At 43.4% G+C, this 567,275-nt stretch overlaps 2 protein-coding genes across 3 annotated transcripts; both read right to left on the bottom strand.

The window, feature by feature from the left end:
- Positions 1 to 110,523: 110,523 nt before the first annotated feature.
- Positions 110,524 to 343,464, bottom strand: CHST11 (carbohydrate sulfotransferase 11). Of its 2 annotated transcripts, none has more exons than XM_040408012.1 (3): positions 343,070 to 343,464; positions 200,808 to 200,893; positions 110,524 to 111,682 (listed from the first exon to the last, which is right to left on the bottom strand). In XM_040408012.1, exons 1-3 carry the CDS (start codon positions 343,185 to 343,187, stop codon positions 110,828 to 110,830), a joined length of 1,059 nt encoding a protein of 352 aa, XP_040263946.1. In that variant the 5' UTR covers positions 343,188 to 343,464; the 3' UTR covers positions 110,524 to 110,827. The 2 variants fall into 2 exon arrangements, with proteins under 2 accessions (XP_040263946.1, XP_040263954.1); XM_040408020.1 differs by having other exon boundaries at positions 343,085 to 343,464.
- Positions 343,465 to 468,814: 125,350 nt separating this feature from the next.
- TXNRD1 (thioredoxin reductase 1) lies at positions 468,815 to 503,401 on the bottom strand. The gene is made up of 14 exons (XM_040408000.1): positions 503,294 to 503,401; positions 497,029 to 497,151; positions 496,844 to 496,916; positions 495,822 to 495,941; positions 494,548 to 494,690; positions 493,523 to 493,638; positions 489,221 to 489,446; positions 487,839 to 487,928; positions 487,574 to 487,650; positions 484,967 to 485,123; positions 484,240 to 484,347; positions 483,690 to 483,785; positions 478,923 to 479,057; positions 468,815 to 470,604 (listed from the first exon to the last, which is right to left on the bottom strand). The coding sequence occupies exons 1-14, from the start codon at positions 503,360 to 503,362 to the stop codon at positions 470,542 to 470,544; spliced, it is 1,596 nt and encodes a 531-aa protein (XP_040263934.1). The 5' UTR covers positions 503,363 to 503,401; the 3' UTR covers positions 468,815 to 470,541.
- Positions 503,402 to 567,275: the final 63,874 nt, after the last annotated feature.

Raw genomic sequence — 567,275 nt, 5'->3', positions numbered from 1 at the left:
AATTGAAAAAACGACCCTTAGCCCAAAATGAGTAAAATGCAAAAAGAAAATTGTCTCGGAAGGTGTACATAGCCTTTAAAAGTGTTCTAATCTGAAAGCCTGACCTACTTTTGACTAAACTTCTAAAAGTGGCGAGTATCACCAAATAATGCAAAAATATGCACCAGATTTGCACACAGGCAACTTTTTTACACCACAAAACTGGCGTAGCTGACTTGATAAATCATACCCCCCCCTCCTCCCCCCCATCCTAAACAGTCTATAGTTTTGTTCTTAATACGTACCGTTGTATAGTACCATTATTGGAGGGAGAATAAGAAGCCATAGAGAGTATTTTAAGGTTAAAAAAAAATAATTGGTAAACTGAGGACTTACTATGACCTGCCTTGCACCCACTCCATAGGAAATAGGCCACTTTTAAAGTGGTGATTAAATTTTTAATATGAACCATATTTTGCATATGGGACTTGCATGGGTAAGAGAACATTACAAATAAAAGTGGATAAGGGGAAAGCATTGTGCGTTCTTTATCCATACTGTATTGTTTACCTCCTTTATGTTCTTTTTAACTGATATTAATGTCATTATTTGAAATGAGAATGTGATGTGTCAAATGTTATCAGTGTGCAACTTTGTCTTCATCCTTTGCCAACCAGTCTGTTGACTGAACATTTTATCTAAAGGATTAAAACTGCTTAATAATGTTCAGAATACAATTGTTATTACTCAATCGGGCATTAAACACATCAATGCCCGATTCTGCCAATAAAGTCTGTGAGACACATTGAGTATTTTGTCTTTTTGAGTTTTGGATACTTTCATCGGATTTATAGATTTTTATGATATCCGTGCATTTCTATAGGTGTTACATTTATCATTTCAAAGATGTGAAATTATCTGACGCTCTTTCCTTTTATGTATTTAAAGCGACACTGGGGTGGGCACACTGGGGTGTTCACATTTTTTGTAAGGCTTAGGACTGAGTGAGGAAAATAAGGATACTATATTTAATACTAAACGGGATGAGGATAACAGTTTTGAAAGAAGAGCTGTCATCTCTAATGACATGTCTGAGTAAATGTTATAATCCCATGAAATAAAAATTCTGGGACATCTTTACTTGGTATTGTGCAGTGTGCCATTCCACAGTTATTCACCCTAGAAATATATGAATACACTGACAGCTTAGTGCTACCAGTTGGAGGGGGGGTCTCTACAGAGTGTGATAGTCTCCAAAAAGTGCAGACTGAGAGTGGAAGTACCCTGTCGAAAAAAAGGAATGGTAACAGCCAATATGAATAACAGAGGAACGGCACAGCAAAGAGTTTCATGAAAACATCCTCCGTAATTTGAGGAACACAATTGTCTACTATAACAGAAATGTCGAGAGAGCCGACAGCTCCTCTTTAAGGGTCCATTCACACGTCAGTATTTTTCCTTTCCAGATTTATGTTCCATTTTTTGCGGATCCGCGTTTCCAAAGGATGAATATATGTTGCTAGGGTACCAAAAAAAAATAATAATAAAAAAATGTTTAAAACAGACCACATGTGATAGTACAGGCGCCATTTTAAGGCTTCTTTCACATCAGCGTTTTGCATTCCGGTTTTGAGATCTGGCAGAGGATCTCAAAACGGGGCAAAATGCTTATTTTTTAGAACAAACCAGATTAGGTTGCAATCCATTCCGGTTTGTTCCGTTTTTTAACCAGACACAAGTGCTGCAAGCTGCGGTTTTGTGTCTGGTCTGTGAAACTGAATAAACCGGATCCAGCACTAAAAACAATGTAAGTCAAATCTGCCGGATCCGGTTTTGACTTACAATGATTTTAACGGTTTGTTCAGTTTCTATTTAACCCCTTAAGGACCCAGGACGAGAATGCTCGTCCTAAATGGCCGGTACTTTATGCCCCAGGACGAGTATTCTCCTCCTGCGTTCCTTCTCTTCCCCCACATGCAGTGCCGCGATTAGCGGCAGGGATCCGGCTGTTACTGACCCCCCCCCCCCCCCCTTAACTCCTCATATGCATAGGTCGGCGCTGAATGCGGCATATGGGAGGTTTGCGCTACCTCTCCTCATCAATCGGGTCCTCGCGCTGCGGTGGTGGGGACCCGATGGTTGCCATGGCAGCCCCAAGTTATTCAAATGCCTTGGGCCCGGCATATATAGAGACCATATATAACATTTTAAAAAAATAGAAAAAAAATAAAAAACAGACATATTGGGTATCGCCACGTGCGTAACAACCTGCTCTATAAACATATCCCATGATCCACCCCGTCTGGTCAACACCATAAAATAAATAAAAATAAAAAGCAATTTTTTGGCACCTTTCATCACAAAAAGTGTAATATCAAGTGATCAAAAAGTCATATGTACCCAAAAATAATACCAATCAAACCATCATCTCATCCGAAAAAAATTAGACCCTAACTAAAACAATCGCCCAGAAAATAAAAAAGATATGGCTTTCATAATATAGAGACACTAAAACATTACTTTGTTTCAAAAATGCTTTTATTGTTTAAAACCAAAATATATTTTAAAAAACAGACATATTAGGTATCACCGCGTCCCTTAACAACCTGCTCTATAAAAATATCACATGAGCTAACCCGTCTGGTGAACACTGTAAAAAAAAAAAAAAAAAAGGGGCCCAAAAATCAATTTTTGGTCACCTTACATCACAAAAAGCGTAATACTAAATGAACAAAAAGTAGTATGTACTCCAAAATAGTACCAATCAAACCGTCACCTGATGCCGCAAAAACTGAGCCCCTACATAAGATAATTGCCCGAAAAATAAAAATAATATGGCTTTCAGACACAAAAACATGATTTATTTCAAAAATGCTTTATTATGTAAAACTGAAACAAAAGAAAAATAAAAGTAGACATATTTGGTATTGTCATGTCCATAACAATCTGTAATATAAAAATAGCACATGATCTAAACTGTCAGGTAATCACCGTAAAAAACGAAAAATAAAAACTGTGCCAGAACAGTTACCTTGCCTCACAAAAAGCGTACTATACAGCAATCAAAAGTCATATATACCACAAAATAGTACCAATAAAAGTGTCACCTTATCCTATAATTTCAAAAGTGGGTCACTTTTTTGAAGTTTCTACTCTAGGGGTGCATCAGGAGGTCTTTAAATGTCATATCGCAACTTAATATTATCCCAGTGAAATCTGCCCTCCAAAATCCATATGACTCTCCTATCCTTCTCAAAGTTCCCAAAGAAGGTTTTGAGATCACAAGCAGGGTGCCAGAGGGGGAAGGAGCAAGTAGAGGGGGTAGAGTAGAATCCGTGTGAGAGATTGTAAAGGAAGGAAGGCTGCCAACAGTGGCTGAATGAGTAGATAAAACTACTGCATGAATGAGTGAGATAAATGGAAAAGAAAAAAAAGAAGAAAAATAAAAACCACCAGGGCGGCGCCAAACCTTTTTAGTATTTACTAAGTGAAGACTATTGGTCACCGTATAGAGATATAATGGAGTCCCTTTTTGGAAGCCAAAGAGCGATAGAATACGACCCTTATTGGGATAATAATGTGCAATATTAAAATGATATATAATAAATTAAAAAATATTGGTAACTCATTTTACTGAGGAGGAGGTTGATGGGATAAGCTCAATACACCCATGGACACAGCCTCCCCCGCCTGGATCGCTTGTACAGGGAGTGCAGAATTATTAGGCAAGTTGTATTTTTGAGGATTAATTTTATTATTGAACAACAACCATGTTCTCAATGAACCAAAAGACTCATTAATATCAAAGCTGAATATTTTTGGAAGTAGTTTTTAGTTTGTTTTTAGTTTTAGCTATTTTAGGGGGATATCTGTGTGTGCAGGTGACTATTACTGTGCATAATTATTAGGCAACTTAACAAAAAACAAATATATACCCATTTCAATTATTTATTTTTACCAGTGAAACCAATATAACATCTCAACATTCACAAATATACATTTCTGACATTCAAAAACAAAACAAAAACAAATCAGTGACCAATATAGCCACCTTTCTTTGCAAGGACACTCAAAAGCCTGCCATCCATGGATTCTGTCAGTGTTTTGATCTGTTCACCATCAACATTGCGTGCAGCAGCAACCACAGCCTCCCAGACACTGTTCAGAGAGGTGTACTGTTTTCCCTCCTTGTAAATCTCACATTTGATGATGGACCACAGGTTCTCAATGCGGTTCAGATCAGGTGAACAAGGAGGCCATGTCATTAGATTTTCTTCTTTTATACCCTTTCTTGCCAGCCACGCTGTGGAGTACTTGGACGCGTGTGATGGAGCATTGTCCTGCATGAAAATCATGTTTTTCTTGAAGGATGCAGACTTCTTCCTGTACCACTGCTTGAAGAAGGTGTCTTCCAGAAACTGGCAGTAGGACTGGGAGTTGAGCTTGACTCCATCCTCAACCCGAAAAGGCCCCACAAGCTCATCTTTGATGATACCAGCCCAAACCAGTACTCCACCTCCACTTTGCTGGCGTCTGAGTCGGATTGGAGCTCTCTGCCCTTTACCAATCCAGCCACGGGCCCATCCATCTGGCCCTTCAAGACTCACTCTCATTTCATCAGTCCATAAAACCTTAGAAAAATCAGTCTTGAGATATTTCTTGGCCCAGTCTTGACGTTTCAGCTTGTGTGTCTTGTTCAGTGGTGGTCGTCTTTCAGCCTTTCTTACCTTGGCCATGTCTCTGAGTATTGCACACCTTGTGCTTTTGGGCACTCCTGTGATGTTGCAGCTCTGAAATATGGCCAAACTGGTGGCAAGTGGCATCTTGGCAGCTGCACGCTTGACTTTTCTCAGTTCATGGGCAGTTATTTTGCGCCTTGGTTTTTCCACACGCTTCTTGCGACCCTGTTGACTATTTTGAATGAAACGCTTGATTGTTCGATGATCACGCTTCAGAAGCTTTGCAATTTTAAGAGTGCTGCATCCCTCTGCAAGATATCTCACTATTTTTGACTTTTCTGAGCCTGTCAAGTCCTTCTTTTGACCCATTTTGCCAAAGGAAAGGAAGTTGCCTAATAATTATGCACACCTAATATAGGGTGTTGATGTCATTAGACCACACCCCTTCTCATTACAGAGATGCACATCACCTAATATGCTGAGTAAGACAACATGCATAAAGAGGATGATGTGGTCAAAATACTCATTTGCCTAATAATTCTGCACGCAGTGTATTATGACAGGAAGAACACGGCAGTACTGGAACAATACTTTTGGTGTCTTTCTTTTTTATTCAGAATACAAGTGGACTCAATGCATTTCGGGGGCTCTCAAGTACCCCTTCATCAGGAGCAGTCAAATTGAATATAAAAACATCAAAAAGTGTTTTAAAAGTGTTGTTTTTTTTCTGTTTTAATTCTTTTCTCTGCTACCTAATAATAATTTTTAGATAGCCCCAACCTGTTCCACAGAACTTTACAATTGGCTGTGTAATAAAGAAGCACAACGACTAGTCATCTTAACAATTACCGGTAAATATACAATCAGATAAAAAGGGACCCTGGCCAGAATTCATCTGTGGTGTGTAGGAAGCAAAGTGCAATTACTAACCGGTCTATGGGACCAACAATCCCTTTAGGGGTCTCTAACTAATGATAAAATATTATCTTTATTTAGTTCATTTAAAATGTACAGTCAACAAGAAAACCCATTGTTAAAATTATCAGGGTGCAGTGAGATGTTACGTGGGCTGTTCTCTATTACTGGTTGCTAATGGCAACTAACAGGGCTCGTCCATTTCAGCCCTTTATTTATTCATCAATGCCTATCAGGTGCATTACTTGGGGCATGCTCCAATCAGGAAAATCATGAGTGTATAATTGTATCACTCAGAGGGGCAATATTGATCGACCAATATTTTTATAGGCGCCTATACCCCACTTCCCCTGACGAAGCCACGCATGTGGCGGAACATGTTGGGAGGGGTGTATTAGTTTAGCGCTTCTTAGTTTAAGACAGAGGACAGTGAGTACATTCAGGAGCGGTATGAGCAGGCATAGGTAGTACCCAGTGAGGGGGCAAGCGATCTGTATTATTCACATCGATTCAACATCAATCCTCACCGAGGAGAAAAGTAGTATAAACTAGTAGGAGACCAACGCACCCACCTGTGTCATCCATCAGCCTGCAGAGCATAAGTGCCGGAGGAGATATCGGATTGTTGCCATAGTTGGAACATCTCCCAGGCATTGATACAATTTGACACAATGAACACTCTGACAGGCTGATACATATGGTGGATGTGTGGTAGTGATAGGGCTCCACAACAGATAAATAATAACAAAATAAATAAAAGACAAAAATAATAAAATACAAACAAAAGAGAAAAATATTGGTCGATCAATATTGCCCCTCGGAGTGATACAATCATACACTCATGATTTTCCTGATTGGAGCATGCCCCAAGTAATGCACCTGATAGGCATTGATGAATAAATAAAGGGCTGAAATGGACGAGCCCTGTTAGTTGCCATTAGCAACCAGTAATAGAACAGCCCACGTAACATCTCACTGCACCCTGATAATTTTAACAATGGGTTTTCTTGTTGACTGTACATTTTAAATGAACTAAATAAAGATAATATTTTATCATTAGTTAGAGACCCCTAAAGGGATTGTTGGTCCCATAGACCGGTTAGTAATTGCATATTATATCCCGAGGGTCTCTAAAGGGACTTAGAATTATTTTCTAGGAAGCAAAGTGCCACAATCCTATCTTAGGGTGTCACTTTTCAAACCAGTGACTGGGTGCAGCGCTGACATGTTTCCCACTGTGACCAGTTATTGTCTGCAGAGGCACATATGACCCCCATCAAACTGGGGACCAAAGGAGCTGCAGCAGGATGCAGGTAAGTGTGCTTCCCTCCACAGGTCCGTCAAGTTGGGTGTCTGGCAGAAAGACCCCAAAGATGGGCAACCACTTTAATCCTTTTAATTCTACAAAGAGACATGCTATTACATCTTAACTGTGGTCACCTGACTACAACAGGACATCCTGGTGAGATCTGTGCCCGAACAACCACTGGAGGAGCTTGGCTCCCAATGCGGTGGCCAGAAGCTGGATTTACACGCAGCATGTAAATGCGCATTTACTATAATATTGAATCTCACAGCCAAGAATTTGGACAGGAAGTAAGTTACATGTAACCATATATGTTTTTTTGCAGTTGCTGGTCAATTTTAGACCCACAGTAGGAAAGTCAGTATGTAACATGAAAGGCCATTTAATTTGATATCCTTTTAATATGTCTGATTACAGATAGTGTTCATAATTCTATAGAGGTGAGAACTTGTTTATTGCAACTTGCAAGTTATGTTCTATCTAAACCATATCCTTTTTAAATGAAGTGTCGCTGATCTTTAGAAAGATCTTTAGTTGGCTTATTAGCTATTTTCAGGATAGTGATGTGCATTAGCAGCTCTCTCCTTTCACTTTAGTATACTGAAAATAGCCACTGACTTGGCAAATTTCTATAGTTCTTTTGAACTGAATAGAGAGAGTGCAATGGGGCATTGTTCTGGCAATCAGTCCCACTGGAGTCGGTCCCACTTCATATTGTTGGGATATGCCATAAATGTCCTTTAAGGCCTCTTGCACAGCCTCACAGTATAATCCCAAATCACTTAAACTTCAGGGATATCAATCTGTCCAGCAAGGAAGCATAAACCATTGTGAATCAGTTTACATGTTTTTGGTGCTAATAAAAGTAACAACAGGTGCACTGGAGAAGCAACAGCAAGACAGCCCCCAAATAGGGAATAGTTATACAGGTGGAGTTCACAGGAAGTTACCCTCTCCTTATCCTTCCTGATTATTTGCCAGTTTTGCATTTTGCTAGTGTCCTTGTCACATCAGCATTGCCAAAACCCTCCGAAATTACCTCCAATAGTCTACTAATCTGCATGTTTCAGACCAAACCAAACAGACTCCATGAGGGCCCCATGTCCTATAGTGATAGGTGTGTTCACAGCCCGGCACTGTGCAGCCTAATAGGCGTTCTCCAGAAAACAGAAATGGCAAGCCTGCCATTGGCACCCTGTTCTCAGATGAGAACTGGTTCACACTGAGCACATAATGAGGCGTGAAAGAGTCTGGAGAGGACGTGGTGTACATTTTGCTGCCTACAACATTATACCGGTTTGGTAGCGAGTCAGAGATGGTCTGGGGAGGCATATACTTGGAGGGTCACACAAATTTCTCTATATATATATATATATATATATATATATATATACACTGCGTGCAGAATTATTAGGCAAATGAGTATTTTGACCACATCATCCTCTTTATGCATGTTGTCTTACTCCAAGCTGTATAGGCTCGAAAGCCTACTACCAATTAAGCATATTAGGTGATGTGCATCTCTGTAATGAGAAGGGGTGTGGTCTAATGACATCAACACCCTATAGTAGGTGTGCATAATTATTAGTAATTATTATTACTTCCTTTCCTTTGGCAAAATGGGTCAAAAGAAGGACTTGACAGGCTCAGAAAAGTCAAAAATAGTGAGATATCTTGCAGAGGGATGCAGCACTCTTAAAATTGCAAAGCTTCTGAAGCGTGATCATCGAACAATCAAGCGTTTCATTCAAAATAGTCAACAGGGTCGCAAGAAGCGTGTGGAAAAACCAAGGCGCAAAATAACTGCCCATGAACTGAGAAAAGTCAAGCGTGCAGCTGCCAAGATGCCACTTGCCACCAGTTTGCAACATCACTGGAGTGCCCAAAAGCACAAGGTGTGCAATACTCAGAGACATGGCCAAGGTAAGAAAGGCTGAAAGACGACCACCACTGAACAAGACACACAAGCTGAAACGTCAAGACTGGGCCAAAAAATATCTCAAGACTGATTTTTCTAAGGTTTTATGGACTGATGAAATGAGAGTGAGTCTTGATGGGCCAGATGGATGGGCCCGTGGCTGGATTGGTAAAGGGCAGAGAGCTCCAGTCCGACTCAGACGCCAGCAAGGTGGAGGTGGAGTACTGGTTTGGGCTGGTATCATCAAAGATGAGCTTGTGGGGCCTTTTCGGGTAGAGGATGGAGTCAAGCTCAACTCCCAGTCCTACTGCAAGTTTCTGGAAGACACCTTCTTCAAGCAGTGGTACAGGAAGAAGTCTGCATCCTTCAAGAAAAACATGACACGCGTCCAAGTACTCCACAGCGTGGCTGGCAAAAAAGGGTATAAAAAAAGAAAATCTAATGACATGGCCTCCTTGTTCACCTGATCTGAACCCCATTGAGAACCTGTGGTCCATCATCAAATGTGAGATTTACAAGGAGGGAAAACAGTACACCTCTCTGAACAGTGTCTGGGAGGCTGTGGTTGCTGCTGCACGCAATGTTGATGGTGAACAGATCAAAACACTGACAGAATCCATGGATGGCAGGCTTTTGAGTGTCCTTGCAAAGAAAGGTGGCTATATTGGTCACTGATTTGTTTTTGTTTTGTTTTTGAATGTCAGAAATGTATATTTGTGAATGTTGAGATGTTATATTGGTTTCACTGGTAAAAATAAATAATTGAAATGGGTATATATTTGTTTTTTAAGTTGCCTAATAATTATGCACAGTCACCTGCACACACAGATATCCCCCTAAAATAGCTAAAACTAAAAACAAACTAAAAACTACTTCCAAAAATATTCAGCTTTGATATTAATGAGTTTTTTGGGTTCATTGAGAACATGGTTGTTGTTTAATAATAAAATTAATCCTCAAAAATACAACTTGCCTAATAATTCTGCACTCCCTGTATAAATATATATTAATATATATATATATTTGCACTATTGGGGGGGGGGGGATTATATATATTACCACTACTGTGCGGCACTATACTAAAGGGGGCACTGCGGGAGAGCAGTTAGATTGTGAGCTACATTGGAGACAGCAACCAATGATAATCTCCATAGAGAGCTGCAGAATATGTCAGCGCTCTATAAATGAGTAAAATAAATTACTAAAGATGTTCAACTTGAATCTTTTCATCATCCAGACCCAATGTCTGATTTAACTGTTCCCTTAATGTTTTGAGCAGTGTATGTTTAGAGTAAGTGGTCACCTCTACAATTACTGGGGATCCTGTTCCCAACCATACTATCTCTTTGAGCCTATTCACACTGGTGCTTGGTGACCGTCCCTTCCCCTTTTTGCCTGTGTCTGTCACAACAGCTGCAGGTTGGAGATCACTGTTCTATAACAGACATGTAATAAAAAAACTGCATATTCTCACTCGATACGTGCTCAGTGAATTTTACTAGGCAGGTGCATACAGGGTATTATAGCAATCCGAATAATGGTTTATTAACCAATTAGAAAAACATAGAAAGATTCAGAAGACAGTTTATTTTAACCTAATCATTCAATATCCAAGACTGACACATCTCTGCATAGCAAAAACTCAAAACCGTTCACTGCAATTTAAAACCTTCCATTACATGTACTTCAATTTTCCCATCAGGAGGGTGACGGTAGATCAGCGGAGATTAGTGGGTAAAGTACTGACGGAATAAATCTGTGCATTACCTATGAATGTTCCCAGATATTCCTAGAAGTAGTTTTAAGATTATGGCAAAAAAGCAAAAATAGCTATGTTACTGCTTATGCTGCATGAGTAGATCAAAGTGTGGTCAAAGTGATGATACTGGCAATCCAAAATGCAGGGTTGGGGAGTCAAAGTATGCATTTTTGGGAGGAGTTGGTAGAAATATAGGGGGATATTTATCAAACTGGTGTAAGGTAGAACTGGCTTAGTTGCCCATAGCAACCAATCAGATTCCACCTTTCATTTTCCAAAGGAGCTGTCCAAAATGAAAGGAGGAATCTGATTGGCTGCTATGGGCAACTAAGCCAGCTCTACTTTACACCAGTTTGATAAATCTCCCCCATAGTGTAATTCTGCAGACTGGTAGCATGGACGCATTTAGAATAAAGCTGATTGGGAATTTGTGCTGACGCAATGTAAAACATTTTTTTTCTGCTGTGCACTTAATTAAAGGGGTTGGCTCACTTCAGTAAATAGCATTTATTATGTAGAGAAAGTTAAAACAAACCGCTTACTAATGTATTGTTATTATCCGTATTGCTTCCTTTGCTGGCTGGATTCATTTTACCACCCTGTAATACACTGCTGGTAACCAGAGGTTACAACCACCCTGCAAGCCAGCAGTGGTGGTCGTGCTTGTACACTAGAGGAAAAGGAACCAGCCTCACTGGTGGCCAGGACCACGGGAGCACACACAGGCACGCATGTGCAGCAGCTCCCATCATGGCAACCTCGTATCTGCGTATCTGGATATGAGCAGTGTTTAGTGTGATGGAAAAATGAATCAAGCCAGCAAAGGAAGCAATATGGATAATAACAATACATAACATTAGTATGCGCCTCGTATTAACTTTCTCTACATGATTAATTATATTTGCTGAAGTAAGACAACCCCTTAAAGGGAATCTGTCACCTGGTTTGAGCATATTAAGGTGTTACTACTCATGCCCACTAACGAGCTTTGGTTGGGAGAACACCACACTGGAATGACAGCAAGAAGTGCACAGAGACAGATCGTCTGAATAGAGGAATGGCCGGTAGTGATCCATTCTGTACTGCAAGTGAAATTGGAACTCACATCCCTTGCCTAGGGTGGCAAACAGTTGGATATGAGTCAGACATCCAGCTACAGGTGTTCTATTAACCTCATGCCACCTATCTCAACAACTATCATGTTGCACAGCAAGACAGCAATGGAGGCTGGAATGGAAATCTATCCTGTTCAGCAATGAGTCCTGCTTTTGTCTTGGTTGCAATGATAGTTGGAGATTGGCCTAGAGGCCATTTGAGCAATGTCATGAAGTGGCCATTACAAGGGAACGCCCCACCGTTCCTACTCCCAGGTTTATGGTGTGGAATGGCATAATGTAAGGCAGCCAGACCCCTCTAGCCTTTGCTTCATTTACACTAACATTTAAGCGTTACATTGATTTGGTCATGGAACCAGTGGTGCAGTCATTTCTCTAAAGTGTCCCGGGAGCCATTTTTCAATAGGACAACGCCAGGCCACATGTTGCTCGTGCTACTGTGAGCAGCCTGTGTGGCCTAAATGTGCTCCAGTGTCTTCTGACTTGTCTCCCATTGAGCACATCTGGAACATCATTGCTCTGCCATTGGAAAGGAAGCTGCCAGCAGCAGATTTTGATGACTTTCATGCCCAATGGTTAAAGGGAATGTGTCATCACAACATGACCTAATGTTTAAATCACGTTTCTATGTTTAATATATTTTTAAAGGCTATGTACACCTTTCGGGGCTATTTTTTTATTACTGCATTGCACTCATTGGCCTTTGTTAAAAATATTAACCCCGTTCTCTGTATGGAAAGTTCCTTTAAGTAAAATGGTGTAATTACTCCACTGATGACTTTACTATGACAGGCAATAAATTATGGAAATTTTTACATCGTGATGTGTGCTCTAAATATCTTTCCTGCTAGGTATAGTTTTCTTTTCTCTTACAACATTAAATACCTGGGAGATGATTTGTTAAGAGTAATTTAACACCACGTTTCTCCTTGATGAGCTTCAAAGACAAAGTAGACAGTATGAGGCGATCTGTCTGGTGCTCACTGTAGTAAATCCTTCAGCAGATGTTGGTGAATCATATCTGAGTAAGTCTTTGGGATATATTTGTTGGGGGCCATGTAATGACTAATGTTATGACAATGGGAGTATATATTACATGCCGGAAAGATGTGTAGATTATAAAGCCCCTGAGGTCGCTATTAGTATGTATTCACATTTTTCCTACGTTGTGACCTCACATGTTCATACTAGATATCAGCCAGGGATGAGCAAGTTCTTCATATGTCTGGAAAACTGCCAGTATAAAGTGCTGACATAACAGACACATTCTGGTTGAGTCAACCTATAAGACTCGTATACAGCAGCTCAAACACTAAATTAAAACCTATGAATTTGTGCATTTAAAATGAAGACTTATCATTATTTCAGTCTGAACTGGATATAGAGAAAATATATCATATACTCCCACAGAAAAAAAAATTGTGAAATTGTTTGATAATTGTCCCTACTTAACATAATCCTGGCATACATCTTGATGTCTGATCCAACTGGGTCCACCAACAGCATTATGTCTGGAGCCTGGCAGATAGTCCTCAGATAGCTTATTTTATGAGTAGAACCAGAGGTGCTTGTTAGCCAGTTACCTTCCCACTCTCATAGATCACATAGATTGGATTTATTTCCAACTGATCCTTTGCTTTCTATATAAGTGGACCCAAAGGTACCTGGCATCTGGTTATCTACTTACCTGTCAAGGATGTACAGAGACATTCAGACGTTCCCACGACAGGTGGCAGAAGATCTGTGAGACTGGCAACACGTGGTTTGATCTGCCATGTTTTCCTTTTGGATCAAATGACGTCTGTGTTATTTCTGGTGCTTGCCACACCTTCTTTCCCCAGGTGTGGCTATTGTGGTCATTTTACCTTCTCTATCGATTTTTGTTTCTCCCAGTATGCTATGCGGTTTATAGCTTCTGTTGAACTTGTGGTTAGCTTGTGTTTGGTTCTCGGCTGAGTTCCTGGTGCTACCAAAGCTTCATTGAAGAGAAGTCTTTTCTTTCCCTTTTTGTATTTTGTTTATATATACAGTACAGACCAAAAGTTTGGACACACCTTCTCATTCAAAGAGTTTTCTTTATTTTCATGACTATGAAGGCATCAAAACTATGAATTAACACATGTGGAATTATATACATACCAAACAAGTGTGAAACAACTGAAAATATGTCATATTCTAGGTTCTTCAAAGTAGCCACCTTTGGCTTTGATTACTGCTTTGCACACTCTTGGCATTCTCTTGATGAGCTTCAAGAGGTAGTCCCCTGAAATGGTTTTCACTTCACAGGTGTGCCCTGTCAGGTTTAATAAGTGGGATTTTTTGCCTTATAAATGGGGTTGGGACCATCAGTTGCGTTGAGGAGAAGTCAGGTGGATACACAGCTCATAGTCCTACTGAATAGACTGTTAGAATTTGTATTATGGCAAGAAAAAAGCAGCTAAGTAAAGAAAAACGATTGGCCATCATTACTTGAAGAAATGAAGGTCAGTCAGTCAGCCGAAAAATCAGGAAAACTTTGAAAGTAAGGACTATTTGACCATGAAGGAGAATGATGGGGTGCTGCGCCAGATGAACTGGCCTCCACAGTCACCGGACCTGAACCCAATCAAGATGGTTTGGGGTGAGCTGGACCGCAGAGTTAAGGCAAAAGGGCCAACAAGTGCTAAGCATCTCTGGGAACTCCTTCAAGACTGTTGGTAGACCATTTCAGGGGACTACCTCTTGAAGCTCATCAAGAGAATGCCAAGAGTGTGCAAAGCAGTAATCAAAGCAAAAGGTGGCTACTTTAAAGAACCTAGAATATGACATATTTTCAGTTGTTTCACACTTGTTTGTTATGTATATAATTCCACATGTGTTAATTCATAGTTTTGATGCCTTCATAGTCATGAAAATAAAGAAAACTCTTTGAATGAGAAGGTGTGTCCAAACTTTTTGTCTGTACTGTATGTGTGTGTTGCCTTTCCCAGTTGTTTGTCATTAGGCCTTAGGGAGACTCCTGTTCATCCTTCCCTTTGGAGGAACAGGTAGTCTCAGTCCTGACATTAGTTCTAAGGTCCTATAGGGTGAGATAGGATTCTAGGTATCCAGTGTATGAATTTGCCTACCTTTGGGGCCTGTTTTTACTAGTAGTCTGTTAGGACTGGGCTTAGGGTTTTCTCTAGGAGGTGTCGATTTTCCTTCCCTAGTTTCCAGGCCTTATTCCAGTATCCCCTTTTCCCTCCTATGCTCGGTGTGGTGTTTTCCTCCCACACACGAGTGTGACATTATAAACTGCCCAAACTGTCATTTTTGCTTGTTTCAGTACAGCCATGGATCCTATTGCTGCACTGGCCAGACAGCTGCAGGGGCTATCTTTGGAGGTAGCTGACATCCGCACGACCGTCTTGCAGTTTAAGAGACCACTGGCTGCTGGTCCTAGTGGTGGTGGTGGTGGTGGTTACCAGGCCTGTCTCAAGACTAAAATTGCCCTCCCGGACAGATTCTCTGGGGGAAGTGATAATTTCATTTTGTTTAGGGAGGCGTGCAAATTGTATCTTAGGCTACGTCCACACTCATCTGGGGATGTGAATCAGAGAGTTGGTGTGGTTATTTCATTGCTTAAGGGGGACGCTCAGTCATGGGCTTTTTCTCTGCCAACTGGATCGCAGTCTCTCCGGTCGGTGGATGAATTTCTTAAAGCTCCGGGTCTCATCTATGATGACCCGGATCGGACCCACCTGGCCGAGACCAAGCTATGTGGCCTTCGTCAGGGAGAGCGTTCTGCTGAGATCTATTGCTCTGAGTTTAGAAAGTGGGCTACGGATACTGAGTGGAACAATCCGGTTCTCCGTAGTCAGTTTTATCAGGGATTATCAGAGAGGCTGAAGGATGCTTTGGCCTTTCATGAGAATCTTGAGTCCCTGGAAGCCGCTATGTCTCTTGCAGTATGCATTGATAGATGACTGCGAGAGAGATCTAGGAGCCCCCACTCTCAGGATGTACTATCACATAACGTATCGTCTTCCTCTGACACTTTGGGTGGAGATACTCCTGGGTTTATGTCTGGAGACGAACCCATGCAGTTAGGTGGAGCTACTCCTGGATCCACTTTTAAGCATTCTGGTCATGGGGGGAGTGTGTTTTCTCTGCAGACAGGACATTTTATCAATGTATGTCCATGCATTAAGCCTCAAAAAGAAAAAAAAAAGGGACGTTTAATTCCCATCTGACACTTGGAGCGGTGGGAGGAGAGTCAGAAAACATGCATTTGTCTTTGCCTGGTAGTACTCGATTTCTCCTGACTGCTCAGGTGGCACTAGAGTCCAAGACTGTGGGGATTGAGGTGTTTATTGACAGTGGGGCAGGGGTGAACCTGATTGATGCTCAGTTCGTCTGTATGCACGGGTTGTCTCCAAGTGCATTAGAGAAAAACATTTCCTTTTTTGCTATTGATTCTGCACCTCTAACTCAGAAGTGTTTATCTCAGATGGTGCATGACATCTGATTAAGAGTGGGTGACTTTCATCAGGAAGTCATCTCATGTTTTGTGTTGGAGGGTCCCCCTGCTCTGTTGGTTCTGGGTTTACTGTGGTTAAACAGGCACAATCCAAATATCGATTGGCAAGCTAGACAGATTCTGGATTGGGGTGATTATTGTGTTGACAATTGTCTAAATACATCTTTTTCTGCTTCAACGACTTAAACGATACCCTCTTTTATGGCCTAAACGGGTGAAAATGCTTCAAACCCAAACACTGTAGCGGGTCTATAACCAGGGGAGCAATTCCTCTGCATGCGGTCTGCAGACAACGGAAATCCCCAGCAAAAAATGCGTACAATGGAGGATGCATCTTACACAAAATGATACATTGTGCAGATGAAAAAATATACATACACAAATCACTGCAAAAAATGCACCAAAATGATACGCAACTGACAACACTAGCTAATTCCTCAGGCCGATGTTAAAAACTGAGATCTTTGCCAATATCTTCCAGTCAGGAACATATCGGAGCTGTGAGGTAGGATAAAGCTGTGAGCCGCACCCACAACAGACCATGTGACACAGAAGCTACCAGGTGCAAAAGAATGTTACCAACAAAATAAAGTGGCACATTCCATACACCTAAAGACAAAAACTCACTGAAATAAAGTGGCCCTAACGGGTGAAAATGCTTCAAACCCAGACACTGTAGCGTGTCTATAACCGGGGGAGCAATTCCTCGGCATGTGACATATCGGAGCCCCTCATGCACCACGTCACGGTGTCTCAGCACGCATGGGGTCCTACTACTCAACTGCCCGTGCTGTGTGAACAGGGTCTGAAACCAACTCACAGCCAGACTCTCACATGCCTCCATGGTGGTATCACCAATGCATTGTGAGGTAGGATAAAGCTGTGAGCCGCACCCACAACAGACCATGTGACACGGAAGCTACCAGGTGCAAAAGAATGTTACCAGGGGCAGTTGAGGGGTAGGACCCCATGCGTGCTGAGACACCGTGACGTGCTGCATGAGGGGCTCCGATATGCTTTTGACTGGAAGATATTGGCAAAGTTCTCAGCTCTTAACATCGGCCTGAGGAATTAGCTAGTATTGTCAGTTGTGTATCATTTTGGTGCCTTTTTCTGCAGTGAATTGTGTATGTATATTGTTTCATCTGCACAATGTATCATTTTGTGTAAGATGTTCTTGTGGTGCATGCGGTCCGCCCCGGCATCCTCCATTGTACGCATTTTTTACTGTGGATTGCCGTTGTCTGCGGACCGCATGCGGAGGAATTGCTCCCCCAGTTATAGAGACGCTACAGTGTCTGGGTTTGAGGCATTTTCACCCGTTTAGGCCACTTTTTTTCAGTGAGTTTTTGTCTTTGTGTATGGAATGTGCCACTTTATTTTGCTGGTAACATTCTTTTGCACCTGGTAGCTTCTGTGTCACACGGTCTGTTGTGGGTGCAGCTCAAAGCTTTATCCTACTTCACAATGCATTGGTGATACCACTATGGAGGCATGTGAGAGTCTGGCTGTGAGTTGGTTTCAGACCCTGTTCACACACCACGGGCAGTTGAGTGATAGGACCCCATGCGTGCTGAGACACCGTGACGTGGTGCATGAGGGGCTCCGATATGTTCCTGACTGGAAGATATTGGCAAAGTTCTCAGCTTTTAACATCGGCCTGAGGAATTAGCTAGTATTGTCAGTTGCGTATCATTTTGGTGCATTTTTTGCAGTGATTACCCTCTTTTATATCTGATTTTACCGATGTATTTTCTGAAAGTGGTTGCCAGGATTTACTTCCGGATAAGGAATATGATTGTTCTATCAACCTTATTCCTGGAGCTAAGTTGCCCAAATCTAGGTTGTATAACCTTTCTGAACCTGAAAGACTGGCCATGAGAGAGTATATTACAGAGAGTTTGGCTAAAGGAGACATAAAACCTTCCAAATCTCCAGTGGCGGCAGGGTTTTTCTTTGTTAAATAAAAGGACAGAACTCTTAGACCATGTCTGGATTTCCTTGAGCTCAATCGGATTACTGTCCGTGATCCTTACCCCCTTCCTTTGATTCCTGATTTGTTTAATTAGATTGTTGATGCCAAGGTGTTCTCCAAGTTGGATTTAAGGGGGGGGGGGGCATATAATCTGGTCAGGATCAAGGAAGGGAATGAATGGAAGACTGCTTTTAACCACCTCAGCCCCCCTAGCTTAAACACCCTTAATGACCAGGCCACTTTTTACACTTCTGCACTACACTACTTTCACCGTTTATTGCTCAGTCATGCAACTTACCACCCAAATGAATTTTACCTCCTTTTCTTCTCACTAATAGAGCTTTCATTTGGTGGTATTTCATTGCTGCTGACATTTTTTCTTTTTTTGTTATTAATCGAAACTTAACAAAATTTTTGCAAAAAAATGAAATTTTTCACTTTCAGTTGTATTTTTTTTTTTTTAAAAACGACATCCATATATAAATTTTTCTCTAAATTTGTTGTTCTACATGGCTTTGATAAAAAAAAATTTGGGTAAAAAAAAAAATGGTTTGGGTAAAAGTTGTAGCGTTTACAAACTCTGGTACAAAAATGTGAATTTCCGCTTTTTGAAGCAGCTCTGACTTTCTGAGCACCTGTCATGTTTCCTGAGGTTCTACAATGGCCAGACAATACAAACACCCCACAAATGACCCCATTTCGGAAAGTAGACACCCTAAGGTATTCGCTGATGGGCATAGTGAGTTCATAGAACTTTTTATTTTTGTCACAAGTTAGCGGAAAATTATGATTTTTTTATTATTTTTTTTTTTCCTTACAAAGTCTCATATTCCACTAACTTGTGACAAAAAATAAAAACTTCCATGAACTCACTATGCCCATCACGAAATACCTTGGGGTGTCTTCTTTCCAAAATGGGGTCACTTGTGGGGTAGTTATACTGCCCTGGCATTCTAGGGGCCCTAATTTGTGGTAAGTAGTTTGAAATCAAAATGTGTAAAAAATGACCTGTGAAATCCTAAAGGTGCTCTTTGGAATGTGGGCCCCTTTGCCCACCTAGGCTGCAAAAAAGTGTCACACATCTGGTATCGCCGTACTCAGGAGAAGTTGGGCAATGTGTTTTGGGGTGTCTTTTTACATATACCCATGCTGGGTGAGATAAATATCTCTCTAAAAGACAACTTTTCCCATTTTTTATACAAAGTTGGCATTTGACCGAGATATTTATCTCACCCAGCATGGATATATGTAAAATGACACCCCAAAACACATTGCCCAACTTCTCCAAGGTATTTCGTGATGGGCATAGTGAGTTCATGGAAGTTTTTATTTTTTGTCACAAGTTAGTGGAATATGAGACTTTGTAAGAAAAAAAATTAAAAAAAATCATAATTTTCCGCTAACTTGTGACAAAAAATAAAAAATTCTAGGAACTCGCCATGCCCCTCACGAAATACCTTGGGGTATCTTCTTTCCAAAATGGGGTCACTTGTGGGGTAGTTATACTGCCCTGGCAATTTAGGGGCCCTAATGTGTGGGAAGTAGTTTGAAATCAAAATGTGTAAAAAATGACCTATGAAATCCTAAAGGTGCTCTTTGGAATGTGGGCCCCTTTGCCCACCTAGGCTGCAAAAAAGTGTCACACATCTGGTATCGCCGTACTCAGGAGAAGTTGGGCAATGTGTTTTGGGGTGTCATTTTACATATACCCATGCTGGGTGAGAGAAATATCTCGGCAAAAGACAACTTTTCCAATTTTTTTATACAAAGTTGGCATTTGACCGAGATATTTATCTCACCCAGCATGGGTATATGTAAAATGACACCCCAAAACACATTGCCCAACTTCTCCTGAGTACGGCGATACCAGATGTGTGACACTTTTTTGCAGCCTAGATGCGCAAAGGGGCCCACATTCCTTTTAGGAGGGCATTTTTAGACATTTGGATCAAGGTAATCAATGAGGGGCATGGCGAGTTCATAGAAATTTTATTTTTTTGCCACAAGTTAACGGAAATTGATTTATTTATTTTTTTTCTCACAAAGTCTCCCTTTCTGCTAACTTGGGACAAAAATTTCAATCTTTCATGGACTCAATATGCTCCTCAGTAAATACCTTGGGGTGTCTTCTTTCCAAAATGGGGTCATTTGTGGGGTGTTTGTACTGCCCTGGCATTTGAGGGTCTCCGCAATCATTACATGTAGGGCCAGCATTAGGAGTTTCTGCTATTCTCCTTATATTGAGCATACGGGTAATGAGATATATTTTTTTCCGTTCAGCCTCTGGGCTGAAAGAAAAAATGAACGGCACAGACTTATTCATTCGCATCGATCAATGTGGATGAAAAAATCTCTGCCAAAAAAAAAAGGAGGGGAAAGGCGTCTGCCAGGACATCCATACCCACTTAGCTCGTATGCCCTGGCAAACCCGATTTCTCCATTCACATCAATCGATGTGGATGAATAAATCATTGCCGGGATTTTTTTATTTATTTTTTTTATATACAAAGTGTTTGCCAAAGTATATGAACACCGCCGCCTCCTCAGCTCATATGCCTCGGCAAACGTATCTTTTACTGCAGAGGAGAAATCTCGTCTTGCAGCGCCGCATACACCGACTTTTGTGTAATCTGACAGCAGCGCAATGCTTCTGTCAGAATGCACATCAGTGCTGCAGCTAGTCGATCGGTTGGTCCACCTGGAAGGTAAAAAAAACAAAACAAAAAAGAAAAAACCAGGCTGCAACGCAATAAATTTATTAACTTTATAATAACATTTGAACGAAACATATAAACTTTATTTAACTTTTTGAACTGTACGTTAACTTTTTTGCTTACCGGTGTTTTTTTGTTTTTTTTTTACCTTTTATAGGACAAACCTCTCCTTCCCCATGGGACAATGTGCAAAGCGCAAAACGCCCAAAGATGTGGCGAAGTACATTATGCACTTTATCCCAGGTGAAAGGAGAGGTTTGCAGCAGCTGTGATTGAAAGGGCCCTAATAGCCCTGTGTGCCTGTCCTGTGAGATGCAATCCCTATGCTAAGTGTACCTGTGTGTGGTACTTCCGGAAACACTCCCCTAAGCATAGGGCAGGGTGGTCAGGGCAGTCAGGACAGAAATAGCGGGTGTCACGCCTTATTCCACTCCTGCTACAGACACGACATCTTTTTTGGGGTGACGGTTGGGTTGAGGTACCAGCAACGACATTAGGGAAATGTCGCTCGTGTAGACGGCTCACTACACTGGTGGATGGGGCCACGGAACCTCCTGGATACAGGAGGTTCGCGATGATCTCTTCCTGAAATTTGAGGAAGGATCCTGTTCTCCCAGCCTTACTGTAGAGAACAAAACTATTGTACATCGCCAATTGAATCAAATATACAGACACCTTCTTATACCAGCGTCTGGTGCGTCGGGAAACTAAATAGGGAGCCAACATCTGGTCATTGAAGTCCACCCCTCCCATGAGCGCATTATAGTCGTGGACTGAGAGGGGCTTTTCAATGACACTGGTTGCCCGTTCAATTTGTATTGTCGTGTCTGCGTGAATGGAGGAGAGCATGTAAACGTCACGCTTGTCTCTCCATTTCACCGCGAGCAGTTCTTCGTTACACAAGGCAGCCCTCTCCCCCCTTGCAAGACGGGTGGTAACGAGCCGTTGGGGGAAGCCCCGGCGACTAGGTCGCACGGTGCCACAGCAGCCAATCTGTTCTAGGAACAAATGCCTGAAGAGGGGCACACTTGTGTAAAAATTGTCCACATAAAGATGGTACCCCTTGCCAAATAAGGGTGACACCAAGCCCCAGACTGTCTTCCTACTGCTCCCCAGGTAGTCAGGGCAACCGACCGGCTCCAGGGTCTGATCTTTTCCCTCATAGATCCGAAATTTGTGGGTATAGCCTGTGGCCCTTTCACAGAGCTTATACAATTTGACCCCATACAATGTATAAGGGACTCGTCTACGCAGATGTTTTGCTCAGGGGTATACAAATCTGCAAATTTGTTGTTGAAGTGGTCTATGAGGGGCCGAATTTTGTGGAGCCGGTCAAAAGCTGGGTGGCATCTGGGACGAGAGGTGGTGTTGTCGCTAAAGTGCAGGAAACGCAGGATGGCCTCAAATCGTGCCCTGGACATAGCAGCAGAGAACATGGGCATGTGATGAATTGGGTTCGTGGACCAATATGACCGCAATTCATGCTTTTTGGTTAGACCCATGTTGAGGAGAAGGCCCAGAAAACTTTTAATTTCGGAAACTTGGACTGGTTTCCACCGGAAAGGCTGGGCATAATAGCTTCCCGGGTTGGCGGCTATACATTGAGTGGCATACCGATTTGTTTCTGCCACGACTAAGTCCAAGAGCTCCGCAGTCAAGAACAGCTCAAAAAATCCCAGTGCCGAACCGATCTGAGCTGTCTCAACCCGAACTCCAGACTGGGCGGTGAAAGGGGGAACTACAGGTGCGGCTGAAGTTGGGAACTGCCAATCAGGGTTTGCCAGCACCTCAGGGACTCTAGGGGCTCTACGGGCCTGTCTGTGCGGTGGCTGCGACGGGGTAACTATTGCACGTGCCACTGTACCAGCTTCAACTGCCCTTCTGGTGCTCGCCACTTCACCATGTTGTACGGCAGTGCTGGTACTAGGTCCAGGGAGGGCTGCACTGCTGGTGTATGCCTCACCACGTAATCCGACAGCGCCAGCCCCACTCTGCTGCTCTTGAAGCGGATCCTGCGCAACCTGTGGTCTAGCAACAAGGGGCCGGGTACGCCTGGTGCTATCAGGGACCTCAACCTCCTCGTCCGAACTTTGGGTCAGACTGCCACTGCTTTCTACAGGTTCATATTCTGACCCGCTAGATTTGTCAGATGAGGGTTCCCATTCCTCATCCGACTGGGTCAGAAGCCTGTAGGCCTCTTCAGAAGAATACCCCCTGTTTGACATTTGGACTACTAAATTTAGGGGTATTCCCTGAGACTACCCAAGAAAAAAAGCAAGCCTGTCTTACAAATTGCAGGCTAGCGAAGTACCGGAGGCCGCTGCGATTGATAAAAAATATCAAAAGAGATTTTTTTATCGCCGCAGCGCTTGTAAAGTGATTGTGCAGTGATCAAAAAAATATATATTTTTTGTCACTGCGGCGGGGGTGAACGCACGTGTGGGCGACCGATCAGGCCTGATCGGGCAAACACTGCGTTTTGGGTGGAGGGCGAACTAAGGTGACACTAATACTATTATAGATCTGACTGTGATCAGTTTTGATCACTTACAGATACTATAAAAGTACAAATGCTGATTAGCGATACGCTAATCAGCGAATAAGTGACTGCAGTGCGGTGGGCTGGGCGCTAACTGACGCTAACTACCTAACCATGGGGCCTAAACTATCCTAAAACCTAACAGTCAATACTAGTGGGGGAAAAAAGTGACAGTTTACACTGATCACTTTTTTCCCTTTCACTAGTGATTGACAGGGTGATCAAGGGGTGATCAAGGGGTTAATTGGGGTGATGGAGGGTGATCTGGGGGCTAAGTGTGGTGTTGTTGGGTACTCACTGTGATGTCTGCTCCTCTGCTGGAACCAACCGACCAAAAGGACCAGCAGAGGAGCAGAGAAGCCATTTAACACCTTATATTTATAAATATAAGGTGTTAAGATGGCTTGTGATTCGATTTTTTAAAAATCAGCAACCTGCCAGCGACGATCATTGGCTGGCAGGTTGCTGCCGAAATACTCCTCTAACTTTTGCCGACCCGCGATGCTCATGCGCGGTCCGGCTTTGAGCGAAATCTCGCGTCTCGCGAGATGACGCGTATATGCGTGACTCTGCCTGCAGCTGCCGCCTCCGGAACGCGATCCTGCGTTAGGCGGTCCGGAGGCGGTTAATACCCCAGAGGGTCACTTTGAGAACCTGATCATGCCTTTTGGGTTGACCAATGCTCCTGCAGTTTTCCAGCATTTTGTGAATGACATTTTTCACCACCTGGTGGGGAGGTTTGTTGTCGTGTATTTGGATGACATACTAATTTATTCGACAGACATGGAGACTCAAGATCACGTTACACAGGTGTTACAGATCCTAAGAGATAATAAATTGTACGCAAAATTAGAGAAGTGTGTTTTTGCTGTACACGAGGTGCAATTCTTGGGCTAACTGCTGTCAGCTTCAGGTTTTCGAATGGATCCTGAGAAAGTCTGTGCTGTATTGGGCTGGGATCGACCCAAAAATCTGAAGGCTCTTATGCTGTTTCTGGGGTTCATCAACTATTACCGAAAGTGTATTCAGAACTATTCGACATTTGTGAAACCCTTTAAGGGGTATTCCCATCAACAGTTTTTATACTTACCTGCGGCGAGCGCGACGTTCACTTCCTGGATTCGGCTGGGTAGGCTCAGTCAGCTTGATTGACGTCTTCTCCCGGCCGCGCATGCGCCTTGGTGACTTATTCCTGGCCTGTATAATACAGAGCCGGCGTGCGCGTTCGCGGCTCTGTACTATACTGGGCAGGAAGAAGTCATTATGGCGCATGCGCGTTCAGGACATTGCGCGGCCCGGCTGGGAGAAAATTACATGATTTTCCTAATTTATGAAGTAAAGTCATGATTTTATGAAAGACACGGAGGCGAGTATTGCTTAACCCTTTCTTTACTGAAACCACACCGCAGCAAAGAAAAAGGAATATAACCACCAGTAACCTAGGTGATAACTCCTCCCTCCCACAGTCCCGGTATAAAGGGATCCCTCCAGCTAGGATCTTCCTCTTTCTTTGACGTCCTGACACCAACTTGACAAAACCAGAACCGGAACCTCAGCCAACGCACATCGGTACAAACTGCGCTGGATCACGAATCTGCTCGAACTTCAACGGATATGAAGAAATCGACGAATCGCTCGGACCTTGAACGATAAACTGGCAGGATTACGCTCTCTGTGGACAATAGTATTCAACCTACAGAGAAAAACAAAACCCGAAACCAGGCATAGTGTAAGTAAGTTACTACAGAGGTACTTACGGGGTAAAAAGTCATATAGCATTAACACCATATTAATCTTACAGGAGATAGTTAAATAAATACATATGTAGATAAAAGACTACGGGAGGGAAAACGGGTGGGGCAATACTCACCACCGTGTCTTTCATAAAATCATGACTTTACGTCATAAATTAGGAAAATCATGTAATTTTATATCAAGACACGGAGGCTCCTATTGCAAGTTTAAAGTCTATTCATGATGGAAGAAAATGCATGAGACGATGGTCGAAAATAGAATTCTCTAAATGTAGAAACACGCGACCAATCCGCCAATTTAAGGATAACTTCAAGTGGCGCTCCAGACACCGCCATAGAAGTGGCGGCTGCACCCCTAACAGAATGTGCAGTGAAAATGGAAGCGTTAATGCCCGCAAGGGAAAGAATCCATTTAACCCAACGTGAAAGTGTAACAACTAGTAGCCGGGGTGAAAGGCCGTCGGAAAGAAATAAATAACTGAGAGAAACGTGACGAACGAAGAGTCGCCGTTCGAGATTCATATTCACGCAAACAGGCGATTGGACAAATCAATGGCGAAGAAGGGAAAGCGGGATAGGAAACCGACCGAATAAAAGTCTTAGCCCGACGAGAAATGTTAAAAGTAACCCCATCTGGGGTAAAAGAGTGGGCGTCGTAGTCCAAAGAGCGAACATCTGAAACCCTCTTGCAAGAAATGAGGCAAAGCAGGGTCACCAATTTTGCAGACAATTGGCGAAGCGAAAGATCTGAGTTAGCCGGCCAGGAGGCCAAGAAAGTCAGGACCGAAGAGACATCCCAAGAAGTCGTAAAGCGAGGTCTAGGTGGACGGGACAGACGAGAGCCCTTCAATAAACGACATACCAAAGGATGCCGGCCCGCTGGGCAGCCGTCAAAACCGTGATGTCTGGAAGAAATCGCCAATCGGAAAAGATTGATAGTGCTTCTCTTCCTCAAAAAGGGAGGTAAGGAATTGCAAAATGTCCGTCACAGGCGCCTCAACGGGATCCAGATTCCGAACACTGCACCATCGAGCCCAAGATCCCCAGGCTGCCCGATATGCCCGTCTGGTACTGGGAGCCCATGCATTTTCCAAAAGGATCCTAGTCGTCTCCGAAACTCCCGCGATGTCCCAGGGACTCCCGACACCCTGCATGCCAGAAGCCGCAAGGAGCCGTCCAGAAGACGAGGGTGCAGCTGGTTCGAAAGACCCACCAACAGTTCCAGATAACTGGGAAGAAGGAAGGGGTCTTTGACCAGTAACTCCAAAAACTGGGGAAACCAGGACTGAGTCCTCCAAAAGGGCAGAATCAAAACCAGTTCGGCTAACTGACGGCGAACCTGGGCAAGAACCCGTGGGATCAGGGCGAATGGAGGAAAAGCATACATGAGAGACCCCGTCCAATGCTGTAGAAACGCGTCTACCGCCAACTGTAAAATCTGGGCAGTTGGGCGTTCAAGCGTGAGGCGAATAGATCGATGGAGAATGGACCCCAAAGAGACGATATGGCAGAGAATACTGTCACGTCTAATTTCCAATCGCTGGCATCCGAGATATAACGCAAACTCCAGTCTGCAAGGGTATTGTGCAGACCCGGAAGGTATTCCGCCACGACCGTGATGTCCTTGTCCAGACAAAAAGACCAGAAGTCCTTTGCCAGATGAGTCAACAAAGTGGAGTGAGTGCGGCCCATGGAATTGACATAACGGACCGCCGACACATTGTCCATCCGGAGTCTGGATACAGCGCGTGGCTTTGCCGTTGGTGAAACTCCGAATAGCGAAGGATCCCGCCAGAAGTTCCAAGGCATTGATATGTAGTCGGGACTCGTCCACCGACCATGGGCCTCCGGTGGAAACACCGTTGCAATGCGCGCCCCAACCGTGGAGACTGGCATCCGATTCCATGACCAGATCCGGTTGCGGGCCAAAAATCTCTCTGCCATTCCATGCCGAGCCGTTGTAGATCCACCACGTTAACTCGTCCCTGGTCTCTTGATCCAGAGTGATCAAATCCGCATGACGCCCCCGCCTGGAGATGGGCAATCTTGAGGCGTTGAACAGCTCGGTAATGTAGAGGAGCTGGGAAAATCGCCTGAATGGATGAGGACAAAAGGCCTATTATCCGAGCGAGGTGTTGGAGGGAAAACTGAGGACGTGAAAGGGTGTGACGCAGCTCCTTGCAAATGGCACGTACCTTCGACGCAGGAAGACTGAGAGTTTGTGCAGATGAGTCTATTGTGAAACCCAGGAACTCCATGGACCTGGAGAGGCATAGACAGGATTTTTCCCGGTTGATGATAAACCCGAGATTGGAGAGGAGCGTTATTGACATCTGCAAGTGGTCCAAGAGAACGGAGCGATTCTGGGCCATGAAAAGGATGTTGTCCAAATAAATTATCAACCGCACTCCCCGACCGTGAAGCCACAAAACAACCGGGCGCATCAGTTTGGTGAAGGCCCAAGGGGCAGACGATAGGCCAAATGGAAGGCAAGGGAAACGCCAAACGTGACCGTTCCTAAGGAACTGAAGTAAATCTCTGGAGGCCGGTGCGATCGGAACCGCAAGGTACGCGTCCTTGAGATCGACCTTCGCCATCCAGTCTCCCGTTAGAAGCATGTCTCTGAGAAGGTGGATACCCTCCATTTTGAAGTGGCGGTACCGAACAAAAGCATTCAGGCTCCTGAGATTGATCACAGGTCGCATCTGACCCCCTTTCTTTTCCACCAGGAAAATGTTGCTGATAATGCCCGTGCGGGATTGGGATGCCCTTTCCACCACTCCTTTCCAGTAAAGGGCCTCCAGCTCCTTGTTTACTAGAGCACGTGCCGACACGGAAAGTATCCCTGGATGTGGAGGGGGCAGGTCTAGGGGGTTGTGTACCAGGTCTATATGAAAACCCTGGACTTTGGATAGGACCCATGGATCAGAGGTGATGCTTGACCAGATAATGTGAAAAGTGACGGAGTCTGCCCCTACGCAAACAGTCGAAGAATCTATTAGAGGACGAGTACTCACCGTATGGTCTCCTGGAATTTGGATTCCCTCGGAAGCTTCTGGAACGTCCTGGGCCACCAAGGGAGGGGAAGAAGGTGGGTTGATGCCTCTGGTCTTGGAGCGAGGATCTGTGAGTGAAGGAGCCTCGACCCGTACCACGGGTCTGGAAGGATAAGTGGCCGGACAGACGGCCCCTAGAACTGCTGGCCCTGGTGGAAAAATTATTATGGAAGACCCTACGCATGGACGACTGGGCCTTGTCTAAGGCTGTGAAGGCCCCCACGAATTTTCCTAAATCCTTTATGAAGGAATCTCCAAAGAGAAGTCCTTGGGCATCTTTGCCTGTTTCGGTCAAGGCCCAGTTGGCCAGTTTTGGCTCAATTTTCATGAGGATGGCTTTACACCTTTCGATCGCTAGGGAAGTATTTACGTTCCCAGCAATGCACATGGCACGCTGGATCCATCCACTGAGTTCCTCCAGGTATTCTCCGCCCTAGCGGATTCCGCTAAGTCGAATATTTTCGCTAATGGCCCCATAATATCTAGCAATTTATCCTGACAGGCACGTAAGGCCGAGTCTAGACCTCTACGAGGATTAAAGCCAGTTTTGGTCAAAAACTGTACCATCTTTGGATCGACCACAGGAGTATCACATACCTTGTTCAGTATGAGTGGTCGCGGGCATTCGGCCCTTAATTTACTCCGAGCCTCATAGATGAGGTTTACGGACCATAGCCTCAAAGTACTGAGCCACATAAGTCACTGGAAGCCACTCCGCTGACCTAGGGTGGTGCATCTGGGTCGAATAAAGGCTAACCCGCCGGATCCCTAAGGAAACGGATGAAGCCGCGGCTAGGTCAGGATGCGATCCATGTGTCGCAACGGGGTCCACCCTGATATCCCTCAGGTCTTCAAGAGAACCGTGGAGGGAATCTAACTGTGCCTCCTCCTCAGACTCTATATCAGAGTCAGTATCCTGCGAGGGCTGCGTTCGGGCAGATTTCCATAACCGTGCTTTTTCTGCCTGGCGCGGACAGGCTCATTTGCGCGATCTGAGCGCGCTTTCATTGCATGGATCTAAGCCATCATTTCCATCACTTCTGGAGGCTGTGGCCGGTGGTAAAGGGGGGTTGTTTAAAACCTGGCTAGCAGATGGAGGTTGGGCAATCAGCACCTGCGAGATGGAATGAGTGAGGACCGATGACATGGAGCCCATAGCCATCATGATGGCATTAGAGATAGACTGCTGGAGGGCTAAGGCCTGAGCTTCTGATGGGGATTGCATGACCCCCCTGCTAGGAGGGGAAGAAGGAGGGGCCCTGGAGGGAGGGTCCTGCATAACTAGGGCAGGTGGAGGGTTAACATCCGAAGGTCGGAAGGACATGAGGTAGACAATGCAAGGCCAGCGGGAGTATGTCACCCCAAGCTAGCGTATAGTGGAATAGAAGAATAGCGGGGTGACCAGAGAAATAGAGATAAGATGTGGGGAGCAGGGTGCAGAGGCAATCTCGCGAGATCTCGGCGCCGGAGAAGTCAAGCGCCGGAAGATGGGGACAGAGAGGAGAGAAGGACCCCTTCCCAGGCAAGGGTGAGAGCGTAAGGAAGGGGGGTAACGGGGGAGTTGGCCGCCGAGCACTAACAAGGCGGGGAAAAGGAGGAAAGAAGCAAAAAACAAAAGCCTGAAAAGGAAAAAACTCAAGAAGCTAAATTATATATATATATATATATATATATATATATATATATATGTATATATATACAGTACAGACCAAAAGTTTGGACACACCTTCTCATTCAAAGAGTTTTCTTTATTTGCATGACTATGAAGGCATCAAAACTATGAATTAACACATGTGGAATTATATACATAACAAACAAGGGTGAAACAACTGAAAATATGTCATATTCTAGGTTCTTCAAAGTAGCCACCTTTTGATTTGATTACTGCTTTGCACACTCTTGGCATTCTCTTGATGAGCTTCAAGAGGTAGTCCCCTGAAATGGTCTTCCAACAGTCTTGAAGGAGTTCCCAGAGATGGTTAGCACTTGTTGGCCCTTTTGCCTTCACTCTGTGGTCCAGCTCACCCCAAACCATCTCAATTGTGTTCAGGTCCGGTGACTGTGGAGGCCAGGTCATCTGGCGCAGCACCCCATCACTCTCCTTCATGGTCAAATAGCCCTTACTTTCAAAGTTTTCCCAATTTTCCGGCCTACTGACTGACCTTCATTTCTTAAAGTAATGATGGCCACTCGTTTTTCTTTACTTAGCTGCTTTTTTCTTGCCATAATACAAATTTTAACAGTCTATTCAGTAGGACTATGAGCTGTGTATCCACCTGACTTCTCCTCAACGCAACTGATGGTCCCAACCCCATTTATAAGGCAAGAAATCCCACTTACTAAACCTGACAGGGCACACCTGTGAAGTGAAAACCATTTCAGGGGACTACCTCTTGAAGCTCATCAAGAGAATGCCAAGAGTGTGCAAAGCAGTAATCAAAGCAAAAGGTGGCTACTTTGAAGAACCTAGAATATGACATATTTTCAGTTGTTCACACTTGTTTGTTATGTATATAATTCCACATGTGTTAATTCATAGTTTTGATGCCTTCAGTTTGAATCTACAATTTTCATAGTCATGAAAATAAAGAAAACTCTTTGAATGAGAAGGTGTGTCCAAACTTTTGGTCTGTACTGTATATATATATATATAGCACGAAGGGGAAAAGAATAAGAAAGACAATAATAAAATGAACAGACTAATAAAATGGAATGAAAAATACTATTCAGATTATAGTAGTAGGTATTTAGCTGAGGTGGCAGCAGCAAAGAAAGAGGAAGATCCTAGCTGGAGGGGTCCCTTTATACCGGGACTGTGGGAGGGAGGAGTTATTACCTAGGTTACTAGTGGTTATATTCCTTTTTCTTTGCTGCTGTGTGGTTTCAGTAAAGAAAGGGTTAAGCAATAGGAGCCTCTGTGTCTAGATATAAAATCTTCAGTTTTCTGCGCAAGCGCGGCCACGGGATTCGACAGGCGAGAGGTTGCCATAACCAGGGGAGACGAAAGACAACAATCAGGTAAGAGGGGACTTATTTTCTCAAAAAGGGTGGGAATTGGGTAATAAAATGTATTTACAAAAATGATCACTGTCAAATCATTAACAGATTTAACAGTGATCATTGTGATGGGAATACCCCTTTAACTGACATGACTTAGGGTACTTTCACACTAGCGTTTTTCTTTTCGGCATAGAGTTCCATCACAGGGGCTCTATACCGGAAAAGAACTGATCAGGCATATCCCCATGCATTCTGAATGGAGAGTAATCCGTTCAGGATGCATCAGGATGTCTTCAGTTCTGTCATTTTGACTGATCAGGCAAAAGATAAAACCGTAGCATGCTGCGGTTTTATCTCCGGCAAAAAAAAATGAAGACTTGCCTGAATGCCGGATCCGGCATTTTTCCCCATAGGAATGTATTGGTGCCGAATCCGGCATTTAAAATACCGGAAAGAAAAAAAAAAGATACAAGACGGATTCGTCTGTCCGCATGACAAGCGGAGAGACGGATCCGTTCTTGCAATGCATTTGTGAGACGGATCCGCATCCGGATGCGTTTCACAAATGCTTTCAGTCAAATCCAGATCGGCGGATCCGGCAGGCAGTTCCGACGACGGAACTGCTTGCTGGATCACACTGCCGCAAGTGTGAAAATAGCCTAAGAAAGGGATGGATGTCTCAGTGTGGTATGATTCAGCGTTGCGAGTCTTTTCTGCTGTTAAGGAGTGCTTCTCTTTTGCCCCTATATTGGTGCAGCCGGATGTATCACAACTGCTTTCATTGTGGAAGTTGACGCGTCCGAGGTGGGGGTAGGAGCAGTTCACCTGGTAAATGGCGCCCATGTGCATTTTTCTCTAAAAAAAACTCTCTGCCGCAGAGAGAAATTACAATGTGGGTAACAGACAATTAAGTTGGCTTTTGAGGAGTGGCGTCATTGGTTGGAAGGGGCTATTCATCCGATCACAGTGTTCACAGATCACAAAAATCTGGCTTACCTGGAGTTGGCTAAACGACTGAACCCGAGGCAGGCCAGATGGTTTTTGTTTTTCACCAGATTCAATTTCATTGTCACTTTTCATCCTGGGGTTAAGAACGTCAAGGCAGATGCCTTGTCACGTAGTTTTCCTGGAGGTGGTGATTTTGAGAATCTGAGTCCGATACTGTCGGATGGCGTGGTGATATCCGCTCTATTCCCTGACCTAGAGATGAAGGTGTTAGAGGCTCAGGGAGACGCACCTGGGTCTTACCCCTCTGGGAAATAGTTTGTTACCTCAGAATTGCGTCATACGGTGTTTGAGGAACATCACTGTACAATTCTTACAGGACACCCTGGGAGTAGATCCACTGCCGACCTCATCTCTCGTAGATTCTGGTGGCCGGGGTTGCATAAGTCTGTTGAGGACTATGTGTCGGCCTGTAGTATCTGTGCACGCTCTAAGGTGACACATACTAGACCTTCTGGATCTCTACTTCCGTTGCCCATCCCGTCCAGACCATGGACTCACTTTTCTATGGATTTTATTACTGATCTGCCTATTTCGTCTGGAACGACAGTTATTTTGGTGGTGGTTGATGGTTTTAGTAAAATGGTGCACTTTATAGCATTGCCTGGCCTACCTAAAGCTAAAACACTTCAAATGTTTGTTGACAACATTGTTAAACTTCATGGCATTCCCTCTGGCGTGGTCTCGGATCGTGGTACTCAGTTTTTGTCCAGATTCTGGAAGGTGTTCTGTACTTGGCTGGTGGTACAACTGTCTTTTTCTTCTGCTTTTCATCCTCAGCCAAATGGACAGATGGAACGCACTAATCAGAGTCTGGAGACTTACTTAAGTTGTTTAGTCTCTGAGAACCAGGAGGAATGGTCCTCGTTTTTGTCTTTGGCAGAGTTTGCCATAAACAATCGTAGACAGGAGTCCACTGGTAAGTCGCAGTTTTTTGGGGCATATGGGTTTCGCCTGCAATTTGGCATATTCTCTGGTTCGGATACTTACGGTTTCCTTGAGGAACGTTTTTCGTCATCAGGGTCTTCTATATGGCGGAAAATTCAAAATCACTTGAATATGGGCAACAAGTATAAACGTGTGGCTGACAGGAAACGTATGAATGGTCCAGACCTAAGTGTGGGTGATTTTGTGTGGCTGTCCACAAGAAATGTTAAATTGAAGGTTCCTTCTTGGAAGTTGGGTTCAAGGTTTATTGGTCCATATAAGATCACTGCCATTATTAATCCTGTAGCTTTTCATCTTGCACTTCCTCAGGCTCTGAAAATTCATAATGCGTTTTACAATTCTTTGTTGAAGAGATATGTTGAACCTTTGGAGTCGTCTCCCTTGCCACCCGCTCATGTCATAGTGGACGGCAGTTTGGAATTCCAGATCGCCAAGATTATTGACTCAAGTTCTCCGTAGATCTCTTCAGTATTTTGTTCACTGGAAGGGTTATGGACCAGAGGAGAGGATGTGGATACCGGCATCTGACGTGAATGCCAGTCGTTTGGTGAAAGCCTTTCAAAGGTATCATCCAGATAAGTAATATACAGTGGCTCTGAGAAATAATGGTTCGGTGCACTCCCCACGACACACCCAAGGTCGATAAGGAGAAATCAATAATAGGAATAATTGGGGGGCACTCAGCTATTCAACACTGTATGGAATTATGAATGGTCGGTAAGTAGCGAACATATAGAATTTATTAGAAACACCAAGATACAAATAACAATGGACAAAGGTGCCAAAATGTAATCTGTGGATGTCCAGCTGGTTGTCCTAATGATTGGCGTAATTCAACCGAACATCCATCATACATTCAGGACAGCATTAGTTATACATAGTGTGTACGTATAAAGTAGCAGACAGTGAGTTCAGCAACATAGTTGCAAATCGGAGACACAAACAGCCCTCCACAAGATCGGTAACATACTGCCAATTCACATTTAAAAACTAATGGATAAGAGATTGCTTATGAAGGCATTATAATTGATGAACTGTTTCATGAATATCAACTAATGTGATATATAAAGAGGAGATGTAATTGAGACCTTCTATCTAACAGACATCGCTGCCTTTTTTACCTATGATAACTACAGATCATTAGCATTCAGTCATTACAGCAAAGTGTCAATATGGAACTATAAACAATAACATCATTTGGGGTCCCGTAAAGACGCTGTAGCAGACATCAATATTCTATAATCTGATATGCTAATGAACCTAATTTAAATCTCATATTGAACCCAATATATATTGGAATACTACTGGGACATTTCAAATGGAGCTATGCTATATGCTATAAACAATAACATCATTTGGGGTCCTGTATAGACGCTGTATCAGACATCAATGTACTATAACCTGATATGCTAAAAACGTAATATATATTGAAATATCATATTGAACCCAATATATATTGGAATACTACATTAAAAAACTGGGACATTTCAAACGGAGTTATGCTATAATTTCAATAGTGCATATACTTTGTTTTAACATTTTTATATATTTTTTTATGTTTTTTCATTTTTTTGTATTTTTTTCATTTTTTATTTATTTGTGTGAGGCACTTACGGTAGTACAGTGAAGAACCTAGGAAATCAGGGAATAAGCGTAGTCGGTTGTGGTGTGCCGAAACCGAGGATGAGGTAGGCCTGAGAAAGAAGAGGGCCCACCCAAGGAAAGAGATGTGGAAGAAATGAGTTATAAATGAGTGGAGTGGTGGGAGGGTCAAGTTCAGACCTCGGACGGTGCAGGAGCCAGGTAGGGGGGTGCCGTAAATAGGCTGGAGGCGGACCTCAGCCCCTCCCACAAATCCAGGCCAAAGCCTTCACACTTGTGTGAGGCACTTACGGTAGTACAGTGAAGAACCTAGGAAATCAGGGAATAAGCGTAGTCGGTTGTGGTGTGCCGAAACCGAGGATGAGGTAGGCCTGAGAAAGAAGAGGGCAAAATGAAATAAACACTTTATTGTATTCGATATACATGAAAGCTCAACCCGACATGTCTTGGAAAGCGTTTCTTAACTCCCGTGTTGGATTGGGAATGTAACGTGTGAAAGCGGATGACTTCCAGCGCCCCAACTTCTTAATGACATGAGCCGGGATGTTGGCACTGGAGGCCGTGGATGCGGCCCCGATCCGAAAGGAGTGCCCAGAGTAGTTGGATGCGTTGAGGCCTAGTTGAGTGAGGGATGACCTGACATAGATCATAAAGGTGGTGGTGGTGAGTGCAGACCCACGCAGTTGAAGTAGTGGCTGACAGGGTAGGAGCTTGTGATGCTGTTTGTATGCGTCCAGAACCCCGACTGGGCACCATCTGTTCTGCGTAGGGTAGTATGGAATGTCCACGGGTGAGAGCTGACTGCTTTTGGAGCGAGGTAAGGTTAGGATATAATGATCCCCGTGTTTCGTCAAGTGGGAGGCTAGTAGACAATGTGTGGTTTGGGTCGCCGAGGTCGTGGTGAATTCCCCGGGCCTCAGGAATCCGTAGAAGGCCAGGTACATCGCTGTTTTGATGATGGAGTTGGTAACAGCTTCAAAAGGTCTGGTGTCTAATAAGTCGGATAATGCCTTGAAAATGTGACTGTTAATGGGCAGTCTCTGTGTCGGCCGTGCGGGTTCTGTCCTCTGAATGCCTTTGAGTATGGTTTTGATCTGGTGTGAGGCCATGAAACTGATGTTGTTAGGGTGTATGATCAGCATGTGATGTTGAATGCCGGTGAGATAGAGTTTGATGGTGTTGTATGACAGTTTGAGCTTGAGGTGGCAAAAGGAAGCAAACCCCAGCAGGGAAGTCATGACAAATGGGTGCGTGATGTTGTGTTCCAACAGGAACTTGTTAAACAGTGTGAATGCTCTGTTGTATGACCTGCGTGTGTTGTCTGATAGTGCCGAATGGGATAATAACTGGCTATGGCGCATGATGACATCTAATCCAGAATGAGCTGGTGAAATGACGGGGTGATGGAGGCCGTGGGTGACGCTGACGGGAGAGCCTGATGAAACGCCTGAAATTGGAAACGAGACAGATTGTCAGCTGCCGTATTGCACCTTCCCGGGACGTGGAAGCAGTGTATGAAGAAATTGTTGCAAGCTGCCAACCAAGTAAGCCTGCGCAGGAACCTCATGATAGTGAGGGATTTGGACCGACCCCTGTTAATGATCTGGCAGGTTGCCTGGTTGTCTGAGTAGCATCGGACCGACCTGTTAGCCCATGAATGACCCCACGCCACGGCGGCCGCCACGATGGGGTAGATCTCGAACAGAGCCGAGGTAGTGGAGAATCCCTCCAAACCCTGGACCGCAGGAGGCCAGCTACCCCACAGCCAATCGTTCCCAAAAATGGCCGCGAAACCTGTGGTGGATGCCGCATCCGACCAGATTGATGGGGAAGAGTCCGACAGCTGAGGGAGGAACATGCTCCTGCCGTTCCAGGCGGACAGAAATCTCCTCCACATACCCAGATCTGCAGTGGCGTGGGCATCCAGGGGCAGCCTGTGAGAGTCGTGAAGGAAAAGGGGGAAAAGGCGCAGAAGCCGTGAAATGAACGCGCGACCCTGGGGGATGATGCGCATGGCAAAGTTCAGGGACCCCAATAGGGACTGTAGTTCCTTGCGATTGCAGTCGCCGAGTTGAAGGTAATTGTCTATGTGGTTGAGAATAACCTGGATCTTCCCGAGTGGCAAACTGGCTTGCATAGAGGCAGAATCCAACTGAATGCCCAAGAAGGTGATGACTGTGTCCGGCCCCTCTGTTTTCTTTGTGGAGATGGGTACCCCAAGTTCCCCGAACAGCTTGATGGTGGCCCTGAGGCTGGCGGGAGGGGAGATGTTTTCCTCCACGAGTAGAAAGTCATCCAGGTAATGCAAGACCATCGGGCATCTTGCTACGTTCAAGAGCAACCAGCAAAGTGCCTCCGCGAATGTGTCAAAAATGGCTGGGCTACTTTTGGATCCGAAGGTCAACCGGGAGAAAAAATAATAGTTTTCGGACCACTTGATGCCATGAAGGTGCCACAGCGATGGGTGAATTGGTAGCAATTTGAACGCATTGGCGATGTCGGTTTTGCTGAGCCATGCTCCGACCCCTGCTTGCCTGATGGCGGTGATGGCGTGATCTATAGTGGTGTATTGGAGTGAGAATTCCTCCGACGGAATGAGGGAGTTGAGACTGGGGTCGGCTGAGCCGTGTGGTGCCGATAGATCGATGATTAGCCTCTGTTTCTGGGAAGATTTCCCGGTGACGATGCCAATGGGATTGGTGCGCCATGTGGTGAATGGGGGTGTCTTGAATGGTCCTAGCACGAAACCCTCTGCAACTTCCTGGGCTATGAGGGCGTCAATTGCGGTGGGGTTGCCTTGGGCGGATAGGAGATTTGGACATTCCAGGGTGCCTGTCGGCATGTGCAGGATGCCCGTGTGGAAGCCTTCTGTCAGCCCTGCCACGAGGAAATCCGTGAGATGTCTGGATGGGTGCTGAGACATAAATGCTGAAAAAACCGGCATATTTATGGTCGATAGATACGGTTTAGAAAACATTTTATTTGGACACATTGATCTAGCATGTGCCCGGAAACAATTGGTACAAATGTGCAACAACCTGCACCCGCTAAAATTGCAGGATCCCACATTGAAATTGTTGCAAATCTGGGATTTGCCCAGAAACTTGATTGGCCGCCCCAGCTTGTCCCGGCTTGATTTCTCCGTGACCCCGGAGGGGCCGGCCGCTTGAGAGGGGGCTTGACTGTCCGCTGCGTTTGGGCAGAAATTGGTGGTGTGGGCAGTGGAGGAGCAGTGCACACAAGCTGGCGTCCTTAGGCTTGCGAAGTGTCGGCAAAAAATGACAGTGTCGATTCTTGCCCAGTTGGAGCGGACTCCGTACTGGGAGAAAGCCCCTGCCACCTTTGCCGAAAAAGATCTATGGTAGTCATAGAATGCCGACCCCCCATATTTGTTGCCCAGGTCCACCAGCTTGTGCATGTAGAGGTCAAACTCCTCCCTTCTGTTAGGGTAGACCGTGCAGATGACCTCCCTGTAGATGCCGAAAGCCAACACAAATTCTGGAATAGACAGTTTTCTATTGAGGCGGGCATCCCTAGATTTAACCACGACTGAGACATCGTCGTAAGCATAAGTTTTGTTCTCAACAGTATCTTGAGAGGCAATCAGGAGGGAGGCCAGGTTCACATCCTTACCTTCCAGAATGTCCCTTTTCAAGTGCTCCGGTATCATGTGCGCCGGGCTGACTTCTTGGTCATCTGGGTTGATGGATGGCACGCCCACTGGCAAACCGGATGGTGCCGGTGACGCTGCCGGTGGTGGCCCTGCCAAGGAGAGGGATGTGGTGACCGACTCCAGCCTCTCTAACCTGTCGTTGACCCTGGACATGGACGTCATCAAAGAGGCCAGCATGGCGTGTATATCCCCCGTGCTGGACTGGCTGGGTCCTTCCCCTGCCTCCGCATTACTGGTTGACGTGCGTAGTAGTCGGAAAAGCTCCGCTTTCCTTGCCGTGGCGGGGAAGGGGATCTGCCGTCTCTTCAATTCCGCCGTGATACGCGGAATTGTCCAGGCTCTGATGGATGCTGGGCTGGCAAGATCGTCTCCTTGGGCTAAGGTGATGGATCTAGCCGGAGTGCCCGGAAGGGAAAAGTTCTCAATTCCTTCCAGAGACATGCTAAAACAGAATAGTTTGTTAGTGTGGGGAAAACACAGGACCGTGCTGGCAAGCTAGCTATGCCGGATGGCGAAATAATTAAGCCTAGGATGGTGACAGATGAGGCCCTGCTAATTGCCGAGCGGCTTGAGAGGCTCTATCTATGAGTTGGCGCGAGGGGTTGATGAGGCCACTGACGTGGTGGCAGGAGTGTGAGGCCTCTCGGTGACTTGTACGACAGGACTAGGGAAAGGGAGTGACAGGTGAGGCCCTCTCTATGCAACAGCGAGGCGGCTTACTAACGAGTGGCGCGATGGGCGGCTGCCTCCGAGCGTGTGAGGCGGGGTGTTGGCCTCGCGGACCACTGACTGATGGCGAAGCCAAGAGGGGGTTAATCTAGTGGGATTCCGAAGCCCCTGATGCCAGCACGCTGACCCTAACGGGATGGACTGAAATGTAGGAAACAGAAAACGATTGAGCAGGTGTACGTACCTGGTAGCAAGAAAAAGTCACTGGATACGTGCAGCGTAAATAAGTCTAAGCTTGACCGCCTAAAAGAGGGGTAGACAGAAAGTGTTATGACGAGAGTTGACTGTGGTCTGAACGTTTAGCATGACCTGAGAGGATTGCGCCGTGAGTTGCAACGGTGACCCGGTATGGTATGGAAGGTATGTGAAATGATGCCCCGTGCTGTGGCGGAAGGTGTAAATACGGACCTTTTATTTTTTATTTTTTTTTTGGTTTTACTGGGATATTGATGTTCTAATGGAAAACGGGGTTTTGTGTTTTTTTTTTTTCATATGGCGGGTTTTTTTTTTTTTTTTTTTTTTTGTTTTTTTTTTTTTTTTTTTTTTTTTTTTTTTTTATGGCGGGTTTTTTTTTTTTTTTCATATGGCGGGATTATTGTTTTTTTTTTTTTTTTTATCGGGTTTCTTTGGTGACTGTATGAAGCGTATGGATTTTTAATTGTACATGGATGTTGGCCTCTCGGGTGTGTTCCCTGATGCCGGCTCTTATGATGATGACTTGCGCCCCCCCCCCCTGGATGCGCTGCCTGATGGAGGGGAGCGGTAGCTGGATCTGTGGGGCTGGTGCAGGGGTGTGCAAGCGGCACCCCTTGGCTCCCCACCCCCATGCACACAGCGCACGCGTGCGGCACCTGTGGCCGGCCGCCAGGCTACCGCGCATGCGCGAACCGGGCGCCGGGACGCGGCGGCCGCCATTGGCAGCGCGGCAGGAGGACGGAGTCGCGGGCCGGCGCGGCGGCGGGGAATAGGGGGACCGCGGCCCTGGTGCGGCTTGTGGCGGGGGAGCGTGTGGAGAGGCCGGGAAGCGGCGAGCATCTGGTGTAAGTGAGAGGGCGGCCGTGCCGCTGATCTGGCGAGGGGTGTGAGGGAAGAAAAGTGCGTGGGATGATTGGAGGGGAGGGGAACGGCGTGGTTGCTGCCATGGGAACCTGGTACACGTGTTGTCCGTGCTAGGAGTGGGGATGCGGTGGGGTGTGCTTGCATGCATGATCAGAAAACGGTGCCAGCATGAACCGTGATTTGAAATGAACCTGTGACATGGTTTTACAGGTAAATGTTGAAATGAACCGAGCTGGAGGCAGGGCAGCCGTGAGGCCCTGTGCTGTACCGTATGAAAAACTCACAGTTTGAACGGGCAAAACGTGACCCGCAAGGAACCAGGTGAAGCCGGACGGATGGAACCGGAATGCTCCAAATCCTGGACCCGAAAACAACGAACTTCAGAAACAGCAACTTGTAAGTAACTTCTTCAGTTAACTCCACACGCGACTCTCTCTCTCAAGTTCAGACCTCGGACGGTGCAGGAGCCAGGTAGGGGGGTGCCGTAAATAGGCTGGAGGCGGACCTCAGCCCCTCCCACAAATCCAGGCCAAAGCCTTCACACATATCTTAGTTTGCCAACTAGATTTCTATTGATTGAGGTCCGTACACTCTATGTATAACTAATGCTGCCCTGAATGTATGATGGATGTTCGGTTGAAGGACAACCAGCTGGACATCTACAGATTACATTTTCGCACCTTTGTTCATTGTTATTTGTATCTTGGTGTTTCTAATAGATTTTATACACTGAACAAAAATATAAATGCAACACTTTCGGTTTTGCTCCCATTTTGCATGAGCTGAACTCAAAGAAAAAACATTTTCTACATACACAAAAAAAGACCCATTACTCTCAAATATTCACAAATCTGTGTTAGTGAGCACTTCTACTTTGCCAAGATAATCCATCCCACCTCACAGGTGTGGCATATCAAGGTGCTGATTAGACAGCATGAATATTGCACAGGTGTGCCTTAGACTGCCCACAATAAAAGGCCACCCTGAAATGTGCACAGTTTTGCCCTGCTGGGGTGTGGTCAGAAAACTAGTCAGTATCTGGTGTGGCCACCAGATGTTGTTTCTGGTACTTGCCACACCTTCTTTCCTGCTGTATCCGCCGGCATCGCTGTAAAAGCCGATGCCAGCGGATTAACCCCTTCTATTCCGCGGTCCACGCTGACCGCGACCTAGAAGAGGTTTGTGTTAGTTGAACGATCGCATAGAGTCCCCGCACTGCTGTGGCGGGGACCCGATGCGACACAAGGCAGCCTAGTGCTGTGCAGAGGCTGCCCAATGCCTTGCACGGCATCAGGAACTGCCTTCTACGGGAGCTGAGGAGATCCAGCCTCAGGCTGCGACTCCTAGGCAACCTGTTAGTGTATGACTCAGTGTATGACTACAGATGTATGACTACAGATGTATTGTAATGCATTGCAGAGGGGATCAGAACAGAACATGGAGACACTAAAACATCATTTTTTTTGTTTCAAAACTGCTATTATTGTGCTAAAGTGAAATACATAAAAAAAATATACATATTAGGTATCGCCACGTCCGTAACAAACAGCTCTATAAAAATATCACAGGACCTAACCACTCAGGTGAACACCGTAAAAAAAAAAAAAAAAGAAACTGTGTAAATAAAATCCATTTTTGTCACATTACATCACAAAAATTGCAACAGCGAGTGATCAAAAAGGTGTATGCCCCCAAAATAGTACCAATCAGACCGTCACCTCATCCCGCAAAAAATTAGACCCTACCTAGAAGAATCGGTTAAAAAATAAAAAAGCTATGGCTCTCAGACTATGAGACACTAAAATATCATTATTTTGGTTTCAAAAATGCTATTATTGTGTAAAACTTAAATAAATAAGAAAAAGTAGACACATTAGGTATTGCCATGTGCGTAACGATCTGCTCTATAAAAAAGTCACATGACATAATCCCTCAGGTAAATGCTGTAAAAATTAAAAATAAAAACGGTGCCAAAACATGATTTTTTTTGTTACCTTGCCTCACAAAAAACATAATATAGAGCAATTAAAAATCATATGTACCCCAAAATACTACTAATAAAACTGGCACCTTATTCCGTAGTTTCCAAAATGTGGTCACTTTTTTGAGTTTCTACTGTAGGGGTGCATCAGGGGGGCTTCAAATGGGACATGGTATCTAAAAACCAGTTCAGCTAAATTTGCCTTTCAAAAACCATATGGCGTTCCTTCTGCGCCCTGCCGTGTGCCCGTACAGCAGTTTACGATCACATGTGGGGTGTTTCTGTAAACCGCAGAATCAGGGTAATAAATATTGAGTTTTATTTGGCTGTTAACCCTTGCTTTGCTACTGGAAAAAAATGGATTAAAATGTAAAATCTGCCAAAAAAGTGAAATTCTGAAATTGATGGATTCCACAGGTTGGATTTATACATGCCTAATCCTTTGCATTAGGCCACATTCACACAACCATATGTGTTTTGCGGTCCACAAATTGCGGAGCCGCAAAAAAAAAGAATGACATACGTATGCTATTCATTTTTTTTGCACACTCTGTGCTGTCCGCATTTTTTGCAGACCCCTTGAAATAAATGTGTCTGCATCCTATCCGCAAAAAAAAAAACGGAACGGACACGGAAACAAAATACGTTTGTGTGTATGTAGCCTTACTTGGTAAAAGTGGCACCAGAAGTGACTGGCTGCTCATCTTTCAACCTATGTGGACCATACAGGTTGGCTTAGTTCCTGTCTGAATTTTAGCTTTTTTTGTGTATAAATGGTATCAGAGATGTCTAGTATTAGCTTATTTCCCTATCCTCACTGTATTCCATAAAAATCAGTATTGCTTTCTTACTTCAGCTTTATGAAGACCGATTTACACAAGCAGATAATCAGGCCGATTTCAGCACAAATGGGCAAGTGTGTGCAATAACTGCTCAAAGTAAATAGGTAAACAACTAGCAATAAAATTGTCATTGATCGTGTGTATGATCCTTTATGCAAAAATAAAAAATATTAGTGTGACTGTATCATCCGTGTCACCGTCTAGTATTCCCTTCTCCCCTTGAAATAGCACCGCCAAGTAATCCACAGAGCAATAGATCGCTATTATCGCTAGTATCGCTGGTATCGCTGGTATCGCCAAATAAGTCTATACATTAGCCCAAGCTGAATGCTAGAAATACTTTACTGGCAGGCCTCACATTGAAAAATACAATTGCTTTTATCCCCTGCTCCCATGCAAGGGAGACACCCACAACAAACATACATTAACCCATAACACAAAGGTTACAACCCACATAGACACCATGGTTAACATAATCAACACAGGCAGGAGAATACACATTGCCCTCTGTCCTGAGAGACAATCGAATTACAACTCGGTTGTCTCCAGGACAGAGGACAATCGCCAATACACACAGAGAGACAATGGAACAGACATCACTTACTGAAACATACAATGTCCCACCCTTTACAATACACATAGACATTTAACACATCCCAAAATGACACGAATTAGACCAGGAATTCAAAAGTTAGTACAAGTCTCTTTTTCCTGGCTGTACTCATGGCTTTTCTGCACAAAACCGGTGCATACAACATGGGACCATAATCGCATGGTAAGAGGCGGGCAAGTAGTCCTCTCCAAGCACTCGTGGCAACCTCAAAAGAGGGGAGTTTGTCACATATCTTCCCTTTGGGGTTAAGACTAAACAGGTATCTGACCTCCTGTCGGTCAGTACCTAGATTAGTCGGGAAGCCCACCCACACAGAAACATTAGCAGAGTTGCCCACCCACGGTAAATAGTTAATAGGGTAGCTCACCCACCAGGGACAGTACTGGTCTGTAGGTCCCAGGTTGTGGTGAAACAGTTCCGCATCCTCAGTCTCCCTGGTGCAGCTAGGCAAACCGCTGGGGCTACTTGGGGAAAAGCGGCCAGCGGTGTTCTGCACTGATGCCAGCACTTCTGCTGGGGTGAGGGGGGTGCAAGCCAGCCCTGTAACAAGGGGGTCGGTGGAGCAGAGGCTAGCGGCGCTCTGCCCGGATGCCAGCTCTTCCGCTGGGAAGGGATCAGTGGGTATCGCAGGCTCATCCCCTGCCAACAGAACTCGGCTGGAGGGATCAGTGGGCATCGCAGGCTCATCCCCTGCCCCCAGAACTTGGTTGGGAAGTAGCTGGGAAGGGGAGGGCTCGCTTACCTCCTCCTCCTGGTATCCCTGCGGAGACGGCTGGGGATCTGGACCGACCGTCCAGCATCCCTGTAGGACTGGCACAGAGCCTGCGGTCTCATCTGCGCCCGTGTAGAGGGGTTTGTGTTCCCCTTTTCCTGGTATCTCCGGCTTCTGTTGGAAGGTGAGGCCGGTTGCCTCTCCTCCCCAGGACTCTGGTTGCTGTAGGGCAGAGGGACCCAGCATCTCCTCCCCCTGGAACTCAGGTTGCCGCTGGGGAGAGAGACCGGTTGTCTCCTCACCCTGTGATATGCCCTGCCGCTAGAGATCTGGGCAGGCGGCCCAGCATCCCTGTAGGGCTGGTAGAGAGACCTCGGTCCCATCTCCACCTGCCATCTGTGGGTCCTCCCAGGACAAGTCTATGAGGTTGCTCACCTCTGAGGTTGGTTGGGCAAAAGAGGGTATAATTTCCAGGCAATCCTCTGGGCTGAGGGATGGTGGTTGAGCTAGGTTGAACAGTTGACGGTAGCTCTGCTCCAGCTCCCACTCCATGGTGACTAGATGAATCAGGTCTGGCCCAAGGTCGTCCGCTCGGGGAAGGTCCAGCTCGGTTTCCCTGATGTCGCGGATGTCCCAGAACCGACATTCTGTGGGGCATCCAAAGTCATCGCCCTCATCAAAGGCTTCCCACAGTAAGCCCGGACCATTATAATACTCTCCCTCCGGCAGATAGTGGTTAGTCATCCATGGGTTGCGCTGGGTGGCATACCACTTTAGTGCCCAGTACGCTTTGTCCAGCCACAACTCCCTCCAACTCAGGGTCCACAGTTCTGTCACCCACTCAGCCAAAGGTTGCTTTCCTAGGAAGGGTGACCGCAGGGCCACGAGTACCTGGAGCCTCTGTTCCTCACTGGGAAGACTCTCTCTCCACTGTCGCTGTACCTCCTCCAAAGCGTCATACCACAGCCCCTTTTGAGTGGCATCTCTGTAGTCCAGTATGCCCTCCTCTGATAAAGGCCCATCCTGTTGGGCTAAGTACTGCTGCAACCTCCAGTGAAACTCCTCTTCCATGTTGCTGTGGTTAGGAACGCTGCCCGGTAGCTAGCTCTGTCCCTTGAGCTCCTTCAAAGCCAGGGTCGCTGCACGAGTGCCAGCGTTGCCCTCCATGCACCATACACTAGTGCCTTCCTTGGAACCTCTGTGCAAGGAAAAAGAAGGGAAAATCCCGCTGCTTGCCACCAGTTGTGACGGTATCATCCGTGTCACCGTCTAGTATTCCCTTCTCCCCTTGAAATAGCACCGCCAAGTAATCCACAGAGCAATAGATCGCTATTATCGCTGGTATCGCTGGTATCGCCAAATAAGTCTATACATTAGCCCAAGCTGAATGCTAGAAATACTTTACTGGCAGGCCTCACATTGAAAAATACAATTGCTTTTATCCCCTGCTCCCATGCAAGGGAGACACCCACAACAAACATACATTAACCCATAACACAAAGGTTACAACCCACATAGACACCATGGTTAACATAATCAACACAGGCAGGAGAATACACATTGCCCTCTGTCCTGAGAGACAATCGAATTACAACTCGGTTGTCTCCAGGACAGAGGACAATCGCCAATACACACAGAGAGACAATGGAACAGACATCACTTACTCAAACATACAATGTCCCATCCTTTACAATACACATAGACATTTAACACATCCCAAAATGACACGAATTAGACCAGGAATTCAAAAGTTAGTACAAGTCTCTTTGTCCTGACTGTACTCATGGCTTTTCTGCACAAAACCGGTGCATACAACATGGGACCATAATCGCATGGTAAGAGGCGGGCAAGTAGTCCTCTCCAAGCACTCGTGGCAACCTCAAAAGAGGGGAGTTTGTCACAATTAGTTTTTTATGACATTGTTATATGTAAACAGACATGTGAGGAGCTATTAAAGTGTAACTGCCATTTCACTACCAAAAATGAAAGTCCTAACATGTGATGCTGAACGGAAGGTATTCATGAAGCTTTATTTTTCAGTTAATTTTACCTTTCTGATGTCTGTTTTCAGCCCTTAGCAACCCTATTTCTCTGTGTCTCTATTTCAGCATCTTCCTAAGATGGCCTCTGCTGCACTTCCTGTGGTGATCTTTGCCCTTCCTTGAGGCCATCCTGTTTTTCCCTCACTTCCCATAAGCCCTTGCTCTCCTCACATGAACCAGCAGATAAGCAGGACCAATCACAATGCAGATAACTTCTGCAGCACACGACATGCGGCTAGGGTCCCTTTAAGATGTGATAAATGTAATTTTTTTGTGACGCCAGTTGCATTTCAGCAACAAGGGATTAAATCCCACTAAGTAGTTGGTGATGGTGGACCCCAGGTGTAGGATTGCCAGAGTGGTGTAAGGGTTGCCTATATTGTCCCTTGGGTGCGGCTTTAGCACTTGTCACGGTGCTCCTACCTGGATATCCGGGAACCCAGACATGGTCGTCCACAGCAGTGAAAATAGGGTGAATAGTTGAGGATTCGGTTGAATTAATTGAGTCCAGACTGGTATTGAAGTAGTTAAATGCAGCTTTACTTGAATAAACAGTAATCCAAACTGTTTTCAGACTTGGTCCTGATTCCCAGCAGATTTTAGCATGAAAATGGCAGGCAACAACTTCTGCAACAAATTCCTCTCTGCTGAATCTGTACTGTCTCAGCTCTGCTATGTTGGCTGGATAAAATAGGAACTTTTCTTTCAGCTTGCTTTCTGCTGCAACTTATTACTTTTGGTAGTCTGTCTCTTACTTTAATCCTAGGAACTTCTTCCTTTCTTCAAGCTTACTTAGCTTGGATTTTAGGGAGGGCTCAGTTCCTCAGGGACGGGTTACTGCTTTTCTCCCTACAGCATGGAGAACAGGAACCAACTCCCTCTAATTAGATCGTACCATCTCATTAGAGGGGAGTCAGAGAGCTGAAAGTAGGATTCCAGACTCTGCTACCTAGCACTGCCAAGTTCGCTGCCACCTGCTGGTGAACCAGGTTATCACATGAACAATAACAAATGCATAAGAGGAGATGCACACTACTTGGAGGACCTGGAATAAAGGCATAAGATTATATGGTTATTGCATATACAGACAAAAGAAGGGCGCAGGAGTGGTAATGCCACTAGGGGCGTTACACTTCCCCCACTACCCCAGAGCAGTGTGTATCCTCTCACATACAGCTAACCAGAGACTGACAAGACCAATCAGAATGCAGATAACCTCCCCTCTACCCAAGAGCACTGTGTATCCTCTCACATACAGCTAACCAGAGACAGACAAAACCAATCGAAATGCAGATAACTTCCCCCACTACCCCAGAGCAGTGTGTCCTCTCACATACAGCTAACCAGAGACAGACAAGACCAATCAGAATGCAGATAACTTCCCCCACTACCCCAGAGCAGTATGTATTCTCTCACATCCAGCTAACCAGAGACAGACAAGACCAATCAGAATGCAGATAATTTCCCCCACTACCCCAGAGCAGTATGTATCCTCTCACATCCAGCTAACCAAAGACAGACAAGACCAATCAGAATGCAGATAACCTCCCCCACTACCCCAGAGCAGTGTGTATCCTCTCACATGCAGCTAACCAGAGACAGACAAGACCAATCAGAATGCAGATAACTTCCCCCACTACCGCAGAGCAGTATGTATCCTCTAACATCCAGCTAACCAGAGACAAGCCCTGCAATTACATGAAATCAGTAAGCATTTGTTTTAGCCTCTTAATAGTCACATTAAAAGTTTTTTTAAGAACCATTTTGGGCTATTTATAGTGTATTAAATAACTTTTATTATTTTATTTTTAGGGAGAAAGAAAAAAAAATGCAATTTGTACATAATTTTGTGGAATTTTTTTACGGCATTCTCTGTGTGGTAAAAATTATGTAATTTTATTATGTGGGTCACTACACAAATGATGATGTCACATTTCTATATATTCTTTTTACTATCTTTCTCTCCTCCTGTCAGCTTTGCAGCTGCTCCCTCATTCTCCTCCACACTGATTGCTTTAGCTGCTCATATCTCTGGTTTGGTACCAGCTAAAGATATGGGCTTTGTATTGTTTGAAAGCTGACATTCCAAGAAGACAATACCAGAATGACAGCAATATGTTAAGTACAGGGGAAGATATCACTGATAGAAATCAGGATGCAGTGAATGCAGCTGAAAGTGAAAGTAAAAGCAGGTTTTACCCGCAATTATTCCCGACTCTTTTTCTAACAGTGATTTCAAACAAGACCAGTTGCATGTTTCTAGCTGCTAGCATTCAGGAGATAGCATATAAAGCAGCCCTCCCCCTCCACTTTCTGCCTGAGCTCAGGCACTCAGGGCTGTGCTCCTCCTCCCAGAGCTCTCCCCATCTCTTGTTTATATCAGAGAGGAGAAGGCGGCACATGACAACGCTGTGAGAAGAGGCCTGCTCAATGTGAAAGTGACACACATTTCTGCGTGTTATTACCAGGTGAAACAAATAAAAGATTAAATTATAACAAATCACGGAAAAAAAAATATAAAACATCCTACACGTTATGATAATGAATGTTGCGGATGTACATGGCTACATTTATGCAGTCACTGAAAATAATGCACTATAATAATAGATGCAAGCATAACATATGGACTAAGCCATTACTCTATTGATAAAATCTGACGCTTGGTCAATACATTTTGATCAAAACACATCTAAGCCCACCTACCAAGCGACAAGGTGGTCTCAGTTTAGGCGGGTCCTACGCTAAACCTGCCTATGCCGTTATGCATTTATGTTCAGGAGCGCAGACCCCACACACATAGTGTGTTGCTCCTAGTTACCTCCATGTGCAGCAGCAACCGGTGGAAGGAGGAGCACACACAACTATATGTACCACCTTTATCAAGGTCGCCTATTAGATAGGTGGGGCAAAAGTGCACATGAATACTACTCCCAAAATAGGAGCGTATTCACAAATGAAGGTGCCACTCCTTCGAGACAAGTTAAAAACGATTAAATTGTAAAGCACAAAAGCATTTATACAGCAGGGTGTACTGTACCATTAGGGTATAAAAATGAAACGGCAGTTACACTTTAAATAGGCATTAATAGGGATTTCCTGTCTTGGAGCCGACATTCCCTGGAGTTCTCCCTTGTCCCCATGAACAGCTGCTACACCATTCCTGGCTGTTTCAAGTCCCGGCAGGACCAGGAAGCGGCTTGGTCTTGTGGCAAATTTTGGGCGCAAATAGAGAAATGGTGACAGCTTTGTTGCTCCAAACGTCTAATTTGCAAATTAGGAAAACATCATAACTTGGGAATGGAACCTCAGATAAAACTATCAGGTTAAACTATTGGATAGGGAGGTCGCTGATTCCCTTTAATAGTAATAGTTTATTGGAATTGGAAGCACAATTCTGTAAATAACTTCTGCCATTAAATGTATCTTAGGCTACTTTCACACTAGCGGTTTTACTGGATCCGGCAGGGATCAGCAAAAACGCTTCCGTTACTGATAATACAACCATCTGCATCCGTTATGAACAGATCCGGTTGTATTATCTTTAACATTGCCAAGATGGATCCATCATGGACTCCATTGAAAGTCAATGGGGGACGGATCCATTTTCTATTGTGGCAGAGAAAACTGATCCGTCGCTATTCGACTTGCATTGGGGGTCATGCCGGATCCGTCTTGCTCTGCATCCCAGCACGGAAAGCAAACTACAACATGCTGCGGTTTGCTCTCTGGTATGGGAACGCAACTAAATGAATGACAATGAATGGGGACAAAACTGAAGCGTTTTTTTCTGGTATTGAGCCCCTATGACGGATCTTAATACCAGAAAACCAAAACGCTAGTATGAAAGTAGCCTTAAGAAGGTGGTACTTCTTTCTGATGTGACCTTTGTTCAGTGATTGAACAGGCACATAGATCATCCAATTCTGATTAGTGTGACAATACATTCAGTATTTTACATGTGGCTGGGTTATGTTAGCTGTTCAAAGCCCAGTTCACATTAGCATTTGGTATCCTTTCACAGGGCTGAAATGCAGTATGGGCCTGTACACTGGGGATTTTGTTTCTGCCATTCAGTTCAAATGGGAACCATCAACATCAGTGATGGCCAGTTCGCATTGTTCGCCCGCGAACACATGCGGGCTGCCATCTTTTCTCACAAGTCCGGTGAGGCACAGGTAAGCCCTTACCTGTGCCTGTGCGCAAGCCGGTCTGAAATCAAATGCGGTCACCGGGAGCAGGCAGTTCCGAGAACAGCCGCCGGGGGCCTTCATAGGGCTGTTCTCGGAACTGCCTGCTTCCGCTGACCGCATTTGTTTCAGACCGGCTCGCGGCACAGGTAAGGGCTTACCTGTGCCTCACCGAACTTGTGAGAAAAGATGGCAGCCCGTATGTGTTCTGGCCTTCACTGATCAACATCACTTAGAAAATTAGAACGTGTGAACAGAGACCCTACCGAGTCAAGTAAAAATCCTAATCTAAAAAACAGAACTAATAACAGAAAAAAAGGAAAGAAAGATGACTAAAGAGAAGCATGTGTGACTCTGCCCTTTCATGGATGTCATTGCCCTCAAGTCTTATAACTGTGGCCATAAAGAATCAATTGTATAGGTTTTATGTATATTTACTTATATATGATTCAGAGACCCTGGGGACAGTTAATTTGTGTTCATTCATCATTTTCAGAGAGTTACAGCTATACTAGATTTTTACAGAAGTTCATGAAAGACCAATGCATGAGGGATATGTGCTTTGATCAAGTGTTAGACTGAGTATGGGGCAACTGTGAGAATTGAGTTGTGGAGTGGCGTTACCCCTTATGGTATGTGCGCATGACGGATTTTGAAAACACGCTGAAAAAAACAGGTCAGAATCCAATCCGATTTTCTGCCCAGTTTTGGTGCCGATTGCAGCGCGTTTTTTCAGCTTCCTGTTTCAATGGGAAAATCCACACAGATTGTGCTTCAAGATAGAGCATGCTGCTTCTTTATTCCAAGTCCTGCCTCCTATTAAAATGAATAGAAGGCTTTTTAGAGGCCTTCTTTTGGGTGCAGGAAACATGTGAAAAACGTTCTGTGAATGGGTCCTTAGAGTCACACCCTGGACACCCTGGTCATGGCTGTGGAGGGCAGTAGGGTGAGGCCTATTTCATTACCCATCCCTCATACATGACAATGACAATACTGCTGCTGGGTTCTGGCTCCATCACTGCCCTGCCTGCTCTACAGGTCCCGAGTCTACCCACAACATCTAATTTGACATGGGTCAAACCAATGACTGGCCATAGCAGTGACGTGTCACCCATGCGTCGAGTCACATGATGCATGGGTGACTGCTGCAACTTGTATCAAACTGAATGTTATCGTGGAGAGACCCAGGACCTGCAGAGCTGGTCCCAGTAGCAGGGATCAGGAATTTAAAGTTATATTGGATCTTTTCTCCTAAAACTATATATCAGAATGCTCCGTTTCTCTCACCCAGCATGGGTATATATCAGATATTTCTCTCACCCAGCATGGGTATATGTAAAATGACACCCCAAAAAACATTGCCCAACTTCTCCTGAGTACGGCAATACCACATGTGTGACACTTTTTTGCAGCCTAGGTGGGCAAAGGGGCCCACATTCCAAAGAGCACCTTTCGGATTTCACCGGTCATTTTTTACACATTTTGATTTCAAACTTCTTACCACACATTTGGGCCCCTAGAATGCCAGGGCAGTATAACTACCCCACAAGTGACCCCATTTTGGAAAGAAGACACCCCAAGGTATTTCGTGATGGGCATAGTGAGTTCATGGAAGTTTTTATTTTTTGTCACAAGTTAGTGGAATATGAGACTTTGTAAGAAAAAAAAATCAAAAAAAATCATCATTTTCCGCTAACTTGTGACAAAAAATAAAAAGTTCTATGAACTCACTATGCCCATCAGCGAATACCTTAGGGTGTCTACTTTCCGAAATGGGGTCCTTTGTGGGGTGTTTGTACTGTCTGGCTTCAAAAAGCGGAAATTCACATTTTTGTACCATAGTTTGTAAACGCTATAACTTTTACCCAAACCATTTTTTTTTTTACCCAAACATTTTTTTTTTATCAAAGACATGTAGAACAATAAATTTAGAGAACAATTTATATATGGATGTCGTTTTTTTTGCAAAATTTTACAACTGAAAGTAAAAATTTAATTTTTTTGCAAAAAAATCGTTAAATTTCGATTAATAACAAAAAATGTCAGCCGCAATGAAATACCACCAAATGAAAGCTCTATTAGTGAGAAGAAAAGGAGGTAAAATTCATTTGGGTGGTAAGTTGCATGACCGAGCAATAAACAGTGAAAGTAGTGTAGTGCAGAAGTGTAAAAAGTGGCCTGGTCATTGAGGGTGTTTAAGCTAAGGGGGCTGAAGTGGTTAAAGGGCCGACACCTTCAGATTTATACTTTTTAACATTTATATAATTGAAGAACATTTTAGGGTTAGTTTTACTCTCTTTGGCAATTAATCTCTCGGTCTCTAGTTTGGCCGCTTTTATTTGTTTTTTACATGTTCTATTTTTTTCTTATAGTTTTTCAGTGCTTCCGTGCTACCCTCCTGTTTTAGTGTTTTATATGCTTTCTTTTTGTCATTTATTGCTTTCTTTACAGTTCTGTTTTTCCACATTGGTTTCTTTTTGTTCCTTAACCTTTTATTCCCATACGGTATGTACCTCTCACAATGAGATTTTAGGATGCTTTTAAAGATATCCCATTTTGTGGCTGTATTTTTAATTTTGAGGACTTTGTCCCAGTTAGTTAGGCCTATGGCCTCTCTTAGTTGGCTAAATTTAGCTTTTTTGAAGTTTGATATTTTTGTTCCTCCCTGTAGAAACTCCCTTTTGAATGATAATTGGAAGGTTATTACTTTATGGTCACTATTTCCCAGGTGTCCCCCAACCTGCACGTCTGTTGTTCTGTCAGGCCTATTGGTTAATACCAAGTCCAGTATGGCCATCCCTCTAGTCGGGTCCTGAACAAGTTAGGAGAGGTAATTGTCTTTGGTTATTGCCAAGAACCTGTTTCATTTATGAGATTTACAAGTTTCAGTTTCCCAGTCTATATCTGGGTAGTTGAAGTCCCCCATATTAACCACCTCATTATGATTTGCCGCCTTGTCTATCTCATTTAGTAGTAGATTTTCTGTGGACTCTGGTATATTAGGTGGTTTATAGTAAACTCCTATTAGTAATTTATTATTGTATTTAGCTCCATGTATCTTTACCCACAGTGACTCCACATGTTCATGTCCCTCACTAATATCTTCACGGAATGTGGGCTTTAGACAGGACTTTACATAAAGGCAGACCCCTCCCCCTTGCCGGTTTTGATGATCCTTTCTAAACAGACTGTAACCTTGTACATTAACTGCCCAGTCATAGCTATCATCCAGCCATGTCTCAGTTATTCCCACTATGTCATAGTCCTCCTCACACATCACTAATTCCAGTTCCCCAGTTTTATTTGTCAGGCTTCTGGCATTAGTATACATACATTTGAGAGGTTTATGTATATTTTTTACCCTACACCTTTCCTTTTGAACTGTTCTAGTCCCTCCTTCCATTCCTCCCCCAGTCCCACTACCTTGCCCACGGTCTCTATCTGCACTATCTTCCCCTCCTATAATGTAATTTCCCTTCCCCCCCAGTCCCTAGTTTAAACACTCCTCCAACCTTCTAGCCATCTTCTTCCCCAACACAGCTGCCCCTTCCCCATTGAGTTGCAGCCCGTCCCTACGATAGAGCCTGTAGCCGATAGAGAAGAAAATAAAGTATGAAGCTCTGAAAGTGACCTTAAATAAAAATATCCTACCTTCTATACGGACCTATATGTACCTATGTTTAGAGACCTCAAACAAACCTTATGTAGTCTGATATGCCATTTTTCCCTTTTTATCTGTCATTTGCTTCTCACCAAGTTTCATGTAATAGCAAGAAGTAGAGGACATCTGTAATTTCCAATTTCATGTATAAAATAGACCTATACTTGGAGTGAATAGCTCTGTGGTTGCTGAGGTGGTAACCATGTCTGCAGGTGTTCTTCAGACAGTGACAGAGTCAACCTGTGGCATAGTGGTTACTAAATATTCTCAAGGGGATTTAATCATTCTGTTTTTACATCTTTGACCACAAAAAGTCTGGATCTGCTGATAACTTTACCAAATCAGTGACAACCGGAAATCTTCAGGGTCATGAGGCCATCTTTGTCACCATGAGTCATGTCTTCTGAAAACATCTGAGTTCTGCAGCATTCTAATCCCATACTATGCTTGAAATGAGTCACCCCTAATAATATCTAAGGTGAGAAAGCATATGCAATGAATACTCATTATCTAGTATATCTCCTTCACTGTAGCATTAATACACACATGGCAAAAGATCAGGTTATTTGGCAAATTTCCACCTCACTTTCTACATATTGCCTGGAATCCAGTGATATGGACACCAGTAATCATATTTGCTCCCCTATGCATGCATGCTTTTATCATAGTTGCCAACAGTCCAAATTTGCAGGCACTGTCTAATTTTGAGAGACAGACCCTTCAAATCTGGGCTGTCCTGAGCCAAATAGTTAACCCACATAAATTTAGCAACTACAATGTTAGCAAGTATGGCTTTACATCAGGAAGATATTAATAAATCAGCACTTAAAAGGCAATTTACATGGGTCAGTGAAAATTACCTCCCAGTGAGGTGTGCTGCCAATGATGAGTTTTAAGCACACATAAAAGATGTCATCAGCTGACAAATCAGCCTTGTCTACATGGGCAATGAGTGAGTTGAAAGTTCTTATGAATGCTTGTTTGGATGATTATCGATACAAGCAAAAGGTCCTTTAGTCACTTCAGACAGACCGGTTGCTGTGGATAACCAGGTCATAATATTGGTTCCCCAGGCAGTTCAAGTAAACTTAACTTAATGCAGTGCTTCTCAATTATTTTCTGTCATGCCCCCCCTAGGAAGAAGAAAACATTTCGCGCCCCCCGCGCGACTGTAAATAGTGTCATTTGTCTATAAAATTGTTAGAAGTACACCTCTGCATAACACTGTATCCTTATTAACGTATAAGAGAATAAAAAAAAGAAAGAAATGTGGATCGGACACACACTTATGGGGGGATCTGTGGATGACGGACACTTATGGGGGGATCTGTGGATGACGGACACTTATGGGGGGATCTGTGGATGACGGACACTTATGGTGGGATCTGTGGATGACAGACACTTATGGGGGGCATCTGTGGCTGGTACTGTTATATATGTGCCATCCACAGACCCCCCACCCCATAACAGTGCCATCCACAGTGCCCCCCCAGCCCATAACTGTGCCATCCACAGACCCCCACCCCTTAACTGTGCCATCCACAGATTCCGTGTGCCCGCCCACCGCCGTTTAAAGTTATTAAACATGCCCCCCTCACTCCTAATAATACCGTATATCCGAATTTCTTCTGTATAATGCCGACAGGCGGGCCGGGCGGCCGGCGCGTCCCTCAGTGACGTCACTTGTCTGCGCCGCCTGCTTCATTCATAAAGCAGGCGGCGCAGGCACGTGACATCACTGAGGGACGCGCCGGCCGCCCGGCCTGCCTGCCGACATTATACAGAAGAAATTCGGATATACGGTACTATTAGGAGTGAGGGGGGCATATTTAATAACTTTTAATTCAATAATACATTTTATATTCGTATACCGGAGGGGGAGTGGTGGGGCGGGGCTATAGTACAGTGACCGCACCGCCCCACCGATATTGCCGGCCCCCAGCTCCTCCTCCCAGTCCCTCCCCCGGCCGCCGCTCCGTACATCGCGTCCAGCGCCTGCGCCGGCCTCTGATCAGACGGGAGATGAGCGCTTCCACAATGGAAGCGCTCATCTCCCTGCCACATATTACCCTGCGAGCTGTCGGCCGCCCGGCGCCCCTGTTGCTATGGCGTCCTGTGCGGCTGCACAGCCCGCACACCCCAAAGGCCGGCCCTGAACGAGCCCCCCTTTACGGAGCCTGGTGCCCCCCCTGGGGGGCACGCCCCACTATTTGAGAAGCACTGACTTAATGGTTGATCACAGTGACTAAAATAGGAGCTTTTTCTTTGCAATCGGTATTAGGTTCACACGGGCGAGATTTCCGCGCGGGTGCAATGCGGTAGGTGAACGTATTGCACCCGCACTGAATCCGGCACCATTTATTTCAATGGGTCTGTGTACATGAGCGTTTTTTTTCACGCATCACTTCTGCAATGCTTTAAAATCGCAGCATGTTCTATATTCTGCGTTTGTAACGCAGGACAGGCCCCATAGAAGTGAATGGGGCTGCGTGAAAAACGCATTGCTTCCGCAAGCAAATGCGGGTGCGATGCGTTTTTCACTGATGGTTGCTAAGAGATGTTGTTTGTAAACCTTCAGTTTTTTATCACGCGTGTGAAAAACGCATCAAAACGCATTGCACCAGCGCGGAAAAAACTGAACAACTAAACGCAATCGCAGACAAAACTGACTGAACTTGCTTGCAAAATAGTGCGAGTTTGTCTGTGTGAACCCAGCCTTACAGATGCAGAGAAATTCTCACTTTTATATATGCAATTAAGGTTCTTGGAGCACCGAGGGGCTGGCCTAGCACTGCTTCACTGCTCCGATGCTTGACTCTGAAATCTCACACATTTACTTACGCAGTGAAGATCTCTTGTGGTCGTCCCTGCTGTGAGATCTTCGCTGCACATAGGCCGACAGTACTGCCGCCAGCGCATGCGTGAGATTTCAGGGCCAGGCATCAGACCATTGAGGATGCCTAGTGACACGAACTAGAGGGTGTGATCCCACTGTGCGACGTGTCCCACCTCCTCTAAGGGCGTTGTCTATGTGTACCCCACGATTCTTCACAGTACTCCTGATGGTGGGGATAGACTTTCCCAAGGGAAACACCAGGTCGCTACCTCTTGAGGAGGGAAGGCACACTAGGCAGCTGGTCCAGGCAGACCAGGAGATACTTGGGTAGGTACCAGAAGTACAAGCGTAGTCAGGCAGGCGGGGTCATTACTAGGAGCAACAGTGCAGGACCAAAGGATGAGGCAGATGTGTAGTCAGACAGGCAAAAGGTCAGGGCAGGCTGCACAGGAACAGGGCAGGCAATCAGGGTCGGCAACAGGAGAGTCAAGGCAAGCAGGCAGGGATCAGACGAGTAGCAGAATCCAGGAACAAGGTATAAGTCAGGAGCACACATGAGTATCAGGAGCTTAGCAAACACAAGGACCTTGATACTGAGGCATCTGGAAATGGAGCTGAGCCACTTAAGTACCTGCAGGAGAGCCTAGGTTGCTCAGCGAAGTCACATGACCAAACCCATTCAGCTCAGGAAGTGATGCGTGCCGCCCCTAGGGCAGTGTAACACGAAACCAGCAGCAAGCATGCTGTGGCCAGGGCTGAGTAGAAACTGTGGAGCGGAATCCTCAGCACCACAGCACGTACAGCGACAGAGCCCAGGACTGCAGCGGTGAACGGAAGGATCACCACTGAGCACGGCGGTAAGTGGAGGAACAGTAGCTGCTGTAACACCTAGCCTTGTGAATCTCACGGGGAGGGGGAGCAGTGCTCTGAGGTGCTTGGCCAACCCCTTGATGCTCCAAGCACGTCATTTACATATAACCGAAAATATAAAGGTTCTTAGTAGAGATGAGCGAATTTCATATAGGGGAGTCCTCTCCTGCATAATGGAAGCGGGACGGATTTGTTATGCAGGCCATAGACTTCTATTATGATGGAATGAATAACGGAATGCCTCTATAGGAATTCCGTTATGCATTCCATCATAGAATTGCGTTATGGTTCGTGGTAACAGAATCCATAACACAAATCTGCTTTTGCCACCAAATGAAGTGTGAACGAATATCATAACATTAAATTAGCACATCTCTAGTTCTTTGCATCACCAATACCGATTGCAGAGAAAAAGTGCTGATTTTGGTCCCCATGATCAACTCTACCAGGCAGTAAGCCTGCTTTAATAGGGTTGAACATGGTGACAGATGGAAATCTTGTGGTCATATATGGTTATCTCAACATGGCCTACAGTATGCTTGTCAGGCAGCCAGTCTTTAGCAACTTTTCTGTTTCAAATTACCTAAGGTTAAAATAGAAGGGAGGCAAAGAGTCTTGACAGTACTGAAAAAATCTCCTATTTCCATGTTCATCAGATTTTTGTCAAAATAAAGTAGATGGGGAATATTTAAAACATGCAAAAAATGTTAACAGTTTTAGTTTATTTTCTGACCTATATACAGATTGTGTTTCTATGGTGCTTTTGTTACAGACTTTTTTTTTTCTGATTCAATTACACCAATGAGCAACTAGACACATATTAGAGCTTGTTATAAAAATATTAATTTTACTCTTTGAAAATTAACCGAAATGCCTCTGGTGCAATAAAATGTTTCTGTGTGTCTTCTGTGGATTCTTTAGTCATCTATCTTTTTGATGGCATGCTCTGTGGAAATTGATAGAAGTTTCTAGGGGCCACCTCTGTGCTTTGTTTGACCTACATAAGACATCAAAAGTCAGAACACCAGCTCCTTTAATTGCTATTTAAACTCAGCATTCCCTAACAGCCCACACTCAACCATCAGTTATTTTTTGGAACATCCATGTCCGATGTTATGGAGCATGTCAAATGTTGCACATAATGGAGATAAATGGAGTTTGCCTCATTATTTTGGTCCCTGACAGTGACAACTGGGAAATAATGCTTGACTTCCAACTGAGAAAAAGATTATTCTGACTGGTATTGAACAAGGTAATGTAGTGCAGAGTCCTTTTCAAGTGGAGCTTAGCCCCCTGTGTGCCAACCTCAACACAGGATAATTGCATTACATTCTTGCTGTACAAATTACATTTTAGAAGTCATTTCTTTTTTTTTCTTTTTTATAAAGAACACCATTTAGGAGCATTTTTGTGGAACACATACCGTGCCTTGCAAAAGTATTCACCCCCCTTGACTTTTTTCGTATTTTATTATATTACAGCCTTAAGTTCAATGTTTTGTGAATCTGAATTTTATATGATGGATCAGAACACAATAGTCTAAGTTGGTGAAGTGAAATGAGAAAAAATATAAATAAAACTATTGTTTAGAAATAGAAAACAGAAAATTGGCATATGCGTATGTATTCACCCCCTTTGGTAGGAAGCCCATAAAAAGCTCTGGTGCAACCAATTACCTTCAGAAGTCACATAATTAGTGAAATGATGTCCACCTGTGTGCAATCTAAGTGTTATATGATCTGTCATTACATATACACACCTTTTTTGAAAGGCCCCAGAGGCTGCAACACCTAAGCAAGAGGCATCACTAACCAAACACTGCCATGAAGACCAAGCAACTCTCCAAACAAGTAAAGGACAATGTTGTTGAGAAGTACAAGTCAGGGTTAGGTTATAAAAAAATATCCAAATCTTTGATGATCCCCAGGAGCTCCATCAAATCTATCATAACCAAATGGAAAGAACATGGCACAACAGCAAACCTGCCAAGAGACGGCCGCCCACCAAAACTCACGGACCAGGCAAGGAGGGCATTAATCAGAGAGGCAGCACAGAGGCCTAAGGCAGGGGTCCTCAAACTTTTTAAACAGGGGGCCAGTTCACTGTCCCTAAGACTGTTGGAGGGTCGGACTATAGTTAAAAAAAAAAAAAAAGAAGCTATGAACAAATTCCTATGCATACTGCACATATCTTATTTTGAAGTGAAAAAACAAAACGGGGACAAATACAATATTTAAAATGAAGAACAAGTAAAGTTAAATCAACCAACTTACCAGTATTTCAATGGCAACTATGGGCCTGCTTTTGGCTAATGAAATGGTCAATGTCCGGTTCCATATTTGTCACTGCTAGTCGTAACAAGTGATGCAAGTGTGCATCAGTTAGTCTAGATCTGGTTGGAGATTTCAGATGTTTCATTCTGAAAAAAGTCTGTTCACAGACATAAGTACTGCCAAAGATGGTTGCCATTTTGAGTGCATGGTTCCTGAGATTAGGATATGTCTCAGAGGGGAGAGATGCATAGAAATTAGGAAAGCTGCTTGACTTGAATGCGTCTTTCAGAGAGTCACAATTCTGCAGTTCAGCCAGTTCCATTTGGTAAATTGTATCCACATTTTCAATGTCAATAGAAAATGGGTTACGGAAAAGCTGTATGGAGATGAAGCTCTTTAAATCTAAATTGGAACTCCTTTTGCAACTTTTCCAGTGAATCCACACATGTTTTGTTTGGGAATTCAACCAATGGTTTTTCCGCTAACAGGTTTTGAATTGTGGGGAGATGGCAGAAGTTTTCCTCCTTCACTTGTTTGATGAGGAGGCCTAATTTTACTTCAAATTCTTTCACATGTGATTGCATATCACAGATGAGCTTCCCCTTTCCTTGAAGTTGCACATTGAAACTGTTAAGTAGCTCTGTTACATCTGTCAGAAAGGCAAGGTGTTATCTCCATTCTGCATTATTGAGCTCTGGCATTTCTTTGTTTTTTGAAAGCAGAAAAGCTGTAATCTGTGGAAGTAAGTCATAGAAACGTTTTAAAACTCTCCCTTGACTCGGACTTCTGTGTGGTACAGAACATCTTAATAGGCAACATTTAGCTCAGACAGAAATTCCTGAAATTGTCTGTGGTTTAGTGCATGAACTCTAATGAAGTTAACACAAAATGCCACAATTTTCATAACAGAGTCCCACTTCAGTGATTTACTACACAGCTCTTGTTGGTGGATGAGTGTCACGACTTGCCCTGTGAATGTGCGGAGGTCTGTCAGACTGGCTGCACATGTCTGACTTCTCTGTTTGTTTTGGTTTGGGTTTGGGTTTGAGCTGGATCCACCTTCCCTCAGGTGTCCTGGGTTTGATTGTTAGTGAGGCTATTTATCCCTCCTTCCCCCAGTGGCCTGTGTGGGTTATAGTTCTTTCCTGTGAGCTCTCGATGTGTGGTGGATCGTCTGCTCCAGCTCTGCTCAAGATAAGTCCTCTACATTATTTCCCTTTGTGTCTTTAATCTAGGCCTCTAGGGAGACGCTTGCTTCCTTCGGGTTTGAAGAAGCAGGTTGCCTCTTCCCTTTTCCCTACAGCTTAGGGTTTGCCCAGGGTGTATAGGTTTAGGCACGAGGGCATGTGCATATCCACCATTAGGGTATGCACATGGGCACAGCAGTTTAGGGAAAACTTTTAGGGATCGCTAGGAGGTGACCCTTTTCTCCCTAGCTTTTGGGCCTAGTCATTTGTTCGGTTTGTTTTCCTGTGTCTGGTTATTTCCCCGCTTACCTACCTATCGTGACATTATAACCCCCCGAAAAACTGTAATTTCCCTCCTATTTGCGAAATGGAGGCTATGGATGCTTTGGTTGATCGCATACAAAGATTATCGCTGGAGGTTGTTGACCTCCGCAGTTCTGTTGCACAGTGTCAGAATGCTCTGGCGTCTGGCACCGTTGGAGGAAATCAGGTCTGCTTAGAGCCTAAAGTTGCTCTCCCTGATAGGTTCTCAGGGGGTAGTGATGACTTTATTCGGTTCAGGGAGTCCTGCAGGTTGTATTTTCGTCTGCGGCCGATGTCATCTGGTGACGAGAATCAAACAGTGGGTATCATTATATCTCTGCTCAAAGGGGACGCGCAGTCCTGGGCTTTTTCTCTGCCGACCGGTTCACCATCCCTCTGGTGGGTGGATGAATTTTTCAGAGCCGTGGGCTTGATTTATGATGACCCAGACAGGGTCTCTATGGCTGAATCTAAGTTGCGCAGTTTGTTACAGGGAGAACGTACTGAGAGGTTGAAAGATTTCCTTGCTTTTCATGAATATCCAGATTCATTGGAGACGGCCATGTCTTTGGCAGTGCGGCTTGATAGACGTCTTAGAGAGAGGTATAAGATTCCTCTTGAGTGGGGGGGTCCCATCTGAATGTGGATCCATCCCACCTATTCCCCGGGGTAATATGACATTTAAATCTGGGGCAGGAGAGGAGCATATGCACTTGGGCCAGGTTTCCATTCGCTCAGGTGATAGGGATTTTAGGAAGCTGAATAAGCTATGTTACTTCTGTGGAAAAGAAGGTAATTTTGTTTGTGCGTGTCCTTTTGTTAAACCTCAAAGCAGTAATGAAAAACTACGGAGGTATTCACATAAAGAGAAAAAAAAGACTTCCTTGACTCTTGGTAGTGTGAATGGGGAGTCTGAGCAAGCAAATATGCATTCTACCTGCAATACCTGTTTCCTGCTGCCTGCAATGGTGGCGCTAGATTCCAGATTTAGATTTTGAGGTATTTGTTGACAGTGGTGCGGGGGTAAACCTTATTGATTTTCAGTTCCTCTAAAATCTTGGTTTTAGAACTAGCACATTAGATAAAGAGATACCAGTGTTTGCTATTGATAACTCCCCTCTCTCACAAAAGAGTCTTACTCATATCATTCATGACATTCAGTTAAGGGTGGGTGATTCACATGTTAAGTCCATTTCTTGTTTTGTTATGAAGGGCTTGCCTGCTCCGATGGTTCTTGGTTTACCATGGTTGATAAAGCATAACCCTACTATTGACTAGCAAACAAGACAAATCAGTAGCTGGAGTGAATTTTGTGCGGACAACTGTCTTTATGCTTCTATCTCAGGGGTGTCAACTGCGGTCCTATCTCAGTTTCTTTCTGATTTTGTGGACGTATTCTCGGAGGGTGGAGCTCAGGAGTTATCCCCCATCGAGAATATGATTGTCCGGTCAATCTCATCCCTGGAGCTAAACTGCCAAAATCTCGGCTATACAACCTTTCCCAACCCGAAAGAGATGCTATGCGGAAGTATATTGCCGAGAGTTTGGCAAAGGGACATATTAGGCCATCTAAGTTCCTTGTGGCCGCCGGCTTCTTTTTCGTAAAAAAGAAAGACGGATCACTTAGACCGTGTTTAGATTTCCGGGAATTGAATCTCATTACGGTCCGTGATCCGTATCCCGTTCCTTTGATTTCTGATCTATTTGATCAAATTGTCGTAGCCAAGGTGTTCTCCAAGTTGGATTTAAGAGGAGCTTATAATCTGATCAGAATTAAGGAAGGAGATGAGTGGAAAACGGCCTTCAATACACCCGAAGGTAATTTCGAGAATCTTGTCATGCCCTTTGGTTTAACTAATGCGCCAGCGGTCTTTCAGCGATTTATCAATGATATTTTCCACCATTTAGTTGGAAGGTTAATTGTTATTTACCTTGATGACATACTGATTTACTCACCCGATTTGGAGACCCATCAGGATCACGTGAGACAGGTGTTGTCGATCCTTCGGGAAAATAAATTGTATGCAAAATTGGAAAAATGTGTATTTGCCGTCCAGGAGCTACCATTTTTGGGATACCTGCTTTCTGTTGTTTTCCGTATGGACCCCAAAAAGGTCCGGGCGTTACTGGATTGGGACCGGCCTGAGAATCAGAAAGCTCTGATGCGGTTTATGGGTTTTACCAATTACTACATAAAATTCATCTTGAATTTTTCCACCATTGTAAAACCTTTGACAGATATTACTAAAAAAGGCGCCGACTTCTCTGTCTAGTCGGATGAGGCATTACAGGCCTTTTCTTCTATTAAGAAATGTTTTGCGTCTGCTCCCATTCTGATGCAACCTGATGTGTCTCAACCATTCGTTGTGGAGGTTGATGCATCAGAAGTGGGGGTCGGAGCAGTTCTGTCGCAGGGTCCATCCCCTAGAAAATGGCGTCAATGTGCTTTTTTCTCCAAGAAACTCTCGGCCGCTAAAAGAAATTATGATGTAGGAGATAGAGAATTACTGGCCATTAAATTGGCCTTTGAGAAATGGCTACTCATCCTATTATGGTATATACTGACCACAAGAATTTAGCTTACCTGCAGTCTGCTAAGCGCCTGAATCCTAGACAGGCTAGATGGTCACAGTTTTTTTTTACTAGGTTCAATTTTGTGGTCACCTTTCGCCCTGGGGTTAAAAACGTCAAGGCAGATGCGTTGTCACGTAGTTTTCCTGGGGGGAGTGATTTGGAGGATCCCGCTCCGATTTTGGCTGGTGGGGTGGTGGTTTCCGCTCTGTACCGCAATTTGGAGATGGAGGTGTTGGGGGCCCAGGAGGAGGCTCCTGATTCCTGTCCTCCAGACAAGTTGTTTGTTCCTGCTGAACTGCGATACAAGGTGTTAAAGGAACATCATGATACGGTCCTTGCGGGACATCCTGGAAGCAAATCCACCATAGATCTTATTTCCTGGAGATTCTGGTGGCCAGGGTTGCGCAAGGGTGTGGAGGGTTATGTGTCAGCTTGTGAGACCTGTGCACGTGCGAAGGTGGCTCACACTCTGCCTTCAGGATCCCTTCTTCCTTTGTCCATCCTGTCTCGTCCATGGACGCATTTGTCCATGGACTTTATTACCGATTTACTGAGTTCCTCTGGGAAAACAGTGATTTTGGTGGTAGTGGACCGCTTCAGTAAGATGTCCCACTTTGTACCGTTACCTAGCTTGTCCAATGCCAAAACTCTCGCTCAGGTTTTTATCAATAACATTGTGAAACTACATGGCATTCCCTCTGATGTGGTGTCTGATAGGGGGACGCAATTTGTTTCCAGGTTTTGGAGGGCGTTCTGCTCTCGTCTGGGAATTCAACTGTCTTTCTCTTCGGCTTTTCATCCCCAGTCGAATGGTCAGACAGAGCGCACTAACCAAAACCTGGAGACCTATTTGAGGTGTTTTGTTGCCGAGAACCAGGATGACTGGTCCTCGTTCTTGTCTCTAGCCGAATTTGCCTTGACAGGAGTCCACTGATAAGTCACCATTTTTTGGCGCATATGGTTTTCACCCACAGTACTTTTTCTGGGACTGGATGCCAGAAAAGGAGAGATTCTCTTCCGCCTTGTCATCTATCTGGTGGAAGATCCAAGTTAATTTGGAAAAGATGGGTGAAAGATATAAACGGATGGCTGACAGGAGACGTATGACTGCTCCAGACCTGTGTGTGGGTGATTTGGTGTGGTTGTCCACTAAAAACATTAACTATCTTGGAAATTGGGTCCAAGATTTATTAGCCCTTACAAAATCTCTGCTATTGTCAACCCGGTGGCGTTTCATCTGGATCTTCCGCAGACCTGGAAGAACCTTAATGTGTTTCACAGGTCTTTATTGAAGAAATATGTGGAACCTGTGGAGCCATCTCCATTGCCACCTCCCCCTGTCCTGGTAAAAGGCAATTTGGAGTTTGAGATCTCTAGGATTCTCGACTCACGTGTTCTTCGAGGTTTCCTTCAGTACCTGGTGCACTTAAAGGGATACGGTACCGAGGAAAGAATGTGGGTTCCGGCTACTGATGTTAGTGCTAGCCGCCTGGTGAGGGCCTTTCACAGGGCACACCAGATTAAAGTTGGTCCTGAGGTCACCCGTAGATAGGGGGGGGGGTCCTCTCCGTTATTTCCCTTTGTGTCTTTAATCTAGGCCTCTAGGGACACGCTTGCTTCCTCCGAGTTTGAAGAAGCAGGTTGCCTTTTCCCTTTTCACTACAGCTTAGGGTTTGCCCAGGGTGTATAGGTTTAGGCACGAGGGCATGTGCATATCCACCATTAGGGTATGCACATGGGCACAGCAGTTTAGGGAAAACTTTTAGGGATCGCTAGGAGGTGACCCTTTTCTCCCTAGTTTTTGGGCCTAGTCATTTGTTTGGTTTGTTTTCCTGTGTTTGGTTTTTTCCCCACTTACCTACCTATCGTGACAATGAGGCAGTGTATGGCTATTGGATGAGAATGGTTATGTTTGTCCATCTCTTGTTTAATGTGATCAATTACTCCTTTCTTAGACCCTACCATGCTAGGAGCACCATCAGTTGTCACACTGGCTAGTTTAGTGCCAAGGAAAAATAGGAAAGTTTTTTTTTGTGGAGTTTTGCAACTGCTGATGCAAATTGTCTCCCATTTCTTCAATCCTTCGTGTATTTGTAGGTCCTGAAAGACTCACTGTACTAAATAAATCGGACACATCTCTTTGGCAACAGAAAGAAGGCATTCTTTAACAAATTCTCCCTCCACGAATGGTCTGCCAGTGCACGCTATTAGCTTGGCAACTTGAAAACTTGATCACAGTAATGAAATATTGAGCTGTTTCTGCTTCATAAAAGTATTTTGCTGAGTTGTCAATGTATTTTTCAGTTTTAATATTTTATCTTTTCTCACTGTGATTGCCGTAAAAGGTGGCTCTACAAAGTATTGACTTTAGGGGGGTGAATAGTTATGCACATTAACTTTTTCTGTTATTTTGTCCTATTTGTTGTTTGCTTCACAATAAAAAATAAAAAAAACATCTTCAAAGTTGTGGGCATGTTCTGTAAATTAAATGATGCAAATCCTCTAACAATCCATGTTAATTCCAGGTTGTGAGGCACCAAAACACGAAAAAAGTCAAGGGAGGTGAATACTTTTGCAGGGCACTGTACTTTTTATAATGTTTTATTATGTTTCCTTTATTAGCATAGCTCATAAAACACACTATGCACAATTATCAGGGCTACATTGTAGCATGGCCAAAAAGGGCAATTGCCTTAGGATCTCCAACACATCACACACTCTTCTTCAACTTCAGACAGTGCCAAGCAGCCAACAGTCTTCTTTACAGTCTATGATGCTGATGGTATTATTTAGCTGTATAGTTTTTATAGTTTCTGTTACCTGTTGCCTGATTTTACTGAGCTAACCTGTTCATCAATTTTCTAAAGAAGCTAAACCCTGTGTTTGACCTAGGATCCTTAAAATAACTCTATTTGGCTGGTATACTGCAAGTGTTTTTTTTTTTTTTTACATACTGGTACCACAAATATGGCCATTTACCAGCCACATGCTATATTTTGAATGATTGAAATGGATCAACTGTCAGGAAGATTGCTTATTACTCAATGTAAAAATGTGCACTTTTTGGCGTGCAAAAGAAAAATATATGGACATGTACAGGATCCTTATGGTTTATTTTATGTTCACACTGGGCTTAAAGGGCATCTGTCAGTAGATTTGTATCTATGAATCCGGCTGACTTGTTTCATGTGTGCTTGGCAGCTGAAGGCATCTGTGTCAGTCCCATGTTCATATATGTCTGCATTGCTGAGTAAAATGATGTTTTAATATATGCAAATGAGCCTCTAGGAGCAACGGGGGCGTTACCATTACTCCTAAAGGCTTTGCTCTCTCTGAAACTGACATAGCTGGAGCGCAGGGAACTGTAGTCCTGTCACTCACCGCTCTGCTCCCTGCGCTCCTCCCCTCCTTCAGGCCGACGGCGCTGTGAACGGTGCAGCAGGAAGACTTCTCCCTGCTCCACCATTCAGCCTGCAGACACGATCACGCTGCTGGCATGTGTGGGCGGAGCCTGTAGCCTGGTAATCTGCATAAGCTCCGCCCACACATTGCTGCAGAGCGATCTGTGCTTGCAGGGGAGAGAGGACTGTGAGCTTCAGGAGCGGGACAAGGTGAGTAGTTACTGTGTTTTTTGTTTTTAATACAAAGGGGGCACAGGGGACTTTATTACTATGGAGGGAGCACAGAGGACTTTATTACTATGGATGGGGCACAGAGGGCTTTATTACTATGGAGGGGGCACAGAGGACTTTATTACTAATGTGAAGGGGGCACAATTGGCATTTCTACTATGGAGGGGGCACAGAGCCAGAGGGAATTACTACAATGAAGGGTGCACAGAGGGCATTACTGTGAAGGGGGCACAGTGGGCATTATGACGAATACCACGCCTTGTGCCCGCTTGACGTCACGAGACGCAGTATGGTCACTTGTTACCAAAAGCGTGACTGTCACGGGGTAGCGTCACGGGTATAAAGATAGAGCGGAGGTGCACCCCCTGAGCTGCCACCCGGTCCCCTGTCCCTGCCTACATGCACCACCCGCCCTAGGTGACGGGGCGCAACTGAGCGACAGTCCCTGACCTGAGTAAGTGCAAGCAGAGAGATAGAGACAGCAGGGAAGTGGACAGCCAATGAGAGGTAGCACTCGAGCGGACAGAGAGGTGGAACAAGCAAGGTACCACCAAAAACCGAAGGGCGAGGAGGGTCAACTAGCCGGGAAAAGCCGCCCTGGGAACGAGGCTGAACACAGATCTTCGCTCCCGAAGCTAAGCAGGTCTGCGGCTGATGGGAGACCGAGTGCGCCTTCGGCACCCCGTTACAGTACCCCCCCTTTTTACGAAGGGCCACCGGACCCAAGCCCTCAGTTACACATTTCCCAGGATGCTCATCATGAAACTTCTTGATGAGCTTCGGGGCGTGGATCTCAGTAGCTGGGACCCAAGACCTCTCCTCGGGTCCATAGCCCTTCCAGTGGACCAGGTATTGAAAGGAGTTCCTAACATTTCAGAGATCAATAATTCTAGAGATGATGAATTCCTCCTGACCTTCATCCTCCACAGGTAAAGGAGGTTTTTTAACCGGAACCACTGGTGACACATATCTCTAAAGCAGCGACTTATGAAACATATCATGTATACGAAAGGAGTCGGGTAGCTTAAGTCTAAAGGACACTGGGTTAACAACCTCAATAACATTGTATGGTCCAATGAAACGCGGAGAGAATTTCCTAGAACACTGTTTCAAAGCAAGATTCTTCTTCGACAACCACACCTTATCGCCGAGTACAAAATTTACCCCCCTTAGAACGTCTCTTATTGGCATGTTTACACTGGGTTTCCTGGGCCTTTTCCAGGTTCGTTTGAACCTGTGCCCAGACTGTGCACAGTCTAGAGGTAAAAGAATCTGCCTGTGGGTTGAGTGAGGATACAGAGGGACTAGAACAAAAGCGAGGATGCAAACCACTGTTACAAAAAAAAGGAGACACTCCCGTGGAAGAATTAACTCGATTGTTAATAGCGAATTCTGCCAACGGGAGGTATCTCACCCATAAGAGTTGATTATGTGATACATAGCACCTTAGAAAAAGCTCCACTACCTGATTTAACCGTTCCGTCTGCCTATTGGTCTGTGGATGGAAAGCAGACGAAAAGGATAAAGAGATGTTGCATCTTCGACAAAAAGCCCTCCAGAAACCAGAAACAAACTGAACGCCTCTATCAGAGACGATATTCTCAGGGACACCATGCAGATGTACCACATGTTCAATGAACAAGGATGCTAAGGTCTTCGCATCAGGGAGCTTACTTAAAGGAACAAAGTGCACCATCTTGCTAAAACGGTCACACAACTGATTTTCCCTCAGAAGGGGGCAGATCAGAAATAAAATCCATGGAAATGTGAGACCATGGCTTGCAGGGAATGGGTAGTGGTTGTAGTTCACCAGCGGGGAGTGTTCTCGGGGTCTTAGACCTGGCACAAACATCGCAGCCAAAACATTTGTCCTTAGACAAAGTGGGCCACCAGAAAGACCTCAGCAGCAATTCCTTAGTGGCAGCAATACCTGGATGACCAGAGAGCACGGAGTCATGACATTCACCCATTAATTGAAAACGAAAGCACTCAGGAACAAATAACTTATCTGCTGGTGTTTGTGGAGGAGCAAGTTGCTGAGCCCGTTGAATCTCAGAGGAAAGATCCGCAGAAACTGCTGCCACAAAGATGCTTGCCAGCAAGATGGGTTTCGGGGGGTTGTCAGGAGATTGGGCGGCATTAAAACTCCGGGACAAGGCATCTGCCTTAATATTTTTACTTCCTGCTCTGAAAGTAACAGAAAAATTAAAACGAGTAAAAAACAGGGCCCATCTGGCCTGTCTAGGACTAAGGCGTTTGGCCGCCTCAAGAAACACTAAGTTCTTATGATCGGTGAGGACAGTAATACGGTGTCTAGCCCCTTCTAAAAAATGCCTCCATTCCTCAAATGCCCATTTTATGGCCAGTAATTCGCGGTTTCCAATATCGTAATTTCTCTCCGAAGGAGAGAACTTACGAGTAAAGAAGGCGCATGGCCTTAAATTAGTGAGGTTAGAAGACCCCTGAGAAAGGATGGCCCCCACACCATCCTCTGAGGCATCAACCTCCACCACAAAAGGTTCCTCGGTATCGGGCTGAACCAAGACTGGAGCCATCTGAAAACAATTTTTAAGGGTATCAAAGGCCCGACAGGCCTCCAACAACCAGTTAACCAGATCAGAACCTTTTTTAGTTAAGTCAGTAAGGGGCTTGGCAATAACAGAAAAATTCTTTATGAATTTACGGTAAAAATTGGCGAATCCTAAAAAGCGTTGGAGTGCCTTTTAAGGAGGATGGTCTTTACCCAGTCTTGGATAGCCTGAACCTTACTGGGATCCATTTTAAATGCATGAGGAGTAAGAATATAGCCGAGATGAGGAATCTCTTGCACTCCAAACACACATTTCTCTAATTTAACGGACAGATGATTCTCCCTGAGGATTTTAAGAACCAATCTGATGTGAGACACATGAGAATCCCAGTCAGGTGAAAAGACAAGAATATCATCGAGATAAACAATCATAACTTTGCCAATGAGTTCTCTAAAAATGTCATTCATGAAATTCTGAAACACAGCTGGGGCATTGCAAAGACCGAATGGCATAACAAGATACTCAAAGTGTCCCTCTGGGGTATTAAAAGCAGTTTTCCACTCATCTCCCTCCTTAATACGAACTAGGTTATACGCTCCTCTCAAATCAAATTTAGAAAACCACGAAGCACCCAAAATCTGGTTAAACAAATCAGGAATCAACGGCATGGAATACTGATTCCTAATAGGGATTTTATTCAAATTTCCATAGTCAATGCAGGGCCTGAGACCACCGTCCTTCTTTTTAACGAAGAAGAATCCTGCTCCCAGGGGAGAGGTGGAGGGCCTAATATGTCCCTTCTTGAGACTCTCCTGGATATAGTCTTTCATGGTCCTGCGCTCAGGACCGGAAAGATTATAAATCTGTCCTTTAGGAAATGTGGACTCGGGTACCAAGTCGATAAGACAGTCATAAGACCTATGGGAGGGAGAGTATCTGTCTCAGTGGTGGAAAAAACATCTAAATAAAATGAGGAATAATATCTGATGAAACCCCAGCTTGAACTACGGTTAAGCAAGAACTACAGTTAGGCCCCCATCTCTCTAACTCGCCCGAACTCCAGTTAATGACCGGATTGTGTTGCTGAAGCCAGGGCATACCAAGGACTACCTGAACAGGAAGATTCTCTAAAACAAGTTTTACCGTGCCCCCTAGCAGGGGGGTAGAATCGATGGCGACAACCTGGATCGGGGTGGACAATTCTAGTATAGGAATTCCCATTTGTTCAACAAATTTGCAATCAATAAAACTAAAAGCTGACCCTGAATCCACAAAGGCATTTCCTGACCCTTTTAAGACTCCAAAGGCAATAGAAACCGGCAACAATAATTTACTTCTTACCACCTCCGGGAGTACCTTGTCCTTGGATCCTTTAGACTTGGATGACTTTCCAGAAGGCGGAGCTTTAGGACACTGACGGATCCAGTGGTCGGGATCCCCACAATAAAAACAAGAGCCCCGACGATGGCGTAGCTCTCTTCGTGTCATCCCGAGTTGCATGGGCTCGTCCGAGTGGGCCTCCATTTTGGGTTCAATGGGGGAAACCTCAGGTTGAAAAAGGGTATGAGGAGAAAACAAATGCTCTCGCTGTCTCTCTCTGATCCGTCTATCTAGTCTGATGGCTAGCGTCATGGTCTCCTCTAAAGAGTGAGGACAGCGTCACATGACCGACAGACAGACAAGTCGAGCACCGAGTGATCAGTTCAGCGCTCAAGGCAGACCTAGGAGCAGGGAGCCTCCCAGCTAGCAAAAGCCGCCCTGGGAACGAGGCTGAACACAGATCCTCGCTCCCGAAGCTAAGCAGCAGGTTTGCGGCTGATGGGAGACCAAGTGCGCCTTCGGCGCCCCATTACAGTGACGTTACGCCCTCCAGAGGAGCAGGTAAGGTCAGCTTGGTACCGTTTACACAGACACCTCCTGTCCACGCGGGCATAGAGAGGCAACAGGCTGAGAGAGCCTTTTCACTGCCGCAGTGAAAACAGCGCTGTCTCAGCCCGGGTATCTACCACCAGCTTCTCGTTTGATATAAGACCGGTCCGCTAACGGGATTATATAGGGTGAAAAACCAACCCGCGGTAGTTTATAACTAGGCAGAAACACGGACGTGGGGATTTGTGATCGAGATACAAGATAGCACAAGATTAAATTATATATTTAATTGCCTTAAGGGCACACTAGATGACACAATATACACAGAGAATATATACAGTGGTCTGAGGTTACAAATACAGGTGATATAGGTACAACAGGGTTAAGCAGAACAATAAGTCAGTTTACCAGATATGAGTCCTTTGGGTAGTGATGAGTTCTTAGCTGTATTCACGTTGGAGGCAGTGATGTCAGCCGGTTGCCGGTCCCTCTAAACACATTGCACGATGTGACCCCTTTTCAGAGAAAAGACCTGCCCGCTTGCTGGCACAAGCCTTTTGACCTATAGCTGGCCCCTCCCCTCCCGGCCTTTGGGAGGGGTCCACCATCCCTCTGCTGGACTATCTGAAAATAACCCACAAAACCCTTTAGTGTTTATAGCTCCAGTCCTGAAGGTCACAGGGAGATGGTTCTGGGACCAACGGATCTGCCTGGGTTCCGGCTACAACCAGAAGCCAAACATGGTGCCACTATTGGGTTTCTGTGGGGAGATATGGATATCTCCCTTCCCTGGCATCCCACCCTCAAACAAAGACCATGGGCATGTTCATCGTGGCCACCGGGACACAAATATGTATCCGGTTTGCGCCTGCGATGGCCGGGCGATTCACCATTTCTTATGAAATGTAGGTGCCAACATGTCTGGGGGGTATTATTGATCCTGGCAAGGGCTGATACCTCCTGCTGGTGGTTTTCCTGCAGGATCCGTGCTGTCTGACTGGAGGTGTGAAATGTAACCAAATGTGGCCTGCTAGGAGTTTTCTGCTATCTGGCTGCGACTTTGAAGTAGGGCCCCCCTGTGGAGCTTGATTTCCTCTCCCATCTTTCAGCAAATGCTGGGTGTGAGGACATGGCTGACAGTAAATATTAATCCATATTCCTCACAGGCATTATTACTGTGAAGAGGCACAGTGGGCATTATTACTGTAAAGGGGCACAATGGGGATTTCTGCTATGAAGGGGGCACAGAGGGCATTATTACTATGAAGGGGGAACAATGTGGATTATCACTGTGAAGGGGGCACAAAGAGGGCATTACAACTGTGAAAGGGGCACAGAGGGTATAACTACTGGGAGAGGGCACAATGTGGGCATAATTACTGTGAGGGGGCACACATCTGTACAAAACTACTGTGAAGGTTGTACAATGAGGGCAATACTACTGTGAGGGGGTACAATTTTTTTTTTAAGTATTGGGGGGTTCTAGCTCAGATAAGACCCCCAAATCCTCATCAGACCCACAAGATAAGCCCCCCCAGTGCCCACATAAGACACCTAAAATCAGACACCCCATGCTCACATCTCCACTATGTCAAATCACCCCCACACACATGATCCCAGAATGGGGGTGAGAGGGTAATTCGAGCATGAGAGTGTCATCTGTGCATGGGGCAGACTGAATACAAGCCAGATTTAAAACATATTGCGAAAAACAAAGATTGCCAGAAGTAAAGCTGTCTACATTACAGGTAGGAAAGGTGGTTTAAATACACTTTTAAATGTTTGAAAACTCAATTGCAGTAATACTGTCGTGTGCACGCATATTTGTGTAAATGTATAGCTTGTGGCTCCTGGCACTCATAAGTTTTTTTTTTTCTGGCTCTTTGTGTCTGTAAGGTTGGCCACCCCGGCATTAGTAATTACATCAAAGAAGAATATAGGAACAGTAGGTGCACTTGGGTCATTTACTAGATATGTATTGCATGTACAGTAAGAGGACTTTACTCCCTTGAAATTGTTATAATGTTCACCCAATGCTACAGTAGTGTTATAGTCTAAAGGTGGTCAGAGCAGAGCCTGGTATCCCTGCCAATCAGCTGATTTGGAACTATGGATAAGTCATCAATTTTAAAGTCCTGGATAACCTGGAGAAATATTGTGGTTTCTGTCTCACTGGCCCAAACCAAAAATATCAAAAGCAGAGAACCATTTTAGGTAGAAGGTTTTGTACATGAGTTGTCAACAGAAAATGTCTAAGGCTCTGTTCACACCTGCATTGGGGCTTTCCATCAGGGTTTCAGGGATGCTATTAGTAGTCAATGAGGTTGGGCACTATGTACAGTAGATCTGTCGTAAGGTGGATCTTGCACGGTGTTATGGATTTCATTATAAACCAAAGCTAAAGTGTAGATGTGCTCAGAACCTACTGTAGTGGATCTCAGCTTCTTCTTTTACACTAGTTTTATTCTCATTTCAGTCATCTTTATTATTTTGGAAAAACCTCTCAAAACAACCCCCGCCATAATTTGACGAACAAGAGTTAGCAGCTTACCATCTTCATAATTAGCTCCTTCACTTCTGTCTGTGCACAGAGATGGTGCGGAACAACACAAATCAAGATGGAAAAACGAGGATCCGAGAATAGGGCAGGTGATCGAGTACAACATTTTATTACAGAGAAGATGAAATCCACCAGAGAAACTTTGCTTTTGCATTTCTAGCAAACACACCCTTATCCATAGTAATAAGAAAACAAAGGAAACTTAAAAATGCAGCTAGATTTATCTTACATTTAATGGTTTTCCCTTTAGGACTCAGGATCTTTTCTATTAACCAGAGAAGAGAGAATCTAGAAAACTATGCTGTCTTGTATTCTGGAGAAATTTTACTTTAATTTTCCTTTACCTTTTAGTAGTACAACTGCCTACATTAATATCCTTGTGCCTATACACTGATCAGCTATCTGCCTATTATTGTGTAGGTCCCTACTGCTCTTCACTAGCTCAACACACAGGAAATGGCTGTAAAATGCCATATCAGTAAATCCTGGCAGAGTTGGGACAATCCCGTAAAGTCCTGCAAGTTGTGAGGTGGAACCTTCATAGATTGCACTTCACAGAGTACATTCCATAGATGCTCAACTGGACTGAGATCTGGGAAATTTAAAGGCTAAGTCAACACCTTTTTGCCATATTTCTCAAAGCATTCCTGAACAATTTTTGCAGTGTGGCAGAACACATTATCCTGCTGAAGGAAGGCACATCAGTTAGGAAATACCACTTTCATTAAAGGGTTTGTCTCCAACAGAGTGGCTACAGATGATAACTTTGATCATTTTTATAGACTCTGGTATCATGGGGATATCTTTTGGGACTATTCCTCTCCCCAATTTCCCTCACACCCTGCTTCTTTGTCCTGTCTGTGTCCTCAACATCAGCTGTTGGGAGAAAGTTGGATTTCAACTGCTCAATCCTTTTGTGTTCAGAAGATAAGCCCTTACCAGAAGTGCCTGGAAGCAACTTTCTTTCCTCTCCCCATCACTACATATGCATGTTTGGCCAGGCCAAACATGTGTATGTTGTGGGAGATTAGCTAGTGGGGATCACCTTTTTCTGAAAACAGACAGTCCGTATGCAGGCAGTTTCCTTGAAAATCTGTCTGGGTGCCAGGTTTATTTTGCCAAAAAGGTTTGCACAGCAGAAAACAAACACAACAGAAAGTAAATCCTTGCCGTCCGGTGCTAAGCTATACAGTCGTGTCCTGACTATACGGTGCGGGGCTGCTCCCCGACACCCCAACACAAATGGTAAAGCAAACCTTTTGTTTTTCTCGCATCCAAAACGTAGCTCTCTCTTCAGCAACACAGGTTATGGTTCTGAGACTGAGCACATGAGAGACCTGTTGTGCTCTCTTCCTGTTTATTTAAAGTCCACCTGGAGGTGAACTCCAGTGGACCACAATCTCTGGATCGGAACCAAGCCTGCCACTGAGGCTGGAAAAACCCGGGCCGGATTCCGGTTCAGTCCCTGACAACAGAGCGCATGCGAGGTGAAACATACCTATCATCCACCACCTCGCCTCGCATACCGTCACAATGTATAGAAGGAGCAGAAGAGATGGCTGAAAGACAAATGATCTTATGTGTATGGTGAGATTTAGAAAATAAATACAAAATTTATATATACTATAGAATACAAGGTATCAGTCCTAGTAACTGTTGAGACACTACATTGTGCTAGCAGTGTGCAATTGGGACAACTTTGCTCCTAAAAAGTCAATAGATGGCTGAGAAGACATAGCATGTGACTAGAGATGAGCGAATCGAATCCCACAAAGTAGAATTCGATCTGAATTTCAGGATATATTCGATTCAACTAGAAGCCGAATTTCCTCGTGCTTCGTGTCAGCAAATCGATTTAACCTGAAATAGTATAAAAAACTAAAAAATTTGCTCATCTCTACATGTGACATTAATTACACTGCATATACACTCACCTAAAGAAATATTAGGAACACCTGTTCTATTTCTCATTAATGCAATTATCTAGTCAACCAATCACATGGCAGTTGCTTCAATGCATTTAGGGGTGTGGTCCTGGTCAAGACAATCTCCTGAACTCCAAACTGAATGTCAGAATAGGAAAGAAAGGTGATTTAGGCAATTTTGAGCGTGGCATGGTTGTTGGTGCCAGACTGGCCGGTCTGAGTATTTCACAATCTGCTCAGTTACTGGGATTTTCACACACAACCATTTCTAGGGTTTACAAAGAATGGTGTGAAAAGGGAAAAACATCCAGTATGCGGCAGTCCTGTGGGCAAAAATGCCTTGTGGATGCTAGAGGTCAGAGGAGAATGGGCCGACTGATTCAAGCTGATAGAAGAGCAACGTTGACTGAAATAATCACTCGTTACAACCGAGGTATGCAGCAAAGCATTTGTGAAGCCACAACACGCACAACCTTGAGGCGGATGGGCTACAACAGCAGAAGACCCCACCGGGTACCACTCATCTCCACTACAAATAGGAAAAAGAGGCTACAATTTGCACGAGCTCACCAAAATTGGAATGTTCAAGACTGGAAAAATGTTGCCTGGTCTGATGAGTCTTGATTTCTATTGAGACATTCAAATGGTAGAGTCCGAATTTGGCGTAAACAGAATGAGAACATGTATTCATTCTCTGATGGCTACTTCCAGCAGGATAATGTACCATGTCACAAAGCTCGAATCATTTCAAATTGGTTTCTTGAACATGACAATGAGTTCACTGTACTAAAATGGCCCCCACAGTCACCAGATCTCAACCCAATAGAGCATCTTTGGGATGTGGTGGAACTGGAGCTTCGTGCCCTGGATGTGCATCCCTCAAATCTCCATCAACTGCAAGATGCTATCCTATCAATATGGGCCAACATTTCTAAAGAATGCTATCAGCACCTTGTTGAATCAATGCCACGTAGAATTAAGGCAGTTCTGAAGGCAAAAGGGGGTCCAACACCGTATTAGTATGGTGTTCCTAATAATTCTTTAGGTGAGTGTATATGCTATACAATTGAGCAGACATGGAGTACTATCCAGAGAGCATAACATAATGTGTCTCTTAATGGGATCATGGATGAAGTAAAGATCATGGAAGGGACAGGACTGCACATGGTATGTGAGTAATTTGCAACCTAACAACCAGTTTATTATAAACAGTCAACAATTATACAGTGCCTTGCAAAAGTATTCACCCCCTTTGACTTTTTTTGTGTTTTGGTGCCTCACAACCTGTAATTAACATGGATTGTTTGAGGATTTGCATCATTTAATTTACAGAACATGCCCACAACTTTGAAGATGTTTTTTTTTTTTTTTTTTATTGTGAAGCAAACAACAAATAGGACAAAATAGCAGAAAAAGTCAATGTGCATAACTATTCACCCCCCTAAAGTCAATACTTTGTAGAGCCACCTTTTGCGGCAATCACAGCTCTAAGTCGCTTTGGATAAGTCTCTATGAGCATGCCACATCTTACCTCTGGGATTTTTGGCCATTTCTCCTTGCAAAACTGCTCCAGCTCCTTCAAGTTGGATGGTTTGCGCTTGTGAACAGCAATCTTTAAGTCTGACAAAGCAGATTTTCTATTGGATTGAGATCTGGGCTTTGACTGCTTTAGTAGTGTGTTTGGGGTCATTGTCCTGCTGGAAGTTGAACCTCCATTCTAGCCTCAAATCACACACAGAGTGGTACAGATTTTGCTCAAGAATATCCCTGTATTTAGCACCATCCATCTTTCCCTCAACTCTGACCAATTTCCCAGTCCCGGCTGTTGAAAAACTTCCCCTCAGCATGATGCTGCCACCACCATGTTTCATTGTGGGGATGGTGTTCTTTGGGTGATGTGTTGTGTTGGGTTTGCGCCAGACATAGCGTTTTCTTTGATGTCCGAAAAGTTCAATTTTAGTCTCATCAGACACGAGCACCTTCCGCCATACATTTTGGGAGTCTCCCACATGCCTTTTGCAAACTTACAACATGCCTTTTTGTTTTTAGCTGAAATTAATGGCTTTCTTCTGGCCACTCTGCCATAAAGCCCAACTCTATGGAGCATATGGCTTATTGTCGTCCTATGAACAGATACTCCAGTCTCTGCTGTGGAACTCTGCAGCTCTTCTAGGGTTACCTTAGGTCTCTGTGCTGCCTCTCTGATTAATGCCCTCCTTGCCTGGTCCGTGAGTTTTGGTGGGTGGCCCTCATCGGCATCGGGGGCCTTCACAGTAGTTATTAACCCCTTTCAGCAGTCACCCCTTCAGTGAATGGGGGACTGCTGAAAGGGGTTAATAACTACAGTGAAGGGCCTAGCCGTCTGGGAACCCCACAGATCATCCTAACCTATGGTCAGCCTAATTTAAAATGAAGCAAACCCCCCAACTATAAACTAATCACAGAAGTTGTAACCCATCAACCCCCCTTGTACTTGTTCCGCTACTTGCAGGCTGCGCGGGAATGAGTTCAGATTTTCAGACCAAAGTGACAGAAGTTTTGAACTCATTTTTAAACTTACCTGTATTTTTCTCCCTATAAGACGCTCCGGCCCATAAGATGCACCTAGGTTTTAGAGGGGGACAATAAGAAAAAAATATTTTTCATTACACCCGAGGTCAGACCACCAATCAGACCCCCACTGTTAATTAGACCTCAGCTGACAGCCCCAATAAGACCCCCAATGTTAATAAGACCCCAATAAGACCTCAGATAAGACCCCAATGTGAATGACCCCCAATCAGACCTCAGATAAGCCCCCCAGTGCCCCTCTTCAGCCCCCCAGAGCTTCATATAAGGTCCCAGTGCCTCATATCAGCCCCCAGCAGCCTCATAACAGCCCCCCAGTGCCTCATATCAGCCCCCCAGTGTCCCTCTTAAGCCCCCCAGTGCCTCATATCAGTCCCCAGTGCCTCATATCAGCCCCCTAGTGCCTCATATCAGCCCCCCAGTGTCCCTCTTCAGGCCCCCAATGCCTCATATCAGCCCCCAGTGCCTCATATCAGCCCCCCAGTGTCTCATATCAGTCCGCAGTGCCTCATATCAGCCCCCAGCAGCCTCTCTTAAACCCCCAGTGCCTCATATCTGCCCCCAGTGCCCCTCTTCAGCCCCCCAGCAGCCTCTCTTCAGCCCCCCAGTGCCTCACATCAGCCCCCAATGCCCCTCTTCAGCCCCCAAGTGCCTCACATCAGCCCCCCAGTGCCCCATATCAGCCCCCCAATGCTCCATATCAGCCCCCGAGCAGTCTCTTTTCAGCCCACAGTGCCCCTCTTCATCCCCCAGTGCCTCCATCAGCCCCTAAATAAAATAAAATTAAAAAAACACTTACAGCTCCTGCTCCGGATGCTGCTGCTCTTCACCACTCGGTAATCCTTTTGTATAGTCTGCTGTGCAGCCTTCACAGTGGAGCGCCGAGGACCAGGAAGTAAAAGGTGAGTATAGCTCTTCCCGGCCAGCATAAACATTCGGGGCACTGGAAAAAACACTCGGGGCTCCAGCCCCGAATGTTTTGACCTAACGACGCCCCTGGTTTGGTTAGTGATGCCTCTTGCTTAGGTGTTGCAACCTCTGGGGCCTTTAAAAAAAGGTGTGTATATGTAATGACAGATCATGTGACACTTAGATTGCACACAGGTGGACATCATTTCACTAATTATGTGACTTCTGAAGGTAATTGGTTGCACCAGAGCTTTTTATGGGCTTCTTAACAAAGGGGGTGAATACATACGCACATGCCAGTTTTCTATTTCTAAACAATAGTTTTATTTATATTTTTTTCTCATTTCACTTCGCCAACTTAGACTATTGTGTTCTGATCCATCTGTATTTTAATTCTATCCCCCAAGTTTCCTTCTTTCCATTGTATAAAACAATAATGAGAAAATCTTAAATCATTTCTAAGAAAAGTATCAACCTCAGTAAATGTCTTATGTAACGTATAGAGAATACATTAGGAAATAATCTCATTGTAGGATTGCTCTTGTGTGGTACAGCTAGAAGCATTGCTGATACTCATTATTTAGACTGGAGCGCTGAAGATGAATAATGTTATAATAATACCTGAGTCTCATACAGTAATCATTACTATTATCAAATAAAGAGCCCTATAAATCCTCCATCATCCAAAGTCATCATAATGATCCCATATACACAATATAATGCACTTCATGAAACATCAGAATAGGAGTGGGAGGGGATGGGACAGTGAATATGACTTCTTTCATTTATTTTTAACATTCTAAGCAGTTTAAAAAAAACATTTACATGGCCGGACAACCCTTTTAATACAAGGTCAATTCAGATGTGATAGGAAAGGAATATTAAGATATTATCTACCGTATTTTTCGCCCTATAAGACGCACCTAGGTTTTTGAGGAGGAAAATAAGAAAAATAATATTTTTAACCAAAAGGTGTGCTTTTGGTGGGTTTTAAACTAATGGTGGTCTGTGCATGACACTACTATGGGGGATCTGTGGATGGCACTGTTATGGGGGGGATCTGTGGATGGCACTGTTATGGGGGGTGGATCTGTGGATAGCACTGCTATATATGTGTCACCCACAGATCCCCCACCCCATAACAGTGCCATCCACATATCCCCCACCCCATAATAGTGCCATCCACAGATCACCCCCCTTCCCATAACAGTGCTATCCACAGATCTCCCCCTTCCCATAACAGTGCTATCCACAGATCTCCCCCCTTCCCATAACAGTGCTATCCACAGATCTCCCCCCCCCCATAACAGTGCCATCCACATATCCCCCACCCCATAATAGTGCCATCCACATACGCCCTAATATACCTGTGGGAGGGGCCGGTGGCATGCAAATGCGGCGGTGCCGGTGCGGTCACTGTACTCCGGCCCCGCCGCTCACTCACTACTTTATTGCCTAAACCTTTTATAATAATAACTTTAATTGAAGTTTCGATCTCCAGCCCCATCTGTACTACTTACTAAATGTCCTGTAGTAGGCAGAGCAGGGTGGGCGGCCGGCCGTAACTCACTGACATCACGTGCCTGCGCCGCCTACTTTATGAATGAAGGACATTTAGTAAGTAGTGCAGATCGGGCTGGGGATCGGAACTTCAATTAAAGTTATTATAAAAGGTTTAGGCATTAAGGAAGTGAGTGAGCGGCGGGGCCGGAGTACAGTGACCGCACCGGCCCCGCCGCATTTGCATGACACCGGTCCCTCCCCCCTCCAGCTGATACATCGCAGTCTGTGATGCTGCAGCATCGCAGACTGCGATGTAAAATGGCAGCATTCGCCCCATAAGACGCAGGGGCATTTTTTCCCCACTTTTGGGGGGGGGGGAAAGTGCGTCTTATAGGGGCAAAAAATACAGTAGACAATGTGGATATAATATAACACGCTCATTTGCTTTGGTGTTGTAAGAGACATACATCTAGTATGAATTTTGTATGGGTAGATAAAAGGACAATGATGTTTGTTATTGTGGCCTTATAAACTGTTTTTGAGGCTGTTCTTTGAGCCAAAGCCAGAAGTGGATACAACAGAAATAAGTATGTCATTACGTTATATTTCCTATTCCTTTTGAATCCACTTATGGCTTTGGCTCAAAAAATGCATCAAAAACTTCCACAAAAACTGTAGCTTTTTCTTCCAAAAAATGCAGTGTGAAATTACCCTTAATTCTTTACCATTGCTTACCTACCAGGAAGTGATTGAATTTCTCCATACTGACATCACTACCAGTCAGGCATCCATATCTTTTGGTTCTGCTCTGCTTTCATATCACGGTTATTATAATTTGTACCTGCTTTTTATTTCTTTATTACTTCTAGATTCTATATTATCAGAGAGGGTGGGAAGCCAGGAAAATAAATCTGTTTCCATTGCCTGGCCACAATGTGCCTTCCCACCTGCATCAGCAGCATGTGTCTGCACTCTGCTCTTCTCCTGTAGCTTGTGAATATCACTGATGCTATCTAATGAGTGTTGAGGGCCTGAGTACATTTTCAGGCCTGGGGTAATTCTCTTATTGAGTTTAAAACCTGGTATCCGAATTAAATTTTTATTTCTAAAGTTTGGGTTCTTTATGTCTTTTTGTTGTGGAACCATATCGTCTTTAAATCCCATCATCAATATTATGCTGCCCTTACTGAGGGCAGCATACAGTAGTGATAGTCATTGCAGCCTGGGCATGGCTGCCCAAGAAGAGTCATGAATCATGATATTCATGACTTCCTGCTCTTGTTTTTTTTGTTGTTTTTTTAATCTCTCTTTATTAGAATATTCAAGAAAAGAAAGAGTACATTACAGTTCCATGTAACATTAAAGATATCAATAAACTGTGAAGAGAATTCTGGTTCCGGCACGCACATGTAAGGACGGGAGAGTAATCGGCTCCGTGCTCCCCAGCCCGAATACCAGAGATCTGGCACATCCAGGGGCCCCTGACCCCACTCAAAATCACCCTGAACGATCAGGGAATCCTTCATGGACAAGTTCCTGACGAAGTGCGGCTCTCAAATCTCGCAACCAGCACTCCCGCTGAGCAAGGAGGAAAAAAAGCAGCGCGGCAAGATGGCGAACGCGACGGAGCGCGCAAACACGCAAGATCAGCCTCACAACCTTCTCAATGCCCTATGGAACAGGCTACCACTGACACAAGGGAGGATGATGATTCTCTGTCTCCTAGTCTAGATTTACCTGTCTCCTGCAAGGCCATGGCGATCAAGGTGACCCGACTCCTGGCACCGGACATAAAAGCTACCTTGGAAGCGACAATCTCCACAGTGCTCCAACAGCTCCAAACTGAAGTACACCACTAGGCCTCACAGATCACTGAGCTGGAGCCAAGGATCACGCTAGCAGAGGAAGATTTGGAAAAGACACATGGCCAGATCCAAGAGGTACTCCGCTTGAACCAGGCGCTAAAAGAAAAGGTGGATGACCTGGAGAATCGCTCCAGAAGAGGCAACCTCAGAATCGTAGGCTTGCCAGAATCGGTCTCTTCAAACCAATTGCCGCAAATTTGCGCAACAGAGATACCGCAGGCCCTGGGATTGCAAGGCGATTTCATAGTTGAACGTGCCCATAGACTGGGACCAGAGATATTCTGAACAAGAATTGGAATCACCTAGACCGAGGTCAGTCATTGTCAAATATCTTAATTATGCCGCTAAAGAAGGTATTTTAACCGCCTCCGGACCGCCTAACGCATGATTGCGTTCCGGAGGCGGTCGATTCATTCCTCCTGGACGCGCCGATGCATCATCTCGCGAGACGCGAGATTACGCGCATAGCCGGCCCGCGCATGCGCAGTGCGGGCCGGCAAAAGTTAAAGGAGGAGTTCGTCACCAGCCTGCCAGCCAATGATCATCGCTGGCAGGCTGGTGATTTTCAAAAAATCAAATCAGAAGCCATATAACACATTATATTTATAAATATAATGTGTTAAATGGCTTCTGTGCTCTCTGCTGGTTCCTTTTCGGCGGTTGGTTCCAGCAGAGAGCACACATCACTGTAAGTACACAAAACACAAGATATTTAGCCCCAGATCACCCCCCCCCCCCATCACCTCAATTAACCCCTTGATCTCCCCTGTCAATCACTAGTGAAAGGGAAAAAAGTGATCAGTGTAAACTGTCACTTTTTTTTCCCACCAGTATTGACTGTTAGGTTTTAGGTTAGTTTAGGCCCCTTTGGTAGGTAGGTAGCGTCAGTTAGCGCCCAGCCCACCGCACCGCAGTCACTGATTCGCTGATTAGCGTATCGCTAATCAGCATTGGTACTTTTATAGTATCTGTAAGTGATCAGAACTGATCACAGTCAGATCTATAATAGTATTAGTGTCACCTTAGCTCGCCCTCCACCCAAAACGCAGTGTTTGCCCGATCAGGCCTGATCGGTCGCCCACACGTGCGTTCAGCCATGCCCGCCCCGCCGCAGTGACAAAATTCTCCAAAATTTTTTTTATCACTGCACAATCACTTCACAAGCGCTGCGGCGATAAAAAAATCAGTTTTGATATTTTTTATCAATCGCAGCGGCTTCCTGTACTTCGCTAGCCTCCCATTTGTAAGACAGGCTTGCTTTTTTTCTTGGGTAGTCTCGGGGAATACCCCCTAAATTTAGTTGACCAAATAGCAAATAAGGGGTATTCTTCTGAAGAGGCCTACAGGATTCTGAACCAGTCGGATGAGGAATGGGAACCCTCATCTGACGAATCTAGCGGGTCAGAATACGAACCTGTAGAAAGCAGTGGCAGTCTGACCCAAAGTTCAGACGATGAGGTTGAGGTCCATGATACCACCAGGCGTACCCGGCCCCGTGTTGCTAGACCACAGGTTGCGCAGGATCCGCTTCAAGGGCAGCAGAGTGAGGCTGGCGCTGTCAGATTACGTGGTGAGGCATACACCAGCAGCGCAGCCCATCCTGGACCTAGTACCAGCACTGCCGTAGAACATGGTGAAGTGGCGAGCACCAGAAGGGCAGTTGAAGCTGGTACGGTGGCACGTGCATTAGTTCCCCCGTCGCAGCCACCGCACAGACAGGCCCGTAGAGCCCCTAGAGTCCCTGAGGTGCTGGCAAACCCTGATTGGCAGCCCCCAACTTCAGCAGCGTGTCACGGCTGAGGATGGGGAAAACCCTCAGCCGTGCAATGCCACGAGATGTAAGTGGCTGCTCGGCCAGGACCACAGAATTAGGGAGCAGGTCACCTCCTAATGCATCCCTAATCTGACCATAACTCCTAGCTGCATGAGCCGACCTTGAAGGTAGGAGGGCTCATGCTCAGGAACCTCGGATCCCTACTCACCCTCCGCCGATCCCTGAACTAGGAGCTAGGTAGACCACCTGTTCCTCCTGGATACGGAGAAACAGGAGTCTAAACTGGCCGGGCTGCAAGGGGAACAGAAACAGACATATGGCAATGGCAGGTAAGTGCAACTAGTACCACACCTACCTGCCACAGACACAGAGCCTGTAACCCAAGTATAAGTGCTACTGTCCACAACAACACAAGCGACAGAGCACACACCACACAGGAACCCAGGAAACCATACGCTGCAATAAATAAGCATAACACAAACACTTCTTCATAACATCGTGTATCCCAATTTATGACCACAAGGGTGGCCCTCACTGGCAGATGGAATATAAACCAGGAGGGTGCCTCCAGCTTACAAACAAGGCTGGAGTACCCCTCAGACATCAGGTCTCAACTGAGGCTTTATAGCCCAAGTAGCCACACCCACACAGACACACCCAGTGGACACACACTAGGAAGGGAATTAACCCTTCTCACACCAGGGAAGGGAAGACAGCAACTTAAAGGAAAAGTGCACACAACTCAAACCCTGTGCACACCAAACAGGGAATGTGCACACATATAAAGGCAGGTTGCCAGGTGCAACCACATGCACATTGCAGCAAGCTGCCCAGCACCAGCTCAGGCTGCCAAACTGCAATACAACCACATGTTGCCAGCGGCAACCACAAGTGAGGCAACATACTAGCGGCCCCCACCTGTGGTTGAACAATCAAACCAGACCGCAGGCAACCGCATGCGGATACAGGAGTCACCATGGTCGTGACACCGCGCCAGTAGTTCCCCCTTTCACCGCCCAGTCTGGAGTTCGGGTTGAGACAGCTCAGATCGGATCGGCACTGGGGTTTTTTGAGCTGTTCTTGACTGAAGAGCTCTTGGACTTAGTCGTGGCAGAAACAAATCGGTATGCCACTCAATTTATAGCCGCCAACCCGGGAAGCTTTTATGGCCAGTCTTTCTGGTGGAAACCAGTCCAAGTTTCCAAATTTAAAACTTTTCTGGGCCTTCTCCTCAACATGGGCCTGAAAAAAAAGCATGAATTGCGGTCATATTGGTCCACGAACCCAATTCATCACATGCCCATGTTCTCTGCTGCCATGTCCAGGACACGATTTGAGACCATCCTGCATTTCCTGCACTTTAGTGACAACAGCACCTCTCGTCCCAGAGGCCACCCAGCTTTTGACAGGCTCCACAAAATTTGGCCCCTCATAGACCACATTAACACCAAATTTGCAGATTTGTATACCCCTGAGCAAAACATCTGCATAGACGAGTCCCTGATACATTTTACCGGGCGCCTTGGCTTCAAACAATACTTCCCAAGCAAGCGTGCCCGGTATGGGGTCAAATTGTATAAGCTCTGTGAAAGGGCCACAGGCTATACGCACAAATTTTGTGTCTATGAGGGTAAAGATCAGACCCTGGAGCCGGTCGGTTACCCTGACTACCTGGGGAGCAGTGGGAAGACAGTCTGGGACTTGGTGTCACCCTTATTTGGCAAGGGGTACCACCTTTATGTGAACAATTTCTACACAAGTGTGCCCCTCTTCAGGCATTTGTTTCTAGAACAGATTGGCTGCTGTGGCACCGCGAGACCTAGTCTCCGGGGCTTCCCCCAACGGCTCGTTACCACCCGTCTTGCAAGGGGGGAGAGGGCTGCCTTGTGTAACGAACAACTGCTCGCGGTGAAATGGAGAGACAAGCGTGACGTTTACATGCTCTCCTCCATTCACGCAGACACGACAATCCAAATAGAACGAGCAACCAGTGTCATTGAAAAGCCCCTCTCGGTCCACGACTATAATTTGCTCATGGGAGGGGTGGACTTCAATGACCAGATGTTGGCTCCTTATTTAGTGTCCCGCCGCACCAGACGCTGGTATAAGAAGGTGTCTGTATATTTAATTCAATTGGCTGCATATAATAGTTTTGTTCTCTACAGTAAGGCTGGGAGAACAGGATCCTTCCTCAAATTTCAGGAAGAGATCATCGAGAACCTCCTGTATCCAGGAGGTTCCGTGGCCCCATCCACCAGTGTAGTGAGCCGTCTACATGAGCGACATTTCCCCAATGTCGTTGCTGGTACCTCAACCCAAACGCCACCCCGAAAAAGATGTCGTGTCTGTAGCAGGAGTGGAATAAGGCGTGACACCCGCTATTTCTGTCCTGACTGCCCTGACCACCCTGCCCTATGCTTAGAGGAGTGTTTCCGGAAGTACCACACACAGGTACACTATTAGCATAGGGATTGCGTGACACAGGACAGGCACACAGGGGTCTCAGGGCCCTTTCACTCACAGCTGCTGCAAACCTCTCCTTTCACCTGGGACAAAGTGCATAATGTACTTCGCCACATATCTGGGCGATTTGCGCTTTGCACATTGTCCCATGGGGAAGGAGAGGTTTGTCCTATAAAGGTAAAAAAAAATAAAAAAAAATCACAGGTAAGCAAAAAAGTTAATGTTCCAAAAGTTCAATAAAGTTTATAAAAGTTAATGTTCTGTTTCAAATGTTATATAAAGTTAATGTTAATAAATTGATTGCATTGCGGCCTGTTCTTTTTTTTTGTTTTGTTTTTTTTACCTTCTAGGTGGACCAACCGATGAACCAGCTGCAGCACTGATGTGCATTCTGACAGAAGCATTGCGCTGCTGTCAGATTACACAAAAGTCGGTGTATGCGGCGCTGCAAGATGAGATTTCTACTCTGCAGTAAAAAAGATACGTTTGCCGAGGCTTATGAGCTGAGGGGTGGTGTTCATATGCTTTGGCAAACACTTTGTATATAAAAAAAAAAATCAAAAAAAATCCCGGCAATGATTTATTCATCCACATCGATTGATGTGAATGGAGAAATCGGGTTTGCCAGGGCATACGGGCTGAGTGGGTTTGGATGTTGGGCGGAGCTCCTATGTCCTGGCAGACGCCTTTCCCCTCCTTTCTTTTTTTTTGGCAGAGATTTTTTCATCCACATTGATGCGAATGAAGAAATCTGTGCCGTTCATTTTTTCTTTCAGCCCAGAGGCTGAACGGAAAAAAAAATCTCATTACCCGTATGCTCAATATAAGGAGAATAGCAGAAACTCCTAATGCTGGCCATACATGTAATGATTGTGGAGACCCTCAAATGCCAGGGCAGTACAAACACCCCACAATGACCCCATTTTGGAAAGAAGACACCCCAAGGTATTCGCTGAGGGGCATATTGAGTCCATGAAAGATTAAACTTTTTGTCCCAAGTTAGCGGAAAGGGAGACTTTGTGAGAAAAAATAAATAAATAAATTTCCACTAACTTGTGCCAAAAAAGAAAATCTTCTATGAACTCATGGAATACCTTGGGGTGTCTTCTTTCCAAAATGGGGTCACATGTGGGGTATTTATACTGACCTCGCATTTTAGGGGCCTTAAAGCGTGAGAAGAAGTCTGGAATCCAAATGTCTAAAAATGCCCTCCTAAAAAGATACTCATTGGAATTTGGGCCCCTTTGCGCACCTAGGCTTCAAAAAGCGTCACACATGTGGTATCGCCGTACTCAGGAGAAGTTGGGCAATGTGTTTTGGGGTGTCTTTTTACATATACCCATGCTGGGTGAGAGAAATATCTCTGTAAAATGACAACTTTGTATAAAAAAAATGGGAAAAGTTGTCTTTTACAGAGATATTTCTCTCACCTAGTATGGGTATATGTAAAAATACACCCCAAAACACATTGCCCTACTTCTTCTGAGTACGGCGATACCACATGTGTGACACTTTTTTGCAGCCTAGGTACGCAAAGGGGCCCAAATTCTAAAGAGCACCTTTAGGATTTCACAGGGCATTTTTTTACGCATTTGGATTTCAAACTACTTCTCACGCTTTAGGGCCCCTAAAATGCCAGGGCAGTATAAATACCCAACAAGTGACCCCATTTTGGAAAGAAGACACCCCAAGGTATTTCGTGAGGGGCATGGTGAGTTCATGTAAAATTTTATTTTTTGTCACAAGTTAGTGGAATATGAGACTTTGTAAGAAAAATAAAAAATAAAAAATATTCATTTTCTGCTAACTTGTGCCAAAAAAAAAAAATTAGAGGAACTCGCCATGCCCCTCACGGAATACCTTGGGGTGTCTTCTTTCCAAAATGGGGTCACTTGTGGGGTATTTATACTGCCCTGGCATTTTAGGGGCCCTAAAGCGTGAGAAGTAATTTGGAATCCAAATGCGTAAAAAATGCCCTGTGAAATCCGAAAGGTGCTCTTTAGAATTTGGGCCCCTTTGCGCACCTAGGCTGCAAAAAAGTGTCACACATGTGGTATCGCCGTACTCAGGAGAAGTTGGGCAATGTGTTTTGGGGTGTCTTTTTACATATATCCATGCTGAGTGAGAGAAATATCTCTCTAAAACAGGCATCCTCAAACTGCGGCCCTCCAGCTGTTGTAAAACTACATCTCCCACAATGCCCTGCTGTAGGCTGATACCTATAGGCTGTTCGGGCATGCTGGGAGTTGTAGTTTTGCAACAGCTGGAGGGCCGCAGTTTGAGGATGCCTGCTCTAAAATGACAACTTTGTATAAAAAAATGGGAAAAGTTGACTTTTACAGAGATATTTCTCTCACCCAGCATGGGTATATGTAAAAATACACCCTAAAACACATTGCCCTACTTCTTCTGAGTACGGCGATACCACATGTGTGACACTTTTTTGCAGCCTAGGTGCGCAAAGGGGCCCAAATTCCAAATAGTATCTTTACGATTTCACAGGGCATTTTTTACGCATTTGGATTCCAGACTTCTTCTCACACTTTAGGGCCCCTAAAATTCAAGGGCAGTATAAATACCCCACAAGTGACCCCATTTTGGAAAGAAAACACCCCAAGGTATTCCGTGAGGGGTATGGTGAGTTCATGTAAAATTGTATTTTTTGTCACAAGTTAGTGGAATATGAGACTTTGTAAGAAAAAATAAATAAATAAATAAATAATTTTCTGCTAACTTGTGACAAAAAATAAAAACTTCCATGAACTCATTATGCCCATCAGCGAATACCTTAGGGTGTCTACTTTCCGAAATGGGGTCATTTGTGGGGTGTTTCTACTGTCTGGGCATTGTAGAACCTCAGGAAACATGACAGGTGCTCAGAAAGTCAGAGCTGCTTCAGAATGCGGAAATTCACATTTTTGTACCATAGTTTGTAAACGCTATAACTTTTGCGCAAACCAATAAATATACACTTATTGCATTTTTTTTTATCAGACATGTAGAACAATAAATTTAGAGAAAAATTTATATAGAAATGTAGTTTTATTTGAACAATTTTACAACTGAAGGTGAAAGATGTCATTTTTTTGCAAAAATTTCGGTCAATTTCGATTAATAACAAAAAAAGTAAAAATGTCAGCAGCAATGAAATACCACCAAATGAAAGCTCTATTAGTGAGAAGAAAAGGAGGTAAAATTCATTTGGCTGGTAAGTTGTATGACTGCGCAATAAACCGTGAAAGTAGTGTAGTGCAGAATTGTAAAAAGTGGTCTGGTCATTAAGGGGGTTTAAGCTAGGGGAGCTGAGGTGGTTAAACAAGTTCAGGCACAGTACCCGGAAAGTGAGGGGGTCACACAAGTTGTTGCTGTTCAGCGACTATTCGGCTGATGTCACCAGGCGCAGGAGAGCTTTCTCATCTATTTGCTCCTTACTAGTAAGAAAGAAAACCAAGTTTGCTCTTCTCTATCCCGCAACACTGCGAGTTTATCGCCCAGACGGAAGTATAGAAACTTTTTCAACCCCTAAGGAAGCATCAGAGGTCCTAGAAGTGGAGAATGATATTTTTTTTATTTTTATTTATATTTTTATTATAAATTTCAAAGTATAACAGGAGGTAACAGGATACCAAGGTATAGGCTCGCAGGCCACGTCAAAGTAATATTAAGTACAGAGTGAGTACATAACAGATACCAATATATTGCGCAATAAATGGGTTAGCACACGAGTCAATCACTAGCAGCTTTGAGAAAGACATACAATAGTTGAGGTGTATGTAGAGCTGAAAACAAAGGAGGACGACGAGGCCAAGTACAGAGGTATTTTATTCTACTGTTTAGGGTGTAAAAGTCTCCCGAGCGGGGCGTATGGCGTGTTGAATGGTTGTGCTAGGTGGTTACATGTGTGTTCCAATCTATTTAGGCGTCAAAATAGTACGCTGAGATTTGGGGGGTCTGTATTTAGACCACAGAAACCATTTTTTGAGGAATGTCATATGTGTGCGAGATTCCCAAGAAGATAATTCCTCAAACCTATGAATCTGATAAATTTTTTGAATCCATTGATCTGGGGTTGGGACTACAGGTTGTAGCCAAAATTTAGGGAGTTGAAGGCGAGCCGCCAATATCATTTGTGAAAATACAAATGGTGGTTTGGTATTCTCCTTTTCTTGGGAGAAGGATAAGAGGGCAATTTGCGGAGAAAGTTGGATCAATGAGCCACAAACTTCGTTAGCAATTGAGAAGACCTCACACCATCATTTATGGATAAGGGGGCAAGTCCACCAGATATGGAGAAAAGTTCCTCTCTCTCCAAGGCACCTCCAGCAGGTGTCAGAAGCAGACCCAGCATATCTTGATATCTTATCTGGCGTGTTATACCATCTGGTGAGGATTTTATAGCTGTTTTCCTGAATTCTGACACAGCGGGAGGCACCATGAGGGGATTCTAGTAATTTAGGTAGGGATTCATGAGGGATTGTGATGTTTAGGTCTAGTTCCCATTGCTTAACAAAGGATGGTTTAGCTATCATAGGAGGTAGACGCAGAGAATGATATCTTCACATCTCAGCGGTTGAACCCTTTCTCAGGCAGAGGAAGAAGGGAGAAGATGCCGGGACGCTGCAGATCTTCGAGACCACCCAATGGAGCTGACAAGTCTGCAAATGGACAGTTCCCGAGCCAAGGATCTGACTGGGACTGACAGAAGACTCCATTTAAGATGGGACACGTGAGAATTACAGGGGTCATTTGTTAGAACTCCATGCTGTAAATGTTTTGATAGGGCGGTTATGTGGCCGCTAGTTTTGCATAGGGAGATCTGTTTATAGTAGGCAGAAAGCCACAGCTTTAGGTGGCTCACTGTATGATCGCTTACAGTTATAGTGGGGAGGTTGCGTTCTCTTATTTCACCAGAGAGGGCAAGGGGATAACGGGGTTAAATGTTTCATTGTATGAATTTGGAGATGGTTGGTGCCAACGGCCATACCCAACAATGTGCGAAAAAAGAAAGGTCCAGAAATGGGTTACTTACGTTGTGTTTAGATGTATGGGGTGTTCTGTTTACGGGGGGAGGGGTGGGCGGGAAGGGAAATGTGATTTTATTCCACTTTGAGGTAGCTGAACTACGCAGTGGTTCTCAGGGACCGGGCCCTTCTCCTTGGGGTGAGTCTCTTGCGGAGATCTGGGCAGCGGAAATAACATGAGAATAGCCACTTGGAATGTGAAGGGGCTGCGTTCCCAGTTCAAACGCATGTCGATATTGAAACATCTAAAAAAACTTAAAATCGACATGGCTCTTCTGCAGGAGACTCACCTCGAGGAACGGGACTTTTGGAGACTCCGGAAGCTTTGGGTGGGTCAGGTGATCGGTTCCTCCTCTGTGGGGAATAGGGCAGGGGTCATTATCCTATTACATTGAAACTTACAGTATGAAGTTAAGTCAACAACCTTAAATAATGAAGGAAGGCTAGTAAAAATACTATTAGAATCACTCAACACTGCCCAACAAGGTTTCTACCGTAGATTAGAGACTGCAATACTACTAGAAGGGAAGGGTCAATTGGTGATAGCAGGCGATTGTAATAGAGTTCATGATGAGAGGGAGGATAGGCGCCACCCATCCCCTAAATTGTGTACTAACCCGAGGGGGGCACACACTCTATTTCCTTTTCTCCAAACCACGGGACTGATTGATGTCTGGAAACATATGCATCCGGCGGAGAAAGAATATTCCCACTTTTCACACGCCCACTCATCGTGGTCAAGACTAGATTACTTTCTGACTTCTCCAGACCTTTTACCGAAAGTCCTCAACGCTACTGTATCGGACTTAGTGATATCAGATCATGCCCCGGTGGTATTGGAGTTTCGGGACCATATCCCAAAGGATACAGACTATATATGGCGGTTACCACCTTATGGGGGGACGAAGAATTTGTAGATATATTAAGGGGGTGGTGGTGGGAGTAAGAAAGCGGAACTATTTAGATACGGGAACAAGGCAGGCAGGCTACTGTCCAATCTAGCTAGACCATTTTCACAACGCCCCCAACTTTATCCCTTAAAGGACAGAGAGGGAGTCCTTCGCACCCACCCCAAGTAGATATTGGAGATCCTAGGGGATTACTTTAGAACTATTTACAATCATGATTCATATGAGGAAGGGCGGGCTAGAGACCTTTGGGGAAAAATTAAGTTGCCTCAACTGTCAGCTGAAGCGTTAAATTCCATTAATAAGGAAATCACTCCAAAAGAACTGGGCTCAGTAATTAAAAGCCTATTCAATGGCAAAGCGCCGGGGCCCGACGGATTCCTGGCCGAGTTTTATAAGGGACTATCAGGTGAAATCATATCAATATTAACATCTCTATTCAATAACATCCTGAAAGGAAATGGACTACCAGTCTCGGGAAAAATGGCCTACATCAAAATTCTCCCTAAACAGGGTAAAGATTTGACTCAACCAGGGTCTTTTAGACCGATATCTCTTATAAGCCAGGACATAAAAATACTATCAAAAATAATAGCCAGTAGATTGGCCGAAATCTTGCCAGATCTGATAGGCCCGCATCAAGTTGGGTTTATGAAGGGACGCTCGGCGGTCACTAATATCAGACGGGTTCTGGCGGCACAAGATGGACTGAACATCGGGGGGTGCAGGGGCAACCCAGCACTTCTGACATTGGATGCCGAGATGGCCCTTGATAATGTCAGTTGGGCCTGGTTGGATGATGTTATGGATGCTATGGGCTTTGATGCTGCTTTTCGAAACTATTGGGAAACTATTTACAGCGGCCACCAGGCGAAAGTCTATTCCCTAGGCTTTTTATCAGACAAAATAGATCTTAGGAAAGGAACCAGACCGGGGTGTCCTTTATCCCCCTTGCTATTTAACATAGCCCTAGAACCCCTAAATCAACTCTTACTAAAGACCGGGGTATATGATGGGATTAAGGTAGGCTGAACGGAGATCAAACTAACATGCTTTGCTGATGATCTACTTTTATATCTACAGTCTCCAGAAAAACATTTAAAACGGGTCTTGGACATATTGGAACACTATGGAAAGGTAACAGGATACAAGATAAATGTATCAAAGAGCCAGATACTGTTCCTCCACCCTGTGCCAGATACTAGTCACTAATATGAGGTAGAAGTGAGGCACAACTATATTACGTACTTGGGGATAAAGATTGGGCGGACCCCACAATCCCTTTACTCTCTAAATTATCCCCCTCTTATCCAAAAAATAGAAAGGGAGCTAGAAAAATGGAAAGACTTACCCCTATCCCTTAATGGGAGAGCTCATCTCATAAAAATGGTCAGTTTCACGAGGCTCCTATACTCCTTACAAACAATCCCTCTGTTATTAAAACATTCTGACATTAAAAGGATGCAATCGGCATTTACGACTTTTCTTTGGAAAAAGAAAAGACCCCGCATATCTTATGAAAAGCTGACATTACTAAGATGGGAGATTATTGCTTGGAAGGCAACGAGGAAAATATATAAACTCCCGATTTATCTCTCCCCCTACATGCCCTTATGGTCATTGCCGTCTTTCCCGCAGGGGAGGGAAAATAAAATGTATACTACTTGGAAACAAAGAGGCATCACAACTCTACAGGATATTCTAGATAGCACAAAACAGAACTTAATATCATGGGAAGACTTCCGCACAAAATATGGGGTCACCTCGTCTCATTTCCTTCCTTTTTACCAGGTACTCTCCTACTGCAAGGCACAGGCGGAGAAGCTGGGAGATCCAGACAGACTGGCTTGGTTTGGAGCCTTACTAGGCCTAAACAAGTCCATACTCCCTTTATCAGACTTGTACCGCAAGCTCCATGGTACACAAACTTTGGGACTTGTTGCAAAAACTTTTTCTACCTGGGAAAGAGAATTAAATGTACCGCACCTGACAAAACTAATGAGGAACGGTTTTGAGCATAATCGTAAAGCTATATATAACGATCCTTCTCTTCCCCAACGTGCGGTGCCGTGACCAGCGGCAGAGATCCGGCTGTAACTGACAGCCGGATCCCTGCTGCATCCACCAGCATCGGTGATGATGCCGATGTTGGTGGATTAACTCCTCATATGCCGCGGTCAGCGTTGACCGTGGCATATGGGAGGTTTGCGCTCCCTCACCCCATCCATCGGTCCCCGCGCTGCTGTGGCGGGGACTCGATGGTTGCCATGGCAGCCCCAAGCCATTCTAAGGCTTGGGGCCTGGCATGTACGGAGGCCTAAGAGGCCCAGCCCCCAGGCTGGGTCTCCTAGGCAACTGTTAGCGTCTTACAGTGTAAGACACTAACAGTTCAATGCAGCAGAATGCAGATGTATCGTGCTGCATTGAAACAGGGATCAGACCCTGTAATGTTGAAGTCCCAGAGTGGGACAAATAATAAAGTGAAAAAAAAAAAAAGTTAATAAAATTAAAGTTTTACAAAAAAAATTAAAAGTTTCAAGTAAAAAAAAAAAAAAAAAAAGCGTCCTTTCCAAAAAGAAAGTATTTAAAAAAAAAAAAAAAATAGGGAAAAGACATATAGACATATTAGGTATTGTCGCGTCTGTTTCGACCAGCTCTATAAACATATCACATGACCTAACCCCTCAGATGAACACCGTAAAACCTAAAAAATAAAAACTGTGCTAAATAAACAATTTTTTGGTCACCTTACATCACAAAAAGTACAACAGCAAGCGATCAAAAAGGCGTACGCCCACCAAAATAGTACCAATCTAACCGTCACCTCATCCCGCAAAAAATTAGCCTCTACCTGAGACAATCGCCAAAAATATAAAATAAAACTATGGCTCAGAATATGTAAAAAATTAGCCTCTACCTGAGACAATCGCCAAAAATATAAAATAAAACTATGGCTCAGAATATGTAAAAAAAAAAAAAAAAAACGTCCTTTCCAAAAAGAAAGTATTTAAAAAAAAAAAAAAAATAGGGAAAAGACATATAGACATATTAGGTATTGTCGCGTCTGTTTCGACCAGCTCTATAAACATATCACATGACCTAACCCCTCAGATGAACACCGTAAAACCTAAAAAATAAAAACTGTGCTAAATAAACAATTTTTTGGTCACCTTACATCACAAAAAGTACAACAGCAAGCGATCAAAAAGGCGTACGCCCACCAAAATAGTACCAATCTAACCGTCACCTCATCCCGCAAAAAATTAGCCTCTACCTGAGACAATCGCCAAAAATATAAAATAAAACTATGGCTCAGAATATGGAGACACTAAAACATAATTTTTTTTGTTTTAAAAAAGCTGTTATTGTGTAAAACATAAATTAAAAAAAAGTATACATATTTGGTATCGCCGTGTTCGTATCGACCGGCTCTATAAAAATATCACATGATCTAACCCCTTAGGTGAACACCGTAAAAAATAAAAAACAAAAACTGTGCTAAATAAACAATTTTTTGTCACCTTACATCACAAAAAGTGTAATAGCAAGTGATCAAAAAGTCATATGCACCCCAAAATAATGCCAATCAAACCGTCATCTCATCCCGCAAAAAATGAGACCCTAACTAAGATAATTTCCCAAAAACTAAAAAAACTATGACTCTCAGACTATGGAGACACTAAAACATGATTTTTATTTTTTTTTAAATGAAATCATTGTGTAAAACTTACATAAATAAAAAAAAAGTATACATATTAGGTATCGCCGTGTCCGTATCGACCGGCTCTAAAAAAATATCACATGACCTAACCTCTCAGGTTAACACTGTAAAAAAATAACAATAAAAACTGTGTAAAAAAAGCTATTTTTTGGTCATTTTACATCACAAAAAGTGTAATAGCAAGCGATCAAAAAGTCATAGGCACCCCAAAATAGTGGCAATCAAACCGTCATCTCATCCCGCAAAAAATTAGACCCTACCTAAGATAATCGCCCAAAAAATGAAAAAACTATGGAGACACTAAAACATGATTTTTTTTGTTTCAAAAATAAAATCATTGTGTAAAACTTATAAAAATAAAAAAAGTATACATATTAGGTTTTGCCACGTCCGTATCGACCGGCTCTATAAAAATATCACATGACCTAACCCCTCAGATGAACACCGTAAAAAAAAATAAAAATATAAACGGTGTAAAAAAAGGCATTTTTTGTCATCTTACAACACAAAAAGTGTATTAGCAAGCGATCAAAAAGTCATATGCACCACAAAATAGTGCCAATCAAACCGTCATCTCATCCTGCAAAAAATGAGACCCCACCTAAAATAATCGCCCAAAAACTGAAAAAACTATGGAGACACTAAAACATGATTTTTTTTGTTTCAAAAATGAAATCATTGTGTAAAACTTACATAAATATTTTTTTTTTATATAAACCGGATTCCAAAAAAGTTGGGACACTAAACAAATTGTGAATAAAAACTGAATGCAATGATGTGGAGATGGCAAATGTCAATATTTTATTTGTAATAGAACGTAGATGACAGATCAAACGTTTAATCCGAGTAAATGTATCATTTTAAAGGAAAAATACGTTGATTCAAAATTTCACGGTGTCAACAAATCCCAAAAAAGTTGGGACAAGTAGCAATAAGAGGCTGGAAAAAGTAAATTTGAGCATAACAAAGAGCTGGAAGACCAATTAACACTAATTAGGTCAATTGGCAACATGATTGGGTATAAAAAGAGCTTCTCAGAGTGGCAGTGTCTCTCAGAAGCCAAGATGGGTAGAGGATCACCAATTCCCACAATGTTGCGCAGAAAGATAGTGGAGCAATATCAGAAAGGTGTTACCCAGCGAAAAATTGCAAAGACTTTGCATTTATCATCATCAACTGTGCATAACATCATCCGAAGATTCAGAGAATCTGGAACAATCTCTGTGCGTAAGGGTCAAGGCCGTAAAACCATACTGGATGCCCGTGATCTCCGGGCCCTTAAACGACACTGCACCACAAACAGGAATGCTACTGTAAAGGAAATCACAGAATAGGCTCAGGAATACTTCCAGAAACCATTGTCAGTGAACACAATCCACCGTGCCATCCGCCGTTGCCAACTGAAACTCTACAGTGCAAAGAAGAAGCCATTTCTAAGCAAGATCCACAAGCTCAGGAGTTTTCACTGGGCCAGGGATCACTTAAAATGGAGTGTGGCAAAATGGAAGGCTGTTCTGTGGTCAGACGAATCACGATTCGAAGTTCTTTTTGGAAATCTGGGACGCCATGTCATCTGGACCAAAGAGGACAAGGACAACCCAAGTTGTTATCAACGCTCAGTTCAGAAGCCTGCATCTCTGATGGTATGGGGTTGCATGAGTGCGTGTGGCATGGGCAGCTTGCATGTCTGGAAAGGCACCATCAATGCAGAAAAATATATTCAGGTTCTAGAACAACATATGCTCCCATCCAGACGTCATCTCTTTCAGGGAAGACCCTGCATTTTTCAACAAGATAATGCCAGACCACATTCTGCATCAATCACAACATCATGGCTGCGTAGGAGAAGGATCCAGGTACTGAAATGGCCAGTCTGCAGTCCAGATCTTTCACCTATAGAGAACATTTGGCGCATCATAAAGAGGAAGGTGCAACAAAGAAGGCCCAAGACGATTGAACAGTTAGAGGCCTGTATTAGACAAGAATGGGAGAGCATTCCTATTTCTAAACTTGAGAAACTGGTCTCCTCGGTCCCCAGATGTCTGTTGAGTGTTGTAAGAAGAAGGGGAGATGCCACACAGTGGTGAAAATGGCCTTGTCCCAACTTTTTGGGGATTTGTTGACACCATGAAATTCTGATTCAACATATTTTTCCCTTAAAATGGTACATTTTCTCAGTTTAAACTTTTGTTCCGTGATTTATGTTCTATTCTGAATAAAATATTAGAAGTTGGCACCTCCACATCATTGCATTCAGTTTTTATTCACGATTTGTATAGTGTCCCAACTTTTTTCGAATCCGGTTTGTACATATTAGGTATCACCGCGTCCGTGACAACCTGCTCTATAAAAATACCACATGATCTAATCTGTCAGATGAATGTTGTAAATAACAAAAAAAAAAGTGCCAAAACAGCTATTTCTTGTTACCTTGCCTCACAAAAAGTGTAATATAGAGCAACCAAAAATCAAATGTACCCTAAACTAGTACCAACAAAACTTCCACCCTATCCCGTAGTTTCTAAAATGGGGTCACTTTTTTGGAGTTTCTACTCTAGGGGTGCATCAGGGGGGCTTCAAATGGGACATGGTGTCAAAAAAAACAGTCTAGCAATATCTGCCTTCCAAAAACCATATGGCATTCCTTTCCTTCTGTGCCCTGCCGTGTGCCCGTACAGCAGTTTACGACCACATATAGGGTGTTTCTGTAAACTACAGAATCAGGGCCATAAATATTGAGTTTTGTTTGGCTGTTAACCCTTGCTTTGTAACTAGAAAAAAAATATAAAAATGGAAAATCTGCCAAAAAAGTGAAATTTTAAAATTGTATCTTTATTTTCCATTAATTCTTGTGGAACACCTAAAGGGTTAACAACGTTTGTAAAAATCAGTTTTGAATACCTTGAGGGGTGTAGTTTCTAGAATGGGGTCATTTTTGGGTGGTTTCTATTATGTAAGCTTCACAAAGTGACTTCAGACCTGAACTGGTCCTTAAAATGTTGGTTTTTGAAAATTTTTGAGAAATTTCAAGATTTACTTCTAAACTTCTAAGCCTTTGTAACGTCCCCCAAAAATAAAATGTTATTCCCAAAATGATCCTAACATGAAGTAGACATATGGGAAATGTAAAGTAATAACTATTTTTCTAGGTATTAATATGTATTATAGAAGTAAAGAAATTGAAACTTGGAAATTTGCAAATATTTAAAAGATTTTGGCAAATTTGGTATTTTTTATAAATAAAAAAGATTTTTTTTTTACTCCATTTTACCAGTGTCATGAAGTACAATATGTGACGAAAAAACTATCTCAGAATGGCCTTGATAAGTCAAAGCGTTTTAAAGTTATCACCACATAAAGTGACACTGGTCAGATTTGCAAAAAATGGCCTGATCCAGAAGGTGAAAATGAGCCCGGTCCTTAAGGGGTTAAATGTAGAGATTGGGGGAATTTATTAAAACTGTTGTTTATTATGCAAGTCTTAATAAAAGATATGGTGGTGCAAGATGAGCCAAATGTATTAAGAGGTACACATCTCTTAATAATTGTGGGGCATCTTAGGGGGATGGGGGGGGGGGGGGGGGGGTGCTCCAGGAACAGAATTCTACACCAGCTAGGAGGTGGTGTAAATTTCTTTTGTAAGCATTGTTAAATGTATTGGGCTGCGTAGGCACCACTCAATTTCTACACTATTTATAAATGTGACAAAAGCACAGTTGAAAAATTGGAAAGGTCACCATTTTTTTTGGGTATTGAAGCATTAATTGGTTTTTTTCAGGCTTTTGATACTGATGGTGTCACGGCCTATGGTCGTGACTCTTTGTGTCGCATGCAGTTGTCAGCGGTCTGCTTGTTGTCTACCGCAGGTTGGGACAGTTTGTATGTTTGTCTCACGTGTGGTTGCCGCTGGCAACATAATTATGTTTGGCAATGTAGCAGCCTGAGTTGGTTGCTAGGCGGCTCGCTGTCAAGGCATGCGGTTGCTTCTAGCAACATTTGTATGTATGTGTTCACTGTCTATGTTTGGTGAGCACGGGATTCATGTTATGTGTACATTTCCCCTTTAAGTGACACTTACCTTGTCTGGTGTTGGAAGGGTTAACTCCTTTCCTAGTTTGTGTGGGTGGGTGTGGCTACTTGGGCTATTTAGCCTCTGCTGAGGGGTACTCCAGCCATGCCTTATGCTGGAGTCATCCTCCTGATCTTATATCATCTGTCCATTGAGGGCCACCCTTGTGGTCATAAAAACATGTATTGATGTTAAGCTTATGTTTGTGTGGTGTCTAACCTTATTGCAGCTATGGATCTGGTTTCCTGTGTGTTTAATGTGTGCGTGCTGTCTCCCTCTATGTTTGGTGTGGACATCAGCGTTTGAGCACGGGTTCCAGTTACTGTGTCTGTGGCAGGTAGGTGTGGAAGTTGTTTCACTCACCTGCCATATCCATATGTTGTATATGTTTCCCTTTCCTTGCAGCTTGGTCAGTTTAGACTCCTGTTCGTCCGTGTCTAGGAGGAACAGGTCGTCTTACCCTGCTCCTAGTCCAGGGATATCCTGAGGGCTAGTAGGGACCCGAGGTTCCTGAGTATGAGCCCTCCTATCATCTGGGTTGGCTCATACGATTAGGAGTCAGGGTCAGAGTTAGGGACGCTTTAGGAGGTGACCAGCTCCCTGATTCTGTTGTCCTGGCCTAGCGGCTTCCCTTTCCCTTTAACATCGCACGGCGGGGGGTTTCCCCCACTCTCCGCCGTGACAGTATGAAAACAATGGCTCCTTACTGTGATACCTTCGAAAGAGGGTGCAGCATGTATCGCCATCTGTTGATGGGGTGCATGCGCGTTCTCCGGAGGGAGAGCGTTTTGGGGGTTTCACCGTTAACGGCGTGGTGAGTGGCTTTTCCCCGCCATTCGTTTCTCACCGTTGTGTGTATTGGTGCCCCCTACTTTGTCATTCCCTTCCCCCCATCCCATTGTTTGTTGTGCCCCACCAACCTTCCCCTTTTGTGGTTGGGGGGGCTTTGAGGGGTGGGAGTGTCTCTGCCTTCGGAAGAGGGCACAGCATGTGTCGCCGCTGTTTTCTGGCGCACACGCTTATCCTCCGGAGGGAGGGTGAAAAGGGAACCCTGTTACAGTGCAGTTCTCTGTAACAGTGGTTGCAGTGTGTGTGAACTGGCACTTGTGCTTGGGTCTCCCCTCGTCCACGTCTCAGTGGTTCTCTCGCTTGTGTCGGTGTGGCTGGCTGCAGTCCTTGTTGGACTGGCTTAGGTGTATGCTGGTGGAGGATGCATGCTGGCAGCGACTTGGTAGCAACTGTGGCTGAGAGTGGACGCAGTGCTCAGTGCGGTCTCTCCGGGCTGTTTGTTTGCTGGCGCCCTGGTTCCTGTGTGTTGCTCTAGGGGCTGGCAGTCAGCGCTCTGGTTCCTGTGTGTTGCTCCAGGGGCTGGCAGCAGTCCTGGGGAGACTCCCTGGCACTGACACTGTTTCTGCTACTTTTTCCCTTCTCCCATCCCTGTTTTTGCTTTCCTCACTAGGTTTCCCTTCTTTCTTTTTTTTTTGGTGGGGGGGCTTTGAGGGGTGGGAGTGTCACAGCCTATGGTCGTGACTCTTTGTGTCACATGCAGTTGTCAGCGGTCTGCTTGTTGTCTACCGCAGGTTGGGACAGTTTGTATGTTTGTCTCACGTGTGGTTGCCGCCGGCAACCTTATTATGTTTGGCAGTGTAGCAGCCTGAGTTGGTTGCTAGGCGGCTCGCTGTCAAGGCATGCTGTTGATTCTAGCAACATTTGTATGTATGTGTTCACTGTCTATGTTTGGTGAGCACGGGATTCATGTTATGTGTACATTTCCCCTTTAAGTGACACTTACCTTGTCTGGTGTTGGAAGGGTTAACTCCTTTCCTAGTTTGTGTGTGTGGGTGTGGCTACTTGGGCTATTTAGCCTCTGCTGGATCCCTGTAGCTGAGGGGTACTCCAGCCATGCCTTATGCTGGAGTCATCCTCCTGGTCTTATACCATCTGTCCAGTGAGGGCCACCCTTGTGGTCATATAACATGTATTGATGTTAAGCTTATGTTTCTGTGGTGTCTAACCTTATTGCAGCTATGGATCTGGTTTCCTGTGTGTTTAATGTGTGTGTGCTGTCTCCCTCTGTTTGGTGTGGACATCATCGTTTGAGCATGGGTTCCAGTCACTGTGTCTGTGGCAGGTAGGTGTGGAAGTTGTTTCACTCACCTGCCATATCCATATGTTGTATATGTTTCCCTTTCCTTGCAGCTTGGTCAGTGTCTAGGAGGAACAGGTCGTCTTACCCTGCTCCTAGTCCAGGGATATCCTGAGGGCTAGTAGGGACCCGAGGTTCCTGAGTATGAGCCCTCCTACCATTTGGGTTGACTCATACGGTTAGGAGTCAGGGTCAGAGTCAGGAACGCTTTAGGAGGTGACCAGCTCCCTGATTCTGTTGTCCTGGCCTAGCGGCTTCCCTTTTCCTTTAACATCGCACGGCGGGGGGTTTCCCCCACTCTCCGCCGTGACAGATGGCCTATCCTCAGGATAGGTCATCAATACCAGATCGGTGTTGAATGACGCCCAGCACCCACTTAGACCAACTCTATAAAGAGGCTGAGAGCTTAGGCCTTTAGACACATGGCCTAGGTGTACCTCATTCCCATGAAAACTGAGTGGGCAAAGCTGCAATATTAAGCACAGCCACTATTAAATGGACGGCACTATGTTTGTAAGCTGCAAGAAGGCCGCAGTTTTCAGCAGGAGTCGGGCCCTCGACCATATCATATTGATTACCTATCCTGAGGATAAAATAATATAAGTATTAAAATCCCGGAGAAACCCTTTATATATATTTCCCCAATGTTTTATAGTGTTTTAAACTACTATACAGTCCTGGCTCGGCTTGTTTTGTTTGAAAGGTTACACATGGCCCCTTAAAAGTTGTTACAAGTAGTTTTCACTTTCTAGATAACCAACATTAAAGCAAATTTAGAAATGTAGAAACCTAGAAGAATGTATGCAGAAAAAGCCTAAATGGACCATCTAGTCTGGCCTTTTTATATTAGGATAGATACTGTTAATGTTTATTCCATGAATGTGTAAACTCACTTACTGCTTATTTTCTAACCTCCAAGCATCTGCTACTTTAAGTAAAATATTTTCTGACATTGCTTCTGATCTTCCCCCCCAACTAATTTCAGATTGTGCTCCCTTTTTCTCACACACCTCCTAAACCTAATGTAACCCTTAAACATCAAGCAAATTCTCAATGCTGTGAAATACAGGCAGATACTTGTCCTTCATGCAATATCATCAAGGAGGAGTCTGATTGTCTCCAAATTTATTCTACAGCAGGACAACAACCCCAGACATACAGCCAATGTTATTAAGAACTATCTTCAGTGTAAAGAAGAACATGGAGTCCTGAAAGTGATTATATGGCCCCACAGAGCCCTGAGCCAACATCATTGTCTGGGTTTATATGAAGAGATAGAAGCACTTGAGCAAGCCTACATCCACAGAAGATCTGTATTTACTGTAGTTCTCCAAGAAGTTTGGAACAACCTAACTGCTGGGTTCCTTCAAATACTGTGTACAAGTGTACCTAGAGGAACTGATGCTGCTTTAAACGGTGGTCACACCAAATATTGATTTGATGTAGATTCCTTTTTTGTTTATTCACTTTAATTTTGTTATTTGATAAAAATAAACTATTAACACTTCTACTCTATTTTTTTTTTAAAGCTTTCTTACTTTGGAGCATTTTTTTCACACCTGCCTAAAACTTTTCCACAGTACTGTATCTCACTCCAGAGCTAGATTATCCGGATTATCCAGCGCTGAGGTGAGATAAATCACTCACTAGATGCTGCAGTCTAGTCTCTCTTTGCTGTGTGTCTGCTGTAAACTGATCTCTCATGTGTATGGACCTCCATGTACAGATTTGATCAATGAATTCAGTGAACAGTGCAGGGGCAGAGTTCACTATTTTCACCTATAATGAATATGAAATAAAAAATAAAAATTTATCAGCATTTCTTTAACCTCTTCTCGACTTCCATCGTTCATGTACAGGAGAAGTCAGTTCTTTGAAGATTGCTCTGGAGCAGGCACCATAGCCACCGAGTTTCTGCTATTTTAAACAGCAAACACCCGGAGCTAATGTTTAAATTCAGTGATACTGCTGATCGCAGACATTAACCCCTCAGATGTTGTGGTCAATCGTGACCATGACATCTGAGGTGGCTTTTCCCTGGAGTGCTGTTCTCCCGGGGTGCTAATGGTATTATACAGTTTAGTATAAACACCTTTTTCAGAGCCTTTTAACCAGTTGGGAGATGATTGTACTATGTCCACTTGCTTGTCTTTCTAATGAACAGAAAAAGATGTATTCAATTTTCTCATAGAGGTGTGGTGCTTAATACTGGAATTGGCTGGCATGATTGTCAACTTTGCTTGTGAATCAGAAGGGAGAGAAACCACATTCAGCCCTACCTATTGTATGTGCCAAATCCTTTCCTTTTCTGATGATATCTCACCAACTACTAGCCAAGTATTTCTGATGTGACAGATTTCCCAACTTGCTTCTACATTGTAATGTGGGAAACATATATTTGGAAACCAGGCCCCTTATTTCACTCCTGTATGTAATTCTGCTGATTTCCCCAAAAAAAAACATATATCAGAGGTTTCACCTACCTGCTGCACTTACCTGCTTATTAACATTTTTGACCATACATAGGGTTTAGTCCATCATACAATAAAACAGAGAGGAATGTATGTTCTAATTGTCATTGAGTCCCCTTTGTTGCCTACATTTTTGTGTGATGATGAAGTATTATTAATTACCACAATTGCAGCTCACTGCATAAGTACGGAATTTATTTTTGAGCAATAATTTGTACAATTTAATACATTATTAATAAATTATCTTTTGGCCATTCCAGTAGATTACAGTTTCATTTTAACCATTTACAGCTTTAGGTGCATGCAAGACATCGCTCTGCAAAGTGATGCACAGACCTGAAGCCGGGACAAAGTTTATGTACAAAAAGACAAAGTATATCCGGACTGGAGGGGTCACACAACAGCTTCAATGTATCATCTATATCACATCAAATTTTATTTTAATGACCTATAAATATGAAACACAATAGGGATACAGATAAGCAAAAGTAGTAAGCATTTACTGACCAGCAGGAAGACAAAATCAAAAGCCTGACGGTACAGTGGCCCAGGCTGTCTCTTTCTATAGATTGGCATAGATCGTTGTGTTGTGCAATACTAGAAGAAATAAATGCTAGGCTTATTTTAAGGCTCATTTTCGAGGCAGTGCTGTGCCTTCATTACTCCCATTGTAGATTGTGTTATCTATTCTGGGTGAATACTGTAGCTTGCAACCAGTACAATTTATTTGCAATATGCCTGAAAGTAAACTTTCACAGTTCTGAACATTTATATGGCAAGCCAAAAATTAAAGGGATAGCTTTGTCTATGTATTCTGTAATATGTATTCTCTCCAGACAAAAAAGGCAGAGATTGTTGGTAATTGGAAGATGACTGAAAATTCTGCTTTTAAGATCTCATTATTTGTACAGCGTATAACATTCATGACTGGTACATTTATTAACAGCCTAAAATATTTCTGAATCATCCAGAATAAAAACAGGGGATTGCTGCAGAAAGCTTCAGTCTAAAGGACAAGCTCCCTGGGGTTCAGTCTAAAGAGGTTCCATTTGAATCAGAATATATTATATTATGATGGTACATTACTGCACAATAAACACTTAGGGGGTAAAGCTACATAGCTCTATTTAGCACCTGAAAACCAAATTGCACTTAAAATGATCACATTTTGCATAATATCTGAACTAGATACAACCATAAGCTGATGTATGTATCTGAACTGATGGATGAGGTTACAGTTACTATACAGTGTAGTGTAAACACAGTTCATTCAAATTCCAGTCTTTTCCAGAGCTATGTCACTTAGGGTAATGAACATATGTACTGGATTTACCAAATAAGCTGAGGCATAGAGGGTCTGACATAGGAAATGAAAACACTTGTGCCTATACATAACACTAAAATGACATTTTCTAGTATTATTCACAGTCTGAATGTAATACACCTTCCTTTATTCAAAATAATAGATATTTATATATATTCTCGAGTAGAAAACCTAACAGCGATGGGTTCAGCTTTTAAAAAAGGTCACATCATTCTGGTGACACCAGTAATTTACTAAACAGGGTGGGAGGGATTTTAACAACTAAAGTTAGAGGCTTAATATTTGGCTCTTAGAATATGTACATACAGTCAGGTCCATAAATATTGGGACATTGACACAATTCTAACATTTTTGGCTCTATACACCACCACTATGGATTTGAAATGAAACGAACAAGATATGCTTTAACTGCAGACTGTCAGCTTTAATTTGAGGGTATTTACATCCAAATCAGGTGAACGGTGTAGGAATTACAACAGTTTGCATATGTGCCTCCCACTTGTTAAGGGACCAAAAGTAATATGACATATTAATAATTATAAATCAAACTTTCACTTTTTAATACTTGGTTGCAAATCTTTTGCAGTCAATTACAGCCTGAAGTCTGGAACGCATAGAGATCACCAGATGCTGGGTTTCATCCCTGGTGATGCTCTGCCAGGCCTCTACTGCAACTGTCTTCAGTTCCTGCTTGTTCTTTGAGCATTTTCCCTTCAGTTTTGTCTTCAGCAAGTGAAATGCATGCTCAATCGGATTCAGGTCAGGGGATTGACTTGGCCATTGCATAACATTCCACTTCTTTCCCTTAAAAAACTCTTTGGTTGCTTTTGCAGTATGCTTTAGGTCATTGTCCATCTGCACTGTGAAGAGCCATCCAATGAGTTCTGAAGCATTTGGCTGAATATGAGCAGATAATATTGCCCGAAACACTTCAGAATTCATCCAGATGCTTTTGTCAGCAGTCACATCATCAATAAATACAAGAGAACCAGTTCCATTGGCAGCCATACATGCTCACGCCTTGACACTAATACTACCATGCTTCACTGTTGAGGTGGTATGCTTAGGATCATGAGCAGTTCCTTTCCTTCTCCATACTCTTCTCTTCCCATCACTCTGGTACAAGTTAATCATGGTCTCATCTGTCCATACGATGTTGTTCCAGAACTGTGAAGGTTTTTTTAGATGTCATTTGGCAAACTCTAATCTGGCCTTCCTGTTTTTGAGGCTCACCAATGGTTTACATCTTGTGGTGAACCCTCTGTATTCACTCTGGTGAAGTCTTTTCTTGATTGTTGACTTTGACACACATACACCTACCTCCTGGAGAGTGTTCTTGATCTGGCCAACTGTTGTGAAGGGTGTTTTCTTCACCAGGGAAATAATTCTTCGGTCATCCACCACAGTTGTTTTCCATGGTCTTCTGGGTCTTTTGGTGTTGCTGAGCTCACCGGTGCATTCCTTCTTTTTAAGAATGTTCCAAACAGTTGTTTTGGCCATGTTGTTTTGCCATCTCTCTGATGGGGTTGTTTTGTTTTTTTTAGCCTAATGATGGCTTGTTTCACTGATAGTGACAGGTCTTTGGATCTCATCTTGAGAGTTCACAGCAACATATTCCAAATGCAAATAGCACACTTGAAATGAACTCTGGACCTTTTATCTGCTCATTGTAATTGGGATAATGAGGGAATAACACACACCTGGCCAGGGAACACCTGAGAAGCCAATTGTCCCATTACTTTTGGTCCCTTAACAAGTGGGAGGCACATATGCAAACTGTTGTAATTCCTACACCGTTCACCTGATTTGGATGTAAATACCCTCAAATTAAAGCTGACAGTCTGCAGTTATTGTGGTGGTGTATAGAGCCAAAAATGTTAGAATTGTGTCGATGTCCCAATATTTATGGACCTGACTGTATATACATATATATGTATATACACACACAAATACCTATATATAGATATTCTACAAACATAAAGATATATCTATCTATATATATATATATATATACAGTACAGACCAAAAGTTTGGACACACCTTCTCATTCAAAGAGTTTTCTTTATTTTCATTACTATGAAGGCATCAAAACTATGAATTAACACATGTGGAATTATATACATAACAAACAAGTGTGAAACAACTGAAAATATGTCATATTCTAGGTTCTTCAAAGTAGCCACCTTTTGCTTTGAATACTGCTTTGCACACTCTTGGCATTCTCTTGATGAGCTTCAAGAGGTAGTCCCCTAAAATGGTCTTCCAACAGTCTTGAAGGAGCTCCCAGAGATGCTTAGCACTTGTTGGCCCTTTTGCCTTCACTCTGCGGTCCAGCTCACCCAAAATTATCTCGATTGGGTTCAGGTCCGGTGACTGTGGAGGCCAGGTCATCTGGCGCAGCACCCCATCACTCTCCTTCATGGTCAAATAGCCCTTACTTTCAAAGTTTTCCCAATTTTTCAGCTGACTGACTGACCTTCATTTCTTAAAGTAATGATGGCCACTCGTTTTTCTTTACTTAGCTGCTTTTTTCTTGCCATAATACAAATTCTAACAGTCTATTCAGTAGGACTATCAGCGGTGTATCCACCTGACTTCTCCTCAACGCCACTGATGGTCCCAACCCCATTTATAAGGCAAGAAATCCCACTTATTAAACCTGACAGGGCACACCTGTGAAGTGAAAACCATTTCAGGGGACTACCTCTTGAAGCTCATCAAGAGAATGCCAAGAGTGTGCAAAGCAGTAATCAAAGCAAAAGGTGGCTACTTTGAAGAACCTAGAATATTACATATTTTCAGTTGTTTCACACTTGTTTGTTATGTATATAATTCCACATGTGTTAATTCATAGTTTTGATGCCTTCAGTGTGAATCTACAATTTTCATAGTCATAAATAAAGAAAACTCTTTGAATGAGAAGGTGTGTCCAAACTTTTGGTCTGTACTGTATATATATATATATATATAGACACACAGTAGACTTAATCAGACCAAAAGACATTGTTTAAATAACTATAAATAATTTATAGACAATTTACATACAGAATGAAGGCGCCATGGAAATTGAGAACAGCATAGTAGCTTGCGTGTCTTCAGATTTGTTTACATTTCTCTTACCCTACACATCAAGTTGCCTTTGCTTATGAAGAAATTAATTTATTATGCTTGTACCGCTTGCAGCACAAATGAAACACCCCGGCCCTCCCCTCCTTTCATTTACAAAATGTCCCTTAATGCACACGGTAACATACAGATATCCTCTTATTCTAGTTTCAGATAGGCTGGAGTGGAGTAGTTGAACATTAAGTAATCAAGTTTGTATACTTCATACAGTTGCGTCTGGTGCTCTGAGCTGATGTTCTGGAAAAACTCGGCTGTCATTTCATCAGTAGTTCTGGTAGACTTCGGAAAGGTGGGAAATTTTAAGTAGTTGCCCACTCCTGCCAGCTGCAAAACATAGTTAGAGTCCTCTTCTAAGGTTTCATATTTTCCTATGAGATCATAATGAATATGACAAGGATGGCAGAGAGAAAACATGGTTTGCCAGTGCTCATTGAATGGTTCTTCTCTCTGGGTGTGCGGGTCAATAAGATAAGCCACAAACTCCTCAAACTTTACATCGTTACCATTATGAAGAGCTTCCTGGGTAGCATTTTTACGTTGCCGTCTTACTATTTTGGTTCCATAGCGCTTGTGGAATGAGGTGTTATATTTCTGGGTGAATTTGTTTCTGTAGGCTGAAACCAGCCTCTCAAATGGTTCACGGACAAACATGAATTTCATAAAATTTTTCAATCTATGGTTAATCTCTGGAATGCTGTACTGGTTGAGGGTCTTCAGATTGGATGAGACATGAGCTACATTGGCTGGAATCTCCATTGGATCACTATATTTACCTCTTCCTGTTAGGACCATCATCACTCTCTTCCAATTTGTACATGCCACTTTTGGAACATAACAATAAATCATTTCATGGTATTCATCTACCACTAAATGTTTCAAGTCATTGGGAGTCAACATACGTCGTTTCCTGCTTGATATATTATTTGCCCGACAAATGTCTGAAACCTGATCCCGTCTCATTTGGTGCAAAAGGGCGTTACTGGATAGATCCACCTGTAAAGAAACAGAAAAATACTTAACAAAGTAGCATAAAAGCAGTGGAAACATTGGATATCTAAAGAACATTCATGGTAGGATCTGAGGGGGCAATGCATGACACAAGGATTCAAAGACCACCAAACTGAGAACCTCTGTGTCATAAACCACCCCACCAGTTTTTGTACTAATTATAAAAATTGTGAGTCTCCTAACAATGAACAAAAACAGAATATTTCTGCAAATATAGCCAAAGCCATACATGTAAGATGATACAGTAAATATTAAATAAGCAGAATTACATCTTGGATATACCTAGGTTGCAATATTTGGTAAAAAAGCTAGATGGCTACAGAGGGAACGTCATGTATCTAAACTAAGAAATGTCCCGCGCTAGAGTATCTTAATTGTGTCCAAATGGTATGTTCGCTCTATAAAATGCACTTTTTTACCCTCAAAGTGGGGGGAAAAAGTCAGTGCGTCTTATGGGCCGAATACTAATGAGCGCTTCCATTATGGAAGCCCTCATTAGTACTTGAGGACTGAGGACCAGTGACTGCAATGCTCCCTGGGCTTTGTACTCACTGCTTCCCGGTTTTCCTTGGCCACTCGCGGTGCTGTGTACTGCGCACAGCATGAGGACATCAGTGCTCTGTGACCTCATGCTGAGCAGTGTTGGGTCACAGTACAGTGCGGCAAGAAGACCAGAACAGCAGGAGCTGGGTCTCATGAGTGGCTGCGTCCGGAGCAGGAGAGGTAAGTTGTTGTTTTTTCCCCCTCTAATGTGAGGTCTGATTAATATGGGGGTCATTAACATGGAGGCCTGATCTGATGTCTGATTATTATGGGGGTCAATATGGAGGTCTTATTAACATGGAGGTCTGATTAATATGGTCTTATTAACATGGAGGTCTCATCTGAGGTCTGATTAATAGGGGGTCATTAACATGGAGGTCTGATTTGAGGTTTCATTAATATGGGGGCTTATTAACATGGAGGTCTGAATAGGAGCCTTATTAACATTGGGGATCTAATCTGAGGTTGGATTCGGGGTTTTATTAACATTGATAATCTGATCTGAGGTCTGATTTAGAGGTCTTATTAATACTGGGGTCTGTTCTGAGTCTGATTAACACTATTAAAATTAATCTTCTGCCGTTTGGGGTCAGAAAAGGAAGACTGAAATACCAGCATAAGCCATGTCTTCTCATTCATTTCGCCCTAGACTAAATTTTTTAGATTTGGAGCACTGCAGAACAGGATTAGATCCCTTGTTTGGGATCATACAAAAATTCTACCATGACAAAAATACAAAAACTTTATCCTAAAATACATATAGTACATGTGACTTTCACACTAGCGTTCGGGGCTCCGCTTGTGAGCTCCGTTTGAAGGCTCTCACAAGCGGCCCCGAACGGATCCGTCCAGTCCTAATGCATTCTGAGTGGAGGCGGATCCGCTCAGAATGCATCAGTCTGGCAGCGTTTGTCCTCCGCTCCGCTCAGCAGACGGACACCTGAACGTTGCTTGCAGCGTTCGGGTGTCCGCCTGGCCGTGCGGAGGCGAACGGATCCGTCCAGACTTACAATGTAAGTCAATGGGGACGGATCCGTTTGAAGTTGACACAGTATGGCTCAATTTTCAAACGGATCCGTCCCCCATTGACTTTCAATGTAAAGTCTGAACGGATCCGTTTGCATTATCATGAACAAAAAAAAAAAAAAAAAAAAATTTTTTTTTTTTTTGTTCATGATAATGCAAACGGATCCGTTCTGAACGGATCCAAGCGTTTGCATTATAGGTGCGGATCCGTCTGTGCAGATACCAGACGGATCCGCACCAAACGCAGGTGTGAAAGTAGCCTAACTTGCATTGCAATGGCACTTCGCAACATTCAAATTTATATGTTTGATAATATATAGGCTCCCAATTTATAGAAAATAGAAAACAAGTGAATTTTTTAATCTGGCTACATGGCTATAGGGCGGCCTTGATGACCGTGTAAATGCAGAGTGACTCAGACTTGTGGTAGTTCTACCTGGCGGCAAGGGTGCCATAGGAGAGCAGGTCGGAACTAGGAGGTACTATTTTGCAGTTATGCTGGTCACAGTCCTGTTCTGAGTAGGTACTAAGAATCGAATGTGTTTTTTCCCCCCGAAACTCACTTATCACTTTACACATATAAAAAACAAGAGCATCTACATAATTACCGTAGTTGTTACATTAAAGGGCATCTGTCAGCAGGATTAACCCTATTAATACATCCATAATGCCTGGTAAAGCTGACCCTGCTGTTTAAACATATACCTTTCTTCGCCTGATTATTACTGCATCTAGAAGAAAGTAGTGTTTATTTTTTTTAAATTAAATTAGGGGTTAAAGGCACTCAGTGTACTTTGGCTCTTCTGCTCTGCTTCCCTGGACTCTCCCACCTGGTCATGTCAATCATGTACAGGGAGACAGCCTAGAGGTGCACCGTAAACCTTAATTTGCATATATATTTGTTAAAACATATATTTTTCCTAGCCCGAGCAACAGATTGAGCAAATACATTTTTTTCATCAGCAGGGTCAGTCCTACCAGACACTATAGCTGGTTTAATAGGGTTGATCCTGCTGGCATATGCCCTTTAAAAGAAGCAGCATGATACAGAGAACAGCAGGTGAATTTTTGGTCTTGGCTGTGGGCTACTTTCCTGCTCACTAGATGACTGGTCATTTTACTAAAGTACTTGTAAATGATAATCCATAATTCTTCCTGGGCACTGCAGGACCATAGCAGGTCTAGTCTGTAGTAATCTCCTTTTCACAGTCATACTGCTATAGGGTAAGGTTAATCCATCCTGCCCATAATCCAGAATTACGGATTCCCCTTGTGAAAACCTTGATAAAATGTATTTAATCAAAGACTTTGTAATTGAACTTGCAGACAGTAAAGTGGGCTATAAACCTAGAAGAACACACGCTGCATTCCCTATGAATAACATTCATTCAGCCCTGGGTGGAATGCTTGTTACATACATCATTTATGATCACCCAAATATACCTCCAGAATGAAAACGCGATAAAACGCCAATGTTACGGATGGCCAAAGAGGTACACTTACACTCAGAGACAGGTTGTGTCTTCTGCCAAGTCAATAATTAGGACCTTGAGATGGAGACGATCTCTAACAAGAGTTTGTGGGCACTCTTTCATATTAAATTACCAAAGAAATGATAAAGGAGGAAAGCTGTATGCGTCCACAAAACACCTGCATGACAGATGAAGCATTGGCTAACCTGACACTCATGATGCATTAAACAGCTGAAGCAGACAGGATCTCGACTTTCTGTGGTTTGTGTTGTTTTATGTGTCAGTTTAAAGTTTGCTTCAATTGCGCCTAAGCATTGTGTGTCAAATTAAAGAATGCTGCAGCTGTATAATACTACGGTGCCAGATTATAATTTATTAAATCAATGTTATATTCTCTTTTAAAGGGGGTTTTGCATGAAGTCCTATGGATAGGCAATAAATATATAATCACTTGGGGCCACGCTACTGCTGCCCCCACTAATCGCCTGAATAGGGGTCCAAGACTCTGTTCTTCCTCATCACACGTCTATGCTGCGAATTTCAATGGAACTGCAGTCAAGCCTATGCAACTGACTGAAACAACTGAGCTACATCATATTCTTATCATGTGTTCTTTGGATAGGCAATAAGTGTGCTTCAAAGAAAAACCTATTTAAAGGGTACCTGTCACATTGAATGTGATGTCTGAGTCACAAGCAGCATGTTATAGAGCAGGAGGAGCTGAGCAAATTGATATATACTTTTATGGGAAAATATTTTGAATAATTTATAATTTCTTCTTTTAAATTCCTGCTCATTCTGGGCTTTGAAGTCAAGTAGACAGTCCTGTAGATGATTGACAGCCTTCCCTCTATGACTATGTATGCAGATATAGCTGTCAATCACTGATAGGACCGCCTCCATGTCTTCAAAGCCCAGAATGAGTAGAGATTTAAATGAATACATTTCAAGTTTTACTGAATCTTTTCCCATAAAACGATATATCAATCTTCTCAGCTCCTCTTGCTCTATAACTTGCCGCCTGAATATTACAATTACGGCTTATTTCCCTCTGCCCATTGAGATCCCATATAGGCTCAGCTGAATGTGCATGTGTACAGGGGATCAAAAGAACTAGCTGTTGGCTCTACAAGCATTTGGCTAACAGATGTCTAACACTTATATTTTAGGGCAGGGACCCTGAAAGTCCATCTAAAGTATGCTACTATCTCAATGTGTTTTCTTAGTCTTCTACTTAAGGTTTTGTGAAATTAAACATTACTTTACGGTTCTGTACTGAAAAAAGTAAGATGCTGGTTACAATATTTTTACTCTATACTTGACTTTGGTCCAAGATCTTGATATTGATGGATAGCCTCAGGATAGGTCATCAATATCCAACCAGCAGCACTCCAACTCCCACCACTGCCACCGCTGTTTTAAGAGGCCGTGGCAGTCTGATGGGCACTGCAGCCTCTTCCTAGGCCAGAGATGTCACGTTCATTGGTGACATGAGCTAGGCACAACTCAGTTCTATTCAGGTGAATGAGGCTGAGCTGCAATACCAAGCACAGCTACTTGCTATCCAATGGGTGGCGCTGTGCTTGGTAAGCTGTGAGGAGGCCATTGCGTTTAGCAATGTGCCACAGCTTCCTCAAACAGCTGGTCAACTGATCCTGAAAATAGGTCATCAATATCTGTACAAAATAGGTAAATAAGCAGAATGTCTAAGACCTTCCTGATTTAAAGTGCATTAGACAATATCACAGGGAAGAAACTTTCAAAGGTTTCAACCAGAGCAGACCACCACAAACTCCTTTTAACTTGATGGACATGTGTCTTTTTTCATGACAATGTCAATATTAATTTTTATTTGCTGACAGTAAATTTCATAAGGCTGACCACCCTGACAAGTACATTTCATGATGTGGCTTTCCCCTGAAACTTGGTTAAGCTGAATCAAGGACATTTGTAAGAAAGACATCCTGCAAAGTGTATTGAAATGGACCACTTGGCATAAAGAAGCAGCACTTACATCCTAAGACATAAACATTTCAAAATTTCACAAATCTATAGCTGACATTTTTTGCTATTAAATAGTGTACCGGAGGGAAACAATTTTCCACAACACTGCCAATTTACTTCTCTCCCCCACCGAAGCTCACAATGCAGGAGAAGCGTGAAGTTCAGCTGCAGTTTTCAGTTTTACACAAGAGTCGGGCATCCAGCTAAGGCGAGATCGCTAAGTGTTATAAATAAACTGAAAATTGTTTCAGAATTGTTAAGCAGTACGTTGCAGCTGCAATTTGCTATAGTAATCTTCCGTTATTGTCAGGCGGGTCAATTACAGATCCCAATAAGACTGTTTTTCTCAGCTGTAATAATGTCTACGTGTCCTGGGTAGAAAATACAGGGAGTTAAAGAGCAGCTCAGGCATGAACAGAAGATGATCCTGTTACGTGATTTGCTTAGATGTGTCTACTTGTATTGACGTATCCCACTGTATTGGTATCTAGAAAGAACAAGAATGTCGCATCTAGAAAGAACAGAAATGTCACATCTAGGAAGGACAAGAATGTTGCATCTAGAAAGAACAGGAATGTCACATCTAGGAAGGACAGGAGTGTCACATCTAGGAAGGACAGGAATGTCACATCTAGGAAGGACAGGAATGTTGCATCTAGAAAGAACAGGAATGTCACATCTAGAAAGAACAGGAGTGTCACATCTAGAAAGAACAGGAGTGTCACATCTATAAAGAACAGGAATGTCACATCTAGAAAGAACAGGAGTGTCACATCTAGAAAGAACAGGAATGTCACATCTAGAAAGAACAGGAGTGTCACATCTAGAAAGAACAGGAATGTCACATCTAGGAAGGACAGGAATGTCGCATCTAGGAAGGACAAGAATGTTACATCTAGAAAGAACAGGAATGTCACATCTAGAAAGAACAGGAGTGTTACATCTAGAAAGAACAGGAGTGTCACATCTAGAAAGAACAAGAATGTCTCATCTAGAAAGAACAGGAGTGTCACATCTAGAAAGAACAGGAGTGTCACATCTAGAAAGAACAGGAGTGTCACATCTAGAAAGAACAAGAATGTCTCATCTAGAAAGAACAGGAGTGTCACATCTAGAAAGAACAGGAGTGTCGAATCGAAGATTAACTAAATCTGTCTAATTTTTAGACAGTGTAAACTTGTGCCTGATTTGGCTTACACCACCTCTTAGTTGGCTTACTCTATGCCAGATTTTTGCTGCATTTTTCGGCAGGTGTTCTTGCAAGTTAAGCCACACCCCTTTTCTTAACAAGCCACACCCACTTTTAAAATGAGTCAAAAAAGTGTTTAAAACAAAAAATGTGGTGCAAAACATGTACACTGTTTATATCGCAAATTAAGCCAGAATTCTGCAGTGAATTTTGATTACTATTAGGACACAGAACAAGGATTGTCTTTTTATATTATTTTTTAGATGAGAAATAAATCTGTTCCTTTTAGCATCATGGCTGCTACTCTAATCTTTGACTATGAAGATGGATCCCATTGACTACGCTATCCTTGCCATCAAAGAGCAATGGAAATCCAATGGAATAGAAGGCAGTGCTACTGTGAACAACACCTAAGAGGGGAAAAGCAATGGTGGGTACACAATAATATATGGAATTAACAAAAGAATTTCAAGTGACGTACATTATGCACCTACCCATGCACTGATAAAGCAAAGGTTAAAGAAAGAGTCTGTAGGTAACATAGGGTACTAATATGATCAATACAGATAATTGAAAATGCTGAATACTTGAAATATGGCATATAAAATACAGTCATGTGAATAGGTGCATTGTGACAGGTTTACTTTAATGTACACAATGAAAGAAAGAAAAACAGGCTCAGATTGTTTCACTGCTGTTCTTGTATTAGTCCTTTTTTTAGATCCTTGGTGACCACTAAAGGTTCATTGAGATGTTTTTTTTCTATAATGGACACTAACCTAGGCTGGATTTGCTTTCAACTACATGTTATATGATCTGAAATCCATAAGGATGACCCTTTAATGCAAAGACTGCAGAGATAATTTATCGGGTAGAAACATTTTTTTATTCCTGTAATTTTGTTAATGTTTATGTAGCTACTACTACTTAAAAGGAACACTAAACACAGAAAACACACAAAAATAAAAATAATCCCAACCAATTTCTACCTGAATATCCTCCTTTTCTTTGAGCAGCAGGACATCTCCATTAAGGTCCTTTTTTATATGGACCAATGCAGAGGCAAGAGCCACATTTATATAACTGAGTGGTATCAGAATACATTAGACAGGGGGTAATATAACTAAGGGGTATCAGGGTACATTATACAGGGGTAATAAAACTGAGGAGGGCTATCATGGACATTATACAGGGTAATTTACCCCGGTATAATGTCCCCTGATAGCCCTCCTTACTTATATATTCCTACTGTATACTGTACCTTGATACCCCTTAGTTATATTACCCCCTGTATAATGTCCCCTGATAGCCCTCCTCGTTATATTACCCCTGTATAATGTACCCTAATAGCCCTCCTCAGTTATATTACCCCTGTATAATGTCCCCTGATAGCCCTCCTCAGTTATATTACCCCTGTATAATGTCCCCTGATAGCCCTCCTCAGTTATATTACCCCTGTATAATGTCCCCTGATAGCCCTCCTCAGTTATATTACCCCTGTATAATGTACCCTGATAGCCCTACTCAGTTATATTACCCCTGTATAATGTCCCCTGATAGCCCTCCTCAGTTATATTACCTCTGTATAATGTCCCCTGATAGCCCTCCTCAGTTATATTACCCCTGTATAATGTCCCCTGATAGCCCTACTCAGTTATATTACCCCTGTATAATGTCCCCTGATAGCCCTCTTCAGTTATATTACCCCTGTATAATGTACCCTGATAGCCCTTCTCAGTTATATTACCCCTGTATAATGTCCCCTGATAGCCCTTCTCAGTTATATTACCCCTGTATAATGTCCCCTGATAGCCCTTCTCAGTTATATTACCCCTGTATAATGTACCCTGATAGCCCTTCTCAGTTATATTACCCCTGTATAATGTCCCCTGATAGCCCTCCTCAGTTATATTACCCCTGTATAATGTACCCTGATAGCCCTCCTCAGTTATAAATAAGGTTAGAGCTGTACGAATGGTTAAATAAAATAGTCTGTTCTATAAGCACCACATTATTTTCTGTCCGCCGCCACAAAACAATCTGGAAGTGCCCCTCCCGAGACCAGGCTCTGGATCCGCCACTCCCTTACACAGGGCAATTATTGGTATTGGGAATGAGCATTCATACAAACATTTCAGCCTGATAATCAACCCGTGTTAATGGACCCTTACTGGTCTGTCTGCAGTAGAAGGCTACAAATGTAAGGTCCCTACTCTTCCCCCTCTAGGGGAAGAGATCAGCAGGAAGTTAGCACTTGTGTTTCCTTTAAAGGGAACCTGTCACCTGGATTTTGGGTATAGAGCTGAGGACATGGGTTGCTAGATGGCCGCTAGCACATCCGGCAAAATCCAGTCCCCAAAGCTCTGTGTGCTTTTATTGTGTAAAAGAAAGATTTGATACATATGCAAATTAACCTGAGATGAGTCAGACCTTGAAAATATGACTCTTCTTTGGTCACACAAGTAAGATATGACTTTTTTATGTTAATTTGCATAAAAGGCGGGAAGTACAAAAATGCATAATACTTATTGAATTCGTCCTCAAATGAAATAAAAGTGTAATTTATATGTTTAGGGTAACACAATGAACATTTAGACATGCTCAGTGAGGGTAGCATAGTAGAGGTGACAGGTTCCCTTTAAGGGTCAGGTTTCTGCATGCAGTTTTGAAAGCCAAAATCAAGAGTGGATCATAAAAAAAAAGAGATAAAGCATAAAGGACAGATATGACTTCTCTTTTTGAATTCACTCCTGGTTTTGGCTTTCGAAACTGCATCAAGAAACTTGATCATGTGAAGGTACCTTAAGGGTGGTATTATACTACTTGAGAAGATCTGTGGAGAAGAATGGCAGAAAATCTCCAAATCTGGTGTAGAAACCTTGTGGACCATACACAAGAAGACGGGAGGCCATAATTGCTGCCAAAGGTGGTTCAACTAAGTACTGAGTAAAAGGTCTGAATACTTAGGTCAATGAAGGATTTTAGTTTTTCCTTCTCAGTAAATTAGCAAAGATTTCAAACATTCTGTTTTCACTTTGTCACTATGGGGCACCGAGTGCAGAATGATGGGGAAAAACATAATTTTGTAAAAAAAAATTGCACAAGACTGCAACATAACAAAATGTGAAAAAAGTGAAAGGGTCTAAAGACTTTCTGAATGCACTGTATTATGAGGCACAGGCCGCTTAATTGCGACTCACCTCTGGCAATCTGTGCACCAGAACTGTAATCTACTCCAGCCAGGAGCTGGAGAGAGCGTCCGAAAGGTGTAAAAAGTCAAACATTTTGCCGCAAATCAGGTCTTGTGCAACAAGTTGCAACCTTTCTATGCCAGAAAATCACGGTTGAAGATTTATAAATCATCCACTATGTTTAAAGTTATGAAACTTCTATGCATGTAGAAGCTACATAATGAACTGGCTCACAAACCTTTGAACCACCCTTTGGCATTTTAGGTCTTGCTTGTGAATTTCGGTCTAGAATTCTCTGTATTGCGGTTGGTATGGTTCTATATGGAATAGCTATTGTACTACACACTGGGGGAGATTTATCAAACTGCTGTAAAGTAGAACTGGCTTAGTTGCCCATAGCAACTAATCAGATTCCACCTTTCATTTTTCACAGCTCCTTTGGAAAATGAAAGGAGGAATCTGATTGGTTGTTATGAGCAACTAAGACAGTTCCACTTTTACACCAGTTTGATAAATGATCCCCACTGTGTTTCCCCCTAGAAGCACTCCATCTTCTATGAAGGATATGCTGCACAAACCAGCATCTGATGAAAGATGCAGTATATTGAAAGAGTGCACACGTGAATATGTCCGTGCAAAATATCAGAGGTGTGAATTTCTCACTAGAATAAAGTACGTACTGTATTCTGTGCTTACTCCAAATGGACAAAATACAAAGCCAAAACACGCAAGGCCTTAGAATGATCTGGTAAATATTGTTCAGTAGACTCAGACATTGGCACAAATCTTGCCCTCACCTAATACAGGTGCTATAAAAGATTGAAAATAAAAACAGAAAAGGGTTGACTTCAGGCAGTACATAACTTCAGGGCAATGGGGTCAGATTGTTACATGCCTGGTCACTATAGGAGGTAGAGCTATTTGGAACCTCTCTTGCAATCTATTTGACATCCATCAAACTCCAGCCTCAGTATTATTAGGTGCCAAATTTGCTACCACAGGAAAATCTCCAAAATAAGCTGCAGGGGATTTTCTTTGAGCTGCTTGGACACAGCAGGGCCAAGTAATCTCTGTACACTTGTCAACTTTTCTTACAAGAAAAATGGAGGCATACAGCTGAAATGGTCTAAGCACTTTCCAATTATTTCTGCACCACTGGATTTTTTCATAGCATATGCAAGGAGTCATTACAGATTTGTTTATCGCTTCTTTACCCTTGTAACCGAGTTATACAATTACCATGTGGACAAAAATAATTACCTAAATACCTGTGGTGTGTATTCCAAAAATAGCATTCAATCTGCCAGTAATTATGAAGGTCAGGGTTAGATGTGCCTCGTTTTCCCCTCTGGTTAGAGGTGTAGAGTGAGCAACCTCCATACTTTCATTCATCAGATGCTCTAATATCTAACCTTAAATAGGACCCAATGAAGTAGTACCGCAGTATATGCACATGTTGTTCAAATTTCCCGCCATTAAAAGTTTTCACGATATATTGTGAACAATTACTGGAATTCTATTCCATCATAATATTTTGGAAATTAATGGAAACCATACTTAAGGAGAGGATTGTGGAACATCTAAAATCCCATGGATTGAAAGATGAAAAACAGCATGGGTTTACTTCAGGTAGATCATGTCAATCTAATCTTATTGATTTTTTTGATTGAGTGACTAAAATAATAGATGGCGGAGGTGCAGTAGACATTGCTTATCTAGACTTTAGTAAGGCTTTTGATACTGTCCCACATAGAAGGCTAATCAATAAAGTGCAGTCTTTGGGCTTGGACTCCCATATTGTTGAATGGATTAGGCAGTGGCTGAGGGACAGACAACAGAGGGTTGTAGTCAATGGAGTATATTCAGACCATGGTCTTGTTACCAGTGGGGTACCTCAGGGATCTGTTCTGGGACCCATAATGTTTAATATCTTTATCAGCGAAATTGCAGAAGGCCTCGATGGTAAGGTGTGTCTTTTTGCAGATGACACAAAGATTTGTAACAGGGTTGATGTTCCTGGAGGGATACAACAAATGGAAAAGGATTTAGGAAAACTGGAGGAATGGTCAAAAATCTGGCAACTAAAATTTTATGTTGATAAGTGCAAGATAATGCACCTGGGGCGTAAAAACCCAAGAGCAGAATATAAAATCAGTGATACAGTCCTAACCTCAGTATCTGAGGAAAGGGATTTAGAGGTCATTATTTCAGAAGACTTAAAGGTAGGCAGACAATGTCATAGAGCAGCAGGAAATGCTAGCAGAATTCTTGGGTGTATAGGGAGAGGCATTACCAGTAGAAAGAGGGAGGTGCTCATGCCGCTCTACAGAGCACTAGTGAGATCTCATTTGGAGTATTGTGCGCAGTACTGGAGACCATATCTTCAGAAGGATATTGATACTTTGGAGAGAGTTCAGAGAAGAGCTACTAAACTGGTACATGGATTGCAGGATAAAACTTACCAGGAAAGATTAAAGGACCTTAACATGTATAGCTTGGAAGAAAGACGAGACAGAGGGGATATGATAGAAACTTTTAAATACATAAAGGGAATCAACAAGGTAAAAGAGGAGAGAATATTTAAAAGAAGAAAAACTGCTACAAGAGGACATAGTTTTAAATTAGAGGGGCAAAGGTTTAAAAGTAATATCAGGAAGTATTATTTTACTGAGAGAGTAGTGGATGCATGGAATAGCCTTCCTGCAGAAGTGGTAGCTGCAAATACAGTGAAGGAGTTTAAGCATGCATGGGATAGGCATAAGGCCATCCTTCATATAAGATAGGGCCAGGGGCTATTCATAGTATTCAGTATATAGGGCAGACTAGATGGGCCAAATGGTTCTTATCTGCCGACACATTCTATGTTTCTATGTTTCTATAATATTGCTCTAATGCATCAAAAATAATTCATCTCTGTATTATTCGTACAGAGATAGCTGTCAATCACTGATAGGACTCCCCACTGGACTCCCAAACATAGAAAAAGCGGGGATTTATGGTCAATTCCTCCTGCTCTGTACTCTGCTGTCTGCAGATGAGAAACCATGCTCAATGTGACAAAGCTCCATATGCTGTTGACTGTAGACTGACAAGAGTTTCATCATTTGACTATAAGTCTACCAATGGGAGTTAAAGGCTATGCACACCTTTGGGGGCAATTTTTTAAATTATTTCATTGTAGTCATTTTGAGCTAAAAAATCATTTTATTTATTAAACATATGGAGTCCTTTTTTCTGTACATAGCTGAGATGCTGTAGTAGCCTCCTCTGGATTTTCTCTCTTTTCCATCAGTTAGGGAGCTGACGGGCTCTTTATCTCTGCTCTCTGACCTTATAAACACCCATCAAAGCTCAGTTCTTATCTTACTGCCTCCGAAGGTGTACATAGCCTTTAATGTGTCACTGCACTTTGAAAAGATCTTTGATATGTCATAGAGACATATCAAAAGTTTTGATCAGTGGGGTTCTGAGTGCTGAGATCCCAATTGATCACTAGAACAAGGAGAGAGAAGAGCTCACAGCAACTATATTTTTTTCAGAAGAGTAAAAATACTCCTCTTAACAATTTTGAGGAGCATTTTTAGCCGAGGAGGAGTACAAATTTTGCAGTAATTCACATATATAATGTATAGGCCCACATAACATTATGAGGCTGATATTTCTGCAGGGAGACCATTGCTAGTCTCCCATGCAGAAATAAATGTAGACAATTATTGTCATTTATCCAACATCATACACTAAACATAAGACCACTGCTGCCATAGACTGGGCCCGCCTGACGCTGCCATAGACTGGGCCTGCCTGACGCTGCCATACACAGCGCCCACCTGATGCTGCCATACACAGCGCCCACCTGACGCTGCCATACACAGCGCCCACCTGACGCTGCCATACACAGCGCCCACCTGACGCTGCCATACACATCGCCCACCTGACGCTGCCATACACTGCACCCACCTGACGCTGCCATACACTTCGCCCACCTGACGCTGCCATACACAGAACCCACCTGACACTACTATATACATATTACAATAGACTGGTTACACTGACATAGTCCTGCTTTATACACACCTTCCATACATAAAGTACCTCTGAATTCTCCACCAGCACAGTCCACAGAGCCTGTGTTCCCCTAACTCCTCCCACACACATGGCTGATCACATGACTGTGATATCACCACAGGTCCTGTAACCACAATGTAGTCTGGAGCTGCTCCTGGTGAGAGAGATGTCCGTGAGGGGCGGGGCTTATCGGGAGAGTAGCGGGGCTTCATGTGTGCCAGATCTGACAGCTTCTGATACAGCGATACAATATAGGACTCATAGACTTACTATTGAGTCCAACTCCTACAGCAAAGAGAGACAACGCGCTATGTGAGCTCCTCTATCTCCTTGTTCTAGCGATCATTGTGAGTTTCAGCGCTTAAACACTTTGATATGTTGCTATTTCAAATGTTGTTTCAAAGTATAGTTACACTAAAAGCTCTTTATCCAAAAGATGGAGTTAATAAGAAATTAACTGGCACAGGAGTTTGGACTAGAAGACTACATGGCATAAAAAAAGTGAGCACTCAACTCCAAGAAAACTCATATAAATAAATTTTTATATGGTGATTAGCAGCTGCGCCATAAGTGGCCGACAACTCCACAGCACGCAATACTATGTTGTCAGGGATGTTACTAGCCAGTTGATGACAAACCACCAGCACTTTCATTCCACCCAGATTTCTTTAGGTAGCATAGTCACTAACACCAGGGGCAGGAATTCAAGGTAATGCGAGAGAAAAAGAATCTGAGATTTTCATTTACTGAAATCTGAAAATATATTTTTTAATGTCTGCCTACTCCAACTCTCATACAGATATAATTCCCATTCATTTCATTGATGGCATATGCTGGAATCAATAATCCTAGAAGACATAAATATATTTTTCAGATTTTGACAAAAAAAGGCTATTACTGTGATTATGGCTTATATCCTGGCTCATTCTTTAAGCAGTGGCATAAATCATCATTTTAATTAAGGGCTATGTCAAAGAAATATGGCAAAGGAAAGCTGTCTATCTTGCATTGAGCATTGTAGAGGTCAAATCTAGCGCAAGTAATCCGCGCTGTTAAATTTGAAAGTCATCCAGAGCTTTAGTAACAATGTGCCAGCCAGGAGACATCTAATAGGTGGGAGAAGGTATACTAAGATGAAAGTGCTTTAAATTTAGATTTTGTGGGTCATACAGAATACAAGCTGTACAGAAACATAGCAGATCGCATAAAACATTCTGGGCACATTCTGGATTCTATCACATAATACCTCCATTTAGTGCTCTTCTTATGACATTTCTTAGGGTTATTAAATCGGAGCCTTTCAGAGTTACGATTAAAACATTTTTATGTTAAAAACCGAAATCTATGGGTGCCATATTACAACCAGGAGGTTATTTGGAGTCGTGATATGCCTGTGTGTATGAGCCCTAACGGTGCTTTTCTACTGGTTTACTAAAGGATTAATATAATGTTTAAGCTATTCAGATACTGAGGGGTTAAAGGGGTTGTCTCACTTCAGAAAGTGGCATTTATCATGTAGAGAAAGTTAATACGAGCTCATTATACACTGCTCGTTTCCATGATTACGACCACCCTGCAATCCATCAGTGGTGGTCACCTAGGCTGGTGCTTTTTCCTATAGTGTACAAGCACGACCACCGTAGGTCAGACATCCATAAACACAGTCATTCGTGCCCTCTCTGTCTCTATTGGTAACTCAGGTACACTAGATTTACTGTGCTACCTAACCCGGTCCCTATCCCTGCATAACCCTCACACTGTGGGCTATATTCCTAGTCCTAATTCTCTTCACACTCGAAGCGTTTCATTGCTGTAAAGACAGCAGTTCATCAGGAGTACAAGTGGAGGAAATTTGCACATATAGCATGTATTGCGCGCCACTGATGGCATGCGCGCGATCTCACATAGCCTCCGGCACTATGACGGCCGTAGCGCGGCCGCAGAGTGCCTCTGTTAAATGGCAGTAGCAAAGCCCATCAGGAGGAGCCTTACTGCAGGCCGGCCAGTCAGACTGGGGAGGCTGGGAAAGCACAAGCCTCCCCCCTGCATATACAATAAGTGGCATACTCCTGGGCATTGCCGATAACGGTTAATGGTGATTATATATAGGCGGTTATGTAACACACGTCTGGTACATAAACAGCACCGTTAAAAGCGCTGGGTAGATGGAGATGTGAATAAAGGATGGATGTTGATCTTAGTTAAGCAGCTTACTCCTGTTGTGGAAATTTTATTATGGACATTTTATCTTAGGATGTGTGTGTGTGTGTTTTTATAGATTGTCATCTGTCTCCCTGTGTCGGATTTAGCCAAAGAACGCTCTAGCAGAGGGTACTTGGGTTTAATCGGGACCAGTGGTAAAACCGTTAGTATGAAAACCTTCTCATGGGCTCGGAGACGTGTTCTCAGTGTGTAGGGGGGCGTTTGCCGGTTTGTGAGCACTAAGTGCAATGCACTGGGCTTCTTCCCTTCAAATGTCTATACACATTAGAGAAGTGAAGTCTGCATAATGAGAGATACATATTATACCTCTGCTGCGGCTTCGCTATCCCTTTCTGGATACATATCTGCTTTTAAGACATGCATATCTGCCTTGTCGGTATACTCGTACCGTATACTGACAATAGCCGTAGCAATGTCTCGCAGATAATCTCAAACCTATAAGAACCAGTAGAATGAGCTTCACTAGATACTGGTCACTTTTGAGCAGTATTGAATGAGGTCCATGCTGACAGTGATGGGGGATGGGCGGCCACCTGGCTGATCAGACAATGGACATGACTCATCCTTCCTGTGTGCATTGTCTGTCCAGCCACATTGATTGCCCCTCCCTGTCCTTTGACATGTCATCACTTCCTGTATGTCATCACTTCCTGTATCCTTGTCTTGGGCCAGCCCCTTTTACACCTTTTGTGAGTAAATAAAACGGAACAGACTGGGCAAGGAGGAGGAGAAGTGCCCAGCAAGAATTCAATCAAGATGGTAACACCTGGGTCTGTCTCTGACTGTGGTTGAGGGAAGAGAGATTTACCTATTTCTTTACACAAAGTTTGATGCGAGCAGATTACAACTATTAATATTTCTACAACACTCCGTAGCTACCTCTAGATATATAGTGCCCATCGGGCAGTGACATGTATGGTGACATGAATGGTGACAGCCATGAAACAGACAGTGTACACCCCCAAGTCCCTCCAAAAAGGATCGCCTCCTTGCTTCTGAAGCCGTAACGACCGGTAACACAATATACAAGCAAATTGGCTTTGTGACAAATGGCTCACAATATCATGGGCCCTACTGTGTATACCAAATCTGGTGTTAGGATGTAAAGTAAACTAAAATACAACGGTACATACAACATAAGTTCCATGGATCCTATTTATACTCATTGGGAAGGAGGATAAATAACCTCTCAATAATAATTTGAAGCATTGTTGGTGGAAATATGAGGGTGAAACCCAGATATGGAATAAAGTCCGAATAAGAAAGATGTGTCTGGATAGATGACGCAGATGTAACCAGACCACACATTACGAGACTCCCAGCATGAAGACAAATTGTGGAGTCATATACTATAGCAGGCATGGCCAACCTGCGGCTCTCCAGCTGTTGTGAAACTACAACTCCCACCATGCCCTGCTGTAGGCTGATAGCTGTAGACTGTCCGGGCATGATGGGAGTTGTAGTTTTGCAACAGCTGGAGAGCCTCAGGTTGGCCACCCCTGCACTATAGGAAGAGGGGAGGGCCAATAGGTCACTATAATATCACATAGGGGGACCCTATATGAAGCAAGTGTATGAAATAAATTCCATTCAGTCTCCTTGCGTAGTAACCGGTTGTCCAGGTCACCTCCTCTCGGGGATGGTTTCATGTGTTCAATCATTTGAAAGCTAACACAATCAGATCTCCCGACATGATGTATAGCAACATGTTGTGCCAGTGGGGTGTCAATCTGCTTGGAAATATCTGAGAGGTGTTTGCCCACCCGCCTTCTGAATTCCCTTTTGGTCTTGCCCACATATTGTTTGTGGCAAATGCAGGTGGCCAGATATACCACACACACTGTTTTGCAATTGATGAAGGATCTGATATAGTAACTTTGTCCTGTCACAGAACTGGTGAACATATGACCTTTTTTAATGGCCTTGCAGGCCACGCAATTGCCACATCTGAATGTTCCTAATGGTCTCTTAGAAAGCCAGGTGTCGCTAACGGGAGTATTAAAGGTGCTGTGTACTAGCCTCTCTCTGAGGTTCCCCCCTCTCCTATAGGTGATTAGTGGGTACTGATCCCCTGCCTCTCCCATTCCAATGCTTCTGAAATCTAGTTGTTGGTTTTTGTTTTTTTTTTGCATTTTTATTTGTCATCTTATTTTGGCTCACATTTGAATTTCATTTAATTGTATTTTATGTGGATACAAGCAACATGCTAATTTTAGAAGCATACATGAAATCAGCAGCATTAAATACAATGGAAAACATATTACCAGCATTTTAGCAGTGTATTATGACACATAAAGCTGGCCTTTTTCTAAAGAGGCTCCTAACCACAGACTCCTGTTAAAGGGGTTGTCCCATGAAAAATATTCTACAGTTTTCAAACCAGCACCTGGATCTGAATACTTTTGTCATTACATGGCATTAAAAATTTGTATAGCCACTGATTTGTTCAATAAAATGTATCTGTATAGCTCCACCTGCTGTTTGTCTTTTTCTTATTTCTTTGTCCTTCTCACTGAGAAGGTCGCACATGCTCAGTTTCATCCTTCAACTGCCTTCTAATCTGTGATAGGGAGAGAGCTGTAGCAGAATGGACACCTCCCCGAAGCTGCAGCAGAAGGGACGCTTCCCTTGAGCTGCCAGTTTGATATAAATCTAGCAGAGTAATGATTGGGGAGATCTCTGGATCCATGTGAGATACAGGGCTGGTTCTAGCTTTGTTAGAAAGAGCTTGTCATGTAATATATGATGTCTGATTTTCATTTTTTACATTAATGATGGGACAAACCCTTTAAGGTAATGCTTCTCTATATCCTCAGCCTATTGCCTGACATCTAAAATAAAAGACGTTCTCATTCTCCACTAAACATAATATGCAATGAATAAATATATTTTAAAAATGTAGTGGTATAAACTGAATTTGTGCCAATTTCTTCTCATTTATTTGGATGTTGTTTGCTAGATTTGATTTATCAGTCAGAATCCACCCAATGGACTATAAGCTTGCACAGGCAAGTCAGTTGTGCAATTAATGATCTCCCAGCATGGAACCTAGACCTGTGACTTTCATCAGTTTGCTTCCCAGACTGTAAATACTTCAGAGCAGAATGATTAGTATCTGCACTAAAATAGCATGCTTTTCAATACAAAATGATGTCTAGTGGCACTTTGACAGTCTGTAATATTCTTTTCTTTGCATTATCAGTGATAAAAAATAGGGAAAATCAATTAAAGCCTGGATCTTTTTGAACTCTGAAAAATGGCTGATCATGAAATAAATAAAATTAAAGAATTAATTTTAATAATTAAAAAACAAAAAAATGGTAGGTTATGTTTGGCATCAGACATCTACTGTAGGTTTCTATATAGGTTTCTATAGAGTAGGCATATGTTTGAAATGAGATTTTTTTCTGTATTAGGGTACTTTCACACTTGCGGCAGAGGATTCCGGCAGGCAGTTCCGGATCTGGCAAAACGTATGCAAACTGATGGCATTTGTCGGACGGATCAGGATCCGTATGACAAATGCATTGAAATGCCGGATCTATCTCTCCAGTGTCATCCAAAAAAACGGATCCGACATTTATTTTTTTCAAATTTTTTGCGGTCTAAGAATGCGCAGACCGCAATGCCGGATCCGTTTTTCCGGAACACCCGGGGCCGGATCTGGCATTAATGCATGTCAATGGGAAAAAATGCCGGATCCGGCGTTCCAGAATTTTGGACGGAGATAAAACTGGAGCATGCTGCGGTATTATCTCTGTCCTAAAATGGCAAAAAGACTGAACTGAAGACATCCTGATGCATCCTGAACGGATTTCTCTCCATTCAGAATGCATTAGGATAAAACTGATCAGTTCTTTTCCGGTATTAAGCCTCTTGGACGGAACTCAATGCCGGAAAAGAATAACGCTAGTGTGAAAGTACCCTTACATTTGACAGGCTTTGATCTGGATACCATATTTTTGGGTACTGAACAGTGTTACTAATCTATTAAGTACTGTGTGTATTATAAGTTTATAGATGGATAGATAACTGTTTTTTTGTACTGTACAACCTCTAAGTCAAACCATGCTCTCCATTTCTCTCAGCCTTCGGGCTCATTTAGATGGCCGAATGCTGTCCGCAAAGATCCGTTTTTTGGGGAGGGGTCAGCATGTCAGCAAAAAAAAGGATTGCATTACGTTTTTTTGCTAATCCATAGACTTCAATAGGGCCATGTCCTGATTTTCACTGACAAGTACAGGACATGTTTCATTTTTTTTGCTGAGCCGTGCAATGGAAGAAAAGGGCCCCATAGAATTGAATGGGATAGCATCTAATCCGCAAAAAAACGGTATCTGTATCTGTATTTTTGTGGACAGCATATGGCCGTCTGAATGAGCCCTTATAGACATCACACTGCTGACAAATCCATCTGCAATCAGAAGCATTTACCAGCAATTCCCCAGTATAGGCAGTGATCTGTCCTAAAAAAATCACAGAAAGTTTTAGTAATGGTATGGCACACTGTCAGAAGTCATATTCGTCCTTTATACTTTCTCTCCTTTTATGATCCACTCCTTTCAAAACTAGAAGCAGAAACCTGACTGTGTGGCCATGCCATTATTTTTTCTGCGGTTTTATATTATTTTCTTTATTACAGCTTCGATCAATTCGTATCTCTGCATTTGGGCTCAAGAGCTTCAAGATCATCTGCTTCCCATTTCTATCCCCAAGGAACCCCGAAAGATCACATGGTGATGTATTCCTTAATTCTGGTATTTAATTAGTTTAACTGCATCAGTAATTAGTATTGGAGTTCTTGACCGGATCAGGAAACACAGGACTGTAGTGTCATATCAGTTCTGGAGGGTAAGACTTGAAAACTATATAGTATCTTGTGGAACGCAGTGGAAAAGAACTTGACTGGCAACCCAATAAAACTGGTGGGTTGGTTAATGGAAAAAGCTCATATTAGCTGTTTGGCAGGCTCCCTTTTATTTCCTAGGAGAAGAACAGAAGAAACAGGTGACCTACCCAGCACTTTGCTTTAGGGAATGGCCATGTGGTCAGGTTTCCTGATTACGTTTTGGCAGCCAAAATCAGGAGTGGATCATAAAAGGAGAGAAAGTATAGCGGACAGATACAGCTTCTTTGAATTCACTCCTGGTTTTGGCTTCCAAAACTGCATGAAGAAACCGTGTCTGTCCCCTAAATCTGGAGTGTTTTAAACTTCAGCAATGAACAGGTCAGGTTCCAGAGTGTTGGTGCACATTTCCTTATGAGGTCTGAATGGCAGGTTTCCAGAAATGCAGATTTTTATATTCATAACCACTTCAATATGTCTGCAATGCAGTGCATTATGAAACAGAAAACCTGAACACGGATGGATCTTCTTTCTCTAAGCTTCCTGAATGACTGCTTTTATTAATGATATTAATACAACTGTACCATGAACAGAACTGCACAGACACATCTACTGGAAGCTGGATGCTTTGGATACAGTAACTGGGATAAAAAGATTTCAAATATTAGTTTCTATCTTCTCCAAGAAGATAAGCTGCCACCAAAGGGTCTGGCAGAAGCTTTCTCCTCTCTCCCTTCTGACAATATATACACACTTGGCTGAACCTAAAATGTATGTATATGGGGGATTCGGGATAGGTAGCAGTCAGCTGAAGGACCATTCAGCTAAACACCTATGGAAGGTGTGTGGGCACCTTTGGCCCTTGGAGCCATAAAGAATAAAAAGGGTTTCAGTTCACTTGTGTTTCCCAAAAAACCTGCCTTCCTCCCTAGGGTTGGAAGTTCTGTTGCATGAAAATGCTACTGGGGTGCTCAGGTCCATAGGTGCTCCCGCCAGGTCCATAGGTGTTGCCCCTGCCCTCACCCATACATTGCACACAGAGTTTGTCCTACTGCGCCCATACCATAACTGTCAGTATGTGTACCAGTGCCTAATACACTACTTCCTACTATTTATCCAAGATTTCTGATGATGCTTAGAGGATTGACCAAATAATATAAACTGATTAGAATTGCCATAGAAGGGTTTTGTGGTCTGTCATTTTAATCAAGACTGACAAGGTTATAAAATATGTGACAAATGATGAGTTTAAAAGGCAATCACAGCCGTAATGAACACATCAAGCAGGGAAGAAACAAAACAGCGACTGAAAAGTAATCAGTATACACAGCAAGATGGAAGAAAAGATCAGACATCAGACTTAAAGGGATTTTCTGGTTTTAAGTTAATGAAGGTATTCACGTTTAATAAATGGTATAGTTATTATTTGTGCATTAATTCCTCAAAGACTTGTTTGATGTCTCCAACTAGGTCCTAATTATGTCCTGCTACATGAGAGAGCCATGCATATGATCAGCACTAGGTCTGTATGGGGCTTTTAGATTCTGAATGTAAACAAGAATACAAAGAGAGGCTCTCTATTCTGGCTCATCGCGGGGGTCTAAAGGTTTGGATACCCTTCTAATTGAGACGGGTAAGATATTGGCCCTGATTTATCATGCTTTCTCTTCAGAATCCTGCCTTCAAAAAGTCGCAAAATGAGACCTTTGCAACTTTTTTTGCCTCACTTGCGGAAAAATGTTGCGACTTTTTGCATTTTTACACCACTCACTCCAGTTTTGAAACAAGGTTGGGAAAGTGGGCGTGGTAAAGTTATGTTAATGAGTTTTACTCCAGATTTACCATTGAGACTTTTTTTTTAAAAAGTCACAATCTCACTCCAGGAGGAGGGTGGAGTAGGAAAAGTAGAGTAGCTTTTCTAGACAAAAGTGTTAGGTTTAAGTATAATTTATCAAACATGTGATATTTGATAAATGTGGCATAAAGTACTGCAACACAGATTCAAGCAAAACGGCCTCCAAATTATTCCCTCATGATAAATTACCCCCCATTGACTTTACAGGTTTTTTTTTCAGTGGGAAATGGAGATAAAGCTTGCAATTTTTTGTAACAACCTATTTGGAAACATACGGTAACTATTTTTATGTATTTCATCCAGATCAATAAATATTTCTTCTGCAGAAAAATATAACATATTTATTGCCAATTACAAAATGTTTACCAGCAGTTTTGCAGATGAGACACTCTGTGCTACTTGCAGGATTATGTACACATGAATGGAACATAACTATGCCTGGGGTAAAAATCTGTCAGGTGCAGATCCTATACCCCGCTGGTGATTGCCCTCCATTCTATGTAAAAATCCTCCGGGCTATCTCCTTCCCTTGCTTCCATTAACAGTGTAATATGCTGCACAGTGCTCTGTGTCCTTTCTGCATTTGGAAGGTTAGGTTTACAGTATACAGTTACCATTTATTTTACTAAAATTAAATGGAATAATATGACACAACACAGCAACTTTTGGATAAAAGGTAAAAAAAAAAATCTACCGTAAACTAATCAAATATAAGGGTGTTCTATAGTCCTGAAATTCTGTAGTATACCAGAAGAATAATTACATTCTAGTTCTAATTAGAAATGAAGAGATTTTCAATACTGGTTTAAAACAGTATGCATGGCTGTGTATGTTTAGTATGTATGGCTATTCATCCCAGTGATGTACATACCATAGAGGCAGCCCGTGGAGCTGCTATTAAGCCCTTGGAGAGAGTGGGCCTATGCCAGGTAGGTTCTACCCCCATTTTAATGGGCGGTAAGGACCCGCATCATGATATGTTCTCTACGGCTGCTGGAATGTTAGCAAACATTGATGACGATTTACTAATCCTGTCTAAAATGTGGGCAGTGTAATCTACAGTCTAAAAATCGCAGTGGATCCTGCTGGATGACAAAACTATTGCATGGCTAACTTTACACCATCTACTGGTTGGCTTACCATGTCTCTTTCTAGCTAAGACACCCCAACCTTATCAGGTGAAACTCAGTTTTTTCATTCTTTTTGGCCTACATGCCTTATAAATATATCTAAAATGAGATGTGCCAACTTGCATGAAAAATGCACCAAATTGTGGTGCAAATGATGCCAGAATTCGAGTGCAGCGACAATAGTAAATGTGGGCCAATGCAATGTATCATTATTTTATATGCGGAAGGGGTGCTGTAAAATATAAGGGATTTCTACAGAATTAATTTTTAAAGGAAACTTCAGAATAGAAGACTTTAGACTCCCCGAAAGATACTTATTTGGTTCTTCTGTTTTCTATGCATGTCCTAAATATGTCTGAGCTGTTGCTCAGCAACAATTCTAGTTTTTACACATTCTTATCAGATATCGATGTGTGACCCACATTCAGTAAAACCAGAAGATATTAATACTCACCACTAGCACTACTACTCCAGCACAAGAAAAGCAAGCAGAAACACTGGTCCTCCTTAGGTCGCCTGCACAATGCTGCGGAAAAAAAGTGTGGATTCCCAGGCGGAAAAACTGCAGCGGTGTACATTATCAGCAAAGTGTATGAGATTACAAAAATCTCATGTATACTTTGTGGATTGTTTCTATCTGGAAATTGACCTGCATTGTAGATCTGCAAATCCACAGCATCTAAATTAATTTTGAGGTTTTAGCTGCAGATTTCACCATTTTCAAGGGAAGGGTGAGATCTATGGCAAAACCGCATCTAATTCACACCAAAATCTGCAATTAGAAATTGTGGATTATGGTGCAGATATGCTGCAGAAATGCACATAAATCCACATGGAAACTTGTGCAGATTTCACGTGCGTTCTTCCGCACACATGTGCAATTGTAGAAGTCTGGTTTTCCACTCCCAAACCAAGTGTGTATGTCTACTGGGGGGAAGGGGGGAAGGAATAGCTACCAGCCAAACAAGTATTAAACTGACCACATGGGCGTAACTACCATAGCGGCAGACCATGCGACTGCTATGGGGCCCAGGGCAAAAGGAGGCCCAGTAAAGATCATCTCCTCTTCTACTGGGGGTGAAAACTTAGTCTGGACTCTACCATCTAAAGCAGGAATCTCCAACCTCTGGCACTCCAGCTGTTGTGAAACTACAACTCCCAGCATGCTCCTTCCACTTGTGTGGGAGTTTAGAAAACAGCCAAGCAAGTGTGCATGATGGGAGATGTAGATTCACAAACACCTGGAGTGCCGGAGGTTGCTGACCCCTGATCTAAAGGAACAAGTTTTAGCAAATAAGGCAGTGAAAAAAATGGCCCATAGGTCATTGAAAAGGGTTTCGACAGAAACCCTTCTGTCCTGTGTGGGGGTCCTGGTTTGATCCTTGCTATGGGGCCCTTACTTCCCTATGTACGCCACTGCCTGACCATACACATTAGATACATGTTGAGTGAACCTTCCAATCGGCAAACCATCTAATGTGTATTGTGCAGGAGGCACAATACATTTGAGTCGGGAGGACTCAAATGTTGGGGGAGATAAGGACCGAGCATGTTGGATTTAAACTACCCAATCCTTTTGTTCTTGGGAAAATAAGCAACTGTCTGAGGAGTCTGATAGTGGTATTCATGTTCAGCTGAGCCAAGCAGCCATGAGTGTGGGGGGATTGGAAGTGATAGCGGTTGGCAGAATGTAGTATCTTATGTGTCAGCCCTAGTTCAACAGCTGCTAGAGGTGTGTGGGAAACTTTACACACAGTAAAGCAGTTTGTCATAATGTGGTCTTATCATCAAGACCTGATATCAGGATACCCTAATGAGGTATTGCCCATTTGATCTGTCATAAAGTAAGATTGAATAAGATTTACCTATGGATAAAACATAGAATTTTAGAAATTTCCATACAGTGGATATAAAGAGTCTACACACCCCTGTTAAAATGTCAGGTTTCTGTGCTGTAAAAATTTTTTGACAAAGATAAATCATTTCAGAACTTTTTCCACCTTTAATGTAACCTATAAACTATATACTTCAATTGAAAAACAAACTGAAATCTTTTAGGTGGAGGGAAGAAAACAAAAAAATACTAAAATAATGTGGTTGCATAAGTGTGCACACCCTCTTATAGCTGTGTTCAGAATTAAGCAATCACCATCAAAATCATGTTAAATAGGAGTCAGCATACACCTGCCATCATATAAAGTGCCTCTGATTAACCCCAAATAAAGTTCAGCTGCTCTAGTTGGTCTTTCCTGAAATTTTCTTAGTGGCATCCCACAGCAAAAGCCATGGTCCACAGAGAGTTTCCAAAACATCAGAGGGATCTCATTGTTAAAAGGTATCAGTCAGGAGAAGGGTACAAAAGAATTTCCAAGGCATTATATATACCATGGAACACAGTGAAGACAGTCATCATCAAGTGGAGAAAATATGTCACAACAGTGACATTGCCAAGAACTGGACGTCCCTCCAAAATTGATGAAAAGACGAGAAGAAAACTGTAGGTTGATGCTGTTGGGTAAAAGTTGATCAGCTGGTGGTTATAACCATCCAATAGGCTAAGTGCAATGGCATGTATACACCCATGCTTGACAAAGCTATGTCGCTTATATTATGGTGACGGCTTTTCCCATAATATGACTTCAAAGAAAAACATCTAACAAATAGATAGATTTCATGTATGTAATCCCCAATAACTCTCCCATACATGCAGATGTACACTATGTTAGTGGATGAATTATGTAGATGATTTGTTTGCTAAAATGTAAAAGCTGATCCTGATCTATTTGTATTCAATGGGTTAAAAATGAATGCCAAAAAATGCATTTCAACCAGTCATACCATAATCAGTTACTATGCATAGCATCTTACTAGGATTGGATTCAGAGCCTTTGGACATTCGTGACAAAGTTGTTTTTCAACTCATTAGTATTTAAAAATCCAGCATTAAAGTACCGGTATACATTTAAATTTATGCTTTAGATGGACAATTACATTTTATTTAGTAGACAATATGTTAAAGCTGAAAGATACTAAGTAATTAATTCACATCCTCATTTCTGCATAACTTGTGTTGAGCACACTTCTATAGATAAGAGCTGTTTACTTCTAACTCCATAAGTTTATCATCAACAGCAGATAGGTTTATCCAACCAAAAGCGCCTTAATCCTACTAATCTTCCTGTCTGCTGAAAATACGGAGCTGTTAAGCATAATATAATTTATGTTTTGTCTAATCCATAGAAAATATTACAGACTTTACCTAACAAGAAATGGGCAGAATTTAAGGAGACATGTTAAATGTGAAGCTAAGATTTGGAGACACTAAAAGGGTTTTTCCAAGACTTAGGGGCACTTTTTTTAAGGCCAGCGTTTTAGACGTCAGTCTTAATAACCTAAATATCTTGTGGTGGATCCACCGGAGTTATGAGGACGTGCCGGCCTCTACATAACTTCAGCGCATCCAGCTCTAGTTCTAAATGTTAGGGTACTTTCACACTTGCGTTTTTTTCTTTTCTGGCATAGAGTTCCGTCCTAGGGGCTCAATACCGGAAAAGAACTGATCAGTTTAATCCCCATGCATTCTGAATGGAGAGCAATCCGTGCAGGATGCATCAGGATGTCTTCAGTTCAGTCTTACTGATCAGGCAAAAGATAAAACCGCAGCATGCTACGGTTTTATCTCCGGCCAAAAAAACTGACTTGCCTGAATTTTTTTCCATAGCAATACCGGAATGCCGGATCGGTCCTTCCGGTCTGCGCATGCACAGACCGGTAAAAATGGGAAAAAAAATCTGTATGACAAACGGACAGACGGATCCGTTCTTGCAATGCATTTTTAAGACGGATCAGGATCCTTATCAGTCTTAAAATGCCATCAGTTGGCATACGTTTTGACAGATCTAGCAGGCAGTTCCGGCAACGGAACTGCTTGCCGGATCACTCTGCCGCAAGTGTGAAAGTAGCCTAAGACAGCTTCCAAGCTATCTTACATTTAGTCCATTTTCTATGCCTAAAACAGGTGTAGAAAATGGTGAATGAGACCCCTTCCCTGCCCACAATTTTAGAACTGCCGTAACCGTTGAGTATTTCAGCTTAGTAAATAACTCTCTTAGTATCTGATCGTGGGGGTCCAATACCCGGATACCCCCACCGATCAGCTGTTTGAGTAGGCAGCGGCGCTCACAGTAGCGTAGCGACCTTCTCGCAGCTTTCCCTAGGCCAAGTGTCAACACTTTCATTGGTCAAATGGCCTGGGAGCAGCTCTGCCCCACAGAAGTGAATGGGGCTGAGCGTGATACCAAGCACAGCCGCTATACTTTGTACGATGCAGTGCTTGGTGAGCAGGGAGATGGCCGCAACGCTCTCACAGGAGCACAGGTGCCTTCTCAAACAGTTGATCGTGGGGGTCCTGGTGTCGACCAGGGGATAGGTCATCAGTATTTAAGTCTCAGAAAACACCTTTAAAAAGAGTTTGTAACCATGCACTGCTGACAGCACTAGGTAGCGGCCATGGAGAGCAGGAAAAACATCCCAGAGGCTTTACTCTGCCAGGTTCTGATCCTGCAAAAGCTTAGAAGCATTTACTTAGTTTCATACTCCAAAAATATTATTGTTTTCTAATAAGTTTAATAGTTAATCTTTTACAGTTAAACCTCCATGAGACAACCACCCACAATTGCATTGAATAGTGGTCTTCTACAGAGGTGATCCTCACAAAGAAGCTGGCTAGTATGCATAATACAGTCCTGATCAAAAGTTTAAGACCACTTGAAAAATGGCAAAAAATCATATTTAGCATGGCTGGATCTTAACAAGGTTCCAAGTAGAGCTTCAACATGCAACAAGAAGAAATGGGAGTGAGACCAAAAAAAATTTGAGCATTCAATTTAACGAAAACAACGAATAAACTGAAACAGGCTGTTTTTCAGCTGATCAAAAGTTTAGGACCACACCTCCAAAAAAAAACTAAACCCCCCCAAAACAGAAATCCAAATGCCTATTGTGGGCAGCTGCATCAGTGAACTGATTGCGCATGCCTGGGCCCAGCAGAGTCAGTGACGTAAGGGCACTGGGCTGTCTTAGAGTGGAACATGGGAAGAGGAGAGATAACGGCAGTCTCCAGAGGGCATGGGCATTCCATCTGTGAGGAACGCCCCTGGGCACTTGCAAGTCATTTGCATATATCTCCAAACTTAATTTTTTAGCATCAAATATACAGAAATGGGAAACAAAGGTACGATCTGTTAACTATTTATATCACCTACAGGGCAATGATGACAGTTTAATATGTATAAAGTAGGTGACAGACTCCCTTTAAAAGTAAAGCTGTGTTCAAATGTAAAAGGTTCTTCTGTTGTGGACACAGTATACAATAACTATTTCATGATGTTTTCTTTCAGGCCACTGTGCAATTATGCAGATTACACATATAATAATGCTTTTGCTGTTTTTAGATGTTTTATGTTGTAGTTCTCCTTGTGTATCTTTTTTTACTGTAAGTCTATTCCAGTATGATATCATTTTATATTTGGCTGTTGGGCTGCATACGTTTTTCTCACATCTATTTACAGTCCTGATCAAAAGTTTAAGACCACTTGAAAAATGGCAAAAAATCATATTTAGCTTGGCTGGATCTTAACAAGGTTCCAAGTAGAGCTTCAACATGAAACAAGAAGAAATGGGAGTGAGACAAAACATTTTTTGAGCATTCAATTTAATGAAAACAACGAATAAACTGAAACGGGCTGTTTTTCAGCTGATCAAAAGTTTAGGACCACACCTCTAAACTAATCCCCCCCAAAAACAGAAATCCAACTTCCAAACATGAACTCAGTAATGAGTAGCGTTTCCATGAGGTGAGTGGGAACATTTCTCCAAGTGGTGAAGACGGCCGCACGAAGGCCATCTACTGTCTGGAACTGTTGTCCATTTTTGTAAACTTCCCTTGCCATCCATCCCCAAAGGTTCTCAATTGGATTTAGATCAGGGGAACACGCAGGATGGGCCAAAAGAGTGATGTTATTCTCCTGGAAGAAGTCCTTTGTCCTGCGGGCATTGTGTACTGTAGCGTTGTCCTGTTGAAAAACCCAGTTGTTACCAAACAGACGAGGGCTCTCAGTCATGAGGAATGCTCTCTGCAACATCTGGAAATAGCCAGCGGCCGTTTGACGCCCCTGCACTTCCTGAAGCTCCATTGTTCCACTGAAGGAAAAAGCACCCCAGACCATTATGGCGCCCCCTCCACTGTGGCGCGTAGAAAACATCTCAGGTGAGATCTGCTTGTCATGCCGGTAACGTTGGAAACCATCAGGACCATCAAGGTAAAAAAAATTCTCATCAGAGAATAAAACTTTCTTCCACCTTTCAATGTCCCATGTTTGGTGCTCTCTTGCAAAGTCCAAATGAGCAGTTCTGTGGCGTTCAAGGAGACAAGGTCTTTGAAGACTTTTTTGTTTTTGAAGCCCTTCAGTCTCAGATGCTGTCTGATGGTTATGGGGCTGCAGTCAGCACCAGTAAGGGCCTTAATTTGGGTCGAGGATCATCCAGTGTCTTGACGGACAGCCAATTGGATCCTCCGGCTCAGTGCTGATGACATTTTTTTGGTCTTCCACTTGACTTTTTTGTTCCATAACCCTCAGGATCATTTAAGAAATTCCGAATGACTGTCTTACTGCGTCCCACTTCAGCAGCGATGGCGCACTGTGAGAGACCCTGTTTATGCAGTTCAACAACCCGACCACTTTCAAAAAGGGAGAGTTTTTTTGCCTTTGCCATGACAACGTGTGACTACCTGACAGAAAATGACAATGAATCCACATCTTTGTACAGATTTGGCCTTTTAAAGGCATGTGGTCCTAAAGTTTGGATCAGCTGAAAAACAGCCTGTTTCAGTTTAATCATTATTTTCAATTAATTGAATGCTCAAAAATGTTTTGTCTCACTCTCATTTCTTCTTGTTGCATGTTGAAGCTCTACTTGGAACCTTGTTAAGATCCAACAATGTAAAATATGATTTTTTGCCATTTTTCAAGTGGTCTTAAACTTTTGATCAGGACTGTATATGCTGGAACTGAAACTCTTTCATAGAAAATCTGGTATAATTAAAGGGGGATATTCTCAAAGAGATTCTTTTTCAGTGAGGTTTCACTGTATCTCCTCTGGACTTGAAATGAACTTTTTGTATTACCTATGCATTAAGAAGAAGTACGCGTACACCTACACTAATTCTGGGTTCTAACTTTTTAACCCCCTTAACTGCAATAACATAGGAACATTGTAACGAAAACACTTGCTGTTTATGAAATTGCTTTCCTTTCAAAAAAACTTCAGGGCTATGTACTTTAAACCCCCCGCTGCTTCTAACAACTATAAAAGCCTGTAATAGACTTCTGCAGCACACACAATATGGAAGAACACAACAAACATAACAGTGTTTCCACCAATTACAACAAATGACAGCATTATTTCTGAAGATAAAAGGATATGTGCCTTTATTGTATTCTCCAACACAAAGGGAAAGTAGGAGAATGCACACACAATTGGCCTTATTTCAGGTAAACAAGCAAAAGGAGAACTTGTATACAGTTTTCATACAGTCTACCATGTTTCTTATGGTTGAAGGCCTCCACAGTAAGGTGGCAGTAATGGTCCCTGGGTTGATTAATTTGACTAAGAATGCTTAGAAACACATCGATAATGCTAGTTTCACACTAGCGGTAAATTATTTTCCGTTAGGTTGTTCTGGCAGAAGAACAGCCTGTTGGAAGACATTGTATCTGGCATAGCTGGTAAAAGCCAGAGCACCGCCAGGCCCCATGACTATAATGGGACTCGGTGGGGATCCCTGCCGAGTCTCATAATAGTCAATGTTCTCCAGAGGTGTCAGGTAGTATCCAGCTATGCCGGATACGATGTCTTCTGGTAGGCTGTTCCTCTGCTGGAAGAATTTCCTACTAGTGTGAAACTAGACCAAGCTTTCAGATAAAGCAGTACAGTGGTGGAGACTCAAATTTCTTGCCAATGACCTGGAAAACTTAACATAATTCTATGACATAGTACCTATAGGCCATTGAACAAGTTTCAGTCTTTCTGATGGTTTTACAGGGAGGAACTATAACAGGAGTTTGATATACCCTTTGCAGTCTTGCTCTATTGTCTTATTGTTCTTGTTTATAAAGGGAGGAAATCTGATAACAGAAGAATATTAGGGATTAGCTTTACATGCCGTCCCCTTATGTATAGATATAATGCATAGGTAAACAAAGGCAAACATACACCTTTCATCCCGGGTGAAACACAATGTCTTCTAAGGGCTCTTTCACACTTGCGTTCTTGTCTTCCGGCATAGAGTTCCGTCGTCGGGGCTCTATGCCGGAAGAATCCTGATCAGGATTATCCTAATGCATTCTGAATGGAGAGAAATCCGTTCAGGATGCATCAGGATGTCTTCAGTTCCGGAACGGAACGTTTTTTGGCCGGAGAAAATACCGCAGCATGCTGCGCTTTTTGCTCCAGCCAAAAATCCGGAACACTTGCCGCAAGGCCGGATCCGGAATTAATGCCCATTGAAAGGCATTGATCCGGATCCGGCCTTAAGCTAAACGTCGTTTCGGCGCATTGCCGGACCCTACATTTAGCTTTTTCTGAATGGTTACCATGGCTGCCGGGACGCTAAAGTCCTGGCAGCCATGGTAAACTGTAGTGGGGAGCGGGGGAGCAGTATACTTACCTTCCGTGCGGCTCCCCGGGCGCTCCAGAGTGACGTCAGGGCGCCCCAAACGCATGGATGTGATCGCATGGATCACGTCATCCATGCGCATGGGGCGCTCTGACGTCACTCTGGAGCGCCCCGGGAGCCGCACGGACTGTAAGTATACCGCTCCCCCGCTCCCCACTACTACTATGGCAACCAGGACTTTAATAGCGTCCTGGGTGCCATAGTAACACTGAACGCATTTGGAAGACGGTTCCGTCTTCAAATGCTTTCAGTACACTTGCGTTTTTCCGGATCCGGAGTGTAATTCCGGCAAGTGGAGTACACGCCGGATCCGGACAACGCAAGTGTGAAAGAGGCCTAAGTCTGTACAGCAATCACAATGTACAATATGAATTGCATTTTCTGTACATTGCAGATCAAGATCTTCCAGGTGGAAATTGTAAACCTATACTAATGCTGCATTGTATGCAGTATTCTATGAAATAGGTTGATAAAACCAATTGAAGGTGCACAATCCTGCATTATTTATGGTCACTAAGATGAAGTGCACCTAATATGTTGATGGAAAAGTTCCTATTTTTACTGCATTTCAATAATGCTTCTGTGCTATGTCCAATAGTACGGTACAATAAATCACACAGACAGGCTATGCACAGGGAGGGCTGGATAATGTTCTAAGACCTTGAGTGTGGCAGTACTGACCTTGCTGCTCGATTGAACCGCAATAGTTGTCAATGAAAATTACAGATTGTGACGCCACTGGCTCCACTGACGAATGGATCAGACGCCACAATACAAATGGCTTCTTTTGTTTTGGCTCTGATGAGCTGCTGTTTTTTTCAGCTTTAAATCAGATCCATAAACTGCAATGATTAATGTGTTACAGTATCCAGAAAGGATCGCTGCTTCACTTAATGCAATGACATATAAAATGCTTAATAAAATACATATTTTCCAATAAAGTTCAGTCTAAACCAAAAGTGAACATATATGGTTGCATAGAACATTGATGTCTTAATTACTTAAATGAAGTATAGATAGAGGTATAGGACAGTACACAATGAACTGAAATAGTTTTGCTGCAGGGCAGTAGGTGGCGCCAGTCGGCTGTTCTGCGCTGACATTTTGGAACGTTATCTCCATGCAGCATAGTGTGTGCAGGGTGCTCACAGATGGTGTGATACGTATGTTTTATGGGGGACATTTATCAAATCAGATACATACATTTTCTGGTCTGAAAAAGTCAAGTCATGGCACTGTGACATTTTCTGCAACATTTGGTTTCATTTGCAACATTTGGTGATCCTCACCACTTTTCATAGTGGTCTATGTTTAAGAGCTAAAAGTGAGATTAGACCTGGATTATGGCTCATTTATTATGTGGGACTTTTTCAAAAGTTGCAAAAAAAAAAGTCCTAACTCACACAAAAACAAACTCATATGATAAATGTCTTTAAAAATTGCACTAATGTAGATTAGTGTCTAGGACTAATTATCACTTGTTGCCTTTACCAGATTTCTCATTTATACATTTTTTATATATTAGTGTATTAGAAATGAATTTTAGGCTCATGCACACGACCATATGTATTTTGCGGTCTGCAAAAACGGATCCGCAAAAAATACGGATGACATCCGTGTGCATTTTGCATTTTGCGGAACGGAACAGCTGGCCCCTAATAGAACAGTCCTATCCTTGTCTGTAATGCGGACAATAATAGGACATGTTCTATTTTTTTGCGGAACAGAAATATGGCCATACGGAAACAGAATGCACACGGAGTAATTTCCGTTTTTTTTTGCGGACCCATTTAAGTGAATGGTTCTGCATACTGTCCAGAAATACATTAGTGTGCATGAGCCCTTAAAAGGATCCATCCATCAAAAATCTTTTCTCACTGTAGACTTTGTTAAATTAAATATTTATTGTAAATTTACAGTAGCATATAAAAACTGCACATGAAAGCAAACCGTTATGCATTGTACACGAGAAAATCATGGGGTAGGAAGAGGAGGAGGAATGGGGTAAACAAAAAACCAAACTGCTGAAACAGCTGAAAGAGAAGATACAAATATCATTACTTAGGGTACTTTCACACTAGTGTTTTTCTTTTCCGTTATTGAGTTCCGTCCTAGGGGCTCTATACCGGAAAAGAACTGATCAGTTTTACCCTAATGCATTCTGAATGGAGAGAAATCCGTTCAGGATGCATCAGGATGTCTTCAGTTCATTCTTTTTGACTTTTCAGGACGGAGATAATACCGCAGCATGCCACGGTTTTATCTCCGGCCAAAAAAACAAATCACTTTTTTTCCATAGGAATGTATTAGTGCCGGATCCGGCATTCAAATTGCCTCATTGACGGATCCGGTATTCCGGTCTGTGCATACGCAGACCTTTGAAAATGTGAAAAAAAATTAATACTGGATCTGTTTTGCCTGATGACACCGGAAAAACGGATCCGGTATTGCAATGCATTTTTCAGACTGATCAGGCATTTTTCAGACTAATCAGTATCCTGATCAGTCTGAAAAATGCCTGATCAGTCAGAAAAAATGACATGCGTTTGCATACAGTTTGCCTGATCAGGCAGGCAGTTCAGGCAACGGAACTGCCTGCCGGAATCAAACAGCGCAAGTGTGAAAGTACCCTAAATGTGAGTAGTGCAGTGTGATGTACCCATCTCTGGCCCTCCTCTCCATGCTAAATGGGCTCCACGAACAGGACACTCAGCCCCAGTGTTGTATCATAGCTGACTTTTTTCTTACATACAAAGAGGAAACCAAATGCCCTTATGCTTTCCTACCTCAAAGAAAGTTGGCATAGGGCAGGGATGGTGAACCTTTTAGAGATCAAGTGCCCAAACTGCAACCCAAAACCTACTTATTTTTTATCGCAAAGTGCCCACACACCAATTTACCCTGAACACTACAGTCCCATATAGTTTATCTTCCATGTACTTTATCACTTAGCTATAACAGCCTGCCTACATTCAGTGCGCTGCCTGTGCTGTTCATAGTGCGCCCTGCACTGATGAATGGCAGGAAAAGTCTAAGGCATATTGGTACACCATAGACTTTTTCCAGGGTGCGGATGCCCACAGAGAGGGCTTTAAGGCACGAACCATAGGTTCGCCACCACTAGGGGCAGGTAAGGCATTCTATGTTTCTTCTCTAATGCTATATCCTGGCTCAGATATGTTACCACATCTTTGGGTAGGCTGAAATCAGTTTGCATTGGCTACCGTAAAAGTGACGGGTGTTCTGGGGAACCCCTGTTCTGGGCTTAATGGGGTTGTCCAACTTCAGTTCACATTTCCCGACCACACACGACCTGTCGAAGTAAAAATACTTCCTGACGCTCGGTTCCGGCTCAGTGAGTCCACCACTTTCTTCACTGTGCTTCGGTTCCCGCATGTAAACTGGTGACGCAAACATAATGCAGTGATAACATGTCAACAGGCGACATGTCACTGTGGTCACATAGCGCTTGGGGGACACATTGCCAGTCATGGACTGCAGCGGTGCATGTGGCCCCAGTCCATGCAGGACTGAAGCACAGTGAAGACAGCAGTGGACCCACAGAGCCAGCAGGTAAGTATGTTTCCACAACAGGTCCCACTAGGTAGAGGGTGGGGTGGGTTGTTAAAAAAATTATCTGAAGTTGGAAAATCCCTTTAAATGATCCTTGGGAAACAGTGACATATGCAGGGCCAGACTACCCACCCCTGTATATGAAAAGGGGGATGTCAACAGTACCAAGTACAACCACGATCCTCCTTGTGATACATCTGTCCAGTAAAGAACATGCCATAGCACAGGGTACATCTCACAGTACCCCCCGCAAAGCGATGTCAGTGTTTTTCCAGAAATCATTTCCATCCGCTCAGCAATTTAAGCCATTCACCTTACATTACTCACTGTGAGGCTACAATCTGCGTTTTGTGTAACCAATTACTGAAGCTAATTCTAAAATTAGCAAAAGCTGAATTGACATTGCTAGCCCTGACTTAGCATAGAATGGCTATGTTTTCCTATGTTTGTGTAAATCAAGATTTATAGAGGTATAAATGATGATATGACAGACATAAATGCTAAGTAGTAATGCAGTGTGCGTTTCAAAATAGCTTATGCAGTGTAGGCCTTAAAACACAAAAAAAACATACCCTACACAAGAAAATACTATATGTAGTAGTCTCATGGTAACTTAACTCATTCACTGACAAAATATGTTGGTAAGTTAAACTGAATCTACAGCCAATAAGTCTAAAATCTAATAAAATGGAAAAATGAATCCAGCCAGAAAAGGAGACAATATGGACAATCACAATACATTAGTAAGTGCCTTGTATTAACTTCCTCTACAGGATAAAGGCTATTTGCTGAAGTGAGACAACCCCTTTAAGGTGCTATATACACAAAGGGGGGGCCCAAGGGACTGGGAGAGTCAGTTCCTCTGTTTTTTTCTAATTAATTTACGGAAAGCAAATTTCAAACCTGGTGATTCGTTCCTCCCATGCATCCTAATGGCAGGCAAATCAGCAAACCTAAATTGGATAGAGAATATCTGCTCATCTCTAGTCGTGAGCCAGAAGTATTCTCCCTAATGGAGCACATGAGTAGTTTATGACCTGACCGTTCATTTCACAATTTGATGGCTGGGTTGGGCAATGGAAGAATGTAACAATGTAAGAACCTGGTATGTAATATTGTGGAGGTATAGACAGGCTCATCTTTGGGCAAGAAACCATCATTTTATGTTTTGGGGCTGGCTTTTACTGAATGTTACAAGGGCAAAACTGTGCCTACTATAAGATATCTGCTAATTCGTTACAATGTATGGGCCAATTACAACATTTCCAAAGACGATCACTTTGGCTGGGTTCATACAGCACACACTAAGTATAGGAATGGAAGGGAAGAAGGATAAAGGCAAGCATTTTTTAATGTGCAGGGTTGGAGCTAAAATTAATTTAAAGAGGACCTTTCATGGGTCCAGACATTATAAAATAAGTAGCACGTTATGTAAGGCATAAAGCAGGGAGCTAATAGTGCTTACTATTTTTCCTGGGCGCCGCTCCGTTCGCCCGCTGTGCCCCTGTTAAATTCTCCCGCCTGGTATGCTAATGATTAGCATCGGTACAGGGAGGAGGAGACGTCAGGGTTTCTCAATGGGTGTCTCCTTCTCCCTGGCTGTAGCGCGGTCCAATCACAGCGGAGAGCGTCACAGCCAGGGAGAAGGTGATTTTTTTTTTCTCCCTGGCTGTGACACTCTCCGCTGTGAGCCAGGGAGAAGGAGAGGCCCATTGGGAAACCCTGGCATCTCCTCCCTGTACCGATACTATTAATTAACATACCAGGCGGGAGAATTTAACAGGGGCACAGCAGGCGAACAGAGCGGCGCCCAGGAAAAATAGTAAGCGCTATTAGATCCCTGCTTTATGCCCTACATAACGTGCTACTTATTTTATAATGTCTGGACCCATGAAAGGTCCTCTTTAAGGTATGTTCACACCTCCATTTAACTGATCCGGCAAGGCTGCTCCGCTGCATGGACCAGTTTTTGTCCGGCCAAAACCCAGCACTCATGTCGGAAAGCGGCTTGATCCCCGCCAGATCCCATTATAGTCAATGGGGTCCAGCAGTGAACGGCAGTATCCAGCTAGGCCGGGTCCACTGAGCTCATTCCCTGCTAGAATAGTGTGCTGATCAGTTAAATAGAGGTGTGAACTTGCCTTTAGAAACCAGATCAAAGCAGTAAAATGATATGATAATGCATATCTTTTGATATGCTGCAAAATAAAAAAGACAAGGGGGACAAGTAGGACTTATCCATCTACATAGGGTCATTTAGGAGCCAGGGGTAAATGGGGCCAATGCTTTTTATTTTTATCTGATCTTGAAATGAATGATAAGTAGTTCAAAGAAATTCTTTCCATTTAGAATTTGCAATATTTGTCTTAAGAAAGAAGCAGGCTAATCTAGTGCTTTCTGAAAAATTAGCTTGGTTTCGTAAAAATATCTCGTACGGACTTGATATGATTATGAATAAGAGCATTATAATGGCAGCCTGTGGGGATGTTACACTGCTAGTGAATAGTTATCTTTGTTATCTTTGTCCAACATATTGCATTTTTGTTAGCATTACCCTATTTATGTAAAGTATACAGAACAAACAAAAAGCTACAAATGAACAGTCTTTTAGAAAAAAGGCCTTCTAAATAATAAAGGAAAAGGACATTGGCCATGAAAGTTATGTAAGTACAGTTGCAAACCTAATTTCTAAGTATTCTGTAACCTATATTAAGGTGAGTTCTGTGGGTCATCGCTGAATTAAGGTGCCCATACACCTTCAATGGCTGTCAGATATGACCAAATAACTGAAGTGTAAACTCAGCCTTAGGGCTCATTCACACGAACGTGTGCTGCCTGTTGCCAGATTGCGGACCGCATTTGCGGATCCGCAATACACGGGCACCGTTCCGTGTGCATTCCGCATCACAGATGTGGACCCATTCACTTCAATCACGGAGATGCGGAACAGAAGCACAGAACACTACAGAAGCACTACGGAGTGCTTTCTGGGGTTGCGTTCCGTGCCTCCGCACCACAAAAAGATAGAACTTGCTCTATCTTTTTGCAGAACGGATGGATCGTGTACCCATTCAGGTGAATGGGTCTGCGATCCCCATGCAGCTGCCCCACGGATGGTGCCCGTGCATTGCGGACCGCAATTCGCGGTCCACAGCACGGGCACGGGCTTCACATGGTCGTTTGAACAAGCCCTTACCCTGGACATCATCTGTCTAGGTCACAAACACATGAGATAGTCACCCAGAAATGGCAGGCTCAACTGACAATAATCTAATGCGTATGGGGGGCCTTTAGTGTTTAAAGGGAACCTGTCACCAGTTTTATGGTGTCCTAACTAAGGGCAACATAAATAAGTGACTGATTCTCTTAGCAAAATGCTGGGTCACTTTCTTTAATTGACCCAGTCAATCTGCCAACATCTTGTATTGAAAAGCTCCAGCTGATAATGATGAGTCCTGAATATTCATGAGCTCCTGACTCTCCCCGCCCACCTGCTGCTGAATGACAGTTATTTTCCATATGAACCAGCAGCAGGTGGGCAGGGAGTGGCTATATCTCTGAATTAAATAAACGCTGGACTCAATGACATCACGCTGCACTCAAATCAGCTCATTAGCATGCAGCATCTTTGTGTGTATATTATGAGGTAACCATCTGTCACACCAGTAAGTGAATACATCTAAGGCACTTTTTAGTAGTTAATAATTGTATATAATTAGTTAGATTATAATCACATATCCACATGACAGGTTCCCTTTAAGGCTGGCGTCACACAGTTTTTCTACTGACCTTTGCATTTCTTACACTTTTTTAGATGTGGTCATTTACTTTTCAGTTTTTAAGTGGCAACAAAGTTACTCTAGAGCATTCTCAGTTAATAATGGGAGTCCTTCAACTAGGCCGATCATCAACTGGAACACAGATGAACTACAAATACCGTAGCTTCTTTCTCTTTGGAGGACCTGAAATGTCCAATCATTATATGGAAAGCCCATTGATTTCAATGGGTACCATGTAATATTTAATTTACCCTGTCCCCTGTGGTGGTGCTACAGGTCAATAAAACACTTGGTGCCGGATCCCCCCAGAGAATAAAGTTGTTTGTTTAATTGAGCAATCCATTGTAATCTGTGTATTTCTAAAGATTGTCCGTCGTGAAATCTCCTTTAATGATTTTTTTAAAAGAAATGTCCAACACAAATGGTTACATGAATATGTATTATTTTATATTATTATTCATCCTATATTATTGCTATTTGTATGACATATAAGATGCTCATAAATCAGCAATTTAGCATTTGAGACTGCCATCTATGGGAGCTTCTAGAAGAGTCTGACCTGGCGCCCAGTGTCATGCTTTGCTACAAGCAGGACTTTTATAAAAAATCAGGATGTGGTCCGACTTGGTTAGAAATTTTGACTTCACTCTCACACCCCATATCTTTTAAGAGGAAAATCTATCTTTAGAAACAATGTTATTGGACCTGAATGCTGTGCTTTCACAGAGGTATATTATGCACAGGGTTGCACACACAGACCTTCTAAATTACAAATGAGCATTGTATGAGGTGAAAGTTATAGAGCTATTTAGTTCTGTGTGGTTACAAGCCACTTTCACAGCGACCATGAATAAAGAGCAAAAAAATGCCGTATCCTGTTCTAAACATGCAGTTATTGGTCTGGACCAGCCAGGAGAAAGGATTTCTTACAGTTCACCGAAAGTTTTCTCACCCATAAATTTGACCAGATTTGACTTACAGACTTGTACACATAAATACACATAGATAGATAAATGGATATAAGATTTCCAAAAAAGTTACAATGTGAATGTCATGAAACCTGAAACAGAATATAATGCCATTTATCATAGAGTGAGGTGGACCAGACTGGTAATAAAATCTGTTTAATAACCTTAAAACCTAGCAAATGAATACAAAATTATTAAGAATAAGTGGAGATGGATATATCTATGCCGTGCAACCGCATGTTAACCTATAGGATCAATTAGGTGGCCTAGGGTAGGTTATTCTCACTCATTATTGATACAGTTTGCCTTCGGTCCAGTATTACGAAGGTATCCTCGTCTAGAATCATTGCTTCTAGATGAGAGTATACCTATTAGATATAAGTCACAGTAATACATAGCAACACACAGACCTTAAAGGGTTATTCCCATCTTGCTATTTCATCCTCACCTGCAGCCAGCTCTGCCGTTCACTTCCTGGTTTCCTGCTTCTAAGGCTGGGCGAGCTTAGGCAGTTTGAGTGAAGACCTGCCTCGCCTCTTTATGAAATCACACTGAGCCTCCCTCCACTGCATAGTGTCCTGCTTCAGCGTCCGATAACCCCCTTGATTGTCATAAAATATAAAATCGTTGGTGGATTTGGGGATGAATGAATTAGTACACCTGCTACTCACATAGGATTTTTGTTCTCCCCATCCTCAGATGCAGGGCACGTCCTCCAAGTCCTATCTCCGCCGCTCCTATGGCCGCGCTGCATACAGAGCAAGCGCGGCTCTGTTTGAGATGCGGCACTGAAGAAATAAGCATTGCGCATGCGCGTCATCGTGCGCGTTCAGGACTGCAATGAGCGGCCGGCTGGGTGAAAATAAAGTGTGTTCTGCGCAAGTGCGGCCCCTGGATTTGGGAGAGAAGCGGCTGCCGTATCTAATGATTACCTTCATACAACAATGGGGTAGGAGGGAAGTTTTTTTTTCAAAAAGGGTGGGAATTAGATAATACAACATAATTACAAAAATGATCCATGGCACCCTACACTATGATCAGTGAGATGGGAATACCCCTTTAAAGGGATTCTGTCATGAGATTTGAGCCCTATAAGCTAAACATATGGCCAGGTCCGTACTAATAACATGAATCCTAAACTGCCCTTATTAAACCTGCTTGTGGCTCTATTAGCCCAAAAAACTGTTTTTTATAAGCTGTCACTCACCTACCTAAGGTGCCCAAGGGGTTTTACGTTAACCCAGGGTGCCCGCCCGCACCCCTCGCTGTCTGGTGCCTAGCGCCGCCTTCCTCACCTCAGCCCCGCCTCCGCAATCCTCCCTTCCCTCTGCTAGATCCGGCGCCTGCGCACTAGGCTCAGCCTGATGCGCCGCGGACTCCTGGCAGCGGCTTCGTTGAGCGAAGTGCGCATGCGAATCAGGCTGAGCCTAGTGCGCAGGCGCCGAATCTAGCAGAGGGACGGGAGGATTGCGGAGGCGGGGCTGAGTTGAGGAAGGCGGCGCTGGGCACCAGACAGCGAGGGGTGCGGGCGGGCACCCTGGGTTAACGTAAAACCCCTTGGGCACCTTAGGTAGGTGAGTGACAGCTTATAAAAACCAGTTTTTTGGGCTAATAGAGCCACAAGCAGGTTTAATAAGGGCAGTTTAGGATTCATGTTATTAGTACGGACCTGGCCATATGTTTAGCTTATAGGGCTCAAATCTCATGACAGAATCCCTTTAAGGTAAAGCCACACTGTCAGGTTTCCTTATGCAATTTTTGAAGCCATAACCAGGAGTGAATTCAAAAAAGAAACATTGTATCTGACCTTTCACAAAACTGGATGCAGAAACCTGATTGTGTGGCCATTCCCCTAGGACTGATCCACAGGGACTTTATGTGTGCAGCTTCCTTCATATGAGTTCTCACTTGGGGGTATTGCTATAAATACAAATTAAAAAATTAAATACACTGTCTCCTTCCAGGATGTCAGGTTACATTGTGCACATTATGGTGGAGTTTGTGTTTTATTTTATTTTTATTTATTTATTTATTTATTTCTGGGGGGGCTGTATATGGGGTCTACATTTTTAAAATACTCACTTAAAAATGAAATATAGAAAAGCTATACAAAATATATGGCAAAATATACTCCGTATATTTTTAAAAATATATATTTTTATATTTAGCTCTCCGGATAGGTCTATTTTAGTAAACACTTGCATTCCCTATAAAATAATTCTGGAGCATCTTTTCCTAGAACTCCACACTGTGTGGTTACTTTTATTATTCCTCCTGGAAATGTATGAACGCGATCTTGCACACACTGACACTGTCTAGCAGTGCTGACATGTCATACTGCGTTGGAACACATCTTTTGACAAGAGGAATGGTAATGCCAGACATGTCAGAGGAGCGGACAGCTCCTCTTCAAACTGGGTTTCACTAAATGCCTACATTATTTTTACCTCTTACAAACCGCACACATTATTCATCAAAGCAAACTTGATATGTCATATGAGGATACCAAATTACTATATGCCATTTAAATACAGAAACCTCTGAGGAACACATTGAATCGGTGTCAAGAAGATAAAAGGAATTCCATGCTTTACTGGTTCTGGAATTTTGAACCAACCATTCATACACTTATATATAGATGTGGGAAAAACGTATGCAGCCCAACAGCCAAATATAAAATGATATCATACTGGAATAGACTTACAGTAAAAAAGATACACAAGGAGAACTACAACATAAAACATCTAAAAACAGCAAAAGCATTATTATATGTGTAATCTGCATAATTGCACAGTGGCCTGAAAGAAAACATCATGAAATAGTTATTGTATACTGTGTCCACAACAGAAGAACCTTTTACATTTGAACACAGCTTTACTTTTAAAGGGAGTCTGTCACCTACTTTATACATATTAAACTGTCATCATTGCCCTGTAGGTGATATAAATAGTTAACAGATCGTACCTTTGTTTCCCTTTTCTGTATATTTGATGTTAAAAAAAAATGAAGTTTGGAGATATATGCAAATGACTTGCAAGTGCCCAGGGGCGTTCCTCACAGATGGAGTGCCCATGCCCTCTGGAGACTGCCGTTATCTCTCCTCCTCCCATGTTCCACTCTAAGACAGCCCAGTGCCCTTACGTCACGGACTCTGCTGGGCCCAGGCATGCGCAATCAGTTCACTGATGCAGTTGCCCACAGTGTATGCCCATTAGATACAGATACCTGCTATTACTTGTAGCCATCGAGCAGAGTGCCCATTGGAGTCTGTAAATGCCAATCAATATGCTCGTTGTCTCAATGGAGTAAATCTCTTTCTGTGAACCCGGCTGGGTCTGCCTTATTTGCTGCACTATTTTCAAAATGAACTTTGAAATTTTGACAATTGTCCTTGTATACAGCTCCAATGCAGACATTGTGACCCCATGGCTACAGACCACAAACAAACTCTGTGCGTAGTCAGATCCCACAGTTCTGTACTGTATGTTCACTATATCGGAGTGTGAACATTATATGTGAACTAGTAATGGATATTTTACAGTTACATACAGAAAGTACAGATCTGATGACACATTTCCTCCCTATAGTCAAATCTCAGTGATTTTCTAACACAGAAATAAACTGAAAACAGTCTGTACTTTTCCTACTGTGACTAGGGACAGTTTAACATTTTAAAGGACATCTGTCAGCAGATTTGTACCTTTGAAGCTGGAAGACCTGTTACATGTGCACTTGGCAGCTGAAGGCATCTGTGTTGGTTCCATGTTCATATGTGCCCGCATTGCTGAGAAAAATTATTATGGGGAGGGGGATCTCTGGATGGCACTGTTATGGGGGGTGGATCTGTGTATGGCACTGCTATATATGTGTCACCCACAGATCTCTTACCCCATAACAGTGCCATCCACATATCCCCCACCCTATAATAGTGGCATCCACAGATGCCCTAATATACTATAGCTAAACCTGTAGGAGGGGGGAGGGAGGAGGGGCCGGTGTCATGCAAATGGGGTGGGGCCGGTGCGGTCACTGTACTCCGGCCCCACCGCTCACTCACTTCCTTAATACCTAAACATTTTATAATAATAGCTTTAATTGACGTTCCGATCCCCAGCCCCATCTTTACTACCGTACTTACTAAATGTCCTGTAGCAGGCAGAGCAGCGCTGGTGGCAGGCCGTAACTCACTGATGTCACGTGACGTGCCTGCGCCGCCTACTTTATGAATGAAGTAGGCGGCGCAGGCACGTGACGTCAGTGAGTTACGGCCGGCCGCCCGCCCTGCTCTGCCTGCTACAGGACATTTAGTAAGTACGGTAGTACAGATGGGGCTGGGGGTCGGAACGTCAATTAAAGCTATTATTATAAAATGTTTAAGCAATAAAGTAGTGAGTGAGCGGTGGGGCCGGAGTACAGTGACCGCACCGGCCCCACCGCATTTGCATGACACCGACCCCTCCTCCCTCCCCCCTCCCACAGGTTTAGCTATGGTATATTAGGGCATCTGTTCCCTCCCCCTCCTCCCTCCCCCTCCAGCTGATCTGGCATCTGTTCCCGGCCCCTCCTCCCTCCCCCTCCAGCTGATATATCGCAGTCTGCGATGTAAAATGGCAGCATTCGCCCCATAAGATGCAGGGGCATTTTCCCCCCACTTTTGGGAAAGTGCGTCTTATGGGGTTAAAAAATACGGTAAGCCTCTAGGAGCAACAGGGGTGTTGCCGTTACACCTAGAGGTTCAGCTCTCTCTGCATTTGCCGCGCCCCCTACACTTTGATTGACAAGGCCAGGCAGTGCAAACCAGTGCAAACATCATCACACCTGGCCCTGACTTCTCCTTAGGTCAATCAAAGTGAAGAGGATGCAGCAGTTGCAGAGAGAGTTGATCCTCGAGGTGTAACATTGCTCCTAGAGGCTCATTTGCATATATTAAAACAACTTTTTTCTCAGTAATGTGGGCACATATGAAGATAGGACCAACACAGATGCCTTCAGCTGCCAAGTGCACATGTAAGAGGTCTGCCAGTTTCACAGGTGCAAGTCTTCTGAGACACCCTTTAAGTACTACTAGCCTACACCCATTTCATGTCCAACAGTTGCATGTCTACTGCAGATTTTGTGGTACCTAAAGAAAAAAAATCACTTTCCTGACACTTCGGTCCTGTGTCCTGTTCCTTTCAGCAATCTTCTGGTCCTGGGCTTTATTATGTCCAGCTGCAGTATGGACAGGATCATGTGCACCACTGCAGCCAATGACTGGCCTCAGCAGTGACATGTCCTCGAGCAGCACGGGACTCTGCAATAACTTGCTGCTTAGGGACATTTCAACGTTGAAGCCAGTGATTGGCTGCATCAGTGCACGTGACTCTGTTTGCACCCCAGCCAGAAGTAAACAAGCCGAGGACAGGAAGATCACCAAACAGAGCTATGGTGCTGGGGGATTACTTTAAAAGGGACCCAATCCTGGAACCCCTTTAAAGAAAGTAAATCCTTTGTCTAAGGGTCCATTCAGACGTCCGTAGTGTATTGCGGATCCTCAATACACCCGGCCGACACCCACATAGAACTGCCTATTCTTGTCCACAATTGCGGACAAGAATAGGACATGTTGTATTTTTTTCCAGAGCCGCGACCGGAAGATCGGAGGCGCGCTCCGGAAATGCGGATGCATCCATTCCGTCCCCATAGAGGATGAATGGGTCCGCACCTGTAAAGCAATTTGCAGAACGGATGCGGACCCATTATAAGGACATGTGAATGGAGCCTAAGGCTGGAAACACGCATGACATTTTTGATGCAGTTTTTTGGAGCAAAAGTCAGGAACAGATAGGAAAGCTTTATACTTCTCCCTCCAGGTGGATCCACTTGTGGCTTTGGTTTAAAAAATTGCATCAAAAACTGCATTTGTTAGGTAGAAGCCATATACAGTTTATGGGAAAAAAGCCATAATAATAGTAGTAGTAATAATAATAATAATGATATACTTTAAATCCAGATATGTATACTTTGAAGACATGTCTACATAGGACTTTTACAGGTCGATAGCAGGTTTGCAGACATTGGGACAGATGTGAATCCTGTTTTTAGGTCTGGTTTCCAAGGTCCTTGCACACCAGATTGCCATTTCACATGATCTCCTGCAGCACTGTGGCTGCCCAGTTAATACATATCTGTTGTCTGTATCCAGGTTCTGTCACCATGGAAATATACCAGAAGAAGCAAGTTAACAAATTACCTCTGTTTCTGAGCTGCTTTTCCAATCCCAGCTCCTGAAGCTGAAGGAAGGAGGGGATAAAGACTGTCTTTATATCGCTCACGGCTCTCCTTAAGCCAAAGCAGACACACTTTGCCTATTAATTTAAAGTTTCCACATATGGAATGTGTAAATGTAAGATTATAAGTAAGATCTCGAGTGAGTTGCTTAAATATAATGGACTATTGAACACTATAACAAGCTCAATTACAAGGCATTATCATAACATGTATCATCCACATCACTTTCTTACACTAGTCTGAAATAGCCCCAGTTATTCTTAGATTTCAGAGTGACACAAAATCTCCATAGTGGGCCAAAGATCTTTAAAACACAGCTTCTATTATTTATATACTGCCAACCGGCCATAACATGTAAAGCTCGTCAGAATCCCTCTGCTGACCTTTATCCCCAGGGGCAGACTGGCCATAGACCCTACAGGGAAATTTCCCAGTGGGCTGAATCCCATGGCGCCGCCCGAGCCCTTCTCACGACTGCCGGATGGGTGCATAATGATCTGATGCTCTAATCATTAATGCTAGGAGCATCAGGTACTTATGCACTTGGCCAATGGCCACAGGATCCTTCCTGAACTTAACTGTATCACCGTCCTCAGGATGGAGAGGCAGCAGTATTTTGTGCAGCACTGTGGTATTTGCTTCTGCTGATAAGTATATTGTGCTGCATTGTGCTATTTGGTACTTCTGGGGCGGTATTTTGTGCCGCAGTAGAGTATTGCAGGCCACACATACTTGTGTTGCCCTGCCTTCTGTCAATTTGGAACCACCCATAACATGGGGCCACTTAAATTTTTTTTTACAATGGCTACTTCAAGTTCCCAGCTCGGCCCATGTTTGTACCCCCCTAAAAGCACCTACAAAGTATCTGAACTGCAGCATGAAGCAATGAAAAGAATGTAGCCTGGTTTGATGAATAACAATTTCTTTGATATCATGGGGATGGTTGGGTGCGTGTACTTTGATTAACTGGAGAAGAGATGGCACCAGGATGCACTATGGGAAGAAGGCAAGCTGGTGGAGGAGGCATGATGCTCTGGACAATGTTCTGCTAGGAAACCTGGAGTCCTGGCAGTTAATGTTAATTTTTTTAACCATCTACCGAAACATTCTCAGGGACCAAATACATCCCTCCATGGCAGTGATATTTCCTAATGGCACTAGTCTGTTTAAACGCTGCAGATAATTGTTCATTGTTGGTTTAAAAAAAATATGAGAGGGTTCAAGGTTTTGACTCTTTGCTTCCAAATTCCCCAGGTCTCAATATGACGGAACATCCTTGGAATGTGCTGAAAAACACAAGTTCCGTAGAGGCCCTACTTTGCACATATATGTTGTTGCTTAATGTTGTTCAAAGGGACCTCTTGAAAATCTGTCTGTGGGGCTAAATAATAGATATGAACTGTTTACTAAATTCTTCTAATTAGAGTGGATAAACCAGGCATACATTGATAGACTGACCTTGCCTAGAGTCACAATAAAACACAAGGTTGATCTGAGAGTGGTATGACTTTACCCATCAGATGACATTAATATAAAAGCCTGGAAAAATCAACAGAGATGCAGTCATGCGGACACGTTTTCTGCCAGAGTAGTCTAGTGAAATCAGAGGGAGTATCCCTCAAACTGATGTTTTCCAGGAGAGACATAATGTGGGAGGCTAAGTCTAGGTCAACATACTATTGCAATGTGGCATTATACAATTTTATACATTTACTGAACTACAAAATGTGAATATTAAAAATGACAGTAGATCTCAGGTAAATCCCTTCAAAATTGGACACCACTCTTTAGATGCCTCAAAAGTTTTTGACTCTACTGAGGGGGAATATCTGTGGGACCCTGAAGAGATTTGGTAGTGGGGATAATTTTCTGGCTTGGGTGAAGTTGATGCACTCTATTCCTCTGGCTAGGATCATGGTTAATGCAGAGTCCATTTAAAGTGTTTAGGGGGATGCACAATGAATGTCCCCTGTCCCCTCGGCTTTTCGTCCTAGCGACTGAACTGCTGGCAGTGGTGATTAGGAATGTCAATAGTATTAAGGGATTTAGATATGGTGTAAACTTTCTTTGTATGCTGACAATATTGTACTTTTTGTCTGTAATACTCCTGTAGCTCTCTCAGTTAGGGTCCATTAACACGTCCGTAAGTGTTTTGTGGATTCGCAAAACACTGACATCGGTCATGTGCACATGGGTGGCACTATAATAGAAAATGCCTATTCTTGCCCGCTATTGCGGACAAGAATAGCACATGTTCTAATTTTTGGCAGAGCCGGGTAACGGAAGTGCGGATGCGGAGAGCACGCTGTGTGCTGTCTGCATATTTTCCAGCCCCATTGAAAATGAATAGTTCTGCACCTGTTCCGCATAATTGCGGAATGGATCCGGAGTATTCATACGGACGTCTGAATGGAGCCTCATTATGGAAATTTTTCAGAGGTTTGGTGTTTGCCCAGGTCTTGTGATCAACTGGCAGAAATCAGTCCTGCTTCTCTTGGATGCTGGCACATTCGCTGTTGACTTCCCCATGGGGATAACTGATGAAAATGTTATATTTAAATACTTAGGGATGGTAGTGTCTAGGAGAACTGGGGAATATGAGGACCTGAATATGGTCCCCTAGATTCATAGACTGAGGGGGAAAATTAATATGTGGAAACAGCTTCTATGGGTGGGGCTATGTAAAATGGTTGTACTCAAACTTTTTTTTTGGGGGCAAATAGCCTAGTGTGGATCCCGCCCCAAAGTGTTTAGGCTAATTGAAGCATTACACACTGAGTAGATTTGGAGGGTTAAACGTCTCTGAATGGCTCTCTCACATCTGCAAATTCCAAGAGAAAAAGGGGGACTTGCAGTTAATAATTTTTTTTTATTTTATTTTCTAGGGAGTAAGTTTAAGCATTTTTTATATTTGGAGTCAGGTTGTGTTGGTCAATATATCAAGAGCATGTATCTAGGTGGTGGTAAAATAGCACTGTTTAAGTTGTCGAATGGGAATAATTTGGTCTTAAGACGTTCACCAAGTTTACTATTAGTATTTTAATGTAGATAGTGTGGTGAGACATAAAAAAAATGTCTGTGATTACAGGATATACACGGTTTTCAACCCTCTGGGGTAATACACTGCCTCATGTTACAGTTTATCTGGACCCACAGTTCGGGATTAAATATTACATTACCAGAATTGTTCAATTGGATTTTGGCGGGCCCATTTAATTTCATTTGAGGTACTGAGACAACATTATGGGCTTCTCCACTCCACACTAGTGTTGAGTTCGATTCGTTCAACACTAGTGAGAACCTTGATGTGTGCCAAGATGCAGATTCTTAAAGCTGAGGATATCTACTCGCATTCCTTGGATTGCGGTTTGGAAAAATACATTGAATAATATGATTTAGCATGAACAAGGGTTATGTATGTATAAAGGCTATTATGATAAGCACATAGCTGCCTGGGCTACTTGGATCTTTTCATTACCTGAAGAAGTTTTGAGTTTTCTGTAATAAGATGTTTTTCTCTCTCCAGTTTGGATGGGGAAATATATGTATCTATTATGCACTTTTTATTGTGCTTGTTCAGCTTGTATAAAAAAGACACCTTAGAGGTGATCTTATAAACATGTACAAATACATGTGTGGTTAATACAAAGAACTGGCACATGATTTATTCATTACAGGAACTTTACAAAAGACCAGGAGACAATCTCTATATGTGGAGAAAAGGCAATTTAAACATCAATACAGGAATGCCTTACCATAAGAGATAGTGATGACAGATATGGCAGCAAAAGTCATTGAGGATTAATCTAACAATTAATGTTGTATAATTGATCTTAGAAGGGGTGAACTTGATGGACCTGTGTAATTTTTCAACCTATGTATCTATTTGTTAATAGATGGCAGTGCATGCTACTGTGTTGCATCACGCCCTATGTCATGTCAGTGGTGTTATTCCATCTGTGGCAAAGAAAATTCCATTTAAAAGCCGAAATTTCCCTATAATATTCTTTTAAGAAAGCTCTGTTAAGTCATGGCACCAGTTATGAAGAATGCTTAAATTCATAGCATTTAAAAATGGCTGGATCAAAGAACCACTCACATTTTTTGCTCTTTTTGTTTTTAAAGAAGGAAATTGACCAAAGATGAAAAAAAAGATGAAACATTACAACTAGAATATATTAAAACATTCTAAACTGAACTACAAAAAATGGCAAATCTGTCAAAGCTCTTTATCCTGCTTTTTACAAGTTGTTAAACTTGGAACATTTCCTGCCATTTTTAAAGTCCTATCTATAGAGAAGCCTATGGGACATGCAAGAAAGATGCCAAATCCACAGCATGCTGAGTTTTGAACGTAAAACACCAGAAACGAAAAGAAGCCACAAAAACATAAAACATACCGTGTATGCAGACTTTTTAATAATTTGCTATGTGTGCAGTGTTTTTGCCAAAAATAAAAAGGTTTTATAAATGCCACAAAACAAGTGTATGAATACAGCTTAAAGTGCACAAATTCCCCAGTTGTGATCAACCAAAGGCGGATCTGCTTCATGGTCTATGGGATTGTCCAAAACTGAAACCTTATTGGGGAGCGGTATGTGAGTATATCACTCCGCCACAGTGTATCTTCCAATATACAGTATATGGATAGGCTGGACTCTGAAAGGCATAAGGAATCAGGATTCTCTTACAGCTTATGAAATCAAGGAGGCAATAGAATCTTTTGTGGGGACGACTTGATTTCTCAAAGCACAATAAGCCAATAGACTATGCAAATTGTATAATCCAAGGGCCTTAGGACTCCATGGTGCAAGGTGACATTTTGGGTTGGGGGAGGGTGGGGGAGTTACATACAGAACATGGGTCAGGATGTTGCTTTCGAGTTCAGATCCGTTGAAGATCGAAGGAAACAAAACTTATAATGAGGATATGTTCAGTGACTAGTTTTGCTCTCAAAGATTTGCATTGTATGGTTTATCAAGATGCTTAACACTCTGTAATGGTTTTTTATATTCATCCTGACTTGAATAAAAATGTATTATAAAATAAGTGTCTAAATAATATCATCTTACAGTACCAAACTAATGGCACTATATTACCTAAATAAATAAAAATGCCATAGAGTTACCCAATAATATCAAAACGTCTTCATTTCCCAAGCCCAATATCAGAGTCTTGTTGCTGTGAACTGTCATGAGGTGGAGGCCCCAAGATGGTCATGAAGGCCTTTTTTCCCATCTTTATAATCTAATTCAGAAGCTGTTAGATATCAGTGGACAACCTAAAGATCTTTCTTTAATTTTTATACAGTATTTCTCCTTATTTGATGTAAATGCCATGCATACTATATACTATCATTCATAATAATGGCTCGAATAATGCAAATAAACTATAAAGGGACTAGGGGAGAAAAAACAAAAAAGCAGTGTGCTAAACACCATACAAATGCAGGCTTTGTCTGGCCTGACTAATAGTGGACATGTCCTGTAAGTATAACAAGTACTGAAGAAGCACCCTGTCTAGATTTCACCCAGGGTGGAAAACTGAGGAATTACATACATAATGCCATTCATTGTTAAATCCCAGTGACTAGTTCATCTTGGACGTTCTGCTTACATAAGGTCTCTTGGGCGAGTCAAATGTTTTTCTTATAACCTGAATAAATGATCCAACTGAGCTAGGAGTGTGCAACTCACAAGGAAAACACTGCTACAGTTTCCTGAATAATAATACAAAAGGGCTACTGAAAATGCAAGCCTTCTTGTTGTTCTTCTTCCTCTCCTATATCTCAAATTATATGGGCTAATTTGATAAATATGGAAAATTGCACGTTGTGACCCAACCCAAATCGCAGATGTCAAACAAGAATTTGTGAGCTTTATGTTAAATGCCGCTTTGTTGGTATAAATTAACATTTCCATGAAGCAGTGTACAAAATTGATTTGACTCCATTTTATAAATGGAAAAAATAGAAAACATTATACATTATATATAGTATATACATTATTTTATACACTGTGATAAATAGATAGATAGATATTAGATGTACATATAGATGATAGATATATAGAAAAAAAATGCTCCAGCACTTCCAATTGTAGTGAAATAGTGTCCTTTCAGTCCTTTTACTGGGATTAGGGTACTTTCACACTAGCGTTGTTAGAATCCGGCAGGCAGTTCCGGATCCTGGAAAAAAAGATATCCGTTTGCATACGGATTTCCGGATCCGGATCCGTTAGACTTATTCATTGGTATACCGGAACCGTCTTTCCGGTATCATCCGGAATAACGGATCTGACTAAAAAAGGAGATAATCCAGCTCAGCTCGGGTGAAGTTATAATAACTTTATTCCAGAGATTTAAAATTTCCATGTAACAAGAAGTGTAAAGTTACGCGTTTCAGACCTCTAAGACATATGGGTCCTTCCTCATGACAAACACAAGAGTGAAATGGGAGAACCCTCAGATATATCCCCTGCTAACCCCAGGTTAATGAACATCACCTGGGAGAGGGAGATATCGGAGGGCGGTCCTGCAATAGCTTTAATTAAAAATACCTACAAGCCTAGAAAAAACAAAAAGAGAAAGCCGGGGTATAAATTCTAACATTAAAATAATATATAGAATCAAGTGTTGTGAACACTTGATTCTATATATTATTTTAATGTTAGAATTTATACCCCGGCTTTCTCTTTTTGTTTTTTCTTGGCTTGTAGGTATTTTTAATTAAAGCTATTGCAGGACCGCCCTCTGATATCTCCCTCTCCCAGGTGATGTTCATTAACCTGGGGTTAGCAGGGGATATATCTGAGGGTGCTCCCATTTCCCTCTTGTGTTTGTCATGAGGAAGGACCCATATGTCTTAGAGGTCTGAAACGCGTAACTTTACACTTCTTGTTACATGGAAATTTTAAATCGCTGGAATAAAGTTGTTATAACTTCACCCGAGCTGAGCTAGATTATCTCCTTTTTTCGTTGGACTTTATCTTCCCACATCCAGGTGCGGCATTCGTGCCCAGAGGGTGATTAAGTAACCAGAGGTGAGAGCTGCCTTATATTTGATCTATTATCAGGAATCACAGATCTGGTATTTAATTTTTTCAAAGCTAGAAAGAACTGCGCATGCGCAGACCGTAAACCAGATCCGGCGATGCAGCAATTTCTGGAACACTTGGTATCGGATCCGGCATTAATACATCTCTATGGAAATTATTGCCGGATTCGGCAAGTGTGGTACTGTTCGGATGCTGTGGTATTTTGTCCGGTCAAATACAGTACAAGGGACGGAACGGAAGATATCTTGATGCATACTGATCGGATTGCTTTCCATTCAGAATGCATTAGGACAAAACGAATGCGTTTTTTTCCGGTATTGAGACCCTTTACCGGATTTCAATACCGGAAAAGAATAACGCTAGTGTGAAAGTATCCTTATTTTCAAGCAACTAGATATATACAAGTGCATAATATTTATAGGACCAAGTGCACAACTGATAATTAAAACATAAAATGTACATGGTATATTGGCGTGCATCAAAATATAATGCGGATGTTCAACACAAAAAAGAACAAAAAAGTAAAAAAAAATATGTATTTTTTTGTATTATTTATATGGAGTACATTGCATGGTTCTTTAGGACACATTATAATATATATATTTTATGTTTTAATTATCAATTATGCACAGATGTTCACATGGTCCTATAAATATTATGCACTTGTATGTGTCTAGTCGCTTGAAAATAGTCCCAGTAAGAGGACTTACACGTTGCCACTTGGACACTAAAGGACAGTACTCTTTCACTACAATTGGAAGTGCTGCGGACAGGACTTTTTTTTTTCCATCCTGCATAACGGAAACCAGACGGATCCGTTATGCTTGCCCATAGACTTCTATTAGGACGTAGCAAAACAGAATGGTTCTTAAAGACTTCCGTTTTGCATTCCATCTGGGAATTCCGTTATATTCCGTTATAAACTGAACCTATAACGGAATGGCATAACGCTAGTGCGAACCCACCCTTACTTGTACAAAGTTTTATTTATAGATGAGTTTGAAGGTGCAACACTTGTATGATAGTACAAGTGAACATAAGCAACTTTGTAATACTTCCTATTACAGAAAATACCTCCTTCTCTACGTATGAGCAAACTCTTTTATCCTTCTTGCCTCCTAAACTGATCATTTACCCTCAATTTGCAGCTAAAATCCATCTGAAAGATAAAGTTACATGTTGCTGATAGAAGTCTATTGAGAGGGAATGGAGTAGGAATAATGAAATGCTGGAGGGAAATTGAGGCAGAGAAACACAGAGATGCTGCTGCTGCTATAGTAAGTATTGAAGCTCAACTCTGTGCTGGATTGAGAGCTACTCTGCTTAGTACTGCTGTTTAGTATCCTCCATGCGGCTGCTGCTGAATCCCAGGGGTGCTACAGAGAGACAGGGGAACATGATCTACTTTTCTATATCTGTGAAGTGTATGGGAGACATCACAGCAGCCAGTCTCCCCCTACTCTGAGATGAGTTAAAGGAAAACTAAACTGACCATTAGAGATGAAGCCTACAAAGGAGAGACTGGTGAAAAATGTATGTATGTACAGGTTATATAATGGTCAGATACAGTGTTATTCCTCGTGTAAAACTTATTCTAAAACCGTCATCTTAAATGACGCTGTTACAATTATTTATGGGTTGGGTGACCACAGTGGCAGCCCTCAATAGCCTCCAAAATGACTATGGTTGCCTCCTCATCTCCCCAATTACAGCGGGATGTGCAGCTCTGGAGCATAACTTGCTGCTCTAAAGCTGAATACATTACAGGAAACAGGACCAATTCTGAGCAAATGTACGTTTTCTATTAAAAGTGCAGTACAATGAATAATATGAATTAAACTATAACACTGATAAACTGTGTGATTTGAAATGTATCACTTGTCATCACAACAGCCGCCATCAGATTTCCCCAGCTGACCTACAGAAAACGTTTGATGCATTTGCCAAGTTTAAATTTCATTAACGTAGTCTTGGCAGGCCTGCTGAAGTAATAGCAAATTGCTTCGTTAAGTAAGGGGCATTTTACTCAGTGGGATATAAAATACAGAGAAGCAGCATCTCTTGCTAATGGTGTATTTAGATTTTCTTACAAAAATAGCATTTTAGAGCTGCTGCCATGGAGCTAATTATTTCCCTAATAAAAGTGTTAATAAATGAGAACCTGCCTATAATTAAGGGCTATTCACATCTGCGTTTAACTGATCCGGCAGCCTGTTCAGGCAGAGAAAAAGCCTGAAGTTCACTGGATCAAGGCAAGCCGGACATGGCCGTGCACCTCTGGACCCCATTTATTATAATAGGATCTGGCAGTGATCTGGCCCCTTTCCGGCATGAGTGCCCAAAAATGGAACAGGCCAAAACCAGCACTTATGCCAGAAAGCACCAGATCACCGCTTAATCCCATTATAATCAATAGGCTATGCCGGATCTGGTAAACTCTAGCAGGCTGTTCCTCTGCTAGATCAGTTAAACGCAGAAGTGAATTGGCCCTTATGCTGCTCATTTAAAGCATAAATGGTGTAGTAGCATACAATATAATACCATATTTCTTAAAATAATATATGGTCAGTTATCTAGTATCAGCAGTGATAACGCAATGTTATTTGAAGTTTTAACCCAAAACTTCCACAAGTGTAATATGACAGACTCTTCAGAGCACATGCAAGTGTGAAATCATTCCTGAATGTCTTCTTTGTAATACCATCTGTTCTTGAAGTTACAGACTTGATGCCTGCTGTTCCTTGGGTCTCGTATTCTCATAACTTCCTGGCCTATGTTTTGACGTTCATCCTTATCACAGAGACTGATGAAGTGGTGATATGTCAATGCAAATGCATCACTTTATCAGGGTTAGGCTACTTTCACACTAGCGTTCGGGGCTCCGCTTGAGAGTTCCGTTTGAAGGGGCTCACAAGCGGCCCCGAACGGATCCGTCCAGCCCTAATGCATTCTGAATGGATGCGGATCCGCTCAGAATGCATCAGTCTGGCTCCGTTTGTCCTCCGCTCCGCTCAGCAGGCGGACACCTGAACGCAGCTTGCAGCGTTCAGGTGTCCGCCTGGCCGTGCGGAGGCAAATGGATCCGTCCAGACTTACAATGTAAGTCAATGGGGACGGATCCGTTTGAAGTTGACACAGTATGGCTCAATTTTCAAACGGATCCGTCTCCCATTGACTTTCAATGTAAAGTCAAAACGGATCCGTTTGCATTATCATGAACAATGGTAATGCAAACGGATCCGTTCTGAACGGATCTAAGCGTTTGCATTATAGGTGCGGATCCGTCTGGGCACATACCAGACGGATCCGACCTAAACGCAGGTGTGAAAGTAGCCTAAAATGTATTGTAAGAATAGAATCTTGTACTATATATTTTTATGGTCAGTGGGTGTGGAACCACCGTGCCAACTAACCAGTTTGGCTTTGGGCTAAACCTAAGGGCGTTGTCCTGGTGGGTCCCTGGTATTCACCCGCAGGGAACCAACCAGGCCTGTAACTCCTGGAGTAGTCCTGAAGTAGTTGGCTGCTGACCCTCGGGGGTCAGAGACACCGGTGTAAGGCACTAAGGACATAGTCAGGGCAGGCTGAGTACTTGCATATTCCAAATAGCAGTTCCAAGGTTAGGGCAGGCTGAGTACAAGCGTAATCCAGGTCACAGCTGCAAGGTGGGGGCAGTCAGGAAGGAGCAGAATTAGAATACAAGCAAAGCTTTGGTACACGGGAATTCAGACGAGATCACCTTCACTGGTTAGAAAACCTCAAAGCCCAGGTGAGGAGGAGGATCCACACGCCAGCTAAATAGGAAGGCTAATTAGCAACTTAAAGGGGTTTTCTTACTTCAGCAAATGGCATTTACCATGTACAGAAAGTTAATACAAGGCGCTTACTAATGTATTGTGATTGTCCATCTGGAGGTCTGACTGGGGGGACTGGAGGTCTGACTGGGGGTCTGGAGTGGTTTTATGGGGGGTCTGGAGGTCTGACTGGGGGGTCTGGAGAGGTCTAACTGGGGGTTTGGAGAGGTCTGACTGGGGGCCTGGAGAGGTCTAATGGGGTCTGATTGGTGGTCTAAAGGTCTAATTGGGGTCTGATTGGGGGTCCGGAGGTCTGATTGGGGGTCAGATATGGGAGTCTGGAGGTCTAGTGGTAGTCTGGAGGTCTAATGGGGGTCTGGAGGTCTGATATGGGGGTCTGGTCTGAGGTCTGATATGTGGGTCTAGAGTTCTGAAATGGGGGTCTGGAGGTCTGATATGGGGGTCTGGAGGTTTAATGGGTGTCTTATATGGAGGTCTGGAGGTCTAATAGGGGTCTGATCTGAGGTCTAAAACTGGCGTCTTATATGGGGTCTGACACAGAGGTCTAAATGGGGTTTGGTCTGAGATGGGGGGGGTCTCATTTAGGGCTTTATATGGGGGTCTGATCTGAAAGGAATTTTTATTGTTTTTGTACTAACACACAATATAAAGGGTTGTTTTTGCACTGACGCACTACCTGTGTGGTACCAGTATTTTCAGGGGGATTGTTTCTGCAGGAAACTATTGGGGAGCACAGCAGGCACAGTATTGGGGGTGACAGGATGGGGTGTTGAGAAGCTGAGAGATATAAGATGTCTGTTTGTTAAACTCTGCAGAGACGAGGCGCGGCTGAAATAGGTCACCATGATGGTCTGGTTTGACAGAAGAAGAAGAGGAAAGAGAATGTCTGCATCCGAGAAGAGAAGTCACTGGATGTAAGAGGTACATATGTGGGGCTGTATTACCCTGTATGTTCTGTAGCGCTGTATGTAATGTTTTTTAAGTATCTCTGCTCTGTTTACCTGCTCATCACTGCAAATGCTATGGTGTGCAGGTGAACAGAGCAGAGAAAGCAGCTCTGCACTCTCTTCAAACAGTTGATCGCCGGGACTGTAGGAGCACCCCGGTAGATCTGAAATTGATGACCTATCGACAGTAGTAAAAAGAGGACAACCCCTTTAACAGTAGGACTGGAGGGAAGGGGTTAGGTTGAGAATTTGGCATGGGGGGGGGCCGTTTCAATATGTGCCTCGGGCAGCAGAAAAGCTAGGTGCACCAGCGCTGAATGAAGGGGGAGGGGGCCCAAGCTGAACTCTTGCACCAGGGCCCATGATCCTTTAGCTACGCCCCTGGTTACAAGCACCCTGTAATCCATCAGCGGTGGCCGTGCTGCACACTATAGGAAAGAGCACCAGCCTATGGCACGGTCCCGGCCACCAGAGAGGCCGAGGCTTTTCCATAGAGTATGCAAGCACGGCCACGCTGATGGATTGCAAGGTGGTCATAACCATGGAAAGGAGCAGTGTATAATGTGATGGAAAAATGAAACCAGTCAGCAAAGGAAGCAACATGGGCAATCACAATACACGGGACAGTTTTTTGTTGTTGGAAAAAGGTGACATGGTTGGCTTTTTTATTCTTAAAGAAGTTTTCAAGAAATCTGATATTGATGACCTTTCCTCACGATCTGACACCCCCACTGATCTGCTGTTCCCTGCAACCTTTGAACAGAGCCGGAAGCACAGCTCCATTCAAAGTGTAGTGGCCGTGCTGGGTGAATAGGAAGCTAAGTGAATAGGAGCTAAGCTGCAGTAATCCAGCATGGCCTAAACATTTTGAACAGAAATATGCTTCTTGTTGCAGTGCTGGAAGTCGGATCCCCACTGATTGGATATGAATGACCAATCCTGAGGATAGGTCATCAATATAAGGAGCTTAGAAAACCCCTTTAAGGTCCCCTGATGAGTTTTATTCATTAAAAAAATTGTAAGAAAACATGAGTTGTACATACGGTAGTAACAGATAAACTCATTTCTATCCTTATAGTCCTACTTCAATAAATTAAATCTGAATGACAAAAGAATTAAAGGGGTTGTCCGAGTTATTATTTTGTTCTTTGAATGTTTCTAACCAAATGTAATGGGTTTACAATTCACTTACTGCATCTCCAGGGGCTCCTTTCTTCGATTTCACATGTCACATGACCTGTGATGTCAGATTCTCTCTCTTCTTTGCCAATGTTTTGTGTACAAGCCTGAGTCACGTACCCTGCACTGCCATCACTGTGCTGGCCATGCCCCCTGCACTGGCCGAGCTGCTCCTGTCTGCCCTGGGTCTCCTTCCCATTGGATTCTTCAGGAAACTTTAACCCCTTCTGCAGCACACACTCAGGGCAGGGGGCTTTTCTGAGCAGCTGCAGGTTGTAATGAAACACAACCCCAGCAGTCAGGGCAGCACTTTTATTCACTCCCTTTGCAGAGCAGGGGTAGGAGCAGTCTTTTTGATGCCCACAAATATTCTTGAGGAAAACCTCACAGATTGTTGTTATTGAAGGTAAACAAAGGGCCAGAACAGAACTAGGGAAATGAGGAAATAGAATTGTTTTTGACTAAAACTTGCTTAGCTTATGTATACAGTATATTGCTGACCATCAGATTTACACTGCTATATATATATACATATATATATATATATATATATATATATATATTTACATAACTAGGACAACCCCTTTAAGGCCTTATGCTCATGGTAGAGGCTGTAAATTAGAAGATATGAGGAGGCTGAATGATGGCACTTGAAGTTCTTGTTACTACATACTAAAGAGCCATAGGCACTCTGTGTGCTGCTGTATGGTCCTCCATGCGGAATTGTATTACAGGGTTATACTCATCACTCCATACAGTACAGTGGCACCCCACTGTTTATGAGCGCCATATTAAAGCTCCACACTACGGCCATGTGCATGAGACCTTATCTGTAAAAAAAACTGACCCCACTTATATACTAAATACGGGCGCTCACCCGGCTTGAATAACACTAGTGATAAAAAAAAAAGGCCCTGTCACTCTATTTCATACACCCAAATACTGGATTTGATTAAACAAAACCAAAAAAAAACAAGGCAGAAACAGCAACTTGATAATTCCCAATGTTAAATCAAACAGAAGAAATGATGTAAAACAATCTATTTTCTATAAGAATGGCGTGTCGCCAGAGGGGAAGACCATGCTTGCTATCTCCTTAAAGCAATAATTCTGTTTGCATCATGTCTAACTGACAATTTTGCTTGTTCTTTGCAATGCCTGGAGCTATTTGCCTAATTGACTCCTAAATACATGGAATTGATTATTTAGTTCATGCAATAGTTGCAAACAATAGGGAATATCTAAAAGCTATAAATAAACTAGTAAATGAAATGCTGGCACAGAGGCGCTGACAGATTCTACAATTGCTTGTGGTAGATAAGAGCTGCTGCTTCAGAAAGCCGTATTTCTATTGTAATATTCACTCTACATACATATCATTATTAAAATGTTTTCTCGGCCATTCTTTACATCGTTCATATTATCAGAGCACAAACTGAACTAAAATCATAGGTTTATTTGGTCAGTACTGATAAGGCAGGGAGCCATACAGACATGGATTCCTATTGACTTCACTATGATCACAGAGGTTATCCGAATTCTAAAAGATTGCCTCCAATGCAGGGCCCCTCATATACATTATACTTACCTGCTCTCCCGCACCCGCGTCCCTCTGGATCCCTGCACGGCCTCCGCTGCATCTCCCTGTCACATGGATCAAAACATCCCGTCGCTGGGATGCAGCAGTGGCCACGCAAGGATCTGGAGCGACGCGGTTGCCGGGGAGCAGGTAAGTATAATGTATACGAGGGGCCCGGGCACTAAGGGGGAGGGATTTTTTTGAATTCGGATAACCCCTTTAATGGGAAAATGTGTGGCCACAATATGTAGGGATTGTGCATGTTCACTTGTATTAAAAAGTGTATTTGACTGTGGTTCTCAATACAAATGTATACAACAATGTTCCCCAACTGATTGCTCTCTAGCTGTTGAAAAACTACAACTCCCATCATGCCCTGACAGCCCCGGCAGCTGAAGAGCCACAGGTATACAGGATATACTTTGAACAGAATTTCTTATGATTCTATGATTCTATTTTTGAAAATTGTAATGCCTGAACTCACTTTATTATTACCTATGGCTAAAGGAATAGTAAAGTAATATGCTGGTGCTTGTAACTTTCATATATCCTAACAGCAGTACAATAGGTTTTCACCTTGACCAGCTCTACGTATCATTGGCCTCTCACTTCCCGAGGACCGGTGAGACAGAGTTCCAACCACAAAACCAAAATGAATCCACAATTATCCACTGCTACAATTTTTACAACATCTTTGTTTGATGAGGGGTTTTCTTTTGAATGTTCTATATTTTTGATTTCTTTGTTTGTCTGATGGCGCCTCCAAATGTGACTTATGCTCAATTTGATTGACATGCAGTACAGACCAAAAGTTTGGACACACCTTCTCATTCAGAGTTTTCTTTATTTTCATGACTATGAAGGCATCAAAACTATGAATTAACACATGTGGAATTATATACATAACAAACAAGTGTGAAACAGCTGAAAATATGTCATATTCTAGGTTCTTCAAAGTAGCCACCTTTTGCTTTGATTACTGCTTTGCACACTCTTGGCATTCTCTTGATGAGCTTCAAGAGGTAGTCCCCTGAAATGGTTTTCCAACAGTCTTGAAGGAGTTCCCAGAGATGCTTAGCACTTGTTGGCCCTTTTGCCTTCACTCTGCGGTCCAGCTCACCCCAAACCATCTTGATTGGGTTCAGGTCCGGTGACTGTGGAGGCCAGGTCATCTGGCGCAGCACCCCATCACTCTCCTTCATGGTCAAATAGCCCTTACTTTCAAAGTTTTCCTAATTTTTCGGCTGACTGACTGACCTTCATTTCTTAAAGTAATGATGGCCACTAGTTTTTCTTTACTTAGCTGCTTTTTTCTTGCCATAATACAAATTCTAACAGTCAATTCAGTAGGACTATCAGCTGTGTATCCACCTGACTTCTCCTCAACGCAACTGATGGTCCCAACCCCATTTATAAGGCAAGAAATCCCACTTATTAAACCTGACAGGGCACACCTGTGAAGTGAAAACCATTTCAGGGGACTACCTATTGAAGCTCATCAAGAGAATGCCAAGAGTGTGCAAAGCAGTAATCAAAGCAAAAGGTGGCTACTTTGAAGAACCTAGAATATGACATATTTTCAGTTGTTTCACACTTGTTTGTTATGTATATAATTCCACATGTGTTAATTCATAGTTTTGATGCCTTCAGTGTGAATCTACAATTTTCATAGTCATGAAAATAAAGAAAACTCTTTGAATGAGAAGGTGTGTCCAAACTTTTGGTCTGTACTGTATGTTTCCCCATCTTGACTCATTTTTGTCATCCTAAGGGTTAATTCAGAGGTTATCCATCTGACATGTCCAAATGACTTGTTTCTATTGGCTCAACAATGATTTTGAACACTATTTTAATGTGTGTGTACTTCTACGCTAGCATAGTCCAAAATGCGTCAACGTCTTGTGCTTTTTACCCTGTCATCATTAATAAAGTCCGGTTTTATAATTGAGACTCTGCTTTTATAATTGTGACTGTGCTAGATTACATTTTCGATTCATATATCCTGTATGTAATGGCTACTCACAGGAACATCAGACTGTATAAGATATTTTACAGTCATATTGGAAAACTGCCTGAAATTCAGATCCGATTTTATATTATTAAATCAAACTGATGGACTGTTGAATTTCTATGTACTCACTTAAATGAATGAGAGTTATGTGGGTTGTTTAAAGTGTCTGTGTCCTTTGGGAAACCTTTGTTATGTCAGAGACATATCAAACATTTTGACCGGTGGGGGCCCGAGTGCTGAGAACCCCACCAATCGCTAGACGAGGAAAGCATGCTCTCTCTCATCACTGTAGGAGAGGTTATCAAGATGGACTAATAGAAAGTCTTTGGCCCCTTGTCTATGTGAGTACTTCTCTTTCCTCGTGATCGGTGGGGGTCTCAGCGATTGGACCCCCATGATCAAAAATTTTAATGTCACTAGGACATATCGAAAGTGTTCCAGTACAGTGTCACTTTAGGGAAACAGTGAAAGTGGCCATTGTCTCATTCACTCCCAATCATTTCAATACAGGGTGCGAAATATAAGCGGTATGCTTCTTGGATTAAGTGGACATCTTAGCAAGGAGTCTGGATAGAAATCAAAATCATGCGACGAGTATCCATGATACAAGCCATAAATTGGTCAACAGGATCTGAAGGTGACAAATCTCCTTTGGGCTCCATGTCTATGAAGTTTGCCATAGTATTGTTGATACACTCAGCTTCAGCCGGCAAGTGAGCTGCCATAATATAATGGAAGCAGGTTAATGATTTTTGGGTCTGTTATTGCAATAAACCAAGCAGTTTTTGGACAGATGCTAATGTAAGTCTGAATACCAGATTCAGAAATGAAGTCTAATTATACTAATTTGTTCTACCTCTCTGCAAATAATATCTAAATTAGATTTTTGAAGCCTCTTCTCACCTGGTTAATAACCAACTGCCCCCTGCAAATTGATTCTTTCAGCTAGGACGCCAGGATCTACATAGTCAAAAGTCCCATGTGTGTGTCTGCCTGATACAGCTATTTATCACAAGGACTTCTCACACGAGATCAGCACGTCTTATACCAGTGAATGGAAGGGCGCGATAAAATCTGACAGCAACCCAAATGAAAACTGACGTCTGTTTATTTCAAAAAGGTTAAGGGGTTGTCTCACCTCAGCAAATAGCATTTATCCTGTAGAGAAAGTTAATACAAGGCACTTACTAATGTACTGTGATTGTCCATATTGTCTCCTTTCTGGCTGGATTCGCTTTTACCACCATATAATACACTCCTTGTTTCCATGGTTATGGCCACCCTACAATTGACCAGCAGTGGTCGTTCCTGTCAACTTTAGGGTACTTTCACACTTACGCTGTTGGATTCCAGCAGGCAGTTCCGTCGCCTGTTCCGACCGATACCATTTGTAGACGGATTCGGATGCGGATCCGTCTCACAAATGCATTGCAATACCAGATCCGTCGCTCCGGTTGTCATCAGGAAAAACGAATTCAGTATTTATCTTCTTCACATTTATAAAGGTGCAGACCTTTATGCGCATCCGTTTTTCCAGAACACTTCATTTCAATGGAAAATAATGCCGGATCCGGCATTCCGGCAAGTGTTCCGCATGCTGCGGTATTTTCTCCATCCAAAAACCATACAGGGACTGAACTGAAGACATCCTGATGCATACTGAATGGAATGCTCTACATTCAGAATGCATTAGGATAAAACTGATCAGTTTTTTTCCGGTATTGAGCCCCTAGGACGGAACTTAATACCGGAAAAGTTTAACGCAAGTATGAAAGTACCCTTGGGAAAAAGCGCCATCCTCTCTGGTGGCCGGAACCATGGGAAGTCATAGCCTTCATAGTATTTCACATCAAGTTTTCTGATGCAGTTTTTGAGAGAAATTATAAAAGACAGTACATATCTTGTCTGTTTATTTGAACCCACTTCTGGTTTTGGCTTCAAAAACTGCATCATAAAACCTCAGAAAATGTGTGGCAGCACCCAAAGGCCTGGCTCACACGGGCCCTCATTAAAATGAAACCTGTTGAATTACTTTGGAATTCTCAATCTGTTTTAACCAAAATGGGTTTAGAGAACACCCCCCTTGACATGTCTGTTTTAGTAACAAGAAAAAGGAAAAGGAAAAAGAAAGTGTCGCTGTCCAGGTGTGCCAGTTTCTTCGGAAGATTATTTTCTGTACCTCTGGTTGTGACCTACAACCCACAACTAGACGTACTGAGGAAAACTGCCAAAAAATTACATCGTGCCCTACATAAGGATGATCGACTAAAAACAATCTTCCCAGATCCCCCCCTTACTAGCTTACCAACAACCTCCAAATCTAAGGAATATTCTGATCAGATCAAGCCATGTACCACAGAAAAAGGAACCCATCCCTATAATATAAGAAGATGCAGAACCTGTTCCCATATAATGACAACAGATAAGATCTGGATCCCCAACTCACAGCAGAACTATAAGATCCCTGGGACATTCACATGTTCTACATCTAATGTTGTTAGCCATCAAAAGGTATCAAACCTGCAATACTCTTATGTTGTTTCTCTTAATGAGAGCACTAAACTTATTTTAGTAACTACATGCATTCCCCATGTAATAATTCTGGAGCATCTATTCTTATAAGTATGTAGCGCCATTCCAAGTTATGAATGAATTGCCAGAAAAGTGCAGTACAGGTCCACCTGGATGTTACCGTTGGGATGGGGGTGGGGTACCTGCACTGTCTAACATGGGCAGCACTGACTGGATGATGTCAGACTCTGCAGGGACACCCCCCAATTGGAAACACCCAGGTGGACCGTTATTGCAGACTGCTGTCAATTTATTCATAAAATGTCTAGAAGGAATAATAGAGGAAAGGCATATATAAAGTCATAAAAAATCATTATCCAGAACGGTTCTTGCACAGGAGAGGTGACAGGTTCCCTTTAAGGCCTCTTTCACACTTGCGTTGTCCGGATCCGGCGTGTACTCCACTTGCCGGAATTACACGCCGGATCCGGAAAAACGCAAGTGTACTGAAAGCATTTGAAGACGGAACCGTCTTCCAAATGCGTTCAGTGTTACTATGGCACCCAGGACGCTATTAAAGTCCTGGTTGCCATAGTAGGAGCGGGGAGCGGGGGAGCAGTATACTTACAGTCCGTGCGGCTCCCGGGGCGCTCCAGAGTGACGTCAGAGCGCCCCATGCGCATGGATGACGTGATCCATGTGATCACATGATCCATGCGCTTGGGGCGCCCTGACGTCACTCTGGAGCGCCCGGGGAGCCGCACGGACGGTAAGTACACTGCTCCCCGCTCCCCGCTACACTTTACCATGGCTGCCAGGACTTTAGCGTCCCGGCAGCCATGGTAACCACTCTGAAAAAGCTAAATGTCGGCTCCGGCAATGCGCCGAAACGACGTTTAGCTTAAGGCCGGATCCGGATCAATGCCTTTCAATGGGCATTAATTCCGGATCCGGCATTGCGGCAAGTGTTCCGGATTTTTGGCCGGAGCAAAAAGCGCAGCATGCTGCGGTATTTTCTCCGGCCAAAAAACGTTCCGTTCCGGAACTGAAGACATCCTGATGCATCCTGATGCATCCTGAACGGATTTCTCTCCATTCAGAATGCATTAGGATAATCCTGATCAGGATTCTTCCGGCATAGAGCCCCGACGACGGAACTCTATGCCGGAACACAACAACGCAAGTGTGAAAGAGCCCTAAAACAGACATGTTAGGATAGGTGACAGGTTCCCTTTAATTGCCACCAATTAATCATTATCCACACACATCCACATCATTATTAAAGACCTCTACACGTATCAGTGGTACATTTTGGGCACTGGAAGCAAACTTTAAAACTTGGGAGAAAATTCCACTAGAAAAAGACAGAGAAATATAAATTATTCTAATCACACCTTTTACAAAATATCGAGTACAATGCACACCAATACATGTTCCTTCTCCATCTACTTTCGCCTGTGTAGGGTGAAATGCACATGACGATTCCGTTCTAGCAAAGCTAGAACCGGCCCCTGTACATGGGTCCAGAGATCTCCACATTCACTGCTCGAATTGCTCTGCTAGATTATCTCCAGGCTGGCAGCTCAGGGGGCATGTCCTTTCTGCTGAAGCTGTCTTCCTGTAACTGCCACAGCTTCTAACAGAACATATGGCTGGCAGCAGTTCAAGACTGAGCATGTTCAACCAGCTCAGTGAGATGGACAAAAAATAAATAAGGAAAAGAACAAACAGCAGGTGGCGATATTCATATGCATTTTATTGTATAGCTCACTGGTTATACTAAATTTTTAAGTACATGCAATTGCAAAAGTAATTGGCTTGAAAAATGTATAATATGCTTTGTGACACAACCCCTTTCAGTTGTGATCACAATTCTTTTTTGTCAGGTTCTTTTAGCCTTTTACTGTCCAGAATGGTATAGCATGGCACGCTATTCTATCTAGTAACATGAAATAAGGCCAACTACAGGTGAAACTCGAAAAATTAGAATATCGTGCAAAGTTCATTTATTTCAGTAATGCAACTTAAAAGGTGAAACTATCATATGAGATAGACTCATTACATGCAAAGTGAGATATTTCAAGCCTTTATTTGGTATAATTTGGATGATTATGGCTTACAGCTTATGAATCCCCAAAGTCACAATCTCAGGTCCCCTTTGCTCAGGGGGTATGGATTAATTAGCTGACTAGAGTGTGACACTTTGAGCCTAGAATATTGAACCTTTTCACAATATTCTAATTTTAAGCTGCATTAATGCAATTCATTTTAATTTGCATTACTGAAATAAATGGACTTTTACACAATATTAAAATTTTTCGAGTTTCACCTGTACATGCCATTGTTTCTTTATTTAGTACTACTGTGTACCACTCCCGGATCCAAGGAGACAGTCCACTCCTGTGCATACCCCTACTTTTATATAAATCTATAAAATCACTTTACATTACTTATCCAGCTACACAGGTACATATAGCATTGGCAAACCACTGAATTAGATTTGTAATCTACTTGATCCATAGGTTCAATGAAAATAGATATAGTTCACTCTCCTAGCCCTGTATGTAAAAGGCTTGTTGGGGCCTTGGCACCCAGCATTCATGGCCCATGCCCCACTAGCCCATTGCCCCTGCTATTAGCATAGCTATTATATGCCAATAATACAATCTTATAAATAAGCCTTATAGAACTGCTTCCAAACGTTTTCTTCCTTTCTGCACAAGATCTATTATAATTATATTGTATACTATAAAGCAATAGAGAAAATAAAAAAGGCACACATTGCAATGGCTATTTTTATTTCTTATTCCACAGTTCGTACAAATGTCATTTACAGTCTACTTCCATATATAATACATAATTTCTACATGTCTGCTAGGTCTGCACATAAGACAGTTTAATTAGAGGCTTGGCATAGCAGGCTGCAGTAGATGACAAGGTTTCAGGTCTCAAAGCATTCTACAAAAAGTACACTACAACATATGCCACATCAATCACACAAATTATTCTGCTGCATCCACTATGACCTCAAATGAATGAAATAACGAGGACTGATCGTACAGGAAAGTAGGGAAGAGCATAGGCTTCCTACTAATGTCTTAAGAATGCACTCAATTTAGACAATGCGTTACCTTTTTTTGGTTTTTAATCAGTTTGGAAAAATAACCAAAAATAATATAAAAGACATTTACCTGGGCTTAAAGTTTTCTATTGTAAGGCTATGTTCACATCAGCACTATCATTACTCGTTGTTCTGTTACAGAAGCAGAAAAACGGAAATAACGGAAGTGCTGGGTTTGGCACATAAATGACAAGAACAGAAACTAACAGATCCCCTTGACTATGATGGGTTCCGTTCAGGAGGACATTTTTTTTTTTAGCAGAGAAATAAGTCCTGAATGCAAGACTTTTCTCTCCTCTATTTTTGACAAACTTTGTGATGGAGGCTCCAACGCAGATGTGAACATAGCCTAAGTGTTTGGGCTTCCTAAGTCATACTTAGCAGCCATGGTCTCTGTGGCCACTGCTTAGCAAACAGTTAACAGGCTAATAAGTGACAACATCGGATCTCCAAGCTCTTGTGGAGGTCCACCAATGTCACTCGCCGTTACCAGAACTGTTGATGCCTATTGATTGTTACAATGTTTGTGCCACTTTAGAGGGGGAAGTGTCTTGCTTTCAGAGATTTTCAAAAGAAAACTGGTGAAAATATATTTATGTCACATCTCGACACTCGGTAGCAAGATCAGTTTTTGGACAGGCTACACACAGATAATGTGGGGACAAACCTGCACAATGTCAAGCAGCAGTACACGCTGAGAAATATCATTCTCTATAACAACCTCACTGTAATATTCCATTACACCTTTCATATAATACAGTGTAATATTAGGTTATATGACGTTTCTGTGATCTGATAATGCTCGACCTGACTTCTGGGAACAGACTGCTCATACTTGGAGCATTTCAGGGAAAGGCTGTAATGTGGAATCTTATTACAAAGGATTTACAGATTAAATGAAGCCTGATGAGGGTAAACCATTTATTTTTTATGAAATTCCATAAAAAGCCAGCAAATGTAATGATATAAGCTAGAATTTCTCATTTTCAGAATTCAGTGGCTCACTGGTGCTATAGTATAGCATGAAAGATCAGTACAATAGGTGATCTTGAAGGGGTTGTCTGGGAAAACATCCTCCTGCCTGCCTCCTGTACTGAAAGGATCATACCCGATCCAGGGTTTGTTTTCTTTCTCTCTGGCCTGAGCATGGTCAGATCCCCTTTAGCCAACCACTAGCTTCATCGGTGACGTGTTTCTTGTGGACACATTACCACTGAAACCAGCAGTTGGCTAAAGAGGATGAATTGAACATGCCATGCCAGGGAGAAGAAAAACAAACCCTGGACCGGAAGATGGAGATGCAGTAGCCAGCGCACGAACCGCAGTGGCAAGTAAGTATGACCCTTTCAGTAAGGAAGGTAGGCTGCCGACAACTGTTAGAAGTGATGTATTCCTGGACTTTAAGGGAAGCACCATAACTGCAACAATAGCATCTAGAAGGATCAGCTCCTTCTTGACACTGAATGTCCTTATGGCAAGCTTTCTGAAGGGGAAACAATGTATCACAGAGAATTCAGAATTTGGGGGGTATTATCTCTCCTTGGGGACAGAGCGCCTTAATCAACGTGAGGAGACTTATAGGCCATACATGCTCCTCTGGAATTCTGGGAAGAAAGGGATGCAAATTAGCTCTTGACAAGCTCTGCCTCTGATGCCACCAAATGTAAGGCAGCTATCTAAGTCAATGTTCAACAACATCTGGTGGCATTAGAGGAAGAGCTTGTCAAGAGCTCATTTGCATCTCTTTCTTCACAGAGAATTCAGAATTGGAAATTTTCTGGTACAGTACATCAATGAAACCTCAGCCTCTCTTCTAAGGCTCATTCAAACGTCGGTATTTGATCAGTATTTTTCACTTGTTCTTTCAAGCCAAGATCAGAGGTGGATTCAAAAGAAGTATAAATGCTTCCATTATATTTTGTGTTTAGGATCCACTCTTGGTTTTGGCAGATGAAAAATACTGATCAAACAATGAAGTGTGAACGAGCCTTAAGGATAGATTAATGATCTGTGTTATGATCTCATAATTACTACATGGTTATAATGATCAACTTCCTCAGATAAAACCATTGCCTGACCTGCCAAGACAATTCCCTGATTCACTCACATGCAATCGTTACAGTGGATAGAAGGGATTTACCTTTGTAGCACAGGAATTCGTCTTGCAAGCTAATAAAAAGCTCTGACTGGCATTCTAACCAACATTTGCATCTGGGCTGGGAGGACAAGCTTTCTTGGTGCCCAAGGCAGTCATTTCAGAATGTGCTCCACCACTCTGATGCACTTTTCCTCAAAAATTCCAAACCAATCAGATTTCACTTTTATTTTTCAGCACTCTTTTGAAATGAAAAGTGGAATTTTCCTTTATACCAGTTTTGATAAATCTCCCCCAATGGGTTTTATGAATACAGGGAAACACTGATTGTAAAGAGCAGAACATTGTTTTTTTTTGTTAAACAAATTCATAAATAGTGACCCCCTTCCAATGACATCCATGACATCATAGGCAACCATCTACTCTGCCTATCAAAATACAAAACCTGTGAGTTCACTTTTTACTACATCTATAGATTTAAAAAATGTTTAAAAGGGGTTGTCCCAATATAACCACTTATCCCCTATCCACAGGCATGGGATTTAGCCAGTTCCCTCAGGTTCTCCAGATCTGGTTGTTAAAATTACAGCGGCAGCTGGAGATGAGCGCTTCTTCTTGGGTGGTATGTGTGTGTAGTGTATATATGGTGTATTTATGTGTTATGTGTGTTGCTTATATATGGTGTATTCATATTTATACATGTGTCGTGATGCCACGTGTCTACCTTTGAGTAGGGAACCTGCTAAAAATTTAAATCCCACAACCTGTCCACAACCTCATAGAGTTCAATGGAGCGGAATAACACAAACGAGTCTGCCATTTCATTCAAACATAGGAACACAGGCTCCCATTCTCATGACTATCGGACTCTTATCACCTATCCTGTGCATAGGGGATATGTTGTTGTAATGCGACAACCCCTTTAAATTATTACAGAGATTTATTTTTCCCTTTTGTTGGCTTTGTCAATTATAAGGCCAACGCAATATTTGAAATGATTAATAAGAAAAAAATATGGCAAGGTAGTAAAATGTCAAATCTCTAGTTGTATTAATCTTTTAATACGGACTCCTTCCCTTGATAGAACAGTAATTGCCAGTTGTCTTACAGCAATCATCTCATCAAACAAGGAAGGAGGGAGACTCACAAGATGGCACTTGGCATTCCCCATGTTATATCAGTGTGATGACATAGAAGACAACAGTGCATGATTAAACTGAGAATCCCAGCTCCTACGGTAGAAGAAATAACTACTCAACTCGTCTTCTCATTTAATGATGATAATTGTGTCATACTCTCATCTAAATTGCTGAATATACAAAGGGGCATGGCTAAAGAGATATTACAGACATTAAAAGGTTTTTCCAACTATTAGACGTGACTACAAATGTTTGGGATATCCCTACTACCAGGAACCCCACAATGAAGAGAATTAAAGGGGTTGTGTCACTTCAGCAAATAGCATTTATCATGTAGAGAAAGTTAATACAAGCCACTTACTAATGTATTGTGATTGTCCATATTGCGTCCTTTGCTGGCTAGGGTCATTGTTCCATCATATTATACACTGCTTGTTTCCATGGTTACCAACACAACTGTAAATACCCCTACTATACCATGTCCATACTATGGGGGCTCACATTCCTAGCTTTAAAAGCATTCTTGATATACTGCCAATCTTTCTGTGACCTGAGGCAATGAGTGGGGGCTATCACCTGGATGGGACTGCTAATAAACCATAACGGAGGGCTCTATTATCAGCACGGCTCTGGTGGTAGAGTTGCTTAGATATTATCGGACAGGTGTAGGATACCAAACATTCTCTTTTGTCTGATTAGTTTTGCGGAATTCAACCTGAAGCGCGGTTTCACCTACGGTGTATCAAATTCTAGGAGGCTGAAACTCAAAGCAATCTCTTTGTATACATTTCAGCTGAAAACGTCATCTGCTAATTAACTTGTGATAGAGATTTCTATCCCAGCAGATAGTCCAATGGCGCTGGGAACAAACTGTAATTATTGAAAATGACATTTCTTTTAAAACTGACTCATATGTCTTCTTTTTACTGGGCTAATAGAACAATGACAATGAAAAGGATCCTTGCCTACAAGGACACCACCGCACATACAGGCCCAGATTTAATGTTCCATCTGCACCTAGAATCTGTCTAAAAAGTGGCACAATTTAGGTTTCTACAACTTCTTCCAGTCTCCTGTCAAAATGGCAGGGGCTTGTTTGGAAGGGGTCTGGCTTCATGGGGAAGGGTTCGGGCCTAAGATGTACGGTTTTGCCCTAAATTTGCACCACAATTCTGGCGTAAAATTCGGTCTTAAAGTAAGCCAACCAATAGTTGGTATAAAATGTGGTACAAGGCTTATTCATCATCCAGCCTCAGCCATTGCGATAAATCTGCTGCAGGTCTAGACAGAATTTCTAAATTTACACCATTATAGGATTAGTAAATCTGTCCTACAGTGTATATAAATGAAGTGTGGGTTTCAGTGAGCCTGTTGAACTTACTCATTGAAATGCAAATTAAAGGGGTAAACTGGCAATACAAAGTTATCCCCTGTCCTCTAGATAGGGGGTAACTGTTGGATTTTTGGCAATCCTCACCAATCACAAGAACAGGGGTCCCGTGTCCCTTGTTTTGATTGAGTAATGACAGCAGCATGGGCTAAATTCAGACTCTATGGAGATAGCAAGCACTGAACTTGGATATCTTTAGCTGATGCAGAGAGCTTAAAGGGGTTTCCCATGATTAATGTAAAAAATGAAAATCATATAGTACATGACAATACCTTTCTAACAAAGCTAGAACCAGCCCTGTACCTCACATGGATCCAGAGATCTCCCATGCATTGCTCTGTTAGATTAATATCAAGCTGACAGCCCAGGGGGAGTGACTTTTCTGCAGCAGCTCAGGGGGTGTGTCTTTTCTGCTGCAGCTCAGGGGGTGTGTCTTTTCTGCTGCAGCTAAGGGGGCGTGTCTTTTCTACTGCAGCTAAGGGGGCGTGTCTTTTCTACTGCAGCTAAGGGGGCGAGTCTTTTCTGCTGCAGCTAAGGGGCGTGTCTTTTCTGCTGCAGCTCTCTCCCTAGGCAGTTGAAAGATGAAACTGAGCATGTGCGGCCATCTCAGTGAGCCAAAGAAATAAGGGGGAAAAGCAAACAGCAGGTGGCGCTGTACAGATACATTTTATTGAATAACTCAGTGGCTATGTTAAATTTTTAATTACATGTGATAAGAGGTGCTGGTTTAAAAAATGTAGAATATTTTTTGCGGGAAAACCACTTTAATTGCAGTGGCAGTGTGCATGCTCGACTGTCACTCCATTCAAACACAAGATCTGTAAGTGTCTGAGCGGGTAGACCACAGTGGATAGGTGACAACATCTTGCTACAGTAATACCCCTTTAATACAATGATCATTTATTTTATACAATATTATTTCAGCAGCAAACCTAATAAAGGCTATTGAGAATAAAAAATGGGAGCTTAGCCAATGGCCTGCCTTAGGCAACAGCTGCAATAGCGCTTTACACTTCTCATACACCATTAAAAACAGTGTATACAGTTTATAAATACATTCACATACCGTACCAACATCTAGAGTGAAGGACATAATAGGAGTAAAGAAAATGGAGGAAACCAACACATTGTAGACACTAGCTTGCCCTTAGGCATAAGCTGAAATGGCCATTTTCTCATACAGACAACCATATGCATTAATGATTGATAGGTTGATGACCCTCTAAAAATATCAAGTTACTGGAAAACATCTCACTTTTCTTAGTGAGTCTATGAGGTCCAATGGTCAGACTAGTTACCACTTTCCTAAAGTGTAAAATACAATCTGCCCCTTTTTTTAATGTCTGAAGGTTAGCAAGCATGGTTCAGGTGGAAGAGGGTGACTCTTCCACCTGAACCATGACTACACATGACTTCAGGATGAAAAGTTGGCAGTCCATTTCAATGGATAATGAACAGAACCTGTACAAACAAAGGGGGTCATTTATTAAGCAGAAATACGCCTCAATTAGGCATATTTCTGGCGCAGATTGCGGCCCAGTGGTAACTTGTGCTGCAATTTGCAACTTCTCCCTGCTCACGCCAGGTCTAAAAAATTGGGCGTTGAGTGGATGGGCCCGTCCCGTACCATTTACCATTTTCTACACCTGTTTTAGATGTTAAAAATGGTCTAAACGTAAGACAAGAAGCTGTCTTACATTTAGAATTGGCGGAGGATCTGCCGAAGTTATAAAGAAGCCGGTGCCTCTTCATAACTCCGGCGGATCCACCGCGAGGTTGGTCTTAATGTGCCCTAAAATGAATAAGGAGAAAACCCTTCAAAAATGTAAAAAACTGGTTGATATTTTTTTTTTCTTTTTTTCATCTGCATACACATCCACTGCCTCAAGGATTATGAAATTTAAATGAATTTTTTTAACAATGAAATGCCTATTTTTTGCTGCTCCTAAATCCTTCAAGTTACATTGTACAAAATTCAGTGGTTGGTGATAGTATGTTATTTCAGACACTGTTAGCCGGTCTTTTTTATTGTGAAGACAGCATTCTGTAGGGCCCTTTACACTGGCCAATTCAGTAGGCGATTGTCTGCCTGCTCGTCAGTGAAGGTGACCGCCACATATACCTGCTGCGACCTCCTCCACAGTATGGGAAGGAGTGATCACTAATGGCATCGCTCATCCCCATATAGAATCATTGTTTGCCAGCAGAAAAAGTTGTTTACCTACTGCCAGCAAATGATGATTTAGGTGTCTGCCAAACGATCATATTACCCAACGAATTAGCATTTTGCTCGTCATCGGGGAACCAGCTGCACCTTTACACCGGCAGATAATTGCTATCAAATCGATAATTCCTTTGAACGCTAGTTAGCGATTATCCGGCGGATTTTCAGCCCGTGTAAATGGCCCTTAAGATCTGACATGGGATACACTAATTACTGGCTACTAATGTGGATACGGGTGTATAAATGGCTCATAGGAAGTGCATTATATGGAAAAAGCACATGAATGGTGTCCAGTGTAAACAGAACATAACTGTAGCAAATGCACAGTAAATCAATGTCGTTGTCTTGCGCTCTGATTACCAAATCTGACTCATGACACTATTCCCAACCATTATGTGCTGTCTTACAGATGTGATGATTATGGCTGTTTATAGAAATGCAATACAATGGAGAAACAGCACGCGTGACATCAAACAAGTTAGCAGAGTTGGATAGGGAAAAGTAAGATTTATACCTGTATTTACTATATGTGAGGCCAATACTGACTTCTCTAGATACCAAAAATAAAAGGCGTTTTCTAGGATTTTTCTACTGATGATCTATGCTCAGGACAGGTCATGAGTATCCGATTGGTGGGGCTACGACACCCAGGACCCCCACTGATCAGCTGTTTGAGAAGGTACCGTCACTCCTGTGAGCACAGTGGCCTTCTCCAAGCTTACCAAGCACAGCGCCGTACATAGTGGCTGTGTTTGGTATTGCAGCTTAGCCCCATTCACTATTTAATGTACGGCTCTGTGCTTGGTAACCTGCGAGAAGGCTGCGGCGCTCACAGGAGTGTCGTGCCTTCTCAAACAGCTGATTGGAGGGGAATCAGTAGCATAATCCCAGAAAACCCCTTTAACATGTAAGAAGAACTAAGAACATCCACATGTAGAAAACTAACTAGACACAATACATGGTTATACCAAACTACAAATTCACACTTAGGGCTCATGCACACGAACGCATTTTCTTTCCGTGTCCGTTCAGTTTTTTTTTTGCAGACCATATGCGGAACCATTCATTTTAATAGGTCCGCAAGAAGAAAAAAAAAGGAAGTTACTCCGTGTGCATTCCGTTTCCGTATTTCCGTTCCGCAATTTCGTTCCTATTATTGTCCACATTACGGACAAGGATAGTACTGTTCTATTAGGGGCCAGCTGTTCCGTTCAGCAAAATACGGAAAGCACAAGGACGTCATCCGTATTTTTTGCAGATCCATACATACTGTCGTGTGCATGAGCCCTTAAAACAACAAAATATATTGACAGCTGCAGCTGTGTATTTAATGCATCACATGTCAAGTTAACGTTTGCCACACCTGTCATTACCACAGAAGAGCTCTTTACTGTATATGGAGTTAGGTATCTTTATGTACAGTCTGAAAATCTTCAGACATTAAAAATGTAAAAAGCATACTCCTGGGGTGGCCAACTGTTAAAACAACACCCTATGATTTCCTATACAACTGGAAAGGATTACTGACATATACCTGCCTCACAGACGCCATAAGGACACTCTTTTGGCATCCATCTGGCCTAATAGGTGGTTAAGAACCTAACTGGTGTAGACATTTTTCGCAGCATACACTGACTGCATTGTGACCACAGCCCAACGACTAAGTCGGTTTTTATAGCAGTTTTTAGATTTAGAGATTTCTGAAAAAAACATTCTGATCATGGTCATGGAGCCAGAAGTTCCATCAGTAAAAAGCATGATCAGCGCTTCTAGAGCATAGGAGGTGACCACGCTGAACGCCACCATCCTCACTTCTGGTGGCGAGGCCTGCTGCCAGCATCTGTTGCCTAAAAACTCAGCATGGATCATTTATTAGGCCGCTCTAATGAATATGTATAATAGGACTCTATGGCATTCGCCAGAGTTCCCCTTTAAAAATCTGGAATGTGAGTGATGCTGTATATGTATAGAGACAAGTTATTAGAAGCTATGTATAAACTTCTGAGATAAGACTGTATGATCATTTCCCAAGCAGACATTAAAAATCATTATAGAGGAAGATGTACCTACTGTACCCTACCACATCTGCCCTTCAAGCCACCAGTGACGTCTTAGAAGTGGCAGCACTCTGCAAGTACTCATTTTGTTTCAAATTCTTTCCAAACTGCTTCCTTATGGCACTTGCCATTGAACGGCGTTCTTGCATCTCATAAATAACATACAATTATAGAACACATTTCCCTCATTTCTCAGATGCTGGTATTTTCTCTAGAAATAGTTACATAAAACTGTGTAATTACCTTAGATTAATCCATTTAGTTAAAATGCCGCTTATAATCAGTGTCTCAATACAGTGAATAGTGAAGATCTTGGGAGTTGTTCTTCTGTAGCAGCTGCAGATTGCGACTTGCACAACTTAACAAATCTCCAAATAGCTGTCATTCGGGCTATAGTCAAATACAGCTCTCTAAATAGGATTTGTCATGTTATGTTCTAGGTCATTTAGATGACTGGATCATCTTTAAAGGGGGTAGGAAATGTAATACTGGTCAGTAGTTTTATTTCCTGCCAATCTGTAATATACTCTATTTAAGGCTACATGCACACAGCAGTGTTTTTTTGCGGCCTCCGTTCTGTTTTTTTTTGCGGATCGGATGGTTTCCCATTCATTTCTATGGATCCATTAAAAATGCGGTGGACTCAACCATTTTTTGTCCGCTGTCCGTGTTTCACGTCCGCAAAAAAAATATGGCATATCCTATTCTTGTAGCCATCTGTATGTCATCCGCATCCGTTTTTTTTTTGCGGATGGTTGCTGGGAAACCTGTATATACCTGTATCCTGGGGGGGGGATATTTAAATTTTCAAGAATTACAGCCTTCAGGTTTTTTTTTGCGGACCGCAAAAAAAAACTGAAGACACACGGAAACACAACCTACAAAATTTGCCGACACACGGAACGGATGTGGATGTTAAAAAAAAAGGAAGACGGATCCGCTATTTGTGGACCACAAAAAACAACTGTCGTGTGCATGTAGCCTAAAGGGGTTGTCCAGCTACCCATGTAAAAGCAGTTGGTATTATACTTACATTATTCCAAAGGTGGATGGGGCACCTATTGGGCATTTATGTCACATCCTGTGGATGTGCCATAAACATCCAGATGGGTATCACCCTTTTAAGGGATTGTCTCATCTCAGACAATGGGGGCATATCGCGTGGATATTGCCCCATTGCTGGGACCCGCACTTATATAGAGAACGGAGCGCCGAAAGTAGTGGAGGGCGTACTGCGCAATGCGCAGCCGCCCTGCAATTATTTATACGGGGCCGCCAAAAAGCTGGCTCGGCTATTACACTCGGCCCATAGAAGTGAATAGGAGCGGTGGCCGGTCATGCGTGGTGGGCTCCCATTCACTTCTATGGGGAGAGTGCTTGGTGCTGGCCGGACCGGAATCCTCCAGCCACCACTTTCGGGGCTCTGTTCCCGATTCTAGCGATATGCCCCCATTGTCTGAGATGAGACAACCCCTCTGTTAACATCTTTACAACAGAAACCACACTACACCTGATCAGACACACCTGCTGGACCGCATTAACTGACAAAGGGGTCACTGGGTTTTGCCAAAGCATCTGTCATTTTCATGGGAAAAGCCTCTGAAATGTAGAGACTTACCAAGGTATATGCAATTATGTTGTATTTTATAAGTGCCTTTATCCACAAATTACTATTTTCAAGCCAGAAAGGTCTCATGCACATGACAAAATTGTGTCCACGGAGCAAATGTGTCACGGATGGTGTACAGGAAACAAGACAATACCATATAAACAATGTCTCTCTGGATCCACAACTAAGGAACAAAGGGAGACCCCTGCAATAGAGCTGCCGCTCTCCCTCACTGCTCAGCCTATGCGAACACCCCAAAGGTGGATGGCCGCATATCCACGTTCCTCGGCTATCTATTACCTGAAGACCCTACAATAGTGAAGGGACACGACCACCGGCTCCCTACACTGACACGGAGGGAGTCAGGGTCACCTGGATCCAGAAAAGACAAAAACATAAATACATAAACAGCACTTATCTGCAGACGACTGACGACTGAGGACTGGGAACTGGGAACAGCATGCACACACACTCCAGGAAGTTGTATCAGCCGCACACTACTGCATTATGGGGAGGAACTTAAAGGGTAGCAATCAGTCTGACTGCATGACAGCTGAGATAGATTAACGAGATGAGAAACTAAACCAAAACAAAGAAATTCAAGGAGGAGGATCTGAGAAGCTCCTGTGAGCGCTTCTCAGCTGTCTGGCTGTGACAGTACCCCTCCCTCTAGGAGTGGACTCCGGACACTCAGGGCCCACCTTCTCAGGATGGGACCTATGGAAAGCCCTGATGAGATGAGAGGCCTTAATGTCCGTCACTGGGACCCACATCCTCTCCTCAGGACCATAACCCTCCCAATGAACGAGGTACTGGAGGGAACCGCGGACAAGACGAGAATCCACAATCCTAGAGACCTGAAATTCAAGATTTCCATCAACCATAATCGGAGGAGGAGGCAAAGGCGAGGGTACAATAGGTTGAACATAAGGTTTCAATAAGGACTTATGAAAAACATTATGGATCTTCCAAGTCTGAGGAAGATCAAGACGGTAGGCAACAGGATTGATGACAGACAGGATCTTGTAAGGCCCAATAAACCTAGGACCCAACTTCCAGGAGGGAACCTTCAATTTGATATTCTTGGTAGACAACCACACCAGATCACCAACATTCAGGTCCGGACCAGGCACACGTCTCTTATCCGCCACACGCTTATATCTCTCACTCATGCTCTTTAGATTATCCTGAATCTTTTGCCAAATAGATGACAAAGACGAGGAGAATCTGTCCTCATCAGGCAAACCAGAAGAGCCCTCTCCCGAGAAAGTCCCAAACTGCGGATGGAACCCATATGCACCAAAAAATGGTGACTTATCAGAGGACTCCTGACGACAGTTATTTAAAGCAAACTCAGCAAGGGACAAAAAAGAACACCAATCCTCCTGATTCTCCGCCACAAAACAGCGCAGATATGTCTCCAGATTCTGATTGACGCGCTCTGTCTGGCCATTCGACTGCGGATGGAAAGCAGAAGAGAATGACAACCGAACCCCCAAGCGAGAACAGAAAGCCTTCCAGAATCTGGAAACAAACTGCGTGCCCCTATCAGAGACTATGTCTGAAGGAATCCCATGCAATTTGACAATGTGGTCAATAAATGCCTGCGCCAGCATCTTAGCATTGGGCAAACCAGGGAAAGGGATAAAATGCACCATTTTGCTAAAACGGTCCACCACCACCAGAATCACAGACTTCCCCGAGGAACGAGGCAAGTCCGTTATGAAGTCCATGGACAGATGTGTCCAAGGACGGGAAGGAATGGGCAAAGGAAGGAGAGGACCTGATGGCCGTGAATGAGGGACCTTGGCACGAGCGCAAGTCTCGCAAGCTGCCACAAAACCCTCAACCGACTTACGAAGCGCAGGCCACCAGAATCTCCGAGCGATGAGATCCAGTGTGGCTCTTGCCCCCGGGTGCCCAGCAAGGACCGTGTCGTGGTGTTCTTTAAAAATCTTGTGTCTCAAAGCGAGAGGCACAAACAACCTCCCAGGAGGACAAAGATCAGGAGCTTCTGACTGGGCTGCCTGCACCTCTGCCTCCAATTCAGGAAAAAGAGCAGAGACCACCACACCTTCAGCCAAAATGGGACCCGGGTCTTCAAAATTCCCACCTCCTGGAAAACAACGTGACAGGGCATCTGCCTTCACATTCTTAACCCCAGGGCGGAACGTAACAACAAAATTAAACCTTGAAAAAAACAAAGACCATCTGGCCTGTCTCGGGTTCAGACGCTTGGCTGACTCCAAATAGGCCAGATTTTTATGGTCAGTAAACACGGTAATAGGGTGTCTGGCTCCCTCTAGCCAATGGCGCCATTCCTCAAAAGCCAACTTGATGGCCAACAATTCCCTATCTCCCACATCATAATTTCTCTCTGCGGAGGAGAGTTTCTTTGAGAAAAAGGCACACGGTTGCCATTTGGCAGGAGAGGAACCCTGAGACAAGACCGCACCCACCCCTACCTCAGAAACAGATGTTATGAGGCAATTCTCTCTGCAAAAGTCACTCCAACCATTTATTTGCCTCGCTTGCCAATCAATGGTGGGGTTATGTTTAGTGAGCCAGAGTAGCCCCAACACTAGAGGAGTAGGCAAACCGCTAAGGACGAAACATGACACATCCTCAACATGAGCATCACTCACAATTAAACAGGTATTGTGAACTATGCCCTTTAATGATTTCTGAGAAAGTGGAGCTGAATCAATAGCAAAAACAGGAATATCCCTTCCCAAAGTGCATACCTGGAAACCATGAGTTATTGCAAATTGATTATCAATGAGGTTGACAGCTGCTCCACTATCCACAAAAATCTCACAAAAAATGCTCTTGCTCTCTAGCGCCACCCTAGCAGGCAGGACAAAACGGGAACTACAAGCAAACGGAAAACCTTCAATTTCCGCCTCAACCCTGCCAATAGTAACAGACGGAACATTTTTAAAAGATTTTTTCCTTTTTGTCTCTTTATTACTCCCAGAAAACTGCCTGAATCTCCTTGAGGGACAAACATTTGCCAAATGATTTATACCTCCACAACAAAAACAAACCCTCCCATGCGTGCTGAATCTTCTATTGTCAGAGGCAATCAACCCCAGCTGCATGGGCTCCTGCTCAGAAGGGGCTGACAGCGACTGAGACTCCTGCGCACAGAATGAGACCGCTGCACTGTTCCGAGACTGAGTAGGACAGGAAGGAGAGATCTCTCGTCTCTCTCTAAGACGCCTGTCAATACGAACGGCCTGAGACATAGCAGAGTCCAAGGAGATAGGCCTCTCATGAAAGGAAAATGCATCTTTCAATCCCTCTGAAAGACCATGGCAAAATTGACTTCGGAGTGCAGCATCATTCCAACCAGTATCAGCTGCCCATCTCCGAAATTCGGAGCAGTATATCTCTGCGGATTGCTTACCCTGGCATAACAGACGTAGTCTAGACTCAGCCAGAGCAATACGATCCGGATCAACATATATCTGACCCAGGGCTAAAAAGAATTCATCCACTGAGCGGAGGGGCTGTGCCCCCTCCGGTAGCGAAAAGGCCCAAGACTGAGCGTTACCCCTGAGCAGCGATACAATGATCCCCACCCTCCGTTCTTCATCACCAGAAGAATGGGGAAGAAGGCGAAAATGGAGTTTGCAAGCCTCTTTAAAACGCACAAAATTCTCACTACCCCCAGAGAACGTATCCGGGAGCGAGACCTTGGGCTCAGCACAAACTCCATGAACGCAAGCTGAACCGGTCACTTGAAACTGAGAAAAAATCCTACGGAGATCAGCTACCTCCAATGAAAGACCCTGGAGGCGTTCAGCCAAAAGTGAAACCGGATCCATGCTTGAGATGGTTTTGGCGGCTGATAATGTCACGGATGGTGTACAGGAAACAAGACAATACCATATAAACAATGTCTCTCTGGATCCACAACTAAGGAACAAAGGGAGACCCCTGCAATAGAGATGCCGCTCTCCCTCACTGCTCAGCCTATGCGAACACCCCAAAGGTGGATGGCCGCATATCCACGTTCCTCGGCTATCTATTACCTGAAGACCCTACAATAGTGAAGGGACACGACCACCGGCTCCCTACACTGACACGGAGGGAGTCAGGGTCACCTGGATCCAGAAAAGACAAAAACATAAATACATAAACAGCACTTATCTGCAGGGGACTGGGGACTGGGGACTGGGGACTGGATGCACACACACTCTAGGAAGTTGTATCAGCCGCACACTACTGCATTATGGGGAGGAACTTAAAGGGTAGCGATCAGTCTGACTGCATGACAGCTGAGATAGATTAACGAGATGAGAAACTAAACCAAAACAAAGAAATTCAAGGAGGAGGATCTGAGAAGCTCCTGTGAGCGCTTCTCAGCTGTCTGGCTGTGACAAAATGAGTCCTTAAAGCCCTGTATTACTAAGCAATTGGAACTCCATGTGCCTCCAAATGGCACCATGCTGTCCCCTAGACAGGGTTCAGCAACTTCAACTGTTGTGAAACTACAATTCCCAGCATGCCTTTTCCTCAGCTGTTCTTGAAATTCCCATAGAAGTGAATTGAGCACGCTGGCTGCCAACCCCCGCCGCAACGGGGAAATGCAGCTTCGGCCGTGCCGGCATCAGAAGAGACGCTGGTGCCAGGGAGCAAGGTAAGTACAATCTCTGTGAGGGATCCAGGCATATAGGGGGGCATTATAGGTCTTGGATAACCCCTTTAAATGAGGTGTAGGTTATTGGTGGTGGGGTTACATGACATGTCGATGCCAGGCTGTTTTACCAGCGTTTTGACATATCCTGCATCCTACCACTGGCCCCACAACGCCAACAGTTATTCTTTTTTTTTATTTTTTTATAATAATAATTTTTTATTAATTTTTTATTTTTATTTATTATGTATGTAATCTTTTTTTATTTTTTATTAATTATTCTGTTTGTATTATTATATATGGTAAGCCATATAAAGCAGGTAATCACATAGTGAAGAAAGAAAATGAATAGGTATAAAGACCCTGTATACACTGCAAAGTCTGAATAAAGCCTCATGCACACGACCGTTGTGTGTTTTGTGCATGAGGATATGTGTTTTTGATATTGAGCCGGCCATTAATTAAATAATATACTGTAATAGCTAGATGGTGTAATGGTGTAGCAGGCTGAGCTATATTCCGGTGAGCTCCCTTATTAACATAACATTGTAATTGCGGTATAGGTTATTGTCAGATGACTCATTGACTTAAAGGGCTATTCCACTTTTGCCATGTTAAGCAACAACTGACAGGAAACAAACGTTTATCTGTAATACCCGTTTTACTGCACTCCATCGTGGTCATGTGACTTTTTCTGCTGTATTGGTTCCCTATCCAGATGACTTCCCATCTACATGTGAGGCATGGTATGGCTTGTACTCTTCCCTGTAGACACAACATCGTCAATGACCTTGCCTCTGAGGGTGGTTTTTCCAGCAGGGCTTCAAGCAGGCTTGGAACTGTGACATTGGATCTGGGAGGGGAAGGAGAGGCAGAGACCTGATGCTACAGAAACACTTCTCCTGACATGTTGATTTTAGTTACTACTTGCATTCCCCATGAAATAATAATTCTGGACTATCGTTTCTTATAACCACGTTGTGGTGTCCCTCTGTTAATCCTACTATAAATTTATGAACACACTGTCGACTAAGTCTTACTATTTCCCTTGTCAGAAGTCTGGCCCTGCAAATTCAGACACTGGTAGACATGTGCATAGATACATGCCAACTGGAAACAAACAATTAGCGGTTTATCCATACATTTATAATAGGAATAATAGATGAAAGTCACAACATAAAGCTGTAAGTACATATGCTCCAGAATTGTCACTTCATGTGGAATACAATGATTTACTAAAACAGACATGTCAGGAGAAGTGACACCACTTGGGGAAGGTCAGCAGAAGGTCTGAGAAGTGCAGGATGAGGCTGAATGAAATCCACATTACTAGGGCTGTCTGGTGAAATCATTATTCAGCTGTACCTTGGTCATAAAAAACTAAGGTGAAACTGGTACAACTCTTTAGTGGAAATACACTGTATAAAAGATTTTACCAGATCAAGACATTTAATTCTATTACTGCCAGAATAAATTTTGTTCCAAGCCAAGAGGGCAGCAGAAGGTTACAATAAAGTATATATAATGGACTGTGGTTCATGAATGGCTATAGCATTACCTAAGTGGTATAGTATTACCTAGTAGGACACACAGATTGATTTTTTCTGTCCAGCAGTAGTTCTACTGGATACTGCATTCTGCTTAATTACTTGTATGTGTTATGGATACAGTGAAATGTGCAAAGATTTTATTTACTCACATCAGTCCCTACCCCTAGTGGGGCTTACAACTGAATTTCTAAAGCTGGCCATAGACATGAAATAACTGGCTCCAAACTCCACCATAAATATGCACATTGCTCAGCCGATTACACAATGGCAATCCACTCATTCACCATGGGAACAAAGACAAGTTGATATGCAATTCCCAAACAGAGACTTATGGCCGATCCCACAAAAATCAGCACATTTCGGAGACTTCAATCATATATATAAGGCCAATAAACCGGACACAGTTCTGGTGAAGCTTCCTGATTTATCCTGTTCCATTGTGGCATTCCAGAGATACCAATACTCGAATGAGGTCTAAAGTGCACGTATGGTCCACCCAAGGTACTCGGTGCACTCTAACTACTCAGCTTTGCTCCATAAGCCACATCCCCCACCCGATGATGGTCAGGGCCAGGCATCCTAATCGTTATCTCACCTGGTGCTGGCAACAAACTAAAATAACAAATACAGAAGTACTTTGTCAGGAGATCCACTCCAACAAAGCCTAATACAGAGCTGGGTCAATGTTGAGGGAAGTTTGGATTTAAATATATATGTATATATGCCCTTACATATATGCATGTATATTGGCCCTTTTGCATGGGCCGGTCCAGGTGGTATGGGTGTATACATGGAGATGTATGTATGCCCCCTTGTCAGCATACATCTCTATGTATAATATATCCATATGCAGGTGGGCTTATTACTGCCCATTTATGATATTGTGTATATGGACATTCATGTAGATGTGCCCCAAACATCTATATGGATGAATATACCTAAGTGCCCCCAGGTTGGGTAGTATGTATATGTGTACATATATATATATATATATATATATATATAGATCAGCCTGGTTCGTTTATGACGTGGGAGTGTGTGATGTTATGTGGCAGCTGGGGGCTTACAGCTTGTGCAGGAAGTCCTTTGTTTCAGCTCTAGCATTCCGTCACACGACCCCACGATGATGTCATCACCCTCCTGTTGAAGAAGGAGGAGGGGGGCTGCTTTTGTGCTATAAAGCCCCCAGCCGGGCAGACTTGCTCTCTCTTGGAATCTGGACTACAATCAGAGACATATGGGACAGCTCCCTGAAGGAAGGGAGGCCACATGCGGCCACATGAAATGGCTGAGTACCAACCATCCCCTAACCCCTGGCTGTTGACTTCATGTCTCAGCATTAATTCCTGATGACCCTGTACCCTGGAAGCAGCCCAGTCACCCCCTGTATAACCCTTGGTTACCCTTAACCTCTCCTGCCCTGAGTCCCCCTATAATCATATATCCCCTGTGTTCCCCCAGGATTGTAGATCCCTCATATCCCCTGTTCCATAATAACCCCTGGTTATTCCCCGTAGGGATAGTATATTGTCAGGATTGGGTGGGCTGCTGGTAAAGTGTATGCATGTGTATTAGTACAATTGTAGTTAGATGTTGGGGAGGACTTGGGAATGTGTTAGTGTAGTTAGTACCGAAATAGTGTATTGTTACTTATATTGTTGTGTGCTGCTATAAATATATATATATCTATTCCATTGATATAGATATATATAATTATAAGCAAATATTAGACTGTGACATATAGTGGGTGAATAAATCCCTGCAGAACATTCTGCATTGCCCTGTCCCTGCAGAGTCCTGACCATTCAATGCCTGATCCCTGCTACCACTGTCCTGATAACTCATAACCCTGTGTCCCTTGGCCTGCAGGTATTAACCCCTGCAGAGCCACCATTGTGTTTAACTCCTTGTACCCCATAGGGACAGTGATTAGTCAGGCGGGTGGGTTACTGATATTTGTGTGTATACGAATGTATTATTGTATTATATAGATAGTGTGTGGGGTGGAATTTGGGATTGTGCTGTGTAGAGTAGTTAGGCTTGTATTGTGTTTATTGTAGTACCATTTCTATACTGCGGTGTGTACTTCTGTATGTATATATATTCATATCCATTGATCTATGAATATATATATAGATATAGCATATTGTTAGACTTGTATAATTGTATTGTGTAATAAATATTCCTTATTGTTCATAATACAGTGTATGGTGTTTTTACTAGTCGCCACCGTAGTATAGTGATAGTAAGTCGCACGTAGTGTAGTTCAGTGTAATGTATATGCAATAAGAGGTAATCAGTAGTGTTTTATGATTATTTAGGTATAAATAGGCGGAGTCATCACTAAACGACTCACGCCTATCTATGAATATTAATTATTGAGATTTGCATAAATGGGATGCGATGGGAGCGCAACCAAACGGAACGGAATGCATTTTGGTGACACTGTTTCATTCAGTTCAGTTTTGTCCCCATTGACAATGAATGGAGACAGAACTGTAGCGTTTTCTTCCAATATTAAGATCCTATGACGGATCTCAATAGCGGAATTGAAAGCGTTAATGTGAAAGTAGCCTTACTTATACAATTACCTTTCGAAAATACTATAACATATCACACTATAACCAGCTCCCTTACCAACCTCCCCATCCCCCCATCTTCCTGCAAGTAGCTGAAGAGGCCTAACACATATATAGCCTCTTCCCTGTAAGTAAATTGTGTGAAGACCCCAAGACATTTTACATTGGGGACTAGAAAATCTCTTTTAGGTTTTTAAGTTATGCAGAATGAGGGGACAACCACTTATTCATTGTGAGTCACAATGAAAAATGATTAACCAAGGGGCCCTACTACTGTGTATTAGCCTTACCACATCTTCACAGCACAATATCATCACACGGTTGTAAGTCATGATATACAGTCTATGCCGTATAGTATATGTGTTATAAAATATCATAATGCAATATGCAACCAAATGTCATAAGGGACAAGTAAGGGTCCATTCACACGTCCGTAGAATCGGTCTGCATCCATTCCGCAATTCTGCGGAATGGGTGCGGACCCATTCATTCTCCATGGGGCAGGAATGGATGTGGACAGCACACAGTGTGCTGTCCGCATCCGCATTTCCGGAGCGCCCCCCTTCCTCCCCCCAATGCTCTGGTCCGCAATTGTGGACAAGAATAGGCAGTTTTATGGGGGTGCCGGCCGGGTGTATTGCGGATCCGCAATACACTACGGACGTGTGAATGGACCCTTATACACATACACAAGTAATGGCATAACATATGACACAGTGTATATTTAGTTACCAACCTGCGTTGGATTGTAGAGTTGTTGGAGTGGACTTCGTGACCCCTTCCGACAGCAGATGTCCATTCCAAATGAATTTCTGTGCATAACTAGGGAAAGAGAAAAAAGAAAGAAACTTATTACAAAGCATCATGTATATGAACATATATGCAATGTTTAGGAGTAATTATACAGAAGACCAGATAACAATCATTTACAGGCATAGTCTTATTTCTCTTTGGTACATGTATGCTAATATGCATGAAAACCATAGTCACAATCCAGCAATGGTGATTTTACCAGTCTACCAGTGCTCACAGTTCCTTACTTTCTCCAGTGTCTCTTTTGTCTTAGGCCAAATGCACACAACTATGTATTTTGGGGTCCACAAATTGCATATCAGCAAAATACAGATACTGCCTGTGTTGCATCCGCATTTTTTGCAGACCAATTGACCTCAATGGGTCCGCATTTTGCGGCCGAGTATGACATAGGGAAGCAGAAAGCACAACGATCATCCTTGTGCTTTCCGCATCCATATGTCTATTCTTTAAAAAACTAAAAATTTTTTTTCCAAAATGCGGATCACAGACCCAGAAAGGGTCCACAAATAAACATATGGATGGCACATGGACCGCATCTGTATTTTGCTGATCCGGGGTTTGCAAAACGGACACAGTTGTGTGCATGAGGCCTTACTGAAAGAGGTTTTCTACATCAATAACACAATGGAGTGATCACATACAGTTCAAATGTAAAAAAGATTACCAGAAATTAACCAGTAGCAGCCATTAAGGCCCCTTTACACAGTCCGAGAATCCGCCAGATAATGAACGCTCGTTAGCAATTATCTGCCGCTGTAAAGGAGCCGCCGATTACACGATGATAGAGCGAAACCTATGTTCATCGGGTAATAAGATCGTTTGGTGGACACCTAAATCGTCGTTTGCATGCAGTAGATTGTGCCGTCTAAACAGCCTCTGCTGCTGGCGAATAATTGATTCTGTATGAGGATGAGCGATGGCATTAGTGATCACTCCTCCCCATACTGTGGAGGAGATCGCTGCATCACTGACAAGGATGCGATTGCTGGGAAGGAACTCTTCCTTCCCGAGAATCGCCTGCTGATTTGTCCCATGTAAAAGGACCTTAAACTGTACCTTACATATATCTCTAATTTCTTGACTTGAAAACAATGAAACCTCACAGTAATAATATTTGAAAACTACCACTAAGGCTTCCTGCACGCAGCCGTGTCCGTATCTCAGTCTGTAAAAAACGGGTTGGCAAAATACAGATACATTAATTTCGTATTTGTCTCACTCCCATCAATAGGAAGGGCTATTCTCATTTGCAATACAGTCAAGAAGAGGACATGCTCCATAAACTGCAGAAAAATGGATCTGCAATAAGCAATGATGCGTGCATAGCCCCACAGAAATGAATGGGTCAGTGTGCTAGTCGCAAAAAATGGATGGATGAAAAATACAGTCGTGGCGTGAGGCCTTATATAGGAACTATATCACAATAGTTAAAAATTATAATACAATCATACACAGAATGATACATCAGCTTGAGGTCTGTCTGTATGTTTCCTATTGGGATGTTTATGTAGAGAACTGCATCTCCAGCATAGCACATACAATGCTTTAGCTTTATACAGGAATATTTCTCCATTTAAATTAATAGGAAAAATCAGCAAAAAGTTTACTTCAAACACACCTTCAATATGTTGCAAAAAAAAACAAGCATAACCATACAGAAATAGCCTCAGTATGCATATTAAAGGGGTTGTCCCTCCTCATACAATGGCGCTAGGATATGCTACCAATGTTAGATAGGAGGGGGTCGTAGAGGTGGGACATGCACTTATCTCCAGAAGAAGAGAGTGCACGGCCACCCTCCATTCACTTCTGTGGGAGTTCCAAAAATAGCTGAGGGCTAGTGTTTTCGTTTCAAGAACAGAAGGAGTTCTGCCCAAGGCCACCTCCCTCCAGGCCTTGATCTTGTAGAGATCTTGTAGAGATCTACGTTTATTTCAGATCAACTGTAAGAAAGTCTTCAGGTTATATAGGCTCTAAAATGTCTTGATATACTTTTATATAGCGATGAGAAAATCGTGAATCGTTCATACAAATCTGATTCGTTCATCACAGTAATTTACCTGCGGTAGAGGGACTGTGCATTTTTCCCTAAGTGGCTAGATTAACATGGTCGCGGGTCTCCCAAGAAAATGTTAATCTCGCACATGCGCCATTACTGAGGAGCGGCTCATGTGCAAGTATACTCGTTAATTAATCAGAATCCCAATTTGGAATTGATTGTGGCGTGCATCACAATCCCAGGTTCAGATTCCTTAATGAGTATATACTACAGTAACTGCGCATGTGCGAGATTAACATTTTCTCGCACGACCTGTAGCCATATTAAATGCAGTTTATTGGTGGTAGAGGGGCAGTTCCTCTACCGCAGGTAAATTACTGTGATGAATGAATCAGATTCGTACTTAGCAGTACCAAACAATCACCACTTGGGATACATATAATAAAGGTCAATTACAATTTCCTACCAGTTTGGAGTGCACACTGCATGCTATGACTCTGGTATCCTGCACATGAACGTGTGCGCCCCGTGGTCGTGCTGCGGCCTGCAAATTGCGGGCCGCAATGCACGAACACCGTCCGTGGGGCAGCCGCAGCGGATCCATTCACTTTAATGGGTCCGCGATCCAGCCGTTCCGCAAAAAGATAGGACATGTTCAATCTTTTTGCGGAATGGAAGTACGGGACAAAACCCCACGGAAGCACTCCGTAGTGCTCCAGTTAGGTTCCGTGCTTCCATCCCGCACCATTCCGCATCTCCGGATTTGTGGACCCATTGAAGTAAATGGGTCCGCATCCGTGATGCGGAATGCCCACAGAACAGCACCTGTGTATTGCAGATCCGCAAATGCGGTCCGCAATACGGCAACGGGGCGCACACGTTCGTGTGCAGGAGGCCTAAACGTGCAGTGTGCACACAAAACACGTAGGCAATTGTATTTTAATTGTTATATGGGACCTAAGATATACTAAACTTGGAATTCAAGTGCCGATTCCCCGATATTTTAGATGGACCGCTACCTGGGAACCAGCCCTTCAGTTTTGAGCACCGCAATATAAAGGTGATGGTATGGGGTGATCTGATCGTTCAGATTTTTTTTATTTTGTTAGGATTTTTTAATTGCACTAAAGGTATTACTGTCCTTTTTTTTGAAGGTCATGAGTTACTTATTTAGTAAAGGAAGAAGGGAATAGTAAATAGCTTTCATAAATTAGATATATTCTATCCCTACAGATACAAGCTGAGTGATAGACTTTAAAAGACTGAGGCCTTTATATAATGTAAGTAACCCTGGATAAGTGCTGAAGTCTTTATCAGTAAGGGAAGGTCAACTTGACTTAGAAAGCACAATAGAGTTTATTCTGAGCTCAGATATTATCTCATCTCACATATCTTGCTTTTGAGGAAGCTTTCTGCTCCATGAAGTCTGACCTGCCACTGTCCATCAGCATGATGTTCATCCCCATTGTGGTGCCTCCCCATCTCAGGGTAATGTGTGCTAGAACTGACAGCATCCTCAGGTGCCGAGTAGATGGCGACCTCGGTGCGGATCGCTTTGAACGTTGCCCATCATGTTTAATCACAGACCTTGCATTTTACTTCCACCGTCCCCCACTGTAACATTTCATAGCACAGCTAGGGGCTCACACCTTTCTATTAATCAGAAATCTACTTTCCTAATATAACACTACGTGGAACTTTGGTCTCAGGCAATACTCACACTTTGCCATAATTACTGTAGGAAGCCTGAATGATTTGTCAGCTAAAGTCATTAATTGTACATCATACTGTAATATCAATGCTATATGATCTGCAGATACAGAAATAACATGGTAATATCAAACCTATTTAATGTCTGTTAAAGAAATGTTAGCTTATGCTTTATTTAGACCTTAATAGAAAGGAAAAACGTGCATTCAAGTACCGGTACATATTATAGAAATATTCCCATAGTATGTTTATTTGAAAACTGTGAAATCGCCAATACAAGGCAATAGTGTAAAATGAAGAAACGCTGGTATTAACATATGCATTAATATTATAACAACATATAGAATTATAAGTTTGTGAAAAATGAGCCTTCAGTTAAAAGGGGTCATATACTGAAGGCATCTACAGCATTCATTAAAGGGGTTTTCTGGCCTTACTATGCTTTTTAACAGATATGCTCATGTAATTGCTTCCCTTATGTACATTTTCCCCAAACCTTCTGTCACGGTAGGAATCAGTGAAGCCCTGAATTCCACCCGCATCACTGTCCCTACCTTTTTGCACGATCCAGTGTAATAGCAATATAGTAGGACCGCATTTTAGGCGCAAGATCACCGGTCAGGACAGATGTAGATATAATATATCTTTCTTCTTTAATGGAAATTGCTTATCAAATAAAACAAAAAAACCTGTCTGGAAACACTGTTTTTGAAATTTCTTTTTTTATGTTTGACCTGTGTTTATTAAGACTATTGCGTAATGTTTGAAAAGTGCGCCCAACGTATTGTAGGCCACACGTGCATTCCAAAATATAGATCACGTATGTGGGATTGCAATCCAGGGAACCGGATATTGTGAACGTTTCACCCTCTCCTTTCTTTGTAAAAATAGTTGTTTGGCAGATAGTTTCACAGCACAGGCATCTAGATTGTTCACATTTTTTACTGCCTTGTTTATGTAGGGTACCCGTATATTCGTTCATTTTTTACTGCCTTGTTTATGTAGGGTACCCGTATATTCGTTCATTTTGACTGCACTTTTTATTTCACTCGGGGCTAAAATATAGGCCCTTCTATAGGTAAGGTATCGGGATGATTTGACTTAAAATAGGGTCTTTTTTTTAGTAAGTGCCAATGTTTATTTAGGATAGATTTCACAAAACTGTGGTTCTGATTGTAAGTCGTAATAAAATTCAGTGATTGCATAGTCTCTTTAGGAGTTGTTCTGATTCTGGGCAGCAGGCAGTTGTGTGAGTTCTGATGCTCGTTTTTTCACTTGGGTGATGATCTCGTTAGGATATCCCTTTTCTCTGAACCTTGAGTGAAGGACTTCACTTTGTTTTTCATAATCCCTCTCCAGGGTGCAGTTCCGTCTAATTCTCTTGAATTGGCTAAATGGAATTTTCTGTTTCCATTTTTTATAATGTGTACCTTTATAGTCGAGATTGCTGTTGCTGTCTACTTTTTTTTATAACGTGCGAGTCAAGATTTCGCCCCCCTGTATGAAAAGCTCTAAATCAAGATATTCTGTTCTAATATTGTAGTAGGACCCTGTAAATGAAACTCCCCACTTATTGTTATTCAAATGTGATGTGAATTCATCAATGCTTTTCCTTTTTCTAGCAGAGAGATTTCAAAACTCAGGTATTTTTAATCTATCCACCCACAAACTCACAAATGATGAAATCTCTCTGCTAGAAAAAGGAAAAGCATTGATGAATTCATATCACATTTGAATAACAATAAGTGGGGAGTTTCATTTACGGGGTCCCACCACAATATTAGAACAGAATATCTTGATTTAGAGCTTTTCATACAAGGGGGCGAAATCTTGACTTACACTTTTTTTTTAAAGTAGACAGCAACAGCTATCTTGACTATAAAAGTACACATTATAAAAATGGAAACAGAATATTCCATTTAGCTGCACCCTGGAGAGGGATTATAAAAAACTAAGTAAAGTCCTTCACTCAAGGTTCAGAGAAAAGGGATATCCTAATAAGATCATCACCCAAGGAAAAAAATTAAAAAACAAGCATTGGGACTCACACAACTGCCTGCTGCCCAAATCCAGAGCACCTCCTAAAGAGACTATGCAATCACTGAATTTTATTACGACTTAGGGCTCATTCACACAAACTTCACGTGTGCTGCCCGTTGCAGTATTGCGGACCGTATTTGCGGATCCGCACTATACAGGCACCGTTCTGTGTGCATTCCGCATCACGGATGCGGACCCATTTACTTGAATGGGTCCGCAAATCCAGAGATGCGAAATGGTGCGGAACGGAAGCACGGAACACTACGGAAGCACTACGGAGTGCTTTCTGGGGTTCCGTTCCGTGCCTCCGCAGCGCAAAAAGATAGAACTTGCTCTATCTTTTTGCGGTGCGGAGTCACGGAAAGGAACCCCAGAAAGCACTCCGTAGTGCTTCCGTAGTGTTCCATTCCGTGCTTCCGTTCCGCACAGTTCAAGTGAATGGGTCTGCAATCCCCATGCGGCTGCCCCACGGACAGTGCCCGTGCACAATTTTCGGTCCACAGCACGGGCACGGGCTTCACACGGTCGTGTGAACAAGCCCTTACAATCAGAACCACAGTTTGGTGAAATCTATCCTAAATAACGATTGGCACGTCCTAAAAAAAGACCCTATTTTAAATTAAATCATCCGAGAGCACCCCACTTTACCTATAGAAGGGCCTGCACCCTTAAGAATATTTTAGCCCGGAATGAAATAAAAAGTGCAGTTAAAATGAACGAATATACGGGTACCAAACATAAAAAAGGCAGCAAAAAATGTGGACAATCTAGATGCCTGTGCTGTGAAACTATGCTTAGCACAGTTTCCTAAGGTGACCTTCCATTTTTCGTTCTATCCACCAGTACTCTAATCTGGAACCTACTACCCTATGGTGCGCTTTCTTATATATGTCTCTACAGCTTCTTTACGCCCAACTATTTAAGTTTTTGCACAATCCTTCCTAGATGACGGCCCACAACTGGTACCTAAGGCTAGTTTCACTCTAGCGCCTGTTCATCTAGCAGGCTGTTCCGGCAGAGAACAGCCTGCCGGATTTCTCTGTATTCCAGCATTCCCATCTGGCCCCATAAACTATAAGGGGGACAGGCGGAGATCCGGCTGCAAATATCCGACCGGACGAAAACCACTGTGCAGTTTATATGCTGGGAATCGCCATATTTGCCGCACTGTGGCTAGATCCTTACCGGTCCCCCATTATAGTTATGGGGACTGGCAGGTCATTCACTTTCAGAACAGCCTGACGGATGTACAAGCGCTAGTGTGAAACTAGCCTAAAAGGGAATGGGTAGCCGGGCAGAAATGAATACTTGTAAGTGACAGACAAGCTAAACTGATATAGAAACACTGGCGAGCAGGGAGGAATCAGCGGGACCGGATCAAAACCCGGAGAGACAAAACAGTACCAAGTCAGCAGACAAAGATCAGAAACGATACCACAGCGAGATCAATACCAGGAGAGCCCACCAAACCAGAACAGATGCCAAGAATCAGAAACGATACCTAGCCAGGGTCAACACCAGAAGTGTTCACAGGTTCAAAATCAGAATCCAAGAGCAGCGTCAGTGGGACAGCCGAGGTCAGAAGTCAGGAGTCCAAAATACATAGTGAGGCAAAGAAATACCAATCACAGGCACCTGCTATTTTCAGCAGCCTGTTTAAATATGCTGCCCATTATGGTATGGGATGCTGACTTTGATTCTGCACCAACATGACCCGGATGTCCATGCACGCACTCCACGCAGGCCACCTCCTATTGGCCCAGCACCGTGATGTCACCTCCATCCTTGCAGGAACATGCTACCCAGCCAACGACGCTGCAATGCTGATGCCCTCTCCCAGACGGCACCTGTCGTGGGAGCGTGGAATGGTAAGTACATCACACTTTCATTTTTGACATGCCCAAGGACATAATATCACAGGAAATAAGGAAGAGCTGCATGGACATGGTCATATGACCACAGACCAGAACAGAAGGGAGCAATAAAGGTAAAAAGAAATACATTACAAAATGAGTTACCTTCACAAATGATTATTTTAAAGGATGTTGATGTAAACTGGAATCCCCAAAAGGGAAGGAAGATTAAGTGAAAGATGACTTTTTTCTTTTCTTTTAAAGTGATGATTTTAAAGCCTGAAAATCACAGACCCGTCATCCCATCAAAGCCGAGCAGTCAACTCCCCACACTATGGACACAGCTGATTATAGTGGGGTAGCTACTGTACGTAGGTGCAAAGATAGCAGCATCACAATGATATTCCTGGAGGTCGACAGTTCTATATAGAAGAACTGTCGTATTGTATGAGATTGGCGAGGAGGCATAAAGGGGTAGATTACTACTGATGATGTGCCAGGATTCCAGTCTTAGTTGCTCCAGAAAACTTATCTTTGATTTAAGCCAAAAAGAACAGATGTTTGCACACTCCCGAAAGTGTCCAATATAGGGGAGAGACTTTGTCAGTAGTAAATGCACAAGGTTTATTACTGGTGTGTGCCAATATTTTAGTGCAATATACGGGTCTTCTGTATATGTATATAAAGAAGACAAAAGTCAAACATGCATCAAAGATATGCCGAATTTAACACATAGCATGTACCACTGTGATAGATTTGTGGCCAGATCATTACCGGTCCCCATCATGCAGCTCTTCCTTACTTCCTTACTTCCTTACTTCCTCTTCCTTACTTCCTGTGATATTCTGTCTGGTCTAATAGAGAGCACTTGTAATCTGTCTCAATGACTTATCACGCTGATGCCCAGGGAATGTAATCTTGTCATACAAAACTCATCTCATTCTACAAATAAATTCTTGATTGGCATATAATATAAGAGACTATACAGTGTGAGGTAATGGAGAAAATGGAAATCAAAGTCATTGCATGTTAGATGGTATGCTTAGGTAAAACCAGGCATCCTCAAACTGCGGCCCTCCAGCTGTTGCAAAACTAAAACTCCCAGCATGCACGAACAGCCTACAGGTATTAGCCTAGAGCAGGGCATTGTGGGAGTTGTAGTTTTACAACAGCTGGAGGGCCGCAGGTTGAGGATGGCTGGGTAAAACAGTTGCATCCTAAGGCTTCTTTCACACTTGCAGCCTGCTCTCCGACAAGATTTGCCAGCAGAGGACAGCCTGCCAGAGCTCTCTGGATCCGGCATAGCCGGATGTTACCACAATGCTCGCCAGTCCCATTGACTATAATGGGATATGCTACCTGGCAAACATGTCGGGATTCGGCCAGACAAAAACCGTTGCACAGCATATTTGCCGAGTAGCGGGCGGATCTCTGCCAGATCTCATTATAGTCACCGGGGACAGTGGGCATTGTGGTAACATCTGGCTATGCTGGATCAAGAGAACTCCGGCAAGTCGCAAGTGTGAAACTAGTCTAAGGGCTCATTCAGATGAAGGATTTCCCTTTCTAGGCGCTTGACAGCACACGGACTGAACGCTGATCCATTAAAGTTAATGGCTCATATCGCAAGTGATTTTGGCATAGAGAGTTGAATAAGTCTGTGAGAAAAATGGAAGCACATGGATGCCATCCGTCTGCCTTCCGTTTAAAAACTCATCCGAGTTTACCGTCCGGAACACAGATGAGTTTCCTATTATTTATCTTAATGAGCGCTAAGAGCTCCAAGCCATGTTACATTCTTTGTGAAAGAAAATTCCCGCCAGGGCAGAAAAGAGCTATTAGCAAACAACAAACCTGCCGGCTATGAAATGTAAAAATGAAACTCGTAGAACTGCATTTATGGCAGGCAGGCTACTGCCTGGAATAGTAATAAAAACCAGTAACAAGCAGTATGTAGGTCATATTAAGTAAAATAATAGAAGAAACACATTTGATTTCCTATACAGATTACATAGTATACTTGGATGGTTATATATCGAGAGTGTCTATTTACTGGCATCTTGTTACAGAATATATTTTCCTTAATAAAGGAATGCATTATTACAGAGCACTGCATTACGCCTTCTATCCTTGCAGTCTAAGCGGCTGCATTATAAAAGCCTTTTCCATTACCCCAGATAATAAAATTGTGTACTGAAAATAGAAAAGACCAACTGCTGTAATCAAAGTGATGTTTTATAGGTTTACTATTGATACTGCACTTACAGTTTTATTCTTTTCCTGGGGAGGAAAGCGGAAATATTATATCAAAGCAGCAGCAAAGGAGGGGGAATAACTCATAGTAACAGACTATTGAACCAATAAATAGAATGGATTCTAAGATCCCATTACCTATAAACACATGCATAAGAGGCAGCAATACAAGTGCAGTACAACACCCTCCAATGTCTGGTGCCGCCAGATAACCACTATCTTACATCATACTAGTAGAATTCTCTATTCCCTGCAACCAAATCATTATATACCACATCCCCTAAATCTTGCAACATTGATACAAATGTCAGTTATGTGTGTGTGTGTGTAGAAAAGGAATTAGCAGGACCATGAATCAGTTCCCATAGAATTACTGTACAATATTACCATGTGTTCATATGATCAGATTACAATGATACCCCATATGTATAGGTTTTTATGTCTAAATGATGTAAAAATAAATTGAAACTTTGAAAAATAAATTTTTTTTAACATCACCATATTCTGACCCCCATACCTTTTTATAGTTACATCTACTGAGCTGTGTAGGGGCTAATTTTTTGCGGGACAATCTGTAGTTTTTATTGATACCATTTTGAAGTGTGTGTGACTTTTTAATCACAATTTATAGATTTATTTGGTTGGCAAGAGAAGCAATGAAAAAATGTCAAATTAGCCATTTTAACCCTTTTTCTGCCAGAGACCTGCCAGCCATGACGCCCGCTGCACGTGCGCAATGTTTGCCGATCGCTCCAGTGCCGTACATGTATGTCGCTGGTAGCAAAAGGGTTAAAAAAACGTATACCTGTAAAATCCAAACAATCACATTTAAATGAGACTTATACAGATGACCTACAGAATGCCGTCGCACAGCTGTAAACGCCACTACCTTCTCAAACAGTTCATTGGCGGGGGATCCTGGGTGTCAGACCCCCACCAATCAGATACTGATGACCTATCCAGCGAATAAACCATCAGTTAAAAAATCTCAGAAAAAACATTTAATATAAAAATGGACATTTGTAGACATTTTTCAGCAATGGTATATATAGTGCATTCAGAAAGTCTTCATACCTTTTCAACTTTTTTTCCCGATCACCAGCAAGAAAGCTGGCGCAGATTTAGACAGGCGGTGGCTGAGCCTAAGTTATGTAGAGGCCCAATGGGGTATTAAGACCGGTGTCTAAAATGCAGGTCTTAATAACTGACCCCCATAGTCTATCACTTACGAGAGAGAAAGTTGGACTGTAAGCTCCACTGGGGTTGGCACCATGGAGAATGAATATATTCTTTGTTTTCTGCTGACCTTGTGCTATATGCTAAAAGGATAATAATGTACATTATACATAAGCTGAGTTTGTATATATTGCATTAATATTTCATTGTATACAGAAAACTGCTACCCAATACAATATTTTTACAATAATTCCAAACAATGAAAACAGCTTTTTAAAAGAGACTGCATCACCTACTGGATCTATTTGTGACTTTGGTTGAAATACACATAAGAAACTGCCACAAAAAGCTGTATGTGACACTAAAAGTCGATGTGTAAAGATGCAGTAGAGTGAGTGCTCTTAAAGGGCTTTTCCAAGATGTTCCTCAGCATAGGTCATCAAAATTAGATTGGCGGAGGTCCGACTCCTGGCACCCCCAGTTTAAAGAGGCTGTAGCACTCCGATAACAGCCTCTTCTTAGGCCAGTGACGTCACGTTCACTAGACATGTGGCCTATGCGCAGTTCAGTCCCATTTAAGTAAATGGGGCTAAGCTACAATACCAAGCATAGCCGTAATTCAATGGATGGCGCTCTGTTTGGTAAGCTGAAAACAGCTGATGGCCAGGGCTGATGACCTATCCTGAGAATAGGTCATCGATATCTGCATATCAGAGAACCTCTTTAAGTGGAAAAATGTGCACAATATGGCAGGGTTGAAATTACTGGTATTGTATTCCAATGCTATTGAAAAAAAGTCGTTTGATGGGGAGAAAATACTTGTCTTGCAGGAGCCGCTCTCCCAATGAGCATTGCTACGGTATTAAAAAAAAAAAGACAGAAGACTGCCCCAGTGCACCACCAATAAATGACTGACATAGTTGCTGTGTGTGTGTGTGTGTGTGTCTGTATATATATATATATATATATATTAATCTTATTCTTCATTTCTTCATTCATGCTCAAAGCTAAATTCAGAATTCAGTTGGTTTCCTGCTAAAATTGCTGTCTTGTAGGAGCTCACATGACCGTCAAGTTGGCCATCTACCGACTTTGTAGTGATAAGGTGACTGTTGAAAATGTATGACTGTCTCCTTATTCTCCTCTGATGGCATATGTGGAAAAAAGAAAGATCAAGCAAGATCATCAAAATGTCCATTAGTTTGTTCCTGAAAAGTGTAGGCCAAGCCAAGTGTTCATGTTTGTGTCAAGATTTCCAGAACTCAATGGGTCAAATAGTCATTTGTGCAGGCAAGTAAATTATCTGGGCAGCAGATCGTGCTCTCTAAACAGTACTCTGCTGGCCAGAAATAATGCAGCTGTATGAGGACCAGTGATCGCTTATTCTCATACTGTGGTCATTAAAGGGAACCTGTCACCGGGATTTTGTGTATAGAGCTGAGGACATGGGTTGCTAGATGGCCGCTAGCACATCCGCAATATCCAGTCCCCATAGCTCTGTGTGCTTTTATTGTGTAAAAAAAACGATTTGATACATATGCCAATGAACCTGAGATGAGCCCTGTACATGGTTAATTTGCATATGTTAAAGTAATGCCGAAAGCTGGAAGTAAGTAGCCAGAGAAAAACAGGCCCTATAGCAAAACACTATCTCACCTACTTGAGATAAGAAGGCCCAGCACTTGTACCCCCTTCCCCTAAACGTCATGTTCCTACACATTCCTTGCATGAATGTGGCGTGGTATGGCACATCAGCTTGTTCTAACGTTATGGTGCTTGTATAGAGAGAGTAAGACCTGTACAGGGCCATCTGCTTGTACCGTTTGGCCTACTTCTATGGTATTTTAGACCCATTAAATCTGGATGACATCAGAATGTGCTATTATTATATGGTTTATACCTCATAGCATTAACTCTTCTGTAAACTGTGTGAACAAAGCTTTCCTATCACATGAATTTAATGGTTTTTGGAGTTTGACTATTTGAGGTTTCACATCACGACTACACACCATAGAGACAAGCAAGCTTCTGTCTGGAAGGTCAATAAGTGCAATTGCTGTAAAAATTATTATGCATGTACCTCTCAATGGGAGGAGAGGGGACGAGGGAAAGATATAAAAAGGAGGCTTCCTTGTGATGGGTGACAGCAGTATAAGTATGTAGCAACCTTTCGCTAGTGTCAGGAACCCTAGCCAGACGCACTGCAGGAAATGAGGACTAATTAGCCATTACTTTACTGCGTTTCCATCAAGGACGCCATATAATGTGCACTCGGGTGAGCTCACTAGGGACTAAATATAGTCTCTGGAAAACGTGAAAAACTGACATGCTTTTACAAAAAAAATGAATCAGTAGATCACTAAAACAATTTACAGATCAGACTACTGTACAGGAAAGCTCTCATACACAGGGCTGGTTTATGAGAGCTTCCTTAGTTGCCCAGAGCAACCAATCACAGCGCAGGTTTAAATTCTGATTGTACTCTTGAAAAATGAAAGCTGGGGAGTGATTGGTTGCCATAGGCAACAAAGACAGTTTTTCTTTGCAGCGGTTTCATAAATCTCCCCCATATTTCTTTCAATATATGGGAGAACACCAGTAAGAACTGATTAAAAAGACTGCAGTCTGTAGATAAGACAGAACTTAAATCGGTTTCATTATACTGATGACCTATCCTTAGGAGTCTGAGTCCCGACACCCTTGTCAATCAGCTCTTTGACAAGCTTGGAGTCAGATCCTCTACGATCTTATATTGATGACCTATAGGTCATCAAAATCATTACAGTGCACAACCCCTTAAAAACATCATGAGGCGAATTTCTGTGATGTTTCCTAATGTGTATCTTTCACCTACAAGTTGGATTTATCAAATGTATTCACGCCTAAAACGAGTCATACATAGGCAGATTTCCCACCAACACAACCGGTCAGTGACAGTCGCCCTCTGTGCCCCTGCTGGCCAGTAAACAGCATTACAGGTTGTTATTCCACCTTCATCAGCTCTCCTTACACGTCTTAGGAAATACGGGTACTCCTCATAAAATAATTATCGATCCTCTTTTCTCCGAACTCTACACTTTGCCATTCCTCTGTTATTCCTTCTGGGAATGCATGAATGATGTAGCTACATAGTTGCCCACAGTCCTGAATTTGCAGGAAGGAAAACATACTCCACAATTATATTATGACAAGCACATACTACAGACACATCAGGAGATGGAAGGCACTTCTGAATATTTTTGATTAGTTTATTTTTATCAATTAACAAAATGCAATGAACAAGAGAGAAATCTACATCAGATCAGCATTTGGTGTGACCACCTTTCAACACAGCATCAGTTCTTCTAGGTAGACTTTTACAGTTTTTGAAGGACCTCAGCAGGGAGGCCGTTCCAAACACCCTGGAGAATAACCACAGATCTTCTGTGGATGTAGACTTGCTCAGATCCTTCTGTCTCTTCATGTAATCCCAGACAGACTGGATGATGATCAGGTCTCAGTGGGGGCCATATCATCACTTCCAGAACGCCTTGTTCTTCTTTAGGCTACTTTCACACTCGCGTTTGGTGCGGATCCGTCATGGATCTACACAGACGGATCCGTTCATATAATACAACCGTCTGCATCCGTTCAGAACGGATCCGTTTGTATTATCTTTAAAGCGAACCTTTCACCTCATTTTCACTTTATAAACTAGCAACAGTACCTTATAGATTATCTTGAGTGTGTTGTTATCCATGTTAGTGCCGCTTTCCTGGGCTCTTTATACTTCAAAAAATCATCTTATAAACTTCACATTCGGTGCTCCAACAGTCATGCAACCAGTCAAGGGGGTAGCCCTTCCATCTCCTCTGGCCGTACCGCCCCTGCCCTAACCCCTCCTCTATGCTCCTTAACTGACAGCCGGCTCAGTCGCCGGGACGGCGCTTCCGAAACCTGCGCATGCGCCGTCCTCCTGATTCGCCGCGCGATCCCGTCTTTCTTGCTGACAAAAGCGCGATCATGTAAGAGAATCGCGCATGCGCCTTACGCGATGCTGGCCTGTCTGCTCTCCTGTCTGTAGGGCGGTTACTTGCTGGTAGCAGCCGCATCCTCCTTTCATAAAGACGCCCCCTGCTCATGTTGATTGACAGGGCCAGCGAGCGCTCTCGTCCTCTGGCTGGCCCTGTCTGCGTTCTAAATCTCGCACTGAGGATGGAGTGGCCGAGCGAGCGTCCTCCTATCAGTGCGCCTGCGCCGACTGAAGACCGATACGCAGACAGTGCCAGCCAGAGGACGAAAGCGCTCGCTGGCCCTGTCAATCAACGTGAGGAGGGGGCGTCTTTATGAAAGGAGGATGCGGCTGCTACCAGCAAGTAACCGCCCTACTTGCTGGCAGAGGGGTAATTTACATATTATAAAAGTCCGTTTTTTGAAGAAACTACTGAACGAAAAAGAGTAAGAGCACTATATATTGATAAATCGCAGTATAAGGATTTTAAGTAGCCAAAAAATGAAAAATAACTGTAGGGGGGTGACAGAAGCCCTTTAAGGTCATGTTCTCCTTCTGCTCTGAGAACAACTGTCTTTTGTATATATAATTTTACATAGCTGGCAGGCGTTTTTTTTATTCCCAGGGCTTGTTTTATGGGCTGTGGAGATTTTTGTCACTGGGAATGTCCCTGAATTTTGGCATTGGCCATTATTGCTCTCTTATTCCAGTAGCTCTATAAAATAGGGTTGACTAAAGATGAGATACTGTAGGACTGTATCGTAAATTCTAGTGGCATCACTTTGCAGTTATTGCAGTATATCTGCTTTTAGGCAAAGAAAAGTTTGCAACTAATATTTTCCCTTCCCAATTACAAGACATAAGAAATATATAAAACCTGGGCATCCTACCAATATCCCTATTCTCATTATAGCATCTGCACAGAATCTTATCCAGCTGTTATAGAGTCCTAAATATTAAAGGGGTTGTCCCACGGAAAATAATTAGACATTTTTCAAACCAGCACTTGGATCTGAAAACTTTTGTAATTGCATGTCATTTGAAATTTAGCATAGCCACTGAGTTATTCCATAAAATGCATCTGTATAGCGCCACCTGCTGTTTGCTCTTGTCCTTATTTCTCTGTCCATTTTGCTGAAGTGGTTGCACATGCTCAGTTTCCTCCTTCAAGTGCCTCCAGTCATATCTACTGTTACAGGGAGAAAGCTGCAGCAAAAAGGACATGCTGTCTGAGAGGACACACCCCTGAGCTGCCAGCTTGATATAAATCTAGCAGAGCAATGAATGGGGAGATCTCTGGATCCATGCAAGGTCCAGAGCTGGTTCTAGCTTTGTTAGAAAGAGATTGCTATGTACTATATGATGTCTGATTTTCATTTTTTACATTAATCATTTGGAGCTCCTCCGTTCTTGTAGATTTGATGCTTAGGAAAGATTTATTAACTAAGAAGTGGCTGAACAGAATGTGTAAAGGGATTGGCCAACAAAACACATTCATGAACGGAGTGGTAGTGCGCATGTGTCACCACTTCTCCTTTCACTTCTATGAGACACATATAGGCGAGCACTGCACTGGTGGTCATGCATGCACAATACCCCTCTATTCCTAAAGGGGGCGAAGTAAACCCCCTTCTCCTGATCAATGCGGTCATAGCAGTCGGAAACACAGCAATCGAATAGTTAGAACTTATTGTGTGGATAGGTGATAAATGTGATTCACGGGCCAACCCCTTTAAGAGCCTGGCAGACGACCAGTGAAGGATCTCTATTGTAAGCTTATTTTTATATTTTTTTGTATTTTATAGGGTTTGCTCTTTATATACAAACCGTACATTATGATCTTATTTAACTAAAAACCGCACATGTATATGATTAGGTAATTTTTGTGGTCTATTAGTTCGTGAAATTCATAGTTTTCCTGTAAGTGTAAGGACTGCAATAGAAATAACAAAACGTTGCGGTCACACAACGTGATGAAAATGTGTCAAATCCTTCAAGGGGTGAACAGCCCCATGAAATTCTAATATGTTTTGACATAGGAGCTCCATGGTATATGGCTACAGTAAAACCATATTTTAGTCTAGTATTCAACGCATGCCATCTGATCAGTCATAGTAGTTACAGTATTTTCTAATGTAGTCACAGTTAGATTTATTGCTAAAGTAATGATGACATTCCTGATTTCTGACTACTTCAATGTGGAAAAAAATAAACACATAATAGTTTTTAAATTCTGTCCTCTGTGTGATTAAATATTAAAGGGGTCCTCTGGTTTCTATAAATAAACACACTACATATGGCTTTTAACTCCTTCAGGACAGGCTTTTTTTTTTTTTTGCCTTCTCATCTTTCATTAAGTTTTTTACTTTTCAGTTCACATAGCTGTATGAGGGCTTGTTTTGTTGTGGGGAAAGTTGTATTTTTTTGATAGCACCATTACATGTACCACTTCTTGTATTGGAAAGTGGGAAAAATATTTGTGGAGTAAAAGAAAAAAAAAAAAAAAAACTAAATTCCGACATTGCTTTTTAGGGTTTTGTTTTTACAGCTTTCACAGTTTGCTAAAAATGACATGGCAGCCTCCTTATATAGCTTTCATTATGTTTTAGAATAAAAAAAAATAACCTTTAAACCATATTCTGACACCCATAAGGTTTTTATCATGTTGTCTGCAGAGCTGTGTGAGGGCTTGTTTTTTGCGGAGTGAACTGCAGTTTTTATGGGTACCATTTTTGGGCACATATGACTTTTGACTTAATTTTTTGAGAGGCGAGGTGATCAAAATGACAAATCTGCCATTTTTATTCCGTCACAGCGTTCACCGTTTTAATAGCTCAGACATTTTCAAATGTGGAGATATCATTTATGTTTATTTTTAAATGTAAAATTAAGAAAGGGGGTGGGTGAATTTTTTATATTTAGGCCTAGTTCACACGACCGTATGGCTTTTATTGTTTTTTGCGGTCCGTTTTTCACGGATCCGTTGTTCCGTTTTTGAGTTCCGTTGTGTTTCCGTTTCCTTTCCGTTTTTCCGTATGCCATGTACAGTATACAGTAATTACATAGAAAAAATTGGGCTGGCCATAACATTTTCAATAGATGGTTCAGAAAAAACGGAACGGAAACGGAAGACATACGGATGCATTTCCGTATGTGTTCCGTTTTTTTTTGCGGCCCCATTGACTTGAATGAAGGCACGACCCGTGATTTACGGCCAAATATAGGACAAGCTCTATCTTTCAAAGGAACGGAAAAACGGAAATACGGAAACGGAATGCATACGGAACACATTCGTTTTTTTTTGCGGAACCATTGAAATGAATGGTTCCGTATACGGACCGTATACGGAATACAAAAAAACGGCCCATACACTCGCAAAAAAAACGTTCGTGTGAACTAGGCCTTAGGCTAAGTTCACACGAACGTGCGTGACCCGTGGCTGTATTGCGGCCCGCAAATCGCGGGCCGCAATACACGGCCACAGTTCCGTGTGAATTCCGCATCACGGATGCGGACCCATTCACTTCAATGGGTCCGCTAATCCGGAATCGCGGAACAGCCGCACGGGACGGGACCCCTCGGAAGCACTACGGAGTGCCTCCTGGGGTTACGTCCCGTTGTTCCGTTCCGCTAAAAGATAGAACAAGTCCTATCTTTTCGCGGAACGGCCAGATCGCGGACCCATTAAAGTGAATGGGTCCGCGATCCGATGCTGCTGACCTACGGCCGGCGAACAAGCATTGCGGCCCGCTATTTGCGGGCCGCTTCACAGGCACGGGTCACACACGTTCGTGTGAACCAGGCCTTAGTGTTGTTTTGTTTTTACTTTTACTTAAAAAAAAATAAAATGTTACTGCAATTTTCTAGTCCCCCTTAGGCGACTTGAATATGCAATCTGCTGATAATTTATACTATACACTGCAATAATATAGCATTACAGTCTATGGGATTTTTACTGGCTTCATGTTAACAGGCAGTTTGCTATGGTAGGTCTGGGAGCCTTCACAAGGACCCGGCCTGTCATGGCAACTAATCAGTGCCTCCTCCCTCTGTCTAAGGCCCAGTTCACACATCAGTTATTTGGTCAGTTATTTCCATCAGTTATTGTGAGCCAAAACCAGTAGTGAAGCCTACTCAGAGATATGGTGTAATAGAAAGACTTGCACCTGTTCCATGTTTTTGACCCATACCTGGTTTTGGCTCACAATAACTGATGGAAATAACTGATCAAATAACTAAAGTGTGAACAAGGACTAACTGGTCAGATGCTGTGGTTGCTATTGACTTATTTCTGATCCTGGTCACTGCCGACACACAACACTTATGCAGCGAACTCAGCTTGTTAGTCTGATCCATAGATTCATAGTGCATCAACATTAATTTAAGCAATGCCTCCATAAATGCTACTGTAAAGACATGATAAGCAGCAAATTAATACGGCTGCAACCCCCGAGACCTCATCAAGGGGACCACACATCTAAGGCCATGTACACACCACTTCAAGCATATACTCTGAACATTAATACATATGCTGGTGATATACATTCGGCATATATTTTGAAGGCATGTGCAAACACTGTGGTGTGAGCAATGTTTCTGCATTTTTGGTACTGAATAAATAAACTTAATTTGTGTAAATAGGAGAACCCCTTTAAATAATTCCTCATCACGTAAGGTGATGCAGTAATGGGGTCTGGTATGCATAACATTTACTACTTTCAGACTGCGTGGTGGAAATCATTTTGCGGTAAGCAAAAGCATGGTCTGTAATGCACAATTTAAATATTCCATTCAACAGCCCTACCATTGTGAACTAAGTGCTCTTTGTTTTCATTACTTTTACAAGCAAAGCCACAAAACAGCTCCAGCCTCTGGAAAGTCATGAATGTAATGCTAATGACGAGGAGAAAAGTGATTGCTGAAATGGCACCGGACATAAGATCAGAGATATTCTGCATGCAAGTCACAGACCAAACAATTTCTCGCAAACCACCACCATAAAATGAACAATCACCTTTGACTATATGGAGAAAAAAAACATAAGGTGCAAAAAAAACTGGTTTTCTGTATCACCAACATACACTGCATACTTCACAAGTGTAGGTTGTTTGTAAATTTAAAAAAATACAAATGCATGTAGATCTTTTGGGACCCATGGCCTCCACTAAATCTATTTGGCAGACCTGTAGTAGTAGGTTTCCTCTAGTCTTTCGCCATTCTTCTATGACCTCCTTTTTATACTATCCTCTACTCCCAGCGAGTCTCAACACTTCAGTGACGAGACTATGGTTTAAACACGACATCTTCCACTATGCGGACATTGTAGACCCATTCACTTGGGACCGCCTACCCTTCTCAGATATTCGGAACAAATATGAACTTCCTTCATCAACCAATTATTTCTACATTCAACTTAGACATTTTGCCCAATCCACCTTCTCGGGGTTTAATGTTTCCCTTCTGACGGCATTTGAATGCCTTTGTAGAAGAGGAGTGCACATGAAAGGGCTATACTCTATCTTGCTGACCTCCCTCCCAGAACGGATTCAGAGACACTCTTACATGGTCAGATGGGAGGAATACTTGGGGAGAGTTCTACCAGACGCACTGTGGCGCATTATATGGAGGAGAGCAGAGAAATCCTCAATGTCAGTTCTTTGCCAAGAGAACTAGTAGAAGATCCTGATGTACTGGTATCATACTCCTGATCTCCTCCATAGACTGAACCCGGCAGTTGCGAGGGTCTGTTGGAGATGTGTGACACATGGGGGTACGTTACACCATATCTTCTGGGAATGTCACTCCAACGCACATAAGGAAACACTCACTTAAACTGCTAATACAAGTACTGACTGCTGCCCGCTGCCTTATTTCCCAATTCTGGAAACGCCCTGACCCCCCAAAGGTCTCTGATCTATATGCTAAGGTGTCAGAAATCCGGACCTTTGAATATACGACTGCTATATTCCAGGACAAAATAGACCTATTTCATGCTATTTGGGATGGCTGTGACAACTATTGGGCTAATAGACAACCCTAAGAAGAGTCCAAGGGAATGGAATACTCCTCCCCACCCCCGATGTGTCACTGTCTGCATTGTCTACGTCTTTCTTTGTTCTGTTATTTTAGGGTTATTCATATAAGTTCCAGCTTAGACCACAAACACCCCATGATCAGATCACCGTAGCTACTCTCTCACGAGAGTGCTTCATATTTCTCTCTTTTTTTTCTTTCATTTGTCCTTGTTTCCTAATATCTATACTTATCTAAGAAATGAATACGACAAGGCGCAGGTTTCTCACGTAACCTTTATGGGTTCTTGTCTAATTTACATTGCACATAAAATGTGAAGTTATAGTACATGTTCATCTGTTGCTTATGTCATGTATACTGCTTTGCTCACTTTACCTTGTACAATTGTGCATACAATTGAAACTGAATTGTTTTGTTGTATTTCAATAAAAATACAATTATATAAAAAAAATACAAATGCATGTAAAATATATCGGACAAAATCTAAATGTGTCAGAAATGTATTACAGTTTTGTGGTCTCTGTGGCTGTTGGATGAGCAGATCTGTGTCCAGACTGTGAATGATGTAGCTCTTTCTTCCTACATCGCAGCAGGTAGTTTAAATGGTATTTAAAGGGGTTTTCCAAGACTTTTATACTGACGACCTATCCTCTGGATTGGTGATCAGTATCTGATCGGTGGGGGTTCGATACCTGGGACCCCAGCCGATCACCTGTTTGAGAAGGCACTAGCACTTGGAGTAGTGCAGCTTTTCTCAGCTCACCAAACAGCACTGTACATTGTATAGTGGCTGCACATGGTATCGCAGCTCAGCCCCCGTCACTTCAGTAGGGCTGAGCTGCTCCTAGGCCCATTGACCAATAAATGTGATGTCACATGGCATAGGATAAGCTACGAGAAGGCAATGGCGCTACTGTGAGCGCCGGCGCCTTCTTAAACAACTGACCTACTCAGAGGATAGGTCATCAGTATAAGGGCTCATTCAGATGAACGTAAGGGCTCCATGCCTGTGCTGCTGACCGCAAATAGCGGTTCGCAATGCACAGGCACCAGCCGTGGTGTGGAATGCCGACCCATTGACTTGAATGTGTCCACACTCTGCAAGATACGGCAAAAGATGGGACATGTCCCATCTTTTACAGTGCAGTGGCACAGACCTGAAAGCGCTTCATAGCACTTCCGTGGGCTTCCAATCCATGCCTCCGCTCTGCAAAAGATAGGACATGTCCTATCTTTTGAGGTATCTTGTGGATCGTGGACCCATCACGGAGTGCACTCGGCCGATGCCGTATATTGCGGACCCGCCGTTTGCGGTCTGCAATACAGGCACAGAGCCCTTACGGTCATGTAAATGAGCCATAAATGTCTTGGAAAACCCCTTTTAAGGGAGTCTGTCAGCAATAGCTTTTTTAATATGCAAATGAGCTGTTCTCTGCAACGAGGTTTCCCTTCCTTTAGCCTCCCAGCCATTTCACCAGCAGTTTGATTGGAAGAGCCAGGCATTAGGGCATTAGTTACATCATCCTTCCTTGTCCTGTCCTCTCACACAAGTTTTGTACGATTACATCGGCGCATGTGCAGTAGAGCCCAGGAGCCTTGGCTGGGACATAAATAATTCTACTGCGCATGCAGCGATGTCTTCTCGCGTGGAGCTTGTATGGGCAGACAATAATAAGCTAAAATAACAATTCATCTATTCGTATGACTCTATGTTGTGCGTTCCTCTATTATATATTACTAGAAGTTTATGAATGAATTGCTAGCAGCTTCCAATAAAGGTATAGGTAGATGTTACCAGTTGGGAGGGGTGTCCCAGTCTGGTACCAGCAGCACTGATTGTGCAGAGTCAGACACACTCGCTCCTGGTAACACCCAGCAGTACCTTTACTGAAATTTATTTGTAGAGTTCTAGCAGGAATAATACAGGAATGGCACAACATACAGACATAGGAATAGATGCCCCAGAACTGTTATTACATGGGGGATGCAAATACGGTAGTTACTAAAACAGACATGTCAGGAGAGGAGACAGGTTCACTTTAAAATGGTTGTCTCAGACTCGCCACAGTCCTTGGAATCTCGAATGATCATGAGAAGGAAAGCTCTGTGTCCCCCATTTAAATGACCTTGCACACAGGGGACTGCTGAAGATAACTGAGCGCTGCTCTTGTTTATGACCCTATTGAGATGCCCTCAAACCGTTAGGAAGAAGATTAATCACAAAGAAAATGATAATCTGACAGATCTCTTGAATATGGTTGATTCTGGTCCTCATTATCACACGAATATGGAGACAAAATATTTCCCATGAATCAATGAACTCCGCTCATCGACATTACAAGCTAGTCCGATTACAAACTATTCCCTCCATCCAGACATAAAAGCTATTTCAATGTAATGTCAGGGACATTGTTCCAATGTTTGTGTATTGACTTGGCCGGCTGTATCACCAGCAATAAAGTATGAGTAACATTTTCCAATTTGTGCTGAGCTGTGGCTGTAATGTTTGGCAGTGGTCACACACCGTCATATAGGAGTTGTATTAGTAGAGCAGCACTGTTTTCCCAGGTAATCTGTCTTCACACCATGTCTGCCAGATAAATCACAAGCAAGACTGACTAGACATATACAAGTATATACACGTTATATCAGACAAATGGATGTTGTGTAGCGCCACGGCTTCCTAAAGGGAACATTTCAGAGGCCAAAGGGAGTTAAACCAGGCACCATGCCTTGTAGGACTAGCTCAGCTGAATGTAATGATACTTTTCACTTAGGGATTCAGAAAAAGTACTTTTTATCCATATGCAAATGAGCAGTTATGTGCAACGGGGAGGGACCACACATCACTCTGTGCATCCTTATTCCTCCTACTTCCTCTGTCAGTCCCTCCCTCTCCTTTTTGATTGACAGGTCCAGGTTCCTGCACAGTCATCTTGTCTGGTCCTGTCAATAAAGGAGGAGAGGGAGGGCTGGCAAAGGAAGCAAGAGGGACAAGGGGGCTTGGGCCCGCCCTCGGTGCACTTAACTGCTCGTTCACATATGGATTGAAGGTACTTTTTCTCTAAAATTGAAGCAATAGATTGCTAAATGAAAGGTATCCTTGCCCTCTAACTGCAAACCCTGTACTTAAAAGCAAAACCAGTTAGTAAATCTATTTAATACTCAAAAGGACACATTTAAGCCCAAGTTTTCTTTTTATTGAAAGATCATATGCAGAAATATCCAAGCTTGCTGCGGTTTGCTCTCCGGTATGGGAATGCAACCAAACGGAACAGAATGCATTTTGGAGCATTCTGTTCAGTTATGTTTTGTCCCCATTGACAATGAATATTAACGCCAGTGTGAAAGTAGCCTTAGCTGCATTACAGAACACAGCCTGTAGAGGTTCACAGTGGAGCAGCACTACGTTACCTAAATAGGTATATCCAATTAGAAGGAGATTGTCCTCAAGGGGACCTATGGGTGCAAGCAGTGTTGGACCCTAGCTTGTGGTCCCAGAGATAAATCCAAAAAGGATCTGCAGCACTCCTTCAGTTCCAAAAGATAAAGTGTGTTTATTCGCCAAGAAGCACCCAGTTAAGCCAGTACTCTGCTCTGCACGGATGAGGGGCAATCACCCCGAAACAGCTGTCTGCAGATGAGGTGCTGGCTTATTTAAAATCCAAGTCATGTCTCAAGGCTTATTTTAAGAGCTGAACATTGACTTATAGGATAGCTGCCTTACATCTGGTGGCAGAGCTTGTTAAGAGCTCATTTGCATCCCTTCCCTCCCAGAACTGAACACTACGTAGTGCTACCTGGGGTTCCGTTCCGTGCCTCCGCACTGCAAAAAGATAGAACATGCTCTATCTTTTTTGCGGAACGGAGGGATTGTGGACCCATTCAAGTGAATGGATCCAAGATCCCCATGTGGCTGGGCCACGGTCGGTGCCCGTGCATTGTGGTTCGCAATTTGCTGTCCACACACGGGCTTCACACGTGTGAACGAGCCCTTAGTTGCACAAACTAGTGATTTGAAAATTGGGCATGGTTATCTATGTTAATTAGGTTTATGCCAGAGTTAAGTAATTAAAAAGTTGCGCAAATGTTGCAAACTACCATCAACAAAGGAGCAGCATAAATACTTGGGTAACATCTCTAGACGTATTTAAAGATACTCCAAAAACAATGCCCAACACGGGCTCAAGCAAAAATGACTTCCAAAATTCCCTACATGATAAACCTCACCCCCACCCCACTCAAAATGTCTCAAAGGGGTTACTGTATCAAAGATTCTTGCCCGTTTCTGGTGCGTAGAAAAGTCGCAAGATGCTAGTCAGTTCTACATCGTTATGAAGACGAGACTAGGTAGTGGAGATGACTGCACTGCTCTGACCGAATGGTAATTACCTTTTCTTCTCATTCTCCACAATGAAATACTTGAAAGTCATGGCACAAAAATCGGCCCAGAGTCTGTTTTTTTCTTTTTTTCACAAGCCATATGAGTAATGAGTGTGCACTGTAGCCGGCCTCCTTGTGTACCTTACCATGCAGTTCTGCTATTACTCAAGCTGAATGGTTTGCTTTTTCACTTTAGATGGTTTTTATGCACACTATACATTTCTTATTCTTACCTTTTTACAACGTGCTGCAAGACACAAGAACACAAAGTACACCGCAAGCAACTGCTGCGTGGCCTGCCATATACTGTTCACCTTCATTTCTGGCTTTATAGAGTACTCAACACAAATTAGGAGTCCATAATGATTCTTTATTCATCTTAAAGTGAATGTTCATATTATAACACAATGTCATTTTAGGCCCAAAATTCCGTAGTGATTCGTTTCTTAAGAAAACCTAGCTATCGTCAGGCATATCCCCTGCACAGACATATTACGGTACATTTTTTGCTACAGGCAATGAACCTAACCAGTCATGTTTCACTTTGTTTTTATCAAGTGCAATTAAAAAATATTTTTTTATCAGGAAAATGTCAGCAGGCTGCTGTTGCTGGATCCGTCATTTTTATTATGTCTCGAGGGCTTTCACTAGGTATTGGTGTACTTTTATAAACTGCCTATGTGTTTGCATTGGTTCACAAACACCTTTTGGCCACAAGCACATGGCAATGTAATTTACGTCGATTTTCTGCGTGGATATACAATGTACATGCAGATTTTGCTGTGTTACTCCGTTAAACCTGTGGCAAAATCCTCATGTGTGACGTGGATTTTGCTGTGGAATCTGCTGAAGATTTTCCTCAGATTTGACTCTTTGCATTGCAAAAGGTAACATCCAGAATGAAAATTTACAGAAAGAACTGACATTCTTCAAATTTCTAAATCTGTCAATTTATGTGTGGAAAATTTCAGCAAGTTGTAGATGAGATTTTAAAAAATCTGGTACTAGTTACTGTATTAGGGCTCGTCTACACGAACATTTTTTGCGTTCCGTATACGAAACCATTCATTTCAATGGTTCCGCAAAAAATAACAGAATGTACTCCGTATGCATTCCGTTTCCGTATTTCCGTTACATTGAAAGATAGAACATGTCCTATTATTGCCTGCAAATCACGTTCCGTGGCTCCATTCAAGACGTACTCCGTATGTCTTCCGTATCCGTTCCGTTTTTGCGGAACCATCTATTGAAAATTTTATGCCCAGCTCAATTTTTTCTATGTAATTACTGTATACTCTATATGCCATACGGAAAAACGGATCCGGAAAAAGCGGCCCGCAAAACACTGTAAAAGACACACGAGCCCTTACACTGCAGAGTTGCTGCATACAAAACCACGTGGCACATAACACCCAACTCGTGCATGTGGCCTTAAAGGGGTTGTCTCATCTCAGACAATGGGGGCATATCGCTAGGATATGCCCCCATTTTCTTATAGGTGCGGGTCCCACATCTGGGATTCGCACCTACATCGAGAACAGAGTCCCGCAAAGTGGTGGCTGGATGTACATGACTGGCCACTTCTATGGGCCCAACAGAAATAGCCGAGCCAGAAAATGAATGGAGGGTGGCTGCACATGTGCGTTGCAGCCCCCACCACTTTCGGGGCTTTGTTCTCGATATAGATGCGGGTCCCAGCGGTAGGACCTGCACCTATCAGACAATGGGAGCATATCCTAGCGATATACGCCCATTTTCTGAGATGAGGATAACCCATTAAACTTTAACAGCTGTGCTCATTAAGACGCTAATACCCAATGAAAATATAAAATATTAAAAAAAATGATATCTAAACTGCATATACAAAAATGATCTACATACTGTACCTATCTGAGCCATAAGCAACACCTAACGCAAACAACACAAAGACAAAAGTAAAAACCAGATAGCACATTCCAAATAGATGAATACGCTGCTCAAAAACAACTTCTCTGCCATCCTGCTACATGTAATGCTCAGCTGCTTGGAACCTATTCACAAAGCTCAACAGAAATCTCATAGCTACAAAAGGCACCGACATCAAAAGGAAAAGTAATCGGAGCGACCAATGTCAGCAATGACAATGATGCAAAGCAAGCTGTGAATGACACCATATCAGTCATGTGACACAGGCTATTTCGACCTGATGACCACACTGTAAAGAAACCCATGCACAGCGCACACCGATTGATGTTATACAGGCATGCTCTAATATGTTTCTAGACATTGTACAAAACATTTCATGCATTTCTTATCTAATATAATTACTGGTATTAATGGCTACTTTTTCATTTATATACTACTAAACGGATTCATGTTCTCTTCAGAACTGACATGTAATATTTTTCCAAAAGTGAATGTCATGCCTATCAAGTCAGGTTACCCAGTCCATTCTAATAGCTGGAAGTATATGGGCCAATCTGTGAATGGGCAAAATGCTAATCATGTGGTCAGTTGCCATGGCCAGGATGGTGGCAGGGGCATCCCAGTGTAGGGGTGATCCCATAGAAATGAATGGTGTTGCAGAGATGTGCTGCCGCTACGATTCTGCTGGATTTTTTGCAATCCAGGTGTCACAGTCGTGGCATACGTGCAGCTCACACTGCTACACTGCGATGCCTCCGTGATCCTGGCCATGACCGGTGTAGCTGTACCCTAAATTATGAGCACCAGCCTCAGCTGATACGGACAAAGGTACCATCCAACAAAGACAAAAAGCCTCAAACTAATATTACTAAGGGCATGTACATAATATAACCTACAAATATGTTCCAAAAAATAACAAAAGCAACATGCCCAAATGTATAAATAAACTAATATAAATGTATTAAGCAAAATAAAAATACATAATAAATATACAAGGGATAGCAACGTCAGAAATAATGTAGGTAACAATGACCTTATGTTGTACTGAATCACTGGCCACTGGCATTACAACCCCTGAAAAGAATATATAACATGTCCAAAAAAGATCACAGGGGAGACCCGGTGGTAGTACACATAATATGTACACATTGAATAGCCTATAACAAATTGGATGATAGTTCAAGAGGGGGATGTCCCAATCATCCTCAAGTAACAAGTAAAGGCTATAAAATAATAAGTCACATCAAATACAACCACCCACAGGACCCACCTGTAGACATGATCAGGGGAGAGAGAGACAAGTGGCCAGAAAACGACGTACGTTTTCCTTGCTCAGCTTCATCAGGAGGTCAAAGGTTCTTTGACAATGGCATCATTATATATCGGACTATCCATACATAGGTGTCAAGTATATGGTGCGTTCTCACCGGGTGATGCGTGCCGCGTCATCGCAGCAGCGCCGACAGCGTCAGAAGGAGGGGTGGATTGCAAGTAAGAACATCCAGCCTATAGATTTTTGATGTAAACTTACCCTTTGGGCCTCTTGCACATGACCGTATGGCTTTTTCAGTATTTTGCGGATCCATTAAAATGAATGGTTCCATATACGGTCTATATACGGAACGCAAAAAACAGAACGCAAACGGGAAAAAAAAACATTTGTGTGCAAGAGGCCTTGTGTGTGCCCCGTGGTCGTGCTGCGGGCCGCAATGCACGAGCACAGTCCGTGGGGCAGCCGCAGTGGATCGCGGACCCATTCACTTGAATGGGGCAACGATCCGTCCGTTCCGCAAAAAGATAGGACATGTTCTATCTTTTTGCGGAACGGAAGTACGGGACGAAACCCCACGGAAGCACTCCGTAGCGCTTCTGTAGGGTTCCGTTCCGTGCTTCCGTTCCGCACCATTCCGCATCTCCGGATTTGCGGACCCATTGAAGTGAATGGGTCCGCATCCGTGATGCGGAAATGCCCACAGAACGGCGCCCGTGTATTGCGGATACGGCAACGGGGCGCACACGCCCGTGTGAAAGAGGCCTTAATCCTATACCCATTTGTCTAGGCTTGTGTTAATAGGTAAAACTATGCTTTAACCTCACACCCATACTTTGTGCAACTTGAAATATGAATGTGCTACAGCCAATATACACGTATTCCAATTGTCACATAGGTCACTAGAGCAGACACCAAAGACTGACACTTGGCAGATTTGCTGTTTAGATTGGGACATCATGAGCAGCATCAGTTCATTATCATTAGACTGCAGGTAAGATAATGAAAACTCTATTGTACTGCCAGAGGCCTAGATAAGGCAGGATATTACCACTTGTCACTATGAACTATAAACTATGCATGTCCTCTGTAACTGCCTGGCTTCTGATGTAGGGGGCTGTACTGCATCACTTCCTAGAAACTGCAATCTATGACATTTCTTTGGCAATCAACTCCCATTCATTTCAGTCACTATAAATCACACACACCCTCCTGGCTGGTTCTAAAGAAATCCTCCTGATGACAAGAAGGAGAGGTTTTAAAAGACCTGTTCACATCAGCTGCTATTACAGTGCCCCATTAACCCTAAAGATGACAGTAAAACAGCTCACTGACATTCCTATAACACATATTTTTTAGACTGGAATGGCCAGAGGTTATGACAAGCTTTTTTGACTTTTTTTTCCAGTCTATTAGGATGCAGTTACAAATTCCTTTGTAGTCATTGAGTCTTACACGTCTAGCAGCACACGTCTGACCAGTGACTGCCTACAGCAATAAGATTTAGTAATGTCGCTCATTACACTGACCTGGAAAAGCATGAATTAACCTTTATAGATCTAATTCTATTTAGTACAGTCTTAGAAAACGCCATAATCCTAGATTCTAAAGTCCATTCACTTTACAATTAAATGCAGCCTCCTTGGCAGTAGAAAATCTGAAATGATCATTCCAACTTTTTTTTTCTCAGTGCAAAAAATGTTACTGTAGCCAGTTTGTACAATGGTTTCCATGTGTGATAGAGCAAAGCGTTAGGTCATCGGTTACTCAACTATAAAATGTGACCCAGCCCTACAGTATGTAGAACTACAAAGAGACCTGCTTTCTGGAGGGAGAAAGACATCAGCTGGAAAGTCTATGGTATGAAACGCAATGCGCAAAGCACTTCGAACCTTTGTTGGGCATACTGAAAGAGTACATATTCAAGATTTTAAAAAATCATTGTTTAATAAGAAGCCAGTAGTGCTGACCTCTACACAATATGGCATGGCTCACAACTGTGTACCTCAGTGTATGCGGTAGTGAATTCTAGAGAATGGGTGCAGCATAAGAGAAACCCTAGAGCTGTGCAAGAAGAGAAGAGAGTAAAACTCAACAGATCAGTTGTAGAGTGTTGGTCCTCCCATTTGTCCCAAGACAGCTGAGGTATACTGTCCCTGCATTCAGAGGAGGCAGGTAGAATTGAATGCAACGGTGAAGCCTTCAGCTTCCTGCTCCACCGCTCACTGGCCTGCTCTCTCCACCGCAGCAGGCGTGATGTGGTGGAGGAAAAGTGCATAAGCTGGGAAATCAGCCAATGCTCTCTTCTGTCCACCTCAGCAGGCACAATGGCATCACCACATCATGTCCTAATTACACGCACTTCATACGTTTCAAAGGCTTTTATCGACAATTACATGACATTTATGCAAAGAGTCAGTATTTGCAGTGTTGGCCCTTTATTTTCAGGACCTCTAGAATTCGACTGAGCATGCTCTCAATCAACTTCTGGGCCAATTCCTGACTGACAGCAACCCATTGTTTCATAATCACTTCTTGGAGTTTGTCAGAATTAGTGGGTTTTTGTTTGTCCACCCGCCTCTTGAGGATTGACCACAAGTTCTCAATGGGATTAAGATCTGGGGATTTTCCAGGCCATGGACCCAAAATGTCAACGTTTTGGTCCCTGAGCCACTTAGTTATCACTTTTGCCTTATGGCACGGTGCTCCATCGTGCTGGAAAATGCATTGTTCTTCACCAAACTATTGTTGGATTGTTGGAAGAAGTTTCTGTTGGAGGGTGTTTTGGTACCATTCTTTATTCATGGCTGTGTTTTTGGGCAAAATTGTGAGTGAGCCCACTCCCTTGGATGAGAAGCAACCCCACACATGAATGGTCTCAGGATGCTTTACTGTTGGCATGACACTGGACTGATGGTAGCGCTCACCTTTTCTTCTCCGGACAAGCCTTTTTCCAGATGCCCCAAACAATCGGAAAGAGGCTTCATCGGAGAATATGACTTTGCCCCAGTCCTCAGCAGTCCATTCACCATACTTTCTGCCGAAGATCAATCTGTCCCTGATGGGTTTTTTTGAGAGAAGAGGCTTCTTTGCTGGCCTTCTTGACACCAGGCCATTTTCCAAAAGTCTTCGCCTCACTGTGCGTGCAGATGCGCTCACACCTGCCTGCTGCCATTCCTGAGCAAGCTCTGCACTGGTGGCACTCCGATCCCGCAGCTGAATCCTCTTTAGGAGACAATCCTGGCGCTTGCTGGACTATCTTGGACACCCTGAAGCCTTCTTAACAAGAATTGAACCTCTTTCCTTAAAGTTCTTGATGATCCTATAAATTGTTGATTGAGGTGCAATCTTAGTAGCCACAATATCCTTGCCTGTGAATCCATTTTTATGCAACGCAATGATGGTTGCACGCGTTTTTTTGCAGGTCACCATGGTTAACAATGGAAGAACAATGATTTCAAGCATCACCCTCCTTTTAACATGTCAAGTCTGCCATTTTAACCTAATCAGCCTGACGTAATGATCTCCAGCCTTGTGCTCGTCAACATTCTCACCTGAGTTAACGAGACGATTCCTGAAATTATCTCAGCAGGTCCTTTAATGACAACAATGAAATGCAGTGGAAAGGTTTTTTTAGGATTAAATTAATTTTCATGGCAAAGAAGGACTATGCAATTCATCTGATTACTCTTCATAACATTCTGGAGTATATGCAAATTGCTATTATAAAAACTTAAAGGGACTCTGTCACCACTTTCTAACCCCCCCTTTTAAAAGTATTGTTATCTCCATGGCACCCCTGTGATTACAAAGGTGTTGTTAGAAGATAAATTCGCCGTCTCCTTTTGATAAAAAGAGCTTTTATCTAACCTGTCAATCTTCTTGATAAGGTGCCCAGGGCGTTTCTGTTGGTCTCAAGCTGCCGCCCGCCGCCGCCGCTGTTGGTGCCCAGCTCCTCCCCTGATGCTTTCAGCGCCGCCTGAATATAATGAAATACGCCTCCGGCTCTCGCTCAGTGCCCCCTCCTTTTAAAAGATCCCGCGCGTGCGCACAGGCCTGTGCCTGATGCGCCCGTGCGGACATTTACAATCAGCCTCATTGAGCGAAGTGCGCATGCGCGCACTTCGCTCAACCTCCTCATCAGACGAGCACTGCAGCCGGCCGGCTGCAGTGCTCGTCTGATGAGGAGATTGAGCGAAGTGCGCGCATGCGCACTTCGCTCAATGAGGCTGATTGTAAATGTCCGCACGGGCGCATCAGGCACAGGCCTGTGCGCACGCGCGGGATCTTTTAAAAGGAGGGGGCACTGAGCGAGAGCCGGAGGCGTATTTCATTATATTCAGGCGGCGCTGAAAGCATCAGGGGAGGAGCTGGGCACCAACAGCGGCGGCGGCGGGCGGCAGCTTGAGACCAACAGAAACGCCCTGGGCACCTTATCAAGAAGATTGACAGGTTAGATAAAAGCTCTTTTTATCAAAAGGAGACGGCGAATTTATCTTCTAACAACACCTTTGTAATCACAGGGGTGCCATGGAGATAACAATACTTTTAAAAGGGGGGGTTAGAAAGTGGTGACAGAGTCCCTTTAAGCAGCAACTTTTCCAATTTTCAATATTTATGTAATTCTCAAAACTTTTGGCCACAACTGTACATTGTTCATGGTGGGAAAGGAGCTGGGTGAATATTACCGTTTTTTTAATGTTATTAACAGTACAGGGGCAGCACTACTCTAAGGGGTGTATATCTACAGTGTGGGCGTAGTAAGGGGCCATAACTACAGTGTGGGGGCAGTAAGGGCATTTAAGTAATGTGTGGGGGTATTAAGGGGGAATAATTACCATGTGGGGGGACTAAGGGGACTGGACAGAATTGGGCGTGTAAAGATAAGCACTGGCCGGTTTTCGAGGTGTGGCCTCAATATTCTACCACTATTGTTTCTCTTTTGGCTTTTCAAAAGGTTAAAAGTACACCAAGTGGTATTTGAAAATGTATTTGAAAGGGGATGTCCTATCAGGCTATCTTAAGGCTCTTGACTCCAAGCCACATGAACAACAGCCTAGAATTCAGTGAGATAATTTCTGTCTCTGTTCCAGAATACCACATATCTGCCCTAATACAAGAGACCAACGACATACTGAGTAGTTTATTATGTTTCTGGTAGAACAGAGAGCAGCTGAGGATTAGGTAGGAGATTTGCATCATAAGGGCACTGTGCATGTGGTAACACATATGTGTCATCAATGCGCGGAGGTTGGCACACATTTCACATAATTGTGTGTGGCGTGTTTGGTGGGAAGAATGACGATTCCAAATGGGCAATTAAACATAGATATTATTGAAGTGTTGGCACTACTGTTTGGCCTATTCTATTTCATTGTACTGGGGACTGTTTGTGTGAACGATATACTCCTGAACAATTATGGTGTGTAACTGGCATCACTTGGAGTGGGCACTGAGAACACGCACTACTGTGCAGGTTGGTTTTTAGAGTTGCAGCCAGTGCAATAAGAGTTGTAGATGGGTTTATAGATCTCAATATTTTGCTGCAGTTTGTCCTTCTATGTTTCTTTGAATGAGGCTCCTGAATGGCCAATAACTACCCTGGTTTTATAGTAGGCTGACGCAGAGACCCAAATATTTCCCTTGTTCTGCATGCCCTAACTTTACACTACATTGATATAATACGCATCATCTGGATATAAGCCTTGTCTACTATATATAAACTCAACAGATATGACAGGTCTATAGAGTCTTGAATGATGAGTGAATTTTACTTATTTGTCCTCAGGAAATAGCCTGGAAATACTATGAAAAAGGAAATAACAATAGATTCATCAAACCCCGGGTAGATATGGGCCCTTGTTAATATACTTACCTTTCCTGCAGGGTGCGCGGCTGACTGATGGAGTCATGAACTGGGAGGGACCTGACGTCACACACAGCGTCAGCCAGCGCGCTTACGATGTGTGAACGCAAGGCCCTGGCCAGTGCAGCGCGGTGCCGAGTCGGGAGGCCACGGAGCGATGAGTGAGAAGCTTCTTCAATTCACTACCGCTCCGTGGTCATCTATCGTGATAGGGCGATATAGACAAAATCTATATCGTTGCCCAAATATATATCGTTTATATCGCCCACTCCTAACCTGCAGTATTAGGATTTTGGGCTTAGACTGGCTTCACATGACAGTTTCTTTTTCCGTTCTGATCTTTCAGAAGAACAGAAAAAAATAGGATCCTGCATGCAGAACTTTTGTACTTTTTTCTGTCTTAAAAATGGCTCTCAGATGGAAATGGCTCAAACGGATGCCAAATGTGCATAATGAATGCACAGGATCCGTTTTTTTTTTTGTTTTTTTTTTACAGGATCCTGTTTCTTTTTCCTGTTCTTCTAACGGATCAGAAGAACGGAAAAAGAATCGGTGATTTGAAACCAGTTTTAGGGTCCATTCACACGTCCGCAATTTCGTTCCGCATTTTGCAGAACGGAATTGCAGACCCATTCATTTCTGTGGGGCAGCACGATGTGCTGCCCGGATCCGGAATTGCGGATACGCACTTCCGGGTACGCAATTCCGGGTCCACAATTCCGATCCTGAAAAAAATAGAACATGTCTTATTCTTGTCCGCAATTGCGGACAAGAAAAGGCATTTTCTACGAGAATGCCGGCGAAGTGCAGTCCGCAAAATGCGGAACGTACATCGCCGATGTCCGTGTTTTGCGGATCCACGGATCCGTGGATCCGCAAAACACACATGGACGTGTGAATGGACCCTTAAAGTGACCTTCCAGACAACCTCTAACTAAGGCCTCTTTCACACGAACGTAAGGGCTCCGTGCCCGTGCTGCGGCCCGCATACAGTGGTTCTGCAATACACAGGTCACCAGCCGTGTGAATGGATCCGCAAATCCGGAGATGCGGTGCGGAACGGAATAGAAGCAGGGAACGGAACCCCACGGAAGCACTACGAAGTGCTTCTGTGGTGTTCTGTTCCGTGCTTCCATTCCACAAAAAGATAGAACTTGTTCTATCTTTTTGAGGAACGGACGGATCGCGGACCCCATTCAAGTGAATGGGTATGCGATCCGCATGCAGCTGCCCCACGGTTGGTGCCCATGTATTGCGGACCACAATTTGCAGTCCACAGCATGGGCACAGAGCCCTTACATTCGTGTGAAAGAGGCCTAAGTCCTAGCTCACACGTCAGTGTTTGATCAGTGATTTCCATCAGTGATTCTGAGCCCAAACCAGGTGTGGGTCAAAAACACATAAAAGGGGCAGTGAAAGCCAGGTGAAAAACTGCAGGAAAGTTGTAATGTTAAGTTAGTCGACACCTAGATTTCTAAAAATTGGATATAACTAACAAACAGCTATGGCAAGTTTTACAATTACTGGCAAAAGAGAAGAAATGACTAAGGCCTCATGCACACGACCGTAGTTCTGGTCTGCATCCGAGCCACAGTTTTTGCGGCTTGGGTGCAGACCCATTCACTTCAATGGGGCCGTTGCTCCGTTCCGTGGCCCCGCAAAAAAAAATATAACATGTCCTATTCTTGGGCATTTCTACAATGGGCTGCCGGTTCCATTCCGCAAATTGCGGAAGGCACACGGGCGGCTTCCGTTTTTTTTGAGGATCCGCGGTTTGCGGACCGCAAAAAACGGAATGGTCATGTGCATGTAGCCTATTAGTCATATTTTTTGGAAATGAAAATTAATCTATCCCTTCTGCTCGATATATTCACAATCGCTTATATCTTACGCTTTGCCATACAGCCCTGTATACAGTCAGGACACCATATACAGACATAAAACCCTTTACAAGTTCCAGCGTTCACAGGTTTAACAGCAAGCTTCAACTTCACAGTCCATTAAGAGGAAGTTCACACTATGATGTTGTAACTGGCATTTGGTACCATTACACAGCAGACTTTAATGTGGCCCACTTTACAGACTTTCCTGTGGGGGCAATCACTCACTGGGTTAGCTTTTACAGTGTCTATGTGTTTATAGTGAATAAACAGAAGGGTTCAGTCTTGTTTGTAGCCTGTCCAAGAAAACAAACACCCATGACAAAATCCACAGATGCCTTGGACAGGTCACCTCTCTGTTCACTTTTATGGTGTGTCACATCAGATTGTATTTACTTCCAGTGCAAACTGCTGGCACATCATTACTACGTATCATCAGAAACCATTATGATTGGGAAAATTGCAGCAGTAGCCTGTACACGACAGAATGACAAACCGAATATTAATTTAGTGCTAGGTGCATATGAAGACCACTCAAATATTGCAATGTAGGTGCACAGAAGGAAAGGAAAAATGGTAAATCAGAGGAAGTAATTAAAAATGGTTGCAAGATGTCCAACAATACGGACGGGATTTGACTGCTGATCTGGAAATTCTAGCTTTTGCCCGAAGTGCTTTTCCATCTGATTAGTATTAGTGCACTTCTTTGAATGTTTTCAAAAAGGATGCCTCCAAGTCTTGCTTTTAAAAAAAACGGATCTGTGATCTAGATTGTATTTTACTGTCATACCGTTATCAAAGTTACTATGGACCAAAGAGATAAACTGCTTCATCTTATAGAAAGCCATGGAATCTCCTATCCCTGCACACACAGACCATATCATCAATAGAACTAGTAGGTTACTAACCGAATTGCGCAAAAAAGTCTAAGAAATTTCAAAGACAAGTAACGATCTGGATCCCATGAGGCCTGTTACAGAAAGGTAGAACATTTTATTATTCAATTCGGCAGCTTCACCAAAGTTAGCCAAGAAATTTGATTTGTACACCCAGGGCACTCTGCCTAATCATATTCTTCTCAATTGGTAGCCCAATCTCAGTGTGAGAGCCTGGAAGTTAACCTTTTTCCCAACCGCCAACAGAAAATTTATTTTGGCAGCTGGGCATCTAAGGCTACTTTCACACTTGCGTTGTTCTTTTCCGGCATAGAGTTCCGTCACAGGGGCTCTATACCGGAAAAGAACTGATCAGGTATGTCCCCATGCATTCTGAATGGAGAGTAATCCGTTCAGTTTGCATCAGTATGTCTTCAGTTCAGTCGTTTTGACTGATCAGGCAAAAGAGAAAACCGTAGCATGCAACGGTTTTATCTCCGGCTAAAAAAACTGAAGACTTGCCTGAATGCCGGATCAGGCATTTTTTCCCATAGGAATGTATTAGTGCCGGATCCGGCATTCAGAATACCGGAATGCCGGATCCGTCCTTCCGGTATGCGCATGCGCAGACTGAAAAAAAGGTGAAAAAATAAATGCCGGATCCGTTTTTGCCGGATGACACCGGAAAGACGGATCCGGCATTTCAATGCATTTTTTCGACTGATCAGGCATTTTTAAGACCGATCAGGATCCTGATCAGTCTTACTAATGCCATCAGTTAGCATACATTTTGCCTGATCCGGCAGGCAGTTCCGGCGACGGAACTGCTTGCCGGATCTCTCTACCGCAAGTGTGAAAGTAGCCTAAAAATGGCACGTGCGTGAGAGGCCGGAGTGTCTATGCAGCAGCCCCTGTCCTCATGTGTGATGGTACCAGAGAAGGTACACAGAATTGAGGCAGGATAACCTTCCTCAAAGCAATAAAATTGAGGGATCCACAACAAGGATGAACATAATCCCATGTGGATCCCTCCATAAGGTCCGGGATCCCTTCCTACTATGAACCTAGGGACGGCTACCTGTGGATTGGCTAGCTGCACAGCATTATGGGTGATCGAGTGTTCCCGGGCTTCTTATTTTCACTTTTTAACCTCTTACGGACACAGGGCGTACAGGTACGCCCTGATGTCCGAGTTCTTAAGGACACAGGGCGTACATGTACGCCCTGTGTATTTCCGATCACCGCCGCGCGGCTGGCGGTGATCGGAACAGAGTGCCTGCTGAAGTCATTCAGCAGGCACTCTGTGACAATGCCGAGGGGGGTCGTGTGATCCCCCGTATCGGCGATCGCAGCAAACTGCAGGTCAATTCAGACTTGCGGTTTTCTGCGTTTCCGGGTCGGGCGGGCAGGGGTTAACTTCCCCCAGCTCTGCTCTCCTCATCCACACTGCTTCCGTGGAGCTAGTAGGGAGGATCCCGTCCGTCCACCTCTGAGCCCACCATAGTGCCATCTGGCACTCAAAAGTTATTAGGGACAGGTTTAGGGAAAGGTTAGAATAGGCAGGGAGACTGAGGGATAGTTTAGGGGGGAAAAAAAGTTTTTTTTGTGCTTCACCCTGATCGGGTGTCAGGGGTCTACAGCACACTCAGCTGAGCGACCCTAGACCCCCAGGGGTGCTGCAGCTTGCCCCCTCCCCCACACATTTTTTGGGGTGCAAGCGCTTTTATTTTTTTTTGGTGCGTGCGCTGACTGTGGCCGGCACTCTTAGCGTCCGGCCACTGTTAGTGCATCGCCCACCCCACCGCTGATCAGCTTCGGACCGCTGAGTTTTAATTGTTTTTTTGTTTTTGTTTTTTTTGGGGCTTTAATTTTTTTTATTTAGTTTTATGAATTTTTTCTGTTAGGTTTAGGGTGGGTTAGGGTAGGGTATAAGTGAACGTGAACACCCGTCCTCCAACACACACGCACACTAAATAAAGTTTTACACACACGCACACGCACACACCTATGGCCCGCCGGACGTTCTTGGCCGAGGAGGCATATGCCCTGCTTGTCTCCGACTCCGAGGGCCCCAGTAAGGACAAGGATGACCCCACTTTCCTCTTGTCATCCGCGTCCTCCTCATCATTTAGTGATGATGATGAGCCCCCAAAGCGGTGGAGACGCTGCCAGGCGGAGCCAGGGGACCCCCATGCCAGTGGCCCTGTGGCCCACACTAGTATGAGCAGCCCTGGGGCTCATACTAGTTTTCCGGCCCACCAGATAAGTCCACCTGAGCCCCCTACCGGTGAACTTGTCTGGTGTACCCCAGAGGATTTTGAGCCTGTGATTCCTGACTTTGTTGGCCAAACAGGAATCCAGATTCCCACAGTGGGCTTCACTGAATATGACTTTTTTAGTTTTTTTTTCAGTGACCACTTTGTGAATCTGATGATGGAGCAAACTAACTTGTTCGCCCAACAGTTCATTGCTCAACACCCTGTGCACTTACCAGTGTAAACCTGTTGCTGGTCAGATATAAGGACAAGAGGGATGTCCTTGTACTGTCCACAATTCACGGTAACGACATCACCCCTGTCCCTGTGCGAGGGACCGTGGCAACAGTCCTCAAGCCCGATTGTATTGTGGACTACAATCGGTATATGGGAGAAGTTGATCTCTCTGATCAAGTCCTAAAGCCATATAACGCCATGTGCAAAACCCGGGCATGGTACAAAAAAGTTGCGGTCTATTTGGTACAGGTTGCCTTGTACAACTCTTTTGTGCTGTCCCGGAGCGATGGCAACACAGGGAAATTCCTGCAGTTATATGAGGCAGTCCTCAAGGCCCTGATCTTTTCTGACCAGGAAAGTACCTCGGGAACTGGAGGTGCCCGGATCGTCCCTGGCCAACACTTTCCAGGTGTGGTCCCCCATACTGGAAAGAAGGGACTGTCCCAAAAAAAGTGCAGAGTGTGTCACAGGAGGGGGATACAGAAGGACACCACCACTCATCTGGGCCTCTGCATTGACGGTTGCTTCAGGGAGTACCACACTTCCATGGAGTACTAAATTTATAATCCCCTTCCCCAATTTTAATTCTATTTGGCCACACACAATCGCCCAGAAAAAAATAAAATAAAACTATGGCTCTCAAACTTTGGAGACACTAAAACAAACCATTTTTTTTCCAAAAATTATATTATTTTGTAAAACTAAAAAAAAAAAAAAAAAGTAGACATATTAGGTATTGCCGCGTCCGTAAGAATCTGCTCTAAAACAATAACACATGACCTAACCCCTCAAATGAACACAGACAAAAAAATTAAATAAAAACGGTGCCAAAACAGCTATTTTTTTGCCAAATTTTCCATTTTAATCCATTTTTTCCGTTAACAAAGCAAGGGTTAACCGTCAAACAAAACTCTATATTTATTGCTCTGATTCTGTAGTTTACAGAAACACCCCATATGTGGTCGTAAAATGCTGTATGGCCAAACGGCAGGGCTCACAAGGAAAGGAGCGCCATATGGTTTTTGGAAGGCAGATTTTGCTGGACTGGTTTTTTGACACCATGTCCCATTTGAAGCCCCCCTGATGCACCCCTAGAGTGGAAACTCCATAAAAGGGACCCCATCTAAGAAACTACCCCCCTCAAGGTATTCAAAACTGATTTTACAAACTTTGTTAACCCTTTAAGTGTTCCATAAGAGTTATTGGCAAATGGAGATGAAAAATGTAATATAGAGCAACCAAAAATCATATGTACCCTAAAAATAGTCCCAACAAAACTGCCACCTTTCCAAAATGGGCTTCTTCAAGCTGGACTCATCTCAGGGACAGGACTCATCTAAGGTTCATTTGCATATGTATCAAATCGTTTTTTTTACACAATAAAAGCACACAGAGCTATGGGGACTGGGTATTGCGGATGTGCTAGCGGCCATCTAGCAACCCATGTCCTCAGCTCTATACAAAATCCCGGCGACAGGTTCCCTTTAAAGCTGCAGACTCAAGTTCACAGATGTGTTTTTGTTACCATTTTGACCCTGAACTTGGGCACGCAAATACAATACAACAGATGTCTGGGTAGAAATTAACATATAAAACAGCATATTAACAAACAAAAAAAAACTCAACTGAGCAGTACAACCCCCAAGAGGATTAAAGAAGAAAAAGAAAAAAAATCCTCTCTTTAGATTCTCTAGAACCGATCGATATAAAGACAAAAGCAGAGCAGGGGGATGAGAGTGCCAAAAGAAAAAAAAAAAGACGACAGATTAGAACTGATACTATATACATAAGGTACCATTATTCTGGAAATGGCGCTACCAGCATTACTTTTAGCTATGTCAGCCTTCTAAATGAGCATTCATCTTTGGGAAACATTTAAAATGAAGCTGTCAAATAAATTCCTGCTGTTTAAGCAAGTATATTCTATGCTGCCAAGGTCTGTGCACCCGCATTAGATTTAGCCATCAGTCTGACAGTAAAGTATAGTTGAATAAACCAATGCTGATACATACATGTAAATCTTTATTAACTGAGCAAATGACATGAAACAATGTCTGCCCGTTATGCACATGTGCCTGTTATTAATCCTGCAGGTATATTCTGCCAGGAGATAAAAGGCATAAATGAATTACAAAACACAATTTTAAAGCCCATTCAGAACAACCGATTGCTGCAAATTGCTACGTGGATCCTACAAACAGTATCAAAAATAGTGAAGAATATAACTGCTGATGAAGCGTAGAAACAGCAGCATGCAAGATAATGCAAATTTAACCAAAATGGTTCATGCTGCATGATAAATTTGGTTCATCTTTAGACACTTTTGTCTAACCTAACATGACCTATTGGCTTTCTAGCGCAAAATTTTTTGCAAGATTTTTCTAAAGGTTTTTGCATCTTACGCCCTTCCCTTTTCTCACTAAGCGACATCTCTTTTCCTTTGAGTAATACCCCCTTGTCAACCATTGAATAAAATATGTGTAAAACACATAGGGAGTCATTTATTAAACAGAAATACGCCTAAATTAGGTTGCTGCAAAAAAGATCCTTTGCGCCGCAATCTGCGACTTCTCCCAGCTCACGCCAGGTCTAAAAAAGTGGGCGTAGCGTGGGCAGGGAAGGGGATGGGCTTTAACATTTTCTACACCTGCTAAAGGCTGCATTCACACATTCACGCAAAGTGTGGATCCGCAAAACACGGATTCCGCCCATGTGCGTTCCGCAATTTGTGGAACGGAACGGGAGGCCCATTATAGAAATGCCCAAAACAACGGTCGTGTAACTGTAGCCTCAGACATAGAAAATGGTCTAAATATAATACAGCTAGGAAGCTGTCTTACATTCAGAAGAGGCGTCGGATCCACCAAAGTTATGTAGAGGCCGGTGCCTTTACATAACTTTAGCGTATCCACCACCAGTGCAAGGCTTTATTAAGACCGGCGCTTAAAATGCCAGCCTTAATAAATGACCCCAATAGTAAATGTAGCGAAAAGCAGTTTTTGGTGCAAATTCAGCAAGAATTCTGCCACATTTACAGTAACAGCACATCTCTTCCAATATTTTTTTCCCATTACTCCACTTAAAATATAAGTACCGTATTTTTCGCCCCATAAGACGTATTGTTTCTCCACAAAAGTTGGAGGAAAATGCCCCTGCGTCTTATGGGGTGAATACTAATGAGCGCTTCCATTATGGAAGCACTCATTAGTACCGGAGGACCAGGAAGCGGTGAAGGCTCTGTATTCACCGCTTCCTAGTCCTCGGCTGTCGGCTGTGAAGGCTGCGCACAGCGTGAGGGCGCTCTGTGACCTCACGCTGTGTGCGCCGGTTCACAGCACAGCCGGCGGCAGGAGGAAGAGGATCGCAATGTAGGTGAGGAGCGGCGCCGTCCGGAGCAGGAGAGGTAAGTGCTTTTTTTAATTAATAAAACATGAGGCAATCTGGGGCAATATGGAGATTCTGGGGACTGATCAGGGGCAATATGGAGATGCTGGGGGCCGATCAGGGGCAATATGGAGATGCTGGGGCCTGATCAGGGGCAATATGGAGATGCTGGGGGCTGATCTGGGGCAATATGGAAATGCTGGGGGATGATCAGGGGCAATAGGGGCTGCTGGGGCTGAAAGGAGGCAATGGGGACTGCTAGGGGCTAACATGAGAGGCAATGGGGGCTGCTGGGGGCTGATATGAAGCAAAGGGGACTGCTGGGGGCTGATGAGAGGCATGAGGCTCTTATCTAAGGTCTGATTGGGAGTCTGCTCTGAGGTCTTGGGGTCTTATTAACATTGGGGGTCTGATTGCTGGTCTGACCTGAGGTCTAATGAAAAATATTTATTTTCTTATTTTCCTCCTCTAAAACTTGCGTCTTATGGGCCCGTGCGTCTTATAGGGCGAAAAATAATATACCTTTGCAACCAATTTTATAGATATTTTATATTTAAATGAAGACGAAGCAACTTTGCAAATAGCCTTTATAAGAAAATCTGACTACACAAAGTTTATTTGTAGTCTGTTTCCATGGGGCTGTAGATACAAAATCTTAGGATATATTAAATCAAGACAATACAATACTTACAATGCAACTCTGTGTTTCTACTGAAAAAGGAAACTCCTGAAAAATGTTTCCACTTCTAGGGAAGCCCAAATGCCCTAACTTGGTGCAGGGCTACGTAAATCATTCTATAATACTTGTCCAGTGCTAGCCTTTCCCTCAGGTATGTTTACTGATTTGCAAATTGTCTTGGAGTTTCTACTGTAAAACTGACAGGTATTGCTCGGGAACCCCTGATCAGGGCTCAAGGTACCTCTGGGTTCCTGGGAAGCCTGGTTTGGAAACCCTGTTTGGCTGACATCAGTACATTGTCAGCAGTGAGCTCTGACTGTGTACGAGCGATCTCCATCCCCAGCCTGCGGGATAACCAACGAGCAACCGTAGATGGCCAGTTTTATCTACTTATGAGGGAAGCAGTGAGGGCAGCAGCACTGAGTGAGGAACGTCTTCACTGAGCAATACTGTGCTGAACAGTGAAGACAGTCATATCCCGATAAGACAACTTCAGGGACAGTTTTATCATTAAAAAAGTATATTACAAAAATAATCAAAATCAATTGCCGTGCATATTTAGCAAAAATAAATTTAATGGCAGTTACACTTTAACATTTTCATCCTCTTATAGCTTTTACTTTTTTAGACCAGATTTTTTATTTTCACTAAAATACTGTGTGACCTTCTCCATCGTCCTTGCCCTAACTCATTTAAAAAAATATTTTAAATGCCTCTGTTCCTGCAAAAGAGCACATTATATGGTTGCTAGCCACCCGCTGAGGAAGGCATTACAAATGAATAAAGTGATAACTGCTGTGCTATATCTCAGCATGAAGCCATCTCTGGCTTCATTCCTGAGTAAGAGAAATTGCCCAGAATTTACTAGAAGTTGCTAGATTCTGGAGGCCATAATCCCCATTTGGTTTGGTATTAAATGGCCAAGAAAACATTAACAAAAACACAGACATATGTATTATTCTAGCACCCAGTTGCTCATTTAAATTGCGAATTAATTATACACCTCGCCAAAAAAATAATCAATCTGTCATCATAGCATGCCGCCTGCTAAAAATAACCAAATTCAATGTATTCAAAGGAAAGGGAATGGATGGGAGTAAATGTTTATCTTGTAATCACTTATTAGATATTCATCACACATTTTTTTTATTCTTTTAAATAGAAAAACTTCATAAGTCTCCTTGACAGTCCTGCCCTACGCCCTCTAAAACCACTGGAAAATAATACGAGGCTCACACAAAGAGGGACATTTATCAAGATCCCCCCTTCTGCTGGCATCTGATGCGACAAAATTATTATAAAGCGCATGGCTCCTAATATTTATTGTATCTGTGCAGATCCATGCGCCAAAGTAATAGGACATGTTCTATTTTTTTGCGAAACGTAAATACAAACATGCGAAAACGGAGAGCACAAGGAGTAACCTCCCATTGAAATGAATGGTTCTGTATACGGTCCGCAAAAAAAACGGAACAGACACGGGAAGAAAATATGTTCATGTGCATGAGGCCTAAGTCTATAGTCACTCTGCAGGGTTGGGATAAAAAAAAAAAGGCTATGAAATGAAGAAATTTTTACTGGTCGTTTTTTAACCACAACAGATCTCCAGACACGTAGAGAGGGTCACATTTTATATTCCAGAGATGCATATATTACTACCAGGAAACGAGAAACTATCCTCATGGGGTTGCACTTCTAAGGGGTCATGCACACGACAGTATGGCTTTTTCAGTTTTTTGCGGTCCGTTTTTTACGGATCCGTTGTTCCGTTTTTTGTTTCCATTGTCTTTCCGTTTCCTTTCTGTTTTTCCGTATGCCATATACAGTATACAGTAATTACATAGAAAAAATTGGGCTGGGCATAACATTTTCCATAGATGGTTCAGCAAAAACGGAACGGATACGAAAGACATACGGATGCATTTCCGTATGTGTTCCGTTTTTTTTGCGGACCCATTGACTTGAATGGAGCCAAGCACCGTGATTTGCGGACAAGAATAGGACATGTTCTATCTTTTCACGGTATGGAAATACGGAAATACTGAAACGGAATGCACACGGAGACACTTCAGTATTTTTTGCTGAACCATTGAAATGAATGGTTCAGTATATGTACCGCATACTGAACTAAAAAAACGTCCAGTATACTGAACGCAAAATACTGTCGTGTGCATGAGCCCTAAGGCCTCTTTCACACGGGCGAGGTTTCTGCACGGGTGCAATGCGTGAGGTGAACGCATTGCACCCGCACTGAATCCGGACCCATTCATTTCTATGGGGCTGTGCACATGAGCGGTGATTTTCACGCATCACTTGTGCGTTGCGTGAAAATCGCAGCATGCTATACTTTGTGCGTTTTTCAAGCAACACAGGCCATATAGAAGTGAATGGGGCTGCGTGAAAATCGCAAGCATCCGCAAGCAAGTGCGGATGCAGTGCGATTTTCACGCACGGTTGCTAGGAGACGATCGGGATGGGGACCCGATCATTATTATTTTCCCTTATAACATGGTTATAAGGGAAAATAATAGCATTCTTAAAGGGGTTGTTCAAGTTCTATTTATTGATGACCTATCCTAAGGATAGGTCATCAATATCAGATCAGCGGGGGTCCGACACCCAGCACCCCGCCGATCAGCTGTTTGAAGAGGAGGCGCGCGCCGTGCCAGCTCTGCCTCCTCTTCACTGTTTACCTTCTCGCCGTTGCATCTGCAGTGGTGAGCAGGTGTAATTACACATGATCCATCCCATTGAAATGAATGTAAGGGCCCACCAGAGCGTTTAGCTTGGGGGACACATGGGGGCAATGACCCCATATTTTTATGACAAATTTATTAGGGAGTTTGTGTTCTCTACCCTCCCCCTTTCTCTCCCCATTTTCTTCCCCTTCCCGCTTTATTTTTCAGGTGAATTTACCTCAAGAAGAAGATTCCGGTTACAGCTGGTTTTGTTTATGTTTGATTTTCTGGATAGCAACTGAAGCCGAGCTGTTAATTGGTTGCTACCCGGTTGCTGGGGGAGATTTCCAGCTCTGTGATTTGTTCCTGCCTGCAAGGCGGGAAATTTGTCCCCTTTATATTTTAGGTTCGCCGCTACCTCAGGGCAGTCGTCGCGGATCTGGACAGCGCCGGACCAGGATGGAGGATTTGCTGCGCCAGCTGATCGTGAGAGCGGAGTCTGCCGGAGGAGAAGAGTGGCTGAAGACCTGCCTGCTGATGCCGCCGTCTCTACTGCCACCGCCATCGCCGCTGAGGACGACGTCGCCGCTGCCCCGGTTATCTGCTGAGGAAGTGAGGGAGCCAGAAGGAAGGGGACATGTTCCGGAGCTGCAAGAAGAAGAGCCATTAGTCGCCCTGTGCCGGGAGGAGGAGTTGTCTGCGCTGCCTCGCAAAAGAGCTCGCAAAACTAGGAGCGCTTACACTCCTCCCCCTCCACATGCAGGGCGCCGGCGCAGCAGCAGGGTCGATGGTGCGGCCTCTGGTGGGAGCCGTAGGTCCTGTAAGAGCGGCGTGTCAAGAGGACAGAGCATCGTTCCGCTTGGTGCGGCAAGTTCCAGCGCCACCAGAGGGCAGCATCATCAGCATCCGACTTCCCCAGAGATACGTCATCTGCAAGCGGCGAGTCCTAGGAGACGTCATCATCAAGCGGCCAGTGGAAGTCTGCCAGCACAGGCTTGTGCTTCTCAAAGCTTCCTGCAAGAAGACTTAGGGCCCCCTGTTGAGAGGCTCCGACCTCCTGTGGTTGAGCTGTCTCCAGGCCCCTTAAGCAGATCCCCTCATCAGTCAGCTGCTGCTGCTGGTCCAGTCCAGGAGGGACGTCCTGTTGGTGAGATCCTCAATGTTTTGTCTACGTCTGATTCAGCATTGGTAGCTGGTTTGGTTAAGCTGCTAGTGGATGTCACTGGCAGGCGAAAAGTTAATTCAGCTTCAGATGTCTGGAGCTCTAGTTCTGAGCAGGCTAGGTTGCCTGGGGTCGATTGTGTCAGTGTTTTACCCAATATTGAAAAAGGTGTTGGAGTTAAAGAGACTTGTTTTAAAGAAGCTCTAGCTTGTGAGGTTTCACCGCTGGGTTTTCATCTAAGTAGTAATGTTAAAGAGCGTGTGTGGCGAATGGAGTATGTAGAATTAATGTCATTATTGCCGTCAGCAAAGGAGCAGGTTGTTAAAAAGGATGATAGAGTGGATGAAGAAAGGAAGCGTTTTCTCCCCAGGTCTTTTAATAACTGGCTGCAAGCCTTTTGTGTTTATTCAGCAGTTCTTGGGGAGAAGCATCCTGAGCGCTGTTCAGGTCTTTTTCAGCATCTGGACATAATTATAGAGGCATACCGGAATTTTGGCGGAATGGCGTGGTTCCAGTATGACGAAACATTCCGTCAAAAGCTAGCGGTGCACCCGTCTCTCAAATGGGGGGTGAAGGATATTGGTCTGTGGGTAAATTTGATGTTGCCCCAGAAAGCAGCTCCAGTTAAGTCATCTAATCCTTCACAGACCAATATGAGAAAAGGTGTGTGTTTTGCCTTTAACGAGGCCACTTGCAAATGGTTAAGTAATTGTCGTTTTAAACATGAATGTTCCTTTTGTGGAGGTACCCACCCCATGTCTCACTGTTTCAAAAGGAATTTACAGTCCGGCCAGCAGCAACCGAATACCAGGGAGCTTGTTGCAAAAAGCATTGAGTCCAGTGAGGTTAGCAGAAATGTTACCGTGGCTCGTCCATTATCAAGATCGTCAGAAAGCTGAATTGCTTTTTAAAGGATTTCAGTACGGTTTTGAGGTGCCTCAGTTCCTGGGGGTTGGTTGCTGCTGGGTGGAGAATCTGAAGTCAGTATCTCTACATAAAGAGGTGGTTAGGTATAAGTTGCAGAAGGAGCTTGAGTTGGATAGGATTGCTGGTCCGTTTTTAGAGCCTCCGTTTGAGAACTTTAGGCTTTCTCCTTTGGGCGTTGTGCCAAAGAAGGAGCCTGGTGATTTTAGAATTATCCATCACCTGTCTTATCCTGAGAAAAGCTCTTTAAATGACATGGTGGATAAGTCTAAGGTCTCAGTGGCATACGCTTCATTTGATAATGCATTGGCGTTGTTACGGTCTTTTGGTAAGGGAGCGCTATTAGCAAAGGCGGACATTAAGTCCGCTTTTCGTTTACTGCCGGTTCTGCCATCAGGTTTTAATTCATTAGGTTTTCATTTTGATGGTTATTTTTATTTTGATAAATGTCTCCCAATGGGGTTTTCATTGTCTTGTTATTATTTTGAGGCTTTTTCGTCGTTTATTCAGTGGGTTGTTGAGTTTGATGTTAGAAGGGGAGGGGTTTTACATTACTTAGATGATTTCTTGTTTATTGGTTTTCCTGATTCTAACCTCTGTTCGGATTTGTTAGTTAGATTTTTAGACATTTGTTCTTGTTTCGGCATTCCTGTAGCAGCAGAAAAAACTGTTCCTCCTTGCGGATGTTTGGAATTTCTGGGGATAGTCATTGACGCGGAAAATATGGTTTTCAGGCTGCCGGTTGAGAAAATAGTAAAAATTAGGTCTTTATTAGTTTCATTGTTGGGTAGGAAAAAATGTAGTTTGAAGGAAATGCAATCCTTGTTAGGCTATCTGAATTTTGCTAGTAGAGTTATTCCCATAGGCAGGGTTTTTTGCAGACGTCTTTATTTTTCTACTAGGGGTTTAGTGTCTCCAACTTCTCATATTAGATTGACTAAATGTTTGAAAGAGGATATGTTAATTTAGCTTGAATTTTTACAGGACTTTAATGGTGCTAGTTGTTGGCAAGAAGATTTTGTTGAATCTGATGCTTTGGGCCTGTTTACGGACGCTGCTGGAAGCCGTGGCTATGGGGCATTTTGGAATGGTAAATGGTCCGCTGAAGAGTGGCCGTCATCATGGGTGCTCAATGGTCTGACAAGAAATATTGTACTGTTGGAGCTTTTTCCGGTGATTGTAGCAGTGGTGTTATGGGGTGGTTATTTTAAGAATAAAAGAATTTTGTTACACTCAGATAATAAAGGGGTTTGTTTTGCTATCAATACTCTTTCTTCAAAGTGTGATGTAGTAGTTAAATTGTTGAGACATTTAGTTCTTTTTTGTATGCAGTTTAATATTTGGATAAAAGCAAAGTATGTGGTGGGTTCATCTAATATTTTAGCTGATGCCTTATCTCGTTTTCAGTTTTTGAAGTTTCGGGATCTAGCTCCAGAAGCGGAGATGGAAGGGAGTCCGTGCCCTCATCATCTATGGGATTTGATATGGGACTAATAGGTGATGCTATTAAACATTCTTTGGCCCCAAGAACATGGGCGGCGTATGCTGCTGCATGGCAGGACTGGTTGAACTTTGTTAATTCAGTTGAGGTCAGTGTTAAAGGGGATGATTTAAGTTGTGGGTTATTTTTTGTGGCTAGTTTGCTTAAGAGGAATTTGGCCCCCTCGTCGGTAGCTAGGATAGTGGCAGGGGTTTCATTTTTTCAGAAATTGTATGGTAGTCGGCCGTTGTCATCTCACTTTCAGGTTAAACAGATGCTTAAGGGCTATAGGAGGGGCCTGCCGAACATAGATAGGAGGAGGCCAATTTCTATCCCATTGTTAGGAGCATTATGTAATACTCTGCCTAAGGTGTGCTTTGATAGTTTTGAGTCTGTACTTTTTCGCACTGCTTTCGTTTTAGCATTTTTTGCGGCCTTAAGGATCAGCGAGTTAGTTGCGGTCAGCCGTAGAGTTTGTTCTGGTTTGGACTTCTCTGATATTTCCCTGAAGGGTAATGTAGTTGAAATCTTTCTCAGGAGGTCAAAAACTGATCAATATGGGAGAGGTAGATTTATTAGATTAAATGCTTGGGAAGGTTCTGATTTATGTCCAGTGGCGGTAGTAAGGTCTTGGCTGGAGGTTCGCTCAGCGTGTAGTGGTCCGTTTTTAGTGCATGAAGATGGTTTTCCGCTCACTAGATTCCAATTTAGCTCTGTATTAAAGAAATGTTTGCTTGTATTGAATCTTGGTTCTTGTAAAATTTCCTCCCATTCCTTTAGGATTGGCGCGGCTACAGAGGCGGCGCGGGTTGGGTTAGATGAGTCAATTATCAAGAGGATTGGGCGGTGGGACTCTCATCGGGTTAAGTTATATGTTAGGCCAGATTTAATTTTACCAATCTGAATATTTTTCTATTTCCACAGGTAGTCACTTGGTGGTCTGGTTTGTGGGTCACTCCTTTATTTTCTGGGCTCAGAAGCGAGCTGAGAAGAGAATATATTCTGAGAATTTAACTTTTAATTCTGCTGACCTGCATGTTTTTTGGTGGGGTGTTAGAGGGTTGGGTTGGAAGAGAGTATTGTCTGAAGTCCGTAAACTATTAGTTAAATGGCCTGTTCCCAATCTCCTTGTGCTTCACCTTGGTGGTAATGACATTGGGAGATTGAAAACTTGCGAATTATTATGGGTGATGAAGAGGGATTTGTCCTTGTTGCGAAATATGCTTCCAGATACTACTTTTGTTTTTTCTGAAATAGTTCCTCGTTTAATATGGTCGGGTAAGGAGGGTATTTTTCTTGAAAAAATTCGCAAACGGGTCAATAGGGCATTGGAGAAATTTCTTCCTTTAGTGGGCGGGTTTAGTTATAGACACATAGACCTAGAGGGCCTCGTTCCTGGGCTCTATAGATCGGACAATGTCCATCTTTCGGATGTAGGAATTGATATATTCAATTTGGGTTTTCAGAATATAATTGAGAAATGGCTGAGGTGCTTTGGGGGGCCTCGCCTATGCTAGGCGTGGCTTGTGGGGCTGTATCGCTCAGCTGATGCTGAGTGGATCTTGGTCTATATGGATGGTTTGAAATTGGTATTTATTGTTATGGTTGATGGTTTTAATTATTTATTAATTTATTAAATTATTTATTGGTTTTAATTTTGGTTACCCTTAATAAAGCACTTCGGCCATTTCTATTCCACTAAGAAATATGTTGTCAGTGTTTTTATTTATATAATCACATATGGTTGAGAAGGAAGTGGGTCATTTGCCTCCATGTAAGGGACCACCAGAGCGTTTAGCTTGGGGGACACATGGGGGCAATGACCCCATATTTTTATGACAAATTTATTAGGGAGTTTGTGTTCTCTACCCTCCCCCTTTCTCTCCCCATTTTCTTCCCCTTCCCGCTTTATTTTTCAGGTGAATTTACCTCAAGAAGAAGATTCCGGTTACAGCTGGTTTTGTTTATGTTTGATTTTCTGGATAGCAACTGAAGCCGAGCTGTTAATTGGTTGCTACCCGGTTGCTGGGGGAGATTTCCAGCTCTGTGATTTGTTCCTGCCTGCAAGGCGGGAAATTTGTCCCCTTTATATTTTAGGTTCGCCGCTACCTCAGGGCAGTCGTCGCGGATCTGGACAGCGCCCGCCCTCCCTCCCTTAAATTTTGCGCTACTTGTCGCTGTGCTTTATTAGAGGGGCTGTATCGCTCAGCTGATGCTGAGTGGATCTTGGTCTATATGGATGGTTTGAAATTGGTATTTATTGTTATGGTTGATGGTTTTAATTATTTATTAATTTATTAAATTATTTATTGGTTTTAATTTTGGTTACCCTTAATAAAGCACTTCGGCCATTTCTATTCCACTAAGAAATATGTTGTCAGTGTTTTTATTTATATAATCACATATGGTTGAGAAGGAAGTGGGTCATTTGCCTCCATGGGACGGCTTGGGTGTAATTACACCTGCTCACCACTGCAGATGCAACGGCGAGAAGGTAAACAGTGAAGAGGAGGCAGCGCTGGCACGGCGCGCGCCTCCTCTTCAAACAGCTGATCGGCGGGGTGCTGGGTGTCGGACCCCCGCTGATCTGATATTGATGACCTATCCTGAGGATAGGTCATCAATAAATATAACTTGGAAAACTCCTTTGATACAGAATGCTTAGTACAATAGGGCTGGAGGGGTTAAAAAAAATAACCATGTTATAAGGGAAAATAATACAGTTAAGGCTACTTTCACACTAGCGTTCAGGGTTCCGCTTGTGAGCTTCGTTTGAAGGCTCTCACAAGCGGCCCCGAACGGATCCGTAGAGCCCCAATGCATTCTGAGTGGATTCGGATCCGCTCAGAATGCATCAGTCTGGCTCCGCTTGGCCTCCGTTCCTCTCAGCAGGCGGACATCCGAACGCAGCTTGCAGCGTTCGGGTGTGCCCGCCTGGCCGTGCGGTGACAAACGGATCCGTCCAGACTTACAATGTAAGTCAATGGGGACGGATCCGTTTGAAGTTGACACAATATGGTGCAATTTCAAACGGATCCGTCCCCCATTGACTTTCAATGTAAAGTCTGGACGGATCCGTTCAGGCTACTTTCACACTTAGAATTTTTTCTGAACTATAATGCGGATGGATCCGTTCTGAACGGATCCCAACGTTTGCATTATAGGAGCGGATCCGTCTGTGCAGACACCAGATGGATCCGCTCTGAACGCAAGTGTGAAAGTAGCCTTAGGCTGGGTTCACATTTGAGCGTATTTGATATGCGCGTTTAACGCGCGTTTTTGTCGCGTGTTTTTGTGAGCGTTTTTGTCCATAGTCAACGCGCGTATTACGCGCGTTTGTGTGATTGACAGCAGTGTCCTATAGCCGCAAACGCGCGACAAAATGCCCCAAAGAAGCTCAAGAACTTTTTTGAGCGTAGGGCGTTTTTCAGCCCGTTCAAACGCGCTGTAAAACGCTCAAGTAAGAACCAGGGCCATAGGGAAGCATTGGTTTTCATGTGTTGAGCGTTTTACAGCGCGTTTGAACGCGCTGTAAAACGCTCAAGTGTGAACCCAGCCTTACACAACACCGAACCCAAACCCGAACTTCTGCGTGCATCCGTCATGAACGGATCCGTTTGTATTATCTGTAACATAGCAAGACAGATCCGTCATGAACTCCATTGAAAGTCAATGGGATACGGATCTGTTTTCTATTGTGTCAGAGAAAACGGATCCATTTGGCTCAGTTTCGTCAGACGGACAGCATTTTGGTGTCCGCCTCCAGAGCGGAATAGAGACTGATCGGAGACAAACTGATGCATTCTGAGCGGATTCTTTTCCATTCAGAATGCATTAGGGCAAAACTGATCCTTTTGGACCACTTGTGAGAGCCCATGACGGATCTCACAAACGGAAAGCCAAAACGCGAGTGTGAAAGTAGACTAAGTAAAAAAACTATCAAAACTTGGAAGATACTTATAGTTACGCAGCCCATGTATATCCATCTAAATAAGGTAGTCAGGGGGTTGCCATATACATACAGTATAAGGCCTCATGCACACAAACGTATTTTGTACCTGTGTCCGTTCTGTTTTTTTTTTTGCGGATAGGATGCAGACCCATTCATTTCAATGGGTCCGCAAAAAATGCAGACAGCACACCGTGTGCTATCCGCATCCATATGTCCGTTCCGTAGCCCCGCAAAAAAAATTGTGCATGTCCTATTTTTTTCTAGTCCATGGTTCCGCGAAAATAATGGATCCGCAAAAAAATAGACGTCATCCGTTTTTTTTTGTGGATCCGCAATTTGCGGACCGCAAAACACATACGGTCGTGTGCATGAGGCCTAAGGTTACTTTCACACTAGCGTTTTGCTGGATCCGGCAGGGTTCAGCAAAAACGCTTTTGTTACTTATAATACAACCGTCTGCATCCGTTATGAACGGATCCGGTTGTATTATCTTTAACATAGCCAAGATGGATCCGTCATTAACTTCATTAAAAGTCAAAGGGGGACGGATCCCTTTTCTATTTAGTCAGATTGTGTCAGAGAAAACGGATCCGTCCCCATTGACTTGCATTGTGAGTTATGATGAATCTGCTTTGCTTCGCATCCAATTTACGTTATGCTGGAGTCCTCTCCTGCATACCGTAAACCGGACGGATTCGTTATGCAGGCCATAGACTTCTATTATGACGGAATGAATGATGAAATGCCTCTTAAGGCATTCCGTTATGAATTCCGTCATGGAATTGCGTTATGGTCAATCCATAACGCAATTCAGTAAATACAACACGAACTTCAAAATATGAAATTCACTCATCTCTAATGACCACCAAGAAATCGGTCTCCAAACAAGGCAAAGATCACAGCTGCGGATGAGGATGCTGCTCAACCATCCCTGCAGTTTCCCCTTTGGTAACAGAACACATAGGGGGAGTATAATAAAAAAAAATGGTGTAACGGAAAACTGGCTTAGTTGCCCCTAGCAACCAATCGGATGCAGACACAAATATACGGTTGTCTGAATGAGCCCTTATACTTAAAGAGGACCTTTCACTAGATTAAAAAAATCTAAACTAACTATACAGACACAGAGAGCGGCGCCCAGGGATCTCCCTGCACTTACTATTATCCCTGGGCGCCGCTCCGTTTGCCCGGTATAGGCTCCGGTATCTTCACATGTTAGGCTCCACCCAGTGGAACATGCCGGCGTCTCTTTCTCCCATGCTGTAGCGCTGGCCAATCGCAGCGCTCAGCTCATAGCCTGAGAGAGAAAAAAAACTCTCAGGCTAGGAGCTGAGCGCTGCGATTGGCCAGCGCTACAGCATGGGAGAAAGAGACGCCGGCATGTTCCACTGGGTGGAGCCTAACTATGAAGATACCGGAGCCTATACCGGGCGAACGGAGCGGCGCCCAGGTATAATAGTAAGTGCAGGGAGATCCCTGGGCGCCGCTCTACATGTCTGTATAGTTAGTTTAGAGGTTTTATTCTAGTGAAAGGTCCTCTTTAATATCAGCCTGTAGAAGAGACAGGCTGGTTAGGAGTGCATGACCAATGGATCAAAAACGGAAACCAAATGGAACGGCAAAACCGAATGGAAGCGGAAACCATACTGAAACAAAAAATGGAACAACGAATCCGTGAAAAAAGCTACGGAAAATACAGAAAAATCCATATGGTCGTGTGCAGGAGGCCTTAACAAGTTTGAACTGCGGTTTTTTTCTCTTGAATTTTTTTCCTATAAACGACGGGATGAAAAACTGTTTCAACATGCTGCATTAACAAACCGTCATGAACACAAAAAACACCACCAAATGAGAAAAAAAAATGCATGTGTGTCCTGCATTATATATTTTCCAGAGACTTTTACCTAGCATCTTAAAGTGTGAAGATGTACGGGGTCATTTATCAAACTGGTGTAATGTAGAACTCTCTTACTTGCCCATGGCAACCAATCAGATTCCACTTTTCATTTTGGATAGCTCCTTTGGAAAATGCTATGGACATCTAAGCCAGTTCTACTTTACACCAGATTGATAAATGAGCCCATAGGTTGTTTGGCTTGTAGAAAACAACATGAAAAACTGGCATCTTTTTCAAGCATTTTGGGGGGGTGGCAGGTTTTTTAATTTTCTTTTCTTACAGAGAAATATATAGGAAAAGTCTGAAAAAACAAAATCAATTTGCATCCGGTTTTAAATATACATTTGAAAAAATAAACTGTACTTTTTAAAATATAACAAAGCATGGTGTGAATCTAGCTTTAAAATGACTCTGGTGGAAAGGTCACATTTAGGCCTCACGACCGTTGTTTGGGTCCACATCCGAGCCGCTGTTTTGGCGGCTCGGATGCGGACCCATTCACTTCAAGATGGCTTTGTTCCGCGGCCCCGCTAAAAAAATATAGGCAAAATATATCTCAGTTCTCCAAAACATTTTGATGGTCATCTCATACACACAAAGATCCAACATGCTTTCTCGTCCCCACCAAGACTGGATGTCAAAGCATTTGACAATCTTGCTGCTATAGTAAAGACCCAGAAACAAATCAACACTATTGAACTTAGGCCGGGTTCACACGAACGTGTGTGACCCGTGCCTGTGAAGCGGCCCGCAAATAGCGGGCCGCAATGCTTGTTCGCCGGCCGTAGGTCAGCCGCATCGGATCGCGGACCCATTCACTTTAATGGGTCCGCAATCCGGCCGTTCCACGAAAAGATAGGACTTGTTCTATCTTTTTGCGGAACGGAAGAACGGGACGTAACCCCAGGAGGCACTCCGTAGTGCTTCCGAGGGGTCCCGTCCCGTGCGGCCGTTCCGCGATTCCGGATTAGCGGACCCATTGAAGTGAATGGGTCCGCATCCGTGATGCGGAATTCACACGGAACTGTGGCCGTGTATTGCGGCCCGCGATTTGCGGGCCGCAATACGGCCACGGATCACACACGTTCGTGTGAACTTAGCCTTAAAGGGGTTATCCGAGTTATTTTTTTGTTCTTTCTATGTTCCTAACTAAGCAAATATAACAACTTTCCAGTTCACTCACTCTATCTCCAGTGGCTGGTTTCTCAGATTTCACTGAGGGTCACATGACCTGTGATGTCAGCTTCTCTCCCTGCTCTGATAAAGGTCGTTTACAAGCCTGTAAACGAGACGTCACTGTGCTGGCCACGCCCCCCCTTCCCTGTTGCTCTCTCTCTCCTAAGATTCTTAACCCCTTCAGCTGCACATATTGGCTAGCTGCAGCAGTGACAATTCTGGGCACAGGAGCTGAAGGATTAGAGAGAGCATTGCACAAGAAGGTAGGGGGAAGATCCTGTGTGTATTAGCAGTGTCATTATACAGCTGGGACTTGTAGTCCTCCACATACAACAAGCTGCAGAGTCTCCCAGCAGGCAGACATGTCACTCAGGGCAGCTCTTGTATCCAGTCCCTTAGCAGAGCAGGGGGAGGGGCAGAGATTGTTTTTATTGCATGTAAACAAAGGGCCAGAAAAGAACCAGGGAAATGAGGAAATAAATATATATTTTTTTGCATAAAACTTGCTTAGCTCAGTTATATATTGCTGCCCATCAGATTTTCAGTGCTATATTTTTTTTTTTCATAACTCGGACAACCCCTTTAACAAACTGTATAAACACACAAAAGAAAGAAGAAATGTAAGGAGTAATGAATGAAGGGCTAGTCAGCTATTTGTATTGTTACTGGGACTATGTTATAAGACCTGTCAGCAAGAAGACTATTAATAAACCAGAATGACCAGTACATATCCATAGCTTCATGCACCATGTCCATATTCTGAACCAACCGGACCTTCAAGGGGAAGTACAGGAGAATTCATATCCACGTGTGGAAACAAGAGCAGGTCCAGGCATTATATTCCATCTTTTCACGCCAAGGGTACGTTGATGGTTTAACCAGTCTAACCATAAAAAATATATTGTTCCTCAATAAAAATCTATTGTTGAAAAAAATGTATTGTTCCAATGGTGTGAAAGTCTATGAGATTTGTTGGAAGGTTTTACTAAAGTCTTCCTTTTTCAACTTCCAAGAAATATATACAGAATAATGCTAACATATAGATCCAAACTACACTGCCATATATTTCTCACACATACTGCCATATTAAAGAGAACATCGCGTGTTATGAGCAATGGTTTTGGAACCACTGTGCCAACCAAACGGTTTCACTTTAGGCTAGGCCTCAGGGTGTTATTCTGGCTATTAACCCTCATACAGGGATCTGGACTTCACTGCAGGGGTGCAACCAAGCCGCTACCTCTTGGAATACTACCGGAGTGATTAGCTGTTAACCATTGGTGATCAGAGACTCTTTTGTGGGGCACCGAGGGAACAGGCAATGAAAGTAGTCAGAAAACAGGCAGAGGTCTGGACTGGCAGAGTTTGTGCGAATCCATGGAACAGTCCAAAGATCAGAGCAGACGGCACATGGGTGAACAGGCACAGGTCAGGTAAGCAGGCAGGCAAATGGATTAAAGCTCTTTTAGGGGCTATAGCCAGCTAGAGGAAGACCTAGCAACACCATTGCACAGGCAAGGACTAAGGCTGCATTCACACATCCGCAATTTGCGGGTCCCCAACACACCAGCCCGGCACCCCCATAGAAATGCCTATTCTTGTCCGCCAGCTGCGGACAAGAATAGGACATGCTCTATCTTTTTGCGAAGCTGCGGACCCAAAATCGGGGCCGCGCTCCGCAATTGCGGCTGCAGACAGCACACTGTGTGCTGTCCGCATCCATTCCGTCCCCATAGAGAATGAATGGGTCCGCACCCATTCCGCAAAATTGCAGAAAGGATGCGGACCCATTTTGCGGACGTGTGAATGGAGCCTAAAGGAAACAGCTAGGTATATATAGGAGCAGCTGATTAGCAACTGCACACAGCCATGCAGCAGCTCACAGAACAGGAGATTAACCCTAGCAGTAATGAAAACAGAAGTACGATGAATACGATCCGTATTTTATACACAGGAAGCCAATGTCTGTGCGCACAGGACAGCGGTGGCCACAATCTGCCATTGTAACACCACAAAATACAGGCAACATGTTATAGCGTAGGTAGAGCAGAGCAGATTGATATATTAGTTTTGTGGGAAAAGTTTCAGTAAAACTTGTAATTTATACATTTAAATATCTGCTCTTTCTGAGCTCAGTTGTACACAAGGGAGGTCTTATCAGTGACTGAAAGCTATATATATATATACACACACACAGAAAACGCCATACCTCACTGATAACACCTCCCTCGTGTACAATGAGGTCAGAAAGAGCAGAGAATTAAAGGTATAAATTACGAGTTTCACTGAATCCTTTCCCATAAAACTATATATCAGTCTGCTCAGCTTCTCCTGTTCTATAACAGGCTGCCTGCAGATTGCACTACATTTTGACAGGTCCCCTTTAAAACTGCCAGTTGGGGTCCAAGTAATGTCACCATACAATGCACAAATAGCAAAGGAGTTAACTGTAAGAATATTGTTGGTCTAGGACAGTGAAGGGGTTAAAGTTCTGTTCTAGGTAAATTGAAAGTGCAAATGCTCTTCTCTCAGGCTGCACCAATGGGTATTGTCCTGAGATGGCTAACCTCAGACACTCCAGCTGTGGTAAAACTACGACTCCCAAGATGCCCCCTTGCTTGGCTGCTCTCAGAACTCCATAAAAATGAATGGAGCGTGCCGGGAGTCGTAGTTTCTCCACAGCTGGAGTGCCGGAGGTTAGCCATCACTGTAATATTATACTATACTATACACTACTATAGTCCTTGGTGGTGTCCTAGGAAATGGCTCAGTTTGCACTCCCTAAAATTGAGTCATTTAGAAAATGTCTGCAAAAAGAAATAATGCATCAATAATCATGACTCAGAAGATAATTAAAAAAAATCGCTCTCTTCTTAATTTTACATATTTCAAGGAAAGATGGGTGAGAACTTCTTCGGAAAGAAGTAAGAACAACAACTTGAGGAATGTTTAGGGGAGAATTATATATAAGAAAAAACTGGGGTTCTCCATAGTGAGCGATCATATTGAAACTCACATTTCTGAAAATGACACACTTACTATTGATAAATCCTTCATTTTGCACTAAATACAATGCGTGCGGTTTATAGAGTTCCCATCGACAGCAGCCGCCATGATAAACGGCTCTTCTAGCCTCAGACCTCCGCTATATAAAAACAGGCTGTTTGTAGTATACAATATTTGAACATAACAGAATCCTGGCCATCTGTTCGGAGAAAACCATCATCGTCATACTAATACTGCTTGCATATGGCACATGTATTTTTAGCCACATGGGCTAAGATGGGAGAGAGATTACAGTTTTTGAGGAATATCATAGGTGATCATGGACATATGAGATTTCTATCTATATGGAAATTTCCCACAGACTGGTAAGTATGACACTGCTTGCAGGCTCTGGCTGCATGGCCTTTGGATATAAGATTGTAAAATACTGGACCATAATGTGCTTTGTACTTGAAAATTGCTTCCCTTAAAATCTGGTGTACAAGCAACACATCATTAAACAGTAGCCCTACTGACTGTGACCCCTCCTGACTTTGCATTCCCCATGTAATAAAAATTCATACTGAGACATTCTGATAGGGAACTTAGATTGCGAGCCCCACTGGGGACAGTCAGGGATGATAATGTCTGTAAAGCGCTACAGAATATGTCAGCGCTATACAAGCGAGTTAAAATAAATAATAGCATCCTAACAGTGGATGCTCCATAATTAATACTACATTGGGAATAAGATAAGATAATCCTTTAATAGTCCCGCCACAGGGAAATTCGCAGCGTTAGGCCTCAGGCTGGGTTCACACTTGAGCGTTTTACAGCGCGTTCAAACGCGCTGTAAAACGCTCAACACATGAAAACCAATGCTTCCCTATGGCCCTAGTTCTCACTTGAGCGTTTTACAGCGCGTTTGAACGCGCTGAAAAACTCCCTACGCTCCAAAAAGTTCTTGAGCTTCTTTGGGGTGTTTTGTCGCGCGTTTGCAGCCATAGGAGACTGCTGTTAATCACACAAACGCGCGTAATACGCACGTTGACTATGGACAAAAACGCGCAACAAAAACGCGCGACACAAACGCGCGTTAAACGCGCATATCAAATACGCTCAGGTCTGAACCCAGCCTCATGCCCACGAACGTTGTTTTGGTCCGCATCTGAGACGCAGTTTTTGCGACTTGGATGCGGACCCATTCACTTCAATGGGATTGCAAAAGATGCGGACAGCACTCCGTGTTCTGTCCGCATCCATTGCTCCATTCCGTGGTCAGCAAAAAAAATATAACCTGTCCTATTCTTGTCTGTTTTGCGGACAAGAATAAGCAGTTATATTAATGGCTGCCCATGCCGTTCCGAACGCACACGGACGCCATCTGTGTTTTGCGGATCCGCATTTTGCGGACCTCAAAACACACATCGGTCGTGTGCATGAGCCCTTACAGAAGCACAGAGAGTACAAAAAGTCCCAAAATAAAGACATTACAGTGACAGTAGGGTACAGAGAAAAAGTAAAAAAAAAAAAAAAAGGATATAGATATTACTGTTTAAATAGTTCAGTCTCTGGATGGAATGATATCCGCAGGAACCCGGTAGGCGATAAGTGCAGTCTGTCTTCGCTTGGCTGGGTGTTGGTAGTACAGCCTAACAGCAGCAGGTAGGAATGACTTCCGATAGCGCAGTCAGTCACTGCCCAATACTATTATGGTCTCTTGTATGGGGTGGGAGTTATCCTCCAGCATGGAGATCATGCAAGTAGTTACTAAAAGAGACATGACAGCTCTTCTTTAAAGGAACACTCCAAGCTAAACTGATACGCTGGAGGCAGAGCATGACACTGAAAAATGTAGAGGATTTTTCATGGGACAACCCCTTTAATATGCCCTGGTTCTTTATTTCCGCAACATAATAAGCAATTCTCTGACATAAATCCATCATGCAGCAGTGGTTCCAGTAATGACCTGCCTCTAACCAGCCAGTATGTAAAGCAGTACCACACTGCCGGTCAGGACATCAGGACGGAGTGTGAGGACTGTACTGCACCTATTCTGTAGAACATGCCTACAGTTCAATGTGTATGAAATTGTACCTATGTCTGTTAAGGTGGAGTGGCTATTATACATACGATATTTGCGCTGTTAGATTGGAAAATGAGAAGAGCAGAACTGTCCAGGTAGACGAATGTTCAGGAAAGCCATACGATGAATGAGGCATACACTGCGTGCAGAATTATTAGGCAAATGAGTATTTTGACCACATCATCCTCTTTATGCATGTTGTCTTACTCCAAGCTGTATAGGCTCGAAAGCCTACTACCAATTAAGCATATTAGGTGATGTGCATCTCTGTAATGAGAAGGGGTGTGGTCTAATGACATCAACACCCTATATTAGGTGTGCATAATTATTAGGCAACTTCCTTTCCTTTGGCAAAATGGGTCAAAAGAAGGACTTGACAGGCTCAGAAAAGTCAAAAATAGTGAGATATCTTGCAGAGGGATGCAGCACTCTTAAAATTGCAAAGCTTCTGAAGCGTGATCATCGAACAATCAAGCGTTTCATTCAAAATAGTCAACAGGGTCGCAAGAAGCGTGTGGAAAAACCAAGGCGCAAAATAACTGCCCATGAACTGAGAAAAGTCAAGCGTGCAGCTGCCAAGATGCCACTTGCCACCAGTTTGGCCCTATTTCAGAGCTGCAACATCACTGGAGTGCCCAAAAGCACAAGGTGTGCAATACTCAGAGACATGGCCAAGGTAAGAAAGGCTGAAAGACGACCACCACTGAACAAGACACACAAGCTGAAACGTCAAGACTGGGCCAAGAAATATCTCAAGACTGATTTTTCTAAGGTTTTATGGACTGATGAAATGAGAGTGAGTCTTGATGGGCCAGATGGATGGGCCCGTGGCTGGATTGGTAAAGGGCAGAGAGCTCCAGTCCGACTCAGACGCCAGCAAGGTGGAGGTGGAGTACTGGTTTGGGCTGGTATCATCAAAGATGAGCTTGTAAGGGCCTTTTCGGGTTGAGGATGGAGTCAAGCTCAACTCCCAGTCCTACTGCCAGTTTCTGGAAGACACCTTCTTCAAGCAGTGGTACAGGAAGAAGTCTGCATCCTTCAAGAAAAACATGATTTTCATGCAGGACAATGCTCCATCACACGCGTCCAAGTACTCCACAGCGTGGCTGGCAAGAAAGGGTATAAAAGAAGAAAATCTAATGACATGGCCTCCTTGTTCACCTGATCTGAACCCCATTGAGAACCTGTGGTCCATCATCAAATGTGAGATTTACAAGGAGGGAAAACAGTACACCTCTCTGAACAGTGTCTGGGAGGCTGTGGTTGCTGCTGCACGCAATGTTGATGGTGAACAGATCAAAACACTGACAGAATCCATGGATGGCAGGCTTTTGAGTGTCCTTGCAAAGAAAGGTGGCTATATTGGTCACTGATTTGTTTTTGTTTTGTTTTTGAATGTCAGAAATGTATATTTGTGAATGTTGAGATGTTATATTGGTTTCACTGGTAAAAATAAATCATTGAAATGGGTATATATTTGTTTTTGTTAAGTTGCCTAATAATTATGCACAGTAATAGTCACCTGCACACACAGATATCCCCCTAAAATAGCTAAAACTAAAAACAAACTAAAAACTACTTCCAAAAATATTCAGCTTTGATATTAATGAGTTTTTTGGGTTCATTGAGAACATGGTTGTTGTTCAATAATAAAATTAATCCTCAAAAATACAACTTGCCTAATAATTCTGCACTCCCTGTACAGTCAGTTAACAGATGGCTCATACCATAGTGTCTCTCAGCGCCAGTACAGCAGTGAGCAGGATGGCTATAACCTGACCAATGATGAAGGCAGGAGCTCCGATGGCACAGCTCCGCTAGAGAGGAAAATCCTACCTCAGGTTCCTTGGATTTTTCAGTCATCATGTTTTAGAATTCCAGTCATAAAATGAAATGATGCTATGATAGACAGATAGATAATCTATCTGTCTATCTATCTGTCTATCTATCATATCTACCTGTCTATCTATCTGTCTGTCTGTCTATCTATCTATCTATCTATCTATCTATCTATCTATCTATCTATCTATCTATCTATCTTTCATCGATTTTATCCAATATCGATCATCTATCTATCTAATATCTATCTATCTATCTATCTATCTATCTATCTATCTATCTATCTAATATTGATATATTATCTATCCAGAAGCAGAATGGGAACTTAAAGTAGCCCTGGAAAAAAATATATATATATATATGTGACCTCATATTGTAGGTGAGTCCAAATTCATTCCATTGCATTTTTACTTAGTATTACCATCATCTCAACTTTTTTTTTACTGTAGCATCTGAATTAGATGGCCCACGTTTCTGGCTGGTGGACCTTAATAATTTCTAGTGGAAGCAGATCAGGGGTGGACTGGGAACCTAAAGTGGCCCTGGAAAAAACTAAAAGAGGCCTCATATTGTAGGCGGATCCAAATTGACAGAAGACGGGACAACAGAAGCAGGCAGGGACAGCAATACTGTAGTGTAGGACAATACCACCCCAGCAGAACCAAATATCACAGTGTAGCACTAAATACTGCCCCACCAGAACCAGATACCACAGTGCAGCACAATATACTGCCCCAGCAGAACCAAATACCACAGTGCAGCACAATATACTGCCCCAGCAGAACCAGATACCACAGTGCAGCACAATATACTGCCCCAGCAGAACCAAATACCACAGTGCAGCACAATATACTGCCCCAGCAGAACCAAATACCACAGTGCAGCACAATATACTGCCCCAGCAGAACCAAATACCACAGTGCAACACAATATACTGCCCCAGCAGAACCAAATACCACAGTGCAGCACAATATACTGTCCCAGCAGAACCAGATACCACTCTGCAGCACAACATACTGCCTTAGCAGAACTAAATACCACAGTGCAGCACAATATACTGTCCCAGCAGAACCAGATACCACAGTGCAGCACAATATACTGTCCCAGCAGAACCAGATACCACAGTGCAGCAGAATATACTGTCCCAGCAGAACCAGATACCACAGTGCAGCACAATGTACTGCCCTAGCAGAACCAAATACCACAGTGCAGCACAAAATATTGTCCCAGCCGAACCAAGTACCACAGTGCAGCACAACAATACTGCCCCAGCAGAACTAAATATCACAGTGCCCAAATACCAAAGTGCAGCACAAAATACCACCGTAGCAGAACCAGATACCACTGTGCAGCACAACATACTGCCTCATCAGAACTAAATACCATAATGCAGCACAATATACTACCCAAGCAGAAACAAATACCACAGTGCAGCAATAAATACTGCCACCCGTCCCACAGTATGAAAGCTGCATCATCGTCTTGAGGATGGCAATATAATTCAATTCAGGAGCGCACCTTTGACCACTGGCCAGGAGCATACGTGCCTGATGCTCATACATTAATTACTGCTGAAAGTATCAGATCTTTATTGACTTTGCTGACGGCCAAGAGGAGGGATTAAGTGATGGGTCTATGTCCTCATGTTTTAGTATTCCAGTCATAAAATAAAATTATGCTATGATTGACAGATAGATAATCTATCTAATATCTATCCATCTATCTTTCAATATATCTATCTAAATATATTATTTGCTTTCCCACACATAAAATGCTTCATGATTCATAGAATTTAGCAAATCAGCTTGTGATTGCTCCAACTTTCTCCTGAAAAGTTATTCCTCATTCAATTGACTGAAATGAAGATGTGGACAAATGAACATCCTTCATTATGCTAAATAAGTAATATGACAATCTGGAACCTACAAATGTACACAACGTATTTCATAATGTCTATGATTTATCCAAGCGAGGCACGTTTAATATGATAAAAGACAATTCAGTCCCTTGTTGGAACATACGTAAATCTACTTAGCTGTTGTTTACAATGACTACAGAAAGACGGCCATGAGCAGGAGGTCATAGATTTCCAGTGGTTCATCATTATCTTCAATGGAGAAAATATTTGAACACTAAAAGTAGCTGGTCTACCAACTGGATAACGCTTTCACCAAGTCACACAGCATAAATATAAAAAGCAGCCGGCATCTGTATACTCAAGGGTCATCTTCCAGGACTCTTGACAGAAAGATAGTGATGGCCTCGCGGTTCGCCAAGCGGTCGTTTCACATGCGCCATATTCTTTTGCATTGCGCCGAACTTTAACCTATGACACATCCATCAGGTGGGACAGGACAGCTAATTGAGATGTTTCAGCACATGGACACACCCCCACCCAATAACAGAACCCGATCTGGCAGCCATTTTACATTCTGTGTTTTGCCAGTGTAGGGAGAGGTTGCTTTGTGGAGCAGGGACAGAGTGTTAAGGACACCAAACGCAAGATAAAAGGGCCACGAAAGTCCTTTTAAGGACTGGTATAGGTGTGCTATCGATAGGTGTGACATACTGAGGGGTGTGATATCATATACTTTCTAACATAGAAAGTATATTATAGTGCATTTGTATTGTGCAGCAGTTGTGTGCAGTTCTGCTGCGATACCACAGCTATATAGAGGGAAAAACGCTATTGGAATAACTAATTGCAACTGGTGTGATATACCTGTTGCCCCAAAAAAACTGATTGAGCGGTGTGATATACCTATAATATAAAGCAATAAAAGATAAGCAGGCACACTCTTAATTTGGGTACAATGTAATTTATTTATGGTCTGTTAATAATGTAATAGATAAAAAGAGTGTGGGTATAGTTGGGTAGAGATCGGGAGTGTTGGAGTGGTCACCAGTAGGTAGAGAGGTGATAGATATCCTGGAGGAGGGTCCTGGGTAAAAATATGATGGTGAAAACCCGGGTAGGGGTCTTGTTTCGAAAAGAGAAAAAAATATAGAAAAAAAATATATATATATATATTATATGGATAGGTAAATATAGAAATATAGAAAAATAGAAAAAATTGTTTGGAAGGTGCTGGGGTGATCACCAATATGTGGGAGGTGGTATATGCCCTAAAAATGTCCAAGGAAAAAATTGGTAGTAAATCAATCGTCTGGTGAAGATACCTGGAGTATGTTCAAAAATAAAAATCAAATAAAATAGTGGTGCACAAAGTCTTTCATGAAATTGATGAGATTATGGAAAAAGAGTAAAAAACCTAGAAAAACTTCCTTCATAAAAATATATAAAAATAAGAATAAAAATTGTGTCTCACAGTCTTTAGTAAGGTAGCCACTGTACGTAAATAAAATCAAGTAGATGATGTAAACAATATACAGAGGATATTATCCTATGTTGACCCTTTATATGACTCCGTTAGTAGGGTATATAGTAAGTAGCAATTTGGCAGTTTGCTAATTAACAGAGGGTGGTGCGTCTTCACAGGTTTATTTGCCAATGGTGTATATGGCACTGATCTTTAGTAGTGATAATCCATGTATTGCTCTGTGGAAGAAAGGGCTACTCTGTGCCTAAGTGCGGCGTCCCGCACTGTCTCTGGCTACAGAGATCACTTACCCTTCTAGACGCTTGTGTTCTTTTTGGTCCTCTGATGGTGGTTCCTGGTAACTGGCTGTTGTACTCCAGTCCGGTCCTCGGGAGTCAGCGGCGTGCCTCGTGTTGTCAAGGACGCTGGAGGGCGTGGTTCGCGCGTCTGACGAGTGACGTATGTGGTCACGTGATCGCGGACTGTGTCCGGCTTGTTCGTAGCGCTTCTCCTGCTCTGTGGCAAATAGTGAATATTCCAGTGATCCAGTAATCCTCTTAATCCTCCTATTTTTTTTCTCTTTTCGAAACAAGACCCCTACCCGGGTTTTCACCATCATATTTTTACCCAGGACCCTCCTCCAGGATATCTATCACCTCTCTACCTACTGGTGACCACTCCAACACTCCCGATCTCTACCCAACTATACCCACACTCTTTTTATCTATTACATTATTAACAGACCATAAATAAATTACATTGTACCCAAATTAAGAGTGTGCCTGCTTATCTTTTATTGCTTGTTATTATATGTTTCTGACTGGGTGAGTCAGACTAAGCAGTCTTGCACCTCTATCATTTACCTGAGCAGTAGTGCCGTCTATTCCACTTGTTTACCTTGAATACCTATAATATACTTTCTAAAATAGAAAGTATATTATAGTGCATTTGTATTGTGCAGCAGTTGTGTGCGGTTCTGCTGCGATACCGCAGGTATATAGAGGGACAAGCGTTATTGGAACAACTATATGCAACGGGTGTGATATACCTGTTGCCCCCCAAAAAAATGATTGAGGGGTGTGATATACCTGCTTCCACAAAATACTGATTAAGGGGTTTGATATACCTGCTTCCACAAAATACTGATTGAGGGGAGCGATATACCTGCCTACACCAAATATTGATTGAGGGGTTCTATATACCTGTTTCCACAAAATACTGATTGAGGGGTGCGATATACCTGCTTCTACCAAATATTGATTAAGGGGTTCTATATACCTGTTTCCACAAAATACTGATTGAGGGGTGCAATATACCTGATTCCACCAAATATTCATTCAGGGGTTCTATAAACCTGTTTCCACAAAATACTGATTGAGGGGTGTGATATACCTGCTTCCACCAAATATTGATTGAGGCCTGCGATACACCGGCTTCCACAAAATACTTATTGAGGGGTGCGATATACCTGATTCCACCAAATACTCATTCAGGAGTTCTATATACCTGTTTCCACAAAATACTAATTGAGGGGTGCGATATACCTGCTTCTACAAAATACTGATTAAGGGGTTTAATATACCTGCTTCCACAAAATACAGATTGAGGGGTGCGATATACCAGCTTCCACAAAATACTGATTAAGGGGTTTGATATACCTACTTCCACAAAATACTGATTGAGGGGTGCGATATCCCTGCTTCTACAAAATATTGATAAAGGGGTTCTATATACCTGCTACTACAAAATACTGAATGAGGGGTGCAATATACCTGCTTCCACCAAATATTGATTCAGGTGTTCTATATACCTGTTTCCATAAAATACCGATTGAGGGGTGCGATATGCCTGCTTCCACCAAATATTGATTCAGGTGTTCTATATACCTGTTTCCACAAAATACTGATTGAGGGGTACGATATACCTGCTTCCACTAAATATTGATTATGGGGTTCTATATACCTGTTTTCAAAAAATACTGATTGAGGGGTGCGATATACCTGCTTCCACCAAATATTGATTCAGGGGTTCTATATACCTGTTTCCACAAAATACTGATTCAGGGGTGCGATATACCTGCCCCCACAAAATACTGATTAAGGGGTTTGATATACCTGCTTCCATAAAATACCGATTGAGGGGTGTGATATACCTGCTTCCACCAAATATTGATTCAGGTTTTCTATATACCGGTTTCCACAAAATACTGATTGAGGGGTGCGATATACCTGCTTCCACCAAATATTGATTGAGGGGTTCTATATACCTGTTTCCACAAAATACTGATTGAGGGGTGCGTTATACTTGCTTCCACAAAATACTGATTAAGGGGTTTGATATGCCTGCTTCTACAAAATACAGATTGAGGGGTGCGATATACCTGCTTCCTCCAAATATTGATTGAGGCCTGCGATACACCGGCTTCCACAAAATACTGATTGAGGCCTGCAATACACCGGCTTCCACAAAATACTGATTGAGGGGTGCGATATACCTGCTTCCACCAAATATTGATTAAAGGGTGCGATATACCTGATTCCACTAAATATTCATTCAGGGGTTCTATATACCTGTTTCCATAAAATACTGATTGAGGGGTGCGATATACCTGCTTCTACAAAATACTGATCAAGGTGTGCTATATACCTGCTTCCACAAAATACAAATTGAGGGGTGCAATATACCTGCTTCCACCAAATATTGATTGAGGCCTGCGATACACCGGCTTCCACAAAATACTGATTGAGGGGTGCGATAAACCTGCTTCCACCAAATATTGATTCAGGTGTTCTATATACCTGTTTCCACAAAATACCGATTGAGGGGTGTGATATACCTTCTTCCACCAAATATTGATTCAGGGGTTCTATATACCTGTTTCCACAAAATACTGATTGAGGGGTGCGATATACCTGCTTCCACAAAACACTGATTAAGGAGTTTGATATACCTGCTTCCACAAAATCTTGATTGAGGGGTGCGATATACCTGCTTCCACCAAATATTGATTCAGGTGTTTTATATACCTGTTTCCACAAAATACCGATTGAGGGGTGCAATATACCTGCTTCCACCAAATATTGATTAAGGGGTTCGCGCGCGTTCACAGGATCGGAAGGTAAGCGAGTGGATCTCCAGCCTGCCAAAGGCGATCGTTCGCTGGCAGGCTGGAGATGTGATTTTTTTAACCCCTAACAGGTATATTAGATGCTGTTTTGATAACAGCGTCTAATATACCTGCTACCTGGTCCTCTGGTGGTCCCTTTTGTTTGGATCGACCACCAGAGGACACAGATAGCTCAGCAATATGTAGCACCAAGCACCACACTACACTACACCCCCCCCTGTCACTTATTAACCCCTTATTAGCCCCTGATCACCACTGATCACCCCATATAGACTCCCTGATCACCCCCCTGTCATTGATTACCCCCCTGTCATTGATCACCCCCCTGTAAAGCTCCATTCAGACGTCCGCATGATTTTTACGGATCCACTGATAGATGGATCGGATCCGCAAAACGCATACGGACGTCTGAATGGAGCCTTACAGGGGCGTGATCAATGACTGTGGTGATCACCCCATATAGACTCCCTGATCACCCCCCTGTCATTGATTACCCCCCTGTCATTGATCACCCCCCTGTAAAGCTCCATTCAGACGTCCGCATGATTTTTACGGATCCACTGATAGATGGATCGGATCCGCAAAACGCATACGGACGTCTGAATGGAGCCTTACAGGGGCGTGATCAATGACTGTGGTGATCACCCCATATAGACTCCCTGATCACCCCCCTGTAAAGCTCCATTCAGACGTCCGCATGATTTTTACGGATCCACTGATAGATGGATCGGATCCGCAAAACGCATACGAACGTCTGAATGGAGCCTTACAGGGGCGTGATCAATGACTGTGGTGATCACCCCATATAGATACCATGATCACCCCGCTGTCATTGATTACCCCCCTGTCATTGATCACCCCCCTGTAAAGCTCTATTCAGACGTCCGCATGATTTTTACGGATCCACTGATATATGGATCAGATCCGCAAAACGCATACGGACGTCTGAATGGAGCCTTACAGGGGCGTGATCATTGACTGTGGTGATCACCAAATATAGACTCCCTGATCACCCCCCTGTCATTGATTACCCCCCTGTCATTGATCACCCCCCTGTAAAGCTCCATTCAGACGTCCACATGATTTTTACGGATCCACTGATAGATGGATCGGATCCGCAAAACGCATACGGACGTCTGAATGGAGCCTTACAGGGGCGTGATCAATGACTGTGGTGATCACCCCATATAGACTCCCTGATCACCCCCCTGTCATTGATTACCCCCCTGTCATTGATCACCCCCCTGTAAAGCTCCATTCAGACGTCCGCATGATTTTTACGGATCCACTGATAGATGGATCGGATCCGCAAAACGCATACGGACGTCTGAATGGAGCCTTACAGGGGCGTGATCACTGTGGTGATCACCCCATATAGACTCCCTGATCACCCCCCTGTCATTGATTACCCCCCTGTCATTGATCACCCCCCTGTAAAGCTCCATTCAGACATTTTTTTGGCCCAAGTTAGCGGAATTTTTTTTTTTTTTTCTTACAAAGTCTCATATTCCACTAACTTGTGTCAAAAAATAAAATCTCACATGAACTCACCATACCCCTCACGGAATCCAAATGCGTAAAAATTTTTAGACATTTATATTCCAGACTTCTTCTCACGCTTTAGGGCCCCTAGAATGCCAGGGCAGTATAAATACCCCACATGTGACCCCATTTCGGAAAGAAGACACCCCCAGGTATTCCGTGAGGGGCATATTGAGTCCATGAAAGATTGAAATTTTTGTCCCAAGTTAGCGGAAAGGGAGACTTTGTGAGAAAAAAATAAATAAAATCAATTTCTGCTAACTTGTGCCAAAAAAAAAAATAATTTCTATGAACTCGCCATGCCCCTCATTGAATACCTTGGGGTGTCTTCTTTCCAAAATGGGGTCACATGTGGGGTATTTATACTGCCCTGGCATTCTAGGGGCCCTAAAGCGTGAGAAGAAGTCTGGGATCCAAATGTCTAAAAATGCCCTCATAAAAGGAATGTGGGCCCCTTTGCGCATCTAGGCTGCAAAAAAGTGTCACACATGTGGTATCGCCGTACTCAGGAGAAGTTGAGCAATGTGTTTTGGGGTGTCATTTTACATATACCCATGCTGGGTGAGATAAATATCTTGGTCAAATGCCAACTTTGTATAAAAAATGGGAAAAGTTGTCTTTTGCCGAGATATTTCTCTCACCCAGCATGAGTATATGTAAAAAGACACCCCAAAACACATTGCCCAACTTCTCCTGAATACGGCGATACCACATGTGTGACACTTTTTTGCAGCCTAGGTGGGCAAAGGGGCCCACATTCCAAAGAGCACCTTTAGGATTTTACAGGTCATTTACCTACTTACCACACATTAGGGCCCCTGGAAAATGCCAGGGCAGTATAACTACCCCACAAGTGACCCCATTTTGGAAAGAAGACACCCCAACGTATTCCGTGAGGGGTATGGCGAGTTCCTAGAATTTTATATTTTTTGTCACAAGTTAGCGGAAAATGATGATTTTTTTTTTTTTTTCTATTTTTCCTTACAAAGTCTCATATTCCACTAACTTGTGACAAATAATAAAAACTTCCATGAACTCACGATGCCCATCACGAAATACCTTGGGGTGTCTTCTTTCCAAAATGGGGTCACTTGTGGGGTAGTTATACTGCCCTGGCATTTTAGGGGCCGAATGCGTGAGAAGTGGTTTGAAATCAAAATCTGTAAAAAATGGCCGGTGAAATCCGAAAGGTGCTCTTTGGAATGTGGGCCCCTTTGCCCACCTAGGCTGCAAAAAAGTGTCACACATGTGGTATCGCTGTACTCAGGAGAAGTTGGGGAATGTGTTTTGGGGTGTCATTTTACATATACCCATGCTGGGTGAGAGAAATATCTTGGCAAAAGACAACTTTTCCCATTTTTTTATACAAAGTTGGCATTTGACCAAGATATTTATCTCACCCAGCAAGGGTATATGTAAAATGACACCCCAAAACACATTGCCCAACATCTCCTGAGTACGGCGATACCACATGTGTGACACTTTTTTGCAGCCTAGGTGGGCAAAGGGGCCCACATTCCAAAGAGCACCTTTCGGATTTCACAGGTCATTTACCTACTTACCACACATTAGGGCCCCTGGAAAATGCCAGGGCAGTATAACTACCCCACATGTGACCCCATTTTGGAAAGAAGACACCCCAAGGTATTCCGTGAGGGGCATGGCGAGTTCCTAGAATTTTATATTTTTTGTCACAAGTTAGCGGAAAATGATGATATTTTTATTTATTTATTTTTTTCCTTACAAAGTCTCACATTCCACTAACTTGTGCCAAAAAATAAAAACTTCCATGAACTCACTATGCCCATCACGAAATACCTTGGGGTGTCTTCTTTCCAAAATGGGGTCACTTGTGGGGTAGTTATACTGCCCTGGCATTCTAGGGGCCCAAATGTGTGGTAAGAAGTTTGAAATCAAAATGTGTAAAAAATGACCGGTGAAATCCGAAAGGTGCTCTTTGGAATATGGGCCCCTTTGCCCACCTAGGCTGCAAAAAAGTGTCACACATGTGGTATCTCCGTACTCAGGAGAAGTTGGGGAATGTGTTTTGGGGTGTCATTTTACATATACCCATGCTGGGTGAGAGAAATATCTTGGCAAAAGACAACTTTTCCCATTTTTTTATACAAAGTTGGCCTTTGACCAAGATATTTATCTCACCCAGCATGGGTATATGTAAAATGACACCCCAAAACACATTCCCCAACTTCTCCTGAGTACGGCGATACCACATGTGTGGCACTTTTTTGCAGCCTAGGTGGGCAAAGGGGCCCACATTCCAAAGAGCACCTTTCGGATTTCACTGGTCATTTTTTACACATTTTGATTTCAAACTACTTACCACACATTTGGGCCCCTAGAATGCCAGGGCAGTATAACTACCCCACAAGTGACCCCATTTTGGAAAGAAGACACCCCAAGGTATTCGCTGATGGGCATAGTGAGTTCATAGAAGTTTTTATTTTTTGTCACAAGTTAGTGGAATATGAGACTTTGTAAGAAATAAAAAAAAAAATCATCATTTTCCACTAACTTGTGACAAAAAATAAAAAGTTCTATGAACTCACTATGCCCATCAGCGAATACCTTAGGGTGTCTACTTTCCGAAATGGGGTCATTTGTGGGGGGTTTGTACTGTCTGGGCATTGTAGAACCTCAGGAAACATGACAGGTGCTCAGAAAGTCAGAGCTGCTTCAAAAAGCGGAAATTCAAATTTTTGTACCATAGTTTGTAAACGCTATAACTTTTACCCAAACCATTTTTTTTTTTTACCCAAACATTTTTTTTTTATCAAAGACATGTAGAACAATAAATTTAGAGCAAAATTTATATATGGATGTCGTTTTTTTTGCAAAATTTTACAACTGAAAGTGACAAATGGCATTTTTTTGCAAAAAAATCGTTAAATTTCGATTAATAACAAAAAAAGTAAAAATGTCAGCAGCAATGAAATACCACCAAATGAAAGCTCTATTAGTGAGAAGAAAAGGAGGTAAAATTCATTTGGGTGGTAAGTTGCATGACCGAGCAATAAATGGTGAAAGTAGGGTAGGTCAGAAGTGTAAAAAGTGGCCTGGTCTTTAAGGGTGTTTAAGCTATAGGGGCTGAGGTGGTTAAGGGGTTCTATATACCTGCTTTTGCAAAATATTGATTGAGGGGTGCGATATACCTGCTTCTACAAAATACTGATTAAGGGGTTCTATATACCTGCTTTCACAAAATACTGATTGAGCGTTGCGATATACCTGCTTCCACAAAATACTGATTGAGGGGTGCGAAATACCTTCTTCCACCAAATATTGATTCAGGGGTTCTATATACTTGTTTCCACAAAATACTGATTGAGGGGTGCGATATACCTGCTTCTACAAAATACTGATTAAGGGGTTCTATATACCTGCTTTCACAAAATACTGATTGAGCGGTGCGATATACCTGTTTCCACAAAATACTGATTGAGGGGTGCAATATACCTGCTTCCAACAAATATTGATTGAGGCCTGCGATACACCAGCTTCCACAAAATACTGATAATACCAAGATGTGTTGGTCACTTCGGATATGAGATCATTCTTGCAGCCAACCCATTGACAGCCGCCCTCCGGATCCAGCCTCCGGGCACGCCTAGACCGACAGGTGTCTGACTACATCGGGTTAACGGCCGATGTGGACGATCTGAGAAGCAAGGAACCCCTGGACTACTGGGTGTGCAGGCTTGACCTGTAGGGCCAGAGCTGGCACAATTTGCCATGGAACTCTTGGCTTGCCCCTTGTCGTTCAAGTGTCTTGTCCGAAAGGACGTTCAGAGCAGCAGGGGGGATCGTGACCGATAAGCGAACTCGCCTAGCTCACGACAGTGTGGACTACCTCACATTTCTAAAAATGAATCAGGCATGGATCTCGGAGAAATTCAACACCTGTGACGACCAAGTGTAATTGAATTTCCTCATACCAGCCCACACATATCCACCACCACACAGAACAAAGAATGGTCCTTGTCTTATGTATATACAGCGGCATAAAAGGCCTTTTCTGTCAAATGAATGCCTAATGTTTGGGGCCTGTTCTCCACTGGCCTGCAGTAAAATTGTTATCCACTTACCGTCTAATATATCTCCAGCCACATAATCACTTGTTCTTTTCTGTCCAGTGAATGCATAATTTTTGGGGCCTGTACTCCACTGGCCTGCAGTAAAATTGTTATCCACTGACCGTCTAATGTACCTCCAGCCACATAATCACTTGATCTTTTCTGTCCAGTGAATGCATAATTTTTGGGGCCTGTACTCCACTGGCCTACAGTAAAATTGTTATCCACTGACCGTCTAATATACCTCCAGCCACATAATCACTTGTTCTTTTCTGTCCGGTAAATGCCTAATGTTTGGGGCCTGTACTCCATTGGCCTTCAGTAAAATTGTTATCCACTGACCGTCTAATATACCGCCAGCCACATAATCACTTGTTCTTTTCTGTCCAATAAATGCATAATTTTTGGGGCCTGTACTCCACTGGCCTACAGTAAAATTGTTATCCGCTGACCATCTAATATACCTCCAGCCACAATCACTTGTTCTTTTCTGTTAGGTGAATGCCTGATTTTTGGGGCCCGTACTCCCGCGGCCTAAAATAAAATTCTAGTAAGTATTTGGTGGCTGCAAATATGACCTGAAGGTCTTTCAGGTTTGCCTGCCATTAAAGTGAAAGGGGCCCGCCACGAACGCACGGTTCGCAAACATTTGATAGTGAACGCGGCTTGGCGAAACGTCCTGGCTGATGTTCGTCCATCACTACAGAAAGACACTAGGCATGAATGGGATTCAGGGCAAATACATAATCCATTGCTATCTAAAAGTATCACTGAAGAGAAAAAAAATTAGATGAAAGCAATGGGTCATGCACATAACATACAAGCTAGGTAAGCTAGGCCCTCCAGGATCTGGCAAAGGGCCACTTCTTGCAATAGCTAACGACTGACTAATGGAAGTTGGGCCTAAGTGGGGGACCTCTTATTACATACTTGTGTACTAATATGGCATTTGAAAAGGTGGTCTAAAGCAGACAATCCCTATAAGTCCAAAGAATCCCTTCAAACAGGATTTAACTTCACAGCATTAGAAACATCATATTAAATACCTGAAACAGAAGCTGAGATCAAAGGAAGAGTTTGCGTGGTCTACACTGTTTAGACATCCTGGGTCCAACATCCATTTGTCTACAGTAGGCATACTGCAGTGGATATCTTATGTCTAGCTCATGTTGCATTTCCTAAGTCCTGGGCATGTGAAATGTTCCAAGGCGATTCAGACCCCAGACAACAAACATTCTCATGCGCTTTCGTGCAGTGTGCACATGAGATGCTAGGTAAAAACTGAAGGTACATAGAAGTATATCTTCAAGGACCTTTTATTCAACACAAGATTACATTTCTTACAAGTTGATTACAATGCAGGTGGTTAACAGAATAGGGAACATGTCGTGATGCAGATAAAACTACTAGTAAGATAGCAGAGCTATAAGAAGAATTCTGACAGGGGCAGGGCCAATAATTTGGGCATTTGCCCCTCATGGTGTCATTGAGACACGGTATTGTGTTTGTGGCTGCTTTCTCCCCCCCCCCCTCCTTTTTATTTCTCCTCAGGTAATTCTGAATGTTAGCCTGCAACGGGACCGAGAGGTGATTGGCCTAAGGTGTTGCTGGCCAGTTGCTGAGTAAAGGGCTATTTTTAACTAAACTGTGGATTGGCCAAGGGCAAGTTTCGGCGGGAATTTTTAGTATTTATAGTGGCCACTCACCCTTTGGAGCGCTGTCATCGGTTGAAGAAAGAAGAGAGAAGAACGTGTCCCGCCCGCCCTCCCTGGGTTTTAGTCGCGGTCTTTTCAAAAAAGGGGGTGGTGGGGGTTAGTCGCTCAGCCTTACTGGGTGGACTCTTGATCAGTATTTCATTAATGGACTTTAGTTAATACACTGCTCAAAAAAATAAAGGGAACACTACAACACAATGTAACTCCAAGTCAATCACACTTCTGTGAAATCAAACTGTCCACTTAGGAAGCAACACTGAGTGACAATCAATTTCACATGCTGTTGTGCAAATGGGATAGACAACAGGTGGAAATTATAGGCAATTAGCAAGACACCCCCAATAAAGGAGTGGTTCTGCAGGTGGTAACCACAGCCACTTCTCAGTTCCTATGCTTCCTGGCTGATGTTTTGGTCACTTTTGAATGCTGGCGGTGCTTTCACTCTAGTGGTAGCATGAGACGGAGTCTACAACCCACACAAGTGGCTCAGGTAGTGCAGCTTATCCAGGATGGCACATCAATGCGAGCTGTGGCAAGAAGGTTTGCTGTGTCTGTCAGCGTAGTGTCCAGAGCATGAAGGCGCTACCAGGAGGAAGGCCAGTACATCAGGAGACGTGGAGGAGGCCGTAGGAGGGCAACAACCCAGCAGCAGGACCGCTACCTCCGCCTTTGTGCAAGGAAGAACAGGAGGAGCACTGCCATAGCCCTGCAAAATGACCTCCAGCAGGCCACAAATGTGCATGTGTCTGCTCAAACGGTCAGAAACAGACTCCATGAGGGTGATATGAGGGTCCGACGTCCACAGGTGGGGGTTGTGCTTACAGCCCAACACCGTGCAGGACGTTTGGCATTTGCCAGAGAACACCAAGATTGGCAAATTCGCCACTGGCGCCCTGTGCTCTTCACAGATAAAAGCAGGTTCACACTGAGCACATGTGACAGAAGGTGACAGAGTCTGGAGACGCCGTGGAGAACATTCTGCTGCCTGCAATATCCTCCAGCATGACCGGTTTGGCATTGGGTCAGTAATGGTGTGGGGTGGCATTTCTTTGGAGGGCCGCACAGCCCTCCATGTGCTCGCCAGAGGTAGCCTGACTGCCATTAGGTACCGAGATGAGATCCTCAGACCCCTTGTGAGACCATATGCTGGTGCGGTTGGCCCTGGGTTCCTCCTAATGCAAGACAATGCTAGACCTCATGTGGCTGGAGTGTGTCAGCAGTTCCTGCAAGACGAAGGCATTGATGCTATGGACTGGCCCGCCCGTTCCCCAGACCTGAATCCAATTGAGCACATCTGGGACATCATGTCTCGCTCTGTCCACCAACGTCACGTTGCACCACAGACTGTCCAGGAGTTGGCAGATGCTTTAGTCCAGGTCTGGGAGGAGATCCCTCCCACCTCATCAGGAGCATGCACAGGCATTGTAGGGAGGTCATACAGGCACGTGGAGGCCACACACACTACTGAGCCTCATTTTGACTTGTTTTAAGGACATTACATCAAAGTTGGATCAGCCTGTAGTGTGTTTTTCCACTTTAAATTTGAGGGTGACTCCAAATCCAGACCTCCATGGGTTGAAAAATTTGATTTCCATTTTTTAATTTTTGTGTGATTTTGTTGTCAGCACATTCAACTATGTAAAGAACAAAGTATTTCAGAAGAATATTTAATTAACTCAGATCTAGGATGTGTTATTTTTGTGTTTTCTTTATTTTTTTGAGCAGTGTATATGTGGGAATTTTAATAGTTTAATGATTAATGGAATGGTTTAAATTTATGGTTACCCCCCCCCCCCCCATTTTAATAAAGACTGCAGCCATTTTTATCCATATTTGTAGTTTGTCTTTATTTATTTATAATTATAAGTTTAAAGTTGTCGAGTATGGCACCATGGTAGTGTTGGGTCATTAGGTGGTAAATCAGATAATCTCAAATAAGTAACGTTTTCTGAAGTGTCTTATGTTGGTCATAGTTTAAAGGGGTTTTTCATTTTTTTTTTATATTGATGGCCCATCCTTAGGATGACACAGAACACCCGCCAATCGGCTGTTTCAGGAGATCACAGAGCTCCTCACAGCTCCCAAGCACAGCGCCATACATTATATAGTGCCTGTGCTTGGTATCGCAGCTCAGCCCCATTCACTTCAGTGGAGCTGAGCTACGCCTAGGCCATCTGACTGATGGACGTTACGTCACTGGACTAGGGCAAGCTACAAGAAGGATGCAGCGCTTAAAGCTGACTGGCAGGAGTCCCAGGTGTCGGACCCCTACAGATCAGACATTGATGACCTGTCCAGAGGATAGGTCAGTATAAAACAGGCAGAAAACCCCTTTAAAGGGAATCTGACACTTGGAAATTTCTACTCACCAGGATTTTTTTCTGCCAGTTAAAACCAGATGGCAAAACGTATCCTTTATTTCTAATCAGTTTTTATTTTCTGATTGTAGATGTTTTTATTCTATTTGTGAAACATAAAAAGGAAGTGTCACCTTTTATTATGCTCAGGTACCAGAGAAAAAACTGCAGAATTAAAAAAAGAAATTTAAATCCAGTGACAAGGAAAATGTAAAAATAACATCACCCAAAATTCTTTAAAAATACATTTAACTTAAGACTAGGGTTGAGCGAACCCGAAATGTAAAGTTTGGGTTCATACCGAACTTTAGGATTTTTGGACCCCGGACCCGAACATTTCCGTAAAAGTTCAGGTTCGGTGTTCGGCTCTTTCTTGGCTCTTTCTTTCTTTTTGAAAGGCTGCAGAGGAGCCAATCAACAAGCGGTTAACTGTCTGACCTTAGAAGCCATCACAGCCATGCCTACTAATGGCATGGCTGTGATTGGCCAGAGCAGCATGTGACCCAGCCTCTATATAAGCTTGAGTCACGTAGCGCTGCACGTCACTCTGCTGATACAAGTGTAGGGAGAGAATGCTGCTGGACTTGTGATTTCAGGGAGAGAATAGGAGAGAATCTAACTCAGCGATCTACAGAGAAATAGTTGTGTGGGTGCAGGGCACAATCGTTTTACCCTGCCCTGAGGCCATTGAACCAAAAAAAATATATATTTTATAATTCTGTTAGTTAGGTGGGTGGCGGTGGCGGCCATTTTATGCAAGCTCAGTGCACCAGCACTGCATCTGAGCTTTTGGGACATTGCAAATCACAATTTTTTTGGCAAACTACAACATCTGGATTAGTCAGTGTACAATTTAAGCTAGAAATACACCCATAATTTTCTGAGGTTTGAAAAACACACTTTTTTTTCTTCAAAAAACAGTATTTTCCTGATCTGCAAGTGTTAAATTCAAGTTTAATATATACAGCTTTCATATTCTGTTACGAAAAAAAAAAAAACTTTTTGGGCAATCTACAACATCTGGATTATTCAGTGTGCAATTTAAGCTAGAAATACACCCATCATTTTCTGAGGTTTGAAAAACACACTTTTTTTTTCAAAAAACAGTATTTTTGAGATCTGCAAGTGTTAAATTCAAGTTTAATATATACAGCTTTCATATTCTGTTACCAAAAAAAACCCCACTTTTTTGGCAATCTACAATATCTTGATTAGTCAGTGTGCAATTTAAGCTAGAAATACACCCATCTGGGGTTTGAAAAACACACTATTTTCAGTCCTTGCAGCATCAGCACGTGTGAAATTACAGGCTTATATACGGCTGTCAAATTCAGTTGTTAAACAAACACTCGTTTGGGCACAAAAAATTTAGTTGGCAGCCTTTGATGCAGATGTCACTGTGAGATACATCCTTAATACATTTGGGTTACATTCAGAGATTTTAAATACCGCCATTTGGTGCACCAATATTGAATTCAGGCCTACATTGGTTCAGGCCGTGTGAGATACACCCTCTACATACAGGGGTTTGATTCAGGGATTTGAAATACAGCCATTTGAAATACAGCCATTTTGGGCAAATAAATATTTACTTCAGGCCTACACTGGTTCAGACCGTGTGAGATACACCCTTTACATACTGTCGTTCTATTCTACTATTAATTAAACACCCATTTAGGGCAAGATCCTAAATTAGAAAAATATGAGGAGAGCGTCAAATAAGGGACGTGGCCCAGGTCGTGGTGCTGCTTGTGGAGCTCCTGTTGCAGGGAGAGGACGTGGTCGATCTGTGGCAGCTACACGCACAAGTGAAACCCCTTCCTCAGGTGCGAGTAGGCGACAAAAGCTGCAGCGGTATTTGGTCGGGCCTAATGTTGCTCTACGAATGGTGAGGCCTGAACAAGTACAGGCGATAGTAGATTGGGTTGCTGACAGTGGATCCAGTTCCTTCACATTGTCTCCCACCCAGTCTCCTGCTGAAAGACCACAGTTGGCACGTGCAGCCGATGTCCATCAGTCTTTCACCTCACCCCCTTGCAAATCAGCCAAGCAGTCTGAGCCCCAAGTCATGCAGCAGTCTCTTCTGCTTTTTGATGACTCTGTTAGCAGGGTTTCCCAGGGCCATCCACCTATCCGTGCCCCAGAAGTGGAAGAGATTGAGTGCACCGATGCCCAACCACTTATCTTTCAAGATGAGTACATGGGAGGACCATCGCAGCACGTCTCGGATGATGACGAAACACAGGTGCCAACTGCTGGGGCTTTCGAAAGTGTGCAGACCGACAAGGAAGGCAGGGGTGAAGACTGGGTGGAAGATGATGTGGAGGACGATGAGGTCCTCGACCCCCCATGGAATCAAGGTCATGCGAGTGACCTATGTAGTTCGGAGGAAGAGGCTGTGGTCGCAGAGAGCCACCAGCACAGCAGAAGAGGGAGCAGGGTGCAAAAGTGGAGAAGCCGTCCTCTAGACAGTATGCCTCCTACTGCCCACCGCAGCAAGGGACCGAGCACACCAAAGCCAGCTCCAAGGAGTTCCCTGGCATGGCAGTTCTTCAGACAATGTGCTGACGACAAGACACGAGTGGTTTGCACGCTGTGCAATCAGAGCCTGAAGCGAGGCATAAACGTTCTCAACCTGTGCACAACCTGCATGACAAGGCATTTAAGTGCAAAGCACGGGCTGCAGTGGAGTAGACACCTCAAAAACCAAGAAAGGTCTCTGGCTCCTCCTGCTTCCTCTTCTGCTGCAGTCGAGGCCTCTTCATCCACCTCTGGAGTGACAGTGCCACCTGCCATCCCGCAAACAGAGGATCTGCCATCAACACCAACACCTGGGTCACCAAGCATCTCCACAATGTCCCACGGAAGCGTTCAGCTCTCCATCTCCCAAATGCTAGAGAGGAAGAGGAAGTACCCCGCTACCCACCCGCGATCCCTAGCCCTGAATGCCAGCATTTCTAAATTACTGGCCTTTGAAATGCTGTCATTCCGTCTGGTGGAGACATATAGTTTTAAAGGCCTTATGGCGGTGGCTGTCCCACAGTACGTCGTGCCCAGCCGCCACTACTTTTCAAGGCGAGCCTTCCCTTCCCTTCACAACCAAGTAGGGGACAAAATCAGGTGTGCACTGCGGAACGCCATCTGTAGCAAGGTGCACCTGACTACGGATACGTGGACCAGTAAGCACGGTCAGGGCCGTTATATCTCCATAACAGCACACTGGGTAAATGCAGTGGCGGCTGGGCCTGAGGCGGATAGCAGTTTGGCGCATGTCCTTCCACCACCGAGGATTGCAGGGCGCTTCAGTTTGCCTACTGTTGCTTCCTCCTCCTACTCTGCTTCCTTATCCGGTCAGTGTAACACCTTCACCACCAACTTCAGCACAGCCGGGGTAAACGACAGAAGGCAGTTTTAAAACATATCTGTTTGGGGGACAAACCCCACACCGCGCAGGAGCTGTGGACGGGCCTTGAACAACAGACCGATGAGTGGTTTGTGCCAGTCAGCCTCAAGCCCGGCCTGGTGGTGTGCGATAATGGGCGAAATCTCGTAGCAGCTCTGGGACTAGCCGTTTTGACGCACGCATGTCTGGCGCATGTGCTGAATTTGGTGGTGCAGAGATTCCTTAAAAATTACCCCGATATGTCAGAGCTGCTGCATAAAGTGCGGGCCGTCTGTGCGTGCTTTCGGCGTTCTCACCTCTTGCTACTCGCCTGTCAGCGCTGCAGCGTAACTTCGGCCTTCCCGCTCACTGCCTTATATGAGACGTGCCCACAATGTGGAACTCCACCTTGCACATGCTGGCCAGACTGTGCGAGCAGCAGCAGGCGAAAGTGGAGTTTCAGCTGCAGCACGCACGGGTGAGTCGCTCGGCGGAACAGCACCAGTTCACCACCAACGACTGGGCCTCCATGCGAGACCTGTGTTCCTTGTTGCGCTGTTTCGAGTACTCCACCAACATGGCCAGTGCCGATAACGCTGTTCTCAGCGTTACTATCCCACTTCTATGCCTCCTTGAAAAAACGCTCCTGGCGATGATGGAAGAGGATGTGGCACAGGAGGAGGAGGAGGAAGAGGGATCATTTTGTAGGGTTTCCGGCCAGTCATTCCCAAGTGGCTCCGAGGGTGGGTTCCTGCACCCACAAACCCAAGGTACACAATTGTCCAGCCAGGGCACAGTTCTGGAGGATGACGAGGTGGAGGATGAGGAGGAGGAGGAACCATGTTCACAGCAGGGTGGCACCCAGACCAGCTCATGGCCATCACTGGTGCGTGGATGGGGGGATACAGAGGACACAGACGATACACCTCCCAAAGAGGACAGCTTTTTGTTGCCTCTGGGCAGCCTGGCACACATGAGCGATTACATGCTGCAGTGTCTCCGCAACGACCGCCGAGTTGCCCACATTCTAACTTGTGCTGATTACTGGGTGGCCACGCTGCTGGATCCCCGTTACAAGGACAACGTACTGTCCTTAATTCCGTCACTGGTGCATGATCGTAAGATGCGCGAGTACAAGCGCACGCTGGTAGACGCGCTGCTGGTGGATTTCCCACCTGACAGCGGGGGCACAGTGGAAGCACAAGGCGAAGGCAGAGGACGAGGAAGAGGTCGCCAACACAGCTGGGGCACTGCCAGCACCTCAGAAGGCAGGGTTAGCATGGCCGAAATGTGAAAAAGCTTTGTCAGCACGCCACAAAAACCAGCACCACCACCTGCTGATATGGAACATCTTAGCAGGAGGCAGCATTTCACCAACATGGTGGAGCAGAATGTGTGCACACACCTACACATACTGAATGATGGGTCTGCCCCCTTCAACTTCTGGGTCTCCAAATTGGGCACATGGCCTGAGCTTGCCCTTTACGCCTTGGAGGTGCTGGCCTGCCCTACAGCCAGTGTATTATCTGAACGTGTGTTTAGCATGACAGGGGGCGTCATCACAGACAAGCGCAGCCACCTGTCCACAGCCAATGTGGACAAGCTCACGTTCATTAAAATGAACCAGGCATGGATCCCTCAGGACTTGTCTGTACCTTGTGCAGAATAGACATGTATACCGGCACTAAGCAGCCATTGTTATACTGCAGCGCAATTGCTCATGTTTGTATTTTGGATATTTCACACTCTTTTGGAGTGAACCTTAATTTTACAAAATTAAATTAAAACCAAAAACCTGTGTTGGCTACTTCGTCCTCCTCAACCGCCACTTCCACCTACACCGCTACGTCCACTGCCTCCTCAAACTCCTTCTCCATATGGAACTCCACCTCATAAATCCAATTTTTTGGAAACCACTGCTATACCTAGTAGGCCGGTTAAAAAAAAAAACATTAACATTTTCGGGGGAAATTCACCAATTTTTGGGTGTATAGTACCACTGCTATACCTAGTAGGCCGGTTAAAAAATAAATAAAATTGTCATTAACATTTTCTGGTGAAATTAACCAATTTTTGGGTGTATAGTACCACTGCTATACCTAGTAGGCCGGTTAAAAAATAAATAAAATTGTCATTAACATTTTCTGGTGAAATTAACCAATTTTTGGGTGTATAGTACCACTGCTATACCTACTAGGCCAGTAAAAAAATAAAATAAATTTGTCAGTTACATTTTCAGTTGAAATTCAACAATTTTTGGGTGTGAAGTACCACTGCTATACCTAGTAGACAGGTTAAACAATAAAACAATTTGTCTGTTACATTTTATGGTGAAATTCACAAATTTTTGGGTGTGATGTACCACGGCTATACCTAGTAGGCCGTTTAAAAAAAAAAATTGTCAGTTACATTTTTGGGTGAAATTAACCAATTTTTGGGTGTATAGTACCACTGCTATACCTAGTAGGCCGTTTAACAAAGAGAAAAATTTGTCAGTTACATTTTCTGGTGAAATTCAGCAATGTTTTGTCGTGAAGTACCACTGCTATACCTAGTAGACCGGTGAAAAAAAAATGTAAAAAAAAATTGGCAGTTACATTTTCTGGTGAAATTCTGCAATATTTTGGTGTGATGTACCACTGCTGACCCTATTAGACCGGTAAAAAAAACACAAAAAAACATTTGTCAGTTACATTTTATGGTCAAATTCACCAATTTTTGGGTGCAATATACCCCTCCTCTACCTAGTTGACAGCTTAATAAATTTTTCAATAATTTTTATTTTACATTTTCGGGTGACAATAAACAATTGTTTTCTGTCATAGACCCCTGCTCTACCAAGTAGACAGGTTAATACATTTCTGTAATTTTTCTGTTACATTCTTGGGTTGACATTATACAATTTTAGACGTGAATAAACCCCTGCTCTGCATAGGTGACAGGGAATAAAATTTCTGAAATGCTTCTTTAATTGATGCGCGCCACCTCCTTTGATTCAATGCTTAAACTTAAACAAGTTGTACCACATTTAAGCTTCAATACTTTGTCCCACATTTCCGCTATACTTTTTTACTTTTTTGGCCAACATTTGCGCCTCAATAGCTTTTCCCACAATTCCGCTTGACTCTTTTGGCCCACATTTGGGCTTCTGTAATTTGTCCCACATTTCTTCTCGATCCCAAATTTTTTAAATAAATTTATCTCCCTTAAATTTGGTCTCTTTTTCTCACGCTCCCTCTCCGGCCTGGAACCCTGATTCCCCGCCACCAGAAAGTTGATAGAGCAGATATTAAATTGGATCGTGAACATCACGGGGACGTGCGACATGGTGGGGCAGTAAGTATGCACACGCCTACACGTACTGAATGACGCGTCTGCCCCCTTCAACTTCTAGGTCTCCAAATTGGGCACATGGCCTGAGCTTGCCCTTTACGCCTTGGAGGTGCTGGCCTGCCCTGCAGCCGGTGTATTGTCTGAACGTGTGTTTAGCACGACTGGAGGGTTATATTTCCCAATGTTTTGGGGTGTACCTTAATTTAAAAATATAAAAATAAATTTTAAAACAAAAAGCAGTGTAGGCTACCTCCTCCTCCTCCACCGCCACTTCCACCTACACCGCCACATCCACCGCCTCCTCATTCTCCTACTCCATATTGACCTGGTCCTCCTAGATCAAGATTATTATTTTTTATTTTTACGTATTTTATGTTATTTAAAGTCATTTCCCTATCCACATTTGTTTGCAGAGCACTTGTCATGCTCTTAACCACATTTTGACGACATTAGCAGCCCTCTAGCCCTTTCCATGACATTTTTACAACCATTTTAGTGCTCAAAAGTTCGGGTCCCCATTGACTTCAATGGGGTTCGGGGTCAAGTTCGGGTCCCGAACTCGAACTTTTTTCCGAAGTTCGGACGAACCCGTCGAACCCGAACATCCAGGTGTACGCTCAACTCTACTTAAGACTCAATTCCTTTAAACCAGACACAATAGGGGAGATTTATCAAACTGGTGTAAAGTAGAACTGGCTTAGTTGCCCATAGGAACCAATCAGATACCACCTTTCATTTTTTGCCAGCTCCTTTGGAAAATAATAGGTGGAATCTGATTGGTTGCTATGGGCAGTTCTACTTCACACCATATATATGTATGCACGATAATGCATAGAAAACTGATAAGGCTACTTTGCTCAGAAAGAAAATTTTTATGCTGACAGGTTCCCTTTAGATACGGCAATCGCTAGTGACTGTGGCATCTAAGAGTTAAATGTCCAATATCTAAGGTTCCTTCAGTCATGGCTCTTCGCTCTGAAGCTGTGGTGTCATTAGACATCTGAGCACCTGCACCATCTCATGCAGGGCTTATTCCAGAGCACCGTAAAAAGGACGCTGCAGCTGAATAAAGCTTCTTGGGGGCCACCGTAATAAGGGGATAAATGACATATGAGGGAGGTCAAAGTTTATGAATAAGGCCGTAAACGAATGTATTATTGACAGGATAGCTGTCTGAATATGTTTTTGGTTACACCATCATCATTTGGAAGTACACATTTCTGAGTCAATGGGATAAAAATTATTTTAGTCCCCCCATGTATAGAATTATGGCATCTGAAGATAGAGAAATGAAGATCCCAGCATCTGGCATAAGGTACTTTTTAAAATACAGTTTGCCACTATATGATATCTGTAGAGTAATTTTCATTAAACGCAGAATGGAGAAGCATGGCAATGATATACGTAAGTTAGCATTAAAGGGGGCCCCTATTAATGATGTTAATTTGCAGAACAGCTCATATTAAATTATGACAATGGAACACTGAATTGACTTTTGCTATATGTCATGGGTATAGCAGGAAAGCTTGTACTTTATGAGTTTTATTATCATCCTCACATTTCCGTGATTCAATTCATTAAACATTCCTCAATTAACATAAATGGGTTAAGTATTAGCTCATAAAGATGACAGATAATGCAAACTAGATTGTGACCAATGGTTCCTGTACCACATACAACACCTAAAAAAATAGTGCAATAAAAAAGACTGGAGTGAACAGCAGCTAATCAGATGTCAAAAAATGAATGCTTGACGTGGGCAACTGTGCTACTTTCTGCACTAAATTCGATACGAGACCCAGAATGTTCATCCCTTTAAGAGAATAAAACAAGCGTTGAAAAAACATAAAAGACACAGATGCCAAGATTCTTTTTTACCAAGATAAAAATGCAACCTGATTTTTTGTTTCTCTCACATACTTTCCCATTTATTCACAAGTGAAGGGCCTTGAAACAACTATAAGATGGACTGAAAATGTTTCCCTTTACTTCAACCTATTTTTATTATTTGTGTACAAAAAAATATAATGCAGAACAATTGCCTTAATGGGGGTTTCAGTAAGAATTAATCAAAAATAAAATGTATCAGCCGATCTGTCAAACCTGAGCTGTACTGTCTGCTAAAAACAGTAGGCAAGCCCAGGTTAGAGGATGTGGGGCGTACAGAGGGTCTCCTTCTTGGTACCTTCCGTATCAAGATACTGACTATCCAGAATGTAGGGTGCCCATTGACATAAAGAAACAATGAACTTGTTTATATTTGACTCTTTTATAATTTAGGGTACTATGCGAGGAGGAGTATTACTAACAGGGGTGCTCTGGAAGGGCATTATTGCTAAGAAGGGCACTATTTCTAATTCACAAACTCTAAGGGAGTAGTATTACTACTAAGAAAACTATGAGGGAGCACTGTTACTATAAGGGAGCATTATTACTAATGGGGAAACTATAAGGGAGCAATATTACTACTGAGGAAACTGTGAGGGAGCACTGTTACAACAAGGGAGTATTATTACTACAGGAGAAACTATGAGGAGGCACTGTTACAATAAGGGAGCATTATTACTACTGGGGAAACTATGAGGGAACAGTGTTGCAATAAGGGAGCATTATTACTACTGTGGAAACCATGAGGGAGCACTGTTACAATAAGGGAGCAATTTTACTATTGTGGAAACTATGAGGGAACACTGTTACAATAAGGGAGCATTATTACTACTGAGGAAACTGTGAGGGAGCACTGTTACAATAAGGGAGTATTATTACTACAGGAGAAACTATGAGGGAGCACTGTTACAATAAGGAAGCATTATTATTACTGGGGAAACTATGAGGGAGCACTGTTACAACAAGGAAGCATTATTATTACTGGGGAAACTATGAGGGAGCACTGTTACAATAAGGAAGCAATTTTACTACTGAGGAAACTGTGAGGGAGCACCGTTACAATGAGGGGGTATTACTACAGGGGAAACTATGAAGGGACACTGTTAAAATAAGGGAGCATTATTACTACTGGGTAAACTTTGAGGGAGCACTGTTACAATAAGGGAGCATTATTACTACTGAGGAAACTGTGAGGGAGCACTGTTACAATAAGAGAGCAATATTACTACTGAGGAAACAGTGAGGGAGCACCGTTACCGGTATTTTCAATTGATTAACTTCTACTACAATGGCTCCTTTCTCATATTTCAGCTTCTTTACCTGCTATGATGACATTCCGTGCACCAGCCTAGGGCTTCAGGAGGGAGCAAACCTGCCTCTGTGCATGGAATTCATCGAAGTCTGATCTTGCTGGAGGGACACCCCCTGTGCACGGGCCCTCACTACTGATGTCTGCAGGCTTAATGTCTCCTCATGTTTCTACTGTTGATTGACAGGGCCCCGGCCAGCGTTCGTCTCCTCCTGCTGGCCCTGTGTGCTGGGGAAATATCGCCCCTGCGCCGTCCCGTTCAGTATTCAGTGCAGGCGCAGTGAGGGAATGATCAAAGGGGGCATTAACACTATATCACCAAGGAATCAAATTAATTTGGCCACCAGATAATAATAATATATATATATATATATATATATATATATTTATATATATACTTAAATATATGTGTATGTTATCTGGTGGCCAAATTAATTAGATTCCTTGGTGATATAGTGTTAATGCCCCCTTTGATCATTGGTGGTATCAGTGGGAATAAAGCGCTGGCCAATTTGGAAAATACTTACCACATAGGAGGATCCAGCGATGTCACAGCACTCTTCTCCTTCTTCTCTGCGATGCTGGCTGTCTTCTCTTCTGGGAGCATTGTGACGTATTCGGCGCAGGGCAGGTGCAGTGAGGAAACCGGCAGCCGGCGGGCGTACTTCCCTCACTGCGTCTTATACTGAACAGGGCGGCGCAGGCGCTAGATTTCCCCAGCACACAGGGCCAGCAGGAGGAGACGAACACTGGCCGGAGTAGAAGGGCATGGAATGAGGTGGGAGAACAGAGCCTCTAGGAGCAGGAGGTGGGCATGCGTAAAAAAAAGGATAGCACAGTTAGATTGAGCTGACATTTGCACATGTATAATATCAGCCTGTTTAATAGGGATAATTGTGGTGGCAGAAACCCTTCAAAGGATTTTCAAGGATTTTAATATTGATGACCTATCTTTAGGACATCAATTTCAGATCGGAGTGGGTCTGACACTCGAACCCCCATCGATCAGGTGTTTGAAGAAAATGCTGCGTTGGTGTGAGCGCAGCTTTCCCTTCATTTTCTACCTGCTTGCTGTCAACAGCGCAGCAGTTAGCAGGTGTAGTTACAAGCCGTCCCATTCCCTTCTATAAGATGGCTTGTTCCTATTCAAGTGTTTACTACAGAGTCGTCCATTAAAGTAAATGGGACGACTTGTAATTACACCTGCTCACCACTGTGATGTTGACAGCAAACAGGTAAACAAAAAAACCATGCCAGCGCTGCCTTCTCTTCAAACAGCTGATCGGCAGTGGTGGCGGACCTCCACCGATCTGATATTGATGACCTATCCTAAGGATGGTTGTAAAAAATGATGTTACAGCAGCATCTCCAACGATCTCCTTTATTGTAGTATTTCAAAGCATATGTGCAAACAGATAATGCAACGTTTCGGCTGTCCTCAGCCTTTGTCAAGCATACAATGTACAACCATTGATTCCACATATAAATAGTAAAACACTTATACTGCCCCCAACAATCCACTCCAATCAGCAGTGTGTGGGCAGATACCATCCCCCAAACACAGACATCCCATTAGGCACAGGACATTTTCTCACTAAATTACGTCAGTTACAGTTACCTGCACAGTTTTTGCTCGTGAGTTTTTATGTTGTCTCTATAGACCATACCTATGGATTAAATGTCGTCGATGTGGCCCTGGCCGGCACGGGACTCTCCCCATGGGCTGGCCGATTTGTCCTTCACATTTTGGAGGTGGTCCTGAAGAGGAGTTATTTCCTCTTTGGAGACACCTTCTATTTTCAGAAGCGGGGTGTGGCCATGGGGTCCAATGTGGCCCCAACCTACACTAACATCTTCATGGCCGAGGTGGAGGACAGGTTGGTCTATCAATCCCCTTTTATGGGCGTGTCCTGTGCTGGTGGCGCAACATCGACGACATTTTTATGGTCTGGAATGGTACTACAGATGAGTTGGACAGTTTTCATACCTATTTAAATATGGGCGTTCCTGGTTTGCAGTTCACTGTTACAGCATCAGAGAAGGTACTCCAATTCCTTGATGTACTGGTTCATGTGGTTGATGGGGAGATCAGGACTGATCTCTATCAGAAGCCTATAGACAGGAACAACTTACTTACTCATGACAGCTATCATCCTCGGCGCATAGTGGAAACCTTACCAACTTTCGCGCGTGAGAAGAATTGTCTCAGATGATAATGACTTCTCTAAAAGAACTGATGAGATGTGTAGCAACTTTATAGAAAGAGGCTATCCTAGGAAACTTCTGAGGAGAACACGGGAGAAGGTTATGTTGGTTGATAGGGAGTCCACGCTCGACCGATCGTCTCGCCAGGAAACAGGGGAGAGAATTCCATTTGTATCTGTATATGGACAGGATAGTGGAGATATTGCCAGAATTCTGAGGAAGGAGTGGCATATTTTGCAGAAGGGATTTGCTTGAGATTAAAGAATTTAAGGTTCCTCCAATGATGGCATACAAAAGAAACACCAATTTACGTGATAAATTGGTTAAGACGGCTGTTGGAGAGCCACGTGAGAGTTGACAAATGTATTTGGCCCTTAGAAAGAATGGCAATTTCCCATGTCTGTCCTGTTGCAATTGCAGCAGTATCATGAAAGGTGATATGCTTTCGCATCCATATAGTGGCAAAAAATTCCGAATTAATGGATATTTCACTTGTAGATCAAAATACGTTGTGTATATGATCCAGTGTCCCTGTAGTCTCATATACGTGGGCGAGACCACGATGGAGATCAGGGAACGGATCTATAAACACAAGAGTACAATTAGGAAGAAGATGCTGGACAAACCAGTGGCGAGGCATTTTATCGAGCGCGGTCACTATCAATCAACTTCAATTCCGAGTAATACACGCAGTGGGGACACTCACAAGAGGGGGTGATAAGGACAAAATATTGAGGAAAAAAGAACTTAAATGGATATATACTCTGAGATCAATGCAGCCTTATGGACTCAATTTGGAGTTCAATGTTAAAGGGATCGATTAGAGTACTCCCCTTTATACACAGGTAAAGATTTTATACGATTTTGTATGTACATGCAACAAATGATTTTAATGTGTATCACTGTAATTGCCCCCTGAGATTCACATTGTGCTGGTTTTTACTTATTGTACTCTATGACATTTTTGTGTCCATGGTGGCTGATCGCACCATAGTGTACCACAAGGGTCGCTCCAGCTGCTATTATCATATGGATTGTGCGTTCCCCCCCCCCCTCTTTTTGAGGGATTGGATTGCACTTAGTAACCAGCGAGTGTGTGTCCTTGGCAGCATGATGCGGCGCGTTGCCAGACGAGTGGGAACGCGCTGTTCACAACACATAGGTCAGGTGACCATGATGACGTCTGGTGATGCGGAGGGAGGTATAAACATGCGAGGGCGAACGAGATCCCGCTGATTCCCGGGATGCTGCCATGTACACACAGGACGCTTTGCAGTCAGACATGCACATTAGCGCTTGATGGACGCCAACATGCAGTTGTAATGTATTGTGACATGATTACTCCTTGGAGGGAAGAACTCATCTACTATGCAAAACAAGCATTGGGATTTCTGCCCAATGGGATGTCTGTGTTTGGGGGATGGGTATCTGCCCACACACTGCTGATTGGAGTGGATTGTTGGGGGTAGTATAAGTGTTTTACTATTTACTGTATATGTGGAATCAATGGTTGTACATTGTATGCTTGACAAAGGCGGAGGACAGCCGAAACGTTGCATGATCTGTTTGCACATATGCTTTGAAATACTACAATAAAGGAGATCGTTGGAGATGCTGCTGTAACATCATTTCTTACAATTGTTCTGTGTCCACGTGGGATCTGTGGTATTGGATACAGCTGCTGCATTCCACATACAAGCTCTGGGATACCGTTGTGTGCTGCTTCTATTCACCTTGATTTACTATCCTAAGGATGGGTCATCAATATTAAAATCCCAGAAAACCCCTTTAAGGCTAAGTTCACACGAACGTGTGTGATCTGTGGCCGTATTGCGGCCCGCAAATCGCGGGCCGCAATACACGGCCACAGTTCCGTGTGAATTCCGCATCACGGATGCGGACCCATTCACTTCAATGGGTCCGCTAATCCGGAATCGCGGAACGGCCGCACGGGACGGGACCCCTCGGAAGCACTACGGAGTGCCTCCGTGGGGTTACGTCCCGCACTTCCGTTCCGCTAAAAGATAGAACAAGTCCTATCTTTTCGCGGAACGGCCGGATCGCGGACCCATTAAAGTGAATGGGTCCGCGATCCGATGCGGCTGACCTACGGCCGGCGAACAAGCATTGCGGCCCGCTATTTGCGGGCCGCTTCACAGGCACGGGTCACACACGTTCGTGTGAACCCGGCCTAAGACTGGGATGAATGTGAGGAATGATTCCAATCAGAGAAGATGCCACCTGGGAGTCACTGGATAGAACTATTGTAACAAACACAGTGAGGAAGCCATCTACAGGGATCCAGCAGCCTGTTCTCAAACCAACTTACTGCACTAAATATACCAATGTTTCAGAGATGGTCCAGCACCCAGGCACAGTTAAAACTTGCAATCCTTTATTCATGTTCTATTACAAAGTCCAACTGAAAAAAGGTAAGACACTTAGGAGGTCATTTATTAATAAAGCCCCTGCACAGGCGGTGGATTGCCCATCCAGCGCTGCTTCTAAATGTAAGACAGCTTATCATAGCATAAGGTATGCAGCAGCATCCTTAGGCCTCTTTCACACTACAGTATGTCCATTTCAGTGTTTTGCGTTCCGTTTTTCACGGATCCGTTGTCCCGTTTTTGGGTTCCGTTGTGTCTCCGTTTCTGTTCCGTTTTTCCGTTCCGTTTTTCCGTATGCCATATACAGTATACAGTAATTACATAGAGAAAATTGGGCGGGGCATAACATTTTCAATAGATGGTTCAGCAAAAAACGGAACGGAAACGGAAGACATACGGATGCATTTCTGTATGTGTTCAGTTTTTTTTGCGGACCCATTGACTTGCATTGAGCCACGGACCGTGATTTGCGGACAAACATAGGACATGTTCTATCTTTTCACGGCACGGAAAAACGGAAACGGAATGCATACGGAACACATTCCGTTTTTTTGCGGACCCATTGAAATGAATGGTTCCGTATACGGACCGTATACGGACCGCAAAAAACGGACCGCAAAACGGAAAAAAAAAACGGTAGTGTGAAAGAGGCCTTAAAGGGCATCTGTCGCACATTTGTACCTATTAAGTTGACTGACCTGTTACATGTGCGGTTGACAGCTGAAGGCCTCTGTGTTGGTCCCACGTCCATATGTGCCCGCATTACTGAGAAAAATTAAGTTTTGCTATATGCAAATGAGCCTCTAGGAGCAACGGGGGCGATGCCATGACACCTAGAGGCTCTGCTCTCTCTGCCGCACCCGCTGCACTTTGATTGATTTTATTAGAAGTCAGGGCTAGGCGGGATCACATTTAGGCCTCTTTCACACTGGCGTGTGCGGGCCGTTGCCGTATTGCGGCCGCAATACACGGGCGCCGATCCGTGGGCATTCCACATCACGGATGCGGACCCATTCACTTGAATGGGTCCGCAAATCCGGATATGCGGAATGGTGCGGAACGGAACCCTACAGAAGCAATACGGAGTGCTTTCGTGGGGTTTAGTCCCGTACTTCCGTTCCGCAAAAAGATAGAACATGTCCTATCTTTTTGTGCAACTGCCGGATTGCGGACCCATTCAAGTGAATAGGTCCGCGATCCGCTGCGGCTGCCCCACGGACTGTGCTCGTGCATTTTGCAGGCCACAGCACGACCATGGGCCGCACACGCCAGTGTAAAAGAGGCCTTACACTGCTTGACTGTAAATCAAAGTGAGGCGGATGCGGCAGTTGCAGAGAGAGCTCAGAATCTAGGTGTAACGCCAACACCCCTGTTGCTCCTAGAGGCTCTTTTGCATATAGTAAAACTTCATTTTTCTCAGTAATGCGGGCACATAGGAACATGGGACCAACACAGATGCCTTCAGCTGCCAACTGCACATGTAACAGTTCAGCCAGTTTCATAGGCACAAATCTGCTGACAGAGGCCCTTTAATTACAGCATATGGTTACCGGTGCTGCTGTGTCTGAAGCACGTAAGAATTAAGTCTTACACTTTGCTCAGCTGGACTTTGTAATGGAACATGAATTAAGAATTGCAAGTTTTGACTGTGCCTGGGTGCTGGACCATTCTTGGACTATTGATATACCTATCTGTTATGTATTTGGCCTGTGACTGTTTCTGATCAGTGGTATACTGTTCTGTATGGTCTACAGCACAGACTAGAATTTAAAGAGGTTGTCCGGGTTCAGAGCTGAACCTGGACATACCTATAATTTCACCCAGGCAGCCCCCTGATTTGAGCATCGGAGCATCACATGCTCTGATGCGCTCCCTTGCCCTGTGCTAGATCGAAATAAACTTTAAAAAACGTTGTTGCGGACCCCTTTGGCGCTGTCTAGACCTTGATTGAATGAACTTCACAATTGAAGTGTCTGGTATTAAGAGATCTTTTATTGTACAGTATAGTCAACGGGTTCCTGGGGCAGGATTACCCCCTTCGTCAGGGCTATTTACAGTATGACAGGCTACACAAGGTTTAAAAGCCTGTTTTTGGTGAATAGATAAACATATATAGCATATACAGAACATTGGATACATATATAGATTTAAAATAGATTTAAAATACATGATGTAGATCGCAATGTGCAGTCCATCTGTTAGGATGCATGTTTCTTCCTCTGGGGGTGCAGGGTGGCGCCGCATAAGTGGGTGTTATTCTGTTGTCTGTGGGGAATGGTTCTGAGGATATGTTCCCAATCGTGTGCTCATATTGCTCAAATCCTGATTCTCGAGTGGCGTGATAGGTAGAGAGCAGGCCATTGTTGCAGTAGATCTGCGCTGGGGTGCCAGTTCTTGTCCCCCAGGAGGCAAAATATATATATATATAGGTGCGTATTCTAGGTACCTAAAACATAGGTATTCTCAGGTTGTGGTTTTTTGGGGTATTTATATTTATTAGTAACATAGTAACATAGTACATAAGGACGAAAAAAGACAATTGTCCATTCCTTCCAGACTCCAATCAGGCAATCAGAATAACTCCCTGGATCAACGACCCCTCTCTAGTAGCTATAGCCTGTAATATTATTACACTCCAGAAATACATCCAGACCCCTCTTGAATTCCTTTATTGTACTCACCATCACCACCTCCTCAGGCAGAGAGTTCCATAGTCTCACTGCTCTTACCATAAAGAATCCTCTTCTACAGTCAGGTCCATAAATACTGGGACATCAACACAATTCTAAAATTTTTGGCTCCATACACCACCACAATGGATTTGAAATGAAACAAACAAGATGTGCTTTAACTGCAGACTGTCAGCTTTAATTTGAGGGTATTTACATCCAAATCAGGTGAACGGTGTAGGAATTACAACAGTTTGCATATGTGCCTCCCACTTGTTAAGGGACCAAAAGTAATGGGACATAATAATAATCATAAATCAAACTTTCACTTTTTAATACTTGGTTGCAAATCCTTTGCAGTCAATTACAGCCTGAAGTCTGGAATGCATAGACATCACCAGACGCTGGGTTTCATCCCTGGTGATGCTCTGCCAGGCCTCTACTGCAACTGTCTTCAGTTCCGGCTTGTTCTTGGGGCATTTTCCCTTCAGTTTTGTCTTCAGCAAGGGAAATGCATGCTCAATCGGATTCAGGTCAGGTGATTGACTTGGCCGTTGCATAACATTCCACTTCTTTCCCATAAAAAACTCTTTGGTTGCTTTTGCAGTATGATTTGGGTCATTGTCCATCTGCACTGTGAAGCGCTGTCCAATGAATTCTGAAGCATTTGGCTGAATATGAGCAGATAATATTGCCCGAAACACTTCAGAATTCATCCTACTGCTTTTGTCAGCAGTCACATCATCAATAAATACAAGAGAACCAGTTGCATTGGCAGACATACATGCCCACGCCATGACAATACCACCACCATGCTTCACTGATGAGGTGGTATGCTTAGGATCATGCGCAGTTCCTTTCCTTCTCCATACTCTTCTCTTCCCATCACTCTGGTACAAGTTGATCTTCTCATCTGTCCATAGGATGTTGTTCCAGAACTGTGAAGGCTTTTTTAGATGTTGTTTGGCAAACTCTAATCTGGCCTTCTTGTTTTTGAGGCTCACCGATGGTTTACATCTTGTGGTGAACCCTCTGTATTCACTCTGGTGAAGTCTTCTCTTGATTGTTGACTTTGACACACATACACCTACCTCCTGGAGAGTGTTCTTGATCTGGCCAACTGTTGTGAAGGGTGTTTTCTTCACCAGGGAAAGATTTCTTCGGTCATCCACCAGAGTTGTTTTCCGTGGTCTTCTGGGTCTTTTGGTGTTGCTAAGCTAACCGGTGCGTTCCTTCTTTTTAAGAATGTTCCAAACAGTTATTTTGGCCACGCCTTATGTTTTTGCTATCTCTCTGATGGGTTTGTTTGGTTTTTTCAGCCTAATGATGGCTTGCTTCACTGACAGTGACAGCTCTTTGGATCTCATCTTGAGAGTTGACAGCAACAGATTCCAAATGCAAATAGCACACTTGAAATGAACTCTGGACCTTTTATCTGCTCATTGTAATTGGGATAATGAGGGAATAACACACACCTGGCCATGGAGCAGCTGAGAAGCCAATTGTCCCATTACTTTTGGTCCCTTAACAAGTGGGAGGCACATATGCAAACTGTTGTAATTCCTACACCGTTCACCTGATTTGGATGTAAATACCCTCAAATTAAAGCTGACAGTCTGCAGTTAAAGCACATCTTGTTCGTTTCATTTCAAATCCATTGTGGTGGTGTATATTGCCAAAAATGTTAGAATTGTGTCGATGTCCCAATATTTATGGACTTGGCTGTATGTTTGTGTACAAACCTTCTTTCCTCCAGACGCAGAGGATGTCCCCTCATCACAGTAACAGTCCTGGGGATAAATGGATGATGGGATAGATCTCTGTACTGACCCCTGATATATTTATACATATCAATTAGATCTCCCCTGTCTTTTTTCTAAAGTGAATAACCCTAATTTTGATAATCTTTCAGGGTACTGTAGTTGCCCCATTCCAGTTATTACTTTAGTTGCCCTCCTCTGGACCCTCTCCAACTCTGCTATGTGTGCCTTGTTTACAGGAGCCCAGAACTGTACACAGTACTCCATGTGTGGTCTGAATAATGATTTGTAAAGTAGTAGGAATATGTTCTCATCACGGGCATCTATGTCCCTTTTGATGCAGCCCATTATCTTATTGGCCTTGGCAGCTGCTGCCTGACACTGGTTTTTGCAGCTTAGTTTGCTGTTTATTAAAATTCCTAGATCCTTTTCCATGTCAGTGTTGCCGAGTGTTTTACCATTTAGTATGTACGGGTAACTTGCATTATTTCTTCCCATGTGCATAACTTTACATTTGTCAGTGTTAAACCTCATCTGCCACTTATCTGCCCAAGCCTGCAATCTATCCAGATCCCTCTGTAGTAGTATACTGTCCTCTTCAGTGTTAATTACTTTACACAGTTTAGTGTCATCTGCGAAAATGTATACTTTACTATGCAAGCCTTCTACAAGATCATTAATAAATATATTGAAGAGAATAGGGCCCAATACTGACCCCTGAGGTACCCCACTAGTGACAGTGACCCAATCTGAGTATGTACCGTTAATAACCACCCTCTGTTTTCTATCATTGAGCCAGTTAGTTACCCACATACAGACGTTTTCTCCCAGTCCGAGCATTCTCATTTTATATACTAACCTTTTATGTGGTACAGTGTCAAATGCTTTGGAGAAGTCCAGATATACGACATCCATTGATTCGCCGCTGTCAAGTCTAGAACTTACCTCCTCCTAGAAACTGATTAAATTAGTTTGGCATGACCGATCCCTCATGAAGCCATGCTGATATGGCATTATTTGCTTATTTCCGTTGAGATGCTCTAAGATAGCATCTCTCAGAAAACCTTCAAACAGTTTACCCACAACAGATGTTAAACTTACCGGCCTATCGTTTCCAGGCTCTGTTTTTGGACCCTTTTTGAATATTGGCACCACATTTGCCATGCGCCAATCGTGTGGGACATGCCCTGTCAGTATAGTGTCTGCAAATATCAGAAATAAGGGTATGGATATGACCTTACTTAATTCCCTTAGGATACGGGGGTGTATGCCATCCCGTCCTGGCGAGTTGTCTATTTAGATCTTTTTAAGTCGCTGTTGTACTTCTTCCTGGGTCAGACAGGGCACTTTTAATGGGGAATTTATTTTTACATTCTGCATGTCATCTGACAGTTTATATTCCTCAGTGAATACATTGGAGAAAAAAATATTTAACAGCTTTGCTTTCTCTTCGTCGCTCTCTGCAACATATTTATTGTTGCATTTATAATAGCATTTATAATATCATTTCATTATTTCATTCAGGCCATTTGGAGTGAGGGTATTCAATTGAGAGATTCAATACACTTCTCTTTTTTGGAGGAGGTTGAATCTATTATAGGGATTAGGTGGTATGAAGTCTATTGGGGTGATATGTATCTGGTGTTTTTCTTTTTATGGGGTACTTATGCAGTGTTTCTGTAAATTGTGACGGTGCTGATTTAGACGGCAGTGTAATGGTTGGGTGGTGCGTCCTACATATTGCAGTCCGCACCGGCATTCAATCATATAGATTACATATGATGATTGACAGGTTAGGTGATGTTTGATGCTGAAGGAGGTCTTGTTGGTGTTTGAGGAAAAGGATGTTTTTTTTGTGTGTGATGGTCTTACAACAGAGGCAGCGTTGGGTGTTGCATTTATAACTGCCCGATTTTTTTTGTATTTTTGGGGTTTTGTTTAATGTCTGTGTTTTTGGGGGTGTGTCTTTTCAGATGGTGTTTTGGTTTGCTTGGTGCTAGTAGGTTTCGGATTGTGGGGGCTCGTCTGTATGTGATTTTTGGTCTGTTTGGTAGATATTTTTTGATGTATGGGTCTTGTAGAAGGATATGCCAATGTTTCTGTAAGATTTGTAGAAGGACAGAATTGGACGTACTGTACTGCGTGTCAACTTTTGTTAACAATAATACACTGCTGGGTGGAAGCTTCCGCCCGGCAGTGTGTTCGGTGATGTCACCGGCTCTTATGGGCGTGCTTTAGCACTGCCTTAGCCGTTTTACTGGCTAGGTCAGCGCTAAAGCCCGCCCATCAGTGCCGGTGACGTCACTAGGCTTCCTGGCAGCCCCATGGAGAGCCCGGTTCGTCACCGGAACTCGTGAAAATGCCTTTGCCCTGCGTGATTTGGCGCAGTGCAAAGCAGAGCATCGGAGCATGAACTGCTCTGATGCTCAAGTCAGGGGGGCTGCCTGGGTAAAAATGGAGGTATGTCCAGGTTCAGCTCTGAACCCGGACAACCCCTTTAATAAGTAATAACCATCCAGAAATAGTGTGCTGCTGAGTCAGTGAATCTACCCAAGCTTAACTCGGATTTTGCATTAATCTTGCTAGCAATATTATATGCATTATAAAATAAAGCTCAATATAATTATATCGATTGGATTTACATGTGTCAACCACCCTGTGCATCCAACTAATATACTATTATTGGATTTACATGTACTTCAGGGTGGACCAACTGTACGTGAAAAATAAGAGTTTTAATGGCTGTAGTCATACTGATTGTTATCAAAGTAGGTTTTAGATATTCCTGAAATGTTTCACATTATTGCCATGAAAGCCAGATTTGCAGTGGTATAGTGGCTACTGGTCTAATAAATCATTGGTCACATCCCACGTTTTAGCTACATCCCTTTGGTTCACCACAGATTTAGATGGCACTCTATACAGGGAGTGCAGAATTATTAGGCAAGTTGTATTTTTGAGGATTAATTTTATTATTGAACAACAACCATGTTCTCAATGAACCCAAAAAATTAATTAATATCAAAGCTGAATATTTTTGGAAGTAGTTTTTAGTTTGTTTTTAGTTTTAGCTATTTTAGGGGGATATCTGTGTGTGCAGGTGACTATTATTGTGCATAATTATTAGGCAACTTAACAAAAAACAAATATATACCCATTTCAATTATTTATTTTTACCAGTGAAACCAATATAACATCTCAACATTCACAAATATACATTTCTGACATTCAAAAACAAAACAAAAACAAATCAGTGACCAATATAGCCACCTTTCTTTGCAAGGACACTCAAAAGCCTGCCATCCATGGATTCTGTCAGTGTTTTGATCTGTTCACCATCAACATTGCGTGCAGCAGCAACCACAGCCTCCCAGACACTGTTCAGAGAGGTGTACTGTTTTCCCTCCTTGTAAATCTCACATTTGATGATGGACCACAGGTTCTCAATGGGGCTCAGATCAGGTGAACAAGGAGGCCATGTCATTAGATTTTCTTCTTTTATACCCTTTCTTGCCAGCCACGCTGTGGAGTACTTGGACGCGTGTGATGGAGCATTGTCCTGCATGAAAATCATGTTTTTCTTGAAGGATGCAGACTTCTTCCTGTACCACTGCTTGAAGAAGGTGTCTTCCAGAAACTGGCAGTAGGACTGGGAGTTGAGCTTGACTCCATCCTCAACCCGAAAAGGCCCCACAAGCTCATCTTTGATGATACCAGCCCAAACCAGTACTCCACCTCCACCTTGCTGGCGTCTGAGTCGGACTGGAGCTCTCTGCCCTTTACCAATCCAGCCACGGGCCCATCCATCTGGCCCATCAAGACTCACTCTCATTTCATCAGTCCATAAAACCTTAGAAAAATCAGTCTTGACGTTTCAGCTAGTGTGTCTTGTTCAGTGGTGGTCGTCTTTCAGCCTTTCTTACCTTGGCCATGTCTCTGAGTATTGCACATCTTGTGCTTTTGGGCACTCCAGTGATGTTGCAGCTCTGAAATATGGCCAAACTGGTGGCAAGTGGCATCTTGGCAGCTGCACGCTTGACTTTTCTCAGTTCATGGGCAGTTATTTTGCACCTTGGTTTTTCCACACGCTTCTTGCGACCCTGTTGACTATTTTGAATGAAACGCTTGATTGTTCGATGATCACGCTTCAGAAGCTTTGCAATTTTAAGAGTGCTGCATCCCTCTGCAAGATATCTCACTATTTTTGACTTTTCTGAGCCTGTCAAGTCCTTCTTTTGACCCATTTTGCCAAAGGAAAGGAAGTTTGAGCCTATACAGCTTGGAGTAAGACAACATGCATAAAGAGGATGATGTGGTCAAAATACTCATTTGCCTAATAATTCTGTACAGGGTGTAGGTCTAATATTTTTAGGTCCTCCATCATGTAAATTGGACAGCTAGATTTTACACCTTGTATCCTCGCATGTGCCCATCTTTCCCAGCTCTCTGCCATCCTGTAGGAAGAAAATAGATGGATGATTGACTTCTACTGGCTGCCATGGTTATTCTTTAGCATTGTAGCTTCATGACTCATACTTGCCCAAACGCCTGGAACAAATTAAATTCCAACGAGAGGCAGGAGGAATAAACTCTGACTTTCCACTTCTTGTTTTTTATTTTTACTATTGGTCATTTACCCCCCCCCCCCCCCCCCATGTAAATCCCCTAAATCTGTCAGAAAGGATGACTCTGTCCCTTCCACCGGTCTCTGTTTGCCCTTTGAAGTAGCAGACACAGACTGTCATACTGAAGGAAGCCGCAGGGAATTTGATTTCCCTATGGTTTTCATGCTCTATTATTAGACCACTTCTTCTCATAAAGGCATCAGTTCTGATAGCAGAAGTATATTAGGGAAACGTCGTATATGCAATTCCCTAATGTATTACTATAAGGTCTCCAAACGGTGCGGCACAAAATAGATGTCCTTGACCACCAAATCATGTCTACAATGAGAAAACGCCTGCTTTGACCATCAAATATTTGCCATAACCAACAGCAATAAGACATCCACATCCTAAAAACACGACACTTTAGCAAAGATACAACTCGTTAATTGTATAGTGCCCAGAAATCCAGAATCTCAGAGGGACCCATTCATATTCCTAAAAACTTCATGAGGCCATGGATTTGGTTTTAAAAGGAAAACGAATGTTACCTATTAATCCATCAGCAATTACTGCGAAATACCTGCTGTCATCATTGAACTGTGGACACACATTTCTTAGGTTTAGTTTAAGAAAGCAAAGTCCAAGCAACACTAGCGACTGCCAGACTTAATTAGCGTTAATACTAAAACAGCATACGGCATTCCAGCCTGAGGAACAGCTGAACCAGTAAGGCTGTGACATGAGGTGCCAATTCTTACAACAGGGAGCTGAAATTGACCTCTTTTCATCAGGTTTATTTTTATGTGGTTTGCAAACCTGCCTCCTTGAACTGCAGAGGATATATTCTTTGTTTCCTTTAAGACTGGACCTGAGACTTGAGAAGACTGGGGTATGGTCTAAGCCGTACAAAGAAATCTCACACTGCCCCGTTACCACACTAGATAGGACATTCTTGGGATTTCTCGTCTCCATTGACTTAAAGGCAGCAGTCTTTTAGACACCAGCTCTCTTCAGCTATCCTGGCCTAGGCACACTGACCCTGTGTATATTTTTATTTCAGTTAGTGCATGAATCTTGATGCTATCCAAACACGGTCAAATTCTTGACCTCCTCGCTGGAATATTTCATGGAAGTCTTGTGGATCTTGCGATTAAAAGGAACTCTAGTCTTGCGTGAAACAGGACGATCTTCAGCAACATAATGACACCTTTGACAGACACAGTTCAAATATTAATTGGCTGTGTCTTGCTTTTCAGGCGATCTAGAGTTGAAGTATGTTTCCTGCTAACATCTTTCACACTTCATTTTATATTTATGTATTTATCTTTTATAAAAGGTAGAGTTCTGTCGACTCCTAATTATTTCTATAGAAAACTCAGGCTACTTTCACACTAGCGTTTTTACTGGATCCGTCATGGTTCATCCAAAACACTTCCGTTACTGATAATACAACCATCTGCATCCGTCATGAACGCATCCGGTTGTATTATCTTTAACATTGCCAAGACGGATCCATCATGGACTCCATTGAAAGTCAATGGAGAACGGATCCATTTTCTATTGTGTCAGACAAAACGGATGAGTCCCCATTGACTTGAATTGGGGGTCATGCCGGATCCTTCTTGCTCCGCATCCCAGGACGGAAAGCAAACTACAACATGTTGTGGTTTGCTCTCTGGTCTGGGAACGCAACTAAACGGAACGGAATGCATTTTGGAGCATTTCGTTCTGTTCAGTTCAGTTTTGTCCCCATTGACAATGAATGGGGACAAAACTGAAGCGTTTTTTTTTCCCGGTATTGAGACCCTATGATGGATCTCAATACCGGAAACCTTAAACGCTGGTGTGAAAGTAGCCTAAGGATATTAAAATGTGCACTTTGTAATTTGCGTCATACTGTTTTCAGTAAAAAACAGAACTATAGTTTAATATTAAACAGATAACAAAACATGTATACCCCCCCAAAAAAATATATATATATAAAAAAAATTGTTGTCGGAGTTAAAAAATGTATTCTAAAACATACAACAGTAATAAAGCTATATTCACCATTCTGAAACCACTCAATTCCATTCAGGCCACTTTGCTCCTCTCTGCTGGGCTTCGCTTTTATGACTTCAGTGGTTACATGTCTGTAAACAGCAAGTGATTGCTGCAACCAATCATTGGTCTCAGCAGCCTCATACCATATACAACTGAGACGAGCGACTGGCCACAGTGGTCACATGCAGTATACAAGACATGATCACTGCAGCCAAAAACATGACATCATGACTGCAGCAGCGGGGCATATAGGAGTGGTGGCACTGGAGTGAAAGGGGTTTGAAAGGGTGGGTATGACTTTTTTAAATTCTTTTAATAAATTTCCATGACTTTTAAAGTTAGACAACCTCTTTAATGATAAAACTCTTCTCGGAAAAGGAATCCCAATTCATAATTTAACCACCCGAAAATGAGCTTGATGGCAAGTATGTAACTTTGGCCATGTACCTAGGAACAAATGATTATTTCCTAGCTCCGGGAACAAGTGGAAAATGTCACTTCTAATAGCGGATATCCAAAAGTGAATGTGAAAAAGTAATGTCGGTATTGAATAAGATGTGATACTTTTTGGAAAGAAATTAAGCACTTAAGAAGAGATTACGAAATGTATCCTATTAGCCTCAAATCCAAAGATTCTGCTGAAAAGAAATAGAAAAGGTGATAGAGAAAGAAATCAGCCTATTTTAACGTACTTAATACACACGTACATGCTGAGACCAAATAAGAGTATCCCTTCCTCTTGGATACACCCTTTTTATTCCCAACTTATGCGGCTCTATGGAAAAAGACACAGGACTATTTTACTGTCTGTAGAAAGGAGAAGTTGTTCCCATTACTGGAAGATATTTGTCAGCCACTTACTCACAAGTCAGCAGTGTGCTCACACAGGTTAACACAAGGAAGACTTTATGTAACGTTCACAGCCTTCTAGATAAACAGCACCTCAATGTATTCACTATACCTACGAGCCTGAAATGTTACACCTCAATTAAATAGAATATTTTCCAATGTCGGTGCATCATTTTTCAGTGCAAGACTTTTAGCCCTAGCGTCTGGCTTCCGTTTTTAGAACAGATCCTTCCATTGACCTGTAATGCCTCTCTTAGGATCGTGTAAGGACATGTTCATCCGCTAGAATTTCCTTATCCTTGCACACCACAGATCTGCATGTGCATTAGCCCCATGCGGTGTGGAATTTGTGTCCAAAATTGACATGTATATTTTTTTTATCTGCATGTGGAAACATCTGCATGAACTACAGTATGCTGTGGATTCCATACTATACATATCCAGCAGTTTTTACATTATATTGAACATTGCCAGCATGTTTCTAATAGTTCATTTGGGGCTCTACTTAACCAGCAAATCTTAGAAAATTCTACAGTTCCAACGAAATGACTTCTTAGTAAATCATAGCTACAGTATTTGCATACTCCTCACGCACATACAGATCAATACAGACCTCCCAAAGTCTATAGTTCTTGGGTTTGTGGTCAACTCAGCACGCTTGAGGAGCTGATGGAAAATTGAGACTTTACTGCTTTGTATGGGCTTTCTCGTTAAATAAAGGCACCCCACAGAATAGCCTAGGAAAGGGCTTTTGATATGAAGATTGGTGAGGGCAGCTTGTTTCAGCCCAAGAAAATAACTGCACGCCTCAACGTAAGACTCAAAGGAGAAGCCATGCATGAAAGAAGCTAAAGAAACCTCCACAGCAGTGCTTCACGAGACATGAAATGTATATTATTATTAAACTTACATTTACTGACACGGTAAACCTGAACTACGACATTCTGTGTTCAGTTTATTGTAGACACCAATATTTCGTTACAGGAATTCTCATGTAGGAGGAAACCGCAAAATAGGCAACTCTCACTGTGATGTCTAGTAGCCTAGTTGGAGCTCAGATTATCATCTGCTTGGTAAACTATTGTCCACATCCCAATAGCCATTCTTTGAAATAACATGCCAAGTCACAAGTTCTTATGATTTAAGATGGATTATTCCTTGGAGCTCTGTAGGGATCAATACGTTGTAATTCATGATAGATAGGAGACCATTGAAAAAAAAAAAAAAAGGACTGGAAATCATACTGGCTTCTTAAGGCGGCAATACACATTCAATAGCTGCAGGGCAGACAATTGTTTGGCCGACAGTTATCTCTAACAACTCCCTCATGTTTGGCCAAACATGTTTGTGTATTCAGTGGGGAGAAAGCCGCTGCCAGACACTTCTGGTGGTGATTTATCTCCAGGGAGAACAGAAGGATCAGAAGAAAATATTCACTTTGTCTAATCCTTCTCCCTTCCCCAACAGCATTGGTCGGGGGAGCATCGGAAGCTCCCCACAAACACCGTACTATCATCTGAACCCACTGTTTTTGGTGGGTTGGTCCAGCAATGCACCAATATGTTTGGGGGGTCTTTAGGTCAACAGTAATATGTCCACCTGTTCCCTCTAAAGGGAACCTGTCATCAACTTTATTCTGCCCATACTAATGGAGACAGGTGAGTTGATTTCAGCGGTCTGTCATTTATAAGTTAAAAGTAAGCGGTTGCCGAGAACCAACATCACAATCATTGCAGACTGGGCCTGGAAAAGAGTCACGGCCACCTGAGAAGAGTCCTGGTTATTCATGAATTCCTGCTCTCCCTGCTATTAGTACTATTGTATATCCGAAACAAGGGGATGTAGGGGAAATGACCACAGTCCAGACGTGGGCCCTGCACTGATATAGTGTGAGGGGATATCCTAGCAACATGTCATCACTTTCTATGATAGGAATATCCCTTTAATTGCTCTAGGAAATGTTCTAGTTAATTACACAGGTTCTGTACTTTCTGTATACTTCAGGGGGTAATGCGCTGTGCCTGATAAAACTCTTAAGTCTTTGTGGTACTCTGCGGATCTTTGCTCCTGTAATTGGCAGCGCTCCCCAACCTAAGTATATCCCTTTAATATTTAAAAATACAGAGCGCCTATACCTCTGGTATTGATGAGGACATACAGCAGGTCAATGGAATTTTCGGGTTAAGCCTTTTTTATATGATTCCCATTTCCAGACTGTTAATAATTCTATATAAATCCCTGATGGGATCTCATAACAACTGTATGAAATTGCCCTGCTATATTTTCAGATTGTCCACAATGATTGGCATGGATGGCAATGTCATCCTCATGACCTAGAAAAGCTATTTTATAATGAACAATTCAATACGAGTGAAACAAAGGAACCTTAAAGAGGACCTTTCACCCATCCTGACATTGTGAACTAAGTATCATGACATATACAGCGGCGCCCAGGGATCTCACTGCACTTACTATTATCCCTGGGCGCCGCTCCGTTCTCCCGTTATGTCCTCCGGTATGTTCGGGGACTTGGTTATAGTAGGCGGAGACTTAGGGGACTTGGTTATAGTAGGCGGAGTCTGCCCTTGTTCTAGGCTGTAGCGCTGGCCAATCGCAGCGCAGAGCTCACAGCCTGGGAGTGTTTTTTCGCCCAGGCTATGAGCTGAGTGCTGCGATTGGCCAGCGCTACAGCCTAGGAGAAGGAGACGCCCAGCAGAACAAGGGCAGACTCCGCCTACTATAACCAAGTCCCCGAACATACCGGAGGACATAATGGGAGAACGGAGCTGCGCCCAGGGATAATAGTAAGTGCAGTGAGATCCCTGGGAGCCGCTGTATAGGTCATGATACTTAGTTCACAATGTCAGGATCGGTGAAAGGTCCTCTTTAAAGGGAACCCATCACCCACTATAGCACCTTACAGCCAAAAGCCAATAATTCTTATACTCATATCATCTAGTTGACAAAATTTTGCTACCCTATATGTAAATGACCCAAGATGATTCCTAATTCCTTAATGTTACCAGAGATGAGTCCACCGTGCTTATGATTTTCCTTCATAGCCGTGCCCCCAAGTTCTTGATAAACATCCGCCTGCCCTTCAAAATCTTGCGCCTGCGCATCTAGCCAGTAATGCTGCCTCTGCAATAGTTACCTCCTCTTCAGCCTGTGAGTTTGAGGCTTATAGATTCATTATAGAGTTATTTCCTATGCACATGCGCAGGAAGAAGAAGAGGGGAAGGCAGGAGAGTAGAGGATTAGACTGTGCAGGGGCAGCATTACTGACTAGATGCGCAGGCATAAGATTTTAAAGAGCAGGCGGATGTTGATCAGAAACTTGAGGGCACGGCTATGCAGGACCCACCTCTGCTAACATAAAGGAATTAGGACTCACCTTAGGTAATTTACATATATGGCAGGAACATTTTGGTGATGAATTACGCGATAAGGGGGCATCGGAAAAGGGCAATTTGGGGCTCATCAACTAGACAATGATAAGTATAAGCAAAACTGGCTTATGGTTGTGGGGGTTTAAAGAAGATGACTGGTTCCCTTTAATGTGGCATATTGTAACTATTCAACATTGGACTATGAGTGCATCCGGAAGCCTGGCCACTACTAGGTCAATTACAGGTTCTGCTTTTGTTCAGACTGTACATTCTATATACAATTTGTTAGAGCTCAAATACCATAGCTTGACCAAGTCTCAATTCAGCCAGTACAGCAATGGGTTAAATATAGCCTTTCTGCATGTATATTAAAATAAGTCAACCTTTAATAAAATGGGAGGGGACGGTGAGCACTGGTTTATTGTGTAGGGTTGTTAAGATGGCTTGTCAGCAGATTTGTCTTGTTTACCCCTGAGGCATCATTTTCCATTTACACCAAGTGCGCCTTCTGCTCCGCTCTATATATTATTGGCTCCATTTTTCTATTGGTTTACACTGATTTGTTATGCCCATGGCAAACCAAAGCCACTGGTGCCAGAAAAGTGAAGCAGACAGAATCCGATCATTAAAGGGGTTACCCCATGACTAATGTAAAAAATGACATCAGATATTACACTACAATTTCTTTCAAACAAAGCTAGAACCAGCCCTGTACCTCACATGGATCTAGAGATCTCCCCATTTATTACTCTGCTAGATTTATATCAAGCCGACAGCTCAAAGGGAGTGTCCTTTCTACTGCAGCTCAGGGGGTGTGTCTTTTCTGCTGCAGCTAAAGGGGTGTGTCTTTTCTGCTGTAGCTCAGGGGGTGTGTCTTTTCTGCTGTAGCTCAGGGGGTGTGTCTTTTCTGCTGTAGCTCAGGGGGTGTGTCTTTTCTGCTGTAGCTCAGGGGGTGTGTCTTTTCTGCTGCAGCTCAGGGGGTGTGTCTTTTCTGCTGCAGCTCAGGGGGGTGTCTTTTCTGCTGCAGCTCAGGGGGTGTGTCTTTTCTGCTGCAGCTCAGGGGGCGTGTCCTTTCTGCTGCAGCTCAGGAGGTGTGTATTTTCTGCTTCAGCTCAGGGTCTGTGTCTTTTCTGCTGTAGCTCAGGGGTATGTGTCTTTTCTGCTGCAGCTCAGGGTGTGTGTCTTTTCTGCTGTAGCTCAGGGGTATGTGTCTTTTCTGCTGCAGCTCAGGGGGTGTGTCTTTTCTGCTGCAGCTCAGGGTCTGTGTCTTTTCTGCTGCAGCTCAGGGGGTGTGTCTTTTCTGCTGCAGCTCAGGGGGTGTGTCTTTTCTGCTGCAGCTCAGGGGGTGTGTCTTTTCTGCTGCAGCTCAGGGGGTGTGTCTTTTCTGCTGCAGCTCAGGGGGTGTCTTTTCTGCTGCAGCTCAGGAGGTGTGTATTTTCTGCTGCAGCTCAGGGTCTGTGTCTTTTCTGCTACAGCTCAGGGGGTGTGTCTTTTCTGCTGCAGCTCAGAGGGTGTGTCTTTTCTGCTGCAGCTCAGAGGGTGTGTCTTTTCTGCTGCAGCTCAGGGGGTGTGTCTTTTCTGCTACAGCTCAGGGGGTGTGTCTTTTCTGCTGCAGCTCAGGGTGTGTGTCTTTTCTGCTGCAGCTCAGGGGGTGTGTCTTTTCTGCTACAGCTCAGGGGGGGTGTCTTTTCTGCTGCAGCTCAGGGTGTGTGTCTTTTCTGCTGCAGCTCAGGGGGGTGTCTTTTCTGCTGCAGCTCAGGGTCTGTGTCTTTTCTGCTGCAGCTCAGGAGGTGTGTCTTTTCTGCTGTAGCTCAGGGGGTGTGTCTTTTCTGCTGCAGCTCAGGGGGTGTGTCTTTTCTGCTGCAGCTCAGGGGGTGTGTCTTTTCTGCTGCAGCTCAGGGGGTGTGTCTTTTCTGCTGCAGCTCAGGAGGTGTGTATTTTCTGCTGCAGCTCAGGGTCTGTGTCTTTTCTGCTACAGCTCAGGGGGTGTGTCTTTTCTGCTGCAGCTCAGGGGGTGTGTATTTTCTGCTGCAGCTCAGGGTCTGTGTCTTTTCTGCTGCAGCTCAGGAGGTGTGTCTTTTCTGCTGCAGCTCAGGGGGTGTGTCTTTTCTGCTGCAGCTCAGGGGGTGTGTCTTTTCTGCTGCAGCTCAGGGGGGTGTCTTTTCTGCTGCAGCTCAGGAGGTGTGTATTTTCTGCTGCAGCTCAGGGTCTGTGTCTTTTCTGCTACAGCTCAGGGGGTGTGTCTTTTCTGCTGTAGCTCAGGGGTATGTGTCTTTTCTGCTGCAGCTCAGGGTGTGTGTATTTTCTGCTTCAGCTCAGGGTCTGTGTCTTTTCTGCTACAGCTCAGGGGGTGTGTCTTTTCTGCTGTTGCTCAGGGGGTGTGTCTTTTCTGCTGCAGCTCAGGGGGTGTGTCTTTTCTGCTGTAGCTCAGGGGAGGTGTCTTTTCTGCTGCAGCTCAGGGGGTGTGTCTTTTCTGCTGTTGCTCAGGGGGTGTGTCTTTTCTGCTGCAGCTCAGGGGGTGTGTCTTTTCTGCTGCAGCTCAGGGTCTGTGTCTTTTCTGCTGCAGCTCAGGAGGTGTGTCTTTTCTGCTGTAGCTCAGGGGGTGTGTCTTTTCTGCTGCAGCTCAGGGGGTGTGTCTTTTCTGCTGCAGCTCAGGGGGGTGTCTTTTCTGCTGCAGCTCAGGAGGTGTGTATTTTCTGCTGCAGCTCAGGGTCTGTGTCTTTTCTGCTGCAGCTCAGGGGGGTGTCTTTTCTGCTGCAGCTCAGGAGGTGTGTATTTTCTGCTGCAGCTCAGGGGGTGTGTCTTTTCTGCTGCAGCTCAGGGGGGTGTCTTTTCTGCTGCAGCTCAGGAGGTGTGTATTTTCTGCTGCAGCTCAGGGTCTGTGTCTTTTCTGCTGCAGCTCAGGGGGTGTGTCTTTTCTGCTGTAGCTCAGGGGCATGTGTCTTTTCTGCTGCAGCTCAGGGGGTGTGTCTTTTCTGCTACAGCTCAGGGGTATGTGTCTTTTCTGCTACAGCTCAGGGTCTGTGTCTTTTCTGCTGCAGCTCAGGAGGTGTGTCTTTTCTGCTGCAGCTCAGGGGGTGTGTCTTTTCTGCTGCAGCTCAGGGTGTGTGTCTTTTCTGCTGCAGCTCAGGGTGTGTGTCTTTTCTGCTGCAGCTCAGGGTGTGTGTCTTTTCTGCTGCAGCTCAGGGGGTGTGTCTTTTCTGTTACAGCTCAGGGGGTGTGTCTTTTCTGCTGCAGCTCAGGGGGTGTGTCTTTTCTGCTGCAGCTCAGGGTCTGTGTCTTTTCTGCTACAGCTCAGGGGGTGTGTCTTTTCTGCTGCAGCTCAGGGGGGGTGTCTTTTCTGCTGCAGCTCAGGAGGTGTGTCTTTTCTGCTGCAGCTCAGGGTCTGTGTCTTTTCTGCTACAGCTCAGGGGGTGTGTCTTTTCTGCTGCAGCTCAGGGGGTGTGTCTTTTCTGCTGCAGCTCTCTCCCTATCACAGCTCAGGAGGCAGTTGTTAAGTATGGAACTGAGCATGTACGGCCATCAGGGAGCCATAAAAAAGAAATAAGGAAAATAACAAACTGCAGGGGCGCTATACAGATACATTTTATTGAATAACTCAGTGTCTGAGTGCTTGAGAGACGCAAGGGATTTCATTCTAAGGGTCCATTCACACGTCCGCAGTATTTTGCGGATCCGCAAAACACAGGGCCGACACCCCAATAGAAATGTCTAATCTTGTCCACAGCTGTTGTGTGCTGTCTGCATCTTTTCCATCCCCATTGAAAATGAATGGGTCCGCACCCGTTCTGCATAATTGCGGAACGGATCCGGACCCAAAGTGCGGACGTGTGGATGGAGCCTAAGGGTGCTATCACACAGTTAGTGTTTGATCAGTGATTTCCATCAGTGATGGTGAGCCAAAACTAGAAGTGGACTGTCTACACAGAAATAAGGATTTGCTCCTGTACAGTGCTTTTGACCTGCACCTGGTTTTAGCTCACAGTTACTGATGGAAATCACTGACCAAATGTGTTCCGTTCACTTCTATGGTACTTCCAAGAACAGCCAAGCAGGTGTACATGCTGGGAGTTGTAAAACCACGCTGTAAAAATGGATGGAGTGCAGAAGGTTGTAGACCCAGGTCTTAACAGTAGGACACTCAGTTCTGGAAGGCCCTGTTAATATCTGCAGTTTTTTTTAATTTATTTTATTTTATTTATTTTGCATTGAAAAACTAACGTGCAGGAAAGAAATGCCACAGAAAAGGGGGTTTTCATCACAGGGATGATCTGCCAGTTCACACTATAAACAGCATCCTATATGTGCTGCCTGGGAACAGCCCTGCCATCAGGTAATATGATGGCTGTTTGAAAGAAAACATAGAACTGAAAAATAATAAAAATGTAGAGGGGTGAAGGGAACGAGTCGTCTCGATCATCTGTCTGTAATGAATGGGCAGGGGCGACTTGTTTGTATTCATCAGCACCGGTGACAGGGATGCATTTTTTGTCTACTATGGATATATTCTGTGTCTTGGAGGTGGCTCAATGTTCCATACATATCTTATTAATTTGAGAAAACCAGCGTGGGAGAGACAAGAACAGGTAGTCGTTTGCCATATATTTTCCAGTGTTAAAAAACAATGCATTAATAAAACATCAAGTCAGTGAAAATCCAAAATAATAACTTAAAAAAACAAAGCAGTAACTTTAAAAAGTTAAAGGGGTTATCCAAGAGTATAAAAATGTCCCCCATATGCCAGGCCCCTCACATTGATTATACTTACCTGTCTCCCCGCGCCACTCCACCGCCGCTGCAGCTTCTCCCCGTGCGCGGACGAAATCATCCGGTGTTGGGGGGGGACAGACAATGGCAGACAGAAACGATCCTCCCTAGCATCGCAGGTGACGCTAGGGAGGCTCATTCCTGTACCCGCCTGCCATTGGGTGCTCCCCCCCAACACCGGATGTTTTAATCCGTGCATTGGGAGAAGCTGCAGCGGCGGTGCGGGGACCAGGAGTGGCGCGGGGAGCCAGGTAAGTATATTCATTGTGAGGGGCCCGGCATATGGGGGACATTTTTATACTCTTGGATAACCCTTTTTGAGTAATACTCCCAGCAACATGGTTTCTAGTTAACCACTAGTTAAGATAGTTTCAATGTATTGTCTAAAAAAAGGCACAAAACTGAAAACAAAAATTTCCCAAATAGTATTTATATGCCAGTGTGTTGTGCTTTTCTGCCACTTTAAAAACTGCAAGTGTGAACTTGGCCTTATGGAAAAGCCAATAGTTGAACACATAAATGGCGATTTTTAGACTGCTTCCCACAGTGGTCTGAGATAGAAGTCACTTCCATACATGTCTCCTTAGTTCACCTTATAATATGAGTCACATCTAGACGAGGCAATCAGACATGAAGGTCACACAATCGATAACAGCCATGAACACATAAGAACAACCTATTCTAAGGCTACTTTCACATATGCTTTCTACTTTCAAGTGTTGAGATCCGGCAGAGGATCACAGATTTCGCTAGAATGGTTTTTGGATGCCTGAGGTACCCTTACAATAGTAACCCCCATAAAGTGACCCCATTTTGGAAACTACACTCCTCAAGGAATTTATTAATGGGTGTACTGAGCACTTTGACCCTATAAGCGTTTTATGGAATTTAGTTTATGTATCTGTAAGTGTAACAGGGCCCTTACATTGCCGGATCATCACTAAAGAGAGTTCATAGCGATTATCTGCAGGTGTAATAGGACCTTTAGAGAAACATATATTTGTAAATCAACATAAATAACAAGATCAACAGTCAATTGTAATATCTATTACATAGCAAAGAACAATTAATTTATTAGAAATGTGGAATTAGGAAGGTTGCGCTAATCGGCTCCCAAAAACCTAGTACAAAATAATGGTGAAGCAAATCTTTCTCATAGTGAATAATAAAACATGATTTCCCATAGAATATGGTACTTCATTTTCCTCCATCCTGCTGGATCTCAGTCTACATGGACTCTCATGTCTCAGATGCTATCAATCTGAGCAGCGCCAAATTCACACCTGACCAGTTTCATTACTGTGCAGTTCAGATTTATTAAATTTGCCATACCAGATTGCCTGTAATAGGAATAATCCAGCCATAGTTATTAAACGTGACAACAGCACAGTAAATTTCATTACGCAAACATAATTATGTTTAGTGACAACAAAGCTAATTATTTATTCACTTGGCCTCCTAGCCGTCTGCACGGTTTGGATGTGCCCTGTAGTTATTACAGATGGAGATGCCTACCAGTCATCACGCAGCATGCAGAACTGATTAAGAGCACAATACCATTTATATTTAGGATCGTTGGACAGGAATGTTGAAGCAGCATAGTCATTCACTGCTTTAACACCACCGAGATCTCCATGTTGTAGGATCAGCTACCACATGTACGAACAATCCAAGCTTCAATACATTATACTGAACCCCAAAAAGATCTCCATGTTGTAGGATCAGCTACTACATGTACGAACAATCCAAGCATCAATATGTATTGCAGAACCCCAACAAGATCTCCATGTTGTAGGATATAGGATCAGCTACCATGTCTATGAGCAATCCAAGCATCAATATGTCTTACTGAACCCCAACAATATCTCCATGTTGTAGGATATAGGATCAGCTACCACATCTATGAACAATCCAAGCATCAATATGTCTAACTGAACCCCAACAAGATCTCCATGTTGTAGGATATAGGATCAGCTACCACATGTACAAACAATCCAAGCTTCAATACATTATACTGAACCCCAACAAGATCTCCATGTTGTAGGATCAGCTACTACTTGTACAAACAATCCAAGCATCAATATGTCTTACTGAACCCCAACAAGATCTCCATGTTGTAGGATATAGGATCAGCTACCACATCTATGAACAATCCAAGCATCAATATGTCTTACTGAACCCCAACAAGATCTCCATGTTGTAGGATATAGGATCAGCTACCACATGTATGAACAATCCAAGCTTCAATACATTATACTAAACCCCAACAAGATCTCCATGTTGTAGGATCAGCTACTACGTGTACAAACAATCCAACCATCAATATGTCTTACTGAACCCCAACAAGATCTCCATGTTCTAGGATATAAGATCAGCTACCACATGTACGAACAATCCAAGCATCAATATGTCATACTGAACATCAACAAGATCTCCATGTTGTAGGATCAGATACTACGTGTACAAATAATCCAAGCATCAATATGTCTTACTGAACCCCAACAAGATCTCCATGTTGTAGGATATAGGATCAGCTACCACGTCTATGAACAATCCAAGCATCAATATGTCTTACTGAACCCCAACAAGATCTCCATGTTCTAGGATATAGGATCAGCTACCACATGTACGAACAATCCAAGCTTTAATACATTATACTGAACACCAACAAGATCTCCATGTTGTAGGATCAGCTACTACGTGTACAAACAATCCAAGCATCAATATGTCTTACTGAACCCCAACAAGATCTCCATGTTGTAGGATATAGGATCAGCTACCACGTGTATGAACAATACAAGCATCAATATATCATACTGAACATCAACAAGATCTCCATGTTGTATGATCAGCTACTATGTCTACAAACAATCCAAGCATCAATATGTCTTACTGAACCCCAACAAGATCTTCATGTTGTAGGATATAGGATCAGCTACCACATCTATGAACAATCCAAGCATCAATATGTCTTACTGAACCCCAACAAGATCTCCATGTTGTAGGATATAGGATCAGCTACCACATCTATGAACAATCCAAGCATCAATATGTCTTACTGAACCCCAACAAGATCTCCATGTTGTAGGATATAGGATAAGCTACCACGTGTATGAACAATCCAAGCATCAATATATCATACTGAACATCAACAAGATCTCCATGTTAAATTTGTGGGAAGGTGGCGTAATTTTCTACTACAGTTCCTTACAGAGGAAGAAATAGATAATGTGATCAGACCTTTCTCTCTAACTCAATGGTACCTGACAGAGCAATTAAAAAACACGCTAGGTAGATTGCAGCTGAGATCTTGAGAAATATTATAGGATTTATATATATCTTACCCTTACCTCTTACTTCATAGGGTCCGCATTGAGCGCTCACGTATAACATGGGATATATTGGAATGGCAGGGATATTTTTCATTTCATTTTTCATTTCATATTTAATTTTTTATTATTTTATGTGCAGATATGTTGTCTGTACAATGTTTGTACAAAATGTTGTATGTATTAAAATTTTCAAAATGCAATAAATATATATATATATATATATATATATATATATATATATATATAAAAATAAAAAAAAGATCTCCATGTTGTAGGATATAGGATCAGCTAGCACGTGTATGAACAATCCAAGCATCAATATGTCTTACTGAAGCCAACAAGACCTCTATGTTAATAACAAATTGACTGGCTCACAGTAATTTGCATCAAGAGACAACAGCTACACCAGTATATAGTAATTTTCATCGACCTTTACTAACATACAAAAAATAAATACAAATCAAATCATGCACATTAATTGTTAAACTGTCCCTTTAAATGCGGAGCCCAAGCAAAGTATTGTTAAAAACATTTTTTAAAACATTTAAAAAAAACTTCAGTTTTGTTATAATTTGTTCTTTTTGGGCATGTGATCTATCATATCAAGTGATAGACTATATGACCATCATTCTTGCAATATCTTCAGCCAAATTTATTCTGTAATGTATATAGGCTGCTGAGCAATGATCCAATTATTGTACCTGTTCTGTATATGTTAGCATGGTTGGGTGAGTTAGATGTACCGTGTGCTCTGTAGGGTAATCACATAATGTAGATCAGAAAATGAAATGAATGTAGAGTAAATAATATAGAAACAGATGACTTCACTGTATCTATACCTCCCATAGAAGTTAAAGGGAGTTATACAGTGAGCTGAGCTATGCTATTTCCCTAACACGTGAGATGCCATAATTACGATCTCTACGTCACTTCATAGGAAACCTTATTGATTACTTCCTGGGGACCACAATCTGTCCAGGTCACATGATGTACACCTGAACCACCGTTTCAATGGAATAACTGTAAACAGAGGTCTTGAAAACCATGAGAAATTAATATAGAATATCTATTATAAAATTTCCTAACTGTTGTTTATCCAAAAGTTTTTTTGCTTGATGAATTTGTAACAACGCTTTTAACACCAAATGTGTTCCGTTCACTTCTATGGTACTTCCAAGAACAGCCAAGCAGGTGTACATGCTGGGAGTTGTAAAACCACGCTGTAAAAATGGATGGAGTGCAGAAGGTTGTAGACCCAGGTCTTAACAGTAGGACACTCAGTTCTGGAAGGCCCTGTTAATATCTGCAGTTTTTTTTAATTTATTTTATTTTATTTATTTTGCATTGAAAAACTAACGTGCAGGAAAGAAATGCCACAGAAAAGGGGGTTTTCATCACAGGGATGATCTGCCAGTTCACACTATAAACAGCATCCTATATGTGCTGCCTGGGAACAGCCCTGCCATCAGGTAATATGATGGCTGTTTGAAAGAAAACATAGAACTGAAAAATAATAAAAATGTAGAGGGGTGAAGGGAACGAGTCGTCTCGATCATCTGTCTGTAATGAATGGGCAGGGGCGACTTGTTTGTATTCATCAGCACCGGTGACAGGGATGCATTTTTTGTCTACTATGGATATATTCTGTGTCTTGGAGGTGGCTCAATGTTCCATACATATCTTATTAATTTGAGAAAACCAGCGTGGGAGAGACAAGAACAGGTAGTCGTTTGCCATATATTTTCCAGTGTTAAAAAACAATGCATTAATAAAACATCAAGTCAGTGAAAATCCAAAATAATAACTTAAAAAAACAAAGCAGTAACTTTAAAAAGTTAAAGGGGTTATCCAAGAGTATAAAAATGTCCCCCATATGCCAGGCCCCTCACATTGATTATACTTACCTGTCTCCCCGCGCCACTCCACCGCCGCTGCAGCTTCTCCCCGTGCGCGGACGAAATCATCCGGTGTTGGGGGGGGACAGACAATGGCAGACAGAAACGATCCTCCCTAGCATCGCAGGTGACGCTAGGGAGGCTCATTCCTGTACCCGCCTGCCATTGGGTGCTCCCCCCCAACACCGGATGTTTTAATCCGTGCATTGGGAGAAGCTGCAGCGGCGGTGCGGGGACCAGGAGTGGCGCGGGGAGCCAGGTAAGTATATTCATTGTGAGGGGCCCGGCATATGGGGGACATTTTTATACTCTTGGATAACCCTTTTTGAGTAATACTCCCAGCAACATGGTTTCTAGTTAACCACTAGTTAAGATAGTTTCAATGTATTGTCTAAAAAAAGGCACAAAACTGAAAACAAAAATTTCCCAAATAGTATTTATATGCCAGTGTGTTGTGCTTTTCTGCCACTTTAAAAACTGCAAGTGTGAACTTGGCCTTATGGAAAAGCCAATAGTTGAACACATAAATGGCGATTTTTAGACTGCTTCCCACAGTGGTCTGAGATAGAAGTCACTTCCATACATGTCTCCTTAGTTCACCTTATAATATGAGTCACATCTAGACGAGGCAATCAGACATGAAGGTCACACAATCGATAACAGCCATGAACACATAAGAACAACCTATTCTAAGGCTACTTTCACATATGCTTTCTACTTTCAAGTGTTGAGATCCGGCAGAGGATCACAGATTTCGCTAGAATGGTTTTTGGATGCCTGAGGTACCCTTACAATAGTAACCCCCATAAAGTGACCCCATTTTGGAAACTACACTCCTCAAGGAATTTATTAATGGGTGTACTGAGCACTTTGACCCTATAAGCGTTTTATGGAATTTAGTTTATGTATCTGTAAGTGTAACAGGGCCCTTACATTGCCGGATCATCACTAAAGAGAGTTCATAGCGATTATCTGCAGGTGTAATAGGACCTTTAGAGAAACATATATTTGTAAATCAACATAAATAACAAGATCAACAGTCAATTGTAATATCTATTACATAGCAAAGAACAATTAATTTATTAGAAATGTGGAATTAGGAAGGTTGCGCTAATCGGCTCCCAAAAACCTAGTACAAAATAATGGTGAAGCAAATCTTTCTCATAGTGAATAATAAAACATGATTTCCCATAGAATATGGTACTTCATTTTCCTCCATCCTGCTGGATCTCAGTCTACATGGACTCTCATGTCTCAGATGCTATCAATCTGAGCAGCGCCAAATTCACACCTGACCAGTTTCATTACTGTGCAGTTCAGATTTATTAAATTTGCCATACCAGATTGCCTGTAATAGGAATAATCCAGCCATAGTTATTAAACGTGACAACAGCACAGTAAATTTCATTACGCAAACATAATTATGTTTAGTGACAACAAAGCTAATTATTTATTCACTTGGCCTCCTAGCCGTCTGCACGGTTTGGATGTGCCCTGTAGTTATTACAGATGGAGATGCCTACCAGTCATCACGCAGCATGCAGAACTGATTAAGAGCACAATACCATTTATATTTAGGATCGTTGGACAGGAATGTTGAAGCAGCATAGTCATTCACTGCTTTAACACCACCGAGATCTCCATGTTGTAGGATCAGCTACCACATGTACGAACAATCCAAGCTTCAATACATTATACTGAACCCCAAAAAGATCTCCATGTTGTAGGATCAGCTACTACATGTACGAACAATCCAAGCATCAATATGTATTGCAGAACCCCAACAAGATCTCCATGTTGTAGGATATAGGATCAGCTACCATGTCTATGAGCAATCCAAGCATCAATATGTCTTACTGAACCCCAACAATATCTCCATGTTGTAGGATATAGGATCAGCTACCACATCTATGAACAATCCAAGCATCAATATGTCTAACTGAACCCCAACAAGATCTCCATGTTGTAGGATATAGGATCAGCTACCACATGTACAAACAATCCAAGCTTCAATACATTATACTGAACCCCAACAAGATCTCCATGTTGTAGGATCAGCTACTACTTGTACAAACAATCCAAGCATCAATATGTCTTACTGAACCCCAACAAGATCTCCATGTTGTAGGATATAGGATCAGCTACCACATCTATGAACAATCCAAGCATCAATATGTCTTACTGAACCCCAACAAGATCTCCATGTTGTAGGATATAGGATCAGCTACCACATGTATGAACAATCCAAGCTTCAATACATTATACTAAACCCCAACAAGATCTCCATGTTGTAGGATCAGCTACTACGTTTACAAACAATCCAACCATCAATATGTCTTACTGAACCCCAACAAGATCTCCATGTTCTAGGATATAAGATCAGCTACCACATGTACGAACAATCCAAGCATCAATATGTCATACTGAACATCAACAAGATCTCCATGTTGTAGGATCAGATACTACGTGTACAAATAATCCAAGCATCAATATGTCTTACTGAACCCCAACAAGATCTCCATGTTGTAGGATATAGGATCAGCTACCACGTCTATGAACAATCCAAGCATCAATATGTCTTACTGAACCCCAACAAGATCTCCATGTTCTAGGATATAGGATCAGCTACCACATGTACGAACAATCCAAGCTTTAATACATTATACTGAACACCAACAAGATCTCCATGTTGTAGGATCAGCTACTACGTGTACAAACAATCCAAGCATCAATATGTCTTACTGAACCCCAACAAGATCTCCATGTTGTAGGATATAGGATCAGCTACCACGTGTATGAACAATACAAGCATCAATATATCATACTGAACATCAACAAGATCTCCATGTTGTATGATCAGCTACTATGTCTACAAACAATCCAAGCATCAATATGTCTTACTGAACCCCAACAAGATCTTCATGTTGTAGGATATAGGATCAGCTACCACATCTATGAACAATCCAAGCATCAATATGTCTTACTGAACCCCAACAAGATCTCCATGTTGTAGGATATAGGATCAGCTACCACATCTATGAACAATCCAAGCATCAATATGTCTTACTGAACCCCAACAAGATCTCCATGTTGTAGGATATAGGATAAGCTACCACGTGTATGAACAATCCAAGCATCAATATATCATACTGAACATCAACAAGATCTCCATGTTAAATTTGTGGGAAGGTGGCGTAATTTTCTACTACAGTTCCTTACAGAGGAAGAAATAGATAATGTGATCAGACCTTTCTCTCTAACTCAATGGTACCTGACAGAGCAATTAAAAAACACGCTAGGTAGATTGCAGCTGAGATCTTGAGAAATATTATAGGATTTATATATATCTTACCCTTACCTCTTACTTCATAGGGTCCGCATTGAGCGCTCACGTATAACATGGGATATATTGGAATGGCAGGGATATTTTTCATTTCATTTTTCATTTCATATTTAATTTTTTATTATTTTATGTGCAGATATGTTGTCTGTACAATGTTTGTACAAAATGTTGTATGTATTAAAATTTTCAAAATGCAATAAATATATATATATATATATATATATATATATATAAAAATAAAAAAAAGATCTCCATGTTGTAGGATATAGGATCAGCTAGCACGTGTATGAACAATCCAAGCATCAATATGTCTTACTGAAGCCAACAAGACCTCTATGTTAATAACAAATTGACTGGCTCACAGTAATTTGCATCAAGAGACAACAGCTACACCAGTATATAGTAATTTTCATCGACCTTTACTAACATACAAAAAATAAATACAAATCAAATCATGCACATTAATTGTTAAACTGTCCCTTTAAATGCGGAGCCCAAGCAAAGTATTGTTAAAAACATTTTTTAAAACATTTAAAAAAAACTTCAGTTTTGTTATAATTTGTTCTTTTTGGGCATGTGATCTATCATATCAAGTGATAGACTATATGACCATCATTCTTGCAATATCTTCAGCCAAATTTATTCTGTAATGTATATAGGCTGCTGAGCAATGATCCAATTATTGTACCTGTTCTGTATATGTTAGCATGGTTGGGTGAGTTAGATGTACCGTGTGCTCTGTAGGGTAATCACATAATGTAGATCAGAAAATGAAATGAATGTAGAGTAAATAATATAGAAACAGATGACTTCACTGTATCTATACCTCCCATAGAAGTTAAAGGGAGTTATACAGTGAGCTATGCTATTTCCCTAACACGTGAGATGCCATAATTACGATCTCTACGTCACTTCATAGGAAACCTTATTGATTACTTCCTGGGGACCACAATCTGTCCAGGTCACATGATGTACACCTGAACCACCGTTTCAATGGAATAACTGTAAACAGAGGTCTTGAAAACCATGAGAAATTAATATAGAATATCTATTATAAAATTTCCTAACTGTTGTTTATCCAAAAGTTTTTTTGCTTGATGAATTTGTAACAACGCTTTAAGGCCATATGCATACATATCCGCAAAATCTGCCACGTTATACAGGACTAGCTAAATAGATGAGATTCTAAAAATGACAGATGAAACTCGAAAAATTTGAATATTGTGCACAGTTCATTTATTTCAGTAATGAAACTTAAAAGGTGAAACTAACATATGAGACTCATTACCTGCAAAGCGAGATATTTCAAGCCTTTATTTGGTATAATTTGGATGATTATGGCTTACAGCTTATGAAACCCCAACGTCACAATCTCAGGTCCCCTTTGCTCAGGGGATATGGATTATTAGCTGACTAGAGGGTGACACTTTGAGCCTAGAATATTGAACCTTTTCACAAAATTCTAATTTTAAGCTGCATTAATGCAATTCCTTTTAATTTGCATTACTGAAATAAATGGACTTTTGCACAATATTCACATTTTTCGAGTTTCACCTGTATACACACCCAGGGGGGAAGGTTGTAAAATCCGCAGCCTTATCAATTCTTTCAGCAGATGTTTATTACTCATGCCATGCATAGGGTGAAATCTGTGGCAACTCCACGACAAAATGCGCATGTACTGTAACAAAGGCCAATGTTGATTAGTTGCGAAACACATCAAAATCCGCATGGAAAATCCTCATCAGATACAATCCCATGGGCATGCAGCCTGATGCACTAGATTCAGTTATCTCCTACTGTATCTGAATCATCTTTTACAGTTTCTCCTGGTTTAACTGATTACAGTTCCCCTTTTATTTCAACGACATAGACATGTTTTTTTCCAGCATTTTTTGCGAAGAGAAATAAATTAGACAAAGAATTAGAAGTAAGTACACTCGCTGATACGGAAAACGTTTCCCACTAACAAAGTATTTTACTAGTAGGAGTCATTACCCTTGACCAGCACCATTAAATAGGACACATTACAATTAAATTAAATGACCTAAGACTATGTTATAGGACACTAAATAACTGCAGCATGGATGGCTTTCAGTTAACAGAAAGGCTGGACATAGGCTGAAGAACACATGTATAATATTCTTAATATTAGATACCTAAATTATAAAATAAAAATGACAAATTTAACCTGTGATGCAGGAATAAGATTGAATAATCTCATTTGATGATGCTCTGAGCATATTCATCTAAGCATCTCTATCTGCTTATTTACACAGCACAAAGCCAACTTGTCACCTGCCGTACAATCTACATGACACTGGAGGAGCTGAGCAGAATGAGCACAGTCCTGTGCAAAGACAACCAGGGTAAACTTAAACACATTATTTATTAAAATCCCTGCTCTTTCTATGTTTAGGAGTCCTGTGGGTGGTCCTACTTAAAAGGAACCTGTCATCAGGATTGATATGAGAGAAGATTAAATATTCTTACTGTGTATCCTCCAACCATTCCTAAACTCTCTTTGTCTATGCGCAAAAGTATTGTATTCACATTAAAAAAAAACTTTGAAAAATGTCTCTGATGTCACCAGGCGTCACCTCCCTGCTATCACGCCCATCTCATTCTCCAAGACCCCCTCTGCCTCTCACACACCTCCCCTTTGTTTCAAGACGTCAGCACCGGCCAAGCGAAAATGTTGTGCCTGAGCAAAAGATCGGGCATAAAATGTTTTTTTGTCCTGCCAAATCCTGGCATATTTGCCAGGTAGCGTCCGGATCTCTGCCAGATTATAGTCAATAGCACTGGTGGGTATTGGGGTAACATCCAGCTATGCTGGATGCGGAGAGCTTCGGCAGGCTGTTCTCTACCGGAACAGACTGCTGGACACCGGGATCATAGATGTGAAGGAGGCCTAAGACGTTCAGGCTGGCTTGTTCCACTAGCAGCCAGACAGCACCCACCTGTCACGCAGGACCAACTAAACCATAGGGCAAAAGGTGCACTTGCACCAGGACCCCTGGCAGCGGCACCACTTTCAATAGTACCCACATTCTTAAGAAGCGGCTACAGTTGAAAACTATGCTTGAAACATCAGCTCAGTTCCTTACATCAGCTTCTTGCAGGACGGTACATATAGAAAAAAATGATCATTACTTTTTACAGTCACTCAGCATTTACTCTGTGTAAATGTTGGCCATAATCTGTGGCAGGCACCAGCTCTAACCTATTAGATGCTTCCTTACTCCGAGGCAGTGGTAGTACCTGGGACCAGCACTTCCTCCTCTGCTCCCCAAAGCTCTGTTCACGTCGAAGGCTCCCTAAAAGTTTCTTTTGAAGAGGACTTCAGAATTTAGTGACCCACACACTACTTTCATCAGACCAGTTAAGACCCTTCCATGTGTTAGTGGGTACATGTATAGGAAGTGTGAGAACGTGTATGCAATGTAATGTATGTTTGCCAAATGTCTATTTTATTTTATTTTTTTAGTAGGACTTATGGGGATCCAAACTGTAAAGGGGCTTGTTAATTTATGGAGGTCTTTCTGGAAAAGTGCGCAGGACTTAAATGTGTATGAACCCTGTGTATGGATTGTTTATGTAGGCGAGAAAACGTGTGTAGAGTGTATGTGAATGCGTATGGTGTCTTTCCAGGTGTGTCCTAGAGAGAATGCAGGTGTGCATGAAGTGATGTATGGAGCATGTCTAAGAAGTGTGTTTTATTTATACAGAGTGTGTGTACTCGTGTGACAATCAGATTTATGGAGTACATAAAGGTGTGTATGAAGGCATGCTTGGAATGTATGGAGGTAAGTGGAGCCTATGTAGGTGGGCAGAGCTCTATGTAAAATGGAGGTGTGTGATTGTACGCGTGGAGTATATGTTGATGGTGATGGGAATGCATGCAGATGTGTGGCGCGTTTTATGGAATATATGCAGGTGTTTGAAATAGTAGCAGGATTATATGGGTTCTGTATAACGGTATTTGTAGTCAACACGTGCATGCTCAGCTGACTGCCACTAGGTGATTTTGGCATGGTAGGTGTCACGCAATTACCTATTCCACGTCTATAACACTGGCCATTGTGGATTAGGGGAGTGAAAAGAAAGCTTGTCACATAACTAACTCCCTGTCATGCCAATCTCTGCAGTAGGTCAAAGGCGTCCGACACCACAATGCACTGATAGCAAAGTGCTACCTGTGTGTGATCACTTAGAGCATTCATTTCCTGTGTGGGGAGCACACACTGGGCATTAATGCTCCGTAGGGAGTATAAAAGAGGCAATGTGGGGCCAAAAAGAGGGCACTACTAAGTGTATCTTTTGCCCAAAGGGGCCACGATTAATGTATGGTGCACAAACAGGGCTACTTTTACCGTGCTGGGCACCAACACCATCTCGGTCACTACTATTGTTTGGGGCACAACCTATCTGGCACAAGTGTATCAACACTTAAAACTTCCAATTTAAAAAACATTCTTACTCTGTGGCATTTTCTCCACTCCTGCCTAAAAACTTTTGCACAGCACTATGTACATATACATATCTTATGTGCATTGTACTATATATATATATATATATATATATATATATATATCACACAGTCAAGTCACGTTATTATGACCTCCAGCTAATGTCCGGCCGTGTAACAGCTGTGTGCAGCACGAGCAGCTAGGGGGCATCCATAGCTCAAACACAACGATGGAGGTGGTCCCACAGATGTTCAATTGGGTTAAAGTCTGGTGAATTAGGGGGCCAGGGTAGTACTTGGAAGTCTTGATCCTGCACTTCTGACGAATGTCTGACATTTCTACCCAGGGATTACAATCAGCCTGTATGGGTGTAGCTGATCTCCAATGATGGATTCATTCCTATATCGGTTGAGAGTGCCTTCCACATGGATGAGTGGGCCCAGAGATTACACGAAAACCTTCCCTAGACCATAACACTGCCACCACCAGCTTCTTTCAGCAATGGTTGCAGGGTTTTTGTTCTCTGATGTTTCTCGCCTGACGCGCCAGCGTCCATACAATTTGATGAAGCCGAAAACGTGACTCATTGGAGAAGGCAACCCTTTGCCAATCAGAAGTTCAATTCCGATACTGACTTAAAAATGAAAGCCTTTTCTGCCGATGCAACTTCGTTAGCAGAGGAGCAGTGACCATCCCTCTGTTTCAGAGACTCATATCCAGTAGGATTGACTTCACAGTTTTTTTAGACACATGTCTGATAGCCCCCTGGATCGTTTTGGCGGTGACCTGCTCCACTGTAGCGTGTCTGCTACAGTGTCCGTCCTCGCACACCTTAGTAACTGACGTTCACCTCTGACATCAAGGGCACGTGGTACTCCAGTTTCCACATCACTTATCCACAATGGTGCCAGTTGTCCTCTCACGATACACTTTGACCAGAGCAGCACGCGCACAGTTCACAAACTGCACAGTTTCAGAAATACTGCCACCCTTGGCCCGAAAGCCAATTATGAGCCCTTTTTGCAACTCTGATTAATCCGGGACTTCCTTCATATCTATCTATATTTAAATATATACACTGATTTTTACAAGTAAAATTTAATGAAATAAAGACAGCAGTAAAAGGAAGTCTAAGGGACCACCCCTACATGGGGCTTCCTGTATCACTGTAGTAGGGGTCTTTTGTTCATTTTAACAAATCCAATATACTCTTAAAGAGATGCCACAATTAGAACATTTATTAAATAAAAAGAGATAAAATGGACTTGCATTTTGATGAATTTGACAATGACTAAATCTTCCTAAGGCCTCATGCACACGACTGTATGTATTCTGCCGTCTGCAAAAAAACTGATCCGCAAAAAATACAGATGACGTCCGTGCGCATTCCGTATTTTGCGGAACGGAACAGCTGGCCCCTAATAGAACAGTACTATCCTTGTCCGTAATGCGTAATTTATATTTTTATTTTCCGTTTTTATTCTATTTTTGCAATTTCATCACAGTGACATCCATGGCTGATATGGTTAGTGAGCAGGTTTATAGAAACTCCAGCCTCGGTGACTCCTCACGCCTCCTTCTTATGAATTCTCACACATTCATACTTGATTTCCATAATCAGCACCTCTTATTTCACCCCACCACCACTTTCTAATGCTCATCATCTCGGTAACAGTGTGGCCTTCTTTTTATGCAGAAAATACAATAGGCTACCTCGGCCCCTATTGAGAAACATGCATGGTGGTGATTAATCCGCCCCTGCCAAAAAGGGGGTTGTATAACATTAACCCTTGTCAAAGAGGCAGCTGTACAGTCATCTATTCCAACTGCCTACTGCCACGCATCCAATGGGGACAGTTCTGCTTTGTAAATTTAACTGTTTAGTTCCCTGGCGTAAGACAGGAAAATAGTGAGGTTTGTTAAAGGGTTCTGAACTTCTTCTTTCTTGCAGAGGACTTCCGCCCATAATGTAATATTGGTCATAAACCAGAAGTTAGAACAGTAGCCACAGTTTGGGAATGGTGTTACCAAATACTGACATTGCTTCATTTGGTTGCAGCAGCAAGTGCTGGCCGTCTCTTTTCAACTGGCTGCTGAGAAATAGATTTTTCTTGTACAATTACTGTATGAAGTGTAATACAAAGCAGAGCAATCCTTCGCGATGGAGACAGGGAAACTGGCTTAGGCTACTTTCACATTAGCGTTTTCAATTCCGCTATTGAGGTCCGTCATAGGATCTCAATAGCTGAAGAAAACGCTTCAGTTTTGTCCCCATTCATTGTCAATGGGGACAAAACTGAACTGAACGAAACTGAGTTGCGTCCCCATCGTGGACAGATTAACGCAGCGTTTTTCTGTCCGCGATGTGGTGCGAGCAAGACGGATCTGTCCTGGCACACAATGTAAGTCAATGGGGACGAATCTGTTTTCTCTGACACAATGGAAAACAGATCCGTCCCCCATTGACTTTCAGTGGTGTTCATGACAGATCCGTCTTGGCTATAGAAGACATAATACAACCGGATCCGTTCATAACAAATGCATACGGTTGTATTACGGTAAAGGAAGCGTTTTTTTGCAGATCCATGACGGATCCGCAAAAAACGCTAATGTGAAAGTAGTCTAAGTTGCCTATAACAACCAATCAGATTCCACCTTTCAGAGCCCCTTTGGAACATGAAAGGTGAAGTCTGATTGGTTGCTATGGGCAACTAAGCCAGTTTCCCTTTACACCAGTTTCGATAAATCTCGCCCAACATATGTGGACCTTTTGCTAATGTGGTATTGGGCCCACTACCAAAACAGCTGAGATGCAGAGGGTCCCTCTGCCGATTTCAACCTACATCTTTGCGGCCACTAGTAGGAATAATGGCTATTAAGAGGTGGCTGCTGAAAGAGTCAGAGAATGCCAGAGAAGAGTCCAGCTTATTCATGAGACCCCCTCTTCCTCCCCACCTGCTGATGATTGACCGTTTTCTCCTAGGGATCACTGGCAGATGAGTGGGAGAGAGGGGGAACTCATGAATGAGCCAGGCTCCTCTCTGGTGGCCACAGGCACATGCTGCCAGCATCAAAATGCATTGGGAGACCACCTAGCACAAGTGACAAACCATTACTTTACGCTGCCCTGAATGAGGGTAGCATGATAGATAGATAGATAGATAGATAGATAGATAGATAGATATACATAGAGAGGAGATAGATAGATAGATAGATAGATATACATAGAGAGGAGATAGATAGATAGATAGATAGATAGATAGATAGATAGATAGATAGATAGATAGATACAGTGGGGGAAATAATTATTTGACCCCTCACTGATTTTGTAAGTTTGTCCAATGACAAAGAAATGAAAAGTCTCAGAACAGTATCATTTCAATGGTAGGTTTATTGTAACAGTGGCAGATAGCACATCAAAAGGAAAATCGAAAAAATAACTTTAAATAAAAGATAGCAACTGATTTGCATTTCATTGAGTGAAATAAGTATTTGAACCCCTACCAACCATTAAGAGTTCTGGCTCCCACAGAGTGGTTAGACACTTCTACTCAATTAGTCACCCTCATTAAGGACACCTGTCTTAACTAGTCACCTGTATAAAAGACACCTGTCCACAGAATCAATCAATCAAGCAGACTCCAAACTCTCCAACATGGGAAAGACCAAAGAGCTGTCCAAGGATGTCAGAGACAAAATTGTAGACCTGCACAAGGCTGGAATGGGCTACAAAACCATTAGCAAGAAGCTGGGAGAGAAGGTGACAACTGTTGGTGCGATTGTTCGAAAATGGAAGGAGCACAAAATGACCATCAATCGACCTCGCTCTGGGGCTCCACGCAAGATCTCACCTCGTGGGGTGTCAATGGTTCTGAGAAAGGTGAAAAAGCATCCTAGAACTACACGGGAGGAGTTAGTTAATGACCTCAAATTAGCAGGGACCACAGTCACCAAGAAAACCATTGGAAACACATTACACCGCAATGGATTAAAATCCTGCAGGGCTCGCAAGGTCCCCCTGCTCAGGAAGGCACATGTGCAGGCCCGTCTGAAGTTTGCCAATGAACACCTGAATGATTCAGAGAGTGACTGGGAGAAGGTGCTGTGGTCTGATGAGACCAAAATAGAGCTCTTTGGCATTAACTCAACTCGCTGTGTTTGGAGGAAGAAAAATGCTGCCTATGACCCCCAAAACACCGTCCCCACCGTCAAGCATGGGGGTGGAAACATTTTGCTTTGGGGGTGTTTTTCTGCTAAGGGCACAGGACAACTTATTCGCATAAACGGGAAAATGGACGGAGCCATGTATCGTGAAATCCTGAGCGACAACCTCCTTCCCTCTGCCAGGAAACTGAAAATGGGTCGTGGATGGGTGTTCCAGCACGACAATGACCCAAAACATACAGCAAAGGCAACAAAGGAGTGGCTCAAGAAGAAGCACATTAAGGTCATGGAGTGGCCTAGTCAGTCTCCGGACCTTAATCCAATCGAAAACCTATGGAGGGAGCTCAAGCTCAGAGTTGCACAGAGACAGCCTCGAAACCTTAGGGATTTAGAGATGATCTGCAAAGAGGAGTGGACCAACATTCCTCCTAAAATGTGCGCAAACTTGGTCATCAATTACAAGAAACGTTTGACCTCTGTGCTTGCAAACAAGGGTTTTTCCACCAAGTATTAAGTCTTTTTTTGTTAGAGGGTTCAAATACTTATTTCACTCAATGAAATGCAAATCAGTTGCTATCTTTTATTTAAAGTTATTTTTTCGATTTTCCTTTTGATGTGCTATCTGCCACTGTTACAATAAACCTACCATTGAAATGATACTGTTCTGAGACTTTTCATTTCTTTGTCATTGGACAAACTTACAAAATCAGTGAGGGGTCAAATAATTATTTCCCCCACTGTAGATAGATAGATAGATATGTCGATTGGTATAAGAGTGATAGATAGATAGATAGATAGATAGATAGATAGATAGATAGATAGATAGATAGGTTGATTGGTTGGTATAAGAGTGATAGATAGATAGATAGATAGATAGATAGATAGATAACATTTAAATCCTGGAAAGTAAGAATTTAACATAACCAATCATGATAAATATATTACATTATACTTAAGACCACAGCTTCTCGTTTTTTCTCTTAGGTCCTCACTTACCCGAAGGTTATGGTTCAAAGTCCATGCCAACAGTAATCTGCGTCAGCACTTTCTTATAGCAATAGACTAATATTAGCAACACATAAATGACTAAAAGAGACATATGAAGATATCAGAATAAAATGTAGAGATGTATTACACACACTAATGTGCCGTACTGTAATCACTAGGAAACATCTGTACGGATTGTCTGCTTCAGCAAAATGCAGAGATGAATCAGACTGAGCGCTCATCAGACCAGAGAATAGAATTTCATAAGAAATGGTATAGCTTCTTCATTCGCTGACTGATCGCTGAAGAGCGGCCATGCCGTCATACAGGCTCGGACTGGCCCACATGGGTACAGGTGAATCCCCCGGTGGGCCCCTGAGCTAGGTGAGCCCCTAGTCTCCCACCCCCTGCACAAGTAGCCCATCACACAGTAGACGTACTGCACTACATATATATATATATTCAATGTACAGCTCCTCAACCAGCCTATGTTCACATAAAAAACCTGATAGATTATTTATTATATTTGGATGTATCTGTATGGTGGGCCCCCAAAATAAATTTTACTGGTGGTCCCTATGTACCCCAGTCCGACACTGCCGTCATATGTAGATTATACATATTATTCATATGCCCACATACGCTGCAGTGCTGTACAGAGAACGCCATGAAATATAAACACTGTAAGCATGAGGACGGAAACCTGCTGCAAGGAATGGCTTCACCTGTATCAGGGTATGTGTACCATGCCCTATAAAAGCTGAAACAGTGATTGTGCCCCTTCAATACCCATGTGCCAATCAGGGCTGCATGAAAATATGTCATCTTAGGCTACTTTCACACTTGCGGCAGATTGATCCGGCAAAACGTATGCCAACTGATTGCATTTGAAGACTGATCAGGATCCTGATCCGTCTCACAAATGCATTGCAAGAATGGATCCGTCTGTCCGTTCGTCATACGGACGGATCCGGCATTCTGGTATTTTGAATGCCGGATCCGGCACTAATACATTCCTATGGAAAAAAAATGCCTTCAGGCAAGTCTTCAGGTTTTTTGGCCGGAGATAAAACCGTAGCATGCTGCAGTATTATCTCCGTCCTGATCAGTCAAAAAGACTGAACTGAAGACATCCTGATGCATCCTGAACAGATTCCTCTCCATTCAGAATGCATGGGGATGAAACTGATCTGTTCTTTTCTGGTATAGAGCCCCTAGGACGGAACTCAGCGCCGGAAAAGAAAAACGCAAGTGTGAAAGTACCCATAGGCTGCCGTTCTGTTAAAGTTGCAACATAAAAAATATTCTACAGTTTTCAAACCAGAAACTGGATCTGAATACTTTTATCATTGGATGTAATTAAGAAGCTGGCTTGGTCACTGAATTATTTAATAAAATGTATCTGTAAAGTGTCATCTGCTGTTTGTTCTTTTCCTTATGTCTCTGTCTACCTGAGACGGATGCACATATTCCGTTCTATCCTTCTATTGCCTCTAGCCCTATCTTCTGTTTGAAGCTGTGAGTTACAGGAAGAGAGCTACAGTAGAAAGCCCATGGCCCCCTGAGAGGGGCACCGGTGCAGCAGCTGTAATAGGGAGAACTGCAGCAGAAGGGACATGCCCCAAAAATGTGATAGACGGAGAGTTGTAGCAGAAAGGACGTGCCCCCTGAGCTGTGAAAGGGGCAGAGGTGCAGCAGCTGTAATAGGGAGAACTGCAGCAGAAGGGACATGCCTCCAAAAATGTGATAGATGGAGAGTTTTAGCAGAAAGGACGTGCCTCCTGAGCTGTGAAAGGGGCAGAGGTGCAGCAGCTGTAATAGGGAGAACTGCAGCAGAAGGGACATGCCCCAAAAATGTGATAGACGGAGAGTTTTAGCAGAAAGGACGTGCCTCCTGAGCTGTGAAAGGGGCAGAGGTGCAGCAGCTGTAATAGGGAGAACTGCAGCAGAAGGGACATGCCCCCAAAAATGTGATAGACGGAGAGTTTTAGCAGAAAGGACGTGCCTCCTGAGCTGTGAAAGGGGCAGAGGTGCAGCAGCTGTAATAGGGAGAACTGCAGCAGAAGGGACATGCCCCCAAAAATGTGATAGACGGAGAGTTTTAGCAGAAAGGACGTGCCTCCTGAGCTGTGAAAGGGGCAGAGGTGCAGCAGCTGTAATAGGGAGAACTGCAGCAGAAGGGACATGCCCCCAAAAATGTGATAGATGGAGAGTTTTAGCAGAAAGGACGTGCCCCCTGAGTTGCCAACTTGAAATGAATCTAGCAGAACAATTGCAGCAATGAATGGGGAGATCTCTGGATCCATGTGAGGTACCGAGCTGGTTCTAGCTTTGTTATAAAGATACTGTCATGTACTATATGATTTGTATTTTTTACATTAATCATAGGATAACCCCATTAAAGGAAGTTTTCCACTGACAGGAACCCTCTCCTATCTGGAGAACATATGAGGCAGCCACTGCGTCCAAGTGGAGCCGTACATGGGGCTCTCTCCCTATTCAAGTCCACAGCTTATATCTGATCATAAGCCATATTTCAAGAACATTTTTAACGTAGAAAAAAAAAAAAGATTTTGCTTATTCCCTAAACAATTTGAGTCAAACTGGTACATTAACGGGGTTTCCTAGTACTAAGTAGACTAAAGAAATCCTCAAAATCACAGCTGATCGGTGGGGGTGCCGAGTGGTAGACCCCCACCTTTATTGAGGTTAGGTCATCAATATTGAAGTCCTAGAAGGCCCCTTTAACTCTTACTTATGTCCATTTTCTACACATAACTGTACTATAATATAGTGGGACTGTTTGTGAACCACCATTGAGAGAAGGCTGCCAGTCTAAAGGCACTGTAACTTCAGTAAATGTATAACTTTTGCCAAATAATATTGCTCTTCAGCTGCTCCCAATGGAAATACATGGAAGCCACGAGCTGCCAATGCATCCCTTTGAAGTGTGCTCATGTGTCACGGCAGTACGCTTGAATTCACCCCACGGTTAGCATGTTCATTACAGGCTTCTGAGACTAATCCTGATGGGAACAAATGGCTCTACAACCCTGCTCTGGGCATTTTCATGTCCAATCTGCTAAATCGACTATCTTTAAGGAGTAGTAATGGAGTCTTCTGCAAATCACTCAGCACCAACAAGAAGCGTGATCTCAGATTACTGTGCTAGACACTCCAAGTGCAACGCAGTACTCCATGGTGCACAGAGGACACAGCCTGCATATCTACATATATTGCTGGTAGAGTCACGGCTCAGTAAGGATGGATTCGTATTTATAGCACTACCTACCTGCAAAAGGCTACTTTCACATCTGCTGGATCCGTCATGGGTTCGGCAAAAACGCATCGGGTATATAATACGACCGTCTGCATCCGTTCAGAACAGATCCAGTTGTATTATATCTCAAATGAACAAGACGGCTCCGTCACTAAATTTATTGTAAGTCAATAGGTTGCCGATCCAGTTTTTTTTCATCACCGTCTTGATCATTATCCCAGGACGCACTCAGAAACGCTGCTCGCAGCGCTTTTGTGTGCGTCATGGGAACGCAATGAAATGGAACGCAATGTATTCTGGTGCTTATGACGGATCTCAATACCGGAAAGGAAAATGCTGACGTAAAAGTAGCCTAAATAATGTTTTGAGAAATATTATTATTATTATTAATAATATAAACTAATATATGTATATATTGACATATCTAGATAATATCTATATAAACATCACATTCTGATGTTAGATCCTGATGATTATACAGAGATGAGCGGCCCTCACTCTCTCATTGAAAAGATGTTCTTCAGGATCTGTGTCCCAACTGCTGCGAAACAGTCTAAAATACCATTTTATAGCAATCAATCTTAGGCTACTTTCACACTTGCGTTTTTTCCTGATCCGGCAGGGTTCAACAAAAACGCTTTTGTTTCTGATAATACATCCATTATGAACGGAACCAGTTGTATTATTTTTAAAATAGCCATAACGGATCTGTCTTGAACATCACTGAAAGTCAATGGGGGACGGATCAGTGTTGAACATCAATGAAAGTCAATGGGGGACGGATCCGTTTTCTATTGTGTCCAAGAAAAGGAATCCAGTCCAATTGACTTGCATTGTGGGTCATGCCAGGTCAGTTTTGCTTCGCATCTCATGCCGCACAGAAAACCACAGAAAGCTGCGGTTTGCTCTCCGGTATGGGAACGCAACCAAACAGAACGGAATGCATTTTGGAGCATTCCGTTGTTTTCAGTTACGTTTTGTCCCCATTGACAATGAATAGGGACAAAACGGAAGCGTTTTTCTCCGATATTGAGATCCTATGACAGATAAACGCAAGTATGAAAGTGGCCTTAGAGAGGAAGCTCTGCCCTAATCTTCAGAAAGAGCTTCTGCAGCATTTGAGTACCGTATGTGTGTATTATAAAGTATAATATTCATGATTGTATATCATAAGAATATTAGGAGTCAACTTAGAGCACTGTGTCCTGAATACATACACCCAGCATGTAGCCTAGGACTCAATAGGGATGTGCCCCAGCATAAAGGGTGAGTACAAAATCATTGAGGTCCAACCCCCTGGGAATGCCATGCCACCTATGAATAGAGCGGCAGGTTGCACATGTCTGCTGCCAGTCCATTCATTCTCTATGCAAGTGTCCAAGATGAGCACTGTACTTGGCTATCTCCAGTAGTCTTATAATCATTGAGGATCCTAGTGGTCCGCCACCCCACATATAAGATACTTATTCCCTATCCTTGGCACAAACCCTCTACATATAGTCATAGAAAGGCTGGCAAGACCTTTGGGGGCAATCATTTTTTATCACTGCATTATAGTAATTTGGGGATAAAAATAATTTTTTTACTTGGTCTTCATTAAAAATGTTTCCTCCACAGCTTTTACCTTCAGTGCAGGCTACTACTTCTTAGGGTACTTTCACACTTGCGGCAGGACGGATCCGACAGGCTGTTCACCATGTCGGATCCGTCCTTCCGCTATTTCGCCGTGCCGCCGGACCGCCGCTCCGTCCCCATTGACTATAATCACCATGGTAAAAGATCATGTGACGTACCATGTGATGATCGGAGTGACGTCATCACAGGTCCTTGAACTATAATTAATGCTCACCACAGGTCCTTCAACAAAGGAGACACAAGGAGATGCCGGGCTACGCGAGCAAGTGGATTAAGGTGAGTTAAATTTTTTAATTTTTTTTTAACCCCTCCAGTGCTATTTTACTTTGCATTCTGTATTCAGAATGCTATTATTTTCCCTTATAACCATGTTATAAGGGAAAATAATAATGATCGGGTCTCCATCCCGATCGTCTCCTAGCAACCGTGCGTGAAAATCGCACCGCATCCGCACTTGCTTGCTGATGCTTGCGATTTTCACGCAACCCCATTCACTTCTATGGGGCCTGCGTTGCGTGAAAAACGCAGAATATAGAACATGCTGCGATTTTCACGCAACGCATAAGTGATGCGTGAAAATCACCGCTCATGTGAACAGCCCCATAGAAATGAATGGGTCGGTATTCAGTGCGGGTGCAATGCGTTCACCTCCCGCATCGCATCCGCGCGGAATACTCGCTCGTGTGAAAGGGGCCTTAGGGTACTTTCACACTAGCGTTAGTGTGATCCGGCAGGCAGTCTGAAAAATGCCTGATCAGTCAGAAAAATGCATTGCAATACCGGATCCGTTTTTCCGGTGTCACCCGGCAAACGGATCCGGTATTTATTTATTTTTCACATTTTTAAAGGTCTGTGCATGCGCAGACCGGAAGGACGGATCCAGCATTAATACATTCCTATGGAAAAATAAATGCCGGCATTCAGGCAAATGTTCAGTTTTTTGGGCTGGAGATAAAACCGTAGCATGCTGCGGTATTAGGCTACTTTCACACTTGCGGCAGTGTGATCCGGTGGGCAGTTCCGTCGTCGGAACTGCTCACCGGATCCGCCGATTTTGATGTGACTAAAAGCATTTGTGAGACGGATCCGGATGCGGATCTGTCTCACAAATGCATTGCAAGAACGGATCCGTCTCTCCGCTTGTCATGCGGACAGACGGATCCGTCTTGTATTTTCTTTCACATTTTTACCAGTCTGCGCATGCGCAGGCCGGAAGGACGGATCCGGCATTCCGGTATTTTGAATGCCGGATCCGGCACTAATACATTCCTATGGGGAAAAATGCCGGATCCGGCATTCAGGCAAGTCTTCAGTTTTTTTCACCGGAGATAAAACCGTAGCATGCTGCGGTTTTATCTTTGGCCTGATCAGTCAAAAAGACTGACCTGAAGACATCCTGATGCAACCTGAACGGATTACTCTCCATTCAGAATGCATTAGGATAAAACTGATCAGTTATTTTCCGGTATAGAGCCCCTAGGACGGAACTCTATGCCGGAAAAGAAAAACGCTAGTGTGAAAGTACCCTTATCTCCGTACTGAAAAGTCAAAAAGACTGAACTGAAGACATCCTGATGCATCCTGAACGGATTTCTCTCCACTCAGAATGCATTAGGATAAAACTGATCAGTTCTTTTCCGGTATTGAGCCCCTAGGACGGAACTCAGCGCCGGAAAAGAAAAACGCAAGTGTGAAAGTACCCTAAGAGGTTTGATAACAATTTAGCTAGAACGAGTTGAGCTGTTAGGAAAGTACAGATAAGGGTTACAGATGGAACTGTCGGAGCAGCTCTCTGATGGATGCACCGTGAATGGGAGAAGCAACAGCCTGCAGATACTGTGGAGGAAAAACTGTTACATTCTTTTTTGGAAAAGACCAATTGAAAAAATGAGGTTTATCCCAAAATAAGTAGAATGCAATAAAAAAAAAGTGTTAGGTATATGCTTATCATTTACCAGTACATTATTCTGAAGATACATTAAAATAACTTTGTAATAATGAAACTTTAGGGATGATAAAAGAAAAAAATTTAATAAATACCATTGAAAAGATCATTTGGAAATTTGGAAGACATGAAGTAGAAATGTCTATTTATCTGTCTATCTATAAGATGTCACAAACTATCTGTTGTCTTAATATGTACCTAATATCTATCTACCTACAGGATGTCTCTATCTATCATCTATCCATCCTCTAAATATGTACCTAATAACTATCTACCTACAGGATATTACGCTCTATATCTCACATCTGTCTATATCTATCCATTCATCTAATATCTATCTATCTACATAAAAAAAGGGGAAGGCAGCACTCCAAAAATCGTGAAGACAATGGGTGGTTTATTAACCCATGTGACAGCAACATTTCAGCTCTGTCTATGGAGTCTTTGGCTTGACAAATGCTCTATAGAGAGAACTGAAACATTGCTGTCACATGGGTTAATAAAAAACCCATTTTTGGAGTGCTGCCCTGCCCTTTTTTCAATGTATCCAGCAAGACCTTGGTCGCCGGTCTTTTGAAGGAATTTGCACTGCCGTTTGTGTGCTGCTCTTTACTTTTTTTGTTTTATCTATCCATTTATTTATCTATCTATCTATCTTACATCTTATCTATCATCTAAATAAGTACCTGATAACTACTTCCAGGATGTAACAATCTATCTCACATCTATGTATCTATCTCATCTATCTACAGGTGAAACTCAAAAAATTAGAATATTGTGCAAAGTTAATTTATTTCAGTAATGCAACTTAAAAGATAAAACTGACATATGAGACAGACTCATTACATGCAAAGCGAGATATTTCAAGCCTTTATTTGGTATAATTTGGATGATTATGGCTTACAGCTTATGAAACCCCAACGTCACAATCTCAGGTCCCCTTTGCTCAGGGGGTATGGATTATTAACTGACTAGAGTGTGACACTTTGAGCCTAGAATATTGAACCTTTTCACAAAATTCTAATTTTAATTTGCATTACTGAAATAAACAGACTTTTGCACGATAGTCTAATTTTTCGAGTTTCACCTGTATATTATCTATCTATCTATCTATCTATCTATCTATCTCATATCTATATATCTATCTATCGGATGTCACTATTTGTCATCTAAACATCTACCTACATGATGTCACAATCTACCTTCTATCTATTATCTATGTATTATCCCTATCATGCAATCACTGTATCTAACATCTATCTTATATCCATTATATCTAGATAATATCTATCTATGCATTTCAAACAACCGTTAGACACGTAAGGCTAGGTTAACATCTGTGGCAGAGGTTCCAACAGGAGCTCCCATTGCAGATTTTGGGGGGGGAAATAACGCTCTATTTTTTTGGGCCGGCAAAATACTGGAATCCCAACCAGATACCTGACGGACTCCTTTATAGTCAATGGGATCTGTACCGTATCTGGCTGTTCCTATACCAGAACACAAAAACAGAATTTTGCTGGAGATACCGTCAATTGTGAACCTCAACCATACACAAACCATGGGGTCACTTTACTAGATCTTTACTAAAACCTTCCCGGCAATAAACTGTCAGAACTCTTTAGGCAATAGACTAGGAACTGGTGAAGGCACAAAGGATACAAATTTAAAGGGGGAACATTAAACCGTTTACATGAGTCCAGACATTACCAGACAATTAGAGTACATTGTGCAGCACTTACGCTTCTCTATTAGCCAGCACAAGGCAATCGGAGGCACTGGGAACGCAATTGGCTTCCCATAGTGACACGGTTATCATGAAGCTTAATTAATAAGAATGGAGGCATCAGAGATCACACCACAAATGACATAAATCCAGAATTAACCCTTAAAGTAATACAAACCAGTGTAATGCTTTCCACTGAAGAAACACAAGAAATGGGACCTAGGCATAAAAAGTCTCCCAGAAATTCCCAGCACGTGACAACAACTATTTCTTGCCGTAAACTTTTGCGCACTTTACGGTGTTGCAGAATGTTTTACACCTATGTGGCACGATGACTTAGAAAGTTTGGCCACCTAGGCGAGACAATACTACAAATGTCTCAAGCTGCCATCATGTCCTGGGCACAAGTATAGGAGCCATATTTAAAGACTGTACAGTGTGAAAATGGAAAATTGTTTGTAATTCAGCGCCAGGCTGTATGCCAGCAGAGGGCAGATGGTAAAGTGATCAAAGATGAGGCAAGTGAATAATAATTGTCATAAGAGGTAACAGCAGAACATCACAAAATGTCAGAAGTCATTGGCACACCCAGTACATATGAGGGTGCCCATAGACATCACATGAACTCTCAGTGCCAAGTGCTGAAAATGACAGCCTGGCAGGGAACAGATGGGCACGGGGTGGTGCCACTCTTACCTGGGTGCAACATACTTTGGAAATAAAAGATGACCAGGACGAAAGATCCTAAGCAAGTGACCAGCACCATCCTGCAGATGCGGTTCATCCTCATCACCTCCATGAGCGCCTGCTTCATAGCGATGCCCTGCCTGCGCCTCGCCTCCGATAGGGTGTGGATGTCGCCCTGAGGGATTGCTGGAAGGGTACCTGGGGGTACTGGATGGGTATTTACATATGAAAGGCTGCGGGCACTGGCTGCTATAGGCGACCCCGATCAGACATGGGCTGGCAGTATAGGCAGATGCTCCTGCATCACTGGATCAGTCCCGTGTGCTGCGGTGTCTGGTGCTCCAGGGGTGCCCGGTATGTCTGCATGAAGATAACGAGAGCAGCTGCCAGGCAGTCTGTACACCGGCCGGAGCTGCTCTGACAGCGACGAATGGATGAGGCGAGCCTGGCGCCGGGCACCACATCTGGCTCCTCCTTCTTTTGTTTGCTGCTAGTAAAATCGAGCTTCAGCACCGCCACCTGCTGTCCGGTAGGTGTAACTACACGTCAGTATTCAGTCTGCACTCAGTGGGCACAGCAGTCATCGAGCAACTGGCAACAACATGACATTTGAAATCTAAAGCATCCTTTTAAATCTTTACTGAGTCTTTTATAAACCACAGACCTTTCCAGCGCAGCCTGCCATGTCTCCAGAATCTTGCCCTTCACTCTCTCTGCTTTTATGCACTAGTGACTAGTCTATCAGATTTGCCAGCCCCCTTTTCCCCTAGAACAGTCTTACCAGGCTGTCCTGGAGATCTCCGCTGTGGCACTAGGGTGCGTTGCGGCAGACTCATCGGCTCCTTGGCAGCTGTGTACCTCACCACCATCTCCATCAACTGGTCAGCATTATTTGGATCCCCATGGTTCACCCACTGGGCAAGGTAGTGGGCAGGGACCTTAAGTACCGACCCATAACATTCTTATTATCTAGGTCAAAGTATGCCTTTTGGGGTTTCTCTGAAAGGAATTGCACTGACAGTCCAGCCCACTGCACCTTTAGCCAACCCTCTCACTCCGCAGTCCTTTTTAAAAATGTTCAGGTAGACTTTCACGTCATTGGTGGCAGTCATCTTTTGCAGAAAATGGCTGGCCCTTATGGAGGTAGGATTGATGTCTACTGTACCTGGGAACCTTCCAGCTATACTGTTCAGTTCTGTGTAGCCTCCAGTTGGGCAGCTGGTTTGTGTCTTGTTTCTGCTAGAGCTATCTGCCAGACTCTAGTAGCCTCCTTCTCTGATGTGACATGGCTTTAACCACCTTCTCCATCATAACCATGCACACTTTAGGAAGGATGCAATATGGGAAGCTGTTCCTTTACATTTTCCTCAGGTCACTTTTTGGTTTCAGTTTTTTGTGCACGCATCCTACACCATTAGGTAGTGCCATGGACATCTCATGGAGTAGATGGTAGACAGTTTTATTATCAGGTCAAAATAACAGAAACTGAAACAAGCAAAAGAAAACCTAATACTATCTGCCACTAACTAAACATCAATTGCTCCTAGCTGACATGGCGCAGGCCTAGTACCTGGCACCAAATACATAGGTCCATGTTCTCCTAGATTCACAGCACCGGCTCCTTTCCCCAAGTTGCCCCATCTGAGAGGCTCATACTTCCCTTGTAGAGCTCACCCAGGTGACTCCAAATGAGCCAGCACAGAATAATGAGTGGAGTTGGGAGCCCGCCCTTCTCTCCCCCAACTCCAGCAATCCAGGCCTGATTACCAGGTTTTGACCAACACCTAATCCAGAGAAGTATCTCTCCATCTTGTATATTAACTCCCTGGTTGCCTCAGAAGTCTAGAAGAAATGTAGACTCCCTCTAAAACTTTCTCATTTGGTCTGTCACACCCTAAATACAGATCTCAGATTAGACATCCCCAAAATACAGACCCCAGTGCCAGATAAGGGTCCAGAAGGAGGCACCGTACGTTACCTCTAGTACTAGAGAGAGAATCCTGATGAGTGTGTACTGTAAATGACCGCTTGTAAAAAAAAATATATATATATATATAGGTTTGGTGAAACTTAAGCCTCATTCACACATCCGTGTCCATGCTCAAATCCATGAGTGGGTGATCAGTCATGAATCCGTGAAGCTGTCCGTGAAGGATCCATGTGTGGTCCATGTTACAGTTTTTTTGCTGTCCGTGTGCCATCCGTGTTTCTCTGACCCTGCACAGCTGAAAAATAATTTTCAAAGCATCTCTTTCTAATGATCCGTGAAACATGGATGCATCACGGATGGCATCCGTGGCTTTCACAGACCCATAGACTATAATGGGCGTGATGGATCCGTGAACACGGACAAAATAGAGCATGCAGCTGTGCTAAAAACACAGAACCACGGACCGTGCTATAACACTGATGTGTGAATACAGACATTAATAGCAATGGGGACGTGTGCTGCCCGTACAGCACATGTCTGTGGAAAAGTGACGTGTGAATGAGGCTTAAATTGTCCATTATCTCCGGTAATAGAAAGGCATCCAGAGGAAGAAGAAGAGTATTGTTAAAAGGTCCCTACAGTCTGGCAGTATCAGTATGTCATTATGAAGGGATATGCTAGTTTGACGAGGAGAATTGCAACACATGCTTGCAATTTACACGTTTCCAGAAGGAATAACTGAAGTATGGCACAATGTAGCAGTCTAAGAAACGATGTTTCAGAACTGATATTTCATGGGCAATGCAAGCATTTTCAAAACAGTTTCCTTTTATATGGGCATTGCCTAGCCATAACGAGTGGCGCCTGTTTAAAGAGCTTTTTACACTGCCTGATAAAAATTGTATGGGAATGAATGAGATAATTTCATCCCCATAGACCTTGCATATTATCAGCCCCTGTTTAGATAAGGGAGATGGGCTGCAGACGACAATCATTTTTAGACCCGCTTAAAAGATACTACGACCCATCAAATAAGAGTTTGCTTAATTATCAGCTGATTGGTGCCAAGTTTACTCAGGCTAATGATCAGAGATTGATCAATTATTGGCCAGTGTAAAAAGGCCTTTATGATGCAACACCACAGTGTGGCTAGCATGCAGCCAAGCCATACCCACCCATGGCAACCTATGCCACTTTAGCTATTGGCTGCTGTGGGTGGGCATGGCCACCTAATTGTGGGGTCACACACTTAAAGTATATTTTCTGCTATAATCAGTTACCTATTATGTGCTATTGAAGGGATCACATATTTGTATTCATCAGAGGCCAGACCATTGGACATTTGTTTAACAATACATATAGATGTTCCACAGACTTTTTTGTCTGGCATCACTGTTGTTTTTTTTATCAGACAGCACTGTTTTTCCTCTTCTCTCTTACAGGACTATCGATTGGGTGTTGTTAAAGCGTTCACTATGCCTAGGTTTGCATCATTTGTCTATTTAACAGACTTTGAAAAGGGCTGAATAGTGGAGCTTCAAGAAGCTGGATGGTCCATTGGTCAAATCTTGGATGAGAAGTTTCTGTAGTGCATCGGTGTCAATGACAGTGGTCCGAGAAGAGTGGAAAGTCAAGACAGACAAATACATACCAAAATTGCTGTATAAGAATATATTCTGTATCTCAATGGACAGCCATGGCATCACAACTTGCTTCTGCAGTAGCCTCTGCAGTGACACCCCCCCAACCATAAGAAGCAGGACTGCATTCTCGCACTTCATTGACCTCTCATCATCACCACCAATCATCCTTTGCCATTGACCTTTCATCATCACCAACATTGCCTGCACTAGTGCCACAAGAGAGCCCCTTGGAGGCATAAATGGCAAACAATAGAACAATAGTGTTCAGTGATGAAAGCAGGTTCTGCCTTGGAACTAATAATGGCCACATCAGAGTTCAGAGGAGGACTAGAGAGTGCCTACTGCCATCATGCATAATGCAGTGTATCTGGCCAGCTAAGACCTGTCCTAGGTTGCTAATATAGCTTGTGTGTTTATAGAGCTAAACCTGCCAATAACCTTAATACAGTTCCTATGTTTATATGTTAAAGACAAAAAGCAGAGTTATTTACTGTAACTTCATGTTTTTGGATGTCATGTAACAGTTATATATTGTGTTCACAGAAGCAGAAAAGATAATATGCCTTTAAGATTCATTATATGAATGAAAGGTAAGCTCAATGACACAGCAGACACAACAGAAAGCATAGAGTTAAACAGTTGCTACTGCCCAGGAGTCTTGACCAATCACAGCCAGCCTCACACACAGCAGGAGTCTTGACTAATCACAGCCAGCCTCACACACAGCCTGTGTGGGAAATCCCCCTAACAGGAGCTGCTAGAATCATTACACCAGAGGAGAGAAGCTGAACAGACATTCACTCTACTAAGAGCTGTGTTTTATGGAAGCAGAGAGGCCAAAATAGGTATTTAGAACAGTTATATAATGTTCATATTGTTAAAGTAGTGATTAGAACCATATACTGAACCAGTTATATGTGTGTTTACTTACAGTTCCTCCAAATTGCGACCAAATACCATACAATTGCAAATTTCACAGTTCCAAATTCAAATTCAAATTCCATATTGCAATCCAAATTGCATCCAACCATACTAGATCATACTCAACCAATCTGCAAATAGTTACTGCTAACTGCATACTGCCAATTGCGACCAAATTCAGCAAGTAGAACTATTAGTTAGACCTCAGATATACCTCTCAGAGAGATCATAAAGTGCTTAAATAACTCAAAGTGAGAGTACAGATACTGAAGAGAGAAATATATCCACCATTTTATGTTGAATGACAAGATTGAACAGTTGAACCACCATCTTATGCATACCACCATTTTTGAATCTTTAGGCAAAACGTGTTTTGTACATGGACTATCTGCTGTGGAGGCGGCAGTGTTATATGAAGAAAAGTTGAAGTTAAAGGGCTTCTGTCACCTCCCAAAAGTCATTTTTCAGTTTTGGGCTAATTAAAATCCTTATAGTGCGATTATTCAATATATAGTGCTCTTACCCTTATCTGTTGTCTAGTTTCTTTAAAAACCGCACTTTTATAATATGTTAATTACCTGGCTACCAGCAAGTAGGGCGGTTGCTTGCTGGTAGCCGCCGCATCCTCCTTTAAAAAAAACGCCCCCTCCTCTTGTTGATTGACAGGGCCAGCGAGCGCTCTCCTCCTCTGGCTGGCCCTGTCTGCGTTCTAAATCTCGCGCCTGCGCCGTACCGGGCTTCAGTTGGCGCAGGCGCACTGGTAGGAGGACGCTCGCTCGGCCGCTCCTTCCTCAGTGCGCCTGCGCCGGGTGTAGATGTGACATCATCGGCGCAGGCGCACTGAGGAAGGAACGGCCGAGCGAGCGTCCCACTATCAGTGCGCCTGCGCCGACTGAAGACCGGTATGGCGCAGGCGCGAGATTTAGAACGCAGACAGGGCAGGCCAGAGGAGGAGAGCGCTCTCTGGCCCTGTCAATCAACAAGAGGAGGAGGCGTTTTTTTGAAAGGAGGATGCGGCGGCTACCAGCAAGCAACCGCCCTACTTGCTGGTAGCCAGGTAATTAACATATTATAAAAGTGCGGTTTTTAAAGAAATTAGACAACAGATAAGGGTAAGATCACTATATATTGAATAATCGCACTATAAGGATTTTAATTAGCCCAAAAATGAAAAAGGACTTTTGGGGGGTGACAGAAGCCCTTTAATAAAGAAGCTATTTCAAGCATTTGGTGTGCTCTTTAAACCTACTGTTTCCATAGAACGGCGCTAGAGGAATTACAGAGTAACAGACAGTCTGGTTAGACTAAAAGTCATAGATATCAGAATTCTTCTAATGCCACAGCGCAAAAGGCACTTCATAGTGCTGCGTCTGCCACAGTGGAACTATTACCCTCAGAAGGCGAAGCGATAGCACTCCTCAACATGCACAGAAAAGAGCATATTAGAGCAGCGGAGCGCCAGCATATACCGCCGCGCAGCAACTGATCCCTGAGTGAGCAAGCAAAGACACCTCAGTGGAACTACCATAGAGGCCATAGAAAGTGTGTGTTAGTAAAACTGCAGCCGACTCTTAAAGTGGCAAAACGGCAAAGGCAAAATAGTCAGAGAAAGAGCGCCAACCCTCCTGTGATCCCTAGAGAGAGGAAGAGATGCATGGTGGGAGGCCAAAGTCCAGAGCTAGAGTGCCCGCCCCTTCTATCCACGGAGAGACCACGTACTGCAGCCAGCTAGTTTTCCGCCACTAGGCCAAAAGCCTGCAGCAGCATATCCAAGCCAGCGCATTGCAAGTCATCACAAAGCATCGCAAGTCTGCACAGAGCATCGCAAAACAGCGCAGAGCATCGTAAGTCAGTGCAGAGCATCGCATCATATCAAGAAAAGACAAGTCTCCTTTAAGACAGACATTTGTTCCAGCATCCTTCAGATCGCAGTATCCTGCTCTTCAGAATAAGGTCAGAGCTTTCCTTTTATTACTTATCATTGCATATAGGCTTTGGCATAAAGAGAAATTTTTTGTGTTCAGAAATAAGAGACTATAAAGTAAAACAAAGGACAGTTTGTAGTATACGGACTCTAAAGTATTTAAAGTGAAAGTCATTTATTGCCTGCATCTATTGCTATTGCATTTAAAGTGAAAGTTATTTATTTCTGAATTTGTCAATATTGCATTTAAAGTGAAAGCTCCTTTAATATTCGTATTGGATGTTATACCATTTAAAGTAAAATGTCTGAGCCTAGTATTACCATGCCATTGTTAGAGGATATAAAGATAGATAGGATAGAAGGTGAAGAGCAAGAGAACCTGTTTATTTGAGTTAGAAGAGTCTAATGCAGCTCTCGTCTTGCCCAAACTAATCTAGTCCAAACAAATGAACTAAGACGTTCAACACGTACCAGAAAACCGACCCCAAAGATGCTGGAAAATCTGGAGCAAGAAGCAGCATTAAAAGAGAAAAGGTTCACCCGGATGTATGATAGATGGAAATCATACATTAAAGCCATTCGTAGAAAGCTAAAACAAGAAAGTATAAAAGGGAACTTGAGTGATATGGTAGAGACGGTAGAAGAATCTGAATCAGAGCTTATGGCAGCATATGTCAACCTGCGGTCGTCTACGACACCTTTCCAGGATAGTGTAAGGAACATGGACACATGTACTGCTGTCACTAAAGATTTTGTAAAGCTCATGAGAAGACTATCATCTGCAGAAAACTATGATGAAGTTAAAGCAAGAAGTAGAAAGAATGAGCTTTTTATGAGAGACTATGCGAGATCCTTAGGTGGAACCACAATCTCAAGTGGGACTTCCTTTGCTAGCAGAAGTGCCACCCATATATCAGAATCCTCAAGTACTTCAGCCAAAAGAAACGAATTAGCTAAACAACTTGCTGTCAAGAGAGCAGAGATTGAGATGGAGGCTGCCATGGAGGCGCAGCGCCAACTGATGGCTAAAAAGGAAGCTGAAATGGAAGCACAGCGCCAACAGATGAAAAGTCCGGAAAGGCAGAAAGAAGTTAAGATCATAGAAGCCAGACTCAGAGTACATGAGGAGGATATGAGTCAGAGTAGTCATAGGTTCAAATCTGTACTAAGTGAAGAAACAGACTCCTACTTTCCTTCATATGCCCAGGAGAAAGAAAGGAAATCTCCAGCTTGTAGTGAGGAAATAAGTCATTATCCTTCTATCCCTGCTAAAAAAAACAGAGAGGCCTAGTCCAATGTTAGGTAAAAGGTGTGTGAATTTACCCTCTATGTCTATCGGAAAAGATGAAGAAAGGGACTCTACTAATTCAGAACTAAGTGAGAAAATAGAACCGGATGATTCTATTCCTAAATGCCACGGCAATGCACAGGAGAATGTTACAACCATTGTCCCAGCAAGACCACAGAGAATAGTCCTAGCTAGACTTCCCGTTCCAGAACCTACAGTTTTTTCGGGAGACGTACTGACATTCATGTAGTGTAGTAGAAGGCAAGTTTTGAGATGATCATTGAGCATCATTGCTTCAGTCCAGTTGACAAGTTATTCTACCTTCAGAGATATGTTGGTGGAGAAGCCAAGGAAGTTCTTAAAGGTAACTTCTATAGAAAAGACGAAGAAGCCTACAAGCAAGCTTGGGAAAAATTTTATGCAAGATATGGTCATCCTTTCTTAGTACAAAGAGCTTTTAGAGAGAAACTGAATAACTGGCCTAAAATAGGTCCTAAAAAACACTTCAGACTCCAAAAGTAAGGTGACATCCTGCAAGCATGCAGCAATGCCATCCCACATGTTCAAGGACTGGAAGTACTGAACGACTATCTAGAAAACAACAGGATGCTAACTAAGCTACCTGAAGAAGTGGCTTCTAGATGGAATCGCTATGTGACTAAACAGTTAGATCTAGGTAAGAACTTCCCAAGTTTTAAAGAGTTCTTTGAGTTTGTCAATGATGAAACACGGATAGCATGTAATCCAGTAACATCATCTTACGTTTTAAAATCCTTAGAAGAAAGTTCTGCAAGACTAAGGAGTGTAAGAAAAAGGTCACATGCAGCATTTGCAAAGGACGCCATCCTACACCACTACATGAAGAACATCCAAAGAAGGACAATTCCTCAATACTTAAAGATACTGAGTAAGGAAATAAAGTATTGGTATTCTCTTGCAGAGTGAGGGAAGGAGAAAGCAACGGCACATCAATGGTTGCACCAGTTTGCATTTCAAAATCTGAAAGGAGGAACAAGAAGGTATACGCCTATGCGCTACTGGATACCCAGAGTGATGTCATCTTCATTGATTAAGAAATCTGCAATTTGTACTGGATAACCAACTGTGTTTCGGATGTCTAAGAAAAGGCCATGTTACTAAGGAGTGTAAGAAAAAGGCCACATGCTGCATTTGCAAAGGATGCCATCCTACACCACTACATGAAGAACATCCAAAGAAGGACAAATCCTCAATACCTAAAGATACTGAGGAAGGAAAGAAAGTATCGGTATTCTCTTGCAGAGAGAGGGAAGGAGAAAGCAACAGCACATCAATGGTTGCACCAGTTTGCATTTCAAATCCTGAAAGGAGGAACAAGAAGGTATACGACTATGTGCTACTGGATGCCCAGAGTGATGTCACCTTCATTGATCAAGAAATCTGCAAGAAATTACAAGTGGCTACAGAACCAGTGAAGCTCAAACTCACCACAATGACGGGGAGAGACACATTAGTGAACAGTCAAATGGTCAAAGGACTGAGAGTTATAGGACTTCATTCAAACTGCACATTAGATCTACCTCCAGCTTATACAAAAGACGATATACCTCTAGATCGAGATTGCATACCTACCTGTAAAACAACCAATTAATGGGAGCACCTATCTTTCATATCTCATGAAATGTCCCCGCTGAAGGAGTTTGGTGTTGGACTGTTGATAGGCTACGATTGTCCTGAAGCCTTGGTACCACGAAAGGTAATCACAGGAGGAAAGGGTGAACCCTATGCTGTTCAAACTGATCTAGGATGGGGTGTTGTTGGAGGAAAACATCAGATCGCAAACTCAAGACAGGTGACAGGATTGTGTTATCGAATATCTGTCCAAGAGTTACCAACTGTAGGTTCAGCAAAAGTAATCAAGATCCTTGAATCCGACTTTGCAAACATAAGTTCTAAAGAAAAGAGTGTATCCCAAGAAGACATAAAGTTCGTACAAACTGTAGAAGAAAGTATTAAGCAGAATCAACAAGGACATCTTGAAATACCCTTACCTTTTAGAGAATGACCTCATCTGCCAAATAACAGAAATCCTGCCCTAGCAAGATTGAAATGTTTGAAGAAAAGGATGGGAAGAGATCCCAAACTCAAGAATGATTATTTGAAATTCATGGAAGGCATCCTGGAAGAAGGACATGCAGAGAAAGTTAATAATCAACCTAAAAAAGGAGACGTGTGGCAAATCCCACTTCAAGGTGCTTACCCCTCAAAGAAACTAGATAATATTAGAGTAGTATTGCTCAGCAAAGTACAATGGTGTTGCATTGAACGATCATCTACTAAAAGGACCAGATCTTACAAGCACTCTGCCTGGAGTACTCTGTAGATTCAGAAAGTATCCCGTAGCGGTAATGTGTGACGTTGAAAAGATGTTCCACCAGTTTCATGTGAAGAATGAAGATAGAGACTTCCTGAGGTTTCTATGGTGGGAGGTCGGAGATACAAATACAGAGCCAGCAGAATACAGAATGAAAGTACACTTGTTTGGAGCAGCATCGTCTCCAGGTTGCACCAATTATGGTATGAAGTACCTGGGCAATCAGAATGAAAAGGATTGCCCATCAGCCGCAAATTTTCTGAAGAAAAACTTTTATGTAGATGATAGTCTTATAAGTCTAGAGTCCACAGAATCTGCAATCAAACTAGTGAAAGAAATCCAAGAGTTATGCGCAAGAAGAAACCTCGGCCTTCACAAATTCATCTCAAACAACAGAGAGGTACTGGAATCCATCTGTGACTCTGAACGTGCAGCAACAAGGAAGAATGTAGATCTCAAATATAATCATCTTCCAGTCCAGAACGTACTTGGAATGGGATGGAATGTAGAGAACGACAAGTTCTTCTTTGAAGTATCTATTGAAGAGAAAGTTGCAACTAGACGTACCATTCTTTCCGCAGTGGCTTCTATATTTGATCCATTAGGATTCTTGGCCCCAATAATCCTCAGAGCAAGAGAAATACTACAAGAATTATGCAGACAGAAGTTGGAACGTCCTATACAGAAGTTAGTTGTTCTACTTGAGAGTGAAAAAAGACACTTGGAAGTTGAGAACATGATGGAAAATTCCTCAAATTCATGTTTAAGTCCTACCACTAACATAGAATTATAGGTAATTTTGGTGGGAGTGTAGCTGACCAGCTAAGACCTGTCCTAGGTTGCTAATATAGCTTGTGTGCTTACACAGCTAGCTAGACCTACAAATATCCTTTTTTTTTTTTTTTTGGGGATCTACAAATCTTTATTCAGGGTAATAAAATAAACACATGTACATTTTTTAAAAAGGTTGACAGTAATAGCTACCTGGACTTTAAGAGTACACATTATAGAAAATGGAAGTCAAACATTCCTTTCAGTCAGTTCAAACGAATAAGACGAAACTGTACTCTTGAAGATGACTTCGCTCAACAGTGTGATGTTCTGGCCTCCAGGTTCAGCCAAAAAGGCTATGCGTCTAATATTATTTCTGGTGCAAGAACGAAAGCCGCCAAACTCACTCAAGATGACTGTCTGATTCCTGTATCTAAAAAGAAAAAAGATGACAATAGCGATAAATACGGTTGCAATTTCATCACTACCTACAAACAAAATCATATATCCATAAAAGTGACGCTAGAAAAACACTGGCATATTTTAAGAAGAGACCCCATTTTAAATCAGATTATTCCTAAACTCCCGAAGCTTACATATAGAAGAGCGCGTACCCTAAAAAATATAATCGCACCTAGTAAACTAAATTCAGCTGAACATCACACTGAGAATCATGATACCACCACCCTCAAAGGCAGTTCAAGGTGCGGACACAAAAGATGCTTATGCTGCTAAAGTATATGTCAGAAATCCACCTTCAATAGCCGAGTAAGTGGAGAGTCCTTCCCTATTTTGAGCAGTTTGAACTGTGAATCCAACCATGTTATACACTCACCTAAAGAATTATTAGGAACACCATACTAATACTGTGTTGGACCCCCTTTTGCCTTCAGAACTGCCTTAATTCTACGTGGCATTGATTCAACAAGGTGCTGATAGCATTTTTTTGAAATGTTGGCCCATATTGATAGGATAGCATCTTGCAGTTGATGGAGATTTGAGGGATGCACATCCAGGGCACGAAGCTCCCGTTCCACCACATCCCAAAGATGCTCTATTGGGTTGAGACCTGGTGACTGTGGGGGCCATTTTAGTATAGTGAACTCATTGTCATGTTCAAGAAACCAATTTGAAATGATTCGAGCTTTGTGACATGGTGCATTATCCTGCTGGAAGTAGCCATCAGAGAATGGGTACATGGTGGTCATGAAGGGATGGACATGGTCAGAAACAATGCTCAGGTAGCCCGTGGCATTTAAACGATGCCCAATTGGCACTAAGGGGCCTAAAGTGTGCCCAGAAAACATCCCCCACACTATTACACCACCACCACTAGCCTGCACAGTGGTAACAAGGCATGATGGATACATGTTCTCATTCTGTTTACTCGAAATTCGGACTCTACAATTTGAATGTCTCAACAGAAATCGAGACTCATCAGACCAGGCAACATTTTTCCAGTCTTCAACAGTCCAATTTTGGTGAGCTCGTGCAAATTGTAGCCTCTTTCTCCTATTTGTAGTGGAGATGAGTGGTACCCGGCGGGGTCTTCTGCTGTTGTAGCCCATCCGCCTCAAGGTTGTAACGAGTGGTTATTTCAGTCAACGTTGCTCTTCTATCAGCTTGAATCAGTCGGCCCATTCTCATCTGACCTCTAGCATCCACAAGGCATTTTTTCCCACAGGACTGCCGCATACTGAATGTTTTTCCCTTTTCACACCATTCTTTGTAAACCCTAGAAATGGTTGTGCGTGAAAATCCCAGTAACTGAGCAGATTGTGAAATACTCAGACCGGCCCGTCTGGCACCAACAACCACGCCACGCTCAAAATTGCTTAAATCACCTTTCCCATTCTGACATTCAGTTTGGATTTCAGGAGATTGTCTTGACCAGGACCACACCCCTAAATGCATTGAAGCAACTGCCATGTGATTGGTTGACTAGATAATTGCATTAATGAGAAATAGAACAGGTGTTCCTAATAATTCTTTAGGTGAGTGTATACCTTTTGGAATGTCCGTGTCCATTTACAGTATGTGGGGCGCACGATTCAAACATTGCGTAATAGACTGAACAAACATAGATCAAACATCGAGAAAAAATATCTGAAACACAGTGTATCTAGACACGTGACAGAACACCACGAGGGGAGTCCAGCTGGGTTTAATGTGACCCCAATTGAACAAATCCCAAGTCACTTATATAAGGAGACCCAGTACATTAGACGTAGAGAAATGTACTGGATTTTTAAATTGAATAGTTTGAATCCCTATGGTCTTTTTTATTTTATTTGTTATTTAATATCTTTATTAGTATATAAAAGTAATACACAAAGAAAGAATTTGAGTAAACACTCAATATAGTTAATACCTTTTTATCTTTTCCCTCTTCCCCCTTTGTCCTGGTGATTGTGTATCACAAAACCGTGCCTTAAGTAACAGTTCATATATATATTTGAAATCTTGATTCTTAGGGGTGTCATCCCTGTCCAATCTTTTTTAAAAAACAGGAACTGTCTATATCCAATATTCATTTATCATCCAAACTAAATAGTGCCGACCGCAGCTGAAAATACCTAAACCAAGAGAGGTTTTCTACATTATGTGAAAACTCAGTGAACGACTTAATTTCTCTATCCTTGACTACTTGTGAAATGTAAAAAATCCTATTCTTTTGCCAAAATGTATCCGTTGCAATACCATCTAAAATCTGTAGATGAACGTTATGCCAAAGAGGCGTGAATATAAGTGAACCCTTTACCCTCAACCATATTCTAGTAGTAGCCCAGATTTTAGAAAGTAATTTTGTAGTCTCTTTATAACCCCGCTCTTGACTAATCAATAGTCCAGATTCCAAAAGAGTAAATATGTTGTTATATGAATAACTCCCTACTAGGCTCCTTAAGAGTGCACTATTTTTCCATTCATAACACATCAATAACTGAGCGGCAATAAAATAACCTTTGAAGTAGGGGAGGTTTAAACCCCCATATTCCAATGGTTTGTATAGGTATTCCAATTTTACCCTGACTCGTTTTCTTCCCCACACTAAATCATTAATTATTCTTTCCATGAGTTTAAAGTATTTATCTTCTATCCAGATAGGTGTATTCCTGAGCACATACAGGAATTGTTGTAGAATCACCATTTTGACCAGTGAAACTCGATCAGCTCTAGATAGAGGGAGTTTTCAACCAAATCCCTATTTTTGCTCTGGTTTTCGTTATTAATGGGATCAGATTGAGTTGGTCAAAGTTTTCAACCCTGGGCGATATCATCAAGCACAAGTATTGAAGAGTATCAACAACATCCAACTGGGTTATCAAGACCTCCTTATGGAATAACGGGTCTATTGGCATCAAACTGGTCTTAGACCAATTTATGTGAAGACCAGATACCTCACCAAATAGTTTAACCATTCGGATGATTCTTGGGAGAGTTATTTCCGTGTGGTCTATAAAAAAAAGAACATCATCCGCATATAAGGAGATACGATCTTCCACTCCTAGTGTTCCAAATCCTTTAATTTGATCATCCTGCCTAATGGCCAGAGCTAGGGGCTCGATGTAAATATCAAATAGCAATGGAGATAGTGGACAGCCCTGGCGAGTACCTCTATTTAGATCAAAACTAGTAGTCAGGATCCCATTAAGACTCAGTTTCGCCGTAGGGAATCTATACAGTAATTTAAGGATATTTATGAATCTTTCCCCAAAACCCATCCTGATCAAAACCCTCCAGAGGAAATGCCACTCCACCCTGTCAAAGGCCTTAGAGGCATCCAGTGCCAGGATGGAGCGGGCAGCCCCCCCAGGGGCCGGTATGTTAGCAAAGAGCCGATGAAGACTGTGATGAGTGCCCTTGTTTTGAATAAATCCATTCTGATCCGGATGGACAATGGAGGAAATGACCCTAGAGAGCCTTGTGGCCAAAATCCTTGCGAGGAGCTTTACATCTGCATTAAGCAGTGAAATCGGTCTATACCATCCCAGATCTGTGGGGTCCTTGCCTTTTTTTGGAATTAGTGTTATTACAGCTTCCATCATTGAGTCTGGCAGTTTCCCATCCTCCACCGATTCAGCAAAGACCCCCAACAGTCTAGGGAGAATAATCTCCTTATATTTACTATAAAATTCATATGGGAGTCCGTCTGAACCGGGGGTGGAATTACCCGAACATAATTTAATTGCCTCATCAAGTTCCTGAATCGAGATGTCTACCTCAAGTGCTTTCTTTTGGGCCATGGTAATAGTTGGAAAAACAATACCATCGAGATAAGAATTCATCATTTCATCTGTAACCTTAGATTCAGCTTTATAAAGGTCTGAAAAATAATCCAAAAAAGCTTTCTCTACAGAACTTTGTCCACTAACCATCCTACCATTGGCCAGTCGGACATTATCTATATATTTTTTGGATTCCTGGCTCGAAATCAGAAGTTTCCCAGGTCGCCCTAATTCTGTGAAATATTTTTGCCCCTTAAAAAATAAACTTTGTTAGGCCTTGTCCAACAAATAGTTGGCGTATGCTTGTGTAGTCTTCTGCATATTTTCCCTATTTTCCTCTGTCTTATTTATATAGAAGGATTGTGTAGCTGAGGACACTAGTTCTTCTAAGTTTTTCTGTTTTTTCCCATACTCCTTTCTCAGGTTCGCAATGTTACTGACCATTATTCCCCTCCTATAGGCCTTAAAGGTATCCCCTACCACCTGGATTTTTGCTGAGCCATAGTTAGTGTCTCAAAATCGGTTAATTTCCTTTTGTATTATTTCATGTCTCTGTATTATTGATAACCAATAAGGGTTTAATCTGAATGGGGGCCTCTCTATATATTTCTCGTGGGTCAGACAAAGTTCAAGGAGTAGGGGTAGATGGTCTGAGAATGATCTTACTTCATTCGTTTTACAAATCTCACATATTTTCTATTCATCAGGGCAAGGTCTATTCTGGACATGGATCTGCCTGATTTACTGATGCAGGAAAAAGCCCTTTTCCCATGGCCCAAATGTCCTCAAACAACTTCAAACCCGGCCTCAGAACAAAACCGTGCCAAGGGGGACCCCTGAACAGGAGTGTCTCCCTTGACACCCGTAGAGACCCTATCCAACACAGGATTAATAACACAGTTGAAATCTCCAATAATCAGTGTTGGACACTCTGGCCATTTATCCATAAATGTTAACAAAGAGTTGAGGACTGAGAAAGAGAATGGAGGTGGAATATAGACAAAGGCCAAAATACATGTCTTCCCCATCAACCTGCAGTATAGGAAGACAAATCTCCCTTGTTGGTCAACAGAGGATGCCTCGCACACTAAATCAATCGTTCTATGTATAAAAACGGTAACTCCCCTAGAATAACTGGAGGAGGTGGAGTGGTACGAGTGCCGACCATCCTGGAGGTCTCCCCAGTAAGGTGCGTTTCTAACAAAACATACTATTGCTGGGAGCAGGATCCGCGTCAGATCAAAAACCGCTTGTCTCTTTCTTCTATCCCCCAGGCCCCGTACGTTCCAGGCAAGAATTCTGATAGACATTATAGAACAATTAGGTGTATAGAAAAAGAGAAAAGAACAGAGAAAAAAAAAAAAGGGAGACGCATCGCAGCCCAAGCCCAACCCCCCCCCCCCCCCCCCCCCATACAGGTAATACACCACATATTGCAGCAGATCTCTCTCCTATGACCATCCCTCCCACACTCCCCCCTGCTCGGCACCTCCCCACTAGCTAAACAAAGAAAAGTAGAGAGTATAAGCACCCTCTACCAATTGTTATTCCCAGCAAGCATCTACAACAGTTAGGTCACATATCATTTCGTTCAAGCCAATCCGCGGCTTTGTCCGGAGTATCAAAAAATAAAGTTGTGTCCTTAAAAATAATCCGAAGTTTTGCTGGGAAAATAAGTGAGTATTTAATATCCCTTTCTCTTAACCTCTTTTTAACCGTCATAAACGAGCGTCTCTTTTCTTGAATGTCCTTTGAAAAATCGGGAAAGAAGGCCAATCTGTTTCCATCATATAGAACGGGTAAGCATTCCCTCGCCCTTCTTAGTACCATATCTCTGTATACAAACTAAGAAGACAGGTTGGCATTAGCAGGAGGTGCTCAAACCCCACATGCAGTTGTGCATATATATTGGGGAGCAAATCCTGCACTTGTGGCCCGTTGCTAATGGCAATCCCCAGCAAAATGCATACAATGGAGGATGCCCGCGGCGAACCACAAGTACCACAATAGACATCCTACACAAGGTAACAAGTGCGGATGTAAATAATTAATATAACAATATAACAAAACAATAACAAACACAGGTGCACTCTGCAGTCCTCACTAAATCCTCAAACTGATTTTAAAATTGAGAGATTAGTCAACATGTCCTACGGTGTAGAACATGTCCTAAGCCCGGACACCACGACAAGGTTTCTCAAGTAGCCGGGACCCTACACTCTCCTACCTGAGCCGTATGGGCGATACCAGGAGCCAGTGGGCAAATTACAGGAGCATAAGGCCGACTCACAAACAACTCACCAGTTACCTCCAGCATGTGGCCATGCTTGCAATGGGAGGAGGGAGGAGTCTGTGAGTCCCACTCAAGACTTGCTGATATGTCCCAGGCCTCACGTTGCACCTAAATGTGACCTGTAGATGGAAAACAGGCCACATTTAAATAGGAGTTTATACACCTCCAGGAATCTATATATACAAACTAAGAAGACAGGTTGGCATTAGCAGGAGGTGCTCAAACCCACATGCAGTTGTGCATATATATAGGGGAGCAAATCCTGCACTTGTGGCCCGTTGCTAATGGCAATCCCCAGCAAAAATGCATACAATGGAGGATGCCCGCGGCGAACCACAAGTACCACAATAGACATCCTAACACAAGGTAACAAGTGCGGATGTCATAATTAAATAAACAATATAACAAAACATAACAAACACAGGTGCACTCTGCAGTCTCACTGAATCCTCAAACTGATTTTAAAATTGAGAGATTAGTCAACATGTCCTACGGTGTAGAACATGTCTAAGCCCGGACACCACGACAAGGTTTCTCAAGTAGCCCGGGACCCTACACTCTCCTACCTGAGCCGTACTACTGACACAGCAGAAAGCATAGAGTTAAACTGTTGTTACTGCCCAGGAGTCTTGACCAATCACAGCCAGCCTCACACACAGCAGGAGGCTTGACCAATCACAGCTAGCCTCACACACAGCAGGAGTCTTGACCAATCACAGCTAGCCTCACACACAGCAGGAGTCTTGACCAATCACAGCCATCCTCACACACAGCCTGTGTGGGAAATCCCCCCAGCTGGAGCTGCTAGAATCATTACACCAGAGGAGAGGAGCTGAACAGACATTCACTCCACTAAGAGCTGTGTTTTATGGAAGCAGAGATGCCAAATAGGTATTTAGAACAGTTATATAATGTTCCTATTGTTAATGTAGTGATTAGAACTGTATACTGAACCAGTTATATGTGTGATTAATTACAGTTCCACCAAATTGCGACCAAATACCATACAATTGCAAATGTCACAGTTCAAAATTGAAATTCCATATTGCATCCAACCATACCAGATCATACTCAACCAATCTGCAAATACAGTAGTTACTGCTAACTGCATACTGCAAATTGCAACCAAATTCAGCAAGTAGAACTATTAGTTAGACCTCAGATTGTCATGGTCTTACCTTCTTGCTGTTCTCCTTCGTTTGACATGTGCTGGCGGCCATCTTGGTTTCTGGGTTTCTTGTAACCTCCCACCCTGCGACTCCTCCTTCCCACTGGGAGGAGCTGGATGCCTAGCTCATATATATAGGAGGTCTGTGGCTTCAGTTCCTTGCTTGGTCCTCCTGTGTTCACATGCTTCTAGTCTGCTGCTGCTTCTGGTTCCTGATCCTGGTTTCGTCCGACTACCCTGCTGGTTCCTGATCCTGGTTTCGTCCGACTACCCTGCTGGTTCCTGATCCTGGCTTCGTCTGACTACCCTGCTGGTTCCTGATCCTGGCTTCGTCTGACTACCCTTCTGGTTCCTGACCTCTGGCTTCGCAAAGACTCTGCTTCGGTTTCGCCATCCGTTTGGACTTTTGCTTTACAGCTTTATTTTCAATAAGCCTTCTTATTTTCACTTATCTCTTGTTGTACGTCTGGTTCATGGTTCCGTGACATTAGGACCAAGCCATGAATTCTGACGGGTACAGGGCCCATCCTCGCTACCCACGTGGTTGCCAGACTTGATCAGCAGGATCACCTGTTGGGTCGGTTGCTGTGGCGTTGGCAAACCCTGCTTGAACGCACGGCTCATTTCGCTCCCGTTGCCGATGGTCGGTTGTCGCTCCTGGTCCCGCTCCTACTGCCGCTCCGGTTGTTACGCCAGAGTCTACCCCGACACCTGTTGTCTGCACCTGCGGTGTTTCGGGGTATGACCGGTTCTGCCCCTCTTCCACAGCGCTTAGGGAGAGAGCCAACTCAGTGCCGAGGTTTCCTTAACAGGTGGGCATTTATTTCGAGTTGCTGCCACATGCCTTTCCTACTGAGAGATCAAAGGTGGGCTTCTTGATCTCGCTGCTCTCGGACAAGGCCTTGGCCTGGGCCAGCCCTTTATGGGAGAACAACAATCCGGTGGTTGCCGAGTTTTCCGGTTTTGTTGCTTCTCTTCGGAAGGTATTCGATGTGCCGGCTCGTGCTGCCTCTGCTGCGAAGCTCCTTATGTCCATCAGACAGGGTTCACGATCCGTAGCTGAATACGCCATTGAGTTTCGTACCCTGGCAGCAGAGGTGGGCTGGAATAATGAGGCTCTGGTCGCTGCTTTCTCTCATGGTCTCTCGGATGCCTTGAAGGATGAGGTTGCAGCTAAGGACCTACCAGTGGAGCTCGAGTCTCTTATTTCTTTCCTGATTTTGATTGATACCAGACTCAGGGAGAGACCTTCCTTTAAGGAGAGCCTGCGGAGGTTTTCTAACAGATTGGCGCCTACGTTTGCTGTCCCACCCGTGCCTCCCTCTCCTCCCACGCCTCCTGGGGATGACTTGTCTGGGGGTGAACCCATGCAGCTGGGGTTTGCTCGCCTGTCCGAGGGGGAGAGGGTACTCGGAGACGCGAGGGCCCGATGCATGTACTGTGGTCTCGGTGGGCATTTTCGGTTGGCATGTCCGAACCGTCGGGAAACGCTCGCACCTGAGATCCTGTCGGGGGCAGATCTTGGGTGGAGTCTCCTCGTCCCCGGTTTCCGTGTTGACAAACCACTGATCACTGTTGTCCTCTCCCTGGGTCGGGGGCTCGGTGATGACCCAGGCGTTGGTGGACTCTGGTTGCTGGTGGTTTGTTCATTGATAAGGTGTTCGCTGCCGCCAATTCCATTCCTCTGCAGGCTCGGGTTCCCCACTGGCTCTTGAGGCGATAGACGGCAGACCCCTTCTGCCGCCACCGTGACTCATGAGACCCTTCAGTGGGGATAGCATTGGTGCCGTTCACAAGAGAGTCGGTCTGCCTCAGGTTATTTCGTCCTCCACACTACTCGGTGGTCTTGGGGTACCCCTGGCTCCGGAAGCATAATCCGACTTTCGATTGGAGATCGGCCCGAGATCCTCTCGTCGGTCACGCAGTGTGGGGCTAGTTGCATCCATGGGTCTGTCAAGTTGCTGTGTACTTCCTGGACTCTCTGTTGCCTCCTGAATACGAGGAGTACCGGGATGTATTCGATAAGGTGCGGCGGGTTGCCCTACCTCCGCACCGCACTTACGATTGTGCCATAGATTTACAATCTGGTGCCGTTCCTCCTCGTGGCAAGGTCTATCCACTGTCGGTAGCGGAGAATGAGGCCATGGAGGAGTACGTGAGGGAGGCGCTTTCATGCGGACCATTCGCAAATCCTCGTCCCCGGAGGGGCTGGATTTTTCCTTTGTGAAAAAGAAGGGCGGTGAGTATGAGGCCTTTGCATCGATTACAGGGGTCTCAATCGCATCACGATCAAGAACGCTTACCCGATACCCTTGATTTCCGAGCTGTTCGATCGCTTAAAGGGGCCCGGTCTTTACCAAACTCGACTGTGGGCGGCATATTAACCTGGTAAGGATCAAGGCGGGCGATGAGTGGAAGACCGCGTTTAACACCAGGACCGGTCATTATGAATCCCTTGGTTATGCCTTTGGGTTGTGCAATGCGCCCCGCAGTCTTTCAGGAATCATCAACGATGTTTTCCGTGACCTGTTGCAGCAGTGTGTGGTGGTCTATTTGGATGACATCTTGGTATATTCTGAATCCATGGAGGCCCACATTCTGGATGTCAGACGAGTGTTGCAACGGTTACGAGAGAACAAGCTGTTCGGTAAGCTGAGAAATGCGAATTTCACCGATCCAGGTAACCTCTTAGGTTACATCATTTCCGCTGAGGGGTTCTCCATGGATCCTGAGAAGGTTTCGGCTGTCTTACAGTGGCCCCAGCCCAGTGGTCTTCGTTCCCTGCAGCGCTTTTTGGGCTTCGCCAATTATTATCGGAAGTTCATCAGGGACTTTTCTCGAGGCCATCCGAGCTTTTGAGGCCCTAAAGTCCGCCTTTGTGTCGGCTCCGATTCTGTCGCATCCCAACCCTGGGTTGCCCTTTGTCCTCGAGGTGGACGCGTCTGAGACGGGAGTAGGCGCCCTTCTGTCTCAGCGTAGAACACCAGAGGGTCCTCTGCTTCCTTGTGGGTTTTACTCCCGGAAACTGTCTTCCGCGGAGTGCAACTATCAGATTGGTGACAGGGAGTTATTGGCCATCGTGCAGGCCCTTAAAGAATGGAGGCACTTGCTCGAGGGTTCGGTGGTTCCGGTCCTCATCCTGACGGACCACAAGAATCTGACCTACCTTTCTGAGGCCAAGAGATTGACACCACGTCAGGCCAGATGGGCTCTGTTCTTGTCACGTTTTAATTACGTGGTCTCCTACCTACCCGGTTCCAAGAACATCAGGGCGGATGCCTTATCACGGCAGTTACTCCGAGCTGTCCAGGGAGGAGTCGATTCGACTTCGGTCATACCTCCGAATCAGATCTTAGCGCCATTCGCACCAGCCTGACCTCTCCCCTGGGTGAGCAGATTTTGGCGGCTCAATCTGGTGCTCCCTCTGGGAGACCCAACGGCAGATGTTTTGTGCCTGAGGAGTTGCGCACTCGGTTGTTGCGAACCTACCATAACTCCGAGACCGCGGGGCATCCTGGAAAGAATCAGCTGTCCTGGGCTGTTTCACGTCTGTTCTGGTGGCCTTCCCTACATTCCGACATCGCCGCATATGTAGCGGCATGCTCCGTTTGTGCCCAGAGTAAGTCCCCTCGGCACCTTCCGTTGGGCCTTCTGCAACCCATAGCCACCGGGGAGCGCCCATGGTCACACCTGGGGATGGATTTCATTGTGGACCTCCCTGCATCCCGAGGCCATACGGTCATTCTCATGATTGTGGATCGGTTTTCCAAAATGTGCCACTGTGTTCCTCTCAAGAAGTTACCCTCTGCACAAGAGTTGGCCACGATTTTTGCCAGGGAGGTCTTCCGGTTGCACGGTTTGCCCAAGGAGATTGTGTCGGATCGGGGGAGTCAGTTTGTGTCCAGGTTCTGGCGCGCCTTTTGCTCCCAGTTGGGGATTCATCTCTCCTTCTCCTCGGGCCTACCACCCTCAGTCCAATGGGGCCGCAGAACGATCCAATCAGGCCTTGGAGCAATTCCTTCATTGCTATGTCTCCGATCACCAAGACAATTGGGTTGACCTCCTGCCTTGGGCTGAGTTTGCCAGGAACACGGCGGTGAAACTCTTCCTCTGGGACGTCTCCCTTCATGGCCAATTATGGGTTCCAACCTGCCGTGTTACCGGAGGTATTCTCTCCCCAGGATATTCCGGCTGTGGAGGATCACTTTTCCGTCCTACGTGCTTTTGGGTACTCATCCAGAAGTCCCTTGAGGTCTCTGCGCAGCGCCAGAGACTCCAGGCTGATCGCAGACGAGCGCCTGCTCCTTCCTACCAGGTCGGAGACCGTGTATGGTTGTCCACCCGCAACCTCAACCTTCGAGTGCCCACTCCCAAGCTGGCGCCTCGCTTTGTTGGTCCCTTCCGAGTGCTTCGCAGGGTAAACCGGTAGCCTATGCCCTTGCGCTTCCTCCTGGCATGCGGATCTCCAACGTGTTTCATGTCTCCCTGTTGAAGCCACTGGTGTGTAATCGTTTCACTTCCTCGGTTCCTCGGCCTCGTCCGGTCCAAGTGGGTAATCGTGAGGAGTATGAGGTGAGCAATATCCTGGACTCACGCCTGGTCCGCGGTCGGGTGCAGTTTTTGGTCCATTGGCATGGTTATGGTCCAGAGGAGCGTTCCTGGGTTCCCTCCGCAGATGTCCATGCTCCTGCCTTGCTCCGAGCCTTCCACGCACGCTTCCCTCAAGAAACCGTTCTTTACTCCGCGGAGGAGGGGCCCTTGAGGGGGAGGTACTGTCATGGTCTTACCTTCTTGCTGTTCTCCTTCGTTTGACATGTGCTGGCGGCCATCTTGGTTCCCTGGGTTTCTTGTAGCCTCCCACCCTGCGGCTCCTCCTTCCCACTGGGAGGAGCTGGATGCCTAGCTCATATATATAGGAGGTCTGTGGCTTCAGTTCCTTGCTTGGTCCTCCTGTGTTCACATGCTTCTAGTCTGCTGCTGCTTCTGGTTCCTGATCCTGGTTTCGTCCAACTACCCTGCTGGTTCCTGATCCTGGTTTCGTCCGACTACCCCTGCTGGTTCCTGATCCTGGCTTCGTACTGACTACCCTGCTGGTTCCTGATCCTGGCTTCGTCTGACTACCCTTCTGGTTCCTGACCTCTGGCTTCGCAAAGACTCTGCTTCGGTTTCGCCATCCGTTTGGACTTTTGCTTTACAGCTTTATTTTCAATAAAGCCTTCTTATTTTCACTTATCTCTTGTTGTACGTCTGGTTCATGGTTCCGTGACACAGATATACCTCTCATAGAGATCATAAAGTGCTTAAATAACTTAAAGTGAGAGTACAGATACTTAAGAGAGAAATATATCCACCATTTTATGTTGAATGACAAGATTGAACAGTTGAACCACCATCTTATGCATACCGCCATTTTGTGATATCTTTTCAATACGTGTTTTGTACATGGACTATCTGCTGCGGAGATGGCAGTGTTATATGAAGAAAAGTTGAAGTTAATAAAGAAGTTATTTCAAGCATTTGGTGTGCTCTTTAAACCTACTGTATCCATAGAATGGCGCTAGAGGAATTACAGAGTAATAGACAGTCTGGTTAGACTAAAAGTCAGAGATATCAGAATTCTTCTAATGCCACAGCGCAAAAGTCACTTCATAGTGCTGCGCCTGCCACATGCAGAGACACACAGGACCAACACTGCATGTCATGGTGTGTGGCACCATTTGCTACTATTCCCATCTGATATTCATGGAGGGAAAATTGACCAGCATTTGGTATGGCCAGGAGACTGTGGAACCAGTCCTATTTCCTTTTTCACTCAGTTAAGAGATGCAGTGTTTTAACAAGATAGTGCCTGCCTATACACTGCTCGCGATATTATTGCAGCATTCCACTAGCTTATGTGGGAACTGCAAAAGCTTTTTGTTATCATCTGTATATCATGCTGTATTGCATCATCCTTTGATATTCCTATTTACCAGGCTGTGAGGTGCACTACATACATCCACCACTAGATGGGGGGTAGCACCACAGTATAAATAGTGTAGTTCAGGCCTAGTTAGAGAGTTAGTTGGTTGTGTGGGAGCTCTAAAGAGGAGATGGAGTGAGGAGCTACAGGGGGAAGGAGAGGTTCCCTCTCCTTCCAGCTCTCTGGAGCTTCATGGCCCAGAGAAGCAATCATTGACCTTAGGATTCAAGCTAGGAAGACAGGCGGAGGGAAGTCTACCTTTATTCTTCAGGAGCAACAAGTGGATTTCTGATATTTAGTGGATCAAGACAAAGGAAGGACAAAGCCATTGTTGTAGTCTCTAGGCGCCTTTGTAATTTGGTGAAGGACTTAATAGCTTCCGGCAGCCTCACCGTTATTCTGAAGACAGATAAGGATTCTGTCATATCACTTGTGTAGAAGCTCAGGATTGGGACTACCTCAACTAAGACTGAAGCAAGGTCAAGAGCTGTTTTCTCAGTGAGTACATAACTTATCACCCTTGCCTGACACAGTATCATCAGCACAGCCTGTTACTAGGATTTATCACATCCTACTCGCATGTGTATCAGAGACTGTTTTATTGCTGGATGTAAACTGATACCAAGAACCTGGTTAAAGTAAAGTTTATCATTGGATTTAAACCTGCCTCATTCTTCCAACTCCACACCACTATTACCCTCAACCTCTTATACGATAAAGGTGCTGGCGTCACGACATTATTCAAACCAGGGGCCCATCCGCCCAGGCACTCACCAACCATTTACCATCAAGGGCACCTCAATCACCACCTTGCCGGTGTCCCCTGCAACCGAGTGTGCCCTGGAGAATCCAGTGCTGTTCTCCCCTTCACTGCACTGCTGGCCCAAGGAGGCGACTGCTAAACCGTGAGTACCAGATGAACTGTATATACATTCCGGCCCACCGTGCACCTCACGTGTTCTACCCCTGTGGACTGGCATGTTGCATTATCACATCACTCACAGTAGCTGGGAGTGGCTGACAGAGAACAGCTAAAAAGAAAAGCTACAGATTCCTAAATGGGACAAAAAAGGACCGCAAACCTCAGCAGGAAAACCTGAACCGGAATCCATTCCCACCACTAGGTCAAGGACCAATCTCTTGAAACCGAGTGAGTAGCTACTCGCTGCGACCTTCTGACCCCAGGCACAACAGGGTCAACGATAGGTCGTGACACCCTTGTGACAGATATACAACGCATCCTACAAAGTATGGAGTAGCTCCCCAGGCCAGCTCAGTTTCCAGAACTCTCCCCACATCGAAAACGTCTGGGACTGGAATGGAGTAACAGATCTCCCATATACAGCAGTCAACAACCATCTTGGCTAACCTACAGGTCAAAGTTGAAAGACCTTGGTATGACATACCACAGGAGGAAATCTAGCATCTCTAAGACCATTACTATGACCAGTTGGAGATTATAAAACGCCCACATGCACACAATGAATTCTGCAGCGCTGCCCTCAGGCTCGCTCTCAGCTGCTCACAGTCCCCCCTCCTCCTTCTTGCCGCGCTGCTCCTAGCCAGAAAAGCAGGAGGTCAGAGGAGCAGCACGGCAACAGGGAGGATGCGGCGCCAGACTGCAGGTAACATCTGCTACATCTGTTACATAATGGGAGAGATTTACTAAACATGTTGCAGCACAATTATGGCGTAAAATGCACCAAAAAAAATGGCGTTTTGATTTACACCAAATATGTCAACTGTTTTCTCCAGAGTTTTCACCATAAAGAATGCTTCACGCCAGAAATAAGTTATAAATGTCAAAGTGGGCGGGGCTATCAAATTGGCGCATATTACGCCTCATTTATCATTCTCTTATCGGCAGAAATGGCTCATATTGTTGCAGACAATTAAGCTTATGTGGTGGTGTTTTGTGTAAAAAGTCACACTTATGGAAAAAAGATGTGACTTTTTGACAAAAAGTCGCATTTATGAAAAATGAAACTAACTCGTGGTGGAAACAAGTGATAGATAAGTATTAAAACAGAATGCAATTATTTTTTCTAATATGAGCTAAACGGCAGAGTTTTGTCAGTAAACTGACATCCAACAGAAACAAAACAATAACAAAAACGTCCCGAGTCTGAGATAAAAGATGTTTTAAAAGTCTCAAGTCTAGTCTGTCGGGGGTGGGGGGGGGAGGGGTTGCTGGCACATTTTAGTTTAAAAAAAGTTGCATTTTATGCTGTTGGTGTTAAAATGTCGGAAATCAAGAGAAATAGGCGGATAATCAAGTTGACATTTTAAAAAGTCACGTTTACAAGTGGTGTGCGCCTTTTGATATATGATGTGTTTCATGTGTTTTATAATCACCAGTTTTTATTTGTAACTTTAGTATTTTTTTGGCACAAATTACGCCATTATTGATAAATGTCCCCCAATGTGTTACCTGTGGTGTTACTGCAGGACTGCAGGGAACATCTGCTACATTATCTGTACCCAGAGTGTTATCACTGTGTTATCTGGGGTGTTACATAGGACTGCAGGGAACATCTGCTACATTATCTGTACCCAGAGTGTTATCACTGTGTTATCTGGGGTGTTACATAGGACTGCAGGGAACATCTGCTACATCATTTGTACTGAGACTGAGTACAGCTAGTAGATGTTACCTGCAGTCCTATTTAACACCATGGATAACTGTGATAGCTCTCTGAATACAGATAATGTAGTTGATAGTACCTGCAGTCCTATGTAACACTACAGAAAACATAAGTTTCTCAGGGATTTACATATTGATGGCCTTCCTCCTCAGGATAGGTCATCGATATGAGACTGGTGATCCCTGCCGATCAGCAGTTTGAGGATATCGTAGTGCTTCCTCGTAGTGCTTCCTCGCTGCATACCAAGGACAGCGCTGTCCATTTGATAGCAGCTGTGCTTAGCACTTCAGCTCGGCCCTATTCATTTTGGATAGGACTGAGATGCGCCTAGGTTACATGACTGATGAATGTGACATCATATGGCCTAGGACGAGGCTGCAATGCTCACGGAGCACCACAACCTCTTCATACAAATAAAAAATAAAAAAAACTATTGGGCAGCATACGGAAGGGAGGATGTCAGGGGAAAATGGAGGGAGGGGACCCAAGTTGGGTCGACAGCCCCAAGCCGGTCTATGACGCACTTAATCCACCCTTGACCATGACAGACTGTCAGCCTGTATCGCAGCAAGGGGAAATGCCACCGTGTATTAACATGACCCTGCCTCAACATACATCCTGCTGCAGAACCCGAAATAAAGAATGCACCACCTATGTCATGTGATAATGGCTAGGCTTGAGCAAATCGAGCTTCTGATCATAGATCCAAAGTCGATTCTTTCAAAAACTTAGTTTGAAATGCTGTATCCGTACAGCATTAAAATGTATTGGCTCAGTGGAAGAAAACTTAGTCTCACCCGAAGTTGCTCGAGACTTCGGTAAATAACTTGGGTATTCTTATCTGCATATTTAAAAACATTTTAAAATAGGAATCCAAAGTCAGCTTCGGTACTAAGGTTCCAGCCATTACCAAACCAGATTGCTATTTTTAAATGTTTTTTTTAAAATAAGCATATAGGAATACCGAAGTTATTTACCGAAGTGTCGCGCAACAAAGTTTTCCTCCAAGGAGCCAATACATTTTAATGCTTTTTGAATTAATGGACTTCGGATCTATGATCTGAAGCTCGATTCGCTCAAGCCTAATTATGGCCAAGCACCACCAGCAGCTTATACATCAACAGTCTCAGCTTAATCACATTAAGTCTTCCAGGTGGTCTTTTTAATTTTCCACTAGTGTAGAATGTAAAATAAGAAGTTATACAAGAGCCATTAGGTAACTAACAAAAACAGTAAAAAATACCAAGTATCTTGTCATTTGCTGTGTTAACGGTAAATAACCTTTATTCACAGCATTCTGTTATATAATGCAAAAATCAACCAGTGCGTCTGAATGGTCAGTGTTATGTTGGCCAGTTTAGGGTCCATGTGATGGCGCCAAAAACTCTCTCTTCTGAGAATCATGTAAACCACGTCTGCCAAATATAGCAAGGAAAACAAGTTGTTAGTTTTCTGCAGGTGCCAATTATATTGACATAGACTGAGCTGGCAATCCACAATATGGAGCCCCATAAGATTTAGTGCTGGTGGGTGTGGGATGTGAATGTTATTCTAAAATACAACCCGTAATTGTAACAGCTTTCCATTATACGTTATGTATGTTTAATTACAAGAAGCACAACAGATATGTTCTAGCCTATACCTTGCTAGAACATTATCACAGCAGAAGCTTTTATTTCTCACATGCTTGCCTTAAGAATTCTAAGATGTAAAAAACTGCGAGGAATGAAGTTGGGGAGGACTGAGGTGTACTTATGTGTACAGCTTTAGTGGCCACAGGGTGCAGATGACATTTTAATGGGGTTCTCTGAGATTTTGATATTGATGACCTATCCTGAGGATAGGCCATCAATATCAGATCTGCAGGGGGTCTTACTCCCAGCATCCCTGCCGATCAACTGCTTGAAGAGGCTGAGGCACTTCAGTGAGTGTTGCGACCTATTGCTAGGCCAGTGACGTAACGTTCATTGGTCACGTGCCCTAAGCGCAGCTCAGTCCCAAGCATAGTCGCTGTGGCCACATCACTGCTGAAGACATTCATTGGCTGTATATGAGAATTTTACCATGCCCTTGCTGCACCGAATGTAAACACTGCAGGGACTGGAACATGCAGTGCAGAGGACCGGAGCAGCGGGGAGCAGGTATGAATCTTCTGGTCAGAGAGGCAGGCTGCTGGCACTTGACAAAATGTAATTATTCCCAGTGAACACCTTTAGGCTCCATTCACACGTCCGCAAAGTGTTTTGCGGATCCACGGAAACACGGAAAGCGGCAATGTGCGTTCCGCATTTTGCAGACCGCACATTGCCGGTACTAATAGAATATGCCTGTTCTTGTCTGCAATTGCGGACAAGAATAGGACATGTTCTATTTTTTTCGGGAACAGAATTGCGGACCTGGAAGTGCGGGTCCGCAATTTTGTGTCCGGGCAGCACACCGTGCTGCCCCATAGAAATGAACGGGTCCGCAAAATGCGGAATGAAATTGCAGACGTGTGAATGGACCCTTAAAGTGTGCCAGATTTGTCACAGTGGCTTAAATCTGGTTGCCTATTTGTTGACTTAGTTTACTTAAAACATGTTGGAGCACTTTATGGTGCACTGCACCACATTTAAGACTCCCCACTATTTTCTAAGCCACACCCACTTGTTGAACAAGTAGCAAAATGTGCTTGAAAGTGTCTAAAACATATAAAAAAAATGTGTGCAAAATATGTATGCCAAAATACAGAGTAAAGTAACAGTCACCCAAGGTCATCAACAAATGAGCCAGCTCCTATTGACCAGTGCCCAACTTGGCACTCGGACAACGCCTGTATGATACAAAGAGAGGTAATGTTAGCAAGACACATCTTAACCTGATGTCTTCAGTGGAGTTGACCTCTTTGTTCTATAGCTAAGTGTTTTCCAGTCTCCTGGCCCCTTCTAGCTCCACCTAAAGGTCATTACAGCATGTACAGTTACTTCATTCTTTAGGAACGCGGCCAAGGAGAACGCAATCAGACATTATCAAGGATACTTTCACATCAGCGTTTTGCATTCCGGTTTTGAAATCCTGCAGAGGATCTAAAAACCAGAATACAAAAAACAGATTTGAAAGTAGCCTAACCAACTACATTACAAGGAGTTAATGTAGTTCCAGTGACATTGTGGTGGACACATTTCTCCTCATTATTGCCACCCAGTTTCCCTTGATGCGCCAATAAAGTTTCCCTTGATGCGCCAATAACCAGCCACAAAAAGTCACCTTTTATTTACACTTTTCCTACTGTTATGGGCAATGGGTGTGGAACCACTGGGTTAACCAACCAGTTTGACTTTGATTTTAACCCTTTAAGCCCTAAACCGGGATCTGGACTTTGATGCATCGAAGCCACCAGGTCGCTGCCTCCTGAAGTAGTCCAAGTGTGGTTAACAGATGACCCAGAAAGAACTGAGGGAACAGTCAGTAACAGGCTGACGTCAGGGCAGGCAGAGTTCGTACAAATCCAAGAAACAGTCTACAGGTCAAGGTCAGGGCAGGCAGCACAAGGTCAGTACGGTGATCAAGCATGGTTCAGGTCAGTCGGCAGAGAGTTAGAATACAGGAATCAGGCAGAAGTTGGTACACTGGCAGACAAACAGATTATAGTGCACCTTCGCCGGGTCCTGAGGCACCTCTTCCCAGAGAAAAGTGCCTTACATATCCCACAGGTGTCCACCCATAGGCTGATGAAGCTTACAGTCCGCTCATTCTGACCCTTTAAAGGGTTTCTGTCACCAGATTTAACCCTATTAAGCTAGCTGACATTAGCAATGTGCTAATGTAAGCTAAACTTAACTAGCCTATTCCTACTTTTATCTATGCCCCCGTTACGCCAGAAATCTAACTTTTATAATATGCTAATTAGCCTCTAGGAGCAGGGGGAGCGTTGTTCCTGCTCCTAGAGGCTCTGTTCTCCCACCTTTGTCACCTCCCTCCAAGTCCTGATTGACAGGGCCAGGCAGCGCTCACATATGTCTGCCAGCCCTGTGCTCTGGTGAAATTTCGTGCCGTTCAGTATTTGGCGCAAGCGCGGTGAGGAAGCTGGCAGCCTGCGAGCGTCTTTCCCTCACCGGGCCTGAGCCGAATGCTGAACGGCGCGAGATTTTACCAGAGTACAGGGCTGGCAGACATATGCATATGCCCTCCCTGCTCCTAGAGGCTAATTAGCATATTATAAAAGTTACATTTCTAGCGTAACGGGGGCATAGATAAAAGTAGGAATAGGCTAGTTAGGTTTAGCTGATATTAGCACATCGCTAATGTCAGATAGCTTAATAAGGTTAAATCTGGTGACTGAAACCCTTTAAAGGTATAGTAAGGACCAGCACTCGCTTCAGTAATAATTTCAAATAAAACCAGTGTTTTGACAAAGGCTCACAGTAGCCGAAACGCACGCGTCACTTATCATTTGTATGTGACCATTATATCTATTTGAAATTATTACTGAAGCGAGTGCTGGTCCTTACTATAGCATTATCTGTGGATCTTCCTCCCGGGACGCGCGCACCGCACCGCTGAAAGCAGAAGTGCCGCTTGTATCTTCTCTTGAAACCCTTTAAAGGGATTCTGTCACAAGGTTTTACCCCTGTCAGCTAAACATATGCTGATGTTCAGGGCGTCTTCACGATTCCTAATGTGGGCTTATAAATGTCATCTGTGGGCTTATTTAGCTAAAAAACAGCTATTACTAACCTGTCAGTCAAACAAAAAAGGTGCCCAAGGGGATGTTAATGGGTGCAAGGGGCCGGCCGCACCCGCCGCCGTTCGTGCCCAGCGCCGCCTTTCCAGACTTCTGCGCCGCCTCCTAATCCTCTGTGCCGCCTCTCGCTCTCCCTCCCTCCCCCCTCCTTCTCCTGTAAGATCTCGCGCTTGCGCACAGGGCTCTGCCTGATGCGCCCGTGCGGACTTCTCCATTTGGCTTCTTACAGCAAAGTGCTCATGCGCCGGCACTTCGCTCAACCCCTGTATGCGCGAGATCTTACAGCAGGAGGAGGGGGGAGGGAGGGAGAGCGAAAGGCCACAGAGGATTAGGAGGCGGCGCAGAAGTCTGGAAAGGCGGCGCTGGGCACGAACGGCGGCGGGTGCGGCCGGCACCTTGCATCCATTAACATCCCCTTGGGCACCTTATTTGTTTGACTGACAGGTTAGTAATAGTTGTTTTTTAGCTAAATAAGCCCACAGATGACATTTATAAGCCCACATTAGGAATCGTGAAGACGCCCTGAACATCAGCATATGTTTAGCTGACAGGGGTGAAACCTGGTGACAGAATCCCTTTAAGATCTGGGAAGTACATGCATGCGCACACCCTATGGGACTAGCAAGGAGGTCTTGGAGACAAGTTTAGGATGAGGCCTGCATGAGAGGACACTGAAGGGCAGCGGAATGTCAGCAGGACCTGGCAGCCGGACAGAGGCGGCAGGGTGAGTGAAGCAGTACCACACAGGAAAGTGGTTCAGCAGTGGTACGGGCTGCCAATGTAACACCCACATTCTCATGTTTCTTCATTCTCATGAAAAAAACACCAGACAAAGGTATGCTGAAACCCCCATTGGGGTTGGCGTCATCCTGGCGGCATACACCATGGGTTAAGTTATTGTATGATCACTTTAAATGTGGCTCAGTGTGTTAGTGAACAGGGTACATTGTATGTTTGGTCTTTTTGGGCCTTTTTACACATAGCCCAACATAAACTTGTGTCTGGTGGTTGATGACCATTACTTATCTGTTCCCGTGAGATGTGGGCTACCAGTAATGATGCCCTTTTCTGCTTCTCATTCTTATTTTATGTATTGTTATTTTTAATCCAGTGTTCGTTAATATAGATTTTCATATGTTTTGGTATTTTGTGGCTGATATTTTCTGTAGGTTTCTGTAATGTTCTTAAAGCCCTACCAGTTACTACATAGACTACCATGGTACCTGACAATATATGTTTATTGGATATAGAGTGTGTACCCTCACTGTTCTTTTTTAATTCTTATGATAATAATAGGTACAGAATCGGAATAACAATATGACAGTTCTATTGTTCCCTTTATTAGACCTAGATAAAGATGCCCACAGAAGAGCACATAATGTATTAGCGTAATGTGTGATGCTCTGAGTCAATACAGGAGGGACTTTCTGGTTGGCGTAAATGGTCTGACTGAGAAAGTTGCAGCCAGCCAGTTGCAGGGGCAACACGTGAGGTGCACGGTGGACCGATGAGGGGCCAAATAATACACACAGTTAATCAGTTTACTCACGGTTAGCAGAAAGCCTCCCTGGGCTGGCAGCACAGTGTTGAGGTGGACAGCACGAAATCCTCCGGGGCACGCTCTGTGTAGGGAAGCATCAGCCAAGATGGTGGTTGAGGTGCCCTTGATGTTAGGGGTGCTTAGGGTGCTTGTTGCGGCTGAGTCCCTTGATGGTTTTTGTCATGACGCCAGTACCGTTAATGGTGGTACAACCAATAGTGGTAATAAAGAGGTAGACAGTGGTAAGAGGCAACTCACAACTTTTACTTTGGATGTCTTTGGTTGAAGCAGTACAAATATGCAGTCTCTTGATGTTACAGAGTTGATTCTGCAAATCCACTGTTTCTAGGCTTTTCAGGTTTCTAGTTTTGGGAGCAGTGGGTTATTTTCAATATCAGTGCAATTTTGGTGAGGTTGCCGGAGGCTATGGTATCCTTCACCTGAACATCCCAAAGGTCCTTTATGCCTGGTTTGCGGCTTTTATCCTTTGGATGTATATAAGTCTGTCCTTTTGTCCCTTGCTGGACTAAAACTTTTCCTCAGAGCTGAAGTGCTGGATCTGCACCTTTTCACTCTCTCAGTATCAGTCTACTTACTGATCTCCACACTGAACTCTGGTCTCAACTGAACTCCATTCTTAATCTGCTGGTCTGAACTGACTAAACTAGGCCTGAACTAGGTATATATATCAGACCTGAACTATATCCCCATCTAGTGGTGGGATGTATAAATTACACCTAATCTGCCTGTTAACAGGGATTTGCAGATACATACACACAAAATCACACATTACAACATAGTACTGTTGACAAGGTAAAAAGTGCTTTTAACACACATGTAGTGGGACGCTGCAAAGTCATGCAAGACTATTAGCCACGCTAAAAGTCCAAACAAAGGCGAAAGTAAAAGACTCAGGACAGGAAGCAGAATACATGGAGTGACTTAAAAATGATCTCCAGAGAAAATACCGTATTTTTCGCCCTATAAGACGCACCGGCCCATAAGACGCACCTAGGTTTTTAGGGAGGAAAATAAGAAAAAAAATATTTTTAACCAAAAGGTGTACTTTTGGTGGGTTTGGAACTAATGGTGGTCTGTGGATGGCACTATTACTGGGGATCTGTGGATGGCACTGTTATGGGGGGGACCTGTGAAGGACACTGTTATGGGGGGATCTGTGGATGACGCACTGTTATGGGGGATCTGTGGATGACGCACTGTTATGGGGGGATCTGTGGATGACGCACTGTTATGGGGGATCTGTGGATGACGCACTGTTATGGGGGGATCTGTGGATGATGCACTGTTATGGGGGATCTGTGGATGACGCACTGTTATGGGGGGATCTGTGGATGACGCACTGTTATGGGAGGATCTGTGGATGACGGACACTGTTATGAGGGGGATCTGTGGCTGACACTGTTACAGGGGGGATCTGTGGCTGACACTGTTACAGGGGGGATCTGTGTCTGGCATTGTTACAGGGGGGATCTGTGTCTGGCATTGTTACAGGGGGGATCGGTGGCTGGCACTGTTACAGGGGGGATCTGTGGATGGCACTGTTACAGGGGGGATCTGTGGGTGGCACTGTTATATATGTGCCATCCACAGACCCCCCCCACCCCATAACAGTGCCATCCACAGACCCCCCAGCCCATAACAGTGCCATCCACAGACCCCCCAGCCCTTAACAGTGCCATCCACAGATGTTCCCCATAAAACTGTCATCCACGACTTCCGGTTCCGGCGCCGACATGTGAAGGCGGCAAGCACAAGAGCTCCGATACAGTTGAATTGCATATAATTGCAAATTGCCCGTGTTTGGTCGGAATTCGAGTGCATACCGACTCTGAAACTTGGTCTACAACGGATGGATCGATTCCTGACTAACATGGGCAAGAAAGCGAAAGGCAAAGCAGTTTCTCCCTCACAGTCTGAGGAGCCGGCTGACGCAAAAATGGCGCCTAAAGTACCTGAAGCGAGCGAGGAGGTCGAGCGGACGGGACATTCAAATGCTCCACCACATATGGATTACAAAGCTCTTGCAGTCGAGGTGGCTACACTGCTGGCTCCGGACATGAGGGAAACCTTAGCGACATCGGTTACCAATGTCATGCGACAGCTACAGGAGGCGGTTCAGCAACATGAGAACCGGCTGGATGAAGCTGAGGGCCGTATTCAAGTGTTGGAAGACACCACTGAGTCGATTCTATCAAAACTCCAGTCAGTGGTAGCTGACAACAAGCGCTTGTGGGAGAGGATTGAAGATCTAGAAAATAGATCCCGGCGCAACAACCTACGGTTAGTGGGCCTCAAAGAATCTATCCCCCAAGGAGATCTACTTACCATTTGTGAGCAGGAGCTACCGCAGGCCTTGGGGATAGCTGGGAGCTGTAAAGTGGAGCGGGCTCACAGAGTGGGTCCTCCTCGCTCTATCATTGAAAATAAGCCGGCCAGCCCAAGGCAGGTGATAATGCGATATCTGGACTTTTCTGTCAAAGAAACCATCTTCAAAGCTTTTAAAGCTCGCAAGGAGCCGGTCATACTGAGAGGCATGAAGATTCTCCTATTCGGTGATTATTCCGCCGAGGTTACCAAGAAGCGTAAAGCTTTCTCCCCATTGTGCACTCAGTTGCATCGAGGAGGAATAAGATTTGCCCTAACTTACCCGGCCACCTTGAGAGTGTTCAAACTGGACGGTTCCAGCAAGACCTTCACCTCACCTGAGAAAGCGGCAGCTGAACTCGAGGGTAAAATGGGCCCGGTGACGAGAGGCCAACGGAACTTGCTGAAGGGTGCGCAAGATGATTTGGAGCTGATTTCGGACCAGCAGGAGGAATCCCGTCCCAAGAGACTGCGCTGAATACCGAACTGTAATGTATTATTGCTGTCAGCTAGGATCCAGGGACGTTTTCTCCTGATAAAAGAGATGGTGGAGACGGGTCTGATGGACAAACAGGAGTGATGGAGTCCTCAGTTCTAATTATGCCTTAATTTTCTGCTTTTATTTATGTTAATTTCAACTGTTTGGGAGTGAGAGAGCGGTAGCTTATTAGCACATGAGGAAAAAAGTGAAGGTCATGAGAGCTAAAATGTGGGCACTAGATAGTTTAGTAGTGCGCTATGCTCTAGGGATGTTGTGTAAGTTGGGGGGGTGGGGGGTTGGTTGTAGGGGGGGATTCATGTTAGTCACATGCGTTTGTCTGCCTCAATTGTTTATGTTTTCTCCTATTACGCAATGGTGAAATTGGTGTCATGGAACGTTAAGGGGTTACGTTCCCCACAAAAGCGTAATATGATTTTGAAACGCTTAAAGCATCTTGGGGCTGATATAGCCATGCTTCAGGAAACCCACCTCACAGAAAATGATTTTAAGCGTATGGAGAAAACCTGGGTGGGAAAAGTTGTGGGTTCTCCTGCAGTTCATCATAAAGCAGGGGTTTTGTTCCTAATGCATAAAAATCTGAACTATGAGATTTTAGGAGTTGATTCTGACGACGTAGGGCGTTGGTGCATGTTGCATTTGAGGCTCGACTCAGAAGAAGTTGAGCTTCACAATGTATACGGCCCCAATGCTGAGAACAAGACCTTTTTTGCTGAATTGACAAACAGAGTAAATAGAGGCCTGGGGCTCAAGCAAGTAGTCGGAGGAGATTTGAATACAGTCCTCAACACCTTAGAGGACAGGAAACGTGCAGGTAGAGGATCAGCTCCCCCCCAGGTTCATGTTCGTGACACAGTGCTAGAGCCCTTTTTGAGAGACACGGCCTTGGTTGATTCTTGGAGAACGGCATATCCTGACGATAGGGACTTCACATTTTACTCCTCTCCACGTGAATCTTGGTCCAGGATCGATTACCTTTTGGTTTCAGAATCTCTGAGAACAAGAGTGGTGGATGCGAAGATATATGACATGGTGATTTCGGACCATAGCCCGATATCTATAACAATGTCTGATATCCAGCCGAAGGGCCAAGATATTATTTGGAGATTCCCTGCTTATCTATATAATGATGAGAATTTTAGGGAGATTCTCAGAGGTTGGTACCTAGAATATAGAGGAGATAATATATCCAGTCTCGAAAATCCGTCTTTGTTCTGGGATGCAGCAAAGGCTGTCCTCAGAGGTAGAATAATAACTTATGCAAGGGGACTAAAGAAAAAAATCTCAGACCGTCTCCAGGAACTTGGTTCCTCCCTGCGGAGAGCATATACAACCTACCAGGTTAATATGACCCCTCAAAACAAGGAGTCGTGGATTCTGGCTAGAAGGGAGTTTGAGCTCTGGTATGAGAGAAAAATGAAATGTGAACTATCCAACCTGGAGAATAAATATTTCAGGGGGGGAAATAAATCTGGTAAAATGCTGGCCAATCTTATTAAAAATTCTAGACGCCGGAACCACATCCTGAAAATAGCTGACACTGGAGGTCTAATGCATAACAAACCAGAGGAAATAGTTTCTATCTTGGGAGCTTTTTATAAAAATCTATACTGTGATCCGGGTCCTAAATCCCGGTTGTCGTCCTTTCTCTCCAAATGTGTTAATCTGCCTACCCTTTCACCAGCACAGTTAGAGACATTGAACGCCCCTATTTCTGAAGAGGATATCTGTGCAGCCATTAGAGGATTAGGTCTGCATAAAGCCCCGGGTCCAGACGGGTTCACGGGGGAATTCTATAAGATGCTAGAAGATGTACTGAGAGAGCCTTTAGCTGCGGTATTTAACGGTATGCTGGGGGGTACCCCCTTGTCCTCCTCTGACAACTTGGCGTATATTAAACTAATACCAAAGCCGGGAAAGGATATAACGGACCCCTCGTCATACCGTCCAATATCTTTAATTAATGTGGACTTGAAATTGGTGGCTAGAATTATAGCAGACAGGCTCTCTTCATACATGCCGGGTTTGGTGTCTTCATCCCAGTCGGGCTTTATCAAGGGTAGAGCAGCTGTTTCCAATATTAGAAAGGTGCTTACGGTTCTGGATGTGGTTCAGTGGAACTCTTGCCCTTCTCCGTGTCCGTCGCTTTTTGCGATTGACGCGGAGAAGGCATTTGATAGTGTCAGGTGGGATTGGATGGAGGAGATATTGGATAGAATGGGTTTTGGTGGTCCAGTTAGAACCTTTATATCAGCATTATATACTTCTCCTAGAGCGAGGATTGCTATTCCTGGCTTTTTGTCTCCCACATTCCCGTTAAACAAGGGGACACGTCAGGGGTGTCCACTTTCCCCGTTATTATTTAATCTCACTTTAGAACCTTTAGCTCGTATGTTAGAAGGGGGAGAGGTCTTTAGAGGAATTAAAGTGGGGCAGAAGGAATTATTCTCCTCGCTTTTTGCTGATGACGTCCTCCTGTTCATGGCCAACCCATTGGAAGACATGGAGAGCGTCATTCGCCTCCTGGACTCCTTTGAGGCAGTGTCTGGGTTTAAAATAAACCGCGATAAATGTGTCCTAATGCCACTAAAGTCAGCGATGGCTGGAGGTGGATTTCCTGGTGTATGCGAGGGTATCAGGGTTAGTGATTCCCAGATCACTTATTTAGGCATAAAAATAGGAAAGTCTCCTTCTTCTTTATATAGTTTGAATTATCTCCCCTTGTTCAAAAAAATCAAATTTGATCTCAACAGGTGGCAGAGCCTCCCCTTGTCTTTGTCTGGAAGGTGTCATCTGGTGAAGATGGTGTGCTTTCCTAGATTACTCTATCCCCTACAAACGGTACCAGTACTTCTGAAACATTCTGATGTACGCGACCTCCAGTCAGTGTTCACGAGATTCATTTGGGCAGGTAAAAGACCCCGTGTGGCCTTGACCAAATTAATGTTACCTAGAGAGTTGGGCGGCCTTAATGTACCAAACATTAGACTGTACAATTTGGCCTGCCTTATTAGACATGGTTTGGATTGGGTGCATGAGACTAGCCATTTCTCCAATTATGATCTGGAGACGCAGCTGTCCCACCCTTGGCCCTTGGTAAATTTGTTGCACTCCAGGAGAAAGGCTCTACCCCAGCTTATGAAACACTCTTTGATAATCCGTGACACCATGGTTGCATGGAAGGAAGCCCGCAAGCTGTCCAGAAAACCTTATCTAGCCTCTAGGGTAATGGGTATTTGGCAACATCCAGAATTTCCGCAGGGAGTGACGAACAAGATGTTCCAGGTCTGGAAATCTAGAGGCATTAAAACTTTACTTGATCTTCTACAGGTAGGGGATAAAAGATATCTTTCCTTTCCAGAACTGTGCCAAAAATACAATCTAGATAAACATCATATGTTACCCTTTCAGCAGGTGTATTTGTTCTGCAGGGATAGACTAAGAGATGTAGCAAGTGAATGCTCAGGGGACTCATTGATCTTCTCTCTAGGGGCAGACAAGTCCAGACTCTCTATAGCCCATATATATAAAGTGTTAAGGGAGTCAGGTAACAAAGCCTCAGCCCAGTTCCTTTTTAAAAGATGGGAAAAGACGTTAGGTATTGCAGTCGCACCCGAAAAAGTTATCCAGGGTTGGCTTAGAGTGTGCAGAGCGGTGCCCTGTGAGATCTGGAGGGAATCGCATTTGCGTTTGATGCACTCAGCCATCTATGCTTTTGCTTTTCCTAAAAAACCAAATAAGACAGAATTTCTCACTGCTTGCCCGAAGTGTGGGGTGGATAAGGCAGATCTGGCTCACTGCGTATGGTTGTGCCCTCAAGTACAGGCCTTTTGGGGTCAGGTCAGAAGCTGGATTGGGGAAATTTGGAAAGTTGACCTAAATCTAACACCTGAAGTTATGCTCTTCCATGATTTCGAGTATTCTCAAAATTCTACCCCCCTGATAGTAGATGTAGTTTTGTTGGTATCACTGCGTTGTCTTCTTCAGAAGTGGCTGAAACTTGAGGTCCCAGGGATCCAGGAGGTTAAGTCACAGTTGGTGCGTTTAATGTATATTGATAAACTTGACACAGAAGCTAATAAAGATAAGAAAACTAAGGGCTTTTTTAAAAAATGGAAAACTTTTATTGCAAATAACTTCAAACAAGAGGTCATTAAGGAGATCATGCAGTCTTTCCAATATACAGAATGGTACAATCTGGAAGCCCTCAAAGGTACTTTGGGAAAACTGACCATATGACTTGACTTGACTTGACTTAACTATACAAGGGCGTGTGGAATTTGTCAAAGATCATGGGGGAAAATAACCAATAATCTGTTGGAATAATAGGGAGGTGGGCAGGCGCTGATGTGACTAGTTTGGTGGGGGGAGGGGACGGGAGGGGGGTTAGTGGGTCTTGTACTAAAATTAAATGTGTATTACCATTTTGCTCATGCAACCGAAAGTTTGTTAAACTTTATATGATGGTGAAACCAATAAAAAATTATTTACAAAAAAAAAAACTGTCATCCACAGATCCCCCCCCCCCCCCCCCGCCGCTCCAGTGCTGCACTATACAAATATAAAATGTCTCATTCAATTAAAAGTGATTACACATGCCCCCTCACTCCTAATATTACCGTACATCCTAACAGCTTCTGTACAATGCAGGCAGGCAGGCCGGGCGGCCGGCGCGTCACTCACTGACGTCACTTGCCTGTGCCGCCTGCTTCATTCATAAAGTAGGCGGCGCAGGCACATGACATCAGGAAGTTACGCTGCCGCCCACCCTGCCTGCCTGCCCGCATTCTACAGAAGCTGTTAGGATGTTCGGTAATATTAGGAGTGGGGGGGGGGCATGTATAATCACTTTTAATTGAATAAGACATTTTATATTTGTATAGTGCAGCACTGGAGCGGCGGGGCTATAGTACAGTGACTGCACCGCCCCGCCGCTATTGGCGGCCCCCAGCTCCTTCTCCCAGTCCCTCTCCGCTCTCGCATACATCGCAGCCTGCGATGTAAAACTGTCAGCATTCGCCCCATAAGACGCAGGGGCATTTTCCCCCCATTTGGGGGGGGGGGTGCGTCTTATGGGGCGAAAAATACGGTACACCTGATTTTTATTTTTAAAAATACATACAAAATTCACATATAGGTTCTTAATATGTGATACAAATTTTTATTGAAGTGTCCGTTTAAGGGCTGTATTACACCAATGGATTATCTGGCAGATTTTCTAACCAATCGTTGGTCAGATGGCCATTTACACACACATCTTTTGTTTTATGTACCAACTATTGGTGTGATTGGACAGAAATTGTTCAGATAATCTGTTGGTGTAATACAGCCCTAAATTTTAAGGAAGCCCCTGCCTAGTCCCGGCAACACTCCAGATCTCCAAGAAACGCAGATAAAGAAATAAAAAACTTTTGAGAGAGACTGCCATCAGTGACTAAATATAGTATATCAGCTACTGCCTACTTGCAGCCTAAATGCCTCGTGCATGCTCAAAAGAGGTGCACCATGGAGGTGGAGACAGTGACAATATGAAGAGGGGGGTGAGCATGAAAGTTCTTAAGTCCTTTTTGGCCAATAAGCAGAGTCTCTCTACTAATTGGCCAACAGAAACAGGCAGGCTGCCTGGGTGTCTCTCACTATTCAGAGACTGAATTAGGGTCCATTCACACGTCCGTAGTGTATTGCGGATCCGCAAATTGTGGATCCGCAATACACCCGGCCGGCACCCCCCATAGCAATTGCGGACAAGAATAGGAAATGTTCTATTTTTTTTGTGGAGCCGCGGCCCGGAAGTTCGGGACCGAAGCCCAGAAGTTCGGGGCTGCACTCCGGAAATGCGGATGCGGAGAGCACATAGTGTGCTCTCTGCATCTCTTCCGGGCCCCAAAGAGAATGAATGGGTCCGCACCCGTTCCCGATATTGCGGAATGGATGCGGACCCATTTACGGACGTGTGAATGGACCCTTAGGCTGCTTTCATATAGTCATTATTTGGTCAGTGATTTCCATCAGTGATGGTGAGCCAAAACTAGCATTGAAGCATACACAGAGATAAGGTATAAAGCTGTATTTCTAACTCTAGCTCCACATCCCTCACACAGCACCTAGGGCACAAGTCCTAAATTTCCTATTAGGCACAAGAAGTCTGTGCCAAAAAAGTGGCCCTGGGGGAGAGAGTGTCTGCAGCAGAAGAGGTGGAAATTTGTGTGGTGGTCTCTGTTTGATCCTATCACATATACAGGGAGTGCAGAATTATTAGGCAAGTTGTATTTTTGAGGATTAATTTTATTATTGAACAACAACCATGTTCTCAATGAACCCAAAAAACTCATTAATATCAAAGCTAAATATTTTTGGAAGTAGTTTTTAGTTTGTTTTTAGTTTTAGCTATTTTAGGGGGATATCTGTGTGTGCAGGTGACTATTACTGTGCATAATTATTAGGCAACTTAACAAAAAACAAATATATACCCATTTCAATTATTTATTTTTACCAGTGAAACCAATATAACATCTCAACATTCACAAATATACATTTCTGACATTCAAAAACAAAACAAAAACAAATCAGTGACCAATATAGCCACCTTTCTTTGCAAGGACACTCAAAAGCCTGCCATCCATGGATTCTGTCAGTGTTTTGATCTGTTCACCATCAACATTGCGTGCAGCAGCAACCACAGCCTCCCAGACACTGTTCAGAGAGGTGTACTGTTTTCCCTCCTTGTAAATCTCACATTTGATGATGGACCACAGGTTCTCAATGGGGTTCAGATCAGGTGAACAAGGAGGCCATGTCATTAGATTTTCTTCTTTTATACCCTTTCTTGCCAGCCACGCTGTGGAGTACTTTGACGCGTGTGATGGAGCATTGTCCTGCATGAAAATCATGTTTTTCTTGAAGGATGCAGACTTCTTCCTGTACCACTGCTTGAAGAAGGTGTCTTCCAGAAACTGGCAGTAGGACTGGGAGTTGAGCTTGACTCCATCCTCAACCCGAAAAGGCCCCACAAGCTCATCTTTGATGATACCAGCCCAAACCAGTACTCCACCTCCACCTTGCTGGCGTCTGAGTCGGACTGGAGCTCTCTGCCCTTTACCAATCCAGCCACGGGCCAATCCATCTGGCCCATCAAGACTCACTCTCATTTCATCAGTCCATAAAACCTTAGAAAAATCAGTCTTGAGATATTTCTTGGCCCAGTCTTGACGTTTCAGCTTGTGTGTCTTGTTCAGTGGTGGTCGTCTTTCAACCTTTCTTACCTTGGCCATGTCTCTGAGTATTGCACACCTTGTGCTTTTGGGCACTCCAGTGATGTTGCAGCTCTGAAATATGGCCAAACTGGTGGCAAGTGGCATCTTGGCAGCTGCACGCTTGACTTTTCTCAGTTCATGGGCAGTTATTTTGCGCCTTGGTTTTTCCACACGCTTCTTGCGACCCTGTTGACTATTTTGAATGAAACGCTTGATTGTTCGATGATCACGCTTCAGAAGCTTTGCAATTTTAAGAGTGCTGCATCCCTCTGCAAGATATCTCCCTATTTTTGACTTTTCTGAGCCTGTCAAGTCCTTCTTTTGTCAGAAACAGGCGTCGTTCCACTATAGAACAAAAAAGAATGGCGCACCTTAGGGTAATATCGTAGAGAAAATAGATAAAAAGGTATCTCCACTGGGGAGGCTCACCTGATGGAGTTGTGCTAGTTTAGGCACAACTCTAATGTGGACGTATATCAAAGTGTCATGAACTCCTCACAACGGATTGTGTGCAGCCCGGGATGGATACTTCTGTTCAGGGATGCCTGGAATCCCGCAGAAAGCCAGTGGTTCAAATAAAAGAATAGGTGTCCCGCGGCGCAAGAACCACCCAATAGTTGGAGTGATATTGGTTAATATTTATTTGAGCAAGTGGTACAACGCGTTTCGGGGTTTAACCCCTTCTTCAGGTACAATTGGCTTGCAAGCCAATTGTACCTGAAGAAGGGGTTAAACCCCGAAACGCGTTGTACCACTTGCTCAAATAAATATTAACCAATATCACTCCAACTATTGGGTGGTTCTTGCGCCGCGGGACACCTATTCTTTTATTTGAAGTCCTTCTTTTGACCCATTTTGCCAAAGGAAAGGAAGTTGCCTAATAATTATGCACACCTAATATAGGGTGTTGATGTCATTAGACCACACCCCTTCTCATTACAGAGATGCACATCACCTAATATGCTTAATTGGTAGTAGGCTTTCGAGCCTATACAGCTTGGAGTAAGACAACATGCATAAAGAGGATGATGTGGTCAAAATACTCATTTGCCTAATAATTCTGCACGCAGTGTATAATGTAGCTCTATGCTGATTGAAGAATACTCACACAGTAATCAATGTGGGAGAGAATGTAGACAAGGAGATCAGGGCCCAAAGATATACTGTATGTAAATATTATTCCTGGTATCATCCGTTATGTATACAGTGGTCTCTTGCGGCACATTCAGGTAGGAGAAAGCATCAAGCCCACGCTATAAACATCTATTTTTCTTCCCACTACTTGTTTGCACGTCACAATGTTTGAAAAACAATGACAAGCCAACTAAGAATGAAAAGCCGACCATGTTCCTGCATGTTTATGTGTATTCCTGCCCGCACTCTAGCTGAACTATTCCATGGTGGCACTGGTGCAGACTGTCTACATTACTGCCTGTTAGCAACACTGTTTGCTGGCTGTGTAGTAAAACGGGAGATTAGAAAAGTGTAGACTCTCCAAGATGACACATTGATAGGGTACCTCTAAATCATTCCATGGGTGTGTGATTAATTAGAGTCTAATTGCTGAGACCCCCCTCCACTTGATCAAAAGAATAAAGTACCCTTTAATTGCCTGCTTGTCAGACAGGTTGAAAGCTGCGTTTGCATGGAGCAATCAACTCCTCTGTATGTTCCCATAGAGAATCATTGTTTCTTGGAGGCAGATCACTACTAGTGATGGACGAACATCTGCCGGGACGGTGCACGAACGCAATCAAATGTTCGCGAATCGTGGCGGGTCCCATTCATTTTAATGGCAGGCGAACCTGAAAAACCTTCAGCTCATATTTGCAGCCAAGAAATAATTACTAGTAGTGCACAAATAGTCCCACAACATGGACAGTGACATACCAGATGTATTATTCGAATTTGTGATCTCCATGCATTTTCTTTTTCAATGCGAAATATCGGCAATATAATTTTCGCGTACGCGCATGCGCAAATGCACTATACAGTACCCAAATGCACTATAAAGAAAGTATATTGGTATATGACACCCCGCTTCAATCAGTTTTTTTGAGGGGCGACTGGTATATCACACCAGTAGAAATTATTTGTTCCAATAGCACTTGTCCCTCTATATACCTGCGGTATCACAGCAGAACCGCACACAACTGCCGCACAATACAAATGCACTATAATATACTTTCTAACATAGAAAGTATATTATAACATTGTACAAGGAAGGCAATCTATTAGAATATACATGAAGATAAAACGTAACCTTTAATAATGTTACTATGAGGGTCCATTCACACGTCCGTAAGTGTTTTGCGGATCCGCAAAACACGGACACCAGCAATGTGTATTCCGCAATTTGCGGACCACACATCGCCGGCACTATAATAGAAAATGCCTAATCTTGTCTGCAATTGCCGACAAGAATAGGACATGTTCTATTTTTTTGCGGAAACGGAAGCATAGATGCAAAAGTGCGGATCCGCAAATGCGGATGCGGACAGCACATTGAAAATTAATGGGTCGGCACCCGTTCCGCAAAATTGCAGAACGGATGCGGACCCATTTTGCGGACGTGTGAATGGAAAAGATATACTTCAAAATGAAAATAAATTAAATTATTAAAGTTAAGCAAAAAGCATAGATGTGGTAGGCAATAACAAGTGCTTAAAATGACTTTTGTGGCCCTATTTGCTAGCGTTTGGTGTCCCTAACAGTCTGTCCCTGCTCCACACAGCAACCTCTCCCTACACTGGCAAAACACTGAATGTAAAATGGCGGCCAGATCTGGTCTATTTATAAGGTAGGGGGTATGTCCATGTGCTGAAACGTCTCAATTGGCTGTCCTGTACCACCTGATGGATGTGTCATGGGTCAAAGTTCTTCACAATGTAAAAGAATATGGCGGGCGCGAATTTCTCCATATGTTCGCATGTTCGGTAAATCGCGAACACGCAAAGTTCGCCGCGAAACGACCGCCGGGCGAACCGCAAGGCCATCTCTAATCACTACTAACACAGGTTTTCTGCCCAGAAATGATGATTTGGATATCCACATCAACTATGCTTTAACCTGATGAACAAGCTCCTTCATCGAGGGATCGACAGTACCTTTACACAGGGCAATTATCGGGAACCAGGGATAGTAGGACCATGTAAAGGGACCTTAAAGGCAGGATGTTAAGATGTGGCAATCCACTCCACTGTACTGTCACAGACACTTATGGGTGCAACATAAATGGTTTAGCTGACAGCTATTACCTGAACCTTCCTTCTGTGACACTATGGGTATAAAGGAAGCAGTCCTCTGTATGTCGTTCCTGGCGTTAATTGTGAGCTTGTACCAACCACTTGTATAATGCCCTAGGACAGGGATGGCCAACCTGAGGCTCTCCAGCTGTGGCAAAACTACAACGCCCACCATGCCATGCTGTAGGCTAATAGCTGTAGGCAGTGTGGGCATGCTGGGAGTTGTAGTTTTGCAACAGCTGGAGAGCCTCAGGTTGGCCATCCCTGCCCTAGGAGCTCCAGGGATGTCTGTGACTGCTTCATCACTACCAATTTCCAGAATCACATTGAGCAACTCCAGAAGTGTAGCTTGCATGCCAATAAAGAATGCAGACTCTTTGGCACAGTTCTAGTCCACAGTCCATAAAGAGGGTTGCTGCCTCTTACAGGTACCAGTTTAACTCTAACCTCAAACCCAGCACTGAACCCTAGTTCAGTGTTTTCTATTTACGTACACTACTTGTTTTTTTTTATTGCCTCTTGCAACATTTTTTACATGCAGGAGGAGGGTATTTACACACTGATTTACCATCAGTGTCCCTCTCTGGTGTGGTCACCTGTGGTCACATTCCCTTGTTTTCTCTACTTATAGCACATTGAGTTTGTATTTGGGTTTGGTTCGACTGTAGGATCACCAGTCCTAGCACAATACTAAACTTGTTGGGGCTCAGTCGATACTGCGGGACAATACACAGCTACTGATTCCATTGCAGCAGTCTCTCATACTCACTAGTTTCTGCACCTCTCACACAATTTCCAAGTGACCCCTCTGAGGGCTTCCTGCTCCAGGACCTGTTTTATACTCGTACAGCGTACACCATTGTAAGGCCTCATGCACACAACCATATGCATTTTGCAGTCCACTAAATATGGATACTGTCCGTGTTGCATCTGCATTTTTTGCGGCCCCATTGACTTCAATGGGTCCATGGTCCACATTCTTGTGGCAAGAATAGGGCATGTTTATCATTGGTGCACTTTCCGCATCCATATGTTCGTTCCTCAAAAATATTGAATATGTCAGGATGGCACACAGACCATATCTGTATTTTGCAGATTTGCAGTCTGCAGACCAGACCGCCATTGCTGAATCCTCTACTTCACCACTGGATCCCTATCGACAGTAATGGGGTCTAGTGGTGATCCAGCCGATTTTTGACATAAATATTGGGTTTTGGCAAGACAAAAAATGTTGCATTCAACATTTTTTTGCCGGCTGACAGCCAGCATTTGTGTCGGATCAGGCAGCTGGATCTCCAAAATGGAGATGTGAACGCAGCCTAACTGACAATGCTGTTCCTGGTGTCATCATCCAACACAGGAATGGAGACAGCTCACCAGCTCCTACTTTTCTACACTGCCACTCTTGTGGATGTGTCATATTGGAGGACTACTGCAATAGGTTTGCAGGGCTGAACTTCCATGGCCAGCAGCAGCAGAAACGTATCTGCAAAAAAAAAATTTAACAACGTGAAGGCAGCCGTTCATTTTCAGGATAGTGTGGGGAGGTGTTAATGGCCTGCTCTCCCTGTATTCATTGGAGGCCAGCTGGCACTAATAGAGTAAAATACAGGTTGGGTTCAGTATACTGTATATGTGGAACCTGCCTTCCCTAACTTCATAGAAGGCCGGTTGGCACCAAAAGCGGTAGCATTAAGCGTAGGTTCCTGTCCAAAAGAGATCACCTTGCCATAGTAGATGGGCACAAATGATGTTGATCAAAATATATTTGCTAAGGGCCTCTAATTTATACATATAGTGAATATAGTATTAGTTAATATATTCTGTGTTTGCACAGTTTTTTTTATTATATCCCAGGCATATGTCATCCGTGTTACATGTCAGAATCACCTCTTAAAGGGAACCTGTCATCAACTTTATGCTACCCATACTAACGGCAGCATAAAGTAAGGTGAGTTGATTTCAGCAGTCTGTCATTAATAAGTTAAAAGTAAGTGGTTGCCGAGAATCAACATCACAATCATTGCAGACTGGGCCTGGAAAAGAGTCACAGCCACCTGAGAAGAGTCATGGTTATTCATGAATTCCTGCTCTCCCTGCGCACCTGCTGATGACTGACAGTCTTCTACCTAGTTTTCTCCCTTTCTCTCTAGGAGAGAACTGCCAATCATCAGCAGACGGGTGAGAGAGCAGGAGATTAGGAATAACCATGACTCTTCTCAGGTAGATTTGACTCTTTTCAAGGCCTGGGCTGCAATAATTATGATGTTGGTTCTCAGCAACCACTTACTTTTAGCTCATGAATGACACACCGCTGAAAGCAGCATTACTGTCACTATTTTATGCTGCTCTTAGTGAGGTCAGCATAAAGTTGATGACAAGGGGGCGTGGCTTGCCAACCGAGTTAGATGGCCGCGTGAGGCGAGAGCTCCAGCGCCACTATACAGACAGAGGGAAAGCGACCCATCATAACCACCCACAAAATACTCCCTAACGGAGGACAGTCGGCCCAGATGATGACCAGAGGCAAACGGTCAGTAAAGAAGCAGGGGAAGCTGGACTTCTACCTGGAAAAAAACCGGCACCAAAATGGCGCCGCGTCGCCGCCTCTACCCTGCTCATCAGACCTCGGCCTTCCAGACTCTCTGCACTCGTCTGCAGTGCTTACCACGGGAGACACGCCGAGAGTTTCCCACCTCGGAGACCAGACCCGTCCACACCACTGAGCGGCTCTCGGCGCGATCCTGATTTCCTGCTACCGAGCCCAGATGAACGCGACATCACAGACGCGCCATCTCCCTCCTCTGCTTATGAGACGCACTTACCAAACGTGAAGTCGCAGTCCTTGAAAACCACTGAGTTGAGAAATCACACCATACTCACCATACAAGAGCTCCCTACCAACGATCAGCCTGCATCTGGAAACCTGTTAAAGGACATGCTAGTCCTATTTAGTAAATCATTGCAAAAATACATGTACTCTTTCATCCTCCCACTGCAGTCCGCAGTAGAGGAGATTGATAAAAGAGTCAGCCATGTGGAATTTAAAATGGGCGACTTCGCCACTTCTCACGATAAGCTAATTGATTCGCACAATGATATGATGGAGGATCTGGAACACCTCAGATCCAAACTGGTGGACCTTGAGGACAGGTCCCGCCGAAACAATCTTAACTTCCGCGGAATTCCTGAGGAAATTATGCCCAAAGACCTGCCCTCCCATCTGCAAGGCCTCATGAAATCTCTCGTCCCAGGCCTTTCATCCCATGACCTCATTTTAGACAGAGCGCACAAAGTTGATGACAAGTTCCCTTTAAATGAAAATGTGTGCAGTTTAAAAGTATTGCATTTTTGACATAGGGTTCACTTAAAACTATAAGGAAGTTTTATATACTATACAGTACAGACCAAAAGTTTGGACACACCTTCTCATTCAAAGAGTTTTCTTTATTTTCATGACTATGAAGGCATCAAAACTATGAATTAACACATGTGGAATTATATACATAACAAACAAGTGTGAAACAACTGAAAATATGTCATATTCTAGGTTCTTCAAAGTAGCCACCTTTTGCTTTGATTACTGCTTTGCACACTCTTGGCATTCTCTTGATGAGCTTCAAGAGGTAGTCCCCTGAAATGGTCTTCCAACAGTCTTGAAGGAGTTCCCAGAGATGCTTAGCACTTGTTGGCCCTTTTGCCTTCACTCTGCGGTCCAGCTCACCCCAAACCATCTCGATTGGGTTCAGGTCCGGTAACTGTGGAGGCCAGGTCATCTGGCGCAGCACCCCATCACTCTCCTTCATGGTCAAATAGCCCTTACTTTCAAAGTTTTCCCAATTTATCGGCTGACTGACTAACCTTCATTTCTTAAAGTAATGATGGCCACTCGTTTTTCTTTACTTAGCTGCTTTTTTCTTGCCATAATACAAATTCTAACAGTCTATTCAGTAGGACTATCAGCTGTGTATCCGCCTGACTTCTCCTCAACGCAACTGATGGTCCCAACCCCATTTATAAGGCAAGAAATCCCACTTATTAAACCTGACAGGGCACACCTGTGAAGTGAAAACCATTTCAGGGGACTACCTCTTGAAGCTCATCAAGAGAATGCCAAGAGTGTGCAAAGCAGTAATCAAAGCAAAAGGTGGCTACTTTGAAGAACCTAGAATATGACATATTTTCAGTTGTTTCACACTTGTTTGTTACGTATATAATTCCACATGTGTTAATTCATAGTTTTGATGCCTTCATAGTCATGAAAATAAAGAAAACTCTTTGAATGAGAAGGTGTGTCCAAACTTTTGGTCTGTACTGTATATACATTATATACTTCTACATTTTGCTGAAGTGAGTCTTTCAGGAGCACCTTCTTTAAACATGAAGAAATGATTGAAGTCATGTTTACTGACAAAATGCATGTCCACTGAAAGCCACGATTCCACTGGGAAAGTGTCGCCATCAAATAAATCAAAATGGTATCAGAAATCACATATTACAGGCTATTTACTGTAAACCATGAGAGGAAACACAGAGCGCCAGCACTTATTTACTGCTGCTGGTTTCCTACTTTCCTGGCTGTACATTTTGGGCTAAGAAGAAATCCACACTCTAACTTTAGGAATTCCAAGGTATTCCCATAAGGGACAGTGAACATAGGTGAAATTCATCAAGACTGACATATTTAGTGGGGATTCACAACATGTATGCGGTCACTTCAGCCTTTTAAAGATAAGAATCTAGCAGTCTACAAGGACTGTCATATTACCTGAATCACAGGGAGCCACTTACCATGGAATGCAGTGGTTTTAGAAATGATGTGAGAATTTTGCAATACAAAATCAAAGTTTTACTACTTAATTCTAATGCTAATTCAGTTTTCAATATTGAGAGCATGATTAATAATGTTATCCCATTAGGCAGCACTGGGCATCCGGAGAAGATCCCCTAGACTTCTTGCCCAATGCCCTGGTTTTCCAGGCAAGCACCACTTTGGATGTTATGATAGAGCAGGGAACCATGGTGCACAGCAATTGTAATTTTTATTGTGTGGGACAAAAAATTGCTTTTTTCGAGCACTCAGGGGCATTTTTACTTTTTATGGGTGTACACGTGGAGTATTATTACTTTTTAGGGGACACTCAGGGAGCATTATTACTTTCATAGGGGAACTCATTGGACATTGTTACGTTTACGTGTACTTATGAGGGAATATTACTTTTAAAGAGGGATATAATGGGCATTATAGAGTCAAAAGGGGCCACTATTATTTTCCAAGGGGCACATGGGGCATTATTACTTTTTATGTGTGTACTAATGGAGCACTATTACTTTTTAGGGGGTACTCAGGGGGCATTATTAGTTTTTAATATTGATGACCTATCCTCCGAGAACACATAAACTCTAAGTGACTGGATTTTACTGTACTATATTCATGTATAAGGTTTTCTGAGCCCTTGTGTGGACCTAGTATCTACCATTATATGTTCACTGTATGGGGATAATGTTTTTTGTACAGTGTGCTTTGTTCAGTAACAGTATGGTAGTATTATTCTATCCTTATGTGGTGGTAACGGTAGTGGTCATGGTGGGGTCGTCTCTTTGGGCTTTGTAGGGTGGTACCATTGGTAATATATATTAAATTTTTTTGCCTAGTGTGTTTTGTGTGTGTAATATCTAATCACATCACTATATTGTGGTTACATACTTTTAAGATCCTAGCAACACACTTGCCATTAGCACAACTTTGGCCATATATTCTGTTAGGGCAGGGATAGCAAGCATTGCTAAAACATTAAAAGGGTTTTCCAAGATTTTTCTTGATGTCCTATTCTCAGGCAAGGTGGGGGGGGGGGGGTATTTGTGGGTTGAGTTAATAGAGTTGTCTTTACAGCTGTCAATGTGAAAATTCTATACAGTGTTAAAGGGCTTGTCTGTTGTAGAAAACATTGTCAGATACCCTAATAGGGAATTCTGGCTTAATAGAGGTGCACATTTTCAGACCATGTATTAGCAGTGAGCATTGACAAAAAAGAATCTCTTTATCTTGAGGATCCAGCATATCTGTACATTAAATAATTTCTTATTGGTTTTAATGGTAATTATACAATGTCGAGTTTGCATTTAGGACTACGCTTGCCAGAGATTACAGCTGATTACTAGGGATCCATCGATTGGAACTCCCAGTAATCAACGGTCAGCAAGTAATAGGAATATATGCCCTGTGCACCTCATCCTGAATCACTGGTACTGAAAGTTCACAGGTAGTTGTTGTCCTCCCCAAATATTGGACATAGACCTAAATTGTCAGGCAGGTTCCTGGTGGTGCACTAGACTTTATAAAATTAAATGGAGAAAATGTCAGCGTCTCTAGCAACCCAGAGACCTGCACCATATTGCTCCTATTTTGGTGAGGAATGTTATTAAACATTCCCGTGAGAGGATTGGACAGTCTGTTTCTGAAAATTGACTTTTAACGTAAAAGCCAGCCAGGCAAATTAGCAGGATTAGAGCTGTTTTCCCAGTTCACTGCCTTCTATCAACCCTGTACATTTCAGAGATTCACTTACGTATGTTCACAAGCAGCAGATTCATTTCAGAAATTTGTACCATTGTCCTGTTCATCTACTTGGGAATAGCAGGAATCCATGCACATGCTGCAGAAACTCTATTTAGATGGATGGAACTGATTTTCATTGAAAGATATTTCTGCAACAAATCTGTTGACATGTGACCATATCCTTGGGGCGAAGACACACATTCAGGTTTCCTGATGCCATTTTGGAAGCCAAATGCAGTGGAGTGGATCGTAGAAATGAGAGAAAGCATTAAGGACGGGTATGACTTCTGTTTTTTAAAATCAATCCTGGTTTTGGCTTCCAAAACTGCATCAGGAAACCTGAATATGTGGCCATCCACCCAATACCCTTAGGTTAATGATTGTTGCCATTTATGTAAGCCACCAAAGTGCACAATGTAACATGAATAATATACATTCTCACCTTGTGATGAAAGGTCAGGCTCAATCTTTAAAGGGGTTGTCCCAAGATTTCAATTTGCCAGCTGCAGTAGTCTTTGAAACTTTGTGAACCCTTCAAAATGTTCTATATTTCTGCATAGAAATATACAGTAGTAGTTTGTAGTACTAATGTAGTTTGACCTAAAACTACATTACATTTTCACACAAGTCCTAAAATTAGATAAAGATAATTAAATCAAAGAAATAAGTCATAAATATTAGACTTGGCCATGTATTTATTTTGGAAAACGATTAAATATCATGTGTCTGTGAGCAGCAAAAGTGTGTAAACCTTTGCTTTCAGTGTCTGGTGTGACCCCCTGGTATATCTAGTGTACCTGCAACTAAATGTTTCCAGTAATTTTTCCAGAAATTTTAGCCCATTCCTCCAGACAAAGCAGTTTAAACTCTGTTATGATAATAGTTTCCTCCCATTAACTGCTCGCTTCAGTTCCTTCCACAACATTTCTATTGGATTAAAGTCTGGACTGATTTGGTCACTTTAACTTTATTCTCCTTTAACCATTCTTTGATAGAACATCTTGTGTGCATGACCCACATTTTCTTAAGATTAACCTTACAGACAGATGCCCTGATATTTTCCTTTACAATTTTCTGGTATAACTCAAAGTTCATTGTTCCGTCAATGATAGAAAGCCTCCTTTACCCCGATGCAGCAAAACAAGCCCAAACCATGATATTACCACCACCATGTTTCACAGATGGGACAAGGTTTTTATGCTGGAATGCAGTGTTTTCCTTTCATTAAACAATAACGTTCTGTTTTGGTCTTATCTGTCCACAAAACATTGTTCCAATGGCCTTCTGGATTGTCTAGGTTATCTTTAGTAAACTGCAGACGGGCTCTTTTTGGAAAGCAGCAGTCCTGCCATGCATATCATTGTTGTCCAGGGTCCTCCTGATGGTGGACTAATGAACATTACCATTAACTAACATGAGAAGGGCCTTTAGTTGCTTAGAGGTTACCTTGGGTTCCTTTGTGACCTCATGAGCTTTTACACTCCTTGCTTTTGGCGTGATCTTTGCTGGAGGACCACTCTTGGGGAGAGTAATAATGGTCTTGAATTTCCTCCATTTGTACATAATCTGTCTGACTTTGGATTGATGTTTTTTTTACCCTTTTCCAGCATGATGAGCATCAACAACTTTTCTTCTGGGGTCCTCTGAGATCTCCTTTGCTTGTGCCATCATACATTTCCAAAAACCTGTTGTGGAGATCAGACGTTGATAGATCTCTGTTCTGTAAATAAAATGGGCCTATTCACTTCTGATTGTCATCCCATTGATTGAAAACACATTTCATCTTCAAATTATCTACCAATCCTAAAGGTTCACATACTTTTACCTCTCGCAGCCATAGTATTGGATCATTTTCCTCAATAAATAAATGAACAAGTTTAATATTTTTTATTTTTATTTGGCTATCTGTATCTACTTTTAGGACTTGAAATCTGTGAAAATCTGATATAGGGTTTGGTCAAATTCCTGTAGAAATATAGAAAGTTCTGGATGGTTCACATACTTTCAAGGACCACTGTATACACAGGATAGCTGATAAGTTCCAGTCGTCGGGCACCTACTAATCACTAAAATGGGGGTCCTGTGTCCCCTTGTATGAATGGAGGGGCTGCTCCATTCCTTTTTATGGGACTGTTGACGAGAAGTTGAGTACAGCACTTTGCTATCTCTCTTGGTCCCTTATAGTTAAACGAGCGGCAGCACACATGCAACATCTGCTCCAGTCTCATATGAGGGGGCACAGGACACCATTCTTGTGAATGGTGGGGCTTCCAGCATTTAGACTTTCAACAGTCAGGCACTTAGCACCTATCCTACCTCTTGGATCACCCCCTTAAAGGCATTTTTCTCACCAGATTTATGCTGCTAGGTTCCAAAAGTTCCAGCACATGCCAGTGAGTCCCCATATTCATGAGCTCCTGGCTTTTATCCACTCTCCTGTCACTGATTGACAGTTTTTTCCAACTCAATTAGCAGCAGGGGGCAGAGAAAATCAGGAGCTCTTAAATATTCAGGACTCATGATTATGCACTGGAACTGTTCAATACTAGGCTTTAGCAAAATAAGTGACCCAGCATTTTGTTTAGGGGATCTGTCACTAGTTTATATTGCCTTTAGTTAGGACACAATAAAACGTGCATGACTTGTTGCTTGGGCACACCCACACTAAAGGTACAACCACACAGTCAGGTTTTTGCATGCAGTTTTGGAAGCCAAAACCAGGAGTGAATAAAAAAAAAGAGAAGTCATATCTCTCCTTTATACTTTCCCTCCTTTTGATTTTGGCTTCCAAAACTGCATCAGGAAATCGGACCATGTGGCCATACCCTTAAGCGATGAATTGAACAATGGTATGTACGATCATACCATATAATTGTCCCAGACTAGATGTGCCATAAGCCACCAGGTCATTAAGCTTCCATTAGTCTTTCTGAAATACATCTCTATAAATATACTGGTGCAGTTACTAGGGTCAGGCTACATCCTGCTTACCAATTCGTTGCACATTCACAAGACCACTCCATTAAATGCGACACCGCAATGAATTGCAATTAGAGGTGTGTTTTATTGGAAGCTTGTCTCACTGAATTATTTATGATTTTGAGCAAACACATTTTTGGTAAATATGTATCTGAACTTTCTATTTCTGTTTGGAAGCAGCAGAAGTAAAATTAAAAAGGTTCTTTGAGAGTAAGAACAGTGTTTACAATGGAAATGTGTTTAGGCATATTATTTGCGGAGCACCAGTAGACTTAGAGCTCCATTTTCGGGACCAGTTCCTTTGGTATTTGTTTAAGAACACTGACAACTGATGTACTAAGCCAGTTCTTCGGGCTCGAAACACTCATAGAGCAATACGGGTCACCCTTTTACAAGATACAAGGTAGCCTGATATTTATGTAGATAAAATAATTTTCCTGCCTCCTTGATATTCAGACGATTCAGTGAGATGGGGTAATCCAGAGGCAGAAGCTGAAGTGGTCATGAACATGCTTTTATGAGAATGTGAGATGTTCTGTGCAGTAAACAACATGGGGTCTGTTAAAAATTGTGTTTACTGAGTGCTGATGCCAGGAGGGACTACTTTTTTTTTTGCATGGCCACACTGTGAAATCTCTATCTTACTAGATCATGTCAGCCAAGGGGAACATTTGAAAGGCCACTGTGAATTTCCACTGGGCTACTGAACCTCAATGGAAAGTTTTGAAACTAAATATGCATTTCTGCTTCCTTCCCCCTATAATTTGTGACTTTCTGAGATTAGTTAGATACAGTGGATATAAAAAGTCTACACAAAAAAATGAGACAAAGATAAATCATTTCAGAACTTTTTCTACCTTTAATGTGACCTATAAACTGTACCACTCAATTGAAAAACAAACTGAAATCTTTTAGGTGGAGGGAAGAAAAAAAACCTAACTAAAATAATGTGGTTGCATAAGTGTGCACACCCTCTTATAACTGGGGATGTAGCTGTGTTCAGAATTAGGCAATCACATTCAAAATCATGTTAAAGGGAATCTGTCACTAGCATATTAGCAAATTATTTTTTTCATGAATCCATGTGTAATAAAGTACCTTATATCCATATGTCTTGTTCTTTTTATTGTGAGTCTTGTCATTTCTTCAAAAAAACGCTTCTTATGATATGCAAATGAAGCTGTAAGGAGCCCAGAGGGGCGTTATTCTTTCTCCACGGTGCCCAGGAACGCCCCTCTGAAGTGCCGTGCCCGCCTAAATTTGAAAACTAATAACCCCTCCAAGTTCAGCTAAATCGCCTCCCAGAGGCGAGGCTAAATGCCCCCCCAGAGCCGCGTTCAGCGGCAAACACCCCCGATCCTCCTCTCGCCTGCAACCGAAATCCCGCGCAGGCGCAGTGCCGGCGATTTAGCTGGCTGAGGAAACAGCGAACACGTCACTGGGATCGGCGCATGCCCAGTGACGCTGTTGAAGCTGTTGCCCTCAGTCGTCTTATCAACGCAGGCGCAGGAAATCGCAGGCACTGTGCCTGCGCGGGATTTCGGTTGCAGGCGAGAGGAGATCGGGGGTGTTTGCCGCTGAGCGCGGCGCTGGGGGGGGGGGAGCACTTAGCCTCGCCTCTGGGAGGCGATTTAGCTGAACTTGGAGGAGTTATTAGTTTTCAAATTTAGGCGGGCACGGCACTTCAGAGGGGCGTTCCTGGGCACCGTGGAGAAAGAATAACGCCCCTCCTTACAGCTTCATTTGCATATCATAAGAAGCGTTTTTTTTGAAGAAATGACAAGACACAGAATAAAAAGAACAAGACATATGGATATAAGGTACTTTATTACACATGGATTCATAAAAAAAAAAAATTTGCTAATATGCTAGTGACAGATTCCCCTTTAAATAGGAGTCAGCATACACCTGCCATCATTTAAAGTGCCTCTGATTAACCCCAAATAAAGTTCAGCTGCTCTAGATGGTCTTTACTGAAATTTTCTTAGTCGCATCCCACAGCAAAAGCCATGGTCCACAGAGAGCTTCCAAAGCATCAGAGGGATCTCATTGTCAAAAGGTATCAGTCAAGAGAAGGGTACAAAAGAATTTCCAAGGCATTAGATATGCCATGGAACACAGTGAAGACAGTCATCATCAAGTGGAGAAAATATGGCACAACTGTGACATTTAATTAACTAAATAAATAGGTGATGTTCACGTACTATTCAAAATATATGTTTACTGCCTAGATAAAGTACGCTAAAAACAGTTTATTATTTTTATATTAAAATTCTCTACAAAATAGGCTTGGTGGAGCAAGGGGGATGTCTCAGACTAATGATGCTGATCCCTACTAGCACTCCTACCACTAGAACTCCAAAATATAAGGAGTATATTGTGTTGGTATAATCCTTTACCAGCAATGGGAAAAAATGGACATCCAAAACTAATGCACCTGATTGAAACAGTATATAGTGTGTCAAGTCTCCTAGGTTGTGGGAGAACATGCACAATACATAGTGTCAGGTAACATTAAGGATGAACCAATCATACACTGGTAGCTGTTACACAGGAATGAACCACTGGGCTTCTATACTGTGACATTACCAAGAACTGGACGTCCCTCCAAAATTGATGAAAAGACGAGAAGAAAACTGGTCTGGAAGGCTACCAAGAGGCCTACAGCAACATTAAATGAGCTGTAGGAATATCTGGCAAGTACTGGCTGTGTGGTACATGTGACAACAATCTCCCGTATTCTTCATATGTCTGGGCTATGGGGTAGACTGGCAAGACGAAAGCCTTTTCTTATGAAGAAAAACATCCAAGCCAGGCTACATTTTGCAAAAACACATCTGAAGTCTCCCAAAAGCATGTGGGAAAAGGTGTTATGGTCTGATGAAACCAAGGTTGAACTTTTTGGCCATAATTCCAAAAGATATGTTTGGCCCAAAAACAACACTGCACATCACTAAAAGAACACCATACCCACAGTGAAGCATGGTGGTGGCAGCATCATGCTTTGGGGCTGTTTTCTTCAGCTGGAACTGGGGCCTTAGTTAAGCTAGAGGGAATTATGAACAGTTCTAAATACCAGTCAATATTGGCACAAAACCTTCAGGCTTCTGCTAGAAAGCTGAACATGAAGAGGAACTTCATCTTTCAGCATGACACCGACCCAAAGTATACATCCAAATCAACAAAGGTATGGCTTCACCAGAAGAAGATTAAAGTTTTGGAATGGCCCAGCCAGAGCCCAGACCTGAATCCGATTGAAAATCTGTAGGGTGATCCGAAGAGGGCTGTGCACAGGAGATGCCCTCACAATCTGACAGATTTGGAGTGTTTTTGCAAAGAAGAGTGGGCAAATCAAAATGTGCCATGCTGATAGACTCATACCCAAAAAGACTGAATGCTGTAATAAAATCAAAAGGTGCTTCAACAAAGTATTAGTTTAAGGGTGTGCACACTTATGCAACCATATTATTTTATTTTTATATTTTTTCTTCCCTCCACCTAAAAGATTTCAGTTTGTTTTTCAATTGAGTGGTACAGTTTATAGGTCACATTAAAGGTGGAAAAAGTTCTGAAATGATTTATCTTTGTCTCATTTTTTTTACATCACAGAAACTTGACATTTTAACAGGGGTGTGTAGACTTTTTATATCCACTGTATCTATGCTGATTTATAGCCCCCAATAAGCATTCTAGCACTTTCAAAAAATGTTGTCCTGGGCTCTGCCACAATTATGCCTCCCTGTACTAACTGATGGACCTGCGGGTAAAGGCAGTTGGGGAGCTGTCTAAGGCTACTTTCACACTTGCGTTGTTCTTTTCCGGCATAGAGTTCCGTCACAGGGGCTCTATACCGGAAAAGAACTGATCAGGTATGTCCCCATGCATTCTGAATGGAGAGTAATCCGTTCAGTTTGCATCAGGATGTCTTCAGTTCAGTCGTTTTGACTGATCAGGCAAATGAGAAAACCGCAGCATGCTACGGTTTTATCTCCGGCTAAAAAAACTGAAGACATGCCTGAATGCCGGATCAGGCATTTTTTCCCATAGGAATGTATTAGTGCCGGATCCGGCATTCAGAATACCGGAATGCCGGATCCGTCCTTCCGGTATGCGCATGCGCAGACTGAAAAAAAGGTGAAAAAATAAATGCCGGATCCGTTTTTGCCGGATGACACCGGAAAGACGGATCCGGCATTTCAATGCATTTTTTTGACTGATCAGGCATTTTTAAGACTGATCAGGATCCTGATCAGTCTTACTAATGCCATCAGTTAGCATACATTTTGCCTGATCCGGCAGGCAGTTCCGGCGACAGAACTGCTTGCCGGATCTCTCTGCCGCAAGTGTGAAAGTAGCCTAAGAGGACAGCACATCAACAGGTTTTTAGGACAGTGATTCTCAATGTTTCTAAGCCAGATAACCACCTAATGAAAAGAAATAAGATCAAAGAACACCCCAAAATATCATCCACAGTGTGGTCTAGTAATACCACAGCATTAGCACTGAGGAATTTTCCATACAGACCTGGCATGTACTTCCTGGGGTACACATACCGTCGTTGAATCCCATTTACAGAAGTTCCTGTTATAGAATACTGGCTAGAATAATAAGAGGTCCAGGATGTGCTTTACCATGTGCTGAAGCACTTTTGTGATGCCAGGGCCAAAGTGTGAATTTAAAGTGGCCCTGGAAAAAATAAATAAATGTGGCCCCATGTTGTAGGGGGGTCCAATTTGACAGAAGGTGGGCGAGTTTGAGTGGTCAACTGAAGTAGGTGGAGCCGGCAATACCTTACAGGGGCAGTATAGTGTGCTACACGTGGATATATGGTTCTGCAGTAGAAACAAATATCACAGTGTAGTATAATAAACTGCTCCAGCAGAACTAAATACCACAGTGCAGCACAATGTACTGCCCTACAGTGGCGTCGTCAAGGGGGGGCCAGAGGGAGCCATGGCCCCCCCCTACATCACGCTGTGCCCCCCCCCCCCCCATGTGCCCCCCCAACTGAAATGCCTGCATTCATTCTGGTGTGCACTGTGCAGGGCCGGACTGGCGGATCCAGGGGGAGGGGGCAACGGGGCAATTCCCCCCCCCCCCCCCCGAGCTGTTTAGAAGTGGGGGGCGGCGGCCGCAGGGTACAGGGAGATGAGCGCTTCCATTGCGCTCATCTCCTTAGTCATCTGTATCGCCGTCCTCAGGACAGCGATACAGATGCCTGTGCTAATGCGGCGGAGCAGGGGAGGGAGAGGCGTGTCCCTTCCCCTTCCTCTGATAGGCTGTAGGCACTAGGCCGGCAGCATATCAGAGGCCTGCGCAGGTGGCTCTTGTTACTGGCACATTGGGGGGGCTCTTGTTACTGGCACATTGGGGGGCTCTTGTTACTGGGCTGGCACATGATGGGGGCTTATTACTGGCACGTAATGGGGGGCTCTAACTGGCACATTGGTGGGGCTCTTGTTACTGGGCTGGCACATGATGGGGGCTCTTACTGGCACATGGGGGGCTCTTGTTACTGGCACATTGGGGGGGCTCTTGTTACTGGTACATGATGGGGGGGTTCTTATTACTTGCACGTGATAGGGGGCTCTTATTATTGGCACATGATAAGGGGGCTCTTATTACTGGCACATGATGGGGCGCTCTTATTACTGGAACATGAAGGGGGGGCTCTTATTACTGTCACGTGATGGGGGCTCTTATTATTGGCACGTGATGGGGGGGGGCTCTTATTACTGCCACGTGATGGGGGCTCTTTTTACTGGCACATGATGGGTGGGCTTTTGTTAATGGCACATGATGGGGGGCTCTTGTTACTGGCACATTGGGGGGGCTCTTGTTACTGGAACATGATGGGGGCTCGTGTTACTGGCACATGATGGGGGGCTCTTGTTACTGGCACGTGATGGGGGCTCTTGTTACTGGCACGTGATGGGGGTTCTTATTACTGGCACGTGATGGGGGGCTCTTGTTACTGGCACATGATTAGAGGCACTTATTACTGGCACATTATTGGGGGCACTTATTACTGGCACATTATTGAGGGCACTTATTACTGGCAGATGATTAGGGGCACTTATTACTGGCACATTATTGGTGGGCACTATAGGGGCATTTACTGAGGCCACAAAGAAGGGGTATTTTATATGGGGGGCTCTGTACAGTAGCATTTTATACTGGGACACATAATGGTGGGTACTATGGGTAAGGGGGGAGAGGAGTACTATGGGGTCATCTACGGGGGGCACTAAGAAGGGGTATTTTATACTTGCAAATTATGGGGGACACTTAGGGCATCTACTGGGGCACTATATAGGGGTATTTTATACTGGCACATCATGGGGGCACTATGGGGACATTAGCTCAACTGGGGGCATTACAAGGGGGTATTTCTGGCACTGTCACATTATAAGAAGAATTATTTCTACTGGGGGGCATTATGGTGGGCTTTATTACTCCCCCATGGTATGACCCCCTAGTAGCAGCACCAGCCTCTCCCTGCTCTGCGACCCCACTGCCCCTTCTCCAAATCCCTATTATGAAATCTTTCTCATTAGGATGAAACACAACACCAGCTCCACCGAGCACCCCAGCCAAGTGTTGAAGTGGTATTAACCTATAAAAAGGCAGCTCTGTCAACTTAGACAGCTATAATGACCACTTGTACCACATCCAGAGTAAACTAAAAGCCAAACAAGTGGAATGTTTATATCAAAAGGTATCATTTATTATAAAATATAAATAATGGAGAGCAACAGGATGTAATACAGTACACGGAGAAGCACAGGGTAAGTAGATTCAAAGGAGCCACCGTAGAACTGCGCAAGATAAGGCACAGTTCTTGCGCAATGTAAAGCACAAAATAGGTACGACCGATAAAGCAAAAGCTAAGACTCTGGGAAACCAGATGAATATCACATGTATGGTCTCCCCAATAAGGGTATGGTACACAAGTACCACAGGCCAGATATAGTAACCCCAGAGTCGTAGCTAGCATACACGGTATGATGTAGATATCACAATCAGCCAAAAACAGTAATATGATAAATACAAAATCACTAGGCTGAAATCAAACCATAACTAACGTGCGCCTAAGTGCAAGGGACCCAGCGTGGATACATACAGGGGTACCCCGCACGTAGCATGGAACCGCGCTAAGTACAGGACGTACCTGAAGACATGGTGGCAAGATGAATGACCGGCCCTGGGCGCGAGACCTCGACGCGCGTTTCACCTCAACGGCTTCGTCAGGAGGTACTATATAATGCATAGGCAGGGTATAAATAGAATGTAATGGGGGTGGGGCGATGGGCAAGAATCACCTGAATGCGGCACACCTGCGGACCACTCGATCGGGCGCGGGAAGCACCATGGTACACGGCGCCATCTCCCAGCGCGTCCACGTCTGCGCACCGCGCATGCGCGACGGCGCTTACAGACGTCACGGAGCGCGTCGAGATGGCGTCGCCCAGCGCATGCGCACCCCGCGGCCCCCGTGGAACGCAGGTGAACCGCAATCCGCCGCTCTAAAAAGAACTAAATGATGGAACATAGTCACAATTGCCACAATGCTACAGGCACGTACCCGCTGCATCCACACAGGGTCCCACGCTCACAGGAAATATCATATAGGGAGAAACCCCACAGTAGATGTCTAATATGAAAAAAATATAATGATCAGAGATAGCATGATCATAGATATAATAGTTAGTAACGTAACTTCGTGATCTACACTCATAGTGACATATCGAATAAAAAAGTGACATATAAGAGGTCCATATAAATGGAACCATGAGAATGGCTAACTATAGCATAACTCCGTGAAAAATAGATAAACAGCATGTGATGTACTGGGGGTCCATAACAATGGAACCGCAGTATCGTTATAGCGATCATACAGATGATCTGGTTATGTAGTGAATAAGAAAGAGAATAGTGGAGTAAAAACATCATATATATATGGAAAAGTGCTGTCAATAGTATACATGTAATCATTATTCCACATAATCCAAAGAGCATCCAGTCAGATCATATGGGTCAATAATACAAATCAGGCCATAATTAGCCCAAATTCATGTATACAAGGAAAAAAACCGTAAAACACGAAAAACATGTAGACCTGACAGATGTGTGTAGTAAAACAATCTATACAAGTACAGGGAATCATCCCATAGCATTATTAAACAAAGATAATACTGTGTAAAGCGCTATATAATGCAGACCCTCTAGAATAAAGGTAGAGGGTGGGGGCGACATGGGTGGCACCCCGGGCAGCAAGTGACAGCCCGCGGTGTCACCCCAGGCACACCCAACCCACCAACCAACACGGATAACAACAGGATCCACAAAGTCTTGAAAAAGGGGGCAAGGGGTGGCCAGGGTGACACCACCGGCGGCAAAGGCCGCCGGCGGGGTCAACCGAGACACCCCCAGCCAACAAGACGATATGTCACTATGAGTGTAGATCACGAAGTTACGTTACTAACTATTATATCTATGATCATGCTATCTCTGATCATTATATTTTTTTCATATTAGACATCTACTGTGGGGTTTCTCCCTATATGATATTTCCTGTGAGCGTGGGACCCTGTGTGGATGCAGCGGGTACGTGCCTGTAGCATTGTGGCAATTGTGACTATGTTCCATCATTTAGTTCTTTTTAGAGCGGCGGATTGCGGTTCACCTGCGTTCCACGGGGGCCGCGGGGTGCGCATGCGCTGGGCGACGCCATCTCGACGCGCTCCGTGACGTCTGTAAGCGCCGTCGCGCATGCGCGGTGCGCAGACGTGGACGCGCTGGGAGATGGCGCCGTGTACCATGGTGCTTCCCGCGCCCGATCGAGTGGTCCGCAGGTGTGCCGCATTCAGGTGATTCTTGCCCATCGCCCCACCCCCATTACATTCTATTTATACCCTGCCTATGCATTATATAGTACCTCCTGACGAAGCCGTTGAGGTGAAACGCGCGTCGAGGTCTCGCGCCCAGGGCCGGTCATTCATCTTGCCACCATGTCTTCAGGTACGTCCTGTACTTAGCGCGGTTCCATGCTACGTGCGGGGTACCCCTGTATGTATCCACGCTGGGTCCCTTGCACTTAGGCGCACGTTAGTTATGGTTTGATTTCAGCCTAGTGATTTTGTATTTATCATATTACTGTTTTTGGCTGATTGTGATATCTACATCATACCGTGTATGCTAGCTACGACTCTGGGGTTACTATATCTGGCCTGTGGTACTTGTGTACCATACCCTTATTGGGGAGACCATACATGTGATATTCATCTGGTTTCCCAGAGTCTTAGCTTTTGCTTTATCGGTCGTACCTATTTTGTGCTTTACATTGCGCAAGAACTGTGCCTTATCTTGCGCAGTTCTACGGTGGCTCCTTTGAATCTACTTACCCTGTGCTTCTCCGTGTACTGTATTACATCCTGTTGCTCTCCATTATTTATATTTTATAATAAATGATACCTTTTGATATAAACATTCCACTTGTTTGGCTTTTAGTTTACTCTGGATGTGGTACAAGTGGTCATTATAGCTGTCTAAGTTGACAGAGCTGCCTTTTTGTAGGTTAATAGTATTTATATATATTCTCAGGCAATTCCTCATACATGGATTTCCGAGCACGTGACAAAAACTGGTTGTCACAGTTGGGAACAGTATTTGGGGATACTACGGCACAGGACACGGAGAAATGCGATAGCAAGGAACTTAAGCTTAAGATCAGAGAGGCCCTGAAAAAACGGACCAAGCTATGGTGGAATAAGGCCGCATTAGAGAATTACCTAAATAGGAATATCATACCACGGGGTCTTAGGGTCCAAATATTTCCCACGTTGGAGGGGGAGGACCCCACATTTACCACCAAATGGGAGGAAACCCTCACTAAATGCTCTCAAACCCTTATTGAGCTACTCATTGGGGCAGATCGTAGAGCTTTGGAGGCTGTGGAGAAGGACATTGACGGCCACAAGGATGGTATCCAGTTACTCCTGACCAAGGAAGAACTGGAATCATTTGATAAAAGTCTAGAAGAAGATCTTGCTAAGTGGGAGCGTGAGATTCAGTCTATTAAAACCAAAAAATTCCAGAGAGATCTGGGGGATTACCAGCAGAACAAAGTATTTAGGTGGCAACGTACCAACCTCAGACCTGAATCCCGTTCACGTTCCCAATCTCTGGTGTCTTCAACATCTGAAGAAGAATGTGGCGCGCCTTTTTTAGAAGGACGCCCGGCCGCGGCTCGTGGTCCGGATCCCGAAAGGGGAGGGTACAATCTACGCACCCCAGTATACAAACGGAAACACTGGAATGGGAATGGCCGAGGGAAGAGAGTACAGAACTGAAGGTAATTAACCTTTCTACCATTAGTCTCACTCTAACACAACAGCAGGTTCTGCAGAAGGGGCTATCCTTTTCCCCAGTGGGTAGATTTGACTATTTTGAAGTGGTCAAAGATCTGGAATTGTTTGCTCGTAAACTTCTATTTAAGAAGCATTTTAGTCGTGGTCACGACGCGACTGCCTTGATGTCGCCGACTGAGAGGCAGGCGATTCGTGACCTGGAATCCCTTTTAGAGGATCAGATGGCTACTGTACCCAGTAGGTCCCCCATACATCTGCACAGGCGCTCACGTACATTCCCCCCTAAAACATTGTGCCCCGCGGTGGATGTCTTTGTGAAACTAGTAAAACGAGATCTAAATATAGACCATGTACATATTGGAAAAGACAACTTGACTCGCTCACAGAGACAGGCACTGCGGGAGTTACAGGAATTGAGAGATGTGGTTATTAAACCTGCGGATAAGGGGGGTAATGTCGTGATATGGCCTGTGCAGATGTATGAAAGAGAGGTCTTTAGGCAGCTCAATAATAAGGAATGCTACCGTAGAATTGAGAGGGACCCCACTACACTTTATAAAAATGAGTTGGATGATATTCTTGCTGAAGCCTGTGATCAGGGCATCATCACTACTAAAATGATGGAAGGGCTGAGAGTGGACTTCCCGGTCAAAGCTACCCTATATTTGCTCCCCAAGGTGCACAAGAGCCGTACCCATCCTCCCGGACGCCCGATCGTTTCGGGGATCGGCAGCTTGTGTACCAATGTGGGAAGGTTCATTGATTTTTTTCTCCAGAAATGTGTGGAAACCCTTCCTTCTTTTGTTAAAGATACCACTGACATGCTGAGACGGTTAAATGGGATTCATGTGGACCCAGATGTGGTCCTTGTTACATGCGACATTGAGTCGTTATACACGTCTATATACCATGACCAGGGAGTGCGGGCATCTAGATCCTTTTTGACTATGTCAGATTATGACAATAGTATGATCGAATTTATTCTGACATTGTTAGAATTTATGCTTACGCATAACTATTTTTTATTTAAGGACTGCCTCTTCCTACAGCTCCAGGGGACAGCTATGGGGGCATCGTGTGCCCCCGCATATGCCAACTTGTTCCTGGGGCTGTGGGAGAGAGAGATCGTCCAGGACACGCCTGGATATGATGCCGCACTCCTATGGTCTAGGTATATAGACGATGTGTTTTTCTTATGGCAGGATACCATTCCGGCCTTGGAAAACTTTTTGGCCTGTCTCAACCATAACACACGGAATATTAGACTTACCTGGAAATATAGTCTCACGAATGTCGAATTCTTGGATATAATGATCACTAAGGGATCCGACGGCTATTTGTCCACTGATCTTTTCAGGAAGTCCACTGCCGTCAATGCCCTTCTCCACGCCTCCTCTGCTCACCATCCCAATACGATTCAGGCAATACCTACAGGACAGTTCCTAAGAACTCGCAGGATCTGCTCCAGTGATAAGCAGTTTGAACATGAAGCCGGCGTGTTGACACAACGATTTCTCGAAAGAGGTTATCAATATAACACCATACAGCGGGGCTATGAAAGAGCCAAAAAAACATCTAGAGACTCCTTGTTGGTGAGTAGAATTCAGAAAAGGGATAACCGTGACACATGTGTGAGATTTATTACCCCTTTCAATACGAAATGGAGGTATATTCAGAATATTCTGAGGAGACATTGGTCGGTCCTACACACAGATGGTGATCTGGCGGTATGTCTCCCCACATATCCCCAGATCACGTGGAGGCGGTCACGCAATCTGCGTGACATCCTCACGAAGAGTCACTATGTCCCCACACCTAGGGGGGGTATTTTCGGTAGTAAAGGCCCCAAGTGGGGGTCCTTCTCTTGTGGATCGTGTGCCGCCTGCAGGTATATGATTCGTTCTACCGCCTTCAGCGACTCCTCAGGCCGAAAAGACTTTAAAATCGTACACAACATAAACTGTAACACAGAGGCTGTGATATATTTAATCACATGCCCATGTAATCTTTTTTATGTTGGTATGACAAAGAGAGCCCTAAAAACACGGGTTTTGGAACATGTGTGTAGGATTCGAGCAGCGGCGGAAATCCCTGAGAGGGATTGGGAGTCACTGCAGGCGGTTCCACGACATTTTCGCAGGTTCCACGGGTCCGATCCAGGGGGATTGACGGTGAAGGGTATTGACAGAATCCATCTAGGGTCTAGAGGCGGTAATATTAAAGTGGCTCTACTTCGTAGAGAGACTAGGTGGATTGTCAACCTTGACACCGTCACTCCGTACGGCCTTAATGAATCTAACAGTTTTTCTTCCTTTCTATGAATATTGCGCGAATTTTATTGCAGGGTATATTTTTTCTTTTTGTTTTATCATATTGTACTTTCTATAATATTGTTTTGTTTTTTCTTTTGAGATCATATTATTCATTTCCGTGTGGGATTGGTGACGATGGACAGAGCTACCTATTGTGACAACATGGCCGCCACAAGAGAGGATGTTCGTCAAGACCTCCTAGCAACATATTTATATGATATTTTATCATGTTTTAGTATACACATATGGCGGGGCATTAATTTGTGCTTCGATAATATATGGGTAGTAGATCTTCCCGGCATATTTTAGCCAGTGAGACCTTTTGTTATGATATTGTTACATTCTAAGGAGGTCTTGTTAGATTTCTGACGTGCCTGGTGCCATATGGGCATTGCCACTGTTTATATTTCTACTTTTGCTGCTTTTTGTCTTGTTGGCTGGGGGTGTCTCGGTTGACCCCGCCGGCGGCCTTTGCCGCCGGTGGTGTCACCCTGGCCACCCCTTGCCCCCTTTTTCAAGACTTTGTGGATCCTGTTGTTATCCGTGTTGGTTGGTGGGTTGGGTGTGCCTGGGGTGACACCGCGGGCTGTCACTTGCTGCCCGGGGTGCCACCCATGTCGCCCCCACCCTCTACCTTTATTCTAGAGGGTCTGCATTATATAGCGCTTTACACAGTATTATCTTTGTTTAATAATGCTATGGGATGATTCCCTGTACTTGTATAGATTGTTTTACTACACACATCTGTCAGGTCTACATGTTTTTCGTGTTTTACGTTTTTTTTTCCTTGTATACATGAATTTGTTCTGTAATTTGAGAGACTGTATCATCATGTATGGGAGATGGAGAGTGCATCCAGTTATGGGCTAATTATGGCCTGATTTGTATTATTGACCCATATGATCTGACTGGATGCTCTTTGGATTATGTGGAATAATGATTACATGTATACTATTGACAGCACTTTTCCATATATATATGATGTTTTTACTCCACTATTCTCTTTCTTATTCACTACATAACCAGATCATCTGTATGATCGCTATAACGATACTGCGGTTCCATTGTTACGGACCCCCAGTACATCACATGCTTTTTATCTATTTTTCACGGAGTTATGCTATAGTTAGCCATTCTCATGGTTCCATTTATATGGACCTCTTATATGTCACTTTTTTATTCGATATGTCACTATGAGTGTAGATCACAAAGTTACGTTACTAACTATTATATCTATGATCATGCTATCTCTGATCATTATATTTTTTTCATATTAGACATCTACTGTGGGGTTTCTCCCTATATGATATTTCCTGTGAGCGTGGGACCCTGTGTGGATGCAGCGGGTACGTGCCTGTAGCATTGTGGCAATTGTGACTATGTTCCATCATTTAGTTCTTTTTAGAGCGGCGGATTGCGGTTCACCTGCGTTCCACAGGGGCCGCGGGGTGCACATGCGCTGGGCGACGCTATCTCGACGCGCTCCGTGACGTCTGTAAGCGCCGTCGCGCATGCGCGGTGCGCAGACGTGGACACGCTGGGAGATGGCGCCGTGTACCATGGTGCTTCCCGCGCCCGATCGAGTGGTCCGCAGGTGTGCCGCATTCAGGTGATTCTTGCCCATCGCCCCACCCCCATTACATTCTATTTATACCCTGCCTATGCATTATATAGTACCTCCTGACGAAGCCGTTAAGGTGAAACGCGCGTCGAGGTCTCGCGCCCAGGGCCGGTCATTCATCTTGCCACCATGTCTTCAGGTACGTCCTGTACTTAGTGCGGTTCCATGCTACGTGCGGGGTACCCCTGTATGTATCCACGCTGGGTCCCTTGCACTTAGGCGCACGTTAGTTATGGTTTGATTTCAGCCTAGTGATTTTGTATTTATCATATTACTGTTTTTGGCTGATTGTGATATCTACATCATACCGTGTATGCTAGCTACGACTCTGGGGTTACTATATCTGGCCTGTGGTACTTGTGTACCATACCCTTATTGGGGAGACCATACATGTGATATTCATCTGGTTTCCCAGAGTCTTAGCTTTTGCTTTATCGGTCGTACCTATTTTGTGCTTTACATTGCGCAAGAACTGTGCCTTATCTTGCGCAGTTCTACGGTGGCTCCTTTGAATCTACTTACCCTGTGCTTCTCCGTGTACTGTATTACATCCTGTTGCTCTCCATTATTTATATTTTATAATAAATGATACCTTTTGATATAAACATTCCACTTGTTTGGCTTTTAGTTTACTCTGGATGTGGTACAAGTGGTCATTATAGCTGTCTAAGTTGACAGAGCTGCCTTTTTGTAGGTTAATAGTATTTATATATATTCTCAGGCAATTCCTCATACATGGATTTCCGAGCACGTGACAAAAACTGGTTGTCACAGTTGGGAACAGTATTTGGGGATACTACGGCACAGGACACGGAGAAATGCGATAGCAAGGAACTTAAGCTTAAGATCAGAGAGGCCCTGAAAAAACGGACCAAGCTATGGTGGAATAAGGCCGCATTAGAGAATTACCTAAATAGGAATATCATACCACGGGGTCTTAGGGTCCAAATATTTCCCACGTTGGAGGGGGAGGACCCCACATTTACCACCAAATGGGAGGAAACCCTCACTAAATGCTCTCAAACCCTTATTGAGCTACTCATTGGGGCAGATCGTAGAGCTTTGGAGGCTGTGGAGAAGGACATTGACGGCCACAAGGACGGTATCCAGTTACTCCTGACCAAGGAAGAACTGGAATCATTTGATAAAAGTCTAGAAGAAGATCTTGCTAAGTGGGAGCGTGAGATTCAGTCTATTAAAACCAAAAAATTCCAGAGAGATCTGGGGGATTACCAGCAGAACAAAGTATTTAGGTGGCAACGTACCAACCTCAGACCTGAATCCCGTTCACGTTCCCAATCTCTGGTGTCTTCAACATCTGAAGAAGAATGTGGCGCGCCTTTTTTAGAAGGACGCCCGGCCGCGGCTCGTGGTCCGGATCCCGAAAGGGGAGGGTACAATCTACACACCCCAGTATACAAACGGAAACACTGGAATGGGAATGGCCGAGGGAAGAGAGTACAGAACTGAAGGTAATTAACCTTTCTACCATTAGTCTCACTCTAACACAACAGCAGGTTCTGCAGAAGGGGCTATCCTTTTCCCCAGTGGGTAGATTTGACTATTTTGAAGTGGTCAAAGATCTGGAATTGTTTGCTCGTAAACTTCTATTTAAGAAGCATTTTAGTCGTGGTCACGACGCGACTGCCTTGATGTCGCCGACTGAGAGGCAGGCGATTCGTGACCTGGAATCCCTTTTAGAGGATCAGATGGCTACTGTACCCAGTAGGTCCCCCATACATCTGCACAGGCGCTCACGTACATTCCCCCCTAAAACATTGTGCCCCGCGGTGGATGTCTTTGTGAAACTAGTAAAACGAGATCTAAATATAGACCATGTACATATTGGAAAAGACAACTTGACTCGCTCACAGAGACAGGCACTGCGGGAGTTACAGGAATTGAGAGATGTGGTTATTAAACCTGCGGATAAGGGGGGTAATGTCGTGATATGGCCTGTGCAGATGTATGAAAGAGAGGTCTTTAGGCAGCTCAATAATAAGGAATGCTACCGTAGAATTGAGAGGGACCCCACTACACTTTATAAAAACGAGTTGGATGATATTCTTGCTGAAGCCTGTGATCAGGGCATCATCACTACTAAAATGATGGAAGGGCTGAGAGTGGACTTCCCGGTCAAAGCTACCCTATATTTGCTCCCCAAGGTGCACAAGAGCCGTACCCATCCTCCCGGACGCCCGATCGTTTCGGGGATCGGCAGCTTGTGTACCAATGTGGGAAGGTTCATTGATTTTTTTCTCCAGAAATGTGTGGAAACCCTTCCTTCTTTTGTTAAAGATACCACTGACATGCTGAGACGGTTAAATGGGATTCATGTGGACCCAGATGTGGTCCTTGTTACATGCGACATTGAGTCGTTATACACGTCTATATACCATGACCAGGGAGTGCGGGCATCTAGATCCTTTTTGACTATGTCAGATTATGACAATAGTATGATCGAATTTATTCTGACATTGTTAGAATTTATGCTTACGCATAACAATTTTTTATTTAAGGACCGCCTCTTCCTACAGCTCCAGGGGACAGCTATGGGGGCATCGTGTGCCCCCGCATATGCCAACTTGTTCCTGGGGCTGTGGGAGAGAGAGATCGTCCAGGACACGCCTGGATATGATGCCGCACTCCTATGGTCTAGGTATATAGACGATGTGTTTTTCTTATGGCAGGATACCATTCCGGCCTTGGAAAACTTTTTGGCCTGTCTCAACCATAACACACGGAATATTAGACTTACCTGGAAATATAGTCTCACGAATGTCGAATTCTTGGATATAATGATCACTAAGGGATCCGACGGCTATTTGTCCACTGATCTTTTCAGGAAGTCCACTGCCGTCAATGCCCTTCTCCACGCCTCCTCTGCTCACCATCCCAATACGATTCAGGCAATACCTACAGGACAGTTCCTAAGAACTCGCAGGATCTGCTCCAGTGATAAGCAGTTTGAACATCAAGCCGGCGTGTTGACACAACGATTTCTCGAAAGAGGTTATCAATATAACACCATACAGCGGGGCTATGAAAGAGCCAAAAAAACATCTAGAGACTCCTTGTTGGTGAGTAGAATTCAGAAAAGGGATAACCGTGACACATGTGTGAGATTTATTACCCCTTTCAATACGAAATGGAGGTATATTCAGAATATTCTGAGGAGACATTGGTCGGTCCTACACACAGATGGTGATCTGGCGGTATGTCTCCCACATATCCCCAGATCACGTGGAGGCGGTCACGCAATCTGCGTGACATCCTCACGAAGAGTCACTATGTCCCCACACCTAGGGGGGGTATTTTCGGTAGTAAAGGCCCCAAGTGGGGGTCCTTCTCTTGTGGATCGTGTGCCGCCTGCAGGTATATGATTCGTTCTACCGCCTTCAGCGACTCCTCAGGCCGAAAAGACTTTAAAATCGTACACAACATAAACTGTAACACAGAGGCTGTGATATATTTAATCACATGCCCATGTAATCTTTTTTATGTTGGTATGACAAAGAGAGCCCTAAAAACACGGGTTTTGGAACATGTGTGTAGGATTCGAGCAGCGGCGGAAATCCCTGAGAGGGATTGGGAGTCACTGCAGGCGGTTCCACGACATTTTCGCAGGTTCCACGGGTCCGATCCAGGGGGATTGACGGTGAAGGGTATTGACAGAATCCATCTAGGGTCTAGAGGCGGTAATATTAAAGTGGCTCTACTTCGTAGAGAGACTAGGTGGATTGTCAACCTTGACACCGTCACTCCGTACGGCCTTAATGAATCTAACAGTTTTTCTTCCTTTCTATGAATATTGCGCAAATTTTATTGCAGGGTATATTTTTTCTTTTTGTTTTATCATATTGTACTTTCTATAATATTGTTTTGTTTTTTCTTTTGAGATCATATTATTCATTTCCGTGTGGGATTGGTGACGATGGACAGAGCTACCTATTGTGACAACATGGCCGCCACAAGAGAGGATGTTCGTCAAGACCTCCTAGCAACATATTTATATGATATTTTATCATGTTTTAGTATACACATATGGCGGGGCATTAATTTGTGCTTCGATAATATATGGGTAGTAGATCTTCCCGGCATATTTTAGCCAGTGAGACCTTTTGTTATGATATTGTTACATTCTAAGGAGGTCTTGTTAGATTTCTGACGTGCCTGGTGCCATATGGGCATTACTACTGTTTATATTTCTACTTTTGCTGCTTTTTGTCTTGTTGGCTGGGGGTGTCTCGGTTGACCCCGCCGGCGGCCTTTGCCGCCGGTGGTGTCACCCTGGCCACCCCTTGCCCCCTTTTTCAAGACTTTGTGGATCCTGTTGTTATCCGTGTTGGTTGGTGGGTTGGGTGTGCCTGGGGTGACACCGCGGGCTGTCACTTGCTGCCCGGGGTGCCACCCATGTCGCCCCCACCCTCTACCTTTATTCTAGAGGGTCTGCATTATATAGCGCTTTACACAGTATTATCTTTGTTTAATAATGCTATGGGATGATTCCCTGTACTTGTATAGATTGTTTTACTACACACATCTGTCAGGTCTACATGTTTTTCGTGTTTTACGTTTTTTTTCCTTGTATACATGAATTTGTTCTGTAATTTGAGAGACTGTATCATCATGTATGGGAGATGGAGAGTGCATCCAGTTATGGGCTAATTATGGCCTGATTTGTATTATTGACCCATATGATCTGACTGGATGCTCTTTGGATTATGTGGAATAATGATTACATGTATACTATTGACAGCACTTTTCCATATATATATGATGTTTTTACTCCACTATTCTCTTTCTTATTCACTACATAACCAGATCATCTGTATGATCGCTATAACGATACTGCGGTTCCATTGTTACGGACCCCCAGTACATCACATGCTTTTTATCTATTTTTCACGGAGTTATGCTATAGTTAGCCATTCTCATGGTTCCATTTATATGGACCTCTTATATGTCACTTTTTTATTCGATATGTCACTATGAGTGTAGATCACAAAGTTACGTTACTAACTATTATATCTATGATCATGCTATCTCTGATCATTATATTTTTTTCATATTAGACATCTACTGTGGGGTTTCTCCCTATATGATATTTCCTGTGAGCGTGGGACCCTGTGTGGATGCAGCGGGTACGTGCCTGTAGCATTGTGGCAATTGTGACTATGTTCCATCATTTAGTTCTTTTTAGAGCGGCGGATTGCGGTTCACCTGCGTTCCACGGGGGCCGCGGGGTGCACATGCGCTGGGCGACGCCATCTCGACGCGCTCCGTGACGTCTGTAAGCGCCGTCGCGCATGCGCGGTGCGCAGACGTGGACGCGCTGGGAGATGGCGCCGTGTACCATGGTGCTTCCCGCGCCCGATCGAGTGGTCCGCAGGTGTGCCGCATTCAGGTGATTCTTGCCCATCGCCCCACCCCCATTACATTCTATTTATACCCTGCCTATGCATTATATAGTACCTCCTGACGAAGCCGTTAAGGTGAAACGCGCGTCGAGGTCTCGCGCCCAGGGCCGGTCATTCATCTTGCCACCATGTCTTCAGGTACGTCCTGTACTTAGCGCGGTTCCATGCTACGTGCGGGGTACCCCTGTATGTATCCACGCTGGGTCCCTTGCACTTAGGCGCACGTTAGTTATGGTTTGATTTCAGCCTAGTGATTTTGTATTTATCATATTACTGTTTTTGGCTGATTGTGATATCTACATCATACCGTGTATGCTAGCTACGACTCTGGGGTTACTATATCTGGCCTGTGGTACTTGTGTACCATACCCTTATTGGGGAGACCATACATGTGATATTCATCTGGTTTCCCAGAGTCTTAGCTTTTGCTTTATCGGTCGTACCTATTTTGTGCTTTACATTGCGCAAGAACTGTGCCTTATCTTGCGCAGTTCTACGGTGGCTCCTTTGAATCTACTTACCCTGTGCTTCTCCGTGTACTGTATTACATCCTGTTGCTCTCCATTATTTATATTTTATAATAAATGATACCTTTTGATATAAACATTCCACTTGTTTGGCTTTAAGTGTTGAAGTGGTGTCCGAGATCCCCAAGGGCCAAGCCAAGTAAGTTTTCATGTGAAATATGTTTATGATATACACATATAGCATACACTGTGCCACACAATATACAGTATGCCTCTACACTGTGTAGTCTGTTCTATAAGTGTAGTGTCCCACTAGGTAAAGGTGGGCACTACACAAGGGTTAATATGTCTGTTGCATTAATGTGATGTGTTATGTTCATTTCCCTGTGTTATCTGGGTGTCAGGCCTGTTAGGGTGTAGTTCAGCCCCCTAGACATTAGAGGGAGCTAGAGAGCACTTAGTATATATAGGTAGGCCCAGACAGGGGGGAGGGAGTGCATTCCAGGTGGCTAGTAGTGTAGGCTAGCCTGCCTGAAGTTCCTGAGCCTCTGTTAGCTCAGAAGATTCACCCCAAGAAAGAGTTTGCCTCCTGGGAGAAACCTACAGTTCCCACAAGCAGAGCAGAGCCAGTGTTCCAGCTATACAAGTAAGCTGAAGGGCAGAATAATCATTAAGTACAAGCAAGGGATATATACCTGAGGAAGATTGTTTACCAAGGATAAAAGCCAGCATTAGGGCATATGGGCCTTGGAATATAGCCAGCCAGAACAACTGAGGAATAGTGCAGCCTGGTCTGGAGTATTGGTTTTACCCTCTGAGTATCTTGCAAAGAACATTATCTGCCATTTATAAAAAGCCTGCTAATCATTACTGCTTCAATGTGGAACTGAACCTGAACTGACCAAAGTTGAACTGTTTTCAAGTAAAGCCAAGTTTGGTTCACCATACCACCTGTGTACCTCACTTATTACAACTACTACCAACCGGTGTGCCACCGTTAAAGGCACTGGCGTCACGAATCTTAAAGGGACCTTGCCCCAGGCACATAAAATACCTGCAACATCCAGGGTACCTCATCCACCACCAGGCCTGGTCCCTAAATACAGAGTGTGCCCCAGAGGACTCCTGTGCCAGCCTCTCCTTCACTGCTATACGCCTGCCCAGGATTTTCCTACAGAACTGTGAGTAACCCTCGCTTGCCCAAAAACCGTGACCTCACAATCGCAACACCCTACAGGTCTGGCGTGCTGCATAAGCACCATTGTTTTGTGGCGGCAGACAGAAAATAATCTGGCTCTGGGTCCGCCACTGGACCGCTCACAGGATGTACATTTCTTCTAAACTGTAATCTGTATGCTCTGACCTGCAGAAATCAGCACTCACTCAGCAGGCGTAGCCTGGCCCTGTTACCGAAGCTAGCCGAGTGGTGTAAGGTTAAGGTACTAGCAGAGATAAGCGGCTGCTGAATCCTTATTTAAAGTTAAAGTTACTGCAGGATATGGATTACAGTTTAGAAATGTCAAATGAACACTCCTGTGAGCGGCGGGGAGGGGGATCTGTGGATGACACTGTTATGGGGTGGGATCTGTGGATGACACTGTTATAGGGGGGGGGATCTGTGGATGACACTGTCATGGGGTGGATCTGTGGATGACACATATAGCATAAGATGTTATATATGGTATGTGTCATCCACAGATCCCACTCCCCATAATAGTGTCATCCACAGATCCCCCTCTATAACAGTGTCATCCACAGATCCCACTCCCCATAACAGTATCATCCACAGATCCCCCTCCATAACAGAGTCATCCACAGATCCCTCCCCATAGCAGTGTCATCCACAGATTCCGCCATAGCAGTTTCATCCACAGATCCCCTTCCATAACAGTGTCATCCACAGATTTCCCCCCCCCCCCCATAGCAGTGTCATCCACAGATCCCCCTCCCTAGAACTGTGTCATCCACAGGCAACTATGACATGTTGAAATCTGAGTGATTTTTTATTTTTTTTTAAACCTCAGACAGCAGGACTTTTCTTCCCTGTTGCAGTTTTAGGTATTGGGTAAAGTATCACAGCACTTCTAAACATACTTGTGTAAATGTATCGTTGTTATAGCTGCCCCCAAAAAATTTGAAAGCTGGAGACGCCACTGCTGCCCCAACAGAACCAAATACCACAGTGCAGCACAACATACTGCCCCAACAGAACCAAATACCACAGTGCAGCACAATATACTGCCCTAACAGAACCAAATACCACAGTGCAGCACAATGTACTGCCCTAACAGAACCAAATACCACAGTGCAGCACAATGTACTACCCTAACAGAACCAAATACCACAGTGCAGCACAATGTACTACCCCAACAGAACCAAATATCACAGTGCAGCACAATGTACTTCCCCAACAGAACCAAATACCACAGTGCAGCACAATATACTGCCCCAGCAGAACCAAATACCACAGTGCAGCACAATGTACTTCCCCAACAGAACCAAATACCACAGTGCAGCACAATGTACTGCCCCAACAGAACCAAATACCACAGTGCAGCACAATGTACTGCCCCGGCAGAACCAAATACCACAGTGCAGCACAATGTACTGCCCCAACAGAACCAAATACCACAGTGCAGCACAATGTACTGCCCCAACAGAACCAAATACCACAGTGCAGCACAATATACTGCCCTGGCAGAACCAAATACCACAGTGCAGCACAATGTACTGCCCCGGCAAAACCAAATACCACAATGCAGCACAATGTACTGCCCCAACAGAACCAAATGCCTCAGTGCAGCACAATGCACTGCCCCAATGGAACCAAATACCACAGTGCAGCACAATGTACTGCCCCAACAGAACCAAATACCACAGTGCAGCACAATGTACTGCCCCAGCAGAACCAAATACCACAGTGCAGCACAATATACTGCCCTACAGGAACTAAATACCACAGTGCAGCACAATGTACTGCCCCAACAGAACCAAATACCACAGTGCAGCACAATGTACTGCCCCGGCAGAACCAAATACTACAGTGCAGCACAATGTACTGCCCCAGCAGAACCAAATACCATAGTGTAGCACAATGTACTCCCCCGGCAGAACCAAATACCATACTGCAGCACAATGTACTGCCCTAGCAGAACCAAATACCACAGTGCAGCACAATGTACTGCCCCAACAGAACCAAATACCACAGTGCAGCACAATGTACTGCCCCAAGTTCACCAAATACCACAGTGCAGCACAGTGTACTGCCATAACAGAACCAAATACCACAGTGCAATACAATGTACTGCCCTAGCAGAACCAAATACCACAGTACAGCACAATGTACTGCCCCAGCAGAACCAAATACCACAGTGCAGCACAATGTACTGCCTCAACAGATCAAAATACCAAAGTGCAGCACAATGTACTGCCCTAGCAGAACCAAATACCCAAGTGCAGCACAATGTACTGCTGTAGCAGAACCAAAGACCATAGTGCAGCACAATACACTGCCTTGGAAGAACCAAATACCATAGTGCAGCACAATGTACTGCCTAGCAGAACCAAATATCACAGAGCAGCACAATGTACTGCCCTAGCAGAACCAAATACCACAGTGCAGCACAATGCACTGCCCCAACAGAACCAAATACCACAGTGCAGCACAATGTACTGCTCTAGCAGAACCAAATACCACAGTTCAGCACAATGTACTTCCCCAGCAGAACCAAATACTACAGTGCAGCACAATGTACTGCCCAACAGAACCAAATACCACAGCGCAGCACAATGTACAGCTCTAGCAGAACCAAATACCACAGTGCAGTACAATGTACTTCTCTAGCAGAACCAAATACCACAGTGCAGCACAATGTACTGCCCTAGCAGAACCAAATACCACAGTGCAGCCCAATGTACTGCCCCAACAGAACTAAATACCACAGTGCAGCACAAAGTACTGCCCTAGCAAAACTAAATACCACAGTGCAGCACAATAACATCCCCACTTTAACATAATGTTTCAGAACCTGATCCATCATCAAACACTATCCACCACACCCCATGCTCTTAGAAGCTCTACAGATATAGGCTTGTGACTGGCTAATGCAGCTTTATACAGCCAGGTCCATAAATATTGGGACATCAACGCAATTCTAACATTTTTGGCTCTATACACCACCACAATGGATTTGAAATGAAACAAACAAGATGTGCTTTAACTGCAGACTGTCAGCTTTAATTTGAGGGTATTTGCATCCAAATCAGGTGAACGGTGTAGGAATTACATTAGTTTGCATATGTGCCTCCCACTTGTTAAGGGACCAAAAGTAATGGGACAATTGGCTTCTCAGCTATTCCATGGTCAGGTGTGTGTTATTACCTCATTATCCCAATTACAATGAGCAGATAAAAGGTCCAGAGTTCATTTCCAGTGTGCTATTTGCATTTGGAATCTGTTGCTGTCAACTCTCAAGATGAGATCCAAAGAGCTGTCACTATCAGTGAAGCAAGCCATCATTAGGCTGAAAAAACACAACAAACCCATCAGAGAGATAGCAAAAATATTAGGCGTGGCCAAAACAACTGTTTGGAACATTCTTAAAAGGAAGGAACGCACCGGTGAGCTCAGCAACACCAAATGACCCGGAAGACCACGGAAAACAACTGTGGTGGATGACCGAAGAATTCTTTCCCTGGTGAAGAAAACACCCTTCACAACAGTTGGCCAGATCAAGAACACTCTCCAGGAGGTAGGTGTATGTGTGTCAAAGTCAACAATCAAGAGAAGACTTCACCAGAGTGAATACAGAGGGTTCACCACAAGATGGAAACCATTGGTGAGCCTCAAAAACAGGAAGGCCAGATTAGAGGTTGACAAACGACATCTAAAAAAAGCCTTCACTGTTCTGGAACAACATCCTATGGACAGATGAGACCAAGATCAACTTGTACCATAGTGATGGGAAGAGAAGAGTATGGAGAAGGAAAGGAACTGCTCATGATCCTAAGCATACCACCTCATCAGTGAAGCATGGTGGTGGTAGTGTCATGGCGTGGGCATGTATGGCTGCCGATGGAACTGGTTCTCTTGTATTTATTGATGATGTGACTGCTGACAAAAGCAGCAGGATGAATTCTGAAGTGTTTCGGGCAATATTATCTGCTCATATTCAGCCAAATGCTTTAGAACTCATTGGACGGCGCTTCACAGTGAGGATGGACAATGACCCAAAGCATACTGCAAAAGCAACCAAAGAGTTTTTTTAGGGAAAGAAGTGGAATGTTATGCAATGGCCAAGTCAATCACCTGACCTGAATCCAAATGAGCATGCATTTCACTTGCTGAAGATAAAACTGAAGGGAAAATGCCCCAAGAACAAGCAGGAACTGAAGACAGTTGCAGTAGAGGCCTGGCAGAGCATCACCAGGGAGGAAACCCAGTGTCTGGTGATGTTTATGCGTTCCAGACTTCAGGCTGTAATTGACTGCAAAGGATTTGGAACCAAGTATTAAAAAGTGAAACTTTGATTTATGATTATTATTCTGTCCCATTACTTTTGGTCCCTTAACAAGTGGGAGGCACATATGCAAACTGTTGTAATTCCTACACCGTTCACCTGATTCGGATGTAAATACCCTCAAATTAAAGCTGACAGTCTGCCGTTAAAGCACATTAAGTTCGTTTCATTTCAAAACCATTGTGGTGGTGTGTAGAGCCAAAAATGTTAGAATTGTGCCGATAGAAATTCCAAACAAGACAGCTCACGACCTTTTCAATGTCTGCACGGGAAAGGAGCAATCCCCATATGCAGAATTGTGTTGATGTCCCAATATTTATGGACCTGACTGTATATACTACTATAATGTGTTAAGACCATTGTACAAATCAAGCACTTGTGACTTTTGTGTCACCCCTATCTCCTCATAACCATCCAGCACTTTAATGAAATGAAGTAGTAGAACTAGAATCAAGTGGTGCAACATTATGTTATACACCATTTCCTGTATGAGCAAAAATGCCAATGTTATAGGGTATGAGATCTCCAAGATGTGCTCATCCATGTGCAGTTAGCACATATGTAGTAGCACATATAAGATATATTAAGATATATAATATTTATGGGATATATGGGATTTACAGGATGTCACCAAAAAACAATAAGAGAATATACTGTGATCCCAATATTATCTTCAAATCCTGGACACACAAGCCCAATGCTACTCATAAAGAGAGAAGAGGTGGAAAGAGAATGAGAGATAAAGATATGTCATCTGGAAGGAAGGAAAATAAGGAAGCAGATGGCTAGAAAGGGAAGACTACAAAACATAATATAACATTACAATACTAATTAAAATCCAGGATGCAGAACAAAATGATAAATGTAGGAATGCAGCGATCCATAAGATAAATGGTATGGTTAGAAGGAGGTAATTATGAAGCTAAAATGTGAAAACAACAATGCAAAAGTGCTTCTAGAAAAGTAAGAAGATATTTGTATTCTTGGTAGTAATACCCAACACGTATCAGCACCTGGTTTCTTTTGAAAATCTACTTCTGAAGACTAGAGTTAAAAAAAAAAATATATATATTGAATTTCAAGTTGGTGAAACATACACACCTTAAAGCGAACCTTTCACCAGGATTTCACCTAATAAACCATTACCAGTACCTTATAGATTATGCTCATTCTGTTTAAATGCATTCTTGTCCCGCTTTCCTGGGATGTATATTGATGAAAAAAACGACTTATAAAGTCCTTGTCTCCAGCTCCTGCAGTCACGGTGGAAGTCAAGGGGGTAGCCCTTCCCTCACTCCGGGCTGTAACTCCCCTGCCCTAACCCCTCCTCTAACTAGTGTAACTGACACCCGGCTCAGTCGCCGGGACCGTGCTTGTACTGGCGGCGCATGCGCCGTTGGTCTCAGTAGCAGCGCGATCCCGTCTATCGCGCGGACTGAAGCGCGATCCTGTAAGTGAATTGCGCATGCGCCGTCCGTCCCCGATGCCTCCCTGTCTTCTGTTCTTCAGGCGCGCGCCTGAATAGAAGACAGGGAGGCATCGGGGACGGACGGCGCATGCGCAATTCACTTACAGGATCGCGCTTCAGTCCGCGCGATAGACGGGATCGCGCTGCTACTGAGACCAACGGCGCATGCGCCGCCAGTACAAGCGCGGTCCCGGCGACTGAGCCGGGTGTCAGTTACACTAGTTAGAGGAGGGGTTAGGGCAAGGGAGTTACAGCCCGGAGTGAGGGAAGGGCTACCCCCTTGACTTCCATCGTGACTGCAGGAGCTGGAGACAAGGACTTTATAAGTCGTTTTTTTCATCAATATACATCCCAGGAAAGCGGGACAAGAATGCATTTAAACAGAATGAGCATAATCTATAAGGTACTGGTAATGGTTTATTAGGTGAAATCCTGGTGAAAGGTTCGCTTTAAAGTGGTTTTCCAGTGGGATAATTTTTTTTTATATATGGGGAAGAATAGGTGCCACCGGCCATGCGGCATGGTTTAAACTAGACCAGCTCCCTTGCTGGCATAGTTTAAGACCATTTTCCCTGCCATAAACTGGCGTAAATGAGACAGGCCCCCCTATTCCCCACCCATGCCACGCCTCCTTTTTCCGCAACCAAGTCGTAGATTTTGATGCAAAATCCCTTTGAGACCAAATCTGTGCCTTTAACATGCCACAAAGTAGCGTATATTTCTTAATAAATGACCCCTATAAAGTTTATATCTTGACTAATCTGGACTTTGGACAGTTTTTTCCAGGCCTTTTAATGCACAGAGAATTCATTATCATGTGAAAGTGAGCTGGAATCTGTTCTACTAAAAAATATTTTTTATAGTGTTCACAGTGTGCTATAATGACATGTCAAGTTTATTCTGCAGGCAATACCAAACTTGGTTTTCTATGCTGTACTAGTTTTGCACAATGAAAACAAGATTTTTTTTTTATTTTTCCATTGAAGGAACTGTGTAAGGGCATGCATTTTCAAAGCACAAGCTGTACTTTTCATTCATATGTCTACTTGCAACATTTTGTGCCCTTTTTATCTTATTTTTTTCAAGGGTAGAAGAACAAAAACAGCAATTCTGGAATTTTTTTAAATATTGCATTTACCATGAGGTATAAATGACATGATAACTTTATTATGTGGGTCTGTATGATTATGGCAATGCCAAATGTTTTTTATGTTTTGCAATTTTTTTTAAACAATTTTTTATGTTTTTTTATATTTTTTAGTTTTTACACTAAAGTGTTTTCTGTATCATTGCGTTCAAAGAGCCATAACAGAGCTGAATGAAACCTTTTTGTGGAACTAACTATAGTTTGAACTGGTACCATTTCAGGGTACATACAACCTTTTGATTACTTTTTATTCAATTTTTTGGGTGTCAGGATGAAAATAAAGTTTTTTTTACAGTGTTCTCTATGTGTGTTAAATAAGTAGGGGGGCAGAGGATAAGATTTTAAAGGGTTTCTGTCACTCCACAAAACTCATTTTTTTTTTTTTTGGATAGTTATATTCCTTATAGCGCGATATAGGAGAATATAATAGTCTTACTTTCATGCGGCCGATTCTTTAGAAAACGAAGTTTTATAATATGTAAATCAGGGCTCTACCAGCAAGTAGGGCGTCTACTTGCTGGTAGCCGCAGCAGAAAACCGCCCCCTCGCCGTGTTGATTGACAGGGCCAGCCGTGATCTCCTCCTCCGGCCGGCCCTGTCAGTATTTCAAAAATCGTGCGCCTCTGTTCATTCGGCGCAGGCGCTCTGAGATGAGGAGGCTCGTCTCCTCAGAACTCCCTCAGTGCGCCGATGACATCACCGAAAGAGAAGACGTCATCGGCGCAGGCGCACTGAGGGGGTGCTGAGGAGACGAGCCTCCTCATCTCAGAGCGCCTGCGCCGAATGAACAGAGGCGCGCGATTTTTGAAATACTGACAGGGCCGGCCGGAGGAGGAGATCACGGCTGGCGCTGTCAATCAACACGGCGAGGGGGCGGTTTTCTGCGCGCTACCAGCAAGTAGACGCCCTACTTGCTGGTAGAGCCCTGATTTACATATTATAAAACTTCGTTTTCTAAAGAATCGGCCGCATGAAAGTAAGTAAGACTATTATATTCTCCTATATCGCGCTATAAGGAATATAACTATCCAAAAAAAAAAAAGAGTTTTGTGGGGTGACAAAAACCCTTTAAGCATCAGGAGATCCCAACGGAGTGCAATGAAAAATAGGCACTAATAGATATTAGGCAGAAACTGGAGCAAGCGCGCAGCCAACAGAATAGAGGCCAAAAGAAAACAATTTAGTATAGCACTAAGGGAACACCTGATGATAGTTTTAAGTTAGTAGGTTAGATAAGAATTAGGAAAAAAAGCACAATAAAAGTTAAGTTTTAATAACAAAAGAAAAAATACACATGTCAAGATGAGGCAATCAGTAGTCTAGAACTAAATGTAAAAAGTTTAAATAAGTAGTAGTATTAATTATGTGCAGTTTTTATTGTCTAGATTTTTTTTTTACATAATGTAACACGTGTACAGTGGCTTAACGGGGTTATCTAACCCCTATAATAACCCCCTCCAATGCCCAAGCCCCTCACATAGGTTATACTTACCCCACTGCCTGGCACGCACGTCGCTCCTGATCCCCGCACAGCCGCCGCTGCATCTCCCTAGCGTCACCTTCGATGCTAGGGAGGCTCGTCCCCCTCGTGGCCTGCTATTGGCTGCTCCCCCTCTCGCCAGATGTTTTGAACTGTGCAACAGGGAAATGCAGGGCCGGCCGTGTGCCTCAGCCTTATGCAAACAACCTACTGATTTCAATGGGCACTCTTGTCATGGTACTAAGCGGATGTGGACCCACTGCATTGCAGTGGATTTGGCTTTGGGCTAACTGGTCAGGCAAGCGGAGGCTTGTAATGGAAATACAGGCCAAAGTGAAGGCAGATGGAGAACAGGCAACACAGGAGACTAGTAGAATATCAAGGCAGGTGGTAGACAAGTAAACATGCTTAGATAACAAGCCAGGTCAGTAGCAGATTAGTATAAAAAAAGAAAACATTTGCACTATACTGGAACCTAAGGAACCCTATTGCTCATGCACTAAGTATTGGGGAAGGATCCTTAAAGGTGTTCTCCAGGAATTAAGAAAACGAAAACACTTAAATAGTACTTTATTATAAATATATTCCCAAATAGCTTTTATTAGTTATAATGGCTCATTTTGTCTAGGGAGCAATTATCAGGGGAAACAAGATGGCTGCCGACCTATTAGTACACACAAAACCTGTCCTAATCACATAGCAGGACAAGTTACTTCACATCACTGAGGTAAAGAGCTGCCTCATCCTCCTCTCTGCTCTACTTGTCAGGAATTATGATCCTGAATACAGCTTATAAGACCTTTAGCTGAATCTCTGAAGGAATGGTGTTTATGAGGAGACATGAAGTACAGAGAAGACGAACAGGACAGACTGTGGTAATGGAAACTGCATACAAGTCCTGCTGCTTATTATCCACATCCCCACCTACTCCCTGTACTTCACATCTCCTCATAAACTCCATTCCTACAGAGATTCAGCTGAAGATATTATCATCTGTACACAGGATCATAATCCCTGACCAGTAGAGCAGAGAGGAGGATGAGGCAGCTCTTTACCTCAGTGTTGTGAAGTAACTTGTCCTGCTATGTGATTAGGACAGATTTTGTGTGTACTAATAGGACGGCGGCCATCTTATTTCCCCTGATGATTTCTCCCCAGACAAAACAAGCCATTATAACTAATGAAAGGTATTTGGGAATATATTTATAATAAAGTAATATTGAAGTATTTTTATTTTCTTAAAGGATAACTGTCAAAAATAAATTTTAGCATATGTTACTGCTGCAGCAGCATTATGCATAAAGCAATGTTTAGTTTCTTCACATATCACCGTTTTCCTTGAGTTTTTCTCTTAGTTACGGCTGTCTTGAATCCTACAATATGAGGATCTTCTCCAGATGGCTCCTCTGCCAGTTCTCTGAGGCCAAAACTGCCTTCCCTTACTTCCCATACACACTTGCTGTAGCCAGCAGATTCCTGCCAGCCAATCAGATTGGATTACTGAAAGACACGCCTCCTCACTCTGAAGCCTAATGCAAGCATGCAGTGTGAAGGACCGCCCCTCTGTCTTCCTAGCCGGAGACAGATGAGCCCTAGCCACGGTCTTTTAAGGGACCAGTGGAAAGGGACAGGAGACATTAATGAAAGCTGTTATTATAAGGTAATTACAGATCTTTTAGCAATCATTGACAGACTAACTCAGGTATACATGCCTAGCTCTAATAAACTAGCATATAAAAAAAAATTACCCCTTAATTCCCGGAGAACCCCTTTAAGTAGCATGAGGTGAGTGGTCATTGGTAGACAAGGTGGGACTGAAATGTGCATTAGCCAATTAACCCCTTAGGGCGTACCGGTACGCCCTGTTTCCCGAGTCCTTAAGGACTCAGGGCGTACCGGTACGTACTAACTTTAAACAGACATTGCGGCGCGGCGGGGGTTAATAGGAACAGGATGCCCGCTGAAATCATTCAGCTGGCATCCTGTCACAACGCCGGGGGGGGTCATGTGACCCCCCCGTATTGGCGATCGCCGCAAACCGCAGGTCAATTCAGACCTGCGGTTTGCGGCTTTTACCTGCGGTTGCGGCGGCTGTGCGGCGGTGCCATCAGATCCCCATGCGGCTGTAGGGGGGACCCGATGGCATGGAAGGCAGCGCGATGTCTAAGGAAGGCATCGCGCTGCCTTCCGGTGAAGAGCCTGTGAGATCCAGCCCCCTGGATCTCACAGGCCAGAAGCTGTATGAGTAATACACACAGTATTACTCATACAGCCAATGCATTCCAATACAGAAGTATTGGAATGCATTGTAAAGGATTAGACCCCCAAAAGTTCAAGTCCCAAAGTGGGACAAAAAATAAAGTGAAAAAAAGTTTTTTTTCCCCCAAAAAAATTTAAAGTTTCAAGTAAAAATAAACCAAAACGTCATTTTCCCCAAATAAAGTAAAAAAAAAATTGGTAAGAAATAGGGGGGGAAAAAAGTATACATATTAGGTATCGCCGTGTCCATATCGACCAGCTCTATAAACATATCACATGACCTAACCCCTCAGATGAACACCGTAAAAAAATAAAAATAAAAACTGTGCTAAATAAACCAATTTTTTGTCACCTTACATCACAAAAAGTACAACAGCAAGCGATCAAAAAGGCGTTTGCCCACCAAAATAGTACCAATCTAACCGTTACCTCATCCCGCAAAAAATGAGCCCCTACCTGAGACAATCGCCCAAAAAATAAAAAAAAATATGGCTCAGAATATGGAGACACTAAAACATCTTTTTTTTGTTTTAAAAAAAGTTATTGTGTAAAACTTACATAAATTTAAAAAAAGTATACATATTTGGTATCGCCGCGTTCGTATCGACCGGCTCTATAAAAATATCACATGACCTAACCCCTCAGATGAACACCGTAAAAAAAAAAAATTCAAACTGTGCTAAATAAACCATTTTTTGTCACCTTACATCACAAAAAGTGTAATAGCAAGCGGTCAAAAAGTCATATGCTCCCCAAAATAGTGCCAATCAAGCTGTCATCTCATCCCGCAAAAAATGAGACCCTACCGAAAATAATCGCCCAAAAACTGAAAAAACTATGGCTCTCAGATTATGGAGACACTAAAACATGATTTTTTTTTTGTTTCAAAAATGATATTATTGTGTAAAACTTACATAAATAAAAAAATTTTTATACATATTAGGTATCGCCGCGTCCGTATCAACCGGCTCTATAAAAATATCACATGACCTAACTCCTCAGATGAACACCGTAAAAAAATTAAATAAAAACTGTGCTAAATAAACCATTTTTTGTCACCTTACATCACAAAAAGTGTAATAGCAAGCGATCAAAAAGTCACACGCACCCCAAATTAGTGCCAATAATACCGTCATCTCATCCCGCAAAAATCATACCCTACCCAAGGTAATCGCCCAAAAACAAAAAAAAAATTATGGCTCTCAGACTATGGAAACACTAAAGCATGATGTTTTTTTGCTTCAAAAATGAAATAATTGTGTAAAACTTACATAAATAAAAAAAAGTATACATATTAGGTATCGCCGCATCCGTGACAACCTGGTCTATAAAAATATCACATGATCTAACCTGTCAGATGAATGTTGTAAATAACAAAAAATAAAACGGTGCCAAAACAGCTATTTCTTGTTATCTTGCCTCACAAAAAGTGTAATATAGAGCAACCAAAAATCATATGTACCCTAAACTAGTAGCAACAATACTGCCACCCTATCCCATAGTTTCTAAAATGGGGCCACTTTTATGGAGTTTCTACACTAGGGGTGCATCAGGGGGGCTTCAAATGGGACATGGTGTCAAAAAAAACAGTCCAGCAAAATTTGCCTTCCAAAAACCGTATGGCATTCCTTTCCTTCTGTGCCATGCCGTGTGCCCGTACAGCTACGACCACATATGGGGTGTTTCTGTAAACTACAGAATCAGGGCCATAAATATTGAGTTTTGTTTGGCTGTTAACCCTTGCTTTGTAAAAGTAAAAAAAATATTAAAATGGAAAATCTGCCAAAAAAGTGAAATTTAGAAATTGTATCTCTATTTTCCATTAATTCTTGTGGAACACCTAAAGGGTTAACGACGTTTGTAAAATCAGTTTTGAATACCTTGAGGGGTGTAGTTTCTTAGATGTGGTCACTTTTATGGAGTTTCTACTCTAGGCTTGCATCAGGGGGGCTTCAAATGGGACATGGTGTCAAAAAAAACAGTCCAGCAAAATCTGCCTTCCAAAAACCGTATGGCATTACTTTCCTTCTGCGCCCTGCCGTGTGCCCGCACAGCGGTTTACGACCACATATGGGGTGTTTCTGTAAACTACAGAATCAGGGCCATAAATATTGAGTTTGGTTTAGCTGTTAACCCTTGCTTTGTAACTGGAAAAAAATTATTAAAATGGAAAATCTGCCAAAAAAGTGATATTTTGAAATTGTATCTCTATTTTCCATTAATTCTTGTGGAACACCTAAAGGGTTAACAAAGTTTATAAAATCAGATTTGAATACCTTGAGGGGTGTAGTTTATAGAATGGGGTCATTTTTGGGTGGTTTCTGTAACGGAACGCCTAGCACCCCGACCGGGTACCTCCGTCGATAGATGCTCCTAGTGCTTCCAGAGGACTCCAAGCACTCCACTTGACACCGTCAGCACTGCAGACCCCACGAACCGCCGAAGCTTGGTGGAGGTCTCGCCGTCTCCTACCCAACCTGGACCTACGACAAGGCTCCAGGCTCCAGTGGGTGAACCTCTCCTAAATCTAGAGACAGGAACCAGGAGCAAGCTCTTACAAGAGCTTATACTCAGGGGAGTATTGTGATATAGCAATCCCCAAGAGTGTAGTTATTCCATCCCCCAAACATGAGCCAAGACTTCATGAAGGTATAAAACAGGAACACTTTATTGAGGGCTACCCGCCCGTATTTATGCAGGTCCCCATCTGGTGGACACGCCCCTAGGGGACCAGAAGGAAGACTGTGACACAGGACAGATACGTAGCACTCAGGATACACAGACACAACACATCCCCACAATGCATCATGGTTTCCTCCGCTCTGCCCTGGAGACACCCGAGGAGCAATTCAATAATTCAATTATCTCTCAGGACAAAGGGAAATCGCCATTACACATGTGGAGACAGCAGGACAGAAATCACCACCCAAACACCCAATGTCACACCCCCACAGCAAACACAGACATTTAACATAGCCCCAGATAGCTCAAGTCTGAGTGCATATCATTAGGTGAATGGCACTCAGAATACACAAATACAATAAAATTAGCTATCTGGGTACCCTCACATAACAAAATACCATTCCAAAGACAGATTTAAGCTGTGTCTGTCTTCTCCTTTAAAGTTAGTATGGGCCATAATCCTGAGGCAAGAGGTTGGTAAACAGGCCTCTCCAAAACCCAGTGGCGAGGTTGGTTTCGCCACACAGCTTCTATTATGTAAGCCTCGCAAAGTGACTTCAGACCTGAACTGGTCCCTAAAAATTGGGTTTTTAAAAATTTCAGAAAAATTTCAAGATTTGCTTCTAAACTTCTAAGCCTTGTAACATCCCCAAAAAATAAAATATCATTCCCAAAATGATCCAAACATGAAGTAGACATATGGGGAATGTAAAGTAATAACTATTTTTGGAGGTATTACTATGTATTATAGAAGTAGAGAAATTGACATTTGGAAATTTGCAATTTTTTAAATTTTTTTGGTAAATTTGGTATTTTTTTTATAAATAAAAATTAATTTTTTGGACTTCATTTTACCAGTGTCATGAAGTACAATATGTGACGAAAAAACGATCTCAGAATGGCCTGGATAAGTCAAAGCGTTTTAAAGTTATCAGCACTGAAAGTGACACTGGTCAGATTTGCAAAAAATGGCCAAGTCCTTAAGGTGAAATGGCCAAGTCCTTAAGGTGAAATAAGGCTGTGTCCTTAAGGGGTTAAGGTGAAATAGGGCTGAGTCCTTAAGGGGTTAAACAGCCACATTGGAGACAACACCAAATGTCCCAGCAAGAGGGAAGCAGCAGCGGGCAGGAGGCCGTGCTACTAGTTCACTGGGAGGAACAATAGTAAAAGATGCAGGAGAACAGGAGCAAAGACCACTAGGAGAGCAGAAGTGGATGTAAGGAACATGTGTGACCATGACAACTACGTAATGCTTAAAGGGATTGTGCCAAGTATTAAAGTTATTCAATTCCAGGACAATCCAGCATTGAAATTAAAACTAAACAAACTGGTCACGCATTTTGTGTAACACATACCCTTGCTCATAGTTTTGAGCCATGAGTTAAAGAGGTTGTCCAGGCCTTTTTATGTGATGGCGTATCCTTAGAATAGGCCATCACTAGCTGATCGGTTGAGGTCCGGCACGCCACACCCCTCCCGATCATCTGGTCTGTGTAGCTCCATCCATGGAAGTCAATGCTGGAGTTACACAGCACCAGCAACATTGTAACGGCTGGAGTTGCTATAATAGGAGCAACACTCCCACTACTACTGCTACAGTGTTGCTGGTGCTGTGTAACTCCAGGATTGACTTCCATGGATGGAGCTACACAGACCAGCTGATCAGAAGGGGTGTGGGGGTGTTGGACCTTTCCTGATCAGCTAGTGATGGCCTATCCTGAGGACAGGCCATAAATTAAAAAACCCTTAAGGCCCCTTTCACACGGGCAAGTATTCCGCGCGGATGTGATGCGTGAGTTGAACGCATTGCACCCGCACTGAATCATAACCCATTCATTTCTATGGGGCTGTTCACATGAGCGGTGATTTTCACGCATCACTTGTGCGTTGCGTGAAAATCGCAGCATGCTCTATATTCTGCGTGAATGGGGTTTGCGTGAAAATCGCAAGCATCCGCAAGCAAGTGCGGATGCGGTGCGATTTTCACGCACGGTTGCTAGGAGACGATCGGGATGGAGACCCGATCATTATTATTTCCCCTTATAACATGGTTATAAGGGAAAATAATAGCATTCTGAATACAGAATGCATAGTAAAATAGCACTGGAGGGGTTAAAAAAATAAAATAAAATTTACCTCACCTTAATCCACTTGATCGCGCAGCCGGCATCTCCTTCTGTCTTCATCTTAGCTGTGTGCAGCAACAGGACCTGTGGTGACATCACTCCGGTCATCACATGGTTCATCACATGATCCATCACCATGGTAAAAGATGGATCATGTGATGACCGGAGTGATGTCACCACAGGTCCTGTTGCTCCACACAGCTAAGATGAAAACAGAAGGAGATGCCGGCTCCGCGATCAAGTGGATTAAGTTGAGTTAAATATTTTTTTATTTTTTTTTAACCCCTCCAGCGCTATTTTACTATGCATTCTGTATTCAGAATGCTATTATTTTCCCTTATAACCATGTTATAAGGGAAAATAATACAATCTACAGAACACCGATCCCAAGCCCGAACTTCTGTGAAGAAGTTCGGGTTTGGGTACCAAACATGCGCGATTTTTCTCACGCGAGTGCAAAACGCAGTACAATGTTTTGCACTCGCGCTGAAAAATCGCAACCCCCGTGTGAAAGAGGCCTAAGGGTTGCTGTTACCCATGAGAGGGTTTGTGCCATATTTTACTATGTTGAAATAAAGCTTAATTGCTACATTTTTACATTATCATTGAATTGTATATTGGCTCACAAGTCCCTGAGCTATCAGCACATCAATGGAGAACTTCTCCTTATCATAGGATCTGATTACAGAGTTGGGTGATCTATGAATACCTATGGGTTTTACTTTTCTATTAAAGTTATTTACTATCCATGAAATAAGGCCTCATGCATATGAACATTACCATTTTGCTATCCGAAACCACGGATCCCCAAAATATGGATACCGGCCGTGGTGTGCACCCCACACTTTACTTCCATATTATAGAAAAGCCTATTCTTGTCCACAAAACGGACAAGAACAGGACATTTTCTCTAATTTACAGAACAGCTGCATGGATGCTGACAGCACATGGATGACATCCGTGTGCTGTGTGCATTGTTTGAGATCCCATAGAAATAAATGGATCAGCATGTGAGCTGCAAAAAATTTATATTGGACATGGAATTAAAATACAGTCCTGTCCATGAGGCCTTATGAATAACAAACTGATCATGGGATTGCAACCACTGGAACCCCCACCAAATTCCAAATACAGGGGTCCTGTTCCACCATGCTGATGGAGCAGCAGGTAAAGCATATGCCCTGCTACTCCATTTATTCACTATGGGACTGTCACAGGTAGCCGAGTACAGTGCTCAACTATTTCCAGCAGTTCCATAGAGAATGAATGGAGCAGCAGGGCACATGTTTAACCTCTCACTCCATTAGAACTTCTGTTCCCAGGTTTGCTGGGGTCCCGGCAGTCAGACAACCACCGATCAGTTACTTATCCACTATCTTGGGAAATTTAATACTTGGCACAACCCTTTTAATTACCTTATGGTAGCTCTGCAGGAATATTGAACACTTACTGCCGGATTTTCCCACAGATTATAACTGAACATTTGGGTCCTACGGGTGATACGTGATGATTTGCTTATTGCCAATGGACCCTTGTAACAAGCAAGAATTCACATCACATTCAGGGCATACACTTGGTGGGCATATATGAAGATACAGTATGCTTTCATAACAGGTAACCCTATGCTTGTACAATATGGGATCATCGATCATCTAGTCATCTATACTTTATAGAGTTTTCATGGGTTCAGATTTATCTGGATCTTCATTGTCTTTATGATTGTATTTTGTGTTACTGAGCAGGAATGCATCATCCATGAGGCAAGGTGAGACATTTTTGACAAATATACAGTCTATTTCTATAGCCCATTGAACCAAATGAACCTGTAAATCTATATTCCCTTTGTTCCTCTATCTAGAGGCACCCTTGTCCTGCAGAAATCTCTGCATTTAACAGTATTATTTGTATTGAAACATGATAATATAACATGAGACAATGATAGAACAAAAGAAAAAATTCCAGCATACAAGCCACAGTTTATTGCTTCCTTTTAAAATTCATATGGCAAATGGAGTACAAAGTGATCTACGTGTTTCGACGTAGTGTCTTAATCATGACCATTTTGTTATTTTCATGACACAATGATAGTAACAATTTAGATGGTTAATTTAAAAAAAAAAGCTTAAAGAACACTGGATTTAAAATCACTTTAAATTAAACAAAACACTTTATATTTAACACTCATTTTAAAATTTTACTGGATTGCTGTCCTGTGACCTGCCATATCCTTAGCTATACCATCTCAATCATATAGTCTAAGAGATTTCTCCATGAAAGTTTCTGTAATATCACGCTACTACCATATATTAAAGGGGTATTCCAGCTGTTAGCTATTGATGATCTACCCTCCGGATAATAAAAGCAGAAGCAAACACAATACAACAGCATGCTGCAAACATAGAAGATATGAATGAATGCTACAGTCACTATATAAAATGAATGAGGCAAAATCATTTGAGCCCCATCCACCACCGCAAGGTAACCTCATTCTGGATGGGAATCTACTCTATGATACCTCTTTCTGTGCCAACTGTCCTCTTAATTCAGGGTAGGCAGGCTTCACATGTATATGTCTGCTCTATTTGTTACCTCTCTCTGTATTAGCAGGCTTTAAGTGAATTCAGGGAGAGCAGACTACAGCTATATATGGCACAATTAAAAACAGCCTGTGGAAAGGATGGGTTAGTAATATCCAGTTAAGTGATCAGTATTAGACTGGTGGGTGTTTGACACCCGGTACCGCCACAGATCAGATGCTTTCAGGCAGCCAGAAACTAAACAGTGGGTAAAGCCAGGAGCAGAAAACTCTGTCCACTGTGTAGTGGCTGTGTTGCTCTACTGCAGCTTAGCTCCCATTCAAGTGAATAACAGCCCCTATTATCATTCTGTGAATAGGGGAAGTCTTTTTGGGGGACAACACCTTTAAAAATAAAATGCAGTTGCCTTCAGATCATCACTGTTGAATTGTATTGCATACTGTTTAACTAAAAGCAGCATACAAAAGCATCTAAGAACCCTTTAGTGGTGGCAGTGGGAGACAGAATATTATCTTTTAATTCTATATCTATGCAAGAGATTTGGAGCTGTGGAGAAAAACTGAGCTCAGGCCACTATAATGATATTAAGAAACTAATCAGCACAGAATTTAGGAGTTAAAAATGACATTTTTAACGTGATTAAAGGGTTAGTTTAATAGAAAATGATTAACCTTTCCGTAAATATAAAGTACACATCAAGCAATTATTAAGCCATAATTTACACCTTCAGATGTTCTAGATCTTCAAGGTAATGAAAATGATCATTCTTATACTATGACTGCACATTGTGGCTTAAACTTAGAGTCTTTCCTTGCATTGATCTGAATTAAACATCGCCATGCATATTTCATATTGGAGACTTCGCAAATACTTTTCAGTTAATTAAATTCCAATTCTCCATGGTCACCTCTGCAGATGCTCCAACTGACACGGCTGATAAATGGATGATGCAAACTCGAGAGAATTAAGATGTCTGCTTGTTTAAGAACTTTGTGAAAACATATCTCCTAACTTTTCCAAATTATCAGAAGGAATACGATTGTCATGCTATGTCTATTGTTTTACACCCATGTTACACCTATGCGTACCAGCATAAAAAATGCCCTGTTTATAGAAAGTCTAATTCATTAATAATGCAGGGCTTACAGAATTTCACCAAACCTTTTCTAAGCAGTCACATCATCAGTCTCACTACTCGCTAATCATTCCAATGTTAAAGCTGACAGTATTGCTTGTCACTTTCCACACTCTTGAGTTACAAATAAACATCTGTCATCATGTAACACCACCATTAAAAGAACACTGTCAGTGATACATGAAGAGCCATACAAGTGGCTTTCTTCTGCCCCCTTCAAAATGGCAATAGTAAAATAGACCAGGGGCTCATGATTACCAGCCATTCTCTAGAATGCAGTGAGTATTTACAGTAGAATGGAGATCTAGTGTAGTCACTTGCTGACTGTGGTATATATTGTTAAGCAACATCCTGAACATATTTGTTCTCTGTCACCAATTGTCACCAAATAAAAAAAGCATTTATAAACAAATCAAGTACAATTTTACAGACATAATCATAAAGGGGCATAGATGTGGTAGCAGCTGCACCTGGGACCTAGTGCCTAAGGGGGCCCAAAGGCACCTCTGTCATATAAAAAGACACTGGTGTTACAAATGGCACATGGTAGGCACTTTGAAAGAGTTTGCATTTGGGGCCTAAGGATTAAACTATGCATTTGTATTCATAGATCAACTTGGTATGTCAAGGAGTCTCTTATTTAGCTTGATGCCTATCTCAAAGTGAGAGCTGCAATAGTAACTTTATTCATACTTGCCAACTTTCAGTAGTTGACTTCTAGGAGGTAAATGATTGCAGCACGTGAAGCGAAGGAGAAAGCAGCCTTCAATGTACTGTGTGGGAGATTTGCCAATTCCTCCAGGAATCTAGGAGGTCTTCCCTTTTTCCAGGAGACAATCTCTTCAGTATGTTCGTTTCCAGAAGGGATGGTCTAACAAATAGGCCCAAAGTGGAGTAAAAGAAATCTTGAATAGATAAAAAGAAGTGGCCAAGATCCTGGCCATGAATCTTGAATTATGAACTCAAGCTACGGTATCTGCCCAGTCTGATGACTGATGTCTTTAGATAAAGAACCACTAAATGTTCAAAATGTGTTTTTTTTTTAAGTTCCAAGAATTCCTTCCTTAATTTTTATATTTCCTTTGACCCTATTGTAAGATGCTGGAGTGACCCTCTCCAGACATGTTCAAGAGTGTTATTGGTTGTCTGTTAATACATAGTAACATAGTAACATAGTACATAAGGCCGAAAAAAGACATTTGTCCATCCAGTTCGGCCTGTCATCCTACAAGTTGATCCAGAGGAAGGCAAAAAAACCCTGTGAGGTAGAAGCCAATTTTCCTCACTTTAGGGGAATAAAAAATTCCTTCCCGACTCCAATCAGGCAATCAGAATAACTCCCTGGATCAACGACCCCTCTCTAGTAGCTATAGCCTGTAATATTATTACACTCCAGAAATACATCCAGGCCCCTCTTGAATTCCTTTATTGTACTCACCATCACCACCTCCTCAGGCAGAGAGTTCCATAGTCTCACTGCTCTTACCGTAAAGAACCCTTTTCTATGTTTGTGTACAAACCTTCTTTCCTCCAAACGCAGAGGATGTCCCCTCGTCACAGTCACAGTCCTGGGGATAAATAGATGATGGGATAGATCTCTGTACTGCCCCCTGATATATTTATACATAGTAATTAGATCTCCCCTCAGTCGTCTTTTTTCTAACGTGAATAACCCTAATTTTGATAATCTTTCAGGGTACTGTAGTTGCCCCATTCCAGTTATTACTTTAGTTGCCCTCCTCTGGACCCTCTCCAGCTCTGCTATGTCTGCCTTGTTTACAGGAGCCCAGAACTGTACACAGTACTCCATGTGTGGTCTGACCAGTGATTTGTAAAGTAGTAGGAATATGTTCTCATCACGGGCATCTATGCCCCTTTTGATGCAACCCATTATCTTATTGGCCTTGGCAGCCGCTGCCTGACACTGTTTTTTGCAGCTTAGTTTGCTGTTTATTAAAATTCCTAGATCCTTTTCCATGTCAGTGTTACCGAGTGTTTTACCATTTAGTATGTACGGGTGACTTGCATTATTCCTTCCCATGTGCATAACTTTACATTTCTCAGTGTTAAACCTCATCTGCCACTTATCTGCCCAAGCCTCCAATCTATCCAGATCCCTCTGTAGTAGTATACTGTCCTCTTCAGTGTTAATTACTTTACACAGTTTAGTGTCATCTGCGAAAATTGATATTTTACTATGCAAGCCTTCTACAAGATCATTAATAAATATATTGAAGAGAATAGGGCCCAATACTGACCCCTGAGGTACTCCACTAGTGACAGTGACCCAATCTGAGTATGTACCGTTAATAACCACCCTCTGTTTTCTATCATTGAGCCAGTTACTTACCCACTTACAGACGTTTTCTCCGAGTCCGAGCATTCTCATTTTATATACTAACCTTTTATGAGGTACAGTGTCAAATGCTTTGGAGAAGTCCAGATACACGACATCCATTGATTCGCCGCTGTCAAGTCTAGTACTTACCCCCTCATAGAAACTGATTAAATTAGTTTGACATGACCGATCCCTCACGAAGCCATGCTGATATGGCGTTATTTGCTTATTTCCCATAAGATGCTCTAACATAGCATCTCTCAGAAAACCTTCAAACAGTTTACCCACAACAGATGTTAAACTTACCGGCCTATAGTTTCCAGGCTCTGTTTTTGGACCCTTTTTGAATATTGGCACCACATTTGCCATGCGCCAATCCTGTGGGACATTCCCTGTCAGTACAGAGTCCGCAAATATCAGAAATAAGGGTCTGGCTATGACATTACTTAATTCCCTTAGGATACGGGGGTGTATGCCATCCGGTCCTGGCGATTTGTCTATTTTGATTTTTTTAAGTCGCTGTTGTACTTCTTCCTGGGTCAGACAGGACACTTTTAATGGCGAATTTATTTCAGCATTCAGCATTTCATCTGACAGTTTATTTTCCTCAGTGAATACATTGGAGAAAAAAATATTTAACAGCTTTGCTTTCTCCTCGTCGCTCTCTGCGACTCCCCCCTCATTACTCTTTAAAGGGCCGACACCTTCAGAGTTATACTTTTTAACATTTATATAATTGAAGAACATTTTAGGGTTAGTTTTACTCTGTTTGGCAATTAATCTCTCGGTCTCTAGTTTGGCCGCTTTTATTTGTTTTTTACATGTTCTGTTTTTTTCCTTATAGTTTTTCAGTGCTTCCGTGCTGCCCTCCTGTTTTAGGGTTTTATATGCTTTCTTTTTGTCATTTATTGCTTTCTTTACAGTTCTGTTTATCCACATTGGTTTCTTTTTGTTCCTTAACCTAATGTAGAAAAATGGTGGGGGGAATGTTAAATTCCCCCCATTGAGTAAATTTTAATATTTCCAGTGACCCAGTGGTGTACTGCAAAGAGGTTGAAACTGTAGTGTTATATATTTTTATGTTTTGTATGTTTTTCATCCATGAAGGCTGTGAATATGGGGTAGACACTCGTCCTATAGCAGAAGTTGCTAGGTGGGGCCACCCTCTAGAGGAGCAGTGCATGATACAAGACTGTGAAGGCAATAAGGCTTTGGGACTTCACAGTATTAGGTGGGCTAGAGGCTTCAGGCTCCCAGTCGTATCCTAGAGACAGATTGCAAATCTGTTAAAAGACTACACCCAGTAGTTAGCATTGTAGAACTACATGTTGAGAGAAAGAAATTTCACCCCTTAGATGGATTGAAAAAATAGTGCAGGTACTTTGGAGCTGACTAAAGGAGTTCCTGTACTGTCCATCCCATATATGCAACCTCAGGAGCCGCTGAGTAATGTTTAGGAACTGTGCCTATGCAAGCCGTTTATATGCAAACTGCAGAGTTTTCAGTACAGAACTGTTTATTTGTTTCACCAAGCTGGCCTCATGATTGTATTGCTACTCCTGGATCCCTGCCTCGCACCCCAAAATTTTCCAACACTAAAGGTACCCCAACCACCATCAGGTTGGAGACCCCAAAATCAGGGTGAGTCTCAAGGGGAACAAAGAGTGACCCCCCCCCTCCTTTCATTATGCACACGGCCCCTAGGGGAGCATTGGATCGCGATCACCATCCGGACTACCTTTCCCAAACTTTACACCCAGCGTCTTCTTGTGCCAGGCCTGACGTTGCAATTCCATAGGTACTGTCACTTTTGTCTTATAACACAGCGGAGAACACCAAGATCATAGGGCTCAGAAAAAAAGTATATGGGTTCCTTAATTTCCTACTGCTAATTTAATTGCATGTTATGCCCACCAGCTTACCAAACTGAAAATAGTTGTGCTGTCACAGTAGCTTACCAGTAGCTTAACTAATGATATCCCACTTGTTATACCACAGCAGATTAGTTGACTGAAATCCAAACCTTTGATGTCACAGAAGCTTATTTTACATTAAGAGTTATGTCACAGATTGGTACCCGTCTATAACCTACTTGTGATGTCAGCTACTTAACTGACTGACACACTCATACAGTATCTTATCACAGCAGGTTACGTGTGTTATCACAGCAGCCTACATGAGTGGCATACATTTGTGATGCCATAGCATGTGACCTTTCTCAAACCCACTTGTGATGTCACAATGGTTTACCTGTCATTGGGCTCATACACACAACGTAAGTGTTTTGCGTTCTGGAAATCATGGAATCCCCAAACACAGATACTGGTCGAGAGCAAGCTGACATTTTTTTTACGCCTGCAGAAATGTGCTATATTTCACCGCAAAACGGACAAGAATAGAACATGAAATAGAAATTCGAGATTATCCAGCTCACCCGTATTCATCCTGTGAAACTGTGCACGGAGCAGACCCAAGCCAGTCCAGACATCATGTGTTATGTAGAAAAAGAAGGCTCCAGCACTCGTAGTAAAAGTTTTTCGGTCCCGGTCTTTATTCCACCAAACTTATGATATACAAACACAGTGGCACTCCTCCCACTCCCCCCCAGATTTACGCGTTTCGAACACTTCTGTTCTTACTCATAATCCCTTATGAGTAAGAAAAGAAGTGTTCGAAACGCGTAAATCTGGGGGGGAGTGGGAGGAGTGCCACTGTGTTTGTATATCATAAGTTTGGTGGAATAAAGACCGGGACCGAAAAACTTTTACTACGAGTGCTGGAGCCTTCTTTTTCTACATAACACAAGATTAGAACATATTCTATTTTTTTGCGGAGCTGCGGAATCTTCAAACAGCTGATTGGCAGGAATACCAGATGTAAGACCCCCGCTGATCTGAGCAAAGTTTTGAAAAATTTGATTTGGCTGCTTTGTCGAACTTCAACAATTAAATTCGATTTGTTATGAATTACTTTGTCACGAATTGCTTTCCATTGTATGGAGTGGGCGCAATGATGGGGAATGGTGATCGCACCGCCCCCTCATTTAACCCCTCAGACATTAAGACATTCAGGGGTTAATCAGGGGTTTAAAAAAAAATTATACTCACCTCACCCACTTGCTCATGGAGAGGCCACCCAAAGGACTTGCGGTGAGCATGATGACATCAACACGTGATCATCCTGGGTGTGCGCAGTGACTTCACTGATGACTTCACTGGTGAATCCCAGTGTGATCACGTAGTGAGGTCATCGTGCTCGCTGCAGGTCCTTTGGCGGGTTTTCTTCAATCAAGACAGGAGCGGACCACCTCTCTGTAAGCAAGTGGATGAGGTGAGTATAATTTTTTTTATTTTCAGCCACAATTTTAGGAAAAATTGATTCGTTACCACGAAGCTTAAGGAAATTCAGCTTTGTGGTAAATCAAATTTTTCCTGAAATTTGGATCGAAGTCCACTTCGGATACTTTGATTCACTCAATGCTAATTATCAATATAAAACCCCTGCACGAGCCCTTTAATCTCCCCTACGGCCAGGGGTGCACTGATGCTAGGTTAAGTGGCGAGACCTAGAGACAAGCGGGGGCAGTGGCAGGGCTATGAGAATTGAGCGCTTCCATTGTGGAAGTGCTCATCTCTCTATATCTACCTGCATGCCTTTAACAGTAGGACAGGAGTGGGGGAGCCGTTTCAATTTTTGCCTCAGGCAGCAGAATGGAAAGGTGCACCCCTGCCTATGGCTGGACACTTCAGGATATGTATAGGGGTTGTCCTGTCTCAGGACGAAACTAGACAGCGCGTGTGATCCATCTGCAGTAAAGAATAGATTGTTATTTAGACTACTTTTACATCTGTGTTTTTTTTATTCTGGTTTTAAAATCCAGCAGAGGATCTAAAAACCGAAGCAAAACTGTTCCATTTGATTTAATGCACCAGGATGCATCCGTTCCGTTAGGATGCGGTTGTATTAAAACAAAATGAAACAAACAGAAACTGATGTATACTGATGCATCCTGAATGGATTTTTCTCCATTCAGAATGCATGGTGAATAGTTCAAACGCTGGTAGTTGTAGTACCTTGCTCGTCTATTCCTCACAAACTGCTGATCCTCCGGGATTATAGTTGCGGTTCGGGTGTGGATAGGAATGGTTCTGGACGAATGCAGCTTCCAAGTAGTTCCTTCCCCAGCCAGTAGATTGCTACCCAAACAGGAGCCCAGACTTCATGAAGGGTACAACAGGAACCTTTAATGGGGCTACATGTCAGCCTTTTATGCAGGTCTTCCAGCAAAGGGACACTCCCATAGGGACCTTGTAGAAGACTGAGACATTTTCTTACATGAACCAATCACATGCAGTTACAGGCAGAAAACACACACGTTATAGAATTAATCAACACAATGGGATAACATAATCACTCACAGGCAGAAGCTACACACTTTTCCCTTTTTAGAATAATGAGCCATGGGGGGGGGGGTCGGTGGTTGGTAGATTCCTCTACCAAACTAATAAAACATAGCAGGGCCTCACATTACTCCCCCTTACTTCCATTGGTCGGCATACCCGCCTAGACCCTGTCGGGTTGGCTTGGGGGTGTCCGGGCACGATAGTTATAACTCCAGTTCCGTTTGGCTGAGAGGCCATCCACATTACCGCTTTGTTTGCCTGGGCGATATTGTAATATCCTCCTCGTGACGTTCAAAATACAGTTTTAACATGTTCACATGAAAGGCCCGTCTGATCCTTTCATCTGAACATTTTGCTACAATGTAGATGGTGTCGCTAATCTGCTTCACCACCTTAAAGAGCCCTTGCCAAGCCGCCTGTAGCTTGTCCTTTTTGGAGGATCTAAGGGCCAATACCTTTTGCCCGACCTCGAGTATCCTATCTCGTGCCCCCTTATCGTACCACCGTTTCTGAGCCGATTGTAGGCTTTCTCATACTGAGTCGGTCAGGGCCTGTAACTGGTCTCTGAACTCCAGTACGTAGGGTACGATAGGGATTGCTTCCTCTCCTTTATTGCCCTCCCAGTGCTCCCGTATGAGGTCCAGGGATCCCTGAACTTTTCTCCCATATAGGAGTTCGAAGGGGGAGAACCCGGTGGACACCTGGGGCACTTCTCAGTAGGCAAACAGGAGATGAGGGAAAAACCATTCCCAGTGTCCGCAGGATGCCGTGAGCATTTGCTTAAGCATGCCAGTAAATCGCTCACAGAGGCCGTTGCTTTGGGGGTGGTAGGGAGAGCTAAACAAGGGTTTTACCCCACAGCTCTGCCACAACTGTTGGGTCAAAGTTGCGGTGAACTGCGTTACATGATTGGACAAGATCTCCTTGGGAAACACTACTCTGGAAAAGTTTTAACTAGAGCCTCTGCTACGGTTTCTGCCTCAATATTGGAGAGCGCTACAGCCTCAGGGTATCTAGTGGCATAGTCCACTACCGTGAGGATGTGGTGTTTTCCTGAGGAGCTGGGCTTGCTGAGCGTTCCTATCAGGTCTACCGCTACTTGGTAGAATGGTTCTTCTATTATAGGTAGGGAGCCTATCTTAGCCTTAGGGTGGTCCCCCCTATTTCCTATGCGTTGACATGTATCACATGTCCTACAGTATGTCTGTAGATCTTTGGATATACCGGGCCAAAAGAACATCTGGGTAAGGCAGTCCTTAGTTTTCTTCACCCCCAGATGTCCTGCTAACAAGATATCGTGGCTGAGCTTAAGGAGTTCGGCCCTGCACTTGCGGGGTACCACTAAATGTTTCTTCATGATTTGGGCTGCCCCCCTCCCCACTCCCCCGGTGACCCTGTATATAAGCCCCTTCTCCCAGCGAAAACTCTCCTGAGAATTACCCTCTCTATCCTACGGCCTTCCTGTAACCCGCTAACGTGGGGTCGGTCTGTTGAGCTTGTCCAAAACCCTGTGGGGTGCCCCAGAATGGGATAGGGTGAGGTGACAATGAGGGGGTTAGAGTTTCCTAGCGGTGGTTCCTCTGAGTGTGTTGGTTCCTCTCAATGGGCTTGAGCCCTGGTAGTCACAGGGTATACTACGACTGGTTCGGGGTGGGTCAGCTGCGAGGTAAGACATCCCAAATCGTTCCCCAACAAAACTTCAGCTGGTAGGCCGGACATAATGCCTACGTCCAGCTGTTTAGCACCTGTGCCGCAGTTGAGTTGTGCCTGAGCGGTGGGTAGCTTGTGGATGGCACCTCCTGCTACTCAAACCACCACAGTCCTATTCATACGGGCCCTGGCGGGTACTGTGTGGGGTTGCACCAGGGTGAAAGTGGCTCCTGAGTCTCTTAGGGCTTGGGCATTCTTCCCATCTACGGTAACCCACTGCCTGTGGTGCTCCCGATTGTCACCTTCTGCTTGTGTGCTGGGTTGACCTCGTGCACTACGTCCCACGGTTCAGTGCTGGTGGTCAGTGTTTCTGTGGTCTCATGGTGGTAGTAGTAAGCGGCTACCCTCATTGGTGGTGGTGCTGATCGCTCCTAGTTCCCTCTGCTCTGCTGTGGGCAATGCATTTTGTAATGCCCCGGCTTGTTGCACTGATGGCACACATTTAGTGCACATCGGTTGTTGTTGGGAAAGGGTGCTGGTGTGAAAAGGTTAGCCCCTGGCATTGGAGAGAAGGTTTTAGCAATATTCCGACCTCCACTCGATTCCCCTTTTCTCCCCTCATGGTGTTCGTCCACTAACCTTGTGGCTTCTTCGACTGTGGTCAGCTTCTGATCCCTTACCCAGTCTCTAGTGTCCATGGTGGAGTGCTCAAAGAACTGCTCTAGTAAAACGAGTTACATTACCTCCTCCAGCGTAGTGGCTTGGCAGCCTTGTATCCAACTTTGGGCTGCCCAGTACATCCTAAATACCCATTCAGTGTAAGAGTCTCGGTTCCCTTTCCTTAGAGCCCGAAACTTTTTCTGGAGTCACAGCATACCGGGCAAGCAGAATTTCCTTTACCCTGGCGTAGTCGTGTATGGCTGCGTCCAGAACTGCTCGGTATGCCTCTGCTGCTCAACCAGTGATTTTGCTGCTTTGTATCGCTGCCCACTGTTCTGGCTCCAGACCCTCTAAAGTGCACTGTCGCTCAAAGTCTTGCAAATGACCATCAATCTCCATCTTTCCGTCCGAAAAAGTTTCAAATGCAGCATAATTAACTTTTCTCCGCTGTCCTTCATTTATAAATCGAGACAAGGATGCTGTGTCTCCCTGGCTCATACTTGCCTGTTGTGCACTGCGCTCTGTGCCTACCTGAGCCAGGGCTTGCGCCACCATCTCCGGTGTGGGATTTGGTCCGAACATGTTCAACCTCCACATCACCTTCTGTTTGAATTCTGCTTCCTCCCGGCTGACATTTGCCAACCTGATGGTTTGGTGGCCCTCCATCAGTTCTGCTATGAGGGTAGCTGTCACGGAACCATGAACCAGACGTACAACAAGGGATAAGTGAAAATAAGAAGGCTTTATTGAAAATAAAGCTGTAAAGCAAAAGTCCAAACGGATGGCGAAACCGAAGCAGAGTCTTTGCGAAGCCAGAGGTCAGGAACCAGAAGGGTAGTCAGACGAAGCCAGGATCAGGAACCAGCAGGGTAGTCAGACGAAGCCAGGATCAGGAACCAGCAGGGTAGTCGGACGAAACCAGGATCAGGAACCAGCAGGGTAGTCGGACGAACCAGGATCAGGAACCAGAAGCAGCAGCAGTCTAGAAGCATGTGAACACAGGAGGACCAAGCAAGGAACTGAAGCCACAGACCTCCTATATATATGAGCTAGGCATCCAGCTCCTCCCAGTGGGAAGGAGGAGCCGCAGGTGGGAGGCTACAAGAAACCCAGAAACCAAGATGGCCGCCAGCACATGTCAAACGAAGGAGAACAGCAAGAAGGTAAGACCATGACAGTACCTCCCCCTCAAGGGCCCCTCTCCGCGAGTAAAGAACGGTTTCTGAGGGAAGCGTGCGTGGAAGGCTCGGAGCAAGGCAGGAGCATGGACATCTGCGGAGGGAACCCAGGAACGCTCCTCTGGACCATAACCACGCCAATGGACCAAAAACTGCACCCGACCGCGGACCAGGCGTGAGTCCAGGATATTGCTCACCTCATACTCCTCACGATTACCCACTTGGACCGACGAGGCCGAGGAACCGAGGAAGTGAAACGATTACACACCAGTGGCTTCAACAGGGAGACATGAAACACGTTGGTGATCCGCATGCCAGGAGGAAGCGCAAGGGCATAGGCTACCGGGTTTACCTGCGAAGCACTTGGAAGGGACCAACAAAGCGAGGCGCCAGCTTGGGAGTGGGCACTCGAAGGTTGAGGTTGCGGGTGGACAACCATACACGGTCTCCGACCTGGTAGGAAGGAGCAGGCGCTCGTCTGCGATCAGCCTGGAGTCTCTGGCGCTGCGCAGAGACCTCAAGGGACTTCTGGATCAGTACCCAAGAAGCACGTAGACGGAAAGGTGATCCTCCACAGCCGGAATATCCTGGGGAGAGAATACCTCCGGTAACACGGCAGGTTGGAACCCATAATTGGCCATGAAGGGAGACGTCCCAGAGGAAGAGTTCAACCGCCGTGTTCCTGGCAAACTCAGCCCAAGGCAGGAGGTCAACCCAATTGTCTTGGTGATCGGAGACATAGCAACGAAGGAATTGCTCCAAGGCCTGATTGGATCGTTCTGCGGCCCCATTGGACTGAGGGGTGGTAGGCCGAGGAGAAGGAGAGATGAATCCCCAACTGGGAGCAAAAGGCGCGCCAGAACCTGGACACAAACTGACTCCCCCGATCCGAAACAATCTCCTTGGGCAAACCGTGCAACCGGAAGACCTCCCTGGCAAAAATCGTGGCCAACTCTTGTGCAGAGTGGTAACTTCTTGAGAGGAACACAGTGGCACATTTTGGAAAACCGATCCACAATCATGAGAATGACCGTATGGCCTCGGGATGCAGGGAGGTCCACAATGAAATCCATCCCCAGGTGTGACCATGGGCGCTCCCCGGTGGCTATGGGTTGCAGAAGGCCCAACGGAAGTGCCGAGGGGACTTACTCTGGGCACAAACGGAGCATGCCGCTACATATGCGGCGATGTCGGAACGTAGGGAAGGCCACCAGAACAGACGTGAAACAGCCCAGGACAGCTGATTCTTTCCAGGATGCCCCGCGGTCTTGGAGTTATGGTAGGTTCGCAACAACCGAGTGCGCAACTCCTCAGGCACAAAACATCTGCCGTTGGGTCTCCCAGAGGGAGCACCAGATTGAGCCGCCAAAATCTGCTCACCCAGGGGAGAGGTCAGGCTGGTGCGAATGGCGGCCAAGATCTGATTCGGAGGTATGACCGAAGTCGAAATCGACTCCTCCCTGGACAGCTCGGAGTACTGCCGTGATAAGGCATCCGCCCTGATGTTCTTGGAACCGGGTAGGTAGGAGACCACGTAATTAAAACGTGACAAGAACAGAGCCCATCTGGCCTGACGTGGTGTCAATCTCTTGGCCTCAGAAAGTAGGTCAGATTCTTGTGGTCCGTCAGGATGAGGACCGGAACCACCGAACCCTCGAGCAAGTGCCTCCATTCTTTAAGGGCCTGCACGATGGCCAATAACTCCCTGTCACCAATCTGATAGTTGCACTCCGCGGAAGACAGTTTCCGGGAGTAAAACCCACAAGGAAGCAGAGGACCCTCTGGTGTTCTACGCTGAGACAGAAGGGCGCCTACTCCCGTCTCAGACGCGTCCACCTCGAGGACAAAGGGCAAACCCAGGGTTGGGATGCGACAGAATCGGAGCCGACACAAGGCGGACTTTAGAGCCTCAAAAGCTCGGATGGCCTCGAGCGGCCAGACCTGGGAATTACTGCCCTTCCTGGTCAGATCCGTGAGAGGCTTGGCTAGCATGGAAAAGTCCCTGATGAACTTCCGATAATAATTGGCGAAGCCCAAAAAGCGCTGCAGGAACGAAGACCACTGGCTGGGGCCACTGTAAGACAGCCGAAACCTTCTCAGGATCCATGGAGAACCCCTCAGCGGAAATGATGTAACCTAAGAAGGTTACCTGGGATCGGTGAAATTCGCATTTCTCAAGCTTACCGAACAGCTTGTTCTCTCGTAACGTTGCAACACTCGTCTGACATCCAGAATGTGGGCCTCCATGGATTCAGAATATACCAAGATGTCATCCAAATAGACCACCACACACTGCTGCAACAGGTCACGGAAAACATCGTTGATGAATTCCTGAAAGACTGCGGGCGCATTGCACAACCCAAAGGGCATAACCAAGGATTCATAATGACCGGTCCTGGTGTTAAACGCGGTCTTCCACTCATCGCCCGCCTTGATCCTTACCAGGTTATATGCCGCCCTCAGGTCGAGTTTGGTAAAGACCGTGGCCCCTTTAAGGCGATCGAACAGCTCGGAAATCAAGGGTATCGGGTAAGCGTTCTTGATCGTGATGCGATTGAGACCCCTGTAATCGATGCAAGGCCTCAACTCACCGCCCTTCTTTTTCACAAAGAAAAATCCAGCCCCTGCCGGGGACGAGGATTTGCGAATGTGTCCGCGTGAAAGCGCCTCCCTCACGTTCCTCCTCCATGGCCTCATTCTCCGCTACCGACAGTGGATAGACTTTGCCACGAGGAGGAACGGCACCAGATTGTAACTCTATGGCACAATCGTATGGGTGGTGCGGAGGTAGGGCAACCGCGCGCACCTTATCGAATACATCCCGGTACTCCTCGTATTCAGGAGGCAACAGAGAGTCCGAGGAAGTACACAGCAACTTGACAGACCCATGGATGCAACTAGCCCCACACTGCGGTGACCACGAGAGGATCTCGGCCGATCTCCAATCGAAAGTCGGATTATGCTTCCGGAGCCAGGGTACCCCAAGACCACCGAGTAGTGTGGAGACGAAATACCTGGAGGCAGACCGACTCTCTGTGAACGGCACCAATGGCTATCCCCACTGGAAGGGTCTCATGAGTCACGTGTGGCGGCAGAAGGGGCCTGCCGTCTATCGCCTCAAGAGCCAGTGGGGAACCTCGAGCCTGCAGAGGAATGGAATTGGCGGCAGCGAACACATTATCAATGAACAAACCACCAGCACCAGAGTCCACCAACGCCTGGGTCGTCACCGAGCCCCCGACCCAGGAGAGGACAACAGTGATCAGTGGTTTGTCAACACGGGAAACCGGGGACGAGGAGACTCCACCCAAGATCTGCCCCCGACAGGATCTCAGGTGCGAGCGTTTCCCGGACGGTTCGGACATGCCAACCGAAAATGCCCACCGAGACCACAGTACATGCATCGGCCCTCGTGTCTCCGGAGTACCCTCTCCCCCTCAGACAGGCGAGCAAACCCCAGCTGCATGGGTTCACCCCCAGACAAGTCATCCCCAGGAGGCGTGGGAGGAGAGGGAGGCACGGGTGGGACAGCAAACGTAGGCGCCAATCTGTTAGAAAACCTCCGCAGGCTCTCCTTAAAGGAAGGTCTCTCCCTGAGTCTGGTGTCAATCAAAATCAGGAAAGAAATAAGAGACTCGAGCTCCACTAGTAGGTCCTTAGCTGCAACCTCATCCTTCAAGGCATCCGAGAGACCATGAGAGAAAGCAGCGACCAGAGCCTCATTATTCCAGCCCACCTCTGCTGCCAGGGTACGAAACTCAATGGCGTACTCAGCTACGGATCGTGAACCCTGTCTGATGGACATAAGGAGCTTCGCAGCAGAGGCAGCACGAGCCGGCACATCGAATACCTTCCGAAGAGAAGCAACAAAACCGGAAAACTCGGCAACCACCGGATTGTTGTTCTCCCATAAAGGGCTGGCCCAGGCCAAGGCCTTGTCCGAGAGCAGCGAGATCAAGAAGCCCACCTTTGATCTCTCAGTAGGAAAGGCATGTGGCAGCAACTCGAAATAAATGCCCACCTGGTTAAGGAAACCTCGGCACTGAGTTGGCTCTCCCCCAAAGCGCTGTGGAAGAGGGGCAGAACCGGTCATACCCCGAAACACCGCAGGTGCAACAACAGGTGTCGGGGTAGACTCTGGCGCAACAACCGGAGCGGCAGTAGGAGCGGGCCCAGGAGCGACAACCGACCCATCGGCAACGGGAGCGAAATGAGCCGTGCGTTCAAGCAGGGTTTGCAACGCCACAGCGAACCGACCCAACAGGTGATCCTGCTGATCAAGTCTGGCAACCAGCGTGGGTAGCGAGGATGGCCCTGTACCGTCAGAATTCATGGCTTGGTCCTAATGTCACGGAACCATGAACCAGACGTACAACAAGGGATAAGTGAAAATAAGAAGGCTTTATTGAAAATAAAGCTGTAAAGCAAAAGTCCAAACGGATGGCGAAACCGAAGCAGAGTCTTTGCGAAGCCAGAGGTCAGGAACCAGAAGGGTAGTCAGACGAAGCCAGGATCAGGAACCAGCAGGGTAGTCAGACGAAGCCAGGATCAGGAACCAGCAGGGTAGTCGGACGAAACCAGGATCAGGAACCAGCAGGGTAGTCGGACGAAACCAGGATCAGGAACCAGAAGCAGCAGCAGTCTAGAAGCATGTGAACACAGGAGGACCAAGCAAGGAACTGAAGCCACAGACCTCCTATATATATGAGCTAGGCATCCAGCTCCTCCCAGTGGGAAGGAGGAGCCGCAGGGTGGGAGGCTACAAGAAACCCAGAAACCAAGATGGCCGCCAGCACATGTCAAACGAAGGAGAACAGCAAGAAGGTAAGACCATGACAGTAGCTCTCTTTTTGTTGCTTGCCATCTGACCTTGGGCTTCCATCAGATCTTATAGCATAGTCCTATTTAGTTTCTCATACTGCTGGGCCATTCACCAGTTGTCCTTGGGAGTCTCATTCGATCCCACCGCTCTGCCACCAGTTGTTACGAACACTGTAGTACCTTGTTCGCCTATTCCTCCGGGATTAAAGTTGCAGTTCGGGTGTGGCTAGGAATGGTTCTGGACGAATGCGGCTGTAGCGGTCAGGGGAGGAAGAGTCGCAGGGCAGGGTTCAAATACAGTACAGCAGACGAGGAGGCTGAAGCAGATACCGGCTTTATTAAATAACAGAATATAACGGCCGGAAAATCGGATTAACAGTATTGTGCCGATGCACCAGGGACGCAATCGACAAATGACAGGAACAGTGTTAACAAGTTTACATAAAATTACAGGAAGGATAACTGAACTTTGCATCTACCAAATACGCTCCAAACAGCAAGCACATAAAAATACAGGCTGCTCTCCTCCATTATTTTCCTGTCTGAACCCTGCTACTCAGGGCACGTTGCTACAACGCTCTGACTAAAGTATCCTGTTCTATGACCTATCACAGATTAGTACCGGTGCACACTCACAGTTCTGTGGGCAGCTGCTTGTCTTGGTCTGGTACGTGGAGGCAGGTGTAGACTGGCTCCTGATCCGGTCGCTTGCTTGTCCCAGCGCGGTCTTTTCCTCTCTCTGTCTAGATTGCAGGTACAGGCATCCACATAGTTTGGCTCTGACAGGAGTACCTGTCCTAACACTGGTCTCTGAATTGAACGATATCACTCCTCTTGAACACACTTTACAGTCTTTGTTGCTCTGTCCCACAGCAGCCAAAAAATCTCTGTTGTTCTGTCCCACAGCAGCCGCAAAGAATCACTTTACAGTCTCTGTTCACATCAGCAAGTAAACCGCACTCCAGCTAGGAAGACACACACCAGACTGAGCCCGGGAACTTGAAACTCCTCCTACATCCTCTGGAACACACAACTTCATTTCTTTCTTACTCAATGACACAGCGGCCTCTTGTGGCTGGAGGAAGGCATCACAGTCTGTGTAAATCCTTATAACTAGCAATACAGTGTAATGTAAATTGGTGTTTCTAGGGGCTGACCCTTACATGCCTCCCCACTTAAAGGTGGCCATCCTCGGCCTTGCTATATAGTCCATGAGAAAGAAATGGCTAATACAACTTCTAAATGGCAGTACTACATTGTCCATAATACATACAGGTGGACCAAATGAACTGATCGGCAGCATAACTGTTTGGTGGAACCCCTGAAGTAAGCCTACTGGATCTCCGGAGGTCTTGACTATCTGTTAAGACCTGACTCTCCCCACTGGGAGCTGCCAACCTGGAGTCTTCCACTACAATAGGAGATTTGGATGTGGTCGAGGGTTCCTCCTCATTGCAAGCCAGTACTGGTTCTGTGGCAGGAGCTTCATCACCTGCGGCTTGGGAACTTTCCTCAGTGTTAGGAACGGTCCACCAGTCTTCACTATCATTTTCATCGGGGATAATAAGTTCTGAGGATGGGAAAGAAGGAGGTGTCCTCTGAGCTGGTGCGGGATCTTCTGAACAGCATGCCCGTAGCATACTCCCATGTAGAGTCCTTGAGGCAAACTCCCCATTTTCAACCCGTACTTCGTAGACTGGACCATTGGGGTACTGTCACGGTCCCTCAGGTGACTGATGTCAGGAAATCAAGGAGATTGGCTGAGCGTGGAGGAATCTAACAGCCTCCTTGATTTTTCTTGATTCAGTGTTTATAGGGTTAATAACCACTTCCTTTTTCTCAGCTGTTGCTCAGTGGTCATCACTTCTACCCTTTATAGTCTGACCCCACCCTTCTGACTATGCGGTAGATAGCTTCATTTGGGTTTGGCTGAGCTGGTGTGAGTTTGTCTCTGGTGTTCCTGCTCGTCCGTCTCTACAGAAGTTAAGTGTCGCGTTTGTGTTTGTTATATTCCCTGTTGTTTGTATCTGGGCCTGAGACAGAGACTTCCATTCATCCATCTGGGGAGAAATGGGTTGTCTCTGGTCCTAACCTTTTCCTGTGCCTGCCTAATAGGGATATAAAGGCCTAGGTATCCTGCATATGAATATTCCTACCTTCAGGGTCTATTCATATTGATAGATAGTTAAGGCCCGGATTAGGGTTGTCTAGGAGGTGACATGTTTCTTCCCTAGTTTCCGGGCCAAGTTACTGTTCCCCTTCCCTCCTGTGTTCAGTGTGGAGTTTACCCCCCCCCCCCCCCCCCCCAGGTACACTCTCTTGATCACTTTGTATGGCTGTACTTCCCAACGCTCGCTTAACTTGCCTCTGGGACGTTTCTCTCGCACCAGTACCCGGTCCCCAGGCTGCAATGGAATCTCCTGGATTGGAGTACGGTCAGTATGAGTTCTCTCTTGTAATCGCTGACCTGCAAACCGGCAGATGGTCTGGAGCCGCTGACGGTTCTTTAACTCAGGAGGTGGTCGATCGTTCTATTAGGTCCTCTGGTTGTTCTAGGTTCAATTCAATGATTTCCCGACCAGCTCTTCCGAACAGTAACATGTATGGGGTGTAACTGGTGGTGGTGTGGACCCGATTATTGTAGGCCCAGACCAATTCAGGCAGGTAGTCAGGCCAGTGTGTCTTCTTATCTTCCTCTAGCGTCCTCAGCATTTGAAGCAGTGTTTGGGTAAAGCGCTCGCAGGCCCCATTCCCTTGGGGGTAATATGGGGTTGTCCTGAATTTTTCAATGCCATACAGTCGGTGTAGCTCCTCCATCACTTTCCCTTGAAAACATGCTCCTTGATCTGAGTGAATCTGCTTTGGACACCCGTAGACCCAGATGAAGTCTTGACAGACAGCCCGAGCTGCGGACTCAGCTGTCTGGTCCCAAGTTGGGATGACCACTGCAAACTTGGAGAAGTGGTCAATCATGACCAGGCAGTACTGTAGGCCTCTGGCTGATTGTCCCACGAGGAGATAGTCTATCATTAATACTTCCAGCGGTTCTTTTGTCTGTATGGCCTGTAGGGGTGCCCTGTGTTCCGTGCTTTTAGTGAGTCCGCACACTCGACACTGTCGGCAAACTTCCTCAACCGTGGCCTCCAGTCGCGGACAATATATATAACGCTGCAGCCACTGGTAGGTCTTGACTGGCCGGAAGTGAGCTCCGAATTCATGGGCATCTTTGACTATCTCCCGTGCCACGTTTCTGGGAATTACTACCTGCCACCTCGCCTCTAGATCAGCAGACTGCTACTACTTGCGGTACAAAACAGCTCCGTGAACTTCCAGTCTGTCGCATTGATGTAGAATGGACTTCATCTTGGCATCAAGGTCAGTCCTTTCTTCTCTGTCGGGTTTCCTTCTCTGGGTTACCCAGCCTTTCATCTGCCGCAGTCCAACTTCTTCATCTTGTATTCAGCCCCATTCTTCATTAGTTCTCCCTAATGTCTTGGGTAGAGCACGGGCCTCCCCACTTGTCTGTGCTGCGACTGCTGGAGGTGTGAACTTGCGGAAGTCTGAAGTTTCATCCTCTTCTTTTTGTTAATTGAGATCCCCTACCGGAGTTTCAAAAGTGACCCTCGACAGACCGTCGGCATTAGTGTTCTCTGCAGCGGAGCGGTAACGAATCGAGAAATCATACTTTGCAAGCCGAGCTGCCCTCTGCGGGATCTCAAAAACAGAATGCAGTGATGTCACGTCAACAACATGTGACCACTGCATCCGATCACAGGCCTCATCTGTGCACTGCTGAGGCCAGTGACTGGATGCAATGGTCAGATGTTGTCAACATGATGTCACAGCTGCAGGGGGTAAACAGAGCCCCACTGGGAGAATAACAGCGGCAGCTTGGGAGCTGTCAGGTAAGTAACAACCTATTCTTTATTGCAGGTGGATCATGTGTGTTGTTCAGTTTCCTCCTGAAATGGCAAAACCCCTTTATGGCATCTTCTCCTGTGGGAGGGTGCCTGTGCAATAGGTTCTAGTTGTCTAGCTTTCTGAAAAAGTGCGCAATTGTTCACTCTCCCGTGTACTGACCTGCCTTTCTCCAGATTTGACCCTTTGCTGCCTGATCTTCTTATTGACCCTGAGATGCCTGCCCTGACCCTCAGACTGACTTTGGAGTACACAAACTCTGCCTGTCCTGGCCTTGGCTTGTCCTTGACTACAGTTTTGACTGATCCTTTGGTGTTTCCCACCGGTGTCTGTTGACCCCCGTGGATCAGTAGTCCACTGAACAGAGATCACTCCAAGAGGTAGCAGCCTGGTTGTTCCCTGCAGCAAAGTCCAGCGAAGTTCACTTGTGATTTCAAAGCAGATTAACAGACTGACACTTATTAGAAATACAGTTGTGATGTCACAGCAGCTTAACTATCTATAACTTACCTAAATTGTCACAGAAGCTTGGCTAACTGAAAACTACTTATGATGTCACAACAGTTTCCTGACAGAAACCCTCTTGTAATGTCATGGCAGCATACCTTACTGAAACCCACTTGTGATATCACAACAGTTACGGTCCTTACAGACACCACCTTGTGTTGTCACAGCAGTTTACCAGACTGAAACCCACTTGTGATATCATAACAGTTTATCTATCTGAAACCCATTTGAGAAGTCATAACAGAATCTTATCTTAAAGAAGTAGCTTACCTGGCTGAAACACACTTTAGATTTCTCTGCTGTTATGGTTTACTTGACTGACACCTTCATGTGATCTCACAGCCCGCTTAACTGACAGAAGCGCAGTTGTGATGTCACGGCAGGTTACCTGACTGAAACACTATTGTGCCATTAGAGAATCTGCCAAAGTGCAGAGGACCCTTGTGCGTGAGCTTTTTATAGGCTCCATGATTTCTAACTAATAAGTCGGTGAGAGTGCAGTGCTTGCCCTAGACATCAAATCCCTAATTGCTGTTCCTATCTGCCAGTAATTGTGAGACATGAATAGGATGGAGTATAGCCTCCTATATGTAGTCAATGGCCTCTTTCACACGGTCAGTACATTTGATAGTGGCTGTCCTTGGTATTGACCTCAGACCCATTGAAGTGAATGGGGCTGAGCTCCATACCAAGCACAGCCGCAACACAATGTAGGGTTCTGTGCTTGTAAGCACAGAGAAGGCTGGGGCGCTTAAAGGAGTGCTGATGCCTTCTAAAACAGCTGTCGGACCCCCATCGATCAGATACTGATGACCTACCCTGAGAATGGGTCATCAGTATCAACATTTCAGAAAACCCCTTTAAGGTCCACTGTGCAACTACACAAGTTGAATATATGGTATGTCTGCCCCTCTAATGATAGATTGTTACCATACAGTTTGAAGTTACAGTTGTCATTTAAAGAGGACCTGTCCCCTCTCCTGACATTTCTGTTTAGCCACTAGCATCTCCATGTAATAACAATTCTGGAGCATCTATTCCTATTGCCTGTTTGGTGTGCCATTCCTTTATTATTCCTACTAAAAGTTTCTGAATTAATTGGGGGTGTCCCTGCACAGCCTGAGACTGGTAGCACTTATTGGATAATATCCGACTGTGCAGGCCATATCCTAGTGCTATGCCATCACTCTACAAGATGGGAATACCCCTTTAACAGGTAGAGCAAAACTCTTCACAAAGCTGTACCAGATTCTCGAAAATGTCTAATGATCACTGCAATCCCAGAATTTTTGAGGAAGACCAAATCACTTTTGGATCATTGGGCACATTTACACATATAGTGCATTGCTACAGCCGGATATTGTTTTGTTCGTTTGAAGCAAAAATCAATATGTGTAAGCCCAGCCAAGAGTCAAGAGTCAATCAGCGTTCAGTTCGAGAGGATATAAAGGAAACAAATAATCTCCATTTCTTCACTGTGAAATGCCAAGCTGCTGCCATTCCAGTACAACAATGTGATGCTCTTACTGTGATTTACTTTAGTTTTATCACCACCAGCACACATGAAATCTAGCATCTTTGTGATGTACCTTCTTTAAAAACTGGGGAAGAGTTGCTATATTCCTGATTTTTTATTTTTTTGCTTACCAAAAAGAATATATGGATCATCACTATATGATATGAAATGATATACCAACACAAAGTATAATCAATCAATACATCATTTTATTACAATCACTTTAAATCACATGACTGGCAAAACACAATATTAAAATGAAGATTAAAAACAAAAGCATTTTTCTAATATGGGATATTTTACTCTAAGGACCAGTCATCTTTGATCGAATTTCAAGTGTTCTGACTGGCCCTACTTTTGTTTTCCTATGTACTATTTATACTGACAGTCTAGCTGCCCTCATATAATATGGCAGCCGTGGAGCGCCTGGTCTTATGCGCATGCGCCATGGTGTTGTTGTGTCCCGTTTTTTTTGGTGATGCACATTTTTCTTTAATGGTTGTACCTGTGTATTTTGTATAAGATGATCTGATATTGATAATTTGATATTCTATAGTGTGCCATAACAACGGAGCAGGTATATCTCCTTATTTACATATGTTTACATTTATTTTTTAACTAGTGCAGCCCATCAACTTTGTAGCTGACCTTAATGGTCATGGTCCTTATTTTTCATTGCTGATCGCATGTTTGCACTTGCACTTTATTAGATAGCCCATCAACCATGCACCACCAGCCCTTTTGTTTTTAATCTTCATTTTAATATTGTGTTTTGCCAATCATGTGATTTAAAGTGATTGTAATAAAATTATGTATTGATTGATTATACTTTGTGTTGGTATATTATTTCATATGATATAGTGATGATCCATATATTCTTTTTGGTGTTCATAATTTGCTTATATATGGGTCTAATACAATTATATGGGAATTAGTTTTGGTGTTTAATTTTTTTTTCTATCATAGAAAAAGTATTATGGGATCTATCGACAAGCTGTTGTTAATGGATATGTTATCATTTGTAATTTTTAAAGGGAATCTTTCAGCAGCTTTGGTCATGCTAAACTGCTTACAGCACTAGGCAGTGGCTGAAGAGAGCAGTACAAACATAACTTTATCAGAAGTAGTGTGAATATGAATGTTTATTCTTCCAGATGCTGTTCCAGCAAGTGCACTGGAGGTGGAGCTTCACAGTCCCTCCTCTCTGCTCTGAATGACAGCAGTGGTAGTATCCTAGTTGGATTTTACTGCTGACAGACTCCTTTTATGCTAACAATGTGATTCCTGCTAATTTAAACATTACATGGAATATACTCCAAATGTCCTTAATTTCAGCACAAGCATAACCCCATAGACTATATTAGGTACTTAAATGGAGATATTCATAATCTGAAGAATAACAAAAAAAATTGTATAATGGAAAGTTGCACAATTTTCTAATATATGGTACTTTCTTTATCAATTTTTCACTCAGGATGTCTCTGTTTTAATTCAATGGGAGTTTTCATTGCTTATTTCATGTTGCAGAAAATCTGCCTTGGTCACGTGATGATGACACAGATGCATGGCTTACTTACACCTGTATAATCGGCACATAACCAAGACTGATTTTCAACCTCTGTTACTAAGTAATGAAGATTCCCACTTTAAAGGGGTTGTCCCACAAAAAATACTCTACGGTTTTCAAACCAGCACCTGCATCTGAATACTTTTGTAATTGCATGTATCGTATTTTTCGCCTTATAAGACGCACCGGCCCATAAGATGCACCTGGGTTTTTGAGGAGGAAAATAAGAAAACAAATATTTTGAACCAAAAAGGTGTGCTTTTGGTGGGTTTTGAACTAATGGTGTTCTGTGGATGACACTATTATGGGGGATCTGTGGATGGCACTGTTACGGGGGCATCTGTGGATGGCACTGTTATGGGGGATCATTGTGGGGGCATCTGTGGATTGCACTGTTATGGGGGCATCTGTGGATGACACATATATAGCATGTTATCTAATGTGTCATCCACAGATCCACCATAACAGTGTTCCTGTGTAGTGAATAGGGGCAGGCATCTGGTTCTGTAATGGCAGCGGGGCCCGGTGCAGTCACTGTATTCTACTACACCGGGCCCCGCTCACTGTAGTATAATCATATCTAACTTGTGGGTATTGTTAACGTATTCAAATCATCTTAAATCCAGCGCTGTACTACTTACTACTTACTTCTTGGCAGTCAAGAGGTCGGGCGGGAGCGCTCGCAGTGTAGCTCACTACGTCATGCACCTGCGCCGCCTGCTTCATTCATAAAGTGGGCGAAGCAGGCGACTGACGTAGTGAGCTATGCTGCGAGCGCCTGCCCGGCCTCCTGACTGCCAAGAAGTTAGTAGTAAGTAGTACAGCGCTGGATTTAAGATGATTTGAATACTTTAACAATACCCACAAGTTAGATATGATTATACTACAGTGAGCGGGGCCCGGTGTAATAGAATACAGTGACTGCACCAGGCCCTGCTGCCATTACAGAAACAGATGCCGGTCCCCAGCCCCTCCTCCCCCTCAGCCGATACACCCGACGGTTGCAGCATTCGCCCCATAAGAGGCACTGCTATTTCCCCCCCCACTTTTGGGGTGGGGGGGAGTGCGTCTTATAGGGCGAAAAATACTGCAATTAAAAATTTAGCATAGCCACTAATTATTATTTTATTCTATAAAATGTATCTGTATAGCGCCACCTGCAGTTTAATTTTTCTTATTTCCTTGTCCGGCTCATTGAGAAGGCCGCACATGCTCAGTTTCATCCTTCAACTGCTCCTGAGCTGTGATAGGGAGACCATGGACACACCTCCTGAGCTGTGATAAGGAGAGCATGGACACACCTCCTGAGCTGTGATAAGGAGAGCATGGACACACCCCCTTAGCTGTAGCAGAAATGACACTCCCCTTGAGCTGTTCACTTGATATAAATCTAGCAGAGCAATGAATGAGGAGATCTCTGGATCCATGTGAGGTACACGGCTGGTTCTAGCTTTGTTAGAAAGAGATTGTCATGTACTATATGATCTCTGAGTTTCATTTTTTACATTAGTCATGGGATAACCTCTTTAATTACAGCAAGCTGGGATCTTGAGTGAGGAATTAATACGGCAAGTATATTATATCAAGAATTTGCATAAAATACAACAATCCTTTACAGGGTTTCTCCATGTTCTAGATATTGATGACCTAACCTTAGAATGAGTCATCATCAATAGCAGATCGTGGAGGTCCAGCAACCCCATGATCAAGTGTTTGCAGCAGCACCCAGAACTAACACTGAGAACTGAGTCGGAAGCACGGGTCCATCCACAGTGTAGGTGGCATGCTGGGTTACTGCAGTTCTGCTGCTATTTGCTACACAGTGGATGGATCTCTGCTTCCAGCTCCTATTTCTGTGTTAGTTACAGAGCTGCCGGCTGCTGCGAATATCTGATCAGTGGGATGGCATAAGTCAGACCCCAACCGATCTGATATTGATGACCTATAATGAGGATATCAATAACCTGGACAAGCCCTTTAAAGGGTTTCTACCACCAGAAATACTGGATGCGCTAATGTCAGCACTACATAACAGTATGTTTATAACATTTGACCCTGCAGCCGTTTTTTTTAAATAAGCACGGATACAGAAGTGAACGGCGCAGGCGCGGGATTTCGTCTGCGATGCAGGGAACAGTGACATCAATCAAGAAGAGCGGGTTGGGCAGAACAGGGGACCTGGGCGGGATAAAGCGTGGGTAGACGGAGCCTCTAGGTGCTGATTTTACGCCCACATAGCACCTAGAGGCTCATTAGCATATTATAAAAGTGCATTTTTTTACCAAAACGGCTGCAGGGACAAATGTTAGAAACATACTGTTATGTAGTGCTGACATTAGCGCATCGCTATATCAATCAGCTACATAACAGTATTTCTGGTGGTAGAAACCCTTTAATGAATTGTGTGTTGTTCATAATCTCATACCCAGTCTGCGTATTACAATGTTTGAGGCAGCAGTGAAGTGGTTAAGCTCAACTGTATGTCTAATGAAATGAATACACTCTGAAAGATGGGCATGGTTGCCGATATCAGCAGAGCTTGTTAAATAGCTATTTTATAATCCACAAGCACGCTCTATAAAATCACATAAATATATTTAATAGGTCTGGAATTTATTTCCAGGATAAAAGTTAATAATGCAGAAGGTAGAGGGCCAGCATTATGTGTTCCTAGCCCGGATAAAGCTTTATAGGCTATTTGAGAATTGCAGTAGCCTAGTTTATAACATAACACTGTACAGTAAATGACAGATAGTGTTAATAAGCGGTACTCATGGCAAATATCAAATATCAATTTGCTTGGGAGCAGCTGTATTTAGGGGTAAAAAAGTAAGTATTGAGAATCACAGCACTGATGGCACGTCTGATTCTGACAGCAACCATCTACACCCCATAAAGTGGTCCTGTGACATTTAAAGTGAAGACCCACCTTTGGAACTGCTTATAAGAGGATTGTGTTTGAGGTACTTCCATGACATATGCAGAGTCAGACAGGGGAGGCTGTCAATCACTGATAGGACTGCTCTTTGAATTCTTAAACTCAGAAGGATTAAATGTCTTCATATAAGAGAACATGAATGCAATATTTGTGCTTGCCACGCTACATTAAAAATTTGTATCTAATCTATTGCTCCCTTGGGTATACAGATAGTGGATTCACACATATGATACATGTTATGCTCTGAACACTTATCTCTAGCTTTAGTATATTCTTCTATTATTAACCAGGGCGTCCCTATCTGCAAAGTGACTGGGGAGGAATGATTACTACCGCAGTCATTCCTTCTTCATTTAGTTATATTGATTATTGGTAGCACATCTGTGATTACACAAGGAGATGACCTGCCGATGATTGTACATCTTTCATTTTGATAAAATATGCATATCAGCCGACAAACGAGTGATTGCTGATTTATTGGCTCATCAGCGGCACAATTATACAGCCAGATATCAGGAATGAGCGTTCCTGTGGACACTTGTTCCCAGTAGTTGTCCCAAATATCGTGCAGTGTATTAGGGACTTAAAGGGATTTCCTGGTAAAAAAATTTTTTTTAACAAGTTCCTTCAGCATGTGTAACACCCCAGAGTTGTATTACAAAACTCTTTTACCCCGCTACAACCTGTTAAGAGCATTTACATTGTCATCTCATGTAATTCCACATAATATCCTCACAAATGTGTATTGAAAGCCTTGTTAAATGTATATTGTTGTCATTCTTCAGGTTCACTAGCAGGTGGCAGCAATGTGTTAGCAGGTGGATGCGCTCCGTGCCAGGGAGAAGAAAGACACGCCCGGGAGAACATTTGCAGGCCCGCCCAGTTGAGCTGAATGGCCTTATTAGCATAGAAGGCGGGAGATATTGCGGGGGGCACCGCGGACAAACGGGGGCACTGAGTGCAAAATGAAGAACTGAATAAGCACCACCGGGGGCCGGCAAGTAAGGGTATATCTTTAGTTTAACTTGCATTTTCAGGTGAAAGGTGCTCTTTAAGTCAGTTTAGTGTTTCTAGACTGGAATAGTTCATTCCAGTTTAGCTCCCCCTCTGTAAGCAAAGTGGGTTGGGCCCACATCCTGCCTCATGGGGAGAGAAGGAAGTTAGAAGTTAGAATGCCAGCCACCCCTGCTAGGGGAAGGCTGTGCTTGTAGGAGCTCCCAGATATAGGGATCCAAGCCAGGATCTTGTCTCGGCTGAGACATTGATCATCATCCCCAGCCTGAGCTCTTCAGCCTCAGCTGGAATAAGCAAGCAGACAACTCCAGTTCCAGGAAGAAGCATACCCTGTGAAGATAGCTGTGAGTACAGACCAGAGACCCAGGAGAAGCCAAATTACTCCTCAGCTAGTCAGTCCCCATACAGCAGAAGATAGAAAGCGCAGAAGCCAAATTCCTGCCACATTACAGAGCAACAAGCAGACGTCCTTTCCTGCAAAGCTCCAGGTACATGATAGAGCAGAAGATAAATTCATGCCACACATTGCCAATACCTGCTGGGACCAAAGACTAATGGTGTACCTTGCTTGGATGAAAGCTACAACCAGTAAAGACAAGTTTGAACTTTACCAAAGGTCTGAATCTCAATTTCTGCTGCAAATCCCTCTATTACTCCTACTAGCACTACACACAATTTATTGCAAGTGAGCCAGGATCCAGGAGTCCAGCCATACCCAGGTAGGAGACACCGTTGACACTATTACCACTACCATACAGAGACATTACACCACTCTGGCATTCCTAACCTGGGGCATGAGTTACAACACCTTAAAGGGCCCTGTGAATGTACCCTGCGCCCACTGCAATTGGCATCATGAACAAACTATAGACTGTTATACCCATATCCTGACCCACTACATAATTTGGCATCTGTGTAACTGTACCCACGGTCTGGCTCATTGCACATGGCCCCTAAAAGAGAAGATTTACTTGATCCTTGCTGCTCTGGTCCTTCCCACTGTCTCCATCTTCCGGTCCTTGCACTGTTTACATCTGGCAGTGCATGAGCATAATCACATTCATTCAGAGGTGATGCGGCCACAGGCAGCATGTCAACACTGAAACCAATCATTTCCATACAGCAGTGTAAGCGACCATGGTCATGCACTGCCAGGTGTAAACAGCGCAGGGACAGGAAGATTGAGGCAGCGGAGACAGTGCGGAGGACCAGTGCGGCGTGGAGCAGGTAAGTATGAATCTTCTATTTCAGGGGCCATGCTGCAGGAACTTGTTTAAAAAAAAAATTAACCCCCAAAAAAATTAAAAGTGCCGACATTTCCTTCCATCCTGCCTCCTATTCATAAATCAGCACTTTCCTTCACTGCAGAGAATTTCATTGAACTTGAATGGGAGTTGAGCTGCAGTACCTCAGCAAGATCACTACACAGTGGATGGAGCCTTCCAGCGTACAGTTCCCAGCATAGTTGGCCAACCAAAACAGCTACTGGAGAAGGTACAAGATGCCGGATCCCCACCTATCTAATATTGATGACCTATCCTGAGGATATGTCATCAATATATACCGTAGGTATAAGACCCCCACCTGTCTGATATCAATAGCCTATCCAGAGGATAAGTCATCAATATCTAAGTCTAAGACCCCCACCTGTCTGATATCAATGGCCTATACTCAGGATAAGTCATCAATATCTAAGTACTGGAAGACCCCTTTAATCTTAAAGTGTGTTAAAAATGTATTTATGCAATCTACTAATATATCCAGTCTTGTGCCCTAGCTTAGCCAACCTTTTGTTCAATCCAGGCGTTGCTTCCGTCCATAAGATGGTGGCAGTTGGAGGGTCATGTCATTAAACATTGTCATGTAACTAAACATGTCATTAGGCCATCAATGTGTAGATACTGGAAAACCCCTTCAACTATGTGGGCAATCTTTTTCAATCAGTTTAGTGTTGGTTACTTTCAAAGTGTCAGACAATACAGTGGCTAAGGCCTTAGATATGTTGATGACTGGGTCATTACTGGGACGTAACATATTTATTGACATTGCTAATACAATCTGTGCACTCTCTATTAAAACTGATTGGTAACTTTCCAGTATCAAACATCCTTCGCCTTTGTAACTGTTCTCTAAACAAATTGTGCAAAAACTGCAAGAAATAGAACAGCTACGAGCAAACAGCACTGTGCATATAGCTTGACTGTAACAGAAAACATATCCTTGGTGGGTTCCTTTGCAAACTATCAGCCAAAATGCTTTTAGAAGCTGGAGAATTCTACAGCCCATTAACTTTGTGTAACGTCACGCTTCCCAATAAAGTTGAGCAGCCAATGTTTATCAAAAAACACATTTTATTTTCTGAATAAGGTTACTATTTGACAAAATAGAGCCATAATTTAGAAATATTCATGTGTTAATAAAGACATAAAACACACAACATAATTGAGTGAATAGGGGTGGTTACAATAATAGTGAGATATGTGCAAATGTTCTGTAACTTCTAGCACTCTTAATATCAGCTCTTGGCTATTGGACATGTGCCCACTGTCTAGCTGTGCTGCATTTACATTACGATCAGAAGCAACAGTCCTTTCATCTCTTCATTTTTTTGGTCACTGGGTTCATAAATTTTAATAAACCCCTCAATAAATAATATTTTTGAAGCAATAAAATTTCCTATGGCCTTTTCACAGCATGAATGTATATCAATATACAAAATAGTAACAAATACAAGAACTACACAAAAATAACTTAGTGCACCACACGTGCAGTTGACATATCTGTAGTTGGATAATACAATTTACAACATATATACAAATCTCTAGTACAATGCATTGAGTGCAGCAACTTTTGCATTAGCTTACATAAATGTCTCCTGTGTAGTTCAGCAAAAGATGTAATTTACTGCACAGAGGTATATACTGTAAGCATATGTCATTGATACATTGCATTGTACAAAATCATCTAATTTAGTCATTTTTTAATACTTTGCATTAGAGACAGCTACATCCGTGACTTTATGATACAAAAGAACTGTCATCTGCCCACACAGCCTGCTGCAACTTTGGGAAAAATTGAATTAGCAGATAGCAATTTATCTCATACAACTTCTAATATTACCAATAGAAAAATAATAACTTAAAGTGGAAACATAGAAGCCAAAAAATGTATCACAGTGTAGCATCAACCTAGTGTTCATATCACATAGACTATAAGTTAAAGGGTTATATTCCCTGATTTAGAAAACCCATTTTCAAATACAGTACTCTACGTGGGCATTATGAGTTAATGGAATGGGGTTTCTTGTATGGGACTAATATCAGGTAGACTGAGTGGAAGGCATCTACAAAGAACATCTTGGACCTGGCATATCCGTGCATTAAACAGCCAGCCCTATGATTTCAAAGGGCACCATGTAATGCATTATTTTGCCCTGGCCCTGTAGAGGAATTGTTCACTTGCTGCTTTTTATTTCCCAGAGGATCACAGCTCAAACAATAAGGGATTGTCCAGTTGTCCAAAGCAGACAACCCCTTCAGGGTCAGACTGGCCCACCAGTCTACCACAGCATCCTCCAGTGGACCTCGGCACTGATATCATAATAGGCACCAATGATCCCAGAGTACAAACCCATTTGGCAGCCTTTGGAGTCATCCACTTGCCGCTACAGTCTATTTATTTGATTTAAAACCTGTTAAACTTTATTGGTTCCGCCTCAAGAATAATTTTCTCTGGTGGACCCCAAGATTCCCTAGCCAACTCTGAAACCCTTTAAACTCATTTTGCCCTTAAAAGAGTTGTCTATATTCATTCCACTTAAACTTTAGGGACTTATTCCCCAGCGTCCATAAACCAAGCTTGCAGTTCTTCAGTCAAAACCCACCAATTATGGCTTTGGGTTGTGACATCACAAAAGCACTGAGAGGGTGCACTGCAGTAGTTTACTTCCAGTAATCTAGCTGTATTGTTCGCTGCCATTCTCAAAGCTAATGAGCTTCTTGTTCTTCGGTCATGTAGATGCTCCTTATTCTCTTCCCTTGGCATTGTCTTCTGGCATTAGCAGTTTAGCTCGCTTGCTTTGTGAGATAATGGCCAACAGCAACAAACAGCGGGGTTTAACCTCAGCATCCAGACTGCAGAATGTTTCCTCCAGACCGCTTCGTCACACTTAGGGTGGTGAAAATCTGAAAGCAGAGATTATGTTGCTATTTAGAAAATTTTGCTGATTTTTTCAAAGAACTATGATTGATTATTCCTAAGTGCAGTCATGAATAGACAAGTGGACATTTCTAGATAATTTTGTGTTTGCAATCAAAGGCAGACATAGTACATGAACGGAGGAAACCACACTGCGTTTCCTTTCTCCGTTATCAAAGATAAATGACAATTACTGACATGTCTTGCGCAAAGCAAAATACAAATCACTGCACTGTAAGGAGAATTTCTTCAAGCAGTAAAAGATTTATTTTACCCTTCCTCCATGATGAAAGATGCATGTTCTAAAACATCATATTAGTAAACTTGTTTAAAGGCACATTTTAGTACTATAGGCAGCAGCAAGAACCCTGAAGGCCTAAGGGTAGGTTCACGCAGGATGCTTTTGCAATTTTTGTCACTCTGAAATCCCATGTACTCCATATGTCCCATTTTGCGATGGTTGTATATTATTTAATTTTTTTCCTTTATTTGCAAGATGGTCAAAGTCAATAATTTGCGTGATGATTTTGCTCTGTCCAGGTGTTTAATATTGATGACCTATCCTCAGGATAAGTCATTAATTTCAGAATGACGGGGATCCGTCTCCTGGCATCCCCACCGATCAGCTATTTAAGGAAGCCACAACGCTTTTTTGACTGTCACAGCCTTCTCACAGCTGAAAGGGACTAGTAGGCCATGTGACAGATGGCCATGTGACAGATGACAGATGTCACTGTCCTAGGAAGAGGCTGCAGCACTCACTGGAGCACCATGGTCTCTTCAAACATTGAGGGGATATTAAGATATGGATGATCTATCTTAAGGATAGGTCATTATTATTAAACACCCAGACAACCCCTTTAACCCCTTAGGGACCCATGACGTACCGGTACGGCATGGTTCCCGAGTCCTTAAGGACCTATGACGTACCGGTACATCATGTATAGTTCCGATCACCGCCGCCCGGCGGTGATCGGAACCCGGTGCCTGCTCCAGTCATTGAGCAGGCACCTCGGCTAAATGTGCGGGGGGGTCCCGTGACCCCCTGTGTCGGCGATTGCCGCAAACCGCAGGTCAATTTAGACCTGCGGTTTGCAGCTTTTACCTGGTGCGGTGGCGGTGGTGCCATCGGGTCCCCATGGGGCTTCCTTAGGCATCTGCGCTGCCTTCCGGTGACGAGCCTGTGAGATCCAGCCCCCTGGATCTCACAGGCCGGAAGCTGTATGAGTAATACACACAGTATTACTCATACAGCCATTGCATTCCAATACAGAAGTATTGGAATGCATTGTAAAGGATTAGACCCCCAAAAGTTCAAGTTCCAAAGTGGGACAAAAAATAAAGTGAAAAAAAAAGTTGAAAAAATAAAGTTTTCCCCCCAAAAATGTAAAGTTTCAAGTAAAAATAAACAAAAACTTCATTTTCCCCAAATAAAGTTAAAAAAAAATTGGTAAAAAATAGGGGAAAAAACAAAAGTATACATATTAGGTATCGCCGCGTCCGTATCGGCCGGCTCTATAAACATATGACATGACCTAACCCCTCAGATGAACACTGTAAAAAATAAAAACTGTGCTAAATAAACCATTTTTTTGTCATCTTACATCACAAAAAGTACAACAGCAAGCGATCAAAAAGGCGTTTGCCCACCAAAATAGTACCAATCTAACCGTCACCTCATCCCTCAAAAAATTAGCCCCTACCTGAGACAATCGCCTAAAAAATAAAAAAAACTATGGCTCAGAATATGGAGACACTAAAACATCATTTTTTTGGTTTTAAAAAAGCTGTTAATGTGTAAAACTTACATAACTTAAAATAAAAGTATACATATTTGGTATCGCCACGTTCGTATCAACCGGCTCTATAAAAATATCACATGACCTAACCCCTCAGATGAACACCGTAAAAAAAAAAAAAAAACTGTGCTAAATAAACCATTTTTTGTCACCTTACATCACAAAAAGTGTAATAGCAAGCGATCAAAAAGTCATATGCACCCCAAAATAGTGCCAATCAAACCTTCATCTCATCCCTCAAAAAATGAGACCCTACCTAAGATAATCGCCAGAAAAATGAAAAAACTATGGCTCTCAGAATATGGAGACACTAAAACATGATTTTTTTGGCTTAAAAAAAGAAATCATTGTGTAAAACTTACATAAATAAAAAAAAGTATACATATTAGGTATCGCCGCATCCGTGACAACCTGGTCTATAAAAATATCACATGATCTAACCTGTCAGATGAATGTTGTAAATAACAAAAAATAAAAACGGTGCCAAAACAGCTATTTCTTGTTATCTTGCCTCACAAAAAGTGTAATATAGAGCAACCAATAATCATATGTACCCTAAACTAGTACCAACAATACTGCCACCCTATCCCGTAGTTTCTAAAATGGGGCCACTTTTTGGGAGTTTCTACTCTAGGGGTGCATCAGGGGGGCTTCAAATGGGACATGGTGTCAAAAAAAAACAGTCCAGCAAAATCTGCCTTCCAAAAACCGCATGGCATTCCTTTCCTTCTGCGCCCTGCCATGTGCCCGTACAGTAGTTTACGACCACATATGGGGTGTTTCTGTAAACTACAGAATCAGGGTCATAAATATTGAGTATGGTTTGGCTGTTAACCCTTGCTTTGTAACTGGAAAAAAATGATTAAAATGGAAAATCTGCCAAAAAAGGGAAATTTTGAAATTGTATCTCTATTTTCCATGAATTCTTGTGGAACACCTAAAGGGTTAACAAAGTTTGTAAAATCAGTTTTGAATACCTTGAGGGGTGTAGTTTAAAGAATGGGGTAATTTTTGGGTGGTTTCTATTATGTAAGCCTCGCAAAGTGACTTCAGACCTGAACTGGTCCCTAAAAATTGGGTTTTTTAAAATTTCTGAAAAATTTCAAGATTTGCTTCTAAACTTCTAAGCCTTGTAACATCCCCAAAAAATAAAATATCATTCCCAAAATGATCCAAACATGAAGTAGACATATGGGGAAAAAAGTAATAACTATTTTTGGAGGTATTACTATGTATTATAGAAGTAGAGAAATTGAAACTTGGAAATTTGCAGTTTTTTTACAAATTTTTGGTAAATTTTGTATTTTTTTATAAATAAAAATGATTTTTTTTTTACTTCATTTTACCAGTGTCATGAAGTACAATATGTGACGAAAAAACAATCTCAGAATGGCCTGGATAAGCATTTTAAAGTTATCAGCACTTAAAGTGACACTGGTCAGATTTGCAAAAAAGTCCAGAAGGTGAAATAGGGCCGAGTCCTTAAGGGGTTAAATGGTAAAAAAAAAAAAAAAAGCTTGACGAAGAGTGACTAAATGAAGGGCAGTTATACAGGGGTATTATGTTCTAGGCTTAAATGTAGGAATTCAGCTTCACGTGTAGGGCAAAAAATAACCATAAAGCAGAAATTCTGTGCCCATAGAAATCTTTGGGCCTATACTGTACTAATGTATTTATTATCATTAATTCCATGTTATGCTATGTTAGTATTGTTCTCGAAAAGTATTGCTTCTTAGAAGCATATAGCTTCTTACGGAGAAACCATATGTTGGGACATGCCATCTGTGTGCACTGAATAGACGTGCTTGAGGCCGATGTATTGAGACTGGCATACAGGAAAAGCTGTACACCAATCTATGGAAGAGCATAAGAGCACTGAAATATATAAAACATATTCTTGTTGGGGTGTACAGCTCACGCTACTGAACATAATGGAGGCATTATTCACCATCACTTTTCAAAGAATAAAGTGGTGAAGAATGTTAGGGAAATTCCACTTCATGTGGAGTGGTGCTGGTGCAGGATAAGGGTAGCAGGATGATAGTGGAGCACTGGAAAATCATACCACTACTGCCCAGTGAAAAGTTCAGCCAAAAAGACTTGCAATTGATGGTGCAATTTCTATTTAAATGTATACTGCGATCAGAAAGGGGATTTTTTTAAGTCAACAGATTTTTTCATATTTTGGGCTGTTTCTCTTTTCCATTTCGGCAGTACTATACCATTTTAAATTCAATATAAAATGTTGCCCTTCTGTAGCAGTCAGCACAAATGATAATACCTAATGTATAGATAGTTAATCCATTATTATTTTACTGCTGCTGTGAGGGGAATGTTATTTGAAGGATAATCCTCATTATAATAGTAGGTATAGAATTAGGATAACAGTATGAAAGCGCTATTAATCTTGTTGATAAGCCAGGATAAAAGATACCCACAGAAGAGTATTGCATTTATCAGTGTAATGTGTGATGCTCTAATTAAGTCATTACAGGGGTTAAGCAAGATTGTTTGTCATGCAACCACCCACTTTAATTAAAAAATCCTCTTACTTTAATTAAAAAAACATTACATAGAATATATTTATATGTAACATGCCAGTTCCCCCCAAGAAAATCATTACTACAGTGCAATGCATGTACCAAGCCTAAGACGTGGGTTATGATAGCTCCAGTTAAAAATGCATTTCTGCAATGTGTCATGCTGCAGCAGAGAGTAAATGTAACAGAATAATTAGAGAAAATTGTAATGTGTCTGCTTGGGTTTGTTCAAAGGCCTTAATTTACTGTATCAAATACATCTTTTGTGGGAGCATCAATACGCTGCTTTGACAAGCTCGATGTTAAGTTTGTCCGCAAAGCTTATTTGATGTGTTTTTATGTAAGCGTCCTCATGAGGCACGTGTTCACAGTCTAAACAACCGCAACAAACAAGGACAGTGACAATTCATTTACTGCAATAAACTTGTTAAACATGGAACTTTTTTCTATCCAGATGGTTCAGTTTAACAATTTGTACATTGATATATATGAGTGCTTCGTGAATCATCCAGATGACTGATGTATATAAAAGTGCACTGTGAATCACCCAGATGATGACTTAAATATGTATGTACCCTATACGCAGGCTCGGACTGGCCCACCGTGGAGGCGGGAGATGCCTCGGTGGGCCCCTAGTCTCCTTCCGCCCGGAGATTGTAGTCACTAGGTGGCAGTATCACACAGTGATGCAGCCTCCTACTGGTGTAAATTGTACAGGTGGCCCTGCAGCATCTTCTTAACTTTCGGCAGCTGGCAGTGAAGGAGTAGAGAACATGTCTGGCCATCCTCCTGCCCTCCTTGCTGTCAGAAAACTGGCTGCTGGAGAGAAGGACTTCTCTGCAGTGCTGGGCTGATTTCTCAGGTGTGTGACTGTATTGAGCTGTAGGAGACTGTAAGGGGGAATTTGTGGATTTGTTTATAGTAGACTCAGATCTGTGTATGTGTGCTGCTCTCTGCAGACTTCAGAGTGGCATTGGGGAGACTCTGCCCTAGGTCACCCCAATGCCTCTGCTTTAGGTGCACTCTCATAAGTGCCCCAGCTCCAGATGCCGACCAATACCCCAACTCTAAATGCACCCCTAATTTTTTCTCTTCTCCAATTTTCCCACTAATACCTCTGCTCCAGGATCCCCACTATTACCCTGCCTCAGGTGACCCTAATGCCTCTGCTTTAGGTGCACCCCCATAAATGTCCCAGCTCCAGATGCCCCCACTCTAAATGCACCGCTAATATTGCCTCTTCTCCAGTTACCACTGCTCCAGGATCCCTACTATTACCCTGCCTCAGATGACCCTAATGTCTATGCTTCAGTTATGACCCTCCATTTGTGCTCTTTGCTCACGTTGCTCCTCTAGCACCTTTGCTTGGGCTTTGTTAAAGGTTATGACCTGCAAAGGGGGTTGGACTTATGACTGAAAAATTCTGCACAGTGCGTCACATTCTCCAGTATTGACACGTATGGGTTACATGGTGGTAGTGATCATAATCCATATTTACAGGCATCACTGCTGCCATGTAAAGAGATACTGGTGGTGGAGTGGTGGAGGATTTAAAGGGGTTGTCTAGGTTTTCAAGTTATCCTCTCCACACCATAGGGCATAACTATATAATTAGTGGGGTCCGATTCTGCAACCCCCACTGATCCCAGGAACGGGTCCTGTTGCCCCTTTTTGATCGTGTGACAGGCCACACATATGGCCTGCTGCTCCATTTATTCTCTTTGGGACCACTGCAGTCTGAGGAAGTTAAGATTTGGTAAATTTCATGCCAGACATTTATGCTTAAAGGGGTTAAAAGGTTTGTCTCACTGCAGTAAATGGCATTTAGAATGCAGTTAATACAAGGCACTTACTACAATGTACTGTGATACTCCATATAGCCTCCTTTCCATCACATTACACACAGCACATATCCGTGGTTATTACCACCGTGTAATCCAGCAGTGGTGGCCGTGCTTACACACTATAAGAAAAGGCTGGAAGTACGCATAGTCCAACACCTTTTCCAATAGTGTGCAAGCACTGCCACCGCTGCTGGATTACACGGTGGTAATAACCACGGATACGTGCTGTGTGTAATGTGATGGAAAGGAAGCAATATGGACAATCACAATACATTAGTAAGTGCCTTGTATTAACTTTCTCTACATAATAAATGGCAATTGCTGAAGTGAGACAGCCCCTTTAACCCCTTTAAGTGTGCTACACTTAATAGGGTTAGGCATAAATGTCTGGTGTGTGCATTGCGTGTTTCCTATGTGTGATTGGTGTGTGCTATATATGATCTATGGATCAGTGGTGTATGTGCAGTATGCATCAGTGGCATGTGAGCCACGTATAAGTGTCTTGTGTCCCACATCAGTCCAATGAGTGATTGGTGTGCGCTGCATGTGTCTTGTTTCTGACTGACTTAAGTGCAGGATATCCATATATGTGTGAATTCTGCCACATGTATGTTTGTGCATTTTGCTGTGAATGTCTGCCATCATACTTCATCTTTAATATTTCTGTTATCCCTGTAAGGGCTCATGAACACGACCGTTGGATGTTTTGCAGTCTGCAAATTGCGGATCCGCAAAACATGGATACCGGGTGTGCATTCCACATTATGCGGAACAGAACAGCCATCCTCTAATAGAACAGTCCTATCCTTGTCTGTAATGTGGACAATAATAGGACACGTTCTATCATTTTGCAGAACGGGCACGCGGACATACAGACACGGAATGCACACAGAGTCATAATTTTTTTTGGCGCCCCATTGAAGTAAGGGGAACGGTATGGACATGGAAAAAAAATAAGTTTGTGTGCAGGAGCCCTAAGGTGGGCCCCCAGAATCAGTTATACTGGTGGGCCCTAAGTACCCCAGTCCGACACTGCCTATACGTCATACAAATAATTAAAAATATACAGTGCGCTATGAAGTATACAAATGATGAAATCTATTAGCGCACTACGAATCATCTTGGATGGACTCCATTAGTATGTAGGCCACTGAGTCACAGTGGGCAACCTGTCTAACCCACCCTTTGCTTGACAAGCATAAAGCATGTTTATCCAGATTACCATGTGCTCCCAAAGCCCAGTGCCCCCTAGCATCATCTCAGGTTTGCCTGGCACTGATGCCAAGATGGATCATCCTGATGTGGAACAGTGTGCAGAACGCACTATGAACTGTTCACATGCTAGCTTTCAGTCACATAAAAGTTTAATGATAACAAGGAGTTATACTAGATTTGACATTTAGTCTTCATGCACCTGACAATGTCTGTGCTGTGGTCTACAAACCACGGATCTGCAAAATAAGGATACCTTCCGTGTGCACGCCGCATTTTTCCTCACTCATCACTGAAAACGACTATTCTCACCCACAATATGGACAAGAATAGGACATGTTCCATAATTTACAGACATAACACACAAATGACTTCCACGTGCTGTGCATTTTTCTAGGTAGATCCCTAGAAATGAATGGGTCTGTGTGGATTAGACACGGATGCAGAATACGGTCACGTGCACGAGGCCTTAAGCAGCATGGAGAAGAAGAGATCTTAGCTTCAGCACTTCATAGTGGATTGAGACATTGCTCTGCATAGCTACTCAGTATATTAGATGTCAGTTCTGACCTTGGATGATTTTGAACTTATAAGAGAAGTCTTCAATAAATCCCACAAATTGCCATAACTATTATTAATTTTTCTGAAGTTGGATGCATTTTATAATTTAGAACCAATAATATTTTTTTCTAAGCTTCTCAGACTTTGTGCTGACTTCTAATGAGAGAAGCAGCTGCTATAATTCCTAAGGTTTGTCCTGCTTGTCTTAGAAAAGAACACGCTCTGCAGTTCTATTTCAAGCTCTGTCTTTCTTCTGGCTACTGTTATGTGACATGCATACTGGCATACTATAATTACTTATGATCCCATATTAAACAATGTTATAAAATATCCCATTCCCAGAACTCACCTCTGCACATACGGGATGTATTCCTATTGTACAGTCCAATTGTTCTTTGGTGAGACCACATTTTATGGCAACCGCAAACCCTTGCGTGATTTCTCCAGCATTAGGGGCAAGGACATGGAAACCCACCACTCTTTCCTGTTAGAGAAAAAAAATAAAAACAATATAGAGAACCCATATATATACACCTAAAAATATGATGTTGATTACGCTTTAATTTCTTAAAATATAGTTACAGAGGAAGGAGTTGTATGATTGTCAGTATATTGGGCAGACTAGATGGGTCAAACAGTTCTTATCTGCCGACACATTCTATGTTTCTATGTTGTGGATCTCACTGCAGTGATGTGCCATTTTTTCACATGTGACCACCAAGGCCAGAGACTCATAGAAGATCATCATCTCCAGTGGGAATGTGAACCAGTTAGCTGAGTTTTTCTTTTGCTTTGGGCACATGTTTGGACCCTTCTTTAAGCCTACTCCTGGGCCAGATAACACCTTTAAGTGTTACACACCAGTGAATGGGTCTTTGCTTGAAAGAGTAGCTATAATTTTATAAAATGTTTGACATGTCAGAAGTTTTGATTGGTGGGGATCCAGGCAGTGAGACCCCCACTGATCACCAAAACGAAGAAGAAGAAGCATTCAGCTAAATGCTATGGATCCATATACAGAGAAGAGCTGTGCAGAGCTGATGAAAGCTGAAGGTATACAGTACAACACTCAACTGAGTGATTCTGTACCCTTTTTAGTGATTGGTGGGTGTTTCAGCAATAAAAACTTGTGACATATCCCTATGGCGAGTCAAAAGTTTTATAAAACAAGAATTACACTTTGAAGTATAGAAATAAATTCACACTGTGCATAATGTTAACTTTCTAATATTCTCACCCGGCATGTAAAAATATGTAAACCGCTATTCAGTTACCTATAACAGATCTACACACAAATTTAGTTAGATGGGAATTGCTTCTCCCAGGAATGATATTGAAATGTCAGCATTTTCCCTCAAACCTCAATTAGTTCTAAATGTCACAATTACTACCACTTTGTGCTGATGGCGCTTGATCATTGGGGAACAGTCAGTATGTGCTAGGCGTCTAATCTCTAAGGCAATCACTACCCCGGACATGCAGCGCATAAGTCAGCATGCTTTATGAGGGTCAACAGCCTTCACAAGTCAGGTTAGCAGAATTGATGCTGTTCTGCTGCATTCAATTCATCATCTTTATGATTATGGCCTGCCACATTACCATAGGCAGCACAACACAGGTGAGCGGTGCAAGGTGACAGCCACCTTCCAAGGAGGATGGTAATTTGATTCCTTTTTTTACTTATTTAACTTTCATAACATTGATATCTGATGTGACACTAAACTGGAGGCTAGAAGGAAGGATGATGGATAGGTCATTTTATTACCCTTATCTCTGCACATTTTACAGACTGTATTACTAGAGTACAGACTTTATGAAGTCTTATCAGGTCGACATTTTAGGAAAATGCAGGCCTATTTTTGATGACAGCAGTAAAAGTCATAAGCAGCAGTCTTTTATTATGTTAATTCATGGGATGTGTCAGGTCAGGGCAAGAAAGTAGTAATTGCTGATTATCACAAACCACCAGCGTATGTACTGATGCAATCCTATGGTCAGGGATGAGATTTTCTTACAGTCAACCTTATGTATTTATTCTGCTGCTGGTTACTGGAAAAGCATTTTAGTGCTTCCAGAAATTGCAGCTTATAAGTAATTGTCAAAACATCATGTACTCTTCATCAAGAGTAGACAGGAAGAAAGGTTCTGTCACAATCTGGGACACAATAAATTGATGACCACGCAATCCCGGTTTTGCAGAAAAAAGTAATTAAACACCTAGAGACTGTGTTAATTGCTTGAGATTATACAATGGCTGCATGTTCTAGGGATGATCCTGATGGTTAGCTAGATGGGTGTGACTGTATGTCTGAAAATACACGTGTATGGTTCGGATTGAGCCCACCTACTGTAATACAATATTATGTTCTCAGCAAGCTCTTACTGAGCTGTCCAAGTGCTGAAAACCACAGAGTGTAAAAAGCTGAATGAGAACTCTTACCTAGACCACTAGTAAAGCAATAATAATAATAATAATACAGTGATCCCTAAAGATACAATGGCCTCAGGATACAATATTTTCAACATACAATGGTCTTTTCTGACCCATCATAAGTTGAAACCAGACTCAACATACAATGCCTCAGACTCAGATCCAACCACTTCTCCGGTAAAATAACTGTATTAGTTGCTAGTTAGCAGCTATTCCTGACTGTTATATGTAAGGACTTGCTTTATCTGTCTTTGTTTTCTGCCTATTTTTCTTAAATCTTAATTTTCTGTTATCTTGGATGACATTTTGGAGCTTTAGTTCCGATTACTCAAGTTGCAATGGTTTCAACACACAATGGTCGTCCTGGAACCAATTAATATTGTAACTTGAGGGACCACTGTATATCAATTTGGGGGTTAATACTGTTGTGCATTGCATGCTGCAAGTGTAATGAGGACCACTGATTGCTGACAAAGCTTTTTGTAGGTCATTTAATATAATTTTATATATAATGTAAGGTTTTCTTTCTTTTATTGCCTAGTAATGTTTCACCAAGATTGTCCATACAGTATATATATATATATATATATATATATATATATATAGAGAGAGAGAGAGAGAGAGAGAGAGAGAGAGAGAGAGAGAGAGAGAGAGAGAGCATTCAGAGGCTCCCTTCACTCTTCTAATACAGGTAATATAATCTACAGCAAATTAGGATAACTAGTTCTTACATACTGCATAATATTTCCCCTGTAGCATAGTATAAAATGTAGTCATATTAGAGCTGTCACCTAGTCACCCACCTGCACCACCACTTTACATACTTTTCCCCAGTGTCTGTCCTCTTTCAGTACTCTTGTGTATAGTGCCCCCTAAGTCACGGCCCTATGCCTTATTTGACCACTTTGAATATTATAAATGAGGAACAGTTTTCATTCCTTTCATTGGGGGTTACAGCAAGACAGAAAAAGCTTTATATAATAACAATCGTGTAAGAAATGTGATTTTTATATATATAAAAAAAGTAATCTTTCAATAGCAAAGAAGCTTTGAAGAAAACATTTGACATAAGCTTTAACAATTCCGTCAGTAGTCTGAACATTAACTTTAATGATATTTTATCACTATAAATCTTTTTTATATTGAGGGAATGTGGTCATTATATTATTATTTTAAGGGCTTTTTTATAAAATTAATGTAACATGTCTTGGTCAGAACATAACTTGTAAGGATGATAAAATTGCTTAGAACCTATTAGGTAATTAATTTCATGAATATGAAAAGACGAGTAATAGCCACACAGTATAATATTGGCCACAATATGCGTAACATTTTTCATATTTAAAGTAAAAGTTTATTGAATTTTTTCTTTTTTTTTTCTCTGTTGTACTATGCAGCTTTGAACCCCCTTGAAACCCCATTCCAGAAATTACGCTTACAGATCTTGCCATTAATAGCCATTCCTCCATTTTAACATACTGTATATTCCACAAGGCCAAATAAAGTGGTTGTCATAACTTCACCACCATCATGCCTCTCCTGGAATGGATTGCTATATGAAGCTACAGTTGTACATGTGAGCTGAATAGATCATTGGGAGCAGTATGGTGGCATACAGTATGTGCATTCCCTTCTCCAGTATTACATTTTACAAATTTGCCTGTATGGCAATAGGGACATGTTAGAAAAGAATAAAACAATGACAAAGTGACCTGTAGAATTTGGATCACAGCCCATTCCCTTTCTTCTCCCACACACATTTCTGTGTACTGTGTATATGACTGTAGATAAACCTTACTTGTAGGACCTGAGCAGTCCACGGAATCACAGATCATCTGCCATGTACAGTGAATGGCTAGTCTAATATGGTGTAAGGGCTGAGAATTAAGCTGGCCCTAAATATTAGATAAAATGTCACCCAAACCATCTAAGGCATATGGGGGCCATCTAATCTGATTTCAATAGGAATGACTAACCATCTAATGATTGGGGACTTCCCGACCCTCTCCCAATGGAAAATGTTGTGGGATATATATCTAGCAGTAGGTTTTCAACTGGCTGATCTCTGCCGAGCAGGCATGTGTAGAGGGGAAAGGGGGGGGGGGGGTCAGGATGAATAGCTGTCAGCCAAACAATTGCTCAGTCAACAGCTATTTAATGTGCCTGGCTGGCATTAGGCTGTATATATTAAAAGCTTCAGCAGATTAGAAAAGCTTGTATATCCTTACCCAATCCTACCAGAGTTGCATCTAAGGAGTCAGGAAGAGCTCACATGATCTAGCACCTTTATGGGGTCACTTGGATCAATTGTGCCCACTAGTTTGGCTTTGATAACACATTTTACTATTGCCTTAATCTAAAAAAAGACTTAGAAGTCTTGATATTCTGAGAGGTTATGTACTGTTTAATAGCTCTCCCAACACATTGTTGTTAACATTTATACCGGTATTCACAGTTTTCTAGCTTAGTGTTTCTAAAACTGCAATACAAAGCACACTTATAAAAGTATGGCACTGAACATGGATCAATTTGAACAATAGGCTGCAGGGCTCGTACGAGGGGGTGCCGAGACTTGCACACCCACTAATCTAATATTGATGGCCTGTCCTAAGGATAGGCCATCAATTTTAGAAACCTGGATAACCCCTTAGAGCTGAGCAATACTGTAATATTTTCCGCACTTACATTGTCTTTTATGTTGCAGATGACTTTTGCATAACACTTGTTGTTGTCTCTTGAGGGGACGGTCCATTCCAAAGGCCAGAAATAACTGTGGTAAACCTACAGAAAACATTTCGTGAACCTTAGACAAAGGCAGCAAAATACAATACAGAGCCAAAATAAACTGTGTAGGATACTTGTCATGGGTGGCAGAACTTTCTGAATTCTGTTGCACTGCAGTATAGTAGTGGTAGATGTTGCAGAGTAAAGTCATTTAGCCTATGTTCATACTAGCCTTATGTTGAGAGCACTTTTTGTACGAATATGAAAACAGACCATAATGCATGGATGGAAAAAAATATTATGTCATCCATGGAATCAATAGGATCCATTGCTAGATCTGTTCCTTTATGTGCAAAGGAAGAGTGGAGCAGATACCTATAAGAACCATTTAGGTCGATGCCTGAAAAACATGTGCTGAAACCTGCTCCGCTTTTTTACTTGAACTAGATTTGATAAACTTCTCCCATTGTGTGCACTGGCAATGTATATGGGACTGGGTGTTTTTTCTTACCTCTATATTTTCCTCCCCATACTTCAATATGGCATTTTCCTCAGACAAACCGCAGGCACCATATTCCAGAGGAGTAAATACGGTTGTTGGAACATTTATATAGTCACACTGGGTAAGAGACATAATACATGCATTAATATTGAGTATAAATTATAAGGCACAACGATCTTAATAATCACATAATTAGTGGGTAGAAATGTGTTACAAGAGATTAGACTGAAATATAGGCGTTTAGAGTAGCAGTATGGAATTTCCGCTTGTTATGCCCCTGTTTCCAAGATAAGGTTATTCTCTAAAACTCTGGTGGCACCCAAAATTTAGTGTATTCAAACATCTTACTAAAGGAGTTGTTCACCAGGGCTTGTAGAATGGCTCTACTCTGCAATACCAGATACAGCATGGAGAAGGGTGGCTCGTTGTTAGAAGCAGCACTGCCTATTCTCAGTTGAAGTGTAAGGTAACTAAGGGGCACATTCTGTATGGTCAATTTTAGGGGAAACAAAGTTCACATCTTATGTCTATTTATGCATCCTTTTAAAAATGCTAAGTTTGGCTTTGGAGGAAACCTGGGTTCTCATGTATATAATTGAGATCCATCATATGGAATCTGCATTATTTTTAGTATGTCAAATTCTTTATAATGGGTTAATACTGTAGGAAACCAAACAAATCATCAGCACATGCAGGAATCTCATATCTAGTCACATACAAAATGGAGATAACTGACCTTTAGAGTTGAGTTTCCATATAGTCTTCTGGCCAATAAGCGACCCGCCTGGATAGCTACTGGGGTAAGTTCTAATTTATCTTCCAGCACATCTCCAATCGCATAAATGTAAGGCACATTTGTCTGTTCTTCTTCATTAACTGGAATTTTTCCTGTTCTGAAGGACATAACACATCAGATATAATGTTACATTCTTTTATTGAAAGGAAACAGCCTTTATTAAACCTGATATATCGTCAGACCAGACTGTGCGTGACGCATTGCATAGTATTATATTCTTTACTACTGAGAGGCATGACAATTGACTCGGGCTAAGATTACAACATGATTGCACCGTACAGTTGAACACTGAGGGGTTCATTTATTATCCAGAAATATGCTTGTATTAGGCATATTTCTGGTGCACATTACGGCGCAAGGGTTATTTGTGCTGAAATCTATGACTTTTTCCCGCTCACACCAGGTCTAAAAAAGTGGGTGTGGTGGGGAAGTGGACAGGCGGCAGGCCCGAGTCATCCGACATTTTTTACGCCTGTTTTAGGCATAGAAAATGGTCTAAATGTAAGACAGCTAGGAAGCTGTCTTACATTTAGACTGGCGCTGGATGCGCCGAAGTTATGTAGAGGCCGGCGCCTCTACATAACTTTAGCAGATCCATCACCAGCTATAGGGGTTATTAAGACTGCGTTTAAAACACAGATCTTAATAAATTACCCCCTACTTTTTTCCTGCTGTTAAATTCCATTGTAAAAATAACATATACAGTACAGACCAAAAGTTTGGACACACCTTCTCATTCAAAGAGTTTTCTTTATTTTCATGACTATGAAGGCATCAAAACTATGAATTAACACATGTGGAATTATATACATAACAAACAAGTGTGAAACAACTGAAAATATGTCATATTCTAGGTTCTTCAAAGTAGCCACCTTTTGCTTTGATTACTGCTTTGCACATTCTTGGCATTCTCTTGATGAGCTTCAAGAGGTAGTCCCCTGAAATGGTCTTCCAACAGTCTTGAAGGAGTTCCCAGAGATGCTTAGCACTTGTTGGCCCTTTTGCCTTCACTCTGCGGTCCAGCTCACCCCAAACCATCTCGATTGGGTTCAGGTCCGGTGACTGTGGAGGCCAGGTCATCTGGCGCAGCACCCCATCACTCTCCTTCATGGTCAAATAGCCGTTACTTTCAAAGGCCACTCGTTTTTCTTTACTTAGCTGCTTTTTTCTTGCCATAATACAAATTCTAACAGTCTATTCAGTAGGACTGAATCAGCTTTGTATCCACCTGACTTCTCCTCAACGCAACTGATGGTCCCAACCCCATTTATAAGGCAAGAAATCCCACTTATTAAACCTGACAGGGTACACCTGTGAAGTGAAAACCATTTCAGGGGACTACCTCTTGAAGCTCATCAAGAGAATGCCAAGAGTGTGCAAAGCAGTAATCAAAGCAAAAGGTGGCTACTTTGAAGAATCTAGAATATGACATATTTTCAGTTGTTTCACAATTGTTTGTTATATATATAATTCCACATGTGTTAATTCATAGTTTTGATGCCTTCAGTGTGAATCTACAATTTTCATAGTCATGAAAATAAAGAAAACTCTTTGAAAGAGAAGGTGTGTCCAAACTTTTGGTCTGTACTGTACATCCTTTGTCCCTTTGAGTATTATTGAAAAAACAGTAACCAGATCTACATCTGTCAAAATTATACCCCATAGAAACCTAAGGTCATTGTACAGTATACATCTGAATACTTTTTTATTGTTCTTCTAACATATTGATCAAACATGGTAAGAGTTAGCTCTCTTTCCAAAAGTAGCTATCCTATATAAGTCAATGTCCAACCCTCTAAACAGGCCTTGAAACATAAGTTAGGATGTAAGTCAAACCAGACACTCATCTGCATTTTTTAAAAGAGAGGTAATAATTTGCATATCTTTTCCCAGAGGAGCATTGCACATGAGTCCCATGGCACTCTCTACTCCATAAGGAGATATAGTACCACATAGAATTTTCCTTAGAACACTTTCTCTTACAACAGTAAACATGAGCCCGATTAAGTTGTGGAGTCCTGAGAAGACTATTCTGCTATTAAGCCAGGGGAAGCCAAGGTCAGCCAGTCATTTACCCTGCAATTTAATATTTCATGGTAGCCATTCAAGTGATTGGCGGTAGCGCAGTCCAATCGCAGCGAGAGAGCGTCACAGCCAGGGAGAAGGAGGCACCCATTGAGAAACCCAGCCATCTCCTCCTCCTTGTACCTGTACTCTAAATTAACATACTGGGAGTGAAAAAACAGCGGGGGACACAGCGCCGGAATGGAGGGGTATTTTAGAGAAAAAAAGTTCTGGCATCTGTAGGGGCCGCCCTATCTGGTAAGCATGGCAGTTTCCTTGCTGCCGTAGATTTAGAACATTTTCTACGCCTAGAACAGGCGTAGAAATTGATAAATGAGATGGGCTGCCGGCCCTCCCCCTTTTTTAGACCTGGCATGAGAGGGGAAAAGTCGCAGATTGAGGCGCAAATAACCTGGAAATTGGAGTCTATCATTTAGTAAATGACCCCCAAAATACATACTAATTGTGGGCTAATATACATACTTTTCATTGATCTTTACTCCAGGTATATCCAGGCCAATCGTTCTTGTGCATGCATCTCTTCCAATAGCTAGTAAAACCTGCAAAGCATTGTAAAATGTTTCATTAGTGTAGTATTAAAGATAAGGGGAGCACACAAAACAACAGCCTAATAAAAAGGGTGTCAGACACAGCACAGAGTAATGTACATGTTCCTACTGATGCACTAAGTGTATTTTCTTTCCGTCTAGCAGTGAATGGAATAGTAATTTATGTATTCATTACTCACGGTGTTATATTCCTCTGTAATCTCTGTACCGTCAGTCGACTGAGATGTAACTTTCAATTTCCCCGGTGTTCCTTCTTCTATCTGCTCTATCTGCAGAGAAAATATAATGTGTTAGGCACAATCCAATCTAAACACAACTAAAGACACCTTAATCCTAAACACAAAATGAATTGGGGAATTAATTAAATTGCATGGGCCAGCAAACAGATTATATCTAGAACTCTAATTCTCTGGCGCAGGTCAAAATTATTACATGAGGGCATCTTTGTGGAAAGCAGCGGCAAGGTATACAAATGATATGCTGCTTTGCAGTTTTATTTTTGAAATATGCTCATACTGTTCATCATCAAACATGCATCAAGCATTCATTTTACAGAGGGCAAAAAAGATAGGTCATCCTCAGGATAGGTAATCAATCAGATTGGTGGGGGGTTCGACTCCCCAGCTGTTTGAAGAGGTAGCGGTGCTTGTACCAGCGATGCCTCCTCTTCAGAATTACCTTTGCGCTGTCTCTTTTGCAGAGCCCATGCAGTGTAATGACAACTGATGGTCCTATTCACATAAATGGGCCGAGCAGTTGTATTTACAGTGTGCCGCCTCTGCAAGCAAGAAGATGTGCAGGTAACATGGAAGAAGAAGCAGCCCTCCAATGTCCCAAGTGAAATATGTTGAGTGTATTCATTTATTGTTCACAGCACAATGTTTCCTCCATACAAATAGTCACATGGAGGAAAAGTTCTGCTGTGAACAGGGGTTTACTGGCCATAGACGCTACAGGGGAATTTCCTGATGGGTTGAAGCCCGGGGGGCTGCCATGGCTGCCAGCCAGGTACATAAAGAACTGATGCTCTCAGCATTAATTACTGTAGGAGGCTGCAGGTGCCCTTCTGAATTCAACTGTATTCACGTCCTCAGGACAATGATACAGTTTCATAAAGTGGCGCGAGTGGAAGTATTTTGTATTGCACTATGGTACTTGGTTCTGCTGGGACAGTATTTTGTGATGCACTCTGGTACTTGGTTCTGCTGGGACAGTATTTTGTGATGCACTCTGGTACTTGGTTCTGCTGGGACAGTATTTTGCCTACTTCTGTTGGTCCTGCCTACATGTGTTAGCCCTGCCTTCTGTTAGTTTTGACCCGCCTACAACATAGGGCCACTGTTTTTTTGTTTTTTTTTGCAGGGCCACTTTAAGTTCTCAGTCCGTTCCTGACTATGAACAATTCTACATATTTCACTTGATATATCAGAGGGCTACTTCTTCTACCATGTTCTGCTTCACACATGTGGTGGGGTGGGAGGAAAGACACAATGACTAGTCTAGCACTATTCATTTGTAAGGAAAACTAGTATATAAATATGTATGGTAAAAGAGATTGTACCTTTGTTGGCACAAAGTGTCTGATAAACTTCACTCCATGCTCCTCCATGTGTTCACCAATCTTATCAGCTATTTGTTGGTCAAAACCTCTCAAGAGAATAGAGCGCACCATAACAGTAACATCTAGCCCCAGTCCTGCCAGGAAGCCGGCACACTCTAGTGCCACGTAGGATGCACCAACCACCAGAGTCTTTCCAGGGCAATAAGGCAGGGAGAAGAGGTCGTCACTGGAATCAAAGAACAGATTCTTAATATAACATGAGGAATACACGGTAGTCATGGTCAAATGTTCACATTAGCTCATTGTTTTACAGAAATTAAAGCTTTAACAATTAAAACGGATTTGCCAATAATAAAAGATATGATTTTTGTTGCAGTACATGAAATACGGTAAATTTTGTTTCTGGATAGATAGATATTTGATGCAGAAATGTGAGCAGCACAGCATAAATGGTAATGTAGGGGTGCAAGCAGCAGTGGAAACGATTCAGCCTCCAAAAATATAAAAGAAAAAATTCCACAGCACTTCCCAAATGTGTATCAAAAGGTATATTTCAAATCACCAGACAGCAACGTTTCGGTTCTACTCACTGGGACCTTAAGGTCCCAGTGAGTAGAACCAAAACGTTGCTGTCTGGTGATTTGAAATATACCTTTTGATACACATTTGGGAAGTGCTGTGGAATTTTTTCTTTTCGATAGATAGATAGATAGATAGATAGATATGAGCAGTGGAAGTAAGGGCCCCATAGCAAGGATCAAACCAGGCCCCCTACACAGGACAGAAGGGTTTCTACCTAAACCTTATTCAATGACCCTTTCACCATTTTTTCCACTGCCTCATTTGCTAAAAGTTATTCCTTTAGAGGGTAGAGTCCTGAAAAAGTTTTCACCCCCAGTAGAGGGGATGATGCCAACTGGGCCCCCTGCTGCCCTGGGCCCCATAGCAGTTGCATGGTCTGCCGCTATGGTAGTTATGCCCCTGGATATGAGATAGATAGACAGAGAGATAGATATGAGATAGATAGATAGATAGATAGATAGATAGATAGATAGATAGATAGATAGATGTGAGAGATAGATAGATATTAGATGGATATGCAGCGTCTCACATTTGTGTAAGGCTGAGTTCACATCACCGTTCAGCCTTTCTGTTCTGCTCCGTTTAGGAGCAGGAGAATGGAAAAGACGGAGAAGGCACATAACTGAGCCGAACGGAACCTAAGGACCCCATAGACTATAATGGGGTCTGTTAGGTTTCCGCTCAGAAGATGATTTTGGAGCGGAGACAAAAGTTGTGTGCGCAGGACTTTTGTCTCCGATTCAAAAATATTCCTCTGAGTCTATGGGGTCCGTAGGCTCCGTTCAGCTCAGTTATATGCCGAATCCGTCCTTTCCATCCTCCTGCTCCTAAACGGAGCAGGAAAACGGAAAGGCTGAACGGTGATGTGAACTCAGCCTCAATGGGACACTTTAAACATCTGAATATTTATGTATTTATTTGCATTGTATGGTATTTCCTATTATCAGTCCGGCATTGTCATTTCACCCATTCGCCCCTAGGTAGTGCTGGCACCACATAATATATGTAGAGCTTGTGTGTCTCTAGCTCAGAAGGAGTGTGAAGGAGAGAGGGATTGTAGAGAGGAAGTGAAGTTAGTTAGGACAGTGTGTATGGAGGAGAGAAACAGGCATCGTCCACCATGTAGTCTGCTATTTCTACCCCTTGGTCATGGCCAGGCTAAGGGAGTACAGTGAACATTTATCTACAGCAGCAAAGCACCAGACACTGAGTCTATGTCTAAATATGAAGCAAGCCTAGTAAGGGTTACAGCTGAATCTAGCTTATGGACCTCATCAGCACAAGTGCCTGAGAGCAACTTTCCAAGTGCCAGGACACAAATGGATAATTAGTGCGCAGAATTGTCCTTATTCACTAGAAGCCTTCCAGGATATAGTGGAAAACCTAAACCTTTTTATGAGAACATCCTGCAAATAATGTAGCAGAAGACTGCCTGCCACGAGGGACAACATCCTTATTGGATAGCTCAAGATAAGTGGAAAACAGCATATTTAGTACCAGAGTGCTATAGTTGGGACTTAAAGTAAATATACTCAGTCTTTGCCTGTCAAATAACAGCATTAGAAAATCCCTCCATTGACAATTGCCTAAACCTGATATAAGGATTACAATTACCGTAACATCTGAATCATTACTGGTGCCATATGAATGCACTTTATTGATGGACTGTAACATCTGCCTTGAGACTATTGATTCAAGTAAATGTTTGAATTGTTTTACAACAACTGACTCTTCATTACTACTACTACATTCAACATTTGCACCTTACAGTGCTGGCATCACGAACACAGGGGCCCAGCCACCAAAGCACCTTAAACACCTACACCATCCAGGGCACCTCAACTTCCACCTGGCTGGTGTTCCCTGCAATAGAGAGTGCCCCGGAGGATTTAGTGCTGTCTTCCCATCCACTGCACTGCCGGCCCAGGGAGGCTCTGTTAACTGTGAGTACATGAACTACTACCCCCATTGGCCCACCGTGAGCCTCACGTGTTTCCCCTGCGGCCTGGCATCATTGATCTATACACACAAATATATCCAGCAATAACATAGAACTCAATCTACAGTGGATATAAAAAGTCTACACACCCTTGTTAAAATGTCAGGTTTCTGTGATGTAAAAAAAAATGAGACAAAGATAAATCATTTCAGAACTTTTTCCACCTTGAATGTGACCTATAAACTGTACCACTCAATTAAATAAAACAAACTGAAATCTTTTAGGTGGAGGGAGAAAAAAAACAAAACACTAAAATAATGTGGTTGCATAAGTGTGCACACCCTCTTATAACTGGGGATGTAGCTGTATTCAGAATTAAGCAATCACATTCAAAATCATGTTAAATAGGAGTCAGCATACACCTGCCATCATTTAAAGTGCCTCTGATTAACCCCAAATAAAGTTCAGCTGCTCTAGTTGGTCTTTCCTGAAATTTTCTTAGTCGCATCCCACAGCAAAAGCCATGGTCCACAGAGAGCTTCCAAAGCATCAGAGGAATCTCATTGTTAAAAGGTATCAGTCAGGAGAAGGGTACAAAAGAATTTACAAGGCATTAGATATACCATGGAACACAGTGAAGACAGTCATCAAGTGGAGAAAATATGGCACAACAGTGACATTACCAAGAACTGGACGTCCCTACAAAATTGATGAAAAGACAAGAAGAAAACTGGTTTGGGAGGCTACCAAGAGGCCTACAGCAACATTAAAGGAGCTGCAGGAATATCTGGCAAGTACTGGCTGTGTGGTACATGTGACAACAATCTCCCGTATTCTTCATATGTCTGGGCTATGGGGTAGAGTGGCAAGACGAAAGCCTTTTCTTACAAAGAAAAACATCCAAGCCAGGCTACATTTTGCAAAAACACATCTGAAGTCTCCCAAAAGCATGTAGGAAAATGTGTTATGGTCTGATGAAACCAAGGTTTGACTTTTTGGCCATAATTCCAAAAGATATGTTTGGCCAAAAACAACACTGCACATCACTAAAAGAACACCATACCCACAGTGAAGCATGGTGGTGGTAGCATCATGCTTTGGGGCTGTTTTTCTTCAGCTAGAACTGGGGCCTTAGTTAAGCTAGAGGAAATTATGAACAGTTCCAAATACCAGTCAATATTGGCACAAAACCTTCAGGCCTCTGCTAGAAAGCTGAGCATGAAAAGGAAATTCATCTTTCAGCATGACAACGACCCAAAGCATACATCCAAATCAACAAAGGTATGGCTTCACCAGAAGAAGATTAAAGTTTTGGAATGGCCCAGCCAGAGCCTAGACCTGAATCCGATTGAAAATCTGTGGGGTGATCTGAAGAGGGCTGTGCACAGGAGATGCCCTCGCAATCTGACAGATTTGGAGTGTTTTTGCAAAGAAGAGTGGGCAAATCTTGCCAAGTCAAAATGTGCCATGCTGATAGACTCATACCCAAAAAGACTGAGTGCTGTAATAAAATCAAAAGGTGCTTCAATAAAGTATTAGTTTAAGGGTGTGCACACTTATGCAACCATATTATTTTATTTTTATCTTTTTTCTTCCCTCTACCTAAAAGATTTCAGTTTGTTTTTGAATTGAGTTGTACGGTTTATAGGTCACATTAAAGGGGGAAAAAGTTCTGAAATTATTTATCTTTGTCTCATTTTTTTACGTCACAGAAACCTGACATTTTAACAGAGGTGTGTAGACTTTTTATATCCACCGTATATAGCAGTTATTATTAATACCTTGTAATGCAGTATTCCTTATCACCAGGTATACCAAGGTAACGTGGCCTTTCTCCAGTAGCTATGAGGAATTTTTCTGCTGTAAAATACTTCACTTTTCCTTTCGAATTAGTTGACTATAAAGAGAGAGAAATAAGGAAATAAAGATGCCTTTCTATCATAACAGTTACAAATATGCCAGTACGAATGCATTTCTATAATTTAAAGAGCGGCCATTTAGACAAATATATTCCCATATGAATTTATTAAAGCTACCAGACTCTTAACCCTTTAAAGGGGTTGTGTCACAAAATATGTTCTAAATTCTTTTCAAACCAGCCCCTAGATCTGAATACTTTTGTAATTACATGCACTTAATAATTTAGTATATCAATTAAGCTATTCAATAAAATAAATCTGTATAGCGCCGCCTGCTGTTTGTTCTTTTCCTTATTTTTTGTCCGTCTCACTGAGCTGGTCGAATATGCTCACTTTAAATTTTAAACTGCCACCAGCCATATGTTCTGTTAGAAGCTGTGGCAGTTTCAGGGAGAGAGCTGCAACAGAAAGGGCATGCTCCCCTGAGATACAGTACCAGGCTAAATATAATCTAGCAAAGCAATTGGACTAGTAAATGTGGAGATCTCTGGATCCATGTGAGGTCCAGGGCTGGTTCTGTTATCTGTTCTGGTTCTGGATTGTTATGTACTATATGATGTCTGATTTAAAAATTTTTTTACATCAATCATGACATAACCACTAAGGACTGGGACAATTTTCATACATCGTTTTAGTTTCCCCTTCAGAGTTCTGTTTAGTTTACCAGAACTGATGACCATGTCTTGTTTGAAATTGGTCACATCACTCGATCTTCCTCATTCTAATTTGCATTAAAGCTGAAACTGATCCACGGAAAACTTGCTCACTTCATTCTATGTTTCCCTCCAGGGTCTAATTTCCATTAGGGGAAGCTCCGATTGTGAAAAGACAGGTATCTCTAATAAATTGGCCATTCAGTGTATGTATTTGGACATGGCCTTACTTACTTTTATCTTGTGTGGCTCCACAAATTCTCCATAGCCATTATCATATTTCACTTTATTTTCCATCAGGGCCACCCTGTAGTTCCAGTTCAGAGAGCCAATGTAATTCTGGATTGATTCTGTCATAATGTCCCAGTTGTGTTGCACTTTTGGAAGGAAAAGCAAGATACAAATTTATACAGTCAAACAGTAATGAAATAATATTTACAGGGTATATGAAATTATACAAGAAAATTAACTGGTTTTGAATATACTGTGTTAGTTGTGAGCACTTGGCTCCACGTCAAGGTTATTTTACTAGTTCTGAATAACTTCCATAGGGAGTGCATGATGTCAGTGGTATAAAGACAGCAGTACACAGCTACAGGCACATTTCATAACTAGGATATGTTTTTGTAATTTACTAGTCAAGGCTTGTATAATTTATATGCTTATTATAGCTCCTATAATCCTGATAAATGCCCAATTATGTCAACTGAAAGTATTACCACACGTGTGACATAGTAATTAAAGTGAACAGATTCAGAAAAAAGCTAATTTGCCATCATTTCCCCAGAGTTCACGCAATAATTTGTAAAATTTAGCACCGTACCTATTTTTATTATGTGCAATTTGTATACATACTTATCATTCCTGTTCTCACACTGGTAGGCAAGCAACAATGTATGACTAAAGAGCTTCTGATGCTTCAGACCTATGCTTAAACTCTGATGTGACAAGTCATCTTATCAAGGATTCGGATTTTGATGATATGTCCTATATTCTTCTACCTGTAGTAGTTTGCATGCGTGAATAATTGTATAAATATACCTTGTGATTTATGCGGGTTGTCCAGTCGAACAACATTTTTGGAATGGCCTCGTGTTGGTTAAAATAAAATAAAAGAATCAACACTTACCGATCCCCCTGCCACTCCTATTCCAATGTTCACCAGGTCCCTGCTGGACTTTACTTTCCTGCACCGGGCCTCAACTCACATAAAAAGCCAGGAAAAGCCTGCTCAGCAAATTATTGGCTATGGCGGGTCACCCCTGTGGCTAGTGATTGGCTTGGTCGGCATTTCCAGGTATTTTCTATGCGTCAAGATGGGACCAAGAAGTAGACCAGCAGGGACCTGGTAAACATTGTAATAGGAGTTGCAGGGGGAATAGTGAGGTATGCAGTATGCAGATAAACACTGTATTGTACCAATAGGTTTGTATGGGGCAGATCTATGATAGATAAGGCTACAAGATTCAGTCCAATGTGAGAAAATAAAAATCACATTTATCACATACCATTATCTTCAATCTGCCATCCATATCTGCTGGAATCTTTCAAAGCTTGCCTCAGTAGTGCTGCCTGGTGCATCAATTTTTTGGGTATGCAGCCCACATTTACACAGGTTCCTCCGAGCCCTATAAATAAATACATAAAGGCATCACTATTATTACATTCAGTATTAAATGCATATTAGTATGTGCACTATCTTCATTAACCAACATTCACAAATATGTGCAGGTTAAATATTTCATGCATGGAAGACTTCCCTTTGCTTCACTCTACATCTACTGTATATAAAATAGCTATTAATACTAATTATAGCAAGTGGAAACCAAACAGACACAAGGTACATCTAAAAGTTCAATTCTGAAGAATAAAGTTCTCTGGTCATTACATTGGACATTAATTTATGCTATTCTGTTCCATTGTTTTTCTCCATTATTGGTCCCATGGGCCTCGAGAGGATTTTTGATAGCAAATGCCACCAGACGGCATCATTGTTGCTGTTCTGTTATTGTTACTATTGGAGTCAATGGAGGATTTATTGAAAATGGAAGTGTAAAATGAGTGTGATATAACTAAAGGTATTGTTGAGATGGATTGATGGTGAGTACAATAAAGGAATTCAAGAGGGGCCTGGATGTATTTCTGGAGCGTAATAATATTACAGGCTATAGCTACTAGAGAGGGGTCGTTGATCCAGGGAGTTATTCTGATTGCCTGATTGGAGTCGGGAAGGAATTTTTTATTCCCCTAAAGTGGGGAAAATTGGCTTCTACCTCACAAGGTTTTTTTTTGCCTTCCTCTGGATCAACTTGCAGGATGACAAGCTGAACTGGATGGACAAATGTCTTTTTTCGGCCTTATGTACTATGTTACTATGAAAGTGCAATCAGACCTCTAGAAACTTATATAGATTGCATAAGTGAGCATTATATATGGTGGCATGTGAAGCCTCTGGTAGTTAGATGAAAGGCTAATATATATCTCACAAGAGCTGTAAATGAGACCACAAAATAAATAGTCCCTAACTTACCCCATGTGGTCCCTAAAGGTGAGGGGGTGACATAATCCAGTACAAGCACTTTCTTCCCATACTGTACAGCCTCCTGTTAAATATAAAGCCAATATACATCACATTCATATGTCTATACACCATGGAGATAATATTATCGATTGCGATCATTCTAGGAGTGCAGATCATCTTCGAAGTGTTTGTACCTTAGAAGCTGCTAGACCTCCCGATCCTCCCCCTATAACAATCAAGTCATAATCGTAGCCAACTTCCTTCGGTTTATCATCTTTGCCTTCTAACAATTTCTGGAACAACCCATCCTTAGATAACTAGAAAAAAGAACATAAATTGATATGGTATTATTTTTGCACTACTGTGATCTATTACTGTATTGACAAGTTACAGGTGAGATGTTATATTATTGTTTAATAATGTATAGTACATAGTTACAGACAGGGCTTTTTTTCTCAGAGAAAAGGTGGTGGAACTCACCCCCCCTCCCCTGGCCACGCCCCTACCCAACCCTAGGACTGCCCCCTACCCGCCCCTAAGACCGCCCCCTACCCACCCCTAGGACCGCCCCCTCTACCCAACCCTAGGACCGCAAGTAAAATTGGGGGGGGGGGGGGCTATAAAAGTCCAGCCCAGCAAAGAAACCCCCCAGATGGGGATGGCACTGGATCTGGGGATGGCACTGTTAATGGGGGGATCTGAGGATGGCACTGTTATGGGGTGGAGGATCTGGGGATGGCATCCACAGATCCCCCATCCTATAACAGTGCCATCCACAGACCCCCCCCCCCATCCTATAACAGTGCCATCCACAGACCCCCCCACCCCATAACAGTGCCATCCACAGACCTCCCACCCCATAACAGTGCCATCCACAGACCCCCCCCACCCCATAACAGTGCCATCCACACACCCCCCCACACCCCATAACAGTGCCATCCACAGACCCCCCCACCCCAAACCAGTGCCATCCAGAGACCCCCCCACCCCATAACAGTGCCATCCACAGACCCCCCCACCCCATAACAGTGCCATCCACAGACACCCCCACCCCATAACAGTGCCATCCAGAGACCCCCCCACCCCATAACAGTGCCGTCCACAAACCCCCCCACCCCATAACAGTGCCATCCACAGACACCCCCACCCCATAACAGTGCCATCCACAGACCCCCCACCCCATAACAGTGCCATCCACAGACCCCCCCACCCCATAACAGTGCCATCCACACACCCCCCCACCCCATAACAGTGCCATCCATAGACCCCCCCCCCCACCCCATAACAGTGCCATCCACAGACCCCCCCCCCACCCCATAACAGTGCCATCCACACACCCCCCCACCCCATAACAGTGCCATCCATAGACCCCCCCCCACCCCATAACAGTGCCATCCACAGACCCCCCCCCCACCCCATAACAGTGCCATTCACAGACCCCCCCACCCCATAACAGTGCCATCCATATACCCCCCCCACCCCATAACAGTGTCATCCACAGACCCCCCATTGCCGCTCCACTACAGTTATACAATGTGTAATGAAATGAATAATGATTCCTGCTGCCCCTCAGTAGTATAACATTCAATGTATTTGTACTCACAGCCGGCTACTGACATCGTAATCCAGGCCGGCCGGGCAGACGAGCGGCAGCGTCACTGACTGACGTCACGTGAGTGCGCCGCCTACTTTATGAATGAAGCAGGCGGCCCAGGCAGGTGACGTCAGTCAGTGACGCTGCCGCTCGTCTACCCGGCCTGCCTGGATTACGATGTCAGTAGCCGGCTGTGAGTACAAATACATTGAATGTTATACTACTGAGGGGCAGCAGGAATCATTATTCATTTCATTAAACATTTTATAAGTCTCTACTGGAGCTGCGGGGCCGGAGCACAGTGAACGCACCGGCCCCCAGCTCCTCCTCCCAGTCCCTCCCCGCTGATACATCGCAGCTTGCGATGTCAAAAGGTGGCGGAACGCCGTTCCGGTGCGTTCCGCCAGAAAAAAAGCCCTGGTTACAGATATCACACACGGTTATCTGCCCGGCTATGTTTTAATCTGCATTGTGGTTTTCATTATAAACGGAGGGGGCCCAACTGACCCTATCAACTTATGATGAGGTCCATTGGGTTTTGATGATGTGTCCATTGTATTGATGGGAAAAATAGTGCAGCGCTATTAGTAGTAATAAGCCAGAACAACTGGACTTGAATATTTTTTTCTTCAAGACGTTTCGCTGGTCATCTGACTGGCTCTCAATTAGAACTGAGAAAACCAGTTGTTCTGATTAAGGGTCCATTCACACGACCATATAAATGGGTCTGCATCCGTTCCGCAATTTTGCGAAATGGGTGTGGGTCCATTCATTTCAATGGGGCCGCAAAAGATGCGGACAGCACATAGTGTGCTGTCTGAATCCTTAGTTCCGTTCCGCGGCCCCGCAGAAATATACAGTATGTCCTATTCTTGTCCACAATCGCAGACAAGAATAGGCATTTGTGTTTTGCAGATCAACAATTTGCAGACCGCAAAACAAATACGGTTGTGTGAATGTAGCTTTATTACTACTAATATACCATGTCCTGGTTGAATGAGAACCTTCACAGAAGGTACAGATAGGGGCGTAACTACCATAGCGGCAAATCATGCGACTGCTATGGGGCCCAGGGCACGAGGGGGCCTAGTCTTAGTTTGGATTATCTCCTCTTCTACTGGGGATGAAAACATGGTCAGGACTCTACCCTCTAAAGGAACAACTTTTAGCAAATGAGGCAATGGAAAAATGGCCCAAGGGTCATTGAAAAGGGTTTAGGCGGAAACCCTTCTGTCCTGTGTGGGGGCCTGGTTTTATCCTTGCTATGGGGCCTTTATTTCTCTATGTACGCCACTAGGTATAGAAGTATGTTTCCTGTTAAAAACAATGAGATTTGCAACCGAAAGTCCTTATGGAGTCTTTGATGCAGATGTTACCATAGCCTTATTGGCATTTCCCATTACAATCAAAATGTAAAGGTACGCCCGCATGGTCAGGTGGATCATAAAAGGAGAGAAAGTATGAAGGAAATATAGAACTTCTTTTTTATTTAAATTCACTCCTGATTTTGTCTTTCTTGAAATCAAAATGGAGGCACGTGTGTATCGGGAAGCTCTGTCTTTCACTTTATGTATGAATCTAATCTAATTGAAGCTGCATCAGGAAACCTGAACATGTGGCTGCACGCTAAATCCCCGAGTTGCCTTCTACAATTGCTTCTAGGAAAGTTAAATGACAATATGGCTGCAATTACTTGGGTGTTATCCAGCATTGTCTGCCAGACTCCTGTATATGAGTGGGAAGAGTATGAATGCATAACTAGGCAGATTCAGGACTGTTTCTGCAAAATGTGGCCCCTGTGGAAACTATAATGGAATTATGGATAACCGACCAACATCACGAGTACAATACACGTATCTGACTACAACATGTATTTATGACAGTTTTTTGCTGTAAGGGTTACGGTCACATGTGAAGTGTGTGCAGAAAATCCTTAGCGAATACAGTAGCAGCAGAGGAGAGGAGACTACAAAATCTCATCTACACGCTGGGGGTTTCTGCAATTCTGGAATCCACACATACCTTGATATGCAATGCAGATTATACATCCACAGCATGTTAATTTATGCTGTTGATTTCCACTGTGTATTGGGGTAAAACCTGCAGCAAATCCACAGCAAAATACAACTAGTTTGACTACACACTAAATTAGTATAAATCCTCTGCTCCATTTTTTTTTTTTTTAAGCAAACATATCTGGAAAAAAAAATGGGTTATGATGAGGACAATATATTTATCTAATTTAAAATTGTCACAAAGAAATGCCGGATCTGACTGAGGTTTGTTTCCAGCCCATGCCAGGGAGAGTGATACTGGCACAATGTTCCCATAGAGAACCCATATTAATAAATCTCCCTCATTATATCTTCTCTTCTATTTCATTTCTAAGGCTATTATTACTTGCTAGCATGTCCATCCTTTTTATGTACTAAATCAATGCTAATTTATATGCAAGCATCCAGGGATGACAGTACCAGTAATGAAACACACGCAGGTCATACTATCTCCGGGAACATGTGAATAAAACATTTCCTGTACATCTACTCAATGTCAGTTGAGAAACCTGTGACTGTACATTGGGGTGTGTCAGCCACGTGACTATATCTCTGCAAAGCAAAGTAAAATCCTGACCGCAGTCCACATGACGTGTGCTGCTTAGCTGACCTGATCTACTTGACCAGTTTCTTTTATGGATCATACTCATTAGCTTCATCCACTTTCATTAGCTCTTGGAAAGAAAAATGAGCAATCTTTCCCCATTCTAGTAATCCTGTCTGTTGCACCGAATATAAATCTACATGGAATTCCTAAATGGACACATTCAGTTCAGTTACCTGGTTCTGAAAGCCTTAAAGGGGTTGTCTGGTTTAGAAAACCTAATACCCTTTTAGGGAATTTGAACTAAATATAGAGAAGGTCCCTCATTCAGGACCCTCATAAATTACAGCAGAGATCTACTTTGACTTAGCTTCATAAATACTTTGCTTTAGGATTTCTGAGCAGATTTTTCCATCCATAAGGGGTCATTTACAATGGTTATTTGCCAGTTTACTGGCATAAAAAGTCACAAACCACTTGTTTGTAACTTTTTAAACAGCAAGTGGCATTTCTACGCTGCCCTTGCCACTTTCCGAAAAAAGGGCGTGGGCAAAGCAGGGGTATGGTGTGGGCAGGGCCATCGGCATCGACACATATATTGTAATTTACATCAGTTTACTGGCAAAAATGATTACTGAAATCTAGACCAGTTATGAGCTGGAGTAGATTTTTAATTTACAATGAGGCCTGCACAGTCTACGTGTGACCTAACAGCTGAAATCTGTCTGCTAAGCTACACCTGAACTTCTGGTAACAGGAAACCAACAGAATTCTATGCATGAATGGGAAAGGAAGCATCGAATAACTGAAAATCAGTTCAGGATTCATGAAGAATTAAAGGAGCTGTCCTGGCTACAGATATTGATGACTTATCCTCCTGATAGGTCATCTCATCAATATCTGTAGCCCAGACAACCTCTTTAAAGCAGTCTATGGGAAGGACAAGGATATGGTAGCTGAGCACTGTACTTGGCTATCTCCATCAGTCCTATAGAGTTTGATTATAATGGAAGTTAGCATATGCAACCACCATTCCATTCAGAGGGGAGACTTGGGACCCACACTTTCATGATCAGTAGAATCCCCAGCAATCAATTATCGCCTGTTCTGTGGAAAGATGATTAATGTCGATCTTGAGTCAGTTTCTAATTTCCATAAACGTAAAAATTTGTGAGACAACGGGTAGGCATGCACATTGAATAGAAGTTGGTTGATGGTTGAACAGAAGATGAACAAACATCTGGTGAACATTCCTTTCGCAGACATGGCCATACACATTTTAGTCCATATTAGCCATTACAGTTGTTCAAACTGCCCATACATGTTCAATTTCACCAGCCAAAGGATAAAAGATCTTTCCGGGAATTTTTTTGCAAAGAAAGATGTTTCATCCACAAATGACCTCTCTTTAAATGAAAGATCTTTTATCACATTATCAGACAAAAATTTCAAGGACGACTTCTTTTCAGAAGTTGTCTGCCATTGCCAGTTTGGTTGAAATCATTCATTTTGGTCAAATTTAGACTAATGTTTATCGCTCAATTTATCCTAGCATTATGGCGTCCATTCATGACAACTATGCTGGATCTATAAATGAATACTAATGGATCACACTGAGTTATAATGGGGTTTGTCCGATTTCCATCAGGGTTCCATTATTTTATAAACATAGATATAAGGGTACTTTCACACTTGCAGCAGAGGATTCCGGCAGGCAGAATCGGATGCAAACGGATGCATTTGTGAGACGGATCCGGATGCGGATCCATCTCACAAATGCATTGCAATAACTGATCCGTCTCTCTGGATCAGTTTGCCGGAACACTTAATGCCGGATCCGTTTTGCCTGAACACTTAATGCCGGCTTCGTTTTGCTGGATCCGTTTTACCAAAACACTTAATGCCGGATCCGGCACTAAAGCTGGATCCGTTTTGCCGGAACACTTAATGCCAGATCTGGCACTAATACACTTCAATGTAAATTCCGCCAAGTTATCAGTATTTTAGGCTGGAGAGAAAACTGCAGAATGCTGCGGTATTTTGTCCGTCCATAAAAAGTAAGAGGGACTGAACTGATGCATCCTGAACGGAATGCACTCCACTCAGAATGCATTAGGATAAAACTGATCAGTTTTTTTCTGGTATTGAGCCCCGAGGACGTAATTCAATACCGGAAAACTTTAACACAAGTGTGAAAGTACCCTAAGAAAAACTACTTAAATAATAACACAGTAAAAAAAATCAATGCTAATATTAAGTGAATGTACCTGTATAACGTTTGTGTAATCTCCTATGAGCTTTTCCTTCACAAAGACATTGGGTAATTCTGTCCCCATGGTAAATTTATAGAGCTCCTTCTCCAGGCTCTGCCCGTTGTCTGTGGAAAAATCACATGTGACATGTTCATTTATAAGCTGTGCATCCAAGATGAGCAAAATGGGAGGGACCCTTTATTTCACAACCACACCGTCTCTAATGCTTCCTCACACCTCTGACTCCTCACTCTCTCAAAGGTGTGCGTAACCATGACTTGCAAACTTCACAGATACCGGAAAGGAATTAGGGATATTCCAGGTGACGTCCTAGGGGAATATAAAAATAATTCTGGAGAAACTAAATGGGGAAATTCAAAACTCCTCTGTTGCACCAATAAAGTCAGCTCTTCCATTTAATAAAAGGTTATGAACACTTTGGGAAGGGGGGGGGGGATTTTTTTAATCTTTACCTTTTACTCATTTTAGGCTAAAAATAACTTTTTCCTTTTATTTTCGTAATTCAACAGTTTTTCCTCTATAGCTTTCAGTTTTGGTGCTTTACAGACTACTGATCTATGCCTCACACTGAATCTATCAGGTAGCTGCTCTGATGACTTGATCTGTAGCCCTTATCTCTGATCTCATCTAAGTCATATTCTTATCAGTATGATATGAATTTAACTTAAATTACTGTTCCTTATTACTTAGTAAAGGCCAGACAAACCCTCAACATTTTCTTTATAGGCACTAGAACTAACACAATGCTAAGCTGCATATTGTATCCAAAATTCACTAAAAAGAAAAATGGAAAAAGATAGAAAGTAGATCCTGCACATTGGTGGTGAAGTACTTGATCAATACAGAAAGTCTATAGAGTAGAGGACAGTCTGTCTTGACCCTGTTGGATGACCCTATTGCTCAGAATTCTCAATAGAAGCAATAAGAAGGAGTGAACAGTCTGTTCAAAATGTTATCATCTCTATATCTCAATGACCATTCTACCCAAATATTACTTAAGGTTATTTTCACATGGCAGACCATGCCATGGATCCACCTATGGATTTCACCCCATTCAAGTGCAGACACCCAAATGATCGGCTGTCTGGATTCCCACTAAAAACAACAGGAAGCAAATTTAGTGTGGATCCTGCACAGATTTTGCCATGGATCCCACATGGAAATAGGCACAGAAAATCCACTGTGTGAACATCTCTAAGATCCAACACTTTACACCTATCATCTATTCAGTTTGACAGACATATATTATAATGTACATACAAGCATGCATGGAGCTGATAGCAGCACACCAACGTCACTACCGATTTATAGACTGCAATCTCTACTTGTAACATGTTGGCTGACCCAACTTCATCTTCTCTATTCTCCTCCGCTGAGTAGAATGATTTGGGGTGATTGTGATTATGACTTAGACCATATGTTTTTCTTCAACCTAACCATGTACCGACTGCCATTCATCAGACAGGCGCCTTGCCAACAGTACAATCCCCACTATCTTTCAGGATATTGTCTCCTCGTCTCAGGTCATCCCCTTGCTGGAAAAACATTGTAATGATGCCACTAACCCTATATTAAACCCTTAGCTCACATCAGTAGCATGAAAGGTGTGTCCTCAGCACACATCATTGGCAATGGAGCTGCTGTGGTGGGGTTGGTCTTTCTGCACCTCCTCAAAGTAGACAGTACTCCCCTCAAGAGTAAGGCCCTCAAAGGAGAAATTGTATGGCTGTCATTAAAATACTGTATCGATCTGCTGCCACATCACCAGAGAACCTGTTGTCAAAGGCATATGCTCTTGCCAATAGGTGTCTACATCTTCCCTTTATGTCTGAGACCTTCAAATATTAAGGCAACTTTTCAACATGAGCTGCCAGTGAGCACCAGTTTATAGCGTTACCCACACATCTGAGATATACAGTCACCTGTCAGTCAGCATGACCCAGGTGATCCGGAGGCAACAATGAGCTTAGAAATTTTCCTCAACAATCTAGGTCTGAATGTTCAAAGACAAATCATATTGTACACTTAAATGCATGATATATAGTTATACCATATGAATTCATGGTATAGATGTGTCAGCGTCTGGTGTAACAAAAGCAATGTGTACACACATCCCATCATTGGGATATATCTTTTTCTTTAAAGGGGTTGTCCATTTTTTAAATATTGATGACCCATCCTCATGATAGGTCATCAAAATCAGATTGGCAGAGGGCTGACTCCCGGCATCCCGGCCGATCAGCTGTTTGAAGAGAATTCACTTGAACAGGAAGGAGCCGTTCCATTGAAGTGAATGCGATGACATAGTTGTAATTATACCTGCTTGCCTTCAAAAGCAATGCAGAGAAGAGCTTCCTTATCTTCAAACAGGTGATCGGCAGGGGTGCTGGGAGTCAATCTCATATTGGTAGCCTATTCTGGGCATAGGTCATGAATATTAAAAAAGCAGACAACCCCTTTAATTGCATCAACGTACACATTTCTGGTATGTGACCACTGAGGCTATTGAATGGTTGCAGTGGTAACATGAATGATGTACATACTGTAGTGACAGCAGGATTGGTGGTCAGGCTCAGACTGGCCCAATGGGGAGGTGGGGGATTCGTCGGTGGGCCCCCAGTCTCCTGCGCCCGAGATAAGATGGAGGAGTAATTTTTTCTCCCTTCTCAGGAGAGATAATTATTGTAGCCACTAGGTGGCAGTATCACAGAGTGATGCAGCCTCCAACTGGTGTACATTGTACAGGAGGCCCCGCAGTATCTTCTAGACTTGTGGGTATGCTGGCTCTGAAGGAGGAGAGAAGGTGTCTGCCTCCTCCTGCCCTCCCTGCTGTCAGAAAACTGTGGTTGCTAGAGAGAAGAACTCCTCTGCAGTGCTGGGCTGATTTCTCAGTTGTGTGACTGTATTGAGCTGTAGGAGACTGTAAGGGGGAATTAGTGGATTTATTTATAGTAGACTTAGATCTATGAATGTGTGCTTCTCTCTGCAGAGTTCAGAGTGGCATTGGGGGGACTCTGCCCTAGGTCCCCCCAATGCCTCTGCCTCCGGTGCACCCCCATAAGTGCCCCAGCTCCAAATGCCCCCCAATGCCCCCACTCTAAAATCACCCCTAATATTGAATCTTCTCCATTTGCCCCCCTAATACCCTGCAGCTGCTCCAGGATCCCCACTATTACCCTGCCTTAGGTGACCCTAATGCCTATGCTTTAGGTGCACCCCCATAAGTACCCCAGCTCCAGATGCCCCCACTTTAAATGCACCACTAATATTGCCTCTTCTCAAGTTACCACTGCTCCAGGATTCCCACTATTACCATGCCTCAGATGACCCTAATGTCTCTGTTTCAGTTATGACCCTCCATTTGTGCTCTTTGCTCACGTTGCTCCTCTAGCACCTTTGCCTGGGCTTTGTTAAACGTTATGACCTGAAAGGGGGTTGGACTTATGCCCGAAAATTTCTGCACAGTGCGTCATATTCTCCAGTATTGACACGTATGGTTTACATGGTGGCAGTGATAATATTCCGTATTGACAGGCATCACTGCTGCCATGTAAAGAGATACTGGTGGCGGAGTGGTGGAGGATTTAAAGGGATTCTGTCACCAAGATTTACCCTATAGAGATATTTATATGTGCACATCAGTCTCCTTGTTTTGTGTTAAACGATCCCACTCTTACTGCTCTGTGTGATTTTTATTCTTCCAAAAAGCGATTTTATAAATATATAAATTACCTTGCTAAGGAGCCCAAGGGGTTGTCCCACGATCTGTTGGAGCCCAGCCGCGCCCATCGTTCCGGAGCCCAGCACCGCCTACCACTTAATTTATTCACTGCACTTGCCCTGACGTCATTCCTTCCAAGCGCCGTAATCTCGCGCAGGTGCAGTGTACACAGTAGTGTGCACCCGTGCGAACTACTGGCACAGGCTTCGTCGATACAACTGCGTATGCACCGGCTCCCTGCGCACGCGAGATTACAGCGCTTGGAAGGAATGATGTCAGGGCAAGTGCAGTGAATAAATTAACTGGTAGGCGGTGCTGGGCTCTGGAATGATGGGCCAGGCTGGGCTCCAACTAATCGTGGGACAACCCCTTGGGCTCCTTAGCATGGTAATTTATATATCTATAAAATCGCTTTTTGGAAGAATAAAAGACACACAGAGCAGTAAGAGTGGGATCATTTAATACAAAACAAGGAGACTGATGGGCACATATAAATATCTCTATAGGGTAAATCCTGGTGACAGAATCCTTTAAAGGGGTTGTGCAGGTTTTTCATGTTATCCTCTCCACACCATAGGGCATAACTATATGAAGAGTGGGGTCCGATTCTGCAACCCCCACTGATCCCAGGAACTGGCCCTGTTCCCCCTTTTTATGGTGTGACAGGCTACAAATACGCCCTGCTGCTCCATTCCTTCTCTTTTAGACCACTGGAAATAGCCAGCGCCGTAGTACTCTGCCATCTCCAGTGACCCCATAGAGAATGGATGGAGAGGCAGGGCATATGCTCAACCTGCCACTCAATCAAGAAGGGGGATCAGTGGGGGCTCCAGTGTTCAGACCCCCACGGATCCCTTAGTTATCCCTGATTAGTGATGAGCGGCGGGGGCAATATTCGAATTCGCAATATTTCGCGAATATTTTGTAGAATATTCGTCATATATTAGCAAATTTGAGAATTCGAGATTATATTCTTGATTCCTATGTGTGATAGGCAGGGCCGTCTTCAATATTGATTGGACCCTGGACAAGAATTTACTTGAGCCCCCTGGATCCCGCTTTCTCACACCCTAGCATGCAATCACGCCCTCCACCACAACACACACACACAAAAAAATCCACACACCTCGTAGAGTAGTAAACTTTAATAATGATGAGTGGCCACTAGAGGTGTTCCTTGGCGGTGATGTAAATACTGCCTTTTTTTCTGAAAAGGCAGTGTTTACATTAAAAAGCTTGCAGAGACATGTTATAGACACCAGAACTACTACGTTTAGCTGTTGTGGTTCTGGTGACTATAGTGACCCTTCATATAGAGAAAAAAAAAAAGAATCAGCACGAAAGTATCAAATAAAATGGCTGTATCATTATTCAAAAAATTTAAAAAGCACAACTTCTGACACAAATATATAGTATTTTGCAGATTACTTTTATTTATTTTTTTACAATGTGCAGATAGTACTGTACTACTAACCCCTCCACCACCCCTACATACAGGGTAGTACAGCACCACATACCTCTTACATCCAGTGACGTCTCTTTGATGTAGATGTTCTCTTTCCTCATCTTCCTCTTTCAGACCCTCAGACCAGACACCATTTTTCAGCCATTTCTCGTCTCTGCAGTTTGACAAATAAAATCTTAGTTTACTACTTTTCCATCATCCTCCCATATTATGTACAAATCATCCTACCACCCCCAATACTGTGCTGCTGTGCTCCCCAATACTATACTGCAGAAACAGATAAACCCCTGATAATAGTAGTACCATGCAGATAGTGCCCTTCAATAATTATTGGCACACAGTGCCCTAAAATTACTGCACCCAGCAAATAGTGCACCTGACACTAATAGTGTAAACATAATGTCCACCAAAAATAATTGTGGTAAGCTGATACTGTGCCAAGGTGCCCCCACAGTAATAGTGCTCCCAAAAGTCCCACCAATAGAAATAATTCTTTGCTAGAGCACACATGGTAGTAATAGTGCTCATACAGTGCCCCCAATATGTCCCTACTGTGCCCCAGAAGTAATAATGCCCCCATAGCGCCCATACTTGTAATCATGTTCCCCATCGACCCCCAGTAGTATCAAAGCCCACCATAATGCCCCCAGTAGTAATAATTCTCCTAATGTGCCAGTGCAAAAAATACCCCTTTTTAATGCCCCCAGTTGAGCTAATGTCCCCATAATTTGTCAGTATAAAATACCCCTATATAGTGCCCCCAGTAAATGCCCCATAGTGCTCCTCTCCCCCCTTCCTCCTAGTGCCCCCTATAATGTAACAGTATAAAATGCCCCATATGTAGTGCCCCAGTAGATGCCCTCTGTGTCCCCCATAATTTGCAAGTATAAAATACCCCTTCTTAGTGCCCCCCATAGATGAGCGCATAGAACTCCCCTCTCCCCTTCCCCATAGTACCCACCATAATGTTCCCCAGTATAAAATACCCCTATACAGAGCCCCCCATATAAAATACCCCTTCTTTGTGGCCTCAGTAGAAGCCCCATAGTGTTCCTCTACCCCCTTCCCCCATATAAAACACCTCTTCTTAGTGGCCTCAGTAGATGCCCCCATAGTGCCCCCAATCATGTGCCAGTAAGAAGTGCCCCCATAGATGCCCCCATAGTGCCACCCAATAATGTGTCAGTAAAAAGTGCCACCAATAATGTGCCAGTAAGAAGTGCCCCAATAGATGCCCCCACAGTGCCCCCCAATAATGTGCCAGTAAGATGTGCCCCCACAGATGCCCCAATAATGTGCTAGTAACAAGTGCACCCATAGATGCCCCCCAATCATGTGCCAGTAACAAGTGCCCCATAGATGCCGCCCAATCATATGCCAGTAGCATGTTCCCCCATAGATGCCCCCAATCATGTGCCAATAACAAGTGCCTCCATAGATGCCCCCAATCATATGCCAGTAACAAGTGCCCCTATAGATGCCCCACAATAATGTGTCAGAAACAGGTGCCATCATAGATGCACCCCAATCATGTGCCAGTAACAAGTTACCCTCATAGATGCCCCCCAATCATGTGCCAGTAACAGCTGCCCCATAGATGCCCACCAATCATGTGTCAATAACAAGTGCCCCCCAATCATGTGCCAGAAATAGGTGCCCCCATAGATGCCCCCAATCATGTGCCAGGAACAAATGCCCCCATAGATGCCCCCCAATCATGTGTCAATAACAAGTGCCCCCCAATCATGTGCCAGTAACAAGTGCCCCATAGATGCCCCCCAATTATGTGCCAGTAACAAGTGCCCCTATAGATGTCACCAATCATGTGCCAATAACAGGTGCCCCCATAGATGCCCCCAATCATGTGCCAGTAGCAGGTGCCTCCATAGATGCCCCTCAATCATGTGCTAGTAGTAATACCAAAAAAAAAAAAAAAAACACTTATACTTACCTCCATCAGGCTGGCAGCGATGCGATGCAGGCCTCTTCAGGCCTGTGTCCCGCGCTGTATGGCTCAGGTGGCGGGATGATGTCATCGCGCCGCCTGCATCGGCCTCTGATGGGCTGCAGGCCTATTGCCTGCAGCCTATCAGAGGAACGGGGAAGGGAAACGCCTCTCCCTCCCCTGCCCCGCCGCAGCACTTCCATCTGTATCGCTGTCCTGATGACAGCGATACAGATGACTATGGAGATGAGTGCTTCCACAATGGAAGCGCTCATCTCCCTGTGCCCTGCCACCGACACCCCCACGTCACCAGTGGCCAGCGGGGCTCAAGAGGCAGCTACCTTGGGCCCCTCAGGAGCAACTGGGCCCGGGGCAGCTGCCCCTTTTGCCCCGCGTTAAAGATGGCCCTGGTGATAGGAACTGCATGTGTCTTGTTTCTGACCGACTTAAGAGCAGGATATCCATATATGTGCAAGGCTACTTTCACACTAGGTAGAGGGTCTGGCAGGCTATTCCAGTGGGGGACAGCCTGCCAGATCCTTGCACTATAATGAGGGCGGGCCAGAGGTCCGGCTGCAGCACGGCAAACATGCCGAGAGGCGGCCGGAAAAAAACTACAGCGGACTTCCGGCAGCACGGTGGGCTAGTGTTAGCACGGAGGTGGCAAGCTGTTTCCCCATCGGAACATCCTGCCTGACCCTGCTACTGCAAATATGAAAGTAGCCTAAATTCTGCCACATGTATGTTTGTGCATTTTGTTGTGCATGTCTGCCGTCATACTTCATCTTTCATATTTCTGTTATCACTGTAAGTGCTCATGAACACGATTGTTGAATGTTTTGCAGTACGTGTAGCTGGCCAGCAGGACCTGTCCTAGGTTGCTAGTATAGCTTATATGTGTATACAGCTAGACTTGCCAATAGCCTTAATACAGTTCCTATGTTTATGTGTTAAAAACAAAAGCAGAGTTATTTACAGTGACTTCATGTTTTGGATGTCATATAACTGTTATATACTGTGTTCACAGAGGCAGAAAAAGATAATATGCCTTTAAGGTTCATTTTGTAGTGTAAGGTAAGCTCAGTGACACAGCAGAAACAAAAGAAAGCATAGTGTTAATCTGTTGTTGCTGGGCAGAAGTCTAGACCAATCACAGCCAGCTTCTCACACAGCAAGAGTTTTCACCAATCACAGCCAGCCTCACACACAGCCTGTCTGGGAATTCCCCTAGCAGGAGCTGCTAGAATTATTACTCACCAGAGAGAGGAGCTGAACAGACACACAGTTCCAGTCAGAGTCCAGTTTTATGGGAACAAGAGGCCAAAATAGGTATTTAAAACAGTTTTATATAATGTTTCTACTGTTAGTATAGTGATTAGAACTGTATACTGAACCAGTTATATGTGTGTTTACTTACAGTTACTCAATTCGGTCAATGGGCCGACAAAAATCCCTGTAGGGGTCCTAAACTAAATAACTTTATTGTAACATATCTAAAATCTAAAGACCTACAGGGATAGGTTAAAACTATCAGGAATGAGAGGGGGGTGACGGTTCCTCACTTGCAATTGGTGCCACCTCACACTTTATGGACCATTTGGTTATTTTATGGGTGCAGAGCCTGTCACAGAACTGAGGATAGCTAGACTACATTAAGGATCAGGTGTAGTTTACATGTGTGGTACTGCTGTGCGAGACTGAGAGTTCATTAATAAACAATTAGTTGCAATCTAGGTGGCTACCATTGAATGTTATCTTCCAGTCTCCCAGAAACTCGTAGCAATTATTGCCAATGGTAATGGAATTGTTTGATTCGTGCAACTCGCATTTGATCAATTAGCATTCAGACCAAGGGTACTAATCTGTTCTGTTGAATAGGTACTGTGGCTCAGTATAAACACACAAAACTTAATTCCTGTCCCTAAAAGCTATATCTCTGTATTGTGTATCACAGGCCTAAGATATCTGCCCCTGTACAGACAATGGTGGTCACACACATACACGAGTCACATTCAACCTTCATTCATGCCTAAAATGCCGCGCCTAACACTCCTCCGCGATGCGGCTTCATCAGGAGTTTGGAATTAAGTTTTGTGTGTTGGTACTGAGCCACAGTACCTATACAACAGAACAGATTAGTACCCTTGGTCTGAATGCTAATTGATCAAATGTGAGTTGCACGAATCAAACAATTCCATTACCATTGGCAATAATTGCTACGAGTTTCTGGGAGACTGTAAGATAACATTCAATGGTAGCAACCTAGATTGCACCTAATTGTTTATTAATGAACTCTCAGTCTCGCACAACAGTACCACACATGATCCTTAATGTAGTCTAGCTATCCTCAGTTCTGTGACAGGCTCTGCGCCCATAAAATAACCAAATGGTCCATAAAGTGTGAGATGGCACCAATTGCAAGTGAGGAACCGTCACCCCCCTCTCATTCCTGATAGTTTTAACCTATCCCTGTAGGTCTTTAGATTTTAGATATGTTACAATAAAGTTATTTAGTTTAGGACCCCTACAGGGATTTTTGTCGGTCCACTGACCGAATTGAGTACTTGTGAAATTATCCTGAGGGCCCTAAAATTGGGCATTTTTTGTTTTTCATTTTACTTACAGTTCCACCAAATTCAAATTGCTAGCTACAAATTGCAAGCATTCAGTTTCCATATTGCAATCCAAATTGCATACAACCATACCAGATCATACTCAACCAATCTTCAAATAGTTACTGCAAACTGCAAACCCAGTTTAGCCAGTAGAACTGTTAAATCTCAGATATACCTCAGAGAGATCATAAAGTGCTTAAATAACTTGTGAGAGTACAGATACTCAAGAGAGAAATATATCCACCATTTTATGTTAAATGACAAGATTGAACAGTTGAACCACCATCTTATGCATACCGCCATTTTGTGATATCTTTTCAAAACGTGTTTTGTACATGGACTATCTGCTGCGGAGGCGGCAATGTTATATATGAAGAAGAGTTGAAGTTAATAAAGAAGTTATTTGAAGCATTTGGTGTGCTCTTTAAACCTACTGTTTCCATAGAACAGCGCTAGAGGAATTACAGAGTAATAGACAGTCTGGTTAGACTAAAAGTCAGAGATATCAAAATTCTTCTAATGCCACAGCGCAAAAAGCACTTCATAGTGCTGCGCCTGACACAGTGGAACTATTGCCCTCAGAGGGTGAAGTGATAGCGCTCCTCAACTTGCACAGTAAAGAGAGCATTAGAGCAACGGAGCGCCAACATATACCGCCACGCAGCAACTGTTTCCTGAGTGAGCAAGCAAAGACATCTCAGCGGAGCTACCATAAAGGCCATAGAACGTGTGCATTAGTCAAACTGCAGCTGAAGTGGCAGAACGGCAAAGGCAAGATAGTCAGAGAAAGAGCGCCAACCGTCCTGCGATCCCTAGAGAGAGAAAGAGACGCATGGTGGGAGGCCAAAGTCCAGAGCTAGAGTGCCTGCACCGCTATCCACGGAGAGACCAGGTACTGCAGTCAGCTAGTTTCCCACCACTAGGCCCAAAGCCTGCAACAGCGTATCCAAGCCAGCGCATCGCAAGTCATCACAGATCATCGCAAGTCAGCACAAAGCATCGCAAGTCTGCGCAGAGCATCGCAAATCATCACAAAGCATCGCAAGTCAGCGCAGAGCATCGCATTACATCAAGAAAAGACAAGTCTCCTTTAAGACATTTGTTCCAGCAACCTTCAGATTGCAGTATCCTGCTCTTCAGAATAAGGTCAGAGCTTTCCTTTTATTACTTATCATTGCATATAGGCTTTGGCATAAAGAGACATTTTTTTGTGTTCAGAAATAAGAGACTTTAAATAAAAACAAAGGACAGTTTGTAGTACATGGACTCTAAAGCACTTAAAGTGAAAGTCATTTATTGCCTGCATTTATCGCTGTTGTATTTAGAGTGAAAGTCATTTATTTCTGTATTTGTCAGTATTGCATTTAAAGTGAAAGGACTTAATATTCGTATTGATTGTTATAGCATTTAAAGTAAAATGTTTGAACCTAGTATTACCATGCGACTTTTAGAGGATACAAAGATAGATAGAGTAGAGGTGGAAGAGCAAGCGAACCTGTCTGAGGTAGAAGAGTCTGATGCAGCATTAGTCTTGCCTCAAACAAATAAAGCCCAAACAGATGAACTAAGATGTTCATCACGTGCCAGAAAACTGACCCCAAAGATACTGGAAAATTTGGAGCAAGAAGCAGCATTAAAAGGAAATAAGTTTGCCAGAATGTATGAGAAGTGGAAATTGTACATTAAAGGCATTCGTGGAAAGTTAAAACAAGAAAGTATAAAAAGGAACTTGAGTGATATGGTAGAGACGGTAGAAGAATCTGAATCAGAGCTTATGGCAGCATATGTCAACCTGTGGTCACTTATGACACCTTCCCAGGACATTGTAAGGAACATGGACACATGTACTGCGGTCACTAAAGATTTATTAAAGCTCATGAGAGAATTATCATCTGCAGAAAACTATGATGAAGTTAAAGCAAGAAGTAGAATGAATGAGCTTTTTATTAGAGACTATGCTAGGCCCTTAGGTCGAACCACAATTACAAGTGGGACTTCCTTTGCTAGCAGAAGTGCCGCCCCCATATCAGAGTCCTCAAGTACTTCAGCCAAAAGAAAGGAATTAGCTGAACAACTTGCTGTCAAGAAAGCATAAATTGAGATGAAAGCTGCCATCGAGGCGCAGCGCCAATGGATAGCTGAAAGGGATGCACAACACCATCAAATGGAAGCTGAAAAGGATGCACAACACCATCAAATGGAAGCTGAAATTGAGGCACAGCGCCAACAGATGAAAAGTCTGGAAAGGCAGAAAGAAGTTAAGATCATAGAAGCCAGACTCAGAGTACACAAAGAGGATATGAATCAGAGTAGTCATAGGTTCAAATCTGCACTAAGTGAAGAAGCAGACTCCTACTTTTCTACATACTCCCAGGAGAATCGAAGGAAATCACCACTTAGTGAGGAAATAAGTCATTATCCTTCCATCCCTGCTCAGAAAGACAAAGAGTTCAAAGTCACTACTGGGATCAGTAGAGAGACAGAACCAACAAATCTTCAGACTACCTTCAAGTGTATGTTCTGTGGAGAGAACCACTCCATACATAAGTGCCAACAATTGAAGGCGAAGTGCCCAGAAGAAAAGAAAAAAAAATTTGTGCTGGATAACCAACTGTGTTTCGGATGCCTAAGAAAAGGCCATGTTACTAAGGAGTGTAAGAAAAAGGCCACATGCAGCGTATGCAAAGGACGCCATCCTACACCACTACATGAAGAGCGTCCAAAGAAAGATAAATCCTCAAAACCTAAAGATACTGAGGAAGGAAAGAAATTATCGGTATTTACTTGCAGAGTGAGGGAAAGAGAAAGCAATGGCACATCAATGGTTGTACCAGTGTGCATATTAAATCCTAAAAGGAGGAACAAGAAGGTATACGCTTATGCGCTACTGGATGCCCAGAGTGATGTCACCTTCATTGATCAAGAAATCTGCTAGAAATTACAAGTGGCTACAGAACCAGTGACGCTCAAACTCCCCACAATGACGGGGAGAGACACATTAGTGAACAGTCAAAGGGTCAAAGGACTGAGAGTTAGAAGACTTCATTCAAACTGCACATTAGATCTACCTCCAGCCTTTACAAAAGACTATATACCTCTAGATCGAGATCACATACCTACCTGTGAAACAGCCAATGAATGGGAGCACCTATCTGTCATATCTCATGAAATGTTCCCGCTGAAGGAGTTTGGTGTTGGACTGTTGATAGGCTACGATTGTCCCGAAGCCTTGGTACCACGAAAGGTAATCACAGGAGGAAAGGGTGAACCCTACGCTGTTCAAACTGATCTAGGATGGGGTGTTGGAGGAAAACAGCAGTTTGCAAACTCAAGACAGGTTTGTGTCATCGAATATCTGTCCAAGAGTTACCAACTGTAAGTCCAGCAAAAGTAATCAAGATCCTTGAATTTGACTTTGCAGATATAAGTTCTGAAGAAAACAATGTATCTCAAGAAGCCATAAAGTTCGTACACACTCTAGAAGAAAATATTCAGCAGAATTAACACGGTCACTTTGAAATGCCCTTACCTTTTAGAGAACAACCTCATCTGCCAAATAACAGAAATCTTGCCCTAACAAGATTAAAATGTTTGAAGAAAAAGATGGAAAGAGATCCCAAATTCAAGCAGGATTATTTGAAATTCATGGAAAGCATCCTCGAAGAAGGACATGCAGAGAAAGTTAATAACAAACCTAAAGAAGGAGAAGTGTGGTACATCCCACATCAAGGTGTTTACCACTCAAACAAACTAGATAAGATTAGAGTAGTATTTGATTGCTCAGCAAAGTACAATGGTGTTGCATTGAATGATCATCTACTAAAAGGACAAGATCTTACAAACGCTATGCCTGGAGTACTCTGTAGATTCAGAAAGTATCCCGTAGAGGTCATGTGTGACGTTGAAAAGATGTTCCACCAGTTTTATGTGAAGAATGAAGATAGAGACTTTCTGAGGTTTCTATGGTGGGAGGATGGAGATACAGATACATAGCCAGCAGAATACAGAATGAAAGTACACTTGTTTGGAGCAGCATCGTCTCCAGGTTGCGGCAATTATGGTATGAAGTACCAACAATGAAGAATGTAGATCTCAATTATGATCATCTTCCAGTTCAGAACGTACTTGGATTGGGATGGAATGTAGAGTACGACAAGTTCTTCTTTGAAGTATCTATTGAAGAGAAAGTTGCAACTAGACGAACCATTCTTTCCGCAGTGGCTTCTATATTTGATCCATTGGGATTCTTGGCCCCAGTAATCCTCGAAGCAAAAGAAATACTGCAAGAATTATGCAGACAGAAGTTGGGATGGGATGAGCCCATACCTGAAAATTTGAGGCCAAGGTGGGAGAGTTGGATAAAAGACTTGCAAAACTTGAGAGAAGTTCAGATACCCAGATGTTTTGTACCTCATGATTTCGGAAAGTACAAGAAAATAGAACTTCATCATATTTCAGATGCCAGTAGCTATGGTTATGGTCAGTTCTCCTACATCAGAGTAATAGGAGAAGAAAATATATACTGTGCCCTGGTTATGGGGAAGGCCAGAGTTGCACCTACTAGTATTCAGACAATACTAAGACTTGAACTGACAGCAGCTGTTTCAGCATCAGTAAGCAAGTTTCTGAGAGAAGAAATGGAATTAAAAATAGATGAAGAATATTTTTGGACAGACTAACAAGTTGTCCTAGGATACATAAACAACGAAGCTCGAAGATTCCATATCTTTGTCGCCAACAGAGTTGAGAAAATTTGGGAAATAACAAATCCGGAACATTGGCATCACATTGACACAAAGCATAAGCCAGCAGATCATGCTTCAAGAGGCCTGAATGTAACAGAATTGAAAATTTCAAAGTAGTTCACTGTTCCAGAGTTCCTTTGGGAAAAGGAAATCACGCCCAGTAAAGGTTACACAGAATTGTCTATGGGTGATCCATAAGTAAAAGTTGGACACACATTGAGCACTGCTGCCAAGTGTCAAGATGACATACTTGAAAGACTAGCCAGATGTTCAAAATGGAATACAGTCATAAACGTAGTAACTCTAATTCAACGTTTGGCAAAGGGAATCAGAAAGAAGTCATAAGACTCATTCAACAGAGATTCTACAGTGAAGAGTTGAAGAGACTTAGAGAAGAACCTAAAAGGCTTCCAAACAACCACCCATTGTACAAGCTTAATCTTGTTCTACAGGATGGTATACTGAAGGTGGGAGGGAGACTAGAAAATGCATCGTTACCTAGCAGAGTGAAGCATCCAGCAATTCTACCCAAAAACTCTACCTTCACAAGATTGATTATTGATCACTACCACAACATATCCTTGCATCAAGGAAGAAGCTTTACCCAAAGCTGTTTGAGAGAAGGTGGTTACTGAATAGTGAAAGGAAGCAAAGTTATAGCAAAGTATATAAGTAAATGTGTAGTCTGCAGAAAGGCACGTAGTCTGCAGAAAGGCACATAGACCTACCGAAAAGTAATGAATGGCAGATTTACCGGCAGATCGTGTAAACCCATCACCACCATTTCTTTATAGCGGAATGGATTGTTTTGGCCCATTCATCACCAAACAGAACCGCAAGGAGTACAAGAGATATGGACTAATATTTACATGTCTGAGCTCCAGAGCAATTCACCTGGAAATGTTAGAGGATATGTCAACTGACGCATTTACCAGTTGGTACCAGTTGGTCAGAGAGCTTAGATCTGACCAAGGATCTAATTTTGTCGGAGGAAAGAATAAATTGAAGAAAGCTCTAAAAGAGATTAATAAGGAAAAAGTATTTATTAGAGAAACAGTGTAATTTTCATATGAATGCTCCACATGCAAGCCATACAGGAGGAGTTTGGAAAAGACAAATCAGAAATGTGTTAAGTTCAGTGCTGAAAAAGAACGCCGGAAGAATAGATGATGCTTCACTTAGGACCCTATTCTATGAAGTAATGTCTATTGTTAACAGTCGTCCACTTAGAGTTGATAACATCAACGATCCAACAAGTTTGGACCCTTTAACTCCAAACCATCTACTTCACCTTAAGTCTGATTACATACTGCCACCCCCTGGTTAGTTCACCAAAGAGGATTTATATGCTAAAAGGAGATGGCGAAGAGTTCAATATCTATCAGAACAGTTTTGGAATAGATGGAGGAAAGAGTACTTAGCCAATCTTATGCTAAGAAGTAAATGGCAAACACCCAGAAGAAATGTCCAAGTTGGTGACATAGTGTTAGTGAAAGAAGAAGATTTACCTAGAAGTCAATGGAAATTGGCAAAAGTTCTAGAAGTTCAAAAGGATTAGGACAAACTAGTAAGAAGAGTGTTGTTACAAATAAGAGACTCAAAACTTGACAAAAAAGGAAAACGTCTCACTACTCCACTCAAGTTGGAACGTCCTATACAGAAGTTAGCTCTTCTACTTGAGAGTGATAAAAGACACTTAGAAGTTGAGAACCTGATGGAAAATTCCTCAAATTCATGTTCAAGTCCTACCACTAAGAACATAGAATTATAGGTAATTTTGGTGAAAGTGTTGCTGGCCAGCTAGGACCTGTCCTAGGTTGCTAGTATAGCTTATATGTGTATACAGCTAGACCTGCCGATAGCCTTAATACAGTTCCTATGTTTATGTGTTAAAAACAAAAGCAGAGTTATTTACAGTGACTTCATGTTTCGGATGTCAAATAACTGTTATATCATGGTTTGTAGAGTGAAACTAAATCGCACCTCCTCATTCCTATACTGTTGACTACTGTATGTAATAAGCAGCATTTCTTATGATAAAACATGGCTATACAGCGGTTATATCAATCATTTGCTGTGCACTATTAAGAGGCATTAGTATACAGTTTGATCAAAGAGCATAGGCCCACTTACCGCGACAAGGTTGCCTCTTGTTAAGTGGGAACCTACTCTAAACGTAGCGCAGTGCCGTGTGGCGACCACCGCGTCTCCACACTGCTCCAGCAGGCAATGGGATCCAGCAGCCAACCAGTTACCCCGCTGTACAGCGGAGCCACCTAGGCCTCGGATCCCACAGCTCCACCAGCACAGCACAGAAACAGCGACGGCCACCATCCAGCGCCGCATGTGAACTGGTGCTAAAGGATCACCTGTTCACAGCTTCTCAGGAACTCCAACTGAGATGTGGTAGGAATTAAAACCCTGTGCAGACTTCTGCTAATTTAAGTAAAGAGCACCTGTGCCACATGGGGAGGAGTGCTGACTTAGTATGGGGGAGAAAAGACTATAGAGCAATGAAATCATGGTTTGTAGAGTAAAACTAAATCGCACCTCCTCATTCCTATACTATTGACTACTGTATGTAATAAGCAGCATTTCTTATGATAAAACATGGCTATACAGCGGTTATATCAATCATTTGCTGTGCACTATTAAGAGGCATTAGTATACAGTTTGATCAAAGAGCATAGGCCCACTTACCGCGACAAGGTTGCCTCTTGTTAAGTGGGAACCTACTCTAACCGTAGCGCAGTGCCGTGTGGCGACCACCGCGTCTCCACACTGCTGTATAGCCATGTTTTATCAAAAGAAATGCTGACAATTGAAAACAGTTGTTATATCAGAAGCATAGGTATGAGGATGTGCGATTTAGAGATTCTCTCTACATATCTATACAATTTATGCTATAAACTTCTTCCCCCCCCCCCCCCTGAATCAGCACTCCTCCCCATGTGGCTCAGGTGCTTTTTAATTAGCAGAAGTCTGCAAAGGGTCTATAAATTCCTACCACATCTCAGTTGGAGTTCCTGAGAGGCTGTGAACAGGTGAGCTCTTTGCACCAGTTCACATGCAGCGCTGGACGGCGGCCGTCTCTGCTTCTATGCCGTGCTGGTGGAGTGATGGGACCCGGGGCCCAGGTGGCCTCACTGTACAGTGGGGCTGCTGTGCGGCTGCTGGATCCCATTGCCTGCTGGAGCGGTGTGGAGGCGCGGTGGTCGCCGCACGGCTCTGCGCCATGGTTAGAGTAGGTTCCCACTTAAACAAGAGGCAACCTTGTCGCGGTAAGTGGGCCTATGCTCTTTGATCAAACTGTATACTAATTGCCTCTTTATAGTGCACAGCAAATGATTGATAACAGTGCTGTATAGCCATGTTTTATTAAAAGAAATGCTGATAATTGAAAACAGTTGTTATATCAGAAGCATAGGTATGAGGATGTGCGATTTAGAGATTCTCTCTACATATCTATATAACTGTTATATATTGTGTTCACAGAGGCAGAAAAAGATAATATGCCTTTAAGATTCATTTTGTAGTGTAAGGTAAGCTCAGTGATACAGCAGAAACAACAGAAAGCATAGTGTTAATCTGTTGTTGCTGAACTGTATACTGAACCAGTTATATGTGTGTTTACTTACAGTTCCACCAAATTCTAATTGCTAGCTACAAATTGCAAGCTACAAATTGCAAGCATACAATTGCAAGCATTCAGATTCCATATTGCAATCCAAATTGCATACAACCATACCAGATCATACTCAACCAATCTGCAAATAGTTACTGCAAACTCCAAACCCAGTTTAGCCAGTAGAACTGTTAAATCTCAGATATACCTCTCAGAGAGATCATAAAGTGCTTAAATAACTTAAAGTGAGAGTACAGATACTCAAGAGAGAAATATATCCACCATTTTATGTTGAATGACAAGATTGAACAGTTGAACCATCTTATGCATACCGCCATTTTGTGATATCTTTTCAACACAGATTTTGCACATGGACTATCTCCTGCGGAGGCGGCAGTGTTATATATGAAGAAAAGTTGAAGTTAATAAAGAAGTTATTTGAAGCATTTGGTGTGCTCTTTTAAACCTACTGTTTCCATAGAACGGCGCTAGAGGAATTACAGAGTAATAGACAGTCTGGTTAGACTAAAAAGTCAGAGATATCAAAATTCTTCTAATGCCACAGCGCAAAATGCACTTCATAGTGCTGCGCCTGCCACAGTCCACAAATTGCAGATCTGCAAAATATGGATACTGGGTGTGTGCATTCCACATTATGCGGAACAGAACAGCCGGCCTCTAATAGAATAGTCCTATCCTTGTGTGTAATGTGGAAAATAATAGGACATGTTCTATCATTTTGCGTAACGGCCATGCGGACATACAGACACCAAATGTACATGGAGTAATTTCCGTTTTTTGCGGCCCCATTGAAGTGAATGGTTTCACATACAGGCCACACAAAAAAAAAATTATACGGATACGGAAAAAAAATAAGTTTGCATGCAGGAGCCCTAAGGTGGGCCCCCAGAATCTGTTACACTGGAGGGCCCTAGGTACCCCAGTCCGATACTGTTGGTGGTGCTGGAGTGACGAAATAAAATATACCTACCGGTATTTACCTACAGTTTATTAAAACTAAATTTAGTGCACAGCTAATCTTGGAGAAGTTTAATAAAGGTGGGGATCAGTTTTAATACCAGTCTAACCTGGGAATAATTGCATGTAAGAAGGATATGATTAAGTTTCCTGGCAAGTTTACAGATGCAAACTTCTGCTGACATCTGAGCATGAGGCTCTGAGTGACAAAACACAACCTTATAATCCCTTTCAGATGCTCTTGTAATAAACAGGCCACATCATTGGGTTATGAAGCAGGCAAACCTCCTGTTTGGACTACAGAAATGATTACAAGTTAGCCTAATGATGGGAACCTATGCATATACTGAAAAATGGACAGTGATATAACCTGTATACAAGTGACTAAACATTCCTGTGTATCTAGATAAATTCATCATCAAGGTATCTGTGCTTTTCTATGTAATAATTTCTGGAAATTTGAAGGGGAAAAAAAAACAAGTACATTTTGAGCCAGTGATTGCTCATAGATAAATAAAAAAATACATAAAAATGAAATCCACCAAATATATCATTCTGCAAAGTATATCTAGATGCCTTAACCCCATCCTTCTTTTGAATTGCTCTGAAAGTGCTTGATAAACTTTTATATTAGGTAGCAAGTTGAGCTTAAAATTCTTACACGCGCCACAACATAACTGTATGTCATTGGTGCGCTGTGAATGTATGGAATCGCCTCACAACCTTAGACCACTCTATGTGTGCTTTCTCTGTCTTCCAATTGGAGCTCTTATAGGGAATAAGAGGGGAGTTAATCAGCTGCTATGTCAACCTGGGGTCTTGTGAAGGATTCTCGGCCTGTCATAGCAAACTGCCTTGCCCGGCCTGTGAGTTATGGTGGGTGACCTTCTCTCATCAGGTTTGTAGCTGTGCCATATTCTTTCCATTTTGTTAAAATGGATATAATAGTGCTCCGTGGGATGTTCAAAGTGTGGGATATTTTTTATAACCCAATCCTGATCTATACTTCTCAAAACTTTGGGGGTCATTTACTAACCAGGTATATGTCTATATTAGGCGTATTTCTAGTGCAGATTGTGGCACAAGGAAGCTGGCGTAGATTTAGAAGTGGCGGTGGATCTGCATACCTTTGGCGGACCACCTCCAGCGCAGGGCCTTATTAAGACCGGCGTCTAAAACTGTCACGGTTTGGAGGTAGTTTGCCGTGACACTTTCTCTGCGCATGCTGGTTGCCTGTGGCAACGTGTTGTATTGCATGTATGTGTGCTTTCCCTTTAAGGCTGTTACCCTTCCTTTCTGGTGTGCATGGGGTTAAGGTGTGAGCAAGGTGAAGCTGGGTGTGGTCTCAGGTCTCTTCATATACTGTTGCTGTGAGACTTAGATTATTGTTATGTTTGCCTTTGTATGAGAAGGAGCTTGCTCCTTTCTTGGATGCTTTCTGAGGGCCATCCTAGTTTGACAGCGATGTCATTTGCGATGTCAGCTCCTTGTCTTCCCTTTGTTTCTATTCCTTTACCTTTCCTCACTTGTTGTTTTGAGTATAGTGTGTGATTTACAGGGTGTTTGTTGTATGTCATTTGGTGTTCCATGTCTGGTCTATTTGGTGTTTGTAGTCCAGCATGGTTGTTTGACTTTTCCCCTGTTTGTCTGTCCCTCCGGAAGGAGGTTCCTGGGGATCCCCGGAGGGGGAACTACACCTCAGTTAAGCAGCGCTGTCTGGGTCCGCCATGCATCTTGCCGCATGGTGGTCCAGGCAGTTACTACTACTCCTGTGGTTGGTGTTGGTACTAAGTCCAGATTTGTCTGTTTGAGCTTTAGTGCTTTTCATAGGATGCAGTGGTTGTGGTGCGGGCAACTCTTTCCTTTTAGTTGTTGTGGGTAGGTAAGTGAAGTTGTGGTCCTGTGGTCTGTTGTCATTCTGCCACAGGACACTAACCTGTCGAGTTTGTCCTCTGCTTAGTGTCTGCTCCTCTCCTTGCTGTTAGGCCTTCTGGAGACTCCGGTTCATCCATGTTGGGGATGAACTGATCGTCTCCTTTTCCTGACCTTTATCCCAGGGATCATCAGGGCCAGTTATGGTCCGAGGTTCCGGTGCATGAGCCCTCCTACCATCTGGGTCCGCTCACGCGGTTAGGAGGTCAGGGCTACGATTAGGGAGGTGACTTGCTCCCTTATCCTAGCTTCCAGGCCTAGTTGCTTTCCCTAATTTCCTACATTGTACGGTGAGGGGTTTCCCTCACTCCCCACCGTGACAAAAACCTGGTCTTAATAAATGATCCCCTTTGTCTCTGACCTCTTTGGAAAGCTCTTTGGTCTTCATGTTGGTTGCTTAGTGATGTTACAGATTCAGGGGCCCCAGCACAGGTGTATTCATATTGACATCATGTGACACTTGGATCACACAGAGGTGGACCTTACTCATGTAAATATGTGACTTTGGAAATAAGAACCAGACCTTATTTCAGATCTTACAAGTTGTTTTTTTCCCATTCCATGGTAACAATTTGGACTATTCTGTCAGGTTAATTACATAAAATCTAAGTTAAAATTGATTTTATGCAACAAAACAGGAAAATACCAAGAGGAGTGAATACTTTCAGAAGGCACTGTGGGGAAGGTTTATCAAAACTGGTGTAAAGCAAAATTGGTTTAGTTGCCCTTAGCAACCGGATTCTACCTTTTATTTTTCAGAGCTCCTTTGCTATGGGCAGCTATTTTTCCTTTTCTGCCAGTTTTGATAAATCTCTTCCTGTGTCTCTGAATGCTGTTAACGGCAACTCAGGCAAAGTGCCTGCCCCATAATCATGTACAGCAAACAGAACAAAAAAAATCTACAAACAAAAAACACACAGATGAGAAAAAAAAGTATATATCAGTATCCTGTTTTAATTAGTAAATAAACAAAGGTGATACAGTCATATGTGTATTTATATGTGTTCCCCTTTCTCTTGAGGTCATTATCATACATATACAGTTGCAAGAAAAAGAATGTGAACCCTTTGGAATGATATGGATTTCTGCACAAATTGGTCATAAAATGTGATCTGATCTTCATCTAAGTCACAAAAATAGACAATCACAGTCTGCTTAAACTAATAACACACAATTAAATGTTACCATGTTTTTATTGAACACACCATGTAAACATTCACAGTGCAGGTGGAAAAAGTATGTGAACCCCTAGACTAATGACATCTCCAAGAGCTAATTGGAGTGAGGTGTCAGCCAACTGGAGTCCAATCAATGAGATGAGATTGGAGGTGTTGGTTACAGCTGCCCTGCCCTATAAAAAACACACACCAGTTCTGGGTTTGCTTTTCACAAGAAGCATTGCCTGATGTGAATGATGCCTCGCACAAAAGAGCTCTCAGAAGACCTACGATTTAAGAATTGTTGACTTGCATAAAGCTGGAAAGGGTTATAAAAGTATCTCCAAAAGCCTTGCTGTTCATCAGTCCACGGTAAGACAAATTGTCTATAAATGGAGAAAGTTCAGCACTGCTGCTACTCTCCCTAGGAGTGGCCGTCCTGTAAAGATGACTGCAAGAGCACAGCGCAGACTGCTCAATGAGGTGAAGAAGAATCCTAGAGTGTCAGCTAAAGACTTACAAAAGTCTCTGGCATATGCTAACATCCCTGTTAGCGAATCTACGATACTTAAAACACTAAACAAGAATGGATTTAATGGGAGGATACCACAGAGGAAGCCACTGCTGTCCAAAAAAAACATTGCTGCACGTTTACAGTTTGCAAGAGCACCTGGATCTTCCATAGCAGTACTGGCAAAATATTCTGTGGACAGATGAAACCAAAGTTGAGTTATTTGGAAGAAACACACAGCACTATATGTGGAGAAAAAGAGGCACAGCACACCAACATCAAAACCTCATCCCAACTGTGAAGTATGGTGGGGGGGCATCATAGTTTGGGGCTGCTTTGCTGCGTCAGGGCCTGGACAGATTGCTATTATAGAAGGAAAAATGAATTCCCAAGTTTATCAAGACATTTTGCAGGAGAACTTAAGGCCATCTGTCCACCAGCTGAAGCTCAACAGAAGATGGGTGTTGCAACAGGACAATGACCCAAAGCATAGAAGTAAATCAACAACAGAATGGCTTAAACAGAAGAAAATACGCCTTCTGGAGTGGCCCAGTCAGAGTCCTGACCTCAACCCGATTGAGATGCTGTGGCATGACCTCAAGAAAGCGATTCACACCAGACATCCCAAGAATATTGCTAAACTGAAACAGTTCTGTAAAGAGGAATGGTCAAGAATTACTCCTGACCGTTGTGCACGTCTGATCTGCAACTATAGGAAACGTTTGGTTGTTAAAGTTATTGCTGCCAAAGGAGGTTCAACCAGTTATTAAATCCAAGGGTTCACATACTTTTTTCACCTGCACTGTGAATGTTTACATGGTGTGTTCAATAAAAACATGGTAACATTTAATTCTTTGTGTGTTATTAGTTTAACCCCTTAGGGACTTAGGACGTACTGGTACGCCATGTTTGCCGAGTCCTTAAGGACCCAGGGCGTACCGGTACGTCCTAACTTTAAAACGCGATTGCGGCGCGGCTGTGGTTAATTGGAACAGGATGTCTGCTGAAATCATGTGACCCCCCCGCATCGGCGATTGCCGCAAACCGCAGGTCAATTCAGACCTGCTGTTTGCGGTTTTACCTTATCCGGCGGGCGGCGGTGCCATCGGGTCCCCATGCGGCTGTAGGGGGGACCCGATGGCATGGAAGGCAGCGCGATGCCTTCCTGAGGCATCGCGCTGCCTTCCGGTGATGAGCCTGTGAGATCCAGCCCCCTGGAACTCACAGGCAGGAAACTGTATGAGTAATACACACAGTATTACTCATACAGCCAATGCATTCCAATACAGAAGTATTGGAATGCATTGTAAAGGGGATTAGACCCCCAAAAGTTCAAGTCCCAAAGTGGGACAAAAAAGAAAGTTAAAAAAAAGTTGAAAAAAGAAAGTTTTCCCCCAAAAAAATTCAAAGTTTCAAGTAAAAATAAACAAAAACGTCATTTTCCCCAAATAAAGTTTAAAAAAATTGGTAAAAGATAGGGGGGAAAAAAAGTATACATATTAGGTATCGCCATGTCCGTATCGACCGTCTCTATAAACATATCACATGACCTAACCCCTCAGATGAACACCGTAAAAATTTAAAATAAAAACTGGGTAAATAAAAAAAAAATTGTCACCTTACATCACAAAAAGTACAACAGCAAGCGATCAAAAAGGCGTTTGCCCACCAAAATAGTACCAATCTAACCGTCACCTCATCCCGCAAAAAATGAGCCCCTACCTGAGACAATCGCCCAAAAAATAAAAAAAACTATGGCTCAGAATGAGGAGACACTAAAACATCATTTTTTTTGTTTTAAAAAAGCTGTTATTGTGTAAAACTTGCATAAATAAAAAAAAAGTATACATATTAGGTATCGCCGTGTCTGTATTGACCGGCTCTATAAAAATATCACATGACCTAACCCCTGAGATGAACACCGTAAAAAATAAAAACTGTGCTAAATAAACAATTTTTTGTCACCTTACATCACAAAAAGTGTAATAGAAAGCGATCAAAAAGTCATATGCACCCCAAAATTGTGCCAATCAAACCATCATCTCATCCTGCAAAAAATGAGACCCTACCTAAGATAATCGCCCAAAAACTGAAAAAACTATGGCTCTCAGGATATGGAGATACTAAAACATGATTTTTTTTTTGCTTCAAAAATGAAATCATTGTGTAAAACTTACATAAATATAAATAAAGTATACATATTAGGTAACGCCGCGACCGTAATAACTTGCTCTATAAAAATATCACATGACCTAACCCCTCAGGTGAATACCGTAAAAAAAAAAAAAAAATTTAAACAGTGTAAAAAAGCAATTTTTTGTCACCTTACATCATAAAAAGTGTAATGGCAAGCATTCAAAAAGTCACACGCACTCCAAAATGGTGCCAATAAAACCATCATCTCATCCCGCAAAAATCTTACCCTACCAAAGGTAATTGCCTAAAAACTGAAAAAAATATGGCTCTCAGACTACGGAAACACTAAAACATGATTTTTTTTGCTTCAAAAATGAAATCATTGTGTAAAACTTACATAAAAAAAAAATGTATACATATTGCATCAGGGGGGCTTCAAATGGGACATGGTGTCAAAAATTCCAGTCCAGCAAAACCTGCCTTCCAAAAACCGCATGGCATTCCTTTCCTTCTGCGCCCTGCCGTGTGCCCGTACAGCGGTTTACGACCACATATGAGGTGTTTCTGTAAACTACAGAATCAGGGCCATAAATATTGAGTTTGGTTTGGCTGTTAACCCTTGCTTTGTAACTGGAAAAAAAAATGATTAAAATGGAAAATCTGACAAAAATTTGAAATTTTGAAATTGTATCTCTATTTTCCATTAATTCTTGTGAAGCACCTAAAGGGTTAACAAAGTTTGTATAATCAGTTTTGAATACCTTGAGGGGTATAGTTTATATAATGTGGTCATTTTTGGGTGGTTTATATTATGTAAGCCTCGCAAAGTGACCTGAACTGGTCCCTAAAAATTTGGTTTTTGAAAATTTCAGAAAAATTTCAAGATTTGCTTCTAAACTTCTAAGCCTTGTAACATCCCCAAAAAATAAAATATCATTCCCAAAATGATCCAAACATGAAGTAGACATATGGGGAATGTAAAGTAATAATTATTTTTGGAGGTATTACTATGTACACTGCTCAAAAAAATTAAGGGAACACAAAAATAACACATCCTAGATCTGAATTAGTTAAATATTCTTCTGAAATACTTTGTTTTTTACATAGTTGAATGTGTTGACAACAAAATCACACAAAAAAAAAAATATGGAAATCAAATTTTTTAACCCATGGAGGTCTGGATTTGGAGTCACCCTAAAAATTAAAGTGGAAAAACACACTATAGGCTGATCCAACTTTGATGTAATGTCCTTAAACAAGTCAAAATGAGGCTCAGTAGTGTGTGTGGTCTCCACGTGCCTGTATGACCTCCCTACAGTGCCTGTGCATGCTCCTGATGAGGTGGCGGACGGTCTCCTGAGGGATCTCCTACCAGACCTGGACTAAAGCATCTGCCAACTCCTGGACAGTCTGTGGTGCAACGTGACGTTGGTGGATAGAGCGAGACGTGTTGTCCCAGAAGTGCTCAATTGGATTCAGGTCTGGGAAACGGGCGGGCCAGTCCATAGCATCAATGCCTTCATCTTGCAGGAACTGCTGACACACTCCAGCCACATGAGGTCTAGCATTGTCTTGCATTTGGAGGAACCCAGGGCCAACCGCACCAGCATATGGTCTCACAAGGGGTCTGAGGATCTCATCTCGGTACCTAATGGCAGTCAGGCTACCTCTGGCGAGCACATGGAGGGCTGTGCGGCCCTCCAAAGAAATGCCACCCCACACCATTACTGACCCAATGCCAAACCGGTCATGCTGGAGGATGTTGCAGGCAGCAGAACGTTCTCCACGGCGTCTCAAGACTCTGTCACGTCTGTCACATGTGCTCAGTGTGAACCTGCTTTCATCTGTGAAGAGCACAGGGGGCCAGTGGCGAATTTGCCAATCTTGGTGTTTTCTGGCAAATGCCAAACGTCCTGCACGGTGTTGGGCTGTAAGCCCAACCCCCACCTGTGGACGTCGGGCCCTCATATCACCCTCATGGAGTCTGTTTCTGACCATGCAGGGCTCTGGCAGTGCTCCTCCTGTTCCTCCTTGCACAAAGGCGGAGGTAGCGGTCCTGCTGCTGGGCTGTTGCCCTCCTACGGCCTCCTCCACGTCTCCTGATGTACTGGCCTGTCTCCTGGTAGCGCCTCCATGCTCTGGACACTACGCTGACAGACACAGGAAACCTTCTTGCCACAGCTCGCATTGATGTGCCATCCTGGATAAGCTGCACTACCTGAGCCACTTGTGTGGGTTGTAGACTCCGTCTCATGCTACCACTAGAGTGAAAGCACCGGCAGCATTCAAAAGTGACCAAAACATCAGCCAGAAAGCATAGGAACTGAGAAGTGGTCAGGTCACCACCTGCAGAACCACTTCTTTATTGGGGGTGTCTTGCTAATTGCCTATAATTTCCACCTGTTGTCTATCCCATTTGCACAACAGCATGTGAAATTGATTGTCACTCAGTGTTGCTTCCTAAGTGAACAGTTTGATTTCACAGAAGTGTGATTGACTTGGAGTTACATTGTGTTGTTTAAGTGTTCCCTTTATTTTTTTTGAGCAGTGTATTATAGAAGTAGAGAAATTGAAACTTAAAAATTTGCAATTTTTTACAAATTTTTGGTAAATTTGGTATTTTTTTATAAATAAAAATTATTATTTTTTACTTCTCTTTACTAGTGTCATGAAGTACAATATGTAACGAAAAAACAGTCTCAGAATGGCCTGGATAAGTCAAAGCATTTTAAAGTTATCAGCACTTAAAGTGACACTGGTCAGATTAGCAAAAATGGCCAAGTCCTTAAGGTGAAATAGGGCTGAGTCCTTAAGGGGTTAAGCAAACTGTGATTGTCTATTGTTGTCACTTAGATGAAGATCAGATCACATTTTATGACCAATTTGTGCAGAAATCTATATCATTCCAAAGGGTTCACATACTTTTTCTTGCAACTGTATAGGTTTAGGTGGGGGACACAATTTTATATTTTTTGTACACTACTGTCGCCATATTTAGCACTATAAGGGCCCATTCACATAACAGTATGGCCGCTGCTCCCATGTTGCGGATCACAAATAGCAGTTCGCAAAACATGAGTACTGGCCGTGTGAACTCCACATCACGGATGCGGACCCATTTACCTGAATTGGTCTGCGATCCACAAGATACAGCAAAAGATAGGATTTTTCCTATTTTATTTTATTTTTTTGTACTGTACTGAGGCACAGACCCAAAAACCCACAAAAGTATTTTCGAGTTTTTCTGTGGGCTTCCGATCCGTGCCTACACACCGCAAAGGATAGGACATGTCCTATCTTTTGCTGTATCTTGCAAAATCATTCAAGTCAATTGGTCCACATCCGCGATTCATGGCCCGTGCTGTGTTTTGTGGACCACTATTTGTGTTACGCAACATGGGCACGGCAACCATAAAGTCGTGTGAATGGATCCTGAGGGAGATTTATCACAGCTCATTTGGAAAATGAAAGATGGAATCTGATTGGTTGCTATGGGGAACTAAGCCAATGTGAGGAACATAGCTACCTGAGATTACAATTACTATTACAATATTAGGCACATAGGGTTATTCATTTTTGTAACCCCATATACCTCTCATTAGGAAATGCATGCCACTCATTTTAACCCCATGAACTAAATTTTTACTCCATGTGCCTCATTTTGACCATCAACACAAAGGAAATAATTGGCTGAGTGGTCACTTCCTGTGTGTCGAGAGGGACCAAAAAGTGGAAGCCAGCAGGAAGCATAGGGGGGCTGTGGAGGATATGTAAGGAGAGTATCACTTCTTTTTTATGCCATTCTGACCTTTTTTTCAATTACATCGGCCAAAAAAAAACCTTGGTACATCCAGATGAGATTAAAACGCTGTGGACCTCAGCGGATTTGTGTGCACAAATCCGCAACATTTAACAGTACCAGCAATGTGGAGGAGATTTTACAAAATCTCATCCCCACATTACAAATAAAAATCTGCAGTCTAAAATGACCTAAAGTGCATATTTTAAATCCTCAGCATGTCAATTTTTGCTGTGAATCTCCACCACAAATTTTACCTTTTGCATGCACAGGGTGAGATTCACAGCAAATTCGCTGTAAATCCACATGTAAATCATATAAACTTCACTGCGGATTTGTCACAGATTTTGCCACAACTGAATTATTTGGCTGTGGACATATTTTGCCTTTGTGGACATATCCTTTAAATAATAAAAGCAGCAAAAAAATTTAAAAAATTTAAATAGTAGTGAGGTCCTTAGCCTTGCCTAATGGCTAATTTTTTTTTACAGCCCATAATGAAAATAAAATAATAATAATAACACTAGGATATTCATAATCTTTTTGATAACCCCTATTTGTTATCTTCTTACTGTGATCATAATCCTTAATTGAATTGCACTAAGAAATTAAAGTGACCCTCCAGCACAAAAACAAAAAAATAATCACATTAACAGGGGAACTAGCAGACCATTACCCGGTGCCTTCCTTTTCATCTTTCCAGCTACAGATGCACCAATTCTTGGGCTCTTCTTCAGCCATCCAAGATGTCTGCACCTCTTTTCAGACTACAAGATGCATACTGTGCATTTGGCGGTCCAAGACACTTCCTGCTGACTTCAGATTCGCCAGAAGCGCTCACGTGAACAGTGCTGACAAATCCAAGAGCAGGACTGGACAAGTAGGAAGTGTCTTGGGCTACTGAAGCACAGTGTGTATCAGGTAGTCTGAGAAGCACTTGTCATGGGGTTCCGAAGGTGCACTCGGTCCCCCATTGCCCGCAGAACTGTTGCTTAGCTTTTGGAATGAGGTTCTGTGTTTGACCTCATTCCCAGGGCGGCTTTACTAGCTGGGTGACTCCCTGCTCCTAGTCTGCCTTGAGCGCCGAGCTGATCACTCGGTGCTCGACTGGTTGGTCTGTCGGTCATGTGACGCTGGCCACGTCACATGACCCTCACTCCCCACTATAAATACAAGCAGCCTGCTGGCTACAGGTTGCCTGTTAATTTCTAGGTTCCTGGCTATTTGTTGGACTGCTGAATACTTACCTGATCCTGTTCCTGACCATCCTCTTGCCTGCTCCTCTTGTACTGCGCTTCCGTCCTGGTATTGTGACCTCGGCTCCCACCTGACTACTCTCTTAGGACTCCTCTTGTACTTCTCTGCTCTCCTGGTATTTATGACCCCGGCTTCTCCTGACAATTCTCTGCTTGCTCCATTTGTACTTTGCAGCTTTCCTGGTATTGACTCGGTCCGTTCACGTCCTGTTGTTTGTCTGTCTGTCATCCCTGCACTTACTCCAAGTTAGGGATTGCCGTCCAGTTGTCCCCTGTCATTAGGACTCGCGAGGCAAGTAGGCAGGGCCAGGGGTAAGGGTGGAGCGCAGTGGTCACTTCCCTCCCCCCTGTGTGTGTGTGTACGCGACCGTTACAGATTAACAGGCCTAATAACCACTGTATTATGAATCCTCTGGTGACCCTGACTGACTATGTCTCTAATCTGACGCAGAGGGTGCAGGAGTTAGGGGAAAAACTCAGTTCTTTTGAGTTAGGGCAAGGTTCTTCCACTCCTCAGGCCTCTAGTCCGCATTTTGAGCCCCAGATTAAGCTCCCAGAACCCTTTTCTGGAGACCGGAGGAAGTTTCTCTCTTTTAAGGAGAGTTGCAAACTTTACTTCCGTTTGCGCCCCGTGTCCTCTGGCCCTGAGAGTCAACGCGTGGGCATTATCATTTCCCGATTACAGGGTGATCCCCAGGACTGGGCGTTCTCTTTACCTGCTGGCACCAGTTGTTTATATTCTGTGGAGGGGTTCTTTCAGGCCTTGGGTACCCTCTATGATGAACCAGACAGGGCTCTAGTAGCCGAAACGGCTCTAAAGGCACTGGTTCAGGGCAATTTACCAGCGGAGGATTATTGCACCCAATTCAGAAGGTGGTGTGTCCCCTCAGGATGGAACGAACCAGCCCTGAAGAGTCAGTTCAGGTCAGGTCTGTCTGATAAATTAAAGGATCTTCTGGTCAGTTATCAACTTCCAGAGACCTTAGAGGAGATGATGACCCTTGTTGTCCGACTTGACCGACGGGTTAGAGAGAGACGACAGGAACAATAGTTCTCTTCCCAGATGGTGGTCCAGCCAGAGGCCTATCCCAGAGACAATGCTGAGGTCTCCACCGAGGAACCCATGCAGGTTGGCATGACCCGAGGGAATCTTCGCTGCAGACGTGGAGAATGCTTTTACTGTGGAGATCCTGACCATTGGATCAACCAGTGTCCTAAGAAGGTCCTCTCTGTCAAGTCTCCTAAGACAAGGCAACCTAAAGACCAGGTACACCCTGAATTTTCTAAATGTAAGCTTTCGGTACCCATTACGATTTCTCTGGGAGTAGATAAATGGCCGGGTAAGGCCTTTATTGATTCTGGCTCAGCGGCTAGCTTTATTGACTCTGAGTATGCTGTAAGATTGGGTATTCCTATGTTTGCCTTACCAACTCCTATCCATGTCATGGCTATTGATGCTACTCCTCTTATTGGTGGTACGGTGAGCTTATGTACCTCGGAGATTTCTCTAACCGTGGGTGTGTGCCACTCAGAGAGATGTTCGCTTCTAGTCCTGGAGAACCTACCTGCTGAGGTGGTACTAGGGTTGCCTTGGCTCCGACTACATAACCCCACTATAGATTGGTCCAATGGGGAGTTGGTGAGATGGGGGCCTAAGTGTGACTCGTGCTTGTCTGTGGTACAGGCTGGGGTCTCAGTAAAGTCTGATACTTTACCCTCTGTTGTTAAAGAATATTCTGATGTATTCTCATCACCAACCCCGGAGGTTCTACCCCCCCATAGACCTTATGATTGTACCATAGAGTTAGTAGAGGGGGCCAAGTTTCCTAAAGGACGAATTTATAATCTTTCTATGCCCGAACGCAAGGCCATGGAAGATTATATTAAGGAGAGCCTTGGTAAAGGGCATATTAGACCTTCTGTCTCTCCTATGGGGGCGGGGTTTTTCTTCGTTAAGAAAAAAGATGGTGGTCTTAGGCCATGTATCGATTACCGGAGATTAAATAAAATCACTGTCCAGAATAGATACTCCCTCCCATTGATTCCGGATTTATTTAACCAGGTTCTGGGGGCAACCTGGTTTTCCAAAATTGACCTGAAAGGGGCATACAATCTAATCCGAATCAAGGAGGGAGACGAATGGAAGACGGCGTTCAATACTCCGGTAGGACACTTTGAATATAAAGTGATGCCTTTTGGACTCAGCAATGCCCCAGCTGTGTTCCAAAACTTCATGAATGACATTCTTAGGGAGTACTTAGGTAAATTTGTTATTGTCTATCTTGACGACATTTTGATATTCTCTCCTGACTTCGAATCCCATGTGTCTCATGTTAAACAAGTATTAGAGGTGTTGACGGAGAATCAGCTATCCGCTAAACAAGAGAAATGTGTCTTTGGTGTACAGGAGATTCTGTTTCTAGGGCATGTTCTGACTCCTCACGCCTTCAAGATGGATCCTGGTAAGGTACTAGCAATTAAGGAATGGGTAAGACCTTCATCCTTAAAGGCCTTACAACGGTTCTTAGGTTTCGCCAATTACTATCGTAAATTTATTATAAATTTTTCCGTAATTGCTAAACCGTTGACCGACCTTACTAAGAAAGGGGCGGATTTGGAGAATTGGTCTACTGAGGCCATTTCTTCATTTGAAAAATTAAAAGAGGCATTTAGTAGCGCTCCCATTTTGATCCAGCCTGATCAGGAGAGACCTTTTATTGTGGAGGTGGATGCGTCCGAGGACGGCGTAGGAGCAGTCCTTTCACAAGGTCCTGCTAGCCTCACTAATCTGAGACCATGTGCCTTCTTCTCCAGGAAATTCTCTCCCACGGAGAGAAACTACGACATAGGGAATAGGGAGCTGCTGGCCATTAAATGGGCATTTGAGGAGTGGAGGCATTTCCTGGAGGGGGCAAGACATTGTGTAACTGTTGTCACTGACCATAAAAACCTTATGTTTCTCGAGTCTGCTAAGAGGTTGAATCCCCGTCAAGCCAGATGGGCTCTGTTTTTTACTCGTTTTGATTTTCCATCACGTTCAGGCCGGGAAGTAAAAATGTGAAGGCGGACGCATTATCTCGGAGCTTCCAGGCTTTTCAACCTACTGAGGTACCACCTGAATCCATCCTACCAGCAAAAATCTTCTTAGCAGCTCTTACCCAGGATATCTCGGCTCGCATTAGGTCTGAACAACATCTGGCACCGGTATCCACCCCAACAGATAAGTTGTTTGTTCCCGTACAATTTCGTCTCCAGCTGTTGGGTGAGTGTCATGATTCTGCCTTTTGTGGACATCCGGGTGTTGAGGGCACTAAGGATCTGGTTTCTAGATCTTATTGGTGGCCCACTCTAACTAGGGATGTCAAGTCCTACGTGTCAGCCTGTGAGGTTTGTGCCAGGTCCAAGACACCTAGGACTCGCCCTGCTGGTAACCTACGACCCCTACCCATTCCCAGTAGACCCTGGTCCCATATCTCGATGGACTTTATAACTGACCTACCGCTGGCGGAGGGTAAGACTGTGGTTTGGGTAGTGGTCGATAGGTTTAGCAAGATGGTTCATTTCATTCCTCTGTCTAAACTTCTGAATGCTAAAACCCTGGCATCTATTTTTGTGAGAGAGATTGTTCGTTTACATGGCATCCCGGAAAATATTGTTTCTGACAGGGGTGTGCAGTTTGTGTCCAAATTCTGGAGGGCCTTCTGTCAAAGATGTAAAATTTCATTGTCTTTTTCTTCCGCCTACCATCCTGAGAGTAATGGGCAGACTGAACGCCTTAATCAGTCTGTGGAACAATTCTTGAGGTTGTATGTTGCTGATGACCAGCAATTATGGGTCAAATTCCTTCCGTTGGCTGAATTTGCTTTGAATAACCGTGTCAATTCTTCTGCTGGGGTCTCCCCTTTCTTCTGTAACCATGGTTTTCATCCCCGTTTTCATTCTGGGTCGTCCGTCTCCTCCTCTAACCCTGAAGCGGATAAACTCTCCTCCGAACTGTGCACAGTTTGGGCCCGGGTTCAATCGAACCTAGAAAAGGCTCAATGTTCTCAAAAACTCAAGGCCGATAGGAGACGTTCAAGGGGGATAAACTTTCAGGTTGGGGATAAAGTATGGTTGTCCTCCAAGAATCTATCTCTCAAGGTAACTTCTAAAAAATTTGCTCCTCGTTTTATTGGACCATATAAGATCACGGAAGTGATTAACCCAGTATCTTTTAGGTTGGAGCTGCCTGAGTCATTCCACATTCATAATGTGTTCCATAAATCTCTGCTTAAAAAATATTTTGAACCGGTAGTACCATCAAAAGCCTCGCCTCCGCCGGTTCTTGTTAATGATGCTGTCGAGTATGTGGTGTCTAAAATAGTGGATGTCAGGAAGGTGCGTAATTCCTTGCAGTACCTGATTCACTGGAAGGGGTATGGACCTGAAGAGAGATCTTGGGTACCTGCCAGGGAGGTTCATGCTCCTAGACTTGTTCGTAAATTTCATTTAGAACACCCTGAAAAGCCATCGCCTGAAGTCTTGGGTCCGGTGGCCCCTCGTAAAAGGGGGGGTACTGTCACGGGGTTCCGAAGGTGCACTCGGTCCCCCATTGCCCGCAGAACTGTTGCTTAGCTTTTGGAATGAGGTTCTGTGTTTGACCTCATTCCCAGGGCGGCCTTACTAGCTGGGTGGCTCCCTGCTCCTAGTCTGCCTTGAGCGCCGAGCTGATCACTCGGTGCTCGACTGGTTGGTCTGTCGGTCATGTGACGCTGGCCACGTCACATGACCCTCACTCCCCACTATAAATACAGGCAGCCTGCTGGCTACAGGTTGCCTGTTAATTTCTAGGTTCCTGGCTATTTGTTGGACTGCTGAATACTTACCTGATCCTGTTCCTGACCATCCTCTTGCCTGCTCCTCTTGTACTGCGCTTCCGTCCTGGTATTGTGACCTCGGCTCCCACCTGACTACTCTCTTAGGACTCCTCTTGTACTTCTCTGCTCTCCTGGTATTTATGACCCCGGCTTCTCCTGACAATTCTCTGCTTGCTCCATTTGTACTTTGCAGCTTTCCTGGTATTGACTCGGTCCGTTCACGTCCTGTTGTTTGTCTGTCTGTCATCCCTGCACTTACTCCAAGTTAGGGATTGCCGTCCAGTTGTCCCCTGTCATTAGGACTCGCGAGGCAAGTAGGCAGGGCCAGGGGTAAGGGTGGAGCGCAGTGGTCACTTCCCTCCCCCCTGTGTGTGTGTGTACGCGACCGTTACAGCACTGCAGCCATCCTAGATGATAAAAAAGGAGCCCAGGAATTGAAAATGAGGGCACCAGGTACGTGTTCTGTTTGTTCCCCAGTGAATTTTTTTTTCTTAAACAAGAGGATTATTTTAAGCTTATATGCCCTATGTTTTTTAAATTAGAATTTTAATTACTTCCTAGCAAAATGCTTTTCATATTCAGTAAAGGCTGGAATTGCACTGGTGTATGTTAACAAGTACGTGATATTACAGCAGAGCTGCTGCTTGTCCTCCTCTACAAATACATTATGATCATTCAAGCAGGGGTGCACAACATTTTCTGTTTGGGGGCCACATTGTCAGACTGAATTAAAGTTAAAGGAGTATTATCAACTGGCATATTGTACATACAGTATATACTATAAATGTCTGGTTATACATCCAAGATTCCCGTCTAATGGGAGAATACATGAAAAATACATGTGAGCAGCCACAAGACATACATGTATGTCACCACTGACTAAGGTGCTGATCAACCCTGCTATTTATTCTAGACAGTTTGACCACCCTTTTGTCTGTCTGTTTCCTGATTATGAGCATTGCTTCGCACCAGTGTCTTTTCTTTTCAAAGTTCTTTTTATTGAGGTATATGACAAAACAAGAACTGCGATACATCCGCATATAAACGGAATATGAGGAAAAGGAAAAGGGGGGGAGGAGAGGGGAAAGACAGGGAAAGGGGGGGGGCGAATAAGAGCTGTTCCAATGTGTCAAGATAATAATGGGTTATGGCTCCTGGTAATGTTAGGAGAGGAAGGGAGGAGGAGTCTCGTGAATAACGTCAAATGAATAAGTGGACATGTACAGTACATGCAGAAACCTCTGCTCAATTCAACAACCCCTCAGTTCCAGTTAGGGAAGTTTCTAAACTTTGCCCAGGGGGACCAGGTCTTTTGGAAAAAGGAGTGTGTCTTAGTCTCCCAACTTGCTAATTCTGCCAAACGAAACAGGGAATCTGTCTGTCCATTGACTGAGCGTTGGAGGAGATTTCGATTTCCAGAAGGTAGGGATAAGGATTCTGGCGGCTGCCAAAAGGTGTTTAACCAAGTTCAATGTGTGTTTAGGAAGCCTCTCAGGGAACAGATGGAACAGGCAAATTTCTGGTAGCAAGGAGAGTTTTAAGCCCGTAATTTTATTAATCTGGGAGAGGACTAAAGTCCAATATGTAACAATAAGTGGGCACTTCCACCATAAATGGAAGTATGTACCCTTCTGCTGATCACAGCGCCAACAATTGGGATTGTATTTAGAGTTGTATTTATTTAGTGTTACTGGGGTTAGATGCCATCTGGTAAGAATTTTATATCCAGATTCTTGCATTCTCACACATTTCGAGGATTGCTTAGGAGCTAGGAACAGTTTACGTGAAGTTTCCTCCGAGAATTCCCTTTCTAGGTCTACCTCCCAAGCTTTGATGAAGGGGAGTTTCTCATTAGTGGGTGGGGCAAGTAATAATTTACTAAGAGTCGATACTACTTTTTGCGGAGTTTTAAGTTGAGATAAAATAGTTTTGAATCTTGTTACTGCTCTCAGTCATTTTTCTGAATAAGCTGTTTGAGAGAATGGATCACTCTATTATACAGTACATCAGTACAGTACAGTACAGATAAAAGTGAGCCCCCCAGTCGTTCATTCAACACCGTGATAGAGGGAAGTGTCCCGTCTTCAATGGTAGAGTCAACGGTGGTGCAGCTAAATTTTATCTCCTTTGGTATCGTCCTGTTGTAGTCAACGTCAGAGCCATAGAGCAAGTCTTTCACTTGAAGTAGGGGGAATGGGAAAGGAGAGCATAATGCCCACACTTCTTTCTAGTTTAATATTCTACGGGTTTCGGAAATGGGATTGTTATTAATTGTGCAGGATGTCGGAACGGCTGGATCTGCGAAAATAATGTGGCGTAACGGAAATCTCAGGATGTCCTCTTCAATGGGGACCCAGAGTGGGGAGGATTCCTGATCCAATCCACTATCCTGTACAAGTGCACCACTCTAACAAAAATACGAGGCGTAGGGAGATCTATGCCACCGTGTTTTTGTGGAAGCTGTAGAGTAGCGTATTTAATTCTTGGCTTCCTAAGGTTCCAGATATATTTGGAAAAGATCCGATTCAGCTTTGTATAGAAGGCGGCAGGAATGTGTATGGGCAGGGCTTGTAGAAGGTAGGTTACTTTTGGCCATATGAGGCATTTGGCTATATATTTACGTCCAAACCATGAGATGTATGGGGTGGCCGGGAGGCTAATATTTGTGAGATCTCTTGGAGCAAGGGTAGGAAGTTGTTTCTATATAAATGGCCAGGTTCGGAGGAGATTTTAATTCCTAAGAATTTAATAAAGGGTTGAGACCTGTCAAATGGTGAAGTATTCGAGATCAAGGAGGACTGTCGCTTGGGGAGAGAAATGTTTAAAGCCTGTGACTTTCTCGTGTTCACCTTATGTTTGAAACCTTACAAAAGTCGTAAAATAAGAGCTCAATAATTGGAAGAGAAACAGACGGGCTAGCTAGCAGTAGTAGCAGATTATCTGCATATGCTGCCGCCCTACCTCCACATATAATCCCTTTAATTCGAGGATCTCCTCTAATTTTGTGCATTAAGGTTTCCATCATTAGCTCAAATAGCAGGGGGGACAATGGACACCCCTGCCTAGTGCCATTAGCGATAGGGAACACAGGCGAGAGCACATCGTTTACCATCACTCTTGCAGTAGGATTATAGTACATGGTAAAGATAGCACTGACAAAGGTGGGTGGGAAACCAAACGCCTGTAAAGAGGACTGAAGGTACCCCCAATCCACCCGGTCAAAAGCCTTCTCTGCATCTGTGCTCAACAGAATCAGTGGCTTGTTGGCTTGCTTGGCGTATGTGATTAGCTGTAGTACTCTGTATATATTATCCTTACCTTCCCTTCCCGGAACAAATCCCACCTGATCTGGAGAGATAAGGGAAGGGAGGATCGTCTGTAGTTTCTGGGCCAATATGTTCACGAATAATTTGAGATCGACATTGAGTAGAGAAATGGTCCGGTAATTGCTATTTAGTGCTCGCACCAGTGTCTCTGACCTCTGTGAGTCAGCTGCCAACAATACTGGGACTATTTTAAGAGGCAGTGGCCTGGTGGCTCCCCTGCAGTGAAGATCAGATCTCTGTATAGGGGTTATAAGGCGAACACTAGGGGATCAGCAGGATAACAACCTTAGGACTGGCGCAAAGTTGTAGGAATGGAATTGTATGTGTTCTAACAGCAAAACCATGTTATAAGAATAAATGGGGTCTCTTGGTGAGCCTCCTTTTTTGGGAGATGTTCCGTCCCAATTGTTGAACATAACATATCACATAAACCTGTTAACAGTATAGGGTTAGTGGAGTAACTTAGCACATACTTTGCAATTAGAATCTTGTATTGAGGGGGGCGTGACCGGAAGTCGAAGAGAGCGGTCAGCTTTCTGCATTGCTCTGTCTGGGAATTATATCCATCACAATCTGTCCACCAGCAGAGTTTTTGGTAGCACCGAACACCTCAGAACCAGCAAACCTCACTCTGGGCTACATTTTGAACCCACTATTGGGAGAATTAGACCACCCAGACGAGATCTACTGTTTGGGACTAGAGCTCATAGAGACTACGTGAATAGTACTACGTGAATCCACACTGCAAGTAGACGAACTACTCCTGGTGCCGTCTAGCCCTGCACACTCCTCAAGACCTCAGGTGGGAATCCTGTGAAACCCGTCCGGATCATCGCAAGCCCTGTGGGAACCTGCTGGTGCTCCGGCTGCCTCACCATCCTGCCAAGCCCGGGCTGCACGCCTCTAACGGCTGAGGACTTGCTTGTGGTGCAGACTCTAGACCCTATTAAGCGTCTACTCACCGGACGAAGACCCAAACATGAGCGCACTGCTGCATCACGCCTGGATCCGGCCTACTTGAAACCACTATCACCGCCATATGATCCTCCTGGAACACAGCCACGTGATCAGCCTCTGAGACACCACGACTTCACTCTACTGTAGCTGGAGACATCATCGCAACTCGCCACCTTAGCTGTCTGGGCGCCAGACGCTCAGCTCACAGGGATTCCGGTACCCGGAGCTGGAGAGACCCGGTGACTTAAGTTCGCTGAGGCCACAGAGATTGATTCTCGCTTCCGCCCCTCCCCCCCACCACCACTTATAGTAGGGGCTAAGCTCCAATTAATTTTTTCTGGACTGTGCTTCAGACCAACCTACTATTGCTACTTCAGAGTCACTCCTCTGATAATTGCAGGACTTAGTCCTAATTTTTCTTGTGGCGACCTCTCGCTACTACTTTTACTGTAAAGTGACTACAGATTCCTGGTGTGATTTTCAAACAGGCTATTAAGAGACCCAACATCTCTAAAGCCTTCTTCCTCAAACATGGTGAAAATTGGGAACACTACTTCTAAAGAACCGAACAACTCCCAAAAATCTACCTCCTCACGTTGAGAGATGGACAAATACATAACAAAAAAGAACACTAACTCCACTGTCCAGAAGACAGATACACCATCTAAAGAAGCTTTTTCTAGAGCTTATGCAGATATGGGAGAAGGGTCAGACAGTGAAATAGATGTCCCAAGTAGAGTTCACTGAAAAATATTAGGTCGTTAGACCGTACTGGATTCAAAACGAATCACTGCCTATATTTACGGTTAAAATAAATCTTTATTAGAAACTTGAATAAAATCACAAAGCTATTATGCCCTTACTAGGACTTGGCAGAAAATGATAAGTGCCAGATTGAGACTGTGTGAGACAATAACCACAATTCCAATGGCACTACTGGATGGTCAGGGCAGTAGGTATGCGGCACTCACCAGTGTGTTGTATCAAAGCGGTGCTTTATTCCATAGACAAGATGTAGCAGGGGGCAGACAAATCTTAAACACGCATCAAACAGCGACGGCCGTTTCGCGCTACATGCGCTTCCTCAGGCTGTGCCAATACCTGCTGGGACCCAAGACTATTGCTGTATCTCATATGGATTAATGCTGCCTCCAGTAAAGACCAGTTTGAATTATATTCCAAGTCTGGATCTCATTCATTGCTACCAAGTTCCTCAATTACTCCTACTAGCAACACTCATTTTATTACAAGTGAGCCAGGATCCAGGAGTCCAGCCGTACCCAGGTAGGAGACACCGTTAACACTATTGCCACTATCACACAGAGACATTACCCCACTCTGGCATTCCTAACCTGGTACGTGAGTTGCAACACCTTAAAGGGCCCTGCGCACGCTGCAATTGGCGTCACAAACAAAAAACTCTTAACTATTATTTACACCTGACCCAGTCATTGCATATTATATCGTCAGTGTGCATAACCCCAATCCGGCTTACTGCACATACGACTATCTTGTGGCGACACCTGGTGAGTTGTATCCAGGGTAGACAAATAGCGTATGACACTGGTATCACTAGTAGTACTCATGTTAAGACAAACACTTAGGTCCAGTGAGTCTTCAGACTACCACTACTTATTCTCTGTGGGAAGTGGTTTAGGGCAGAGATACAATAGTGCTGTTATACTAATGAATAGTTGCAATCCCTGTGTGCGTACCTACTGCCCTGACCATCCATAGTGCCATTGGAACTGTGGTTATTGTCTCACACAGTCTCAATCTGTCACTTATCCTTTACTGCCTAGTCCTGGTAAGGGCATAATAGCTTTGTGATTTTATTCAAGTTTCTAATAAAGATTTATTTCAACCGTACATAGGCAGTGAGATGTCCCAAGTAACCAGGACTCCCTTCCTATCTCTTGCTCCTTTTTACAAAAGTCCTTAGATAAAGCACTTACCAAAGCCCTGGACCCCCTATCTAAAGACCTGCAGGACATTAAGCAGAATATGAAACATGTTGGGGCCAGAGTCAAACAACTTGAGATCTCACACGCAGCTATATGTGACTACAGCACAGCCGTCACAGCTAAAATGACGTCATGCCAAAACTACCTTAATGCGGCCTTTGATGCCATTGAAGAACAGGAAAACAGAAGCCGCAGAAATAATTAGAGACTAAAAGGCCTCCCAGAGTCTGTTATAGCTTCAGATTTACATTCGACAGTCCTACAAATTTTCTGTTCTATCTTGGGAGATTCCTATACAGAGGACATCATAGAACATGTACATAGGGTGCTAAGAAGGAAGCCTAAAGACTCAGAACCTCCAAGAGACGTCGTCTGTCGCCTCCTTAATTACAAGGTGAAAGAGGATATACTGCGACGTACTAGATCATCTACTCAGGTTGAATATGAGGAGGCACAAGTACATATTTATCAGGACTTGTCCCCACATACCTTACAAAAGAGAAGAACCCTCAAACTATTAACAGAGGCCCTCAGCGCTAAAAACATCCAATATAGCTGGAGATTTCCTTTTAACCTCAAGTTTGTTTGGAAACGAACAGTTCCTGATCCGATCCATGACAGATATTCCAGGAGTATACAAAGCCTTAGAACTTCCAGACCTCCAAATTCCTAATTGGGCAGTGGTGAAAGATCTAGGAAATTTACCAGAAGTAAAATCGCCTACCCCTTGGGAGGAAATGTCTTGTGGACACTCTGCAAAGTCTCAGAAGAAAGCTGGGAGAATGTCACCAAATAGTGTTGTCTCTGATGCCACTTGAACTGTCCCACTGGTAAACAGAGACGCTTCTCCTTTATGGTACCCTGATAATGTGGTACCTACACCACCATAGATTGCAGACTATAATTGTCTTATTCTCTCCCTCTACTCTATTTATGTTCCATTCTGCTCTTTTGCACACTAACTCTCTTTACCTTTCCTCTCAGTCAAGTCATTTGTTCACTGGACTGCAGGTAAAGGTACAATGCTTATTACACCTAGTCCGTCTTTCATAATCCTACTTTTTCTCTCAGCATTTCTCTTCAATTAGGCTTATGCCCCTTTTTGGACATCTAAGGATTACGTTTCTTTTCAGCTCTCCCTCTGTCCCTAAATTTCCGCTACTCCCTGTAGTTTTTTATGTACTCTTTATAACTATTAGATTCCAGCACTAAGAGATACACACTTATAATGGGTCAAAGAATGATTAAACTAAGTCCAGCAGCAAAAATAACCCTTATAATTATATATAATTTATTAATAACCTTACATAATGACATACACAACTCGACTACTAAGGTGGATCTACCGCTGTCCAGGCTATTCGGTATAGGGTGGGGAGACTGTCCCTAAGCTTACACCCTAACCTACACCTCTGCCCAGGGACGGCCCCTAATGGTGGGGACTCCCTGTCCTCGAACCTTGGCTACCACCTCCTAACGTGCCCTCAATTAGTGCAAACAGATTCGGTGCTAGCCTGGTGGTAGATACCCGGGTAATCGTACAAACAAACAACAAAAGGATGACCTTTGTATACAACCCTATTGACACACAATCGTGTCAAGAGGTACAAAGTGCATCAAAATAATCTAAAAACACCCTAATATAACAATACGATAAATACAATTATTACTACAAGAAACCCCAACGCGTTTCCCCCACGGTGTGGGATCATCAGGGGGTAAATGAAAACGGATGTTACGATTAATATTGGAGATAACGGAGACCCAAAAGATAATGTGAACTCCGTGAGATGGGTGTAAATCACCGATACTAATACACCGGTGTCATTAAATACTCAATAGTTAATGATTGGACCGATAGTTGTTATTTAAGAGAGGAGGAGACCAATCTGGAACGGCGACCCCAGAGTGAGAGGATAGTTGGTTCCATACGATCATGTGTTCAGGGAAAGCTTCTGTGAAAGAAAGAAATTTGTATACTGTCACAGCCACTATCTCTGGCTGTGACCTTCCGTTCTTGCTCGTTTGGCGCTCCTCGCTGAAGTTCTGTTCCTTTGTGTTATTTGTGGTTCTGTATGGGTTAACTCCCCTGTGTGCCTATTAGGAGTTAATCCTCTGTCTGCTCCATGGGTGTGGCTTCTCTGCTGCACCCATGGAACCTGTATATAAGGCTGAGGTTTCCTCAGTTCTGTGTCAGCTCTCCTGGTGTGTGTTGTCCTGTCCTGCTCCTGGTTTGTACTCTCTCCCCCATGCTGCTGACCCATGGGATCCGTGTCTGTCTGCCTGTGCTCTGTGGGTTTCCCTACTTGTTCATTAACGTCGTCTGTCTGTTATCTGTTCTGCCTGTTATGTTTTAGTTACTTTGTGTTTATTCTGATGTCTGTGTTCAGCAAGCCTTTGTGGCATGACAAGGCCATGCAGTTTACTACTGGTGGAGCAAGTCCTTCTCTGCTCATTGCCACTCCTGCTCCCTTGCGTGAACTCCTGCTTGTATTATTATTTGCCCTGTTTTGTATTTGCCTGTATGTTATGTATGCCTATGTGCCGTAGGTACCTTCTGGTACCTGTTGTCCATTCGCTCCTGCTGTCACTGTCTAGGTCACGCTCCAGAGTGGACCCTGGCAACTTCCTGCGGCTAAGTCTAACCCTACCATCTAGGGCTCTAGTGAAAACCAGGAGTTGCTTAGTTACGCCCCTCTGGAGTATTACTAGACAGTGGCGCAGTGGGGGTTTTCTCCCACTGTGCTGACGGTACATAGAGCTCATGTTTTATCTGTGCTGCTTTCCATGTTTCTGTTTGTGCAATAAACTCTTATGTGTCTGTACCTGATTTCCGTTTATTGCTTGATGACGCGGTGGTCTCTCCTGGGACCTCCAACTCGTGACATATACGCACATTTGTATTGATAACCACAATTCGCATACAAAAAATAGCCACCACCAACGAACACCCTGATCAAGGAGATAACTCACTATATCTGGAAAAAGTCAGGTAACCAATTGTGTGATATACAATGGCCAGTTATAGTGCCCACACAGGGTGACTATGATGGTGAAGTAGCACACAATCCTGCCAGACCAGGTCGTAGGGTTGAGGCTTATCGCTGTGAAAGAGGGAACATACACACTAGTATCAGTGGTATGTATATTCACTGTTCAGACAAAGGAGCCACCACCTCAAATATCCCCAAACTAATACATCAATACCTTATATTAGCTGTTCGATGGGCAGAGTCAAGTGGAGAGGTGAAGGGCAAATCGCCGCATTAAGTCCCCTGTATTTGCACAAAAAGGCATATTGAGTACACGCACCCCCCCCCCCCCCCCCCCTCCAAATGAGGCAGAGCTGTCCATATCGTACTCACAGTCAATGTTTGCGGTGTCCGGTCCGCCATTTTGGTTCCTCCTCAGGTCCATTAGTTTGTTTGTCCTCCATTCCCCATTTAAATAACCCTCCTAACTCGCTCTGTCGCCCATAATGTGACGTCGCTTCCGTGAACGTCAGATAGTAAGTGGCGCTGATCGAAGGCATGCGTTCCAACATGGAATGCACGCAGAAGCGCCAACTTCCAGTTTGTATATCCATTGCAGCCGATGCCGCACAGTGTTCGCTGGGTGCCGGAGCGTGGAACGCAGGACCACCCCTTCCGGTAGTTGGAACGCATCCTGCTTCCGGTGCACTGACAGCGGCACTCTGTCCAAAGCCTAGGAGATAGACTTCGGTTGTGCCGGACCTGTCTGACCAGAGGGGGCGATCTCACCCATTGAGAGCAATGTTAGGTCTGTTTGTATTTATCCAATAGGAATGTGCTAAAAAATCATCACACTATAAATAGTAAGGCACAGACTGGAGGGAAAGATCAACGGAACGGGAATCATAGTAGAAGAGAAGCCGTCAAAGACACTTATACATGTTGCCCACTCAGATTAAGAGGGGTCATACAAAATAACAATAAACCAGTTTCTGTTCATTGTTCACGATGATTAACAATTAAGGTGCTTCGCACACCTGACCAAGTTAAAAGGACGTTCCATTACTAATAGCCTCGCAGCTGAAGGGAATGGGGGAGGGGGGGAAAAAGGGGGGAAGGAAGGGGAAGGGAAGGGTAAGGGGACAGGGACAACCGTTACACAGGGCAGGCGGCCAGATAAACGGATCAATAGAGAGTAAAGTAGGTGGAGGGAGGGTGGAGATGGAAAGATTGGTGAATAAGGAATAAGGAAGGAAGAGGGTTTTATATCATGGGCCGAGATGGTCAAAGGAAACAGGAAAAGGTTAATCTCTCATTCAACCCACGGGGGGACTGGGACCGGAATCAGTGGATCCACTCGCTTTCCTTCTGTAGGATCCTCCTATCCCAGTCGCCGCCGCGGGGAGAAGGAGGTACCAGTTCCAACACTGTAAATTTGAGAGATCTAGGATCACCCCCAAGGAATGCATTCACATGGGTGGCTACCGGTGTTGCATCCTTTTTGACTACATCATTAACGTGCTCCAAGATCCTCCGTCTCACTTCGCTCACTGTCTTCCCAACGTAGTCCATGGGACATGGACATTGACACAAGTATATGGCCCCTTTGGACTTACAGTTAATGAAGTCTCGGACAAGAAAAGTTTGTCCCGTTGCTGAACATGTGATGGTTTTGGCAGTGGACATGTACTCACATGCCTTACATGTGCCGCACTTGAAGACACCTACAGGCTTCCGATCAAGCCACGTACCCGCCCTTACGGGTGGTGTGTAGTGGCTCCGTACTAAGCGGTCTTTGAGACTCCTGCCGCGTCTATAAGAGACGGCAGGGTGTTCGGCGATTATGTCAGACAGATCAGGGTCCATCCGTAAGATAGGCCAGTACTTCCTAAGCACCTGCTTGATTTCCCAGTTCACCACATCAGAATTAGAGATAATCCGTACTGGCTGAGGGCATGCCGCGGTTTTACATTTAGGGACTAGCAGATCAGCCCGATTACTCGCTGATGCATGTTTGAAAGCGTCACTCAGTACCTGTTGTGGGTATCCCCTGGCCCTGAATCTCTCCTGTAAACCCCTTGCTTCACTGAAGAAGGATACATTATTGGAGCAGTTCCTTTTCACCCGGAGGTACTGACCTCTTGGTATCCCCCGTTTGAGGGGGGCCGGGTGATGACTACTCCAGTGAAGGAGGGAGTTTGTGGCCGTGCTCTTCCTGTAGATGTTAGTAGATAGCTTATCACCTATCTTGGTCACTCTCACATCCAAGAAGGTGATGCTCTCTGAATCAGATTCAGAGGTGAACCGGAGGCCTGTTAAGGTCCGAGACAAACTTTTTGAAATCTGCTGGTCCTCCCTTCTACACCACGAACACGTCGTCTATGTAACGTGTCCAAAATTGGATATTATCAGACCACCAGACGACGTGATCGGAGAAGACGTGGGTGTCCTCCCACCAGCCCAGGAAGAGGTTGGCATAAGATGGGGCACAGGGACTGCACATTGCCGTCCCCCTGAGCTGGTGGTAGAAGCGTGCACTGAATAAAAAGAAATTATGGGTCAATGTAAACTCCAATAATTTCAAAATAAACTCGTTGTGCAAACCACATTGTATTCCTCTGGTGCGGAGGAAATACTCAACGGCTGTAAGGCCATATCGATGTGGGATGGAACTATACAACGATTCAACATCGATACTGGCCAGAAGGCACTCAGGGTCCAGGCTCAGGCTATCGATCTTGTTGAGGAAGTCCATTGTGTCCCTCGTATAGGCTGGGAGGGACACAACGAACTCCCCAACACTCGATCCAGATACACCCCGCAGTTCTGAGTCAAAGAACTGATGCCCGAAACAATTGGGCGGCCCCTCAATGGAGTCGTCCCCTTATGGATTTTGGGTAGCCCATAAAAGGTCGCTATCAGAGGTTTATCCGGCAGAGGATAGTCAAACTCTGTCGGACTGATGACCTTATTGTTCAGGCCAGTAAGCAGTACCTGTCTCAACTCCTCCAAAAAGGTCAGAGTCGGATTGGCAGGTAAGATCCTGTAACCATCTTTATCCTTAAGGAGATCCAGGCACATGCGCGTATAGAGATCACAGTCTAGGACAACTAAATTATCACCCTTGTCGGATGGTTTGATAACGATAGTGTCGTCCTTCTCAAGTGACCTCAGTGCCTGCATCTCTATGGGGGAAAGATTGAAGGATTTGGGACCCATTTGACTCAGTCGTTCAAGGTCTGTGGTGACCATCTGAAGGAAGATATCGAGATGTTCGTAATTGGCAGGTGGTGGCATCTTTTAACTTTTAGACCTCAGTGTGGTGAAAGGACCCATGCCAGGATCGCGACTGTGCTCCCTGTTCAAGTCTGTGAGGGTTTGTAAATCACCAAAATCCCCTTCGTCTAGACCCAGCCTGTTGCACGTCTCCCTATTAGATACATTAAAAAACTTGTGCCATTTTAATCTCCTACAGAAGAGGTGGAGGTCCTTAGTCCAGGTAAAGAGGCTGAAGTTCGTGGTCGGCACAAACGATAGTCCCCTCTTAAGGACCCCCACCTCCTCCGGGGTGAGGCACCTTGTGGATAGATTAACAACCTGAAGGTCGGTTACTGCCCCTTGTCCGTCCTGCCGCGATCCCGGAGTTGGTAAGGGATAGTGCTCTTCTCTAAAAAAGAGGGCTGTGGTTGCGGCTGGCTGCTGTTGGAGGGGCCAGAGGGAGGTGAGCAGGATGAGATATTTTGGTGGCCAGGTCCGCGTGTCACTCGCTCTCTGCCTCTGTAGCCTCCGCCTCTCGGCCATCCTCTTCCTCCTCGTCGTTTAGGTCCAAATCGACCCTGATTGGACGATCCCCCGTATGTCTTGCGGTGCGAGTCCGTGTCCGACGAGTCAATATCCGAAGAGGAAAGTTCTGAGCCCGCCACAGGTTCCTGGCTAATTATATATGCACGATTTTCCCTAAATAATTGCATTTATCGTATTGTTATATTAGGGTGTTTTTAGATTATTTTGATGCACTTTGTACTAGGGGTGGGCGATATGGCCTAAAATCTATATTGCGATATAATTTTAAGCATGTGCGATATGCGATATATATTGCGATATATTGTTTTCTATATTTGGGGGGGCGTGTTTAAACTTTTTTTTACTTTTTATTTAATAACTATTAGTCTCCTTAAGGGCTAGAACGTAGAACCCTTGTCATATTCACGCTAATAGAGCTCTATTAGGATGAATAGGACTTTACACTCTCCCTGCTGCCCTGTGCTTTGTGCACACAGCAGCAGGGAGCTGATCCCCCTCCCCTAAATGGTGCCATCCACAGACCCCCCCCCCCCCCCTAAACGGTGCCATCCCCAGCTCCCCCCCCTCCCCTAAACGGTGCCATCCCCAGATCCCCCCCTCCCCTAAACGGTGCCATCCACAGATCCCCCCCCCTCCCCTAAACGGTGCCATCCACAGATCCCCCCCCTCTAAACGGTGCCATCCACAGATCCCCCCCCCTAAACGGTGCCATCCCCAGATCCCCCCCTCCCCAAAACGGTGCCATCCCCAGATCCCCCCCTCCCCTAAACGCAGGGCTGGGACAAGGCCATTTGGTGCCCAGGGCGAAGATGGCAAACTGCGCCCCCCCCCCCCCCCCCGTTTTTAAGAAAGAATCAATGTTGTTTCAAAACAAGAATATACTTAAAGCAATAGAACAAAGGACTGTGGGACTTTGAAAGTCACAGACACTATAAAGTTCCCCCCCATCATCATGTGCCAGTATAAAGTCCCCCCCATCATCATGTGCCAGTTTTGTAATAAGCCCCCCCAATGTGCCAGTAACACTATTGTAAAAAAAAACAAAAAAAAAACACTTATACTTACCTAAGTGTCAGCGATGCGATGCAGCCTCTTCCTGTGTCCCACGCTGTAATGTAAGGCTCAGGCGGCACGATGACGTCATTGCGACGGCCTCTGATAGGCTGCCGGCCTAGTGCCTGCAGCCAGGGGCGTACATAAAAATCACTGGGCCCCATAGCAGGAATCTAAATTGGGCCCCCATTCCCCTTTTATAGCCCCTCCCTTTGTTCCATGAACTATTCTTGCTGCTGCGTTTTATAATTTATGCCATCAGGGCCGGAATGGGATTACAAAACAGCCCTGGCACACAAAAGAGGTATAATAGATGCAGATGTATATTATATACAGCAGTGTACAGTTATGTGAGGTACGCAGTATAATAGATGCAGTGTGTACAGGTATATAGTATATTCCCTAGTGTTCTGATATGTGAGGTACAGGGTATAATAGATGCAGTGTGTACAGGTATATAGTATATACAGCAGTGTACTGATATGTGAGGTACGGGGTATAATATATGCAGTGTATACAGTATATACAGTAGTGTAATATGTGAGGTACGAGGTATAATAGATGCAGTGTGTACAGGTATATAGTAAATACAGCAGTGTATTGACACCTCGTACCTCACATATCAGTACACTGCTGTATATACTATATATCTGTACACACTGCATCTATTATACCTCGTACCTCACATATATAGTATATACAGAAGTGTACTGATATCTGTACACACAGCATCTATTATACCTCATACCTCACATATCAGTGCACTGCGGTATATACTATATATCTGTACATATTGCATGTATAATACTGTGTAATATATGCAGTGTGTGTGCATGTATGTGTGTGTATATATATATATATATATATATATATATACAGAGCAGTGTATTGATGTGACACATAGAAGGTATAATACTGTAGATGCAGTGTTTATAGAAATATGTGGTCAGTTATGCATTATAGTCACTGTGAGGTACATGAGGTAGTGGTAACTGTCTGAAGTAGTATACATGAGTGAGCAATGAGTAAAAACAGGGCATGGAGGGGGGGGGGGTAAATGATGAAAAGTGGAGGATCTCCTCTTACCTCTCCATTCCAGTCTGTATGGATCAATACAGAGCTGCTTGTGAACTTTTAATACTTGCTGTTAGGGGTTGAAGGACCTGTGATGATGTCATCACAGGTCCTGGCAGATGTACCTTTGAAACCTAGGAACTACACCATTTTTGGTGCAGTTCCTTTGCTAGATTCTGCAGGACCTGTGATGTTGAAGATGATGTCATCACAGGTCCTGGCAGATGCACTGTTCTAACCTGGGAACTACACTTTACACTGTGCAGTTCCCTTACAGGACCTGTGATGACATCATCAAAGGTCCTTTAGCTTTAGAAAGGTAAACAGGAGTAATTAGGGGGCGGGGCCTCTCCTCCACTTCGGTGCCTGCCTGCAGCCTATCAGAGGAAAGGGAAGGGACACGCCTCTCCCTCCCCTGCACCTCCGCTGGCACAGGCAGTTTACAATGGAGATGAGCGCAATGGAAGCGCTCATCTCCCTGTGCCCGGCGGCGGCTGCTCACTTGGGGGGGGGGGGGGTCATTTTAGTTGGGGGGGCACATGGGGGGGCACAGCATGATGTAGGGGGGGCCGTGGCTGGCACTTCACCTGCGCCCCCCTCCTGTCCGCAAATGGTAGCGCCCAGGGCACCCGCTCCTTCGGCCCCTGCCTTGTACCGGCCCTGCCTAAACGGTGCCATCTACAGATCCCCCCCCTCCCCTAAACGGTGCCATCCCCAGATCCCCCCCTCCCCTAAACGGTGCCATCCCCAGATCCCCCCCTCCCCAAAACGGTGCCATCCCCAGATCCCCCCCTCCCCAAAACGGTGCCATCCACAGATCCCCTCCCCTAAACGGTGCCATCCACAGATCCCCCCTCCCCTAAACGGTGCCATCCACAGATCCCCCCCCTCCCCTAAACGGTGCCATCCACAGATTCCCCCCCCCTCCCCTAAACGGTGCCATCCACAGATCCCCCCCCTCCCCTAAACGGTGCCATCCACAGATCCCCCCCCTCCCCTAAACGGTGCCATCCACAGATCCCCCCCCCTCCCCTAAACGGTGCCATCCACAGATCCCCCCCCCTCCCCTAAACGGTGCCATCCACAGATCCCCCCCGCCCCTCCCCTAAACGGTGCCATCCACAGATCCCCCCCCCCACTCACAGGAATACATTTAAAAACTAATCAGTAACTTTAACTTTATTCATTGGTGATCTCTTTACTGAATACCTTACTAGGTCTTAGCTCCGGTAACAGCAGGCAGTGCGGGGGGCGGCGCTGACTCACTGACGTCACGCGCCTGCGCCGCCTAGTGGGAGGAGCAGGCGCGTGACGTCAGTGAGTGAGCGCCGCCCGCCCGCACTGCCTGCTGTTACCGGAGCTAAAACCTAGTAAGGTATACAGTAAAGAGATCACCAATTAATAAAGTTACAGTTACTGATTAGTTTTTAAATGTTCTACTGTCAGCGGCGTGGCCCTGTATATTCTAACCCCCAGGCAAGCGTCCCTGTCACCATGGGAACACCTGGGGGTTAGAATATACCATCGGATTTGAGTTTTCACGCGCTCACTGAGATCGTGAAAACTCAATGATTTACGGTCAGTCCCTCCCCTCCTCCTCTTTTGTCATTGGTGGTCAGCGGCAGCCGCGCACAGTGGGGAGGGAGGGACTCTCTCCTTCTCCACTGTGCCGGCTCAGGAGAAGATGGTGCGCGCAGAGAGCACGATCATATCGCGGTCCGGCGATATAGGCGATATGCTCAAAATCCATATCGTGGCACAAATTTATATCGCATATCGCCTATATCGTCTATATCGCCCACCCCTACTTTGTACCTCTTGACACGATTGTGTGTCAATAGGGTTGTATACAAAGGTCATCCTTTTGTTGTTTGTTTGTACGATTACCCGGGTATCTACCACCAGGCTAGCACCGAATCCGTTGGCACTAATCGAAGGCACGTTAGGAGGTGGTAGCCAAGGTTCGAGGACAGGGAGTCCCCACCATTAGGGGCCGTCCCTGGGCAGAGGTGTAGGTTAGGGTCTAAGCTTAGGGACAGTCTCCCCACCCTATACCGAATAGCCTGGACAGCGGTAGATCCACCTTAGTAGTCGAGTTGTGTATGTCATTATGTAAGGTTATTAATAAATTATATATAATTATAAGGGTTATTTTTGCTGCTACTCTTTATGACTATCCTTCTGCAATTTTTCCACTCTATAATTTTCTTACTGTGAGGAATAAGGATTATTATTTACTGTCAGCCATGTTCCCACACCCACCATTTGCTTAAAGGTAGCAGAGGTAGTGAGCTCCACGGGGGAGGGGGGCCCTGCTTCAAAGCCAGCAGATGGCAGAGGACCTCTAGCAGTCCACCAGTGTTTACAACTTTTCACACTTCCATTCAGCCAGCCAGGAACCAAGCTAATTGAACAGGAAAGACCTCTCTGCAGGAGGTCTAGTCCATTCCCCAGTTCAGTGGAAATTATCAGACTTTCTGGCAGTTCATAAGGAATTATGAATTGCCCGGCCATCACAGGCACAAACCGGCTACATATTTGTGTCCCTGTGGCCACGATAAACAGGCCCGTGGTCATGGTTTGGTGGTGGAATGCCAGGGTCGGAAGATATACATATCTCCCCACAGAAACTAAATAACGGTACCATGCTTGGACTCTATTTGTAGCCAAGCGGGTCTGTTGGTCCCAGAACCATCTCCCTGTGACCTTCTGGTCTGGAGCTATGAACCCTAAAGGGTTTTGTGGGTCATTGAGCTGCCAGGATCAGCAGGGAGGGGGGGCCCTTCCCAGAGGCGGGAAGAGGAGGGGACGGCTACAGTTTAAAAGGCTTGTGCCAGCAAGCGGGCGTGTCTTTTCTCTGAAGGAGGGTCACATCGTGCCATGTGTTTAGAGGGGCCTGCAACCTGCTGACATCACTGCCCTCCATGTGAATACAGCTAAGAACTCATCACAACCCAAAAGGACTCATCCATCTGGTAAACTGACTTTTGTTCTGCTTATTAACGCTGTTTGTACCATACCACCTGTATTTGTAACCTCAGACCACTGTATATATTCCTTGTGTGTATAGTGTTATTTCTAGTGAGCCCTTAAGGTGATTAAATCTTTAATTTAATCTTGTGCTGTCTTGTATCTCGATCGTGTTTCGGCCTAGTTATACGCTACCGCGGGTTGGTTTCTTACCCTATATAATCCTGTTAGTGTACCGGGCTTATATCAAACAAGAAACTGGTGGCAGTCTTCCCGGGCTGAGAACCCGCTGTTTCACTGGGGCAGTGAAAAGGCTCTCTCAGCTTGTTGTCTCTCTGTGCCCATGTGGACAGGAGGAGTCTGTGAAAACTGTACCAAGACTGACCTTACCCGCTCCTCCAGGAGGGCGTAACTTCACGTCTTGGTAACCAGTGACCATACCGTCTCTCGCTGGCTCTACGTAGTTGACGTCTGACATCAGTCGGGGCACGAGGGGTGGTATTTGTCACACTTAGCTTTCATAACACCATGTATATTAGACTTGTTGGGTCTCATTGGCCGAGACTCCTGTAGTCGAAATGCCTTCGGCTGCACTCTATAGGTCTACACCTCCGAGGTGTCTGACCAGTGGCAGATCCAGAGCCTGGTCTCGGGAGGGGCACTTCCTCTGCATCCATCATACAGTGGGCACACGTCCGGTGCCCGTATATTGCGGACCCGCTGTTATTGTGGGCCACAATACAAGCACGGCCATGTGCAGGAGCCCTTACACATGGTAAGCTTAGATATGTGTTTCAGCAGGCAGTATTACACATGATAAGCTTAGATACAGTAGCTCAGCAGTATACATGATAAGCTAAAATACAGTGGTTTAGCCGGCAGTATCATACACAACCTTTGGCTGCTATCAGTAATATTTTCCTTTTAATCTACCACTGCATTTCCAGTAACAGCCTTCCCAGCACACGATGACATCACACAGATATGCTATTTTGACCTTCTCATCATGGCCGATCTTTGCAGAAAGGTTTAGCTTGGCAGGAAGAAGCCGCTGAGACTGCCAGTCTATCAACCACCTAGAACATGACGTCACTTTCTGCTGCTGCTGTTGAGATGCCAGTCACGGCATCCGTGGGTGGGGCATAGTGGAATGGTTGGAGGTCGGGGGCGTTGCTAGGGTCGAAAAAAATCCGGGGCCCAAGCCCCAATGAATATGGCCCAATTCTCTAAGTCCCCCCCTCCCCCCACACCGCACTTTGCTGTACTTGCTATACAGCCCCACATACCTCTTGCATCCAGTGACGTCTCCTTTGATGTAGATGTTCTCTTTCCTCATCTTCTCCTTTCAGCCCTTCAGATCAGAGCATCATTTTTCAGCAATTTTACGTCTCTTCAGTTTGACAAAAAAAAATCTTAGTTTACTACTTTTCCACCATCCTCCCATCTTCTGGACAAATCATCCTACTACCCCCAATACTGTGCCGCTGTGCTCCCCAATATTTTACTGTAGAAACTGATAAACCCCCTGATAATACTAGTACCACACAGAGCCCCCCATATAAAATGCCCCTACTTTGTGGCCTTAGTAGAATGCCCCCATAGCGGTCCTGAATAATGTGCCAGTAAGAAGTGCCCCCATAGATGCCCGCCAATTATGTGCCAGTAACAAGTGCCCCCATAGATTCCCCCCAATAATGTGCCAGTAAGAAGTGCCCCCATAGATGCCCCCCCAATCATGTGCAAGTAACAAGTGCCTCTCCATGCCCCCCCAATCATGTGCCAGTAACGAGTGCCTCTCCATGCCCCCCACCCATTCTTTGCTAGTAACAAGTGCCTCTCCATGCCCCCCGCCCAAATCATGTGCCACAAGTATTATCCCGATTAAAAATAAAAAACACTTATACTTACCTCCATGGCAGCAATGTGATTCAGGCCTTTTCTAGCCTGTGTCCCGCGCTGTACGGCTCAGGCGCCGCAAAATTGTGCCGCCTGCGCCGGCCTCTGATAGGGTGCCAGCATTCCATCCATCTTTATTAATGCTGTATTCACAATGTATCAAGACCCCACTGCCAGGGTAGTGGTGAACGAGGTGCTTTTGCCGGTGTTCTCTATCTCCAATGGCACCCGGCAGGGGAGTCCACTATCCCCCTTGCTATTCGTGCTGATGATGGAAACTTTATTACAGAAAATAAGACAAGAATCTCGCATAAAAGGGATCTGTTGTGGGGGTAGGGAGCACAAGGCGGCAGCATATGCGGATGATCTGTTATTGATGCTGACCAATCTGTCTGTCTTGCTTCCAATAATAGAGCTTTTATTTGACGATTTTAGCAAGATATCAAATTTTAAAGTAAATATGAGTGAATCACAGGTTTTAAATATCTCCCTCCCTAGACGTCAGGCTTCCGTACTCTCAAATACCTCGCCTTTCGATTGGTCTCAACCCTTTATTAAAATTCTGGGTGTCAAAATATCACCTAATCCTGACCATATATTTAAAAACAATCTAATGCTCTTGCTCCAAGAGATTTCTATAATATTATCTTCCTGGCCCACACCGTATATTTCATGGTTCGGACGCAAAAACATAGCTAAATGCCTTATATGGCCGAAAATAACCTGCTTCATAATCTGCTTCAAGCTCTGCCCTTATATATCCCTAATACCTTCTATACTAAATTGAACCAGATCTTTTCCAAATATATTTGGAACTAAGCAAGGATAAAATATGCTACATTGCAGCTACCGCAGAGATATGGTGGAATAGATCTACCCGCTCTACGAATTTTTGTTAAAACTGTACATTTGAACAGGATTGTGTATTGGATAAGGAAACCCCCTCATAAACTTTGGGTCCCTATTGAAGAGGAAATTCTGAGATACCCGCTACGTCACATTGTCTTTACTGATCCAGCTACTCCGACATCCGGTATAATATATAATACCTTTATATCTGAAACCCAGAGAATTTGGAATATGAGAGAAGTGCATGCATTGTGCCAGTGGCGTAGCTTTTAATTATTATTATTATTATTTTTTTCTGGGGGGGGGGGGGGCAGAGGAGGACATGGGGCAGTGTGGTAGCAAATAAGTTCAGGGGGGGCAGATTATTAAATGGGGGCAAATCACTTCATGTGGGGCAGTGTGGGGGCAGATTATTACCTGGGAGAAAATTACTTAATGGGGGCAGTGTGGGGGCAAATCACTTCAGGGGGTGCAGTGTGGGGGCAAATTACTTCATGGGGGCAGTGTTGGGGCAAATTACTTCAGGGGGTGCAGTGTGAGGCCAAATTACTGAATGGGGGAGCAGTGTGGGGGCAAATTACTTTATGGGCGCCAGTGTGAGGGCAAATTATTTCATGGGAGTGCAGTGTGGGGGTAAATTACTTCATAGGGGCAGTGTGGGGGCAAATTATTTTATGGGAGTGCAGGGTGGGGCAAATTACTTCATGGGGGAGTGTGGGGGCAAATTACTTCAGGGGGTGCAGTGTGGGGGCAAATTACTTCAGTGGATGCAGTGTCGGGGCAAATTACTTCATTGGGGCAGTGTGGAGACAAATTATTTCATGGGAGTGCAGTGTGGTGGCAAATTACTTCATGGGGCAGTGTGGGGGAAGTTACTATATGGGGCAGTGTGGGGGAAATTACTATATGGGGCAGTGTGGGGGAAATTACTATATGGGGCAGTGTTGGGGAAATTACTATATGGGGCAGTGTTGGGGAAATTACTATATGGGGCAGTGTGGGGGAAGTTACTATATGGGGCAGTGTGGGGGAAATTACTATATGGGGCAGTGTGGGGGAAATTACTATATGGGGCAGTGTTGGGGAAATTACTATATGGGGCAGTGTTGGGGAAATTACTACATGGGGCAGTGTGGGGGAAATTACTATATGGGGGTAGTGTGAGGGAAATTATTATATGGGGGCAGTGTGGGGGAAATTACTATTAAGGGCATTATTTTTGGGGACACTATACAGGCATTATTACCTGGAGCACAATATAGGGTGTTATTATTACTGGGGGCACTCTAGGGGACATTATAACTGCTGTAGACAGGGACTTTTGGGATAAGTTATCAAACTGGTGTAAAGTAGAACTGATTAAGTAGCCCATAGCAACCAATCAGATTCCACCTTTAATTTTTGACAGCTTCTTTGGAAAATGAAAGGCGGAATCTGATTGGTTGCTGTGGGCAACTAAGCCAGTTCTACTTTACACCAGTTTGATAAATGACCCCAATTATGAGAAATCTAACGTGTCTGTGTAACAAACTCTGCAGAGACGAGATGCGGCTGAAAGAATTTGTCATGGTGGTCTGGGTCAAACGGAGGAGAAGAGGAAAGAGAAGGTCTACATGACAGGAGATGTCACTGGAAGTAAGAGATATGTGGTGCTGTATTCTCCTATATGTAGAGCGGGCTAAGATTTTAATTTGTAGATGTCACCTGCAGTCCTATGTAACAGCCCAGATAACAGTGCTAACTTTCTGTGTGCAAATAATGTAGTAGATGTTCCTTGCAGTCCTATGTAACACCCCACATAACACAATAATTCACTGTGTTATGTGGGGTGTTACATAGGACTGCAGGTAACATCTATGACATCTGTACACAGAGAGTTAGGAAATTGGTGGGGGTCTGACTCCTGGCACCCCCGACAATCAGCTGTTTGAGGAGACTGCAATGTTCCAGTGAGCGCCGCAGCCTCTTTGCTCCTTACCAAGCACAGCTCTGTCCATTTGATAGCACTGCGCTTGGTATTGCAGCTCAGACCCAATCACTCAGATGGGACAGAGCTACACCTAGACCATGTGAACGATGAATGTGATGTCATATGGCCTAGGAAGAGACTGTGGCGCTCACAAAGCACCGTAGTGTCTTCATACAGAAAAAACTAAAATGGAGGGAGGGGCCCGTGTGTGGTCTGTGGTAGACAGCCCCGGGCCTCACATGCACTTAATCCGCCCCTGGCTGGACCAAACACCACTAGCACCCCCCCCCCCCCCCCCCCCCGAAGCGATCTGACTGCTAGCAACCCCCCCCCTCGGCGATCAGTCTGCTTAGCCCCCCCCCCACGTCAGCGGTCTTTTTACTATCCAAAACCCCCCGTTACCGGTTGGGTCGGTCTGCTCAGTGAAAGACGTGAAGGGACATCAGCGGCGCCACGGCGGGCAGGGCGTGAGCTTGTAGGACGTCCCCTACATGACTCTTTCGCACTGGTCAGAACCCGATGACCACACGAAGAATCGGTCACCAGAAGAAATTGAACAGCATTTGGTGTCTTGGTCAGCCAGCCAGCGAAAGTGGGGTGCACCTGACCTAGGTGAGCTGCTGCCAGGGGGGAAAGGGGGTTCTGGGGCTCTAAGCTTTGGGGGGGGGGGGGCCATTTTCTACCGCTTAGCGGGGGTGACACCAGCCCTACCAACGCCACTGCATTGTGCTCCCCCTTCCCATCCCCCCTACTTCAGGTTAAAGATCTACTATATAATTCTGATGCTGAACATAACAGTACCATTCCAAAAGAGATTAAACTCAATGTTTCCACCATTGATTCTATAATAGGAGATGGGACACTTCCCATTATCCAAGCCTTGGCTGACCGACTCGGCTGTCCACTCCTTTCTCCTCTATTGTATAATGAACTAGTTCTTTCCTGCAGACAGCTTTTTTCAGAGAAATGACTTTCAGAGAACATTAACCACCTCCCGTCCGCCCATAGGATACAAACGTCTGGGAGGTGGTTCTCTATTTCTGAACGTACGTTCCAGAACGTCCGTTCAGAAACTGCAGCTGCACGCTAATCGTGCAGCTGCTGATCGGGTTGCCCGCTGTCAGTGTCAGTGACAAGGAATAAAAAAAAAATAGAAAAAATAAAATAGACATATTTGGTATTGCCGCGTCTGTAAAAACCAGCTCTATAAAAATATCACATGACCTAACCCCTCAGGTGAACACCGTAAAAAAAAAAAAAAAAAAAAAAACGGTGTCAAAACAAGCAATTTTTGTCACCTTACATCACAAAAGGTGCAACACCAAGTGATCAAAAACGCGTATGTCCCACAAAATGATGCCAATAAAACCGTCACCTCATCCCGCAAAAAATTAGCCCCTACGTAAGAAAATCTCTCAAAAAATAAAAAAACTATAGCTCTCAGAACATGGACACATTAAAACATAATTTTTTTGTTTCAAAAATGCTATTATTACTTTAATAAATAAGAAAAAGTATACATATTAGGTATCGCCACGTCCGTGACAATCTGCTCTATAAAAATGTCACTTGACTGAACTCCTCAGGTGAACGCTGTAAAAATAAATAAATAGAAACTGTGCTAAAACAACAAATTTTTTGGTCACCTTGCCCCATAAAGTGTTATAATGAATGATCAAAAAATCATATGTACCCAAAAATAGTAGCAATTAAACTGGGACCTTATCCCCTAGTTTCCAAAATGGGATCACTTCTTGGGAGTTTCTACTGTAAGGGTGCATCAGGGGGCTTCAAATGGGACATGGCATCTAAAAACCATGTGGAGTTCCTTTTCTTCTGTGCCCTGCCGTGTGCCCATACAGCAGTTTATGACCACATGTGGGGTGTTTCTGTAAACCACAGAATCTGGGTAATAAATATTGAGTTTTGTTTGGCTGTTAACCATCGATGTGTTAAAGATTTTTTTTTATTAAAATGGAAAATCTGCCAAAAAAGTGAAATTTAAAAATTTGATCTCCATTTTCCTTTAATTCTTGTGGAACGCCTAAAGGGTTAACAAAGTTTGTAAAATCGGTTTTGAATACCTTGAGGGGTGTAGCTTCTACAATGGGGTCATTTATGGGGGTATCCACTATGTAGGCCCCACAAAGTGACTTCACACCTGAACTGGTCCTTAAAAAGTGGGTTTTGGCAATTTTCTTAAAAATTTGAAGAATTGCTTCTAAACTTCTAAGCCTTCTAACGTTCTAAAAAAATAAAATGACATTTCCAAAATGATGCCAACATAAAGTAGACATATGGGGAATGTTAAGTAATAAATATTTCATGAGGTATCACTTTCCGTTTTAAAAGCAGAGAAATTGAAATTTAGAAAATTGCGAATTTTTCAAAATTTTTGGTAAATTTGGGATTTTTTCATAAATAAAGGTGAAATATTTTGACTCAAATTTATGACTGTCATGAAGTACAATGTGTCACGAGAAAACAATCTCTGAATGACTTGGATAAGTAAAGGCGTTCCAAAGTTATTACCACATAAAGTGAGATATGTCAGTTTTTCAAAATTAGGCCTGGTCAGGAAGGGGGCAAATGGCCCAGATGGCAAGTGGTTAACAATATTTGAAATTACCATTACCCAACTTAAAACACCGAAGATGATAGTGTTGACTCTTATTAAACTTCTGCTCTCTCTGCCTGCTAATTTGAAACTCCCCTTTGTTGTAGCATGGGAAAAGGACCTAGATAAAGAATTCTCAGAAGAGAACTTGCGAAAACTCTTCTTAGCTCCCAATCTTCTAAATGCATAAGAATGCAAGAGTTCGGATATAAAATCCTAACTAGATGGCATATAACCCCAACAACACTAAACAAATACAACCCTAACTACAACCCTAACTGCTGGAGATGTGGACAACAGACAGGCACATACTTCCATCTCTGGTGGACATGTCCACTTATCACCACATATTGGTCATCAGCCCTATCTCAGATTAATCTGGTTGCAGGTACAAACCTTCAATTACTCCCAGAGATTTGCCTGTTACATTTATTCCCAGAGAAACTCCCTAAACATACACTAAAGCTAATAAAACACCTTCCGGCAGCTGCTGGAATAATAATCCCCACCCATTGGAAGGCGGACTCTCCCTCATCGCTCAGACAGTGGGTGGGAAGGGGTTGACTCCCTGTTCCGACTGGAGGAACTGGCAAGTTGGGAGACTAAGACTCACACCTTCTTCAAGAAGATCTGGTACCCTTGGTACAGATACCTAAATTTAGAGGCTTCTCTGTCTGAGAGCTATTGAGTTGTCCAGCCAGGAGCGAGCTACTAACAGTGATCTGTCCCTCATTCAATATTAGCCTACAGTTATCCGTCTCACATTCTCCCTCTACAGACTGTCTAGATAGGAGTCTATTGGTTAAGAGTTACATCTTTGTAGCCTCCAATACCCTCCCCTTCTCCTCCCCCCCCCTCTTTACCCTGATGTTAACGTATCACTTTTTAGTTTTGATAACTTTTGTTCATGAAATTATCCGTATTTGTTGCTTTTCCATCTCAATTCTCTTCAGAGGTCACTTCCGCAGTTTTATTGTGAATGCAGCACAGTAGTGCTACACGCATTCTGTTTCATTGTGCACCAGATAAGACTGCAAGCTTCTGTTACTAGATAATCCATGCTGTACATTCTGTGTAATACTGTTCTGATGTTATTGTTATTCATGTTCCAATACCTATATATTAATAAAAAGAACTTTGAAAAGAAAATAATCTTGTATTGAACTGACCATCTTGTATCATATCCCAGAGCTGCAATTACAGTTCTGTTGGTAGATATTGTAAACAGTCAACAAGCAGTCAACAAGCAGACCACTAAAAACCTGTCTGACCTCCTATAAAACAATCAGATAATTGTATGGTGCCTTGTGTCCCGAATTCGCTTTAAAGTGTACAATGCACTAAAGCAGACAAAACTACAGGGAATAATTAGGCATTTCCTGAAAAACTGGGAATATGCCTATGGATTATAATGGATTTTGATACTAAAATGCTATCGTTTGGGGTCAGTATGAGCTGTAATTCTAATGTTTTTCTCTATTTTTTTATGCAGATTAAAAGGGTTATCAAAGAATAAACTTTTCTACAGATCTTTTAAGAGTGGCTGGACACGCAATGGGGTTCATACTTACCAGGTCCCACTCCTAGCCTAGATTCCGGCTGCATTGCTCCATGGACGCCTTGGCAGTGGTGACCTGTCAGCCATTAGGCACGTGACCCAGTCCATCGAAAGGATGCTGATTCCCAGAGACCTAGGACCTGCAGAGATGGTCGTGGAACTATGCAGCCAGAATCAAGCGGTGTGGACCAGTTAAGTATGAACCCCACTGTGGGTCCAGCTGTTCTGAAGAGGTCTGCTAAAAAAGTTTGGTCTTGCATAACCCCTTTAATTATGTATACTCTAAAATGATATTCACATGTGAACATACATTTTATATAGGGATCTTAAAGTGGTGTTACAAGTTTTTTTCTTTATTTCATGTTCCCCTTCCTTGTTGAGAGTAACAACTTTTCCATTGATACTTATTAAAAGTTGCCTACTGAGCCAGCACTGCACTTCATGGACAAACAATATGCTTCAGGAGCTTCCTGGATCACGTGCTGTACGTTGTGCATGTCATCCTAGCCTGGTTACAACCCACAATGAACGTTTCAATCATCACTGATGACAGGTTCATAGCCTGCCCCCTGTTTTCCATAACCACAGAGCGTTCATGAGAATGAATCCCAAGGTAGCACTGTCAGAACATACAATACTATTCCACTCCGGAGTTCCTGATGCCAGTGGGTCAGCTTCCAACCACACCGGGACTATCCCAGGAGGTAGTGGCCTGGTTGTTTCCCCACAGCAAAGTCCAAATCCATGTATAGGAGTTAAAGGGTGAATACCGGTGAAGCGCCAGGATAACTCCCTTAGGGTGGGCACTAAGTCAAACTGGTTGCTTAGCCTAGTGGGTCCATACTCGCTGATCCGTTACACACATTGCATGAGTGAGAGTGAATCTCTCGCCAGCATTGTCAAAGCATAAAATACTATCCCGCTCTCTGACCTGTATGATGTCAGCAGTCAGTGCCCGAGGCCGCCTGACTGCGCAGGCGAAGCCAGCCTGGTTAGGGAATGGAATATTCTATGTTCTGACAGTGCTACCTAGGGATTTATTCTTATGCACGCTCTGTGGTTATGGAGCACAGGGGGCAGGACATTAATGTGCCATCAGTGATGACTGACAAGTTTATTGGGGGTTGTAACCAGGTTAGGATCTCTAGCACAATGTATGGCACATGATCCAGGAACCAGCAGGAGCATATAATTTGACCGGGGAGTGCAGCGCTGGCCAGCAGGCAACTTTTATTAAGTATCAATGGAAAGAGGGAAGAACATGAAATAAAAAAAAAACTCAGAATACCCCTTTAAGATAATACTGCTAAATTAATAAAAAGTTTCATCATTACATTACATCGTATTTAAATTTAAACACATGAAAAAATGTACTTATTATGTATCTTACTTATTTGGTCTAGCTCCACTGCGAAATATGGAATATCCAGTTCATCAAAGTGGTCCTTCATCTAGAAAAGAAAACAATTCATCAAGCTTCTGTCTATACCTTGCCATGTACAGGAAAACCTCTAAAGCCCCCCATACATATTAGACCCCTGACAGTTTAATGTGTAATTAGAACCTGTTGACTGTCCCCTGGCAGATGATGTCAGGGGAGAAAAGGATGGGGCATATCCAGCATTAGACTGAAGTTCCTTGTGTCCACCAGAGAAAATTATTGTGATGGCTCAGCCCACAGGACATATGCACGTTCAAGTCATTTTTGCTATCATTGTATATTCAGGACTTATCATCTAGAAAGTTTAAGAGGCTAACTGGTGGTAGTTATTGGCCAGTTCCAAATTATCCTCTCTTAGACCTTTTGGGACCCTGCATTATAATGGGTTATTGTGTCAGAACAATAGCCCATTTAACAGTTCTCATGTACTCTTGTGGGCCAGTCTGACCTTGAGCATGTCAAATTTCAATGCATAATTCTTTTGTTCTCCAGTATATAAGCCACTACCAGAAATCTCTGTCTTTCTCCTCTTTCCCTACTAATACCATGTACATGCTCGGCCAAAACGAGTGTGTATGTGTAATGGGGAGTTAGGAATAGACAGTTATTGGGCAATAGTTATTGAAGGTGTATGGGCATCTCAAGAATAATGTTCAAAATCGTATTGAAAATTGGTCTTCTAGAGGGGTGGTCCTCTCAAATGGCCAATATACAATAAATCGTAGGTCAGTTATAGAATAATCTGATCTAGCTCAACGGTCTTCTCAAAGGGGCAGTATTTTGGA

This window comes from Bufo bufo, chromosome 1, assembly GCF_905171765.1.
Source record: "Bufo bufo chromosome 1, aBufBuf1.1, whole genome shotgun sequence".
Lineage (NCBI taxonomy): Eukaryota > Metazoa > Chordata > Amphibia > Anura > Bufonidae > Bufo > Bufo bufo.
The sequence above is the reverse complement of the archived record's forward strand: the minus strand, read 5'-3'. Positions and strand labels throughout refer to the sequence as shown.

Excerpts from the sequence above, each read along its gene's own strand:
- TXNRD1 (XM_040408000.1), bottom strand. The coding sequence starts at position 503,362 with ATGGGGACAGAATTACCCAATGTCTTTGTGAAGGAAAAGCTCATAGGA. Across the intron at positions 495,942-496,843 it reads ACCTTTAGGGACCACATGGG|GGCTCGGAGGAACCTGTGTA; the intron begins GTAAGTTAGGGA and ends ATTTATTTATAG. Across the intron at positions 487,929-489,220 it reads GACACTTTGTGCCAACAAAG|ATAGAGCAGATAGAAGAAGG; the intron begins GTACAATCTCTT and ends TTTTCTCTGCAG.
- CHST11 (XM_040408012.1), bottom strand. The coding sequence starts at position 343,187 with ATGAAGCAGGCGCTCATGGAGGTGATGAGGATGAACCGCATCTGCAGG. Across the intron at positions 200,894-343,069 it reads CCAAAGTATGTTGCACCCAG|TTATGCACAGAAATTCATTT; the intron begins GTAAGAGTGGCA and ends CTCTTTCCCTAG. Across the intron at positions 111,683-200,807 it reads AACTCTACAATCCAACGCAG|GTGGATCTATCCAGTAACGC; the intron begins GTTGGTAACTAA and ends GTTTCTTTACAG.